Below are 576,716 nucleotides of genomic sequence, written 5' to 3'. Positions count from 1 at the left end.
TTTCATGGCAGTGCGCCCAGCGGGAGGGGGCCCTCTACTCAAACACAAGGACGGGTCCCATCTGAGCAAGTTCCAGTTCACAGCAGTAATGCGCCTCGCCCTCAGCAGGGCGGGCCTGCCACCGAGGGGCTTTGGGTCCCATTCATTCTGGATAGGGGCAGCCACAACCGTGGCACAACATGGGATGTCCGAGACAGGGATACAGGTGGTGGGGAGGTGGCGCTCGCGCGCATACAAGACATACGGGAGGCCCCAGCTACTATGACCAGAAGGCACGCGGGGTAACAAGGAAGTGACCTGTCGCTTTCCATTTGCCTCGACAGGGAACAGACCCCACCTGGTTTGGGTGGTGGGCCACTCATTCATCAGACTGATGGGCGCCTGGTGGAAAAACATGGGACGCTCGCTCGGGGACAGACCACGGCACACGTGCATTCGCTGGTTCGGCCGGTCGGGCATGCAATAGGAGCAACTGGCGGCAGCCCTCAGAAGCCTACGGGAGGAGGCGGGGCACCAACCGGACGTCCTGATCATACACCTCGGGGCGGACGGCCCTCCTCCTCGGGATACAGAACGACTTGGTAGAAACCTCCAGGGCGTACGGGCGCTCGACAATTATCTGGTACGAGCTGATCAGCAGGCAGGAATGGCGAGGGGCGGAATCATACAAAGGGGTGGAGAACTCACGGAAGAAGTTAAACCTCACAGTGAGCAAGTTCTGCAGGGCAAACGGCCTGGGATCAATCAGGCATGGGTTGATACACATGGGCCGCCCGGAATACTACGCCAGCGACGGGGTGCACTTCTCCGAGCAAGGTATGGAGATCTTCTGGAACAACCTGTGGGGCGCCATGGTGTTGGCAGGCTGTCAGTAAATAAGGAGGGCATATGGGGGGAGCCGCAGGAAGACGGCAGCCTCCCTGACGGCGTGGCGAAGGGCTACGCTGAGAACGGTTCGTACGGAAGCACACCGGAGGGAGCTGCGCCAGAATAGGTCCACTCACCTTCAGATCCCGCACGGCTGGGTGAGGTGGCCTAAGGACAGCGACTCTGGGATGCCTCACGGCTGGGTGACATGGCTACGAAGTGAAGGGGTAGCAAGCAGAGACGGCGCTCACAGCCCAGCCCCCGCCAGATGGCAGGGCACAATAAGGTCGGACAAGGTAGCGAGGTGGCCTAACTCTGGGACAACGGATATACCCTTCCTGCGCAGAGGAAGCGCAAGAAAGTCTAACCTACAAAAGTACCGCCCCAGAAGGGCCAAGAGACAATAGCAAGGAAATGTATGATGACATAACATGCAAATGCAAGATATACCTGTTTCCTTGTAACCCTAATAAACTGCGGCCAACAAATGACCATCACAAAGACAAGAAGTGTAGTGGCTTTCTTGGCGGGAGGGGAAGTACGGAAAGGAAAAGGTATTGGGATCACATGTGGGAGTGGGGCAGAGTGCGGGGGTTATCGCAGAGGTGGGCCACCGGAGGGGGCTCAAAAGCCATCGCCATAACCCGGCGGCGAGCCCCCAGTACAGCTAGGCGGGGACAGGGGACAGCACAGGAGATGCCGATTTGGCGCGAAAACGGGGTCGCCCAGCAAGAGGCAGGGGAAGCCCCGAAAGGTGTCCGGCTACACCCCCCCCTCGCATCGCTGCCAATGGGGCGGGGGGCAGGCGACGTTCAAACCCCCCAATGAGGGGAGAGTACCGAAGCGCGAGAGCGGCCCGGGGGGCATATAAGCGCCGCTCCCCCAGGTATGCTCCTATCTACAAGGAGTGGGGGGAGCAGCACGGCGCACCGAAAATCTTGTCCCACCCACCCACAACTAAGGAACAGCAATGTCGCAGGGCTGAGACAGGGAAGATGCGTGGCGAAGGGCTACGCTGAGAACGGTTGGTACGGAGGCACACCGGAGGGCGGTGCGCCAGAATAGATCCACTCACCTTCAGATGCCGCAAGGCTGGGTGAGGTGGCCTGAGGACAGCGACTCTGGGATGCCTCACGGCTGGGTGACATGGCTACGAAGGGAAGGGGTAGCAAGCAGAGACGGCGCTCGCTGTCCAGCCCCCGCCGGATGGCTGGGCAAAACAAGGTCGGACAAGGTAGCAAGGCGGCCTAATTCTGGGACAACGGATATCCCCTTCCCGTGCAGAGGAAGCGCAAGAAAGTCCAACCTACAAAAGAACCGCCCCAGAAGGGCCAAGAGACAATAGCAAGGAAATGTATGATGACATAACATGCAAATGCAAGATATACCTGTTTCCTTGTCACCCTAATAAACTGCGGCCAACAAATGACCACCACAAAGACAAGAAGTGTAGTGGCTTTCTTGGCGGGAGGGGAAGTACGGAAAGGAAAAGGTATTGGGATCACATGTGGGAGTGGGGCAGAGTGCGGGGGTTATGCGTAGCAGGGGTGGTGGGGGCAACGCTCCTCCGCTCCTATGGAGGAACTACTGCTGCGTACACTATATACTGTTTAAATGTCCTACAAATTTGCCTCATTAAAATTTTACTTCCACCCATGGAAAGAAGCTGCACACAAGCAAAGTAGCTGAATTCAAGCTTGTGTTGCAAGTAATGTATTATCCTAATCCCAGTGTCCCCATATGACACCATTTTAGAGCATATTCCATCTCTGAGAGAGTGCTAGATTTATCATTCCCATTTGCAAATCAGGGATGTGCAATTTGCAAATTAACTGTAATGCAAATAGAAATCCAATTTGCAAAGCAGCCTATGTACTAATAGATCGCTTCGCAAACTGAGCATTTATAGAGGGTCACAAAAGATCCACTGCCTAATGAATATTCATTAGGAGGGTTGTAAATTGGCTGAGAATGCATGATGGAGGCCTGCAAGGCACAGGGGACCTCAACTCTGCACTGGCTTTCCAAAACAGGGTAAACAAATTGTGAAGAAATGTTTCTTTGTAAAGAAGTTAAAGTTACCAAAAAGAACTAGTTCTGATTTTTTTTTTTTATTAAAAAGTTTAGCCTTTCAAGAAACACTGCAGGGAGAAGATGGTGGTCCCCCAATTATGGATGCAATTCATTCATATATCCCATTGTGGCTCACAATTAGCCAGGAATATTAATTTCACACATCCTCCTGATTACGGTTCAGAATGCATCACAAATCTAATTTAGAGAGTTAGAAAGACTTTTCTGACTAGCACAACAAATAGAAAAAAGAAACATTTTGATGTCTCAAATCGTGTGGTTCTGCAAATCGTCGGGTCCATGATGGAAAAACGTCTTTGTACATCTTGCCACTGTACCCCTAAATTGTGGTACAGCACCCAGCAGAGAATGCCACAATATGGAGCAGCGTAGACACAGTAAAAGCCTCCGGGTAACTTACAAGTAAGCCACGTTTTACATGGAATAATAAATACTGGCAGATCCAGAAAATCTAGACATAAACAAGTATGCCCTACTTCTTCGTCCGTTTACTTTATATTAAAAATGTAACACACATTGAAAGATAATTAAACGTGTATATATTTAAATATAATCCTAATATAACTAAACATGTATTGTGTACAAATATTATTTCAGGCTCGGAGATGCGTGTAGGCAAAACAGTGAAGCTTGTCGACTCGGAGCAAATGTGAAAAAATAGCACCATCTTGTGGAGTAAGAATGCGGTAAATTTAGCTCAGAGAAATGAGCATTTAATGAGTGTTCTATGACGCCCCTACATTTATATTTCCAAAAACTCTCGAATACAGTCAGTCAACTAAATGAGATATGTTTCTATTTGCCCAAAAGTGGCCACGAGGAGATAGAGTGACAGGTAGGGATAGAATAACTTGTCTGAGTAAAAGCAGGAAACAACTAAAAATGCACGTATATTTGCTGAATCAGCCAGATGATTTTGACGTTTATTTACCAATGCACAGGTGCGGTGTCTGTGCAGAATGCGACGGGGAGGGAGACTGTCAGTGTATTAATTACCTAGGTAAAATCCATTTCCTGTTCTAAAATGGTGGCACGTATGTATCATGCATAGAACTATGAGGATAGCGTTTAAGAAGAGAGCCATATTGGAGAGCGAGATATTTACATCATGGTGTTGAGTAGGGGTGAAAAATTGATTAAAAAATTGTGCTCTAAAATATACCCGTCACTTGTCGTTACTTATCATTAGTAATTAGTTCTGGGGTAATTTTGATGACCATGAGTTTAGTAGCCAGCCAAAACGTAGAGATTGGCAGAATCATGAAAAAGAAAAAAGCAGCTTGAAGAACAAGGGCCTGGATTTACACAAAAATTACTACAGGTTTGCATTACTGTTTGTAACCAAACCAAAAACAAAGTGTTATACTGGGATTTACTATCTAACACAAATCAGGATTTACATTGTATACTTTTCCGAAGAAACCCAAAGTTACGCGATGCGCTGCTTTTTGTTACTTTGCGTCAAGGAGGTGTTCCATGGGTGTTCCATGGGTATTCCATTGCAACCAGCGGATTGGTGTCACTACAACGCATGCTTTTACCACGCATGCCTTTACAACGCGGTTTTTACCACGCAGTCCATTACAACGCATAATGCTTTTAGGCGCTGGGTAGTGAATTATTTAATTTACTATTCCAACTCCAGTCCCCGTGGATAGCAGGGAAGGTGTTGGATAGTATATTAAATACATTCCCTATCCTAGAGCGCCCCCCAGCGCATTGCGTTGTAATGGTTTGCGTGGTAAAAGTTGCGATGTAATGGTAGTGCGTTGTAAAAAATTCGTTGTAACCGTGCTACACCCAACCAGCTCTGGGTTTTGATCAAAATGCCTGTGTACAAACATACACAGGCTGGGATTTGTGCCAAAACGTCACACCTCCTCGAGGCAGGCATGACAAGGAGAAATGTTTTCATTTCTCCTCGTTTTTCCTACTTTGCGTGTGTGCTGCATTGTACAGCACTCCTACAAGTCAGAAAAAGTGTTAAAGGATAGTTTTTGTACTGGAAGGCTACCATTCCAGTACAAAACTATTCCTTACAGAAAGAACACACCCTTGAACTCTGGTGCAATGGTGTGTACGTTGGCACGTGCCAGTAGAGAGTGCACCAGCAAAGGAGAGAGTAAAACAGCACCATACCTTAGTAGATATGGCGCTGTTCTGCTATTTCCATTTCATGCAACGCAGTGGAGCACAGAAACTTTAGAAGCTGTGCTGAGTTGCTTGAATTTTTTGTGCAACTGGGTCAAAGTGGCCAATGCTAGAAAATGCAAAAAGCATCATATAAGTAATGAGGAATATATAAAGAGCATGATTTGGGAGAATAGTAATAGAGCAACAGTAACCTCTGTGAATGCAGAAACGCCAAGGCGCACTGTAGGCAACATCCACAGGCTAGTGGGCAGGAGTAGGAGGCCAACCAAGCTAAGAAGATCAACATCAGTAAGTCCAAAGACTGAAGCATGACTTTGTCCCATCCCACAGTCAAGAGGGTAAAGCAAATCATACGTAGGTCTTTATTTAGATGAGGGACATCTTTTAAAAAGCGGTGCATGTCCTGTCCACCATTTTTAGGGAGCATCGATATCTACACTCTCTAAGAAGGGTGGCTAGGAGATCTGCCACTTTTTGGCAAAAGTTCCACATTGGCCAAAGGTTTAGCAAAGTCTGCATCCATGCTGCAAAACAGGTCATCATGAAAAAGTTCAACAATTGAGATGAACATTAAATAAGTAGAAGAAAGTCAGATACACTGTAATAAAATGGACTGTGAATTTCAAAGCTGAAGTAAAACTTGGAAAAGTACAAGGGTAAAAAGTGCATAAGCTATTTAAAAAAAATAAGTCGTAAGAAAAGAAAAATACAAAGAAGTGTGCATGCAGTTATAACAGCATATTGTCCTAACTAGAGTTCAAAGAAAGAAAAGAAAACAGACAAATGTGGCTGGTATACTGAATGTTAGTGCTATGTCCTCAACTTTTTCTTTTAGATATACTATGTACAACACATGGAAAATGGATTTAAAGTTTTGAAATAATCCTGATGACAGTAGATGGAATGGAACAGTTCTCAGAAAGAGAGACAGAATTGCTCTTTAGGACAGAGGGTTTTTTGCTCACATAGCCCCAATAGAAAAAGATAATGTTGAGGAGGGCTGGGATGTGTATGTTGAGGCTTAAAACAGTAAGGATGGTGACACATTTTGAAAAAACTATAAAATATACAATTTAAATTGATAATGGAGGACCACAACTTTTACTACAGATATAAAGCAGTGAGCAAACCTGTTGAGGCTTATCCTTGAATACTAAAGATGTTAGATTAGATTAGATTAAAATACTTGTAGAGCGCATGGCTGCCTCGGCATAAAGGCGGGAGCAAGATTAAGCAGGTGACACAAACCAGGGTTAGACCTGGGAGAAGAGCCAGGTTTTCACCTGACGTCTGAAGACCTGGTGATCAGGGTTTGTGCTGATGTGAAGGGGAAGAGAGTTCCAGAGAGCGGGTGCCAGGGGTCAAAAGAGCGGCCGATAGATCTAGCTTTATGTATACGAGGAGTACTTGCAAGACACTGGTTCGCCGATCGCAGCGCACGCAATGGAGTATACAGAGTGCACAGATCGTCTAGAATGTCTGAGGCGATTCCTATCAGTATCTTGTGCGTGATGCAAAGCGTCTTAAAGCTAACACGCTGTTCAATGGGCAGCCAGTGAAGGCGATAGAGAAGGTTAGAGAGCGTGGCTGAATTTCAGGAGGGCAAAGATGGCGCGTGCTGTCGCGTTCTGGACCTGCTGCAATCTCTTAATCACGGATTTATTAGATCCGGGAAAAAGCACATTGCAGTAGTCCAGGCGGGCCAGGATAGATGCTTGAATAATCAACTGGCGTGTTTGGGCATCAAAAAGACCCAGAATCGGTCTAAGGCTGTGCAATAGCCCAAAGTATTTCCCGGCCACTGATTTAGCATGTGTTTCAAGATTAAGATCTTTATCCAGTATGAAGCCCACATTTTTTACCGCAGGTTTGGGATCAGGGGATCACCCAGTGCCGGAGGCCACCATTCATTTGTCCAGAGAAGGGAATCTCTGCCAACCAGGAGGATCTCTGATTTGGTGGAATTCAATTGCAGACAATTGACTGACATCCATTCTTCAATGGCAGAGATATCTTCTTTGAATTTTATTTTATCTTGAGTGGGATTTTTGGACAAGGCGATCACCAGTTGGGTGTCGTCAGCATATGACACCAGGGAAATTCCTTGTGTCTTGGCCAGCTGGGCCAAAGGGCTCATATAAATATTGAAGAGCGTAGGGCTCAATGCAAAGCCCTGGGGAACCCCACAGCGAGGAGGGTGGACAAGAGAGGAGAAAGGGGGAGATGTCACTTGGAACATCCGATCAGCCAAGAAGGAGGAAAACCACGACAGCGCTGTATTTCCAATTCCTATCTCCTCCAACAGGAGGAGCAGGATTTCATGAGAAACTGTGTCAAATGCCGCGCTTAGACCCAGCAGCACCAGGGCTGATGTACTGCCGACATCCAGCGTAGATTTGAGGTGTTCTACCACAGCTAAAAGAGCCGACTCCGTTCTGTACCGTGGTCGGAAGCCATTCTGTGAGCTGTTGAGTATATTATTGGTTTCTAAGAAATGCACTAGCGTGGAATTCACATGTGCTTCCAGGATCTTAGAAAGAAACGGGAGCAATGAGATCGGACAGTAGTTTTCCGATTTGGAGCTGTCGAGAGTTGGTTTTTTGAGCAGGGGGACCACTTTAGCATGCTTCCATGACTTGGGCACTACCGCTGTGGAGAGGGATAAATTGAGTAGCTCCAAACATACACGTAGAAGGCCATGTTGGATTTCCTTGAAAGCATCTGGTTTGAGGGGGACATCTGGGGATCCAGATTTGATTTTGACCACTAGTCTCTCTAGTTCATTAAGGGGAATAGGGGGAAGTGATGAGAGAAGGGCAGTCTCAGGGCCGACATGGGCATTCTTCCCGCAAACACTGGGGGAAGTATCATACCCGAACTTTGGATAGATATCTTCGACCTTCTTCAAAAAGAAGGTCGCCAGCTCCTCACAGTGTTGTTTAGAGGAAATAGTATTGCTTGATTTCGCTGGTGGGGTAATCAAATCTTTTAGTAGCGAGAATATACTTTTACTACGGTTGGTGCTAATGGTAATGAGGCTGGAGTAATGAGCTGCTATGGTTTTGCGGACGAGCTTATGATAGGATTTAATAGCCATTCTATATAGTGTTTTGGCCTGGAGGTCATATGATTTTCTCCAGGATCTTTCCAAAATTGTACAGTTTTTCCTGGCCAGCGTTAGTTCTACATTGACCCAAGCATTAGCTCGATTGTTTTTGGAATGGGTGAGTTTAAGGGGAATGCAGATGTCTAGGGCTTGAGTTATCCACCTTTGAAAGAGCACATCAGCCTCTTCCATGTTGTTGGATTTTACCAGAGGCTTTGTGCTCAGAGCTGCGAGAAGATCTGCTTGCTTCAGTTTGTGCCATGGCCGTTTTAGTGAGGGCTGTTGGTTAGATAGGGGTTTAGAACCATCTATCATTAGCCGCATAGAAATGACAAAATGATCTGTCCAACTAGCTACAACTACAACTTCAAAGACACCAATGAAATGTTAAGAGTTCAAATTGTAATATAGGCATGATGTGCAAAAGACAGACTACTGTGTTACAAGTATCCACCTGGAGAAAGTAAACACTATCAAAAAGAGTACAGAAAGAAGACATTGTATAAACCAGAACTATGCGAAACAGAAGTGCATTTTGAAAAACTTGAAATAACTAACAAACCCAAAAGTACAGTGTTAGTGAAGCCAACGGGTGCAGTCAACAAAATAATGCATTCTTCAGGTGTGGATTTAGAGGTCATGATGCACTTCATAGAATTGCCAACCATTTTGAATTGGAAGTGCAATTTCAAGATCTGATATTGATAATAGCCTTGTCAAAAACGATTAGGGGGAACAACTAAGGTGCACTTTGCAGATAGACGAGCCTGACAAGGACATTTTGATATCCTCGGGATCAAAATCACATTAATCAAATGGAAACGTATGATTATATTACCAATAAGGAAGACCCACGGATTAGCAAAATAACACCTGGAGCTCATGGCAGCCATAAAATAATGTTGGAGAAAGTGGTCAATACTAGCCTGAAGTTTTGGGAAAGATCCATACAAACAAAATTGGGTAAACAAGGGAGTTATCATTTTAGAGCAGTATGACCAAATGTTAATAGATCCATGTAAATGGCTCTATGTGTGCAACGTAAGCATGAACAACTGCAAGATGTTTTTCCATGTTCACGGAAATGTAATCCAGGAAGAGCTAGAATCCATGCCTCTGAGTGCCTCTCTGTAGTCGTTTTTGCCAGGAATAAAGAAGGAGAAACCAGCTTATGCATAGAACTGAGGAAGGTAATCCATCAGATCATTATAGATTGCCAATATTTACCCTTACAAGAGATAGTAAGGACAATGGAAAAGGCATGTATCTTCATAATGTTGGAATTTAAAACAGTTTATCACTAAGCTAAATTGCACAAACCTTTCTGCCTTATTAACTCCTGAGGATCTTTCCAATTTTACTGTATGCCCTTTCAACTAGGGTCAGCCTCAGCAGTATTCGAACACATAATGAAGCTGCATAATAAACCTAATGTTTGAGGGGATACAAGTGTTTTGCTGTTTCCATGCAATGATGTGCAGGTCTGCAGAAAATAGTATTTAGAGATGTTTCACAAGACTTTGAACAATCCAAAAGAGTAGTTTAATCCTAAAGGAGTGAAGATTCATGCAATTACATATGGAATATTCAGAGCATGTACTTAGAGTGGATGGTGTTTTACCCAAACATCCTCTTCTTTCTCCAATTGTCAAGTCGCCTGCTCTCAAGAATAAAAAGCAACGAGTTCCTGGGATGTGTGGATTGTAAATAAAACATTCAGCAAAGGGCATTCTGAGTAAACTGACTCAATATGCAGATTGGTAAAAAAGGACATGGACTTCAATTTTTAGCAAAGAGTGTGAAAGCTGCATGAGTGTGATGAAGAAACAACTGAAACACTTAAGGAACTAAAGGAAGCACTGGCCCTGCAATTACTCAATGAAAATCTTATATCCGTAGTAACTGCTGAGGCCAGCTAAACCCGGTTTAGAGCATTATTGAGTGAAGTGTCTCATGGAGAAACATATGACAGAGCCGTTGCCTCCAGCAGATGTAAAGGAACAGAACAGAGGTGCTCTGTAGATAAAGGGAGTTGAAATAATGTGTATAGGCTGTTAATAAGTTCAAACCTTTTGTGTGGGATAGGCGCTTCATATTTTGAACTGATCATAAGCCACATGTGAATATTTTGATGAAAAGAGACACATGAAGGGTATGAGCAAGTGTAGCAAAAATAGCTTGTAAATAACATGAGTGCATATTCACTGTGGAACATGTAACAGAGAAAAAGAATGTGACTGCCAAATACTTCTCATGTGTGCCTTGTGACAGCTTTGATTGTGACAATGATCTAAATGAAGTAGAATATGTTGGTGCGATATGGGTCAACGAAATAGTGCTGTCTGTTAACACCAGAAAGGAAAAAAAAAATTATTGAGGAAAATTCAGCACAAAGGAACTAAAAAGAATGATGGTAGAAGGATGGTCTAGGGAGATACTCCTTTGTGTGAATTTTAGACCATACTTTAAAGTCAGTGATGAATTGAGGATAGAATAGTTGTGCTTGGAGACATGCTTGTTGTACTGAAGTATATCAGATACAAGTTAGCAGAGGTGACCCACTAGGGACACACTGGCATTACTGGCACTAGAAAATGTCTCAGATTAACTAATGGTGGTTTGCAATAGACAGGGATGTTGAAATTCATGTTAGAGGACGCCATGTGCGTGCGTCAGCTGATAAATCACCTATGCCACGGATAGGTCCTTTAGTAGCCGTATCTTTTCCTCGTGATCCATGGCAAAATGTTGCCATTGATTTGATCTGAACAAGGAATAGTTTACCACTTAAAAAATGTTTTGCAATTGTACTGATAGATTATTATAGGAAAAGGGTTGAAGTAGGGATCATTTCTCAGCCTACTACTGAAGATATAATTACAATTTTTAGGCCAGTTTTTGTTCATGAGCCGGTGGGAGTGACACACGTGTTTAATTTGTGTTTGGAGCCTTGATGGCATTTCTGGCAGATACTGGCACCAACAGGTGAGAGCCTCTCTGTCCCACTCCCAGTCCAATAAACAGGTGGAAAGAACAAATTGACGAGCAAAGGAAACAATCCAGCTTGCATAAACTAATGTCATACCTATACTTGAGCCATTGTGTCAATGCTTATGGGCATATCTCACAACACCACTTAGTGTGGCTGATGAGCTAACATTTGAATTGCTGAGTGAAAGAATGGTATCAACCACATTTTGCCCACAATATTGAATAGTGTAAGAGAGTGTGAAACAAACGACAACATTGTGAGTGTAGTGGTTCAAAGTAAGCGACTCAAAATGATGAAGCAGTATGATTTCCCTAATGATGTATCTGAGATGATGGTGAAAGGCGGGGACTATGCGGGTGTCAAAAAAGCACAGTGGTGGAACAGGTCTAGAGAGGTCATAGTTAATTGAAAGGTATAGAGAGGGAAAGACATACACAAATAGATAGGGAGAAAGAGAGACACAGATATTTAGACAGGGGAAGGAAGACAGGGGGCCATAGAGATTAATGAAAGGCAAGGTGATGGAAAGGCAGGGAGAGAGATAGGAAGATACACAGTGTGAAAAAGACAGGAAGTCAGAGAGATAGAGAAAGACAGGAGAGATATGGCGATAGAGGGATACAGAGAAGAAGTCAGAAAAAGAATTAGCTCCATATCTATCTATCTATCTATCTATCTATCTATCTATCTATCTATCTATCTATATATCTATCTATTTATCTATCTATTTATATCTGCCCCTAATTTCTAGTGGTAAATGTGGGAGGAACAAGAGGAAGTGGCTGGATAATGAGAACTACTGACCACAAAATGTAAGGGGTTTAGGGAAAATTTACGGAGGAGTTATAGAGTGACAGGCTACAACAAACTAGGCCTGGCAAAATGTAAACTATGAATAAGGCTCCCTGTTTTCCGTTTTTATTGATTTTTACTGATAAATACAGACAGAAAACAATTTATTTTCTGTCTGCATTTATTTTGAGAAGTGGATAAACACAGAAAATTGTGCTTCTTTTAAGTGACTCACAGTGCGGTCTTTCATGAATTATAGCCCAACAGCTGAGCAGATGGACAGCATGGGAAATTAAAAAACAGGATGAAATTTCTTTAAATAATTGCATAAGTCAACATACATTTGTGGTATAATACTAATATTTACCTGTGTATATATTGTTAGCTATTATTTGACAGCTTAAATGGCAAAAAAACATGACAGGCATCAAAGTATGAGTGCGCTTCTATCAGTTAAATAAATAAATATACAATTTTATAACTTCATTTACAAACTACACGCAAAATATTAATCCGGATAAATACAGATAAAATGTCCAAAAAATAAATATGGATATATACAGACGGAAATGTCAAATAAATAAATAAATACCATACAACTGGGAACCCTAACTATGAGCCTCTTGCAATCCAATCTGTTTTGCCAATGGAAAAGCAAATATCACTAATGGACCAACCAACTATTTCCCAGTGGTGTGTAGGTTTAGTAACACTAGACAAAAGTCTGGAAAAAATGCACGTTCAAATGAGCTTTCATGAGTTGAGCTTCAAGAGTGCCGGAAGTATGCTGATGAAATTGCTAAAGAGAGTCCATAGAGATGGTTGATTTCATTTAAATGGGAGAAATGATTGTGCCACAGAGAAAGTCAAATCTCAAATTCCAAGTTGAGGATACAGGGGCAAAGAGGCACAGGTGCCTAAGCAAACATCAAGTGGCAGGATTAGTTTCTATTTCTTGAACCAACATTTACCCATCTACATACAGCATGAGACACATTCAGCGTATTTATTAGACATGGAAATAGGATAAAGCACACTCTTCAATTGTAGCATTGCTGAGAGCCTATATCTAATCCAGCTTGTGCTATGTTTGCAAACATACAGCTCAGCAAAATGTTTGAAGAGCTTCAGGACCAATAAGATGCCTGACCGGAAGAAGCATTGAAAGCCACATTAACCACAATGAGGAGTAACGTTATCACCATGGCTTGTTGCAGATGAAAGAAAGGAACAGATGATGTAGAAAAAATCAGAAAGACAGATATTTTCAAAAGAGTAGAAGGGTTTATGCCTGAATTACTACAAAAATAGCACAGAAACTGAAATAATGCAAAGATGAGTCCTTCTGAACAGACACCACCTACAGAAAAACAAGCTACCAAAAGAAAGCAAACAATTGGACTGACTTTTGATGATCTTGTTACTAAAGTCGGACATGGACTGCAGCCTAAAACTCCTGTACCACTCACAGCACCATCTCCTCCTTCATGATCTTTAAGAGACAACTAAAGGATCTCCTCCTCAATGGGTACCTTAACCCTCTGGACAGTAAAGTCTAGCGCATATTGGAAATCTCTACTCCACTCAATGTTTAGAATTATTGCTGTGTTTCTCTCAACACCAATTCGGATGCAACCCTCGACTCAGTTATTTACTTTTACTTATTGTTGTCTGATATTATTGCCTGTGAAAATGTTGTAAAGCACTCTTATACGCCCGAGTCTTGCCAGCGATATGTAAAACTCTCTAAATAAATGAATAAACTGAAATAAAAAAGTGATGCATCGCTGCTGGGTCCGTTGCTTGCAGAAGATGCATGTGAAGGTGCCATACTCACCTGATATTCCCATAATATAGCTGGAGGTATTACCACACTGATGAGGGTAGCAGGGGTTAGCAGGGTGGAGGGGGCAAATAGGATAGGCAACCAATTTGAGGCTAAGGAACTCCTCCCATTTGAGGAATTCCATTTGAAATATGAACTGCCCTAGGCCACTTCCTGTTTCATGGCGCTGTAACAACAGAGGTGCGTAAACACTGGAGAGCGGGCCTGTCTGAACTTCCCCCACATAAGAGCTGTCACTACATGCTAATGTAATCAGGACATTTGAAAGCAGTTACTTGCCTATAACGAGAAAAGGGGCCCTAAAATATCGAGAAACGCCCTCTATAAGCTGATAAACTTTTATATTTTGCATAGGGTGTATCTCACTCCTGTGTGTCTAAATCAACATTTTCACGTAACCAATGCAAGATATCCATGGTGTGGCATAAAGGGCACCTAATTCATGTTTTGGTATTGCCCGAATCTTTCTACATTTTGGGGGGAGATCACTAATGTACCCACTGGGGTAGTGGAAAGAGAAAACCCCAACACTACTAAACATTGCTTACTACATTGGTTCCCTCACACTGCCAAAACTAAAGTTACAAGCTGATTTCAGGACCTAGCCTTCATATTGGCAAAGCGGGAAATAACACAAAACTGGAAGGCACCGGGGGTACATAAGGTGATGGTCATCCTGATGATTCATCCTTTTGTGATAAACGTCCTCTTGAAGGAGTGGAAATAGCCAGATCACATTATGATGCCTCGCTTCATGTCAAAACTCTACCCCTTGCAGGATATGGAGGATAGCATTCCTGAGACTGTCCATGGGGATACAATTGTGGTCAGTTTGGTGGGTCATCCTTCCATGGCTGATGATAATGTCCTCAGAAATGGTATAGATAAGAAAATTGACTCTTCTTTCAAAAAGGCCTATGCTGGGTCGTATGTCAACATCCTGTCAGGGGTGTATGGGGCTCATGTCGCTCAGTACTTGTTGTCCGACTTTAAGACCTTATTTGTCACCATGCAGGAAGGTGGCAGTTGTCCTGGCGTGCTGGAATCCATGGAGCGTCAGGCTTAGTTCCTCTTAGATATAGCCTTAGACTCTGTGCGTACTTTAGCCATGTTGTGTGGTGCGTCCGTTGCTGCCAGACGGAACTTGTTGCTGAAGGGGTGGAACACTAATGCGGCTCAACGCTCATTGGCCTTGCATTTGCCGATAACTGGTCCTCAGCTTTTTGGGAAAGTCCTTGAGGAGAAGTTACACAAGGTGTTCAAATAACGGAATCATTCCTTGTCCTTCCAGCATCAGCCACGTAGTAAGGAGCCGCTCTATGCCAATGCTAAATCTTTCCACCAGCCTTCTCGTCTGCTAAAGAATACGTTCAGGAACCAAAAAAGTGCTGGGAAGAGGTTCCAACTGCAGTTTCAGAAGAAACCCCTCCTAATGCAGGACCTGGAAATCAGCGTTCCTGACTATGCCAACTTCTGGATTGTTCCATCTGGAGTACTGCCAAAGGTTGGTGGGAGGTTGCACCTTTTCCTGGCGGCTTAGTGTCTCTTGGCGTCTGACCAGTGGGTCCTGGATGTGCTGTAACGGGGTTACCGGATCAAGTTCATATCCCCTCCCCCTGCGTTGGGCAGTGTGCAGACTCCGGTGCCCAAGGATGTGTCTCGTCATCAAGCCCTGCTGGACGGCGTTCAGTCTCTGTTTCTGAAGAAGGCAATTGTGTCCGTTCTCCAATCGGAATGGGGTTAGGGAACATATTCTGTCATCTTTCTTGTTCCGAAGATCACAGGGGGTTTTCGTATTGTGATAAATCTTTGGCCTTTGAACCAGTTTGTCTGGAAGATTGCATTTAAAATGGAGACCCTGCAGCATGTGATTCAGTTGATTCAGGCTGGATGAGTAATGTCATCCTTGGATCTTCAGGATGCGTACCTTCATGTGCCGGTGTCACAGGAGTGTCATCAGTTTCTGAGGGTTTACCCAAAAGGTCGGCATTGTCAGTTCTGTGTCCTCCCGTTTGGCCTGCGGTCATCTCCCAGGGTCTTCACCAAAGTGGTGACTCCTCTTGTGGCCCGGCTACACCTCCTGGGAGTGCCTGTGTTTCCCTACCTGGACGATTGGCTTCTGCAGGCCTCTTCTGCCTTGGTTATGCCTCGGCATCGGTCTTTGACCATTCATACTCCAGAAAGCCATGGGTTTCTCATGAACTTTCCGAAGTGCCATCTTCTTCCTGCCACCCGGAGCTCCTTTGTAGGAGCGTACTTTAATTCTTTTCTGGACAAGGTGTTCCTGCCACCTTCAAGGATTCTTTGTCTGCAGTCGCTGTTGGGAATACTGTTGTCTCAGTCTTCGGCACCCCTGCTTCAGTGGCTGGAAGTACAGGGTCACATGGCTGCAACCGTGTTTATAGTTCAGCCATTGCTGTGGCATCTTCACCGCTTGGTGCCTTTCCCTGTTCAGGACATCTCCATGCCTGCTCCGGTGTGTCTGGAAATAGTGGCAGAACTGCAGTGGTGGATGGATTCTCCAAATCTCTCCAGTGGCCTGGGGCTGCACCCTCCCCCACCGGAGGTGTGGTTGCCGGATGCAAGTGCGTCCTGTTGGGCTGCTACTTTGGGTCAGTGGACTGTGCAGGCTCGTTGGCAGGTCTTAGAGTCACGCCGGTCCTCCAACTGGAAGGAATTGTCTTCTGTGGAGTGGGCCCTCCGGTTTTTCCAGGATCGTCTACTGGGTTGCAATGTTCTAGTGTGGTCCGACAACACCGTGACTGTGGATTACTTCAATCATAAGGGCAGTAATCACAGTCCTTCTTTGAATCTGGGGGTTTGTGCGATTGCAAGTTGGGAAGAGCTTCATCTTCTGGCCATTTCTGCTCAGCACATCTGCAGATTGGACAATTTTGTGGCAAATGCACTGAGTCACTGGGTACCATCCTCTCTGACTTTGTGCCTCTCGCACAGGGTATTCCGGTTAATCTGCCGGAAGTTCGGGACTCCCATGATGGATTTGTTCGCTTCCACCAACAATGCTCGGCTTCCCCTCTTTTGTTACCAGAAACTGTTGGGGGGTGGAGGCCTTGTCTCTCCCGTGGCCCCCTTGGTTACTGTATGCCTTCCCTCCTTTTCCTCTCATCCCTGCATATCTTTTGAAGGTTCAGAGGGCGGCTGTGCAGGTGGTGGCTGCAGGGCCTCACTGGCCCCGGAGGTCTTGGATCCCGTTGTTACTGAGTCTGGCGGTGAGTCCTCCTTGGATCTTGCCTCACTGCCCATCTCCCCTGAGGTCTACCACTCCTTCTCTCCTGGTACCTCTCACCTTGGCGGTCTGGAGGTTGAATGGCTGCCTCTAGAGGGCCGGGTTTGCCTGACCACATTATTACTGTGATGCAGGCCTCCCATAGGAAATCCATTTTATCTTCTTTATTCTAAGCATTGGGCCTCTTTCCACTTCAGGTGTTCTGAGCTTGGTATGTCTTCCACATCTTGCACTTTCGCTAATATTCTGCAGTTTTTTTGGGTGGGTTCCAAAAAACAGTATGCTTTGTCTACCCTGAAGGGCCAGTGGGCTGCTTTTCAGGCTTTCCTGGATCTGGTTTCCCTGCCCTCTTTGGATGGGTTGTTGGTGTCTCATTTGTTCCGGAGTTTCTCTCTCTCCTCTCCTGCTGTTTGTTCTTCTGTGCCTCCGTGGGATCTTTCTCTGGTACTGCGTGCTCTGCTGTGTTCTCCTTTTGAGCCTTTGGGATCTGTTGACCTCACGTTCCTATCTTTTACGGTGTATTTTCTGGTGGCCATTACCTCAGCTCGGAGGTTGGGTGAACTCACTGCTTTGCATCTTTCACCTCCCTTCTTGCAGTTTATGGACGACGCTGTGGTCCTCTGTTTGGATTCTGATTTTCTGCCTAAAATGCATTTTAAGTTTCATACTTCTCAGTAGTTGATCCTGCCTTTCTACCCTTCTCCTTCCTCTCTTGCTGATCAATTGTTGCACACTCTTGATAAGAAACGTGCTTTGATCGTGTATGTGGACCTGTCGGTGGTTTTTCACTCTTCAGACTCTCTGTTTATAATGTTTGGGCAGGCTTCCCAGCTTACACTGAGTCGTTGGATCAAGTCAGTTATTTCTTAGGCTTATCAGGGCCCAGGTTTGCCTTGTACTTCTGGAGTTCAGGCCCGGTCTACGAGGGGTGTCTTGACTTCCTGGGCTGCCTTTCATGGGGTGCCTCTGGATGAGATCTGTCGTGCTGGGACTTGGGCTTCTGACTCTACTTCGTGCCTTGAATGACAGCGTGAATCTTGGTTGTGGTGTTTTGTGTGCTGTAGGGCCTGTTGCTCCCACTTGATTCTGTTCTGCTAATAAACATTTCACTTTGCTGCTCTTCACACCTGTGTGCAGTCAGTTTTGTTTATGCTGGTGTGTCAAAGGCCTTCATGAGTTTGATTGCTTTGGTATGCCTCATTAGTTGTATCTGGGTCGAGGACGAGGGACGTAGAGGTAATGCTCTGATTATTTACCAGTAATCCTCATTATTCTTAGTTCTAACCCAGTCATACTTCCAACCCCCACCCAAGGCCGTTTGTGCTTGGTATGTAAGGAAGTGCTTTATGCTGGCTATGTGGTTATAGCCCCTGGCAGGAGGTTGGCAGGAGCCTAAAAGTGTTTCCTGTTTTGTTTCCTGTCAGTGGAATATACCTCATCAGTTATGACTGGGTCGAGGATGACTAGAACTAAGAGTAATGAAGATTACTGGTAAGTAATCAGAGCATTCTCCCTCTAATCCGGCTTTGATCCAGAAGTACCTGTCATCCGGGGCCCCTTTGCTGTCCGTGCCAGTATTTGGGATCCCAACTTTATCCCATATGTGACCCCCTTGCCTAATCCGAAGAGTTAATATTGTGCACTGTTTTCCTCAAGTGTAGGTACTGCTCTTTGGTGTGAAGCTTGATAGGGCCTCCTGCTCTAGTGTCTTCACAAACTAGTTGTCCAGGAATTGTTCTCGTGCTTGAACTCTCTTCTTTTTCACGTATTTCTATTATATGAATATCATTTCGTCTTGAGCAATTTTCAGCATCTTCTGCCCTGAATTCTAGATAATGCACCCTCTCCTGATGGTCCAAGACCAATACCACCTGTGCTAGATGTGTTACCTTGGTCTCGGTATTTGCAATCCTGCTTGTTTGTGTGCATATGTCTGCTCTCAACAGATTCACTTCAACCATAACTGTGTCGATCTTCTGCTCCATGGCTGTTTCGGCTTCCTTATGGTGGCTCCTCTGAAGGCGTTAAAAGTTTGCTAAGCAGCCACAATGTTTCAGACAGCTGGCCACCAGTGTGGAAATTTGTTTTATAAAAACAAGAAATAAAGGGGCACATGCATCAATGTAGGCTTTTGCGATTCCTTAATTGCGATTATTAAGGAATTGCGAAAGCCTATGCATGTAGGAATCGCTATAAAAAGAGCGATTCCTAAACATTCCTTAATTGCGACACGCAAATTGCTAGTCGCAATTAGGAATGGCTTCTCATTCATTCCTATGTGCCTACAGGCCCATAGGAATGAATGAGAAATTGCATGCGCAATTTGCAAGTACCCATTAGGTACTCGCAAATTGCGCATGCAATTTCAAGGGTGCAAGGGTGTCAAAAGGACACCCTGTTGCTGCCCTGAAATTTATATGTGCACACATGTTGCGCACACATATGCCCCAAGGGCATGTGTGTGTGTGTGTAGCATGCCACTTTTTCAAAGTTTTCGCTATTTACCACATGGCACTATTTTTCGGTAAATTGCAGACCCTAATAGCGAAATCTCTATTTTAAAAAGCATCTTGCATTGCATTTAAGGAATCACAATTTGTGATTACTTAAATGCAATAGCAATTTGCGATTTTTGCAATTGGGATGATACATCCCAAATGCACAAATACTGGTCGCACAAGGGCAGGTTCTGAGAATCTGCCCGTTTGCGACCGGTTTTTGCCTTGTTACACCTGGCCCAAAGACCTTCACACCCTGGGAGTTTACCAGCTGTCTTCGAAGTAGTCAGGAAAAGGGTTCAGCTTCTCTTCATTAAATCTCCTATATGGGGTTAGTAAATGACAGGGTTCGCATCTTCATTCGTAGGTACCATGTAGTCTCCCAACTTCATTAGCAGGTACAAGGGCCGGGGCTTTAAAAACCCAAGGCAGACTCTACACTTAAACTTAATTTTTCAAGGTGTCACCAAAGTACTTGATTAAAACGGAAATAGCAAGTTTGTATCTGCATTTAAGGGTAGATATTTTAGAATTGTGTATATAGTGATGTGTTTAACATTCATTATATTTTGGTAGGGATATATTTGTTAGTAATTTGTTTGTGGTAGCTGTTAGATTGTGTGTTTGGGAGGAGGTGAAATACTAAAGAAATGTTATTGTTGTGATTCTATTCACGGATTCTGTAGATTTGCTAAAGGGCGGGGGCATATTTTTTATGTCCTACCTCTTAGTCAAATCGATGATCCGATGAACTATAGGACATTGCTAGTAGTGCAGAATTTCTTTTTTTGTCATTTTCATTGTAATAGAGTATTGATTCTTCTTTGGTAGAATATCCATTTCATAAAACGTTTTAGGTCCAAATGTAAATTGCCTCTCATTTCATTTCATTTCATAAAGCTTTATTCGGAGCATAGAAAACATGTCCATAAAAGCACACACAGTTATAAATACAGAACATATGATCAATTTAAAAAGAAACACATAATACATTATTATCCAGAGGGGGATGGAATAAATAATTAAAATGATTAAAAGCACATACTTTTCCTAGTACCAATTGCTTTGAGCAGGAAAGTAGCCGTAAAAAAGCAAATGTCCGAGTGGTGCAGATTAAAAAGCAGTTTCATAGAGTCATTAATTGTTCTTACTCCAAATCTTTTCAGCATAGGCTTTAGGAACATTTTTCGTAGCTCACTGTACAATTGACATGATAAAAGAAAGTGCATAGTGCTCTGCTCAGCATTATTATCACAAGCACAGGGTCCAGAAGGGCGCATTTTTATATTGGGACACGCTACCAGATAATGTACTGTTCCCATCCTCAGCCTGGTCAGCACAAACTGGTGCGAAACTCTGGCCACCTGTGTCAAGTAAGATTGGAATCCGATAAAGTCATTCATATTATTGTACAGCATACAAGTAGAGAGTTTTAATTCCTCCAAAGCACGCCTCTCTGCACAATAGTTCAAGAAGGTAGCTTTCAAATTAGACTTGGAGATGTCAGAGGCACAATATCGATTATTAAACATATCAAACCCAAAGACCTTTTGAAAGCTATCAATTACATATTTGATCCAAGGGATCTTTAAATGCTGGTCCAAAGTAAGGCAATCATTGATAATGGCTCTATTCAAAGAAGTACCATCATTCAGCCATACCGAGCGCCACAGTAATAGGGGTCTTAACATAATCAAGTCATTCAGGAATTGAATCCCCAATTCCTTTTAAACCAAGTTGTTGGAAGTTGATTTCGGTAAACACAGGAGCCTTTTCAGAAAATTATTCTCCTCTACCTGTAGACTCCCGGCTGATGACACAGCCCATACTCCAGCCCCATACAGGGCCGCAGAGAGACATCTAGATTGAAAAATATTTAACATGTCTTTAATGCGCCTATTCCCCAACTTCTTGGCGAATACAAATACCCCGTTAGCACTCCTCATAATTTTTGTTTTAACGGCTTTATGTTCTGTATCCCACCTGCCGTTTTTAGAGAATGTAATCCCCAAGTAGCAAAAGTTATCCACTTTTTGAACCGGATCACCTTCTATGGAATAATGGAAATTAGATTTTGGTTTAGATCGTCCTGATCCACTCTCCATTACATAGGTTTTAGTCCTATTAATAACCAGTTTCCTGCTTTTGATGAACTGGACAAACCTGTCCATCAAACGTTGAAGACCCAATGGTGTTCTAGACAGCAGCACGGCGTCATCCGCATAGAGTAACACAGGGATGTTAAGGTTGTTAGCTCTCGGGACATCTGCCGTAACTGTTTGTAGAACTGAATCGACCTCATTAATGAAGAGTGTGAAAAGCAGGGGTGCTAAAACACACCCCAGCCTTATTCCCCTCCCGATCCTAAACTTGCTCGTGCACTCCCCATTAGGTCCGTACCGAACACTGGTGCATCATTTTTCATACAGGCGGGCCAAGAAGAAAACTATACCTTTGGGAGCTCCCATTTCAATCAATTTAGCCCAGAGTATAGCGTGTTCTACCATGTCAAAAGCGCTGCTTAGGTCAGCAAAACACAAATAAATAGACCCTATTTTGGCCTGGGTATATTTCCCTACCAAAAGTTCTAAATTCAAGCATTGCTCTATGATACCACAACCCTTCCTGAACCCAAACTGACTGTTAGTTAAGATCCCGTTGGTCTCTGCCCATTCCTCTAATCTAACTAAAAGGACCCGGCTCATGACTTTCACAGATGAATCCAGTAAGGATATTGGCCGGTAATTTTTTGCATCACCCCGGTCACCTTTCTTGAAGATGGGGACAATTATTGATTCTGCCCATGTTGACGGTATCTCATAGCTAACTGCTGCATTAAAGATCTTAACCAGCAATGGGCCCCAAATCTCCGGAGCAGTCTTATACACATCTATAGGCACCCCATCAGGTCCCTGGGCCTTCCCTCCCTTGCTTGCTCTAATACTATCCATGACCTCTGGTATGGTGATATTTAAGGCAACAATAGGCCAACCATCTCCAGAGGATACTGGTCTATTACCAGAATCAAAAATGATGGAAAAATGTTGGATCCATGATTCCATACTCACGTTTGATGTTAGCTCTGGTACCTTTTCGTCCTTAAGAAATGGGCAGTTCACAGTGGCCCAAAACAGTGTGCAATTCTTCAATTCTGCTGCTTGGCTAAGATTATCCCATGCTTCCTGCTGGAGTTCAGCCTTTCTGCGTCTAAGGGTCAAATTGTAATCCTGCCTAAGTTGGGTCACCAGACTCTTATCTCTAGGTTTAACTGCTAAGGCCTCTTTAAGGTCTTTGCGGGCGGTAGAACAGGCATGGTCAAACCACCCCCTTTTTTGTCTACTCTTGTGCCCGGCTACTCTAGTAAACTTCTTATTGATGGTTGCATTAATTCTACCAAAGTGATCAATGCTGTCAGCCATGATTTTGTCTTGTTCAAGGATTGCCGTAATTTCTATCATACAGCTATTAATGATAGAATCAGATGTTATTTCGGCATTATCTCCTTTCCACCTTAACCTGAAACCATTTGGTCTATGGGGTTCAATATTAACAATAGTACCCAGATCGGAAACAGGGGCAGGTTTCCAGATCATGGCGTCAATAGTTAAACAATTATGGTCACTTAGCATAACATCAACCACCTTAAGCTCTGAACACAGAGGAATTAGGTTAGAGGACATGCACATAAAATCGATAACAGTACTAGCCCCCCTCCCTTTGAAAGTCGGTAAATTTTTTCCCAGGTCATTCTTTCCATTTTCCAAAATTTCCATGTCATGATCTATCAGAAAGCTATTCAAACTTTCTCCATACAAATTATGGGGAAAGTGAACATCAGCATCCCCTGAACGATCATAGACACCACATAACTTCTGGGATGATAAGGGGCAAACTGAAATGTTAAAATCCCCCACAAAAATAAATTCATAAACACCATTAAAATTATTCACAATACGACTTAGTGCATTTTCTAAGTCATTAATCACTGTGTGCCTGGTACCATCAAATATATTATTATAAAAATTAATCAAAAGTATATTTCTACCCGCTTCTTGCGCTAGCCATAGAATTTGGGAGCGAGCCCCCACTACTACATGCTTTTTCACCAAAATTGGTAACTTGACTGATATCAAAACCAACAACCCTCCTTTTGCTCTACCAAAGGGCGATGCCAGGGCAGGAAGTTCATAAGATACAAAGCCATCGCTGCCCTTAAAATTTTTGCACCAGGTTTCCTGTAGGCAAATGATATCAAATAAACTAATAAATTCTTTCCATCCTAGAATATTCTCCTTGGCCGTCAAGCCTGCAATATTCCAGCTGGCGATATAGCAAGTTTCACTTTTCCTATGATGGCTAACATTAGGCGGGCCTTCACTAAATGTGGACATGTTCTCATCTGAATTAGAAAGCTGAATGTTATACCTAAAATTCTCATCTTTTCCTCCTACGGGCATACAATCTATAGTCACATTATTAACCAGTTTGATTTCAGACATAGTTGACCCTCCATTATAATTACTGTTTACATCCCTCCCATTTCCAGGGCCCATCTGATGTCAGTCATTTTGGTCCAGAAAACTCAATGACTGATACCTATTCTGGATTGGGACTTGATAGACCATCCCATTAGCAGGTGAAAAAATGCCATCACAAGTGGGTACAAAATTGGGGGGGGGTGTTATAAATCTGTTCCCACCGGAGGAAGGGTACAACATGTGCATAGGCAGAGTAGGTCTGCCATCAGAAAAACCAGGGCTAAAGGTGGATAACACAGGTCTATTTCCAGTAGATGAAAAAATAAAATTATTATTATTAGCCCCCTCCCTACAATTAGCAGAAGGCAACCTGTTAAGATGGTTATAGAAATAGCCCAATGGTCTAGCGACGACATCTGTCTCTGACTGCGTTAATGAAGCTGCTCTGAGCAAGATCGTCGCAACATGTTGCGGGAGTTTAAAGTTTATAATTACACAATCACCCCCACAAGTCTTCCGGGTATTACCAATCCAATTGACTCTTCTGATAGATATAATTTGATCAGAGTAGCCAACTGGATAACCGCAATGGCGGTTTAACCAAGAAGTTGTTTTGTTTTTTAAGGAATCCACCGACTCTTGGATATGTGGAGTCTGAGTTAGAGCCGGGACATTAGTTAACACCACCACATAGGGTACACATTCAGGGGGAAGGTCTACTGTTCTTCTACATATCCTTACAGGTACCCCATCAGTCCCCCCCATGGCAGCTGGTGTGGCTGGTGTGGCTGACACAACTGGTACCGGCACAGTCTTGTCTCTATTTGGTACTGGTAGTGTTCTTACATCAGAGTTTAAACCTCCAGACACTACGGCTGCTGACGCAACCGCCGGTACCTGCGAAGGTCGGCCCGTATCATGTAATAATGGGCGTGCCAATACAGGTGTCTCTTTTGGTGGTTGTTTCCCTACATTAATAACAGGAGGGGCACTATTTACCTGGCGTGGTCGTCCCTTATCTTGTTTGGGAGCTGGGTGAGGGCATGTAGTATCTTTAATAATTTGTATGGATTTATCCAAATTAACAACATGCTGATCCACCATGGCCCTCAGTCGCAGTACTTCCGCCCACAAATCATCAATTTTAACTAACAAAGGCTCCACAGCCAACTTCAATTTATCATCGATAGTACTCACTAACAGGTCGGTTTGGTTAGTATTAATGGAAACACAATTATCTTTAGATGATGCCCCATTATCCCCAGTATTCTCCTTGTGTATAGTATCCTTTTTTTTCCTAGCAGAATGGCTTCCCCGTTTGGGAACTACTTTCCTACATGCTCTCATAAGTTTTGTAGCTCTGGTGGACTGTAGAGGGGTGCCTTCAGGGGTCTCAGATGGGTTCAGTATATCTTCCACCACAGTAAGATCATCAGGTGCCTCAGTGGATTCGACATTAATACAGATGTTATCAGTCTCAGCTGCTATGATTGTATCGTTGGTAATAATTATATCCGCATTATTAGGATCCAATGATGAAATCAGAGGGAGATCAGGTAAGTTACATTTGCCTAGCGATTTCCTTCTATCGCTATTAATTCTAGTGACTACTTTCAATAGGTAGCTGTCCGGGAGGGTAGATTGGATAGACATATTGGGGGTAATTCAAAAGTCACGGGCAATTGTGAAGTCACAAACAAAGTTTTATACACAATTAGCCTCTAGCCCGGCCAAACTGGGCACGTACTCACAAAATCAGCCAAGGGAGGTGGCCTGTCCCATCCCTGGTCGTCCCCGGACGGCCACAGACGGCCCCGCCCTTGTCCCGGGCTTCTCCCGCGCGCGCGACTCGCGGGTGCGAGGGGCGTTCCGTGCCTTAAGGCGCCTCCGGGCGCTCGTGCGGCGTCACTCCCGCCGCCGGGGCACCTGGGTATTGAAGTCCCCGGGAGTTGGTGTGGGAGCGCTGACCGTTTCCCTCACGGCTGGAGCGCTGATGCCGGACACGCTGGCCGTTCCCCTCACGGCTTGTAAGTGAGTCCCCCGAGGAGCTCAGGACGCTCCGTGCCTTAAGGCGCCTCAAGGCGCTCGTGCGGCGTCACTCCCGCCGCCGGGGCACCTGGGTATTGAAGTCCCCGGGAGTTGGTGTGGGAGCGCTGGCCGTTTTCCTCACGGCTGGAGCGCTGATGCCGGACACGCTGGCCGTTCCCCTCACGGCTTGTAAGTGAATTGCCTCTCATTTTTCTGTATATTGTTCTCTTCAGGTTTGGGACAGATGACATTTGTGCAACCCTTTGAGGTGGTATTTTTGGGGCACTATCTTTAATTACTGTCCCAGTATCAGCTGGAGGTGCCAGATGTTTATTTTAAGTCCTGCACTGTTTCTTATTTCAATTTCTGCATTGCAATTGGCTGATTGTGCTTTCAGACATTTTCAATGTTGCCATTTATTATTGTAGACAGGTGATACCACCTGCTGTGGCAATATGAAGCGTGCTTCTAATGGGTGCGCTCATCCATAATGCCTTCCTCTGGATATCAATCAATTAATCATAATATTTGTATAGCGCACTACTCACCCGGAAGGGTCTCAAGGCGCTTGGGGGAAGGGGTCCGCTACTGCTCGAACAGCCAGGTCTTGAGTTGTCTCCTGAAGGCGAGGAGGTCCTGGGTCAGCCGAAGGTGGATGGGGAGGGAGTTCTATGTCTTGGCCGCCAGGTAGGAGAAGGATCTGCCTCCGGCGGTGGCTCTTCGGATGCGTGGCACGGCGGCGAGGGCGAGGCTGGTAGACCGTAGCTGGCGGGTGGGCGTGTAGAAGGTCAGGCGGTCGTTGAGGTACTTGGGGCCCAGGTCGTGAAGAGACTTGTGTGCGTGGGTGAGGAGCCTGAACGTGATCCTCTTGTTAACGGGGAGCCAGTGCAGGTCTCTCAGGTGGCCGGAGATGTGGCTGCGTCGGGGGATGTCCAGGATGAGTCGGGCGGAGGCGTTCTGGATGCGTTTGAGTCTTTCTGTAGCTTGGCTGTGGTTCCGGCGTAGAGGGTGTTTCCGTAGTCCAGTCGGCTGGTGACGAGGGCCTGGGTGACCGTCTTCCTGGTTTCGGTCGGGATCCATCGGAAGATCTTGCGAAGCATGCGGAGGGTGTGGAAGCATGATGAGGAGACGGCGTTGACTTGTCTGGTCATCGAGAGGGAGGAGTCCAGGATGAAGCCCAGGTTGCGTGCGTGGTCTGTTGGCTTGGGAGCGGTGCCCAGGGCTGGGGGCCACCAGGAGTAGTCCCGGGCGGATGGTGATGGTCCCAGGATGAGGACTTCCATTTTGTCTGAGTTCAGTTTCAGGCGGCTGTTCTTCATCCACTCGGCGACGTCTTTCATCCCCTCGTGTAGGTTGGTTCTGGCGGTGTCGGGGTCTCTGGTGAGGGAGAGGATCAGCTGGGTGTCGTCGGCGTAGGAGATGATGTTGAGGTTGTGTTGGCGTGCGATGGCAGCAAGGGGTCTCATGTAGACGTATGATATCTCAGAGGGGTTAAAAAATGTTTCCCCATTTATAGTGATATGTAGCTAGGTTGGTTTAACATTTTTGGGTCTGTGAATTAAATAAAGTTTAGTTTAATAATTTTTTTGTTGCGGGATAGAATGTTTTTGGTACCTTTTAATATTTAATTTACTTTAATTGTTTGTTAAAAAATATTTGTTGTTAACATGCACCATCACATTCTTCTTAAGTCATGAAACTTTAAATCGTGAATATAAATTTCCGCATATTTTCAGTTTACCTTCAAGCAGCTCGAATGTGCTTCTTGATTTATCTGCCCAGCCAATGTAATAAGGATTTTCAGAGTCTGATCTAATTATACCTCACAATAATACATTTTGTTTTTGGCTACAAAGGATTCCCAAGGGCTAATTATACGCCTTCACCAGGTTTTATGAGTCCCTCAATAGGCAGCTTGCAGCCCAAGAGCCATTTTCTATAAATTCTCTGAGTGTGTGCTACTTACCAAGATGTCTCTCTAAGTGGTTCACAAGATGGGGGCTGATTTTAAAGCCACTTTCAGCACATCAGTTGGTGATTCTTAAGGGATTGTGGGGTAGGTGTCCCTACAATGGCACCACCAGCAGAATATTACCAATGTCAATGTTATCATGTACTCTAAAGTGTAACCAAGGTGCACCCCAGTCAGTTGGATAATGAATAAATTTCTAGCAAGGGGAAAAAGTGGATGTATGACGGTACAACGCGTGGTATTACCACGCGTACCGTTACAACGCATGTTTTTCAACACAAGTCGTTACAACGACTTGCGTTGGGGGGCGCTGGATAGTGAATAGTTTAATTTACTATTCCAACTCCAGCCCCCGTGGATAGTAGGGAAGGTGTTGGATAGTAAATTAAACTATTCCCTATCCTAGAGCGCCCTCCAGCGAAAGTCATTGTAACGACTTTCGTTCTAAAACCTGCGTTGTAATGGTACCGCATTGTTAGGGTTTCACTGTAAAGGTTGTTCACCGGAAAAAGTAGAGAACCCTACGGCAGAACAAATTAAAATTGCCTTGCTGTTCATTATCAGCCAGAAAATAGGTCATCCTTTTTACTGCCAGTCCTACGTGTATGTATCTCCACAACCTGGGTAGCCAACTTTGTCTGTTGTGCTTTCTGTCTCTCTCCGCCTCAGGCACAAAAGTAATCAACAGCATCATGGCCAATGGTCGTTCAAAATCATTTGCCACCTTGAGGGCAGTGAACACTGAATACTGCTAATTTTTCGCAAAGCAGGCACATCACCCACTTCCTGAAAGGTTGTTTAGGTTCACCGCAACATGATCTCCAGACATGCCCTTTACAACTGTATGTTGAGTAGTGAGCACAGTACTGAGTTTAATGTCTGGCCTGATCAACATACCACTGCTGACGTGACATCTTTCGCCACACCTGTGGAGGCGAATACACAGTTATCCTGGCAATCATCTCTAACCTATGTCTATACTGAAGATTGGAGGTCCTCCTTCACATTGGAGGTGCCAGGGAGGCCTGTTTGGAATTCAACAACTACAAAATGTTACTTTATTTTACTTGTACTTTATTTGATGTGGATGCCACTGGCACTGTGAAGGGGACGTTTATAGCATGATGTCTTGTGCTGGAGGTCTAGGCACCTGCAAGTGATTTGTTCCATGTACTGTGCTCTTATGTGGTTTGCACACTGATCTCGTCCACACCATGGTGTGCAATGGCCCCACATATTGAACATCTATTCCAGCCCCCCCCGTCAAAACAGGCCTTATTACATGATGTGTCAGACTCTGAAGTCTTCATACCACATTGGCAGAGATCAGTTGCCACCACTTTTTCGGTAGACAATGTTTGCACTTTAACATCCTGAAGAATGCTAAATATCCCAAAACACAGACAAGACAGAACCCACATCTTATCAGAGGATTATTTATACAGTTCAAGATCCACTATCAATATTTGGATGTGTTTGGTCCATTGCTCGATATTTAATGCTTGTCCTGGATTTGTGTTTCAGTGCTGTAGCCTTCCATTCTCATGGTTGCAATATTAATTGGTAGTTAGAAGTGCCTGTCTCCTGCGCTCCATGTTGGTAGCCCATTTTACCCATGCTTTGTAGAATAAAACATGCTCGTAGAAAAAACAGTTAGAGGCAGCACTGCATAAATAAATTGAAGACAACCATAGAACACTTGGTGCTTGAAAGTGATTGTGATAAAAATAGCGACGCAAGTGAAAAAAGTGAACAGCAAGGACGGCGCACTGTGAAGAAGTGCAAATTATTTACAGTGAGTGGCTCCAAAGTAAGTGACAACGTGATATCACAATATACAAAGTTTTTCAATTGGTTGTTGAGCCACAGAAGAAGAGTACGCCTGTTAATACGCTGTTAGGTCGACGGCGTTTCGATCCATGTTAGTTTGGATCGTCATCAGGACTGGGTTGTCTGAGTTAGGGCGTGCTTGGTTTAATTCCGTGCGTAGGGAGAGCTCATACTTTGTTTGGAGTATCCCATACGTCGCGAGGGGTAGCCTATGAAGTATTCTGGTTCCCCAGGATAGGGCGATCCAGGATCAGCCTAAGGGCACTGACTAAAGCAATGCTTTCCGCGGCCGTCTACGATCAGCCGGTATGTCAGCACTTCTGAAAGAATCGGCGTGCTGTAGGCTACCCCTCGCGACGTATGGGATACTCCAAACAAAGTATGAGGTCTCCCTACGCACGGAATTAAACCAAGCACGCCCTAACTCAGACAACCCAGTCCTGTTGACGATCCAAACTAACATGGATCGAAACACCGTCGACCTAACAGCGTATTAACAGGCGTACTCTTCTTCTGTGGCTCAACAACCAATTGAAAAACTTTGTATATTGTGATATCACGTTGTCACTTACTTTGGAGTCACTCACTGTAAATAATTTGTACTTCTTCACAGTGCGCCGTCCTTGCTGTTCACTTTTTTCACTTGCGTCGCTATTTTTATCACAATCACTTTCAAGCACCAAGTGTTCTATGGTTGTCTTCAATTTATTTATGCAGTGCTGCCTCTAACTGTTTTTTCTACGACCATAACTTATGTGACAATATAAAGATGACTAACTATCTTTTTCCAAATTAATGTGGTTTCTCCTTCTTTCTTTGTGAGTAATGCTGTATGCATGCACAATTAACTGCCTATACATCCTTACCGATCAGGACATTGTTTCTTAATGCACCTTACTTACCCAGTCCTGAACTGGTCTATGGGTTACACTCCTGTAAAATTTACAAAATTGTAGAATAAAAAGCACAACAAGCCGATGTGTAATAAATCTTAGAAAGTATTTTTTAATACATCGACACTTAGGTATTATCTGCCATAACTAATTTTGCCCTCGATGGAGTTTTCCTTCTATCCCTGTCTATTCCATCTTGTTTTACAATAGTAAGCTCCCCCACCTTTCTCTCTCTCGCTCTCTCTCTCTCTCTCCCTCCCCTCTTCTTCCCTCCCTCCGCCTGAGTTAGATGGTTTTATGACCCTCGCATATTGCTGATTATTAAATGTTTTCCTTGTTTAGCCAATAAATAGTTGTATATGTTTATTGGTTTACATTAGAAGGCAATTGCAACTGATTTTGTGATAGCTATCTTGTCAATATATCTACTTTGTATATTGCAAAAACAACAGTTGATGGACAGAATGCAGAACAATGTCATACATTCACCCCAGTACAGAGATCTGGGCCTAAATCCATTGTTTTTTGCACTCCCCACCACTCCAGTTCGGACATGGCCATATGCAAATCAGCCATGACCCTGTACCTCATGGGAACAGTCCAGCCCAAACTGCCAAGCCATGTCTTCCCTGGACCAGAATCAAGCATCCTAGGACCGGTTTCTGGCTATCAGCCATCTTCAGCCAGGATAGCTTTACTCCAGTGGCGTGGATAGCACGGGACTCACGTCTGAGCATACCCGTCCCACTCGGGGTGACAAATGCAAAAACAACAGTTGATGGACAGAATGCAGAACAATGTCATACATTCACCCAAGTACAGAGATCTGGGCCTAAATCCATCGTTTTTTTTGCACTCCACACCATCCCAGTTCAGACATGGCCATATGCAAATCAGCCTTGACCCTATGCCTCATGGGAACAGTCCAGCCCGGACTGCCAAGCCATGTCTTCCCTGGACCAGAATCAAGCATCCTAGGACCGGTTTCTGGCTATCAGCCGTCTTCAGCCAGGATAGCTTGACTCCTGGCTAAATGTTGTGTTCAAGTTTGTAAATTGAACACTTAAATAAAGATATATTTTTAAAAAACACTTACATTTGTCTCTGTGAACCTCCTAAAGTGTGCCAAATTGCTTTGCATCCAGACAGTAAGCACTTTACTGCGCAGCTCAAAAGCACCTGATGTAAGCCAGCGCAGGTTCTGTTATAGGAGTTGTCGTGCCCCGACGAGGGCACTAGGACCCTGGGGACACAGGTTGGGGGACAGGGGACACCGGACACCACATCCGGTGAGGGGTGGGGACGAGAGGGCAGACTGGACCTGGACCTTGGGGAAAGAGGTCGCGTAGCCATCGCGCTGCGCCCAGCATGTAACTAAACAATAAAGTTACCTTACGAAGAAGCATCGTCTCCTGCGTGTGTTCCTGGGCAGGGGAACATGACAACTGGCGACGAAGGTGGGATCGGAGCCCACCGGCATGCAGAAATAAATCGTGATTCACACCAGGAGCCCACCCTGGATCGCGTCGTGACCGGAGTGAAAACAGGACCGAAGTGCCAACAAGGAAAGCGCAGAGACGCGGGAGCCCACCCCGATCACTACAAGAAGAAAAGCCAAGTGAACCGGTAAGCGCCTGAGTAAAGTGCGAAGTTTGAAAGAAATTGGCGCGAGCTCTCGCGAGAGTCTCGGCGGCCATCTTGGAAACAGGCGGCTGAGCCAATAAGAACAGAGCTTACAAGGGCGGCCATTTGGGAGTCAGGCATCCTCCTGATTGGCCACAAAGCAACGCGAGATTACGGAGGCCATTTTGAAGACAGGCGCGAGAACCAATAGGAAGCGAGAGTCAGCGCAGCGGCCATTTTGGAGTCAGGCAAAGCACGAGGAGGCATTAAAAAGGTGCAAAACAAAGGAAAAAGCGAAAATAAAGAGACAAAAAGTAGCAAGAAGTATAAATAACAACAAAAGAAGGACAAATAAACAGAAACAAAGTTAAAGAAAGGCAATAAACAGAAACAAAGTTAAAGAAAGGCAAGAAAAGGCAAAGAAAGGTGAAAAACAAAAGAAAGAGTGGAACAAAAGGAAAGAAATAGAGGAAAGAAAACAAAGAAAGTGCCCAAAAGACAAGGATGGCTGACCCAAAACCAAGTGCACAGTACAGGAGTCCGCTACCGTTCAGCCTATCTGAACCGCAAACTGGAATAAGTTGGGAAAAATGGGTCAGACGATTTGAAAACTATGTGGACGCAACGGATGTCACGGCAGCCAAGACATTGGGACTCTTTCTAAATTTAGTGGGAGATGAGGTTGAAGATCTGCTAGTGACACTACCAAAAGAAGAAATTGCCACGTATGAGAAGTTAAAAAAATGCCTAACAGACAAATTTGATCCCCAAAGAAACGTTGACTTTGAGCGATACAATTTCATGATCGCTTTCGAGCAAGCAGAAGAATCGCTGGACGATTTCGCAACAAGGCTGCGGAAACTTGTCACACATTGTGAATTTGACAAATTTGATAACGAACAGGCAATAAGGCTACGCATCATTGACGGCTGTCGCGACACAGATTTCTGCGCAAGGATCCTAAAAGAACCAATATCACTGGAGAACATCCTGGCACTAGGAAGAGCGGAAGCGAGAGCAACAGCCCATGCAAAAGAAGTGGAACGAGGCAAAGCAAGAACAGATCCAACGGATGACGAGCAACAACAGATCAGGAGGCTGGAGAAAAGATAGAGGTGACCAGACATTGAAGAAACAACAAGAAGGAACATGTTACAGGTGCGGACTGGAGTTCCCTCACCGAGGAACATGCCCAGCATTTGGCCAGACCTGCAGAAAATGCAATGGAAGAAACCACTATGCCAGCGTGTGTCAAGGGATGCAGTTCAGAAATGACAGAGGAAGACCAGGAAGAGCGCGAATGCCGACAAGCAGACACATCAGGCATGTTGAGACGGGAGCAAGAAGCTCGTCCGTTGAGTCAGAAGAAGAGCGGGAAGAAGAGAAAACAGAACGACTGTATCTCATGACAGATGTCACCATAGAATCAGAAGGAGAAGAAGAAAAAAGTGTAGAAAGAATATGTCTAGTGGACAAGATTAAAATAAAAAAAATCAGTGACCATAAAGGTGGGGCCACATGAAGCAAAATTTGTACTGGACAGTGGCGCGACGTGCAACATCATGTGCGTCTCCGAATACGAAAGAATGAAAGTAAAGCCGACTCTCAAGCCATCTCGGGTAGAAGTGTTCACATGGAGGGCCAAAAGACCAGTGACAAACATGGGAAAATTCAAGGAGGAACTGATGTACAGAGATCAAAGATTAACAGACGAAATACACGTACTAAAAGGAGATATCCCAGCGCCATGCTACTAAGCAATGTCACAGCACAAATAATGGGTCTGATGAATATGACATACAACATGTCAGAAAAGAAAAACATTCTGAAAGAATACCCGAAGCTAACACAAGGACTGGGAAAGCTAAAAGGACGACAGATAACGCTGCACATCAACGAAACAGTAAGGCCAGTTGCACAGCACCACAGAAGAGTGCCCATACACCTGCAGCCACAGGTAGAAGAAGAAATTGAAGCGCTACTAAAGCAAGACATAATAGAGCCAGCGGAAGGACCGACACCGTGGGTATCACCCATCGTGGCTGTCCCAAAGAAGGAGACATCCAAGATAAGAATATGTGTGGACATGAGGATCCCAAACAAAGCAACCGAACGAGAACGACATCCTGGACCACATCTAGACGACATGATTATCTGTCTCACAGGCACAAGGCGTTTTTCAAAACTGGATTTATGCAATGGATACCACCAACTGGAACTGGACCCTTAATCACGGTACATCACGACATTCTCCACTCACCTAGGCCTCTTCAGGTACAAGCGTCTGAGTTTTGGGATCTCATCAGCCGCAGAAATATTTCAAGAAACGATCCGCCAAGTCATCAGACCAGTAAAGAATAGCTTAAACTATAGTGACGACATCCTCGTGTTCGGCAAATCAGACGAAGAACATGACAAAGCACTAAGAGAGGTGTGCTCGCATTTAGAAGAAGCAGGTCTGACGCTCAATGAAGAGAAATGAAAGCTAGGGCGAAATTAACTGGTTTTCTTTGGCCACATCTTTTCCAAGAGGGGAATGCGGCCGGATCACAGCAAGGTGGAAACACTAGAAAAAGCAAAGAAACGAACGGACGGTGCGGAAGTCAGGTCGTTCCTTGGGTTAGCAAGTTATTGCGCATGATATATCAAAGACTTTGCCACTGTAAGCGCGCCACTAAGAGAGTTGACAAAACAAGGACGGAGTTTCTTGTGGACCAACGAGTGCGACAACGGGTTCGAGGAAATAAGAAAGGCTGTGACAACAGTGGATCACCTGGCCTATTTCGATCCAAAGCTGTGCACGGAGCTAACAGTGGATGCGAGTCCTGTCGGACTAGGAGCAATTATGGCACAGCATCAGCCGGGGAGAGACTCCCCAAGAGACATCGTGGCATACGGAAGCAAGAGTCTGACGGACGTTGAAAAGGGATATTCCCAACCGGAAAAAGAGAGTCTGGCAGTGGTGTGGGCCTGCGAACATTACCACATGTTCATATATGGAAAGCCTTTTACAGTTATAACAGACCACCAGGCATTGATAACAATTTATGGCAACCCGAATGCAAAGATACCACGAAGGATAGAAAGGTGGGGAATCAGGCTCATGGGCTACAATTTCAAGATAATCCACAAGCCAGGAAAAGAGCACAACCCAGCAGATTACGTGTCGCGACATCCTCTGCCACAAAGGTAACAAGCGACAACGATGGCAGAAGAGTATCTCAATTTCGCATTGAAGCTCAGCACACCTGCAACAATAACACTAGACGAACTGGAACATGAGACAAAGAAGGACAATACCATGCAGGAGACAATGAAGATCACCAAAGAGCAGAGATGGAGACACGTAAACGGCAACAGCAGCGTGGAAAGAGGAGTAGACAAAGAGGAACTGCTGGCGTTCAAAAGGATAAACGAAGAACTATCAGAGTGTGGAAATGGAATAATCATGAGAGGCACCAGGATAGTAATGCCCCGGACACTGAGAAGAAGAACGGTGGAACTGGCACACCAGTCACACCGGGGAATGGTGGCCACCAAGAAAATGCTGCGGGAAAAGGTGTGGTTCCCAGGACTAGACAGCATGGTGGAAGAAACAGTGATGCTCTGCCGTGTCTGTCAAATAACAGGACATTCCTCAAAACCGGAACCACTACAAATGTCCCCACTGCCAAAAGCGGTGTGGACGGAGTTGGCAGCAGATTTCTACTGCCCCCTTGAAACAGGAAGCTACCTGTTAGTGATAATAGATGAATACTCAAGGTTCCCCATAGTGAGCCCAGTATCATAAACATCAGCAAATGCGACATTGCCCGTACTAGATGACATTTTTGCAGCCTGGGGCTCACCACAAACTCTCAAGACAGACAATGGCCCACCATTCTCAGGTGAGGAGTTCAAGAGATTCATGGCCTACCTGGGAATAAACCACAGACGAATAACACCATTGTGGCCGCAAGCAAACGGAATGGCCGAGCGGTTCATGGGAACAATCAAGAAGGTGATACAGAGAGCAAAGCTGACACAAATATCAACAGGACAAGCTCTATGTCAAGTATTACAAGACTATCAAAATACCCCTCACAGCTCCACAGGAAGATGCCCGGCAGAGTTAGTACTGGGGCGCTCAAGCAGAACAAGACTACCACAAATAAAAGAAGTGGAGAAAAAGGAAAACAAAGATGTCTCTGAAAGAGACAAGGAACAGAAAGCGAAGATGAAGGCTTACGCAGATCAAAGAAGGCATGCAACAAACACCAAAATAAAAGAAGGAGACACAGTACTTGTGAAACAGCGACAGGTGAGAAAGTCAGACAGCGCTTTCTCAAAAGATCCTCTGAAAGTGACGGAAGTAAAGGGGCCAATGGTCACAGCATCAGCCGGCCAGTACAACATTACACAAAACAGCTCCCACTTCAGGGAACTAAAAACCAAAGAAGAGGAAGTGCCGAAGCAAGAACTGAAGGGACAAACATCACAAGCAGAGTCACCGACGGACGTCAGAGAACAGCGACCACGGAGAGAATGCAAAAAGACAAAAAGACTGATCGAGGACATGTGAAGAGACACGTCAGAAGAGTGGAGCTTCTCTCTCTCTCTCTCTCTCTCTCTCTCTCTCTCTCTCTCTCTCTCTCCATCATCTCTCTCTCTCTCTCTCTATCTCTCTCCCTCTATATTTCTCTCTCTTTCTTCTGTTCTTTTCTTTCCTTCTCAATGCAATGGGGACAAACGGCAAGAAATGTTTGTTCACAACAAGGGGGGAGATGTCGTGCCCCGACGAGGGCACTAGGACCCTGGGGACACAGGGTGGGGGACAGGGGACACCGGACACCACATCCGGTCAGGGGTGGGGACGAGAGGGCAGACTGGACCTGGACCTTGGGGCAAGAGGTCACGTAGCCATCGCGCTGCGCCCAGCATGTAACTAAACAATAAAGTTACCTTACGAAGAAGCATCGTGTCCTGCGTGTGTTCCTGGGCAGGGTAACACGGCAGGAGTGTACAAGAAGACCGCTCCGCGTGCACCCAGGTGTGGATCACCTTTATTATTGGAATGTAGGAGTTGTAGAACATTTCTTTCCAAGACAATGGCTGGTGATTAAATGCTAGGAATGCATCTACAGTTGGCCATCACTATTGGCTCTGGTTCTGCCTTACTTTTTACTTTGGGTTCAGTTCCTAAGAGCGAGTTTCCTCTTCAAGCACTTTATTTAGAATGTTATAATCACAGGTTCCAAATTGATTTGGATTAGATCACAAAATCAATCTTAATTGAGTAGTGATCTCATGATCCTGCCTAGCTCCAAGGCTTAAGTAATAGCTAGGTCAACTCTTTTAAGAGCAGGCACAAATTATCCAAGCAAAGCAGTAAGGAATATATTTGGAGCTGTGGAAACAGTGCACAAGAAGAAAGGGGTAGCCGTGGAAAATATGTTCTCCCTTGTTCTTCAGATATATTTTTTGGGCAACTTTATTTAAGGGAGAAATTCCATTTAGTATTCAGGGTAAATCAGAACGAAATATAACTCATTGTCATCCACACACTTTACAAGACTGACACTTCCACAACCTTTATGTCATAAACTGTGTAGAAGAAAAGTCCACACTGTGCATGTAACATCAGTTCATTCAACTAGGAAGAACTTCAAAAAAATATTAGTGTCAGATTCAGGCTTATACTATTTCACCTTCTATCCATATTCCATCATCCCCTAAATAAAGGATTGACAAAGCCAATAGGTCTAGCTTTCATGTGGCAAAGCATATTAAAAAAGGCAAGTAGGAATGCTGTGGTGATGGAAATGGTTTACCGTTAAGTTGTGACAAAACATTAAAAAATCTATTGCCGTAAAACAAATACTACAAATATTAGCCATATATGTACAATGCATGTATGAAATAAAGAAAATACTGTGTGATTGTTCAATGTATTTTTCAAATGTAAAATAGACTTTCATACATTGCAATGCAAGAACCCCCTCAGAGGAGGAATGATATCCCAAACAGATCAGTGCATCTGCTGAGAGAGTAATAACCTATAGATGGAGCCAAAGTTTCATCTATAAACAATACAGTTTGTAAACAACTGTGCTGTCAAGTCACAACTAAACACAAAAATACATTGTCCCTCAGATTTGTACACTACTTGGTTCACTTCTGTCTTTCCTTCTACGTGTTCTATTCAGAAGTGGGTTTTCATAAGGCCGACCCTCTGCCCTGTGTTGAACCCAAATACATATTGTGGCTTGTTCACTCTGTTTGCATTTTGACATTGGCTATATATTCTGATCCCAAATTATTTGTCAGGAACCCTTGTGCTTCAATGTAAATGGTAACACCAGTGAAAAATGTGGCTTGTAATTTGTTGTACTTTTGCATTTTTTTACTGCACATTAAGGAGTCATGAGAACATATAGAGGTGAGAAGTTTGGCATGCTTCTGACACACTTTGTGAAAAGATCATCTTATTGACAAACACACCGAATCAGAGAGGAAATGTGTGTACATATTTATATGGTCGAACCCATTTATAAATGTATCATTCAACATGGTTTACCCAACTAAAAAAGACAGGAGGCCAGTTGGGGTATGGGGGAAGAGATCAGGACTGAGCAGACTCTGGGCTTTTGGGTTTAGAGGCATTAGTTTTGGTTTATTTTGAAAGTAATGAACATTCTTGGTAATCTCTGTATTTACATTGATCCATAAGCCACAGCACATGTAAACACAGGACATGGAGTGACCTAAGAATACCTTCAATGTGTGTGCTGATATGAGCAACAGCCAGTAGAGGGAAGAGGGTTAGAATTCGCTTCTGAACAGACTGACTGCAAACACTTCAACTCATGATCAATCAGCAATTCCTTTTGCCCAAGTTATGCCCTGGGTTTGCTCATTTGAAGGTTACATGGAGCCCAACTGGACATTCACACCTTGCTCTCAGACTCATTAGACCATCAAGGGAAACAAAGATAAATTCTCCTTTGAGTGTTAATGGGCATATGAGTTTGAAAAATTGGAATGTGCAAGAGCATTTCCCAGGGCATTAGTGAGCAAGAAACGTGCCCTGTCTCCATATCTAACTCCAAATTCATAAAAACATTTTTGAACTGACAGCAGCCCTTGAATGGATGCCAATAATTCTCCATTTTCCACAACAGGCTATCATGCTCTTTGAAAAGAGGTCAATGTTACCAATATTTTCATAGTGCATTTCTATTAGTTGAATTGCTTCATAGCGCTTCATTCTTAGCCAAATACGCAGGACATTAGCCCATTGCAAAGATGTAGACAAGTCTGGTTTGAAAGCAACTTGTGTGGCTCTCCTTCCTTCGTGGCCATTCAGTGCCTTACAGGAGTGTCTCCTCCTCTAAGGTGAAGGAGCGTCGCCACACTGCTCCCAGAGCGGGAAAAGGGAAAAATAAAACGATAATAAAAGAATTATTACCATTTTATTTTTCGTAGGTACGAAGCTAAATTAGGGCGGGAAGGGGCTGGTGGCACAGGGAGCAGGAGTGGCTCATGCTCTTAAGTGCGCATGACGGTTTTGCGGCCGTCTTGGGCCTGCCGTACAGTCATGTGCACTTTGCATTTTCTCCAATCGGTTGCACTACACAGCCTGGTTGGAGGACATACACAGGCTTCCAGTCTCAGTCTGAGCACGAAACCATGGCACTCAGACCAATCACAAATCTGCATTGCAGCATTTTGATTGGCTTAGGGAGCCTGTTTGATTCTTGTTTCCGGGACTCGCCAGGAAGAGAAGCAGAGAGACGACAGTGGAGAGGCGGCGGCCGTGAGGAGGTAAGTGGGGTCCCTGCCACCACTGTTACCTGCCAGCTGTCACTAGTGCCTTACCCCTTCCCATAGGCTAATTGTATCACCTTAAACACTTTAGAGAGCTCCTTTCAATCGTTTTTCACACACTATAGACGTGTCACTTACTCAGCAGTGCACAGTCACCAGAGTTCTTAGACGAAAAAGCGAAGAAGAAACCCACACACTGCAGAATCAAAGCAGATAATTTGACTCAATGACAGACAGACAGCTATTGTGTAATTTGCAGTGAGGGAAATTGCAAAATAAAGCAGGACTGGCCTACTTTACTTGATTATAAACCTATTGCATTTCAAGATAATTTAAGGTGCCTGCTTCAGCAATGTAGATGAATCAAGCATGTTGCAGGGTATTAGAGTGGTAAGAAAACCCAGAAGTTGTAAATGAATATGCTGGAGAGACCTGTGTGTAATTACTGATCATAGGAGTAAATCATCAAGAAACAGCTCCGAGAGCTAATGTAAGGCTTCAGAGCAAATCATGTAACATTAGGTCACAGATTTGTATTTTCTGCAAAGTAGATTAATAAATTCATGCTCTTGTTGCAGACATCCTTGTGTGTCCTGCATATTACAAGTTACATCTCTGGTAAAAAGGTCTGTGCTATGCACATGTTTCAAACAGGGGCGTAGCTTGGTCAGTAACATTGGGGGTGGAGGGGTGAGTTTTAGAGTTAACAACAATCACACTGGTACATAATGTCAAAATACATTATACAACAAGCAGGGCGCACGAGAGAGGCGTAAGGGGCAGTGGAAAGGGAGAGGAATGCAGATTGGTATGAGTACTAAGTGAGAGAAACACAACTTCTAAAATAATCAATGAAATGTAGGACTTTCAAAACAGAGATCAGATAGGGTGTGTGTGTTTTTGTCAGTGTGTGCATGCAAACATCCCAGGCGAAATCCAACAGACACTTCACCATACCCGACTGCAAGCACCTGTACAGAACTATTCATCAGAAAATACATTTATTTGTGGGGTGTAACACCCCCTTTGAATCTCCTCTCCTGGTTGCAAACAGCTGCCTCCAACCTGAAAGGCATTTGATGGGAACTTTGTAGAAGTTTACTCAGTCTTCATTTATTCTTTTATTACTCTAGGTTTCAATTAGATATTGATGAACACTTACTAATCCTGGTCCTTATCACAAGTGGTGGTATTTTACCAGGAAATGCAACTCTGGCTGGAATTCTGCCACTCAATAGTGTGAGTTGCCTAGTGACTCTAGATGTGGGATAATTGGCTCTGGAAACTCCAGATCCCATAATTCTGAGCCCAGAGATGCCAGGCCAGAGTTCATTGGACACACCCTAAGTAAACCATTGCAGGGACAGAGGCAGGGGCTGATGGAAGGAGCATGGCTGGGCCTCCTCCTGACCCCAGTCAGATCCAAGTATTCCTTGGAATCTCCATGCTCCCAAGCAGAAAGGTCAAGTGAGATTCCACAACCAGCCACATCCAAAAATCCAGAGCCCCAGGCCAGAGGGAGTGGCTGGAGCAGACTAGGCCTCCACCTACCTCAACACCATGATTGGGAGGGCCACTGCCCCAAATCTGGAGATAAATGCACCTACTAGGAGCCTATGTTCTCCAAGTTCTTTAATTACTCCCAATGTTTGGAACTAAACTTGTAATTGTTGTTTTCTAGTGAGGAACGCCAGCCAGAAGTGGAGACTTCCGCCAACCCTGTACCCGACACTAAAATTTGCAATACTTTTAATCAGGCTCATTTTGACAAAAAGTCTTCCATTTTGTGCTATATCTATGGCAAGTATTAGGGTGAAAACACACATACCCGCGAAATGTAGCGTCCATAAAAATACCAAACAACTTACCTTTCTTACCTTTCTGATATCTTGAATCTTTCAGGGTTTCTTAGCAACACATTACTTTGTACATGTGTACTGAAAAATATTGTTTTGGTGTTGGTAGTGTCGGAAAGAGCAGTGTCTAGAGGACCGAAGTGTGAACACAGTGTAAAGCTAAAAGTGAAACCATTTGTTAAGCATTTGTGGAATAAGCAGAATGAAAGAGGCACACCATTTATTTCAAAAGGAGGTACAAGTAGCCTTGTCTTATGCTGATTAGAACATTAACTGTTTTGCACTAACTATTTTACGCTGAGAGTAGCAATTGATTGAGTTAATAAAATGATGTTCTTATGCTTTGATGCACAACAAAAACATTATTTGTCGATTGATAATATTTTCATTTGGATGTGGTGTATGAATATACTTTACTTTCTTTAAAATGCTTTGTATTCTGTATAGAATTGAGATCCTTTTTATTTGTATCATCAAGTTAAGATGACAAAATAACATCATAATATTACCCCAGAATGTGCCACATATTATAACATAATTTGCAATTTTATAATGCATAAATTAGTGGATCCTGCCGCACATTATATACATAATGAAAACATGTACCCTCTTTGCACCTCCCAAATGCCATGCTTGGGGTGGTGTCAGATTCTGGCGCATTTCCAGGTTTACGGTTTCTCGTAAATTTGGGAATGCTTCAGATTCCATGGGTTTTGGGTGGGAGAGCCTACAGCAACACCCATGGAACGCCCCTTTCACACAGTTTATAGCATGAAAGGGCACATATTTACAGGGCCATCTAAAGCCACATGAAGTGGCTTTATGTGGCCTTGTAAATATGCTGTGGAACATTGCACCACCGTAACATCAAAAAAGTGACATTGCAGCAGTGCAAAAGTGCTGCTAGGGCCTCATAAATGAGGCCTTGGATAATAGAAGAACTCCCACAATTCATCCTTGACAAGGTTAACGACGCCATGGACCTCCTGCCATTGCAGCTAGGAACACCAAGGAGACCACCACCCTCATCACTCACCGGAACAACTACTCCATTCCATTTGGCTGATGATTGTACCTGATCCCCGGTAAGTGCTGACCACAGTAGACTGAAACGTCAGCAACAGGAAGCTGGAGACCGGGAACCGCAGAGAGCCAGAGACTCTCTAGAGCCGTCTGAAACAGTGGAAGAAGGAGAGACGCACAACCTGTCAACCTTAAATTAAGTCATCTGCCATCTGAAGAGTCACATCTGGGGGCCGCCCGTACTCTGCACCAGATGGCCACGTCGCAGTGGAACTATTGTCTCCGGGGGAGCGTTCAGGGGAAGTTTTGGGATCCTGTCTCTGAGTGCAATCGCTCATCGTCGCCCCCACCTGCAGTCCCTTCTTGCTCTCTTGTAAACCCTGCTCCAGATTGGGGGTGGTTTGTGGTTGTGGCAGGGGACGCCTGTTCCTCTTACTCCTCCCACTATGACTGGTTCTGTGGATGACAGCTTGTTACGCAGACCCTTCACTCCCTGCCCGAGCACCTGCCGACCAGTAGATTCCAGCCAGGTACAGACCTATTAAGAGGCGTCAAAGAATTGCGTCTTACCATCTGAGACCACTCGCAGCCTTGCCAGGAAGAGGAGGGAGTATTTGATGTCCAACTCTCGGAGGCATCTCTTAATCACTAAAAACGACCCCCTCTGCCTCTGCACCCCTGTGGCGTAGTCAGGGATGAAAAGTACTGCAGGGTTATCCACTTTCACCTCCCCCAGCTTGCGTACCTCCCTCAGGACAGCGTCACGATCCTTGTAGGAGGCAGAAGAGAACGGGTCTAGAACCTTATCCTGGTGGCAAATGGCTTGCAGGCACTCGATGGGCCAGCTCTACAACAAAGAATGGGGAGAGTGAACCGGCTGGCAGTAGGTCACGCAACCATGTCTCAGTATATGCCACTGCATCAGATCCTTCTGCTCCCTCAGGCAGACCCTTCACCTGCGCGTTGTCCTGCCGGGAGTGGCCCTCTGCATCCTCTGCTCTTCTTTCTAGTGACTTCACACGTGCCATTAGCTGCTGTACCTCAAGCACTGCATTCCGGGTAATAGTGTAAACTTCGGCCATTTCTTGTTCAGTGTTGTATACCTTGTCAGTCAGTTTGTGATGATCTGCGCATTCCAGGGTGAAGTTGACTGTGATTTTGTTGATGCAGCCCTCAAGGGAAGTGCATGTTTGTTTGAGGGAGGTACCTATTTTATCCACAGCTGCAAGTACAGAATCTAGTTTGGAGTCCAGGTTGTCCACTGTCACCTGCCCCGGTGGCCAGCGACCCCCAGCCGATCGGTCCACCGACAGGAGCGGCCAGATGTCGACGCCACCCCTGTGTGCAGGTGGCCCATCATTGCGCCAGACGCTTACCCCCAGTCACAGATCTGGGTTGAATCCATCATCCTTTTTTATCTCACTTCGCCACCCCAGTTCAGACCCAGCCATATGTAAATCAGTCTTGACCCTGTCCCTCATGGGAACAGTGCAGCCTGAACTGCCAAGCCAGGTCTTTCCTGGACCAGAAACAAGCATCCTGGGACCGGTCTCAGGGCAACACCCCTCATCAGCCAGGCTAGCTTGAATTCAGTGGCAAAGTGATCCGTCCATCACCTGTTCTTTTTGCATCAAGCACTATGTATGACATGCAGTGCAATGTGGCCAGCCGACCCCTCTCCTCCAGGCAGGTGTATGCTAGCCAGGAATCTTTGTTTCGTTCGGGCGGCACCGAGGGAAATCAATCATTCAGGGACTTATATAGAATGGCTTCTCACCTGTGAGGGCCTCAAGGCATTGGGGAGGAGGGCTGCTGGTCGGACTGGGTGAAGGATCATTCGAAGAGCCAGGTATTGAAGTACTTGGATTGCCTGAGGTGCAGGGGCATTGTTTTCCAGGTCTTGGCGGTGAGGTAGGAGAATGACCTTCCTCCTGTTCTGGTCTTGTGCATCCTGGGGACGGAGGCAAGGGTGAGTTGGGAGGATCAGAGTTGTCTGGCGTGTATGTGGAATGTAAAGCAGTGGTTTGAGTATGCTGGTCCTTCATTGTGTAGAGTTTTGTAGGCGTGAGTGAGTAGTTTGAAAGTGACTCTCTTGTTGACTGAGACCCATTGGAGTTGTCAGAGGGGTTGCGTGATGCGGATGTGGCGGGGGGTGTCGAGGACCAGTCTAGCTCCGGCATTTTGGATGTTCTGTAGTTTCTTGAGCTTTTTCTGGGTGATACCAGCATAGAGTACGTTGCTTTAGTCAAGTCTGCTGGTGATGAGTGCGTGGGTGACTTTCTTTCTGGATTCTGTGGGTATCCATCTGAATGTCTTTCAAAGCAGGCGGAGCGTGTGGAAGCAGGCTGAGGAAACTACGTTGATTTGGTGGTTCTTAGTGAGTGATGAGCCCAGTAAGATAACGAGATTATGTGCGTGGTCGGTAGGGGTGAGGGGAGATCCCAGCGCTGCTGGTCACCAGGAGTTGTCTCTGGCTGAAGGGGTGGGTCCCAGGATGAGTACTTTGTTCTTGTCCAAGTTGAGCTTGAGGCAGCTGTCTTTCATACAGGTAGCAACAGCCTTAGTTCCACTGTGAATGATGGTTCTGGCGGTTGTGGGTTCATTGGCAAGGGAGAGGATCAGTTGGGTGTCATTGGCGTAGGAGACCATGTAGAGTCCGTGGCTTCTGACGATGGCTGCAAGGGGGGCCATGTAGATGTTGAAGATGGTTGGGTTTAGGGAGGAACCCTGCAGTACTCCACAGCTGACCTTCGTGGGTTCTGAGAGGAAAGGCAGTAGTCTTACTTGCTGGGTCCGGTCGGTGAGGAAGGAGTGGATCCAGTCCAACGCCTTGTCGTGGATGCCAGCGTCATGTAGTCTTGTGATTGGGATGTGGTGGGAGACGGTGTCGAAGGAGGCAAGAGGTCTAGTAGGGTGAGGGTTGCGGTCTTGCCCCAGTCGAGGAGGGAGCAGATGTTGTCTGTGACGGAGAGGAGTACAGTCTCTGTGCTGTGGTTGCTTTGGAAGCTGGATTGTGAGGTGTCAAGGGCATGGTTCACTTTGATGAACTCAGGGAGTTGGGCGTTGATGGCCTTCTCTATGACCTTGGCTGGGAATGGGAGGAGTGAGATCGGTCTGAAGTTCTTGAGGTCTGTGGGGTCTGAGGATGTCCTCTTCAGCAGAGAGTTGATCTTGGTGTGTTTGCACCTACCGGGGAAGGTGGCGGTTTTGATAGAGCAGTTGATGATTGAGCAAAGCTCGGGGCGATGGCAGCGGCTGCTATACGGAAGTTGTGGTACGGACAGGGATTCATCGGGACACCTGAGTGGATGCCCTTCATGGTCTTGGGAGTGTCCTCTATTTTGAGCGGGGTCCATCAGAGCATGATCTGTTGGGGTGCGGCTTGGTTGTGTACGATGGTGGCTGGATCAGGGGTGTCGAAGCAGTTGCAGATCTTCTAAATCTTGTGGTGGAAGAAGGTGCCAAGTTTGTTACAAAGGTCTTGGGAGGGGGCATGTCTGTGGTCTCGCTGTTGGGGCTGGCGAACTCCTTGACAATGTTGTGTGCATTGGAGTTAATTCTGTCTTGGAGGGCTGTTTTCTTAGTTGTTTTCAGGAGGGGGTGGTTTGCGTTGACGGCAGATATTAAGGTTCAGTGAGTTTCCAGGGTTTTATTGTGCCTCCATCTCTTCTCGAGACATCTAGAGGTGCGTCTGGACTCATGAAGAGCAGGAGTGAACCATCTGTGCTTCTTGGAGTTGTTTGCACCCGGTCTTTTCTCGAGGGGTGAGAGTGTGTTGGCACAGTTGAAGATCCATTAGTGGAGGTTGCACGAAGAGGGGGTGTTGTCGTCCGTTGGCATTGGCGGAGTGGTGGTGTTGAGGGACTGGATGAGAAGTTCTTTGGTGGCCTTGATCCAGCTGCAACGGAAGCGATGATGGCAGTTGTGTACAGTATCGTAGTGAAGGCGAGATATAAGCAATGATGGTCGGTCCAGGAGAGTTCAGTGGTGTGGCTGTAGTTGAAGTTCCTGCTGGTCGAGAAGACAGGGTCCAGCGTGTGTCTGGCTATGTGGGTCCATGCAGTGACTAGCTGTTTGTGTCCGATGTTGGCGAGGTTTGTCAGGAGGGAGGTGGTGTTCTGGTCACTGGGGTTGTCCAGGTGAAAGTTGAGGTCACAGAGTAGGATGTAGTTGGTAGATGCAAGAAACTGGGGTGCAATGAGGTGTTCTATGGCATCGATGAAGGGAGATCAGGGGCTAGGGGGCCTGTAGACGAGGGTGCAGTAGAGAGTGGTGTTGGGGTTGGTCCGGATCTGGAAGTAGGGGTGTTCCATGGTCACTGTTGGGTAATTAGAGTGCGTGGTCAGTCAGAGTGTGCTTTTGTGGACAATGGCAAAGCCTGCTCCTGGGAGATCGGGCAGTCCTTGCTGGCAATTTTGTAGCCAGCGGGAATGGTGATGTTGATGTCCGCTCCAGAGCAGGGGTTAGTCCAGGTTTCTGTGAAGAAGGTGATGTCTAACGAGGTGGTGTCGAGTAGGTCCCAGATTTCTGTGGTGTTTTTGCGGAGGGACTGCATGTTGAAGAGGATGCATTTGAGCTGGTCGGGTGTGCTGTTGGTCTGCTGGGTGGCGAGGGGAACTGGTGTGTTGGTGTGGCAGAAGGTGCAGTTGCAGTTTCGGAAGGCAAAGGGTTCAAGGGTATTCCTCGGTGATGCTAGATGGCAGTAGGCATGGCATCCAGGGTTGAGAGGGAGGAGGGTGCTGGCGTCATAGCGGTGGAGGGTCCGAGTGGACCTCATTTAGTAGTGCTGAGGGGAGCTGGACAGCTGGGAGGCAGGGAATGTGGGAAAGGACACTGAAGGGGGTGGGGCCACGGGGAATCGCAGCGGCAACAATGGAGAGGACAGGGAAAAAGGAACTGAGAAAAAAACACTGAAAAAACAAATCCAAACAAAGCAAAGAACAAAAAACAGAGACAAAAGCAGAGGCTGAAAAGCTACAGGGAACAGCAGTAAGAGGTATAGAAACAGCAGAAAAGAGGGACAGGAGGGCAGTCAAGCAGCAAAGTAGTGATGCTCTACCACTGGACCACCAGGGATGAGGCACTGGCAGGAGTCTGCGGACTGTGGAGGGCCTCAAACTCCTGACCTCCAGCTCAGAGGAACCAGCAGCAGCAGATCGGGACAGCAACTACCAGATGGTGCTGCACTGTGGAAGGAGCAAGTCCACTAAGGGATAGTTCCAGTACACCCAAAAGCACCCTAACAGGGGGCAAAGAAAGGCAGCACCACCTTGTCACCTCCTTCGATTTAACGGTGGTGACCAGATTCCATGTTCCCCAGTGCCCCAGCAAGTAACGTTGGCTCAAGCTGCATGCCCAAGAGCCTGGGCCTGAACCGACCCCCATTCCCCTGGCACCCGCTGCCACTAACAGCCGATATCAGCAACTTGAGCCAGTTAGTGGAGTTACCCACCAGTCTTGTGCGGTGTCCTTGGCAATGTGGGTCCTCTCCAGTGCAGGGATTGCTCAGGGTACGGTGTGCCACCCACATGTGCTAGGCTTGGGGCCGAAATGACCTCCAGGTCTCCTCTGCTCCCTGTCCCACCTTCTCCTCACCTGGACATTGACATTGGGGCTCTATCCACCACACTCTCTCCGAATCCGTGACTCAGCCAGCAGGAGCCTTAGCCAGGCCGGATTTCACAAGCCTGGGTACAGCAGTTGCTGCCGAGTCCACTGGGGAACCTCCCAATGCAGGACACAAGTTTGGCACATCTCAGGGGCCTCACCCTCCACAGCATCCGGGCAGAGCCATCTTCTCTGGCCTGTGATGCAGAGAGGCATGGCCCACTATCGGCAATCCACTCCGTGCACCCCGGTGTAGTGGTGGCACATGTTAAGCAATGCAGACCTCCCCATGTCGGTGCACAGGAGCGCCTCTACAGATCACAGCTGCAAGGGGCACCAGGCGATCTTCTCACACAAGTCAGTAATGTGTCTCCATGTGACTTGTCAGACTTTGCCTCCAGATAAAGGTGATCGCCGACGCCTCATTGTATCCCTCCAAGGCCAACAGGCTTGGGCCCAAAGCCTCCAGCGCCAGGCCGCAGTAACTCCGCAGCACCGGCGCCTCCCATTCGTGGTCTCAGACGCAGACCCAGCGAGGCCTCCAGCCCCAGGGACTGTGCTCGCTTCCAGGCATCAGCCGCCATGGTTTGGCAAGGATGGTGCAACAAAATGTGCTGCATCACCTATTTTCCCCAGTGATACGCACCTTTTCATAAATGAGATCCTGAGTCTGCATTTCCTCTTCCCCTGGGACCCTGGTTGGTCATCCTGGCTGTTGGGGTGTTTGGAGGAGTTGTTGACCTGTGCTGAACCTAGTCCTGGCATCTCCATTCTGCATTTTTTTTTTTTTTTCCTAGAGGTGTATTTGTCAGCTCTTTTTGCCTCTAGAGGCTGAAAAGTGGCGTTGGGCTGGCGGTGGGCCTTGGCCCCCAGACTATGGAACTCCTTTCCACTAGAGATTCGATCATGTACTAACCTGCTGAGCTTCAGGAAAATGCTCAAGACATGGTTGTTTATGCAGGCCCATGCTTAACTCCTTCCATTGGTCCCGGCACACACTAGAGCCAGCGCCATGAAACCTTTTGGTGTACGTGCACTATATAAGCAATTGCTAACATAGCATAGCATAACTAACGTGAATTTTTTTTACGCTAATTGGCTGGCCGTCATTTTTTCATGCTAATTTCAAGATTTTTATTGTCGTAACACTAGAGTTAGCAACAATGTTTGCCGCTGCTAGCTGATCCTAATGCCATGTAATTATGTATTGTAAAAACATCGCAAACATGCCAATGGGTTATGGCGATAGACAGCGCTAAAGACAATTGCCGCCAGCAACGTCAAAACTGCTTAGCAGCCATTTTTGTAAATATACTCCTGAGTTTATCTGTTACCCTTGAGGAGCTGATGAGTCTGACAGTGGAGAAGTGTGGCTCAATGGTTAGAGCGGCAGACCCTGATGCAAAGGTCTAGCCCGGGACCAGGGTTCAATTCCCCGCCTCGGCGGGTCTTGGGCTAAAAAATTCCACGGACCTGATAATTCTCGCCTCGGTGCCTATTCCAATCATGGAGTCCCACTCTGCAACTCTGGGCAATAGCTTGCTTAATCTCCACAACGGCCTCCACAACGCTAAGGATGCCTGGCCTCCACCTTGGGGGTGCCCAGGAGTGGACACCTCACAGGGAAAGCCAGGATGGGTTCCACAGCGGTATTCGTACAAGCGCCTTGAGACCCTTGCGGGTGAGTAGTGCGCTATACAAGTATCAATTTACATCAAGGTGGGGTTGTCCAGCTGGGCTTCATATTAATATCAGGGGCTGTATCACAGATGGTGCCCCTGGCGTGCAACGGGCCTTTGCTCCAGCTTTGCACGCCCCTGGGGAACTTTGGTATTATTGAAGGGGACGCAGACACTTGTGCGTCTCCTTCTATAATACTGATAGTGCTGGTGCACCTAAAGCCCAGGCACTATCAACAGAGGGTTGCATAGGGTCATGCCCTTTGTAAATAAGGGAAATCCTTTGACTCTGCACCCATGCCATATTACAGACGTGGGTGCAGAGTCAAGGAAGCCCTCAGGAGGTGCACTGACAGTGTGCCATTTAAAAGGTGGTGCACTGTCAGTGTGCCTCCTCACAGCAGCCCTCTGCAGGGGGTAAAGGGAGTCCCATGGACCCCCGACCATCCACTTGCAGGCGGGTGCAGTGACTGCACATGCCCGCAAGGGGTTCTCTAAACCCCTTTGAAAGTGACTCACAGCAGGTCTAAGACTGACGCAGGCCCTTTCACATGGGGCACTCCAGCAATGAGTCACTGTTGTACCTACAGATACGTCAGAAATACGGGCGTATCTGTAACTCCTTGCAACATGATGCGTCATCCAGTAAATATGACGTATCCATCATGTCGCAAGGATGGCGCACTGAGAAGTGACTCATCGCTGTTTCACGCAGCGATGCAGCACTTCTCATAAATGAGGCCCATGGTTCCTTCTTAACGTGGCAGGTCTGAGGAATAAAGCAAGCTCAAAGGTTCTTGCCATACATCTTCCAGCTCCATCGACTTTAGCCATCTCCCAATTGTATCTTCGCCCGGCCTGTCTACAACATTTTGTAGTTTTGCAGCTCAAATGCCTAAAATAGCGACAAGTCCAGTAATGCTAAACCTCCTTTCATTAACTGCTTCCTTAACTTCTTCCACACTATTCTAGCTATTTACTTACCCATACAAATGTAATTATGTTTCCCTGCATGGTGTTTATGGTCTCTGTTTCAAATGTTAGAGGTATGCAATCGAATGAAAAAAGTGAACTTTGGGAGGATTATCATTTTCCCTGTTTGTTCGACCATATAAAGTCAGAGGGAGATTTTTCCAATCTCTCAACATATTGCTACTTTCTTTCATAACTTTTGTCAAGTTAACCCCTCTCAGTTTTCTCAAGTCCCTTGTCACCTGTATTCCGAAGTACCTCATAGTTTATCTGTTTTCTGGCCGCTCCCAAGTGCAATTCCAGTTTCTTAACTCAGTTTTCTCTTTGTTCATCTAGTACCATGAGAGTGAACCAAAGCCAACCACTTCCTCCATAATCTGCTTCAATGCCTTGTCTATGTTGGCTGTATACACCATAAGGTCATCAGCATATAACGCTACCTTCATCTCAAAACCTTTACAGGAGAAAGGCAAGATGTTTATATTCAATCGCAAACTTTGCAAAAAAGGCTATATATACATGTTAAACAAGAGTGGATACAAGGGGAAGCCCTGCCTTGTCCCTCTGTTAGGTTCACCTGCCCTGATAACTCACCATTCACCAAAAACCTTGCTTTGGGTGCCCTATAGATTAGGTCAATGGCCCGGCAAAATGTATTACTCAGGCCCATATAATTCAGTATTTTCATCAAATTACTCCAATTTAAGTGATCCTATTCTTTGGCCGGGTCAAATGTTATCCCCACTAGTGGGTCTAAGTTTGCAACTGCCACATCTATAGACCCCAATAACAAGTGTGTTCATTCCCTCAAATAGCATAAACCCTTTTTGGTCTCTATTTATCAGTACTCCACCATTGAGTCAGCCTCTTCCCCATCAAAGACTTTGTAGTCACAGCTCAGAGCTTAGCCTATATCACTCACACTTCTTTGCAGACTGATTGGGTATTAAAATCAAGCTTACAGTGGCCATGTTCCACATTTCTAGAATATGCCCCTTCCCACAGAGAATTTCATTAAAAAGAATTTTCCATACTAAGACTACCACTTCTTCCAATTTTACATATAACTCAGTTGGTACCCCATCAAGTTCCGCTGTCTTTCCTTTCTTACCAGATCTAAAAATCTCCCCTTCACTAATTTCTTGGGACAGAAACTGTTGTTGTTTATCACCTAACTTCTGCAACTTAACTTCTCTCCTAGCCATTAAATAATTTGTGCTTCAGCTCTACCAATACCCTCTATTGTATTCCTGATGTGATTTTTACCTTTTCCTCTAATTTCTTTTATGAAATGCCTATTTACGATCTGCCTTAGCCTCCCCTGCCAACTTTCTTTCGAACCCTTCTCAGTACTCAAAATGACCACATTTTCTCGCTTCCAAATTCTGTGTATACTGCCTTTCAAAGAGCGCTTTTAGTTCATCCTTAGTGTTCTCAACATCAACTTCCATCATCTTCCTCCTCACCACCTCCAGCCCTGCCTCCCACAGTCGCTTCTGCAGTTTCCCTATTCTCTCTTCCATATTAATTACTTCTGCCTTTATTTCTTTGTTCTGATAATGGTTCACACTTATCTTTCGCTTCCTCAAAAATACCTTGTATGTATCCCAAATAATATGAATCCTAGACGTACCTATGTTCACTTCAAAAAATTCTCTTGAATTGTTGTATAGAGCCTGGACACCCTCCTCTCAGCATTACAATCACCTATCCGTAGTCCATCTCCTCTCCTCCCTATGTTCTGCTGCTATGAGTTTTAAATCCACCACTCCATGATCTGATATATGTATCGGCTGCCGATTCAAAGTTTTCACATTCTCCATCTCCCTAATGCCTATCAAAAAAATCCAGTCAAAATGAATGCCCAAATTTTACATAGTAGTAGGTGTAATCCCTACTCCTTCCTGCCCTCAGTCTACAGCCTGATTCATATAGTGCCTCCACTCTTGTGATGGAGGACTCAAAGTAGGGGGGGAGTCTCCGCACTTGGAGCAGAATCTCCGCAATGAGAAACGAGTGTGGAGGCCCTTTGCGAATTATGCCCTTTATGCGTCTACTAATCCGAGCTCTTTCAACATAAATGGCAGAAAGGCCTGTGATGTGGGTGAATTCTCCTGAGTGCTCTTTGAAGATCTGTCTAATGCACTATCCATCACAACACTGAAATCCCCCTATAACTATGGGGGAATCATAATCCAGCAGAGATAAAAAAAAAAAACTCTCTCAAAACATCTGGGTCATCTATGTTCATGTCGTTGAACCCCACACACGGCAGGGCTTTCGATTGCACCCTGATCCTTGATATGTCCTACCTTCCTTTAGAATCCACTTTACTATCCATCACCTTCACACCTCTGTGCTCTCTGGCCAGAATCACCACTCCATTCGTACATGATTGATACATGGCAAAAATACCCTCAACCCATACCTCTTCCTTATGGTGTGCCAAGCTATCTTATGAAGTGCCAAGCTATCTTTCTCAGAATGTGTGTCTCCTGCAATATCACGATATCCACTCCATGCTCTCTGAGATAAACTAATACCAATTGTTGTTTACTACAAACTTTTAATCCATTCACATTCAATGACACTAGTGTTAGTACTTGATCAGATGCACTATCCATGGCCATCATATCCTAACTTTCCAGGCCATCTTTTTTCAAAGTATATCTTCAGGGCAAATCCTACTTTTCTAAGGTGCACATTATGCTCCCCATCTCATGACCCCTTCCCCCACACTTCCCCCGGTGCCCTTCTGCCCGGGGAATCCCCCGCTGACCTTCTATGACATTCCTATCATCAAGATTTGACTCCTGCCTGCAAGGCGCTTCCTATATGCATGTTCATCTTATAGCAGGCCTATTACTTTCCCTAATCCATTTTTACACTCTAAATAAATGGGCCTACCTTCTCTAGCTCCCTAAATGTACACAAAACATTCTCATGCATGACTTTTATAAGTGTGGGGAACTTCAGCTGGGGTTTTCCTCCCATGTACTTCAGCTCCTCCATCCTCTCAACCAGCTCCCACTGCCTATACTTAGTCTGTCTACAGAGATCAGACTGTATGCTAAAGTGCACCACTAGAGTGACTTAGCTTTGAGAGCAGCCGCGGCCCGTGCAGGTAAGAGCGGTGGGGCGGTTGGGCGGTTGGGCCGAGTGGGGGTGGATTTTGACCAACGACGATGAGGGAAAACTATTTAATTATTTAATTTTCCCTCATCATCGTCCGTCAAAGTACCTTCCCCCCACTCTGCCCCACCGCTCTTACCTGCACAGGCCACGGCTGTTTAGGAGCTTCACCCAGCATTTGTTTCTTCACAATATATGTCAGAAAATTCACCTGAATCTTCCTTGGTTTTCTCCCTCCTACACTCAACTTGAAGGGGTCTCAGTGCACTCTCTGAATTTCATGTGTGCGATCAAAACCTGCCTCCTCTGACACCACGTTGCTCTTTAAAATGTCAATCACAAATGCCTTCTGGTCCCCCCTTCCATCACTTCTACCACACCCACCATTCTTAAGGTGTTCCTCCTTGTGTTGTTCTCTATTCTCTCCAATCTATTTCTCTGCTCCATATGTATTTGTTTCATGGCCTGAATTTCTGAAGGATTCAATTCCATTGCCTTGATAAGATCTCAAACATCTTTATCTAATGCCTCCATTCTCACTGACAGATTATTTAGTTGTTCTCCAGTGCCTCACATTTCTCTTGTATCCCCTTTTGATTGACCACTGGAATTTCAAAGCCTGTCTTCATTTCCAAACACATATTTTTCTTCATTGTACGAATCCCAGCCTCCTCACTTACTCTCTTATCCAGAGAGACATATGGCCTCTCCACTCCAACTTGTTGTTCCTGGTACACCGCTGGTCCTGGCTCCCCTGTAATTCCATCTCATCTGCTCCCTCAAACACAGCAAACCTGTTACCCAACACACAATTAAACATAGAGCTACCTGAGACTCCCTGTCTCCTTAGCCCCTCACTGAGTTGCTGTACTGAAGCTACCACAGTCCTTACCATTTTCTCCTTCATCAGGTCATGAGACCTGGTGTACCTTATCTCTTTACTAACCATATCTGCCTTGCTCTTATCTTCTTTCTCCCTGCCTAACACTCTAATGTCCTTTTTTACCTCATCTTCCACCTTGAAAATGGATGGGGTTATCTTGATTTGAGTGTTTTGCTAGATTTTCTCTTTTTAAACGCTCTTCAGTGGTATTTTTCAGGGCTTCACAGCCTGCAGTCCTCTCACTCCACCTAAAGCCCCATTTCTGCTACCTCTTAGTCCTTGAAATTCAAAATCCCACACTTTCCCAAACCTCAAGCAGTAACTACAAGTCTCCTGTGAACTCCACCTTTTCCTCGGTCCCCTCATTTTCCCCCACCCTGTACATGCCCCCCACCTTGTTGATTAAATCAGTTGTAGCCAGACTCTTTCCTCTTTCTTCCCTGCATACAGCTTGAGTCTGCCCTCTGTTCCACTGAGCTGCTCCTTCCCATGCCGCCGCTGCTGGTTCTGGCTGACCTGGCCCCCCTTGCAGGGGTGGACCGGTGATTCTGTGGGTGACCCGTACCTTGCTCCTAGCCTACTTCCTTGCCCACAGCAACTGACTTCTGCTGCGGCTACCATACCTAACCCACAGTGGGACAGGCTGCACTGGCACCCCTCGCAGCTCTCGAGCTGCTAGCATGCAATACCTGGGCTCATACTTCATGGAAATCAGATAGAATTCGTCCTCTTTCTTGCTTTTTACTTATCCTCTTTCCTCACAGTTCCTGACCCCTCCCCGACCCCAGTCTTACCTCCACTGCCGGACCGCCCACTAACTCCTGCTTCCCTCCCATCACACCTCTTCCGCAGGAAGACTCCCGACTTAGCTCCTCAGCTGGGCTCCATGTCCCCCAAACCGCTATATTCTTGAACCTGCATGGTGGTAATACCCTACTCTATGGTTTCCCTGACTGACAACTGACAGCCCCTGGGGGCATCACACATGCTGCAGGGCCTGAAAAAATATGATCACATCATCTCTATCCTGAATGAACTGCATTGGCTCCACTTGCTGCCAGCTGCATAATTCTGTAGAAGAAAAAAAGAAGACAGCAGGCATTTCCCATCTACTCACCCAGAATCTGGAACAATATTCCTGTATGCCTCAGGACCGCCTCAATGCTGCTGAAATTTAGGAAAGAGTTGAAGACTCACCTCTTTAAAGAACACAACATTATATTGCATTAACCATCCACAGCCCAGGTTCCTCTCCTACTACTTGTTGACTATATGCTTGTGTTTGAACATGTGCAGTGCCTTGCTGCCTTTTGGCTAGATTATGCTATAGAAATTAGAAATACCATATGTAGGAAAGTGGTGCTTTTTTACATGGTCACCCCCACGTTTTGCTCACTGGCACTAATGTAGTTGATTGGTTGGGCACTGGGTCCCTGCTAACCAGGACCCAGTGCTAATGCTCTTTCACCAAAACAAGACAAATGTTCGATTGAAACCCAATTCGCAATAATTTTAGCAACTCTGTTAGTCCCTAGTAAATGATACCCCTGGTACCCAGGGCATGGGTATTAAAGAGGGGCCCTAAGGGCGGTAGCATGTATTAAGCCACCATTAGGGACCCACACTCAAACTGCATGCAGATTGACATTGCAGGATGCTTGGAATGGTGCAAACCATTCGAAATACACAACGTGGCACACTCACTGTGTGCCATACCCCTGTAGACTGTATGGACTATATGTAAATCAACTCCACGGCCGGGCTTGGAGCCCTAAGGCAGGCCTCCTTTTATTACATGTGAGGGCACCTCTGCATGAGCAGATGTGTCCCTATAATGCCTAGTTCCATTGCTAGGCACTGCAAGTAACCAGGAAGCCATCTTAAGGTATGTACTGCTCACTGGTCATTGCGAGTTACCCAGCTGCATAATGGCTTCACTGAAAAATCTGATGCCAGTACCAGATTTTCTACAACATACACCGCGAGGGCACCTTAGAGGTGCCCCCTGAAATCCTACTAGTCAGAATGTGCTAGCTGACATTTATCTTCCAGCTTGTGACCACAGACAAGTTTCTGACCCCCTGTGTGAGAGCCGCACTCTGAGGCCCGGAACAATGCCTGTCTGGCAGAAGATGATCACACCTCCTCCAGCAGGACTGCTAGCAGATTAGCATCTCAAGGTCAGAGGCTTCCAAACCTCTACTGCCTTTGAAATTAGACCACAGCTTTCAACCAGACCTGGAGAATGCCACCTCCTGCCCCGAGGACCATTTGCACCAGAATAGTATAGCTAATCAGAGGGTGTGTCACACTTACAAGCTAGGCACAACCCTATGGTGAGCCACCAAAGTCTACAGTCAGAGAAGGGTTTTACCATCTTAGTGTTGGTGAAATTTGGAAATGCGGGTCAAGATTATGACCACTCCTTGCAGGAAGTGGTCATATAGCGGGTGTAGAAACCCCAGGGGTAGGCCGCCCATTAGCTGCTGCCCTAATCTCCGCTAAATGCCCCTAAAGAAGGTATTTATGGGTCCCCCCAACACAAGAGCTTCAGATTAATCTACCTCGGAATAGAAGAAAGGCAAAGCAGAGCTGACACCGCAAGAACAGTCGACCTACTTCGAAATTGGTGCCAATCCCTGCCTGGATGCCAGTAACCGCGACAATTGTAGGATCAATTTATCCAGAAGATCAACATTCTCTCCAAATGCTTGGGGGAATGTCCAACTACTTAGCATCTCCATTGGGGTACACATATCCTTGCGTCTGCAGGCACTGACCGCACTTGTCCAGTACTTCGTTCTGCTAGCCATCGGGCCAAATGAGGGAACATCTCACCAGGAGGAAGTCACCATGGTTCCAAGAGGTCAGCTCCATCTCTCCAGTGAGATTGGGATGCTTAACCCTCCAGGAGCCCCATGCACCATGGGTATAGGAGCATTTGTAGCAACCAAGGCTTTTGAGTGTCCTGTCCAGACACAACTGCCACCAAAACCAACCTGCTCAACAAGGGGCATCAGAACCGATGAGCCTCACACCAAGAGCAGCCCACTGTCTATTTTCTTTCCCTTTGCAAGTCAAGACTGTGAGCCATGAGAGCCTCCAACTCAAATCGCCAGCTGGCCAAAACACCTCTCCACCTGACCCACAGCCTGGGTCCACAAAAACCAACTGTGTCCTCTTGCTCCAAAGGCCCTCTTTAGGTTCTGCTGGACTTGTCCCCAAGTCCCCCATTGCAACCTTTTTGTTACAGGTACTTTGGACTAAACCGTGTACCACTCAAGGCTACCATCGCAACCAGCACCTCTGTACTCGGGCACACCAAGGCAGGTAAATCCAAAATACTGGGGGTTCTTTGAACCTTGGTCCCCAAGCACATTAAGACCAAAAGGCACCTTCTACAACCGCTTGAAAGTATATGTATGCAGTATATGTCTTTCCTCCCATAGGATAACAGTACCACGTTAGAGTCTTATACATCAGAAACCATTATTTTAAGCATTTTGCTGTTTCTTTGTAAAATTAATTACACCCAAAGTACTTACTTGATTCCGATGTTCTGGGTGTCTAAAAATATATAAAAATCCATTTTATTATTCAAAATTGATCTCGGATTTCTACTTGAGAGTGTGCACCATTACTTGACGCTGTGTGCAACAAAAGCTTAACACTCCCCTCTGATAAGCCTAAAATGCTCGACCACACTCCCACAAAAAGAGCATTTGGGATTATTAAAGTAAGCCCTGTAAACCAATATATATACAGAATCGCACTAATGGCTACATGCATAGAAGAATAAAATTCCCTCTCCCCAGTCAGGAACTTAATAAGAAAAATGTGTAAATAGCCTTTGATTATGTATTTGCTTATATTACACTACATGTCCCACAATGCCCTGTGTTAGGAGCAGGAAATGATGTCACTGTTTGTTTGCACATTATTTATTTCACTTAAAAAAATTATTGTGGTTCGCCCACAGTCTGTAGAGACTGACACGCGTAAGGTGATGCTGCTGGCTTGCTGTTATTAAATAACTTAACTACATACATCGACTAGATATAATTTTTGAGCCTGGGAGTGCACAAAGAAAACCTGCCCTGTGGGGAAAACCAAGTACGATTTAATTGCGGCTGGGCTCTGCCACTCTTCAGATGCACCGCCAAGGAGCGCCCGGGAGCCTTAAAGTGGGCCGCGCTTGACGGATTCAAGCAAGCCTGGCTGATGACGGCTGAAATGCCAGAAACCGGTCCTAGGAAGCTTGTTTCTGGTCCAGGGAAGGCATGGCTTGGCAGTTCGGGCTGGACTGTTCCCATGAGGCACAGAGTCAGACTGATTTGCATATGGCCATGTCTGAACTGGGGTGGCAGAGTGGGCTAAAGAACGGTGATGGATTAAACCCAGATCTTTTGACTGTGTGTGAGTGTTTGATTAGTTCAGATGCTCCTTCCATCACCACCCCCTTTTGTACCGATTTGTTCGCCATAAGTTGGCAGGGTAGGCTCTGACGTGAGTCCCTTGCTCACTTTGCAACTGTATTCAAGCAAGCCTGGCTGATGATGGCTGAAATGCCAGAAACCAGTCCTAGGATGCTTGTTTCCGGTCCAGGGAAGGCATGGCTTGGCAGTTCGGGCTGGACTGTTCTCATGAGGCACACTGTCAGACTGATTTGAATATGGCCATATCTGAACTGGGGTGGCAGAGTGGGCTAAAGAACGGTGATGGATTAAACCCAGATCTTTTGACTGGGTGTGATTTTTTAATTGGTTCAGATGCTCCGTCTATCACCACCCCCTTTTGTACAGCGTAGTTAAACTTTTTAGCAGCAAAATATCTCATTGTCCCCTGTAGATAGGTCCAGGTAATATATATAAAAAATATTCTAATAAATGTGCAAATACGCAATGTGCGAGTTCAATAGCGTTGAAGAATCTAAGGGCTAGATGTAGGTAATTTGGATTTACCGATTCATAAATACTGAATTTTACCAATTCGGTATTTATGAATCGGTAAATCCAATGTAGGTAAAAATTCGGTAAAAAATACCGAATCGGTAGGATTCGGTATTTACTGAATCGGTATTTACCGATTCGGTATATGCCATTGATTCCTATGGGCCTTGTGGCCCATAGGAATCAACGTCAAATACCGAATCGGTAAATACCGATTCGGTAAAATTACCGAATTGTCAAAGGGGACAGGGTGTCACTTTGACACCCTGTTGCACCCCTGATTGTGGCTTGTGTGCCATGTGACACACATACATTTCCTTAGGGCATGTATGTGTGCCACATGGCACAGGTCATGTATACAGGAATTCATTATTTACCATGAAATAATATTTCATGGTAAATAACGAATTCTTAATGGCCTGTGGCACTGTTTTCAGTGCCACCTACATCTAGATTTACTGATTCGGTATTTTACAGAATCGGTAAAATTACCGAATCGGTACATTTAACGAATCTGTAAATTTAAGGCCCCCTACATCTTAAACACCAAATACCGGTCGGTAACGGCCGAAATTCAGTATTTTTGGCCATTACCGACCAGTATTTGGTGTCCTACATCGGGCCCTAAGTTATCCTGCCTCCACGATAGCGAAACAGTGGTTTATAGTGCATAAGTCTACATGAGCCCCCTCGCAGCCATCGCACGTCAACACAACCTCAACATCATCTCCTACGCCGACGACACCCAGCTGATCCTCTCCCTCACCAACGACCCTGCCACCGCCAGAGCCAACCTTCAAGAAGGGATGAAAGAAGTAGCCGAATGGATGAAGAACAGCTGCCTGAAACTGAACTCAGACTAGACGGAAGTCCTCATCCTTGGCACATCACCCTCTGCCTGGGACAACTCCTGGTGGCCCCCGGCCCTAGGCAGCGTACCCAAACCAACGGACCACGCACGCAACCTGGGCTTCATCCTGGACTCCTCCCTCTTGATGACCAGACAAGTCAGCGCCGTCTCATCATCGTGTTTCAACATCCTACGCATGCTCCGAAAGATCTTCCGATGGATCCTCCCCGAAACCAGGAAGACGGTCACCCAAGCACTCGTCACCAGCCGATTGGACTACGGAAACACCCTCTACACCAGAACCACAGCCAAACTGCAGAAAAGACTCCAACGCATCCGGAACGCCTCCACATGACTCATCCTGGACATCCCCCAACACAGCCACATCTCCGGACACCTGAGAGACCTGCACTGGCTCCCCGTCAACAAGAGAATCACGTTCCGTCTCCTCACCCACACACACAAGGACCTCCATGACCTGCGCCCCAGGTACCTCAACAACCGCCTAACCTTCTACACTCCCACCCGCCAACTGCGATCGACAAGCCACGCCCTCGCCGCGGTCCCACGCATCCGAAGAACCACCATGGGAGGAAGATCCTTCTCCTACCTGGCAGCCAAGACTTGGAACTCCCTCCCCATCCACCTCCGTCGTACCCAAGACCACCTCTCCTTCAGGAAGCAACTCAAGACCTGGCTGTTCGAGCAGTAGCGGACCCCCCTCCCCCAAGCGCCTTGAGACCCTCCGGGTGAGTAGCGTGCTATACAAATTTCGTGATTGATTGATTGATTGAAATAACAGTATATGTGCAAAGCAGTGCTTAAGAATAAAAAACAAATCCCAAAGGGAAGCGGATGTCATAACGAACTGGAATCTGCTAGCAATAATGCAATCTCAAATACCGTAGTACAAATACTAAAATTAGATATGCATATAAAAATGTAGCTCCAGTAGATGTCATCGCCAATCTTTAGTCCCAAAAGTTATGTGCAAAGTCTACAAAAAATGTTTCTAAAGATCATAATGAGACACAGTTAGCAATAAAACATAGCACTTCGATTCAATGGTGACCATCTAAATGAAACACTCAACTCTAAGAATTGTTGTCATACAGGCATTAGAGGGGAGACTAAAATACAATATAATATACCAGGAAAGTCACAGCTCCTCTTACTATAGGAAATTATGTAAATCTTCCCCTGTATTTAATCCAGTAGGAAATTTGGTATCTAGCTCTAAAATGTATTTAGATTCTAGCTGACGCAGTAATTTTTCGTGATTCCCTCCTCTTTTGTTGGGAGGTACTGCGTCAATTACAAAGTATTGTAGACATTTTAGATTGTTCTCGTGTACGGCGTTTTAAAATGTCTGGCTACTGGATATGCTGGATCTGAGTTAACAATAGCACAGAGGGGCGATAATATAGGCATGTGCACCAGTAACTTAGTACTACCAATATAGCACAGATCACAGCTACACCTGAGTACATAAACAGCATGGTCGGTCCTACATGTATGGTGCTCTCTTAGAGAGTGTTCAGAGTCAGAAAAAGGTGTCCTATATGTAGAGGTATTGATACCGAATTTTCATGCTCTACATGAGCTACACCTTGTGAAACCTTTTCTAGGAGTAAGCCAATTCGTTGACTTTGTATTTTCTGGCTGTTTTTAACAAGATCATTTCGCATGGAGTAGGCTTTTCGAAAGGTGACAGTAGGATGGTGAGGAAGCACTTTCTTGAAAGTCAGATCTGTCATGACTATTGGCCACTCTTTTTTGATTATTGCTGTAATGGCTTTGGCACGTTTGCTAAATGTTGTGACCATTCGAAACTAATTTTCTTCAGCATTGGTTTCCCTGTTCTTGTCTGTAGTGCTGACGGTGTCTCTCTTGGGATCTAATAAGGCCGTCCTGTACGTCATATTAGCTTTTCTCCTAGCTATGTCCAACTTCTTGGAGGCATATCCTCTTTCCTCTAATCTTTTCTTTACCAATTCCTGATGGTAATCACGGGTTACTTCAGTTCTGCATGCTCTATGAGTTCGCAGAAATTCCCCATATGAAATACTAGCTATTGTATGGTGGGGATGGAAACTCTTGGCATGTAGTACTGAGTTTCCTGATGTTGGCTTTCTATAGAGGCTTGTTTCTATTCTGTCTTGTATGATTTGGACAGTAATGTCTAAGAAGCTGGCACTGGTTTGATCAATATGGGCAGTAAACTGTAAATTAAGGCTGTTGATATTGATGTCATTAAGAAAATTCTGGGCCTCATCTTTGGTTCCCCTCCAAATGACAAAAATATCATCACTATATCTCCACCAATTTATATTGTGCTCCGACCATTCCATGGCATGCCGGACCATGAGGACATGCTCCTCCCACCAGCCCACAATCAAGCATGCGTAGCTTGGGGAGAAACATGCCCCCATGACCACACCCGCAGTTGTTGGAATACAGTGTTGTTAAACATAAATATGTTGTTACATAAACACCACTTGGTCATACACAATAACATTTCATTATGGTGATACATTTGGATCGGTCTTCTGCCCAAATAGTGACTCACTGCTATAAGCCCATCTTCATGGGCAATGCTTGTATACAAGGTGGTAATGTCCATAGTCAAAACCAGGTATTCATCCGGCCACTCAATGTTGCTAAGCTGGAATAGAAAATCCGTGGTATCCTTTATATAAGATGGCAGCTGTGTCACAAACTCCTGAAGGTAGAAATCAATGTACTTGGAGGTATTTTCAAAATTACTTTTGATGGATGAGACAATGGGTCTGCTCGGAACAGGTAGGGTCCCTTTAAGCACTTTAGGTATAAAGTATATTTTGGGTAGAACAGGGAAGTCATTGTTTAAAAAGGAAAATTCATCTTTCGAAATCAATCCTTCCCTTTTCCATTTTCTCAGGCCATCTTAGTAAACCTTTTGACATTCGACAACTGCTTTTAAAATAGCAAGCAGCGACATTAAGATGGTTGTACGCCTCCTCAATATAATCCTTCTTGCCCCTAATAACAACATTGCCTCTCTTATCAGATTGATTGACTACTATAGCATCGTTGTTTTTCAATTTCTTCATGAGCTCGAAGTATTGCTTGTTGGTATGATTGGGGACAGTTCGTTGTTTTTGTGTGTTCTTATGTAGCTTTTTAAGTTGTTCTGCCACTCGCTCATGATAAATATCAATAGCATCTAGAGGCGGGTTGGGGACAAAAGTATCTTTGTTTCAACACCGACGAAGATATGCGGTGTACGGAGGTTTAATACAGCGCTGCGGGAGCTTTATGAGCCCAGGCCTTCCCTCTAATTAGAGGAGCACAAATAACAGCCGATACTTGAATGATTTAAGCGCCGTTAACAGCTGTGACAGCGCCACAGATTCAAGATTATTGATCAATCCCCAAGGGGTGTAGAACAAGAAAGTCTCTTTATTCACCCGGAGACAAGAGGTGTTATTATACACGACGGCAATTGAATCCCTTCATGTACAATTGTCGAGGCAATTGCCCCTTTTTAACGTTCAGTCGGCTCTGACGAACCAGATCTTCTCAAATGTATGAATCGACAGGCGTTAAACTAAGATAAACGGTTTGTGCTAAAGGAAGGAATATTATTTATTCAAGTCCTGAAGAAGGTGACATTATGAAGTTGGTCCCACCGAAACACGTCGACACATAATATCTTTGCTAAATTCGAATTGGGACAAGAAACAGAGGCCATATTTTACTGCACCTTGCCTTGTTTACAACTGTCTCGAATTAACCTTGCAAAGGTGGTTGACTTGCATTCTTTATGATCCTTCCATGCAATATTTAAGTCTCAATATTATTATGTATTGTTGCATGTAGGATATTTGTATTGAAAATGTGTTTGTCCTTCACAACTAGAGTGAGTTTAGTGAAAAGTTTTTATGATGTATTGAATCTAATGACTTTACATTGTGATTTGTTTTCGATGTTTTATTAAATGTATATTTTTTTATTATTGTTTCTCTGTATTCCTTATGGAGGTGTTCCAAGCATATAACACATTAGTTTGACAGCATTGTGATTGAATGGAGTGAATTGAAACTGGTGTGTCCAAAGGGAATCTTTTTATTTGCTTGTCAATTTAGGTGCTCTGTCTCTTTGAACTGTTTGAGCCCCTCTCCTTGTTTCCTTGTTTTACAATTGCCCGCATGTGTTCTAACACACGTATTTTTACTGGGTGAATGGTACTTCCCACATACCATTGCCCGCAGGGGCATACCAAACAATAAACTGCATACGCCGTATTGCAGGTTATACATTTGGTGAAGTTTTTTTTAATTTCCGTTTCAGGTATTGTGTAACCCAAGACCCCTTTACTTGTTTTGCAGGCCTTACATTTTCCGCATGTAAGGAAACCCCTCATGTCTTTGAGAGTTCTCTCCTTTGGAAGATCTTTTGCTTGCTGACTATGTACAAGCATATCCTTAACTGCTCTGGCCTTTCTGTATATTACCAGTGGTCCTATAGGTATGTCTTCGCCAATAGTTGCATCCGTTTTTAGAATATGCCAATTTCTTTGGAGATTTCTTTTCAAAGTTGTTGCTTCATCTGAGTAAGTGCTAGTCATTCTAAATGTATTCTCACTTTGATTTTTGTTGTTACTGCCCAAGTCGCATCAGGGAGATCATGGGGCAGGAGAGGTCATTGCCTGGAAAGGTATATTGATGACCTTTTTCTGATTTGGATAGGGCCAACTGAGTCAGCCTATGAATACATTCCAAATCTTAAGTTGGGGAGAAATTTTAAAAAAATCCCAGTTGTATTTCTAGGGATGCGTAGGATCCGCGAACCCTCCCGATCTACTTCCTAAGATCTGATTGACTGCCAAGACTTAAAACCAGGAAGTGTTGGCAGCCATCTTGTGGTTCTGTTGAACCGAGTCACAAGAAAAAAGATTTAAAAAAAAGAAAAGGGGATAGGGTAGAAACACTCTGACCCCTAGATAAGTTCAGGGGGACTCCCAGGGGCAAAAAAGCATGTTTTTAAAACAATTTGGGCAAGAGTCGAGGTGGATCCTCGAATCCACCGAAAGTTTTTAAAAAATGAATCCCTGGTTCCCACTTTTCGTTTAATTTTGGCCCCTGGGTGGGCCAGGTCCAGAGGGCAATAAAAAATTATAATGGGAGGTCTGTGCGCCCCCCAGCCCCGGGGACTGTCACTTCCCTGGAGCTGATTCACTGTGATTCGGGGGTAAAGCGCCCCTGCATCCCTGGGGACCACCACCTCTCTGGGGCTTAATATTTGTTGGTGGGGGCTGGCCCCCCTCATGGAGCCATAGATGGCCCTGGCGATCCCTGAGACATCGCAGTTTGCTATAGCTTAGCAGGAGCACTGCTCCCACCAAGCCATAGCAAACTCCGGTCTGCTTCATGGAAGCAAGAGAAGTCAGAATGCTCTTGCTTCCATGAAGCAACTCCCCTTGTCTAAAAGCAATGCCGGCTCCCGCAGGAGACGGAGAGCTGGCAAGGACCGTGGAGTCCTTGAGGCTCCCCCTGCGGTCCCCGCCAAGCTGGCCATACCCTGTGGGATGGGGTCCTTGGGGTCATATTGGCCCAGGGAAGGTCCCCAATCAAAAAACAAAATTGTTAAAGGCCTGCCCCGGGAACTGGGGACCCAAGGGCCTAAATAGGCCTGGGGATGGGGGCCATTGAAAAAATAAAATCAAGGCCTGGCTCGAGGGGTTGGGGTCCCCTGGGCTGGAATGGGCCTCGGAAGGAGGGCCCATGTGGGCCCTTCCTATTTTTTTTAATTACAAATGGGCATGCCCCACTCCCTTTCAAATAAAAAAAAATAAAGAATAAAGACCAGGGCCCGGAAGATGGGGTCACCAGGTCCAAAATCGTCCAGGGGGATATGTGGCCCCCTCCCATTTAATTTTTTTTTTTTTTAAAGGGTCAGGCCCCAAGGGATGGGTTCTCCAGGCCCAAAATGGTCCAAGTAAGGGGTGCCTCGCCACGCCTCCTTCCTAAAACAAATTGTTTTTTTCAAAAAGCTTCAACTCCCTTTCTCTTCTACTCTGCAGATGTGCCTCCTGGCATGCTCCTGGTTGGGGATGAAGTCCCCTTGCCTGCTAAAGGTCCTTAGGGGCCAAGAAGACCTCCAGTTACCTCCTGTAAGCCCCACACAGTGGGCTTGTTAAGAAATGATCAGGTGCCACACCCCTTTCTCCACCACTCTGCAAACGTGTCTCTCTGTGCACAGTTGGTGGGGGAATGACGTCCCCTTGCCTCCTGAGGGCCTCAGGACTAAAGTGGACTTTTTTCCCCGAAGCAGCAGTGCGCCCGGAGGCGTGTTTGCAGAGTGGTGGAGTAATGGTGCGTGGCCTCTGACCACCTCTCAGCACTCCAGCTGTGTTGACCTTACTGGAGGTACATGAGGGCTAGTTGGTACCCAAGGACCCTCAAGAGCTAAGGGGTCCACATCCCCCAAATAGTAGTGCGCCAGGAGGCGCATTTGCAGAGTGGTGGAGAAAGGGGGCAGGGCCTCCCGCGAGTTGCGGCTTTTAAAAAATATTTTTCTCTGAGACACGTATAATCACTTACTTATACAGTCAGTCACGCACCCACTAAATCATCCATTCAGACACTCATACACCCACTGATTCATCAAGGCACCTTGGTCACTGACCATGTCATGAGTGATGTAGTAGGTGAGGTCATAAGCAGTTCATTGCGGGGGCACGAGTTATAGTTAGCTCTTCTCAGCTAACTAGAACTGCTGAATTTCTATGGCTGTGAATGAGTGAAATGTCAACCTAACTATAATGTCCAAGAAACCTTTGTTTTTTTCAGTGAAAAAAAAATATCCATGCTAATATAATAAAGAGAGAGCCCAAACCTTTGAGGCGGGTAATCTCAGGAACCACAGCACCAATCACAACACCCAATACAGCGTTGGAAAGGGCAGTTGCAGCAGAAGGACATAGGCTATGCAGACGCCCACCATATACATTTAAAAGGTAAATTAACCGTGCCAGCATATTAGTCCCTTGTGGGCGTGTCTGCGTTGTGTAGTGGGGGTGTGCTGGGGTCGTAACAAACGCTGGGGTCGTGTGGTACGTTCCGCCCTTCATGCCATGTCTCATATCATGTGCTGTGGGCATGTGCTGGGGGCGTGGGCATGTGCAAGGGCTGGATTATGGGAAAAAAAGCGAGCGTTGTGCCCAATATTTCATTGTTTTCTCTTCCCAGGTTCTGTACATTCCAGCTCCGGGTATCCACCCTGCTCCCTTTAAACACCCCTGCACCCCATAATCATAACCCACCCTTACTCCTTAAAATACCCCAACACCCTTAAACACTAACCCATCTTAACCCTATAAATATAACCTGTACCATGGTTTTTGCATGATGGTATTAGACATCACCAGTCTATATACTAGTATAGCCCATAATATTGGTTTAAAAGCTGTGCAAAGTTTTTTGGAAACAAAATCAGTCAGGTTTTATGAGCATAATAAAATGCTGATTGAGTTTCTAACATTCAGTCTCCAGAGTAACATTTTTATGTTTAATGGCCAACTATACAGACAATTGTTGGGGGTGGCTATGGGTTCCTGCTCTTCCCCCAGCTTCGCGAATTTATTCGTGGGTTGGTGGGAGGAGCAGGTGGCCTGGGCTGACACTAACAATGAGTGGTTCAAGAAAATTAGAGCATGGCATCGATTCATAGATGATCTTTTTTATTATTTTTGAAGGATCAATTGAAGAAGCTAAAGTCTATGTAGATATGTTGAATGACAATGAGGTGAATTTAAGGTTCAGTGGGGACATCAGCATGTCATGTGTAAATTACTTGGATTTAACGGTTTATATCGAAGAGGGACAAATACAGACTAAATTATTTCGTAAAACGACAGCAGGGAATTCCACCCTATTTGCTACAAGCAACCATCCCAAAAAACTAATTAACAACATTCCGTTTGGGGAGTTATTAAGACTAAAAAGGAACAACTCTGACACTAAAGAATTCCACAAGTCAGCTGAATGTAGTCTAGACCGTTTCAGGAAACGTGGTTACAGTGAAGGGGTGTTGAAACAAGCTTTGAATAGAGTAAACAGCTTGAAGCGAGAGGCTTTATTAAAAGCGAAACCTAAAATAACTTCCGAGAACATGAGTTTTAGACTAATAACTACGTTCTCTGACCATGCAGGCGATCTGAAAAGGATCCTAAAAAAACATTGGAGTATCCTATTAACTGACAACAGTATCAAAGAAGATTTGCCAACTAATCCGCAAATCACTTTTCGGAAAGCTAGAGCTTTAAAAGATCATTTGGTACATAGTCATCATGCCACTGAAGCAATTAAACCCAAATCATTACAATCATTAAAGGGTTTTTATCCTTGTGGCCTTTGTAAAGCCTGCAAAATGAGTAAACAAACTTTAAGTTATAAAATACCAGGCATTCAGAAACCTAGAAAAATCAACAAATTTATAACCTGCACAACACCATATGTGATTTACTGTCTGATATGTCCTTGTGGGCTGCAATATATTGGGAGCACAATTAACCCAGTTAAACTTCGCATATTAGAACACATGCGTGCGATCAGTAATGTTGATGAAGCGTACCCTGTCGCCAGACATTTTAATAAAGTCCATGGGCACAATAGGGATCTATTGGCCTATTTCTGTCTGGACTGCATATCCGTACATCCTAGGGGGGGAGATCACTTACAAAAGTTGAGACGTTTGGAGTCTCGTTATAATATTTATATCCAAAGTAAAAGCCCATATGGTCTGAACACACATGAAGAACTGGCATCACACTTGGGCTAATGTGGACTGTCTCCTTGCTCTTTAATTTTATTATCTGATATTTGCTAGATTGTATTGTTCAAATGAATTTGAGATGTTGTTTCTTATCAAATGCATACATGTTATGGTCTGGGATGCCCGCCACCCCCTCCACCATGAATCCCAATGGTAGGAGACAAACACAGTTTGAGCTTTTGGAAGGCAGGGGAGCCTCACGACTCCCCCGGCCGTATTTATTAAAATATGAAACAAAAGTTAAAAACTTAAAATAAAACGTTTCATTTTTATGTACAAAATTCAACTTCCATTACACTTGATGAAGACAGGTATTGAGGCTAACCTTAACAAATCTCTAATACAAAGATTTCCTAGCCGAGTCTAACATCATGGTATCGTGCATTGTATACGAATTTTGTACATCCTATCGTTAAGGGCCAACATCAAGGTTTTAACCGGTGTCAGATCCCTATCACCAAATCCGCCCTCTCGTAGTGGCACCTGCGCAGAGGGCTGTACCCTCGTAGCCAACCGTAATTTCCCTTGCCTGGGGGCCCCTTTTCCACTCGGCACCATCTTAAGGTCGTCCGAGATCCCGTGCGGGGTAACCGTAAGAAGGACAGCGTAGACTCCCCCCCTTTCCCCGCACTCTCTTCTGCCGCAGCGGCTATCCGTCCCCCGGAAAATTCCTGGGAGGGGCATATAGCCGTCTCCCCCTGGGAGGGGCCAATGGCCGTCTCCCCCTGGGCGATCCCATACGTATTGGGCGTCGCCCCCACATGGGAGGGGCCAATGGCCGCCTCCCCCGGGCGCTCCCATCTGTACTGGGTGGCGCCCCCACTAGGGACCTTATTGCTCACCGATCATGACCTTACCGCCACAGGCCAGATAGTTGACCGACGATCTGGCCCCCCCCCCACAAAAGCCCTATAGGTCATGTCTCCTTAATCCCACTAGCCATGCTAGGAGATCCCCAATCCATATGTCGTTCCCTGCCTTGGACAGGTGTACGCCATCACGAGAGTAACAGTGATCCCCCCAGATGCACCCGTGAGGTATACTGTGAAGATGGGCGGACCGAAACAACCTCTCAATCTTATTGTTGACCCTCTTTACCGAGTGGTTCAACGCTGTTGTGGACCGCCCCCCCCTCCATACCTTCCTTGGCACCATGTGCGACCAGGCTAATGTGCATTCCGGGAGGGTCCTTGCCAACCAACTAACTGTTGTCAATATCTGCTCGATTAAGGCCCTTCTGCCCAATCTTGCCAAGTCATTGCCCCCAATGTGCACTATGACTACTGATGGCGGTGACCTGTGCCGCCCTAATAGTTCCTTAACAAAACCTTGCAGTTGGTCAATACCCAAACCGCCCCGTCCATAAAAGGACACCCGAAAACCGTATTCCTCAGATCTGTGGATCGCATCACCTGCTCCGAATACGTCCGCAGCCCGTCTCACATATGAGTGGCCCACGACCCAGACCACACGTAGTCCCTTCCTTTCTCCGGACGTGGTGGACAGCTGACACTGGGCCGATCCCAGTTCCCGCCCTGCGTCACAGGCTCGTGAAACTGTAATCCAAACAGAAGAGAAACAACGTGAGTGCACATCCTTAATAAATCACAACATATGCAACCGCACGTACCGTTTAAAGCAGTCCGAAGACCATCTCCCCAACTGTTTGACCTCGTCTGCCTGCAGACCCCTGGCCGTTGCTTCAGTAGCGGCCCCAATTCTAAAAGAATGAGTCCCAAAATCCCTCGGGTTCAAGCCCGCTTCTGCAATCGTCATTGCTAGCACTTTTTGGAACTGAAATTTTCTTAACGGGGTGCCATCCATATGCCGCAGCAAGGCCCCCCCCATGTCGCCACACTTTGCTGTAAGTACGCCTCTACATGCGCTACCGGACAGCAAGGACTACCAGGAGCGCTCTGCAACACAATGCTACTCCCTTGAGCCTCTTGATCAGTTTTAGACCTGGCAATCGTGATGAGCAGGGCATCCCCCCTCACTTGGACATGCTCCCTCAGCAAGCCCCCCTCGGTATCTTTCTTGTTGGCCGCCACCAGTTCACCTATTCGCATGGCACCATAGAAAGCCAGCGCAAATGCTGCTCGGAACAGGCCAACTTCACTAGGTGAGGAGCATGTCGCCTCCAGGGCAGCCAGCAAGATGGTTAACCTGTCAAAACCTATGGGATGCCTAGTGTCTTTCTTGTGTCCCTCTATGCGCCGCCACCCGCGCAGCGCCTTCCTAACCATGAAGGAGTCTGTGGGATCCCCCATCCCTCAGAGCTGTGCCATAAATGATACGGCAGCCTTATACCGACTGGCGGTTGCCGCTGACCGGCCTTCCTTATGAAGAGCCACCAAGAAATGGGCGAAGGCATCCTCCTGACCCCATTCCCGCTCCCATGTGGGGCCCAAAAAGGTGCAGTACGCACTGAACGCCCCTTCATAAGCTTTCCTTGTCTTGAGCCCTAGACTGGCTGCCACGAGGTCTTGTAATCCGGCGCGCCGATTCGCCACAATGCCTCGGGAAATGGCGCTGCCTCTAGCTCCGCTGCTGGTAAACACTCCCTGAATGCCTGCATTTTGAAACGAGAGAGCGCATCCGCCGCATTATTCAGTACCCCCGGCACATGTTTTGCCCTGAACTGAACATTCAATTTCAAGCACTGTAACACAATTTCTTTTAGCAATCGCAGTATCCATTTGCAGCGTGCTGCCTGTTGATTAATGCATTCAACCACTGTCATGTTATTAGACCAGAATACCCCCGAGCTATTCTTGAGTTCTTCTGGCCATGCCAGTAATGCCACCCAGATCGGGAACAACTCCAGGAACCCAATGTTGCTCGTCAGGCCGCTTGTCGCCCACCATGCCGGCCATCTCTGGGCCGACCAGCGATTTCCGAGTATGGCGCCAAAGCCCACACTGCCCGCCGAGTCTGTCCAAAGACCCAGCTCTGTTGATGAGGCCGTTACCTTGCTCCAGACTACCCGGCCATTGAAATCCACCAGGAATGCCAGCCAAATGAGCATGTCCTGGCGAACCTCGGCCGACAGCCTTGTGCGATGATGGCCTTCCTTGAGGCCCACCATGGCCTGTGCAATGGACCGTGAGAAAGGGCGAGCCATCGGCATCACCCGCAACGCAAAATTCAGCTGCCCGACTGTCTGTTGTAACTGGTGCAGTGTCACCTTACTGCTCCCAAGACATTGTTGCAAAGAGGCCCTGAATTTGGCGACCTTTTCCAACGGCAACCGGAAACAGCCTTCCACAGAGTCTAGTTCGATGCCGAGAAACTCCAGGGAGGTAGTCAGCCCCACCGTCTTGCCTGGCGCCAACGGCACTCCGAAACCCCGCATGAGCACGCAAAATTCCTGCAATGTCCTTGCACAGTCCCGAGAGCCAGCTGGGCCGAGAAACAGGAAATCATCTAGATAATGCATTACATGTTGATGCCCTGAGGCCCTTGAGAATGCCCATTCCAAAAACGAGCTAAACTTTTCAAAATAAGCACAGGAAATTGAACAACCCATCGGCATGCACATGTCCATGTAATATCTTCCCTGGAAGGCAAACCCCAACAAATGCTGATCTTCGGGATGAACCGGCAGTAGCCTAAATGCAGATTCTATGTCTGATTTTGCTAGCAGTGCCCCCGGACCCAAGTCATTCAACATGGCCACTGCATCATCGAATGATGCATACCTCACACTGCATACACCCGGATCGATTGCCTCATTTAAAGAAGCCCCTCGTGGTGCAGACAGATTATATATGAGTCTGAACTCACCCGGCTCCCTCTTGGGCACAACCCCTAATGGGGAACACACAAAATTGGCCGTCGGCACCTCTTCAAATGGTCCCGCAACCCGCCCCAAGCGAACCTCCTTTGCTATCTTCGCAGTGACCACAGTCAGGTTGTGCGTAACAAATGCTTGGTTCCTACACAATGGGGAGCCCCGGAAGTCACCCGCCGGGATCCTGAAGCCCTTTGTGAAGCCCTCCCGCAGGATCCCGGCGGATGCACGATCAGGGTATATACTTAGCCAGGGGGTCATTGCCAGAATTGCTATCGGTGACTGTGAAGTGCTTCGTGCCCCTATGTCACTCCTGTTGACTACCCCCCTTCCCTCCGGAAGCGTTGCCCTTGGATCGGCAGCTAATTTCAGGGTGGGAGGTGTTGCCACAAATTGCGCAGGCATGCCTGAACCTGCATGTTCCCTGCGGCCTACTACATGACCCTTTGTTGAAACCCCAACACACCTTTCGTTTACCTCCGTTCCCACCCGGTCTCGACTGCGAGTCACCTCCATGGGTTGGCCGAAAGGGCTGCGGCTGCCTCTGTGGGACAGCCTTGAAACCATTCATGCTCGACCCCGTGGTTATCGCCGGGCCTGGCGCGAACTGGCCATGCCAAGATACAGTGTCTAAACAATCCCAAGTCAAACATTCATTAAACTCTTTTGCTTTTCTAAAAGACACATCGTACCCTTTCCATGCGTCCCCCCCGTACTTCTCGTGGTAGCCCACGATCCTGCTCTGGTAGCAGTTCAGGGCTCCCATCAGTTCCGGTGCACGCTCATGTATTATTGCCCCGAACACATTAAAGGCCCTGATCCAATTCGTCACTGAATTCCGCCATTTTGGCCCTCCATTCGCTCGGGTGTAAGAAATCCTTCTGGATTTTGGCATACTCAAATTCTCTATTGTCGGTCAACAATGAAAACATATTAATGTATTTGTCGGCCCACACCATCTCTTTTGCAGCCATCGGCACATGTTGTGCCAGGCTTTCCCGCCTTGACGGTATCACACCCTCCCCCATGATTGGGAGTGATCTCTTACCATCCTCCGCCGGTACTCCGGTCTTGTCCGTTGTCTTGTCCCGGCTTTCACCTGCAGCGGGGCTCGTCACCTGTAAGGGGGTAGAAGGCACTTTCCCAGCCACAGAGCATCTTGCCCGTTTGAGCTCCTCAATTATTAGCCTCGCCTCCGCAGCCGGATCTCCCCCAGCCCCGGCCTCCCCCGCACACTTCTTCAACCAAGGTAACATTGCTGCCAAGTGCACCGCTAGCTCAGGGGGTATCTGTTCCTCATTGATTGGTGTGACTATCACCGGGATTGGTAATCCCCCTACCGGGGTGGCCACTGGGTCGACCGCCGGGGACACCGGGACGGGCGGGACCTCCACCGGGACCGGGCCTCGCTCGGGATCGCTTTCTTTTCCCTTAACTTACGCTTAGCCGCCCCCGGAGTGTAGCTCGGCGAATCAGACCCCTCAATCCTCTTACGTTTCCCTGCTGGCCCGCCCTGTGCTTCCACCTTTTTCTGAAGCGCCGCCAAGCTGCGATCTATTCGGTCCATTTTTCCGAATTTCCTGTCCATCGCCGACACGCGGGTCACCAGTGTACGAAGCATCCTTTCCATCTCGGAGCTCTTTCCAGTCTTCTTTCCAGGCATAACCGCTGATCTGGTCTCACTACTTTCTCTTGAGCCCTTGAGCACGCCTGGACCACTGAAACAGAAAAAACAACAATTACCACGTTCAAAAATTGCTGCTTGTTCCCTTGAGGGCTCACGAGCGACGAGTGGTGCAACCTTCAGAGCGCGGGAACAAGAAGACGACTTCTACGATCCCGAGCCTTTTATCCTCTGTCAGTTAGGCGGGACGGTATTCCTTCCCGCCCTCAGTGCACGGACTTCCGGGCGGGAAACTCTAGGACAACCCCTCATGCGGCGTGGGCATGTTCCGGCTACATCACTATGGATATACCAGCCGGGGCACGCCCCACGCTTGCATGGGTTCCCGGGCGGGCGGGGCACCCAGCCATAAGTGCGGAGTGACCGAGTGGTCCCCCCTTTCCAAATCTTTTTTAATGATGTACGAGCTGTCATTTATGGTCATTTGGAGTCTTGTGATATGCCCATCCATGGGCAAAATTGTGGTACTTTTCGCTTTCAGCAAAAAGATAATACTGAGCCCATTCAGGGCTTAATAATTCATTGAATATCACTAATTCTTTTTCATTTGTTAAGTATAGTGATGTCACTGAATTAATATGATCTAATACATTCGCTCGATTGCGGTTTTGAATGTGGATTGTATTTACATGCTTAAAGATTGCGGGACTGTATTGATTATTTAGTCCCTTTTCTATGTCCATGACACCTATGACGATGACAGCCGAAGTAAGATTTAAAAATGGCCGCAGAGCGTTACGTGGTGCAATAGACAAAGGCTAAGTGCCGAAACGCGTCTTGCTGGTGCCTGAAGGTTTCAATAAAATGCTGGAAACCTCCCCCTCGTGAGAGTGCTTTCTTCTTTCTTGGCGGATGGCATTACCGCATTTCGAAAGGATTTGGGGAGCTTATATTGAAAAGCGGGTACACCCCCGCATGGATAGCACCCGCTCGTGAGTGCAACTGGCTGGTGGCTTTGGAGCAGAGGATATATATATATATATATATATATATTCACTGAAAAAACCATAGGTTATACACCATATATAGTTAGGAATTAGCATTTAAAAAACCTTATTTTACTCACACAAAACCATTGAAATTCCATATATAGTTAGTTGCACTAACTATATATCGCGCACCCGCAATCCACTGCTGATCATGTCACATATTACATCATTCATGACATGGTCAGTGACATCACTGATGACATCACTGATGACATCTCAAATAACATCACTGATGACATCACTGATGACAACATCCAGTGACTGTATTTTTCTGTAAAGTTAAAATATGTCTTGAGTGGATGTATAAGTGTCTGGATGAAGGATTTAGTAGGTGCATGACTGACTGTATGAGTGAGTGATTAAATGTGTCTCACTGAATGCATGGGTTAGTGACTAAACTGTCTTAATTTGTGCATCATTATGTCTGTTGTTCTGTAAACTGCTGCATGTGTTGATCATTAGCTATACGAGAGGCTATATGTGTTATTAATTGGTTGCCCAAGTATTTCTATGGGAGATTGAGTTTGTGTGGGGGTGGCTGGAAGGTGTGTGACTCTATGCATAGATGTGTGAGCAGTTTATTCAGTAGGTGTATGAGTTCAAGAGTGCATGTGGAAACAGCTACATGGGCAGTTGACTGTGTGCATGAGTGTATTGATGAGTGAATGGATATCTCAATGCTACATGTCATAGTAAGTACATATGTAAAACACAGTACATGTGAGAGTTGGCATATATAAATAACTGTGCATGAGAGCCACTGAATGAGTGAGTGGTTGTATCGATCATTGTGAACTTGTATCAGGGATTGTATAAGAGAGTAAATATGTGTTAGTATATGTTTCAATAAGTAAGGTGTGTTTAACTGTATAGTTGAAGAAATGGAGGTGAGATTGTTTCTTTGCTTGACTGACTGGGTGTGTGAGTAACTCCATGGATGAGTGGCAGTGTGTGAGTGTCTGTTTACACTGAGTGTATCTAAGGTTATATTAGAGTCTGAAGAGGTTTATCGTATTAGCACAAGAATGATGTCAAATGAGATGTCATCAGTGATGTCATCAGTGATGTTATTTGAGATGTCATCAGTGATGTCATCAGTGATGTCACTGACCATGTCATGAATGATGTAATATGTGACATGATCAGCAGTGGATTGCGGGTGCGCGATATATAGTTAGTGCAACTAACTATATATGGAATTTCAATGGTTTTGTGTGAGTAAAATAAGGTTTTTTAAATGCTAATTCCTAACTATATATGGTGTATAACCTATGGTTTTTTCAGTGAATTTTCAAGGTTTTGTAAATGCTAATTCAAACTATATATGGTCTATAACCTATGGTTTTTTCAGTGAATTTCAATGGTTTTTTAATAGCAAATATCATAAGCTGTCGAATGTCAAGTACGTGGTAAGTAAAAACATTTTCGTGTTTATGCACACTGATCTGCTTTGAATACTGCCCCCCACCCCTCATTTCTATTAGGAGTACTCTCTCTTTGCAGATAGTGAAGGGTAGTTAACGCAGCCCTTTGCCCCCTTTGTAATACGTCGTGCCTGCTTCTCTCTCCATTTGATTGATTGTTCTCTTTGGTTCATTCTCTATTTACAAACAAGCACAGAGTCGCAATACTCTGTTTAGTCTTTGCAGATAGCGAAAAATCGTGTAAAAAAACAAAAGGAATCGAGCAAAATCAGTAGGCCACTAATGGGATCTCTTTTTGACCTCGCTAAAATAGAAACATTAGGAACAACCTGTTGAAAATAGCAATGCGTATGTACATAAGCGGCGTTCATTTGTGTTCACAGTACCCCTTGTTGATTGTTTCAATCGAGCATTGAATTGTTCGAAGTTAATTCTCTTAAGGATCTTCTCTACCTGCAAACGAGGAAGAATAGGAATATTCTCTCTCCCTTTGCAGATAGTGAAGGGTAGGTAACGCAAGCCTTTAACACGTCGTACCTATTTCATTCCTCATTGATTGATTGATTGTCCGAACATTGACTGTTTGGGAATTAGTTCTTTTTGGAGGTATTCCCTGTTTGCAAATAAACGTAGGAAAATCTTTGCAAGTAGTGAAAGGGTACGTAATGCGGACCTTTCTCCCCCGTTGTAATCTGTCATGCCTATCTACTCCCCACTGATTGATGCACCTTTTTCACCCGGACCATTTACTAGAGATACGTCATCTGGCCCGACCAGAGAGCACCCCTAGTGAAAAGGACATATGCAATAATAACGAAGTGATCACTGTATCCTGTTAACAGAAACTTTACCATGAAACAACCTGGAAAGAAAAAAATAGGAAAACGAAAATCAGTAGGCCACTGATGAACATGAACTTTTATTAAACAACAAACAAAGAAACGATAACATAACGTAATGATAAAACCTATTAATGTCCTAGAAACAAGAAAACGTTAAAGTATGCCAGTGGTGAGAGACCAGAAAAACAGTCCGAGAAACCAAATCACCCCTCGCTGTCCCAACTCATGCACTCTGAAAGTTCAAAGTTTTGAGGAGTGCTTGTAACATTGTCTGAAGCCTATTTGCAATTGCTTCATCTTCACTATTCTTAAAGTAAGTGGGGGCTGTTGTGATGCGGTGCCACCCTGAACCGCTTGACGGAGGCCCCCGAGGGACGGTGTCATGTCGCGGACTCGGAGGGGGCGCTTGGCTCCGGCCCCCTCCCCAAGTCGTGTTGCCCTGGTGTGGCCTGAGATCGCCCCCGACATAGGTGGCCGGCTCCCGGGGTCAAGCGGAACTTTTTTCCTTTTGGTGACTCTTCCATTCTTCACCTTGTCCCACAATCCGTTTCACCTAAAGACACGCTGTAGTGGGGCACCCCTTTTCCGTTTCATTTGCCATTCAGCCCGCTTTTGCTACACTGTGCCTCTTCCGCTATTCAGCTGTTTACCGCCCGCTCTTTCGACTACAGCGTCTCGCTCACCATGTACTTGAGTTGCTCCCGCTCTTGCGGTGCAGCGATAGGCGGCTGCCACAGGACTCTCAAAATGGCGGCCATCTCTTCAGATTTGGGCGTGGTCCACTAAAATGGGCCTGCGACACCTTGGAACTCGGACGCTTGTCTGCTAGAGCTTGGGCTCCATTCTCGAAAGCGTCCCCTCATCCTTGAAGATTCTACAAAAGTCTTGGGGGCCCCCGACTCCCGCAGGCTTCTGGTGGGGAGCGCCTAGCATGATTGCTCGTGGAATGGCCACGACGGAGCTACGAAATGGTGGTGCTCTCATGCTAACGCCAGCTTCAGTCTGAAACATCCAGAAACACTGTAGACTACCAATTCGATCAGTTCCGGTAGCGCTCCAACGTGACCCGGTAGAGAAGAACTTGCCCTCCCCTCTTTGACTGATGGTTCTTGTTGCCTGTCCCTTCTGTTGTCATTTAACAGAACTATTTAGCCTGCTGAAAGGGGTTGTGTGCCGTCCGCTGGTTGGTGGAGACATTTTGACTATATTCTGGACCTGCGTTGTCGCGTAATGCGTCATATGACGCGCCGCGTTAGAAAGTTTAATAAATTATGAAACACAATAAACAATCCTTAAAAAATAAAAAAAAATAAAAAATAATCAACAAAACCAACAATCAATTAACATACAGTATTTGAAAAGTCTATCATTCATTTTTCATTGCAGTACGCTGCCCAGAAAGCTTCCCGGTTCCCGGACCGGGCGCTACCCACGCAAAAAAACAAAAAAAAAATTTTTTTTTTTGCCCCGCGGGGCCCTTTTAAAGCCTCCACATTAAACCTAGGGGGTCAGGGAGGATCTACTATGCCCCCTTATGGTTATTTGCCCCTTTGTTTTGGCCTCCTCTTGTCTCTCGATCCTACCGAGAGACAAGATGGCGGCCGCTACGGACTTTTTGGAATGTTGACAGACGCCAGAGAACCAATCAGCTTCGCTTCACAAAGCTCCGTTGCGCGAAAAGTACGCGTCCTGCGCCGCTGCCCGGTCCGCTGTTACAGATATATATCTTTTTTTAAACGTTAATTTCTCAAAATCCACTGGAGCACATATATTGAGACCTACAAAAGGCACATCGGGCTACCAGTCCCTACAATTTTGCCAAGTTTCGTGCAAATCTATTCAGCCGTTCGGGCTAAAAGTGAGGCTAACCGCCCTATGGAAAAATCATTGTTAAAAACACGTTTTTGGACCCCCCTTTTTTCTCGGCCCCCCCTTGACGAAACCCCCCCCAATTTTCAGGGGCTGCTCAGAAACAAAATGTGCCATTTTCCTGAAAATTTCAGCCAATTCCGTCCACAAACGCCAAAGTTATTAGACATAGAATTTTCAAAAAACCCATAGGGAAAAAATCCTAACTATATATACCTACTGGCGACCGCCAGTAGGTAATATATATATATATATATATATATATATATATTCACTGAAAAAACCATAGGTTTCACACCAGTTATAGTTAGCTGAACATTTTACTCATACAAAACCATTGAAATTCCCACGTTATAGTTAGTTGGACTCACTATAACTCGCGTGCACGCAATCCACTGCTGATGATGTCACATATTACATCATTCATGACATGGTCAGTGACATCACTGATGACATCACTGATGACATCTCAAATGACATCACTGATGACATCACTGATGACATCATCCAGTGAATGTGTGTTCCTGTAAAGTTAAAATGTGTTTAACATATTGAATAATGAGTGTATGTATGTATGAGTGTCTGGATGAAGGATTTAGTAGGTGCGTGACTGACTGTATGAGTGAGTGATTAAATGTGTCTTACTGAATGCATTGGTTAGTGACTAAACTGTCTGAATGTGTGCATCATTATGTCTGTTGTTGTGTAAGCTGCTGCATGTGTTGATCAGTAGCTATATGAGTGGCTACATGGGTTATTGATTGGTTGTCCAAGTATTTGAATGTGAGGGTGAGTGTGTGTGTGGGTGGCTGTGAGGTGTGTGACTCTGTGCATAGATGTGTGACCAGTTGATTCACTAGGTGTATGGGTTCAAGAGTGCATGTGGAAACAGCTGTATTTGCGGTTGACTGTGTGCATGGGTGTGTTGCTAAGTGAATGGATATATCAGTGCTACATGTCCAAGTAAGTACATATATAAAACAGAGTGCATGTGAGAGTTGGCATATATAAATGACTAAACATCAGAGCCTGCGATTGCATAAGTGACTGTATGGATCAATGTGTACTTGTATTAGTGATTGTAAAAGAGAGTAAGTATGTGTTAGTATATGTTTGAATAAGTAAGGTTTAGTGTGTATAACTTTGTAGTTGAGGAAATGGGAGTGTGATTGATTCTTTGCATAACTGATTAGGTGTTCGAGTAACTTTGTGGATGAGTGTCAGCATGTGTCTGTATAGGTGTATGAGTGGATATGATAGTGTTCTATTGATGAGTGACTGTATGTATGAGTGATTGTATGGGTGAATGAGTGGATGTGTTTGTAGACCTAGGAATCAGTGAGTGCGCATGTAGGTACGGGTATTGGTGTGTCAATAATTTCAGGAATGGTAGTTTGTATTTAACACTGGGTGTATCAAAGGTTAGATTAGAGTGTGAGGAGGTGCATCGTATTATCACATGGATGATGTCATCAGTGATGTCATCAGTGATGTCATTTGAGATGTCATCAGTGATGTCATCAGTGATGTCACTGACCATGTCATGAATGATGTAATATGTGACATCATCAGCAGTGGATTGCGGGCGCGCGAGTTATAGTGAGTCCAACTAACTATAACGTGGGAATTTCAATGGTTTTGTATGAGTAAAATGTTCAGCTAACTATAACTGGTGTGAAACCTATGGTTTTTTCAGTGAATTTCAAAGGTTTTTTAAATGCTAATTCCTAACTATAACGAGTGTGAAACCTATGGTTTTTTCAGTGAATTTCAAAGGTTTTTTAAATGCTAATTCCTAACTATAACGATTGTGAAACCTATGTTTTTTTAGTGAATTTCAAAGGTTTTTTAAAAGCTAATTCCTAACTATAAGGTTTGTGAAACCTATGGTTTTTTCAGTGAATTTCATAGTTTTTTTAAAACCTAATTCATTTGTATATCAACTTAGTAACCTCCCGAGAGCGCACCGAGAGCGCTATTTCTGCGTTCATAAAAAAAATATGTATGAAAAGTAAATAATAATGGAAGACATTTAGTACCATACTTATAAAAGCAGTATTTTTGATTTACGAAATAAAAATGATTTTGCATTTCCGTAAAGTTATCAAAACGTCACTCAGGCGCGCCGCGTAAGCGCCCCCGGAAGCGCCTACGTTCGCGCCGCGTAAGCGCCCCCGGAAGCGCTCCGGTGTGCGCAGCGTAAGCGTGTCAAGTCATGTGACCTTAAAATAACTGTTTTCATTGGTTGCTAACAGTTTTTTTTACAAAGAATGAAATCCCCACCCATTTCCTTCACTTCTTCTTTCACTTTTGTGACTGCAAGACCTGTCTTTTTGCTCTCGGATCTTTGTTGGATTACTATCTTGGATTACCATGGCTGCCAGAGCATCCAGCAGTGAAGATGACACAGAGGGATTTATTGATGAAGAGGTTCCTCAGCCCAAGATGAAAGAACACTTCGTATGGACGTTTTTTTGCATTCCAGATGACCAAAAAAAAGTAAATGCTCCAAAGGTGGAGTGCAGGATTTGTCACACTGTCCTGTCACGGGGTGACCCCACCAAGACATTTTCATTTGGAAACTCCACTATGATTCGCCACGTCGAGAGGAGGCACCCCCAGAACTATGCCCGGGAGAGTGTCAGGGCTCTGGCACGAGAGGCTCCCAGTGATAGGGCCTCTACTTCAACCGGAGGTGCAACTACATCAGTGAGGGGGCGATCACAAGAACTGATCCCTAACATTCAGTCTGCTTTTAATAGAGGCGTAATTAAATGCAGAGATTGTGATCAGCTACTTTGCTATGGGGAACAAAGTGTTCTGCTCATGGTTCGAGCATTGGAGAACCATCGCTGCCGTTCCCAGCCCTAATTTTATTTTTATTTTTTTGCTCCTGTTGAGCAGTTTCCCATTCCCTGTTTTTGTTTTTGTTCAAAAAAAAGGAAAAAAGAAGAAAAAAAAAGTTATTTTCAGAACTACCTCCAATTCTCATCAAAGAGCTGTATTCTTATGAAAATGAAAAAGTGTAAGTGAAGTGGAGTGCATTGAGAGAGGAGAGGAAAATGAGTGAGAAAGCAAAGAAAGGGATGAGAAGGGAAGGGAAGTGAAGTAGGGGGACTGAAAGAAGGTGAGTGTGGGGAAGGAGAGTGAGGAGATGGAGAGTGAACATGGAGAATGTGGATAAGTGAAGAAAATGTAGTAAAGGAACGGGGGTGTGGAAGGATAAATAAAGAGCAGTGATGTTTAGGAAAGAGTGGAGATGCAGACTGGATAAAGACAAGTGAGTGTGAGACCAGGTAAGTAAGGCAGTGAAGAAACAGAGAAAGTGAAAGAAAAAATAAGAGTAGAAGACTGAAGGCCTCATTTTTGCACCTGCCTCACAACAGGCGTAACACTGACGCAGTCCCTTTAACATGGGCCTGGCCCCATGTGAAAGGATGCATTGCTGGGGTTGCGTCACTTTTGTAACACACTCCAGCAATGCATCACTTTTGTGCTTACAGATACGTCAGAAATACTGACGTATCTGTAACTCCTTGCGACATAATGCGTCATACATTAAATATGACGCATGAGTAGAAGACTGAAGGCCTCATTTATGAGGCCATGTGGCACTTTTACGCCACCGGTGCGTTACTTTTTGTGACGCACCAGTGGTGTAAAAATTGCACCTTGTTGAGTCATATTTACAAAGTGACACATCTACGTAGATGCGTCACTTTGTAAACCCTTGCGCCACATTATACCTGCGTCTGGTGTAATATATACAAAGGGGGCGTATTGACGCAAGAAAGGGTCGTAGAGGTGACGCAGTGTATTCTATGAGATTTCACTGCGTCACTTTCAGGACGCCGTTGCGTTAAAATTTTGCACCTGCCTTACAGCAGACGTAAGACTGACGCAGGCCCTTTCACATGGGGCTGGCCCCATGTGAAAAGATGCATTGCTGGAGTTGCGTTTCTTTTATAACACACTCCAGCAATGCATCACTTTTGCGCTTACAGATATGTCAGGAATACTGACGTATCTGTAACTCCTTGCGACATAATGCGTCATAAATTAAATATGACGCATGAGTAGAATACTAAAGGCCTAATTTATGAGGCCATGCGTCACTTTTACGCCACCGGTGCGTCACTTTTTGTGAAGCACCAGTGCTGTAAAAAATGCACCTTGTTGAGTCATATTTACAAAGTATCGCATCTAGGTAGATGCGTCACTTTGTAAACCCCTGCGCCACATTATACCTACGTCAGGTGTAATGTATGCAAAAGGAGCGTATTGACGCAAGAAAGGGTCGTAGAGGTGATGCAGTGAAATCTATGAGATTTCATTGCGTCACTTTTAGGACGCCGTTGCGTCAAAATCTTGCGCCTGCCTCACAGCAGGCGTAAGACTGATGCAGGCCCTTTCACATGGGGCTGGCACCATTTGAAAGGATGCATTGCTGGAGTTGCGTCACTTTTGTGACACACTCCAGCAATGCATCACTTTTGCGCTTACAGATACGTCAGAAATACTGACGTATCTGTAACTACTTGCGACATAATGCATCATACATTAAATATGACTCATGAGTAGAAGACTGAAGGCCTCATTTATGAGGCCATGCGTCACTTTTACGCCACCAGTGCGTCACTTTTTGTGACGCACCAGTGCTGTAAAAAATACACCTTGTTGAGTCATATTTACAAAGTGACGCATCTAGGTAGATGCGTCACTTTGTAAACCCCTGTGCCACATTATACCTGCGCCAGCTGTAGTGTAGACCCACCCCTAGTCCACACGCTAGACAGTCTTAATCCGTTGCACCAGTTCCCGTCACCCTGCCCTCCTATACGGTTTCCTGCATAGTTGTAAATCCTGAGATGTATATACTTCAGTTTGCAGTGTTTATTTTGTAGAATTGTATTTTTTTAAGAATTCACAGAAAAATGTACTAATTTGTGAATTTTTCTTCTTTTTCATTTCTTTATGTGTAATGTGATATTACCGTCTATGTATGTCCTGGTGTCACTTATTTTGTATGGCAACTTTTATATACAGTAAAGGCATGTATTGATATGTCCTGATGATGGTCCTACATTCACAAAGGACCGAAACGTCGTCGACTACATACACTTGATGATTGAAACACCTCTTTATTGTGAAGTCACAGAAAGTATACTTAAGTAATAATTGTCTGTTTTAATTTTGATCAAATCACAGACTTTGTCTTGCCTTGCAATTGTTCGTGTTCTCTAATGTTAGTCTGCATGTGGTAGTTGGACACAGGCTTGTGTCCCACTTGGAAATTGCTTGATATTTTGCCACATTTTTGATCATATTGATTATTAAATCTGTCCGGCTGGACACTGATTATAGATTACAATGTTGGTCTATATTTATTATTGTTTTTAAATCTAAATTGCTGTTTGGGACAATTGTCTCATGAAATATTGCATACCCCCAAGGTCCCAAACCTATTGCTACTTTGGGTACCCCTTGTTCTATATAGTAGTGCGTTATCAATGAGGGCGACTCTGGTTAGAAACAGTCCTGAGACCAGTACCAGTATTACTTGGCTTAAGCCCAAAAATGGCTTTTTCAGGTGTACATCCTGTAGGGCATGCAAATTTGGGGTTAATTCCACCAAATACACTACTCCGTTTAGCTCGGAATCCATACCTCTGAGAGAAAATGATAACTGCTGCTCAGAGTATGCAGTCTATATGCAGACATGCTCCTGTGGTTTACGTTATGTGGGGAGCACGAAGCTGCAGGTACACATAAGAATACACCAGCATTTAAGAACGGTTGCAAATTCAAACACTGCGTATCCTGTAGCAAGGCACTTTAAGGCTGACCACAATAATGAGCTTAAATGTCTTACCCGCTCAGGAGGGGAGAGAACAGAGAAAAGACACTAAGTCCCCATTCGTTCTGAATAACAGAGAACAATGTATATATATTTTTACCAATCCTAGCAATGACGAAAGACAGGCACCAACTCCGTGAGATGAAGTCAAAGAAAAGTTTTACCCATCAACGACCTAGACGCGTTTCGACGGCGAACAGCCTTGATCACTACATCAGGTACATTTAGATATTCTGTATTTATGCTAAGCACTCACTTTTGGTTGCCACAGCAACCTGTGGCTGGGCAATCAACATAGAAGTCTCCATTGTCTGTACTTGCATGACAGTGCAATTTTACTTGTGTGCATAGCTAAATTTGATCATGAAAGGAAAACACAATATCCTTGTTAATAGATCATTCCTTCAATTACACAACAATACACCAAATAATATAAAGGGTTTAAATACATTGTGTAATAAAAATTTGAAAATTGTTCCTGTAACCCATATAGTCATAGAAGAAATAGTGTTGCGGGATTGGAGCTTTATAATGTACAAGTGCAAGAGCCGGTTTGTTTGTGTCACTAAATTCTCTTGGTAGAGACTGTGTTCCTAGAGTGGCTGTTGGGCCCACTCAGTTATGTGGTGCAGCACATGCATATCTAATCTAAATATGACGGTTACATAGCAATATGTATGTGAGACCAGTTGGGGTAAGAAGCCAAGAATCAACAACAGTCAAACCCCAGTGGGCAAAGTGTTCCGGACTCGATTGCCAAGTCACTATTCCATAGGCTAAAAAAGGCACCGCAAACTATCTCTATGTTAAAACATGTACAGTGTGGAAAGAAATATCATAAGTGTAAAACGTGAAATTAAGCAAAAGAAAATGAAGGTGAATGTAACCTAACGTTAGGGAGACTGGGCAGGGGCGGGACAAACGACTCAGGGCCAGATGTAGGTAGGCTTTTACCGGTCGGTAACGGCCGAATTCGGCCGTTACCGACCGGTAAAAGGCATTTGAGATGTAGGGGGCAGAATCGGTAAATTTACCGTTCTGTAAATTTACCGATAGGTAATTTTACAGAATCTGTAAATATACCGGTCGGTAAATTTACTGACCGGTATATTTACAGAATCTGTAAAATCGATATGTAGGTGGGACTCTTATGAGTCCCACAAGGCCTTAGAAATCGGTATTTTACCATCAAATTCAATTTGATGGTGAAATACCGATTCAGGTGTGCATGCAAATGTGCGCATGCACACCTGTGCCATATGACAGGCAGACCTGCCCTTAGGGCAGGTATGCCTGCCATATGGCCCCCGAACCTTTTTTGGGGGTGCTAGAGGGTGTCAAAGTGACACCCCCTGCACCCTTGCCAAAAATCTGTATTTACCGATCGGTAAATACCGACCTGTAATGCCCCATTCATTCCTATGGGCTTCAAAGCCCATAGGAATGAATGGAGCATTACAGGTCGGTATTTACCGAATCGGTAAATACCGACTTTTACCGATTCGGTAAATAAACATCTGGATTTCCCTACATCTCCCCCCTTCATATTTACCGACTTTTAAATACCGAATCGGTAAAATTCGGTATTTAAGGGTCGGTAAATATGCTTTACCTACATCTAGCCCTCAGACAGTTACAGATGCACATTAAGTGCCTCATCCGCATTCATCCCATTGGGGATTTTTTAATTGAGGAGGATGATGTATCTAGATTCTAATCTTCTACGGGCCAACTGTCTGTTCCCTCCTCTAGGGTTTTTAGGAGCTGTGTCGATCACATAGAAGAAAAGATCTTGGGCCTTGCCTCTACGTGATGCATTTATGTGTCTGGCAACAGGATAGGTTAGGTCATTATTAGAAATGGCCCTAAGGTGTTGTAATATGCGGACATGCACGGGGTGGAGGTGCTACCTACGTATTTCTTGCCGCATGTGCAATATAGAACGTAGACTGCAAAATCTGATTTGCGGGTAAAGCTGCCTCTGATTTCATAGGATGACTGTCTGAAAGGCATCTGAACCGTTTTAGTGTTGACCCTGTGTTTGCACGCCTTACATTTCGTGCATTTGCAAAAACCTTTTTGAGCTTTTAACCACGTACAGCTTTTTGTTATAGTAGGGGCGTGGCTGACTAGCTTCTGGTGCATGGATTTGGCCCTCCTGAATGTAACCTGCGGCATTCTAGTACATACCGGTCCTATGACTGGATCATTTTGCACTGTGTTCCAATGTCTGTGTAGTATGCTGCGTATGTTCGCTTGGTAGGCATTGAACCCTGTGATGAGTCTGGGGGTGTCTATTTTGTTGGGGTTTAGCTTAGCCTCAGTCTTCTCATCTCTCCTGAAAAGCAGATCCTCCCTTCTTATATATATATATATATATATATATATATATATATATATATATATATATATATATATATATATATATATATATATATATATATATATATATATATATATATATATATATATATATATATATATATATATATATATAATGTTGTATACGGTTTTAAGAATTTTAGACGGATACTTGGAATTTATATGAGTTCGCAATACCAGTTATAGTTAAGCAAATTTTACAACCAAGAATCCAAAGTATTGGGTTCCAAGACCTAGCTCATGTCGCGGTAACTGACCAGATTGATCAGTGATACCTGCCAAGAAAGAAAAATTTCTTTCTAGTGTCCCCTCACTCACCAGGGTTGCCCCACGGTGACATGCTTCATCATTGGGGCCCTCCCAGTTCTCTACGAAAAGGGGCGTGCTGCGACTCACGAACTACGCAGGAGCACTTCAAAGTGAGAGACTATGTGTAGTGCACGGTGGTGGAGTGGGTGTGGGTGTATTAAAAATACCATGTTTAGTGGGCCTCAATAAATTTATTTTGCTCCTAGACAGGTATATTAAAAATGGAGTGAGTATCACTGCCAACCAACCTATAATGGGGACTGGTTCAGTGAGAAGGTCAACATGTTTCATGCTACCCCTAGCATTTCGTCAGGACCACGCAGGGACCAGCCCTGCAATTACCACTCCAAAGTCCTTAATAAGACAGTGATTCATTAAAAATTAAAGAAAAAATACTAAATGTGTAAAGCATGCGTTCATAATAGAATACATACGATTTCTTTTGATTTCAAATGCTGCGAAAAGAAAGCACAACATTAGTAGCATTTTCAAACCTCCCTTATGAGGAGGGTCACATAGTGTCCTCTCATGACGCACGCATCATGGGCTATGGTGGGTGGTTGCACCATATTGGCGCGTGCAGGCTCTCATGCCAGGCAATAGCTTTATAAATAAGTGGTTGTGAATTCACACACAGAAACAAGACGGGACTTGATATGACTAGGACGATAGACACAGAGAACACATAATATATGCATAGACAGAATTAAATTCAAATGAGGTTGTCGTGATATTTACTTGCAGCTGTGCTCAATGGCACCTCATGGTCTCTCTAAGGGGTTCGTTTTCACCTTATGGACTCAATGCTGGTTGTTCGTTACGGGGGTTAAAAAAAAGAAAAAAAGGAAGAGAGATCGGTAAGTATCTCCTCCAAGATCGTTCGTTCAGTGTGCATTGCCGTTTGCAAAGAAGGGACCGTCAAAGAAAGAGATGTCACTTACTTCCTTGATTGGGAAAACGTATCGGAAATACCTAGATTCAGCTCCCCCGGGACCACATCTCATTCAATGGCAGCGTCTACTCTGTTATGTTTGTTTCGGGCTTCCGGTGGCAATCATGTGGCAGCTAGACCGTTAGCGGTCGTCGGCCATCTTGGAAGGATGTGATTCCTTTTTTTTCTTTAATATTTAATTAATCACTGTCATATGAAGGACTTTGGAGTGGCAATTGCAGGGCTGGTCCCTGCATGGTCCTGACGAAATGCTAAGGGTAGCATGAAACATGTTGACCTTCTCACTGAACCAGTCCCCATTATAGGTTGGTTGGCAGTGATACTCACCCCATTTTTAATATACCTGTCTAGGAGCAAAATAAATTTATTGAGGCCCACTAAACATGGTATTTTTAACCCCTTCCACGCTGATGACGAGCTGGGCTCGTCATCAGGTAGCCTCCTCGCACGCTGATGACGAGCCCAGCTCGTCACGTAAAGTGCGCTTTTGAAAATCTCAGCGTGCGAGCGGAATTCCGCCCGCACGCATGCGGTTAATACACCCACACCCACTCCACCACCGTGCACTACACATAGTCTCTCACTTTGAAGTGCTCCCGCGTAGTTCGTGAGTCGCAGCACGCCCCTTTTCGTAGAGAACTGGAAGGGCCTCAATGATGAAGCATGTCACCGTGGGGCAACCCTGGTGAGTGAGGGGACACTAGAAAGACATTTTTCTTTCTTGGCAGGTATCACTGATCAATCTGGTCAGTTACCGCGACATGAGCTAGGTCTTGGAACCCAATGCTTTGGATTCTTGGTTGTACACTTTATCCGGAGGGCGACCTAGATTCTCATTCCTCCTTCTCCCCTAGTCTTATACTTAAGCAAATTTTACTACATTAATATTTAAGAGCAGTATTGTTATTTTGTTTCAAGGAATAAAAGGAAGGTGCTAGTAAGACTTTGCCTATCACACTTTGGAATCTATGTATCTATGCAATAGGATAAAAGATGTGCCCAAGATTTTAATCTATTCCAGTATTTCAAAGTAGAAGTGTCCTCTGTAAGTAATCTTAAACTGTACCTCGATGTTTTTATCTGTTTTGTAACGCATATATATGAGATAATTAGCACTTAATTAATACAGGCACATAACACTTTTTGGTAGCACTATGAACTTTCATATATTGTTTACATATAGATGCACAACACTTTATATGTAAGTTGAATTACAAGTTTATGATGGTTCATAAGTATAAACATTTTAGCAGAAATAAGATGCAAGCATGAGGCTTGAGGAAAGGAATACATTTAAGCTATGCAATGCGGGCATGCTTACCGGTGGTTGCAAAGTAATTTTCAAATATAAGCTTAACAATTTATAGGCAATATCGAATGTGATGTTGACGATGTGACAATTGCATTATGCAGTCGGTTAATGTCATCACGTTTAATATTACTTAGAGAGTGCAATATATATATATATATGTACATTTATATTTACATATATTTTTTACGATTGCCAATGTTAATGCAAAACCACGGCGGATGTATATATATTTTTATGTTATGTACACCGTAGTCTAAACTCCACACTGAGTAAGTCTGTTCTCAATGCCCATGAATTGAACTCTTGTCAGGTGACACTATGACACGATTGATTTAAAAACAGTGATTTGCAGCATTTCATTATGTGATCAAGTTCACGTGTAGTGACCAAAACGCGTAATGGCCAGTTGATGCGAGCAATAAAAAAAGATTTGTGCACATATTCCGACGGAGTCCGTGCCCATTTATCCAAGCAAAGTGGATGTTTATTGGGAATTATTGTGATATATATATGAAAACAAGGGTGTCCTGTGCACGAGGGAACACTCACGTGGCAGGCAATTCAGCAGAATTCATTTCTTCAGGGGAACTGGCAAGTTTACACGCTGTTTAATATCTTCTGCTTAACGCGTTTCAGGGCCCCAAGCCCCTTTGTCAAAGGCTGCCTGCAGCTTCCGCAAATAACTTCCAAGGGACTCACATCATTTTATACATTTTTTATTTCCATCTAGTGGATTCAGGTGAGTATTTTCACAAAGAATGCTGGTATTCGTAGTTTTACCTTGGATTCCTTTCACCCCTTCAGTGAGGTTTGCGAAGTTGCAATCAAATAATGATGCATTTTAAAACCCTCCAGTGGGTCTCAGAGTGCCTCTTACTCAGTCCATTTTAAACACCCCTGCCATGTCGAAAAAGTCAAGGAAAGGTTCCTTAGCTCCACGCCCCACATTCCTTTCTGGGGGGTGCTCTCCTCCACGGCCGGACTGGCGTGATAATTATGAAAACAAGGGTGTCCTGTGCACGAGGGAGCACTCACGTGGCAGGCAATTCAGCAGAATTAATTTCTTCAGGGGAACTGTAAAGTTTCTGTTTTGCACCCAATGAAGCACAGAGTCTGGCCGTTATTTAGTTAAGGCTTTATTTCCCGGAGCGCCGGGATCGCGTGCATACGCTCTGCTAGCTGGCGCCACACAAAATGGCCGACTTCCAGTTCCGAGTCTAAACATCCGGATCCGGTAATGCTGCTCAAACAATTAGAACGGTGCCACATATCTCCCCCTTTTACACAATCAACAATATAATAAAGGAAAACAATCTCTTACTTAATGTCCATATCATAGTCCTCAAACCTCTTGGGAGTTCTCACTATTCCTTCTGCTCTCGTCTTTACTGCTCCCATTACTTTCTCATCTCCTTGTCTGTCCTTCATCGTGGTCCTCCCTCGGGCTTCCAATTTCATCTCTTCTCCAACATTTTTCTCTTCACCTTCTCCCTTCCTATTCGCACTGTCACCTTCCTCTCTCTCTCTACTGCTCCCGCCGTACATGGTTTCCTTCTCCTCCACTTGCTGTGTCCTTCCATCCACTTGCTCTTGTCCCCTTCACAACATTCCACTTCACTTCTCTCTGCGTTTCCTTCTACTTCCTCGTCCACTCCTGTAGTCCACTTCAGTATTTTGCTACATTTGGCAATTCTGTCCTGCGACCAAACCTTGCCGTCACTGAGTAATGCCGATCTAGCAAATGGCTCAATCACCTGTAGGGGCGGAGTGAATTTACTCTCTCCCTTCCTCTTCAAAGTTGCTACTTTCACTCTCACCCAGTCCCCTTTCTCAAGAGCCACTCCTTGCACATTCCGTCTCTTGTTGAACTGTTCTGTGTATGTTTCGTGCGCCTTCTCCAGGTTTCTCCTCACTATTGCTGGTGACCATTTACTTTGCACCACCATTTGCCTCCACGCGATGTTGTCTTTGGTGAAAGGCTCTCTTCCTCTTAACACCTTAAAGGGGCTGTAGCCTGTGCTGCCCGGCGTGATGCGGTAGGCCCAAAGCATCTTGGGCAGTTCCTTCTCCCAATCGAGTCCATCGTTTATCGCCGTTTGGATGGTTCCCATGATTACCCGATTGAAACGTTCCACCAGGCCATTCCCCGCTGGATGATATATGGGTGTGTGTTTTACTTCGATCCCGTTTCTGGACATGTATGCCTCCCATTTAGCCGACACGAACTGGGGCCCATTGTCGCACGTTATGATCTTTGGGATTCATTCCTTTATGAACACTGCATTCAGGAAGGCGATTACCGCATCCGAGTCTACTATGTCCTTCACTTCCACCTCCGTCCATTTGGAGTACCTATCCATCAACACTATAGCATATTTCTGGTTTCCTTCAACGTCCAGGATCGGTCCTATTATGTCAATGGACACCATTTCCCAGGGTCCTCCCGGCGTGGGGAACTTTCCCAACTGTGGTCTCAGCATCACTTGGGATTTGTCTGCTTTGGAACAGGATTCACATTGTCTCACGTATCTCTCCACTAGAGCGTCAATCGAAGGCCACCAGTAGGCCTGTCGGGCCAGGGCCTTGGTCTTCATGATCCCCTGATGGCCCTCATGCAGTAACGCCATCAGGTGTTCAATTAGGCCTCGGGGGGGAACAACCTTGTCTCCTCTGAGTAGGAACAGGGGATCTTCCCCCAAAGACAGCTCATCTCTCACCTCCCAGTATCTTCTCAATTCCTCCTTCAGATGCCTCTTCTCGGGCCATCCATGAGTGACGTATCCTTTGATTGCTTCCAAGTCCTCCTCCAGCCTGTAGGCCTCCGCCCATTCTTGCGCACTGATCACCTGCTCCATATCCTGCACGGTCGCCACTGCGTACCCTTCCCATCCAGGCTTCTCCTGTTCCTCCATTCCTTCCATGGCTGCTGCCCTGCTCAGGAAGTCTGCTACCTTGTTCTGGGGTCCTGGTATATACTCCACTTCATACACAAAATCCAATAGCCTTAGTGTCATTTTGGCTATTCTCGGGGTGGTGTGCGCATGTCCACTCGACTTTAAAACCTTTATCAGGGGTTTATGATCCGTGCGGACCACGAACTTGGCTCCCCACAGGTATTGTCTAAAGCGTTCCATCGCCCATACCACGGCCAGCATCTCTTTTTCGATGACGCTAAACTTCTCTTCGTTTGGGGCTAAGGATCTGGATGCAAAGCTGACTGTTGATATGTCTCCTTTGTCAGATCTTTGCGTTAATACCGCTCCCAGGCCACGGTCACTGGCATCGGTGGTGAGAATGGAATCAGCCGTTGGGTCAAAACCTTCCAGTGGTATGGCTTCTCCCATTTCCCGTTTCAAGGACTCGAATTCCTCCTGCTCTTCTTCGGTCCACTTGAACCCGTTTCTTTCCCTCAGCAATTGGCGTAGGTAGTGCGTTTTGGTGGCAAAGTTGGGGATGAATATAAAACTCGGCCATGCCCAGAAACGACCTGACATCTTCCTTTTTCCCTGGGCAGGTGCGTTCTTTATCGCCTCCAAGTTGGCTCTCTTAGGCATGATCCCTTTTTCGCTGATTTCATGACCCAAATAGGTGACTGAAGGGACCCCGAACTTGCACTTTGACCCTTCCGCTGTGAGTCCGTTTTCTTGTAATGTGCGTAGCACTATGTGGAGTTTCTCGTTGTGTTCCTGCTTGATTTTTCCTACTACGAGGATATCATCTTGGAAGAATTGGATTCCCTCCATCTTCTGAAAGAGCCTGTGCATCAGTTTTTGGAATACCGCTGCCGTGGATGCCAGCCCAAACGGCATTCTCACGAATTTGTAACATCCGAAAGGTGTTATAAAGGATGTGAGATGGTTGCTGGACGGGTGGAGTTTTACTTGATGGTAAGCTGACGACAGGTCGACCGTTGAGAACCACTTAGCTCCCTTAGTCATAGCCAGCATCTCGTTGATGCGTGGGAGCGGGAACTTGTCTATTAGAATGTTTTGGTTAAGTTCTCTGAGGTCTACACATAGCCTCACCTTCCCGTTGGGCTTCAGGGCCACCACTAGGGGCGACAACCACGCCACGCTCTCTATGGCCTGTATCACTCCTCTCCTTTCCAACCTGTCCAGTTCGTCTTGCACAGCCTCTCTGCATCGGAATGGAATGTTTCTGACCTTGTGGATGACTGGTTTTGCTCCTTCTTTCAATCGTATCAAGAGCTTAAACTTGACCAGCTCTCCAATCTGCCCACTGAACACCTTTGGATATTCTCTTCGCCACGCCTCCTCTTCTTGTCCACTCTCCATGTCCATGAGTAACACTTTCTCTTTGCCTCCGGGGTTTAACATGATGCCTAGGGCGCCTTGATCTTTCCAGCTGAGTACCGATGGACCCTTTTCTGCTACGTATAGTTTGCAGTTGGCTTGCCTTCCTTTGAATTCGAATAGTAGCAGGCAATACCCTAGCATGGGTATTCTCTGTCCGGTGTATGTGACCGGCCTCACATCCATGGGGTGCAGTTCAGCTTTCATTTTATTCCTGAACTTCTCTTCCCACACTCGTTTCTGGATGATTGTGATGGGGGCTCCTGAGTCTGCGATCATTTCAATCGGTACCCCTCCCATGTGCATGTTTAGCCTTGGCTATCCGATTCCTTGCCTCCCATTTCTAGGACTTGGACATCAATGTAAAGGAGTTCTTCCTGGTCTCCTTCCTCTTCTTGTATTTCTTCCTGTTCCTGGTTTCCTTCGTCTATGTATTTGACGGTGGGTCATTTGGATTTCCTACAACACACTTTCTCATAATGTCCGAATATGTTGCAGAACGTACACTTCGCCCTGAACGCTGGGCATACCTTGTCGTTGCCCAGGTGAGACATGCTTCCACACCTGTAGCTGCTTGGTCTTCCGCCTCTGCTTGTCTTCGGGTTTTCTCCTCCCGTTTGTTGGTTTCTCCTGCTGTCTGGATCCCTTGTAGGTTCTCGTTGTCTAGGTTTGTCTCCCTTGTTGTGTACCATGACTCTGCAGACAGTTTGTGTTGCTCCTCCGTCCTTCCTGGCTGCCTGTGCACACCGTTTGGACATCTCCGCCTTCTTCACCATGGCCCACACCTCCTTCAAGGGAGCATCTCCGTTCACCCACAGTTTTTCCTGCACGTGCGTGCTCGTCGTGTGCATTATGATTTGATCACGTATTAGGTCGTTGTGCAGGGCTCCAAATTTACACGTGATGGCCAATTTTTGCAGAGCCGCCACATATTCATCTACCGTCTCACCACTCTCCTGTTTCCTGTGGAAGAAGGTATGTCTGTCAATGGCCACACATACCACCGGTCTGTAGTGTGCGTCCAGGTCTTCTATGGCATGCCGGAACACGTCTGTGTCGGTTGCGTCCCTGGTGCCTTTGACAATGGTGTCGTAAATTCTTAACCCCTCCGGGCCTAAATTGTGTAATAGTATCTTCCTCCTTCTTTGGCTCGTGTAGGCGGTTTCAATTTCGTCCTCCAAGGCTTCCAAGTAGTTGAGGAAGTATCTCTTCCAGTCTTCCCACGGCATCGTGGGTTCGCCTCTCTTCGGAAGGAAAGGGACCATGTGGGTGAGGGAAGTGGATGGTGTCGCCATCCTGCCGCCGCCTCTCGGGATCACCTGGGCGGGAACCGCGTGGTTGGGCGGGTTGCCGGGCGCCTGTCTGGTCTCGCTGTCTTCTTCGTCGTTCTCCCTGCTGTCTGCCCCACCGGTCGCTCCTCCTACGCTGTTGTTTGTGCGTGGTGTACCCCATCTGTTCTGCCTGCCGCCTCACCCCTCACCTGCAGATCTGCCAGCGTGCCTGGTGCGGGCGGTTGCACTCAGGGGATGCTACCTTCCTTGGCTGCTTTTGTGGTGGTTGCCCACGTGGTCACCACCCTGCGCGTTTTTGTTGCTCCACCTGCGCTTGTGACTCCTAGCCACCTCCTGGATGGCGGCGACTTCGTCGTTGAAGGCTGGCTGGGGTTGTGTGTGCTGCGTGGTGGGGTGGTTAAAACACAGGCTACTCATCGGCCAGCACACTGACCGTCGCCTCTGCCGCACTCCGGGATGCCTACTGTGGCTCTGTGCAGTGCTTCGTGGGTTCTGGGATCTTCCCCGCAATGTTGTGGAGCAGTCCGTTTATTTTCCTTCTTTTTTTTTTCCACGGGACCAGCGTAGCTATAGCTGGATCATATCCCGCCTCGTCGCCATTGTAAAGTTTCTGTTTTGCACCCAATGAAGCACAGAGTCGGGCCGTTATTTAGTTAAGGCTTTATTTCCCAGAGCGCCGGGATCGCGTGCATAAGCTCTGCTAGCCGGCGCCACACAAAATGGCCGACTTCCAGTTCCGGAGTCTAAACATCCGGATCCGGTAATGCTGCTCAAACAACTAGAACGATGCCACAGGAACTGGCAAGTTTACACGCTGTTTAATATCTTCTGCGTAAGAGGCACTCTGAGACCCACTGGAGGGTTTTAAAATGCATCATTATTTGTCTGCAACTTCGCAAACCTCACTGAAGGGGTGAAAGGAATCCAAGGTAAAACTACCAATACCAGCATTCTTTGTGAAAATACTCACCTGAATCCACTAGAGGGAAATAAAAAATGTATAAAATGATGTGAGTCCCTTGGAAGTTATTTGGGGAAGCTGCAGGCAGCCTTTGACAAAGGGGCTGGGGGCCCTGAAAGGCGTTAGGCAGAAGACATTAAACAGCGTGTAAACTTGCCAGTTCCCCTGAAGAAATGAATTCTGCTGAATTGCCTGCCACATGAGTGCTCCCTCGTGCTTTTATATATATATATATATATATATATATATATATATATATATATATATATATATACGCACACACACACACACATATATGTACGTTTATATATACACACACACATATATATATATATATATATATATATATATATATATATATATATATATATATATATATATATATATATATATATATATATATATATATACACACGCACACACACACACATATACACAAATAAATTAATTTACCAAATCAGGCTTCTTAAAAGACTTGGTAGTGCTGTGAAAAGCGCTAATAGAGTGGAATTATACTCTAATTACTAGCATTCACTTCAATTTACATTCCAACCAATTTTTGTCCCCATTTCTTAAATGGTACAGATACCAATGACAGTTTGACTCAAACAAATGTCCTTAGGTTCTCCAATATCCGTCATCCCCACAGGAAACACTTTGCTAGAAACATTAGCTCAAAGGAGCCTTATTCCAAAATGAATGCAGATGGCCATAAAGCAGTACTCCTTTAAGATGATTACCCTGCCAGTGGTAATTACTGCTGGGGAAAAATATCACAGGTGGAATAAAATCTATGTCCTGTTTTTCAGCAGCTGAGAAAGAGACATTTTACTAAAAAGCTACCATTGGTGTTATAAAGGTGCCTGTTGAGAGGCCCTGGTAAGGCCTCTGTGGCTGAAACCATTTATTTGTCATTACTTGATTGCGCAGGGACCGTATTTAGCCTAACCCTTTGTACATTAGTAATAGTAATTACCAAATAGTGATTAGCAAAAAACGCTATTTGGTAATGGCTATTGCTATTGTTCATACATTTAGCCCTATATTCTTTTCTTATTCCACTCACCCCCCTTTAGAAACCACTTAAACATGTGGTCCCTTGGTAGATGCAACACTTGATAGATTTGTATTTGCTCTGCTTGTGCATTAACATATTCTTGTATTGGAAAGGTAAATTGATAATGCAAGACACCATTTATGAAAAAGGTTTTATTGTAACTATTATCGACATTTGTATGACTTAAACACTAACATTAAATTGTTCATCAATGAACCATCACATTGTTTCTGAACAAAATTTACAGACAGTAAATGTTCATGTAAGTATTTCTTGACTACAAATTGATCTTCAACTATAGCCAGAAATGGCATTCCACTTACTATAGTCTTGATATGTACAGTGCAGTCTACATTGAAGTTTGCTTACAAACAAAGTCATACTCTTCATAATGAAAGACATTCTGGAGAAAATAACAATATATAGATGGTACTGATGTGAGCCTACAATTGAGGGATTAGATCAAGTAAAGATTTTTGTGTCTTATATTTTAATTTGCTTTGTCAGTATTGTCTGGATGACTTAAGGAGTTTAGTGCCAGTGATATCTAGATTTGTTGCCAGTAAAAGCATCAATAATATTTGAATGTGTTTTGCAAATTATTATTTCTGGAACTACCAATAGTAACCAAGAAAAATATATTACATTGAGCAACAAATTCAACATTAACTTTGTAGCAAATTCAAATGCTGATGATACATATCTTTTTAAGCTTTCTGGTCATTAACATTGACAAATTTAAATGCTGCTGTCACAGACTTGATTATGATATCATGTCTCACAGCTATTGAAATCAAATAATAAATGTTCAATTTTTGTTATATAATACATATCTACATTTAAATCAATGTGTAGAATGCAAATCAGGTTTACACAATATTCAATAGAAATATCAAATCCTTCTGATGCAACCTCACATTTTCTCAAATTGTGAGGCCACTGGCATTTTTCGTCATCATGTCTTTCTTATATAGCCGCATGACAACCTCAAAGTCAGCAAACAAAATCTAGTGTCACTTTACAAGTTAAAATGAATACATTATCTAAGGAGTTAACAATAATATTGGAATACAAATCTGCGTCACATACAACTAAGTTATCTGTAAAACTATGACAGCTAGGAGAAATGTAAACTTTTTGGCAGTAAGCAGCTTACACAAATGTCTGTTGAGACCTTTACCATTTAATTCATTTTCATTATAAATATGAAACTAAAAGATCTTGCTAGGGCAAAAAGACTGGATGAAGAAAATATGCAAATATTTATACAATTCTTTCTTTAGATACAGATTTTATAATTGGGGGTGGTTTAATGCAACATTAACAATGAGTTAACTGATATAATTCCAATAATTTACCATCTTCTGCCAAGCAATTAATAGCAACAATTTTCTGGACTTTGTTAACATCACGATGACCTGAGTAGATCCAGCATTTTATTTGCTCAATGAATATTTATAAATCCCCAGAAAAATAGAAACTGTGCATGGACAATACCCCATATCAAAAGAGAAATATGAGATCTATTAGTGCACTTTGAGTATTGTTGTGTGGCTAGTTTACCAATATTTTAAATACAGTAACTCTAATAATTTAAAGTGATTTTGTTTAGAAAAACAGATTTTGAAACCATGAAGTTAATTTGGGGTTCACATTATAACTCTGGGGATGTGTGTGCTTTTTTTTGTCAGTAATGCAAACTTTAGTGTCATATTTTGTGCATATTTAATAGAGGTGTGGAGCTAGTGAATGCAATGTTTTGCTCTTAATGATCATTTCAAAATGCAAAAATTGTGGGGTATGTCTTAAGATCAAACTACACTCACAGTTTATTATGAGTATAGTATTTTATGTGTCAAAAGAACCTATAAGTACCCTTTAAGGTTACACATTTAACCCATAATCTGATTCTTCAGTAGCATTGCTCATTGCAAGACGGTCTGCTTCAATAGCCAGCTGGGCACACATTTATATATTGTATGTATTTCCAGATGAACATGTGAAAATCTACTGTATGCCTTATTTCCCATTACTGTGAAATGTTTACATGGATTATCACTGGCACATAATTTACATGATTGCCAAAGCAATGTAAATCTGTATGCTAAAATACATAAGCCCACATTTATTAAGAGGTGTGTGTACATGTATTGGGATGTATGTGTATCTTTGTACATATATATATATAACTTGATGATGGCAACAAGGGCATGCTGCCAACTTCATATCTTCATGTATTTTAAATATCGCTATGTATATAAATAAACATCTGCTCATACCTCACAAAAATTGAACACAGTCAACAATGAGCTATACTTGGTACAGTATTTTGCTCTGCCCTCTAACCCATGAGTATTGGTATCACTGAATGAGATAGATGTGTGCTACCCTTTTCTGATGTTTTGGGGTCTAGACCATCAGTTATACCAGCAATTATTTCTATGCTTTCATATGGTGTTTCAAGGGTGTTGTGGTTGCATCATCTAACTCATCTTCTCTTCACCCATGCTAAATTGCTAGATGTGACCTAATGGGGAAGGAGAAGAGGCGCCACACCTGGGCTAGTCATACCATTGGCCCCGCTGTTGATGCACGTGTCTAGACCTCCTACACTTGGTTACTGGCAGATATTCATCCAAAATTGGAGGACGGACAAGGTTCATTATTGGGTGATAATAAGCAGGAGGGAGAAATGATGTACATACTTTTTAGGCACTGGTCCTGAATTAAATGCAGTTTGTCAGTCAAATTCAAATTATGTGCCATGGATGGTCAGTATGATCGTAAAGTTTGTTTTTAAAACTGGCTAATGAAGAGAAAGCAATATAGGAGAGGCTCTTGTCAGTCATAGTCCATAAGCATGCAAGTTTGGCTGGAGGACAGGTAACCTCAGGAACCCGTAGGATAGTGAGGTCAATGAGAGTAAGGGTGGCTGAGACGTTGGTGTTAATAAAAGGAGTCAGACAGTGCCACTCAGAGTTCAATGAGAGTGGGATATTTTTTTAGAGCATAGCAATGGTACAGGGTATCTTAAATGTAGATCTCTAACAAACAGGTTCAAAGTCTCACAATCATGATGGGATGTGAAGATTCACTGTAAAGGAGATACAGGCAAAAGAGAAAGTCTATAAATAATGATGAGCCCTGTCACCTATGTTGTGTATTTGTTTGTTTTTCTCATAAAATATATTTGCGTGTATAGATTTGTGAGCATGTCACATATTGCAATGAAAGGGTTGTATTGATAATATAAACCACAAAATTGAAGGTCACAAAGTTTGTAAATGTTACCAGAACTCTGAGAAGTCAATAAAAGAACATATCATTTCATCTGCAGTTACTAAAGTTCAATATTATTCACTTTTTTCATACTGTGTAATGGAGGAATATCTGCAATTCACAGGAATAGACTCAGCTCCAGAAACACAATTTAGTTTCTGGGAATGAACAGTTTTCAAGTATTGACCAATATTAAACAAAATAAATCACTGTGAATACTTATATGTATGTGCACGTATGGAAATAAGTAAGCTAGATATGAAAAGTACTAGAATGTCTGTTCTGTTAGTAGTGGAACATCAGTATGTAAATAAACATGAAATTAAATTATGTACAACAACAAAAAATACATTATTGCTTTCATAGCCTATCACAATGATTCACTTTATAAAAAATAGAAAGAGTGCAGAAGTTTAAAGAAAACAGGTGAATATTTTTATTGGTATGTCACACATTCCTTCAACAAAGACTTCGCTAAAAAACATTTAAACTAGTCTATTTAATAAAGTTCTAGAATTTCACTTAAACAGGAACTTTGTTCCAATTATAGTATTTACATATGATACCCTCTGTGAAAATTAAATCTGATAATCTGCTTAAAAATATATCAACAAAATTAACGAACAAAATGTAACAAACCTTTAAATAACAAATCATACAAAATATTTTATATGGTGACAATAAAATATTCCAACTAAATATTGTATACATACCCACATATTATATAGATAAAGAAATATGTGTAAGGAGTATTATCAAAATGGCATGTTAGCGTAGACAAGACAATGAGTTTGTGAGTAATGTTTCGTTCGCCGTACATCTTTAACTAACATTCCTTAATCGGACAGCCAACTGACCACAACTGTGTCAAGAGTCCAGTGATTTAACCAAGTTTGTGAATGAAACCTTCAATGGCTATAAACAGTGCATTTTCTTGGAAATTGTCTGGTATTATTGTTTCTACAGAAGGAATTTAAAATGCTTGTATATAAGTTTTCACATTTTTTCAGCTAACCTTTAATATGTGCACAGAGTTGTTGGTCAGTAGCCACTTATAATCGGTTCACAAAAGTCTAAATTATTACAAATGTCTGTATGCCAACGATTTAATTGAGTAGAAATTATTTTCTCAATTTAAAGACAAAAATGTGGACTATTGTGGATTATTGAAGCGGTGTGAAAATAGACTTTTAGGAACTCAAGCTAAATTTGAACTTTAGAGGAATTTTAATGCCTATGTGGAAAATAATGTGCCTTGACTGAGGTTCCCGCTGGACTATTAGTATATTAGATACAATAATGTTCACGTTTTTATTGTCTATAGTCACACTTCAAGCACAGAGCCCTCAAAAATATATCTGAAACAGCCATTTCCTAAGGGTCAGAAGGTCAGTTGGTCCCTAGTCTCATTAACATACCTCACCTGGGGAGGCAGCTTTTGATCAAGAAGTGTAATCCCAGAATCAGGACACTCTTGGTGAAACACAAGCTCTTTAATTTAAAATGTGTTTAATAAAACAAAAGTGTTAAATAATGTGCATATGAATCGATTTCTCTCTCATTTAGATGGATATTGTCTTACAAAACTTCCTTTTTGGCACATTGAGCTGTATCAGCTTTCAACATTGCTTTACATCATATAATAATATGGCACAATTGGACTGAGACCTAGAAATATTTCATAATCTAATCCATGTCTATGCTCTATTAACTGAAATGTTGACTGATAGATTGCTTAAGAAAAAACCTGAAGTTTAAAAGAGAATTGGAGTCCTCAAAAGGATGTCGTATTATTTCGCATACCTTTTCAATGTCATTATTTTATTATTTAATTATTATTTGCTAGAATATAATATTCAGTATTCATAGATCTGTATGCGTTCTACATGTAGGGTAAAATATTGCATACTGAGCACTAATCACTCAGAATAATATGTTTAAATAATCTTGATGGTTCTCCATCATTGGAATACAATGCTAAAGTATATGGAACCTCCTTAATATAAGCTCATTACCCACATGGCCCCTGCACAAGCAGCTGAGTAAAAAGAGATACAATGAAAGATATTAAAATAAGGGTGAATGGTCTTTCAATAAAACATTTAAGTGACAAGCAACCAGGCACACTGATGTAAACCAAAGCTTGCCACAAGCCACAGAAAGAAAGGAGTTTAATTTCCAATTAAACTAAGAAATATTTTGCTGGCAGTAGGCAGATATGAGTTCCTCAAATTTACATTTGCATAAAAGAAAATGCCAAGTATTATATATTTGAAGTGGGAAACTCTCAAATGTAATAATAATTTCAAACTGGCTTTCCACTGTCCTAAAGAAAACTGCAAATAGGGCAGAAGTTGAAACATGTGAATCATAAGCTTGTTAAGTTCAAGCTAAATTGATTGAAATAAAATTATAGGTTGGTGTTCAAACCTAATATGTCACTATAAGGCCAAAACATTAGTGGTAAATATCAAATACCCTAACATACTCCACACCTGCTATGGTTTTGAACATAAATATGCAAATGTAGAGTAAATGGGACCTAAATAGAGATTTAACAAGGCCTTTAGTTGCAGCTTTCACAACTGACTGTATGCTTTTTAGAGGGACATGTGACAGGAAATCGTGACAATAACAGCACATTGCATTTGCAATTCTGAACTTAAAATCAGCCAGTAAATCTAATTAGTCTCTCTTACCCTCCTTATGGACCATTGACTGTAGCCTGAGCCCTCATGTTAGGTGAGGGACCATCATTAGCATGATTGACTTGCTTGAAAGTCAGTAATGCTACATAAGTGTCACATATATGCTTTTCTAAATGGAACACATTTTTTTAAACCAGCATGCCTTACGCTTTCCTACATTTATATGTATATGTACTTAAATTCATACTGAGATCAAATATACTTGCCAGACACCAAAACGTACATCTCACATGCAAACAAGCAAAGTTACCCTTTAGAGTCGTGAATGCCTCTATTTGTCTTGATGGTTATGTAGTGTAGCATCAGACAATGCTTCACTAGTCTGGCTACAAGTTGGTCAAATGTGAGGAGGCATTCCATTTGTGGCTATGTGGGTAGGCTTCCTCATGCAAATGAGCTATAACAAACTATTCTACAGTGCTACTTTGGAGGATCCGCTTCTACTTGAAGCAAAGTCATTTAGATGTCTCTTTGTTCTGTATTATACAACAGCATTAAATCCAAAGTGGATTCATATCTTTGAACATTGTCTTGGATGTTTTTGGGTCAGAAGCACATAAAATTGTAATGGCTGCTAATCCCAATCCTCATTGCTTGAAGTTAAATAATTAATTGTGTTAAGGTATAGGATTTAAATCTTTTTTCAGACTGATCCCTTTTTTAAAAACTGTTCTACTGTGCTTTTTGTGACGAGGATACTGACACAGAGTATATTTTGTGGAAGGCTATATATGCAGTTGCTACATTGGAATTCACGCACCCAGCACCTAAATGCTCTAAACGATTGCAACATGCAATGGGTGCAGTGGGTTAACATAACATCAATATAAATACCAAAGCATGTATTTAATAATTATATATGATTAACTAATATATTATTGGACACGTTTTAATCAGTCTGCAAAGACAGCATACACTGGTTATTGATGAACATCTAATGTTTAGAACGATTATTCTGAACATTTATTAGAAATAAATTATTATTAAACTGTATTTAAATATATTTCACTTTTCAATAGCATAATCCAAATATATAAACTTTCTATAAATGGCAATTAAAGAGGTCCTGAGACAATAATTGTCATAACATGGCATTACCTTCAAGCTCCCAAGCATGGAACCCATTTTTTCTATTAAAATTAGATGTCAAACCACATTACCAGAAACTAGAGTAAGATGCATGATGTGGTTGATGATATCGTCAATGGCACATCTAAGCCTTACACAATGGTTCAATTTTTAGACTGCTAAAAAAATTCTGTTCGATACCACACACATTTGCACCGCTGAACAAAGGCTAACCTACTGATCTATGTCACCAACTATTCCCATATCAAGATAACATTGACATTTTCTAACACAAATATACAGTACTCTGCCCCTCAGTGGTTCACCAAGTCCCTCTAAGAATTTGGAAGGGAGGTAAGCGCATTTAAAATATTAATTATGTATTGTCTCATGCCTTCATGCCATAATTTGCTTTATAAATTCTTTTTAAAGTTCTAGGTAGGTTTATTACATTCATTTTAGCAACTTTTCGAGTAGTAAAAATGTGTTTTCAGAAGTATTTTCAACATGCACATACACTAGAAAGTGGCCATATCTTGTATCTGTACTTGCTGGCAATAGAGACATATCCGCTTCTTCGGTCTTTGGTATGGTACAATGTGGATAGTATTGCCCCATACAGTACAGCTGTGCCAAGTTGGCATAGGTCTACATGTATTGTAGTCACCTGCGGCCAAGGTAATTCTGTACACAGAGCCAGAATATATGAGTCCAACCCATGCATATGAATAGGGCAGATCTCCCTAAATCAAAAAAGTGAATTATCATCATTTCAGAGCAGAAATCAAAAATGAAGCTTCACTTTGAGCAAATCACCACATAACATACTAAGATCTGGACTAGTTTATTTAAAATAGAGCTGCTTTCAAAACTTAAATATGTTTCAATATTGTTTTTGATGAAAACTGCAGTGGATACCTTGAAATGATCCTTTAAAAATAGTGCAATTTATGTGATAGCTCTAAGTCAATGCTGTTCTAAATTCATTAGCATGTTAGCAGCATTTATAGTATCTTCTGATCACAGGAGGCGCTGTAGTAAAGGCAAAAAGGCAATGCTATTGGCATTGGCTTAAATTTGCCTAGAACTACAGCATTGTATATGTACCACAAAAAGCACCGCCCCACTTTTAAGGCATGCACTGCAGGGCCTGGGGTATTCATAAACCGTGGGCAAATCTACTCGATTATCTTTGCTCTGTATTAGCCAACTACTTGTAAAGTCGATCAATTTCCAGATCAGTCGATCCAATAAGGTGACTTCTCAAAAGGTATATATTTAAACTTGAAAGTCTGAACATCATTATGTCAAAATAACATGCGGATGGATGTGAGTGAGCTATAAACTCTACTATGGGACTCTTTGTCAACATCTTAGTTCATGGCTTCAGTGCATTTCCGATCATTTCACAGTCAATAAAGACTTCCTAGTTATCATTAGCTACTCTAATTCAAATATATTTGCGTTCACACGAAGGATGCTTCAAAATAGCATTGACCCAAGTATTAAAGACACTTCCTGGTAATTTGGCACAGTTTCAACACAGTATCTAACTCAATTTGCAACTAATAAAACATTCTTCAAATATTTTTTGCAGTTCTTTCTTAGATGATATTGAACGAAATATGTAGGTACTGTGGATTTTTTATACCATTTTTGCTCTCACCTCATTGGTGTAGTAGATAATTCAGGCAACAATGCCAGGCGCTTCTATAGAAATTCCTAGTAGAAAGTTTAGAAAATACTTCCCTTTTCAGAAAAGATGCTGAAACTTTCTGAGATGATCAAGGATTCATGTCTACATATGACACCAAGTGATGCAAACTTAGAGGTATATATGTATGAATTCACATATAGTACGTTGTGCCCCAGGGCACTCTCATACTTGGACTGAGGGAAACATCATCACCCTCCTTTGTCTGCCAAAGGTCAACCTTAATCTCATTTTCCAGTCACAGAGGAATTGATCAAACATGCAATTGTACTCTCGAGGTCAGAGATCTGGCCATTGTAACCTTGACAGAGTGCTTAAAAAAGAAGTCCTTTCTTTGCTCATTAGGATCTGTCACAGCATGGTCCAACAGCGCTTTCTAAAGAAAGCTGAGAAGACTCTCGCATAAGTGGTCCTGTGGATGGTTCAACCATTGAAGATGCTGGGAATAACTTGTACCAGCCTACCACTACATTTGATAAGTCCAATTCTTCTAACAGGATCCTGGCAACTCCCATGAAATGTTTACGCTCCATTCGTCCATAGTTACCCCACACCATGACCTGAAACATAAGAGAACATTATACTGATTAAGAGTGTTGTACAGGTACACATTTTTACAATGTAGATCCATATTTAGGATCCAATTAGAGCCAGCAAGAAATTTAAATCACATTATATCTATGGGCAAAACCCCTCCCTAGCTACTGAAACCATGACATTTTGTGTGTCAACATCTTTGCAAACATTAGTAAGCCAAATATATGTCTATCGTGCTTGTCGCCCTCAACCAGAAGGCAGAATACCCTGCAAAGCAAATAATAGTCACTGTTGCTACAGAGTTCATTTGGTGGCAATTTCAGAGGTGCTTAGAAATAAGACCTAAATGACCCACTTGCTGTAAAGACAGCTTTGAGTGAGATATAGCAGGACTGCCCCCACTTACCTACTGGTATTCATTATTGCACAGAGTCCTACCCCTCCTTAACCCAATCATTCACAATGAGGGTTATCAGCAACCAGAGGCATACAAGTGTTGCCGCCATAAATAAAAATGTATTTTTAACTTCAACCCTCACAGTAATTATAAGATTTTTACCTCTTTCCCCATTCCTCAAGTACCTCTTGTGTCTCAAAGATGAAATCACAGACAACACTAATAAAAATGTGTCCATGGAAAGCAGTACCACATCATGGATAAAAAGGCACAATGTAATAACAACCACTGGTAAGTTATCACAATATTACCACTTTGTCCCACCGCTTTGTCAAAGATGTTTGCAATAAAACCATACCACATCAATTCAGTCATAAAAACACCTCTATACTTAATGCGAAATACATGTAATATTAATGTAATGTGTCAAACTTGTCACTTTTAATATAACCTTTAATATGTAATAAATGTGGCATGCAGCACCAAGGTTACTGCACTGTAAATATTCCATTTAAGAGCTGCAGTGCCTCAGAGGTATAACTCTTTTCAGCAGTGTGTCATAATCCTTCATGGTCATGCGCTACAGAGATAGCATGCATAATCTACCTGCTTAGGGTGGAGATGGAAGGTTCTAAGGGGCATATTATCAACAACTAGCGATATTTATCGCTATACAAGCTTAGCTAAATTTTTTCTGTCGCTATGCATCGCCAGATTTTATCGCAGAGATAACGTGCTATTAACAACGTTTATCTCAAATACGATAAAATATCCGGCGATAGCGGCTTAATGCGTGAATATCGCTGGAAATCTAGCGATATTCAGGCATTACCGCCAATAGGGTCTTAACCTGAATATCCAACTCCCTTTGGATATACAGGTTAAGAAGTGGTCTGAGCAGGCGTTCGTTTTTAGCGAGTTTCGCGCTTAGTGCAAATTTTTTTATCGCCACTCCTGCGTTGATAATAGGCGATAGCGATGTTAGCGACTGCTTTCAGTCGCTAACAGGTTGGGTACGCCCACTTTGCATGTCATTAGCGATAAATATCGCTGACATGCAAAGCGGGCCCCAAACTGCTCGCTATCGCCTACAAAGTGTCACTAACTGCTGTTAGCGACAGCTTGCTAATAGGGCGATAAAATTATCGCCGCTTTAGTGGGAAAAAGTCACGCTAAAGCGGCGATAAGGCCCTTGATAATATGCCCCTAAATGTTTTGCCAACTGGGCAAAAAGTAGCAAAGTCGATATAGACTGCCATTCCCAGAAAGGGAAGAGGGAATAGTAAAAAAGAAGTTGACCTGGGTACAAACAGGAAGGACAATGTGCTGATTTAAGAGGGAATGGTCCTTACATTTGGCAGAAAAGGACTAACAAGAAGGATCAGCTATTCATGATTAGATTAAGATATGGATCACTATGCGGAAGAAATCTCAGTTCTCTAAGTATCCCAGCAGAGCTGATGGCCCTAAGAACTTTGGCAGATATTATCTTCACTGACCCCTTTTTCAGATGTTTAGATGAGAATTATTGTAGTGTTTTTAAAAAAGAGGGAGAATCCCACAAAAAGATGAGAAAGGGAACTTCAGATTTTGAAAGGTGTTACTTTTTTGAGGCAATTGGCAGGGTGATGTAAAAGGGTGTTGGACTGGAAACTGGTTCTGGTCTCAAAGCTTGCCATCCTCTGCATGGGTGATGACATACGTTTCACTAAGGAGAACCGACCACTGTTAAAAGCTTTAGAGGGCGTGACCAAGATGGCGCCAGTGTAGAAGCTGCTTCTCGAAGCACTACTGCACCCTACAGACCACGAGTGGCACGGAGGCTCTTAAAATGAAGCATGGTGGTCAGAATCAGATAAGACTGATCACCAACCTACACTAGAAGCTGGAAATCCTCTGACAAGCAAATGGGGCTCCGCTCCGGCAGTGCGTGCCGCGACAGGCAGCTTGCTCCACAAGATGGCGGCAACCACACGCTCCTTTAATGGTGCGAAGGCTGTGAATGGTGCTTCGCCGGATTCATCCTGCATCTCTTACGCCTGGCCGGGAGCTTATGTATGGCCGCAGAGGCTGGGATCGACATGCGGGCCGGGGAGGCTCTTTCCGAAGTGACGATGAGATCGCGCAGTTGTAGACCTTAAATATACTCGAGGCTTAGCACAACAGAGGAGACCAGGAGCCCAAACCTGCATGTGAAGGTGGTTATGCAAGGGTTCCCAGACCCTGAGTCTTATGAAGCTGTGAAACCCACCCTCCTAACTACTGTGCCTAAATGGATGGTGCCTGGGGGTGTCCGCATCAGCCCACGCATCCGCCCGCCGATTGTTCTGGGAGCCCAATAATAAAGGAGCAACAAGCCCTGCAGCGACTAACATGAGACGACTGGTATAGTCTTTCAGTCTGACAGCCAGTGACCGGGGCTAGCCCCTGGGTCTCCCCACTCCGGGAGCGACAGTGCTGCTATGGGTCTTGAGCGACAACACCTGCCCGTCGAATCTACCTCATAAGACTATCCTGGTGCAGCTGTTCCAGGTGAGGGGCGGCTGGCCTGACCACGCTTACCGGTGGCCCTGATCCTTGCTGTCACATGGATACCTATAGCAGGGATGGCAACTCAGAAAACACCCGGCTCACAGTTAGATTATGGGTGTCGTCCTCCCTGGTGGGGAACCCTCTGTGGCTTGGACACACTAGATCGATGCCTCTCCCTGCCCTGCTTTCTCCATGACCTTGAGAGGTGCTTCATATAAAAGCCTCTGATAAAGCCTCTTATTGCTACTTACCTGCAGATACGGATACACGTCTGACCCCATGCCAGCATTTATGGGACATGTAAAAGCTGCCCCACCCCAGGACCAACCCACACTGTGTAAGCCCCACTCCCTACTCTCACTGAGCCAGCTTGAAGCCTGCCTGGTGGCTGAAACCCATGGAGGGAGAGAGGCTGTGAGGGACCCTGGGGAAATGTATCACTTGTGGGACAGGGGAGAGCATCTTGAGTGGCTCACTCCATGTTGAACATGGCATCTCAACATAGCAAAAGAGAGAACACCATTAAAGACTTGTTATCTAATTCTGCCTTCAGGAGCACCGACTGTCCCAGAGACCATGGATCCCCGCTCGGTCCCCGCGCGTGACATCCCAGGGGACCAAGCGGAGGGGGAGGCCCCGGTTACCCGTGCTTTATGGAAACACTCTTCCTTACCCTACATTACAACATTGCAGCCCTGAAAGTAGCCGAAGACATCAAAGACATCCATTGCAAATTGGGTGACATGGGCCAATGGGTTGGAACCTTTGAACAAGGCAGCAATGCCAGAGAGGAGGAATGAGAAGCCTTTCAACATCAAATACTCAAACTCCAGGATCAGAAGGCGGACCTCAGCTACCACCAAGAAGATTTGTGGAACAGGTCCCTTGGTGCCAATAATTCGTATCAAAGGGGTTCCGTTGCAGGCAGACTCTGGCAAACTAGAAGAATACTTACTCAAGCTTTTTTATTACATAATACTGGCGCTTGCCAAGAAATCATATTGGACCACACGCACCAGGCCAGCTGACCCTCCGGGGCCCACAACAGAATATTTTGACATGCTTTCATAGCTATCGACAAAAAGAAATGATTATGGCCACAATCTGAGACCAGAGCTCCTTCGACTGCGAAGGTTCAAAAATATGGCTTTACCTAGATATCTCTTACCCCACACTCCCAAGATGCAGAGCCTTGAATCCGACCACCGCCTTTCTCAGGAAGAAATTGATCATATACAGGTGGGGACAGTCGTTCCGACTGACACTGGCTTGGCAGGGAGAGACACATGTTCGCACCTTGGGAGAGGGAAACACGATCTTGGGCCTTGAGCGAGGGAGATCTGGCTCTCTGGCACTGCAGCACCGACACTTTCACTCTTTCTTGGCCAACTTGAAAAGAAAACTGGCAAACCCTCCACCGCTGAGAGCCATCAAGAACGCTCAACACTCTTACAGCAACTACAGCAGAGGGAACAGTCTCTGGATCCTGTCACAGATTGACACTAGCTACTAAACTACCCTTTCACTGAACTGACTAGAAAGTGATGTCTACAAGCCTTGCCAAGCAGAAACATCTACCACATTTCTGCCGGGGCCTCGCTCTATTAACTGACAATTGGACCTCCCTTTGGGCCATCATTTAAGCTATCTTTGAACTGTGGGAGCAGTGGAGCTCCCGTTCACCACCTCCTCTCCGCGGCGGATTTCTCCCAGTGACTTGGTCCCCATTCACAAGGTGTATTGGTCTCCAAGAGTTGGAGTGTTTAACTCCCCTTGGTTGTTAGTTTTCCACTCCCCACGGCACTCCCACTCTCTGTTGACATGCTACTCTCTCAATGATGATCCATCAACCACATCACCTCCAGTGGGACTCATCACAGATATTGCAAAGGAAGAAGAAATAGTCTGACTACTTCTTACCTCACAGCTATGGTAAAGGCACTGAGTTTCAATAGCCGGGGTCTCAACACTCAGGTGAAACGCCTTGCCCTTTTGACGATGCGGAAGGATTCTCAATGTGATGTGTGTCTTTTGCAAGAGACTCACCTTCTCCAATGGGGTTGGGGCTGGTTGAAATCCAAATGGTTCAACAGAAAATATTTCTCCTCCGGACCCGGAAAGAAAGCAGGTGTAACAATCTTCTTGGCGATCCATTTTCAGTTACTCCATCTGCATTCTTAAATAACTGGCCCCCTTCTCACCTTAAGGATCTCATTTCATACTTGTAACCTCACATCTACCTGCATCTATAGCCCCAACAACCACCAGGAAACCTTTATTCAACAAGCAGTTGGGAAAGTTCTTACTTCTCTGGATCCTGCGGTCTCAATTGGTGGAGACTTCAACTGGTTCCCGATGCTCTCCTGGGCCGTTCGATCCAAAGGGCTGGCCCAAAAGGACTATACACACTACAGGGCCTCCAGTGGCTGACTGATGCATGCCTGATAGATGCCTGAAGGTTTCAAAACCCCACCTCAAAGGACTCCAGCTTTTTCTCATTCGCACATCAATCGTTTGCTAGAATAAATATTTTCTGATTACCTATTCTCTTTCACCATCAGTCACACAAAACGGTATAGGTGTAGTGGCCCTATCAAACCACACCTAAATCGCAACTACCCTGCATTTGCTCAGTCACTGCACACGTTACCATATATGGCACCTCAACCCCAAACTACTAGCCTATTCACCCACATTCAAAGAAATCAGTGACACAATACAGATCTATCTTGACACCAATGACAACCTACAAACTTCAATTGGATTACTATGGGATGCTCTTAAGGCAGTAGTTAGAGGGTTTTTTATAGCAGTGGCCACAAAACTCAATAAGGATAGGCAGACCAAGCTCTCAATGCTAGAAGACCAGTTAAATACTTCCCATAGACAAATAGGCTCACACAAGACACTGCAACATCTCTCACTGGCCAGGAAACAACTCAAAGAATTAGATATGGACCGGGCGGAACATGCACTGCTTTGTACCAGACAGAAATACTACGAAGGAGACAACAAAGCTGGGAGACTTCTTGTCATAGTTTCCTAACACAGGCCCAACACCACCAGATATCAGAGATCCGAGATACACTGTATACCAGTGTGGGGATTAAAGCTGAATTTTAACTTTTGTATGCAAATCTGTCCACTGCCCCACGGATGCCTCAGAATTCATTGAACAGGCTCACCTGGCCACCCTGCCTGAAAGGGATACACACCTTCTAGATAATGACACTACCGTAGAAGAGGTCTTGGGACCTATAGAGAAACTTCATCTAGATAAAGCACCTGGCCAAGGCATATTTATAGCCGCCTTTTCCATAACATTTACAGCACAGTTGGCCCTGGTATTGATCAGGCTATACAACTCTTTCAGCACTCAAGGAACCCTCACAGATACCATGAATCACAGATACCATGAAGTCAGCCATCATCACAGTCATACCCAAACCCGGGATGGACCCTACCCTCTGTACACCATACAACCCAAACTCTCTGAATAATGTTGATGCAAACTTTTTTACCAGTGTTCTTGCAGCTCAGCTGGGGCCATACATAACCAGATTGATAGATCCAGATGAGACAGCGTTTATCCTGGGCGTATTTGTAGTGCCTTTTTCATCTTATCGATAAATACACCCGCTCTAGCATGCCAGCGCTCTTGATCGCAATCGACGCTGAGGAAGTGTTCAACCGGGTACACTGGCCAATCCTTCAACTTGTATTAGAGCGAATGGGCCTGGGTTCATGATTACACAACTGGGTATGGTTTTGTTACGCTGGCCCCACTTCTTCAGTCCAGGTCAATGGACTACTATCCCATCCTTTTTAAATTTACTGCGGAATGCGCCAAAGGTGTCCACTCTCACCACTCCTATTCACTTTGCACATGGACCCTTTAGATGAGCAGGTTAGGCAACATCCCCTCATAGAGGATATCAAAATGGGAGTCCAGGACCAAAAAATAGCACTTTACTCGGGCAACAAGTTATTGGCCGTCACTCAGCCTCGTAGGTCAATGTCCCCATTGCTGGCAGAGCTTGAGCTATTTGGCAGTTTTCTGGGTTTAAGATAAAGGCATGTAAATCCTAAGCCCTCAACCTCTAGTCCCAACTAAAGACTCTCTTCCCATTTCCCTGGGCGAGCTAAGGGGTCCAATAACTGGGCAGCTATTTATACCCCACCTTAGATAAGATTACTGAGTGCAATTACATTACCTTACTGCACAACGCCCGCTCCACCGTTGAGGTCTGGCATGGTGGCCCTATATCGAGGCTCGGGAGGATAGCACCCAAAAATGTCACTTCTCTGCAAGAGTATGTATCTTATGCAAATGCTCCCTCTCCAACCACCCCTTCATATATTGCAGAAACTCCAGAAGCTTATGGAAACATACATTTGGAATGTTAAGTGTCCTCGCATTGCTAGGCAGCAATCCTACTTGCTGATGACGTCAGGCGGGCTGGCTATCCCACACCTGGTACACTATTATCAGGTGGCCTAGTTACGTTACCTGGTGGAATGGCAACAACCGAGCATGGAGAAACACTGGTGCTTTACTGATCAGGGTACATAAATGCAAACCCCTAGGCTCTGTAAAAAACATAACCCACCAGAGGTCTATGTACATCCGGTGGTAAGGGCTACAATAGGGGCATGGGATAAAATCTACACTTCTAATGTCTCCCCACTCCTATCTCCCTGCTTACACCGATTATAGGAAATCCAGCATTCCCCCCGGGCTCTACACAATTCCTCTCTCCTCCATTGGCAGGGAGTTAACTGCAAACAAGTGGAAGATGTGTTTAATGCGCAGGGATTACTCGATTTCCAGCATCTTAAGACATGTTATGGCCTGCGGGACACGGAGTAGATGCCTCACACCTTTTGAGAAGTGACTCCTCACATGGAATGATTACAAATGAACCCTCTCAGACATATATGTCTCCCTCAATACACTCCCTACAGCTTCCACCTGCCCGGCTCGTACTCAGTGGGAACTAGGATGTGGCAATTTTCAGGTGAGAAATGGTCAGGCATTTTGCAGCGAACCCTCACTTCTGCTTGCAGTGCCTTGTGGAAGGAGACCCTCCTTAAACTGCTCCATTATTGCTACTTCATGCCCGCATGCACAGCAAAGTGGAAACGTGGCAGCGACGATCACTGTTGGTGCCAATGCAATCAAGGAGGCACACTGGCCCACCTATTATGGCCCCAAATGACACCGCCATTGGACAGACGTCCTAGCAGACATAGACCAAATGTTTGACAGGGAACTGCCCTGTTTCACCAGTTATATTCTTCTGAGGCTCCCCAACGCATTGACCTACTCCCTGCTGTCCCTGAAAGGGAGGGCTATCATCTTTGCATTATGCCCAGCTAAGCAAATTTGTCAAAATAAGGCACAGAGATGATAACTACGCACCCTGCCTGACTGCACAAACTCTGGGACCTATTGGGCATGGAGAAACTGACAACCTTTCAATGATCATACCTTGATGGCTCTGCTGATTGAAACCTGCCTTGAATCCTCAGAGGCCTGCCCTACTGTTTTAGTCCTGTTCCAATCCTTGAACCCAGGATTATGAGAGTGAATCCAAGAGCTAGTTGGCTGGCCTCCTGATCAGAGCCTCAGGGAAAGAGAAGGCTCCATTCATCTGAATTGGACCCATCCTGAGTGAGTCCTATCCTCCCCAAGTCATCCCCTTCCAGTCCTGGATCCTTGCTGGTGGTGTTAAAGGTGCCCAGATAGCCAAAACTGAAAACTTCGGACTGAAAAAGTTTATGCTAAAAAATTACTTGAGAACTGAGAGGGGAACGGGGCCAACCTGCTTGTCTATCCGCCTAATGTACATCATCCTTTGGCCTGATTTCACAGCAGCTCACGCTACATTCCTATCTGCAGCAGCAAATACTGTTCAGCCATCCTACACTAAAGGGATATCCTGCTTTGTGGAACTCTCGCTGGCTACAGCCTATAGCTTCGTCCCACAGGAGATTTCCAACTTTCAAAATAGAGACTAAGCCCAAACATAGAAATCTGCAACTCAACTTCATCCAACGGCTCTTCCATGACAGCGCCTCCTCCTCAGACACCCCCTGTAGCCTTGCCTCACTGAACTTCTAACCACTCAGACACTTTCCTTAAAAAATTTCTCCAGACCTTTTAAGTCCAAAGGTAAGCTTCGACCGGGCCCAAACCATTTTTTTTTATCTGATTCGTGCTCAATAGTGGGCAGCAATATTTTTCAACTTTGACCCTGACTACCATCTGTGCCAGGTCTACAGATTGGATTTGTGTAAAATAATTTATTAAAATGTACTCAATTTTTCTAAATTGGCGTGGGATTTTTCTTGTGTTATGTTTTCACTGTTTAAACCTTTCCCTCATGATGCTACCTTAAACAGAGATATTGGAATTAAGAGGGGTTGGGGTGCTGCAATCGTGCTGAAAGGTTGTCTATGATTGCCTTATTAAAACTGACTTGATTGCTGACTGTAAAATTATGTAATTTGCCTCTTCATTGCCTTTTCCTCCACCTATACCTTTTCAGATATTTTAATTTACAGGCCACTGGGCCCTGGTGGTAAATTCCTCCAATCCCTCCCAGAAGGGACTGGTTTCTGGCATTTCAGCCGTCACCAGCCAGGCTAGCTTGAATCCAGTGGCAAAATGAGCAAGGGACTCACGTCTGAGCATACCCTGCCAACTTAGGGCGAACAAAGCAATACAAAATGGGATGATGGACGGAGCGTTTGAGCAAATCAAACACTCACCCCCAGTCAACTAATCTGAAATGCCAGAAACCGGTCCAAGGAAGATTGTTTCCGGTCCAGGGAAGGCATGGCTTGGCAGTTCAGGCTGGACTGTTCCCATGACGCACAGGGTCAGACTTATTTGCATATGGCCATGTCTGAACTAGGGTGGCAAAGTGGGCTAAAGAACGGTGATGGATTTAACCCAGATGTGTTGACTGGGTGTGAGTGCTTGATTGGTTCAGAAGCTCCAACCATCACCACCCCCTTTTGTGCCGCTTTGTTCGCCATAAGTTGGCAGGGTATGCTCAGACGTGAGTCCCTTGCTCACTTTGCCACTGGATTCAAGCAAGCCCGGCTGAAGATTGCTGAAATACCAGAAACCGATCATAGGAAGTTTGTTTATGGTCCAGGGAAGGCATGGCTTGGCAGTTCGGGCTGGACTGTTCCCATGAGGCACAGGGTCAGACTGATTTGCATCTGGCCATGTCTGAACTGGGGTGGCAGAGTGGGCTAAAGAATGGTGGTGGATTTAACCCAGATCTGTTGAATGGGTGTGAGTGCTTGATTGGTTCAGAAGCTCCAACCATCACCACCCCCTTTTGTGCCGCTTTGTTCACCATAAGTTGGCAGGGTATGCTCAGACTTGAGTCCTTTGCTCACTTTGCCACTGGATTCAAACAAGCCTGGCTGAAGACGGCTGAAAAGCCAGAAACCGGTCCTAGGAAGCTTGTTTCCGGTCCAGGGAAAGCATGGCTTGGCAGTTCGGGCTGGACTGTTCCCATGAGGCACAGGGTCAGACTGATTTGCATATGGCCATATCTGAACTAGGGTGGCAGAGTGGGCTAAAGAACGGAGATGGATTTAACCCAGATCTGTTGACTGGGTGTGAGTGTTTGATTGGTTCAGATGCTCCGTCCATCACCACCCCCTTTTGTACCACTTTGTTCGCCATAAGTTGGCAGGGTATGCTCAGACGTGAGTCCTTTGCTCACTTTGCCACTGGATTCAAACAAGCCTGGCTGAAGACGGCTGAAAAGCCAGAAACCGGTCCTAGGAAGCTTGTTTCCGGTCCAGGGAAAGCATGGCTTGGCATTTCGGGCTGGACTGTTCCCATGAGGCACAGGGTCAGACTGATTTGCATATGGCCATGTCTGAACTAGGGTGGCAGAGTGGGCTAAAGAACGGAGATGGATTTAACCCAGATCTGTTGACTGGGTGTGAGTGTTTGATTGGTTCAGATGCTCCGTCCATCACCACCCCCTTTTGTACCGCTTTGTTCGCCATAAGTTGGCAGGGTATGCTCAGACGTGAGTCCCTTGCTCACTTTGCCACTGGATTCAAGCAAGCCTGGCTGAAGACGGCTGAAATGCCAGAAACCGGTCCTAGGAAACTTGTTTTCGGTCCAGGGAAGGCCTGGCTTGGCAGTTCGGGCTGGACTGTTCTCATGAGGCACAGGGTCAGACTGATTTGCATATGGCCATGTCTGAACTGGGGTGGCAGAGTGGGCTAAAGAACGGTGATGGATTTAACCAAGATCTGTTGACTGGGTGTGAGTGTTTGATTGATTCAGATACTCCGTCCATCACCACCCCCTTTTGCACTTCTTTGTTTGCCGTAAGTTGGCAGGGTATGCTCAGGCGTGAGTCTCTTGCTCACTTTGCCACTGGATTCAAGCAAGCCTGGCTGAAGACAGCTGAAATGCCAGAAACCTGTCCTAGGAAGCTTGTTTCCGGTCCAGGGAAGGCATGGCTTGACAGTTCGGGCTGGACTGTTCCCATGAGGCACAGGGTCAGACTGATTTGCATATGGCCATGTCTGAACTGGGGTGGCAGAGTGGATTTAACCAAGATCTGTTGACTGGGTGTGAGTGTTTGATTGGTTCAGATGCTCCGTCCATCACGACCCCCTTTTGTACTTCTTTGTTTGCCATAAGTTGGCAGGGTATGCCCAGGCGTGAGTCTCTTGCTCACTTTGCCACTGGATTCAAGCAAGCCTGGCTGAAGACGGCTGAAATGCCAGAAACCGGTCCTAGGAAGCTTGTTTCCGGTCCAGGGAAGGCTTGGCTTGGCAGTTCGGGGTGGACTGTTCCCATGAGGCACAGGGTCAGACTGATTTGCATATGGCCATGTCTGAACTAGAGTGGGCTAAAGAACGGAGATGGATTTAACCCAGATCTGTTGACTGGGTGTGAGTGTTTGATTGGTTCAGATGCTCCATCCATCACCACCCCCTTTTGTACCGCTTTGTTCGCCATAAGTTGGCAGGTTATGCTCAGACGTGAGTCCCTTGCTCACTTTGCCACTGGATTCAACCAAGCCTGGCTGAAGACGGCTGAAATGCCAGAAACCGGTCCTAGGAAACTTATTTTCGGTCCAGGGAAGGCATGGCTTGGCAGTTCAGGCTGGCTGGTCCCATGAGGCACAGGGTCAGGTTGATTTGCATATGGCCATGTCTGAACTGGGGTGGCAGAGTGGGCTAAAGAACGGTGATGGATTTAACCCAGATCTGTTGACTGGGTGTGAGTGTTTGATTGGTTCAGATGCTCCGTCCATCACCACCCCCTTTTGTACCGCTTTGTACGCCATCAGTTGGCAGGGTATGCTCAGACGTGAGTCCCTTGCTCACTTTGCCACTGGATTCAAGCAAGCCTGGCTGAAGACGGCTGAAATGCCAGAAACCGGTCCTAGGAAACTTGTTTTCGGTCCAGGGAAGGCCTGGCTTGGCAGTTCGGGCTGGACTGTTCCCATGAGGCACAGGGTCAGACTGATTTGCATATGGCCATGTCTGAACTGGGGTGGCAGAGTGGGCTAAAGAACGGTGATGGATTTAACCAAGATCTGTTGACTGGGTGTGAGTGTTTGATTGATTCAGATACTCCGTCCATCACCACCCCCTTTTGTACTTCTTTGTTTGCCGTAAGTTGGCAGGGTATGCTCAGGCGTGAGTCTCTTGCTCACTATGCCACTGGATTCAAGCAAGCCTGGCTGAAGACAGCTGAAATGCCAGAAACCTGTCCTAGGAAGCTTGTTTCCGGTCCAGGGAAGGCATGGCTTGACAGTTCGGGCTGGACTGTTCCCATGAGGCACAGGGTCAGACTGATTTGCATATGGCCATGTCTGAACTGGGGTGGCAGAGTGGATTTAACCAAGATCTGTTGACTGGGTGTGAGTGTTTGATTGGTTCAGATGCTCCGTCCATCACGACCCCCTTTTGTACTTCTTTGTTTGCCATAAGTTGGCAGGGTATGCCCAGGCGTGAGTCTCTTGCTCACTTTGCCACTGGATTCAAGCAAGCCTGGCTGAAGACGGCTGAAATGCCAGAAACCGGTCCTAGGAAGCTTGTTTCCGGTCCAGGGAAGGCTTGGCTTGGCAGTTCGGGGTGGACTGTTCCCATGAGGCACAGGGTCAGACTGATTTGCATATGGCCATGTCTGAACTAGAGTGGGCTAAAGAACGGAGATGGATTTAACCCAGATCTGTTGACTGGGTGTGAGTGTTTGATTGGTTCAGATGCTCCATCCATCACCACCCCCTTTTGTACCGCTTTGTTTGCCATAAGTTGGCAGGTTATGCTCAGACGTGAGTCCCTTGCTCACTTTGCCACTGGATTCAACCAAGCCTGGCTGAAGACGGCTGAAATGCCAGAAACCGGTTCTAGGAAACTTATTTTCGGTCCAGGGAAGGCATGGCTTGGCAGTTCAGGCTGGCTGGTCCCATGAGGCACAGGGTCAGGTTGATTTGCATATGGCCATGTCTGAACTGGGGTGGCAGAGTGGGCTAAAGAACGGTGATGGATTTAACCCGGATCTGTTGACTGGGTGTGAGTGTTTGATTGGTTCAGATGCTCCGTCCATCACCACCCCCTTTTGTACTTCTTTGTTTGCCGTAAGTTGGCAGGGTATGCTCAGGCGCGAGTCCTTTGCTCACTTTGCCCTGGATTCAAACAAGCCTGGCTGAAGACGGCTGGAATGCCAGAAACCGGTCCTAGGAAGCTTGTTTCCGGTCCAGGTAAAGCACGGCTTGGCAGTTCGGGCTGGACTATTCCCATGAGGCACAGGGTCAGACTGATTTGCATATGGCCATGTCTGAACTGGGGTGGCAGAGTGGGCTAAAGAACGGAGATGGATTTAACCCAGATCTGTTGACTGGGTGTGAGTGTTTGATTGGTTCAGATGCTCCGTCCATCACCACCCCCTTTTGTACCGCTTTGTTCGCCATAAGTTGGCAGGGTATGCTCAGACGTGAGTTCCTTGCTCACTTTGCCACTGGATTCAAGCAAGCCTGGCTTAAGACGGCTGAAATGCCAGAAACCGGTCCTAGGAAACTTATTTTCGGTCCAGGGAAGGCATGGCTTGGCAGTTGAGGCTGGACTGTTCCCATGAGGCACAGGGTCAGATTGATTTGCATATGGCCATGTCTGAACTGGGGTGGCAGAGTGGGCTAAAGAACGGTGATGGATTTAACCCAGATCTGTTGACTGGGTGTGAGTGTTTGATTGGTTCAGATGCTCCGTCCATCACCACCCCCTTTTGTACCGCTTTGTTCGCCATAAGTTGGCAGGGTATGCTCAGACGTGAGTCCCTTGCTCACTTTGCCACTGGATTCAAGCAAGCCTGGCTGAAGACGGCTGAAATGCCAGAAACCGGTCCTAGGAAACTTGTTTTCGGTCCAGGGAAGGCATGGCTTGGCAGTTCGGGCTGGACTGTTCCAATGAGGCACAGGGTCAGACTGATTTGCATATGGCCATGTCTGAACTGGGGTGGTAGAGTGGGCAAAAGAACGGTGATGGATTTAACCCAGATCTGTTGACTGGGTGTGAGTGTTTGATTGATTCAGATGCTCCGTCCATCACCTCCCCCTTTTGTACTTCTTTGTTTGCCGTAAGTTGGCAGGGTATGCTCAGGCGTGAGTCTCTTGCTCACTTTGCCACTGGATTCAAGCAAGCCTGGCTGAAGACAGCTGAAATGCCAGAAACCTGTCCTAGGAAGCTTGTTTCCGGTCCAGGGAAGGCATGGCTTGACAGTTCGGGCTGGACTGTTTCCATGAGCCACAGGGTCAGATTGATTTGCCTATGGCCATGTCTGAACTGGGGTGGCAGAGTGGGCTAAAGAACGGTGATGGATTTAACCCAGATCTGTAGACTGGGTGTGAGTGTTTGATTGGTTCAGATGCTCCTTCCATCACAGCCCCCTTTTGTACCATATAGTGAGAACCTTACACTTCTCTGTGTCGTTTAATAATCAATTATGTTGCATTTCACCCATTTTGCTTAATGTTAGAAGAGCGAGAATTCAAGGAGTTAGCAAGGATTCACTAATACAACTTAGACCCATTTGCCCCGGAAATAAGTGTATGCTATATAAACAGTGACGGAAATTACGTCACGTGTACAAAATTCACCAAACACAACTCTTGCTTATATGAATTATTGTGTACTTTTTTCTAATTCATAAAAAAAATGTGGTCCCAAATAAATTGTGTTGAAATAAATGTATATGAAATATGTCACACGAGTCCCACGCTGGTGGCCATCTTACAATAAGTATTCCAGTGAATTAATATTACTCTCTTTACTGACTTTAGCTCTATTAAAACAGGTGTGTTGGATTTTTATTTCTGAATCAATGCATAATTCTATGTATTAATCAAGCACCTTAATGATTACGCCTCTACAAAAGTTATATTAAAGCACAATAAAAAAAATAAAAATAAATGTGTGAACATCAAAAAACCTCAGGGCAGATCTGAGTAAAGGAAGTTGTAGATCAAATAGACGAATCCTGATAGCACTCATGAGATAAAGGTACATTGTCTTGCACAGCCCATGAAAATAGTCTTCATCAATCGATGCTCTTAGGGGATGCATCACCCTAAACTATGGTTTGCCCTAAATGCTGCACGACTCAGTCCTCTGTGCTCCTTTTCTGGGAATATTTGAATATGTTTTCGTGGGACTGAGATATGTACCTAAGCAGTCAGCATGCCAGACCCTTTGCCTGGAATTCACTGTTTTTGCTGGACTGCTTGGGCACCTCTGTCTCCCTAACCTATTGTTTCCTTTTTTTGCATTTGTAGGAGAGAATCAGGAAATTTGTGGTACTGCTTCTTCCAGAGGGTGGCAATTTGGTGTTCACACTTGACTCCTAAAGTTAGTATATCCTCCCAGGACCTCCATAAATGAGATGCAGAAGTCTCAGAGAGGGTCCATAGTAAGAGAGGGCCCCTAGAAACGGATGTATGATGTTACAACGCATACTTTTACATCGCATGCTTTTACAACGCGGTATTTACAACGAATACCTTTACAACGCATAGTGCTTTGGGGCGCTGGATAGTGAATAGTTTAATTTACTATTCCAACTCCAGTCCCCGTGGACACTAGGGAAGGTGTTGGACAGTAAATTAAACTTATTCCCTATCCTAGAGCGCCCCCCAGCGCAATACGTTGTAATGGTTTGCGTTGTAAAAGTTGCGTCATAAAGGCACTGCGTGGTAAAAGTTGCGTTGTAAAGGATGTTTCCCCCTAGAAACTGATGGTGATTATTGTGTATGAATTATTTTTTGGGAGGGGGATCCTCTTTAAAAGTGTACCACTACCTTTGCAATTAGAACCACTTTCCACATCATCCAAAAACTGCATGACACCTCCAAATAATTAAAGGTGTGGCATTATCACTGGTGCGATATGTTCAAAGAGGCATACATTTTACACCATACGACTAGCTTGGTGAGCAATTTCCGATTAAGGTATGGAAAAAACCCACCCAGAATTACAATTCCCACAGAATGGCTCTTATAGGTGGGCTCACCTGCAGCACTTTCCCCTGGGGATTCTCGGTGAATGCCAGCACCTGGTTATACAAAGGGTCGAGGGACTTGCGTGCCACTTTCGTCTTCTTCTTCGCGATACAAACTCCATTTTCCAGAAGATAAACTTTTATGTAAACAGCTGAAAGAAAAAATGGGTTTAATTAATATATTAATTATTAAGACTTTATATGTCAATGAGTCTTTGTAAGAAAAAAGTACTTTAAAAAATTCTGATAATATTCTGCATCCCTCTGATATTCTTAGCCCGTTGATTTCCAAATTATGTGTAATTCATCAGAAAAATATGAGTACATTAACCATGAGGTCGTAGTCATAGACATCAGGGTTTGTTTGGAAAAAGAACAATTCTGCTTATCGCTCATCAATTCCACTGATCGCTTTCTTCAAATGTTTTAATTTGGCAAACAATATAGATGAACAATATATCTTAATATAATATGGACAATGTGTATTTTTGAGTAATTCGTGATCCCAATAGTTTTGAATTCTTACAGGGATTCCACATCTCACCTTAGTTAGTAAATTGTAAGTGGTCCATTAATTCATATGGAGCAGAAATAGGCATTACCGGCCCCATTGGAATTATAAAGGGGCATATTATCAAGAACGGCGTTAAAATTATCGCCAGTTTTGCGGCAGGAAACTGCAGCTAAACCTGCGATAATGGGCTTGATAATATGCCCTTGAGAATTCCAATAGAAGCCCATATTCACACCAGAACATGGGCTTCTATGGGAATTCCCAAGGGCATATTATCAAGCCCATTATCGCCGCTTTAGCGGCTAAAACAGCGATAATTTTAACGCCGTTTCTTGATAATATGCCCCAAAATTTTCTGTAATATTGCAGCTCTGTGATGATTCAACCAGAGATTTCACCTGATTCCCGGATGTTATCCCCTAATTCTTGTAATCCCTGTATTGCACGTGTTGGAATCCAATATGGTGACCTGAGGCTTTACAGAATGGTAAATTAAAAAACAATACATTGAACATTGTTGTACCCACGGGGTGTGAATCTCCACATACCTGGAAAATGTAGTAAGACTTGCAATTATATAATGAGGAACAGTTGAGGAAAATCTTTGGATCAAATCTAAGGCAAATTGATGTTGGTAGAACCCGGAAACCGATACATTAGTCACCAAGGGGTCATTTCTATTCTCAAACCAAATAATTTGGGCTAGCTGTGGCACTTGGATGCCTGCCAGGACCTGATGGAAAAAGGACACCTGCACTCTTCATGCATCAATTTGACTCACAAGTGTGACGGCTTCATAGAGACCATTATGTAAAAGTAGGGAGAGGAAAAAGAACTTTCAAGTGAAGCTTGGTTACTTACCTGATTTCTTCATGGTACTGAGATTTATTGCTCACTTTCAATACTAGATCAGTGTGTGTCTGGCAAGCAATGTCAGTCCCTCTCTTTTGCCTTCAATCATGAGAAGAGAAAGCTATAAACTAAACGATTTGTTGTCTAAATGTATTTTTTTCTAAAGAAAGGAAATAGTTTGCCACCTCTATTAGCAGATGAGAGGTGACCTCTATGTTTTTCTCTGATAGTGCCTAGATTCTTAATTCAGGAATTGCTATGTTATGCTTCTTGTACATAATTTTAACTCTAATCAGAGATGATGTTGTTTTAACAGTCTCATTCATGTAACACATAAGTACTACCTATCCCTGCTCCCCTCTCCTCCTTCCCTGGTGTGCTTTCTGCTGTTGTATTTTTTTTTTCTAGGGCTTCCTTTTTTTAACTGGTATATGTGATTCCCTCATTGTTGAAAGGTCAGTGGCGGCTCCTCCACTAAGGCGGAGGAGAGTTGCCCCACTTGCTTAAAAAGGAAAAAATAAAATGACAATAATTATTGTAATCATCGTTTTCTTTTTTCCATTGCTTGCAGTCAGTATCCTTGTTCAATGTGGGGAGGGGCGGGGCTGGCCAGAGCAGGGGAGGAGTGGTGTGCACTCCCTAAGTGCGCATGACCTGTTTGGCTGGCACTCTTCAGCTGACCAAACAGTTAATGCGCACTTTGCATGTTCCTACCTTGATGAATTACACAGCCTGATGAGGAACAAGCACAGGCTCCCTGTTCCAGTCTGAGCACCGAATCACGGCGCTCAGACCATTCACAACACTGCATTGCAGCGTTGTGATTGGCTCAGAAGAGCCTGTGTGCCGGGTGCGTCCTGCTTTCGGCCGGACTGGTGAAAGGAAAAGGACGCAGGGAAGGCGGCGGTCATTCGTTCCGAGGTAAGTGTTTTTTTCCTTCATTAACCCCCCACCCCACCACCCCATCTGGTAGCGGCTGATACTGTGAAAGATTATAGCAAATTGCAAAGCATAAACTTGATTGCCTGCACAATTCAAGAAACAATAGGGCATATTTGCAAGCCCCTAATGCCACCGGAGCGTCACTTTTTCAGATGCACCGGTGGCGTTGCTCCATACCCCATATTTACAATGTGGATTTAAGCCACTTAACGTGGAATTTAGTCACCTTGTAAATATGCTTCTTTCCACAGCCAGCCGCTGTAGCAAAGGGGTGGGCAATGGATGTTGCAATGGGTGTTGCAGTTGGCGTTCCACAGCAACAATAATTTCTTTTTGATTGTGCCCCATATGTACAAGGATGGAGGAGCGCAAAAAACTAGGGCCAGCTAAAACCTGGTCTTAGGATGGCGATAAGAGGCAAAATGATTAATTTCTCCCCGTATTTTACTCTTTCTCTGTGTGCTGCATCGTGCAGGACACATAGAAACAACAAATCGCCTTTAAAGATTGTTTATGTGCAGGAAGGTATCCCTTCCTGCTTATAAACAATCGCCCCTGCAGCGCAGGCATCCATTGCAACATGGCACAAAGGATGTCTATGCTGGCATTAGGCTACTTTTTTAGCACTAGGGGATACACAGGGTTGTGCCGTATTTTTGTAAATACGGCGCAACCCTGTGTTTTGAAAATTTCGGAGCACGGCATTGCCAAATTTAGCGTTACACCAGGCTCAAACATTTTCTTGTACATATCCCTCCTTGTATACATGCATTCTTGAAAATCAAAAGCTACTGCACCAAACATCAGATGTAGGTATCTTATGGCATATGAAGATGCCTATGAAATGGAAAAAAATCTTCTTGTTTGTTTGAGGATCTGGGAGAAAATCTTATGTTTAGATGGGACTCAGCATATCCATTGAAGAGCCAGTTTAATAGAGACATTTCCAGTACTTTGGCTTCTAGGGTTAGCTTCACACAAGCTTTATGGGTTCCATATTGGATGCCATGGAAGTTAATGTAGGAAGATTTGTGCTAGCCAAACCTAATTTTGGCAATAAAAATGTTATCCTAGCACATGTTTAAGAACCTAATATAACACGTGAAGAGTATTTTCAGTACGTGCAGACTAAAATATAATCTTTCCAATAAAACACCTTAATTTTATCAGTGCACGTCAATGTAACTTTGGAATACACAAAAGATACATCTAAGGCAACAAGTACTGTCATTGACCACGAAAGTTTCTGCTAGCAAGCTTGCATGTTCTGAAAACAATTTATTGTAACATTCTGATATTTGTCCTTTTATTCAGAGCACCCTGTATTCTCCATCCACTGGAGCAGCATACTTACCTTGCCGGAACCAACAACATTCTTGTCCTAGCTTTCCTATCTTTATCCTGATTCCTGAGGTGCCCCTGCTCCCATCTTCAACCCATACTTTCCACCTCGCTGTGTCTTGTGTGCTGCCGAGCTCCTCACCACTTTCAGAGAAATTGTTCACCTATATCTTGACACCTTGGAACTTTTCCTTCAAAATATAAACAGGAATTGGAGACTAAATGCACCCCCTTAAATGATCAACTAACTGCTGGTAAGACCTCTTCAGAGAGAAATTACGGAATTTCGGGGTTGCAACAGCAACACTGTAACAAACATGCAGTGCTTAATTTGTGCTGGTGGTTTCAGGTGCTTAGCACCAGCATTTATTTCACAGGGCCTTTCTCCCCTGTGCAATGGGCCTAGTAATCATTAAAAATAAATGTTTGACATTTCTTTGACACACATAAATTATTATAATGTATCCCACTCTAGGAGCAGTTAAACTGTAAGCAGTTTGATCATTATATGTTCGAATGCAATAAGGAATGTGATTTCCCATGGCCGCCTCAATCCGCCATTATCCTTCATCATAAATGGGAAAAAAGGGATAGGAATTGGTATGAGATTCGCTGCTATTAAGCATACACAATGCTAAATACTATTTTTTTTGTGTTCAAATATTTTATTGTATTTAGATAAAAAGTTGATGATATATTTTTAACACCTTAAATGGATTCTGTTTTTAACGATATTTGTTTTGATTGTTTTTAGATGGAAAGTACCCTTTATAACAGAACTAGTGTTTGATGAAATTGTACTTTATATAAGGGATGTGGAATTCCTATAGCCTGACGCCCAGGCCATATTGTTTGGGGTCAAGGGCAACACGGTTTCATGTGTATTTTGTCCTTGGGACAAGTAGGCCCAACCCCCTGCAGCACAAAACCTTTGACTGCTAGTTTGCAGTATCACATTATGGATCAGGGAAGGGCACTGTCTGCAGTTAAGGTAATAATCTTGTCCTCTAAATACTATTTTCATGTGTGAGGTATGGAAATTCTAGCTAATTAGATTTTCATCTCCCATATTACCTCCCAGCAGGTGATTGACGAAGTCGGTCAGCTCTGCACACGCTCTGGTAAAACAACGCTAGGTGGGACAGACCCACTGACGCGCGTTTGTTCCCTTCACTCGATCGATTTAAATTATTGTTGATGACCAGGCATTCGGATATTAAATTATACAAAGCAGCAGGAAATGCTTTTTCATGCTTTGCGTCTTTGTGTACTCAGAACGGGCGACGTTTACGTTTGAGACTGAGGAAAAGAAACGACAACGGTTCTGCTGATTTTAATCCTGCAAGAAGATAGATATGCAAAGGTACAACTTGCCCCCGGATCTGGTTGTCATAAGGAAACAATATAATATTTTGAATGTTATTCATCATCAGACCCCTAGCTAGACACAGCAGCCCTCTTTTACATTGAGCGAATAGATGAGCTAAAGAGAAAGTGTATGTCAAAAATAATTTTATTTATGAAATTTTACAAAATATAATAAAGACTGATACAACACTCTTACAAAAGGAAATAAAATAAAGGACATTATCAAGAACAAAACAAAGGTAGGACATACATTACAATATTGGTGCAATGTACATATATATATATATATATATATATATATACATACATATATATATATATATATATATATATATATATATATATATATATATATATATATATATATATATATATATATATATATAAATACCAACCTCTTGAATAAAAGAAGTTAAGAGGCCACATGGGGGGATAACGGAAAACCTTTAATTGGGATGAAAACGGGCATGATGCATTTCGGCTAAATTGCCTTCTTCAGATGCCGCTGTGACAGGGTTTTAACTTGACCCCTGCTTCTTAAACTTGCCTCAGTCCTTCCTATTGATAGGAGTCAGTATCACCAAAAACGTGAGGTTATATGAACCACTGCAGACAGGGTTGAACTGCAGTACCCAGAATACATTGTTCCTTGATGAATAATCCGTTTTGGTGAATGTGAAGTGCAGTACAATCCAGGCAAGTTAAAAGAAAGTTAAAATACGGGGTGTCCAAAGTGGTGCTTCCCTGCTTGTTAGTGCACCCTCAGCTTTCCTTTGTTCCCCACTTCGCTCCAGCCTCGATTTTGAGAGTCCGTCGGGCCGTGAGACAGAGATGCAGTGAACCTGTCTAACTCGTGAAGTCACGAGAAGCGCTGCTGCAGCCAGGCGTCGTCCGTGTTGCAAGGCGGACTGGAGACCTTCCAATTCCTTGGATAAGTGATAATGCAAAGCAGGTGCCAGTGCTGCTCCAGCCTCTTGTAGGGCGGGGCCCCTTTACCACGCCTCTGGCGTCCGTGGAGAAATATAAATACCAACCTCTTGAATAAAAGAAGTTAAGAGGCCACATGGGGGGATAACGGAAAACCTTTAATTGGGATGAAAACGGGCATGATGCATTTCGGCTAAATTGCCTTCTTCAGATGCCGCTGTGACAGGGTTTTAACTTGACCCCTGCTTCTTAAACTTGCCTCAGTCCTTCCTATTGATAGGAGTCAGTATCACCAAAAACGTGAGGTATTTTTGAATATATATATATATATATATATATATATATATATATATATATATATATATATATATATATATATATATATATATATATATATTGAAAAATAGGAAATCCACGCTTATAAAGAAGGAAATCATCCGGCACTCGGAAGAAGGTATTTTATTTTCGGGCTTCTTAATTCAAGGTTAACATCAACGCGTTTCGGGAGTCAAGCTCCCTTGATCACGATGTTTTTGCCGCCGTTGCGGACTGCTTAAAATACATACAAGTGTTATGTTATGTTATAAGGGTCTCTTCTATAGCGCAACGGCTCCTCCATGGAGTGTCCCGGCACTTTGGCAAAGAGAACTGAAGAAAAAATGTACAACACAACACAAGCGGTAGGCCGAAAAAGAAATTACTGGGAGAAAAGCCAAGTCTTCAGTTCCTTTCTAAAGGAAAGCAAACTGTTGGCTTTCCTTAAGAAAGTGGTAGTAAACAGCGTAAACGGACATATAGATCATAGTAAAGCTGTAAATGAAAGTTCATTATATATGTTCTAAGACCCTTCTTTTCAAGATACTGTGCTAATGGCAGATAGATCACAGAGGGGACATCCCACATCAGAGTCGGAAAGTCATTCTAGGGTCCCGCTGTGTTTTGCTCACCGACAAAGTGGCGCAACCAGTGAACAGAACAGAATCTTCCCAGGCACCTGTTTCACTGCTTTGGCTTGCCGAATCCTCTGTCTCCCTTCCAATTAGATAACATGCCCCAAAAACCCTTGGGACGGCTCTGGAAAGGCAACAGCTCATTGTATGTGTCAGATTGTGTATTACAGTAAAGCATGTCTGCTCTCCAATCCTTTATCAAGGGTGTCTGCGCCTTAGCCCAGCGCATGGCAACTCTACATTTTTCAAGTAGCATACCCATCGCTATTAGCTTTTCCGTAGCTTTTATCTATTTCCATGTCATACCAGGCAATGCTAGGAGCGATTGGGTACTAGGAATTTCAGGGGGTGAGGGTGATGGGCACTAGTATCATTAATCACCTGCTCCAGAGAGCCTATCACCTGCAACATATTACCCTCAAATTAGTTATTTTAATAGTTTATGATTGTCAGGCCCCAGTCTCTTTGCCCCACACAGGCCAAATAATGAAAGTTCATTAACAAACTGAAGAATTTTAATTTTGACAGTATTTGCAGTGTCAGAATTTCACCTTTTGCTCTACCCGCCCTAGATGGTAATGCGGGGTTGGCATGAGCAGAAGCCTTCCACCAAAAATGGGGCACACATCCCACGTTTCCTGGAGGCGTATGATGTGGTATTTAGTGATCTCATTTAACCAGTCCCTGTCAGTAATCCTATGTCTAAGACCCCCTGTGTTCCAGGTTTCTACCTCTAGTGATTCAATCCCCCCATCTTCTTAACCTTCTCCCCTATTGATGGTTCCTTCAACCCCCTGGCCTTTACTGTCTTACTACTTACTACTAAAATGCAGTCAGTCACAATCCTCTAAGTTCTCCAATGGGGCCTACCTATTTCTGGCCGAGATCTCAGCACTGCCCATGAAGTGAGTACTATGGGTAAGGAGGGGAACTAGGCTATGAGCTCTCCCTACCTCTGATCTCAGAATGTCTTGTAATTTATAAAAGACACCTAAAGGGAGAGCAAGTAACTGGGATTCGAAAGATGGGGCGATGGGGAGCTGACGCAGCAGATCCCCCACTAACCCAGGACTGTCCAAGTTTACTACAGTACAATCCCCTGACATGGTTTTCGGGGCTGAGACAACCCATGCTGTTCTTCTTGCCATAAGAATTTGACCATTTAAATTGGGACACTTCCTGCAAACTTAGACATCCAGTGTACAGCCTTCCCCATAAGTTGCTCCTGAGCCGCTAACTGTAATTGCCTTAACTCAGTAACATTAACCATAATAAGAGCACGTGGTCTGGCTGCGGGTAATAGGCATAATGTGTGATCCCTCTATTTCTCCCTTCCCCCACGCATGTTGCAATCTTCCCTGCCCATCACTTCCCTTGCCTTTGCCCTTCTTTCGGTCCCAAGGATCAAAAGGAGGTTTGCAGTTGGTTGCGTGGATGAACCCAGAGAATCCAAGTTCAGTTAGTACGGGAGGAGGTTGAATTGAGGTTGAGGACGCACTATGACTATCTGTGTTTGAGTGAATCCTCCCATCTCCCCCCCAACCCTCCCCCCCCCCGCAGCTTTCAGTCCATTTTGAGCCATCAGTGCCCTGCAACTGAGCTGATTGTTGAGAAACCACAGTCCCTCCCCCGGACTTGGGTTTATTGCCATTAGCCAAAATTGCAACATACGCTTTTTAATGCGTATTCAATGCATTAGAAAGGGTAATGGCTATAGTATTCTGTTACCCGACTATATTTAATTAATTATGTTAAACTTTGGTCTATGGAGTCTAACTGATTTAACAAAGGCTTTACATGTGATGGCAATACACATTCCAGTCTATGGCAAAATTCATCCATGTTTACGATTGGAGGTGCCTGGTTCTGGGTCTGGGTCAAAATCTCTGCTCCAGGCACCTTCTTCGCTTTCTTCGATTAAGGGGCACTTTGTCAATGTTGCCTTAACCCTCCCCTTTTCCTTTTTACTGGGGGCTCCGTAGGGGATATTGAAACATGTCCATATTGTCCAAACTGAGTAGCAGGTGACCTAGGAGGGATATCTCTTCATGTCCCCAGCCCTGGGGTATCAGAATTTCTCATTAAGAAGGGATCTTCAGTAATAACCTGTCCACTTCTTTTCTCTTCCAATGAGAGGCGACGTTCAGTAAGTTCGATCACCTTTGTTGAAACCGTTTGCAGCCCTGACAAGGAAAGAATCTAGGGTAGTTATAATTTCCCCACCTGGCTCAGGTTGCTTTGTCTTCCTTTTCCTCATGCCCCTGGTATAATCAGCCACGGACACCTGGGAGTTTGAGGTGGGGCATGGCCTCTTCCAGCCTCTGATTGGCGCAGATGGGTCTGCCCTTGGCCTGGGCTTCGCCTAGGCACGGCCTAGTGTGTTCTACACTACATGAGCACAGCACACTTTATATAGCGCAGCAGATCAAGCCCAGGTGGTGATAGGCAGGGAATTATGGGACATGCAGTCCCCAGCGGCGTGGCTACACCTGCAGTGGCTCACCCAATACAATGTCAATAATGATGGCAACATTTGAATAAAGTGTGGCAGGGCAGTCACCGCAGTCTCTCTTGGCGGCAATCAAAGATGAATCGCACCTAGGCAGAATATCAGCAAACAACGGGCCAGCCTATATAGTCATTCAATAGCAATAACCCCCAGAAGGCGTGAGCTCGATAAGCTGAATGGAACCAGTGAACAGCACGAAATAAGGTCAATGAGTAGAAGGTTTTGCAACTATGCTCACCACTCTTCTCTCCATGTTGCTATCAACATCCTCCTTTTCCTGGCTACACTCCAGACTCCACCTCATGGGCCCAAAACTCCTTGCTTAAGGCTGGAGACTATAAGGTGTACAGCACAGCGCGGCTCTAGGTTCTCCACAAAGGCTGCTACAGCCCCAGCTCTGAAACAAGTCACTGCACTGTCACGCTCGCTCTAGACACAGCACCTCCCCCGTATCACACCACCAACTTTCAAGCCTACAAGCCTGAAGACTAGAGGTCAGCAAAGTGTCAGGGCAGCAGGCGGCAAAAGGATCAAGGAGACTAGGCGGCAGCGACAGGCGTGGAGCTGTGAACATAAAGAAAGGGGGAGGAGACTGTTGCAATGCAAGTTCCTTTGTAATCTTGAGGCCGGGCTCTCTCCAAATCTTGTGGGGTGTTTTTTAATCAATTAATTACCTTCTTGTACACGTTTATGGGAAGAAGTATCTATGATGTGAGTAGGACAGCCCATGGGAAGCAAAGACTTGTTGTCTCAGTCTCTTCACCCAACTAGCTCCACAAAGCCAACAATCCACACTCAGCACTCACAACAATCTATTTACACATCATCACTCAAGCAGGTTGAGCCGCTACATAGAACATAGGGCATAGATGTAACACAGACTAGTCAAATCTGCATTGACTAGGGTGGCAAACAAACTTAAGAATGCACTGACCTTTGGTGAACATTGTGAATCTACCTTCTAACAGAAAATACCTAAATCACTTTCCATCCCCTATGCTTTCAAATGTCACTGTCTCAGTAATGTGAATAAACCTGCTGCCCGATTAGGCCTAGGCGCCTTTGCAACTCACCAGTGATTTGAGAGGTTTAAGAGCAGTGGCGTAGTTAGAGCTTTTGCCGCCCATGGCGGTCCCTGCGTTTGTCGCCCAGCGGCAGCCGTATGTAAGAGCGAGGTGGGGGATTTTGGGGGGATGCTGGCAAATCTTGTATTTGCCGCACTGCGACCCCCCGCAGCTAAGATTGGGGTGAGGCCGCCACCCCCAAAACTTGTGCTGCCCAGGGCGGATCGGCCCCCTTCTCCCCTTTGCTACGCCACTGTGGATGAGTAAGACAGAAAAACAATGACAAATCGAGAAAGCAGGAACCTGTACGAGTGAGATAAAGGGGTAGGGAGTGAATGGTGATGGATTAAAAAGGTATGAGGTGGAATAAGACTATACAGCCTTGGTATCCAGGATCCCTTCAATAGCAATGGCACGGGGTTCTGAGCAAAACTTTCGGCCCCAGCACTTAGTCTTTCGCAAATTAAGCACTGCAAATCACATATGATAGAAACTCAAACCCTATTATTGAATTTTTAGGAGTCTGTCTGCTTTGCGTTGCTTCATGTCTCACAGTGCCATCCACGTTTAACCGGGACTGGATTGATATATGGGGCACGGAATATTAGGACAAAGATTTGCACTGAATATTGAAATCAAAAGCATCATTTCTCCTCGTGGAGAAATAGATCTTCATTGAGCATGGTCAAAAAAAGAAAAACCATCAAATATTTTGAAGAATAAATATTATATATATATTTTTTTATTTTATTGAGGTTTCGTTATAGCACTACAAACTACCCAAGAATGCCCTAAGAGCACTTTGGAAATGAAAACATATAGGTGAGCAAGGTGAATAGCAATAGAGTGAAAATGATGAAACTGAGTACGGTGATGATCAGGTGTCCTTTACCAGTCACCATCAAAGAAGGTCTTGACCATGCACAAGGGAAGATACTTCACTCTGGGCAGGAATAACATCTTCATTCAACACTGCTGTACAAGTTGCCCAACAAACAAAAGCAAGCACTTTGGTTGACCTTAGTCTCTGGTGCAATAGAAGGATCATTAACAACTTTCCTCCTCCCGGACACCCCTTGACAACGATGTGTTGCTTCTGCAACACTCACTGCTTAATTTGAGCTGGTGGTTTCTAGTACCCGGCACTTAATTGTCAACAACGTGGCTTGTGAATGTTTGCCACATGTTGGTGCCGTCTGGCTAATTTAGAGACGAGCACAACATCAGTTAATTATTAATTCAATATACATTAAAAATGACTATTACCTCCTGTCCAAAACATTCTTATAGCTTTAGGGACCTGTGTTAGTATGAATTATCACAACTGGTGGAGTGTAATGGGTAATAGTTGTGTTTTTACAATTATTGACAGCATGGTGGGGCAATGTGTGGTGCAAGCTGCAGTGGCCTGCTGAGGAGTGCCCTGGCATTTATATTTTTTACAAATTAAGCACTGCCAACACTTACCCCCGATAGTAACTCTAGAGCACCAATAACCTATTAGCAAATATTTCTAAGCCATCAAAGTGAGGCCACTCCCATATACATCAAACAATTGGGTCTGCATAGGGATTTTGAAGATATGTAAATATTTTTTCTTTAAAAGAAGTGTTACAATTATTATTATGCAGCGCTTGGTAAATGTACGTCACCCCATAAAGACAAAGGTAAAAAATACAATACTGCAATAGGCTAACTGAAACAAAACATTTTCACCTCAACACATTTATTCTCGCATATATTCTTCCACCCTCCTGAATTTAAGTATTTTTAAATCTCTAGGTCCTACTAATTCTTTCTCTTCTTCTAGCCACCCGTAGCTTCTTCACAGTAAAAGATCCCTTCCATAGTTTGGTGGTATTTAAATCCCACCAGGAGTTGGGACAGCAGCTTTGCTTTTGTTAACCTTCAATGGAAAAGGCAATAAAGATGCATTGAAATGTAAATGTCACTAGAAATCTGAAATGACACTGCAGTTCTGCAATAAATGATAGCTATTCAATTTAGTATGGGTTCCATTATGTGTGGGTCTCTCACTTTGTTAAACCTTATCTTACTTCTTTTTAAATCTATCTTTTTCATCCATTTCAACTTTTCTTATGGAGATGCTATCTTACTCAGCTAACATTGTGTACAGAAACATTGTTAGATATTATATATGTTGGCGAATCCACTACTCTGTATCTTTTGCACTTTGATGGTCTATACTGTCCGAATAAAGTTTCTTGACTGACTGATAGCTATTCAATTTTATTTCATTGCATTTTGTGACACTGACCTTCACGATTATAGTTCATCATTCATGAGTAAAATGAACAAATAAAGGAGAAAGCATGAATTTACAAACTTGTTTATTTTGCATAATTGGTAAAGTATTAACCCCTTCGATGCTCATGACGGAACGGTTCCGTCATGAGCTACGGTTGAGCTGTGCTCATGACGGAACCGTTCCGTCATGACCACGCCCGTTTTTATTAGGGCCCAGCACCGGAGGGGGAATCGCGGTCGCGCTGAAAAGGTTAAAAAAACAATTAGCTACAAGTTGAAAAACGTATCTAAAAACATTTTATCTTCTAGCCGCCAAAAATATAATCACAGGTGAAATGGACCAAAAAAATTACAACATGACAATTTTTTTCATTTTTGCTCGTTACCTACAAAAAAACCTCTAGGCAGTACAACTTGTGTTGGCCACTGCTCTAGTCTGCATCGCGGCACTCATTTAAATGGTGATATAATTGGAAGATGGGAGGTTATTTGACTCACCTGTGAACAAGGCTGAAGGACAGCCGAAACGCATCAGAATATACTGCAACTGGATTACTGAAAAAACATCAGTTTTTCATAGAGTTGGGCTTCGCTAATGTTTTTTGTTTTGCGTGCTGTGATATATATATATATTACCTACTGGCGATAGCCAGTAGGTATATATAGTTAGGATTTTTTTCCTATGGGATTTTTGAAAATTCTATGTCGAATAACTTTGGCGTTTGAGGACAGAATTGGCTGATATTTTCAGGAAAATGGAACATTATGTTTCTGAGCAGCCCCTGAAAATTTGGGGGGTTTCGTCAAGGGGGGGCCGAGAAAAAAGGGGCGTCCCAAAACGTGTTTTTCCCATGCAATTTTCCATAGGGCGGTTGGCCTCACTTTTAGCCTGAACGGCTGAATGGATTTACACCAAACTTGGCAAAATTGTAGGGACTGGTAGCCCAATGTGCCTTTGCTATGTCTCAAGATATAGGCTCCAGTGGTTTTTACGAAAATTAACTTTGAAAAATATATATTGGGCTACATTGGGCTATATATATGTTGGAGCCCAAATGTAGCCCAATGTAGCCCAATGTAGCCCAATGTAGCCCAAAGATGGCCACCAGAGACAAAAAAAACAAATGTAGCCCAAATATCAGCCAGATGTAGCCCAACTATGGCCCAATGACAGAATGTCCCAGAGTGTTCTAAAGAACAACTAGAGTGCTAACAGTCCTACTTATTACAAAGGTATGGCACACCTGAAGCCATCTTGATTGGAATAAAGTGGTAACTCTTAAAACATTTAATTTAAAAAGGAACAAAATGAGGGGGTTCATTTTGCCATAGAAAGTATGATTAGCGAATATATGACGAAATCCCGCATGTACTATTAGGCCGCAAATTAAAATAACGAAAACTTTTAGAACGAATATGCCTTTAGCATACACTAAACAACTAAACTACCCTAAACCCTAAAACACTACCCCCAGCATGACCCTACACTACACAAACACTACAACACTACCCTAAACCCTAAAACACTACCCCCAGCATGACCCTACACTACGCAAACACTACAACACTACCCTAAACCCTAAAACACTACCCCCAGCATGACCCTACACTACGCAAACACTACAACACTACCCAAAACCCTAAAACACTACACCCCAGCATGACCCTACACTACACAAACACTACAACACAACCCTAAACCCTAAAACACTACCCCCAGCATGACCCTACACTACGCAAACACTACAACACAACCCTAAACCCTAAAACACTACCCCCAGCATGACCCTACACTACGCAAACACTACAACACTACCCTAAACCCTAAAACACTACCCCCAGCATGACCCTACACTACGCAAACACTACAACACTACCCAAAACCCTAAAACACTACACCCCAGCATGACCCTACACTACGCAAACACTACAACACTACCCTAAACCCTAAAACACTACCCCCAGCATGACCCTACACTACGCAAACACTACAACACTACCCAAAACCCTAAAACACTACACCCCAGCATGACCCTACACTACGCAAACACTACAACACTACCCTAAACCCTAAAACACTACCCCCAGCATGACCCTACACTACGCAAACACTACAACACTACCCTAAACCCTAAAACACTACCCCCAGCATGACCCTACACTACGCAAACACTACAACACTACCCTAAACCCTAAAACACTACCCCCAGCATGACCCTACACTACGCAAACACTACAACACTACCCTAAACCCTAAAACACTACCCCCAGCATGACCCTACACTACGCAAACACTACAACACTACCCTAAACCCTAAAACACTACCCCCAGCATGACCCTACACTACGCAAACACTACAACACTACCCAAAACTCTAAAACACTACCCCCAGCATGACCCTACACTACGCAAACACTACAACACTACCCAAAACCCTAAAACACTACCCCCCAGCATGACCCTACACTACGCAAACACTACAACACTACCCAAAACCCTAAAACACTACCCCCAGCATGACCCTACACTACGCAAACACTACAACACTACCCAAAACCCTAAAACACTACCCCCAGCATGACCCTACACTACGCAAACACTACAACACTACCCAAAACCCTAAAACACTACACCCCAGCATGACCCTACACTACGCAAACACTACAACACTACCCAAAACCCTAAAACACTACACCCCAGCATGACCCTACACTACGCAAACACTACAACACTACCCAAAACCCTAAAACACTACCCCCAGCATGACCCTACGCTACGCAAACACTACAACACTACCCAAAACCCTAAAACACTACCCCCAGCATGACCCTACACTACGCAAACACTACAACACTACCCTAAACCCTAAAATACTACACCCCAGCATGACCCAACACTACGCAAACACTACAACACTACCCAAAACCCTAAAACACTACCCCCAGCATGACCCTACACTACGCAAACACTACAACACTATCCTAAACCCTAAAACACTACGCCCAGCATGACCCTACACTACGCAAACACTACAACACTACCCTAAACCCTAAAACACTAGCCCCAGCATGACCCTACACTACGCAAACACTACAACACAACCCTAAACCCTAAAACACTACCCCCAGCATGACCCTACACTACGCAAACACTACAACACAACCCTAAACCCTAAAACACTACCCCCAGCATGACCCTACACTAAACAACCACCACAACTCTACACTACACTAACACAACACTACACTACACAACACTACACTACACTACACAATCACTAACCCACGAATAAATTTATACGAACCCACTTACCTCTCTCGTCATCGTGGTTTTCACAACGCAAATGCATTTACCATACATGCCTTTAAAACGTAATTCTTTGTAAAGGCATGCGCGATAAATGCACATGCGTTTTGAAAAAATGCGGGATAATGGTATGCGAGGTCAATGACCTTGCGGGATAATGGTATGCAGACTGAAAGTCTGCGGGATAAAAAATGCGGGAAAATGGCTGCAAACCATGATTAGCAGCAGACTTCCCTGGTGAGCACTAGCTTTACTACAGTGATCTAATGAGCAACTAGAGTGCTAACATTCAGAATTTATGGCAAATGTGTGACACATCTGAATGCCTTCTTGATAGAACCAAAGTAAACAAGCATTGAAAATGCAATAGATCTCGCCCTCGTTTAAGTTAAAGCCATTCTGTTTGTAATGAGGTGGCTTTTTAGCTTTGCTTTTATTAGTGTTTTTAAGACTTTCATGTAAATAACATGCATATGTATGCATATATGTATATGTATGCATGCATTTATATTTATATAGATATGCAGATTATATATGTTTATATATGTATATTACCTACTGGCGATAGCCAGTGGGTATATATAGTTAGGATTTTTTCTCTATGGGATTTCTGAAAATTCTATGTCTAATAACTTTGGCGTTTGTGGACGGAATTGGCTGAACTTTTCAGGAAAATGGCACATTTTGTTTCTGAGCAGCCCCTAAAAATTTGGGGGGGTTTCGTCAAGGGGGGGCCGAGAAAAAAGGGGGGTCCCAAAACGCGTTTTTCCCATTAATTTTTCCATAGGGCGGTTGGACTCACTTTTAGCTCGAACGGCTGAATAGATTTACATGAAACTTGGCAAAATTGTAGATATGGTTTGCCCGACGTGCCTTTGCTATGTCTCAATATATGTGCTCCAGTGGAGTTTGAGAAATTAACGTTTAAAAAAATATATATATCTGTGACAGCGCTCCGGTTAGCGCCCCGGTTCGCGTACCTGACGCGTAACGGAACTTCGCGAAGCGAAGCTGATTGGCTCTCCGGTGTCTGTCAACATTCTAAACAGTCCGGAGCGGCCGCCATCTTGTCTCTCGGTACGATCGGTAGACAAGATGTGGTGAAAAACGAAGGGGGAAATGAAGGAAAGGGGGCAAGGTAGACCACTCCTGACCCCCTAGGATTGATGAGGGGGATATTAAAGTGCCCCGCGGGGCAAAAAATAACAAACATTTTTTTTTGCGATTTTACGCCGTAGAGGCGCGTCCCGGTACGCGAACCGGGCAGCTCACCGGGCAGCTCACCGGGCAGCTAACCGGCAGCGTAGCTGTCAACATTGTAAACAGTCCGGAGCGGCCACCATCTTGTCTCTCGGTAGGTTCGAGAGACAAGATGTGGTGAAAAAAGAAGGGGGAAATGAAGGAAAGGGGGCAAGGTAAACCCCTCCTGACCCCCTAGGATTGATGAGGGGGATATTAAAGTCCCCTGCGATTTTTCGCGGTAGAGGCGCTTCCCGGTACGCGAACCGGGCAGCTAACCGGCAGCGTAACGGGAGTCCGCCATCTTGTGTTTTTGGAGCGTCCGGTTCGCGTACCGGGTAGCGTCCCGGTAAGCGTAACATGGGGAAAACCAAGAGAAACAGTAAAAAAAAAATGAAGGGAATAGATTTCCAGCAAACTTGGCAAAATTGTAGGGACTGTTTGTTTGATGTGCCTTTGCAAGGCCTCAAGATATGTGCACGTGTGGATTTTGTCTAATTAAGGTTAAAAAAATTATATATATCTGTAAGCGTGCTCCGGCACGCTTACGTTACAGGTTTTGTTTGCGCTGCAGAGCCGATACGTCACGGTTATGCGACGCGTCATGAGGCGTCTCACGTGGCTACGTGATACGTCACGTAATAAAGAATATATTTTACAGCTATAGATATTAGCTTTTAAAAAACCAATGAAATTCACTGAAAAAACCATAGGTTATAGACCATATATAGTTAGAAATTTGCATTTACAAAACCTTGAAAATTCACTGAAAAAACCATAGGTTAGAGACCATATATAGTTAGCTGGACATTTTATTGACATAAAACCAATGAAATTCCATATATAGTTAGTTGCACTAACTATATATCGCGCACCCACAATTCACTGCTGATGATGTCACATATTACATCATTCATGACATGGTCAGTGACATCACTGATGACATCACTGATGACATCTCAAATGACATCACTGATGACATCACTGATGACATCTCAAATGACATCACTGATGACATCATGACACACCAATAGCAGTTACTGCATACGCACTCACTGATTCCTACGTCTACACACACATTCACTCATTCACCCATACAATCACTCATACATACAGTCACTCATTATTACAACACTATCATATGCACTCATACACCTATGCAGACACTCACACACTGCCACTCATCCATGGAGTTACTCACACACCTAGTCAGTCCTGTAAAGAATCAATCACACTTCCATTTCCTCATCTATACAGTTAAACACAGAACACCATACTTCAGTGACATCACTGATGACATCACTGATGACATCTCAAATGACATCACTGATGACATCTCAAATGACATCACTGATGACATCATGACACACCAATACCAGTTACTACATACGCACTCACTGATTCCTACGTCTACACACACATTCACTCATTCACCCATACAATCACTCATACATACAGTCACTCATTATTACAACACTATCATATGCACTCATACACCTAGTCAGTCCTGTGAAGAATCAATCACACTTCGATTTCCTCATCTATACAGTTAAACACAGAACACCATACTTTTCACACATATACTAACACATACTTACTCTCTTATACAATCACTGATACAAGTACACATTGATATGCACAGAGTCACACACCTCCCAGCCAGCCACACACACACTCAGTCTTCCATACATCCACTCATTCTTCAATATGTAAAACATATTTAAACTTTACAAAAACACACAGACACTAGATGATGTCATCAGTGATGTCATTTGAGATGTCATCAGTGATGTCATTTGAGATGTCATCAGTGATGTCATCAGTGATGTCACTGACCATGTCATGAATGATGTAATATGTGACATCATCAGCAGTGGATTGCGGGTGCGCGATATATAGTTAGTGCAACTAACTATATATGGAATTTCATTGGTTTTATGTCAATAAAATGTCCAGCTAACTATATATGGTCTCTAACCTATGGTTTTTTCAGTGAATATATATATATATATATATATATATAAAACCCGGGGAACTTCGATGGGCAGTTGCTTCGCCCACAGTTTCGCTGGGTTGTACCTAGGCTGGTGGGAGGAGCAAGTGGTGAGTAACATCTCCCACTTTACTGACCACGTAGTTCTCTGGGTACGCTACATCGACGATATTTTCTGTGTGTGGAGTGGGACTTTGCATCAAGCAAATGATTTTGAGATTATCCTCAATAATAACTCATTGAACTTACAATTTACCAGCCACATGAGTACCAAAAAATTGGAGTTTTTAGATGTGAATCTAGAGATTATCAACGGGGCATTAACTAGTTCTCTTTTTCGAAAACCCACTGCGGGGAACAGTTTGCTCCACGCCAAAAGTTGCCACCCTTCAAACTTAATACGAAGCATCCCATTGGGAGAACTGATCAGGGCCAAACGCAACTGTAGTGCACAGGGAAGTTTTGAGGCAGAAAAAGATATCATGTGCCAAAGGTTTAAGGAAAGAGGGTACAGCGGCAAAATAATTAAACAAGCTATAACCAAGGTTGAGACAATGCAAAGAACCGATTTGTTAATACCTAAAATGCGTGAAGAATCTGAACAGATCAGGTTTATCAAGAATTTTGACAGCCAAACTTGGCGATTAAGAAAAAGTTTAGACAAACACTGGAGCATCCTCAAACTTGATCAGGATCTCAGTGAAGTTCTAAGTGAGAATCCTGCACTCACCTTTAGAAAAGCAAAATCGCTGAAAGACTCTCTCAGTAAGGCTACAATAAAAGAACCCTTCAAATCCCCCCAAGTGGTTGGGTTTTTTCCCTGCACCAAGTGCAAGGCGTGCAAAAATAGCAACAAGTGTAAAAGTGTCAGAATCTGCAGTAATCAGGCAGAACACAAAATAACTAAAATGCTAGGCTGTAACACTGAATATGCAGTGTATGCCCTTAAATGCCCATGTGATAAGTTCTACATTGGGATGACAACTAAAAAAGCAAAACTGCGGGCACTTGAACATCTTCGTGCTATCAAAAATGCGAATCCACAATATCCTGTGGCTAGACATTTTGCAGCTGAACATCAACAAAACCCCAATCTGGTAAAATTCTATGTCATTGACTGTGTGACGAGGAATGAAAGGGGTGGTAACAGGCTACTAGAGTTGCGCAAACTGGAATCCAAATACATCATCCGGTATAATACCATACAGCCCTTTGGACATAATATGGGGGAAGAACTATCAGTACACTTACAATCATAAAATGTATTTTGTCTGCTTTCCTACAAATTGCATTCTGTTTGTTTTTAATTTTTAATATGTATACTTTGTACGTGACGTATTGATTAGATCGAGTAAATCTCTGATGCATTGTCCTTTAAATTTGAAATTGCAGGTATGCTGAAAACACACAAAACAATTGGAACAAGCGTGCCCACTGGGGCTAGACACCTTCAAGTATGAACTGTGGACTGGTGTTCCTATATTTAAGGAACAGGTTATTGATCATTTGGCCCACTAGGGCGAGATATTAGCACTCATGAACTTATGAACACTGCTTTAACCCATCTATGGGAGGAAACATCTCTTTTAGCAAGTGGTTTTGAAAAAGCCCTTTTGAATTCAAAACGGTATTTTTTTCATGAAATGTCTTTCTTTGCAACTTTGGTTTAAATTACTAATTGTGAAAGCGGATTTATTTTCATGTTTGTTCCAATACTGAAATGTGTTTATTATAACAGCAACCATCTATTGGTAAATGAGGGACTGTGAATACTACATAGTAACTCTTTCATGTTCTTTTGTCACGTGCGAAAACATGTTTGTATCACTTTAAAAATGGAATGGCCACCAAAACATTGTACCCGTGAGCAAGAGGTGCAAGCCTCGAAACGCGTAGGGTTTATCCGTGTGCCAATAAATATAGCACTTTGAACCAACATTTGGGCCTCGGCTCTGGTGTGTTGCTGATTTACGAGCTCTAAACGACCAGGAGTGTGCGGATGTTTGGGAAGTGGCGATCCCGCCGGGAAGCCCGCTGCTGAGGGAGGCTGGAGCAAACGCCAAAACTTGTGTTTGCATATATATATATATATATATATATATATATATATATATATATATATATATATATATATATATATATATATATATATATATATATTTATATATATATATATATATGAACTTTGTATTTTATACCTAAAGTGCATAAATGTGTATCACCCTTACCGGGTTGTCCGATTATTTCCGCCCAAAACGGGCTCCTTGAATCCATGTCTAAATACGTGGACTTTTTTCTCCATGAGTATGTGGAAGCCCTTCCATCCTACATCAAGGATACTGCCCATTACCTAAGCAAGTTGAGAGAAGTCCCATGGAATTCAGAATACTATTTCATTGTAATGGACATCTACTCCCTCTACACAAGAATAAACCATCAGGATAGATTGAATGCAATACAGCAATTTGAATCTGGGCAGAAGTGTGAGGTTCAATCAACACAACAAAATGCTACTGAAAATGACTGAGATGTGCTTGTGCAACAATTTCTTCTTATTTAATAATGAAGTGTACCAGCAACTACGGGGTGTGGCTATGGGGGCATGTTTCTTCCCCAGCTATGCGTGTTTGCACATAGGCTGGTGGGAGAAACATGTCCTCTACCATACCCATGGGGAACAGGTTGCTACAGGTGTCATCCAATGGTGGCGTTTCATAGACAATGTTTTTATAACATGGCATGGGTCTAGAGAAACTGCACAGAAGTTTGTTGATGATATTAATGTTAACACATTGAATCTTGAGTTCACAGCTACCATAAGTAATGAAAGGGTTGAATTTTTGGATGTCGAAATATATGTCAAAGATAATATCATACATACCAAATTGCACAGAAAGGCTACGGCGGGAAATTGGATTTTGCATGCGTCCAGTGCCCATCCCATTCACCTCATTAAGAGCATCCCCTATGGGGAGTTTTTAAGGATTAAGAGAATTTGTAGCAGCAAAAGTGATTTAATGGAGTGCTTAGATGATTCTGTGCAAAGATTTTTGGCCCGAGGTTACAAAATGAATGATTTACCGCCTTGACCAAAATGCATAATACAGTAAGTGAATCAGCCCAGGTAATTAACCCTGAAAGCTCAGCATTAATGGGAGCTAGGGTCCCTAGCAAGTAGGACATTGTGGTTAGGTTGATTACCACTTACAGCTGTCAAGAGAAGCAAGTCAGGAAAATTTTCAACATAAACTGGCCTATTTTAAAAACAGTGGTACAAAAGGGGGTGGTGATGGACAGAGCCTCTAAATCAATCAAATACTCACACCCAGTCAAAAGATCTGGGTTTACTCCATCACCGTTCTTTAGCCCACTCTGCCACCCCAGTTCTGACATGGCTATAGGCAAATCAGTCTGACCCTGTGCCTCATGGGAACAGTCCAGCCCGAATTGCTAAGCCATGTCTTCCCTGGACCGGAAACAAGCTTCCGAGGACCGGTTTCTCGCATTCCAGCCGTCTTCAGCCCGGCTTGCTTGAATCCAGTGGCAAAGTGAGCAAGGGACTCACGTCCGAGCATACCCTGCCACACTTATGGTGGCCAAAAGTGGTACAAAAGGGGGTGGTGATGGACGGAGCATCTGAATCAATCAAACACTCACACCCAGTCAAAAGATCTGGGTTTAATCAATCACCGTTCTTTAGCCCACTCTGCCACCCCAGTTCTGACATGGCTATATGCAAAACAGTCTGACCCTGTGCCTCATGGGAACAGTCCAGCCCGAACTGCCAAGCCATGTCTTCCCTGGACCGGAAACAAGCTTCCGAGGACCGGTTTCTGGCATTCCAGCCATCTTCAGCCCAGCTTGCTTGAATCCAGTGGCAAAGTGAGCAAGGGACTCACGTCTGAGCATACCCTGCCACACTTATGGTGGCCAAAAGTGGTACAAAAGGGGGTGGTGATGGACGGAGCATCTGAATCAATCAAACACTCACACCCAGTCAAAAGATCTGGGTTTAATCCATCACCGTTCTTTAGCCCACTCTGCCACCCCAGTTCTGACATGGCTATATGCAAATCAGTCTGACCATGTGCCTCATGGGAACAGTCCAGCCCGAACTGCTAAGCCATGTCTTCCCTGGACCGGAAACAAGCTTCCGAGTACCGGTTTCTCGCATTCCAGCCGTCTTCAGCCCGGCTTGCTTGATTCCAGTGGCAAAGTGAGCAAGGGACTCACGTCCAAGCATACCCTGCCACACTTATGGTGCCAAATGTGGTACAAAAGGGGGTGGTGATGGACGGAGCATCTGAATCAATCAAACACTCACACCCAGTCAAAAGATCTGGGTTTAATCCATCACCGTTCTTTAGCCCACTCTACCACCCCAGTTCTGACATGGCTATATGCAAATCAGTCTGACCCTGTGCCTCATGGGAACAGTCCAGCCCGGACTGCCAAGCCATGTCTTCCCTGGACCGGAAACAAGCTTCCGAGGACCGGTTTCTGGCATTCCAGCCGTCTTCAGCCCAGCTTGCTTGAATCCAGTGGCAAAGTGAGCAAGGGACTCACGTCTGAGCATATCCTGCTACACTTATGGTGGCCAAAAGTGGTACAAAGGGGGTGGTGATGAACGGAGCATCTGAATCAATCAAACACTCCCACCCAGTCAAAAGATCTGGGTTTAATCCATCACCGTTCTTTAGCCCACTCTGCCACCCCAGTTCTGACATGGCTATATGCAAATCAGTCTGACCCTGTGCCTCATGGGAACAGTCCAGCCCGAACTGCCAAGCCGGGTATGCTCAGACGTGAGTCCCAGGCTCTCCACAGGCTCTTCACACCACTGGAGTCAAGCTATCCAGGCTGATGAAGGCTGATAGTGAGAAACCAGTCCTTGGATGCTTGATTCCGGTCTGGGAAAGACATGGCTTGGTAGTTCGGACTGGACTGTTCCCATGAGGCACAGGGTCAGAGCTGATTTGCATATCGCCAGTGTCTAACCCAGGGTGGTGTGGAGTGAAAATAAACAATGGATTTACGCCCAGATCCTTGTACTGGGATGAATGTATGACATTGTTCTACATTCTGTTCATCAACTGCGTTTTTTGCAATTTTCACCCCGAGTGGGCTGGGTATGCTCAGACGTGAGTCCCAGGCTCTCCACACCACTGGAGTCAAGCTATCCAGGCTGATGAAGGCTGATAGCCAGAAACCGGTCCTTGAATGCTTGATTCCGGTCCGGGAAAGACATGGCTTGGTAGTTCGGACTGGACTGTTCCCATGAGGCACAGGGTCAGAGCTGATTTGCATATAGCCAGTGTCTAACCCAGGGTGGTGTGGAGTGCAAAAAAACAACGATGGATTTAGGCCCAGATCCTTGTACTGGGATGAATGTATGACATTGTTCTACATTCTGTCCATCAACTGTGTTTTTTGCAATTTTCACCCCGAGTGTCCTGGGTATGCTCAGACGTGAGTCCCAGGCTCTCCACACCACTGGAGTCAAGCTATCCAGGCTGATGAAGGCTGATAGCCAGAAACCGGTCCTTGGATGCTTGATTCCGGTCTGGGAAAGACATGGCTTGGTAGTTCGGACTGGACTGTTCCCATGAGGCACAGGGTCAGAGCTGATTTGCATATAGCCAGTGTCTAACCCAGGGTGGTGTAGTGCAAAACATCTATGGATTTAGGCCCAGATCCTTGTACTGGGATGAATGTATGACATTGTTCTACATTCTGTCCATCAACTGTGTTTTTTGCTATTTTAAAAACAGAAATTAGGCTAGCCCCATTATTAAGTAATTTGCCAGCTATCACTTTTAGAAAGGCACCCTCCATGAGGGATGCCCTTGTGATAACTAGTCCAGAGGTATTGAAAACATCCAATTGGCTATCAAACAGTACTGGCTTTTACAAATGTAGTTCCTGCAGGGCCTGCAAGTTTGGAGTCAATAAACATGAATACCCTGACGCACTTTCTCAAATGTTATGAAAGATTAAGGGGCTGTTCTTGTGTAAAACAGATCATGCTGTTTATGTATTAGAATGTACGTCATCTACGGTATGTCGGGATCACTAAGCTCCAGGTCTTCCATCGGATTTTGAAGCATCTTCGTGCTATTCTTAATTCAGACTCCAGTTATCCTGTAGCGCATCACTTTAAATTAGTGCATCAGAACAACCTGAAAGATCTTATTTACTATGTAATAGATGCAGTCCCCTGATCAAAAAGAGGGGCGATAGGGAAAGAAAGCTACGACAACTGGAGAGCCAGTATATTTTGCAATTAGACACGAAGATCCCAAATGGCCTTAACCCTGGAGAGGATTTGTACAATTTTTTATAAGAATATTTTACTGGGCAGGCATATCTGATTAATTGCTTTTTGATTAACATTCTTAAGTACAAATGAAATATGGATCTCGGGCTGCTACATATGGGTTGATGTTCTTTGCTGCTATGTTGATAATATGAGATTTTTATGTACCTTTTAAACTTGATTGTTTTTATCTGTATCCTTTTTATGCCTTGCTTTTATCGGATTTTAGCTGGTTTTACTAGTTTCTAGTTTTACTGTTTTTTATTCGGTGATTGTGGGATGTGGGAATCGGGTGAATATTAACTGAGTTGAAAGAGGAGCATCGCACTTTATTGATCAACATGTAAACATTAAAAGTACTGTAACAGTAGGACTACTAATTAGGGTCCTATGATTTATGAGCATTGCGTTTTGTTTCACATCTAATTCTGACTTTGCACTTTAGGTCTCAGCCATTCGTGGCTTGTACTGTCTGGTTAAGATTCAGAAAAATATTTTTGCACTATGCACTTTATTTTTAAAGGGTAAAATTCCATAGCGCCTGGCTCTGCGACTCAATGAAAGTCATTTGAGCAAATCTATTATGAAGGAATGCATTGATTTGTATTTTAATTTATCATATATTTTTTGCACTTATACCGTTGCTTGAATGTATTATCCCAATTGCTTGTGGTTTAAATTTAGGCACTATGCACTTTATTTTCAAACAAACGATTTGGATCAAGATGATTGGGTAATATGTTTCAACACTACCATTGAAATAGGCACTTGCCCTTCATTTCTAATAGGCAATTTTCTGTCTTAAATTATTGTTTGTTAGTAGACATATATGGCCAGAAATACGTAGCGTAAAAAATAGATCCAATAGGACATTATGTTTGCTGCAAGTGTTAGCTGGTTTTTCAAATATGTTGAAGCCCTATCCACCATGAACCTGTAATCTGTTGTTTAGATCTATGAGAGTGTTGGGAGGGGCCTATTTCAATATGCAACTGTATAAATTCACTTTGGGGTCTTGAGCATGTCATGTGATCAAGACAGGGGTAACCCGGTCGAAACTCGTCATGGTGCTGTAAAAAGGATAATAAAGCACTGCACTTTGGAAAATCTACCGAGTGGTCCGTATCTGATTTCTCAGCATGAGTATGCATCAGGATTGTGGAATATATATATATATATATATATATATATATATATATATATATATATATTACCTACTGGCGGTCGCCAGTAGGTATATATAGTTAGGATTTTTTCTCTATGGGATTTTTGAAAATTCTATGTCTAATAACTTTGGCGTTTGTGGACGGAATTGGCTGAAATTTTCAGGAAAATTGCACATTTTGTTTCTGAGCAGCCCTTGAAAATTTGGGGGGGGTTCGTCAAGGGGGGGCCGAGAAAAAAGGGGGGTCCCAAAACGTGTTTTTAACATTGAGTTTTCCATAGGGCGGTTGGCCTCACTTTTAGCCCGAACGGCTGAATGGATTTGCACGAAACTTGGCAAAATTGTAGGGACTGGTAGCCCGATGTGCCTTTTGTAGGTCTCAATATATGTGCTCCAGTGGATTTTGAGAAATTAACGTTTAAAAAAAGATATATATCTGTAACAGCGGACCTGGCAGCGTCCCAGGACGCGTACTTTTCGCGCAACGGAGCTTTGTGAAGCGAAGCTGATTGGTTCTCCGGCGTCTGTCAACATTCCAAAAAGTCCGTAGCGGCCGCCATCTTGTCTCTCGGTAGGATCGAGAGACAAGAGGAGGTCAAAACAAAGGGGGAAATAACTATAAGGGGGCATAGTAGATCCTCGCTGACCCCCTAGGTTTGATGTGGAGGTTTTAAAAGGGCCCCGCGGGGCAAAAAAAAATAATAATAATAATAATCGAACGGCTGAATGGATTTGCACGAAACTTGGCAAAATATTAGGGACTGGTAGCCCGATGTGCCTTTGCTAGGTCTCAATATATGTGCTCCAGTGGATTTTGAGAAATTAACGTTCAAAAAAAGATATATATCTGTAACAGCGCTCCGCTTCGCGTAACGGAGGTTTGCGAAGCTGATTGGTCATTCTGTCACTGGGCTATAGTTGGGCTACATCTGGCTGATATTTGGGCTACATTTGTTTTTTTGTGTGTCTGGCGGCCATCTTTGGGCTACATTGGGCTACATTGGGCTTCATTGGGCTACATTGGGCTACATTTGGGCTCCAACATATATATAGGCCAATGTAGCCCAATATATATTTTTCAAAGTTAATTTTCGTAAAAACCACTGGAGCATATATCTTGAGACATAGCAAAGGCACATCGGGCTACCAGTCCCTACAATTTTGCCAAGTTTCGTGGAAATCCATTCAGCCGTTCGAGCTAAAAGTGAGTCCAACCGCCCTATGGAAATGAAGGAAATGAATGGGTAATTTGTAATTAGCAAATAGCTAATCGCAAACTAGGAATGGTAAAGAATCGCTATTTATTCCTTAAAGTTCGCTATTTAGGAAATGCAAAAAACTTTGATGATACATATGGCGGTTCATCTCTAACAAGATAAGAAGCATAGGGATACATTTATGATGACTGGCGCATCACCAGGGATGTGTTAGTCATTCTGTGCCGCTGTTCCGTCACCTATGGTGTGCTGCATTTACAATGCGGCGCATCATGGGGCAAAAACAGCACAGATGCGTGATGTATCTGTGCCGTAAAGGTGGCGCATTGCTGGAGTTGTATCGCAAGTGTGATGAAGCTCCAGCAAGGGTCGGGGGTGCCCCTGTCGCAGGGTTTCTGTTCTCACACAGAACTGTGGACAGAGGATTGGAACCTCGGCGAATTAGGGTGTCCCAAAACTCACGTTAGTAATCAAAAACTCCTTAGCAAGCTAGGTACAGTGTCACATTGGATATAACAAACTCTCAATGTTTAGACAATCCAGAATATGAACTTATAGTACCTCAGGATACGTGGAACTCATGAACAGTCGGTCGTTATATATTTCTTAGAAACCAGAACATGGAGTTAAGAAGAACACATGTGTATTTGAAATGTTTATTTACTAATGCCGTCTTCTCAGGCGTAGTATCTTAGATAATACAAGTACACATATTATCAGTAGCAAAATTACCAGCATAGTTACTAGTACATAAAAAGCGAATGGTGATAGTATGTTAGCATGCTGTAAATGAATAAGAGTTAGCAACACTTATAAGCAGCCGCGGGCCGTGGAGGGAGTTACGGTGAGGCAGGGAGGCGGGGAGGGGGAGAAGCAAGGTGGAGAATACAAGTACACATATTATCAGTAGCAAAATTACCAGCATAGTTACTAGTACATAAAAAGCGAATGGTGACAGTATGTTAACATGCTGTAAATGAATAAGAGTTAGCAACACTTATAAGCAGCCGCGGGCCGTGGAGGGAGTTACGGTGGGGCAGGGAGGCGGGGAGGGGGAGGGGCAAGGTAGAGAGGGCTCCACCCTGCTTCTCCCCCTCCCCGCCTCCCTGCCTCACCGTAACTCCCTCCACGGCCCGCGGCTGCTTATATCTCACCCTCCCTAATACACATATTATATTATTTGCTAAGAAGGTCTCTTTGTGTTGGTTTAGGGCGTGCCCATACTTTAGTGTCTTAGATTTGAAGGAATCACATCAGCATACACCAGCTCTCTCTTCATGTGAACCGCATCAACTGTTGTGTATGTGTGTTCGGCAAAGCAATATAAAACCCGCCTCATGCCCAGAATTGGCAGAAGTTGCACTTATGTTATGAGTATGAAGTCGTGGAGATCAGACCTCATAACAATTCTGTATCGTGTTGTTCTTGAAACTTTAGCACTCGCTGTACAGATATAGTTTAACAAGCAAAGCAGATAGTAGAGCAATAACATATTATTCTCATGTAAACCACGATGAACTACTAGGTGGAAAGCTAAAGCAACAACTAAGTGTCGTGTGCAGAAGTTGCAAAAAAGGAAAAATGGCGTTTAAACCGGTAATGAGCCCATGCTAACTTAACACGGTGTAAAGATATCCAGGACCTAGATGACACCTCCCCATGATCCGGAAACGAACTGAATAAGATAATAGAAGTGCCATCTCATGAGAGCAGATTGCAAGTTTATATGTGGACGGTCCGCAAGGTAAAGCATTAAAAACTAGGAAAATTTAATGCTAAAGAAAAATAAAACAGCCAAGTACTTTATCGAGTCTTAAGCCAATAGGCAAGGTAAATAATAAAAACTTGACAAATAAGTCAATGAATTGTCAATGAAATGCTAGTACTCAGCATATCAAACATGAAAAAGGTCTATGACATAACTGTGTATGCAAAATAAGCTGCAACAGCCTCCAATAGGAAGTCACCGTCTTCATCCGAAAACAGTTCAGCCATCCAATTTAAAAGCGGAAAAGAACATACGTGCTCTCCCAGCACCGGATCCTCTATCACCATCAGAGGACAGCTCGGTGGGTTTTCAAGAAAGCTCTGTTCCAAGAAAGACTGTGCTGCCGCCAGTAAATTCCAGGGACCAAGTAGTCCATGCATCAATGCCACAGCCATAATCCTTTCGCCAGGACAAACCAACTCGTGAGTAATGATAGGAGTCATCAGCTGATTAAAGTCGACGTCAGGAGAAACCGGTCCGCAGAGACACAAATCAATGGCCCAATCGAAATCACAGGTCAGGCAGTGAAATACAGGCTGGACACAGGTGAAGTAGGAGAATCGAAAAGATAATCCATATGCCGTGCTTAATATCGCCAACGGCATTGTGCCATAATATTCTAGCATGCGATTGCGGAACAGTGTCAGCAGCTGCAGGGTGGGAGGTTGCATAGGAGGGACATCCATATTTAAAAATGTAAAAAAGCACAAGAGCGTCCGCTGGTAATGCAAGTAAAAATGCCAATCCACGAAGCAGAGTGGAGAAAATTGAATGAAAGGAAGCAGGGATGACTCCAAAGATTTTCTCAAATGAAGTCACGAGACCACTGGTAACAACTTTAAAAAAGTGCGCCAGGGCCTTTGTGGAGGATGCGTTAAAGATAGTCGGAACCATCTTGCTGAAATTGAAAGGCAAATCTGAATTGAAAAGGGTCTGCACCTCTGTACCGGTGTTCGCTATGTGAAGCACGAAAGTTTCACGGGCCGAACTCAAGGCCACCTCTCTCTGAGACAAAAGAGCTCTTATTCTTGCCATGCCGTTGAAATCTGTCCCAAGGTTGGTATTTGTGGCCAGATTGAAAACTCCCTATGTTCATGTGTGGGAGGAAATAGAACATTTCTGCAGCAAATAACCCGTTCACTTACTGTTACGATAAAAGGAATACTTTTAATTAACTCAGAACAATCTTCATTATTGAGCATCAAATAACTACCATTTTCCAACAACTTGAACGTGGGGATGATAGCAGGAACTGGCGTGCCTTGCAACACGCAAGCCATATTTGGTCGGTGTTTGTTGCATGAACCGTGTAACTGTATGTGCCTACACATTAGTGAATGATCTGGCGTCTCAGTGCATTCCTCTCCATTCAGATAAACTTCTTGATCATCTTTGAAACATCTGTATGTGTATGGAAGCGACCAGACCTCATGAAGAAAAGCACTACCTAAAGGTTCATAACGACCTATTGGTATATATTTCATACAATTTGAAAACTTATATAAAGCAAAAGGCAGCGTTATTAAACCGTGGATAAGGCACGTTGCCAAAAAACCCGCAATCCTCTGCTGATGATGTCACTGAGCATGTCATGAATGATGTAATATGTGACATCATCAGCAGTGGATTACGGGTAATAGTATCTCTAGTTTACTCCCCTATAGCTGTCTTTCTTTTAACATAAGTGTCTGTTTCCTTCCCTTATACTTACTGTTTTTGGTTCGCTTCCGGTTCGCGTACCGGCGAGCGAACTGGGAAGCGAACTAAGAGAAATAGAGGTTGGCACAGTTCCAAATATTGTACCAATTTTTTAATAACGGGGAGGTAGTTCTGAAAAGAACTTTTTTTTTATTGTTTTTGTTGTTTTATATTTTTTTAATTATTTTTCGGAACATTTTTTTACTTTTTTTGAATTTTTCTGAACAGTTTTATATTTTTTGGGGTTTTTCTTGGAGGGGGCAATGAAAACGATTCATTGTAAAGGGCTCAACAGGAGCAACAAAACAAAAAAAGAAGTATTTATTATTTTGGGCGTTTCGTACAAACTTGCATATGATAGTCAATAGCTCTGTTGATCAGAGTGATGCTTCTTTCTCCGTAGGAAATGAATCCATCGCAAAATACGCAGATGTGTTTTACTTCACCAAATTTCATTTGTATATTTGGCACCATCTCCCTGCCCTCTGGTCCCGTTACTTCCGGTACAACAGATCTTCTGGCCATAATAGGGAGATTATCTAGGTCGTTCCGAAACTGTGCAGCACTGTAGTTGTTAGGATGCCACCTAGTCATATGGCGATGCATTGTGTAGTTTCCGAAACTGTATTTTTTCTCGGTTCCTCTGGACAGTCTATCTTGACATATAAGGCAAGTTACGTATCTTGCATTTACTTTTTTCTGACCTTTGGGAATTTTAAAAAATTGCCAAATGAAGTTTTCTTTCCGGTGAGACGTCCTGGGCTGCTCAGGCAAAAACTGCCTCTCTTCGTGCTCGTCGTCCTGTTCCTCTTCTTCCTCTTCTTGTTGAATTATAACTTGAGCAGGTGGTCCACTCTTCCTTGGATGTGGTGGAGGTGGTGGGGAAGCACCAGCTGAAGCTACTAAAGAAGCCATTGCTCAGTGATCACAAAGGGTCTTTCTCTCACAATGATGAAAGTCAGAGTGAGGAAAGAAGGAGGGATTTTCATCATTTGGGAAAAACAAGAGTTCTCAACCAATCAAAAGTGTTCATTTTAGATTATATGACCTAGTCTTACATCATTAGGAAACCAAAAGTGAAATGAACCAATGAAAAGTGTTATTACCAAGTCACATGACTTGCTGTGTTTACGTTAAGCGCTTTGCAGGGCCTCCCGGTTTGCTTCCAGAAACCTGCGCTTTGCGACTCGCTTCGTGTACCAGTTCGCTAACGTAGCACGTCATATGACGTATCACGCGACAACGTGAAACGTCATGCGGACGGGAGGCGTCACGATGTTGTTTTCTAACGCGGCACTTGCGGTAAAGAAACGTTTACCGGCTCGCGGTCTATTTCGCGGCATCAAGGTCAGCTAACGGGAAGCTTCCCGATTCGCGAAGCGGGAACGAAGAAAAAAAAATATTTTAAAAAAAAATTATTCATAAACATATAAAATATCTTTTTGGATTTAAAGAAGAATACATTTTACAGCTACAGATATTAGCTGTTAAAAAACCAATGAAATTCACAGAAAAAACCATAGGTTATAGACCATATATAGTTAGGAATTAGCATTTACAAAACTTTGAAAATTCACTGAAAAAACCATAGGTTATAGACCATATATAGTTAGGAATTAGCATTTAGAAAACCTTATTTTACTCACACAAAACCATTGAAATTCCATATATAGTTAGTTGCACTAACTATATATCGCGCACCCGCAATCCACTGCTGATGATGTCACATATTACATCATTCATGACATGGTCAGTGACATCACTGATGACATCACTGATGACATCTCAAATGACATCACTGATGACATCATCTAGTGTCTGTGTGTTTTTGTAAAGTTTAAATACGTTTTACATATTGAAGAATGACTGGATGTATGGAAGACTGAGTGTGTGTGTGGCTGGCTGGGAGGTGTGTGACTCTGTGCATATCAATGTGTACTTGTATCAGTGATTGTATAAGAGAGTAAGTATGTGTTAGTATATGTGTGAAAAGTATGGTGTTCTGTGTTTAACTATAGATGAGGAAATCGAAGTGTGATTGATTCTTCACAGGACTGACTAGGTGTATGAGTGCATATGATAGTGTTCTAATAATAACTGACTGTATGTATGAGTAATTGTATGGGTGAATGAGTGAATGTGTGTGTAGACGTACGAATCAGTGAGTGCGTATGTAGTAACTGGTATTGGTGTGTCATGATGTCATCAGTGATGTCATTTGAGATGTCATCAGTGATGTCATTTCAGATGTCATTAGTGATGTCATCAGTGATGTCACTGAAGTATGGTGTTCTGTGTTTAACTGTATAGATGAAGAAATGGAAGTGTGATTGATTCTTTACAGGACTGACTTGGTGTGTGAGTAACTCCATGGATGAGTGGCAGTGTGTGACTGTCTGCATAGGTGTATGAGTGCATATGATAGTGTTGTAATAATGAGTGACTGTATGTATGAGTGATTGTATGGGTGAATGAGTGAATGTGTGTGTAGACGTAGGAATCAGTGAGTGGGTATGTAGTAACTGGTATTGGTGTGTCATGATGTCATCAGTGATGTCATTTGAGATGTCATCAGTGATGTCATCAGTGATGTCATTTGAGATGTCATCAGTGATGTCATCAGTGATGTCACTGACCATGTCATGAATGATGTAATATGTGACATCATCAGCAGTGGATTGCGGGTGCGCGATATATAGTTAGTGCAACTAACTATATATGGAATTTCAATGGTTTTGTGTGAGTAAAATAAGGTTTTCTAAATGCTAATTCCTAACTATATATGGTCTATAACCTATGGTTTTTTCAGTGAATTTTCAAGGTTTTGTAAATGCTAATTCCTAACTATATATGGTCTATAACCTATGGTTTTTTCTGTGAATATATATATATATATATATATATATATTTATATAATTGGTAACAGGTATACAGACAGCTGCACTGTGTATGCAGATCTACTTCTATTAAATTTCAGATGCCACTAGGGTTGGCCCCTAAATAACTCCAAACTATTAGTCAACAACTTGTAACAGCTAATGTGTAGAATGCGTTAAGCTTTTTACCCAAAATATCATACATTCCGCCATTCCACCAGCATGTATAACTTTCTATCCGTTTGGGGAAAAAAGTCTATCGCTGATGCACTGGAACAACGTAAACAAACAGAACGTGAGTGGCTGCTGCTCATGTCATGTGTGAGTTAGCACTATTTTCTTAGTACAAAATGCGCCCTTGTGTCCCAAAATAATGTTAACATGCATTTTGTGTTACAAAATAGCAGTAAATGCTTTGAGGTCCCAGAAATTTTCCTGAAATTCTATGTAGTAATGCATAGTGATATTAAACAAATTTCGCACTCCCCTTTGGTAACCTGCTTTGTCATTTTATATCACGACAAATGAAGGCATTTCGTTTTACTGTACTGTAATTTAGTATTATATACAATGTGAGTTGGTTCAGCATAGTTTGTCAATGTATTTAAATCACGTTTTTTTTCATATTTTAGAGAAGATATTTTAATTTGCAAAGCAATTAAATACTTTTAATCATGGTAATAATTACATTTATGAATTCATAAATGAATTTAATTGAATTAGGTTACATTCATTAATACATTTAGATAATCACTAATGTTATTATGCATTTGATTACGTTGCTTGATGATTCAGTTAATTATTAAACACATTTTGAAATAATTTTTCTTGCCTATGTAATTATAACTAAAATCAGTGGCGCGCCTCCATGTGGGCGGAGGAGCGTTGCCCCACTGCTTTCTCATACTACGAGAAGCAGAAACATAAAATGGTATTATGAATACCATTTTATTTTTCGACTTCTCGCACTGTGAGAAAGCAGAAGGGTTTGGTTGGGGGCGGGCAGGTGGGCAGTCCTGCTCCAGGCAGGGGAGAAGTGGCTTTCCCACTGTTGTGTGCGCTGACTGTTTGGTCGGCCCCAGGGCTGACCAAACCAGTCATATGCACTCCCCGTTTTCACCATGTAGGGTGCATGCAATCTGCATGGAGAAAACGGACTCCCCATAGACACGTGTTGTCGGCATCCCAGCCAATCACAATGCTGCCATTGCAGCGTTGTGATTGGCTTAGGGGAGAAGAGGGAAACTGCCTGCTTCCTGTGTTTGCTTTGTTTGCCCTAAGTTAGCAGGGTATGCCCAGACGTGGGTCCCTTGCTCACTTTGCCACTGGATTCAAGCAAGCCCGTTTGATGAAGGGTGTTACCCAGAAACCGATCCCAGGATGTTTGTTTCTGGTGCAGGGAAGACCTGGCTTGGCAGTTCGGGCTAGACTGTTCCTATAAGGCACAGGGTCACGACTGATTTGCATATAGCTGGGTCTGAACTGAGGTGGCGAAGAGAGCTAAAGAATGATGATGGATTCAACCCAGATCTGTGACTGGGGGTGAGGCTGAAAAGTTTCAGTGCTCCGATCATCTTCTCCTTGTGTTTGCTTTAATCATTTTAAAACCCAGGAAAAATGAAGAGCAGAAGTTCTACAATCCATAAAATCATTGAATCCTTACCAATAAATAGTATGAGTGTTTGTAGTAACAGTTTGGGTAGAAACTTCCAAAGTTTCTTATACCTTTGGATGTCACCTTTCCCAGAACCCTTTGCAATTCCCGATATGGTTTGAAACCTTTCTGACATCCAAATGATCACCTGAATTTTACCTTGTAGAGAATGCAGCCTGCATAAAAATGAACACATTTCGAGAAGACACCGCCCAATTTCTTGTGCAAACCTGCAACCTCAATTTCAGGGATTTTGCGGTCCCTGTTTCACTTGTGTGTGGTGGGTCTATTGGTTTCAGCATGGACAGCGCACATGGCCTAGGCTTGGAGAAACATTTAGCGTTAGACTCCGCACAGCACCCAGATTGCATTGACTATAGAATGGGGATCAAAATCTCTCTTAGTGAGACACATTGAAAGTGAATCAGAGGCTCTTAGTGGACAATAATTGCATTGTGTGTAGCTACTGACGTATACTCTATCTGAATTTGAAAGCTACAATGGTCTACTGCAGAAAGGTGAGAAGTGCTTCTTGTAACTAACTCAGGTTAGTAGAGAAGCTTCTGTATTGGGAATTCATTGGTCTAAGCAAACTTGAAGGTCAACAGAAAGGATGCTGCCATATTTGGTATTATGACATTTACCGCCTACACCCTGCCTAAGAAGGAAAGGAGTGAACTTTGCGACAGAGTTCTTTGAGGCAGAAGAAGCAGAAGCCTACGACAGCATTCACATGTGAAGGGGTGACTGGTCAGGCTGAATGACAAAGTTCAGAACTTTCCTAAATATGGAGGGGCTAGGCAGGAGGCAATGGCAGATGACCTAATTCATTTGATTCAAAGCTCAGGTCCTTCACCAATGATTGAAACACCAGTCATAGGGACATTCAGCTTTAGACAAATTGTGTAGATCTTTGTATTTAATCAATTTTCTGTGGATCATGGCAAAGCATGTAAATGTCTTTGGCAAACGTTCAAAAGTGGAAGCTAAAGGATGTGACTATAGTATTATGTCTGCCCACTACAATGATGGCGACTATGGAAAAGAAAAGGCATAGCATATCCATATTAAACATCACATGATTAGAGAGGCAACAGAGAAGAAAATGGAGAACATAATGGTTTTCGATCTGCATTTGAGGAAAAAAATTGCTTCAAGGGGACTCTATCATCAGTTGTATGTCAGAATAACAAAGTTATAACTATTGGCTGATTTTAACACTATGATAAATATTGTTTACAGAAATCTAGTCTTGTTACCTGTAGATATTTTATTATAAACCCCAATGGGTTGAATGTTTTGTAAATCATGTGCAGCGACTCGCCAAAATGCTTGGGGAAATGAAAGTGACAGCATGTGCCCTTTGGCTCCCAGATGACATCAGAGAAAATGACATCATATGGCTTTTGACTCTGTTGACATCCCAGGAAATCATGTCACGTGATCTTTGACCAAGTTGGCATTACTGGAAAGTACTTAGTTGAAGTTGGAAAAAAATCAATAAGTGATCATGAAGGAGAGGATACTAAAGAAGATAAAAGTACACTTTAGTGATCAGCCGTATGCTGAGTAGGCTACGGTCATGGTACACCAGGGGCTCAACAACAAAATGCTAGGCGTACAGCCATTATAAGACCATAGAAAAGTCATCGTAGGCCACCTACAGTTACCATATTTCATACATAGCTTCAAAAGCCTTGTCACAAACTCATATTCCTTGGCACCACCATCACTTGCTAACCATAACCATCATTTGCTTAGACATAGCCTCAAATGCGCATGTACATGCTAAAAAATCATGCAGAAACGCCACATGTGAAGGCCAGACCAATATATGCCCAGACATAGCCCTGTGTGATCAGTGCAGTTCCAGAAGACCATAATCATTAATCGGCAGAGGCTCTTGGGTAGAACACGTGTGGGAAACCCTCATCAGACCCAGTATAAACATGACTGCACAGACCCAACCCTAGTAATATATGTACTGACCAAAGAATGCATAGACTCATCTGAAATACAATTTCCAGTCCTTTACTCTTTCACTGTCACAATTGCCTGGATGCACAGGAAATGTAGTTGCTTCTTCAGTGAAGAGCATGTTTAGTTTATTAATTGATTTGTTGGCATGTTCCTAATCTATGAATGCTAAAAATAATCATTGCTTTGATTTATACATACCTTGGCTATCCAGCATAGGTCAAGGAGGGTTTGATCAATGCAAGATTTTCAGTATAACATTGACGCTGTAAGTATGTTACATTTAGAATAAATCCATGTAAATTTATTTTGTGCAGCCGTCATAAAAATCTGATATTGATCCAACCTAACAGGACTTGTGTTGGACGCCCTTAAAATACACTATTGTTGGTAGCCATGAAAGTAGTTCATGTTACAAACTGAACCAGGACTTGATACCTTTCAATATATGCCACCCAACAGAATATTGTTTTAGCCACATCTTGCTTGTGTGAGCCATGTACACACCTAACCACATATAATCTGTGCGCACCAATACATTATGATTTTGGGGAATAAATATGCTCATTAATAGAAATAACGTCTATGGCTGCCAGATACAAATGTATAATACTTGAGAAAGTGAAGCTACACTACACCAACATTCCTTGTTAAAGTCGCATATTTAAGAAAGAAAATTAAAAAAAGAAAGATAGTAGCGGCCGGTATGTGGATAGAATGGCGGGACAGAGGGTGAGAGGGGGATGGGGGACAGACAGCTGGATGACAGACACATATTAAAAAAAAAAGCACCTGCTACATCGCGCACCTCTCCTCTGCAGGCACAGGCTTCCAGAGTGCACAGCGGCCAATCCTGACGCTGCTTTCATGCTGCTGAAAGCAGCATCAGGATTGGCTGCAGCACAAATATATGACGTTACAATGCAAACAATTACAACACATGCCTTTACAAGGCGGTTTTTACATTGCAACTACCATTACAACGCATGATTTTACAATGCATGCCATTACAACGCATTTTTAGAAACTACCATTACAACGCATACCATTACTACGCATACTATTGCAACGCATAATACTTTTGGGGCATCAGTGGGGTAAGTGTTGGATAGCGTAGGGGTAAGATTACTATTCCAACTCAAGTGAGTGCAACAGTAGGGTAAGTGTTGGATAGTGTAGGGGTAAAAATAATATCCCCATGTACTTCAAAACCCATAACCACCCTAAAACAAAAAAATCCCCATTACTTACCTTATAATGTGTTGTAATGGCATGCGTTGTAATGGTATGCATTGTAATTGGCATGCATTGTAGTGACATGTGTTGTAATGGTATGCATTGTAATGGCATGCGATGTAAAGGCAGTTGCGTTGTAACCGCTGCGGTGTAAAGGTAGTGCGTTGTAATGACTGCGCTGAAATGGTTGTTTCCGCCTCAGCACCAATGATTGGTGCCTGCTATCGCCAACCTGGCAACGCAGCTCGGGTTGGAGAGAGCTTTGGTGTGCATGACGGTTTGGCCATGCACACTGAATAGCAGTGCAAAACACTCCTCCACCAGCCTGTCATCCCCCTGCCCCACAGCCACACCTCGGTTCCAGAGCAAAAAGAAAACGATAATAAACAAGGGTTTATTATCGTTTTATTTTTCATTTTTTTGGGCTGCTGGCAGGTGGGGTGACGCTCCTCCGCCAGAGCGGCGGAGCTGCCGCTGAGAACAGAAGAGGTGCAATTTTATTAAGGAGGGTCTAGTTGTAGCATGAATGTTGAGGGAACCCCCATCCCAAGGCAACAGCTTGAGGCTGGAGCCTACTGCTGTGGTTTGAAGTGAGCTCAGCAGTAGGAACTCAAGCACAGCTAACTCCAAATGAATGAGCAGCAGGTGGAGGGGCTCGAGGGGGGGGGGTTAATCAGAAACGAGTGCATGGCATCCATCCTTTTCTCCTACCCTCCCTCCCAAACCTGTAGATCCAAGCAGTGAGGTAGTCGACTATTAGGGCTGCTGCACACTTTTCCAAGGTCGAATGGATGCTGGGATTGCTCAAACAAGCCTAATAAACGTTATGGTTTCTCTACAATCTTGGACAGACTGGGGTGTACTTTATAACTCCTGTGGTTTCTTGCTGTTAAATTGTCATTTGCTTCACAGATTGCTCAGTTAACACCTCCTGGTAACTCGCTCTTCCTGCCAGGAAAGCTGTGGTACTTCACTCCTCAACACTGTGGATAGTCACTTCTCCATACTGCAGGGGCGGCTGGAAGGTGACCTTGAAAGCCCAAGGCAGGTGTGTCTCGCTTCTGAGCTCCCGAAGGATAATTGCAGGCACAGTGGGGCTTAAAGAGAAAGGAGGGAGGTGGAGGAAAAGAGATCAGAGAGGGAGGACAGAGATTAAACCGAGAGAGAGAACGATGGCTGGAAAGAGCGTATGGGAGGACTGTTTGAGCAATTTTGCCAGGTCTGCTTTTAGTTCCCCAGTCAGGCCTTTCTGCAGTGGTTAATTTGTGAAATAAAAAGTGCCGGGGCTCTCTTCAGGAGGCAGCACGATCAGGACAAATGTGCTGGTACAAACTGCCTCCTGACTAGAGCCCCGGCACTTATTAACTTGGGGAGGACTTGTCCTAATGGGTAGAGCTGTCGATTTCGGAGCTGGGGAACCCGGATCGATTGAAATGTGCTAAGTGTGCTATAAGCATCAGTGCCAAGGATTAGGTGCCGGTGCTGAGCACCTGAAAGCTCCCCCCCCCCCCCCTCAAATTAAGCACTGCCTTTCTTCAGTTGTGAGCTCTGTGTAACATTGTATTTTCCTATTCTACTCCATTCAAGTATATATATCCTCAGATAACTTAAATGTCTTATAAATGTACTTAGAGGCAGCAAAATAGCAGAACATTAAAGTAAGTGGCAGTGAAATTGCCTGTCACCCTCCTTCAGAAGCTTCTCCCCCGTGTAAACAAAAGCACATATTTATTTTTTAATGGAATTATATTCACTAATATGTTTTAACTATCTACAGCACTTAATGTATTTTCCTCTCTGTCATTTATTTTCTGAACATGAGGCTCTTTCAGATCATATGGAAACCTGGGATCTGCTTTGTCGCCTCAAAAAAAGCATCGGCAATGCAAACCAAGGAGAGTGAGTGGTTACAGTGCAAGAGTGGGAACAGACTATGTTGACCACCATGCAAACGTCAACTAAATAAGCAAATTAGCAGCACACACAACAAACAGTATTACCATTGCTTTGTAAAAAAAGATTTTGCAATGGGTATTGGATATATTATGATGGTGCCATTTCTCAAAATCTGCTTTTTCAATGCATCATTTGCCCCTCTTTTTTTTTTTTTGTAGGGCGGAAACCGTCCCAGAGCAGCCCCCCTCAAATCCAACTTATGTCAGTTGGGCTCGTTCCCTTTGCTTTACTCGCGACCTGGCACATGTCCCCAACTTTTGCACCTTACCACTTTGAAATGCCACCAGCCGCCATTGCTCATCTGTATGCTTCTAATGCCCTTCGGTATGTGGGCACAAACCCTCTTCTAACCTATTTGCACCCATTCCTCTCTCACCTGTGTATACTAATTGCACTCAACCTATATGTCCAGCCTCATTTCCTGTTTGTATCTATATTCCTCTCCACTGAGCTCTCCGACAGCTCTCAAAACTCTACACACATATGCAGACACATCTTTCTAACATGGTGAGACTCAGGCGCTTGTTCTTAACACACACAACCAAGTACACATTCCTTACATAAACACACATGACACACCTAATCAGAAATATATCTAGAACACAGGGACAGCCAGGCACGTACCAAAAGCACGTATTCAAATGTGCATACCTTAAAAATACAACTAGACCCACAGGTCTAGACACAAAATTGCAGTGAGCAGAGTCCAGGAAGTGGTAAGGAGACAGACTAGTGCTGTCTCTTCCCAAAACAAAAAGTTAAACGATTTTCACTTTCTGTTTCTACTGCCTTTGCCTGTGGTTATTACATTTAAAAATTGTAGTTTTAGCCTGCATGTAATTGGATATTTGATCACCTGTGTTGTGTTTTACACTTGTGGTTTTCCCTGCTCATGATTACCTCCAATTAGCGTGTTGAATTGTGGGATTTGCAGTCCAACCTCTGTAGTTTGTCCCTCTCATTCCTTGGTGACAATTCTTTTTTCCCTCCAAATTTCTCCTTTGCTCTGTGCTAAGACCTGTATGTTAAAACAGTGCACTCCCAGCCACCATTTTGTGTTCACAAGCCAGTGAGACCAGCCCCCGTGCCTCCCCCCCCCAGCAAAAGGGATTTTCTACATCAGAGGGTGCTTCTGTGAGCTGTTTAAACTGTATTTACTAGGGCCTGTGCACTTTGTTTCTTGGCCAGCAGAGGGAGTAAAGTTTTATTCAAACAGTATTGTTAGATTACAAGTTAGTGAGGCCCTTACCTGCTGAAGTCCAAAGTGTGGATTGAGCCTGTCTGTCTCCTAGGAGATTCTGAACAGGAGAAGCAGCTGCCCAGCCACCACGCCAGGCCAGCAGACCATTGGCTATTCAGCTACCAGGCAAGTCTGAGCCCTCCTCTTACACCTGCCCAGGTCCCTTAAGGCCTTGCTGGGTGCACCCCAAATCATTCTCCTCCATCTTGTGAGTTGCAGCCTACCTGTGCCCCCAGATTGCAGTGAGCAGAGTCCAGGAAGTGGTAAGGAGACAGACTAGTGCTGTCTCTTCCCAAGGCAAAAAGTTGTTTAAAAACGATTTTCACTTTCTGTTTTTATTGTCCTTGCCTGTGGTTGTTACAGATAAAAATTATAATTTTAGCCGGTCTGTAATTGCATACCTGTGTTGTGTTTTAAACTTGTGGTTTTCCCTGCTCATGATTGCCTCCATTTAGCGTGTTGAATTGTGGGATTTGCAGTCCAATCTCTGTAGTTTGTCCCTCTCATTCCTTGGTGACAATTCTGTTTTCCCTCCAAATTTTTCCTTTGCTCTGTGCTAAGACCTGTATGTTAAAACGGTGCACTACCAGCTACCATTTTGTGTTCACAAGCCAGTGAGACCAGCCCCCTGCCTCCCCCTCCCCCAGCAACAGGGATTTTCTACATCAGAGGGTGCTTCTGTGAGCTGTTTAAACTGTATTTACTAGGGCCTGTGCACTTCATTTTTTGGCCAGCAGAGGGAGTAAAGTTTTATTCAAACAGTATTGTTAGATTTCAAGTTAGTGAGGCCCTTACCTGCTGAAGTCCAAAGTGTGGATTGAGCCTGTCTGTCTCCTAGGAGATTCTGAACAGGAGAAGCAGCTGCCCAGCCCCCTGGCCAGCAAACCTTGTCAGAGGCCGCTGGGACCTTATATGGTCTGCTAGTGGTTGATACATGTGTACACTGATTGGTGGTTGTATCTGGTGTTTCTATTGGATTAGGGATAATGTCCTCATTGGTTGGGTATTTGAGGGTTCTGATTGGTTTCTGGGTCTGTGATTCAATCATTGTAGTGTTGGGACTAGGGCTAAGGTTAGGATTTCTATTGGAAGTAGGGACTAGGACTTCCTATGTTATTGGTTGTTGGGAGTAGGGTGGGACTAGGGCTAGGGTTAGACCTTTAATTGGAAGTAGCGATTAGGGTTTCTGGTATGATTGGTTGCTGGACTAGGTGTGGGACTTAGAGTAGGGTTAGGCTTTCTATTGGAAGTAGGGACTTGGGGTACCTGCGCCATTGATTGCATGGACTTGTTTGGGACAGTAGGTAGGGCTAGGGCCTTTATTGGATGTAGAGATCAGGGATTTTGAACTGATTGGGTGCTTGAACTAGGGCTGAGATTGGCTGTAAGGTCCTGGTCTCCTATTGGTTCTAGAGTTTAGGGCTAGTGTTGTGATTGGATTGTGTTAGGGCTAGGGTTCCCATTGGCTGAAGGGGTCACCTGATTACTAGGGCTATAAAAAGGCCAGGGTTAGGGCGTCTCAGCCCGGGCAGAGAGGCTAAGGGCAGAGAGGACAAGGGCTGCTGCCTGTTCGAGACTGGTCGGGACTAGGGCCAGAAATGCTGCCCTTTTTCTCATTGAGCAATACCCAGCCCACACCATCCACAAACAGAGCAACACACTCACACCAAATGTACACCACGCACAACACTATGCACAGATTAATGTACCAGCATGCACTACAAACCCAACCAAACCACATCTACACGCCCTACTATCCAAACTACCACACTTATCCACCATCACCTACAAACAGTACACAACTCTAGAGTCTATCCAATACCACTAACCAATACACTCATCACTAACACATCACCAATCAACACCATACATAACTACATCCCATTCAGACACACTCTCCCTGCTGTAATTACACCTAACAGACCACCTTTTATCACTTACAAACATATAATCATCCTTCCATCAGTTGTCCAACAAACACCTTCCTCTCCCTTCTACCATAATAACACTAACGCACAACACACACATTGCACACCACCACACTTTGTAACTCTTGCAACAAGCCAGTCTAAGATAAACACTCTCACCTCTACTTCATTCCCTCCTACACACAACATACACTCTACTTATAACACATCACCACCCCCTCTACGTCACAACCTCCTCTCACACACAATACTACACAACCAAATCCATTGCATGAAACATATACATCAGCACCCTTCTTCACTACTCCTCAAATGCAAAAAATATCACACACACACCAGCACAACAAGATCTTCAAAGCGCAACACCTCATAATACTTACCATCACAAAATACAAACATATGCCCACCTTTCAAACCACACAAAGGAGCAAACTCCAATGCAAAGCTTTCACTCTTCCACCATACCTAACACAGATACAGCAATAGAGCACCTCTCTTCTAACCGCCTCTCATCCATTGGACAATTTAGAACATTACTACATGACCCACATGCTGCACCACCTCACCTGACTCATACACCTTCCGCCTTAAACACACGCAAAAAATATAAGCAACATGCCACACCTCAAAACTTTGCTTCCCCATGTCTACTTCACAACAATGTTACACCACAAAAACAATACAGCACTCCAACTAACTCTCAAACACCATCTCCAACACATACACATACAGACCCATCAAAATGCCTTCTTAGCATGCTGGATGAGGAACACGATACAGAATAGCTACACGATTGCTATCCTAATACAGCTAATACCAGCACTAAAAACACACCTGCTACAAACCCACACAATACTGATCACTCTTCTACCAAACAAAATCCCACTATCACCAAAGGCCACTCACTAAACTGTCTACTTATAAATGCTCGATCCCTCTCTAAAAACAAGCATCACATCTACGACCTTCTCACTGATGCAAAACCAGACATACTATTCATAACTGAATCATGGTTGGGAGAAGAGATGGCTCCAGTCCTGCATGAAGCCATTCCTCTAGGCTATCAAATAATCACCCAAAATTGTACAGCCAAAAAGGAGGTGATCTAGCTGTTGTATTCAGACAAACAAAACATATCACTAAAATTGACAACATCTCCATAAAGAATTGTGAGGCTCTTCTAACAAGATGCAATCCTACACCGTCTTCCTCCTGTAACTTCCTGCTCCTTTACATACCTCCACCTAGCAAGGCAACATTCCCAGACGCACTTCTAGACACAGTTTCAAACCTGATAACAATACAATCCAACCTAAGCGTTCTTGGTGACCTTAACATTTGGTTTGATAAACCCAATATGACTGATCCAAAAACTAAAATCACCGGCCTAGACGCATTGAACCTGCATCAGATTGTCCACAATCCGACACACACCGCTGGACATATCCTAGATGTCATTTTTGCTAATACTGAACTAGTTATCTTTCAAACTATAACTCCAGTCACATGGTCAGACCACCACTTGCTTGCCTTCCAACATAAAACAACGCTAAGCGGCTCACCTAAAACTACCCTATATCCATCCACCTATCGGCCGTGGACAAACTCAATTTGGAACACTTGGAAACACAACTAACATCCAGTAAAAATCTGGAAACCATAAATTCTGTTCAAAATCTATATGAGTGGCTACAGGAAGCTTTTGAAATCCTGATACCACTCAAAACCACACAACAGAACAAAAGAAAAAAAGCGCCTTGGAGAAACATAGAAATAAAAGACATAAAACAACAAATTAGAAAGCTGCAACGTACCTGGCTCAAAACAAATGCCAAACAAGACAAACTTCACTTACAGAAAATTAACAGATTATACAAGTTGGCTATCAAAAAAGCTAAGAAAATATACTATTCAGACAGAATTCAAAAATCTAAATGAGCAAATAAAGAATTCTATAAAATACTCAATGAATTTCGCAAACCAAATTACTCTAGAAAGAACTCATCCTGTTACTCAAGATTTCACAGACAAAGTGGCAAATCATTACACGGACAAAGCAGACACGTTGGAATCGTACTTAAAACAGAAACAAAGCAACAGCACTAACCTTGTACAAAACAACAATCCAAGAATGCTCTAATCAAGCCTCTCTGTTCCTTCCAACACATCTCACACGATGAATTTATGGACCTGGTCAAAGCAAGCAGGCCTTCTGGCAGCCCTTCTGACCCCTGTCCACCACAAACTTTCAAAATTATTCTTTTAACAACCTCTGCTGCCACTCCAGTAAGAAGAATCATCAACGATTCCTCAACTACTGGAATATTTCCAGAAGAACTAAACGCACTTTACTGAAGAAAACAAACTTGGACCCGCTGAACCCTGACAACTACAAACCCATTACAAATGGACCGTTCCTGGGCAAACTGATAGAAAGAGCAGCGTTTGCCCAAATGTCACAATTCATTGAAGAGAATGACATACTTACAGACTTCCAAACAGGATTCCGTCCGGAAAGAGGCACTGAATCTGCCCTCCTTGCCATCTGGGATGACCTAAAGAATGCAGTTGACCGCAACGGGGTTGCTGCGCTACTCCTCTTGGACCTCTCAGCTGCCTTTGCCACGGTTGACCATGACACTCTGAAACAAAGACTCTATGAAGCCGGCATAGAGGGAACTGCTCTAGATTGGATCGCGTCCTACCTTTGAAACAGAACACACACACACAACACAAACACACACACACACACACTACTTACACACAAAAACACTTAGGAAAACATGCACTCCAATCAAACACAGTAATAGGTATATAGGGTCCACGTGCTGCTAGCATTGCAGGACAGAAAGCAAATATCTGGTTTCCGTCATGAATCGCATGTACTGATCTAGGTTTCACAGGCAGATGCCCAATGCAGCTCTGGTGACCCTTAAATGATGTCCATGATAATAAATATTTGACTACAATTTTTATGTCACACAATACGCTGACAACGAAATTCTGGTAGTACGCCTCTGTCAGCAACTGTTATCTTCATCAGCTTTGTCTCCCAAGCAGCACCACCCTCTTAATCATACCACTAATTACCAGTGGCGTAACAAAACCTCTGGGGGCCCTTATGCAATGTATGGTGATGGGGCTCCCAATTCACATTCCCTAACTGCCTTGCTGTTTCTGAGTGTTTTATTTGTTTGCAGCTGGCCAGCCCATGGGGCCCCGTTTGAGGTGAACTGTGTGGAGGTGGAGCCCCTCCGCACCGCGGGGCTGCAGGGCCTCAATTACGCCCCTGCCATTTACAGATATTGCTTTGCAACAAGATGGAAACAATGTACTATTTACTTTTTCGGTAGCCCCGCCCATCTCCACGGGTTTATCTGTTATTGCTCAGAGGAATAGCACCCACATTTGCGCAGATATGTGGTCTGCTAACTTATTGTGTCTAAGGGCTAGTGCACAGCTTTCCAAACTTTTCATTTTGGTGACACACTTTCTAGACATGCATCATTTCGGGACACGTTAAAGCAGTGTAGCAAGCGTAGCGAGCGAGCCCGATGCACCTAAGGAGGTTCGGGGGGATCTCAAAGTACAGATGCTACAGGTGAGGTACAGTATAGTAAGGGCTAAATCAGGTTACCCTTTTGCAATTGCTTGTTTCTAAAGCTAACATTTTAGGTAAAAAGCACCAGCCTCCAAGATCAGCACAGACTTCTAGCTGTGCCTCTTACTTATTTTTGTTTCCAAATATTTTACTTGCATTTTATAAACGAGAACCAAAAGTCTGGTACAGAAAAGTTTAACAAGTACTGCAGAGGTGAATGGCCAGCAAAAATAGCAGAGGCTGCTGAAATGGGACCAATTAGCATACTGACTGGTAAGGCCTCAGACAAGCACGTGTGACGCCACAGCCAGACAGAGAAGGAGAAAACAAAAGGTGGAGGCGCCAGATGTCTGTGGACTTGGCAAACGGGACTCGGGCTGCAGAGAAAGCTCTGAGAATTGGCTCCTGCTCTTTAATGACAGCCCTGTAGGTATTTAAATGTCCCCCATTAGCATTTCTAAAGACAAAAAACACACAGCAGTAGCCCATCAGCCGCACTTCAGAGGCTCCCGTGAAGTATTTACTGAATGCAGTGGAATCCTTTGTAGTGCGCGCTGACTGTAGAGGGAACCATGATGGCAATCAAAAACCTTGGCAGCTATGCATCATCCAGCGACACACCGACACATGGCAGGCGACACAGTACTGTGACCCAAAACAGAGTTTGGAAAGCTCTGGGCTAGAGAGTGTGGGTCCTTGTTCAGCAGAGGACTGATTCACAAAGATTTTTCTTTTCCCGGTGCCTTCAAACTACAATCACTTCATGTCACCTGTTTTCAGAAGGTTTTGTCCTTCCATCTTTTATCTGAGGTCTTAACTTTCCAGGCTCTCCACATTCCAACCTCCTCAGCATTTTCCTTAGCTGTCTGCGTATGGTTCATGGACACCCCTCAGCAGCCAATCAGATTCAGTCAAGAGATCTCTTTCATAATGATGGGCGCATACACAGCCCTAAACTGGCTTCCAACATGAATGAACAATAGCCGATGTCCAGTCACATGGGAGTACCAATGTTAGAACTAAACAGGAATGAGGGCAAGCAGCACTATCTCTATTTATCTGTAAAATTATGCATCCTAGAGTTTACTACAGTACTACATTTATCCAATTCTCAAGCGTCTATTCATTCTTCCAGCCCAGAACTATTTCTATATCTTGCCTGAAGTGTCCTATTCTCTTTTGGTCAGAGCACTCCCTCTATCTGGGGGACAAGATGTCCTTTCCCTTCAAATCCCTATGAAGCAATCAATCATCCTCATCAAAAAGTGGCTGTGGTCCCAGTCCATGAAAAACACATATTAGACATAGGATCAAGAAAAATTGGCAACACACTGTCATGACGCCATCTCGGCCTGATTGGCATTAAGCATTTTCACCAAAAATACTCTTGCCAAGACAGCAGGAGCAGGTTCTTCAAATGTCCCCGCAAACACAGCAATATACGCTAAGGCTCTCTTTACCAGTGACCTGGGTCATGGGCTATTTCCTCACCCCTGGAGTTACTGACAATATTGGTGTATTGGTAACTCCAGGGTGGGCAAACCCCTGCCTATTACAAGTTGAACCCTGAATGTCGACTGATAAATGAGGAACTACTGTGTGAATCTGTAATTTGGGTCTGACTTTTTTCGCTCCGAATTTCATCCAGAGTTTTCAGTTGCATGAAGCAGCCAAAATCCTTGGGTGAAAATAAAAATCTCATACTACCAATACCACCATTACAATTAAGTGGCCACACATATTGTGGGCCCAAATAGGGTGGGATGGTTGCCAATGGACCGGCAGGGACCGGGCGTCCATCACCCAATTGACATGGTGGCCAGACCACCAAGTGCTAACTGTGGACCTTACACACAATATTCATCCTCAGGGTCACAGCTGAGAAACCAGTTACTTAGAACTAAGTTGGGGCGGCTCCTCCATTGGAGCAGAGGAGCGTTGTCCCACTTAAAAGCCCCCAAAGCACCAGAGATGAAAAATTGAATGGAACTTTATTATCATTTTATTTTTCATGCCCTGTCTCGAACAGAGCGCAGGACAGGGGTGGGCCACTGATGAGTGACAGCAGCAGGAATGAGGGTGGGCTGGCTGTGCACTGTTTAAAGTGTGCATGTCTTATTGGCCGGCCGTCTTGCAACGGCCAGCCAAAAATTAGCACTTTAGCCATCTCTAACACAGCTGTCTTAAGATAGCTGGGTTAGAGCAAGCCAAAGCCTCCAGAGCGCTGTGGAGCAATGAGTGAGGCCGCTCCCACCAATCCTAGCGCTGCTGGTGAGAACAGAGCCAGGATTGGCCAGGGGCGTTGCTACATCCAGTTCAAGTGAAAGAAGAGTTCCGGACCAGAGGACGCTGTGTTCGTTTATGGTAAATGTTTATAACATATATATCATTTGTAGCATTGTTTTATATTTTATTTGCACGCCCCTCCCTGTAGATGCCAGGCACCACTGACTAAAAGTACAGTGTGGATTTTATGAGGATACTCAAATGTATGAATTTTCACATTATTGAGAACTTTTTTTAATTTTTTTATTGTGACACATCAAAATTATTTATGTGTAACTAATGCATCCAATTAAACATTAGTCTTTATTAACCGTGCACTTTGCCATACCTGGGGGCGTCCTAGAGCCAACCTTGGCCGTCAGCCCACGGGCTTGGATTATCTCCACATCTAGTTGCCCATTTCTCTCAAATAAACCAATCTCAACATCACCTGATACAAGAAATAAGAGAATGGTAAAGATTAGAATTGGATCTGAGATGTACAAGTTACCAGGTTAAAAAAACAATTTAGACAATGAAATCCATCATTCAAGAACAATTGTAGATTATTTTACAGTAATGGCATGCTTCACAAAACCCTTTCAGTACAAGTAATTGACTCTCCAATACATTCACTGATACTATACAAAGATCTATTTAGGTTTAAGGATGCTAAACCTGCGCCCATATTGAATGAGTCAATGAGCTGTGTTCCCGCTTACCCAGTGCAGTTATCGATTTTATTGTCTCATTTAGTTAGACTTGGGTGCACATAACATGAAAGGAGAATCATCCACTACATGCCCTGTTGCATGTTGGAGACAGGTAACCTACTGCACACTGAGAAATGAAAGGAAGGAAATTCTCTCCTCAAAGTTTGTGTCTTCACTGAAATAATCCTTCCCCTCTGGAATTCTTCTTGTTTTGGTGGTCTGCCGACAATGGTGACTGGGATCATGATTGTGTAATCACATTTGAGAAGCTAAGGGGGATATTTACAATAAAATGTTAGAGCACAGTGTTATTCCAAAATTGGTAACGCTGTGCTCCAACATTTTTTAAAATGCAGGGATGGGCCATATTTACTAAAAGGGACAACTTCCTGAACACAAACAATCTTTAAAGGCAATTTGCTGTTTCTTTGAGTGCTGCAGAATGCAGCGCCCATAGAAAGAGCAAAATACAAGGAGAAATTAATAATTTTTCCTTGTATCGCCATCCTAAGATCAGGTTTTACCTGGTCTTGGTTTTGGGGCTCCCCCATCATTGTAAATATAGGGCAGCATCAAAAAGCAATGAGTGTTGGGGTGAGATGCCCACAGCAACACCCACTGCCTGCCCCTTTGCCACAGCAGACTGCAGCGTAAAGGCATATTTACAAGTCACCTTAAATGGCTTAATGCCACCTTGTTAGTGGAGAAGTGTGGCTCAGGGGTTAGAGGCAGCAGACCCGGAAGCTGAGATCGGTCCTGGACCAGGGTTCAATTCCCCGCCTCGGCGGGGTCTTGGGCTAAAAATTCCACGGACTTGATCATTCTCGCCCCGGTGCCTCCTCGACTCACGGGTTCACACTCTGCGACTCTGGGCAATAGCTTGCTTAATCTCCACAACGGCCCCTCGCGGCGGGATGCCTGACTTTCACCTTGTGGATACCCTGCTATCTCACAGGGGAATACCAGGAAGGGTTCCCTAAGCAAGCGCCGGGACACCCACTGCGGGTAGCTGTGCGCTATATAAGCTCAACTACATTTACATTTAATATGGGGTAAAGAGCAACGCTACCGGAGCATCAGAAAAAGTGACACTCTGGATGCTTTAGGAGATAGTAAAAATGCCCCATAGTTTTGTAACTGTACCACTAGGGTATAATTGTCCTTCTCCCTGGCTGGATGGGGATTGGGGCAATATGTGGTGTAAGTTTACAGTGTGACCTCGTTATACCATGGCAAGATGAAGAGCACATTCACAGTCACAAATTGGGGCATTTTGCTTTCATAACAAATGCGCTCAGCTAGCTGGAAATGTACAACGAGATTGAGGATTTAATTACAAGTTGTGTGGACAGTAATATCAAATCATTTTCTTTTATATTTCCCTGCACAAGTTGCCTGCCTCCTACTTGAGGTGGAGCCTTATAAAGTAAGGACTTTGTACAAGAGCTGGGCAGTCAGAAGATGGGTATGAAGCAGTGTTGGGGGGGGGTGTTATTTTCCAGGCCTGGTGCTGTTTCAGGACCTAAGGCATGTGATGCAATGTATTTATAGGTTTTAGGCAAGTCTGCTTTGTTTATTCATGGCAACTAATCGTTTAAAAACACTAGATGGGGCAAGTCATCATAGCTGCCATTTTTTTTTTCTCTTAGAAAAAGTGCATATAACATAAGAGGCCCTACAAGACAATGCAAAAGCATCCAACATGCCTGTACAAGAATATGTACTCTGAGCAATGTTGTCTGTGACTATGCAGCACATCACTGCAGTAAAATGTGAGGTAACAGAAAGTTCTGATGATTAAAAGTGAATGCATCAGTAAGATGTTCCAGTGTTTTTAGTCTTCATCCATGTGAGACAACAAAGAAAGGTAATCAAGATGAAAAACAAGAGTCTGATTCACAGACCTGATTGTGCACATTAGTTCCACTTATGACTACAATTCCATATACTGACTTAAAGATTCTGAATTTGTGGAATTTAGTGCTTAAAAAAGGCACTTCTAGATGTGGAAGATTTTGCAGTATTAATAATTTGCAAGTTAAGGGTTACAAGTCGGAGCAGGGTCGTTCTGTGAAGGCAGTATTCGGTGTATTGGCCTAGTAAAATCAAGTAAACACAAACAAACACTTGATGGCTTTCCGAGTTGGAAAAGCTTGTAAGCAAAATCCTATCAAATGCAGGAGTAACTACTTATCCAGAGCTACAGAAGGGAGTATACCACCCCCAATATTTAATAGTACAGTTCAGCAAACTTTTTGTCCACTGGAGAAGTGTTTGTCATGTTGAAGAAAGAACTTCATTGTGCAAATGGACAGTTGTGCATAATTAATAGCCCAAAAAAAGCATGTCAGCACCTTGAGCGCCAATGGAGTAAGGACTTTTCCGCCATTAATAAAGCTGCTTACGAGAATGAGCTAAAACAATACCACACTCTATCAGGAAAACACGCTGTGCCTTTTACACAGATTAAATAGAGATGGCTAATAGCTCTTCTGAAGAACTCTTCTCAATTCTCAAATCTTTATCTACACTTGAGCGCACTGTGCCCCTCCTCCTAGCTCACTAGAGAACTGTAAGAATGTTGCTGGATTCTTTGCAACGAAAGTAGCAAACATCTATGACGCTTTTCCATCAGATGCACGTAATGATACCAATCCCGACACCTCCTATGAGACCCATTTTGAGTGGTCTGGTCTCTCTGAATTCAAAGCATTGGTGCAGGATTATCTTTAAAGTCTGGCCTTGAGCATCACATCTGGTTCCCCTATGGGCCCAGCATCACCTAAAATCCTGATACAAGGGTTAGTTGTCATTTTGCCCCATATCCAACACCTGTTAGATCAATCCTTTCGCTATGGCAAAGTTTCACTGAAGTGGAAACAAGCAATAGTCCTCCCGTTGAAGGAAAAACCTTCCGCCGACCCGGGTCTGCTAGACAACTTACGCCCTATTTCTCTCCTGCCCGACTTCGCCAAAATTGTGGAGAAAGTAGTGAATACCCAATTGGTTAATCACATCAATTTTAACAACTTATTCCATCCCTTGCAATCTGGCTTCCGAGCCGGCCATTCCACGGAAACGGCTTTACTTCTAGCTACGGAAACCCTGCAGAAGAGTGCGGATGAAGGCCATACTGCTGCACTGGTCCTGCTTCACCTTAATACAGCCTTAGACACTGCCTCCCATAATGTGCTCTTTCAGAGACTAAGGCTCTGTGGGATCGGGGGTTTGGCTTTGGGCTGGCTGACCTCCTTTCTCCTAGCCCACAGCTTCCAAGTTGTGCAACACCCGCATACTTCCCAAAGTGTCCCGCTTATGCAAGGGGTCCCGCAGGGCTCGATACTGAGCCCCCCTTTTTCAATCTGTACCTTGGCCCCCTTGACAGAAATTATAGATAAATACAAAGTGGCCATCATATCTTATGCGGACGATATGCAACTGATTGTCACCCCATCCCAAGATTTGGAGGAAGCGGCCAACCAGTTTTCCTCTTGTCTAGGAGAGCTTGCCACCTGGATGTCTAACAACTGCCTTAAATTGAACTGCTGTAAGATGAAGGTGCTGATCGTGGAGAAGACCCCCTCTGTTTGGTCCTCAGCATGGTGGCTACAGACCTGGAGCCCAACCCCATCCCCCAAGGATGAAACAAAAAATCTCGGGATCTGGTTTGACTCTAAACTCTCCTTTGAGAATCAAATCAAGAAAGTTGTTGGAAAATGCTTCGGGACTCTCAAAGTCCTAAAAAAGACCCTAGACTTACTACCTCTATCGGCCAAGAAAATTCTTGTACATGCTCTAGTCACATCCCAGATGGACTATGGCAATATACTATACTTAGGAGCCGCATAAAAATGCCTGAATAAACTGCAACACATTCGGAATCCGGCTGTACTATTGGTCCTAAACCTTCCCAGAAGAGCCTCTTCTGCCAGGGCCCTGGATACCCTCCACTGGTTGCCAGTGGATAAAAGGATCATCTACAAAGCAATGTGCTACTGCCACAGAATTTTGTGGAGAAGAGGTCCTTATTATCTACACCCTATGTTAACTCCACATAATCCCGTACACAATTTGAGGTCGACGGGAGCACATCTGGTCATAGTGCCTATAGTCCAAAGGGCCAGAAAGGGGGCACGTTCCTTTGGATATCTGACAGCTAAAAAGTGGAACTCCCTACCACTTACCCTGAGAGCCGAGACGTCTGAGAGCATCTTCCATAAAGATTGAAAAATCTGGCTCTTCCAACTCTAATCTGAGTTTTTCCTTGGGGACTTTGTTTATGTTTTCTCCTTTGGTTTTCCTAGCTGCTCTCTGTTCTCTTTTCGGGGGACTGTATCCTAACACTGTTGGGTGCAACCAGGCGCTCTATAAATTACATTATTTTTATTTTTTTAATACATGTGAACATTTCACGCTGGATGAAAATTCGCATGCAGGCCTTTTGACTGAGCACTCCTGGAAATCTGCAATATTCACACATTCCAGGAGAACTCCGGAAAATCGTTGTGACTCACTTCAAAGTTGTAAATGTATTCCAAATTTAGCTGAAAATCTACAGGCAAAGAATTTATTTCCTACTTTTCATCCATTGACTTTGTGAATATGACCCTGATTCACACCCAATCAAGTTTTTTGTTTGCTGATTACCTTATATATAACACCATATCATCAGCTGCTCGAACCTTACGTTTCATGGGGTGATTGAGTTACAGTTGCACCGGCCATCCCTGATTAATGTATCTATTGCTTTTGATGAATTTTCCTTAAGATTATTTTAAACAATAGGGGCCTCATTTATGAAAAGTGACGCATCGCTGCGTGAAAACAGCGATGCGTCACTTTTCACTGCGCCCTCCTTGCGACACCAATGATGCGTCATATTTACAGTATGACGCATCATGGCGCAAGGAGTTACAGATACGTCAGTATTTCTGACGTATCTGTATGGCGCAAAAGTGACGCATTGCTGGAGTGTGTGACAAAAGTGACGCAACTCCAGCAATGCGTCCTTTCACATGGGGCAAGCCCAATGTGAAAGAGCCTGCGTCAGTCTTACGCCTGCTGTGAGTTAGGCGTAAGAAATTGACGCATTTGTGTCCTAGAAGTGGTGCAGTGAAATATTATAGATTTCACTGCGTCACTTCTAGGACCCTTTCTTGCGTTGGAACGCCCCCCTGCATATATTATACCTGGCGTAGGTATAATGTAGCGCAGGGGTTTACAAAGTGACGCATCTACCTAGATGCGTCACTTTGTAAATATGGTGCAACAAGGCACATTTTTTAACGCTGCTGGTGCGTCACATTTACCGGCGGCGTAAAAGTGACGCATGGCCTCAATAATGAGGCCCCAGGTATTATAGAATTATTTACAGTTTTTCGAGATTTTTTGAAACGTGTAAATTGGGTATTGCTAATTATGCTGTATAGAACCAAAAACATGTATGGTTTTCTTATAAATCCTAAACAATTTGTTTTAGAAGTAAATATAAAAATGTGGCGTTTTTAATCTTCTTGTTAGTCCTCCTTTTTGAGGAGCTGGCCAAAGCAAGAAAGTTATCAGAACAAAGATCTTGAGTATTAAGTTTACAACCCTATTGCGGTATTAGCTTTATATAACATAGCTATTGTGACTTAATAATACAATTATTATCAATTACCCAGTGACGTGGTTGCCAGTGTCTGTCTGCCAACGAATTGTGCTGGTCCCATACCAGATAGGAAGTCACTAAATTGTCCATTAGATGCTAGACACATTCCGCTGTAATTCAGGCTGGAAATAAACAAAAGGTAATCAATTTCCTTATTGGATACAGACTTATTGATGAAACACATGATTAATAACTGGACAAATATTAGTTATTCATGATCTTTTATTGAACGATACAGTTGGTTTTGTTAATATTTCAAAATATTAGAGTTGCATTTCTATAATGTGACAACAATTACTCCAAAACAAAAATCTTATACAATATGAGAATGACTGACAACATGTAACATTTTATAGCTCATAAAGGGCCCGATGTAGGTAAATCTTTTTTACCACTTCTTAAATACCGATTCATACCGAATTGGTATTTAAGAAGTGGTAAAAAAGAGGAGGGGAGATGTAGGTATTTCAGATTCGGTAAATACCGAATCGTTAAGATTCGGTATTTACCGTTTCTGTAAATACCGAATCGGTAATGCCCATTGATTCCTATGGGCATTGAAGCCCATAGGAATCAATGGGCATTACCGAATCGGTATTTACAGATTCGGTAAATACCGATTTCAGCAAGGGTGCAGGGGGTGTCACTTTGACACCCTCTAGCACCCCCAATACAGGCATATGTGCCATGTGGCACACAGACATGCCCTAAGGGCATGTCTGTGTGTCACATGGCACAGGTGTGCATGCACAAATGGGATAAATGGCCCTTCAAGGGCACAGAAAGATCCATTTATAACCTTATATCCGAGCATCCTCTAATACATGCTTGTTGATGTAGAAGATAGCTCAGATAGTTCATGGGCCTGCTGGAGGCATCTGTGTGTAACCAACACATATGCTAGCTGGCCAAGTGAACTTTTTCCACTGTTGCTGCTGATACCATGAGTAAATTATCCTTAGGTAATAGTACCACCTGTTACTGCAGAAAGGTCACCGGGACTGGTTCTACTTCATTCTAAAAAAACAGAGGATGAAGTACGACCAAGACCTGTGAAACCTACCTGCTGCCCTGCTCACAATTGTAAACAGGACACCATGGCAGTTGTGCGCTATCCCGAGAACTTTTTGTTTTATTTTTCAAAATGGCGCTAATCTCCACTGTCATTGGTAAAATGGGGATGAAATTAGTAGGTGTGGGGGTAAACAACCCTTCCAGCCCTTCGGAAAAAGAGGGTCAGCTGTCCCACTCTTCCTCACAAAATACAGCAGAATAGGGAGAACTGGAGCAGTTAACAACTGCCCCGGAATACTGTCCCTCGCCCTAACTTTAGGACAAGGATATGGAACAACTTCCCTAGTGACAGGGGCGGTTCCTTCTCGAGGGTGGAGGAGTGACACCCCACCTGCTACAAGTGCAGCAGTTAAACACACGTTTTTAAAATGGTAATAAATACCATTTTATTATAATTTGTCACAGGCTCGTTCAAACCTTTTACAAATTGTAATAAAATGGTATTTATTAGTGTGAGGGCAGGGGGTGGGGCCAAGTGATTCCAACAATTTCGGTATCTCTCCAGCCCCGCCACTGCACATGACAGATTGCCTGGCTGTCTACAGCCAGCCATCTGTCATGCGCACTTTTGAAGTCTCCAGTTCCAACACTGTCAAACAGCAGGGATTACAGCCGCAGGCCCACAGCCTCAAAAAGAGTGCTAGAGTAGCCTGCTCCAACCAATCCTGGAGTTGCTCTGCAGCTCCGGGATTGGTTGGGTTCACGCTGAAAAAGGAGGGAAGTTCTTCCCTTTCCTGCTGCACTCGCCAGGATCCCGTACCAGTGAGTGCAGCAAACATGGTGAGTTTTTCGGGCATTGTGCCTCACCATATTTTAAAGTTGTAAGCCGCCACCGGCCCTGTTTGCCATTGTCAACAACACTCTGGGGCTGCTCTCACCTGTCCGAAATGAAGAATGCTCAGAAGTCACAGCAGTTGCAGAAGTTTGTAGTTGTGCAATGTGTAATTAGTAATTGTGCAAATGTGCCATTGAGCAAGTTGTGGAAGGGGTTACCTTCAATTCTCCTGCCTTTGTACAGGGCTGACTTAGCAACATTATAGGCCCATGGGCAAGGCAGCACACTGGGCCCTGCCCAAACAACCACACACAGGAATAAACATGTCTAACTAAATATTTGAGTTAAATTCTGGTCTGCATGGAGCCCCTATGCTCATGGGGCCACTGGGCAACTGCCCAGCGAGCCTAAGCGTTAAGATGGCATGGCACGGCCCTGCTCTTGGGTAAGGTCAGGAGGAGGCTGAGAAACTGGTTGACAGGGGCTTCCCGTGGACCTTTCACCAACTCCATCACGGACGTCATCTCCCCGCAAGCCATCGCATCCACCAACTACACCCTGCTGGGAGACCTCAACTTCCACCTAGACAACCAACTAGACCCCAACACCACATCCCTCCTGGACAACCTCTACAACATTAGACTCCCCCAGATCATGAGGGAACCCCTGGATTCAGCAGGAGACACCCTCGACCCCCTCTTCACCACAGGAAACTCCATCACTTTCAGCCACACCACTGAACTCCAGTGAACAGACCATCGATGCATCCACTTCACCTTCAAAATACCCACCACCCACAGACCCCAGCACCTGCTTCCATGAAGAAACTGGACCAAAATCACAGATGACCAGCTTGCCTCCTCACTCGGCAACTCGACCCCAACCACTGCGAAAGACGATGACCCCAACACCGCAGCCAGAACCCTGCACAGATGGATCTCCGACAGCGCCAACACCATAGCCCCCCTCAAGAAGAACAACAACACGCACACCAAGAAAGTCAGATGGTTTACCACCGAACTCCAAGTGTCCAGACGCACATGTCACCACCTCGAAAAGGCCTGGAGGATCTCTAAATCCACAGAAGCCCACAACAACTTTAGTACCGCCACCAACGCCCACCACCAACACATCAGAAATACAAGAAAAACAGCGATCAAAGACAGAATCTCCAGACACGCACAAAACAGCAAAGAACTCTTCAGCATCATCAAGGAGTTCACCCAACCCACCAGCGGATCTACTGACATTCCTCCCTCACAAGACCTCTGCAACGAACTCAGCGACTTCTTCCACTAAAAAATCAAGAACATCTACAACAACTTTGACAAAGACAACCAACACACTGAACCCTCACCAGCCACCCACGACACCCTGAAAACAACTATTGGCAGCTTGACAGCCCTCACCACCGACAACACACTGAAGACGATGAACTCAATCCATTCCGGGGCCCCCACAGACCCCTGTCCCCACCACATCTTCAACAGAGCTGCCGACACCATCGCACCCATGCTTCGCCACACCATCAACTGCTCCCTGGCAACCGCTTCCTTCCCCGATGACTGGAAATACGCCTCCTGAAGAAGCCCTCGGAGGACCCCACCGACCTCAAAATCTACAGACCCATCTCCCTGCTCCCGTTCCCAGCGAAAGTCATCGAGAAAGCCATCAACAGCTAACTCGCCACCTTCATCGAAGAGCACAACATCCTTGACTCCTCCCAATCCGGCTTCAGAAAAAACCACAGCATTGAAACCGCCCTCCTCGCTGCAACAGGGACATCCGCTCCTTACTGGACAAAGGAGAAACAGTAGCCCTCATCCTCCTCGACCTCTCAGTGGCCCTTGACACAGTCTCCCACCGCACCCTAACACGCAAACTCCACAATGCATGGATCCGGGACAAGGCCCTCGACTGGATCCTCTCTTTCCTCTCTGGCAGAAAGCAGCGGGTCAGACTCCCTCCCTTCCTTTCGGACCCTACACCAACCACCTGCGGAATCCCCCAAAGATCCTCCCTCAGCCCCATGCTCTTCAATGTCTACATGGCTCCGCACGCTCCCATCGCCAGAACCCACGGACTACACATTGTTTCATACGCAGCCGACACCCAACTCATCCTCTCCCTATCCAAGGAACTCAACGCAGCCAAACATTACTTTCAAGAAAGCATGGAAGCTGTCGCAAAATGGATGAAAAGCAGCTACCTACAACTCAACACAGACAAAACAGAAGTACTCATCATGGGTCCACACCCAACGCCTGGAACGATACTTGGTGGCCCCCCGCCCTTGGAAGCCCACCCACCCCCAGGGTCCACGCACTCAACTTTGGAATTATCTTGGACTCCTAGCTCAAAATGGACCGCCAGATCAACTCTGTCGCATCCTCCTACTTCCACAGCCTCTGCCTCCTACGCAAGACCTTCTAATGGATCCCTCTCGAGCACAGAAAGACCGTCACTCACGCCCTAGTCACCAGCAGACTCGACTACGGCAACACACTCTACACCAGAATAAACAAAAACCTCACCGCAAGCTACAAAACATCCAGAACACCCCAGTAAGACTGCTCCTCAACCTGCCAAGACACTGCCACATCTCCCAGCACCTGTGCACACTCCACTGGCTCCACATCGAGACTAGAATCACCTTCAAGATCCTCACCCACACACACAAAGCCCTCCACAACACCGGACCAGCATACCTGAACAGCCAACTCAATTTTGACGAACCCCAAAAGACCCTACGATCAGCCCAGCTCTACGCTGTGGTCCCCAGCGCCAGAAAGACCAGATCAGGAGTCCGCTCCTTCTCCTTTCTCGCGGCCAGAGCCTGGAACGCCCTCCCACTCCACCTCAGACAGACGACATCACTCCCCATCTTCATGAGAAACCTCAAAACTTGGCTTTCGACAGACCCTCTCCTTGATGGACTGGAACCTGCTCCTCCCCGGCGCCTTGAGACCCTTACGGGTGAGTAGTCGTGCTTAACAAACACATGATTGATTGACTGATCACAAAGCGTGATGTTCTTTTCATCAGCTGGACATTAGCGCCAAGACACCTTCGGGTAATCGAGCGCTTAATAAGTCTCAAATCCAATCCAATCCAATCCAAAGCACTTTCAAAGGTGAGGATTAATCCAATACTCTTAGGGATTGAGGCCCCCCAGAGATAATTATTTCCATTTTACAAAATTACTGCAAAAAATGATTACATTTTTTTTTTCATTTTCTCGGTGTTTATAAATACAGGAAAAGGTTAGCATTAGGAAAGAAAGAAACACTATTGGAAAATTTTACATTTCATCAAAATTACGCAAGTGGTATGTTTACGCAAGTATCATGTTATTTTTTTAATTCTCCCCCAGTGCTCCTCAACACAAGAGAGATTACAACACAAAAAAAGCTTTATTTTTCCAAAATCTCATAACATAATCTTGCTCTATGAAAAGTGAAATGCACAAAGAGCAACAGATTAATATAACTTTTGATTTAAAGAAATCACCACAAGTGATTTTAAAACATCGCTGATCAAGACTGCTTTGGGCCATTAATGCTAAGTCACACATGGGGCTATTATTGTTCAATTGTCCTTTGGACCATTGATGATCCTTACTGCTCAGGGCAATTGACAATCATTCCTGCTTTGGGCCACTATGGCTAATAGTGAGGCTGCTGACAATCGTAAATGCTGCTCCAGTTGAATCCCATGACTACTTGTCCCATTGATTTGAATTGCTTGCATGGGGCACTGGGGTTCACAATACTGTCACCACTGAAGCTCATTATTACTGCTACTACTGAGTGTCAATATAGCTTGACACCATTCAAATTCATTACTGCCTGAGGCCATTAATATAACCTTTTAGCCTGCTGCCGAGGGCTAGACTGGTTGCTAAAGGCCCTGAACCCAAGTTATAGGCCCGAGCAGAAAGCGAGTGCCTATAATGTGGGTGAGGGCCTTTAACAACAGGTATAACATGAGACAGAAGAGCTATAAAGCTGTTAGAACATTCCATCCACTAAGGATAGAATGTTCTAAATTAAAAAGGGAGACACATCAAGACAAACATCGGAATGTTGGAGCAGAAGGCATATAACATCCTTTATAAGCCCTTTGAGCTGCTCATGCTAAGCTCTTAGTAGCACCCATACATCAAGTGAAGGCACAAGGGGAGCATAGTTATCGGTAATGCACCGTTACATCGCAACTTTTACAACGGGAGGCTTTTACAACAGAACTTTTACAACGCAGGATCCATTACATCGGATGCCATTACAACGCATGGCATTACATAGCAGATGCTATTACAACGCATGGCATTACATCGTAAGTATAGGTAAGTATTTAATTTTTTTTTATTTTATTAATATTAATTATAATTAAATATATTTATTTATGTTTTTTAATATTATTAATTTATTATTTATTATATTAATTAAAGTAATTTTTAAAATAAGTACAGGTGTACAGGGGTGTTTTTAGGTTTCAGGGTAGGGTTTGGGTTTTGGGGTACAGGGGTGTTTCTAGGTTTCAGGGTAGGGTTTGGGTTTTGGGGTACAGGGGTGTTTTTAGGTTTCAGGGTAGGGTTTGGGTTTTGGGGTACAGGGGTGTTTTTAGGTTTCAGGGTAGGGTTTGGGTTTTGGGGTACAGGGGTGTTTTTAGGTTTCAGGGTAGGGTTTGGGTTTTGGGATACAGGGGTGTTTTTAGGTTTCAGGGTAGGGTTTGGGTTTTGGGGTAAAGGGGTGTTTTTAGGTTTCAGGGTAGGGTTTGGGTTTTGGGATACAGGGGTGTTTTTAGGTTTCAGGGTAGGGTTTGGGTTTTGGGGTACAGGGGTGTTTTTAGGTTTCAGGGTAGGGTTTGGGTTTTGGGATACAGGGGTGTTTTTAGGTTTCAGGGTAGGGTTTGGGTTTTGGGGTACAGGGGTGTTTTTAGGTTTCAGGGTAGGGTTTGGGTTTTGGGGTACAGGGGTGTTTTTAGGTTTCAGGGTAGGGTTTGGGTTTTGGGGTGTTTTTAGGTTTCAGGGTAGGGTTTGGGTTTTGGGGTACAGGGGTGTTTTAGGTTTCAGGGTAGGGTTTGGGTTTTGGGGTAAAGGGGTGTTTTTAGGTTTCAGGGTAGGGTTTGGGTTTTGGGGTACAGGGGTGTTTTTAGGTTTCAGGGTAGGGTTTGGGTTTTGGGATACAGGGGTGTTTTTAGGTTTCAGGGTAGGGTTTGGGTTTTGGGGTACAGGGGTGTTTTTAGGTTTCAGGGTAGGGTTTGGGTTTTGGGGTACAGGGGTGTTTTAGGGTTCAGGGTTGGGTTTGTGCTTAGGGCTAATTAAATTATATTTACCATTTATAAATTAATTAAAATATATTTATTAAATTAAATTAATTATATTATATTAATTACATTTTTTAATTAAATTAATTAAATTAAATAAAATATTTTAATTAATTTATTTTAATTATAATGTTTAAAAATATTTAAATTAAATTAATTTCATTATATTAATTAATTAAAATTAATTAAAATTTTTATTAAAATTAAATAAAATAAATAGATTTAAATTTATTACATTAAATTAATTACTATTTTAAAATGTATTTTAATTAAATTAATTAAATTAAATTAATTAAATTAACTTAATTACATTTTTTTAAAAAAGATATACTTACCTATACTTACGATGTAATGCCATGCGTTGTAATAGCATCTGCTATGTAATGCCATGCGTTGTAATGGCATCCGATGTAATGGATCCTGCGTTGTAAAAATTCCGATGTAACGGAATGCGTTGTAAAAAAACGCGTTGTAGTGACACCAATCCTAGTTATCATACATTCCCTTACTTTTTTCAGTTTTATATAGCGGGAACTCGACCCCAAGGCATTGAAGCGCATTTCACGAGCAGCAGTTACGTTTACACAAGGACACATTCATTTTTGGTAGGCTCGTGGAGATTAAGTGATATGCCCAGAATCACAGGATGTTAAGTCAAAGCCGAGACTCGAACCTGGATCCACAGCTCCAACGTCTGCAGCTCTGGCCTTTAAACGACACTCTGGGCTTCCTCAATGGCCCATCCACATAAAATTCCGAGTGAAACTGTGATCTGTCATAGCTGTAGTCAAGCCTTTGCACTAAAGCTCCCTGATCCGAGGCAGGACATTAGGATAAATGCTACATGGACCGCTATCGCACTACTGAGCGCCATTCTATTCCATGTCTTCATCTCAGCGCTACAGTCACTGTGGGAGATATTATGAGGCGTCTGTCTCTGTAATCCTCTCTACTCTAAATATGAACTGACCAAGTGCAATGGAGGTCAATGTAACTGCTCGCTGTCTGAACTACCCAGATGCTTCCTTGAAAGTAGCGCCAAGAAGCACGGCGTTTTCATGTTATGCGCTTATGTACTGTGCGCTCAAGCATGCGCATTCAAAAAACATTGCGTGGTATCACCTGACAATATATTTCTAATGTACTAAATGGAGAGTTTCACTTCGCAAGGGTATCACAATTAATTTGCCACCCACAACAAGCAAAGTAATATTTTCTTGCACTCAGTTTTTCATTTAGTGCACCATGTAAATGCATCAAAAGGTTACTCTAATCTAAGAGTCATTATATAATGGCACTTTATCATAGTCGGAGCAGAGTCTATCATTTACATAAAGTATACTGATAAATTGGAAGCAATGACGCAAGTTTACAACCACATTAATACAGAATTACGAAGAGAATCAAATTATTAATAGTTTTGAAATTAGTATTTTACTTCACATCACCACAGACTATAACATCTTAAGTCGGATGGAAGGATGTGTCAGAGGAATGATATATCTGGGAGGCTGGAATTAATCGAAACCTGGTCACTTTCCTTGACATGATTAATTTGGATAATTATTTCTGGCTTATCATTACTTCGCAGCTCTATTAGGTCCTTCTGCTTCGGTTAATCAAGAGATCGGCATGCCATGTATATAAAAGTACTGACAGGCAGCAATGAGAGTTTTATTAATTGTATTTGTTGCAAAAATGAAATGGATCTCGCCCACCTCAAATCGGAAAATATTTTCTGATATAAATCATGTAAAGCCATATACAGTATGTGAAACATATTTTTTTTAAACTCATAAAATACTAAGTTAAATATCGACGCCCCACCCAAGAATAAAACTGTAGGGTTTTTGTACTAATTGTTCGCATGTTTAAATCATCAAAATTGTCATCCAAACCTCTTAATTTCTAAAGAAAAACATTTAGTAAACGGTTCCACATGCTTTGGTGAAGTGCACCGAAAAAATAACAAAATTGCCTCATGTATTGTTCCCATCCCTTCCATATTAAAAGACTGTTTCAGCGTTATTTTTGTAAAGGGGCTGAGGGGCTCCATATAGACCCATGGGCATGTAAAGTGGGTGGCTCATTCGTTAGTGCGCAAGTGGTTCAAGGGTCTTTACCTTTTGGCTTTCCTCCCCTGAAATGTGCTCCATCTGGTTACAGGTCTTACTTTGCCGATCAGCAGCCGACACAGTCCTCTGAGATGGATGTGACTGCTATTGCACTAGTTGGGGGCACAGAAAGCAGTGAGCCGATGCTTCAAGCACAGGAAGTTATGGAGCCTGGTACCAATAACACTAACTCAGAAGATGGTTTGCGCTCACATACTAATCCAACTGTATCTTCTAAAGTTCTTGACTCTCCGCCAGCACAATCTTTGGCCACTAACTTTCTTGAGAGTGGAGTATACGTACCCGACTGACAAGAAATGCTGAAGCATATTTTTTTTCACTCTCAGATTTGTCGGATGGAGAAAGCTCCGCTTCTGCAGCGGGCTGAGATTTTGACCGTGAATCAAGGGCATCAATGTATAAAGACCGGGTCTCTACAGAGGACACTATAATGTGGGCACACCCTACTGGGGTCATGACCAGTAAGCAGGCTGATGTCAAGGCTGGGCCAACAAAAGAGAAGAAAGTAGGAATGGGAAGAAGAAATGACAACAGGCTGCATTTGAGCATGCTGGGGGCAGCACGAGCATGCCTTCTACTGTTATGCAAAGGGATGGGGATAAAGGCCTGTGGGATGATACAGCTTGGGAGGATGATGATGAAGACATTTCATGGGAGCCGGAAGGTACCACACTCACACGAAAATAAAGATAAATTGCTCTCTGAAGCAGTGACAGAACCAGCATGTGCCGCATCACGGATTGTTGCCATTTCCTCACCCTCTATGGCTTGTACTATGGTCAAACTAGGGCCTTAAGCAGTATAAAGAAGCTCCATTTGCGGCACACCCAGCCATCCTGCTACATCTTTATCGGCTATTTATGATCTGTTCAGGAGGAATACCAAAAGGAGTCTCTGTCTGTGAAGTCTGAGCATTCTAAGATTCAGCTATCATTACGTAAAATGTATAAAAATATGAATATTCTTTATGGGAGACTAAATGACATGGAGAACCAGTCTGTGCAGTTGCCTGTACAGAAAACACAGGTTGAGGTTGAAGTTCATGAAACAAGACTTACCAGTATTTCACAGAAAATAGAGGATATTGAAAATTGTATGCGCTGAAATAACCTTTGGGTACTAGGTATTCTTGAAGTACAGGAGGGCTATGATTCCATACGCTACATTGTGCAGCTATTTAGCCCATCATTTCCACAATTAAAAGACTGCGACATTGACTGCAGGGTGCTGTGGGCACACCATTTTCCGTTTAAGAAGCCTTCTAAAGGGAGAGCCTTGAAATACCTGTGTGCAATTCTGATCTATGTGGCAATTGTATCCACCATCAGCTATTACACCAGCCAGCTTGACCACATACCCCTGTGAAATCCTGCGGAGTTGAGATTTTTGTGCTGTCTGATTTTTGTCATGACACAGTGGTGTGCAGGTGGAAGCTGAGGGAGTTGATTCCAGCCTTCACTAAACTTGAGGCTACTGCTTCTCTTCTGGAACCGGCAAATTTGTGAATCCTCTTCTAGGTTCAATCTTTCTTTTGCCAAGACTTGATTAAGGCTCAGGCTCTTTTGGAATCTTGGAAACATAATTAATACCTGATATGTGCTGATTTGGTTTTTTTTCTTTTGAAGAACATTCTCTGTTAATATATAGTGTAAGACTTTCTGTCCTGATGTTTGCTAGGCTTTCTAAGTCTCTCCTTCTTTCTTTTTTGTGGAATGCTCCTGTGGTCTGTGGTCTTATGATTAGGCCTCTTAGATAGGTGGAGCGAGCCGCAGAGAGTGAGGTGAGTGGAGGATGGGGAGGAGGTGGGTTGGGGTTGTGAGTGCAATGGTTTACTTGAGTGTTTTGGTCTTTTTGGGGTCTGGATAGTAGAAAGAAAAAAGGGGAAGATGTCAAAAAGGAGTCTTTTGTGCGGTGACATGCAGTAGTCTGTGCTTTTGATAGGCAGGTGGACCATTGAAGAGCTAAGGAAGGACAATGCCCAACTAACGGTGTGTGTGGTGTTTGCATCAAACAAGTATGATCCATCACTTTTCAACTTCTTAATATCTAAACTGTGTCAATGGCACGCCCCCCCTTTTTTTATGTGGTGATTTTAATATGCCATTAGGACCACAACTGGACACTACCTCAGGTTCGATGCTAAAGGAATCGCGTATGAAAAACCTTGTGTTGCATTGAGGGAAGCAATTAGTTCTCTTGTTCGTATGGATGTGGGGCCTGCATGCTGGGGGTCTGCATCTGGTAATACATCTTACTCTGCATCAAACAAGGTCCTTTCTTGGATAGATACATTTCTTGCAAGTAGTACTGTTGTACCCTATCTTTCAACCAGATAGAAACAACGTGTCTTCTCAGATCATAACACCCTATCTGTATTTTTTGTTATTGAGCTAAAATGCTAGATATTGGAATATTGCATGAAGAATGTATATAGGCAGGGAGTCACTCATGAGAGGAAACAATCTCTTCTAACATTAATGCATATATATTATTGGAGGTTGATTGTTTTTTCTCTCCTTTTTTTTTATGTCTATCCGGTCTTTTCTACTTAGGTTTCTTTTAAACCTTTTGTGTATATTTAAAATGAAATGTTGTTCATCTAATTGTTTTTACAGCCTTGAGGAAGTCCATGTTGGACAAGACGCGTTGGCTAGGCTGATGCATTTGACTACAAATAAAGAATATTTTTAAAAAAGAGATTTCAAGACTCCTTGAGCAATATATTGTTTCGATTTTGTGGATCCTGACACATTATTCATAATTTACAAATGAATTATGTATAACTGTATGCTCCTTTTCAATATTTGCTGCTGGAAAAGCATTATTTGATCCACATGTCGAGCAGTTTGGAAGAATACTTTTTATTCATAAAACAGGGCCTCTCCCAGAATAGTTTGGGATGCGGTGAAAGCTGTCATGCAGACACTTAGGGCCTGATTTCGAGTCTGGCGGTCTTCCGATCGCCTGACTCGTGGTGGCGGTCCAACGTCCACTGCATTACAACTTTGCTCAGCAGGACTGATGCAGTCCAGTTGATCATCTCACAAGCCCTGCCACCGCCAGCCATTTCATAGCGGAAGCACTGCCATGTAAAGGCTGGCAGTGGAGAAACAAAGAGGGCCCTACAAGGCCCTCATGGGCTCCTTGCCACGGGGATACATTCAGGGTGTGCACATGTATACCTCCAAAGTGCCAGCACGGCATGGGCATGACCATCCATGCAGTGCTGGAACTTTTTTGCCATTCCCATTGTGGTGCCTATTTTTCAGGCTCTACCATGGGATAGTTGAAGGACCATACACGAGTTCAACTCATAATATGGAGGGTGGTCCTTGCACGGGTTTGGCGCTGCTCTGCCGGCGGAGAGCCAGCACAACTGCGCCAATATCATAATCAGACCCTTAGTTACACTATCCAGCGGGATAAGAAGGATAGAATTATGGTAGACCAGGCTTTCACTGATCTTTTGCTTTTGGAATTAGAAAACTCTAACACTTTGGTTAACAGCACCACCCATGAAGCAGAAAAGATACTAGACCAATAAACAATCATGCACATATAGCTACAGAAGGAGATCTGTAACAGAGCCTATCAAATATCATGGCAAATACAGGCTCTTTGCTTTGAAAACAGTGTAGAGAAGTGTCGGCTGCTAGCTTTTCAGTACAGAGATAGCCTATCCAAAAATACAATTACCAGTATTTCAGATTCAACCAGTCAGGTCCTGCGGATATACAAGCTGTATTTCGGAAATTTTCTGTCACTTTCTATCTTGAGGAGATTCCCCCCTAAGTAGCAGCAGTTAAGGACTATTTGCATGGGATACGTTTTCCCCACGTTTCTACCACTCAAGGTAAGATGCTTGATGCGTCCATTACATAAGGAGAAATTTGTGAAGCATGGTCTCACTTAGCTCCAGGGAAAGGTTCAGACCCCGATTTCATTCCTTTAGAATTTTTTTAATTTATGCTGATAATCTTGTCATTAGACTGGAAGCACTTCTCAAATTCCCCAGCCTTTTTGCAATCAGTGCCAGTATCTTGGGGGTGGGGGGCATATATTTCGATCTTTCTAAACCAAGGCAAAGACCCTCTTAACTGTAGTTCATACCGCCCAATTTCATTAAGGCACTACTCATTAGCTACAGGATCATCTCCGGGACAGCTCCTGATTATCTCAAAGACTTAGCCATACCCTATGAGCCAAATAGAGCTCTCCGCTCAATGGGGAAGGGTCTCCTTAAAATTCCTCGCGTAAAGAAGGCCAGGATGGGTGGTCGCTCTTTCCGCGCTCTGGCTGCTAAACACTGGAATACCCTTCCCACGCACATCAGATTAGCTGAAACAGAAAACAGTTTTAGAAAAAACTTAAAAACCCACCTGTATACCCTATGATTTTGGTCTCTGCATCCAGCTACTCTCTCCACAGCGCGGGGACACGCCGGGAAGGCGTCACCAGGCGCTTTATAAACTCATTTATTATTATTATTAACACAGACACAAAAATATATCCTCACATTTTGGCCAATCACTGACAATGACATGCAGCACAGCTTTATTACAGGACGGGACACTACAGTCCTTATCAACATGGCTATTTTGGTTTTGGATGTTGTGGGAACAAAGGAAGAGCCTGCAGGTTAGATTCTGCTCGACACCGAAAACGCGTTTGACAGGGTCTCATGTGGTTTTCTATGGAGGGTCCAGGCAAGAATGGGTCTTGGATAGAAGTTTATAACTGCTATTAGAACGTTATATGCATCACTATCAGCTGAAAATGTCAGTATGGGGTAACGTTTGGGCATTTTCAGGCTCCAACTGTGCACTTGCAAAAAGAAGAATTGATGGACAGAATGCCAAACAATGTCATACATTCACCCCAGTACAGAGATCTGGGCCTAAATCCATCATTTTGTTGCTCACCAGGCCATTCCAGTTTGGACCCAGACATATGCAAATCAGTCTTGACCCGGCACCCAATAGGAACAGTACAGCCCAAACTGCCAGTCCAGGTCCTCCCTGGACTGGAAACAAGCCTCTTAGGACCAGTTTCGGACTTTCAGCCCTCATCAGCCAGGATAGCTTGACTCCATTGGCATGGAGAGCACGGGACTCGCGTCGACATGCCATTTCAGACAAGAGGAGTCTTTGTGATATTTTGTACTTGATTTAATTGTTTGGTTGTACACAATCTTGGAACTTAGGTTCAGAACGTATTAGAACTGATTGTGCGAATACACGATACTCCCTGATTTGAAAGGAGGACACTCCTTTGATTTTGTATGATCTTTTAGGTGAAAAAAGAAAAAACAAAAACAAAAACTTAATATTATTTTTTGTATTAGAATATTGTTTGCTGTTATTATCCTTATTTGTATTTGATTGTGAAATCCTGATGTGTGTATATATGTGTATTTTGTACAATTAATAACATTACATATAAAAAAGAAAATAAGACTTTGAAGTACAGATCGCTATAAATAAAATTGGTGATCGTGATGATGACTAGGCATGTGATCATTGTGTAAAAATTTAATAAAGTATGGCTGAGAATTGTTTTCTCAAAGGATGGGAATTAAGAGTCCCTGTACCTCCAAAAAGTTTGATATTGATCCCTCCCCATCACCTTCTGTGTTTTACAGTTTTTTACAGTTTTTACAGTTTTTACAGTCCATGGCATGGAGAGCACGGGACCCACGTTTGGGCATACCCGTCCCACTCGGGTGACAAATGCAGGGTTGTCTGTTGCCCCCCTAATAATTTGCCCCATATTTGGAACCCTTTATCCAAGGAGTTAAGTTTTCGGATGTCATTCTCCCACTGTACCGTAATCAGTTTTTGGGCAAGGTAAAGGCTTATGCTGATGATATTGCCATTCTCTATTCATCCCCATAGCTAGCACTCATTGGTATTGAGACTGTGGCTACTGATTTTAGTAAAGTCTCTGGGTACAAACTGATTATCGGTAAGACGCAAGTAATAACTGGCTCTGTATTAAAAGCCGCTAACCCCTGCCATGTCACGGAAGCTACTTACTTAGGTGTCCACATCTCTTCTTCCATGAGGGACAGGGTTGACTTCAATTATGAGGGGCTTTAGCATGAATCACTGACACTTTTCCGAAAATAGGATGAACTCCATCTGCGGCTCATTGGTCGCTGCAATTTGATTAAAATGGCAATTTTGCCTCTGTTTCTTTATCTGTCTCATGCTATACCACTAAACAGGTTTTTAAAAAGTAGCAGCTAGTTGGCAGGGGTTTATTTGGAGATACAAAAAACCCTGCTGTACAATGCGGTATATACAGATGCCACGTAATAAGGGCAGTATGGCCCTTCCTTCATTAAGGTTATATTTTCTCTCTTCAGTTAGGTATCGACTGATGTCCGATATGGGCAGGTTCGGCTTGCAACTAACTTATCTATTTCTGGAGTATCAGATTTTTAATTGTACTATAATATCTACGGGGGTCTGACAGATACAGTTTACTTCAAATGCACTAGGTTTAAGACATTGGATTTATCTTAGGATTTGGACTTCTTTTAAAACATTCTGTAGTATTTTATTTTTCAATCAGCATACTTCCCTTGGCCTGAATCCTAATTGGCCACTGCAGATGCAGGAGGGCTATTTGCAATTCTGGCAAAAGTATTGAACAACTTGGCCAATTGTTCTCTAATGGGACATTGGAGTCACTTCAAGGCACTCATGGTACACATCGCCAGGGCGTCTTTAGATATCTGCAGCTAAGGGATTTCGTCGCCCATCTGCCGGCTAATGATTTTTCTATATCTCCCAATTGATTTTGGGAGCGCTTTGCTCATTTGCCTGAAGCTCACTCTATCAGCATTCTGTAGAACACCTTGGTCTCTAGTGGATCCTGTGAGCAGCATTTTCAACAGTTAGTGAATAAATTGACCAAGAAGTTAGGTGTGACGGTGTCTGAGGAGGATATCCGGGTCAGAGTTCAGGTGGCCCAAGATATTCTTAACGTGTCTCGATTTCAGGCATCTTTTTAAATTATCCTACATGACACATATTGTACTGCTTATAGATTGTTTAAAATGAGCCTTCGGGCAACCTCCGACTGTTTCTGTTGCTCAGCGCCAGGGGCAGCTGCTCTTCATATTTTAGCTACTTGCCCATCTCTTTCCTTATTTTGTGCATCAGTATTTCATAAATAAAATAATTGTTTACAATGTCAACTTGATTATGACCATAAGCTCATTATGCTGGGCTACTCTAGCTCTATTTTGCACAATCTGGATTCAATTTATTTTTATGCTACTACAGTGGCTAGATTGTGATGTGCTAGGGCCTGGCTACAAAGCAAAGCACCTGATTCCAGGTTGCTTTGGCACAAATTACTTGGTACCTGTGGCTTGGAATTTACGACCATTCATCATAAATCAAAAAGGCAAAAGTTGAAAAAGCTGTGGGACCCACTTATACTCTAGACATTGCAAAAGTCAACTAGTTGAGGAATGTTATGTTATGACACCACACCATTGGTTTTCTCATACATTTGTCCTTTTATATCATTATTATTATAATGATATGTTATTACAGTATGGTGCAATCCATTTTGATTTTTGATACTTTTCCAATAAAGAATAAAAAACGACTGTGTCAGCAGATTATTTCGAATGTCCATCACAGCCGCGGGCCCGGATAGGTAAGAGCGGTGGGGCCGGGAGGGGATTTCAACAGACGATGACGAGGGAAAATTAATTATTTATTTAATGTTCCCTTGTGGTGGTATGTTGACCCCCTCCAACACAGCCACACCGGCCTTACCTGCACAGGCCGCGGCTGGTCCATCAACTCGGGCCATAAACAGGTTACATGTTCCAGTATTTCCCTCTCTGAGTTACACAGACTGCACTTGCTTTTTATTCGTGAAAGGTTTTTCCATTGTGCATCAAACTGATAAAAGGTAAATAGAGGAGTCTCAAGCATAAAAAAGATGTTATTGCTTTTGTGCTCAAGTTAACATCTTATTATGGCTGTCGCTGAGTCAAATCAGACTCAAGAATATATATAGAGCTTTTGTATAGTGATGCCCTCTCGATGTCTAAGAGGCAACTGGTCTGTTTAATGTCTTGTTTTAACAATACCTTCCGAGTGGCTTTGGTCATTTTGTGCAATTCGTTTATGGATGGCAGATTATGCTTGGGCAAGAAATCCCTAACTCGCGGCTCTGCTACTGATGTGGTTTTGACAGTTCTTTGTTAATATAATGGATCTTGCCCACCTGTTGTTATAATATTTGATCATTTACCCGAATTGCGATGCTCACATGGTAAAGGAGTCTACTGTCATTAAAACAAAAATTACATATGGAATCTACCACGTCATAAAAGAATATTTTAAAAAGAAACTAGAAGATAATGTTATTCAGGAGTGAAGTGAATTATTCAGTTCTAATGGTAAATACAGGTTCTTTGCTTTGAAAACAGTGTAGAGAAGTGGCGGCTTCTAGCTTTTCAGATCAGAGATAGCCAATCCAAAAATACAATCACCAGTATTTCAGATTCAATCATTCAGGTCCTGTGGATATTCAAGCTGTGTTTCGGAATTTTTTTGTCACTTTCTATCTTGAGGAGATTCCCCCCACAGTAGCAGCAGTTAAGGACTATTTGCATAAGATAAGTTTTCCCCACTTTTCTACCACTCAAGGTAAGATGCTTGATGCGTCCATTGCATGAGGAGAAATTTGGGAAGCATTGTCTCACTTAGCTTCAGGAAAAGGTTCAGACCCCGATTCCATTTCTTTAGAATTTTTTTTAATTGTTGCTGATAACGGGACACTACAGCCCTTATCAACATGGCTATTTTGGTTTTGGATGTTGCGGGAACAAAGAAGGAGCCTGCAGGTTTGATTCTGCTCGACACCGAAAAGGCTTTCGATAGGGCCTCATGTGGTTTTCTATGGAGGGTCCAGGCAAGACTGGGTCTTGGATAGAAGTTTATAACTGCTATTAGAACTTTATATGCATCACTATCAGCTTAAATTGTCAGTATGGGGTACATTTTGGGCATTTTCAGGCTCCAACGGTGTACTTGCAAAAAGAAGAATTGATGGACAGAATGCAGAACAATGTCATACATTCATCCCAGTACAGAGATCTGGGCCTAAATTCATCATTTTGTTGCTCACCAGCCCATTCCAGTTTGGACCCAGACATATGCAAATCAGTCTTGACCCGGCGCCCAATAGGAACAGTCCAGCCCAAACTGCCAGTCCAGGCCCTCCCTGGACTGGAAACAAGCCTCCTAGGACCGGTTTCGGACTTTCAGCCCTCATCAGCCAGGATAGCTTGACTCCATTGGCATGGAGAGCACGGGACCCGCGTCGACATGCCATTTCAGACAAGAGGAGTCTTTGTGATATTTTGTACCTGATTTAATTGTTTGGTTGTACACAATCTTGGAACTTAGCTTCAGAACTTATTAGAACTGATTGTGCGAATACACAACTTCCTCTTTACTGTACCCCCTGATTTGAAAACAAAAACAAAAACTTAGTATTATTTTTTGTATTAGAATATTGTTTGCTGTTATTATCCTTATTTGTATTTGATTGTGAAATCTTGATGTGAGTATATATGTGTATTTTGTACGATTAATAACATTACATATAAAAAAGAAAATACGACTTTGAAGTACAGATCGCTATAAATAAAATTGGTGATCGTGATGATGACTAGGCATGTGATCATTATGTAAAAAGTTCATAAAGTAAGGCTGAGAATTATGTTCTCAAAGGATGGGAATATAGAGTCCCTGTACCTCAAAAAAGTTTGATATTGATCCCTCCCCACCACCTTCTGTTTTTTTACTGTTTTTACAGTCCATGGCATGGAGAGCACGGGACCCACGTCTGGGCATATCCGTCCCACTCGGGTGACAATGCAAAAAGAAAATGTAATTGGCAGGGTTGTCTGTTGCCCCCTAATCATTTGCCCTATATTTGGAACCCTTTATCCAAGGAGTTAAGTTTTCGGATGTCATTCTCCCACTGTACCGTAATCAGTTTTTGGGCAAGGTAAAGGCTTATGCTGATGATATTGCCATTCTCTCTTCATCCCCATAGCTAGCACTCATTGGTATTGAGGCTGCGGCTACTGATTTAAGTAAAGTCTCTGGGTATAACTGATTATCGGTAAGACGTAAGTAATAACCGGCTCTGTATTAAGAGCCGCTAACCCCTGCCGTGTCACGGAAGCTACTTACTTAGGTGTACGCATCTCTCCTTCCATCAGGGACACGGTCACCTTCAATTATGAGGGGCTTTACCATGACTCATTGACACTGTTCCGGAAATGGGATAAACTCCATCTGGGGCTCATTGGTCGCTGCAATTTGATTAAAATGGCCATTTTGCCTCAGTTTTTTTTTATCTGTTTCATGCCATACCACTTTATCTTCCTAAACAGTTTTTTTTAAAAACAATAGCAGCTAGTTGGCAGGGGTTTATTTGGGGATACAAAAAATCCCGCTGTGGAATGCGGTATTTACAGATGCCGCGTAATCAGGGCAGTATGGTCCTTCCTTCATTATGGTTTTATTTTCTCTCTTCAGTTAGGTATCGACTGATGTCCATTATGGGCAGGTTCGACTTGCAGCTATCTTATCCGTTTCTGGAGTATCAGATTTTTAATTGTACTATAATACCTATAGGGGTCTGACAGATACAGTTTACTTCAAATGCACTAGGTTTAAGACATTGACTGTTTATCTTAGGATTTGGACTCCATTTAAAACAATCTGTAGTAGTTTTATTTTTCAATCAGCATACTTCCCTTGGCCTGGATCCTAATTTGCCACTGCAGATGCAGGAGGGCTATTTGCAATTCTGGCAAAAGTATTGAACAACTTGGCCAATTGTTCTCTAATGGGACGTTTGAGTCGCTTCAAAGCTCTCATGGTACACATCGTCAGGGCTTCTTTAGATATCTGCAGCTCAGGGATTTCGTCGCCCATCTGCCGGCTAATGATTTTCTAGATCTCCGAATTTATTTTGGGAGCGCTTTGCTCATTTGCCTAAAGCTCACTCTATCAGCATTTTGTAGAACACCTTGGTCTCTAGTGGATACTGTGAGGAGCATTTTCAACAGTTAGTGAATAAATTGACCAAGAAGTTAAGTGTGTCGGTGTTTGAGGAGGATATCCGGGTCAGCGTTCAGGTGGCATAAGATATTTGTAACGTGTCTCGATTTCAGGTAATTTTTTTAGGATCCTATATGACACATTTTATACTCCTTATGGATTGTTTAAAATGAGCCTTCGGGCATCCTCTGACTGTTTTCGTTGCTCAGCGTCAGGGGCAGATGCTGTTTATATTTTTGCTACTTGCCCATCTCTTTCCTTATTTTGGGCATCAGTATTTCATAAATAAAATAATTGTTTACAATGTCAATTTGATTATGACCATAAACTCATTATGCTGGGCTACTCTAGCTCTGGCTTCAATTTATTTTTATGCTTCTACAGTGGCTAGATTGTGAATTGCTAGGGTCTGTCTACAACGCAAAGCACCTGATTCCAGGTTGTTTTGGCACAAATTAATTGGTACCTGTGGCTTGGAATTTACGATAATTCCTCATAAACCAAAAAGGCAAAAGTTGAAAAAGCTGTGGGACCCAGTTATACTCTAGACATTGCAAAAGTCGACTAGTTAAGGAATGTTATGTTATGACACCACACCATTGGTTTTCTCAAACATTTGTCCTTTTATATCATTATTATTATAATGAACTGTTATTACTGTATCGTGTAATCCATTTTGATTTTTGATACTTTTCCACTAAAGAATTAAAAAAGACCATGTCAGCAGATTCTTTCAAATGTCCATCACGGCCGCGGCCCTGGCAGGTAAGAGCGGTGGGGCCGGGTGGGGATTTCAACAGAGGATGATGAGGGAAAATGTACTATTTATTTAATTTTCCCTTGTGGTCGTATGTCGAATACCCCCCTAACCCCCCCCCCCAACACGACCACACCTGCACAGGCCGCGGATGGTCCATCAACTCGGGACATAAATAGGTTACATATTCCAGTGTTTCCCTCTCTGAGTTACACAGACTGCACTTGCTTTTTATTCGTGAAAGGTTTTTCCATTGTGCATCAAACTGATACAAGGTAAATAGAGGAGTCCCAAGTATAAAAAAGATGTTATTGCTTTCGTCCTCAAGTTAACATCTAAATATGGCTGTCGCTGAGTCAAATTGGACTCCAGAATATATATAGAACTTTTGCATAGTGATGCCCTCTCGATGTCTAAGAGGCAACTGGTCTGTTTAATGTCTTGTTTTAACAATACCTTCCGAGTGGCTTTGGTCATTTTGTGCAATTCGTTTATGGATGGCAGATTATGCTTGGGCAAGAAATCCCTAACTCGAGGCTCTGCTACTGATGTGGTTTTGACAGTTCTTTGTTAATATAATGGATCTTGCCCACCTGTTGTTGTAATATTTGATCATTTACCCGAATTGCGTTGCTCACATGGTAAAGGAATCTACTGTCATTAAAATAAAAATTATATATGGAATCTACCACGTCATAAAATAATATTTTAAAGAGAAACTAAAAGATAATGTTATTCAGGAGTGAAGTGAATTATTCGGTTCTAATGCCATGCAGTCATCCCAAAGTCTACGAGTTATGTATCAATTTGAACAGTCAGACATTAAGAATCGATCAATCGGTCTATCCATTCCTGCTCAGCTGTTTTGCCTTACTGGTCTTCTAATCAATGATCATACAGACAAATGTGCAGCAGTATATGTACTGTCATCCAGCTGATTACCTAGTTTGTAAATCAAAGGGCTTCAACGTTAAAGGATGTAACACATTGAAAGTTGTTAAAAATAATTATAAAACTATTTCTAATGTGGATAGTCAATAGAAAATGTTCAACTTTCTGGTTTATCAAAAAGTATTAGGACCTTCCTCTTCACGGTCTTTCAGAAAAATTGCTTACAACTTCAGCATACCAGGCAAAGAACCAGTATCTACTGGAGCACAACGCATTCATTAAGAAAAAATGCCTCGTAATCTGACAACACCAATTGGTAGTGATGTACGACTACCTGTCTTGTGGCAGCGCCAATCCAGCAGTGCTTGCCACCTGAGGGTCTGTGCTCGCCTTAGCGGCAATTAATTTGCCCCCCAATAAATAGACAAGTAAATTAAAACAGGTCTTCTTCTAAATGTATTTCTTCTCTTTCTATTATTTATCCCCTCCCCTTAAAGTAATATGAATATTTCCAATCAGGAAAAAACATACTGTAAATATCAAGCAGTGTCTGTAAATGGGAGATGTCCACTAACCACCAGGGAGAGAGGAATGCTAAGAACTGCAGGGCTAAAGCATAGAAACAGGATAATGAAATGTACTGCTAAGAATTTTAACTTATATATGTCAATGTATGAGAGTATTAGGAGGAAATGACAGACATGCAAGGAGTGTATGAAGTATGTGGGGGTATTGTTTAAGGTATAGATGTTCACCGTCTATGTGGTCCACAATGCTGGCTGAGTTGTGAATGTGCCACTGCACTGGTGTTATGGAAGCAAGAGGAAAAAAAGGACCAATTCTCACCACCACCACCCCCCTCCCACTCTGTCCTACCAGCTGTTCAATGTTGGTGAACATTGACCATGGTGACGTGGATGCTGCTGAAGATGGCAGTGTTGATTTGTGCTTCAGCTGCCTGGCTCCCCCCCTGCCCTTGAAGTTTGCTCTTCTTGGCCACAGGGAGCTCAGGTTGGAGGCCAAGGCACTGGAAAAATAAAATCTCTGGAAAGCACTCAGAGGTAGGGTAGCTAATGTACTTGTTGTACCTACCTGTGGAGAAGTGTGGCTCAATGATTAGAGCTGCAGACCCTGATGCAGAGGTCTGGCCCGGGACCAGGGTTCAATTCCTGACTCGGCGGGTCTTGGGCGCAATAATTCCCTCAGACCTGTTCTTTCTCTCGCCTCGGTGCCTATTCTAATCATGGGTCCCACTCTGCAACTCTGGGCAATAGCTTGCTTAATCTCCACAACGGCCCCAACAGTGCTGGGAGGCCTGGCTTCACCCTGGGGGTGCCTAGAAGTGGACACTTCACAGGGAAAAGCCAGGAAGCGTTCCACAGCGGTATGCGTACAAGCGCCTTGATGCCCTTGCGGTGATACATGCGCTATACAAGTACTATATTTATTTACCTACAAGAGCTTATGTCATCAACAAACCAAATAAGTAGATGGCTGCTTTCCAACAGCCCCTGGTCGCCTGTGGTCAGGCCCCAGCACCCATTGTCATTTATGCTTTGGGCCAGATCAGAGGCTAACTTTGTTATCACAGCCTGCAACCATTTCATGGTGTGTATAAATAGCGTTATTGCAGTGCTCACCGGTGTGTGTGTGTGTGTGTGCGTGTGTGCGTGCATGCTTGTGTGTATAGAGAGAGAGGGATATGGGTGCACTGTGAGAAATCACAGCCAATCCATGCAGATATATACACACATGTCATTAGGGCTCTTGTCGGAGGCAGCACTTATCCAATGAAGGGAGCTCTAGCAACCACCTGCAATACCAAATCACAAAGTGCACTCAAAATCCTAAGCCCCAAAGAATGGAATGGGTTCAATGAAAAGCGCGTTTTTTTGTTATTTATGCAAAAGAATTCTGTATAAGTCTTAATATGTGGTTCAAATACATTAAGGGCCAAATTAGACTTGATTGGTACTATTACAAAAATGTAAAGCACACGCTATTCACTCTAATAATTGAACAGGAAGAGAACATCATACAGAGGACTAAGCTAAGCAAATATCCTTCAAAGGGTTGTGGGCATGTTGACTTGAGCACATATTAACAATGTGGCCGATGGAGGGGGCTGTATTTATTCAATGCGCTGCTGGTTTATTAATAGAGAGGACAGGGACCTCTGCTACGGCATCACTAAGCACAGGTGAAAACCCAATTGAGGCCTGTGGTGTCTGTGCATCATTTCTCAGTGCACTTTATATAAAAATGTTAGAATGTTACTTTGTACTTGCCAATGTATTCCATGTATTACCTGTTTAGAATGTTTGGGCCAGGCACTGGAATTGCTTCACAGACAGTTGGAGCTACCACCTTGAGCCCTCTATACTTGTATACCTGTGTATCCTGTTGACTGCAATAAGTCTACTCAAAGAGTGAAGATTCCTGGCCTATGTGGTTTGCTGTACAACTTTATTGAAGAGAGCACACCTCAAGGCCGTATATGTTAAATGCATGAGTTTGTCACAACTTTAAAGCAGCAAACCTTACACAATTCAAAGATGTATCCTCAGTAAAAGAAATGGGACATACCGCTATGGGTTTTTCAGCAATGAACAGTAGATAGGCTGTGCAAGCATGTTTTAAAGGTGGAACTAAACCTGGTGCTTGCCTTTTCTGCCAGGGGTGCTATGGCATCTAAAGCCTTCATCTTGGTAGGAAGTATATTGGTCTGTGGACTGGAGTCTGTCTTCAAAACACTTCTCTATTAAGCTGAAGTGGGAATGACTTCTCTGCCGGCCTGTAAGTTTTGAACAAGCATAACCCTCTCCTCTGATCCTGATATTGAATGAAAAATGTCCTTGTGACCATGACAGCAAGATTCAGTTCTATTAAGGACATGCCGGTGAGAATTATCATGCCCGGACCTTTGGTTGACAAAGTGCCACCTTAAAGTTCTGTTCCTTTCATGTAATGGCTTGTTGCAGTGTTAGTACGGTAGACCTTCTCACATGAATGTTTGCTTGCTGCATAGCATTAGACCAAAAGCAGGAATCATTGTATTCTGTGATGTATGATGTTCTACAGGTTGTGGGAAAAAAATAGGGAGATAGGAAGAAGGAGTTGCCTCTTCTGAGCTGCTGTTCCATTATGGGAGGTGTCAGTGACAGGCTTGTTATTTATCATCTATGATAAGCATGAAGGTCCTATCTTTAAAAAAAAATGGATTTTAAGAGAAATCTAATGCTAAAAAAGGTGATTTTGTACATTGTTCTCAAAACCTTTGACTGTGGACAGCCTACCACAGGGCTTTCACTCAGTGTATGTTGGACGGCCCTCTATGTAACATGCATTTGTCCTATTAATTACTGCCAAGAATAGCCTGGTAGAACCTAACATGAAACAATACGAATAAACCCCATGCGATCGAAGAAAATAGATAGTACATCAGGCCCAGTTGGGTTTAGGTTTTCAGAAACAAACCCATGCTTCGGAAGGTTGAAAACACAAACATATTTGTTAAGAATGATCAAAACAACATAGTGCCCACTTGCATTATTTCTCTGTCTTGTGTGTAACGGCTTCACCAATGGATGCACAGAAAGCAGTTAGATACCCATGGGGTTCTTATAATTTGGTATACAGTCTTCCACAAGTGAAGTGGCAGGCATGGCCACCAGTTAATATCCAAATGACCTTCTTAGTTCTCATAGGTTTCCCCGCTACAGCATGTCACACTTATTTTCCTTTAATATAAGTGAGACCATCTATCCATTAAGAGGTGCTGTAGAGTCTCAAAATTCTTCCTCCATGTAACTCATGCCTTATTCTTTAAAACGTGTCATCTTCAAAAAACTATGTCTAAGTTGTGAAAAACAAATCAACAGAAGCAGATTTTGTGGCTCGAAAGATATTAGCAATGACCCACCATTAGTTGCTTAACTTTCCAATAAAGGTTTGGGAGAATATTGCAACACAAAAATAAATTGCAAAATTTACTCTCAAAATGTATAAACTTGGCAAAATGTTGTAGGTAAAATGTACATTTTGGCCACCCTACTATAATACATGTGTAGGAGAGTAGGGTCTGCAATCCTATGATCACCCAGATTTTTGCTTTTTGCTGCACTGGTTTACGACTTTCCCTGGCTGTGGGCCTGCTAATCAGACCCACAGCCTAGCTGTTCTCTCTATCCAAATTGTACTTAGGTACTGAATTGGCACTGGGCCCTCTCCAAGTCCCTGTACCCAGGGCTGAGGTGCACCCAGAAGTCTCCCAGGGGCTGAAGCATGTATTGTGCCACCCCTGGATTGACTAACTAAAACTGACACAACTGGCTGCACGACAGCTGGGGCAAGGTGGTGTACTCACCCTTTGCTTTAGATATAGTATACCTATATCTAACCCTAAAATGGACACACAGATCTCCTATCAGTCACTCCTATGGCAGGCCTTAACAATCCTGAAGGCAGAGTGCTTGGAATCGTGTGAGATGGTGCTCTGGCATGAGCTGAGCCTGTCTGCGGCTTTCGGGATCCATCCCTTAGCCGTTTCCATGATATCGCATACCATATACTCTTAAGTGCATTATAATCCTCGCGGTTATGTGCCAACTCTGGTATCGCTTTATCAAAACATGTCGAGTAAGGTGTCATACGAATTGGAATACTAACCCCTCGCCAAGTCTGGCGACGGGGTTAGCATTCCACCCTTCCAGAGGGACACGACATGCATGTAACCTATAACCCGGTTAAAAGTCAGACAGAGCCTTAGCATCCACAAAATGGATGCTGCCACCGAGACACAAGTCTGCCCTCCTGCTGCTGGGAGTCCTCCCAGAGCAGGAGATAAGGACAAAGGGTTTCCTGCCAGGGGCGGTGCCAGCACCGTCCCAGACAGGGTTTTGTGTATTGTAGGTAGGCAGGGCTTTAGAGGAAGGTGACTGCACGTGGCACCCCGGTGCTCACTGTGCATAGGCTGGCTGGAACCAGTTCCAGGGTCACTCCAGACCCTGTGCTGGGGAAAAGCCCGCCAAGGAAGTGGGTGTAACCACCCCCCTCCTAGTCCCACCCATAGGGCAGGACTTAGTCGCGTGCCAGCCCCCTTTTACAGGATAAAGGTAGGAACTGGCCCCCTTCCAAATCAGATCATCTTTGAATCCTGAAACTACTTTCTGCGAAAGGAACTCAAGACTTCTTCCTAAGATTTCTCCCTTGTGACTAAGGAGTAGTCACCCTGCACCCGCAGGCACCATCTAAGAACACTGCGGTCTGCTGCAAGTCCTTCCTCCGGAATCCGACTGCCCAGCTCGACGAGAACCGGCTTCCCTGGCACCTCTGACCTCTACCCACCTCTACAGCCCAGCTGAGAACCGTGGGTGCGACGAGACCTCAAGGGACCGGCCATCTGCAAGACTGCACGACTTCTTTCCAGCAAGCCCGCCGAGTGAATTCCTGGTGTGTGCTTTGGGGTCCGAGAAGCCCCCACCCGGAGCAGCTCCAGCACCGAAGAGCAGCCCCCCAGCATCTCCACGATCTGCGTGGGGCCCTTCTGCTTTTTGCTGCTCACCGCGTTGTTTGGCTACTAGCCCGCTGGCTTGTGGCCTTCCTGACGACGCCCGACGACATTTCTGCTGCTGGTCTGGTTGCTCCAGACTGGCCCTTGCTTCCCTCCATCGGAGAAGTACCCTGGACCCTCCTGGTCCACTCAAGACGCCATTTTAGGTCCACCGCGTGGGCCTTGCATTTGCCAAGACTTGTTGCCCAATCCTGGGTCCAGCGACGTCGACAGCAAGAACCTTCGTGGGACAGCTCGCACCTCCATCCTGGTCGCCGACAACGCCTCCTGGTCCGAGAGACTGCAGAGCCCAGCAGCGCCCACTCACCTGACTGCGGTGACTTCGCCCGGTGCCATCCTGGTGCCCACTTAATCACTGGCTAGTGATTCAAGAACTTGGTCCCCTCTGCTTTCAGGTTTTCTTCTTCCTTGATCCAGGCTTGGATCCATCGAACTTTTCTTCACTGGTCGCCTGCCAGCAACTTCTTCCTTCCAGGCTCCTGGTCCGGCAACGAGATCCCCGACGTCTTTTCAGACCTATGCAGCTGCAGCCCCTGGGCTAGGTAACTTCGGCACTTCGGTGTCCCAGCATAGCCTCACTATCCTAGGGTCAGGATCCACTGTCGTTTTCTTCCCACCAGGTCGGGTTCGCCCGTGAACACTAACTTTGCCTTTGCTAGCCTCCATAGACTTTGTCCCGCATCCCGCGTGAGAGTGCACACTCTGCACCCGAGTCCCCTGGGTCTCCTAGTAGTAATCTAACGATTCCCTAGTCCAGTCCTAGCGATTCCAAAGCCTATTAGAACTGTTACTTACCTGCTAGTAATTCGCATTCCACTTTTAAAGTATATGGTTTTTCGTGCCCCTCGGGCATTTGTGTATAACGTGCTAACTTAAGTATTTTCGTAAGAGTTTTGTTGTGTGCCTAGCACCCTGTCCTCATAAAGAGTACAGGGTTGTTGTGATTCTAATAAATACACTGTTTATTTTCATAACACTTGTGTGGTGTCCTTTCACTGGGTGTTCAAGGGGTAATGTGATGGTAAAACAGCTGGCTTAACACGCCCTCTAGAGTCTTAGCCTTAGACTGCTCGTATCCATGCTACTAGGATAGCTGGTCTATAAGGTTGACTTACAACCAATCATCAATAAGGGTTGTTTGGACTGATATATAGTGATCACTAGAATAGTGAGCACTGCACATCAGGCCAACTTCTCACAAATCTGGGTGATCATAGGATTGCAGACCCTACTCTCCTACATGACCCCCCCCCAAACTTTGGGACAATAAACTAACCTTGACCAGGTGAGTCTTCTTGCTCTAAGTGGAAATACCTGGAGAGCCCATCAGCATTGCTGTGATCAGTCCCAGGTCTATGCTCCACTGTAAAATCCATCCCCTGTAGGGAAATGGACCACCTAAGCAGTTTGGGGTTTTCACCCTTCATCTGATTTAGCCACAAGAGGGGCTTATGGTCTGTCTGAATGGTGAAGTGAGTGCCAAACAAGTAGGCCCTCAGCTTCTTCAGGGCCCAGACCACAGCAAAGGCCTCCCTCTCAATAGCTGACCAATTTTTCTCTCTGGGTGTCAACCTTCTACTAATGAAAGCAATAGGCTGATCATTACCATCAAAATTCAGTTGAGACAGAACAGCTCCCACACCCAACTCAGAAGCATCTGTTTGGACAATGAATGGCTTGGAGTAATCTGGACTCTTGAGGATAGGTGCTGTGCACATGGCCTGCTTTAGGTCATTGAATGCTTTCTGACAGCTTGCTGTCCACTGAACTTTCTTTGGCATCTTCTTGCTTGTCAGGTCATTAAGGGGGGTCACTATGGACCCATAATTTCTGACAAACTTCCTATAGTACCCAGTCAGGCCCAAGAAAGCTCGAACCTGAGTCTGGGTGATTGGAGGAGTCCAGTCCTTGATGGCCTGTATCTTACTCTCCAGTGGCTGAACCTGGCCTCCACCTACAAGGTGGCCCAGGTATACAACCTGTGACTGCCCTATCTGGCACTTTGTGGCCTTGATAGTGAGGCCTGCCTTTTGCAGGGCCTCTAACACTTTCCTCAGGTGGACCAGGTGATCCTCCCAGGTGGAGCTAAAGACAGCAATATCGTCAAGATAAGCTGCACAGAAGTCATCCAGCCCAGTGAGGACTTGATTCACCAACCTTTGGAAGGTGGCAGGTGCATTTTTCAGTCCAAAGGGCATTACCACAAATTGATAATGCCCTCCAGGGGTAGAAAATGCTGTCTTAGGTTTGGCTTCCTCAGCTAACCTGATTTGCCAATACCCAGCTGTCAAATCAAATGTGCTTAAGAAGTTGGCAGAAGCCAATCTATCTATAAGCTCATCTGCTCTTGGTATTGGGTGGGCATCAGTCTTAGTGACTGCATTGAGGCCTCTGTAGTCTACGCAAAACCTCATCTCTCTCTTACCACCCTGGGTGTGAGGCTTTGGCACTAGAACTACTGGGCTAGCCCAAGGGCTATCTGAGGGCTCAATGACTCCCAGCTCCAACATTTTCTGCACTTCAGTTTTGATGCAGTCTCTAACATGATCAGGCTGTCTGTAGATTTTACTCTTGACAGGCAGACTGTGTCCAGTGTCAACATCATGGGTACACCAATCAGTTTGGCTGGGTGTCAGAGAGAACATATGTCTGAAGGATTGCAAGACTTGCCTGCAATCCTGTTGCTGATGCTCAGTGAGGCTGCCACAAAAGACAACACCATCAACTGATCCATCATCAGGATTCTGAGTGAGCAGGTCTGGGAGAGGGTCACTCTCTTCCTCCTGTCCCTCATCTGTGGCCATGAGCAAGCTCATGTCCTTCCTGTCAACATATGCCTTGAGCCTGTTAACATGGAGCACTCTGAGAGGGCTCCTGGGAGTTCCAAGGTCCACCAAGTAGGTAACCTCTCCCTTTTGCTCAATGATGGTGTGGGGCCCAGACCATTTGTCTTTCAGAGCTGCTGGGGCCACTGGCTCCAGCACCCACACCTTCTGTCCTGGCTGGTACACAGTCAGTACAGCCTTTTGGTCATGCCAAGCTTTTTGAAGTTCCTGGCTGGCCTCAAGGTTTTTAGATGCCTTCTCCATATACTCAGCCATCCTGGAGCGGAGACCAAGTACATAGTCCACTATGTTGGTTGCAGGCTTTTTGAGAGGTCTCTCCCATCCTTCCTTCACCAAACACAGGGGTCCTCTTACAGGATGCCCATACAGAAGCTCAAAAGGGCTGTAGCCAACCCCCTTCTGTGGGACCTCTCTGTAAGCAAACAAGAGGCAGGGGATCAGGACATCCCATCTTCTCCTAAGAGTTTCAGGTAGTCCATGAATCATCCCTTTCAGGGTCCTGTTGAATCTCTCAACAAGCCCATTGCATTGTGGATGATAGGGTGTGGTGAACTTGTAGTTCACACCACACTCTTTCCACATGGCAGTCAGATATCCTGACATGAAGTTTGTACCTCTGTCAGAAACGACCTCCTTAGGGAAACCCACTCTGGAGAACACTCCAACTAGGGCTCTTGCCACTACAGGGGCTGTAGTGGTCCTAAGGGGAATAGCCTCAGGATACCTGGTGGCATGGTCCACCACCACCAGTATAAACTTGTGTCCTGATGCTGTCTGGGGTTCCATTGGACCAACAATGTCAATCCCCACTCTTTCAAAGGGGACCCCCACCACAGGTAGTGGTATGAGGGGGGCCTTTGTTGTGCCACCTGACTTACCACTGGCTTGGCAAGTGACACATGAGCGACAAAACTCCTTGGTATTCTCATTCATATGGGGCCAGTGAAAGTGTGAGACAAGCCTGTCCCAAGTCTTTGTCTGACCTAAATGACCTGCAAGGGGAATCTCATGGGCCAAGGTGAGAAGGAAACCTCTCAGAGACAAGGGGATGACCAGCCTCCTGGTTGCACCAGGCTTGGGGTCTCTTGACTCAGAGTACAGGAGTCCATCTTCCCAGTATACCCTGTGGGCACCTGTGGCATTCCCTGCAGCCTCAGCAGCAGCCTGCTGTCTGAGGGGTTCAAGGGAAGGGCAGCTCAACTGTTCCTTCCCCAGGTCTGCTCTGGAGGGTCCCCCTGAGCCCAGAAACTCAACTTGATCAAGTTCAAGCTCTTTAGGCTCAGTTTCCCTCAGCTCTTCTAGATCAGCCTCCTCAGAGACTTGATCCTCAACCTGGGGCAAGGGGGAAGGCAAAGCCTTACCCTTACTGCTCTTCTTCTTGGGAGGTGTCTGGTCCATAATTTCAGGATCCAGCACCTGTTCAGTGGGGCATCTTCTGGCCTGTGACCTAGTCACAGCAAGCACATGTGCTGGCAAGCCTAACATCTCCATGTGAGTCCTCTGCTCCACTTCTGACCATTGTGATGACTCCAAATCATTGCCCAACAAACAATCAACTGGGAGGTCTGAACTGACTACAACTTTCTTTTGTCCCTTCACTCCACCCCAGGAGAAAGCCACAATTGCCACACTATGACTAGTAGTGACATTGCTGGCATTGGTCACCAGGAAATCAGTACCTGGCATGATCTGTCCAGGGTCCACAAAGTTAGGTGTCACCATGGTGACACTGGCACAAGTGTCCCTATAGGCCTGAGCCATTTTGCCATTAATCAAAGGTGTCTGCCTGTATTTGCCCAAAGTATTGGGACTTATTTCAGGGGACATATCCATATCCCCTGTACAGACAAGGACAGCCTGAGTGAGTGTGCCAACTAAGTTGTCAGACCCCTCAGTACCCAAGGTTAACCCAACTAATGCCTTGGGAGTGACACTACCACTACTGACTGTACTAGGGGGTGCAGTTGCTTTAGGAGCTGTAGTGGCAGGAGTTTGTCCTCCTCTTTTGGTGCACTCACTAAACCAGTGAGATTTACTTTTGCAGTACTGGCACCACCTTTTTGACTGGCCTTCTTGAGTCTTCTTCTTCTGGGAAGCCTGACCCCCACCCTCTTTGGTTTGTTGGGGACCTGGTGAAGACTTCTGGTCATTTTGCTCATTCTTAACATTACCCTTCTGGTCTGCTTTCTTCTGACCACCCTGGTTCTGGTTCTGGTTCTGCTTGATCCTTGTCCTGACCCATTTGTCTGCCTTCTTTCCCAATTCTTGGGGAGAGGTCAGATCTGAATCAACAAGGTGCTGGTGCAACAACTGGTTCTGACAATTGTTCAAAATTTGTTCTCTCATCATTAGATTATACAATCCTGTGTAATCTGTAACCTTGCTACCCAGCAACCAGCCCTCCAAAGCCTTAGTGGCACAATCCACAAAATCAGACCAGTCCTGAGACTGAGTTTTCTGGGTGTCTCTGAACAGCAACCTGTACTGCTCAGTGGTTAAACCAAACCCATCAACCAGTGTATTCTTCAGGACCTGGTAATTGTTAGCATCCTCCACTCTTGTAGTGAGGAGCTTATCTCTACCTTTACCATCAAAGGAGAGCCACAGTATAGCTGCCCACTGACTCTGGGGAATGCCCTGCACAGTGCAGGCCCTCTCCAGAGCAGCCATCCATTTCTGGATATCATCCCCTTGCTTAAAGGGGGGCACTATTTTAGTCAGGTGTTTAGTATCTAAACCCTTCTCTCTATCTCTTGGGAGATTGCTGCCACCAGTGGGAGCTAGCCCACTCATCTGCTGCTCTCTTGCCAGGGCAAGCTTCTCTTTGGCCAGGGCAATTTCTTCCCTTTCAATCCTCAGTTCAGCTTGTCTCATCCTAGCCTCATGCTCCCTTCTCTGAGGGGAAGTAAATCTCCTCTGTGGAGGATTCCTTCTCCCCTGAGAAGAGGCATTAGAGTGCAGAGATCTATTGGAGTCCCTAGAAAGAGATCTATCTCTCCTAACTCCAAGGTTAGGCCCACTTCGGGTTAGTACTGGGGGTCCCCCAGATCCTAGCCCAAGTAAGTCTAAGTTGGTCCTAGTTAGCCTTCTGACTACCTCAAGACCCTTGTCTACCTCATCCCCAGAGAGTACCTCCTGATCCTCCTCCTCAACTGCTGAATCAGTGTTGGGGAGGTCTGGATCCCCAGAGGTTCCCTCTAAGGCTGGCATGCTCTCATGTAACTGAGAGAGCTTTCTGGCATCATATGTCTCTAAGAGACCTATCAGAAAGGGAATGGTGGGGTTAGACCCCTGCTTCAGTTTCCTGGAGACACAGATTTGTCTCATCTCCTGAAAACTGAGAGCTGCATATCTTGAAGTGACCTGTGGAGGGTCAACACTGACCAGGGGAGTCTCAGTAGAGTCCCCCTGAGTCGACATGCTTTTCTAGTGAGGTGTAAGTGGTGCACTTACCTACACTATATGTTTGCCTACTGATCCCTTGCTAGAGTTGTAGTTTAGGGTGTGCTAGGCCCTAGGAGCTACAACAGCTGGTTCAGTAGAACTCAGAGTATTCTAAGCTAAGTTATATGTACCTTTAGTACTTATGTGATCTTTCACAAGATATTCTTAGGGCATGTGTGGTAAAACAACAGCAAGCTCAAATCCCAACCGCTGCTCACCAATGTGAGAAGTTGGCCTGATGTGCAGTGCTCACTATTCTAGTGATCACTATATATCAGTCCAAACAACCCTTATTGATGATTGGTTGTAAGTCAACCTTATAGACCAGCTATCCTAGTAGCATGGATACGAGCAGTCTAAGGCTAAGACTCTAGAGGGCGTGTTAAGCCAGCTGTTTTACCATCACATTACCCCTTGAACACCCAGTGAAAGGACACCACACAAGTGTTATGAAAATAAACAGTGTATTTATTAGAATCACAACAAACCAAAGAGTACAGGGTTGTTGTGATTCTAATAAATACACTGTTTATTTTCATAACACTTGTGTGGTGTCCTTTCACTGGGTGTTCAAGGGGTAATGTGATGGTAAAACAGCTGGCTTAACACGCCCTCTAGAGTCTTAGCCTTAGACTGCTCGTATCCATGCTACTAGGATAGCTGGTCTATAAGGTTGACTTACAACCAATCATCAATAAGGGTTGTTTGGACTGATATATAGTGATCACTAGAATAGTGAGCACTGCACATCAGGCCAACTTCTCACAACATGTGAGCCACCTACTATGGATTATTTCAATGGCATATATTCATGAATATATCGTTTGTTTACTACATGCAGTAGAGAGAAGGACAGGACATTTGACGGAGAGAAAAACGACGATTCCTATCAACAACAGCCATGCTTTATAATTCTTTTTTAATTTCCAGAGTTCAAAGGTGTGCACGGTTAAACACTTATTCCATTTCATATCTGTCTTACTTTATATATTTTTTTTAATCCCTGCCAAAATCGAATTCCATTTACAGTAACATGGTAAGTGAAAACATATATAAAGGGCCTTAAGCCATTTACAATTCAACCAAGTAGTCATTTCCCTACAGAAGGCACAAATATTTGAATAAATGAACGGACAATAATGCAGTATGCATATGCAATCAATGACCACGGAAGTAGAAATTCAGTGATATCCATGCATGCAAGTATGTCATTTTCTCATCTATTACAGGGAATTTGCGTAGCAAGATGGCCCGGGGATTCAACCCTTACTGTGGGATCTACTGTGATGTGTGGGCATATGTTCAAATCCGGGCAAGACCACCTTGGCCCTCTATCTCACTAAAAAAAGGGAATTGAGGCATTAGACAGAATATTGGTAATAGTTGTAGTTCACAGCACTTACTAGTAGTTGAACTGTGGCCTGAAGTGCTAAAAAAATATTGTTATTATTTACCAAGATCACTAAATATGGAGCTAGACCCTCATATATCACATTCATGTGATCCTAATGTCAGCCGGTCAACATGATCATTTTCATTAAAAAACCTAAATAAATTAAACAATTCCATATTTTCATCTTCAAGAACATATTTACAAAAATTTGATTGAAATGGGAAAAAATGTGGGCAAGATAGTAGTTCATACAAGTGTGTTCAGACGTTTACATAACAGTAAAAATGTAATTCACAATACATATGTGAAGGTAGACATCCTTAACCTATATAATGTATCATTATTGAATGCAATGTACAAAAGAGGGCAAAAGACATCCAGAAGTTGATGATCCACCACCCCAAGCAACTGTTTCACGCCCAAAAATAATACATGACGTATAATGAAAAGGTGGGTCCAAACACTGGTTTCACAGCTGCAAAGCTGTCTATACTGTGCAAACGATACTCTGTCTTATGAGGTGGGTTGCTGCATCTGTTTTTCTGCTTGTGGCAATGATGACAAGAGAAAAGAAATTCCTGGGTGATTCAATCACACGCATCAATTGACAATGTTGGAAAACCTATCATTGTAACTCCATCCTTTCACTCTGGTTTTTATAGACTTGGAGGTCACTGCCATGAACACACTAAAAGGACTATGTATGTACAACTGTTTATCGTACAATATAAGATGTACAGCAACAGCAGGACATGACCTCTCCGGCTCCTTCCCTTCCTCCAACTGCCGCCCCAACTAATTTACCCCCCCCCCCATTCTATTACCATAGGAACCTCCACACACAAGTGGAATGCAGAGACCCAACACATCCTTCCCCTTAAAACAGATAAAATATTACATTTTAACACAAGCATGGCAGAGCAAAGTGTCTGAAAATTTTGAATACAAATAAGCAATACATTTAACACTTTTCACAAAGATTAGATACCACAAAGAAACAATGATAACTATGTACAAGGAAGGAACTCACCCAGAGCTGCCCCACGATAAAATCTTATAATTCACTGGGTAGATTCCTTCTTTTAATAGACACCCTCTTGCTCACACCTTTATTTGCAGTTCCAACACACTTCGTGACATAACTCAGCTCAAGCCTGTGATGTCCACCAACATCATGGGCAATGGACAGTTCATCCTTATCCACCACTTTCCATCCTCTAATTTGACAAGGCACCTCTTCACCACAACCTGTCTTATGGGAGACGAAAACTTAGAAGCCCCTTTAGCGTTAACTCTAGGAATTTTCATTCTCACAAAATCACCCACCTTTATCTTTGACACCCAGGAACTCTACCTCTCAATAATTCGAGAGGTGACACCCCGTATCAGAGTTGGGAGTGGTGCGAACAGCCCAAAATTATTTCCTTAACTCAGCCTTAGAATTCAATCTGCTCACTTTAGACAACTGCATATTGTCCTTCAGAACTCTATTGAATCTTTCTACCAGCCATTGCTCCTGTGATAGTATAAGGAAGTTCTGGTCTGCTTGATTTCTAAAAACAATTTAAACTCAGCAAATTGAGATGACGTGAACTGGCAACCATTGTCAGACAGGAACTCATCCGGTAATACCTTCCTTCTCAAAAAGAGAATCCCAAAACTCAATAATCTTGGAACAGTTAGGAGATCTGACAAACTTGACCAATGGCTATAAAAATCCACCACAACAATGCATACTCCAACACCCCCTCGGTCAAAACTATGTGGCATATAAGGTCAATTGCTATCTTGCTCCAATCCTTAGAGAGAACTTCCTCTGCTTCCACCGGACTGGGAACTGTAACTTGATATTCATCACTGATGACAGTACTAATGCAATCCCTTACATAGCGTGCCACACATTTTTCCAATCCTGGCCACCAAAAATTCTCCGGTATCCTTCTCTTCATGGCACGCATACCTATGTGTCCCTCATGGGCAAGTGCCATCATTTTACACCTCATTCCTTCAGGAACAACCAACACACTTGAACGGAATACCAAACCATTGACTATAGATAATTCTTCAAAGACATGCTTGTACACATCGCTCTTCACCCCATCGGATTTCCATTGTGCCCAACATTGGAAAATTCACTCCTTGGCTTCCTTCAACTGCTCATCCAATTCGCATGCAGGAACCCATTCGCTTTCAGCTTTCGCTTTCAGATATGGCTCCATAACACTGTTGAACCAGCACACATACTACGTCCGCATCAACACTATCATCATCCATGGTTTCATCATACGCCTGATAGTCACCACAGGGAAAATGAGACATGCAATCCGCTAGCACATTCTTGGCACCAGGTACATACTCTACACGGTAGTCATATTGTTGAAGTCTGTATTTCCACTTAGCAATTCTTGGAGTGGTTCGTTCCAGCCCTGTGGCCGTAAACAGCTGAACTAGAGGCTTGTGATCGATTCGCACTGTGTAGCATGTACCCCACAAATACATTTTAAAATGTGCAATGCTCCACCAACATGATAAAGCCTCTTTTTCAATCACCGAGGATGATGGCTCATTGCCTCTTAAGCTCCTGGACGCAAAGACCACCACTTCATCCTTGCCATTCCTATGTTGCAAAAGCACAACACCCACACCTAACTTGCTGGCATCGGTCATAATAATACTTTCATCTTCAGTATCAAATGGTTTTAACGGTATAGCACACAGGTTGTATGTCAATACAACGCGGGCTTTTACCCCGCATGCCTTTACACCGCGGGTGATTACAACGAAAGTCGTTACAACGACTTTCGCTGGAGGGTGCTGGATAGTGGAATAGTTTAATTTTCTATTCCAACTCCATCCCACGTTGACAGTAGGGAAGGTGTTGGATAGAAAATTAAACTATTCCCTATCCAACAGCGCCCTCCAGCGAAAGTCGTTGTAACGACTTTCGTTGTAATCCCCGCGCTGTTATGGCTGTTCTCCAGCACGCATGACCTCCTTCTTGATATTCTCAAACTCCAGGTTGCACTCTTCACACCACACGAATTGAACATTCTTTTTGAGTAGTTTACGCATGTTGAAAGTTTTCTAATGACAACTGTTTATTGTACAATATAAGATCTTATATTGTACAGCAGGACAGCAACAGCAGGACATGACCACTCCGGCTCCTTCCATTCTATTCCCATAGGAACCTCCACACACAAGTGGAATGAAGAGACCCCACACACACCCATGCTGAAACAGCATTGCTTGTTTCACTTGAGGGTTTCCCTTTACATCATCCTACCCAGACCTGCAGTGGAATTACTTACAACACCATAGATTGTTCGCCAAAGGTGAGTGGCAATGCACTCTGACATAACTGAAACAGTTTATGCAATCTGCCTGGTCTATGAGTGCCGAGCAGCCGGTGAAAGCAGCTGCTTTTCAGAGTATAGCCCTGTTTCCCATTCCCCTAAAAAGACCACAGAGGTATCTTTGAAAATGAGCGAATCTCCCCTTTTCAACAGTACAAAACATCACAGGATAGCAATCTCTAAATGCAAATACTGCCATTGACAATCTGGTGTCATTTTTCACTTTTGGAGTGGACTCCACTCACTTGTTATGGCTCCTTCACCACATCAGTCTGCAGCTAAGCTGCAGCCACATCGAAGGGGAGAAAGGTTGAAAGCCCACTGGAGACCAGTAATTATTGCTTAATTGATAGGAAAATGAATGGGGTCGGAATCCAGACCCACTTGGTATTGGGACCCACCTCCATCTCCAATGACACTCCCCCCTGTTTTAGCAGATTTTTGTCCTGGGGTGGTGTAAGGAATTGGGCTATTGGTCGAGGAAGGTTTAAGTCCCACTCAGGCAGTAGCCAAAATCCTTGTCAGGCTGAACCAGGGAAGTCACTAAATTAACCTGTGCTTAACCCTCTAGTAGCTTGGTACAAAAGCAGCAAGGCTTAATTTAGAGTCAATGTGTAAAATATTTATGCAATACTCAAACAATAATAATGTGAAAACACAACGCAAGAAAAATCCCTCAACAATTTAGAAACATAGATTAAAGTTTAATTAATGATTTGGCACCATAACAACAAAAATCTAATCAGTAAACCTGGAGATATGCAATTTCAAAGCAGCGCCTAGGAGCACAAAGCGCCATACGCAGCAATCTGAACATGCAAGACATGTGAAAGTCACAAGTTCGGGCCAACTGTGATGGAACACGGGCCGAATACTTAGACCAGGTTAGCCCCAGTGAAAGAGTTACCTTGTGGAGTCTACTGGAAAGAGTTGCTTTGATGGTGGAGGAGGCCACGAGGTCCAGGGTGAGCATCGTGGATGGATATCGCTGTAGCGTGAAGAGCAGGCCTGGCATCATGGATCGTCATCGATGTAGCGCTAAGATCCAGTCAGAAATTGGGATGGCCATTATTGGAGATTCGTGTTGGCAGTCACTGAGGGCTGTTGATTCTGTAGTGTGAAGTGCAGAACTTGCGTTTCCGGTGGGTGCGGGCTGTAAGATCTTGGCAAGAACAGGCCTGTTTGCTGTCCTGAAGAGCCCAAAACTTCAGGATTTCTCCTTTTCTTCAAGGAGAAGATCAACTGATGTGACACCAAGGGTCCCAGACCTGAGGGGCACCTCTGAGGGATCAGGAACTCACTACAGCATAGGCAAGCTGGGCTCAGGCAGGTTCAGTTGCAGGAAAAGCAGCAGGTCAGCTGGACAGATGCAGAAAAGCTTCTGGAGCTTGGTATGTCCCTATAGCTCTAACAGGATGCCAGTCAGCTTGGATTCACTTCAGACTGGGATGAAGGGTGCAGGTCCAATCTTAAATGTCAGCAAGCAGGGCAGACCTCAAGCAGCAGGACAGCAGTGTGTCCTTTGTTTGTAGTATTCACAGGTTCAATATTTATACCCGGAGCCAGCTTCGAAGTGGGAGAAGCTTCTGTATTTTTCCCATACAGAGGTGTCTTGAATTTCCTGACTCCCTGCCATGGTCCCAGTCTGTCGGGGGCACATTAGGTCAATGTGAAGACCTTTGTATGTAAGTTGAGCCAGTGCCTTTGAAGTGCAAGTCCACCCCTATCAAGTCAGAGCTGGCCCATACTGCCAACAATCAAACACTCCTTTGTAGTACTTTCTAGTAAGAACATACAAGGCCAACTGCCACCTACACCTAGTCATGTGACCCAAGAACAGGGTGAAGCAATTAGTTAGTGCAAGATAGTGCCACCTTTCTAAAAGTGTCGTTTTCAGAATTGTGACTTAAAATCTGACTTTACAATTAAAGAGGGTTTTACATTACAATTCCTCAGACACCAAACCCACCTTTCCCACCTGCTTTCAATCAAAAGTTCTGACTTATTGAATATAATTATGTAACCTATTGTTATCCTAAAGAGAGGTAGGCCTTACAGTAGTAAAAAAAAAACAATTCTGAGTTTTTCAGTACCAGGACATATAACACTTGAAAGTACAAGTCTAACTTTTTAAATACAAATCACCCTGTCCTACAGGCTGCTTAGGGCCTACCCTAGAGGTTACCTATTTGTATTAAGAAGGAAGATTTAGGCCAGGTAAGAGGTTTATTTCGCCAGGTCGAAATGACAATTTAAAACTGCACACACAGGCTCTTGTAACCCCACTCTTTAGAACTACCAAAGCCCTCGGTACCTTTAACTCACAGGGTGGAGTTTCTAAGGCAGATAACGGGGACCTTGTAACAAGAAACTTTGTAAGTTACAAACCGCCAGCCGCGGCCCGTGGAAGGAGTTACGTTGGGGCAGGAAGGCAGGGCGGGGGAGGGGCAGGGTGGGGGATGCTAAAAACCGGAATATGGATAATTGGAGGTAAGTAAACAATTTTATTAATAAAACGAATTTCCTAGCGCACCCTGCATCTCAAAATGCGTTGCAGTGCGCTATGAAATTGTTTTATTTATTAAATTGTTTACTTACCTCCAATTATCCATATTCCAGTTTTTAGTATCTCCCACCCTGCCCTTCCCCCGCCCCGCCGTCCTGCCCCACTGTAACTCCTTCCACGGGCCACGGCTGCAAACCGCTGTTTCTTTGTTTTGACAGCAGGCACCCTAAGTTGCCTTTAATATACATTAAGGTGCCTGATTTCAAATTGCTGTACTTATGTTGCTTTTATTGGCAATGAATATCACCTATACCTAAAATTAACCGCAGTGTAGAAATTAAAAATGTCCCAGCATTTCCTTTATCTTGGCATTTACATTACTCAACACCCGGCCCAAATCTATGACATTAATCTTAAGGCCCCATTGACTAGGCTGCAGAATGACATGCTCCACTGGCGGTCGCTGCCCCTTACTCTGCTCGGCAGGGCAACATTGTTCAGAATGCTGGCGCTGCCTCGCGTTTTATACGTGCTGCAAAACACCCCCCTATAGGGTCCCAGATGCCTATTTTATCAGTGCGGAGAGCGAGATTAGACCACTTCTATGGGATGGCAAAAACCTTTAACCGCACAGACAGATATGTAATGGCCCAGGGGGGAATCAATGTGCACTCTATTCCAATCCAAAATGACAGCACCTCACTGGACCCACGGCCCATACAGTGGCACTTTGGCACCATGCGCCAAAAGCACTGGGGTGGCACAAGAAATTGACACTGCTCACTCCCCTGTGGGAATCCGAGCAACTTGGTACATTAAGTAGATGTACAGGCTTTGATAAGTGGGACTTAATTGGTATTTCCTCAGTTGGTGATCTGTGGAAGCGAAACGAGATGGTCCCATTTACAGATTTACAACCAGAATACCAGTTAGCTGGGTCTGAGACGTTCCGCTACCTAGAAATCCGCCATGCACTGACCACTGTTGTGACTGGGGTGAGGCTCTACCCGAGGCCTCCCCACTAGAAGATCGGCTTTTAACAGATCCCCTGCCACGCAAAGCTATATCGCTCACATACTGAAAATTAATAAACAACAAACCAGACCCATTGGTACGTCTCCGACAGTTGTGGGAGTCAGACCTTGAGTATCTAAAGGACGATGACTGGCAGGAAGCCCTCTCCTCCCCCAGGGAAGTTGCTATCCAAATGAGACTACTGCTCATTCAACTTAAAGTCCTACATAGAACTTACCTGTCTGTGCATACACTGGTCAGGATGGGACTTAGGCCTGGGTATAAAGCAGAGGTTAGATTTTTCCACATGATCTGGGAATGTCCGAATGTTCCGCCATACTGGGTGAAAATTATCTATACACTTGTGAGGGTAAGCAGGAAAAACATTGCCCACTCCCCACGACTGTGATTGCTAGGTTTGTGGGAGGCCACAGATCTGACCCAAACTGAGCGCACATGGGCATCGTTGGGGTTTGATAGGTCCCCATTACATGATTGCATTTTTTTCTCAAGTTAATCATGATGTGTTTATTTTTTCACTAATCCTTAAAAAATGGCTGCCCTATAGAGTGCCCAACTGCATTCAGAAATTTGAAAGCAGAAAATGAACACACAAAAGCGCAAATTTCATATTGTGAAATGACCAATGCAACGTTCTAAAAAAATCTCATTGTGTGGTGTAAATTCACTTCCTTCATCTCGACATTCGCTTCATTGTTGATGTGAGAGGTAGATTATTAGTATATTTCACTTAAATGAACCCTAATTACCCACTCGTCAGACAATAAACTAATTTCAAACTTAGGCGATTCAGGTTTCTCGCGACATCATTAAATGCTTGAATTTGGATGAGTCATCGTTTTGCAGCAGGTGACAAGTAATACGGTATGAGTAACATGCTAATTAAGAGATGGTCAAAACAATATCTTGTCTATGTATTTTTTACTGCACGTTCAATACTAAATATTTTATACTGATATGGGCGGAGAGTCCTGCTCTCATCTTATTGCTGGCAGGAGACTGACACATCTCAAAGGGGTGGGCGATATTTAGTTGGAAACTGTATTCTGCTTTTTTTTAAATTGTTTTTTTTTTTAAAGCACAGCGGTACAGGGGGCACTACATGGACCAGAAAAGCCCTGCTGCCAGTGTCCGATGTGAAGGATGCAGGACACCTGCCTGTGAGCTTCGGCCCTATAAAGAAAGCCAGTCCCAATATTTACCAGGGGAAAATGCCCAGAAAATACCAGCAACGTAACAGAGAAAGGATGCCAATACTGATATTATAATTCAAATGGCCATATCTCATCCAGAAGAAGTATATAACTCAACACTGGGTAATGCTATTTGATAGCTGTTTATTAGAAACAATTTAAGGAACACGAAATATTAGGTTAATACCTCAATTCATTTGACAAATTGCTGCAAAAGTTAAATGAAACAAGACGCAAAAGGGATGAAATCACAACCATACCATCACTCTCATCACTACTCAGACATGTCACAGTCAAACCACTAGCATTCACACATTCATACACAAAGCTCCGCACAAACTGGTGAATTCAGTACACCAGATTCTCCTCAGGGCCAGCGTTATTCTGAAAAAAAGAAGAAAAGGAACCTAGGTATAAAGGCTTGTAAACACAAGAACACTATTGTGCGCTACTACACCCAAAAACACACACAGCTTACCCTATTCAATAGGTCATTATAGGAGCAGTGGCACTGCTCAGGGTTCCTGCAGGGGTAGAAAAAAGGAGAGAGAAAGAAAGAAAAACCAGTGTAAAAATAACTTAAAAACTCTGTGAAGCCTATATAGACAGTGCTCTTGAATATAACATATAGGGGTTTACCTATAGCCACCCTGTGTTGACAAGCCTTTATACATAGGTTCCTTTTCTTCTTTTTTTCAGAATAACGCTGGCCCTGAGGAGAATCCTTTGTGAACAATAGGGATTCGAAACGCGTAGGCCGTTGTCTCGGTCTGCTTTTTCTATCCTTGTGCTGATTGATGTTGCACTGGGTTCAATTTACACTACCGTTGTAGAATACATGGTTTTGAAAAAATCGATTGTCATGTACCAATAGTAGTGTATTGCTTTAGAAAATTATTATTTTGATTATTTCTTGATTATAGAGCAGACCCACCGCTCCTCACACTGGTGTACTGAATTCACCAGTTTGTGCGGAGCTTTGTGTATGAATGTGTGAATGCTAGTGGTTTGACTGTGACATGTCTGAGTAGTGATGAGAGTGATGGTATGGTTGTGATTTCATCCCTTTTGCGTCTTGTTTCATTTAACTTTTGCAGCAATTTGTCAAATGAATTGAGGTATTAACCTAATATTTCGTGTTCCTTAAATTGTTTCTAATAAACAGCTATCAAATAGCATTACCCAGTGTTGAGTTATATACTTCTTCCGGATGAGATATGGCCATTTGAATTATAATATCAGTATTGGCATCCTTTCTCTGTTACCTTGTTTCATAGGCTCAGCCTTACTGATTAGAGCCAGCCCTAGTTGTTACTAGTACAGAAAATACCAGAACATGTGGATCTGGTGAATTCGGCACCACAATCCACATGGTAGACCCAATTTGAACAACGTAATTTACAAAAGGAGAAACTTATTGCGCCTACTGAATTTTGAATCCCAGGGTGTCGGATTTTAAGGTGCTATAATTATTTTGACCGGACCAGGGTACAAGAAGTTGAGGCATTAAATAGATGTTAAACTCACTTTACGCTTAACCAGCAGGTCCTATTTTTTTCCCCTTTATTCCATTTTTTTCTGGTTCACGCTGTAGTGTCCCCTCCCACTTTTCTTTTACTATTCAGCAGAAAACTGGTTTCTTTGTGCTCTGTTGATTCAAGGTATTTCCTTGGAGCACCCTGATTTTTCATCATTTCAAGATTTGAAGAGGAAGATCAGGGGGCCAGGGGGCCCAAAGAGACATCTGCCACTGTTTTTGTTTTGTTCTTGGCACAAGGAGTTATGGATTAAGGTTGTATTCTTCATAGTGGTCAAAAAAGGAGCACAGGACTATAAGGAATGGTTAGGGGTGTGAAAGTAACACAAAGGTCTTGATACAAGGGCATAGCTATCAACCGTGTGGCAAGTTCAATGTTACTGGGATCCAGGGATGGGAGCAGAGGTGGTTCCTCTATAGGAGCGGAGGAGCGCTCCCCCACACACACTGCTACATACAGTGTGAAAAATATAATTATAATAAAATGATTTTATTGCCATTTTATTTTTTACTCTCTGCCGAAAGGAGTGTGAGGGCGGGACAGGGCCAGTGCATCATTGCTGCTGATTGGCTGCAATGAGAAGTGGCCCCTTCAGTTTGAAGTGAATATGTAAGTTTGGCCAGCTATTTTACTACGGCCAGCCCGACGCGCACAATTCAAACCTCTCCAACCTAGCTGTCTTAGACAGCTGTGTTGGAAAGCAGGCACAGGCCTCCAGTGCCTTTCATAGCAGTGAGCCAGCCTGCTTCAGCCAACCCAGACACTTCACTCATGCTGCGTAACAGCATGAGAGCAGCCTCTAAATAAGATAAGGTAATTGGCTGTGGCACCTCACGCTGGGAGGAGTCTGGATGCAGGGACTTGAGAACATCGAGGATACGCTGCAGGATAAGGTAAGTGAAATTTTATTTGGTGAAATGTTTATTTTAATGTATGTTCATCTCCTTTCCCCTCAACCACTTACAGGATCTTGTATGATTCTCCACCAGCTCAATACCATTTCCCTCACTCATTTTCTTCCCAGGCAGGGACTTATTTTATAAGTTCCAATACAATAAGGCAGTGATCCTTAACTGGGGGCCCACGAAGCCTACTGAGGGGCCCATGACTGTTTAAAAAATGAAATAATGTTAACAGATTTATAGGTATATATATAAATGAAGAAGCAAAAAGTAAAATTGAAAATGTTAAATATGCTCCATAAATGTAAAGGAATTTGAAACTGGTGGACAAAAAATACGTTTATATCCCCAGATTAATCCATGGGAGCAGTACAAGTGCCTCAAACAGAATATAGTGCAGACGATGACTAGCCTATACTACCTTACCATTAACATTTTTTTTATATTCATTTGTGATTCAAATACAATATTTCATAATTTGTGTATTTGTTTAATGGATGCTTGTTTCTGTATTTGTTATGTATATTTATGGTGGTGAAAATGTTCAGCCTGTGTTCCCCAGCTTCCAGCAATGACTCAGTGGTGGTCCCCGGATTCCAATATTGATTTAGTGGGGGTCTCCAGGTTCCATTAATGATTAGGTGGGGCTTCACAGAAGTCAAAAGGTTAAGAATCACTGCAATAGGGATTGCACTTTCAACAGAATTGCCTCTGGGCACTTCCGTCGCGAGTGTTAATATAACCAAATCAACAGTGCTGCATGCAGTTGTTGAACGTGGAAGCAATGCAAGAGTAGTTTTGAATTCAGACAAATCCCTGCAGCAAGCGCACAATCAACTCAGCTAGTATATTATCACTTTTGTCATTACTCAGTCTAAGACTACAGCCGGGCCATATATTTGAATGATTTTTTAAGGAATGTTCCAGACTCTCTGTCAAATACTTCTTGCATAAACTATACGTGTTATGCACATTATACCGGCATGAGTAGTATAAAAAAGTTACATAGCGTTTTTTGATTTTAACAGAATCTAAAAAAAGTAACTTGCCGGAAATGTATTGTGTAATATTTTATAGTGATTTCACATCGCATTTTTATTGCTAGATATTGTTTAGATTTCTATGTTTGCATTAAAGTATATTGTTTATCTTTCATCCAGTTTTTGTTACTATGCTTGCAATTTAACTTGTTACTGTATTTCTATGATTGCAAAAAAAAAAAGCTATGTAAACTCCAAAATGAAGTATTTGTTTACGTCCCGAAGGTTATTTAGCCTAAAATAACGATTAAGAAACACAATTGAATATGATTGGATGCTCAGAAAGAAATTCACATATATGATGAGATTCGCTGCCACAGAGCAACCACCTTCCTCAAATTATTCCAAGGACAAATGCCCCAAAAATTCACCATTTCTAATCTTATTCCGAACATTCCAACATCATTTCCTTTCAGTGCTGGTGCTTTCTTGTGAGACAAGCCTTCTGCTGCATACAATGCAGGCAGCATAATTACCGTGCAGCGACAGCCCTCTATAATGGCCTCCCACTGCCGTTTCCAACAGTGATTTTGCAATATTTTTTTTCAGATTAAATGGAGTGACGAATGAATAAAAGGTAAACTGATTGTTTGTTCCGATCTTGCCAGAGCATTTCCATATTTGGTTAGACGGAAATGTATTGTTAAATGCTTTGCAGAGATCGCCATTTTCTCGAATGTCATTGTGGGAGGGACTGGTGCTTTTTACACTGAGGTCGAAATGGCAACCAAACATTTTTTCCGACTCAAGAGTAGGCAGGCATATAAAAAATACGCTGCATGTTGTTTTGCACATGCACTAGGTGTTTCTTTCTTTCTTTTATTTTTTATATAAATGTGTATGATGCTTTCCACTAATTTCAAATTATGTTCTATTTTTCACATTTTTAGGTTTCACCAGCACAGCACTTGAGCTGTGCTTGTTAGGTTTCGCCTGCAGAGCGCTTGAGCTGTGCTTGTGAAATCTCTTGTAAATAATAAAATAATAGGGGCTTAAAGTACGGCCAGTATTTATCTCTACTTCCATTAGTTGGCTCCCAAGTTACTTTCGTTTCCTTGCTTATGATTGGTCAGCAGCTCCTCTCAGCTCCTCCTGACCTTTGGCTTCCTACCACACATTCGGATTCATCGTCCATGCTGTGGAGCTTGGACCAAGTACTACTTCCTGAGACCAGTGTCCATCCACTGGCCAGCAAGTACTATTTTTTAATTTACTTTTGCACATGCACTGAGAGTGTATATATTTCTGCAGTCTCGCTCCTTCAGCTGTGCACTCCTCCCGGTCTCAGACTCTGCGATGTCTGTCTTTTTTTGAGCCCCCCCCCCTTCACCTGCTCTCTATGGCATTTTGACCCACTCTCAACCGTCTGAAGCCCCCTTCACTGGCCCCTGTCTCCTCTAAATCTGTCTGTCCTCTCTACTTGATTAGAATCTGCTCTCCATATCACAAGTCTCTCCCCACTGATGCACTGCTTCCTTTTTTCTACCCCCCCCCCCCCCCCCCCTCCCCAAGGAGGCTCTTTTCAACCCAGTGCCTCACTCCCATACCCTGGGTTCCAACGCTGGAGAAAGTTAGTGATTTACAGACATCGTGACTGTTCACTTTTAAGGCAGCACTAAGTTTGCAGGCCTTACTATATGACAATAAGGAGGCTTTCAGCCCGGCTGACCACAAAACACGAAATGGAGGCAATTAAAAAACTTCAAATGGACACACTGGTTTAACGAAAAGTGAGGGGGCCTCCCTGCACGGTACTTAGGGGGCCCCCTACGGGCTCAATCAGGAGCTCTCCCGGCCAGGTTCAATGCCGAGAGGGCTCCTTGGAGCTAGGGCCCCCCCGCACCGCGTGGGCTGCGGGGGCCTGTGTTACGCCCCTGAATGGACATAGCAGAGAGTTTGGGAGACACTGGCGAGTACGCAAGGTAATGCCATCATTTTGTAACGTAGGGTGTCCAGAGCCGCCTCAACCCGGTTTCAGGCAACTCTGCACCTATTGACCAATGCAGGCACTGAGCTGCAGTGGGGGGCTGTCCTCCCTCCAAGGCAGCCAAAGGCAGATGCGCTTGCAGAGGCACCACCCCTCAAAGAAAGAATGCACATTCGGCAAATATCATGGTATATGTGCGATAAGGACGATTTCTGTTTAATAGTCATGTCTGACATGTTAAATAGTTCTGTCTCTTAATGCATGCATGACAGCTGAAATGTGAAAAGAGTACAGGGCCGCCACAAAGTCTAGAAGGGATAGCATCAAGCAGGAGGCATGGGACCAACTAAACGACATTAACATCTTGAGAGACAGCAGACAATTCTGGGCTGTAGTAAATCACCCTTATTTTTCAGATTCTCCAAATCTAGATACCGATTGTGTAATACCCGACGAGAAGTGGCTGGCCCACTTCAGCTCTGTTTATGGTGAGTCTGGTGCCTGTTCGTTGCCACAAAACCATGCAGGTTTGGTGGCCACACCTATACAATTTAACAGTGGGGAAGTGGAAAAAGCAATCTGTGCCACATTAAAGAATAAAGCCCCCGGACCAGACGGGGTACCAGCTGATTTTTATTTACACTCCCCCAAATTCTGGGCTGGTATCCTGGCCAATGTGTTCACAGCCGCAAACACCTCGCCCCCCCCAAATACATGGGCTACGTCCACCATCGTGCCAATATTTAAAAAGGGCAGAAGGGATGACCCAGGGTGTTACCGGCCCATTTCTCTCCTGGACTCTGCTATTAAGATCCTGGGCAGAGTCCTTTTAGTGAGATTAAGAGATAGCCTGGAGGACCGTGGTGGCCTGGCTGACATACAGTATGGCTTTAGGGAAAAAAGGGGCACGCTAGAACAGTGCTCAAACCTGCACCTTCTGATTTCCAAGTATACGGTGGCCAAGGAGGGGACCTTGTATTTAGCATTTATGGACCTCTCCTCGGCCTTCGACCTGGTCAACAGATCGAAACTTTGGGAAATCCTAACTAATATGGGAATTGACGCCGATTTGGTGGCTTTTATAGCTTCTATGCACCAGGATTTATTCGCTGCTGTAAGAGTAACCAAAGAGGGAAGATGTACGTCAAGTTTTCGATCTCTACGGGGCGTTAGGCAGGGATGCATATTGGCCCCCCTGTTGTTCACTATCTATATAAATGACCTAGGCAAGCATCTACTCGAGGCAGCATGTGACGTACCGCATGTAGGAGAAGCTAAGATCCCTGCTCTCCTATATGCGGACGATGCTGTACTCATTGCACGCACAGGGGTATGTCTCCAAAAATTGTTGGATGCTTTTGGGACTTTTATGGACCGGTTGGACCTGAAGGTTAATGCCTCCAAATCGCACACCATGGTTGTAGGGACACAAGGGAAAAGTGGCAAGAGAGGAATTAAAACCTTCTTTTGCAAAGGGGAGATTGTGTCGGGAGTTCCCGTGTTTCCATACCTGGGAGTGCTTTTTGATTGCAGGGGCACCTGGGGCCCACAGATACGTGCAAAAAGCCTAGCGGTTACAAGAACATCTAGGGCCATCTTAAGTTTCGCTAAAAGGCTGGGACATAGACCCATGAAGGCCATCATCAAGGTTTATAACAGCAAATCCCTTCCCGTGGCCTTGTATGGTGCCTCCTTATGGGGTTACGCACGACTAGAAGAAATCCAGGTAGCTGAAAATAGTTTTTTACGTTCAGTCCTGTCCCTCCCCCAATCCTCCCCGGTGTTCTCAATCCATACAGAACTTGGTTTGGACCACATCCAGGACAAACTGAGACTGGCCCCATTAATATACTGGCTTAAGACTTGGTTAAATCCTGAACTACTGTTAAATCACACGATCATGAGGGATGTGATGAGTTTAGAGTATTGTCACAAGATACCATGGATGGCGTATTTGCACAAATCTTTTAATGAACTAGGTCGTCCAGATTTATTCACCTCCCCTTCGTGTATCACTAAGCAGGATGTGAGTCTTATAAAAAAACAGTTTATGTCTAGGGCATACATGTTGCGTGAAGAAGTCGAATTGTCAAAACCTTCTGTTCGAATGCATTATTTGTCACTCCAGTCACTTGCAATTGAACCCTATTTATGTTTTGTCACTAATCCGTTTCATAGATTTTTGTTAACAAAATTCAGATTTAACACTATTCATCTTTATTTGGGCCATTTTAATACCTGGATGAAACCTGAGTTAGCTCCCCCTTGCACTTGTGACAATTTTTCTGTTCAGGACAGTTTACATTTTGTTATGTTTTGCGATTTCTTTTCCGACCAAAGGAAAAAATACCTGCTACCAGTCTTAAGAGAAGTGGGCTTCTCCCAGGTGAGACCAGCCATGTTATATTTAAAATCTCTGGGTAACATCTGTATCACTTTCGCCATGGCCAATTTTCTTGTGGCAGCAACTAGAGCCAGAAGGGGCATGAATTTGGAAATTTGATGTACATAATGTGTTTTTTTTAAAAAATATTTTAATTTACTGATTTTCGTCTAAATTAACTTGCTCATAAATGATATTGTTTAATTCCTTCTTAAATTGTAAATAATACTGTTTTTATGTACTTTGTATGATTTTAACAAATCGAATAAAGTTAATTTGACTGACTGACTGACTGTGTGTCCTTTTTTATTATTTTTTTGCTACAAAAAATTGTAACACTGTTTTGAAAATTGATATGTATCTGTGGCCAGCCACATTTATTTAGCATGTTCTGAAAAAACAATTGGCACTATCTTTTGTTTACAAACAATGCTGCTGCTTCTGTAAAGAGAAGGCCAGAAACGCAAATTGCCATTGCACGATCTAACGACTTACATTGCCAAACTGGAATAATTCAGGTATTTTTGTATACTATTTCAGAGGGTTGCTAGAGCTCATCCACATTGCTGTTGCCAATAATCTGTGTGACAGTAACATACCCTGAATAAAAATAATCGACAGAAAGGTCAAGATTCATGTGGTGCAATGTGGTTTTGGGCATGACTGTATGGCCATGGAAGCGTGCAGCATTTCGTTTTTAGTTACACTCTGAAACATACACAAGTGCACATTTACGTATATCAACAGCTGTTGTTAAACTTAGGCTTAATACGTTAAAAAAAATGTACATTGTCAAGTGATGTGGCATAGGCAAAAACTATTGCCTTTGCCCATGCTTGTTCCTTTGGTGTATCTCTGACTTATTTCTCCTTGCTCATGGAACCTTTTTATTTATTTTAATATTATTAGTGATTGCAAAGGGGCGGTGGAGATCTGCGCATGCTGGAAGACAAGTGGTGCAAATTCATTAGATGACGGGAAGATTAATGGTTGGCATATACTGAGGTTTAAATCAAAAGGCCATGGCTAACACCAGACCCGGAAATAGGGGCACAGAGTTGCTTGCTTGATGTATAGACCTCTAGAACATGTTTTCTGGATGACACAACAGGCAACCTATTCCAGATTTTTGAATCACAGATCATCGTGCATAATGTCTACAAACAAAATAAGTTTTAAAGTGCTTAATTTCTTGGACATTATGAGAAAAGCTGAAGAATTGCCTTTTTTTCCTTGGGCTGCATTATTTAATAGCCTAAGTGTAATGGTCTTTTGCTACATTTCCCCAAATGTTATTTTACATGTCCTTTTTATGCAACATTCTTAAATCAATAGACACTTTTTCTAGTACTTCGCTATAAGTGAATTGAAAGGATCTTGACTCTTCGACCTAATACATGAAGAGCAAACAAGTAAAAAGGTGCTTTGTGAACTAACCTGCGTGGACGGAATGGACAGTCATTTCTTATGAGTGACACATTGGAGTATCAATTTTGTACCTGATGAGCAGAAGAATGGTCCCATGACGATCAGATCATTGTATGGTGACAATTTGGAGTATAAGTTACTTTCCTACGAGGAGGGAGCCCTTCAATTCCTCTTTCCTCCATTGCCGACTGCCTGCCTGAATACCTTTTTTCAATGCCTTTGCATTTTCACTTTTGCTGATGAACTTTCTTGCTGAACGATTAAAAGCTGTCTGGTGAGAGACCAGAATTGGAGTTTCCTGAATATTGCTCCATTCCCCTTGCCCATGCCCATGGTCTTTTCCTTTGTGGACTTTAACTTTACTCTTGCTAAGAGACCTCTATTGAAGCATCCTCTCACCTTTGTTAGTGGTAGGAAACCCTAACCTAAACTGTAGTGTAGTTCCTGTATTCCCAATAGGCTCTGCGCATTGGAATAATATAAACAGCAGTGTAGACGTAGGATTGAGGTCGACTACGTCTCTACTGACTATATTAGACTCACTTAGTTTTGCCAGCTAGCTCAGAGGTCACTAGAAACTTTCTCGAATAAACAAGGAGGAGTTTAACTTCCCTGGATAGACAAGAAGGGATTAGCTTCTGACAACCATAAAACATGACAACTTTGCTCCCTCAGAATAAGAGTGTATCTCTAGAGTCGTGTGAAAACAATAGACAGCTATTTCACTCAGTCAATCGTGCATACTTAGTTTCACCAGAGTGCAGAGAATAGAGAGACGGGCGTTTTCAATAAAAGGTGTTATTTATTGAGCAGTCTTCTTTCTCACGCAAGAGAAATGAATTGCCATAATTGCAATACTTATCATAAAGTAAAGTGCGTACAGTAAAAGGAGTATTATGAAATATTACTGTAAAAGCATTGATATGGTTTCTTAGCCATATGATACTTTAAAATGGATAAAATATATACATACATAAATACATTGACTAACGTACTCAACTGGTGCTTCTAAATACGCCTACCCCGGTGTACCTGACCTAAGCCTAATACGTGGGAAGGAGTAAGTAAGTAGCAGTTTAAGTTAAGTTGGTTTCTGCCAAGGAATCTGAATCAAGAATTCTCTTTAAGGGTTTAGTCAGCTCCGTACCTGGGTAATAGAAAGCAGGAGGTCTGGTATCTCTTTCTCAGGACTTGATATCCCAGCAACCCGCAAGGGCGGCTGGAAACACCGGAGCTGGATTTTCTCGGCTGGAGAAAAAAACAGCGTCTTTCTCAGTGCGTCAAAAGGGAGGGGCGGCGTCCGTGCGCTCTCGCATCAGCTGGGCTCTCGGGCAAGTAGATAGCCGCTCTGCTCCAAACCACTGTGTGTTTGCTTAAGGCAACGTTGGTATATTTATACCTGAAAGGAGCCGGGTTTGACGTAAGGTTGGACATAAGACGTCAATAAAGATGTCACTAAGAACTGGCCGTTCTTTCAGTGCTTGCAGGAGTTCTAGGACAAATCAAAACAGAAGCATGGGGATTTCCCAGGTTGCTGGAGGTTTGCTTTGTTTAAAGAACGCGTTGTACTCTCTAGGAGTCTGGGGAAGTATCCTTGCTTAATTTGGACTGCATGGGCTAGGACTAAATATGGATATGATTCTTATGCCTTTATAAGGATATTATTTATTATAACCACATAAGGGCATACATCGGGAATATCGAATTAGGGTCCTAGATAGAAATACAACAAAACCACCATGCTCTTTTTGGATTCTTGTATTTAGCAATAGATTTACTTTGACTAAATGTGTGTTTTTTACTACGTGACATAAGACTCATGACTGAACTACTTAAAATGTTACTATTATGCATTTATTTTGGATCTTTAATACACTATAAAAAATATTGAAATTTGACTGAGTCTTTTATTGTCTTAATGTTCTTTCCATATAAACTGTGCTTACAATTATCTGATTTCTAATGCATGACAGATAGTATTGTAGTCTGAGAATAGTGTACTTAAACTTCAACACCCTGATTTCTCACCCCTCACTGTAACGAAGCAATGTCCATTGGAGGGCCAGTGCCTCAGTGGGTTAAGTATAGAATCTGAGTGAAGTGACTAAGCTGTAAAGTTATTGTTGGGTCCGGAACCAAGAAAAAGCTTCCGCTGCAACAACGCTCCAAGAGACTCATGCATAAAATGAATAAAATAGCAGTGAATTATGATTATTTAAAACTATAATACAAAGTAAAATGAGATCCTTCCTGTATTGTTCTTAAATATGCAAATATACTGAAATACTGTAGAACACAGATTAGTCAATGCTGGTATCCTCTATAGATAAAGCTGATCGAATTGACTTAAAGCAATATGGACAACAACAAAAATAGCGAGTGACACAATAAGAACAAGGCACAAAAAGTCACAGCTTAGCATTTTATGAAAAGCACAATCGAAAGGTTGTTAACCCATAAGTAGCTGGGGGCTTGCCTTCACAAATCAATGTTAATTTAGCCATCCTGTACAGCTCTTCATACAGCTACTCCCTGTACTATAAAACCTTCAATTTTGAGGGTGTTCATCACAGGTTTTGTAACTGCATTGCATATTATTTTAATATAATAAAGTACGTTTAATTCTCAGGGCAACCAAAGGCTCCCACAATGTACTTTTATTTCTTGCTATAATCTAGGTCTGTGTGGTCCTCATCTGCCACTGGAGAGAAGATCATTCAAACTTACCCTCAAAGTAGTGACCTGAGGTACTAGAAGCATTTTTCTCAGCTTCAAATTAGATGTTTCAAACACCAGCACAGTACTCAATATGTGTGTGTGGTTCACAGTTGTTTTAAAAGGCTTGTAGGAGTGCATGCATTTCAGATTTCTAGTTAATCAATGGATCAGTCCAAACAGTGTACACACATATAAGGGTTGGATGTCAGTGGGATATACTAGATGTTACCCACTTTATTACATAGTGCATTGCTTCTTAGAAAATAAGCTATGAGACTGGAAGAGTGGACTCAGAATTAACAAATGGTGGGACATATTTTCGAGCCCCTATCTCCACCACAACGTCACTTTTCATGACATTAAGCAGCACACATAGAAGTTACTCCACTCCATTTAAAGATTGTTTATGTGCACGAAAGGACACCTTCCTGCACATAAACAATCTTCCCCTGCAACGCAGACACCCTTGTAACCCTGGGCGTAGGACTACGCTACGCTCGCGTCGTTTGCGTAGTTTGCACAACTACGCGCTACGTGAATTGGACGTAGCACAGTGCACAAAGGCGTAGCATAGCAGGCCTTTTTTGCTTGCTCGTGGTCCTCAACGTCAAGTTGGCGACCGGGAGCGAGCAAAATGACATCCCGGCGAGACTTTTTCCTCAAACGCGATCAGCAACATCAAGTTGCCGATCGCAAGCGTGAAAAATAAACCTCACTTCTATTTTAAATATGCTCTGATGTGTAATAATGTAACATGAATATATCATAAATTATATATTTGAGCTGTGTTTGACATAGCAAAGTTTATTAAGTTAATATAACTAGGCATCACTTTCACTCTCAGTTGTGCATTGCACATTTTATGGATTCTCATCTTTCTCTCAGCCCAGCTCAAGTTCTAAGTAGATTAGAAAACAACAATGGGGTTGCCTGGTATCCCTCAGGACCAGGGATTAGGATTTATTTTATTCAAGTTCTAAGTAGAGCTCCCTGCTTTATGGTATTTATTTTTTTGCCATTTCCGTCTGTATGTATCGATATTTATTTGTTGCTCTTTTTTTCTATATGTATCCATTTTTATTTTGTGTTTTCTGTTTAAATGAAGCTGTAATGGGTATTTTTGCATATTTATTTGACTGAAATATGTATACTCTAATTTGAATGTCCAAAAGGTTTCAGAAGTATACAGTGCAATAGCGTTATTTGAAAACACTTGCATTGTAGACTAGCAATAAATAACTGTATATCTGCACTTATTACGTTTAATTAGGAAATGTATTGTCTTTTTTCATCTCCCCTACCTCTCAATCTGTACACCTACTGACCTAGCACCCACGATTGACATTAGAAAAAATCATCTAAGGAAGACCTATTTTCCGTATTTTTCGATATTTAAAAATAAATAGACAGGAAAATATATAGTTTTCTGTCTGTTTGTATCAGTAAAAATCTGTAAAAATGGAAAACTGGGAACGGTATTTACAATGTGTCCTTCAGCAGTTTGTAAAACAGCTTTAATTCAAGCAGTTTTATGGACACGTTTTAATTGTATCTTAAAATGTATTCTTCATGTTTCTAATGTTGCTGATTGAAGGCTCAAAGCTCAACTGTATCTTTACAAGGCCACTTCCTCTGGCTAGTGGAGGCTGTAATTTGTTTTCTCAAGTGCAGTACAATACAGGATTATTGATTAGTGTTAGAGCAAAAGTAATTTTCCATGGGATGTGTTTTCTGTGTCAGCACTGGATACCGTGATGTATCATGTAGTTCACACCATGTAGGCAGTGCAATTTCTCTGTTTGAAAACCAATATGGCATAATGTTTTATGGAATGTTAGCAAACACTTTCTCTTGCTCTCTTTGGAGGCAAACTCTAATTAGTCCTTCCATTGTGTTTTTACTTAAAATATTTGAGCACTGTTTTCTTTGTGCTAGACTGTATCTAGTCTAGGCTACTTTACTAGAATAGGGCCCTGCCTTTATTTCCCTACGCTAATTCCACTTATTTGCATTTTGAGAAGTTCATGATATTTTGATTCAAACTGACTAACCATGTTGCCTTCTGTAATGATTTTAAAATTAAAAAAAAAATCTTCATGGTTTCACTTTAAACCGTGACAGGTGCAGTTTGATTTCATTTAATTTATGTTAGTCTTTATTCCAGGGTCCTCAATATTTAGGACCTACACAAGGCGTTTGATGCCAAAAATGAGTAAGTAGAATATTAACAATAATAATTTAGTGACAACTGTCTTTGGGAGATTAGAAATAGTGCCAACACTGCAATGTTGCTAAAAGTACACATGTTCAGTTAATCACTAACAACATGCCACGCATGGATAACTTACAAATACAACATCTCCAATATTAAAAAGTGTAGTACAAGAACTAATTTGATGAGTTAGTAACTGTTTGCCATAGATGATAAAGGGTTGCAGACAGTTTCTATATATAAAACTAGCATCAAATAATGCTGATGTTTAAAAAATTGCATGTTACAGCATGTGGATCCAAAGTTATCACATGATAAATAAGGCTGTTCATCCAATAGGGTATTAAAGTGATTTTACAAATATTTCTTACTTGAGCAACAACAGTAGCAGATTAATTTGCATGTTAAACATGGCAACAGTATTAAAAATATTATATTGATATTCTGATCTCACCAGATGGAATATGGGATCAATGAGCGGGTTAATTTGGAGTGAAAGTGAAGTGTTCATTGATGAAAAGGATTATATTTGCCTAATAACCGAGATTTTGAATGGTGTACTATGCATGACGGAGGCATACCCTGACTTCAGTAGAAACAGTACTCTAATTCCTACAAATCCAAGTTTTTTAATGGTGATGTATTTGCTGGCTCCAGTATAAATGGGAGAAAAATATGGTATTCTATTAGCACTCAATAAAAGTTAAATCAGCAATGAGCTGTTTTGTGGTAGCAGACACAAATAAGGCAATGCATTTTAAACTTTCTTGTAGCTATAGAAGAATGCAATAATTTTGGCATCACTTTAATAAATCTATAAGTCAGTTCTTGAATGTGAAGCAGTCTAGTACTTCTATGAGCTCATTAGACCTATTGATCATGTCCAATGGTTGACAGGCCTTCCACCAGTACACCAGTGTCAGATCAGTGCAAACTTAGCATTTGTTCAATTATAAACTTCAATAACAAACCATTGATCAGTTTTGTAAAGTTACTCTCTAAAGATATTGTGGTTTGCACCACAAAAAAGAATGTCTGAGTCATAAATTCAAAGTTAGAAGGAACAACTTACAAAATGTTTTAGGACAGGTGTCAGACTCAAGGGGGAATTGTATTACCTGTGGATGTTTTTAAAGGTACAAACACCACCAGTGACACAATTCTTGCAAAAGTATTTTTGGGGCTCAAGTCACAAATATGATGTGGGCCCTTCACTGGTGTTCTGGCAACACATGTAAGTGACTAGGTTTACCTGCTGACGCCTGCTTTAGTAATATATAAATAGATGTAACTGTTGCACAGAGCCCTGAAAAGAGTGAGACCAGGGGCAAATAGCCCCACCTGCTTTCCCATTGTGATGGTCCTAAGTGTCATCCCAATAGACAATATGATTTCACAGAGATCATAGTACATACGAAGCTAAATACCTAACTAGGTGCTAGAGGTACAGCTCCTTCGTTGCTTTGGTAACTTAAGCCTTACTTATATTTTATTTTAAATTCAATATCTGTGTAGTTACTTTCACTGTTCTAGGCATATATTGGGGGATGATGACCTGCCCCACACAGACCATCTCTTTTTTTTAAACAGAAAATGCATTCAGGAATGTCTAAAGATAAAACCTCTGATTTTCAAACTCGACTGCAATTCTACAATCTGAAGTATAGTTTATGAGCCAAACGCATTTAGAATAAACAGTAAGACAGCTGTGACAGCCACCAAGTTGCATTGACAGAAGTACGAATCGGCCTTCAAACTAAAATGTAATCTATGAAAAGATAAGCCCATTTGCTCTCATCAAAAAGTGGAATTATCTCGTCATTTTTGTCACTTTAATTTGACATGAATTCCATTCCTGTTAACTGGGACCACTTTTCCTTATTGCTAGCATTTTGAATATGTTTTCAATTGTGGTATGGCTTGAGCGAATGATTTTGTGTCTTCAGTTGCTTGGGCGTCAGCACTAAATGACGCTCCTTATGTGACTGCGCGTCTGTGTTTACCTGTAGGCAGCAGATCTCTGATTCGTCGTTTAGTGTGGAGTCGGCATTTTTTTGCTGTGTACGACCAAATGGCAATCATTTGCATGTCCCTGCAGCCGCGGCCCGTGGAGGGAGTTACGGTGGAGCAGGAAGGCGGGGAGGGGCAGAGTGGAGGGTGCTAAAAACCGGAAAATGGATAATTGCGGGTAAGTAAACAATGTAATTAATAAAACGAATTTCGTAGCGCCCCTTGCATCGCAAAATGCTATGCAGTGCGCGCTACGAAATTCGTTTTTATTAATTAAAAATATGGGCATGAATATGAATGGGACTCCATGTTTTCTTTCCAGCAATAGGAGCCTCACTACTCGCACTTGGTTTGTACGTAGCCGTAGTTTCAAAGCATGTGTGCGCTATTAATCTTGTAATGTTTCTCACTTAACAAGTTTTTATTAAACAACTGCTATATTTTTATTTTGTTATAAATATGATTATAATACCTTCATTCTTCGTAGCATCCCAATTAATTTACGGAAGACAACAGGAAGTACTCCCGAGGTCGGGCTTACAAACCCCGCACCCATCCCCCCCACCCCACCCACCCCCACGGGTAAAAAAATGGTGGGGAGCCACGGCCAACTGCCAATTAGGTAAAGGGAGCCACAGGTCCAAAAAGTTTGGGAACCACTGCGTTAGGGTATGGTCTGTACCCGGTCACTTGTTCTTAACCCTTTTGGGCTGAATAGAAATTTGGGTTTTGATAACTTTGTTTCTGAACTGTAATTTCCAACACTTTTCAGCATATTTTTTTCTGACAACTCATTTTCCATACATTATTGTTAATAGGAGCAACAGAAGATTTGTTTCACTGTTTTCCTCCTGTTACACAAACTGCAGAATTGGACACATCAATGATTCTTTTAGAATTGCTGAATTTCACATGGCCTTTACTGACTTATCAGGGTATTTTAATTCTTACAGTGTCACCAAGTTGATAATCAGTAAAATGAACTCTTTTTAAATAGTTGTATCTTCAAAACATTGCAGTTGTTTTTGTTTTACCTCTTCATTAACGTTTGCTTTGCAGGATTGACAATAGTAAGAAATATTATTTGTCTAAACCCAATGCGGTTCATCCAAAGTGAAAAGAGTACGTCCCTTTAGTGCTTCAAAAGGAGAAGCCTGTGTTGTAAAATGAGGTGTTGCATGATAGGAATTTAGCATGTCTTGAACAGCCACTGTAGGGTGCATAGTGTAAGATAAAACTAGCCCAATGGTGTTACCAATCAGTTGATTATCCTATTCCACTAGGCCATTACCTTGAGGATGATAAAGGCTAATACATCTATGCTCAATGCCTGTTTCCTTAAGAAACTTAACCATAGTGTCAGATGTAACTTGTACTCCGGTGTCTGTAAGTACAATGTTTGATATCCCTTCATGTGAACAAATCTTCTTGAGAAAACTGATGACAGAAAAGGTGTTAGGTGCCCTTACAAACTCAACTTCAATCCACTTAGACTTGCCATCAATGTCAACCAAAGCATATTTACAAAATTAAAACGTACCTAGGAAATCCAGTGCTACCTGTCCCAGGCACTCTCAGGCAAATCCACAGTCACCATGGGAGACGTTCTAATAGATACATGCTTATCTGCACTGCAATATGTTTCACAATTCTTTATTTAGTGCTCAATGTCAAAATCCATAATGGGCCACCAATATGTTTCATATACATTTTTTAGTTCAAAGTCGTTCCTAAATGCCCTAAGAGAGCTAAATCCAAAAGCTTGCCTGTTACAGAAAATACAGTAACTAGCTTTTCTCCTCTGTAAAAAATACCATCATTGAGGGAAAGTTGTGGAGAAACCTTAGCAAAATAATTTAGTCACCTCTAGGATTTCTTTCTTTAAGCCAGCCATCAATTTTATATTTTGAAACCTTACAAAAATACAGTCAGATAACAGTGCAGCCATCCAATCAGTTTTGTAAATGCACAAATGATTTTCAAAACCAACGGAGACTATAATACATTCTTCACAATTTTCACTATTCAAAACTACAAGTGGAAAACCTGAAAGAAAATCTGCTCTTTTGTTAGAAAAGCCTGACACATGAACAACTGAACAATTGTATTTTAACAATTTTGTAGAAAGCCTAGTAAGTCTTGCAATTAATTGTTCACAATGATGAACTAGTCTTTTCAAAATGTCTACTAAATGCTTATGATTCATTCTTTTTGGGAAATGTATCCCTCATAATAGATTTCAGAATTTTTGTAAAGCCCAAGTGCATGCCAACGTAGCTTTCTCAAATACAGAGTATGATTTTTCTGCATTCTTCAATACTCTGGATGCAAAAGCTACTGTACAATCAATATTTCTGAATCTCGGGGTAAATACAGCTCCCAAACCTCTGTTGCTGGCATCTACAGTGACACAAACAGGAAGACCCAGAACATATGGTTGTAAAAGAGGGGTTTGAAATAAATTATTTTTGTATGCAAGCAAAAGACTCCTTTAGTTGATGTCCCCACAAAAAATCTACCTTCTTCTTGAGCAGTCTGGTAATTGGTTCAGCTACAGATGCAAAATTTGGAATTCACTTTGCATACAATTCACACATCCCAATAAAGGACACTACCTGTTCTCTATTACTTGGTGCACGAACATCTTCAATGGCTTTAAGTAAACCTGGTTAAGGACTGATACCATTTGCACTAACTATGTGTCCTTAATACTCTGGCTGATTTTGTGCAAAACTACATTTGTCCTGCCTTAACTGTAGACTGCTGACTGCATTCAATCAATGAATATGTTATGTTTTTACTTGCTATTAGCACATCATCTTGAAAAACTAATGCTCCCTCCATATCCCCCTGCATTTCATCCATTATCCTTTGAAAGACTGAAGCAGCAGATGATAACCAAATGACATCCGCTTGAATTGAAAAACTCCATCTAGTGTAACAAAAGCTGTGAAACGTTTGGATGTCTCAGCAAGAGCAATTTGATGGTTAGCAGACTTTAAATCTAACTTGGTGAATATTTTCGCACAATTAAGATTTACAATCAATTCCTCAAATTTAGGTAGAGTGTGATCATCAGCCCAAATGTTTTTATTTAGCAACCTATGGTCTATACAATGTTTTTGCAATACTTCTAGAGCCTCAGATAACTCATCTTTAGCACGTAAAGGGACATTTCTCAGTTTGAGCTTTACAGGTATGGTATCATCTTTAAGTTTGATGTTCAGTTCAAAGGTTTTTAACAGGTCTACCTTATTCTCAAACTATATGTCATATTTTCCAACCAATTGTTGAATCTGTTAAATAAAATCAACATAATTATTAATATAATGCAAAGTATTAACAAAGGTTATGGATTCAGTTATGCAACTTATTTTGTGTTGTTGTAAAATTTCACCTGAAAGTTCAGAAAATTACATTATTTTCCTAGGTTTTTCCAGGTAGAAGTACAATATCTCACAAAGCTTGATGAACCCATCCTAACATCAGACCACCCAGGATATTGCAACATGAATTTGCAAATCTATGTTGTAATATAATAATTGAAATTCAGCGGCACAAAAATTGAAATTTAGCGGTATTATTGTGGCACTTTATTTTACTCATAATAATGACTTTTCAGTCTTAAATCAATGGAATCTGTTTTAGCACAGTATTCCACTTTCAAATAGGCATGTTTAAAGTGTCTGAGAGTATTTGTTTGCTATGCTAAGTCCTTGAGTCCCGTAATGGCTGGCAGCAAAAATGTTGGCATGTTGCTAGCTGCCAATCAGAGAACTTGCGGGGCTCTGACTTCGGCAGGAGCGATATGTCCCAAGGGACCTAAAGATCCCAGAGCCGATCATAACTCTCTACTTTTAAATTGACATACCCGCGAGAGTCTAAGACACTCTTGCATGCCTAAATGCACACCTGCTGGGTCCCAAAACAAGAAGAGAGAGGAGGCTTTGGTGCGCAACGTTGCTCCCCACTTCCTGTCTACTCTCGCCACAGAACAGGGTGCAGGCATCCCTACCCTGACCAGTGGCATCAACTCTTCCACTCTCCAGTAAACTGACCCTGCTTACAAGTCTACACCATGGTTTGCGGTAATGTGATTCTCTCCCGGCTGCTCATGCACTTAAGACTGCGCAGTTAACAACAAGTTGCACACATGATTATTCTGACTGCTTCCACCTACCACCACCCTCTCCTCTAGGGTACAAGTCCTAACAAAAAAAAGAAGTGGTGGGTCTAACCAAGTTTGGTAGTTTGCAAGTGACATCATGGCATGTCCCACCATAGCACATGACGCCACGACGCGTGCCATTGCATGTGGGATCACAGGAAGTGACCTATCTGGAAGTGACATCAGATATTAAGACCTTACCCATAGGTTTATCAGGTATATCATGAGACTATTTAAGCGCATTATGAGATTTAACAAATTAGATTTTGTTTTTGGGCTTGCTCCAAAAAAAATGGTGCAATCCCAATGCAAAATCTGGGTTTCAGCTCATAAAAAAAAACTTTCAAAGCCTTGCCACAAAGAAATTGGCAACAAGGAGTAGCATGGCAGTAAATCTCTTCTGCTGAATTGGTTGCAAGTCTGCATTTTAAAATATTTTATGGGGTTAAGGCTTCTGCTACAGAGGTGCCCAGTAAATCTCAGGAATAATAATTATCGTGAGATAACTCTGGAGGTTAAAGCATTTGCTGGAGAGATCTGTGTTTTTTTTGTAGTACCAGATTTGCATCAAAGTAGTGTAGAAGGTTAATGTGTCTCCTGCAAAGCACATCACATAACATGCAGGTGAGAGGTTTGTATTTTATGTAGCTGGGTAAGTTACTGCTTTGAACGCAGAGATCCTTTTGTTATTTGCAGTTCATAAATTATAATCCTTCTAATATAGCACAGTGAGCTGTGAAGGACATGTGACACTGCGCCTTATAACCCTCACTGACTCATGTAACACATCTTGTACATTGATTTACACACTTACATGATGTATTATCAATGTCTAATGTGTATGTTATGTAAAGCGCTCTGACACCCTGCATTGGGATGAGTAGCGCTATAAAAGAAATACAATAGTACTATTTAAATTGGGGTTTTTGTAAATACGTGGGCAGACCAACACAGCTGACATTCTTACAGTGCATGCACTTATTTACATAAAGGGACTGAACAAAGTCAAAAGCATCCCTCTGTTAAGTACCTGTGAAGAAATAACAAACTGATGCGCGATCAAAAGGAGCCGCCTGATGGCCCCTTAACTTGGCCTTTATCTTCGACACAACTGGAGATGACAATACATGGGAGATACTTGAGAGTGTGGAACGAAAACGCAATACTTTAAAAGAATAATTATTATTTAATTTTGTGAGATTTCATTAACATTACTGGCGTCACAGAGTAATCAAGAGTGACTCTGTGCTGTAAAACGTGAGTCTTTTGACAAATGAGTTAGGCTTGCATACATGGTAGTTACGTATATGTTCCTTGATTGTTGTTCAAAAGTGCTCGGCTAACAACTAGCCTATGCTTTTACAGGTCAATCAAACAATGTCTTAGCACTGAGATAGGCTCTTTTTTCCTTATTGTTCCCAAGCAACGAAGAGAATGTCTCATGAGCATCATTATTTGTAGATAGTGTCAACTCTCTTGCAACCGAGTGCCTAGAAGGGTGGATGTCTGATCTACCAAAAAAAGGCATTTTCAAAGCTTTTCAATCAATCAAGCATTTATATAGCGCACTACTCACCCAGAGGGTCTCAAGGCGCTCGGGGAGGGGGAGCCGCTACTGCTCGAACAGCCAGGTCTTGAGCTGCTTCCTGAAGGCGAGGTGGTCCTGGGTCAGGCCGAGGTGGGTCGGGAGGGAGTTCCATGTCTTGGCGGCGAGGTAGGAGAAGGACCGTCCCCCTGTGGTGGATCTTCGGATGCGGGGGACGGCGGCGAGGGCGTGGCCGGTCGATCGAAGCTGGCGTTTGGGAGCGTAGAAGATGAGGCGTCTGTTGAGGTATCCTGGTCCTTGGTTGTGTAGGGCTTTGTGAGCGTGGGTGAGGAGACGGAAGGTGATTCTCTTGTTGACCGGGAGCCAGTGCAGGTCTCTCAGGTGTTCGGAGATGTGGCTGCGACGGGGGATGTCCAGGATGAGTCGTGCTGAGGCGTTCTGGATCCGTTGGAGTCTTTTCCGGAGTTTGGCGGTGGTTCCTGCGTAGAGGGAGTTGCCGTAGTCCAGATGGCTGGTGACGAGGGCCTGGGTGACCGTTTTCCTGGTCTTGGTGGGGATCCACCGGAAGATCTTACGTAGCATGGGCAGGATGTTGAAGCACGACCAGGAGACGGCGTTGACTTGTCTGGTCATGGAGAGGGAGGAGTCCAGGATGAAGCCTAGGTTGCGTGCGTGGTCTGTTGGTTTGGGTGCGCTGCCTAGGGCGGGGGGCCACCAGGAGTCGTCCCAGGCGGAGGGTGAGGATCCCAGGATGAGGACTTCCGTCTTGTCTGAGTTCAGTTTCAGGCGACTGTTCTTCATCCATTCGGCTACCTCTTTCATCCCTTCGTGAAGGTTGGCTCTGGCTGTGGCGGGGTCGTTGGTGAGGGAGAGGATCAGCTGGGTGTCGTCGGCGTAGGAGATGATGTTGAGGTTGTGCTGGCGTGCGATGTCTGCGAGGGGGCTCATGTAGACGTTGAAGAGGGTTGGACTGAGCGAGGAGCCTTGAGGAACGCCGCAGATGACTTCGGTAGCTTCAGATCTGAACGGGGGGAGGCGAACTCTCTGTGTCCTTCCGGCGAGGAAGGAGATGATCCACTCCAGTGCCTTCTCCTGGATTCCAACGTTGCTGAGTCGCTGCACTAGTGTACAGTGGCAGACAGTGTCGAAGGCCGCAGAGAGGTCTAGGAGGATGAGGGCTGCTGTTTCTCCGTTGTCAAGCAGTGCTCGCATGTCATCGGTGGCTGCGATCAGGGCGGTCTCGGTGCTGTGGTTGGCTCGGAAGCCAGACTGCGAGGGGTCGAGGGATCCGTTCGTCTCGAGGAAGGCGGCCAGCTGCTTGTTGACGGTCTTCTCGACGACTTTTGCAGGGAACGGGAGCAGCGAGATGGGGCGGTAGTTCTTGAGGTCGGTGGGGTCGGCTGATGGCTTCTTTAGTAGAGCGCTGATTTCGGCGTGCTTCCAGCTCTCCGGGAAGGTAGCGGTGTCGAAGGAGGTGTTGATGATGTCCCGCAGGTGGGGTGCGATGACAGCATCGGCCTTGTTGAAGACGTGGTGAGGGCAGGGGTCAGTCGGAGATCCGGAGTGGATGGAGTTCATCGTGCGGACGGTGTCTTCGGTGCTGATCGGGGTCCAGGCACGGAGGGTGGTTCGGTTGTGGCGTGCGTCGGTTGAGTGCTGAAGCTGTTGTGTATGTCCGCGATCTTGTTGTGGAAGTAGGAGGTGAGGGAGTTGCAGAGGTCTTGCGAAGGGGTGATGTCGTTGTTTCTGGCGTTGGGGTTGGAGAGCTCTTTAACGATGTTGAAGAGTTCCTTGCTGTTGTGTGCGTTCTTGTCCAGTCGTTCCTTGAATGCAGTTTTCTTGGTTGCGTGGATGAGTTGGTGGTGTTTTCGGGTGGCGAGCTTGAGGGCAGTCATGTTGTCCGGTGTTGGGTCTCTGCGCCAGGTTCTCTCGAGCGCTCGGCAGTTCTTCTTGGAGCTCTTGAGTTCGTCGGTGAACCATGGGGCTTTCTTGCTGCCGGTTCTGCTAGGCGGGGTCCTCAGGGGGGCGAGGTCGTCAGCGCAGTCGCTGATCCACTTCGTGAGGTTGGTGGCCGCTTGGCTGGGGTTCGTTGCGCTGGTGGGTGGGTTCTTGCTCAGGGAAGTCGTGAGCTGGTCGGCTGTGACCTTGTTCCAGCTTCTGCGTGCAACTTGTTGTTGGTGGTGGTGGGTCGTGGTCCTGCTGAAGCTGAAGTGGACGCAGCTGTGGTCCGTCCAGTGGAGTCCGGTGGCGTGGCGTGGCTGAAATAATTGTCCATGAGTGTGTCACCTGCTTTAGCATATCACGCCAGAGACTAGTTGCCCATGTGAAAAACTTTGTACCGCTGCCTTTATGCAGCACTCTTTTGCAAGGACTAAAGGTTGGTTCATCCTCAACTTAAGTTCTCTAGCAGGGCAGTGTAGAGATACACTGTGTAAGACAGCAAATCAGGAATTTCTCTGCACAAGTTGTTCGACTCTTCTTGCAGTAGACAGGACTGCTGAAGCTTTCTGCCGCGCAAACGTGTACATTTTGTGATTATTTCGCAAATTATTTTGCAAATCGCGAAATCCTGGCGGGTCTGTAATATGTTCCTTCCTTTAAAAGTAACATAAACATTACAAGAGAGACATATGTTTTGGTAACTAATAGTAGACACAAAATATCCAATTAGATAAATTTTTTACCCTTGAAAAGATTTTGTTCTAATGTCAGGATCTTCAAGTAGTTAATCTTCCCAAAACTGGTCAAACGTTTCATGGGTGATAATAGTCACCCTGGCTCTAGAATCCTTTAACAATTCGACAGCTCAATCTCCTATAACTTTGTCAGCAGTGGGATTCTCACACGAATAAATATTCATTGATTTTATTTTTAGCACTAAATCTTTCAAACTAGTGTGTAATGTATTTTCCTCCGTAGAATCTTCTACTACATTCACTTGAAGTTTCTTTTTCATAAAAACGTTTGAAAATGCCCAACATAGTTGCATATTTTCTGAACGGCAGGACATACTTTGAAATCTTGCAATTTGCAGTTTACTCTTCATGGCCAATTGATTCTTAAGCATTTCTCCTTAAAATCTTCACTTCTACCTGTGAAGACTCAGGGCCTGATTTAGACCTTGGCATATGGGTTGCTCCATCACAACGGTGACCGATATACCGTCTGCTGAAATATGTATCCCATATGATGTTATGGGATTTATATTTTGGCGGATGGGATATCCGTCACAGTTGTGACAGGATTAATCGGTCTGTCAAGATCTAAACCAGGGCCTCAATCATAGAAGCAGCATTAATTGCTTCAGAAAGACATAACCTTTTAAAGGACAGTACCTTCTCTTGGATGAACTTATTGTGAGATTTGACCACTAATTGGCTTTGTATAAGCTGCTCAGTAAACTTTTCAAATTCACAGTTTGCTGCTAAAATTCTGTACACAGTAACATAAGCTTCCACTGACTCATCCTGCTTCTATTCTCTTGAAAAGAACTTCAACCATCTGACAAAATTACTCTTTTTTGTATCAAATCTATTCTCTAATCTTTGGGCAGTTCTTGAAATTCATCAAGTTCTTCTACTTGAGGTGGAGAACAAATAGGTAAATGTTAAAAAATCTGTTGGCCTTTTCCACCAAGACTGTGACCTAAAGGGAATTGTTCCTCTCTGCATGATAAAGTTGCACATTAATAGCACCAAGGTAGATATTAAACGACCTGCACCTTTCTTCCCATTCAATTCACAGGTTCTCCAGCCAACTATAAAAAAGGAGGAAGGGGATACATTGCCTGCATGATAACTAATGGAAAACAAAAATAACGGAATAATACAAATAATCCAAAGTGAAGTAGTACTACTGACTCAGAGCATAGGGAGAGTCTCAGAAACAGCACTGAGAAGTAGTGCACACATAAGATATCAATGTGCAAATTTTAAAATAGATAACACATTATAAAAAACACAGAATTCGATGAGTTAGTAAGATTTAGGTTTGCACATCACCTTTGGTTTCATAATCCTTGTAAAAGAAGGTGAAAACTACAGCACCTTGTGTAGGAAAACACCTATTTGTTTTTTAACAGAGTTCTATATAGTGCGAACTTGACCTGAATCGGGTATCAGAGCGCTTTACATAGCACCAGTTGCATTACATGTGGACACATTCATTTTTGTTAGGCATGGGGAGATTAAGTGATTTGCCCAGAATCACAGGATGTTCAGCATCATTGCTGAGACTCAAACCCAGTTTCCCGGATTCGAGGTCGACCCCCCTAGCCGTTAGGCCAATTTTATAGGCTGCTCACATTGTTAGGTGATTTGGTGTGAAACACAGGAGAAACCACATAAGCAACACTCCTCACAGCAGAAAGTGGGTCTTACAAAGGACCATGCATGGATGGAATCCAAGCTCCGGGGTTGATCAGAATCGTCATCAAATTGCCACATACAGAGAGGATAAAGGCAAAATAATTATTTTAAATAATGTGAGTTTATGCCATAAGTAAAACCTCGGGGAGAGTTGCAGGTGGGCAACTGCTCCCAATGTCATTCAGTGCCTGTCATCGACTGTGTACTCAACTTTAGCAATTGACGAGAAGTGTTGAATAGCATGAGCCGAAAGACAGCGCGCCAGCCACCAGCATGATCGCGTCAGCAGCTCAAAGCAGTAAAGGCTTGCCGAGCTGCCACGCGCCATAACAGTAACCTCTCCCTGTGAATGGTGGGAAGTGTTGCAATCTGTTGAGCAAGTTAGATAAATTTTTATATATATATAAATCTTTATTCGGCTTATTCACAGTGGAAAAACCATAAAAGCACACAAAATTTCATACACTGTAAAAGTACACATGTTACAAATGTTTCAGATAAAATTCATTTCATGGTTAAGAAAAAGAGCATAATCAAAATGTGCAAAAAGGCCGCTTATGATAAGTCTGACGAGGTTTTTAGAGGTTCTTTCTATGTTTCATGATGCACTTTAGGAAACTACTAACGAAATAACAGACATTTACCGTTTCCAGCATTTGCAATCTTAAAAGGGCTGGTCTGCACTGTCTCAACCCCCAAGATCTTAATATCGGTAAAAGCCAGATCTTTCTGTGGGCTTGGTGGTATTTGCAAAGCAGGATCACGTGTAGGTTCGACTGCGTTAATAAACCATCACATGGGCACGGCGGGAGTATGGAATTCCAGCAGTTTTGTGACGGAAAAGTGACCATTCTAAAAAAGGTATTTAGCCTGAATCTTGTGATTAACATTCTCTCGTAAGTTGATATTTGGTATACCAAATACGGGTGAATGTCAAAGGCTACTTGGATCATGTTTGCGTGGATCACTGCCGTTTTTAAGGAGTTGGATGTGAGTCTTAACAATTCCAGATGACTTAGTGCTTTCTGTTTAAGGTCTTTTTTTGATATGTCCGTTATAGATGCCGGGTCCAAATAATAGTTCTCAAAGCCTAAATCGTTGAAAAAATTCCTAACATATAAGAGCCACTTTATTTTTGCAGAGTTATCCATGTTCATTGAGTCTGCGATAATGGCTTGTGTCAGAGCATTTTTTTTTGACTTCCAGATGCGACGCCACAACATCAGAGGTTCTATTTTAATTAGATCCTCTAAGTAGGGTATAGCTAATTCTAGGTGCATTGCATAGGTTGAGGTGCCTTTGGGGGTGGCTAACAAGAATCTTAGAAAGATATTTTCTACCTTCTGGATGGCACTAATGTCAGCGTACCCCCAGACTCCCGCACCATAAGTTGCGATTGCCTGGCATTTGGCCTTATAAATCTTGAGGAGCTCTACTGGTGGTTTTTTACCTAATCTCTGAGAGAAAGTTATTAAAGCGGCAATTGATCTCCTAAACAAAAGTGCCCTTGTGTTCACTGCTTGCTTCCAGCTGAGTTGGTCATCTATCATGACCCCCAAATAGGGATAGTGGGGGGTGACTTCAAGCTTTTGATTGTTAAGCAGTGTGGGATATGTTCTTTTTTGGCCTCTGCCGACTGTCATTACGAACGTTTTTTTTACATTCACCATTAAGTCTAAATTGCCCATGAAGGACGTGTACCTGCCTACTGCTTTCTGGAGCTCCCTGGGGGTTCGCGCTAGGATAACGGCGTCGTCCGCATAGAGCAGGGCCGGGATCAGGCGGCGATTTATGCGTGGGAGGTCCTGAGCCCCCTTCAACATCTCCTCCTCCAAGCCATTAGTGTAGAGTGAGAAGAGGAAGGGGGCCAGGACACATCCCTGCCTGACCCCGCGCCCTACACTAAACGGAGACGTCAGTTCGCCATTTACGCCAAAGCGTACTCTAGCTGTTGCTCCAGTATAGAGCTCTCTTAGGAAATCCAGAAGGGGTGGATCTACTCCCAGTTGGGCTAAGACCTTCCACAGCTTTGTGTGCGACACGCAGTCAAAAGCTGCGGAAAGGTCGACAAAGACCATATATATCTTGGTAGGGATGGCCTGTGTATATTTCCCCATTATTAGGGTAAGGTTGAGGACCTGCTCTAGGGTACCAAAACCCTCTCGGAAGCCGAATTGGATATCGGAGATTATGCCCCGGTCCTCAGTCCACTGCTGAAGACGCTCTAGAATCACTCTCCCCACTACTTTCCCGAGCGAATCCAGCAGTGATATGGGCCGGTAGCATTTTACATCTTGCCGGTCCCCCTTTTTAAAAATGGGGACCATTATTGATTTTGTCCAGGAAGTTAGGATCCCCTCACTCGCTGCTGCTATACAGACTCTAGTTAACACAGGTGCCCAGAGGTCTTGGTTACTTTTAAAAAGGTCCACTGGGACCCCATCAGGTCCTGGTGCCTTGCCTGATTTGCTACTCTGCAGAGCATCTATGAGATCTGGTATATCAAAGGGTACCAAGATGGGATAATTAACTTTGGGGGGAGGGGATTCTGCTGGTGAGGAACTTTTAAAAATTTCCTCGAAGTGGGAAACCCATGTTTTTTCGTCGATGGCGACTTCTATTTTCGGGGTATCCTTTTCACTAAGATACGGGGTTCTGACTGTGCGCCAGAAAAGCTCAGTATTTTTTGAGACTGCACCTTGGTGTAGATCGTCCCATAATTTTTGTTTAAGTTGGGCAGTTCTTAGCTTTCTTTCCCCTGTATATTGGCGCCTTAAGAGCTGGATCTGGGCTGCATCTCGTGGATTGTTTTTGAGTGCAGATTTTAATTTTGATAGGGCCACTGTGCAGTTATGATTAAACCACTTTGGATTTGTAACGTGGTTTGGCTTAGGTTTTGAGGTAAGTAGGTCCTTTATGGTATCTAATATTAGGTTAAAATTTCTTAGGACTTCCTTATGGCTAGTTGCAAGATCCAGGCATTTCACTATATTTGGGTAGGACCGAGTTATTAATTTTTTCGTTATGTCAGATGGGTTAATATTAGCCCATTTGATTGGAAGTCCATTATGTTTACCAACCTGGATTTTATTCTGCATGAGGGTAGTCGCCATCTCCAATTTATGAGAAAAATTGGATGGCATAGACAGTGTTACTATTAAGGCTGCGTGGTCGCTAAAGGGAGTGACAATAACCTTAAAATCTTTAAGTTTAGTCATAAGACTTTGGGAGAGAAATATAAAGTCTACTGTGGTTTGATGCCCTCTGCCCACATAGGTCGGGATAAATTTATTTGAATCTGCTTTTGGATGGTTAGCAATGTAAAGATCGAGATCTGAAAGGGCGGTGTTTATTATATTTCCCAATTTGGTATGAGCGAGGTGCGCTAATGGGACATTGAATTCGTCCACTATCCCGCAGCACAGTGGGTTAGATGCTGTGCAGGGGTGAAGATTAAAATCACCTCCCCGAATTAAATGGGTTGCCTTGTTTACAGAACTTCGATGGTGAACCTGTTTCAGTTTGTCGGTTAAAGTAGTGAGAAGAATTATGAAATTTTCTTCCGATAGGTTATTGTATGTATTGACTAAAATAATCGTATCTTTATTGGGGAGGGTAAGTGAAAGAATTTGATGGTTAGCATCCTGGGAGAGTGTAACCAGTTTGTTGAGAGGTAGGGAATTTGAGATATAAATTGTTAGCCCACCTTTTGGTCTACCCATTGTGCTGGTTAGTGCTGGAACATTATAGGTTTTATAGCCTTGTAGATGTAATTCTTCTACAGACCATGTCTCCTGGAGACAAATTATTTGGTATGGGGTTAGGAACTTCTGCGCGGAGCCATCCTCGATTTTATTTCGGAGGCCCGCGATGTTCCAATAAGAGACTATGATGGATGAAGAATCTTCACCACCTTCTACTTTTGAGGTTATGGGAACCTTGTTAGAAGTGACTGGAGGGGTAATAATGGGCTGTGAAGGGAAGAATACTTGAAGGTCGGTTGGAGAAGCTTCTATTGATGGTCAGTCGACCAATTCTAGGCCACTATACCTATTGTTTAGCGGGATGTTATGCCATGGGTCCCATCGGGGTTGATCTCTGTGTTGGGGCCAATGTGTGTAAGATCTTCTGTCGTCCCACCTTCCTCCCTGGTGGCGCTGTCTCACTGTGTGCCAGGAGTAGTCTGGCTCGTAGAGGTTAGGAGGGCCATGATATCTGGGGTTTAATAGGTCATCCTGCCTGAGGAATGGAAGCGACCAAGGAGGCTCCTGCTCCTGTATGTAGCCGTCCGCTTGCCTAAAGGGGTAAAAGAAGGAGAGTGACTTGATCTTAATTCCTCCATTAGAGGTAATGTCTTCCCAGGCGCAGACATACTCCGCTATTCGTGGGTCCTCAAATGTGATTGTTATGCAGTCCCCAGGAATAGTTTTTCTAGTACTGCCCACCCACGGTACCCTAGCTACAGATCTGATTCTTCCGCGCCAGGAAGATGGAATTGGGCGGTTGGTCTGAAGCCAATGCTGAGCCTTATTTTTTAGGGACCAGATTGGTTCTGAGGTGAGGTCTGTTAATTCAGGAACTCCAGCCATAACCGCCACGTAGGGTGAGGCCTCAGGAGGAAAATCTGCCGGGAGTCTTGGGGGGCCGGGATTCCTCGCTGTATTTCTTTTAGGCCTATCCGCAGGTGTTTTTGGTGGTAGGGGTGGAGGGGGTAAGGTTTTCGTTATTGTTTTATTCGCAATTTTGCCTAGGGTTTTATTGGCAGTGGTACTAGATGCCGTCGGAGTCGCGGCAGTAGTAACAACTGCCGTCGGGGAAGTCAAAATAATTGTCTGTTGTGAGTTATTAATGGTGCTTGAGGCTGCAGCGGTTTTTAGTGTTTTGATCGGATTTGCAGTGTTTTTGTTAACAGGCAGATTTGAAGTAGATATCCGGAGGGTCTTTTGTTGTGGAGTGGGCAAGGATGGATTAACATTAGGTGCACTAGTATTAGTGGGTTTTTTAATATTGTTTCTTCCTGAATTTTGAGGGCATGGTGGAAGAGTTGGCTGTTGGCTTTTTAGAAGTTTAGAAATTTGTGACTCAAGTGTTGCTAACCGATGTTCTAAGGGTTTTAAAGCGTGTTTGACCACGCTGGCTATGCTAGAGAGAGTTAATTCCTTAGCCTCGACGACATTCAAATCCATCTGGACTTGTTTGGTGGAATGAATGTCCAAAACTGTCGGAGGGGACGGTTCCTTCTCTATTTGATGGTCTGACCCTAGAAACTCAATATGTGTCACCCTTTCATCTTGATTTTGTAAGATGATTGGTGGTATTACCGGGTTTTCTGGAGTAATGGGGTTTCTAGGGGCCCTTTTCTTACTAACTGCTCCCTCCCTCCTACCCCTTTCTGTTCTTTTATCTGAAGAGGAAATTTGTACTGGTGTTATTGGGAGCAATTCTGGAGTTTTTTCTAAGTCAAAGCTGAGTTGGGAATCCGCCAGTTGAGAAACAGACAGGTCCACTATATTTGGTAGGCTGCGTCTCTCTCTGGCTGGCAGCAACTCTCCGTTCGGGGTTCCTAATGCTGGAGATCTGGCTTCCGCCAAAGTGCCTAGTGAGGATCTTTTTTTGGCGAATGCCAGATCTAGGGAGACCCTTTCTTCGATCATTGAAATACTTTCATCTATGAATGTGTTGGCCTTCGCTAGGAAATCATCCATGGGGCCAAGCAGTTTGCCCACTGCGCTGGGGGCTTTGGTTTTGGTTTTATTCCCCCTCGTGAGGACCATTACTATTCTTGTTGGATTATGGAGCTGGAGAAGTTCGTAAAAAGGCACGAAAGAAAAGAGTCAGATGTGAATATCAGGGGGGTGGCCCAGTCCAGTCTCTACCAGCCTCTAACGGCCTAAAACGGCCCGGTCTTTGCCCGGTCTTCGCCCCGGGCTCCGACCCGCGCGCGTCCCGCTTCGCGGAGGAAGTGATGGCAGTGAAATACGTGAAGGCGATGGGCGCGGCCGCCGGGGGAAGAGGCACCAGCTGGGCTGACTCTGGAATGCTGGTCCTCGCAGTCCCCCGGTCGGTGCGCTCGGCGGTAGAGATTGCCTCTAAGCCTCAACCCACCGGACTCCAGCTGGGAGCGATGACCAGTCTTGCCGAATGCAAGACGCGCTCACACCAGCGAGTCTGCTGCAGTGGGGAGGCTCGGTTCTCAGAGCTGTTGCAGGCGGAGGAGAGTATGTCCGTGACAGGCAGGGAGCAGAAACAAATCGCTGTGAGCGGCACCCGCGGAGCGGGTGTCGCGAAAGGTAATGAGGCAGAAAGCGGTAGGCGCGGCCGCCGGGGGAAGAGGCACCAGCTGGGCTGACTCTGGAATGCTGGTCCTCGCAGTCCCCCGGTCGGTGCGCTCGGCGGTAGAGATTGCCTCTAAGCCTCAACCCACCGGACTCCAGATGGGAGCGATGACCAGTCTTGCCGAATGCAAGACGCGCTCACACCAGCGAGTCTGCTGCAGTGGGGAGGCTCGGTTCTCAGAGCTGTTGCAGGCGGAGGAGAGTATGTCCGTGACAGGCAGGGAGCAGAAACAAATCGCTGTGATTAATTTGTGCAGGTTGATATTAAAAGCTCAATAGTTTGTACACCCTGCAAAGCTGCCTAGTGTTGGATTCTGTCTTGGTTGCACAGGCTATGACATTCCCAAGCTCTTTAATTCAGTGGATATCTATGAGTGTAAAGAAAGCATATGTTAATGGCACTTGTGCGGGTTGTGTGCATGGTGTTGTGAGGGATTTGCTGTTAGAGAAGCATGTGAGTCTGCTGCTGCCTATGTAGCTAGTAACAAGTAATTTTTATGTGGTCTCACGGCTAAGCTACCGACCTTGGAGAGGGGGAAACCAAGGTTCGAGCCTCTGGGTCGACATTACACCTTGAGATTCTGCGCAAATATTTTAATCTCCCCGCACCTAACCAAAAAAATGAATGTTTTCCTGTGTAACGTAAATGGTGCTCATGTAAAGTGCTCCAACACCATGTAGGTCTTGCTTCCTTTGTAAGCTATTCACATCAATAGTCCACCCGTTTATACGTGGTGTTTTACTTTGCTATTAAAATTGAGATATAGCTCTCTGTTTTGGGATTAATCAATGATCCCTGGGTTGCGTTCTCACGTGTCCGTGACCGCACCGTGCTTGCTTCTGGATTGATTTACCCCGTCAATCTAGAAGCAAGCACGGTGCGGTCACGGACACGCGAGAACGCAGCCCAGGGATAATTGATTAATCCCAAGGCAGAGAAACAAGAAGGTAGCCTCAAGTTCTTACCATGAACTATATATCAATTTTAATAGCGAAGGACAACACCACGTATAAACGGTGGCCTATTGATGTGAATAGCTTACAAAGGAACCTAGACCTACAGAACTAATGGATGACCAGGGAGTAATATATGATTAAACACCCTAAACACCTTATTTAAGGTCTCATAGAAATAAGAACGGCAAAAGCTGACTGCAGTTTCTTTAAAGGGAAGACCAGGGAAACTCGAGAAGTTTATTAAGACTATTGTTTTTAACCTGTCCTGAGGAAGGTGGTGCGAAAGCAGGATCGACCGAAACGCGTCAACAAAATAAACCTCTGTGGTTTTAATTAAATCATTCATGTATATGTTTTTAACGAAATGCTGTGTTTTTGATTTTTGAATTGTATATTGTGATAAGGAACTAAATGTGTTCGTGTAATATAAAGAAGTTTTGATAAATTACTGTAAGTAGCATATGTACATCTGATTGACATATGCAGTTGTTTTTAAACAAATGTTTTTTTAATAAAACTGAGTGTACTGTACATCTTGGCGCCTGTAAGGCTTAATAATTTCTAGAAGTGTTAAGTGCCTTTGTGGTTCTACTTATATCAATGGTGTTGAGCAAAATGCAGTATGACTGGTAGAAGATGTCATTCACTAAAATGAAAGAGGAACTATTGCTGACTGAACGTAGGAGTGGAGCAATTAAGGTCTGACCAAGGGAACCCTCTTGTTTTAATATGAGTAAGAGGCTCCTCCTTTTGTGGTGCAGAACTAAGTATGTATTTGTTAAGCGCACATTCACCCCTTGGACATCTTACTACTGATTAACAGATTTTAATGCTGCCTTACTCAATAGTACTCATTATTGAACTCAGCAGTACTCAATGGTACTCATTTTATTAAACTCAGCAAGATGAAAGATTGGGTGGACTTGCTGGGATTTGAAGCTGTGACCTTGCGGTCAAACACAGATCCTTTGAGTGGGTGCATTGGCCCACTCATTCACCAGATGTGCCATGCTTGGTAGAGGGCAGGATTGCATTGTGGCCTCTGTAGGAAATTGTGGGTGTACAGTGTTGAGGGTTGGAGTGTTGCTTCAAGCATGTCCTGGTAAACTTGTGTCAGTGCACAAACGAGGTGATATAAAGACATTTGAAACGCCAGCATTGTTTTGTACTGAGGTGGCAATGTAATTTCTGAAAATACCAACATAAAATGGAAGTGAAAGGGACATCCTCTTAAACCCAAATGACATTTTAGGTCAGGATTTCATACAAACTTTGACCTGATTATGTGCTTTTCTTAAACAATCTTTCTCTGAAAACATGAGTCTATGGCATGTTAACAGTGATTATTCGCAAGGCACAGACAAACAGTTGCTAAAACTAGTGAGGGTGAATGGTTTTACAATTCTACAAGATAAGAAGGCATCATGTTTCAATCAAACGGGTTGTCAAGCAAGCCAAAGAGGTTGCATGTGAGCAGCAACAAAGAAGCACCAAAGGCTTAGCTTCCAGAGACTGTGGCTATGTTGATGTTAGCCCAAAGTGAGTATGTAGGTGCCTTCCAGTTTCCATCTGCTCTTCTGCTGTTTGAGCACATCCTGCTGAAAGCCAATCACTAGTCTCTACTAATGATGGCTCCCTGGTATTCCCAAGGACAGTTGTAAGCCTGAGCAACAGAGGGCTGGTTGAATATATGTCATTACACTGAATGCGCTACAACACATTCCATTACAACGTGGTTGTTACAACGACCGCGTTTTTACAACGCGAACCATTACATTGCAAGTCGTTACAACGACTTGCTGTAGGGGTTGCGCTGGACTTAGGAATAGTATAATTTACTATTCCTACTCCAGTTTGTGCAACAGCAGGGAAGGTGTAAGGTGTTGGATTGTAAATCCAACACCAGCGTGCCCCTACAGCAAGTCGTTGAAACGACTTGGAATGTAATGGTTCGCGTTGTAACAATGCGGTCGTTGTAACACCACGTTGTAATGAATGCGTTGTAGCGCATTCGATGTAAACTATGTCTCCCGGGCTGGTTTTACTCCATCCTGCATAGAGTTCATTTTCATGAACTATGGGAACCAGATGAGGGAATAACCCCAAAGATTCTGCCACCAGATGATTTAACTTCTGGTGCTTCTTTGCTCAACAGGGGAGCAGCCAGCTCCGGTCTTATCACCACCCTCTACTGGCTGCCATTTGATCACCTTTGGCTTAACTCTTTTATCTTATCACATAAACATGCAGCATAAGTGTATCAAAATAAACCTGATGTAGTCTCAGTCATTTTGCGTCTGTTCTTCATTAGTCACATGCATGTGTTTACTTTATGCACTGTGAGTCTGGCTGTGTGATATCAGCATTATGTCAATTTGCAGGATTATAGTCAATACAATAAAACCAGTCACCAAACCTGTAACACCATCACAAGCTGCTGGCACAACTGATAATCACCTGAATAACCAGGTGAGCAACAGAAGGGTAAATGTCTAGGCCTGGGGAGTTTAGGACTTCTGTAAACACAGGTAATTCTCATCAAAGTCGAAAGACATTGTCCTATTCAACATCAAAGGCACTCTAGGAACTACCTTATCTGTTTGAAAAGTCAGTACTATAGTATTGCACCTTATACTTTGGTTCAAATAGTTTAGTGTGTATTGTAGTCATAAGGGGCCATATGTAGGTAATCTCAATTCACCTATTCTTAAATACCGAACTTTACCGATTCTGTCTTTAAGAATAGGTAAATGGGATATAGAACATTATTCTGTACATTTTACCGAATCGGTAGGATTCGGTAATTAAGAATCTGTATTTACTGATTCGGTAACTCCCATTCATTCCAATGGGCCTGGAGGCCCATAGGAATGAATGGGAAGCCATTCAGTATTACCGATTTGGTAAATACCGAATCGGTAATAGGGGGAACATTTTCAAGGGAGGCAGGGTGTCACATTGACACCCTGTTGCACCCCTGAATAGTGCATGGGTGCACATGTGACACACATACATGCCCTAAGGGCATGCATGTCTGCCACATCGCACTGTTGGAAAAGCAAAATAATTGTTTTTTCAAAGGTTTTCGATATTTACCACCAACTTGTAGTTGGTGGTAAATAACAAATCCTTAACTCAGGAATGCACTAACTTGAGTGCTCCCTACATTACGGATTCGGTAATTTACCGAATCGGTATGTTAGGAATTCTGTAATTTACCGTTTCCTTAAATTACCGATTTGGTAAAATACCGAATCCAGGAATCATGCCACCTACATCTCAAAAGTCAAATGCCTTTCGGTAACGGCCGAAATTCGGTAATTTCGGCCGTTACCGACCGGTATTGGGCGACCTACATCTGGCCCAAGATCTGCTCAATTTTTCTAAAGATCTGATAGACTCCACAATAAGAAGGATCACTCTTAAGAATTGTGGTCCCTACAACCATGAAAACCACAAAAGTCTGTGGTCCCCAGCAATGCCACTGGGTATTTTCCTCCGGGAATTCATAAACAAGAACATCAAATGAGTCCTTTCCTTTCTAAGTCTCTCCGTTGAGTTCCTCAATCGAATTGCACAAAGCAACTTGTTGAATAGTGCACAATCCTGGATTTGTTTTCCTATCCGAAGCCCACGTGTTCCTCTGCATAGCGCTCTACATCCTCCGCCCCCGCTGCAACAAGCTTGACTGAAATTGCAGCAAACAATGCCACGTCCTTGAGGTGCAGGCATTGCAATCATGGTTGGCACTCTCCACTCATACATAAGTGCGCCTCTTTCAATATTGTCAGTGGGATGCTGAGAAGCTACCTTTGTTCTTCCTATCCGTATTCAGTGCCAACTTTAACGTGCCTTCTCATTCAATGATCGACATCTGTTCTTCCCACACACATTTTTTAAATCAAGGCTGTCGCTAACATCAATAAGGGAAATTATCAGTTCCCCTTAGCTTTCTTGTTGTCCAGCCCAACCAGTGCTTAATTTGTAAAAAAAAATCAATAAGTGGTGGGCCCTCGTCAGGAGACCACTGCAGCTTGCACCACACGTTGCCTCTTCCAGAGCTGACAATGACAGCACCAATACACTACTAATCATCACTCTCTTACACGTGTGAAAATTCCAAGCACCCAAAGCTATAAAAAACAGCTGGGGGTAGGTATTACTCTTTTTTTTTATTGTGTATTGAATCAATAAACAGCTTTTGTCCTTATCTCTAAATTCTACTGACAGTGCCACCATGTGCGGACTGTCATAAGTGCCGAAACTGACAATTAACTGCTGGTGTCGCGCACCGTAAACCAGCGGCTCAAATTAAGCACTGAGCCCAACTACACGGAAGTAAAAACAGCTTAATATTGTGAAAGAATGATATATTTTCCCATGTCTTATGCATCTTTGTTGATTATCTTTGCAATATTCCAGCTTTGTTCCATGAAAAGTTGTATATATCCATGGACGTAGAGATATTAAAATCCTTTGACTGCTCTAATGGAACCTAAAGATAAAGCAGGGGCTGCAGGGATACTGAATATTAAAAGACTGATCCTCTGTCCCATTGCTTTACCAATAAATATCCCGATAGCCGATATTCTTTCTCAAGAGAATGGTCTGATATTCATTCAGCCTAAGAGCACACCTGAGGTCCCACCACATACAGCCTGGTGCCAGGTGACTCTGCTGATAAAATAACATATTCATCTCACTTTCAGCTCTAAAATACAGAGGTAGACACATTAGAGGTTTCAGCTGGTACCAGGCATTTAGGTTACTTTTCATCATAAGCTATGCCTTTGATATCTTTGTGTGCTGTCAGGTGTTGTAGTTTCCATTGGGCTCTTTTTTTGTAGCTCATAATGATAGTGGTAGTATTCGAGTGGAAAGGGGAAAGAACCACATGGCTTGCAGCTCCTGCTTGCTGTTTCTCTGTCGTTCCCCTCCTCATACCTCACTTCGGTATTCACCTTGTCTTTGCCTGGGCTTTAAATCTCTCTCTACCTCCATGGGGTCTGTTCATCTCTATCTATCTATCTCTCTCAGCTTCCCTTTGCCCAGACTTCTCTTTCTCTCTGGGTTGCTCTGCTATGTCAAAGTCAAAAGCAGTTGCTGCTGGATTATTTAATACCCAATGATTAGGGGGGAACTGATTTAGTATTACTACATGAACAAACCTTTTTTATATGTGTAATAATTTTGTGATCTAATTGCGATTTATTTTGTAATGATATATGTAACCCTGTATTTTAATACTTGTATTGTTTATGTTATCAACTTTTAGAATGTTCTGAATTATATGTTTTTAAATATTAAGGAGATATCCACTGATATGACTGAATAAAATCTGTAATTCTCCTTATACATTTTTTTTCATTTTTTTCATTTGTTTCTGACTCATCCTTTATACATTGTTACATGAGTGATCCTTTAGTCGCCTAGGAATTGTTTTCTACATTCACTGATGTAGTATTAAACATCCGAGCAGTCCCACCTCTTCTTAGAGAACAGGGCCTGACCAGCAGCCAGTCAGCATGCTCAGTGTTCCACCACACACAGTGTGGTGCCTGTGTGACACTCTGCTGATGACTTAAAATGTTCTGCTCACTGGAAGCACTCCATGCACTAAGTTACAGAGGGATGCAGTCAGCTTGTGTGTTGTTGTTTTGCTTTCACTTCCCAACATAAGCCATTCCCTTTGATGCACTTGTATGACAGTCACCAAGGTCTGGTTACAGTTGCTCTACCCTTTAAATGTGGCATAAGGACAGTGGCATTTGGCAGGTGAAGAGAGAGAGAGGGTCCCACTGCTAGGGAGCCACAGGCAAATGCTGCCAGCTTTTGATTGGGGTCTCTCCCTCTCTACCTTCCTTCCTTGCTTCATCCCTCATCCTGCCTCCACATCTGGTCGCTCTCTGTCGCTACTCTTGGGCTCTCTCTTCCCCAGCCTTGCTTCCCTAGTGTCTCTCTCTCCCGCCACACCTTACCTCACTGCATTCCTGTTTGCTAATTCTCTGACATCCTGAAGTGAAAGAGGAAGTGGTAGAAGCCTAAATGAACTCTAGTAACACCTTAATGTACTTCAAAAGGGTACAGCAAGGGTGAATTAAGGGTATTGTAGTAACAGCTTATGATATTTTGGCCTTCATATTTTAGCCTACTACAGCAAAGTTGTTTATCTGATTGAGGAATTTCTACTAACAACATTACGTTCTGCAGCCTGCACAATTAAATTGATGCTTTGCTAATTCTCGTTCATCATCCTATATCCATGAGTGTGGGCCTTTGGTGTAATGCACTAGGCAAGCTTCCATCGCTCTTCCAAATGGTTTTCTTTTGTTTATGTACCCTTTTTACAATCGGTATATTTGTTGATGTGCAACCCATTTTTAGGTCTCGGCTAGACAGCGAAGTGTTGTCTCGAAGAGACATGTTTTTTTTAAATATACATTTTTATTGTCATTTGAGTCATAACAGTACTTTTCGAAACAAGCATTTTACAACAGGTACAGTGTTCTTGTTTACAGTCAACAAGGATCTATGATCACTTAACATAGACTATTGGTCGTTTCTTTTCTTAACTCTGATCAGTATCGCACAATTCGCATATGTCATTATCACATTTTCAACCATAAATAACAATAACTATGACCTTACCCCACCCCACCCCCCGGGCATGGATTGCTATGTTCATCTGGGGGCTGGAAAGCCATCTATCCTATCGTGTACCTCATTCATTGTGACTTTTAAAGCTTGAAAATTGTATTGTTGGTTTTAATTTACCTGTTCCCCCTCTTCTGGGCATTCTTCCTCATTACCAGCTGTGGCAGCCCCTCGTGCAGCGGACCTCAGCGCTGCTGAGGCTTGAGATTACACCCGCCGCCATTCCACACTGGCCCACAGGCCACGCCCACGGCCACGAGGCCACGCCCCCTTTCCCCCCGCAGCTTACTTAAACACGCTGATTGCTAGCGTGTGACAGAGGCTAATCCTGTTCCTGAGGCGGAAAGCCGGGAGCAATTGCTTGTGACTTTTAAAGCTTGAAAATTGTATTGTTGGTTTTAATTTACCTGTTCCCCCTCTTCTGGCTTTCTTCCTCATTACCAGCTGTGGCAGCCCCTCGTGCAGCGGACCTCAGCGCTGCCGAGGCTTGAGATTACACCCGCCGCCATTCCACACTGGCCCACAGGCCACGCCCACGGCCACGAGGCCACGCCCCCTTTCCCCCCGCAGCTTACTTTAACACGCTGATTGCTAGCGTGTGACAGAGGCTAATCCTGTTCCTGAGGCGGAAAGCCGGGAGCAATTGCTTGTGACTTTTAAAGCTTGAAAATTGTATTGTTGGTTTTAATTTACCTGTTCCCCCTCTTCTGGGCATTCTTCCTCATTACCAGCTGTGGCAGCCCCTCGTGCAGCGGACCTCAGCGCTGCCGAGGCTTGAGACTACACCCGCCGCCATTCCACACTGGCCCAGAGGCCACGCCCACGGCCGCGAGGCCACGCCCCCCCCTCCCTATAAATATGTGTAATCCTCGTACGCGCAGCGGACGAGCGCAGCGGGCGCGCCGTCAGCGTGCCAAAGGCGTGCCTAAGGCAAGCCCGTCTGCGCCCATCCACGACCGATCGGGACCAGGGGCACCCCACTACACGCGTTTTCTAACTTATTCCTCTGCACAACTGCATACCCTTAATAAACATTGGCCGCTAAACCCTGCAACCCAGACGTACGTCCAAAACCTTGGCATTGTCTCTCCCATGTGCACCACGTCTCCCCCCCCCCCTCCACCACTGCTCTCCTCTTGAACACGAGATCAGCTGTCAAGCATCAGATTGAAATATTTGACCTTTTAGATTCCAACTCCCCTGACCTACTGTTCCTAACTGAAACCTGGTACAGATCTGATTCCCTACCGAGTGTACTGGCAGCCCTCCCGCCTCACTACTCCATGCTTCGCGCAGATAGACCTGAGGATAGAGCAGGCGGCGGTGTAGCCCTGATTGCCCGCAAGGAATTCCACTTTCAGATACTCGCGTCACCCAGGCTGCCAGCAGCTGACTGCCTCGTAGTACGTTCGACCTCGTTCAAGAACCCTATCACCTGTGTGTTGATGTATAGACCACCCCAGCCAATTCATGGCTTTCTTGTTGCCTTTCAGGACCTGCTGGCCACCTTAGTAGTCAATAATGCCACTGTCCTCGTTTTAGGAGACTTTAATTTCTGGCCTACTGACCCCGCTGAAGACATCACTTCTAAAGATTTTACCCATCTAGTCTTCAGCCTCAATTTCACTCAGCATGTCCATGGCCCCACCCACCTCAAGGGCCACATTCTCGATCAGATTTGGACATTAAATATCCCCACCTCCACTCCTATCATATCGCCCTGCCCATGGTCAGATCACTCTCTCCTCGCCTTTTCTTTGGATCTGAGCCATAAAATAACATCTTCCCCCCCTAAAAACACCTGGGCAAGGAATTGGACTCAAGTCGACATACAATCCCTGTGCAACTCACTAACTGCCACCTGCCCAGATCTATCGGGCCTAGCCCCTCACTCTCAGGCCACTATCCTGGGCCACTGGCTCATCAAAGCCTGTGACCCAGTGGCTCCCCTGAAACGGGTCACCATCAACCGTACCCACAATGCTAACAAGTGGTTCAATCCTGGCCTTAAAGCCAAGAAACTAGAGCTACGGCAGGCCGAACGAGCTTGGAGAAGGACCTACTGCCCGACCCAAAGACTACTCTTCACCACCCAACTCAGTGAATATAAACAAGCCATCCTGACAGCCAAAACAGAATACTTTTCTGGGCGCATCTTAGCCGCAGACAACCAGTCTCGGGAGAGTTTTTTCCACCGTCCACGAGCTGGCATCATCCAACAGAACCTCACCCAAGATCCCCCCTCCCAGTCCCTATGCAACTCGCTTAACGAGTTCTTCATTGAAAAAATAGTCCGCATCAAAGTTAACATCCCTCCTCCCTCGCCCACTTTCACCCATCCGCAGCCACCGGAAAATAATCGGTCCCTCACTACCATTCCATCACTGACTAAAGAATCTCTACTCCCTCTACTGAGGCGCGTCAAGTCGGGCTCCCCAGCCGACATCTGCCCGACACGAATCCTCTGTCAGATCTTCACTGAATGCCCAGCCCCCGCCCTCACTCTCCTGAACAACTCCCTTACGCTTGGCTTTGTCCCTGCTTCCTTCAAAACTGACACAATTCTTCCAATACTAAAAAAAACGGGCGCCGACCTGTCCTCCCCAGCAAACTATCGCCCCATATCCCTTCTCCCTTATCTGGGAAAGGTAGCTGAGTCCCATGTCACTCAGGTGCGCAGCTCTTTTATAGAGGACAGTAATTATCTCGCACCTTGTCAGGCGGGCTTTCGTCCCCGCCACTCCACTGAGAAGGTGGTTATCTCGGTCATGGACCAACTCAGGGAGGGACTTGACACTAACACCCCTCAAGCCCTGGTCCTCCTAGATTTGTCCGCCGCATTTGACACGGTGGACCATTCCATTCTTTTGTCCCGTGTCAAGGCGGCGGGCATGGGGGAACAGGTACTGACCTGGATAGGTTCCTTCCTGGCCGATCGCACTCAGGCAGTCCACCTTGCGGAATTCTCTGCCCTGCCCCGCAGGGTGAACTGTGGCGTTCCCCGGGGATCTTCCCTCTCCCCCCTCTTATTCAATCTTTACATCTTCCCCCTTATTTCTGCACTGCAACAACTGGAGGTCACAGTCTATAACTATGCTGATGACCTCCAACTCATTTTTAATGTCTCTTCCCCCCTATCCGGTGCCGCTAGCCTCCAGTCCGTCATGCTGTTTATCCGGGATTGGATGAATGCAAACCATCTCAAACTCAACCCGGATAAGACAGAACTGATTTTGACTGGAGGCAGTGGCAATCCCTGGTCTTCTTCATTTTGGCCCCCTTCCCTTGGCTCACCTCCCACTCCCTCTTTTTCAGTCAAAACCCTTGCATTATTCTCAATCAGGATTTGACACTCCATTCTCACATCAGCTCTGTTGTTTCTTCTTGTTTTTTCACCCTGTGCACTATCAGGAAAGTATACCGGTTCTTTTCCTCCTCTGCACTGAAACTTATAGTGATGGCCATGGTTTTATCCAAGATCGATTACGGGAACATAATTTATAACGGTGCTCCCGCCTACGCACTCCAGCGTCTCCAGCTGGTGCAGAACCAGGCTGCTCGCCTGGCACATGACCTGCCCAAATTTCATCACTCTTCACCCCTTCTTATTGCCCTTCACTGGCTTCCCATCAAACAACGCACTCTTTTCAAACTTGGCTGTCTCACCTTTCAAGCTCTTATCAACTCCACCATCGCTAATTACTGCCCCTCTAGAGCATTACGCTCTTCTTCTAAATCTTTATTAGTTATCCCCCGATTTAAGAAAAAAAGATCGGGAGGTCAGAAATTTTCGGTTCTTGCTCCCACCTTCTGGAACTCTCTCCCACCCCAGGTCAGACTCTCCCCCTCCTATCTTGAGTTTCGCAAAGCACTCCAGACTTTTCTGTTCCAACAAGCTTTCAGCCAATAGCACCCTGTGTCCGCCTTAGCTCAAGAACCCTCTAGCGCCAAGAAACTGCAAAGTGAACGCGCGCTTTATAAATTTTTTAAAATTCAAATTCAAATTCATCTAAGCTGTTCTCTGGCTCAGGGGAGACCTCAGTTATAGTCGACATAGCATTCCTTTCCTGAGTGGAGTGTAATGAGACCGCCTCCCTCTCCGTAGGGTATTTTTCTTTGGTTAGATCTATAATCATGAGGTACCAAGCCCTTGCATCTTCCTCAAGTTTGTCATCCCTCCTGACTTTTTTCATCCGAACTAATTCCCCGTTTGCCCACTCAATCAGATCTCTAGTCCAACTCTCAAGCATGGGAGGATCTTGACTCAGCAAGTGGATTGTGAAATGCCTTTTTGCTAAGACCGCGCCTAGTTGCATACATTTCCTAGTGAGTTATTTCGCTTTTGAGGTTGGTAGCAGTCCCAACAACACCCCTTTAATAGTGGCTGGAATGGTCCACCCTGTGACAGTCTGCAGCGTCTCTATCACCGCTACCCAATAGCGCGCCAGCGCAGGGCAGTCCCATACCATATGTACGAAATGTGCATCCGAGTATTTACATCTGGGACATAAGTCCACACGGTCCGGGTATATTTTATAGAGTACTCGGGGAGTGAGGTATGTCTGGTGCACCACATTATACTAGGTTAATTGAAAGCTTGTATTAGAACTTATCTGCTTGACCCCTTCATGGACTTTCTGCCAATGGGTTGCTGTAAGAGGCTCGTCTAATACATTGTCCCATTTCGCGTTTATTGGTAGGGGATCAGTGGTCGTATCTTCCTGGAGAGCTCTATATATGTGTGAAATCAATCTTCATCCCCCGCCAAAGTAGTTACCATCTGTAAGACTGTTGTGATCTGCGGCTCCTGCGGGAATGCCGGGCACAATTTTATGGCCACCCCAGATATCTTAGCATACAGCAGGAACTGTCCCTTGCCTAACTGAAATGTATTCTTTGCTTCCTCCCTCATCAGGGTATAGATCTCCCATCATAAGACAGCCACCCTCCTACCATTTGGTAACATGCATTGCTTGCCCTATCCGTTTGAAAGGTGTTACCGACCACAGCGAAGTCTCTGGGGCGTATTGTGCTCTTTTCAACTACATTCTGTACCGCCATTTCTCAAGCCGATGCAACATGTTTTATGATATAGTGAAGAGTTCTCAACCGAATTCTCTTATGCTTTGGCCACCCACAACAATTGCACAATCAAACTGTCAAGTTGGGAGAAAATCTTTTGCGGGACCATATAAAAGGAATTCTGAAGAGTATACTGACATCTCGGTAGGATGACGATTTTAGTCAAAGCCACGCTCCCCATAAATGACAACGGAGTTCCTTCCAGAAAGCAACCAACTTTCTAATTCCTTCTAATTTCCTCCCTATGTTATCAGCAAGGTATGCCATGCTAGGGTGTGTTAACGTCAGCGACGGCCCGTGTAGGGCGTTCCACCGGGCGGTGACGAGGGGCAGGGTAGGGGGGTGTAAAATACGGGAAACTGACAATTACAGGTAAGTAACGTAAATAAATAAAACAAATGCTGTTGCGCGCGCTGCATCGCATTTGGCGTTGCATCGCGAGCAACGAAATTCGTTTTATTTATTTTTTACATTACTTACCTGTAATCGTCCGTTTCCCATATTTCACACCTCCCAACCCTGTCCCTCTTCCGCCCCACGTCACCGCCTGGTGGAACGCCCTACACGGGCCATCGCTGGTTAACGTGACCCCCAGGTATCGCACCCCATCCAATACCCATCTCATCCCCACATTGGGTAACTCATTCTCATGCTTCCCTTGTAAGATCCCCATGAGGAATAATTTGGATTTTCCTGGGTTGAGACGTAGGCCATACCACATACCAAACCTTTCCAGTCAGCTGTGAGCACCGGGACTGCCTCCTCGGGACGGCGTAAATCTCGAAGAGACATATTGTGTTTAATCTGTGGGCTTCAGCTCCCCCCTCAGGATACCCATTTGCACGATCCATCATCTGTCTCATATTCTTTGTCATCATTTGTCCCTGGCATGCATGGTCATGCCTCTTCTTGTGTTTAGAACTCCTCCCAGAGCATGGACCAAGTACTTGTAAACATCCACTGCTGCCATTTTTACTACCATTTTAGGACCGACTTTTTGCTTTAGTTTTCAGCACTCTCCACAGTACTCGCGCTATTAACAGCTCTGTCTACTTCCACCCACCCTTATGGCCCATCCACAGATCACCCCCCTCTCCTGTCACTGCTTTTCCACTCGTTGCTCCTGCTTGCTCCCTAGCACCTCCCGGAGTTTGTTCCATCCACAAATCACCTCCTCCCTGAACCCCATCACTGCTTTAAATCCCTAGTGTAATCTGTTTTGTTCGTTCTAGTGAGTGGTGGTGTTTTGCCTTTTAATTTCCTGTTAGTGTATAGCTTACATGCTAATTGGAGCATGTGTGCACGGCTGCTATTACTTGGCAAATGTGTAGTCTCTGTTTATTATCCATGAGTGTGGGTAATAAGTGTGTGTGCATTTTGACACCATATTTAGTCATTTGGCAATGGTGTTTATCACTGGAAAATCAGACCTCCAGTGAATCAGGTATGCGCTATCACAGGGCATGTCAGAGCTTCGAAAGTACCTGCTTCTTCTGCTGGTATTGCATAGCTACCAGCAGTAGCCCATGGTTGGGGAGGTTGGGGGGGGGGGTTCGACTGATGACCACAAGGGAAAATTAAATAAATTGTTCATTTTCCCTTGTCATCTGTCGAAATCCCGCCCACCAGCCCACCACTCTTACCTGTGCGGGCCGCTGCTGATGGACACACTTCTCCTGTGCAAAATGATTGAACTGTTCATGTCTCACCTTGCTGCTTCTCTATTTCTTTGAATTTCTACAGTCTAGACACTTTCTTACTTTTTACGCATGCACCAGTGAATTGTTTCCGTGTGCCATTGTTCCTTAACTTGAATTCTTTAGTCAGGCGGATTCTTGATGTCATCAAGGTCTGCCTCCCCCTCACTGTCCATGACAAAAGTAGTCCTTTGAATGTGGTTGTTGATGTGATTTATTTCCTCATGTTCACTACTGTAAACCAGTCTAGCACTGTGATTGTTTCTGGGTTTTTTGTGCAGTTTTATATAGCTCCACACCACCTGAAGGTAGTGGAGCACTTTACTTTAGCACCATTTACTTTTTTGTGTGCATTTTTATATGGGAAACAGCCTTTACAACGAGGTTTTTACCATGTTGTGACTTAACCACCCTTTACCACGCATTTAAGGTAAATTGGGGGGTCTCCTCCCACAAATGCATTGTTTTTATATGTATAAACAAAGCATGCTAATGGCATATGTTGTAAAAACATACAAGTGAAAAAAATGCGGGTAATATATGCGTGGTTAAGGAACACAAAGTATTTCCTTGCATTGTTTCGCTGTACAACCGTTTTATATAGCACCAGCACACCCCAAAGGTACTGGAGCTCTTTACATTAGCACTAGTTCCTCTACACAAGGACACATTCTAGGCACGGGGAGATGAAAGATTTGCCCAGCATCAAGGATGTTTGGCCGATGGCGAAACTCAAATCCAGTTTCCTAGATCCATAGTTGGCAGCTCAGGCCCTTAAGCCAAATCTTCTCCCAAGAGAACACCACATTGTCACACTAGCCTCAGAATCAGTTCCAAAAGTTGTCTTAATGGCCAAATCACTTGGGGCCAGATGTAGGAACATTTCATTTTGCGAGTCTCTAATTGCTATTTTATGAGACTTGCAATTAGAGACTCTCAAAATGAAATAAACTAATGTGTCTCAGACAAATTAGCAATTACCAAATGGGTCGTAATTGACCTCCCTTATCAATATTCATGAGACAGGACGCAATTGGCGATCCATTGGAAAGGGGCATAGGGATGGTGGCCTGCCGGGGACAGCAGGCCACCATGTCAGTGTTTGCTTTTAAACTAAGCAATTTTTATTTTTGAAATGTAGCCCATTTCCTTAAAGGTAAATGGGAAGCATTTCCAAAAGAAAAATTAAATGTTTCTGTTTCATTTTTTAAGGTTAGGCAGTGGTCCGTGGGACCACTACCTGCTCCTAAAAAATGATTTTCACATTCCTATTTGCAACTTATTTACCACCTACTTGAAGTCGGTGGTAAACTGCAAATGCTTTATGACCGTATTCCGGTTGCAAAACAATCGCACATCATGCAACTCATGATTAGGATGAACTCGCAAACCCTATTTAATAGGTTACCAACTCGCAAAATAGGGCTTGTACATAGAAAAAATGCATTTTACAGGTCTCAAACAGCCCAATGGGTCTTTTTCGGGCCGGTAAAATTAAGGGCCAGATGTTTTACATCTGTCCCTTAATCTGCCTGTGACAGCCTGCATTTACTGTTGGCTGCCCGTCTACATCCCGCACATCGCTGCTTGACCCTCTGCACTCCATTGCACAGATCCCCCCTCCCCCAACTCTGCTTGTCACATTTTTTTGTAATGCTTTATATATCGTCAACATCACCCAAAGGTATTGGAGCGCTTCACATTAACACCAGTTACTTTCCATGAGGAAACTTAGGCAAATCACTTAGGGGCAGATTTACAACCCCCTTGCAACACTTTTGCGCCACATTTGCGCCACTTTTTTGACACAGCGGCGGCGTAAACAATGCGGCCAATTTACAAAGTGACACATCTAGGGAGATGCGTCATGTTGTAAAGCCCTGCGTCACATTATACCTGCGTCAGGTATAATATATGCAGGGTGGGTGTTCCCATGCAGGAAAGCCTCATAAAAGTGACACAGTGAATTCTACAAGATTTCACTGCGCCACTTCTAGGACGCAACTACGTCAAAACTTGACATCTGCTTGAAGAAGGCGTAAGGAGTGACGCAGTACAGTAAGTATAGGCGTCAACATTCATTGCTGGAGTTGCGTCGTAGCTGCAACACGACTCCATCAATGCATGACTTTTGGGCCAACAGATGTGCATCTGTCAACCCTTGCGCCATGGTGCGCCGTATTGGTGGCGCAAGGGTATCGCAGGCTGGTGCAGGGAAACTGACGCATCTCTACAGATGCATCAGTTTCTTGTAAATCTGCCCCTTAATCTCCCTGTGGCAGCCCACATTTGCTATTGGTTGCCTGTCAACCTCCCGCCTGTCGCTGCTTGCCCACATTGAACTCCCATTGCCCAGATCCTCTCTTCCCCAAATCCCCTCCTCCCCTGACTCTGCTTTTCACATTTGTTTTTTATATAGCGTCAACACCACCCAGAGGTATTGGAGCAATTTACATAAGCACCAGTTACTTTACACAAGGACACATTCATTTTTGTAGGCATGGGGAGATTTACGGCCTGATTTAGACCTCAGTGGGTGGGTTACTCCTATGTCATTAATATTTTGGCGGACAGGATATCCATAACTGTTGTGGCAGAGTAAATCGACCACCAAAATCTAAATCAGGCCCAAGTGATTTGCCCAAAATCAAGGATGATAACCTGACGCCATAACTCACACCCGGTTTATCAGCTCCATAGTCGGCAGCCATGCCCCTTATGCCACATCCTCTCCCAAAAGGACGCCATATCATCTTCCTAGCCAGGCCTCAGTTCCACATTTTTTTTATTATGGATAAATCACTTAATCTCCCCGTTTCTACACACAACAAGCATTGGCAAAGCAAGTAGATTTCACATGTGCGATATCAATTGTTCTTAGGTCTCGGCTAGACAGTGCATGCACTGCTCAGGTAGACAGCGCATGCGCTGTTTTGAAGAGATGTTTATTGTCCTACTTGTGGTTTTACAGGTCGCCCATCTCCTACCATTAGTAAACTTCAACACCGCTCTCATTTTCTTTGATGCCACTCGTCATGGCATGCTTTTGCCATGCCGTCTTCTAGTATTTGGCCCTCCAATAGTGCATGGACCAAGTAGATTTGCAAAGCAATTTTTTCTTTGTTTTTAGGCTTTCATTAGGAGTATTATTTTTTCATGACGTTTCCCTTGTACACAGACACACACACCAATTACATGCTTGTGTGTGTACATAAACTAATGCAGTTTTTAAAAAGTTGTTAAAACACAAACAGCACTTGTTTTTTTGTTTTTTTTGCACTATCTGATGGCATTAGAGCACTCGCTCTGCCCTCCGTCTTGCCAGAACATGTACATGAGTCGATGGTATGGGAGCACTTTAATCGCTCACCAGGTACATTCCACAATGACACATTCATTTTTGTCACTGTTCCTGCTTCAATTGAGGTATTTTTTTAACCCCTTCATTGTTGCTTCCTCCAGCCTCTCCCATCATTGCTTGCCCATCTCCCCATCCTCTCCTGCTTTCCTGCTCGACCCATCCCCCCTCTACCTCCCTCATTGCTGCTACATTAATTTGTCTTTTTTTTTTTTGCACGATCCGATGGTATTAGAGTGCTTGTTCCATCCTCCATCCTGCCGTAGTGCTAACACCAGCAGATGGTATTGGAGCACTTTTAAGTGCTCACTAGTTACATTACACAATGGCACATTTACTGTCTTATGCTGGGGGAAGCATAAGGGACTTGCTCAGAATCACAAACTGTTCTACCGATCCCAAGATTCAAAACTGGTACCCCAGTTCCCCTGTCTGTAGCTCAGGCTGTTATGACACATCCCTGCTTCACTTTTCAAAGCTCTTCAACTATTTCACACTATCAAACAATGAACAAGCATTAGCAAAGCCAATAGATATCGTCAGTGCCAAAGCTATTGGCCGTGTCAATGTAAATGTCTTTTAGCCATGTTGCCTAGCAGCACATCTGCTGTTCAGCATGGCTGAAAGTCACAGGAGAAAGCACTATGATACGGCTAGCCCAGGCCACGTCATAGCTCTTTTTGTGTTAGGAGGGGCAGGGAAAAATAACTCAACATGGGGAGCGAAGAGACTCGGTGTTGGCTTAACATCCTGTGATTCTGGGCTTTCAGTGACTTTCAGCCATGCAGAACAGCAGATGTGCTGCTAGACAACATGGCTAAATGACATTCACATTGACAAGGGCATTGCCGAGACTTATTGGTTTTACCAATGCTTGTTTATGGATGGCAGAAAGTCACACATGAATGTGTTCATCTCATTTCTAAGACACAAATGTCCTCTGTGGACATAGAAAATGTATGGGCAAGCAATCCTGGCTTCACAATTGTGCAGCCCCTATTCTCAAAAAGTTATCAGCAATGGGAGTCATTAAATCCCTCAACCTCACACTGAAGGAGCAGAGGATGGCAGTTTAGTGAAACATAAAACATTTAGATGGTTGCACATGGTCCTATGACTTTAACAGAAGCTCATAAATACAACTTCATAAGGATGGAATGATGGAGCTGTGGGGGAACAAATGGGAAAACACGCCCAAGATTAAGGAAAGCAGTACAGGAGAGAGGGATGGAGAGAATGGTGATGGGAAGGATGGCTGGATGGATGTATGGATGGGAAGAAAAAATGATAAATGCACAGAGATGGATGGATGGATGAATGGATGGATGTTTGGATGGATGGATGTATGTAGGAAGAAGTCTGGAGAGAAAGAATGAAGGACGGATGGACAGACAAATTAGTAAGTTGGATGAGAAAAGAAAGAAGGAAAAGACAGATGCTTCGTTAGGTCAAAAAATATGAAGAGAAGGAAAGAAAGAAAGATAGAAAACAATGCAAAATGATGGAGAGAAAGAAGGAAGGCAGGAAGGAAGGATGGTTGAAAGAATGATGGAGAGAACTAAGGGTGGAAAGATGGAAATCCACCTAAAGAAGAGTAGGAGAAGGGAAAAGGATGAAAAAAGAAGAGTGAAAGCAGAAAAAGGAGGGAACGATCGAACGAAAAAGCTGAAGTTAAAAGAAAGAGGGAAAGAAATAAAAAAAAAGAGTGAAGCAAAGAAGAATTTTCTTCTTGGGGGAAATGGAAGGAAATGAAAGAAAGGAGGCATGAAGTAAAGAAAGAAAGATAAGGAGGATGGAAAGCAGGGAAAATATATATTAGACATATTAAAATAGAGATGAAAGAGGAAAGAAGAAGAATATAGACAGAAGTTAAGAAAGATTAAAAAGGGAAACATTAACGTGTAATGAAAGGAAGAAATAAGAAAGGAAAGATGAAAAGGTACTTGTAATAAAAAGATTGAACAAAGAAAAGAGAGGTCGAAAAAATCAAAACAAAAAATGAAATAAAGAAGAATGGAAGGTAGAAAAGGGATTTGTTTGAATTTGTTCAGTAAAATGCGCTTTACAGCCTCACTTTACGAAATTGTCTCTTTAAAATGTAAGTGAAAAATGCACAATTTGCCCACATTCTTTTGAGAATTCTGTTAGGGAAGCAATCCCCCTCCAAGCCCCTCCTCGCCCAGAGTGCAGCTTGATTGCCCCATTCACTCAGTGACATTTGAAATATTGTACAAAGTGGGGGGTATTTTTTCCTGTATCAAACACACTGATTCAGAAACAAGCCACTTATTGAGTACTCAATGTCTATTCGACATGAGGGAGTGACGAAGGTATAAATCATCTGTTCTAAATCATTACCGACGGTTAAAGTGGACACTGCTCAGCCAGGAAAGGCGTTCGGAAACCAATTGAACTGAATTTGTTGTGATATGAGAATACAGACAGAGACACGGGGCACATTTGTCTGCATTGCTCAAGCTATCAGATTCTTGGAACATCGGTTTTAAAAAATCAATTCGAGCATGATTGAATTTCATAAGCCAAATAACATTGAAGCAATCTGTCACTTGATGGTAGAATGAAATTTGGTTCGCTCCTTTATCTTATATTTTGCCTGATAGAAAACGAACAGATCTTTCACATAGACTCAAAATGAGATTACCCAAAAAAAGCTAGGGAAATATTACCGCTGGTAACTTTCACATTACAAGTACAAAATACACCCCCGTGTAAGTTAAAACAAAAAAATATAAAAACAGCATTTTGATATGAATAGCAACGTGGTGTGAGGACAGCACTTTCGGCTCCTGTCAGGCTGGTATGCAACTCTTAAGGAAGAATGTTAATCACCTAACTCAATGCTGCTCATTTTAATACTCTGCAGTACACTGCAACACAACTTCCTTTACCCACACCGTTTCTTGCTCATCTCTTTTCCCTATTTTTGTTTCTAGCTCTCTGCCTGATATGTCTCCTCTATAAACATATTTTGGAACAGTTTATGTTCAATCGAACAATTCATGCATGAATTTATGTGGGATTTTTGTGTAGAAATATTCAGTCTTTCTAGTCGTAGAAGTTTACGTGCATTTTATTATTCTGTATAATTGCATTTATGTTGGTATGGGATGTCAGAGGTACAAACCTTGAATCAGTGCTTAATTTGAGGCATTGGTTTCCCTGCTCAGCACCGTCATTTAATTGTCAACGCTGACACTTAAAGACAGTCTGCCACATGGTGGTGGTGTTTGTCTGATTTAGAAATTAGTAAAACAACAGTTGCTTAATAATTCAATATGCATTAGGAATGACTAATACCTGCACCAAGCTAGTTGTATAGCTTGGGGGCCTTGAATAGTGAGAATTTTCATACTTGTAGAAGTGTGATGGTTACTAGTTGTGTTGGTACAGCCATTGGCAGCACTGGCAGAGACAATAGGTGGTGCAGGCTTTAATGGCCACCTGAAGAGTGCCCTGGCACTTATTTTTTTCACTAATTGAGCACTGTCTTTAATAAAAACTGCTTCTATTGATACAAAGCTGGATGCCTTCCACAAGGTCTTCACCCACTAACCTATATGTGCCATACTGATTTTCACCACAGATGATACCCACCAAATAAGTGGTGTCTAACGATGGTCAATCAGGTTGGATCCATGGCACTTTCAAGATACCAAAATTAGATTAATTGGCTTGGAATTCATCTAAAAAGTCATCCTTAACCTGAAAGTCTGGCATTGCTCGGGCCTTTGTGAATCAATGTTGGACACCCCTTGAATTCAGGGACTGGGAAGAGCAGGGAGGAGGGGCCAGGGGGGTTGTGCTAACAATAAGCACCGCTCCCACTTTGTTACAGGGGGCTGATAATGCAGCACTGCTGCAAAACCAGCCTCCAGTGACAAAATCAGCCCCCACAGGCACAAAGCCTGCCTGCCCCCCCTCCGGCCCACCAGGTAAATGCCCAGGTGCCCGCTACGGCCATTCCGGACCCTGCTTACACTGACTATGCACATATAATATTAAGGGAGTTAGCATGTCAAACATTGCATCACAATAGTGTACCTATTTCCCATCAATCTTTTCTGTTATGCTCTGAAAAAGTCAGCACAGCTTAGTTCCCCTACAACAATATGTGGTCAGAAAAGAGGGATGAAGGGATGGCTTAAATATGACAAAATGTCTCTGCCTAGTTTTTGAAAATCAGATCTGTAGGACAGGGCCTTTATGTTGTATATATGATAAAATATTCTTAGTGGAAAACAGAAACCAAGATGAGGAGCCAAACACAGCTCGCTATACCTATGACATATATTCAATGTGTCGAGGTGTCAGGCCTCTCCTTGTAACAAGCATGGTCATAGGGTGCAAATGGTAGCAGGTAGAGATACTCTGCCTTTTATACAATGTATTTGTACCGTTTTAGATGTTAATATCAACTTTTTAAAAGTCCCTAAAAGTTATTTGTGACAAACAGTGCCAATTTTAAGAACTTCTCAATCACTTTCACAAAACAAATCTCTGCAGCTGTGAGAACTGAGTCATATTCAGTGCTTAGTTTGTAAAAAATAAAATAGGCTCCATGGCCCACATTATTGCCTAGGAGGCCACTGCAGCATACGAAACGAACTGGCCTTGCCATTGTTTCCAAAATTGCAGTATAATCACTTTCAACCTAGCATCAAACGCCTACATATGTGACAATATGAACACTTTCCAGAGCACCCAAAGCTCTAAGAATGGTCTGGACGTTTTAGAATCTTTTTTAAATGTATATTTAAGTGTTAAACAGATAATCTCTATTCAGAAATAGAGAGGCAGCACCACCATGGAATGTCTGTCATAAATAAATGCTGGTCTCGGCAAACACCACCACAAATTAAGCACTGGTTATATTTTAAGGCTTCGTTTATCAGAAAATAAGGGGTCACAGTTAAAGTTCTACTACATCTTGTGACTAGGCCAGATACAGTTTATTTCAGTTTTTTTGTTGCCATTAATCTGCGAGACGGGAATCAATTTTCCAATAACAATCCCATAATGTTAGTCAAAGTCACTTTTAATAAAATAAATACATGATGGCAGCCCCACTCAATAAGGCAGATCTTCCTCCACCAGTAAGATTTTAACAAATTTGAAAGATATACAGCTATTTACAATATTCCTAAGTGTAACCATCACAAGCAGCCCATGGCTAACATGATAGCTTGCCACAGAGCATTTTTCAATGTGGTCAAGATTGAAAAATTTGAAGTGCATTCTATCACTACCGTTAATATTACATTTACTGTCCCTCCCGATAGTTTGCACCCACATGAAGATTTGATTACATCATTAAATACCATCTTGAAGGTTCCTGGATTCTCTGGAGAGAGTCGTTTTGACATTGTTAAAATATATGGAGAACTGTCTGTAGGCACAGAGTAAGGAGTGAAAAGGACCTATATTTACAAGGCCATGAAAAGTCACGCAGGAGGGCTTTGTAAATATGGGCAGGCACACTGAGCTGCCAAAGCGTCCACAAAAGTGACACACCGGCTGCGCATTGGGCTTGTAAATGAGGCCCTGACTAGCTAGAAAAGCTCAGAACCATGCAATCAAAACCAGTTATCGCCCAGAAACCCACAATGTGCAAACATAAGTTCATTCTCTTAAGGGCTAATCACAAGTGAGGGGAACACTGAACTCAGCAAGGAACATACATTTCTGAAATACAATAACGAAAACACCTCAGCGGGGCCTGTTCTAGAACCATTGCCTGCACTGACTGTACCGTCATCTGTTTTCTGTTTTCATCTCATAATAGGAAAACCAATAAAAATGGATTAAAAAAATAATTAAAATGTAGGCTTCCAATAACGACCTTGGGCATGCATTACGGACATGTTAGGAGAGTCAGTCCTGCCAAGTACCTCGCATCAGGCGTTGAACTAACGCATTTCGGTGTGGTGGTCCGCATCACTGCACCAAAATGCAAAGCCACACATTTATAGCGCATCCTGAAGTTGCTGACAAACGGAGACCAGAGCGCTGCTATTAGCGCTCATTGAACAATGCACGACCACACGCTTCTCTGGCAGCCCATAGTGTGTTACAGACTGCACTAGTGGTACAGTTCAACTACTGGACTGCTCTGGTATTTAATTATAATTTACACCTTCATCTGCCGTTCTGGTCGCGCCGGCCAGGCTGGCTCAGCTATGCTCTCACTGGGGCTGCAGCATCACGGCAGCGTTTGCAACATTGTTCATTTGCCGCCCGAGACAGAAAAATAAGAAATTAAGTGGGCGGTGCGAGCTGGCGGAAGTTATGTTTGTACGTTTCGTTTTTAGGCGGCCAATGCTCGCAATGCCGCCTGTGCCTGTCATCATGATACCCTGCTGTGACTGACCAGACCAGGCTTCTTGGAGGCTCCTTGTCACTGCCGTGGGTCTCTCAGTAACTCTGGAGACATATGTCCCCTTGCCTGTGGAGCCGCTGCAGCTGCTACTATGATGCTGCAGCGGCAAATTAACTCCTTCCATGCTTTTGACGAGCTCAGCTCGTCATGAGGCACAGTGGAGCTGTGCTCATGATGAGCTGAGCGCGTCATAACTGCCGCGGCCCTCCCACGCGCGGCTAATTCCCCACCTGGCGGGCGTTCTAAAGGAGTGGGCGGAGTCGTGACGAGTCCAGCTCGTCATGAGCACAGCTCCACTGTGCAGCATGACGAGCTGGGCTCGTCACGAGCACCGCAGTGCCGCACGCGGCCAATCCCCCCCCTGCCCCGCGGGGGAATTAGCCACACGTGGAAGGGGTTAAATTGACGGTTTCGAGGACACACGCACATCGCTGGTGAAATACGAAGGGCCAGCAACCACTCTGCCAGACAGTCAGCCACCCTTCAAAGGGGTGCGCTCAGAGCAGGATGCCAGCCACATCCACGTGGAATAGCTGGCACAGGAACAAAGCCTGGCCCCAGAAGACTCTGGTCCATCGAGGTCAGGTGAGCCTCATAATCTGAGATTTAATTATATTATTTTATCTATAGTGTGAACGCATGAGCCAAGCAGTTCACACCTCCTGCTGGTTTGTATTAACAACCTTGTGGCCTGTTCTATTTTCTTGTGATTGCAGAAGTGCTTCCATGTCCGACCATTAACCACTTCAGCATTCACAAGACAACGGAACAGGCCGTGGGATCTGTGAACTGATTGGCTCATGCGTGATCGGGCAGCAGGCACAGCCTCGTGCTGACCTCACTATGTTGGTGGCACAGCTCGGGATGCTGACACTGCTAGGGGTGCAGTCAATCAGGACTCCCCTTAGCTTTACTTCCAGAGTTGAGTGAAGAGGCTTCCATGTGCAGAATATTCTGGTGCCCTCCAAAACCAGTAGTGGCTCCTGGAGGGAGTGCTGGGGGGCGGAAGGGTAAGGTGGGGGGTAGTAAACTCCGCATACGGTCGAAAGGAGGTAAGTAAAGAAATACATAAATAAAACGACTTACATTGCGCATGCTGTAACGCCAAATGGCGTTGCAGAGCGTGCAATGTAATCCGTTTGATTTATTTATTTATTTTCTTACCTCCGTTCGGCCGTATGCCGGAGTTTACTACCCCCCACCCTGCCCCTTCCCTGCCCCACCTCACCACCCCGCAGCACTCCCTCGCGGAGCAGCTACTGCCAAGAACACCAGGCAGCTGTAGATTGAAAGCAAGAATGAGTATTTAGGATAATTTTTTTGCAGGCAACTGCAAATGCGCGCTGGGGTCCCTCACATCATGTTTGGCACAGTCGGGTCTCACATTGCCCTTCCATTTCTGGTACTATGCAGCAGTTTTAAGATGATTTTATAGTTTCTCCTTGCCCAAATATGTGTAATTTCTCCTAGTTATATGTTTCACACGTCTTCATTGCTTGATTTTCCTCGCAAGAAAGTGTCACTCATTGTCTTTGAATGTCACTCATAATTACATTGAAATTATGAAAATGTCACACATAAGCAATCTGAAACCTTCCCAGCTATGGAGAGTGATGCATAAATTAATCTCACACTTGGTGAAGAGAAATTAAAAAATATTACCACCATGAGGAGGGCGGTACACAGTGAGTTCTCAAGCTGCTTCCTTCCTCCCCTGGCCTCCACGAGCATTGATCACAGAAAAATATTAACGAAAGGTCAAATGTCTTAATTACCCCGGGGCTTTGACTTTCAGAAAGTCAATGAAGGTCATGGATCTTGGGAGAAGGAACGCGCCGACGTTTGAGATCTATTTTCTGGCTGGTGATTCGATGTGAGACCCAGGGAGCAATTTATCTCCCGGAGCGTTCGGTTCCTGATTTCCCGCCTAATTCTGCGTCTCTCACTCTTGCGGCGCTCGAGCTCACTTGACGTGCTGCGATATTATTTGTCTTTTTACGTCCTTTGCTGCTTACTGGATGGCTCGGCCTAATCCAATGCAGCTGATTTACAGCCCCGCCTGCCTCGCGGCAGCAGCCGCTTCAAAAACCATCTGTTTTGTGTATTGACGCAGCACCTGGAGATGGGCGGTCGGGGAGAGGCAGCCATATTTCTGTTCCATGAAATTATACATGTAACGAGACTGCATTGGGCTAGCTTGCTATCAATCATGCAAATGTACCCTGTGTAGCAGCTGTGTCTACCAGTACATCATCAGAGGTAATAAAATCTTAGCACTTGGGTCGCTCTAGGCAATGACCTTATGGTGACACGGGCAGCAAACTGTGCAGCAGTGACCAATGACGGACATCGATTAGTAATAATTAATATTGATAATAGGTTGAAATAGGGGTCATCAAGTCTAAACTGAATGAGTGGCAATTTTAGAGTTATAAGTCAGAGTGGAGGGTGGTAGAGGGCTGTATAACACACGCATGCTCGCTCACACACACCCCCCCCCCCCCACACACACACACACACTCTCCCCTCCCCCCCAGCATTCCCCAATGCAATGCATTTATTCGTTTCTAACAAGTGAATCCGTTTCAGGGCTTTGCATAGGAATTCATTTGAGTTCCTGGTAAATTCGTTCTTAGCCCTGCACACTCTAAGCTGGTTGCATTTTCCAAGAACACTTCCCAGAAATATAATTGCAGTTATAATTGCTGTTTCATGGGTTTTCAAGTGACATTTATTCGCTGGAGTATGCGAGAGAGGCAGGTTAATTAGTCTTGAAAATAAAATGTTCCCTTCGGCTTGCTTTGAAATTGATCTAACAGGAATTCCGCAATGGCAATACAAGGGTGACGTGTCAGTAAGGCGATTTAAGGCATTCGTCTTGCTGCTCCTTGCTGTGCTGCCCTGCATCAAGGGGAAAGGGCAGGGATGTGTCAAATTTATTCACTACCGCGTATGCCCGTCCTTTCGCCCTGTGCTGACGCTGACGCCGTTTTGGAAGCCTAGCGCCAATGAAGGCACCCTTGCACCATGGGGCAATGGTAAAATAAATAAATGTAAATCCAGTACTTGTATAGCGCACGGATCACTGAAGGGGTTTCTCGGCACTGGTGCCCTTGGGAAGATCAAGCAAGCTTTTGCCCAGAGTCACATGGTGCTGGGCAGACCCCTGCTGCCGGAGCCAGGGATCGAACCGTGATCCCCAGTGTCCAGGGTCAGTCACGCTGGCCACGGCGCCACACCTCCTTCCCGATGGTGACTATGTAGCATTCAGGATTGTTTAAAAAACAGTCCTGAGAGGCATTTACCTCTTTGTAATTGTGCTGAAGAATTTAGAAATACATAGAAAGAGGCAAAAACAAGGAGAAATAAAGGCATTTCTCGTCCTTATGCCTCACCGGGGGTGGGGAGAGGTGCATATCTTTTTGGTGCATTTCCAGGTTTACAAGTCCTTCTAAGTCTGGGAATGCGTCAAAAACCATGGGAGTTGTGAGGGAACATTCACTGCAAAGCCTCCCTTGCGCAAAGTAAGGCAACGCAGCAATTTGCACTGCGTTGCCTTAAAGATTTTTGCAGCCTTTCAAAGTCAAGCAAAGTGGTTTTGCTTGGCTTCATAAAACTGTTGTAGAGGTTTGAAACACACATGTACCACATTGTGTGGTGCAAGCATGACAGAAACCTCTCATAAATAAACCCATGAATGTATAGTGCTTTAAGGAGGGGAGAGGGTGACAAGGCAACATTTATTTTTGCTTGTAACGCTAATAATCCTTTCACTGTTTCTGGTTAATGTTTCTGAGGTGGAAACCTATTTCTTGCAGACTGAAAACACAGGTTCTGTCAGGGTAACATTTAATGTGGTTGGAGGAACATGGACAGGTTCAGGAGGAAGTTCACTCCAATTGTCTGCAAAAAGAATAAATGTCGCCCTGATATCAAATTTGATGATTGTTATAATCCGTAGATAATCTCTTTGTACAATTTCAGAGCAAAATATTTCCTTGTGTTTCCCGTTGAATATGGTATTAAGTCAGCTCCAGAGATTAGAGCACTGTTTGCTGGTCACATTTTAGAATATCTTACATTTTCAGCTAGACTTTTATCCTTTGAAGGTCGATTACTGAGGGCAGGTAACTCCAGCAACAATCTAACCATGTGATTACAATTTGACAAATTGGAAGACAGCGAGAGCAAGTGACACTGTACTTGAATGCCTGCAAGGGCCTGTGGGGAAGAGATCACACTCCTTGAAGCCCAAGAACAGGCGCTTTGTAAATTTGGCCAATGGACTGGCATAGCACTGCTGGACTATACCATGCTATTTCCTTTTCTATTACTTTGTTTAAATTCGTTTATTATTGCTAGGAATACATATGTCTCTTTTAACAGAACAATATTAATTAAACACATAATACTGTATGTTACATGTATGTTTTAGTTAAAGAAAAAATTCATTTTTCAGTGATTTATGTGGGGTAAGTTCTTTTCTAGAGTGTGAAAAGCATATCTTGTCTGCAGGAGGGATAGGTTTTGAAGCTGTTCTTTGCCGGGGTTAGATAACAATGAGCGCTTTGATTTCTTTTCAAGGGGAGAATGCTGATTCACCAAACCACAACAATTAAGTTGAACAGTGTATTTTGATTATTCAAATGAGTATAAGGCTTAGAGACTAATGATTTGTTACGAAGAAAACCAGACAGAGGACATCCTTTTTACTAGGCTTCCCATTGGTGTTAAAACATGTAATTCGTGGAACAGGTGGAAAAACAATTCCTGTCGAATTGGATGGTTTAGAACAATTTATGTATTGCTAGAGCAAAGGCAACATCAAACTAACAAAATAATTTATTTGCAACATTTGGTGACTGAAGAGAGACCATTGCAGGGCTCCTTATAAAGCATTTTTGAAAAACGTCCAAGACAAGTCTAGTGAAAAATATTTTTTTATCTCAATTCATGGGGCTGCTAAGTGACTTTCCTGGGAACATTCCTCTGGGTGAGACACGGTTTAGGATCCACTACTGAGCCAATGCTTCCCTCTCTAGACCTTGGGTTCCACGTGAAGGATTATTGGCAGAATGCATAGTCTATTCTGCTAGGGAATGAATGCAAAAATATGTCTATGCCTTAGCATTAGCATCATCAATTGGCGTAAACTGAGAGAACGCCCACGGATACAGAGTAGCCCTAGGCGGAGTTTATGAAATTCCGCTACGTAGAACTCCGCGCAGTGACTAAAAACTCTGCCGCGCTACGCGGAGTTCCACAACCGGCGGCGTGTGTTTGGTCATGCCATTCACGTTGATTTTCAGCGGCGAGTGTTAGTCCTACGCAAATTGCTCCATGCACAGCACAAGAGGGTGCTGCTTCTTTTCTTGCTGCTCGAGTAGATTTTCCACATGAGCAGCAGCTTTCTCAACACAAACAGAAGGTTTCTCAATGCCAGCGGACGCGACCATCCGCGCCCGCCCGTGTTTAGAAAGCTGACAGCCCGCATTGAGAAATTTCACTGGGAGGTGGATTTTCTTCACTTACTCTTGACGCTGGTGAGCAAGAGCAAGGAAAAAACTCTGTTCTGAGTTTTTGGGAACTTCTCGTACTCCGAGGAGAGCAGAGTGAGGAAAAATATGTGAACCGAAGAGAGTTCACCTGCCAGGCCTTCATGAGATGAACTGTAGCATGAAATGGGGAGATGGTGCATGTTGTTCGAGCACAAAATCAGTCATTTCAAACCCTAAAATGCAACAGGATTTATATTTTTTACACCAGTTTCATGAATAACATGTTTCAACACCAATGGGAAGCAAAGGTGCTTTAGACCCATGTACAAGTCCTTTGGAAAGGCAGAATGGACTGCAGTGAAATGGTACTCCTTCTGAAAGGCAAGCAGAATTAGTGCATGTCATGTATGAAATCAGTTCTTCTGAAAGAGCAGGCAACCCAAGGAAGAGTTTTTACATGCTAGTCCAGGGGTCTACTAACTGTTTTTCAACTTTTGTTCAGTGGAAATCATCACAACCTACTAATATTATTAGTGCTGTAATAGTGATCGTAACTGACAAGATTACACTAGTGCCTCCCATATACAAGATTACCATCAGTGATCTCATCACTTCCTGAGGCCCTGTTGCCAGCATTAATATAGAAAATGCTTTGTCATTGTGGAATGCCTCTCTGCGGTAATGCATACCTGCTATAATTGCAGTGACCTTGGCACCAAGCTAATCATAATATTAATATATCTCCTTTATAGGGGGCGTGGCTTGCGCGCCGCTTTGGAATGGCGGTTTGCGCTTGAGCTCCGAGACGAGCGAGGGCCGTCTGAGGTGCTTCTCCGCTTCCAGTGACCCCACACTTCTACAAACGGAGCCTCAGGTGTTGGAATGTGCCGTGGTCTGGCTGAACGTCCTTCCTGTGTCCTGGAGCTGCTGGTGCCTGCTATTTTGACACTTTGAGGTGACGCTCGGTGTCTCCATGCACGGCCGCCATTTTGTGTCATCTCCTCACGCAGGTCCGAGTTTCCTCAACACCAGAGGTACCATGACTACGCTTTTCTCCGGCATAAACGCAAACAGGTGTTGGTGACTACTATTAACCCTGACAAGCTTATAACGTTTTTTTTATCCGTTTTCCATGCTGTGTGGCTTTATAATGAACTCTTTTTTTGGCTGTTTGGCTTCTTAGTTTTTGCAGGTGTATTCTTCACATTGGCAGTGTCTTGGCATTTTTGGTGATGAGACTTTTTTGCATATATTTCCGCCGCTATTTATTGCTTTGCGATACCTGCTGGAGGTGCACTTGAATATTTTTTCTACTTTCCTTTTTTTATCCTTGCCTCCTGATTGCACCACTATTCTCAGGCTTTGGGTTTTTCCTCAGTTCTCTGAGTGGTTGCCTATTCTGCCCTGGTTTGGGTGGCTTTATGGCGGCAAATATGGGTTTGTCGCCGAATGCTAAAGATACCAAGGAGTCGAAAGCTTCTCTTAAAAGACTCAAACAAATATCTCCTACACCTGAATCCTCTCAAAAAGAGACTAATTCAACTCTGGAGGCTATTCTGACACGTCTCAATGATGTGCATGACATTGCGCAGTCTACCAAGACTAATACAGATTTATTGCAGGTTGAGGTAGCTGCCATCAGAAATGATCTTAAGGCTCTCTCCGTTCGTGTCTCTGCCACGGAGACGCGCATTAGTGGCGCAGAGGATCAAATGCAAAAGCAATCTAGATCTCTTTCCAATTAGAGCGCTCAATGGTGGCCTTGCGGAGGGATCTCACTGAGCAGGAGGACCGTAACCGCAGATCCAACCTGCGCATTTTTGGCCTTCCTGAAGAAGCCGAGAAAGGTGTGCCGTCGATGATTGACTTCTTATACCAATGGCTGCCTTCTACTCTGCAAATTTCTTTTCAAAGAGACTTTGAGCTGGAAAGGGCACATCGTGTCCCCACTTTTCGATCTAAATCTGCTACGCAACCAAGGGCTGTCATTTTTAAGCCGCTGCATCATCAACACACGGAACAAATTTTGGCTCATATGCGAAAGATTAAAGTTGTTTCTTGGGAAGGTCACCGTATCTCGATTTCTCAAGACTTTGCCAGAGACACGGTGATAAGGAAGAAAGGCTTTCTTAACCATCGGAAGCGTTTATCAGAGATGAATATCCCTTTTTCCTTCTCTGGCCCTTCCAAATTTCGCATTACTTTCAAAGGTCGCTCCAGAATCTTCGACGAACCTTCTGATCTAGCCTCTTTTCTAGACAATCAGATGGAACTACAGATGGAACTTCAATTGGAGGCTTCGCGTGTTTCTGGTGCTTCTGGCACTTGATGTGATTCTTTGCCTTCTTGGTGTCTTTCTGTTTTTCCGGGTCTATTGAGTTTACCCTTTTTAGACCTGCGTGCTCCCTGTTGATGGTGCGTCTATAGCTTTCTTTTGTGACTGGTGTTGACAGTCGAGTTTTTTGATGATATTTTTTTTTTGTTTGTATTCGGTGTGGTCTCCTTTCCGTTTTTATGATGTTGTCATTTGGCATGTTCGGTTTTTCTAAGTGTTATCTCCTTCTCATTAGTGTAGTAGTGCCTTCCCTTTTCTTGTCGGTTTTCCTTCTCATTGCTTTTGTTTTTGCGATTGGATAGTGTTTTTTCTTCTTCCTTGTGGTTTGTTCTGTTTATCTTCGTTCTCTCACTCCTCATTGTTATATTGGACATATCCCATTTCTGTTTCTTTGTTCCGCTTTGTAATTGTAATCTGCTTTTGTATGATCTGTTTCCGATTGGCTTTTTTGTGTTTATCTATTTTTGTTTCTTTTGGTAAACGTGTGCATTTACATTAAGTCTTTTCTTTATCCCCGTCCTTAGATTTTTTTCCTTCTTTATTGTTTATTTGAGTGGTCTAGTTTCTCACTTGAGTTGTACTTGGATATTCCGTCGTGTCTGGTTATTCTTCGTGTATGTCTTTAGTCTTCTTGACTTCAATTTGTCTGGTACTGTTTGTGTTATGTTATAAATTTCGGTCATAGGCTTTTTATTATTATCTTTTTTCTATAATTGCGTTTAGTTGCGCTCGCCAGGCTACAAGTATTGTACCTTGCATTTATTTATGTGCTTAATTGGCTATTGTTTTATTGCTTGCTTGGCTTTATTACTATTATATGTTTTTTTTTTCTTAGGTCTCAGATATTGGATTGCTTTTATATTTTACTACCAGTTTGTCTAAATATCATATATGACTTTCTTTTCGCTTGATGTTCCTTCCTGTTTTCTATAGCTAATTATAATGAGGTTTCTTTGCCTTATGCATGACAATTCCTTGCGTATAAGTACCTTTGATTATTTATTGTATATTTAGGTTTGATACACATTTCCATTGCTGTTTCATTGATTGTTTTGACTCTCAACTATTTAAATATCTTTGTAAATAGCTGGTAGCCCATTGCAAATCTGTGTATTTTTCGTATACTTTATACTAAGCTTTTATAGTTATATTGCACTTTTTACTCCCTTGTTTTCCTACTTTCTATTAATATATATTTGACAGGTTTCTGCATTTCGTATCATCTTATTATAATAGGATTTATATATGTAAGGACAGTGAATTGTGTGCTTATCTTGCGTTTTTTCATATTCATCCTCACTCTATTATAGCTCCTGGTAAATATCTGGTGTGATGCTTCATTAGTTGTTATATTGTCCTCCTTTTTAGTGCTGTGCTCTAGTATATATCATCTCTCTTCTTTATGCTACCTCCTATAGTCTTCTTAGGATATATGCTTTTCTTCTTTTATTCTTTCCTGGTTTTTATACTGCCTACTTCACCTTCATTTTCTCTAATTTGCATTTATTTTTATGATGTTTTCATAGTGTTTTACTCTCTTTATGATAGATGTAAATATAGCTGTGACTTGTTATTGCATTTATTTTGCTAGTTTTCTATCTCTCTTCCACCTATTCCACTTTTTTGGTTAATTTACCTGTTACTTGTGATTTAATTGGTATATGCTTCTTGCCTTTCTAGATTTGTGGGGATGAATTATTTTTGGTAATATTCTAATGGTATTAGTTCATATTGCAGGTGTTTCTATCTCCTAATTGCGTGTACTTAGTTATATACTGTTTTGGGGTTGATCATATTAATTGTAATCATCCCTCATGATGGTCCCCTTGCTCGCCTTCCCACGTTCCCCCTAGTATGAAGTTGGTCTTTTTCAGACCTCCCTTGCTGGCTCTTCTCTCTCTTCTTTCTTCTCCTCTCTTGTCTCTTTTCTTCTTTCGGATTTCCTTCATGGACTCGCCTTCTTCGACGTTAATGCTTGATGTCTGGATGCTTGTATTTGTGCTGCCTGTTTTTTGCTTGCCTTCGATGGATTATGTTAGTGTTTTCAATTTCTGTCTATGCCGGGCTTGAATGTGTTGTCCCTTAATGTTAAGGGTTTAAATCATCCTGTGAAAAGGTCCAACATTTTAGATTATTGCAAATCTCTCTCCTCAGATCTAATCCTTTTTCAGGAAACAAAGGTCTCTACCAGAGAAGCGTTATTCCTGAAGAAGGAATGGGTTTCAGATGTTGTCTGTTCCGAGGCTTGCGGCAAAAGAAATGGAGTCATTACTTTAATTTTAAAAAATTCAGGATTATCCATAGTTTCTTCTGACCATGATACTGAGGGTCGCTGGCTCTTAACTAGGTTGTCTGATGGTAACGCGGATTTATATGTTATGAACATTTACGCCCCTAATAAGGATGATCCGTCTTTTTGGAAAACGGTTACCAAAAAATTAAACGACACACCCCACTCTGGGAATCTTATTGTTGGTGGGGAATATTAATTTACCAATAGATCCCATTCTAGATAGGAATTCAGCTTTTCAATTTCGGCCTCCAAAATCCCATAAACAAATGCTTAACATGTGCTCCATAACTCGTCTTCAGGATGTCTGGCAGCTTCACAATCCCACTGGTAGTGATTTTTCCTTTTTTTCGTCTCCTCATTCTACCTTTTCTCGTATTGATTATTTATTGGTTCACTCCTCTCTTGTTTCGTCTTCTTCATCTCCTCTTATTCATCCTATCCTGATTTCTGATTATGCCGCAGTTACGTTTACTTTGTTATCCTTTGCTCCTAAATCAAGAGCTCGCTCCTGGAGATTAAATACAGAAATTTTACATGATTCTGCTCAGATTGATGAGTTTTCTAATGCAATCGAAACCTTTTTCCTGGAAAATGAGGGCTCAGTCTCTTCCCCAATTGTCCTCTGGGATTCGTTTAAATGTACTTTCCGTGGCCAGGTTATTCAATGCATGTCAAAAAGGAATGCTGCTATTAAAAAAGAACTTACAGATTTAGCAACTGAAATTAAAAATCTGGAATCTACCTTTAGACATTCTAAGGATAAATCTTGCCTTCAGTTAATCAAACACTTAAAGTACACATATAATACTATAGTTACCAAAAGAGCTCATATTGGGGTTCAGGCTCAGAAATCCAAAAGGCTTTTGTTAAAAAATCGAGCTGGGAAGATTCTTGCGGCTACGTTTAAATTTCAGGATTCCTCCTTTAAGTCTTCCCAAATTTCTTCTATTAATGATCACCTTGGATCTAAAAAATTTCAGACTGAGGAAATTCTTGAGGTCTTTCGTGATTTCTATAATAATTTATATACCCCTTCTAATCAGGCCTCTTTTGAGCAATGTCAAGATTTCTTGAAGCCTGTTCCGGTGAAGTCGGTATCCGTGAAAGATAGCAATTTTTTAAATGGTCCGATTACTCCTGAAGAAATTATTGCCGCAATTAAAGCCACTCGTTCTGGTAAGGCTCCAGGGCCTGATGGATACCCTATTCTTTTTTATAAAACTTTTCTTCCTGTGATTGTTCCCAAGCTTCAATGTGTCTTTGACGCTTTTATTAAGGATGGGTCTGTTTCTGGCACGGCGGCTGATGCTACCATTGTAGTGATTCCAAAAGACGGAAAAGATCATTCTGATCCCAAAAACTTCCGTCCTATTTCTCTTCTTAACATGAAGGCTAAGATTTTTGCTAAAATCTTAGCCAAGAGATTGGAATCCTTCATTCCTAACCTGGTCCATCCCTCTCAAACGGGTTTTGTGAAGGGTCGGCTTGCGCGTGATAATATCCGTACATTTTGCCATATTCTTGGAGCAGCTAAACGTTCTCATCTCCCAGCTGCGGCCTTGGCTCTTGATGCTGAAAAGGCCTTTGATAAGGTCTCTTGGCCTTTTCTTCGTGCTGTCTTGTGTGCACATAAGCTTGGTGATTCCTTTATCAACATGGTCATGTCCCTATACTCTCAACCTAGAGCTAACATAAGAGTTAATGGTGCTACGTCGTCCTTTTTTAATTTTCGCCAAGGCACCAGACAGGGTTGTCCCCTCTCTCCCCTTTTATTTTTATTGTCCATTGACCCCCTTCTTCGATTGATTGAGCTACACCCAGACATTAAAGCTTTTTCTTTTGGTCCTCATCGTATTAAAACTGCTGCGTATGCGGATGATGTCCTTATTTTTTCAGATGATATTGCCTTGGCTATCCCGGCTATCTCGGACACGATTTCCATTTTTTCGAGTGTTTCAGGGTACTCTTTGAATAGGGATAAGACCAAGATGTTCCCCTTCAATGCCCACTGTTTCTCTACGCATATGGGTTCTGCTGGTATTAAATGGCAGTCTAAACATTTAAAATACTTGGGTATCTATTTTTGCTCGACCTTATCTGCTACAATTGCCTATAATGAATCCCAGACTATTCTTAAGGTACGTCGTCTTTTGGACACGTGGTCCCCGAAACACATCTCCTGGTGGGGTCGCCTTCAAACCCTCAAAATGATGATTACACCTATTGTTAACTTTGTCTCCTCTATGCTCCCGGTAAAGTTATCGGATTCCTTCTTTCATGAAATTGATGTTCTGACTTCTAAATTTTTATGGAATGATAAACGGGCTAGAATTGCCTATAAATTCTTACGGAAGCCTTATGATATGGGTGGATGTAATCTCCCTGATTGGGAGAAGTACCAAACTGCCTTTTTGGCTTCTCAAGGTGCGCTATGGTTCTCTTCTCCCCCTACTCCTGTTCCTTCTTGGTTGTTAATAGAACAGGAATTGGCTTCTCCATTACCGACTGCTTCCTTTTGCACTGCGTCTACCTTATCCATCCCATTTTCCCGCTCTATTATTCTGGATACTCTTGCTGCGGTTCGGAAGGTAGACAAGAAAGTGGCGATTCCACTTCACAAATCTAGGTGGTCGTCTATTTGGCGAAATTCAAAAATTAAAATTAATATTGATCCTTCTCTGATATCTTATTGGGCTGCTAAGGGGATTTCGCTTGTTAAACATCTTGATTACTCTAATAATGAGCCATTACCTTTTTCCTCCTTAGCTCAACAACATTCTTTAACTAATTTAGATTTTTATACTTTTCTCAAAATCAAAGTAGCACTTGCTAAGGTGCGTCTTCATCCTACTTCTCCTACGATTACTCTTTTTCACATATGGACTAAATCTGGTCATGTCGCCTCTAAAATTTATAAATTTTTATCAACTGTTTCGCTACCTACGCAGACTGTTGATCAAACGAAATGGTTGCACCATTTTGAACATGGTCTTACTGCCCATATTTCTTCAGACACTTGGCAGATGATTGGTAAACTTTCTCTTCGCAATAAAATCGCCCCGTCGTTAGAGCAATCTAAATTTTTCTATGTCAACCTTCTTCATTGGACTCCTGTTCGTCTACATTCGCTCAATCTCAAGGAGGATAATCTATGTTGGAGCTGCGGTTTATTGGCAGGTGATTTTCCGCATATGTTTTTTGAATGCTCCCTCCTCCAACCCTTTTGGGATCTCATTCACAAACACCTCATGCTCATCTTTGGTATTAGGTTTCCACTCTCTTTCCCATTAATTCTCTTAGGTCCATTAGCTGCTTCAGTCCCTCTCCCCCTGGAACCCATGGAAATACAGTTGTTGGATCTCCTATTGACTGTTGCTGTGAAAGTGATTCTTATGGGAAATCCTTTTCCTCTGTTTCTTATCATACGTGGTGGGCTTGGGTTTCCTTTTTAAGAAGTGCTCATACCTCGGTCGATCATGCTCACCTTTCTCCATCTATTGCTAGTGAGGTGTGGACTGCTCTAGATAACTATATGGAGTTGTCGTCCAAGGGGTTGGTTGATCAATATCCCTTCGACTCGGTTGGATGAATGGCGTATTGTTTGTTGGGTGTATTCATTGGAAATCCTTCTCTCTTTCTTTCTTCTCCTCCTTATCTGTCTTCTATCTCTTTTTCCTCTCTTTCCCTCTTTTTTCTCATTCTTTCTTCTTTTTCTTCTTTCCTTTCCTTTCCTCCCCTGATTATACCAGCTGATAGTGATACTCTTGGTTGTGACTCGGCCTAAGACATTTAATTTCTATTAATTGATTCCACTTTCTGTTTTTTGGCAGATTGCTTCTATTTTTGGATGTATTTGCTACGACTCATTTTCGAAAGTCAGCTTCTGATTGCTACCAATCTATTATCATTTGTATCACTATTACTTATACTATGTACTTCACTTACCTCTTTATAACAATAAAATTCTTTTGAAATAAAAAAAAAATATATATATATATATCCCTTATACTCCATGACTTGTCACTCAATTAGCCTGCTTTATACATATTTTGGAAATTCGAAAAAATGTCTACAAACATCAGGGTATGTGTTCTGAAAATACACACATTTTCATCTCAAATACATGCTTTTCATTTTTGATAAAGACATAATAATTCAACCAATCAAACACGTTTAATTTTGTAGACTGGGCTACACACATGAGAGCTACTTTTAGGCAGTTGGGGGAGCTACCAGTGGCTCACGAACTACTCGTTGGAGAAGTCTGGGATATAAAAATGCATTTAAATTTCAATAATTCTTCGTGATTATGGAAAGCAAAGAAAAACTACAGATGGAAAGCAAGACACTGTAAAATTGCATGCCAGTCTTATGAAATACAAAACAAGCCTCACCTCCATAGCTCAGCTTCTCCTTTCAATGGCGATCGAGCTGGGCTCTGCTGCTCCACGCCCCTTGCCGGTCTGGGGGTGTTACTGCATGCAGGGCTGTAAAGAAATAGAGTTTTAAACAGCTGTTCTATGCGCTTCAGTCACAAACACAAACCGAGTACACAGAGCAGAGTTGTGAGGGTGTTGGTCAGGTCCAACAGCACAGTAAGGCTCCCATGTGACCTGATGCCAAACCCCAAAACGTTTTATTTAAATGCATCACTATTTCAAATCAACTTTATTCGATTCAAACAAAGAATCATAAAAGCTTACAGTTCAGTACAGGTTTAAAAATGAGAAGAGTTAATCAATTCATTAAAAAACAGGTTCAGTAAAAACGCTTGCCAATTTAAAATACAGCAGTTAAAAACTTCCTTTTAGTGATGACAGACCTCAAGAATCTTGCCACTACCACACATGAAAACAAGTCTGGTAGCAATTGTAGGTATAAGTAGGCTGGTCTGCATTGTCTAAAATTTTACGATTTCATTAGAGGCTTTATAAAAATAGTCCTTAGGTCTGTATAAAATTTGCAGAAAAACAGTACATGAATAGTTGATTGTTTAGAGATCTGATCGCAAGGACAGCATATTAATTGACAAGACCAATTGTTGGTAGTGGGAAAGGTTGTCAAACAATGAAAAATATCTAGCCTAAAACGTGTCAATACAAATCTATGTTGAGCATTTAAAACACCAATTAAATATGGTTGCATCGTATAACAGGTCAGTACCATTTGGTTATATTGTACGGTGGGCTTCACAAGTTCCTTTGTTAATCTATTTTCCTCTAAGTTGTTCAGGCATATTTTCTTTAAGGATACTCTTGATAAGTGCAACAAAGATTCAGGATTATCGTAGTAGTCAGAATGACAAATATCCTGCATAAAATTTTTATGTACTTCAGCCATGGAATTTTCAATAAATGGTCGGCACCACAACAGTACTGTACGATGGTTCTGTTAAAGCCTGTGTGGTCTGATGTCCAAAGCTTGTGCCATAGGAGCACTGGCTGCGCCCTTTTTAAATCTTCTAGATAAGTTACGCCCAACTCTGCATGACACACAAAGTGTGAGCAACTGGTTAGGAGCCCCAAAGATTTTTAAGAAACCCATTTTCTACCAGCTGTAAGGAATCGACATCTACGTGTCCCCACATCTCAGAGCCGTACATCGCTACTGATCGGCATTTGGCATTATAAATGCTCATCATAGCCCTGGGAGATTTACGTCCCATTGCCTCTACTCTGGGTTTATCATCATCACAGCAGAAGGGAGAGTTTACAATATGTCATAATGACTTAGAATCTTTATTCTGGCTTGTTTCCTGCAGACGGTCCCAAGCCTCCTCTTTAAGAACCTTTTTGCGATGTTTTAGAGCTAGCTTGTACGCCCGGCTACAGTTTTGTACTTCTGTGTTATTCCTAGGCGACTCCTTCGAGGCCTTCTTTAACTTATTGTGTGCAGAAGTGCAAGCGTGGTCAAACCATCTTAGCTTTTTCGTAGCCCCTCTAATCTGTTTGGTAATCAACCCACCACTGATCTCCTCACTAATGTGTCCAAAAGCCTCTACGACCAAATGCATCACTAAATTGGACCCCAGGCTTGTATTTTGAGGCCAGTGGCTTAACAATAGCCCCCGCAGCCCCCAAGCTGCAGGGGGCTCCCTCTGGCACTGTGCATGGGTAGGTCTGAGAGCTCCTGACTGGGTCTGGAGAGTGGTGGCTCCTCTCCATGTACTTTGGAGGGGGGCTTAAGTTTCATTACACGACTGTTTGAGGCCAGTATGTTTGCCGTCTCCCACATGCTCTTTTTTTTGACGTAACATTAGATCTCAACATTTGTAAATGTAAGTGCACACGTTCTGCCAATATGGTGTTACATGTAAAAGCACGTTGAAGGAAAAATGTTCTTTTGCCCCCAGTTCGCTTCTTTCATTTATTCTGAACTTAGCCGAATTTTACTGACATGTGATGCTTGCTGCCTACAGACCCCATACCTGTAAAAAATGTCCCTGGTGACAGATCCAACTCATTTAAACATATAATCTTTGATATGATCTTGCCCTTAGCGTATATTTTTACACAGAAGATAAAAATATATATCATAGCAAAAGTAAATGCACAAATTTATGCCTGAGTTTCTCTAGAATAAAGATATTTATATATTAACAGGCCTGCCTGGGAAGAAAGGAAGGCAATTATATACTTTCTCGTCTGGACATTGCCAGAATGGGCCACATTTTATCAGCCCCTATGGTAACTTTGTTATCCTGAAAGGGGCTAGAGCAGCCTGCTAGCCCCCAAACCCAACAATGGGGCCCCTCCCTCTGTTCTGAGTCAGGACCATCACTTCAAAGTAGGGGTAGGGATGGAAGCCAAAGAGTCACATAGAAAAGAAGAGCATTTGCTCTCAAGCAAGTTATTCTGATGTTTTTTAAATAACAGGAAGCAGGCCGGGAGATTTTACTTACCCGATACCCACCCTCTTACAACCTTGTGACGTCAAATTGTAGGAAATGGAGCTGAAGATAAGCTTTGGGAAGGTCTACGCTTGGTACACTTTGGGCTCACAATTTGTACCAATTATGCAAGGGCTTTGCCCACTAGATTATCGAGTCGAATCACCTCGCCTTTCCTTGGAGAAAGAAAATAACTTGATCCCTCTGCTCCGAAAAGAGCTGATATGGTCTGCTCAGTGATCAGGAAATCGTTGACCTCTCTCTTACAATTAGGCCTGGAAAAATGAATAATGGAGTTAAGGCGTTGAATAGTGGGATGACCAATAGATTAATCAAATACGTTTTTGGAATAGATATACCTAACAATGTTATTACTGGTGAAGGATCCATTTCATTCCCTATCATGCGTCCTAAATAATTCAAATTCTCCTCCTATATTGCTTCTAACCCGAGGTATGGCCGGAACGCAAGCTTCCAAACTCCCCTCATTTCATGTGGACAGACACATATATTAGCACTCAGGATTCCCATTCCATTTTGCCCCAGTTTTCTCCTTAAATTCTGGAAACCAAAGTTCATCAAGAAAATTCAACGTAGGTTAAGTGAACAACTTAGTGGAATTTAGAGGCAAAAACAGATAAGCAACAAAATATCTGCTCTGCATGAGCTGATATCCATCTGGCAAAACCCAGAACTACTACTTTGTATCACAATGTACAACATCCGGAGACGTCTCAGGTCACTAAGTTGGGCGACCGAATACACTTACAGGATCTGGAATGCTTTTCCACACAATACCGGAAAGCAGTGTGGGTTTGTTTAGCATCTTGATTTAGGCATTTTTGTGTTTGAGGGGCCCAGCAGAAAACAGGCCCTCGTGAGCCTATGCAAATTAAATCTTCACAGCCAGCCAGACAACCAGAATATATCGATTACTTGGGAAGGAAAGGCAGACATTTCCTTGATAGAATCTCAATGGAAAGAAATCTGTGCCAAAAAATGTCCAATTTACTTAGGATGCGGTACATCTAAATGCATTGTTTTTATTTAACACAAGAACGTTTATACATAATGAAATGGAATAATCTAAAAATTGTATGAGTTGTCAGGTTTGCTGAGTACACGGAAACATGTAATGTGGTTATAATATAATCGGAAGGTCTTGTGGGCTACTGTTTAATATTGAATGTTCGGAGGACAACTTCTGCCCTGTCTAACTTCTGCTACGCCTCTATCTTGTTCATCGTCAGGAGGGGAAGAGTGATAAACTGAATACCCTTTGGCCCCTCCATGGGCTTTGTCACTCCCAGAGCCTATCATTGGGTAGGCCATCATTTGCACCACGTCACTCTCATATCCCTAGACACAGTCTTCAGATGTAGCAGCCTCAAAAAGTAAGCTGTGTCAGAGTGTGAGAAGATGGTGGGTTCCTCACACTCTGCCAGCTTCACCACCTGGGAAGATATCTATGGTTTCATATCTGTTCTTCTAGGGCAAATGATCTCTCCTGCCAAATCATGATTACTTGGCATAGAGGTAGAGAGCACTGTATTGAATAAGATTGAGAAATCTGTTGATGTTATCGGCTCTGGTGTAGTGTGCCACAGATCCAAGACATAAGCTGAGCTATAATTGATGACTTTTTAGAGAGCTAATTTGTTGTTTGATTATGCTGTTGTACATTTGGGAGGTCCAGAAGAGAGGCTGCATGATACCGCTGAACACTGTGAGATGCTGTGGATGTAATTTTAATAGAGTTTTATTTTGGTGGTTGCCTTATTTCAATCAAATCATGTGAATGATGAGATTATTATGGTTTGTAAATTGTGTTGAAGGTCAGATTAACCAACAAACACAAAAATGAAGAACTTTGCTCACCTCTCTGAGAGCCTGCTAGACTGAAGAATTGTTCCAAGGGCTGGACCAGTCACTCCATGACTTACTCCCAGGCTCAGGGAGGTCAGTCAGTGGTCTCCAGCTGGCCTGAGACTGTGAAGACAAAAAAGCCCTAAGCGTGCAAGAGCCCTTGAATCTAACAGCTGAGTGTCTATACAATAGCAATAGTCTAGGCTAGGAGATCTGGGGCCCACCTTTCCCACCTGTGTTTATTGCTCAGAAACAGGATTCACCTGGAATGTTTATTGAACCTAGTCCTGATCATTTTGCTAGCATTGTCTAGGTAGTTTTGCTACTCAAGACTTTCTTTACCATAACCGCCAATAAATACTGTAAAAAGGTCTTGAAATCCTCAGGGGCACTGAGACTCAGATGATCCACCATCACCTATCCTGGAAAGACATGACCTCCCCTGACTACAGAAGTTTTTGCCCCACTCAGAGAAAATCTAAGTATAGCAAGATCTTCTAATGTGGACTTATGTTGGTAAATCTTGTGCAAAAAATGAAATGAAATGAAATACCAGCATTTGTAAAACGCACAGTTACCTCCGGAGAGGTGTCCCGGCGCTGGGGGCCATCGGGAAGATTAATTGAGCTATTGCCCAGAGTCATATGGTGCTGGGCTAATCTGCCGCTTGTGCCGGGGATCAAACCGTGAACCCCGTGGTCCGGAGTCAGGCACCCTGGTCACTGCATCACACCTCTTCCAGCACTATGCAGTACTTCTTTGCTTCACCTCTAATGAGACAGCTCAGGTGCCAGAGCACCTGCCAAAGAAGTACAGGCTGAAAGAAGGCTCTAATGTGATTAAACAGTTTGACAACTGAATTGCATCTTCTTTCTGAAAGTTTTGTCTTCAAGCTTTTCTTATTCACAGTTTACTTGGCATAGAGGTAAAGAGCCCTGTTTGCATAAGATTGAGAAATCTGTTGATGTTATCGGCTCTGGTGTAGTGTGCCGCAGATCCAAGACATAAGCTGAGCTATAATTGATGACTTTGTAGATAGCTAATTTGTTGTTTGATTATGCTGTTGTACATTTGGGAGGTCCAGAAGAGAGGCTGCATGATACCGCTGAACACTGTGAGAGGCTGTGGATGTAATTTTAATAGAGTTTTATTTTGGTGGTTGCCTTCCTTTCAATCAAATCATGTGAATGCTGAGATTATTATAGTTTGTTAAATTGTGTTGAAGGTCAGATTAACCAACAAACACAAAAATGAATAACTTTGCTCACCTCTCTGAGAGCCTGCTAGACTGAAGAATTGTTCCAAGGATTGGACCAGTCACTCCATGACTTACTCCCAGGCTCAGGGAGGTCAGTCAGTGGTCTCCAGCTGGCCTGAGACTGTGAAGACAAAAAAGCCCTAAGCGTGCAAGAGCCCTTGAATCTAACAGCTGAGTTTCTATACAATAGCAATAGCCTGGGTTAGGAGATATGGGGCCCCACCTTTCCCACCTGTGTTTATTGCTCAGAAACAGGATTCACCTGGAATGTTTATTGAACCCGCTCCTCCAGACTTTCTTTACCAGAGCCACCAATAGAGACTGTAAAACGGTCATGAAATCCTCAGGGGGACTGAGACTCAGATGACCCACCACCACCTATCCTGGAAAGACGATTCAGAAAAGGGGGTGGTGATGAACAGAGTGTCTGAATTAAGCAGACCACTCTTACCCAGTCCAAAGATCAGGGCTTGATCCATCACCGTTATTTAGCTCACTGCCCCATCCCAGCTCAGAACCTGGCTATATGCAAATTAGTCTGTCCCTGGCCCAGTGCATTTTGTCCACCGTAAGCGTGGAAGGGTATACTCAGATGTGAGTCCCTTGCTCATTGCACCATCAGGATTCAAGCAAGCCGGGCCGACGACGGCTGAAATGCCAGAAACCGGTCCCCGGAAGCTTGTTTCCTTCCCAGTATAAGAATTGGCTTGGTAGTTTGGTTTGCCCTGTTCCCATCATGCACTGGGACAGGAACAGACTAATTTGCATGAAGCCAGGTTCTGAGCTGGGATGGTGCAGTGAGCTAAAAAACGGTGATGGATCAAGCCCTGATCTTTGGACTGGGTAAGAGTGGTCTGCTTAATTCAAACACTCTGTTCATCACCACCCCCTTTTCTGAATCATTTTGTCCACCATAAGCGTGGAAGGGTATACTCAGATGTGAGTCCCTTGCTCATTGCACCATCAGGATTCAAGTAAGCCGGGCCGACGATGGCTGAAATGCCAGAAACCGGTCCCCGGAAGCTTGTTTCCTTCCCAGTATAAGAATTGGCATGGTAGTTTGGTTTGCCCTGTTCCCATCATGCACTGGGACAGGAACAGACTAATTTGCATGTAGCCAGGTTCTGAGCTGGGATGGTGCAGTGAGCTAAAAAACGGTGATGGATCAAGCCCTGATCTTTGGACTGGGTAAGAGTGGTCTGCTTAATTCAGACACTCTGTTCATCACCACCCCCTTTTCTGAATCATTTTGTCCACCATAAGCGTGGAAGGGTATACTCAGATGTGAGTCCCTTGCTCATTGCACCATCAGGATTCAAGCAAGCTGGGCCGACGACGGCTGAAATGCCAGAAACCGGTCCCCGGAAGCTTGTTTCCTACCCAGTATAAGAATTGGCTTGGTAGTTTGGTTTGCCCTGTTCCCATCATGCACTGGGACAGGAACAGACTAATTTGCATGTAGCCAGGTTCTGAGCTGGGATGGTGCAGTGAGCTAAAAAACGGTGATGGATCAAGCCCTGATCTTTGGACTGGGTAAGAGTGGTCTGCTTAATTCAGACACTCTGTTCATCACCACCCCCTTTTCTGAATCATTTTGTCCACCATAAGCGTGGAAGGGTATACTCAGCTGTGAGTCCCTTGCTCATTGCACCATCAGGATTCAAGCAAGCCGGGCCGACGACGGCTGAAATGCCAGAAACCGGTCCCCGGAAGCTTGTTTCCTTCCCAGTATAAGAATTGGCTTGGTAGTTTAGTTTGCCCTGTTCCCATCATGCACTGGGACAGGAACAGACTAATTTGCATGTAGCCAGATTCTGAGCTGGGATGGTGCAGTGAGCTAAAAAACGGTGATGGATCAAGCCCTGATCTTTGGACTGGGTAAGAGTGGTCTGCTTAATTCAGACACTCTGTTCATCACCACCCCCTTTTCTGAATCATTTTGTCCACCATAAGCGTGGAAGGGTATACTCAGATGTGAGTCCCTTGCTCATTGCACCATCAGGATTCAAGCAAGCCGGGCCGACGACGGCTGAAATGCCAGAAACCGGTCCCCGGAAACTTGTTTCCTTCCCAGTATAAGAATTGGCTTGGTAGTTTGGTTTGCCCTGTTCCCATCATGCACTGGGACAGGAACAGACTAATTTGCATGTAGCCAGGTTCTGAGCTGGGATGGTGCAGTGAGCTAAAAAACGGTGATGGATCAAGCCCTGATCTTTGGACTGGGTAAGAGTGGTCTGCTTAATTCAGACACTCTGTTCATCACCACCCCCTTTTCTGAATTATCCTGGAAAGACAACACCTCCCATGACTACAGAAGTTTTTGCCCCACTTCTTTGCTTCACCTTCAATGAGACAGCTCAGGTGCCAGAGAACCTGCTAAAGAAGTACAGGCTGAAAGAAGGCTCTAATGTGATTAAACAGTTTGCCAACTGAATTGCATCTACTTCTTCTAAAAGTTTTGTCTTCAAGTTTTTCTTATTCACAGTTTACCATCACAAATAGCATCCAGAGCTACAGTGGCCCCTTCTGGCATACTCCTACAGCCTCATCCAATTGATTATTTATGCTCAACACTTCTCAGCATTTTCTGGACACTCATATTTTTGAGATTGTATTATTTGTCACATGATAACACTGGCCCCTTGGACTTCCATGTTAGGTGTTGTTGCTATTGACTTTTATAAAGATTCCTTGAAATTAGTTTTTATCTTTAGATCTCTACTTTACCTTTTTATCTTCGGTGTTGTGCCAGTTAACATATGTTTGCCTTATTTCATAAACATGGGGATGGATTGTTACGTTTATTGTATCTTTATTGCTATTTTAGTTGTTCTTCCATACCAAGTCACATATCTGAAAGTGCTGGGGACTTGTTTTTCCATGGTGGAAGGTCCTCCATCCGGGTGGCTGAGGTCATGACTTCTGTCGCCCCGGAGAGTGGAGGGCCGCCACCCTTCCTCCATATTAAGAGCACCCTCTGCCTAGCAGGGATCTCTGTCCTGTGAAGGAAGCATCCGCCACAGAGGCTCCCTTCAGATCAATGAAGATTTGCAGGGAGTGGGCCATGTTTAAATCACCCTTTCAGAAAACATTTATAATCAGAGAAAATAAACTCCCAAAATAGGAATTTTCTTTATCTAAGAAAAAAGTAAATAGTCTCGACACACAAGGAGCCTTTTCCCCTAGCTGTACAGGACATTTAACATATTTCTGGTGAGATAGAAAAAATAAGTGATGATTGTCCTGCCCTCAATAGGGTGAGAAGATCATTACTGTGACCCAGTGGTCCTGTGGTAGTGTTACCACTGGCGGAACTAACAGAGGCTCCACCAAGTATAACTAGGCTGTCCCCAGACTCTATATAGCGTGGGGAACCACAGGTTTGACAGAGTGGGAGGACCACCGGTCTACGGCATTCATCCAAAACTCTGCCAAACTCTACTTAAGACCTGTACTATTTCTACCCAGCCTGCACTAAAACAAGTGGATCCAAGATATATACTATCAGGAGACTTTTTTTTGCTTCTTTGGGCTCTTTGATCACTCTCGGTCTAACACATGCCTAGTGAGTTCTTAAGAGATTTTTGGGGACAGAGTGGTTAGGTCATTTGAGTTTGTGTGGAGAGCTATAATGTAGGACAATGTAGCCAGGTATGTGTTAGCCATGGAGTGATGAGGGTTTGCATCCTTGATTTACACATCAAACATACTTTAAAGCAATCCAAGATGGGTGTTTAGGGATGGAATTAATAATTATTAGCAATAATACTTCTATCTCAAGGGTATTTCCAAAAGATTTTGTTGTGAAGAGAGTGTTCCGAAAACACTCACCCAGATCAGAACAGAGATGTATGCATTTGAAACTGGAACACTTGTACATATAGGAACTGTGCCTTCTTCCTTCATTTCAGAACTCCCCGAGAAGCGAAAATCCTACTAACCAATTATATATGTGAAAATGGACACGCATTTCAACCTCAGGCTCTGCTTTTTGACAGAGGACGATGTCACCTTCCACACGGGTTCTCTGAGGTGTGAACCAGGGACACCGCACAACCGAGCAAATATGGAAAAACAATTTGCGCAAGCAGCAAACACTGTCTGTAATAAAAATGTGAGGATTGTACATCTCACGCCGTGGATCAATACTGAGTTTGAAACATCAAACAAGCCAGGTCTAAAATCTCAGCTGTCAGCCTTCAGTCACATCTTCATTAAGCATCACAACCAGCCAAAGGTCATAGCAATGTTCAAGATACCATTAGAGGGAAGACAGGTCAAAACTAAAACTATATGACTTCAAATTAGACAATCAAAATTAGCAATAAAATGAATTTAATATGAACACCAATGTCTATGAGCAAAGCAAAAATTAGGGAAAAATTCACAATGATTTTCCTGTGCGTAGTTGTATTTTACTCCAGACAGAGAATTCACATAGCCATATACTTCAATGAATTGGTATTTGACCAGATTAACACAGATTTTTACTGCGAACAAGCATGACTGCCAGACACAGATTCTGCCAGGTGGCCATGCAGAGATGTTAACCTCATCATTGCGGCTCGAATTCCGCCGCAGTGCTGAACATTCCGATCGCGGGCGTGGTCATGACGGCTCCCGGCCGTCATCAGCACACGCCCACCGTGACTCATGACGGCCGGGAGCCGTCATGAGCATGGAAGAGGTTAAGGGACAGGAAGGTGCCTATGCTGACCTACTAATGTCGGTACCCACCTAGGGAATCACCTGGCCATTGCACACTATTCCATTAGTTAAGAAGTAGTTCTGCCTGCGGAAATTTCAATTGGTGGTGGGCATTAAGCCTATGTGAAGGAAAAGCATCTTTAATGATATAAATAAAGTTTTATTCAGGGCTGCTGGAATTATGTGATTCTGTGGCATGGCGTTTTCCGCAAAACTATGGATTTGCAATATTTGTCACATAATCCATCATCTTCTGCATAATCTGCAGATTTTAACAAAAAAATATATTTCTAGCTCAGATATACCAAAAGTTACTAAAAACATGAAGACGTGTTTCCGTGCAGTGGAAACGACTGGTTATTTTTCAATTCAACTGCTTAATACTGTATTTGGGTGTTAAACTGGTACTAATAAGGTGAAATCTTTGGCCAGACAGTGTTACCCGGTGTAAAAGTGACAAAATAATGATGTAAAACTAACACAAAATGTGCTTCAGTAGGCAGCACAATTTGCCTTTTCGTGTCACATTATTTAGCCGACCCTGATGCATAATTTGGACCTCCCCCTCCGCATAAATCCAGTGGCCGTGGGTATACGTCAGAATATTGATTACAGAACTACAGTCTGACATAAATATCGTGTCCTAAATATAGTTTACAAATTGTCATCCAATTGAGTGTAACTTGTCTATTTTTAACTCGATTGGGCCAATACGTTTGTAAATGATATTTTGGACACGGTATTTATGTAAGAGAATATTCTGGACAACTATGTTGAGGTAGCACACCCTAAAGAAACAGCAGAATTGTTTCTTTCCTGTTTTACCATTCATCTTGGCCCAATCTGTAAAAATCGGGTTCTTTGTGCTTTTTTTTCAATAACAGCTTTTCTTCTGAAGAAAAGAAATGTATCTCTATGAGTGCTTAAACCAGCAACATTTGAACATCTTAACAAAATGTGTATGGTGAGGTACATTTTATCCCAGAAATGTTTGTTTAATTTCTTCAGTAGAAAAGCTTTTCAAGGTTTAAAGCTCATTGAATGTAGGCAGTGGTACAATCATACAGCTGCTTCAGTCACCATATTGACAGCTAAGACTAAGGCAAATGGAACTCCTACCTACGTGCACCATGCCTGCTCTAGCAATACATGATCAGCTAGTCTCATGGAAGACTAGTGTATCTCAGCTCTTATACATGACGAGTACATGAAGGAGGACATGTTTAAGGCAAGCATAATTTTCCCCGCAGACTTCACCACGATCAGCCTTTACAACGAGGTTGATACCCTGCATGCAACATTACCACATATGACTTTAGCACACAAGTCATTACAGCAACTTTCTGTAGGGGGTGGCATGTTTTTGGATTTTTAGGTCCATCACCTCCCCTACTATTGCGTAGACTGGAGTTGGAATAGTAGTTTATACTATTCCAAAGTCTACTGCCCCCTAAAGGTAGTCGTTGTAACGACTTGTGTGCTAAAGTATCGTGTGGTAACGACACAAGTGGGTACTGACTGTTTGATTAAGGAGTGCGGGGTAAATGTCTGCAGGGTTCCATCATGCAATCCATATTTAAAAGTAAGCTTTCATTGACGACATGTTGACAAACTACTGGGATCATTAAAAATGTGCAGTAATCGGTTACCAATTTGTTTTTTACTATTATGTGTATTTAATGATTTACGATAAATATCATGACACCACATGGAAATTACCAGCAATGGTTGGTGGAAACAAAATCAGGAAAGATACAGAATTTACCATCTGCAACTAGAATGCAGCTTGTTATTGTTTTTCTTTTCCTCATATTCTCTAAATACAGTGGTAATACCCTGAAGTAATGCTTTTATCGCTGCAGGCCATTACTACAGTTTTTAACATAATGTTGTATTTGATGGCTCCCTTATCTGCGGGAAATGAAATTGGTGATTGTTTCATTTTTATTTATTTTTTAAATCAAAGTTTGACACATCTCCAATATTCCTATATCTGAGCAAATAACTCCAACTTGAATGGACTTCAGGCATTCAGAAATAGCTGAAAGAATGTTAGTGTTATTTTGAAGAATTTAGAGATACTGGTAACATGTCTCAAAAACAAAGCAATGGCAGCACTATCAAATGTTTTCAATATAGTATTATCACCAGTAGAGGCTCGTAGTGGGAGTGTTGCGGGGTGGTGGGAAGGGGTGGGGCGGGGGAGGGACAAATGGCATTGCAGCGCATGCAATGTAATGCGTTTTATTTCTTTATTTATGTACTTACCTCCGGTCGGCCGTATGCCGGAGTTTACTACCCCCCACCCTGCCCCTCCCCCGTCCCGCCTCACTGCCCGCAACACTCCCACTACGAGCCGCTACTGCTTATAACTTTTTAATGGGACATTTTATCAGCAGTTCTAAATAGCAGAAGAATGTCACATCCCACAATGCTGACTGAGCCCGTCAAAATGGCGCCCGTCTGCGACTTACTTTCCCTCAGATCCACAGCTGTTCATGCTTTCTTCAATGGATTCATGGCTCGCCTGGCGGACTGTCCGACTTGGCATTTCGACAGCCAGTCCTGTTTCTGTACTCCTCTGGATGCCGGTTTTGATTCTCCGTCCATCTCCATCTAAAAAAAGGCAAAAACAAAATTGATGTAATTACAGAAACCATATGAGGCATCTATAAGGGCTGGTCAATATAACTGCAATTATATCCTGCAAAACAACAGGCATTAAAGTAATTAGTTTAATAGCAGGATTGCAAATACGGTGATCACAGGTAGTCTTAGGCCAAGATGAGAAAGGGAAATGAAGGGTTTTTACTCCAGGAACACAGAAACCCTAGATGTGTGGAAACTACAACACTCATATAGAGAGTACAGCCAGGGATACAACCTGAGACATTAACATAAATTATCTCCTTGATCACCCAATAGATTACATTTAAAAACAGGACAGGCGTCCTTAAAATTAAAAGATTGTTTATTCTGGTTCGACATTTTTGCTGTTTAATACATGAGGTTAGTTTAGTTCATTGGGTGTCATTTATTGCAATACACCATAGCTACATTTTTAGATTTCAAATTAATAAACTAAAACATTGAAGGATTTAAGAATCTACTCCCTGACGATGTTTCCACAGGAGGACCAAGAGACAATCACGTTTTTTGATGGGCACTATTGTAAATGGTCAATATGTAAGTGGTCATCTTTCAATGTTATAATATGTTCAACCGCAAATGAATAATTTTTTATTATTTTATTCACTCATAGTTATACCACTTCCAGGTGCTCCTAAATTGTGCAGTTAAGGAAAAGCAGTGCAAATATAGGACAACCCTGGACCAGAAAAGAGACCAGTGTTGGTAAAATGGCTGATATTTCTTAGAATTATTTAAATACCATTCACACAGAAGTGGGGCCTTACATAATCAATTAGACTTAACCCCCGTAAATGACATTAAAAAAAATAATTCTACCACCGGGGACTCCTTTACTTTTCAATGTAAAGAAAAATGAGGCACAGGAATATAATGTGTTTTTTTATCCAGGACCACACATTATAGTCTAATGGGGGCAGTTCGTAATTTGAGCCTGGGGTTTCCGGTGCTAGGCACCTGCACTTAATTGCCAACATCGGAATTTATGTCAGCCACATGGTGGCGCTGTTTGTGCATTTAAAAGATGAGCAGGACAATAGTTGTCTATTAATTAAAAATACAATAAAAACAATTACCATCAGTCGCTTAAGCCATTCTTATAACTTTGAGGGGCTCAAACATTCTGAAATGTCACACCTGCAGCAGTGTGATTGTTAGTAGTTGTGTAGGAACTGTCATGATCGGCGCTGGCAGTGGCAATGGGTGGTGCAAGCTGTGGTTGCCTCCTGATGAGGGCCTTGTCACTTATGTTTTTTTTTTTTACAAATTAAATACTGAATGGGGGACTAGGGGAGTTGAGGTCAGGCATCCTGGTGACACAGTCTATAATTCATACTACAGTGGCTACCTTCAGAGAAGAGGACAATGGTTTTGAGTTAAATTCGTGCAACTCTGCAAACCACATGGATTTAAAAATCCTTGTTGTTCTCAACAGTATACGTTTATATGTAGAAAGCGGGTCACTGTAATCGTATATTAATAAAACTTGCATCTACTGACTTAAGAAAACCACTTCACTAGAAGCACAACAGTCCAACAGAGGCAATGAAATAGATTAAACTTTCCAATAAGCCCGCAGAAGCTGACATGTAGTTTGCTGGCAAGTTGCAGGCTCTAAGTGGGTCAGATATTTCGAGTTTAGCTCAGCTGCAGCCACCTAGGAATATTTTCGCTTTCTTGCTCAGATTTTATTTGAAACTGCAGTTTAAATGGAAGTGGAAATACACACTATTTGGTAGGTTGGTAATTATTTTCTCTTCATCACAAAACGAAATTAAGGAGGGGAGGGGCGAGAAGGAGGATTGGGCCCTACCTCATTTGAGGTACATCTTCTGAAAGGAGGCAAAGCAGGGCCACATCCTTGAATCCACCTTGGCTCGCATCAACAGTAGTGTGACCCCTTAAAATATATAAGCATCACATGGAAATGGAAGAAAGATGCTCTGGGAACTCGCTATGGTGTGGGTGCCAAGAAGCAGGGGAAGAGGCATGGCATTTGCCAGGCACCTCAAAAGGGCTGCCTTCTTCAGGAACCCATGTTATGATGTGAGAACACAGAGGGCTAGATGAATGGCAGGGATGCCGCGTCCCAATGTTGCCTAGCCTTGATTCCCCAGCGTGACTTTTTCTTCCAGCCCCCTATGCTTCCTGTCTCTTGATCTCATTTACAGGTCCTTTTCTATTCCTGTTTTCTCAATTTGTAATTATTTCCGCATTTTTTTTTCTCTTGTGCTAGTCGCATAGCTATGTCTAGGCAGGAGTCCTGGAATGTTGGGGTGCAGCGGGGCAGTGAGAGCGGCTCTAGCAAAGTATTGTGGTCTTCAGTACTGGAACACCATGGAAGAAGGTTAGGATGCATGGAAAGAGCTGTCTATGGATCCCAGCTCAACAGATGAGGAACAGGGCGCATTGTCCCAAGTGTTTATTTTCCAATATTGGGCCGGTAAGGTAAGCTGAATGTTAGGATTAGGTTGCGCTGACAATGGCCGGACCATATTTCCAGGTTGCTGCAAGTCATTACATTGGCTCAGCTGTTTATGTGTCAAAGTACAGACATATCGTGGTCCGCAAAGAAAATTTGAGCATTGTCTCCTCATTTCTTTAAGAATTAAATCTCCCAAAAAGTATCCTGTTCGGTTTTGGTGTATAATTTGAAAGAAAGGCAAGTTTTGTGTGTCCTTTTTTCAAAAATTCTTTTATTAGATGTACTCTTGTTTTTATCTTATTTCAAAGTTTTTTGGCATATGCAGAAAGAGCCGACACATGTTTCGCTCTACTTGGTCTATTGGACCAGAGCTATCTCAAGGCTTATTGGTTAAACATAACAGCAGTATGCAATTCCATTCGATTTAGCTACAATGAATTTTTTCAACAAATTTTCAAGGCAAAAGTGCATAGATTATAATTATTATCCAGTAGAGTAACTGTCCTAGGATAATTCCTTGCTCCGAACGTCGTGGTGGTCTAGCCCACCACGACGTTTGGAGCAAGGTTATGTTTAACCAATAAGCCTTGAGAAAGCCCTGGTCCAATAGACCAAGTAGGGCGAAACATGTGTCGGCTGTTTCTGTACAAACAAGAATACAACTAATAAAAGACTTTTTAAAAAAGAACATACAAACTTGCCTTTCCTTCAAATTATACACCAAAACCAAACAGGATACTTTTTGTGAGATTTAATTCTTAAAGGAATGAGGAGACAACGCTTACTTTTTCTTTGCTCAGTTCCATAAAAGACGCTGGAAGTGTCCAGTGCCTCGAGCTAATTTCCTCCCCTATTACAGACAAATATTGGCATTACCACCCAGGACCAGGATCCCTGGACCTTCTTCTCACACTTACGGATTTCGTGGTCCGCAATGATACAAGTCATGGTTGGGGGGCATAAGCAGACCTCTCTATATGGATTCCAGTTATGTAATAGGAAATTATGCTGCCAATGGTATAATAACATGGCATGGAAAATAAAAAGCAATATGTTCGGCACTATAAAAACCCAGTAAATTAAACATAAATAAATAAAAGTTTGGGCTATTTTGTACTGCTTCGAGGCTTTGTTTCTAGGCTCCTCTGTGCGCTCTTAAAACAAGTTTCTTGAAAACAGATGTTTTTGGGCCTCCAATGTGTCCTTAAAGAGCACCAATGAGCAGGAATTAAACATGACCTAAGAATGCACCAAAGAACTCCAAATACAGAGTCTATTAAAGTAAAATAACGGGACTGTATTGAAGCGACGTTCATTTGTGACTTTTATTCCCAGGTGACATAGGCAGGGACATCGAAAGACATTTAACCCTCAGGAGCATCACTGGAAATGATGTCCGATGACCTTTGCACTCCGCCTAATAACATCACAGAAAGTTATGGCACATTCATGTTGATTCTGATCACTGCACAACAAGTGAAATCACTCAAGTGAAAAGCAATATAAATAGTACAGAATAAAAAAATGTACAAAAGGCACGCTTCTATTTAAATTACCACCCACATGTTAGAGTGCTGCCACTATATGCCCAAATATCAGGCATGAAATGCCACAGGCGTATACATGGTGTCCCTGAATCACAACCATCTCATACTCATGTACGTTCATCACATGCCCAACTAGAATCAGATATGTGATTCTTTGGTGGAATGTTTTAACCAAATTAATTTCAGCTTAAAGCAGCAATAGATTCCACCCTATAAAGTGTTATAAAATTAATCTCACCAGCGATACTAGATAGTGGTTTTAAGGACTAGTTTGACACCTAGTTTATGGGGCACGTAAAGTAACTCATTGCAGATCCTTAAGTTATGGCTATTTTTTGACTCGGTTATCCGAATTATCAGGTGTCAACCTAGTCCATGAAGTCATTATCTAATATATCTGATAAGATTTATCGATAAAACTTTATAAGTTAGACAATATTACTGCATTGTGCAGAAGAGATTATGGTTAAGGCATCCACCACAGAACCAAGTATTTAAACCTGGATTGGCTGCACAACCCAGTACAATCTCTACTTCAGACTGTGCATTAGATGGGTGTGGCAGTTTAACCAGTAGCCCTTTTATTGTTCTCACCTAGAATTTGATGTAGCCAATCATGCCTCAAAGTCACAAATGCAACTTCAACTCTCCCTGGTGCAGCAATGATATGGCCTGTTGCAGCCTCAAATGAACATGCTTCGCCTCAAGCACAAAGGCACAGCTCATCAGTTCATAGTGCCTAAGCATAGCCTCAAATAACTAGGAACAGTCTCAGATACCCAGGCAAAACCATCACATGCCAACACACAGCAATCACAGACTTAAGAATAGCTTTAAATGTCCAGGCATATTGCCAAATGCCTATACATTGTCATACATGTCCAATTACCCTTCAAATGCTCAGGTACAACCTCAACACGTTGACCACGGCGTGAATTCAGCCATGGTGCTGGCATTCTAATCAGTGGGTGGGGTTTGGACGGCCCCTGGCCGTCCTCCGCACACGCCCACCGTCACTTGGGGTGGCCGGAAGCCGTCCACAGCACCGAAGGGGTTAAATGTGTATATTATGAACAGGCATATGGTGAACAACACTTACAATGCAACTTTTACATCGCAGTGCCTTTACAACGCAACCATTACAACGCAAACTATTACAACGCACTGCTCTGGGGGGCGCTCTAGGATAGGGAATAGGTTAATTTACTATCCAATAACCTTCCCTAGTGTCCACGGGGACTGGAGTTGGAATAGTAAATTAAACTATTCACTATCCAGCACCCCAAAGCACTATGCGGTGTAATGGACTGCATTGTAATACTTACGTTGTAAAGGCATGCGATGTAAATGCATGCGTTGTAATGTCATACATCCCAGGCATATATCCACGGGCACGGGTGCAGTCAGAAACGCTCTGTCTCAGTAGTTAATGCCAGTGAACAACTATCACACAACAAGGGCAATCAATCAAATGCCTAGGTATACATTCTCAAATCCCAAGGCACGCACAGCATATATCTAGGGATAACTCCAGATACCCTGGCACACCCTCAAGTGGCCAAACAAAATATGTTCAGTAAAAACCTAAGCCGCTGAGTGCTGATTATAGACCCAAATTTACCCTACTGCTTTACAATGCATGGGTGCAGACTCACATGCACAATGCAGCTTAACAAAGCCCAGCAGTCTCCTCAAAACCACAGCCTAGCCTCACTGTGCACATGCATAAACTCTTATGCTCAGGTACAACCTCAAAGTCCAGGGAAGCTTTTCAATACCCACATAAATTCACAAAGGGAGGGTACAGGCTTGCAATTCTCAGAAACAGATTCAAATGCCCAGTGAACCTTCAAAGCATGCAGGACTCGACTAGCCAAAGCAACCTTGCAAATCCATTCTACTGCCATATTGGCTCTCTTACAGTGAGACCCTGAAGCCACAGCAGCAACCAAGCCTGATGGTTGTTGGTAGTACGTAAGGTTTGCACCCGCACCCTCCACAGAAGCAAGGAAGACATGCCGGTGCCGTTCATGCCATCATGCTGGACAATACGGTGCAACATCATGCAAGCGATCTTCGAGCACCACACTGTGTCACACCACTGGCTTTCCTCCCATTTAATTATCAAGGGAGGATTGCCCCCAACTTTTGCATATCCTATATCAGCTCAGCACCACATGGTGGACCAATCTGGAACTAGGAGTTGGAGGTAATGAAGATAAACATGACTTGGAGCTCTGTTTACTTTCTGTTCATGGAAGCCTCTCTCTGCTGCCTTTGAGATCATCAAAGGTGAAACTGGTTAATGTGGGGGATGTGGCTAAGGGCCAGAGCTGCCGGCTTTGAAGCTGGGGAATCAGGCTGGCTCAACATCCTGTGATTCTGAGCAAATCACTTACAGCTAGATTCATCAAGCCGAAACGGCTCGCAAAGGGCCAGATTCTGAGAATCTGGCCCTTTGCAAGCGCAATTTTTGCATTTGGGATTCATCATCCCAAATGCAAAAATCGCTAATAGCAAATTCGCAAATTTGTGAGGAATAGCATTTAAGGAATCTCTATTTGAGATTCCTTAAATGCAATTCATTAATCATTTTTAAATTACGAATTCGCAATTTTTGGCCGCTATTTACCGCGAAATCTGACTTTGTGGTAAATTGCGAAAAAATAGAAAAAAGCACTTTAGTGCATTTTTCCCAGTTGCATGTTACACACACACATGTCCTTTGGACATGTGTGTGCGCAACACCTGTGTACATTTGCTTTTCAGGGGTGCTACAGGGTGTCCTTTGGACACCCCTGGCACCCTTGAAATCGCATCCTTATTTGCGATTAGCAAATTGCTAATCGCAAATAAGGAATAACTCCCCATTCATTCCTACGGGCCTGTAGGCCCATAGGAATGAATGGGAAGTTATTCCTTATTTGCGATTAGCAATTTGCTAATCGCAAATAAGGATGATGTAGGAATCGCAATATTTTGTGCCATTCCTACAAGAATCCCGTTTTGCAAGTCCTTAATAGCGATTCCTTAATATTCGCTATTAAGGACTCGCAAAACGGGACTATGATAAATCTAGCTGTTAATCTCCTTGTGCCTACCACAAATGAATGTATCCTTGTGTAACGTAACTGGTGCTCAAGTAAAGAGCTCCAATTCCTTTGGGTCGAGTTTGCACTCTATAAAAGTAAAAGAAAAAGAAAAAAAGCTTCCACTCCTAAAAAACCCTATATGATATCCCTGGTACAGCCACTGTGAACTGGCTCAATTTAGTGAAGTCCGAATGTGTTTTAAAATAACCCATAAAGTTACCAGGTTAGCTGTAAAACTCCAGTCCTTGACACCATACTTATTTAAAAGTCCCTCCAGCTACTGTCAGTCTTTAATATATAACTTATCTCAAACAGTTGATGAAATCAGATTATATTGTTTCTGGTTAGAGAAAGCAGGCTCGGACTGGCCTGTACATCAATCAGGCAGCGCCCTAAAGGCTGGTCTAAAAGGTCAGTGAGTGGGCGGGTTTTACGACTGTATGCGGGCCTGTTTTATGGTCTGCTGGGCATGCTTTCTACTTTTGATTTCCCAGAAATGAAAGCAAACATTGCTGCAGCAAGGTCTAATCAATGTAGACTTCCATATCTCACAAAACACTAATACAGTGTGTTTCTCCAAATTCAAAGCAGCCCCAATTTTCAAACCTGGGCAACTTTTTTAGCTATCTAATTTACTAATGTGGGGCACTTTTATTTTTGTCCCCAAGGCCTATTTTCCGTCCCTGTCCGAACTTGACAGAAAGACAAAGGGGCGTATATACAAACCCCTATCGCCACAGGAGCATTACTTTTTTTGATGATCTGATGTTGTAGAGTCATTTTCCATATTTACAAGGTGGAGCTAAGCCACTTAGTAAATATGCACCTTTCAGCCCCAGTCCTCTGCGGCAAAGGGGCGTGCAATGGTTGTTGCTATGGGCATTCCACCACAACACCCATTGCTTTTTAACACTGGCCCAGATTTACAAGGCATGGGCCGCGCCACAAGCTAATGCAATGGAATACCAGGCATTAGAATGACTATAGCAGGAGAAATTATTCATTTCCCCACGTTTTTTGCTCTTTCCATGTGTGTTACATTCTGCAGCACACATAAAAAGAGCAAATCGTCATTATTGATTGTTTATGTGCAGGAAGGTGTCCCTTCCTGCACATAAACAATCGTCCCTGCAGCGCAGGCACGCTTGCAACATGGCAGCAGTGTGCCTGCGCTGGTGCTAAGGAGCTTTTTTTGCTCCAGCACTAGGGGAAACACAAGGGTGTGGCGTATTCTTGTGAATATGGCGCATCCCTGCGTTTTCAAAATATTGGAGAGGGGCGCTGCCAAAGTTGCCGCAGCTGCCCGCACCAGCATTTTTTGTAAATATGCCCCAAAGGGACTATAATTCAGTATGCAGTTTCAAAATTTCACTCCTCCATTGTATCGTCAGACACTATCTATGTACAAATACGACGTGATTTAAATGATATAGAACAACGGCGGTATATTAACTACAAACATACGTAAATACAGTGTTTTAAATGGGCAGATACGGTCCGGTACTGAGTACCTGCACTTCTTTTATTTGAAAGTGAGTGTCCCTGCACTTCTCAGCACTGCCTCCATACACTTAAAGGGAGATTACAGGCACCAAATAAAGGTAGATTTACTGTCGACTCAATTAGTTCAGGAGCATATGAATGCACCATTTAATGTCTGTAAATTATAAAAGAGACCAGCAGGCAATCTGCTTCTGGGATGTGGGGATCGGAAGTAGCTGCTTGGAAGTGCTGCTTGCTCCCCTCCCCCTTCGCTTTCCGCAACGCTGGCAGTGGCGCTGTCAGACACAGCTGCTGGGTGACAGCCCGTAGCTGCTGAATACATTGAGAAGGATTGGCCAGCTTGCAGCAGCATGCGTGAGTGGGTGCCGTAATGATGACATGGTAGACCGCAGTCAAAGAGGCAGGTGTCATGGCGACCTGCAGCATGTGGAGTGCACGAGCCTGCATGCTTCCGGCCGGCTCGCGAACAGCACAGCAAATATGAATCACCCACTCTCTGTTCCAATCTTAACTGGAAAGAAGATAGAAAGATGCACACCGATTGGCTAGCTCAGCAAATAGGAAATGGGGCAGAGAGATAAGGTGGGATAGGACAAAGTTCAAAGGGCAGAGGGCAGGGCCAAAGGTTCTTAGAACAGTGAGTCCAGCATCATATGGGAGAGAATCCTATCAGGAAGAACATTTAACCGTGGCTAAAGTTCTAACTTTGGAACTCGGGAACTAAGTTCAAATCCCAGCCTCTGCTCAGCATGCTGTGGTTGTGGGCAAATCATTTAATATCCTGTTGCCCAAAACAATTGGGTAAAATTTTCAGGTGCTCGTGTAAAATGCTCCATGGGCAAGCTGCGCGCTGTAAAAAACTGCCCAAAAATATACCTCTTTTTTTTCTTCCAGAGTTTTATTGCAAACTCGACCGAAGGTATCAGAGCGCTTCATACAAGCACAAGTTGGGCTACAGACTGGCCAGTGCTTTAAATGGGAAAAAACATAGTTCAGGTACTCTAACTGTGGCGAGTGGACGGGGCTAGGGGCGGGGCCAAATGCAAGACATGATGGGCCTCATTTATGAAAAGTGACGCATCGCTGCGAGAAAACAGCGATGCGTCACTTTTCATTGCGCCCTCCTTGCAACCCCAATATGACGCATCATTGCGCAAGGACTTACAGATACGTCAGTATTTCTGACGTATCTGTAAGCGCAAAGTGACGCATTGCTGGAGTGTGTCACAAAAGTGACGCAACTCCAGCAATGCGTCCTTTCACATGGGGAAAGCCCCATGTGAAAGGGCTTGCGTCAGTCTTACGCCTGCTGTGAGGTAGGCGCAAGATTTTGACGCAACAGCGTCCTAAAAGTGACGCAGTGAAATCTCATAGATTTCACTGCATCACTATTACGAGGCTTTTTGCGGGGGAACGCCCCCTCTGCATACATTATACCTAATGCAGGTATAATGTAGCGCAGGGGTTTACAAAGTGACGCATCTGCTTAGATGCGTCACTTTGTAAATATTGCGCAACAGGAGGCATGTTTTACGCCGCCGATGCGTCACAAAAAGTGACGCATCGGAAGCGCAAAACTGACGCACGGCCTCATAAATGAGGCCCGATATACCTATTGACTTCTATACTAGTTGTAGCACATACCAAAACACATAAGAAATGGTTTCTATGAACAAAATTGGTTAAATCGTTACACAAAACAAAAGACAAACGCAGTGATATTTTAACATTTCCTTGTTTTGTAATATTTGCATCTTGAATACTGTTATTTGTGGTTACTTGGCACAATGCTATATATTCTCGGGCATGCGGACACACACAGAAAGAAACAAGCAGATGTGCAAACACAAAGCATTCCACACATTTCCTTTAATAGTCCCCCAAGAGTATCTCGATTACCTCCCTCTTTTCTCTCACACGAAAGCACGGACAGGTAAACAGACAAACATAAGAGGACATTCACACAAAATAATCGGGTGGGATTAAAGCCATTTTAGCCTCGTTACTTCCCATGGCTTTCTTAATTGCACTGTCACCGGGCTGCCTCGAACCCTTACAACAAAGCATGATGGTGAACACCCGGATGTCATGCAAATGAGCCCACGCTGAATACTTCAGCGGAGGCTCGGTTCAGGGCTACAGAAGTGTTTTAACTGTCATGGACAAGTTACCAGCCCTAGCAGCCAATGCGCCCATCCTTTAATGAGTACCGGTACTCTCCTCGGCAGTAGAGAAGTGCTGGTACTCAGAGTGATAAAAATAAGAAGTGCCAATACTCAGTACCTGTGAGTACTGGCAGGGTCGGATTGGGATCACAATTTGTCCTGGGCACTGACGAAAAAAGTGGCCCACATTTAAAGGGCGTGGCTCACATTTAAGGGGCGTGGCCCATATTCAAGGGGCGTGCCCTTTCGTAATACCAGTCGGCAGCCCCTGCTCCCAACAGGTATTACGGTGCTTCTGTCATTGCATCCAGATATATAAAACAAGTAACATTACACCTACAAGCAGCCAGGACTATTAGTTGCATAAGAAAAATCAAACACCATTTGCACAGACAAGGATTGAAAGTAGGAGGATACTGTTCTTGTGCAGGACACAGGGCCAAGGTGACAATGGCCTACATGCTGAACAACTAAAAAAAACAGCAAGGCCACTTTCTGTCACAAAATTATTCGTGCCCTCCAGCACAGGAGCACCAGAAAAGCAGGCAACCCCCTGCTATTACTAACCTACTTAGCCCTCCCCAGACCTTCAGCTGAGGAGCACATGAACAGAGGTAAGGCGCTTGCAATTAGTAAATGTATCAGCCCTCTCCAGCCCTCCAGGCCTCAGGGCAATGTCCTGGCAGGGGAGCACAAAACACAGCTGCTGGGTCATCTATGGTAGCCAGGTAGCCAGGGGGAGGCTGAGGTGAAGATGGTGCGAGTTCCAAACATTACCTGGCCCCCACAGCGAGACCCATTCTATCTTGCCCACTATGCCATGAATGTGCATGGCTGTGGGTGGGGTGTTAAGACTAACACTGTTTCTGGGCTGCGTGGGCCCAAGTGAGCCCAGGTAAAAATGGCTCAAAGGCCTGAGCAAACCTGGCCCCCAGGGAGGCCGATTCATGCAAACAATCACCCCTCCCCAGCCCAGCCGCAGCGTGATTGCTTGGCAGGGCAGGGGTGAAGGAGAGGCCACAACTGATGATTGCTGTACGGCCCCACAGCGAGGCTGCTTTCATTTCTCTGTCTCTGTCTCCGTGCCCTCTGTGGGCAGGTTTTTTTCTCCCCTTTCCTGGGAAAGGGGGAAAAAGCGGCCCACAGAGGGCACTGAGACACCGGCCCTTCGGCCGATTCCCAAATGCCCGCATTGCCAATCCGCCCCTGAGTACAGGCCCATTTAAAGTATTGAGACTGGCACATTCATTTTGTTAGGTACGAGGGGTTTAAGCAATTCGCCCAGAATCACAGGTCGTTGAACATCCCTGCCGAGACGCGAACCCAGTTCGGCAGCTTCGAGGTCGACATTCTAACCATTAAGCCACATCACACTTTCAGTATAGCCAGCTATAGTCAGCACCCCACACTCCCCCTACTCCTCCAGAAACGCTAATAATTTAATAAAGATTCATCACTTAACCCGTTGGCTGCGCCGCCCGTTTTGCGGAAGTGCGGCACTTCTGCAAAACGGGTGGGGCCGCGTCGGCCATTGGCCGACGGCAGCACCAGCGCCGACGGCAGCATGGATGGGGTTAAAAAATGTATCAATGAGCTGTCTTTGTAATTCAGTCATTTATTTATAAATGGGGCTACCAATTAAATCTGTAACAATAAATGACACCTTGGGAGGGAGAAGAGGGCCAGGGAGGACTGGACAGGCATGATGGAAGGTTTAACAGGAGGGTGGCACGGAAGGGCCTGGACCAGGTAGGATGAATCAGACCTGAGGAAGCAGGAGGGTATTGAACAGTGGCCCACAGACGTGGGAGAGTATCCTGGACTGTGAACGGACAAAAACATGGAAGGGTAGTAAATGGTAAGAGGTAAAGATTGTGTGGCAATGGGAAGAGCTAAAGAAGGGGAGCAGATGGGAAAGAAGGACTGATGAGGAGGGTCTAATGAGGGGCAAGGGGAGAGGGTGTTAAGAGGAAGCGAAACAGCTAAGAGAGGAAGGTTGCCCTATGGTAGAGGGGGTGGACAAGAAAAGGGTAGAGAAACCAGGGTGGCATAGGGGCAAAGGAGGAAAGAGACAGAAGGGTATGGATACGAAGATGGAAGAGAGACTTGGGTGGAGCGGGGAGGCAAACAGGCACAAGTAGGGAATGGGCAGGAAACCAGGGTGGCATAGGGGCAAAGGAGGAAAGAGACAGAAGGGTATGGATACGAAGATGGAAGAGAGACTTGGGTGGAGCGGGGAGGCAAACAGGCACAAGTAGGGAATGGGCAGGAAGGAGGAAATGGAGGGGGCCTCATAGCCAAGGAAGAGCATAAAATGTAACTTGCCTGGCATGAAAGATCACCTGGATAAGAAAAAGTAGGAGCTCCATAATTAGTACAACAGGCAGCAGAGGGAAGAGTGCCAAGCCCTCCAGGCTAAAGAAGAGAAAAGAAACCTAGCATTGTCAAAGCCAACAAAACTGGCTTCATGAATCCTCTTACAGGCACTGCATGCATAAATGCTGTTTATCACATTCATTGATTGACTAAGAAACAATGGCTCCTGTGGACTGATAACCTTTATATAATAGTAGGAAGGTCGGCGCAATGGCAATAGTAAGAGTTATTGTTTGATATCTGAGACAGAGCAGCCAAACACACATGGAAAGCGATAAACAATTATGTTTATGAAATAAATTGAAATAACATGAATTACAATGAACAGAAAAACTTTTTGTGAAAGGTGTCCCAGTGAAAGTATAAGGAACCAATAACGAAGGTGACATATTTTTGTGACATATGTACAAGGTTTCCTTAAAAACAAAAAGCGACCATTAACAGATATATATTTCTATAATCAACACTTTATACAATAAAAAGTGCTGAGTGTTGATTCGCTTTTAAAGTAGTCACTACATTCGTTGTTATTCGTGGTATTTCAATTTATTTCATAAACATAACTGTTTATCGCTTTCCATGTCTGTGTGAGCCATTGTTTCTTAGTCAAATAGTTCACTCACCCTAGGCTCCATGTGAGTAGGGTTCCCTTGTTCCTTGTTATAAACGTTTATCACATTAAAGCCTATCCTACGAGCTTTGCTAGTGCTGGGGATAAAGTAGTAACAATGGATTGCTTTGTGTATAGAATGCAGAAATATGATTATAAAATGATTGTGAGAAAAAGTGTGATGATTACTTTTAAAAAGGACTGTCCTTAAATGGAATAGTCTCCCTCAATCTCTGAAATCTTCGGCCGCTCTCTAAGCTTTCAGAGAGTCTCTAAAAACCTAGCTTTTTTCCAACTAACTCACCCTTTTTCTATTGATCACAGACAGTGCCAAGACTCCTCAGTTGCGCTTTACCAGTTCGCTCTATATCAATAGCGATACTTTTAAGATGTAAAAAAGTCGCTAAAGCATTCTAATGGAAGCACTTCCTGCAAAGTAAAATGTTACCCCTATTAGCCACTTGCATGAGAATATAGAATGGTACCCCTCTGCCTGGAGCTAAAATCCACTATTGGTATTTTTTAAAGAATTTGTAAAAATATGTCTTGCAAAGAGCTGCTCTGCAAGACAGACATAAAAATTGGCAGGAAAAGCAAAAAAAGGTGGAAAATGGAGAAGAGGGGGGGGGATTGAGGAGACAGTGAACGGTACAAAGGTTTTGCAACATTTTAAATAAACCTTTCATTGTTTGAACTCAAATGAGTTGCTACAAAATATTACCTGGCAAATGGTTAATTAATGTGCTTGACATTATTTTGCTCTTAGTTGTTGTAACTTGAAGTAATTGAGCTTGAAATTCAAGCATAGATCCGGTTAGAAAACCTGATCAATTGTAGCACAAGTGAGTCAGTCCAAAGAAATACATAGTCGGTAGCTGCCTTTCAGGTCCATCCTTCCCAAAAATGTTCTGTCGCATAAGGCCGCAACAGTGCGCTGGAACTTAAATGTCCATCACTTCTTGATAATATTTGAGAATATATTTAATAATGATTAAACAACGTTGTAGGCCAATTCATCTAAATATATTACAATATGATTATATGTGTCTTAACCCCTTGCGTGCTGCCGTCGGCCGTTGGCCGACGGCAGGTCTACCTCCCTAGTGCTGCCGTCGGGCAACGACCGACGCAGCCCCGCCCACTCTTCAGAACGCCTGCACCGCGGTGAAAAAACCGACGCGGTTAAGGCGTTAAAGACGGTACAATATAAACAAGCATTGGCATTTCCCCTAGGTATCAGCTCTAAAAGGTAGAGTCAAAGGGTTTGCATCTGCGTTCTAAGGCATGCATCAAGACATGGGCATCTGGAATTATGTGACAGGAGAAAACCACATTATGTGACAGGGTTGACTAAAATATGCAACATTATTAGAGTATTATTTTGTTTCTTTTACATATGTCAACACTGTTTGGGCAAAGGTTCAACCTTATTAGTAACAGTTTCACGATCAAATACAGGAATAGGATATCGAAAGGTTAGCATTCAACTTTTGCCAAGACCTTTCCACTGCATGGTAACATGAGTTGCCCTGTTTTAGTAACTTTTGACCTGTTTGAGCCAGCAAAAAAAGTTTTTCGATAATATCTGCAAATTTTGCGACAGATAATGAATTATGTTGTAAATGCAGAAAATCCATAATTATGCAGTAAACGTTACAGCTGTAGGATCAGATTATTCTAGTTTCCCAGATCATGATGCACAAGCTCACATGCATGGGCATCAATCTTGCAGTGGATTTCTATTAATGAAAGGTCCCTTCGAGATACCACTAATGAGTAGCCATCCATCATGACGCATAAGCAAGCAAGCATTGTTACACATGCTCATCCATGCTTCAAGATATATGCATGTGCAGTGATGCATGTGCATGTATGGTAGGCAATGTATGCATGGGCAAGCATTGTGGCCATTTTTAATTTACCATCCTACCATGGCGCACTGTCATTTGCCATTTTAGAAATGTACATTTTGGTAATCATTGCATTTGGAAGGAAAGTAATTGAGGCAGTAGTGGCCCACTTGAGGTTCTCCCATGTGACCTGGAGATCCATAAATCTCCCTACTGACTTCTCCTACTGCTAAAAGCACAAGTACAAGGGACCAGGGTAGATGGACATTCTTATGATGTCCATGGAAATGGAAAATGGAAATGGAAATGGAAATGGAGGTGAATTTATAGAGCGCGAATTGCTGCCCGGAGGCGTCCAAGCGCTGGTAATAACAGAGGGACCTCGTAGAATGGCTAGCGGAGGATCAGTAAGGAAGGTTAAATAAAAATGTCTTTAACTGCTTGCGAAACGAGGAAAGGTTGGGATTGATTCTAAGCTGAAGGGGGAGAGTATTCCAGGTCTTGGAGGCATTGTAGGAGAACGTCCTGCCGCCAGACCTAGACTTTTTTATTCTTGGGACCGAGGCCAGGAAGGTCTGGCTTGAGCGGAGGTTTCTACTGGGTTGGTAGTGGGTGACTAAAACCCGGGTAATCATGGGACCTGTGTCCCAAAAGGCCTGATGGGCAAAGCACATGGCCTTGAAAAGAATTCTGTGGCGCACTGGCAGCCAGTGAAGGCTAACCAGGCCGGCTCTCACTGATTGCCCGCGAGGAAGCTCAAGCAGTGTGCGAGCCGCACAGTTCTGCACTATCTGGAGTCTGCGTAAAGTGTAATCAGGGGCACCAAGGTAGAGCACGTTGTTAAAGTCCAGGCGGGACTGTATCAAGCCCTGGATGGCTACCTGCTTAGCTTCCATGGGTGGAAGGGGGAGGATTTTCTTTAGCAACCTAAGGAGGCCAAAACAGGCAGCCGAGAGTTTTGTGGCCTGGGTATTGAATGAGAGGGATCTGTCCAGCCAAACTCCCAGACTCTTGATGTTGTCCTTGGGTGCTGGGGGAGTGCCTAGGCAGGGGGGCCACAAAGAGTTGAAGAAGCAGGGATCGGAGGGGCCCAGGAGCATCAGCTCCGTTTTGTCGCCATTTAATTTAAGGGATGAAGAAGACATCCAGCTCTTTACTTCCTGTAGGCACTCTCTAAGTCCGCCATTCATTGGCGTATTGGCCTCCTGCGCCAGTGAGACCACCAGCTGGGTGTCGTCCGCGTAGGAAATGATCTTAACCCCAAACGGACGGACAACCTCAGCCAGTGGCCTCATATAGATGTTGAAAAGGGCAGGGCTTAGAGAGGAGCCTTGAGGGACTCCGCACCTTAGTGGTCTACTGGTGGTCACAGACTCACCATCGAAGACTCGAAAGGATCTGTCCTCCAGGAAGGATTTGAACCAAAGCCAGGCTTTGTCCTTGATTCCGACACTTGGCAGACGGTGCAGCAGGGTGTCATGGCTGACCGTGTCAAATGCCGCGCTGAGGTCAAGGAGGATCACTGCCACTGATACTCCCTGATCCAGGATTTTTCTGGATTCCTCAGTGACCATGAGGAGGGCGGACTCGGTTCCGTGTTTGGTTCTAAAACCCGTCTGGGTAGGGTCTAACAGTTGGTGGTTTTCTAGGAAGTTCACCAGTTGCAAATTAATATATCTTTCCAGAATCTTACTTATCCACGGAAGCAAGGAGATGGGCCGGTAATTGCTAAAATCTAAGGGGTCCAGAATCTTACTTATCCACGGAAGCAAGGAGATGGGCCGGTAATTGCTAAAATCTAAGGGGTCCAAATTAGGTTTCTTTAGCAATGCACGGACCATGGCCCATTTTCCAGACAGAAGGGACAGTACCGGAGGTACTATCCATGGGGATAATGGAACCCAAATTTTTAGACAGATATTTGTTTACATGTCCCATATATCTTTGGAAAATGGATTCCTTCCTGTTGCTATAAACTTATACATTTTATGGTCCCCCAGTTCAGAGCAGTATTTGCCAATTGGTCTAATCCCTCCTTTTTTCCTCAAGGCAGATAACAAATCCTGTACTTTTCTCTTGAAACATTCATTTATAGAGTATAATAAGATGTGTTCCACGAGGTGTGTTTTATCAAGTCACAAAATAGAAGATCTATACTTTATTATCACCTTGTGTCTGTCTTGATCTTACTGAAAATATTTCCAGATTGTTTGTTGTTTGTGCTACAGAGGGACATAATATGCTGCATTTGTTACGCTATACTGCCCTGAAATAAGAACGAAGCAATACACTAAGGTCCTAATTAGGATGTCGGTTGGAGTTGCCTCCGACCGTCATCCATGCAGTTTTAGAACCAACCGACCTCGGGTCGGTGGTCCAAAACCGCAATTACGATGCAGCCGCACATGGTGTGGTCGTAAAGTCCCATTTCCCTATGGGAGCTTGTGCGGTGGCCGGAAACCGGCCACAGCACAAGCTCCCATGGAGAAATGGGGGTCACTGTAAATCGCTTCACCATTGGCAGGCCCCCAACAGGAGGCCGCGGAAGAAGGAGGGCCCTGCTTTTCATGCCTGAAAGCCCGACATGGAAAGCCTGCCGGAAACCGACATTATAATCCAGATGGCGGAAACGCCATCCGCAAGGGATTGTGTTTGGTTTCCTACTGGCCGACGGGCTCCTTGAGCCCATCGGAAGCCAGTCGGAATGGCTGGCCGGTTTGAATTCCTACCGCTGTAATCATAATGGGGTACGGACAGAATATCGAGTTTTAAATATCGACATCTACAAATATCAAGGTTGGAAGTATCGTAATACAGAAATATCGGCAACAAGAATATCGTGGTCAAAAATATCGACTTTAAGGTAGGAAATATCGTTTTTGAAAATATTGAAGTTAGTAATATCATTTGCAAAAATATAGATGTTTAAAATATCGATTTTTTAAATTATTGTTATGTATTTAAGTATGTATTTTAAGAGTATGTGATCTATTTTTTGTATAAGTATTGTTTTTGTTTTTTTATGTATGTGTTACATTTTTAGTACTTATTAATTTTATGTTAATTACATTTTGTGTTTTTTAGTTCTGTAGCGGGTTGTGGGTATATAGGGGAATAGGGTAGGAAGTAATTTAATTATAATAAATTAATTTATATTTGTTATTTATTAGTATGTATTTAATTTAGATTTTATAGTGTTGAGTGTGGGAATTAATTTATGATTAATAATTAATTAATTGGTAATTATGTTAATTGTGTTATTTTTTTAGGAGTGGGTTGTATGTTTATTGGGGAATAGGGTAGGAAGTAATTTGATTATAATCAAATTATCAATATTTTATATTTATTTAATGTATATTTTATCATCTTAACTGTGGGAATTAATTTATTATTAATTATTCATTAATTGGTTGTTAATTATTATTACTTAATTAGTAATTATGTTAACTGTCATTTTTGTAGGACCGGGTTGTGGGTTTATAGGGGAATAGGATGGGATTAAATTTAATTTTAATACATTTATTAATCATTTTTATAGATTAATGTTTATTTAATTTATAATTTATGGTGTTAGTTGTGGAAATTAATTTATTAATTAGTTATTTATCAATTGCTTGGTAATTATTATTAATTAATTAATTAATTGGTAATTCATTATGTTAATCGTGTATTTTTTTAGGAATGGGGTATAGGGTGGGAAGTAATTCATTTATAATTAATTAATAATTAATGGTAATTAATTAATTCTAAATTAAATATGGCAATTGTGTAATTAAGTTGAGACGTGAGTTGTGGGGTTTATAGTGGTAAAGGGTGGGAAGTAAATTCATTTATATTAATTAATAGGTTGTTGTTAATTGATATTAATTTAATAATGTGAAATAAGTTATGGAAATTGTGTAATGATTTCTAGGTGTGTGTTGTAGTGTTTATTGGGGTAGAGGGTGGAAAGTATTTTAGGTTTCATTAATTAATAATTAGTTAATCATTAATATTCATTAATTAATTGATAAATATTTATGGTAATTGTTTATTTTTATTTTGTGTGTGGATATTGGATTTATAGGGGTAACGTTTGGGGGGTAAATTATTTTTTATTTGTTTTTTTATTAATAATATTTGTTTATTTGATAATTAATGATGTTAATTATGGAGGTACACATTTAAATACATTTGGATGTGTGTTGTGAATTGTGTGGTGTTACAGGGTAGGAAATAAAAAACATTGCATTTATGTAACTTTTAATGTTTTTGGTTATAATTAAGGGGTTCATTACGATGGCGGGCGGACTTGGTCTGCCCGCCAACGTAGCGGTGATGGGGTCCGACCGCCATGCGTGCGGAGGTCCCGCATATACAATTATGATGGGAACGCCACCGCTGCGGTTGGATTCCGCACCTTTAACATTGTGGCGGTGGCTGCTGACAGCACCACTGCTGCGATGTTAAAAAGAGCATGCTGTGCATTTCACTGCACTATGTGGCAGGCACCATACTGTGCCTACCACTTGGTGCAGTGAAATGTAGGGGGTACCATGGGTACTCGTCCAGTGCACCCACACCACCCCCCAACCCGAGGAGGGCCCGCAACGGGTCCCTGAAGACATTCTCCACCAGGCTTTCAATGGCGGTTCAACCTCCACGGAAAGGCTGGCTTCCGCAGGCATCATGATTGTGCCGGCGGAGCCTACTAGGCTCCGCCGCCATTGTGAGCATGCTGACCGCTCCGCCAGGCAGTCGTGACGATAGCTACCGGCGGAAAAGCAGCAGACTGACTTTCTGTCTGCTGCGATACCCACCGCCATCCTAATGTGGCGGGGGTAAATCTCATGACGATGGCGGAATGATCGCCACCGCCGCCCCGGCAGTGGCTATTTTTTCACCATCGTAATAAGCCCCATAGTTTCTATTAAATATAGTTATTTGTTTGTAAATTATTTTAAACAAACTTTTTTTAACATTATAATATGTTTCTATCTTTTGTAACTTTTAATATTTTTATATATGTATTTTTGACATCTTTTGTATTGTAGTTGATATTTTGTTTGTTTTTAATTTTTGAATTGACATTAGTGGGAATATTCATTTTTACCCCTCCACCATCCAACACGTTACCCTCTGTTGCACTCACTGGAGTGGGAATAGTAATTTGTACCCCTCTGCTATCCAACACTTTCCCTACTGCTGCCCTCCCTGCAGTGGGAGTAGCAATTTTTACACCTCCGCTATCCAACACTTTCCCTACTGTTGCACTCACTGGATTGGGAATAGTAACTTGTACCCCTCCGCAATCCAACACTTTCCCTACTGTTGCACTCACTGGAGTGGGAATAGTAATTTTCACCCCTCCTCCATCCAACACTTTCCCTAATGTTGCACTCCCTAGAGTGGGAATAGTAATGTTTACCACTCCGCTATCCAACACTTTCCCTACTGTTGCACTCACTGGAGTGGGATTAGTAATTTTTACACCTCCGCTATTCAGCACTTTCCCTATTGTTGCACTCACTGGAGAGGGAATAGTATTTTTTTTCCTCTCCGCTATCCGGCACTTTCCCTACTTTTACACTCACTGGAGTGGGAATAGTAATTTTTACCTCTCTGCTATCCAACAATTTCCCTACTTTTCCACTCATTGGAGTGGGAATAGAATTATGTTCCCCTTTGCTATCCAGCACTTCTCCTACTGTTGCACTCACTAGAGTGGGAATAGTAATTTTTACCCCTCCGCTATCCAACACTTTCCCCACTGTTGCACTCACTGGAGTGGTATTAGTCATTTTTACCCCTCCGCTATCCAGCACTTTCCCGATTGTTGCACTCACTGGAGTGGGAATATTGACTTTTATCCCACCGCTATCCAACACTTTCTCTACTGTTGCACTCACTGGAGTGGGAATAGTAATTGTTTCCCCTCCGCTAGCCAACATTTTCCCTACTGTTGCACTCAATGGAGTGCAAAATGTAAGTTTAAAAATGATTAAATATTTTAATGTTTTAGATAGGATGTCGATATTTTTGACATCGATATTTATGTGTCGATATTTGTGTATGGGGATATTTTGGTAACCAATAATATGTCAGTGATCCAATCGTAATACAGCGGTCGGAATTCAAACCAAGGATGTTGGTCGGTAAAGCTCCAATGAGCAGTCGGAGGCTTACTGACCGACATCGTAATTAGGGTCTAAGGGTTATAGAAACAACCCAGGCTTCCCTTGTAGTCTCTGAGGGTCCCGTCTCAAAGCAGCACACAGACCTCTGACCTACTGATACAAAATTGCCATAATTGTCATAACTGGCAGAATTATTCAAATAATAACATTCTGCCGTTTGTGGCTGTAACAATAAGGGATGGGCGAGTGGACAGGTTTAAAAAAACACAAAAGACCTACTGAACAATGGAGGTCCAGGTGCTGCTACTGAAAATATCCCCCGCCGCCAAATACAAAAGTCCTGCTTTTAGTAGAGGGTGTGGGGGGAAGGAGGCTCAGTTTAGGGACCAAATAAAAGGAATTTCCCATTGATGGGTGATCTTCGGCTAAACCCTGTCCGAAATGAAACCCCTAGAAACACTACTGCAACATAAACTGTGCAGAGAACTCTTCCTCCAAGAGTACATGTAAGTAAGGCCATGCACCAATCTACAGTGATGAGTGCTTAATTTGAGCTCATGGAGACAGCGGGGGGGGAAACACACAAAGAAAAAAAGAGGAGTAAAATAAAATCTGTCTGGAGAACCATCACATAGGGAGAAAGCAGGGACATGCAAAAGTGAAATAAAGGGAGTTTTTGGTAGTGGATTAAAGAGGAATGATGTGAATTTAGGACTGTGCAGCCTTGGTATTCGCACGCTGATATTTAGCAGTGTGAGTGGCTGCTTCTGAGCAGAGCTTTGGGTATGAGCAATTATTATTTTACAAATTAAGCACTGGTCATGCTAGGCATTTCCTACAGAACAACTTTTTTCCTAACCATCTAAGCACTGCACATTCTGACGATAAACTGCACTCCAAATCATTTAAGGCGTCATGTAGCCTTTGTGGTAGAACGTCCCTGACCTAAACGCGTCAAAATAGGGAAACAACCTTTACAATGAGGTCTGAGCCACACGTGCTGTTTCCCCGCAAACGTTATAACACTTGCCTGAACCACGCATTTGCCTTAACCACGGTTTTGGAGCTCAAGGCGGGTTGGCTGAGGTAGGGGAATAGGATTTTAGGGCTTAGGGCGGTGAGGTGAGGTGAGGTGAGGGAGGGTAGGGGGAGTAGTCACTTACCACGCATATCCCTTTAGCAAATTTTCCTTTACAACAAAATTCGTTGTGAAGGCATGCATGGTAAAGGAATGTGTGGTTAAAATTCATTCGTTGTTGGGATGGCGCTGTAGAGGCAAAGTCCTCCAATTTTGGAGAGTCGGATGTTTAGCCACACAAGGCATGCACGCAGCAGGAGGAGGAGCAGCAGCGAGCTGAGCGGAGTTGCGGCCGCCAACGCTGCTGTATCGAAAGATCGACTTGCAGTGGACCGGGGGCTTGGGCAGTCAGAGCTTGGGTCCACCAGGTCCGACGCAGAAGCTCCACTGATTCACCGTACTCCAGCCCCGCCCCCACCCTTGCCCCTTCTAAGTTCCAGCCTTCAGTCTTCAGCCCCAGCTCTGCACCGCAATTAGCGTTGTAGAGGCACGCGTGGTTCAGCCATGCGTGCTTCTGTCATAAAACCATCAAAATCCAGTGCTTTGACCATAACTACAGTTTCGAAAATTGATGAGACATTACAGTGTAATTAATACCTACTATGTATGGAGACAGAAGAGCAATCAGTTTAGAAACATATTTCTTCAAGCCCCAAACAGGGACCTAACCTTGATATCTTACATATCTACTCATAATGAAATCATGTTGAGCAACACATAAGCTATTATGTTCGCTATTTACACATCATACCAATGTTCTACATGCATTGAAATATGTCCCTGCGCATTTGCTACTTAGATTTACATAACCTTTGGTTTGAAGATTTCCAAATATGGGGACAAATTCAAAAATTGTGAGAAAAGCCATCAAATCAAGAGGTGACACCTGAGATAATCACCAAAGCCACCAAATTGTGAGCAAGGGGCGCGCTAAAAGTATATGTTATGCCTTTGAAACAATAGGTCTTCTAAAAAACAGCTAATGCTGTCATTCAGCAAGACCTAAAATGAATCATACCATCTATGAAAAACAAAGTTGGAAACCCTGCATCCCTGCATCAACCATGGGGAGAGGATGTGGCTTAGTGGCAAGAGCGGACGACTTTGAAGCTGGGAACCAAGTTCAAGTCAGGGGGAAGGCTCAAACAGATTCTGGGCAAGTCACTTAATCTCCCCGTGCCCCAAAAATGTATGTGTCCGTCTGTAATGCAACTGGTGCTCATGTAAAGTGTTCTGATAACTTAAGGTCGAGTACGCGCTATATAAAACTGCAAAAAAGAAACACAAAGGCAACAAAATATGTTTTGTTGTAGTGATATTGCTAAACATTAAAACAACAAAACTTTAATCTAAAATCATTCTTCCTTACTAATGTCTTCTATAAAAAAAATCCAATTTTGTTGGCCTTTCAGTAAGTAAATATTGAAATCACTTTCTTTGGATGATATTTTATTTTGGGGGGTACAGGCAATATTTGTTAATCAGTGTTTACACTGATAAGTGCTACTCTCTTTCCTGGGGCTTTTATTTGTATATTTAGGTTTACACTCAGAACAGGAAAGCCTGGTCACAATCAATCAATCAGTAGATCTGTAGAGCGCTTCTTGTCACCCGTGAGGTAATCCAGGCACTGTATCGATAATTGCTAAGTGAGGAAGTCAGAGCGACAATCGCAAGAGCGTGCAAATAAACATTGATTTTTCTTATGCTTCGGTTTTGGTGGTATGAAAAAACTGGTTGTATGGCATTACAACGCTGGCTTTTACCCCGCGTGCCATTACAACACTGTTTTTATAACACAAGTCGTTACAACGACTTTCGCTGTAAGCGCTGGATAGTGGAATAGTTCAATTTTCTATTCCAACTCCAGCCCACATTACAGTAGGGAAGGTGTTGGAATAGAAAATGAAACTATTCCCTATCCAACAGCACCCTCCAGCGCAAGTCGTTGTAACGACTTGCGCTGTAAAAGCAGTGTTGTAATAGCAGCGCGGGGTAATGCCAGCGTTGTTATGGCTGTTTACCAAAAAAACTATCATGTAAATGTAAAATACTACGGAGTAGCACAGCTAGAATAGTATCAAAGTTTCTCACTATGCTCCCCTCGTTTTAAATGGTTGTCCTGGCTGCCAGACAAATCTAAACGTATGTTCAAGTCCTTATAATCATCACTAAAGACGTAAGGCATTATGATACCTCTACAACAGATTAATGTTACATTTTCTACAAGATGACTTTGTTTCACAGTCTACGAACAAGAGTAGGTGAAAAATCTTCCCCTCAACGGCAGCCAAACTGTGAAAGGAATGTCTTGTACAGGTGGCAAATGAGATATTATAGTATTTTGGCAATAGGTTTTAACATTTCTATTCAGATTCAACAGTCATCTATAAGCATCTGCTTACCCATTGGACACTATACAATCTCATGCAAATGATGCTAATAAATATTCTTGGTTCATTCTGGGCTTACTGCAACAATGTGCAGAAGGGAACCATCAAATCCTAGTGCTGTTTAATATTTTGCTCAAATGATGCATATCAAATACCTGAAGAAAAAAAAAAATATATGTGATCAAGCCTCCCTGGAGGCGAAACGCGTCATGGCGGCAGCGCTGGCTCCATTGGAATAAACTTTCTTTGCACCAGCAATCTTTGGGTCGGCTCTTTGTTGTGGAATACGGAAGGTGAGCTTTCGGCCCACCAGAAGCAACAACTTGTGGAATATATATATATATATATATATGAAAAAACTGAGACCTTCAAATAGCTAAACAAATAAAAATGTACAGTACAAACAAATTACCCAAGTAGTTATTACAATTATCCTAAAGGGGGCACACAAGTCTTTCCTCAAAATAAAATTCATAGGCCAATTATTTTTGAGACAATGTTTTGAAAAGTTAATTGAAATACAATCTTTAATAGAAAAGGTAATTTGCATTAAGAAAATGATTATGAAGACGGTAAATGCTTGAGTTGGTGTGGCAGGATAAAAAAATTTTGTATTGTAAATATTGCTCATTGTAGAAACAGGGTTCATGGAAACTCTTTCGTACAATAGGGTGACCAGAATTTTAAAGCCAAAAAGCGGGACATTTCACAAAAATAGAAGGACTACAAGTTTACTCAACCGAGCACACAGAATGGCAGCGCCCATTAGCACAGAATTACAGGATATGCAGTAAGAACAAAAATAAAATGCAATTTTTAAAGCCAGTGGCATGTCTGCTAATTAAATAGCTTTCTTATAACCGCTGCTAATTATCCCTGCTTTGGAAAACGTAAAAAGGCACCTTCCACCGTTTTCAGTCGACCCTGTCTAAAAACCGGGACAATGAGCTAAATTTCCCAAAATCTGCCGGGACAGCTGGTGAAAACCCAGTACTGTCCCGGCAAATCTGGGACGTCTGGTCACCCTATCATACAATATATACCGAACAACAAAAGAGTAACACAACACAACAAGCAGAACTAATATTACCACTACGCAAGCAGTAGATAGGACAAAGGGTTAGTCGGAGTCACTGTGATAAAAAGAACCCTCAAGCACCAACAAAGTTAGTGACCATGTTTCATCATGAGTGAATTAAAACTAGGTATATCTGGGCCCCAACCAGATTTTAATAAGAGACCAGTATTACCTACAAATAAAAATAAAGTGGAAATGGATACTAGATGGTTAAGTAAATTTGAACCACCGTGTCCTTAGAAAAAACAACTGGTCAACATGTTTCTGCTATCAAGTGCTTGTTACACACAGTATTCATCAGGACCAAAAGACTCCCTGCCCATAGTCCGCGCACCCTACAGCGCAAACTCCGAAACTGTCGTGGAATCGAATTTTTTCAGTTTCTAAAATCTCCAATTCGGAGAATGTAATGAGATTGCCTCGTAGGCTCGTGGCAGGGGAAACCTTCACGCCAGGAGACTTTGCGTCCCAGCGACTGCCCGCAGGGTAACCTACTGCTAGCACCTCCACGGCCCGGACGTAACCCTATCATACAAGCCAAAGAGATGATTATTTAACCAATTCGGACTGGATTTCGATCTTCCTGGAAAAAATCAAGCAGTTCCTTAATGTCAGCCATCTTCCTGAATATACCATTGAGTCAAGAATGCTCCACTTTGATCTGGAATAGGTCACAACCAAGATAGCTTTTCATGATGAACACTTATTAAATTATTTCATTTAGGATCTATGGCAACAGTGGGGTAGCTATACCTATGGCCGCCTTTGGCGGCCCATGCATTTGCCGCCCGCAGCCATGTTTAACAGCGAGGGGGGGTGCTGGCTATCTATTTCCTCAGTGGCTACCCTGCAACAGCCACAGGTAAGAGCGGGTTGGGGGAGACCGCTGCTCCAAAAATTGCATACCGCACCCCCCTCCTTGCTACGCCACTGCTTTGCATATAAATTTGTTGCCTGTAAATGCTCTAAAAATCATGCAAGGTTCTGCCCACTATTGACCATCTCTGACAAATTCCTCCTTGAGGTGATTCATAGAAGTAACAATGCTTTAAGGCAACAGAATCATAACCCAGAACAAACACTAGGAAAAAACAAAAGAAAAATTGACATAAAGCTTGATGAAAACAGGTGTGTAGTACAAAACCAACGCCAAAAAACAAAGTGTGGCATAGGTATGCTTGCCACAAGCTTGGCCCGAATGTTTGCACACCTAAACGAACAAATTATATCTGAAATTTAAAGTTACAGAAATAGAACTTACACTTTACATTCTGAAGAGGTCAGGTAATTAAATGTTAGTGATATATTCATTTGGCTGGTATGGCAGCTGCAGGAATCCTAACAGCAATTTAAGAGGCTATTTCTAATTGATTTATGTAAATTCAACTTTGCATGCAAATTAAATGGTTAACGGTTCAATAGCACTTAACATTGTAATTAAAATGTGGAACACTAAGCAGGAAAATTACTGCAACACCGGAGTTCCTTATTTGTTTAAACCACGGTCCAGCATGCAGGCAGAGCTGGGATAATGTGTAAGTGGCCTTTCCATCCATCATTCTTTAAAACATCCTACAATTGCACATAATCAGTATTCAACAGTATAGCTTATTTATTCCAGAAATATAAAAAAAGGCTGTAGTCATCATGCTCTGGTACCAGATTTTATAAACAAAAGAAATTACTGAATTGCATTTTTCATCTTACACGGATAATGATTTTTGATTTGAAAAAAACAATCAAAACAATTTAGAGAAAGTTCCTATCGTGGGTGACCACTAGTGACGGACTAGCCGGACTGGGCTTTCGGCATTTTTTCGGGAGGCTGGAAGGGTGGGGGCTGGTTTTGCCGCAGTGTGGGACAGTTTTGTTATTGGGGGACGGTTTTCCCACAGTGCTGCCATATCAGTCCCTAGTAACAAGGGCAGCAAGCAAGCTTTTCCAGATTCCCAGGGACAGGGAATGCTTGCCCAGAGTCACATGGTGCTGAGCTGAGCTGCAGCCGGCGATTGAACTGCGAGCCCTGCATTCCGGAGTCAGCTGCCCTGGCCGCTTTGCCACACCTCTCTCCTTGCTCCCTACTCTCCCCTGGATGGGGGTGGTGTCACCAAACATGATCTTTCAGCTGCATTTGAGACAGTAGATTATCTTCTTCTTTGTTAGGCGACTGCTTTATCCAGGACCTGTTATGTTATGTTATGTTATATTATGTTATGTTATGTTATGTTATGTTATGTTATGTTATGTTATGTTATGTTATGTTATGTTATGTTATGTTATGTTACGGTATGGTATGGTATGGTATGGTATGTTATGGTATGGTATAGTATATTATGGTATGTTATGGTATGTTATGGTATGGTATGGTATGGTATGGTATAGTATGTTATGGTATGTCATATATTATGTTATGTTATGTTATGTTATGTTATGGTATGGTATGGTATGGTATATTATGGTATGTTATGGTATGTTATGGTATGGTATGGTATGGTATAGTATGTTATGGTATGTCATATATTATGTTATGTTATGTTATGTTATGTTATGTTATGTTATGGTATGTTATGTTATGTTATGTTATGTTATGTTATGTTATGGTATGGTATGGTATGGTATGGTATGGTATGTTATGGTATGGTATGTTACGGTACGGTACGTTACGTTACGTTATGTCATGTTATATTAGCAGAACTTGTAGAGTGCCCTACTGCCCGGAGGCGTCAAGGTGCTATTCGGTTCCAGCCAAAAGCGCAGAGCAGAGGGGCCACAGAATTTACCAAGACCTAGACAGCCTGATTATTAAGACTTTCCCCTGAAAGCAAGAAGACTAGGTTCAGTGTTGATGAAAAGAGGTAAGGCATTCCATGCCTTAGATGCTTCCAGCACGAAAGCTCTTGCCTCCCCACCTGACTCGATTGAACCTAGGTAACACAGCTAATTTAGCATTAGCAGAGCGTAGATTTCTGTTGGGAAGACACCATTTGAAGCTCTAATAAAGAAAATCAGAGCTAAGATCAAGAAGAGTCTTAAAGGCTAGACAGAGTGCCTTGAAAGTGACTCTCTGCTTGATGGGAAGCCAGTGCAGTTTTTAATATCCTGAGCAAAATGTGGGACTTTATAACAGAAGTCTAGCTGCAGCGTTTTGAAGGACTTTTTGTTTGTTGATATTGTATTTATGGGTGGTGAGAAAAAGGCTATTGTAATCGTCTAATTTCGACAGGATCAGGGAAGTGACTAGAGTTTTTGGGAGTTTATCAGGAATCAGAGGCAGGACCTCTTTGATCACTCAGAAGTGAGCAAATTCACAGGATTAGCGAAATTCACTTTGTAAATGTATTTTATTAAGCTGGTGCGCAAGTAGTACAATTTGAACTTTTTACTTTGTCACCTAAACCTGTCTCTTGGGGGTGTCCATCACGGGCCATCACTCTTCCCTTCTCTTCAACGTGGATCTCTGCCTTAGCAGGTTCGTCTTCAATCTGTATGCAGATGGCACCAGAATGCTAACGCTGGCTCCTCCAAGATGAAAACCTTATTGGCCAGAAACAATTCACCGCCTCTGGAATTTAAGTCATTGGGCCAACTCAGTGGGCTCTACCCCCAAAATGACACAGGAAGTGAGAAATCTTGAAACGTTCATAGGTTTTGATCTATATCTCATTCATCAGATATCAGCCACTTCCACCACTGACAAGTGTTTTTGAAAATGGTTTTGCCATTTTTTACTTACTCCCAAAAATGATATTGACAAACACTTAGAGGTGCTTTGAGTTTGGTAATATGGCCTACCATAGCCCTCCCTTAACACAAAAACCAGACTGCATAATATACTGAAAGTTTCAGTCTGGAGTGTGTTTGTTTTAAGATATTTGACTGTGTCTCTGCCAGACGTTGCCCACTTCACTGACACCCTGTCTATAAGAGAATCATGCTTTAAACCGAATGCTTCATGCAAATTTTGTTTTTAACGATTCAGACTCATCTTCTACTCATATACTTTTCATGCACGTCTGTGGGTGTGAAGTGGATGATGCTTCATGCACTGCTACCCGCAAAGCTGTTTCTCTGAGCACAACCTTGATACCGGCCTTATCTGAGCAAAACGTTGATAGTGGCCTGCAAAGATGTGTACCTAACAGGAACAAATATAAACCTGTCTTTGCAAAATTACCCTACTGGGCAGTGCTTAATTTGTAAGAAAAAAAATTAGTTCCAGTTCTCTAGGTAGGAGGTCTCTGCAGCTTGCACCACCCATTACCACTGCTAGCGTTGCCAATGACGGTCACGACACAACTACTAACCAGCACACTGCTACAATTGTGACAATTCAGACTATTCCAGGCCCCCAAAGCTATAAACATAGTTTAGCTGGCAGGTATCAGTTGTTTTCAATGTATACCGAATTAATAAACAATTGCTTTTCTGCTCACCTCTAAATTATGCAAACAGCGCCACCATGTGGCAGCTATCACAAGTGCTGTGTCGACAATTATGGGCTGGTCCTCACAATTAATTGCGGGTGCTGGGAACCAGAAACCACAGGCTCAAATTAAGCTCTGCTACTGGGCCATTATGATAGTGGCATACATCTGTGTACCAAATGGGGACAACTATAAATATTTAGCATCACAATGTCTCCCTAACTAGAGGATTCTGAAATGGGCTTGGTGTTGTGCATCCATTTTAGATTTTGCAATACTGGCATGGAAATATGGATTTTACTGGGTAAGATGGGGCATTAAGAAACTGGGATGCAAATGTGTCCCTAATTGTAGCACTGTGGCACTGGTATGGAAATGTGTAATCAAATGGGCCACTATGATACTATGGGAATGCCTACCTAATTAGAATAAGCTAATAGAGTCACAGCACCTTGTACCTAAGTGTGACATTGTGGCACTATGGTAGAAATGTATACCTAATGATGATAATGTTCTACTGACATATAGAAGCAGTCACAGTTGAATATTGAACATCAGAACGCTTACATGGAAACGTATTCTTAAATGGAACAATGTGGTCCCGGATGGTGAAACTGGCATAGTTACACATAACGCAGTTCTCTAACATGTTTAAACAGCACTACTTTCAGGGTCACACCCTACGACTCACGCTTGCATTAGTCGACACACCCTACGTCCCAGCTGCACCTCCAGTCACTCACTTACTGCATCTCTGCATTTGAGCCCAAACATTTTTCTGCTTTTGACTAAGTTTGAGCTAGATAGATGCCACACATATCCATACATAAACATTCAATAGTTTTGTAAGCATTGTAGAGCATAATTGTTGTTGTTGTTGTATAGCTTTATTTCGAAATATTTATAATTTCTTAAAAGCATTACAGTGCAAAAACAATTTTAAAATATAAAGCAGTTGTGCAGATCGACCATCTAATACAAAAAGGCAGTCCAATAACAGTTTAAGATGTACATCTAAAATACATTTATACAGCAAACAGCGATATACCATCATTAAAAAGAGTAAAAAAACACAGCATCAAGTGGCTAAAACCAAAAGAGTCGGAATGGATGACCTTTACTGGAGGAGCAATTTCCTCACAGATCTTATCCTCCAAGCCCATCCCAAAAATGTTGCCAGGCAACAAGGAAACAAGGGATGAGTGTCTGATCTTAGCATCTGTAAGGCCTCCACCTCTGACCGGGTGCCCAGCCTCAAGCAAAGGGGTTTCAGCCATCTGCGGCGAGGGGCAACATACGCTGAACACTCGAACATTAGATGGGCAATGGATTCATCCCTGTTAACACAGAAAGGACAGGTTGCAATGGTTTGCCAGGGTGGTTTCCAGTTCGCTGTCCATGTACCTAGGGGCAGAACTCCAACCCTAAATTTAAAATACAGTGCCCTATCTATTGGGTTGGAGATCAGGTCCAGGTAGGGTTCTCTAAGGGGGAGATCTTTAATAACCAAAAACTCAGCCGCAGATCTACATAGGTTGGAGTGGCTCACTCTCTCATTTCCCACCCATGACCAAAATATTTTCTTTAGCAGCTGTTTAGGTGGTGAGGATCTATTGGCCCAAGCGTCTCCCAAGCCCAGATCGCAAAGGAGGCGCTTTACTTCCACGAGCCAGCTGATCTTATACCAGCCCGGGGTTGAGAGGAGTTCACGTAGTGCATCTGCGTAGCTTGAGAGTTCAGGAACATTCCATATGCGGGCCCATAATAGAAGAGGGCGTAGCTTTGCCTGCTCGGCTATGGAGCGTGTGCCTGTATCAAGTAGGAGAGGAAGAGTGGGAGAGCTGTGAGGTAGCCTCATTAGCTCTTTGTGGAATTTGTTCTCAAGATGGGACAGAGTGTCAAATTTCTGCGTACCCCAGAGCTCTGCCCCGTACAACGCCGCACTCACAGCTTTTGCCCTATAAATATCTAGTATCACCCCGATAGGTTTAAGGGGTGAGGCACGATGTTCTTTTAATAATGCACCTGTGACCCTCCTATGAGTCAGAATGATTTTTTGATGGTGAGCCTTCCAACTCATAGAGTCACAGAGTCGGATGCCTAAATAATCGAATTCCCTCACCCTTTCTAGTGGGACTGAGTCAAGGGTTGGGGGGTGTACTGTCTTCCTAGGGGGGTTCAACACCAGGAACTTGGTTTTGCTGATGTTAATAGCCAAGCCCCTGGAGTCGCAAAACTCCTGGAACCTTGATAGCAACGTTTGGAGACCTAGCGGGGATTTCGAAATCAACAGGGTATCATCTGCAAACAGGAGAGTTGGTATCTTCCTGCCCGCCAGGGAGGGTGCGTCTGCTGGTAATTTAAGAAGATACTCCACCACTCCGTTTAGGTATAGTGAAAACAGAGTGGGGGCTAGCACACACCCCTGGCGGACGCCCCTGTCTACAGAGATGCGAGATGTTTTTTGGCCCTGTGCGCCCCATCTAACTTGAGCAAAGTTGCTTTCGTGGAATTTGATGATCAATGCGAGCAAGTATGGGGGGATGCCCAAGCCCTCAAGAACAGCCCACAATTGGTTACGTGGAACTAGGTCAAAGGCAGTCCGAAGATCTATAAAGGCGAGATACAGACTGCCTTTGCCCAGCTTGACCACTTTCCAATAAAGCATTAGAAAACGGAATGTCTGCTCAATCGTGCCAGTACCTGTTCTAAAACCGGCCTGAAAGTCAGACAAGACCTGCTTTCCTTCGGCCCACTGCAAGATCCTCCCTAAAACTACTTTCCCTGCTACCTTCTGGGTAGAATCAAGCAGACTTATGGGACGGTAGTTGGCAGGGTCGTCCCTACAACCTTTTTTAAAAATAGGGACGACTTCCGCACCCCTCCACGAATCTGGGAGGCCTCCGCCAGTCATGGCCTCATTCAAAAGTTGGGCAATGAGTAGGCTCCACACCTCCGAGTTAGTCCGGAGAAAGTCGCCAGGGACGCCATCTGGGCTTGCCGCCTTATTAGGCACAAGGCACCTGATCGCAACTTCAACCTCCTTGGGTGCAAAAGTGTAGTCTAAATCTATGTTGGCTACCGGCACACTATGACTGGGACCCCTATTCTGACCAAAAGCCCCTAATGGATTAGAATAGAGCTTGGAAAAATGAGCCAACCAGGCCTCCCCTGTAATGTTGCATGTCAGCAGTGAGTCGACCGGCCTATCCCTTCCTCTGAGCAAGGCCCAGAAACCCCTTGAATCCTTTTTGGAGCAGGCGTCCATTAGATCTCTCCAGAAGTTTGTTTCATGGGTATCCTTTGCCACTGCTTGGGCTTTTTTATAATTTTTCCTAGCGAGTGTAATCTGAGCGGAGTCTTTCTTTCCAACCGCCCGGATGAGTTCGCTTTTGTCTACACGACAGGCAGAGGAGTACCATTGGTCTCTGCCCCTAATTGCTGCTCTCCGAGTGGCCCTGGCCCTACCCTGAGGAACTGTAAACAGGTTACTAAGGGATGCGATGGTCTCCGTAAATGTCGTAAGAACGTCATTATCAGAATCCAACGCACCCAAAAGGCGCTTAGCTTTCATCATTATGTTCCCAGCTTGGGCCATTCTCACTTCGTCCACGGCGACTTTTGCCCATTTTAATCGCCTACCACAATTGGATGGCACAACTTCATGAGATGATTTCCAATTTGAACGAGGCGATGGGGAATTCCCTACTTCCCACGGGAGGGCAAGGATTAGGACCAAGGGATTATGATCGCTATCCGTTGTTTGTTGGACTTCCATGTCTTGGAAATACTGCCATAAGTTATGGTTTAGCAGTATATAATCTATTCTCGAGGTGTGGCCCACCCTGTTATAGGTGTGCGCACCCCTAGAATCTGATTTAGAACGGCCATTAGTGGCCCTACGGTCATATTCTAAACAGAGAGAATTAATATCAATGACATTCTGGGTCCATTTTTTGATTGGGTCAAGAACGAGCAAAGGGATGCCTCTCTTAGCATCGTCTTCCCAAGTGTCCAAGATGTCTTCGCTGGCTAACGGTTCGAAACAGCAGTTGAAATCTCCAGCCAGGACAATGAGGGAATCAATGTTGCAACCACTGAGCTCCTCTTCGACTCCAGTTGAAGATAGCAATGAGTTCCCCCCCCTGGCCCCCCTAAGATACAAATTGAACACCTCTAACTTCCTGCCCCCCGGGCACTGTATGGTGAGTCTCATAAGGTCTGGAGATTGGGTATTTATGTGTCTTATGGAAAGCCCCGGTGTGATACTGACCCAGATAAGAAGGCCACCAGAAGGGCGGCCTTTACTGCCCTTGGGTTTGGATGCTGGTACAGAGTAGGTCGTGAAACCCACCCTGTGGAAAGGCTCCAAGTACCAGGTTTCTTGAAGGAGGCAGATCCCAAAGGGCTCCACAAAAGAGTTCCAGTCTGGCTTATCGAAATTTCGAGCAAGCCCTGCCACATTCCAGCTTAAGATCTTGAGCTGGGAATTAGCTGCGGATCTATTGCGGATCAAGGGGGCAAGGGCAGCAGTGTCAAAACCGACAGGCCGGGAGGACTGAAGAGGGATTGTAGGTGACGACGAGGCAAAGGCTATCTCACTCACAATTGCAGAAGTACTGGTGTTACAATTAGTGTTGGGAAAATGCAGCGAGCCCTGTACAGGCGAAGCCTGAGTCCTGATTTGGATAGGGAAGACGGGGCTAGTCCCAACCAGGGTAGTCAACAAGGGACAAATACCAACTTCCACCGAAGATGCCTGAGGCTGAGTAGGTGGTGCCAGGGCAGGAGACATTGGTAGTCAATCAACATCCTCGAGACAGTCGAACCTGTTTGAGGTTGTTATCCCGAGCCAGCCTCTAGTTGGATTATGCTCCCTGGAGGAATACCCCCAGCTGGGCTGGTAGGGAACCATGGACCAATTGCCCCCGTGTGGGTATGCAACTCGAGGTGGGTAAAAGAATGACAATGGCCTCGGGACTATAGAGGAGCCCCCATCTTGAGCCGCCCAGGAGCAGATGTGACTAGCCGTGTAAGGGTCTTCAAACGTCACAACTATACAATCGCCGGGAGTGGATTTCCTTGTTGAGCCCACCCACGGTACTCTACGTACCATTTTGACTCTGCTCCTCCTGCCATTAGGGATCGGTCTGTACGTGTTGAGCCAGTGCATGACCTTATTATGTAAGGAGCGATGATATTCATGGTGGCCATTCTCAGCCTCCGGCACGCCCGTCAGAACCACCACATAATCATTGACTTCAGGAGGGAGATCAATATACCCTCCTCGGAAATTGCTCTTGGTGTGAGGACCCCCAGTAGGACGAGAGGAAATTTTATTCTGGGAGACCTGAGAAGGGCGGAGGCTGGAACTATTAGGATTCTGCCTCCTAGGGGCAGCCATATTAGTGCGGGTGTGTGTTTGTAAGGTGGAAACATTAGGGGTGTTAACCCCGGGCGGGGGTGCCGGATTTGTAGTGGCGACTCTCTTAGTGCGTGGTTTAGGAATAGGCTGAGTGGGACAATGCGCAATAGGGTTAGAAGTCGGGCCATGCGAGACTGTGGGGGAAGGGGTGAAAACCCGCGGAGCAGTGTTATTCTCTATCAAGCCCTGGTGTTCAAGACCTCTCAAGCCAAGTGTAGCCAAGGCTATAATGCTTTTCTCCATCTCAAGGAGATGGTTCTCGATTCGAGAGAGTCTTAAATCCAGGGGAGATAAGAGACTTTTTAGGGTATCCCAAACCACTCCTATGAATTCCCTTTCCCTCCCCTCCTGGTCATTTAGGACGAGGTCTGCTCTCTCAGTTGATGTATTGCTTTTGGTGGCAGCAGGAGCTAACCCGACATTCTCAGTGCACCAAGGAGCCTGTGGGAAAGTAGAGAGCCTTCCCAGACTACCGTCAGCTGAGGTGTTGACAGCGTTAGGTAAATGTGCCCCCAAGTTTTTGGTTTTCTTATGTGAAGAAGTCGAAATAGGGGTGCGTTTTCTTTTGTGCGGATTGGCCGGAATGCTATCAAGTCTACCGTAACAAGTGGACGCAACAGAAGTATCTGAGGAATAGGAAATGGAAGTGAGGAGATGATGAGGGCTACCCACTGGGATGAACAAGCTTTCGGGCAGAGGTGGTGGACACGGGGGTGGTAAAGGGAGAGGCAAAACTGAAGTGTCGTGAACATCAGCCATCGTTGTTACACACTGTTGATTGTGTAAACGCTTCGGGGTGATGGCTGATGCTATGTGCCCTAGGGAAGATTTCTTGGAGTTAGCAAACTCGAGTGACAACTTCCTAGCAGCCTCCAGGTCAAGGGACACTCTAGTTTGGAGTTTGGTAATCTCCTGGTCTATGGCGATGTTTGTGCGTGTAATAAAGTCATCCATAGGACCATTGTGAACCAGCCCCCCCCTTGGCAGCCCTATTGCGAGTAACACGAGTACACATGAATACAAAAAATTAAACTACCAGCCTGTACAAAAATAGTGGCCAATGTCAGTTAGAGGGAGGGCGAGGCTAGGGCGAAAGAGAAAGGGCCCAGACCAGAACTCTCAGACCTCGAACGGCCTCAAACGGCCCGCTCTTAGCCCGGTCTTCGCCCCGAGCTGCGTCCCGCGCTGCGGGAGTCCCGTTCCTAGATGTAGGGACCGTTATGGGCGGTGGGCGGGCCACGGGGAGAGCGGACCGGAAGGTCTTGCAGGGTCACGCAGGGACTCCTGGGCAATGGAGTCCCTGCACACGCTCGCAGCCCCGCTGTACCTCGCACCCAAGTCCAGCTCCACCACAACGCCAGGTGCAGCAGTCAAAATCCAGCCCCCAGCCAAGGGAGGCGAAGCGGCACCCGCGGAGCGGGTGCGGCGAGCTGTAAACACAGGCAGCAAACAGGCAGCAAGAAACCCAGGTGAGCGCCAAGAAGAGCGCTAGCAGTACAAGAGGCGTCCCAGGGAGCAGTTGGTCAAAGGGAGGTAAAGTACCCTCCTGTGGGCGGTGGGCGGGCCACGGGGAGAGCGGACCGGAAGGTCTTGCAGGGTCACGCAGGGACTCCTGGGCAATGGAGTCCCTGCACACGCTCGCAGCCCCGCTGTGCCTCGCACCCAAGTCCAGCTCCACCACAACGCCAGGTGCAGCAGTCAAAATCCAGCCCCCAGCCAAGGGAGGCGAAGCAGCTGTAAACACAGGCAGCAAACAGGCAGCAAGAAACCCAGGTGAGCGCCAAGAAGAGCGCTAGCAGTACAAGAGGCGTCCCAGGGAGCAGTTGGTCAAAGGGAGGTAAAGTACCCTCCTGTGGGCGGTGGGCGGGCCACGGGGAGAGCGGACCGGAAGGTCTTGCAGGGTCACGCAGGGACTCCTGGGCAATGGAGTCCCTGCACACGCTCGCAGCCCCGCTGTGCCTTGCACCCAAGTCCAACTCCACCACAACGCCAGGTGCAGCAGTCAAAATCCAGCCCCCAGCCAAGGGAGGCGAAGCGGCACCCGCGGAGCGGGTGCGGCGAGCTGTAAACACAGGCAGCAAACAGGCAGCAAGAAACCCAGGTGAGCGCCAAGAAGAGCGCTAGCAGTACAAGAGGCGTCCCAGGGAGCAGTTGGTCAAAGGGAGGTAAAGTACCCTCCTGTGGGCGGTGGGCGGGCCACGGGGAGAGCGGACCGGAAGGTCTTGCAGGGTCACGCAGGGACTCCTGGGCAATGGAGTCCCTGCACACGCTCGCAGCCCCGCTGTGCCTCGCACCCAAGTCCAGCTCCACCACAACGCCAGGTGCAGCAGTCAAAATCCAGCCCCCAGCCAAGGGAGGCGAAGCGGCACCCGTGGAGCGGGTGCGGCGAGCTGTAAACACAGGCAGCAAACAGGCAGCAAGAAACCCAGGTGAGCGCCAAGAAGAGCGCTAGCAGTACAAGAGGCGTCCCAGGGAGCAGTTGGTCAAAGGGAGGTAAAGTACCCTCCTGTGGGCGGTGGGCGGGCCACGGGGAGAGCGGACCGGAAGGTCTTGCAGGGTCACGCAGGGACTCCTGGGCAATGGAGTCCCTGCACACGCTCGCAGCCCCGCTGTGCCTCGCACCCAAGTCCAGCTCCACCACAACGCCAGGTGCAGCAGTCAAAATCCAGCCCCCAGCCAAGGGAGGCGAAGCGGCACCCGCGGAGCGGGTGAGGCGAGCTGTAAACACAGGCAGCAAACAGGCAGCAAGAAACCCAGGTGAGCGCCAAGAAGAGCGCTAGCAGTACAAGAGGCGTCCCAGGGAGCAGTTGGTCAAAGGGAGGTAAAGTACCCTCCTGTGGGCGGTGGGCGGGCCACGGGGAGAGCGGACCGGAAGGTCTTGCAGGGTCACGCAGGGACTCCTGGGCAATGGAGTCCCTGCACACGCTCGCAGCCTCGCTGTGCCTCGCACCCAAGTCCAGCTCCACCACAACGCCAGGTGCAGCAGTCAAAATCCAGCCCCCAGCCAAGGGAGGCGAAGCGGCACCCGCGGAGCGGGTGCGGCGAGCTGTAATCACAGGCAGCAAACAGGCAGCAAGAAACCCAGGTGAGCGCCAAGAAGAGCGCTAGCAGTACAAGAGGCGTCCCAGGGAGCAGTTGGTCAAAGGGAGGTAAAGTACCCTCCTGTGGGCGGTGGGCGGGCCACGGGGAGAGCGGACCGGAAGGTCTTGCAGGGTCACGCAGAGACTCTTGGGCAATGGAGTCCCTGCACACGCTCGCAGCCCCGCTGTGCCTCGCACCCAAGTCCAGCTCCACCACAACGCCAGGTGCAGCAGTCAAAATCCAGCCCCCAGCCAAGGGAGGCGAAGCGCCACCCGCGGAGCGGGTGCGGCGAGCTGTAAACACAGGCAGCAAACAGGCAGCAAGAAACCCAGGTGAGCGCCAAGAAGAGCGCTAGCAGTACAAGAGGCGTCCCAGGGAGCAGTTGGTCAAAGGGAGGTAAAGTACCCTCCTGTGGGCGGTGGGCGGGCCACGGGGAGAGCGGACCGGAAGGTCTTGCAGGGTCACGCAGGGACTCCTGGGCAATGGAGTCCCTGCACACGCTCGCAGCCCCGCTGTGCCTCGCACCCAAGTCCAGCTCCACCACAACGCCAGGTGCAGCAGTCAAAATCCAGCCCCCAGCCAAGGGAGGCGAAGCGGCACCCGCGGAGCGGGTGCGGCGAGCTGTAAACACAGGCAGCAAACAGGCAGCAAGAAACCCAGGTGAGCGCCAAGAAGAGCGCTAGCAGTACAAGAGGCGTCCCAGGGAGCAGTTGGTCAAAGGGAGGTAAAGTACCCTCCTGTGGGCGGTGGGCGGTGGGCGGGCCACGGGGAGAGCGGACCGGAAGGTCTTGCAGGGTCACGCAGGGACTCCTGGGCAATGGAGTCCCTGCACACGCTCGCAGCCCCGCTGTGCCTCGCACCCAAGTCCAGCTCCACCACAACGCCAGGTGCAGCAGTCAAAATCCATCCCCCAGCCAAGGGAGGCGAAGCGGCACCCGCGGAGCGGGTGCGGCGAGCTGTAAACACAGGCAGCAAACAGGCAGCAAGAAACCCAGGTGAGCGCCAAGAAGAGCGCTAGCAGTACAAGAGGCGTCCCAGGGAGCAGTTGGTCAAAGGGAGGTAAAGTACCCTCCTGTGAGCGGTGGGCGGGCCACGGGGAGAGCGGACCGGAAGGTCTTGCAGGGTCACGCAGGGACTCCTGGGCAATGGAGTCCCTGCACACGCTCGCAGCCCCGCTGTGCCTCGCACCCAAGTCCAGCTCCACCACAACGCCAGGTGCAGCAGTCAAAATCCAGCCCCCAGCCAAGGGAGGCGAAGCGGCACCCGCGGAGCGGGTGCGGCGAGCTGTAAACACAGGCAGCAAACAGGCAGCAAGAAACCCAGGTGAGCGCCAAGAAGAGCGCTAGCAGTACAAGAGGCGTAGAGCATAATGAAAACCGGCACCCTGGCATTAGATGGCATTTATCATTGACAGTATCTGAAGGTATAGGATAATTGCATATTCTTTAATGTATGTGCAGCTTCAGGTAACATGCAAATTAGAAATGACGTGTTTTCTGGTTGGGTAGTGGCACAGATTATCATACCAAGCTTGCGTGATATTGCACAAATATTTTTCTGTCTTGCATCCGGTGCTTTAATCAGGTGCATAGGTTTCTGTTTTGCTGTAAATAAACAAAGTTCATGTCTAATGTGGCACACTCTGAAGTATTTAAATATTGCATGAGTTGCCCTTCAGAATTGCCCATAGCAGCTAACGCTGCCATATTCAAAACAAGCCCGGCAAAGTCAATAGGTCTCAATTTTAGAATGTGAGTGCCAAGCTAATGGAATTTGCACTGCTTGTTTGTAATGCATTGTTTGAAAAAGTAAAAGAAAAAAGTATTTCAAAATACTGAATGAAAAGCAAACACAAATCTTAAGTCATCTCAAAACCATAGACTTCATCACTAAGCCCGACCCTTTTTAACATCTACATGGCCCCTCTCGCCGCCATTGTCCGAAAACACGGCCTCAACATCGTATCCTACGCTGATGACACCCAGCTCATCCTCTCCATCACCAAAGACCCTACCACCGCCAGACTAGACTTCCAGAAAGGAATGCAGAACGTTGCAGTCTGGATGAACAACAGCTGCCTAAAACTCAATGCCGAGAAGACAGAAGTCCTCGTCCTCGGAAGCACCCCCTAATCATGGGACAGCACCTGGTGGCCGACCGCCTTCAGAAGCCCACCAACCCCTTCAGACCATGCCAGAAACCTCAGCATCGTACTCGACTCATCTTTCACCATGAGCCCACAGGTCAAAGCCGTCACCTCCAGCTGTTTCAACACCCTCTCTATCCTCTGCAAGACCTTCAAATGGAGCCCCCAGAGTCAAGGAAGACCGTTACCCCCTACCTGAACACCTTCAGGAAGACCTTCAAGACCTGGCTTTTCGGCTAACAGATCTGCGGACCCGCCCACCCCCAGTGCCTTGAGACCCTCACGAGTGAGTAGTGCGCTTACAATTCACTGTTTGATTGAATATTTGCAAGCTTTATAAATGGAATAGCTGACTTTCAAATACTTTTTATTCAGGACTCTCTGATCAAAATTTAAAAAGAATAAGGAAGCATCATAATTTAAGGAAAAATGCATGTGAAGGCCTAGTATACTTTCCACAGGACTTGGAACTGAGACAAATAAAAGACCCAGTTGGTACTCTGCAGCAACCGTGGGAGAAGATTTATATGCATCCAGAGCAAGAGATATATTTTCATTCTTGCTAAGTACACCTTCTGTATCAAATGCCAGCAAAGGGCAGCAGCCCCCTTCCCCCATTGCCATAAATACTGCCTTTATGTACTAATGCCCAACCTTTAATGCAAAATGTTAAACACAAAGGGGGAACAAATCCAACTCTGGCAAAAATATAACTGTTTCTGTGATGTGAATGAGAAGGGAAGAGTGGGGAGTAACATGACAGCTCAATGGGTGGGGATGTGATGCTGGAAACAGCTTGTGGGGTGAGAGAAACAAAAAGCATGCACTTTCATGGAGCGTTCAAAGAAAAAGAAAAAAATACTTCCTTGATGTGAGCCATAGAAGGATATAAGTCATACAAGCAGAAGAATGGTAAAGAAGCTATGTTTCAGGAAAGGGACAAACCCAAGAAGGGAAAGTAAAGACATTGAGTAAGAAGCAAGCAAATGAGATTGTCAAGAGGGCAAACCACTGATCCACAAAATGCTGACCTAAAGCCCACTGTAAGTATTGGCATCATACACAATTGGGCAAGACCTAAACATTATACTGCAATGTGCCCCATTCAGCCCCATTATGTAAAATGAAATGGGCGAAAGAGGTTGAGTTGTTAATGACTCCTCCACTTCTCCTTGGGGTAGATCAAACTCTCTTGCAATGCGCACCCATCAGGGACGGCTCTAGGCTCATGGCAGCCCTGGGCAGGGAGCGTAGGTAGGGGGCCCCGGAGGAGGGGGTCCGGGCGGGGCGGAGCGCGGAGGCCAGTGAAGGGGGGGGGGCAGGGACTTTGGAAGTGGAACAGAGCCGGAAGCGGCCAAATCCCTGCCAGGGGCCGCCACGCAAATATATATCCATCCTCAGAGGATTATTATTTTAAGGATATATATTGGCGTGGTGGCCCCTGGGGTTTGGTGGCCCTGTGCAGGTGCACAGCTTGCGCATGCCTAAGGCCGCCCCTGCACCCATTTCTTGTAGAACGGGTTTATGCTCCATACTTTCCAATATTTATCAGCCACCACTGGTGGCAGCACAAGATAGTGTGGGCTCACTCTGATAAGGTCAAGAGACTAGAGGAGAGAAGAAACCAATACACGATAAAAGGTAATCTTTTTGTTGTGCAATGCACTAAACAAAATACTGGATTCAAAATTTAGGAATCCGTGATTGACTATGGCACTGCAGTGAAATGCAACAAATGTGCTTCACGACTGTAAAATGATGCTGGGAACCCACAACTCCTACTACTTGGCATGTGATGTAAAATTGGCATCTTATCCAACATTTCTGCCCTTAAAACTCACCTGACCCAGAATATTTGCAAGTCACTTTCCATAAATTGACAGGTGATCCCCATCCTTGGATGGAGAGAAAAATCTGGTCTCACCTCAGCTGAAAATGGCAAACAATACAGACCACTTACTCACACAGCGCAGTGCAGCAGCCACAAATGCTGCAGAGCGCTGCGTGGAAAGGAGAGTGGGGGAGAGAGCCATATTTACCGAAACATGGCACCCTCCTCCCCGTTCCCTAGCTCCAGTGCTGGAAACAGCTGCTGTGCGCCACGGACACACCTTTGCGCCATAGTGCAAGGGTGTCTCCGTAAGTCTAGCATAGGTTTTATACTGGAAGGAAACCCTTCCGGTACAAAATACTATGCATAGACTGAATTTAATCCTTTGCCCTGTTTGTATGGGGTGGTTTGTGGGACTTTCACGTTATTTCCAGCTCTAAACAAGATTAGCACTCGAAAGTAAATTGGAAAAAATTAGTTTGTGCTGATTTGCATCACTTTTGTGACACAAGCATGGCCTAAATTCTTAGTAAATCTACCCTAGAGTTATTGGAGTATTGTTGCTGGAGTAAAACCAACCACAAAAAACACCTCACGTGAAAAGGAACCAATGTACCAACATACAAACGGAAGTGACGTCCATATACTTCTCAACCAAGTCTAGTCATTTATTGTGAGCGAGAATGACACATTGTCTCATCCAGGCAGCACTTTCTGACAGCAAGGCAGCCAATGAAATTGTATACTCAATGTATCACTTATGCTAAACTCATTTTCAATGATAGAAATAAAAAAGCAATCAGTGCTGCCTATACACCTTATTTCACTGGAATGTGCATGTGCAAACTCATCATTTTGCACTTCACCGGCACAGCTGTGGTTTGAAGATATGCATAGTCAGCACTGGGAGAAAACAGAAAGCAGTGGGAATCTGTCCACGTGAGCCAGTGTGGGATTAATGTGCCTCCTATTTCTGCATCCTCAGCATGTTTTGACACACATATATATAACAGCTCATTTACAATTTTAAAAAGCCCATCTTGTGGCCTATAATATGGAGATCTTCGGGTCAGCATTTTTGATCCATGAGGTAAGGTGTTTAGAATTATTGAAATACCAGATGACTACAAGCGTAGAAAATCCACGGTACCTATACTTTAACACATATAGTTTTAATTAGTGGGGCGAATTGACTTTATAAAAGCAAGTATTTTCCACTCAATGTCAATAAGTTACTACACAGGCTGCATCCAAAGTGTTCAATAGCATATTCAAGTCAAGGCCAAATGCTCATGTGGTAGGGTTATTGGTTTCATTGGTGTGTTGAGCAAGGCATGTGTCAATGCCGGACTGATGGCGCAAGAACGTGTAATGCACTTAAAGTCGTCACTTTTTTTTCCCCATAGTAGACTCGGTGTTGAAAGCAAACCGTGTTCCTTCCAGCCCCCTATAGTGTGAGTGAGTTTAGCATGTACGTTCATATGTATCCAGTCCAGGGAGAATTTGGAGAGACAAAGTATACACCCATACCTGCCAACTCACACGGTGCCACCTTGTTACACATGATATCGGCTCCCATTACATGGTATCCTGGTGAGGGGCCGATATCACACGGTGGCAGGAAAAACGAGCTGAAAACCACTGTAAATGTTTTTTTTGCAGCTCGTTTTCCAAGGCTTTGAATTGCCGACATCCATTAACCCCTTGGCCGCGGCGCGAATTCCGCTGCGGTGCTGGGGGGATTGGGGGGTGAGCGGGGCACTGCCATGCTGGTGACGGAACTACGTCATCATGAGCCTCGGGCGTGGTTCTGTCACGGCCTGCCTGCTCACTAATTCACCCACACAGGCGGGGAATCAGTGCCGCGTGGGCGGAGTGGCCGCAGCATGATGGAACCATGCCGTCATAAACATACGTCACCCGTGGCTCATGACGGCGTGGTTCCGTCATGCGCAGGCATGGGGTTAAGGGGTGTGAAAACACCCCAGGACATCGGCACCTACCTCAGCAAGTTTTTTTGGGGGGCGGGCTGGCTTGGGGGCAGGGTAGAGTTCAAAAGTGCCTCGTAGGTACTTCTCAGCTCAAGGCCCCGCCCTCTTCTGGGCCCCGCCCTCTGCTCACACAGCGAGATTGTTGTTCAAGTTGGCAGGTATGTACACATGTCTACAAGAAAATTGTTTGTGTTCCCTCAGTGTTGTTTGTCAGGGTGGATAGTCAATGGTCACTCCATCCAACCACACCTATAAGCAGCCTTCTGGCTCTCAGCCTACCAGGGTTTTTCCCTGTGCCCAATGTTGCCAGTCCATCCCTGGTCCAATGCACTCGGGCTAAGCATAATCAGGGGGAATTGGAAAATGTTGGCAATTTGTAAACACTGATCCAATCCATCCATCAATCCGACTATCTTTCCGCCTATGTACCTATACACGAACGCTGCCTACATCTTAACATATTGGAAGATATTATAGTCAACACCAGTGCAAAGGTCAGCAGCCTTTCTGCATATGTGAACCTTAAAGCCAAAGATTGCAAATTATACATACATCCTCAATCAAATATTTCTTATATTTGAACTTCCAGCTAGCAACATTGCAAGTATTGGCAGAGCCAATAGGTTTGATTTTTGTGTAGTACAGGCACACAGACACACAATAGAGACAAAATGTATGCATAGCAACAAACCTACAGACAACCATCGGACAGAAAATAACACCCCTACCTATATAGTCAGTAGATGACCTTAGATGTCTGAATTGTAAGGAAGGAGGAGAGTAAAATGGGATTCATGAGAGGGAAGGCGGGGAAGAAGAGAGTTGGGTGTATAAATCACAAGGTAAGTTGCGAAGAGTGTGATGATCTGATGCTAACAGAACATTAATAGAGGTGGACAATTAAAGGGACTCGAGGTCAAGCTGGGGAGAGCCAGGTACTCATGTCCCAAACCAAACGTGCAATGGCTAACACACATAGACAACTAATGAACAGGTGCACAGTAGGGGCATGACACAGGCGGTGCAGGGGGTGGGGGGGTAGGGGCGGGGGCAACCCTTTAGGCGGGGGTCCCGTTCAGCACAAGGCCATGAATATCTGTGAGATATGGGAGACTTTGGGGACCCTCATCACATTCTGCAGGGGGGGCAATCATTTTGTGTTATGAGAGGCACCCCCCGCGTTTAGGGGAGGGGTGCCTTTAGTGGGATTTCAGTGCCGAGGGAACGGTTTCGTTTCCCTGAAATTGGGCAAGGGGAGGGACGCCTGAAATGCGATAAAAAAAAAGGGGGCATTGGCGGTCCCTCCCCTTAGGTGATAAAGTAGCCTGAATCAAGGGAGTAGCCCTCTTTGTCCTCTCGCCTCGTGGAGTAGCCGGAAAGGCGCAGCAGGAACAGTTGCCCACCCACCCATCCCTAAGTTTTAAGTAAATTTGGCGGGGTCCCGGACAAGAGGAAAAGGCCCGGGGACTTCTTTATGCGGAAACTGCCTGACCTTGCAACAGGGAGGCAGTCATTGGGGCTCTTGGCTGGCGGGAGAGGGGGCCGTCCTGCTGGTGGTCCTGGACTCTCCAGCCCTACCCTAGTAGCCGGTGCTTGGATGAAGCAACATGGTATCTCATATGGACGAAGTGGTAAGGGGTTGGGTTGTGTCCTGCTGGTACAACACGCCTCGAGTGGATCTAGAGCTGAAGAATTGTAAATACATGGTAACCTGTGGCGCAGATGGATACTGCGCCTCCTTATGTTCAGTAATGGTATTAAGTGGTAAGAGGTTGGGTTGTGTCCTGCTGGTACAACACGCCTCGAGTGGATCTAAAGCTGACGAATTGTAAATACATGGTAACCTGTGGCGCAGATGGATACTGCGCCTCCTTAGGTTCAGTAATGGTATTTTGATGGTTAATAAAATTGGTAAAAAGTTGGAGGTTTAATAATAAATAAAGATGGTGTTATTAACAAGTAATAAAAGCTACGCAGTGAACACCAAGTTCGTGTAAAGTGTCTTTGTGGGGGGTGTGTGTGGTGGACGAATGGCACGGATATCCCCACTACATCACTGGTACACATTAAGTCCTACAGAACACAGATTAATTTACACCACACATAAGCAGGCGCGTATAGAAGGACAGGGGGTTGACCTGACAGAAAGATTGATGAATGACTGAATGGATACAGGTTTCATGTCCTCTTTCTTCCAAAATCAAATCTGGCTTTGGGAAAAGACTGCTCTCAGTGGCCAATCAATCCTTGGCTCCACCTCCGAGAGAGTACTTCTACTGGTTGATGAAATACTTCACATCCCATAAAATTGAACAACTGTCTGTCTTCTTTTGAAGTATCAATAATTGGTAGCGCTGCAGTGCTTTCTTCATGTCAACACATGAAGATGTGGGTACCACCCCCATCTTAAATTTGCCAGCAGGGGAGCTGCACCAGTGTATTTGTTACTACCCCTTCTGAAATGTCCATGTGTGAAGAACATGAAAAACTAGCACAGACTGGGGTTTGTGCAACCATCAAGCTTTGTGCTAATCAGTTCAGTGACAATTAGGCACCCTAGCAATATCACTTGAAAATGAGAGGAAATATTCCCTCTAATGTGCACCTTCTTGCGTTTGTGGCCGTCCCACAACATTTGTTTGGTTATATGTTTTTATCTGCCAGCTCTTAAGTATTTTTTGAGTTCACCCAAAATGTTAGCCATGTTCTTCAGTCTCTATATTATTGTGAATTGCATAAAATTACACTCTTAAGTTTTCCTGTTCTATGTGGTTTGACCTTTTCCATATGTTCCAATCATGCCAATTAGGGGTTGCCTGGGGCAGCAGCTCCTACTTCTGGCTTGCTGGTTGGTATCCCTGGTACTGCCCATGCTATCCCCTCAGTGGTCATGAAAACAGAAAAGGGAACAGAAAGAGAAGAGGGACCTGTAACTCCCTCTGGTTTCCAATGCTTGCCCTACTCCCCGCTGGATGCTGGGAGCAATTAAGGGGCTACGGTGTCTCAACCAGTGATGTCATCAGTGTTCAAGTAGCGTGAGATGTTACTCTCTGATCACCAGACATTTCGGTGAATGAACACCCATAGTTCCAATTCAGCCATTTTACTATTCAACTTCTTACCCCAGGAATAAGAGCTAATTTATTACATAATACATAAAAACGACAACAAAATGTACATCACAATGCAACGTGAGAAGTGAAACATAGAGGAGAAACACATTTCACCAACGCTGCAATACAAAACCTGTGCAAAAATGTCATTTTTATGTGTTTAACGCCAGCCAGCTGTGACCCATTTTCTGACCCAGTTCCGCAAGCGTTAGTCTGGAACGAAATCTGTTTCACTGTGTCAGCTGCAGGTGGGCTCAGTCTGCACACCGAGGGCTCCTTATTTCATGGTTTATTGAGATACTGGCATGGCTAGCACCTCGCCGAAAAATGCAAGCTTTTAGCAGTCCTATGTTCTACACCAAGGGTCACCAAAATTGGATTGGATTGGATCTAGTGCTTAATTTGTAAAAAAATAAAAAAAGTTCCAGGGCTCTCATCATGAGTCCACTGCAGCTTGCATCACACATTGCCCCTACCCTTATGTCAACAGGTGCAGCAATTCAGACTATTTCAGGCCTCCAAAGCTATAAGAATCTTTTGGGTGGCAGGTAATAGTAATTTTTAATGTATATTGAATAAATAATTACCTGCTGCTGTCAGCTGCTCATTTTCCACACACACAGCGCCAACTTGTGGCAGACTGTCACCAGCGCTGGTGCTGACAATTAAGTGCCGGTGCCAAGCACGGGAAACCACTGGCTCAAAGTAAGCACTCTGCATCCATGTAAGGTTTTCATGATAACCACTGACTGTGATATGGAGTTACATGACTTGGCCCAAGGGCACTGACCCCTTTGGTGCCCATGGAGGTCTATGTCCAGCTTTATGTCCTGTAATTCCACACCCTGAATATCGTTACCTGCTTGACACCGTACAGAGCTCCGCTGCCTTTTTCACACTATAGAGTACCATAAACTTGCAGACATACATACATACATCTTCCAGTTTAGGATGAATGCATAGGGAAGACTGGAAGGTGCAATAGTAGCTGCTCTTAGGGCTAAAGGTATGGTTTCTGCCAGCGGAAGGGCATGATAAACACATTTCCTGAGTAATGATCAACTTCATCCCAAGTTTGGTGCAAATTTGTTCAGTGGTTTAAACCCAACTCTGCCGACACCCCTTAGTTTTTTTCCCGTCCATAGAATTGCACTAAAGTGTGCATACTAGATCAAAGTTGAATAAGCAGGTGCCAAATTTGGCACAGATCAGTCCATGGGAATCAAAGCTATAGTGAAAAACTAAAAAATCTTTTAATTGAAAACGCAGCTTCCACTGTGTATTTTATATACCTATGTACACACCCCTTTTCCCATCATGTTGGAATAGGTACCAAGAAGGTACTATTATATACATACTACAATATATTTATATGACAAGCACAGAATAATAAAACAAAAACCTATTGAAAAACAGTTAAAAATAGACAAGAATGGGCTTAGGGCAGCAGAGGTTGACAGTAGAGTAATGGGCGCAGGGCCTCCAGCCATTTCCTCAACCCCCAGAGCCAGGAGTGCTAAGATAGGTGACTTCATCAGTAATGTCATCAATGTTGTATTTTGATAGATCATTTAACATATTATGAGTGATGTAATTTTCAAACTCATAAGCAATGCGTGAAGACAACCAGTTCTGAATAGTTTAGTTTAAATACACATATATTATAGGAGGGTGTTTCCATGGGAATTTTTTTTTTTGGTTTGCTAATAACTTTTTTTGCCGTCTGATGAATCTTTGTGAAACTTTCCAAAAAGTGCTCTTTTTTGCTTAGCTATTTCATAAAAAGTCTTGGGGTGATCCATCAATAAGGGGTCAAAAAATAGGGTGTATCAAAACATAAAAATCCCCATTCAATGTCTATGGAGATTTTTGGAATGTGCTTCAACCAAAACATCTGCACAGAATGACACCACATTTCGCAGGATGGTAGATCTTGGTCCAGAAAGCGTGATTTTTTTGATTTGGTGTCGTTTTTGAGAAAATAAGGTTAACAAATAAATATTTGTACAGCTTATCATGTTGTGGCCAGCCAGACAAAGCACTCGCCATGAGAAGCATCCCATAACCAATGAAATGGCTTGAATTTTGACCAGTGGTCAAAATTCAAGCCATCTCATTGGTTATGGGATGCTTCTCAGGGCGAGTGCTTTGTCTGGCTGGCCGCAACATGATAAGAAATGTTGCAAGCTGCCATTACAGGACTTAGGGACTTAGCTCCATGTCTTCAAAACGTTTTGGGGAAAAACAGGGGTCAGGGTAGGGATACCCTTCCCCCCAGCGCTTGTTGGGGTGGGTTCCAAGTGGGACCCCATCCCCCGGCCAAATAAAAAAATAAGGTTTTTCAAAATAAACACTTTAAAATTTTAGCCTGTGGTTGTGCTATTTTGAGAGTGCTAGTGATTAATGAAAGAGGGTTTGGAGTTCTGCTGTGCCTCTGAACTAATCTAGAGGGAATAATCATGACCAGAATACATTACCCGCACTGTATTACTTATTGGGTTGTGTAAGGGTAGTAGACCAACTAGAATTCTAAATTGTGTTGGTGCATTGAACAACGCCCCTGCACCAGTGGGTTAGAAATCCGGCTCCTGCAGCTCTGTGGGACCTCCCAGTTTGTTGTAATCCAAATCTATGTATAGCTGCATTATTTATACATCTAAAATCTCATCTACTCCTAACCTCCTGTAGTAACGCACGTGCAAAGTGGTATAACTTTTAACGCATACATGTACTCTCTGCTGGTGTCAGAGAGGTGTTCCGTCAATGCTGTTTGCTGTGGTCTTAGGGAATATTTAGGAAACCTTAAACATCATTGCAAGAATGGCTAACAAAGTATATGGTCCATTCATACCTTTCCATAAATTCTTTCATAGAAGTCTTGAAAACTGAAAACAAATTCAATGTTCTTTATTCAGGTAGAATTAACAGAGCAGGCAGTGGCAAAGAGAGCACTGTGTCCCAGTTATGCCATCCATTTATAGCTCTAAAGACAGTGCCTTAGGTAAGGATTTGAAATATGTATGAACTCCACTGAGTCTCAGGTAGCTCCGACAAGGACAGAACTAGAACAGGATGCATACTTCCTAAAAAGTTCATATTACAAAAATGTTGTTCTAGTGCAAAAAAGGAGCAATCCATTTCCATCACTTTAGATGCATGTGTGAACCGGAATAGCACAAACAGATTTTGATATAGTTCCTATTAAGGAAAGAATGTTTACTCCATTGTAAAAATGGAGGAGACTGATTATAAAACCAGTTTTGGTGGAAATTTCTGGGTTTAGGTGCTACAATTGTCAGGGCCCAATTGTGTTGTGGCACATTCCTCGCGATAGACTTCACCCAAGAGCCATTGTAAGGGTAAGTATAGAGGAAAATGGAGGATTGTGCCCTCACGATTTGTCAACAGTAATCCCGAAGAAAAATTAAAACGTTCTTTGAAAGTTTTACATGCATGATTTTTATTTCCTTCTATATTTGTGAAAAAGCCCACGGCCTATAGGCTACAGGGGCGAAACACGTGTCGGCTGTCCTCTCTTTTCGCAAATATAACAGGAAATAAAAATCATGCATGTAAAACTTTCAAAGAACGTTTAAATTTTTCTTCTGGACTACTGTTGACAAATCGTGAGGGCACAATCCTCCATTTTCCTCTATGAATATAAAACCAGGCGTAGCACCAGCGTAACTTATGTTAAATAACTTACTTTATTTAATAATTTATATACGGTCCCCGGACCAAAGGCCTTAGGGTGCTTTACATTTTAAAGAAAAGTGTTTGAATGTTTTTTGGACTCTAGGTAGGCTTCTGTTGCAAATTCTACGGTGAATAAATGTTATCAATTACAGCTATAACGTTTTCTTCTGCATTTCGAAACACAACTGATCACATTACTTATAATATGCACAGTGCACTTTTGTGGGTTGATCCACTCTACACATGCATAAACTATAATATTTTCTTCTGGTGTAAGTCACATTCAAATCTGGTGAAGGCACTGCAAAACAGTCCTGTGTTTGTACTCAGATATATGGTCACTCAATATTTTTTTGATTTTACATTTTGGATAGAAATGTGTCCGGTCTGTGACATGTTGTGGTTTAGCAAACCTGCGGCATGGTCTACAGCTACCACCAGAACGCCATCCTTAAATAATAGTTCATGAATGTTAGTATACAGCCATATGTCTTATGCAGCACAAACCTAGCAATGCAGCACTGTACAGTACATTATTAAAAATACATTGCAGACACATTTAGATAAAGGCAGATAAGGTGAATTTGCCCAAAGTCACACAATGCTCAGCCTAGCGCGGAGGCTATGATTCTAACCTGGGTCCTCAGGTATTCATCTCAAGCTGTTAGGCCACACCTCCCCCTGTAATGGCTTTGCCAACGTTTGTTAGCCATAGCCACAGGGCTGGCAGGTTAATCTGTGTCTGCTGGACATCAGGTTTGCAGGCCTGGGCTTTCATTTAACAATAAAGCATGTTCGTGATTTGAATTTGCCTTATGTGTTCAATTGGGTCAGTTGCACTAACACACCTTACAACAATGATCGATGATAGGGAAGAACTAAAAACCTGCTTCCACCCAACACTGATTGGTTTGAACCCACCACAATTGTAGCCATGATTTATGATAGCCACTACTTATCCTGACAATGAAGTGGGCAAGCCACTTAAAGCTCAAGCCAGAGGCCTGGCAGTGGCTCTGCTCGACCCTCAAGCTCAAAATAATCTGACCTTTAATGTGCTTCTGCCTGCCACTCCACTCCACCATCATGCTTCATGAATTAAAAACAAAGCGTAACCCTTTGGTCTTAAAAAGGAGAGAAAGAGGTAACCATTTAGAGGGTGAAGAACATAATGTGAAACCTGGAAACCTGGCTACCCGGCTTGACCAAATTGTGTGATCCAAGGCAAATATTTTATTTTACAGAACCTCCTTTCTCTTCGCTATCATATATGAGAGCCCTTTCCAATCCGTGAGTTCAGGGTGTGCGCTGCACAAAAATAATCTGATGGATGAAGATGAAACGCTTCTGTATGTTAACCCCTTCGATGCTTGTGACGGAACCGTTCCGTCATCAGTCACGGCTGAGCTGTGCTGATGACGGAACGGTTCCGTCACGACCGCACCCTGTTCTGGAATGTCCAGCACAGGGGCGGAATCAGCGCCGCACTGAAGCGGTTAAAGACTTGGTGTTTGTTGCATGATTCAGATCCCACCTATTTTTTTAAGTGCTTGGCTTGTACACACCAACACAAAAATAGGTCAACCCACTATCCCCCAAGGAACTGGGTATATTCAATAACAATACATAAGTGATCATTGAGGACTCATTTAACTTTTTTAGAATTTTGAATTCGTCACATCACTGAACAAAATTCCACATAACTCAAGAAATGTTATCAAAGCAAGTATTATTTATCATAGAATTGATCTAGACACATAATCAAATATCTTTATAACACAGCATAGGATACAAATCCACCAGTCAAATCATGTATGGCAACCAAATGTCTACTGCCTTATCGTTTCTAACATCTGCAGTAGTATCTGACACCTTTTGCACCCAAAATATATGGACAATGTTAACACTTTAGCTGTATATTCACATTACATAATAGTATACATGCAGTTTCAAACACATTTACTGGTAGTTGTATATACAAAAGAAGTGTTGTTGCGTTGACGTTTCAGTCTCACAAACTGTATCTCACATATTGCACCAGTGGTAGAAATATGAGTTTATGTAGAGTAAATGGATGTTGGTTTTCAGGTGTAGGGGCTGTACACTTATGTTTGTAGCGCACTGAATAAGAGGTGTAGTTGAACAACGGTGTAGTTGACACATATGATCACCTTGTTTTGGGTGAGGGCAAACGATACACATTTTGTACTCAAGAAATTTGTAAATAAATATGTTGCTTGAATATATAAATGTTGTTTTATATTAGATTCATGGTGCAACACATGTCCTGAGGATGGTCTCGAGGATTTATAGTTTGTGAGACCAAAACATCGATGCAACGACACTTCTTTTGTATATACAACTACCAGTAAATGTGTTTGAAACTGCATGTATACTATTATGTAATGTGAATATACGGCTAAAGTGTTAACATTGTCCATATATTTTGGGTACAAAAGGTGTCAGATACTACTGCAGATGTTAGAAACGATAAGGCAGTAGACATTTAGTTGCCATACATGATTTGACTGATGGATTTTTATCCTATGCTATCTTATAAAGATATTTGATTATGTGTCTAGTTCAATTCTATGATAAAAAATACTTGCTTTGATACAATTTCTAGAGTTATGTGGAATTATGTTTACTGATGTGACAAATTCAAAAAAGTTAAATGAGTCCTCAAGGGTCACTTATGTATTGTTATTGGCTTGTACACAGGCACTTAGAGCCCAGACAGACCTTTGGCTGGCTGGTTCTGGCTCATCTCTCCCTGTCAATCTGTTTACCTACCCACCTTTCCTGACAAGGTACTTCTTCTGTTCCTCAGTGTTCCAGAAAGAGACAAGTTGTGAAACTATACAACCTGAAGCTTTGTTAAACGTTGTGTTAGTGTTAAATAAGTTCTTGAGGACATATGAAAATCTGTTCTTTTGCTAGTTTTAGGGGGGTGGCATATGCGTCCTAATGAGAGGATAGATTGAAAGAACGGAGAACTTTTTAATACTTGTCCCTAAACATAATTATGCATATCATTGTATTTTTTTTTCACACTCACAAAAATGGTAGCCAGGGTAGTGAGCGGCTGGTCACTGTTCTAGTGTTTCTCTATCAATGTATTTACCAGCCTCTCCTTGAGGGCTGGCTTACACCACAACCCCACACCCACCCATCACAGGTGTCACAGGACATGCGACCCTTTCAATAAAAGGGGCTGGACGCATCTGCCCTGGGTTAGTTCCAGATACCCATTGCATTGCATGGGGACCCTATACAGCAAGTGCCCAACTCCGATTACTCAACCACCATGTTCAGCCAGCCCTTTTGTGAAAGCGAAGGGCAAAATGTACCCCTGGACCCTCCATTGTCCCATGCTCTACTATTCAATACATTCGACTCCGCCCCTTTTTAAACTCGCTCTTTCATTATCAGTTGGCTATCTCACACCCCTTTACTATGTTGTCGACGGCCAGCACCGCCACTCTGAAAATTGTTCCGGGAACAAAAGTATTTTTTTTCTTTCTTAATTGGCCGCGCGACCTCTGTCTGCGAAGAGCGCAACCTGGGAGGGCAGGTGAATGCATAAACCGGAAACTGTGCTATAGTGCTAGTGCGGCCTCTCCTTTCAATTAGGAATGTGTGTACGTTCTAGGAAGAACAAGCTTTAAGAGGCTGAATTTAATTAAATCTAAAAATGGCCAGCCCATTGCGCGGTACAGTATTTATAAGGCAATTTTGGAAAATGAAATGTACGAGATGTTAGAGCATGTAATACTGACAGAAACGAATAGGTTATTATATGGGACCCATTATCACGGAACGTATAATTCTCCAATAATACCTCTGTCACTATATATACCTAATGAGAAGCTATTAAGGCCAGAGGCAATAATAAATTATGCATGCGCTTTCCCCTAGCAGCCTACCATTCCAGTAGCATTCGGTGCCACATACCGAGAAGCTTTATTGACAGCGAAGAGCAGAGACTGAATTAGGTGTCTAAAGTTATCAGCTTAGAATGGTATGTTAGTAACAGAAATGTCTGTAAAATGTGAGCAATTAAAAAATCACTTTGCCTCTCACTGTCACTTTAACCACATGCCACTTGGAAAGACGCCTAGGAAACATGTTCCTTGAAACCAAGCTCTCTCTTGCAGAGTGTGTTGCCAATTTCATCTGCTGTGGAAGATATTATGGGTATGTATTCTGAATAAGGGCGACTAACTAAGACCAAATTTATAATTTTTCCTAGAGTTAGTCTTTAGACGTGTTTATTCCAGGAATCGCAAAAAACAGGTTAGGAAAATAAATGGTGGTAAATATTACAAAGAAGCAATGAAGCACCTGTTGGCACAACCACATGCATTTAAAAAAAGAGGCTTTCTTTTTCTACTCTGTAGTGTTTCTCTTAATTTTCGATTTTAATTTCATTTTTTTTTGTTTGAGGTATGTTTTTTGGTGCGAAAATAGCATGAAAGAGCAGTACTGTATACATGTTCTGATATAATTACGAGTGCCTCATACTGTTGAAACATTGATTATCGAAATATTGACAACAGAAACATCTGTACTATCAAAATATTGTGGGGAAAATATTGAGGGACAAAATATCGGTGCACACAGGTAAATATAGATTTATGAATCATAACTCATCTATATACCTTGAAAATTACGATGTATAAAAGTGGACTTTATGAATGTAGACCTGAACTTACCTGTACATATTTTCCTTGTTGTTATTTTGTTCCTCAATATTTTGTCCATGATATTCTGGTAGTATGATATACCGGAGTCGATATTAAGGTGGAAAATCCTCACGCACAAGTGCTCTCTTTCTGAGAGCCGCAATAATGTTGAAATCGGACATAAACAATGGCGAGTCGCGCACATGTTGTGCTTGCAGCCAGGTCCTTGGCCAAGCAAATTCCTCCAGATATTCCCTGGAGGAACTTGTGAAGTAAAAATAGTGTAAGAAGTGGAATATCATGGGCCCTCATTTATGAAAAGTGACGCATCGCTGCGTGAAAACAGTGATGCGTCACTTTTTACTCCGCCCTCCTTGCGAGACCAATGATGCGTCATATTTACAGTATGACGCATCATTGCACAAGGAGTTACAGATACGTCAGTATTTCCGACGTATCTGTATGGCGCAAAAGTGACGCATTGCTGGAGTGTGTCACAAAAGTGACGCAACTCCAGCAATGTATCCTTTCACATGGGGCAAGCCCCATGTGAAAGGACCTGCGTCAGTCTTACGCCTACTGTGAGGCAGGCGCAAGAAATTGACGCAGTGAAATCTCATAAATTTCACTGCGTCACTTCTACGACCCTTTCTTGCAACAAACGCCCCCCTTGCATACATTATACCTGGCGCAGGTATAATGTGGCGCAGTAGTTTACAAAGTGACGCATCTACCTAGATGCGTCACTTTGTAAATATGGCGCAACAAGGTGCATTTTTTAAGCCACTGGTGCGTCACAAAAAGTGACGCACCAACGGAGTAAAAGTGACGCACGGCCTCATAAATGAGGCCCCATGTAGTTTTACCAGTCCCAAGACATGTAGTGAACAATATTCGTATACTCACTCTGACCATGCGGTAATGTATTTCCGCAGGCATTTTACTAACAGGGGACATATCATAAATGGGTACGCTGGCACAGAACTTCGTGTTAAGCATATACACTTAATGCAAAAATTCTCTGAGATTAATGCATGAGATGCAGAGAGCACAGCTCGGAAACATGGAGAGGCAGCCACTGCTTCCTGTTTCCGAGCTGTGCTGTCTACTGCTCATGACTAACTTGGAAATGTCCAAAGGTATGCACATTAGACAGTGCAATGGCTTAAACACAGTACTGTGAGTGGAGGGGGTTTTTATTGTAATCAGACTGCAAGATGTGATGGGAGGGACAGAGGTGTGAATTGCGCCACCACTGGACCGTACGGTTATTTCACATCATGCATAATTACATGTTACACAGTCACATATAATTACATTACTTTTAGAGCTGGCATTCTTGGTGTGGTTCCCACCTACCTTTGCCTTCAGACCTCCTGTGTTTGCTGACTTCATTTTTGCTGGCCCTAGGATTCTTGCGCTCTTTACCACTGCTAACAAAGTGATTGTACTCTCAGTTCAACACATTAAATCATTGACTTACACCCAATTGGTATATTCTATTTATTTAAAAGTCCCTAGTAAGTGTACCACATGTGCCCAGTGCCTGTAAATTAAAAGCTACCAGTGGGCCTGCAACACTGGTGTGTGTCACCATTTAAGAAGCCCTTTAAACATGTCTCAGGCCTGTCATGCAGGGCATGTGTGTGCAGTTTTAACCTAACATGTTGACCTGGCAAGATCAAACTTTTGCCAGGCTCAAACCTTCCTTTTTGATACATATGTCACCCCTGAGGTAGGCCCTAGACAGACCCAAGGGCAGAGTGCAGTGTATTTTAAAAGTTGGCAATGTACATTTACGTTTTTACAGGTCCCGGTAGTGAAAAACTCTAAAAATTTGTTTTTTTTACTACTGCAAGGCCTAGCTATCCTATAGGATAACATTGGAGCTGCCTTATTACAGTTTATAAATGTAACTTCCTGATGGGAAAAAAATAACTGGTGCATGTTTAGTGTCTCTGGAATAGTAATTTAAAATTCTAACTTATGGTAAAGTAATATTTTAAATTAAAGTTGTGAAAAGGCCAATTTTATAAAGTTGTGCTAAGCATGCCACCCCAGTTTAGACCCAGCCATATGCAAATCAGTTTGGACTCTGTCCCTCGTGGGAACAGTGCAGCCCGAACTGCAAAGCCAGGTCCTGGGGTATTACCCCTCATCAGCCAGGCTAGCTTGAATCAAGTTCTATAAAGTTGGCATTTTCTTTCCTTAGACATTTGGTACCTACAGCTTGTCTCTGGTCACTTGGCTGGGTGTAGTTGGCAGTTGGACTTCCTCCTAGACAGCCACACACATTGGGAGTTTAGGTGTGACTGGATGGGCCATCACTGGCAGGATTGGAGGGAGAAGCTGGGCCCAGCCTTGCTTAACACCAGAATAGGTTGTGTCCTGTCTCCACACAAAGGGCTGCATGCCTCCTTTAGTTAGTATGGAGCCAGGGCCAGAAAGGCAGTGCATTTGTGCACTTCAAAGGCATGCCTCCATAAGTTTTAACCAATTTCAAAGACACTTCCACTTCAGTACACTTCTGGGCCTGTGGATACTCTGACAGAAAGAAGGACTGCTCTGCTGCTGAAAGGACTGCCACTCTGCTGGACTGCTGCTCTGAAGGAACTGCTGCCCTGCTCTGCTGACCTGCTGAGAGAAGGAATGGGCCTCCATCATTTGAACCTAGAACCAGAGTGACTCCAAGGGCTATTTGGCTGGCCTCCTGATCTGAAGACTCAGGGACGTAACAGACTTCCATCAACCTTGTATCTGCACCTGGACTCTACCACCTGTTAGTCTACCCTGCCAAGTGGTGCCACCTCAGTCCTGGACCCTTGGAAGTGAGCATAAGGTGCTTTGCCTGCCTCTGTAGAGCCAGCAAAACAGATGCCACTCCTTTGCTGCCCTGCGCAGCCTGGAGCTGAACCGACGTATCTCCGGTGCTGTGTGGATTGTACCTATTGCAAAGACACACCTTCCCAATGCAGCCCGTATCGCCTTCGGAACCACATCTCTGCAATGCATCCTCAGCACAGGCTCTCGCATCTTTAATTGACAGCAGGCTCTACGACAACACCGAACTACGCATCGCAACCCCACAGTCTTGCAGTCCTCTGAACTGACGCATAGCCCTGACTATACGATGCATCCCCGATTTTGGACTTCCCATCACAAGCCCTGGTAGCGGGATCCTCAACGTCGGCTCAAATGGACTTCACACCACTGCCTAGCTACATCTCAGTACCAATGTATCTCCTTGGCTGCCCAACGTGGATCCACACAACACATCACAAACCAGGATTGTAGGTACTCTGTTCAGCGGGTCTAACCGTGTCCCTGTAGCTGGCCCACACTCCAACATGGTCGGCCTCAACTTGTGACTTTGTTCCAGTATGGCCTGGCCAGATATCCACAGTTGTTTTATTTATTAAATTAAGTTCAATTTCTATTTTTCTAACCTGGTGTGGGATCTTTTTGTGTAATAATTTCACAGTTCCACTGTTTGAAGTGTTGGACAAATACTTTACACATTGCCTCTAAGTAAAGCATTACTGTACCAAGAAACCAGGGGGTGAGCATGGGTTAATTTGAGATTTGCTTGTGCCTTACCCGGACTAGGATTGTGGTTACTGCTTGACAAGGGCTCACACTCCAGTCAACCAGAAACCCAGTTTCTAACAATTACTTAACATATTTACAATTTGAGGCACAAGGAGATAAAGTGATTTTTGTTCATGTCCCTTAGGGAGGTAGGGAGCCCATGTTTTTAGGATTCCTAGGGCCTTTTCAAAGATTTTAGTTTTGTTTGTTTTTTGTTTTGTTTGAAGGAGTTCTTGTTTGATGCTATGGAAACAGGCAGTCCATAGAGCACACCCGTTTATTATATTTATTTATCACTATTACGCTGGCTGTGAGCACACTCTGGCATCTCTAACAGATAGATAACCTTTTTTTTTTCCGTCCGCTTTGGGGAAGTGGTGGCAGCTGTAAAATGATCACGTTTCTCCCCTGTCGGTTCTCACGCTAGTACCTATCGTTCAACTTCAGTCTGTTTACCAGGAAAGGCGCAGTTATGGCGTGCCAGCCTGGAGGGAGGCCAGAGTGTGTGATAACACGCACTGTCCAAAGTCCGCTTTCTGTTTTTTTCTGAAACAGATTACTTCACATAAAGCTGATCTGTGTTCCTTTAACTTACACCTGCTCTCACACCAAGCCAAGCTGGACAAAAAAACCGAGAGGGTTGGTGTACACTGTAGCTCGTCGTTTCTTTTATTACAAGCAGAATTTCCCTTCTTTTTTCTAATGGGCACTGTGTTTCTGTATCCCAAGGGCCGTGCATATCCCGATCGTCTGCAAAAAGAAGTTTGCATCCAAAACGGAATCCCAGCTCTGGTGCAAACTGTGCACCAAGGGCCTCATTTATGAGGCCGTGCGTCACTTTTACGCCGCCGGTGCGTCACTTTTTGTGACGCACCAGCAGCGTAAATAATGTGCCTTGTTGCACCATATTTACAAAGGGAGGCATCTAGGTAGATGCGTCACTTTGTAAACCCCTGCGCCACATTATACCTGCGCCAGGTATAATGTATGCAAGGGGGGCGTATTGACGCAAGGAAGGGTCGTAGAAGTGACGCAGTGAAATCTATGAGATTTCACTGCGTCACTTTTAGGACGCCGTTGCGGCAAAATCTTGCGCCTGCCTCACAGCAGGCGCAAGACTGACGCAGGCCCTTTCACATGGGGCTTGCCCCATGTGAAAGGGTGCATTGCTGGAGTTGCGTCACTTTTGTGACACACTCCAGCAATGCGTCACTTTTGCGCTTACAGATACATCAGAAATACTGACGTATCTGTAACTCCTTACAACATGATGCGTCATACTTTAAATATGACGCATCATTGGTGTCGCAAGGAGTGCGCAGTGAAAAGTGACGCATCGCTGTTTTCACGCAGCGATGCGTCACTTTTCATAAATGAGGCCCCAAGGGTTTTTACATGTGCAGTTTGCACCAGGTCAAATCTGACACAAAATGTGCGGGGAAAACTGTACCTTGACTGGAGTAAGCACAATTAGCACTTTATCCGCCATTTTCAGGTCCAAAACTCGGAGCTGTGAAGTAATAGCACTCTGCCTAATTTCCACACCCTTTGTTGACGCAATTTTGCGGGAGCGCGCAATCACCTATTCAAATAAGATGCAAATTAAAATGAGCAGAGCGCCATTAAATCCTATCACTAAAGACCAACGTGCCCTATCAGCATCCATTAGAACCCAGTTGCATATGATATCCAGGAATTTACACCACACATGGGGCCCGATGTAGGTAATCCTAGATTACGATTCTTAAATCCCGAATCATACCGATTCGGTATTTAAGAACTGGCAATCGGGATGTCGGTAATTTTACCGAATTAATTACCGAATCGGTATGATTCTGTAATTAATTAATCGGTATTTACCAATTCTGTAATTGGCATTGATTCCTATGGGCCTTGAGGCCCATAGGAATCAATGTCAATTACAGAATCGGTAAATACCGATTCGGTAAAAATACCGAATTTGTAAGGGGGACAGGGTGTCACTTTGACACCCTGTTGCACCCCTGATTCTGGCTTGTGTGCCATGTGGCACACATACATGCCGTTAGGGCATGTATATGTGCCACATGGCACAAGTGTACATCACAGATGTGCATGTACACAGGAATTCGTTATTTACCATGACATAGTATGTCATGGTAAATAAAGAATTCTCAAGGGCCGGTGGCACTGTTTTCAGTGCCACCTACATCACAAATGTGAGAATCGGTATATTTACCGATTCGGTAATTTACAGAAACTGTAAATTTACCGATTCTGTAAATATACCGAATCTGTAAATTTAAGGCCCCCTACATCTCAATCACCAAATACCGGTCAGTAACGTCCGAAATCGGCTGTTACCGACCGGTATTTGGTGACCTACATCTGGCCCATGGTGGCTAAAGCTAAGTAAAAAGGTAATTCCATTCATACATCACATTTTATAGCGAACAGTCTCAGAGCGCTGGCCAGGAAGCAGTTGCCGGATAGCAAGAGTAAGAAAAGAGGAGTATTCCCATTCAAAAGGTATTAAGGATGTATTTCGATATACATGGTCTGGTGGAAAGTACCAGGGCGTGATCTCCCAGCATTCCAAAATCTGCTCGAAGTTTTGTGAATCGCTGAAAATATGGTTTGCCGGAGAAGTTTTTTATGCAATGAATGCCATGTAAAACCCTATATGAGATACGGGCAGGGAAGGAGTTCGAGAAAAAATGTCTCTTGTAAACACATTATCTGCTTATACCAGGTACTTTTGTGAGTTTCTCATAACACATAATTTCTCAAAGTTTGCAAACCTAATTATAAATATCCAAGTACTCAGCTAACAGATGAAGGAACCTTATTTAACTTTCTGGCTTCTCTGGCAAAGAATGGCTAAAACTTCTTCAGGGCACGCTGGTCTATTTTGTCCGCCTTCTCTAAGAGATGGAACAGCAATTCAAGATCCACGTAGCATCTGAGAAGTTAAGTAGAACTAACACTACCGCCACCCACAATGTGCGTGAAATTGGATTGCTGGTTCAGAGAGGGGAAACCCAACTCAAGCATCAGCCACAATGCTTATCAATGTGAACCACAAAAAGGTCACTAAATTAATCTGTGCTTAACCCTCTGGGAGCCTGGCACAAAAGCAGTCAGGCCTAACTTAGAGGCAATGTGTAATAATTTATGGAATACTTAAACCGTAATCAAGTGAAAACACAACAAAGAAAAAATGCTATATCAACTTAGAAATATAGGTTACATTTTAAGAAATTATTTGACACCAAACGGATAAAAATCCTATCAGTAGAACAGGAGCAATGAAGTGTACAATAATGCCCTAAAAGATCAAAGCGCCTACCGCAGACATCTAGTGACATGAGACTGCAGCAAAGTCGAAAGTTATGGCCAACCGCAAAGGTGCACAGGTCAGATACACAAAGTGGACTGGGCCCAGTTTCCGCTTACCTTAGAACTTGGAAGAAATTTTAAAGAAAAATGTCTGAGAAGATAAGGTTCAGCAGTGCACGGCAGGCCGCAGTGTCCGAGGAGGAGTGGTCGCCGGGCAGTCACTGGGTAAAGTCACAGTGAAGATTTCTAAATTCGGACTTAATCTCTTTTATGAAAGTTGTTAATCTGCAGCAGGATGAACCTGCAAACTGTAGTCAGTGAGGGCTCCACACAATGGTGGCTGCTCCTTCACAAGGTGGAGGGGCAAAGGTAGGGTGGGTGGGTAAATGTTTTTTTATAAACCTTACCTGCAGGCCGGCCACCACCTCTCGGTCCTCTTCAGCTCACCAGTAGGCAGCAGGAACCAGGAATCACACATGCTCCCAGAGTCTCCTAGCCAATCATGACACTGCCTTACAGCAGAGTTGTGATTGGTCTGAGTGCTGTGGTTCGGCACTTAGAGGTGAAGTGGGAGCCTGTGCATGTTCTCTACCCAGGTTGTGCAATACAGCCAGTGGAGAACATGCAGAGTACGCATGACGGTTTGGCCGGCCCAAGACGGCCAGCCAAACCTTAATGTGCACTCAGAGTGTGCTCACCACTCCTCCCCTGGCCCCTGCTCTGCCCAGCCCAAGCCTGCCTGACCCGCACCTAAGCAGGAATGGAAAAGGAAAATGATAATAACATTGGTTATTATCATTTTAGTTTTCCTTTTTAAACTGCTCGCAGAGCAATGGGTTGATGCTCCTCTGCCTTAGCGTAGAAGCCGCCGCTGGCTCCAAAATGCATGATACCCCTTCCGCAAGGAGCTGCTGAACAGGATTTGCTGCTTTAGAGAAGAATGTAGAGGGAGCTGTTGCAAAGTCAGGATAAACGGAAATGTACTTTGGGCAAATTGTCAAACAGGTAGATTCCCAGTCTCCTCTTAGTTCACAGAGCACTGTTTGACTGAAAATTCTAAGTTGCAGGTTTTGGATTTGGATTATCTGGGCACATTTAGCACCACATCTAAGGGTCCAAGACTGGAGAGGTACTACCTGGAGGGTCAGGACTCACACAGGCTGGGTCCAGGTGCGTATTCAAGATAGTTGGAGACTTTACTGTCTATGAGGCTCTGATAAGGAGGCCAGCCAACTAGCCCGTGGAGTCTCTCTGGAAGTCTTGGGTTCAAGCAGGAAAGCAGGTCTCAGGCAACTGGGAAGTCCTCTGAGGGCACAGATCAGGCTTCAGGCAGCAGGTCAGTTTTTTGGTGCAGCAGTGTAGTCCTCTGAAGGACACAGCAGGCTACATGCATCAGGGCAGTCCTCTAAGAGTAATTTTGCAGGTCTAAAAGTGAACTGAAGAGTGTTCCTTAGTGTCCTATTTGTATACCTGGTTCCCCCTTTGAAGTGGAAGAAACATCTGGAGTTTTCTCCCCACAGATTTGTCTGGACGTTCCTGCTTCCTTGCCCGGGTCCCAGTCTGTCTGCTGTCACAATAGGCTAGTGTGAAGTTCTTGTGTGTGAGATGAGGCATTGTCTTTGAAGTGCAAGTGGGAATGTGCACAGCTCCACCCACCCAACCTGTCTTGGAGGGCCCAGCGTGCCAATACCCAGTCTCTCTATTGTGTGGCTGTCTGTGAGGAATAGACAAAGGCCAACTGCCAACTACTAGTTATGTAACCCAGGAAACAGGCAGCAGACACCAAATGGACAAGAAAGTGCAAACTTTCTAAAAGTGGCACTTTCAGAATTGTGAATAATTAAATTCCATAGACACCACAAATGATATATCTACCTGCTCCCAAACAAACGTTATCACATATTAAATGTAATAACATAATCCAATGTTATCCTATGGGAGAGGTATGCCTTTCAGTAGTGAAAAATGAATTTCACACTTTTCAATACCAGGACATGCAAAACTTAAAAGTACATGTCCAACTTGTTAAATACAATGCATCCTGCCTTGTGGGTTGTTTAGGGCCTACCTTAGGGGTGACTAATATGTAATAAAAAGGGAGTTGTAGGCCTGGCAACAAGTTTATTTTGCCATGTCGAACTGGCAGTTTACAATTGCACACAGGCTGCCCTGGCTGGCCTGAGACATATTTAAAAAGGCTACTTAAGTGGGTAGCATAATAATTGCTGCAGGCTCACTATTAGCATACAATTTACAGGCCCTGCCTACATGTATTACCACTTTACTAGAGACCTATAAGTAAATTAAATGTGACAATTAGGTGTAAGCCAATTTTACCATATTTAAAGGGGGAGCACGCGCATTATATCACTGGTTAGCAGTGGTGAAGTACACAGTGTCCCAAGGCCAAGAAAAACAAATTCAAGAAAACAGGAGTGGTGAAGGCAAACATTTGGGGTGACCCTGAAGAGAGGGCCAAGTTCAACACCCAGTCTTTCCATTGAATCACACAGATTATACACTACATCCAACAAGATAGCTTTATTGCTAGATCTGGGCCAGAACCCAGGCTGGTTGTGTTAAAAAAATGTGTCAGAACTTGCTGACAAAAAGAAAAAATATGAAATATGTCTTAAAATACTAGAGTTGGAGGGGTCAAGATTATACTTTTAAAAGAGGTTTTTTTGTCGCCTTGGCCGTCTCTAATGGGGGCACAGATAATCGAGACAAAAGGCAAAGCAACACAAGCAGATAATAGCACCGTCAGTCATACAATAAGATTGGATATCATGTTTTTCTAAACACTCAACAAAGCACCTATTTTCTCTTTGGATACCTGATAGAAATAGAATAATGTATGTAGTGGTCTCGCGTGGTGGAGATGAAGTTGAAGGTATGGTGGTAACTGTTGGGAAAAAATTGCAACTGAGTTTGCAAAAGGTTTGGTAGTTGCCTGAATTGAGCCTCTTCTCTTGTTTGTTTTGCCTTGAAAATAGGTGATTAAGTCCCAGAGATTCTAAGATAGACTTGGTAAATCAGAGAATTTATGGCAGTAAAATAAAGAATTGAACAATTCTTTGGCTGCATTATATTCGTTGCTAAATTGGAGTGTCAATATTCTAGCAACCTTTGATAAAGATATCATCTTAGGTGTTTACTGGCTCTCATAGCAGGGCGAAAACTTCCAAAATCTATAAAGAACTACTAAAAGGACTAGGAAACTGTGGGGCATATTATCAAGAACTGCGTTAAAATTATCGCCGCTTTAGCGGCAGGAATCTGCTGCTAAAGCGGCGATAATGAGCTTCATAATATGCCCTTGTGAATTCCCATAGAAGCCCAGGTTCACACCAGAACCCGGGGCTTCGATGGGAATTCACAAGGGCATATTATCAAGCCCATTATCGCCGCTTTAGCTGCAGTTTCCTGCCGCTAAAGCGGCGATAATTTTAACGCAGTTCTTGATAATAGGCCCTTATGTTTCTTAAAGTATATTGAAAGGGTGTGGGATGATTGGCACAATAGCCTGCAGACAACTGACTTTTGATTTTCCCAAAATGGTGAGAGTACGTCAACAAAAATATTATGCATGGACCTCAATTGTAAGGAATATCAAGCTCATTTATTATACAAAACTACCATATCTTTACCAATAGTGTACTGTACTCTGAAATGTCTTTAGTTTTCCAGTTGCTTAATTAGGTGCGTTTTACAGGCTTGTCTGTGAGAGTTTGTTTCTTTTTTTTTTTGTAACTTTTTTATTTTAAAAACACAAGAAAAAAATACATTGAACAAACAAGCAAGGCAATACAGTAATAATACAGTCATTAGGTCTGTGCTCAAGGAGGACGGGAGATACATGACAGCAGGAGAAAAACGACTTCGAATACAGATGAGGGGAAGGAGGCAGGGGCAGAATTGCATGTGAGGAATACTGAGAGTTTGTTTCTTGACGCTCTCCTACTCTAATCAAGCAAAGGCAATTGCCACCTGAACAGTGCCCATTATAGATTGTGAACCAGGGTATGTACTCCTTCTGGACTAGCCCAATTTTAGTATTGGATCAAGAAATATCTCATGGTTAACATTGGCACAAGGCTAACCCAGCCCAGGTGCAAACATATAGGGCAGAAGCCGCATCTCCTATTGTCAAAGGGCGCAGCAGTGACCAGTCCCCACTCTTTACAGAGACTATTGCCCACCACGAAACAGGCAGTTGTCTAGATCTTATATATCATCCAGGTACTGATCCAAGCTAGCAAGGGAGTCTTCAAACGGTGATCACTAGCAGCAAGCTAATTAAACAACTCATCAAGAGTTAACTCTTTCTTCTAATTGACTTAGCTATTAAGTTTTACTTCACCCAGTACACCCATGATTCCCACATTTCAAGCAACATTTTCCTCCATCTTCTCAAACGTGAGCCAGGATTTGTAGGGATTCTGACCAGCATGCTTAATCAATGATTCAATCATTTTGACACACTTCCAAATCTATCACAGCTCTTCTCCGCTGAGAGGCAAATGATTAAGTAAGCCTGTAGGTTTCTCCTCTTGAGTAAACTGATAAGCCTTACATGCAAGATCTTGAGAAGCCAATAGTACTAATACATCCTTGCCCCAGAGTCCATTACATCTAATCCCTTTAAATGGTGAACATGAGGATGGAAGGAATTTGCAATGATAGGAACAGCTACAGGAGTCAAGGAGGGGGTGAGATTTTCCAAGACCTTTGCCTTCAAGCACTCTACTTTGCGTACATGAGCCCTGTCAACATCCCTTTTGTCCTTCTCTGTGCAACGCCTCTCTCTGGAGCTCCTCTCACTGCTAACTTAGCTTTGCTTTCTCTACTCAGTCCATCTGTTTATTATGATAGCTGATTTAATCTAGGTGTAATAGACTACAAGGCTGGAGCAGGTCTAATGAGTTGGGGAAGTAGATGTACTTTGTGTGGATTCTGTTTCAGTGACACTTTCCTCCCTGCCCACCACTTGAACCCATAATAAAATAAAGACTTTATTAATTTGTCAGTCAACAAGCTTTCTTTTAGCAGTCTGAGCATGAATTTATCTTTCAGCACATCATCTTTCATGGCACTCAACTCAGTTGCCTCAATATTAACAATTTTGTACTGCAGGATTTATTTTCAGCTTACATTTGTTGCGTCACAGCAACATGACTCTGCGGCACAGACTCAGATTACACACTGCAAAAACAACAATTGATGGACAGAATGCAGAATGTCATAAATTCACCCCAATACAGAGATATGGGCCTAAATCCATCGTTTATTTGCTCACCATGCCATTCCAGTTTGAACCCAGCCATATGCAAATCAGTCCTAACCCTGTGCCCTATGGGAACAGTCCAGCCTGAACTGCCAATCCAGGTCCTCCCTGGACTGGAAACAAGTATCCTAGGACCGGTTTCAAAAGACTCAGACTCAGATTACACACTGGGCACCACTGTAAGGCTTTTTATCCAGTGCCACCAGCTGCAGAATCTATCAAGCACTCTAAAAGCAAGAATGCTAGAGGTCCACACTAACCAGAGCACATGCTATTCCTTCTGCAAAGAAAATATGGTTTCTGTAATTCTACCTGACTCTGCAGGTACTGGTGGCTTAGGAGCCAAGGCCAAGTTTATGGGATGCGGAGACGGGAGCTTCTAGTTATGTAGATATATTTGTACAATAGTAAGACAAATGGTAGAAAGCACACAACACCATGCACAACGAATATAAAGCAGTACATCAGAAAACACAACGCTGCTGACCATCAACACTGGAAATTGTTTGCAATCAAAATATTGACTCAATCCTGAAAGTAAAATCTCAATAATTTAAAGAAATGTAATTGCAAAACTGCCTGCAATATAGGGCAATTCTCGAAAATAGATTGCGATCGCTACACTATAAATTAGCGGCCCACAATCCTCCTGCAAAAATGGAGTTACTTTGTTATGAGTCAGTAAAGTTTCCTGTTACACCCATAGTGTTTGAGAACACCTGAAATACAGAGGGCACCTGAACATTTCTCACTCAAAGGAACAGTATGTCAGAGTTCAGAAAGTTTGTTTATTGGGTCTAGCAGCATATGCCTGCATACGTTTAGGTTTAGTGTCGGTTGCACGAACCCTAAATCCAGCTACATGGGCAGTATGGGTTCTCACTCAGTGGTCCATCCCTCTGGGCTACAGGATCAACTGTAAGCCACTGACAAAAAAGTCTTGTCTCACGCCATACAGGCGTCCTTCAATCTTGCTAGTTGGAATGTCAAGTGACTGCAGAACCACTGCAAGAAAGAGCAGTGTCAGAGGAAGAACAAAAACAGCAAAGGTTTTGTATAGTCAAAATGTTACCAGTTAGATCAACTACACTTATCCTTTTGGAAGGTGGGTGATTACAGATTTCTGGATAGGGAATAAATCTTGGACTATCTGTGCTATATATGGCTCAAACTTGGATGATCCGGAAATACTAAATTTTCTCAGTGTGGAGCTTGCAGGATGGCCTGTCCCGCTTATACTATGTGGGGATTTTAATATCCATTTGGAGACACAATTTGATATAACTAGTGATGAAGTATATTCAGGTAGGAAAGTCAAAGTTTATAAAGCCTTAAGAGGACTAGTTAGGGAACTAGGTTTGGCAGATGTTGGTAATGTTAAGAATATGGGTGGCCCTGGATACACCTTTTTTTCGGCCCCCCCATCAGAAATTCGTGCGTTTAGATTATTTTTTTATAACTTCTAGAGCTATCATGGACCTTAAGTATATTATTCATCCTAAAATAATATCGGATCATAATCCTAATATAATAGAATTGGTGATAGACGGCACAGGTACTACTCTACGCAATCAGTGGACATTTGAACGGAAACTACTTGCAGATACGTTTTATATAGAGCATATGGGGAAATGGATAAACGACTTCTAGGATATAACCGTGGTTCCGCTTCCCCGCAAATGGTATGGGATGCATTGAAGTCGGGGATACGGGACGAGACACTTTCATATTCTATAAATAAACAAAAACCATCCCGAGATCATATGGCTTTACAAATTAAGAAGCTACAGGAATGTGAATCTAAGCTTATAACAGACATCAGGCTTTCTCAAGATATTGAAGATATAATGTCTGACATAGCCATTCATAAATCAAGACTATATGAGAATTTTGCGAAGAAACTTGCAGAACAGATAGCTGTTAATCAGGCGAAAGTATATGAGGTGGGAGAAAATACAGGTCGCATCCTGGCTAAGAAAATTCATCAAAAAGAGGCTACTAACTTAATAAAATGTATTCAGGATCAGACAGGACAAAGTATTGAAAAATTAGAGGAGATTCTGGAGGTCTTTAGACAATACTATTGTAATCTATAGAAGGAGGAAATAACTAATTTTTCATCAGAAAGCTTCTTGAATTTTAACAATAGTAGCTCTATGACCAAATTAACAATAGAACAGACTTCAATCCTTGAGAAAGATATAACTTGGTAGGAAATGGAAGCTGCAATCCTCTCTCTGGCATCAGGCAAGGCTATGGGACCCGATGGCATCCCTTTGGAGTTCTACAGGATGTTTCGACATATATTAAAACAAGACATAATTCTCACATTTACAGACGCACAGAAAGGTAGACCACCAGAATCTTGGAAACACTCAATTATCATGGCTTTCCTGAAGAAAGATAAACCACCTACTACACCGGCCTCTTACAGACCAATATCTTTCATTAATGCAGATAGCAAGATCTATTCGAAGATTTTAGCCTCTAGAATATCCGGTATAATATCATCTATTGTATCAAATTTTCAACATGGATTTATCCCTAATAGGGATACCACGGATCATATCCGTCGGCTTATTGCTCTTATGGACTGGGCCCAAGCGACAAAGACGCCTATGGGAATTACCCTGTTGGATGCCGAAAAGGAATTCTACAGGGTAACATGGCCATATTTGTGGGATGTGGTGAGTCAGAAGGGTTTTGGCCCGAAGATGATGCTGGCTCTGAAAGCGTTATATATTTCTCCAACAGCATCTATTAAATTAGCAGGGCAGGAGTCCACTCCCTTCTCGATATTTCGGGGAACCCGACAAGGGTGCCCATGCTCCCCGTTATTATTTGCCCTGTATATTGATGTATTTTTAAACAAACTGAATAGTGCTGATGACATAGAACCAGTTAAAATCTCACGGATGAATTATAGAGCATTGGCATATGCAGATGATATTGTAGTAGTTACGACAGATATCCATAAGACAATTCCAACTATAGAAAATTTGGCAATTAAATTTGGATATTTTGCTGGATATAAATTGAAGATTTCCAAAACTCAAACATTATATCTAGCACAAGATCTACCGCCCCCTCCACATATTAAAACGGTGACAGAGGCTACATATTTAGGTGTCAAAATCGGTACACCATTGGCTAATATTCCGGATTCAAACTTTAACATAGTTATAAAAAAGACTAACTCAATGTTGGAAAGAATAGACCATCTTCATTTTTTATTAACAGGTCGGGCCAATATTTAAAAAATGGTGGTTCTCCCAAAATTTTTATATATGTTTCGCGCTATTCCGTTAGAATTTCCTCCTAGCTGCTTTAAACAGTTAAAGAGAATGTCTGCAAGGTTTTTATGGAGTTATAATCTACATAGACGAGCTTATAAAAAATGATATTGCTTAAAGAAAGAGGAGGGTGGGGCATACCCTATTTTTTGTATTACTATTTAGCCTCTGTTTTACAGTATATTGGCCTTTTAGTGATTGGAGATAAGGCAAGATTATCTCCAAGTCATTTGCCTTCAATCTATGAATTTGCTATGGGAGCAGAGTGTAGGGGCTGTTTAATAAAAATAATTGAGCCTAGCTACTTTAAAAAAAACAGATTTAAGATATTAAAATCAGCATATATGGCATGGAGACTAATCAAACGGCAAATAGGAATTCCAAAGGTAATACTATATACACCTTTTAATGCATCAGACATTCTACCATCAATATGGCGCGATAATGTGATGTATAGATGGCGTTTGAATGGTATTCTTTGGCTGGGTGACATAATCTCTGATGGATCTCTACTCTCCTTTCCTGCCCTTCAGGAAAAATTTAATTTATCCGGCTCTGACTACTTCAAGTATTTACAAATCCATAGCTGTATCAATAAATTAAAATCACATCTAAAGAGTATCCCTATTATTGATTGTTTGTTTAGGAAAACTTCAATTGGATGGTATTATAAACTTCTGTTGGCATCATGCCCCGATAATTTGGAGCTATGTCAAAGCAAATGGGCAGCAAAATTGGATATGGACTCAGTTCATTTAGTAAAATCAATTTAATTAGCCACTGAAATATTAATCACAGGTCTCTCAAGATCACAACATTATATGGAATTATTTGATCTTTATTATACTCCCGGCAAGATCTCGAAGTGGGAGACATCGGAGGGCACAACCTGTAGTAGATGCGGGGAGTACGCTAACGATGTGGTACACATGTTTTTTTATGTCCAAAACTGAAGGAATTGTTTTCCTCTATCGAAAGATTTTTGTCCATTGTGCTGCAGACGGTAGCATGCATTACCGGGGAACTGGTTCTGATCGCGGTAACATCCGATGCGGCACCTGAAGAGCGGAAACAGTTCCTATTTATTTGTATGCCGGTTTTACGCTCTTGTATCACACGTGAATGGATCAGTACTGCCCCTCCCTCTTTCGAGACTTGGCGGGTGGGGTTTCTTGCCAAATACAATTTAGAGCTGGCTATATATAAGACTAAGGGAAGAAAGAAAAGGAGAATGGGAATGAAAATATGGGCACCGATGATGGAATGGTCTAAAGGGTAAAATTTGATATTGCCTCTAGCCTTCGTATTTTCAGCTCTTAACTACTTATTTGTATATCAGGATATATCGACTCATGAATTGGATAAAAAAAAATATATATATATATATATCATGTGAATATTTCTAATCTCTTGTTTTTGTTAGAATGTATAATATATTGCTTTGCTTTTTACTTGCCTGTATAAAACCATAAATCATCCAATAAAAATATATTTTTTTTTAAAAAGAAATTTAGTTGCAAAACTTCCTGCAATGTAGGGCAGAGCTCGAAAATAGATTGCGATCACTACACTATAAATTAGCTGTACACTGTCCTCCTGCAAAAAATGGAGTTACTTTCTTATGAGTCAGTAAAGTTTCCTGTCACACCTATAGTGTTTGAGAACACCTGAAATACAGAGGGCACCTGATAACTTTTACTCAAAGGAACAGTATGTCAGAGTAGAGAAAGTTTGTTTATTGGGTCTAGCAACATATGCCTGCATGGGTTTAGGGAAGTGTCAGTTGCACTAACCCTAAATTCAGCTACATGGGCCGTATGGGATCTCACTCAGTGGTTAATCACTCTGAGCTACAGGATCAGTTGTAAGCCAGTGACACATAGGTTTTGTCTGACGCCATACAGGGCTCATTCAATCGTGCAATCTGGAATGTCAAGTGACTGCAGAACCTCTGCAAGAAAGAGTCAGATGAAGAACAAATCAGCAAAGGTTTTGTACAGCCAGACTGTATGCTGACCAAGCAGAGTTACCAGTCAAACCAACTACATTAAAGCAGTAGCTTTCTTGGACTGCCCTTCACCAGTCTCTGGTGCATGGTAAACGGTGCTTCATGCCAGTCATGTTTTCTGGACTCCTTGTGCTGACTAGGGGGTCCCATGGAGGCAAAGCCAGTGCTACAGAATCAGAGATCTCGTCCAAACCACCTGGGTCATAGTATTCCTCCAGAAAGAGGACTCTAATACCAGAAGCACCAATAGTAATCGAGAAGCATTTACCATTGTGTACATGTTTCAATTATTACAGTTATGCTCATCATGTTCACCAGCATCCCAAACACTTACATAAGAGACATTGAGAGGCCTCTATTTGCCCCAAGCCTCTGGACTTCATCTACACGGGTGGAACAGAAGCTGTTCACCTGGGTGCAACTTTGCATTAAAAAAAACTATAAATATGCTGCCACCAGCCGCGGCTTATGCAGAAGGTATCAAGAGAGGCAACCCCTTTACGGACTATAAGGCGGGGAGACAAATATAGGGTCCTTCCTAGTTGCTGCATCAAAGGGGTGACATACAGGAGCAACAATTTGCATTCTTTTACAAACTAAGCACTGGACAAGGGACATCATTGCCCCTTCCCCTATATTAGCAGCTTCAGTGGGTTGGGTACCACTGAACAGTTCTGTGAAACATTTCAGCTTTTGTCCATGACTGCTTTGATTTTGATCAGAGAATCAGATCTCCAAAGAGAAGGTCATAAATACGATCTCTTGCAGGGGCGAGAAGGAAAGTTGCAGAAATGGGTGGTGGAGGAAAGTAGTGATGGAGACAGGATAGATGAATGGATGGAGAGATGGTTGGGTGAATGCAGAGATGAATGCGCAGAGAGGATGATGGAGGGATGCACTGAGACAAGTATGCAGTGGCGTAACAAATCATGAGGGGGCCCCTGCAATTTGTGCTGAAGGGTCCACTCACACTCACATCAGTAGGAGCTGAGGGGGCCCCCGCCACTACAGGTAAACCTGGGACCCGCGCCGCGGGGGCTGCCAGGGCTTTTGTTACACCCCTGCAAGTATGGATGGAGAATAGGCTGGCATGGATGGATGAAGGGGTGGATCAATGTAGAGATGGGTGATGAAAATGAGAAAGAATGGAGAGTGTAGAAAAGTGGATTATTAGTAGTTGGGGGTATTCACCCTCAGCTAGTGATGTTACCACAATCACTAACATGTCCAGTCATGTCTCAGTACATTAATCCTTGCTCAAACCATAGTAGTTTGCCAAGTCAAACTTAGGAGGTAGGCATGTGTAAAACATGCAATACTGCCAATTGGTAAATAAGTAAAATACACAAAACAATAAAAATACAACATGGATTTATAAAATTAGGAAATATTTGTATCTTTAAAATGACAACAAAAGGACAAAAATCCTGTGTAGGCAACTGGAGACGTACATTTTTAAAGATTAAATTAAACAAGCATTTGCAATGCAATCGGTCTCGCCTTTGGGACCTTATATGTATTTAGCTAAGCAGCACATTAGCCTGGGTGCTGAAACATCTACTGTTCTTTAACACAGAGGGAAAGTAAGCACCAAACATTGGTGAGAAACATTGCCTTTCAGCGGGAAATGGTATAGTCCAAAGTTCTATTTTTAATATAAAAGCAGGGCCTTCAGTGGCCATATCACTGAAAATACAAGATTTGAAAAAAAAATTATTGTCTATGGGTGCTTGTGGAAGACAATTTGTATGGACTGGAATCTAGAGAATGCTAAAGTGATTCTGGTATTTTACTGACCTCTGTTCACTGTTTTCTATCAAGAAAGTTAAATAGAGGCAGTTGGCAAAAAAATTTAAAAAAAGAAAGTCCCTTAGCAGAAAGCAATTCTGGTATGTTACTGACCTCTGCTGGTCGTTTTCTATCAAGACAGATAAATAGAGGCAGATGAACAGAAAAAAAAGTCCCTACGCAGAAGCAGACAAGTCCTAGGGCTGATCTCCAGAGCCCACAAAGTACATACACATATAAGTATATACTAAAGTATATATACTAAAGTATATACTAAAGTATGTACAAGAGGTCTCAAATGCTCGACCTAAAAAATGTACTTTATAGTGCCCAAAAGCCTAAACTGCCACTGGTGACCACTGGAGGCATGCTACCGGGACAGAGCCAAAGTTTCAGGCCGACCGTGATGGACTGCAGGCCGGCTAGGCGGTGGGTTAGGTCTGGTCACGTTATTGTCTTGGGATATTTTCTTTTTTTTTTTTTTTTGGTTAAAAACTTTTATTGAGCAATCACATAAAATTACATAAATGGGCCCACAACCACACGGGCTGGCCGCTAAGTCACATAGTACGACACATGAAATAAGCAATCACTTCCTAGGTCAGGCCAAATCGTAGAACGAAATTGCTCAAGACATAGAACAGGCTACAACAATTTTCTATATAAAACATGAAAATAAACAACACAAACAGAAGGCGAGTGCAATAATCAAGACAGCCCAAATAGCAGAGGGGGAGGCCACGAAACAGGAGAACAGAAATACACCAATGAGAGTCGGGAAGGCCGTGAGGGGGGGGGAGCAGGGAGGACAGGAAAATCCTACAACAGAGCGAAAAATTTCGGGAACGTCAGCCTAAGGAGACAGGGTAACATCGGAGGTGGCAACCAAGGGAGGGGTACAAATTTCTCCACGGTATGCATTCCATTGACCCCAAATTTTCGCCCACGCCCCCGGCCTGCCCCTAGCCACATAGACTGTCTTCTCACGGAACATGGACCAGTCCATGTTGTCCTCCCACACTGAAACATCAGGAGGTCGGGATGCGCCCCAGAGTTGCGCTACATCACGCTTCGCGACCATGTAACCCAGGGTCGCCCATCTAGTCTGGGCCACAGAGTAATCGGAAGGCTCCCACACATTCAGCAGACATCTACGGGCCTCAGGCCGCAGGTCAACACCAGTCACCACAGTCATCAACGCAAGCACATCCACCCAATAAGCTGCAACCACAGGACACTCCCAAAGTATGTGCATAAAGGTAGCGCTCATCCCACAGCCACGCTTACACAAACCATCCGGGGAAAAACCCATCACGACCAGACGCGGACCAGTCACATACACCCGGTTGAGGATCTTAAGTTGGACCAAACGAAGACGGGCGGGAATGGCGACCTCCTTCGGAGAGGAGAGTGCCGACTGCCAGTCCTCGTCATCTAGTTCCAATCCATCACCTACCCACATCTCTCGGAGTCGGACCAACAAATCAGCGCGATTATGAATCAGCTTCTTATAGATGAGAGAGATGGTGCTGTCGGGCAAGTGTCCATCTAGTATACGATCTTCAAGGGGGGAAGACTCGGGCAGGGCCCCATCAGGAGTCAGAACCGAGGCCAAGGCATGTCGGACCTGCAGATACCGGAAAAACTCCCTATCACTCAGGTCGTATTCTGTCTTAAGGGCCTGGAATGATTTCACGCGACCATTCACACAAACGTCACCCACTTTACAAATCCCAATCACATCCCAGCGGTCAAAGCCCTTAGAAGACCAGAGACAACCCAAACGTTCAGAAGCATAAAGCGGAGTCGCCTGCGTCAGCCGATTCTCCCATCCCAAACTCACATTCGCTGCGCGCCACACGTTGACCGCTGCCCTGGTCGGGCCCACAAGATGGCGCCCGGCCGATCTGGAGTATAGCGCTCTATTAAAGTCCCCTCCCGGCAACTGGAGCTTATCCATCTCAAACGCCGGATCGCGACCCGGCGAGTACATCGCATGGTTAATGGCCGATAGCTGGGCTGCCCAGTAGTACCTCTTGATGTCGGGGAGTGCCATGCCCCCGTCATACCAAGGGATAGTAAGTTTCGCAAGGGCTATACGTGGACGCCCATCCCAAATCAATTGTCTTTGCAGACTCTCGATTTCTCTGAAATAAGTAGCAGGAACATCGTCGAAAGAGTTCTGAAGGGCGTAGAGGAACCGCGGCAAAGACATCATTTTAAAGAGAGCAGCCCTACCCAGAGGAGACAGGGGCAGCTTACGCCAACGGGCCACATCCAGTCGCAATCTAAGAAGCGGGGGGAGGAGATTACGCTCAAACCGGAGGGAGGAATCCCGGGTAATAAAAATCCCTAAATACTTGAAGCCAGACTGGACCACCTGGATAGGGAATCTGGCCGGCAAAGAGGGCAAAACACCCGAGAGAACATACACACAGGACTTAGCCCAATTAATAACAAGGCCCGAGTTAGCACCGAACGAAGTAAGAACATCAAATAAGACGTTCAAAGATTTACGCGGGGATGTCAAATAAAGAAGAATGTCGTCCGCGTAGAGAGAAACGCGGTCTTCAAAGTCCGGTGACCAGCGAATCCCTTTGAGGGAGGGTTCCCATCGAAGCCACGCAGCTAACGGTTCCAAGGCCAGCGCGAAAAGCAATGGAGACAGGGGGCAACCCTGACGGGTCCCTCTACCAAGGCTAAAGGGGACAGAAACTCTACCGTTCACCACCACTTGCGCTAAGGGTTCCACATACAACAACTTCACCCAGCCAATAAATTCAGGTCCAAAACCAAATTTTTCGAGAGCTGCCCAAAGATAGGGCCACTCAACCGTGTCAAAAGCCATCGAGGCGTCTAACGAGGCCAAAATGGCCGGCTCCGTCAGAAGCCCCGCCCTCGCAACAGCGCCGTGAAGACGACGTAGGTTAAGAGCCGTGTTGCGATGTGGGATAAAACCGGACTGATCCGGATGAACCAAGTCGCCAATGACCGTCAGCAGGCGGGTCGCCAGGAGCTTAGCCAGGACCTTAGGCTCAACATTTAACAGGGAAATGGGCCTATAAGACGAACAAAGGTCCCGCGGTTTCCCGTCCTTGGGAATTACGACTATCGTAGCAAGACGCTGGTCATACGGTAGAATACCCCGTTCCCGGGACTCCAAAAACATGGCACGGAGATAGGGCGCTACCTTGTCAGGGCGTAGCTTGTACAGCTCAATCGGCAACCCATTCGGGCCCAAGGCCTTGCCCGAACGGAGCGAACGAATGGCAGTCGCTATTTCATCCGTAGTAAAAGGGGACTCCAACGAGACACGGTCCAGATCGGAAACACTGGGCAAAGCTATATCTCGCAACAAAAGGCGAGAGTCAGCCACATCTCGTTCAGACACATGGGTATACACCACACGAAAATACTCAGCAAAACATTCCACTATTCCAACCGGGTCCGTCACTCCGACACCAGTCGACGACTGAATCACAGGCACAACACGATTCGCTCTCTCTTTCTTATCCAACCATGCCAACAATTTACCCGCTTTGTCCCCCACATCATACAAACGACCCTGCTGTTCCCGGAACATCAGTCTAGCCGCATCTGTGACCAAGGATTTATAAGCAAATTGTTTCAGACCCAGGGCGTGGAGTTTATCAGAGGTGATCTCAGACTCTAAGTCAGCCTCCCTCTCAGCAATCTCTATCTCAAGGTCCACCACCTCCCGAGTCCTAGCCTTCTTGGATTCAGCAATTAGAGAAAGGGCCTGCCCACGAATCACTGTTTTAAAGGCCTCCCACAAGGATACCGCCGAGGAAACCGACCCCTCGTTGTCCAAAAAGTAAGCATCGAAAGACTTAGTCAAAAGGTTTCGGGTCTCAGGGGAGGCAATGTACCAGGGGTTAATTGGAGCCACTCGGCCCACTGCCTTCACCCCTAACTCAAAACAAAGCCAGAGCGGAGAATGATCGGAGATGCCCCGGGGGAGGTGTCTGATCTCACGTATCGCCGGCGTCTGCGCCGCGGGCATCAGGAAATAATCCAGTCTAGACAGACTCCCGTGGGCCCCCGAATGGAAAGTGTATTGAAGCTGGGTAGGATGCAGGAGCCTCCAGCAATCCACCAAACCAAACGTATCCAAAAACCCACCTAACCACTGTTGGGCTAAAGGAGTATCCCTAGGGGGGTAGCGATCTTGTAGACCGGAGATCACAGAATTAAAATCTCCTGCAAGAAAAAGAGTACTATCAGGAAGGTCCAACAACACACGGCCCAAATCGGCAAAGGTAGAAGTCTGTAGGCCGGGGGGCACATAAACAGTAAACAAGGAGAGGGTACGACCTTCATAGCGACCCACGAGGACAGCATAACGCCCCCGATCATCAAGGATCACATCATCAATAGCTAGGGGGAGGGAAGCCCGAACAAGGATACCCACCCCCCTGGAACCCGTGGTAAACCCCGAATGTGCAGCAAGGCGATACCCCCACCTATTCATCGCACGACAAGTATTGCCCACCAAATGAGTTTCCTGCAAGAAAACAATGTCGGGAGATAAACGGCGTAGACATTTTAACACCACACTCCGCTTAATGCGATCTCCCAGACCATTAACATTCCACGAAACAAGCCTCAACCCGCTACCCCATCCCACACAGCAACCCCGTAACCCCCCCGCAATGAGCATGACATAAAAAGGAGCAAAAGCCAGATTGATTCGCCTTGTAAACACAACACAAAAACATCAAACATCCCAACCACCCACCCCCCAACAATCAAGAAAACTCCCCCCACCCTGCACCCCTGCAAAATGCTAAATAGCCACCCCAACATGCAGTGTGCCTGTCGCCCAAGAACCCCCATTCTACAAAAAGAACCCCAGAGGAGGAAAGGCTCCGGCCCACCCGCCACCCCGAGTAAGACAGATAATGAGGAGAATACACCAACAGCAGAGGCACTGAGGCATTAAATCCCTGAAGAGTTTACTCTATTCGAGGGCCCAGGCGTAGGTGAATTGTTCAGCTCTCCACACCACCTTCAGCACCACCCGGGTGGGCGGCGGACTCAGTCCCAGGAGATCGATCAGGCAGAGAGTCCATCCAGTCATTTACAGAATCAGGCCGATCAAAGAAGAAGGTTCGGTCGCTGTACTCAACGCGCAGCCTGGACGGAAAAAGCATGGCGTAGCGAAGCCCCATGTCTCGGAGACTTTTCTTGACATCACAGAAGCCCATACGCTGTCTCTGGACCTGCTGTGAAAAGTCCGGATAGAAGTTCACCGTGGCGTTCTCAAAGGCCACCGGGCCCTTCACACGTGATGCTTGCAGGATAGCGTCCCGATCCCTATAATGGAAGAGTTTCGCAACAATAGGCCTCGGCGGGGCGCCTGGCTTACCCTTGCCCCCCGGAACACGATGGGCACGCTCCACAGCGAAAAACTTCGTCAGACCAGACGGAGAGAGGTGGTTCTGGATCAAGTCCTCAACAAGGAGATCAACCGAGTGAGGTTCTGGATTCTCCGGAACCCCGACCACGCATACATTACAGCGACGTGCCCTGTTCTCAAAGTCCTCCAAGCGCCGGGTCATGAAGTCGTTCACCCTGCGAAGGTTGCCGACCTCCGTCTGTATCTCCGAAACGTCCTCCGTGAGACTGGATGACTTAAGATCCAGTGACTTCACCTTCTCATTGGTTTTCGACAGGTCAGCACGGATCAAGTTTACATCAATGGCCACGGTGTCGATTTTGTGGGCCAAAGCTTCATATTGTTGGCCTATCGTCTCCTTCATAGCAGAAATGGCGCCCATGATGTCCTGCAAAGAAGGCTCCGTTGACGCGTCCACGGGGAGATCAGCAGTACTGGCTCCGGGCAGGGCGGTTCCGGGGGACCCCTTGGAATGGGTGTAGCGGTCCATCACGTTAGACTGGACCGGGCCCATATCGGATGCCCGTCAAGCTCCTCCTTTGGGATATTTTCTTAATTGTTTTGTCTCGTCTACGGGTCCTTGAGTTGGTTGTATCTGAAGTTCGAACCGATGACAGCGACCTGCTGCAGCTCAGCAGCTGGGTGAAAAGGCGGGAGCCAGGTCCTAAATGTCGACAGCTAGGAGAACCACAGAGCAGACAAAGTCAGCGGTTGCAGCAGGGGAAGGGGTTATCTACGGTGGCTTGCCTCTCCAAGTAGGTTTGGGTCTTTTCCTTTACCTACAGACTTAGAAACTTTTCTGATTCTCAGGAGCTTTTCAGCAGGATAAACCTGCATGGTCAGTTCGATCGGCAAGTTGATGTTAGCAGCTTCCCTCTAGATGCTGAGCCGGGCTTCTCCTGGAGCTTTTCTTCAAAGCTTTGCAGAAAGTTTCTAAGATTTCAGATTTTGCTCCTTTTTTGTTCATTTGGGGAGACAGGTGTCCTCTAAAACTGGCCAAGGGTTCAAATGCTCTGGGATGCCACTTGAGGGCTAGGACTCATTCTCCCAAAATGCGCTTGCACTGTCCAGGACAAATTCAGTTACAACTGGACAGCTGGGGTGTCCTCTTTGATTTTGCAGGTGGCCTCTTCAGCTCTTTTATACCTGTTTCTGGTCAAGGAGTCCACTCCTTTCCTTTTAGAGTCAGACACAGTTCTTTCTTTGTGGAACCTTGTGATTGCAGCAGGTGTGTCTTTAAGAGTGAAATCCTCACTTTGGTGAAGTCCATAGGTCAGCAAGGCAGTCCTTCTTCTCTTCTACTCTTCCAAGCAGTGCTCTGATGAGCTTTGCAGAGCTGCCTTATTTATTCTTTATTTCTGGGATTGAGGGAGGGGGACACCTTAAGCAATAGGAAATAAGCTACTTCCCTCTAGTATGACCTTTTCCTGTGACGTGTGACAAAATTCTAGCTCAGAATGCAATATTCTCTCAAAAATCAAAATGGAGAAAATATCTCCTTAGAGTGTATGTCTGTGTACCCCAGCCCAGAGTTGTGGCTAACAGTTGACTACACTCCGCTTCCAGACCCTCTCCTAATCTAATTAGGGGGGCTTCCATCTGGCTAGAGATCAAGTAAGTGGCGGTGGCCTGGGTCCTGTGACACCTGTTTTCTGTAGATGCCCCTGCCTTTGAAGTCCTCCCACCAAATGGCTGTATTGTTAAAGCCCGAGGCCTCATCACAACTACTCAGGGAGCAGCTTGGTTCATGCTGTCAAAGGCTTACCAATCAGGAGAGTCCGCTACAGGGCTACTTTCGGTAGTTTCAGGATAGTAATTGCTAAAACTACTTTCCTGTAATAGTTATATTAAATCTGACCCTGGCAATTTATTGGTTTAATGTCACTATTAATTTGATACTTTGAATGATATTTCCAGCTAGCTCCAATCCAAAGCACTTGGCTAAATTTAAATAAGTCCTTCCCATCTTAGCCGAAGGGGCTAGCAGCACAACCATAGGGAAAATGACTTTGGCTTTTTTCCCAACCAGGGCATATTAAAAATCTTCTTTATTGTTCTTGCTTTTTATAGCTATGCACCCTATCATTGGGACATCTAGGGCAGACATTAGGGCTGGCTTATGTGTAATAAAAAGGCAGTTTTTGACTTTGGAAGTGCTTTTAAATCAGTAGTCAGATTTGGACGCAGTTTTTTTTAACCAGACTGGAAGGCAGGTCTGGTTTTAAAACGACAACAGACACCATATCAGTCCACACTTAAGTGTATTAAGGCCACAAGGGTCTTTAAACCTTCATGACATACCATATACTAGGGACTTTCAAGTAGGTTGTCCTTACCAGTTAATATTATATCAATCAGCATATACCTTTAGAGGATAGAGCATGGGCACTGGGCTTGGTTAATTGAGCCCAGGGCACTTTCAGAATCAGTAAGCTCCAGCATCAGTCCAAAAATGAAGGGTGATCATGGCAAAAAATATAACTTTCCTACAGAGAGAAGGATTGATGAGGAGGATGAGTGGATGGAGGTGAGAGATAGATTAAATAATAGCAGGAAAAATTGATGGAGGAAGGGTGGATGGATGTGGAGAGGAAAGGATGGATGAATGAATAGACTAAAATTAAGGAAGAAAACAAAGATGGGTGAAGAGAAAGAAGGAGGAATAAAAATGAAATGAGGTGGAGAGAACGAAAGGTGAATTAAAAGAGTGAGAGAGCACAAGTTTGAAAAAAATGTATAAGTACGCCATATTTACAAGCACGTAGTTAGTTTAAACATGTTTTGCACACGAGTGTTTTATATTCAATAGCGAAATGTATAGAATGTTAAGTAGAGTAACCATAATTATAACGGTGTGAGATTAAATGTAGAAATGTTGGAGTATATGTGAAAACCTCATGGTTCTCTCATGTTAAAAGAGTCATGTCCGAATTAAATGTAACTTTGGATTTCAGTATTTTGTGTAGGCCTTAGGGCAATTCACAGCAAACCTGAACGTGCTGCTAAAATAATGTGAGATAAAGTTGACATGGTTCTTTCAAAATGTACTATTGAACTTAGGGTTAAAAGTATATGCTTTATAGATGTGTTATTTTAGAAACGTATGCTAGTTAAGAATGTTTGCTGTTTAAATCAAGTTAATGTTTTAAGAGTGCAGGAACCTGCTGCATGTAAATCAAGTAGGCCAGAACAGATAATGTCATGTAGTTTAAATCGTCATGTGCTCGTTAGAGGAGAGGTCGTGAGGTGTCCAGTATGGAGCTCTGAGAGTGTTTTATGGCCTAAGATATGGTGAAGTCTGGAATTTGAGGCCCACTGCAGGACGAGCTGTATGCAGGTGCGAGGGTCCTAATCAGCTCGAATGAAAGGGACTTTGTTCAGTGGCGCCTTGCGCAGGCCTGTAGGAGTTTCCAGGAATTTCAGGGGGTATCAGCGCACTGAAGAAGCCGCCTGGGAACCAAGGTCAACTATAACGAGGGTCTTCAAGAGTACCATCATGGAGTTTACCGCGCAAAGATGTACCACGTGAGGGGCGTCCCAAGGGGCGTTTCTATTGGAAATGTGATTTGGTATTAGGGAAAGTGACCCGGGAGGAGAGCAGAGCAGATGATTTTGGGAGCCTAAGGAAGCGGATGGGTAGGCAGATAGGCTGATCAGGAGAGACCCATTATCAGAGAAGAGACAAAGAGAAGTGCGTGATCTTCTTAGGAAATCACCACGGCTGACACCTAGAGGGTAAAGATCTTGTTAAGTAGGGATGTCATTTAGTGTAGTGTAGGGACAGACTAACCTTAATTTTCTTTTCTGTAATGACTTTGAGGTTGCAACTTGTATCCATTTTGGCAAACCTGATGGTTTTCGAGCTGGTACTTATTATTCTGTTTTTCAGACTCAGATTATTCAAAAAGTTCATGTTCATAGTGATACCGATTTATCTTCTTAATCTCATTTTGAGAAGTTTGTATCTTCAGTTATCTTTGACTTTATATTAAATCTTTAAGACTTAATTTTGGTCAGTGGTCATTTAGAGTGGTGTAAGTTCTTAAATTGATTGTTTACTGCGAGATTACCTTTTACTCAAGACAGGTACCAACGATTCAGTCGACAGGAAATGGGATTTGGTAAGATAATTAGTAACCAGTAATCCCGCGTTAGCAGTTGGTAGCAGAGTGAGGATGGTTATCTTCTTGAGGAAGGTAATCTAGAGAGGTTAGTTTACCCCAAGGCCCGAGACGTAGAGAGACGAGCAGCGGAAGAATCGTGTGCCGAAAGGTGCAGACGGTGCGAGAAAAGCAGCAGTATCGGAGAGTGAGTATAAAAAGGGTCATGCGTGAACAGATTGCGGTGTTTTGTGTTGTATTTGTATTGTAATGTCTGGCGGAGTTGAATGCCTGTAGTGTGAAAGAGAGAAGGTTGTGAGCGCGCGCAACCTGGTAAACTGGTAACCTGGTAAACGGGTGAACTGGTGAAATCTTAAGTTCAGGCCAGAGCTTAAGTGGTTTTGGGTGTATCGAACATCCAGGGTAGTTGTCGACCATAGTACGGAGGTCACGAGGTACCATTGACCGCCGTGGATCCAAGATAGGGGGAGTGTAAGAGTGAGTGTATGAGTAACGGACGCTGGTCGAAAGTTACTGCGTGTGAGTAACCTATCGGAGAAGGCGATTGTCTGGAAGTAAACGGAAAGACATTTCGCCAAGTTAGGGTGACAACTACAGAAAGACTGTGGGCGTACAGTCAAAGAAAGGTGATCGCTTGGACGGAAGTAATCATTTTTCAGAGTATGAATGGGATGCGTGCATGACCGAGGAGACGAGCTGAGAAAGGAGGGGAACTGCTGCGAAGGGGGACGGGTGACGTCGGCTAGAGCCGCGCTCTGATTGAGCGGTTGGTGTGACGTTAGCTAGAGCCGCGCTCTGGTTGGGCGGCTAGAGTGACGTCGGAGGAAAGCCGCGTACGGATAGGCCAGTTAGTGAGAACGGCGCTGAGATTGGTGGAATATCATCAGGAAGTAAACAAACGCGGAGAAAAGAGAAATCATGAAGTGTTTTAAGTGTTTGAAAGGGATTTTTAAACGTAAACGAAGTGAACATTATTACGGGGAAGAGGCTCCCCCAGAGGGTACGCCAGCTCATTATATGGCAACGAATGTGGGGCTGCATACGATATTGTGGATTGGGGCTTGGAATAAGCTTACGGAAGGAAATGAGGAAATGCAGTTCCCGAAGTATGGAACGTTTAAGTTAGAGGTGTTACATCGGCTAAAAGCAACCATGTCATCATTGAAACCCTCACCTAGACCAACACAGTTTGAGGCTCTTAATGCATGGATTAAGGCTGCACACGACCGAAATTTGAACAGGCGTCAACAAAGGCTGACGCGATCGGTAAGGGCAGTGCGAGATTCCAAATGGGATGAGGAGGAAAAGCGTTGGAGGGTACAGACTATTGAGGTGGAGAAAATGTATCCGATGAGGGAGGTGTCAGGAGGAGGAAACCTCATGGAAGAAGACGAGGAAAGCGAGTCGGAGGACAATCTGATAAACAGATTGTTAATGGATAGACCACCTCCGAGAGTGGGATTGATAGAAGATAGAGGGCTCGCAAGGGAAGATGGGAATGAGATAGAGGGATATACACCACTCCCTATATCGGAATGGACACCTAGCAAAGGCGGAGAAACACCTCCAAACAACACTGTACAGAGTGTAGTGGGAAGGTTTGTGGTGCAGAAAACGCCAACCACAGAAAGGGTTGAGTCTGTGGGATTGCCAGACGCTCTTCAAGTGCCTGTTACCATAGGACCCATAGTTTCGATCTATAATTCTGAGAGAGATAGAGGGGAACAGCAAAGGCAATTGGATAGGGAGAGGATTGAGATGGAAAGGAGGAATAATGTGACAAATGCATGGAAACAATTGCCAGGATCAGTAACATGGAATACCCCATTAGACACAACTGTCGGTCCCAATTCAGAACAGGGAGGTCCGAGAGGACCAATGGATCTAAGGGGACCGCGGCCAAGATCTTTTTCAGAGTTAAGAGCTGATTTGAGGGAATGGGACGGGTCCATAGTATCCCCGAGTAACAGGACAAGAACGGAACCAGAGTGGGAAAGCAGGGGTAACGGGACTGTATCTCATTGTGGGGCCAGCGAAAGCAGTCAGGGCCGGGAAGGCCAAAGTCAAGAGAATAGAGGGGATGCATGTCCTACAAATCAGAGAGAACAGCCGGAACAAAATACTAAGATTGTAGAATGTGAGGAAATGTCCCGTCTCTGGGGGAAGGGAGGAGATGAGGCGGTACGGGCTTTTCAGAATAGGTTTAGGTGCCTTCATCATACACTTGGGGAAGACGTTCAACATTGGAGAAAGGAGAACAGCGATAGGTCCCGCCACGCCTCGAATAATCAGGAATCACAGGGAAGTAGGGAAGAAAGAGGGAGTAATAGAACCTCTTACCCTCTATCCCGTGAAACTAGCCAGGATGGAGAGAGAGAGGCTGGGAGGCATGAAGGAGTGTTTCACCACCCACCCCGAGAAGATGGAAAGGCATGGGACTTAGAGAGATGGGAACAGGGGAGGACTCCCTATAATTCACCAATACCTAAACGTAGATCTCGGAGCTGGGATGGGAGAGATGCGGATGGAGGAGCTAAATTGAGTGTCTTGAAAGCTGAAATAAAGGCAAAAAGGCTTGATGTTACCAGTTTAAAATCAGATGTTGATGAGATAATAGATGGAACATTGCCTTTGGAAAGGATAGAATTGTACGAACAGGATGAGTTATTGTTCATGGCAAAGGATATTACTAGGAAAGCTAGAGCGTTTCATGAAAAACTGACTGATTTGGCAGACAAGTATGCCGTGGATTTGTCTAGGACAAGGGCATTACAGAGTAACCACAGATTACAGTACGCAGACCAAGATCTAGATGAGAAGAGAACTACTGGATTAAAAACTCACATAAGGGAGTTGGTAACAGGGATAAGAGTGTGGAGAGAACTGGATAAATGGGAAGAAAGGTGGTCGAAAAAGGGCACAGTTAGGCGAAGTACAAATGTGATGACCCCTGAGGGAAGGGTAATGCAGATGGAGGCATTCCCTTTGCGAGAAATATCAAATGGAAATTATGTACATGTGCCCTGGAGTAGAGGAGACTTAGCCGCATTTACCAACTCATTTCCGAAGTTGCGGGACAATCCAGTCGAATGGTATAAGCAGGTAGAGAGGTTCGTTAAAATCTCGAAAGTACTGTGGATAGATTTGAACACGTTGTTTGACATCGTGGTCCCATCTGATCTATGGACCCCTTGTAAGACTAGTGTCGAATGGCCAAATGCTGAACCATTGAGGGATGCTCGAACAAATGGACCATCTGAGATTGTCATGCGAAAGTATGAAAGGGTAATAGCATGGCTGAAAGATAAGGTACCACCACAGGACATAGATTGGGTAAAAATAGACCGAACAAGGCAGGAACCCAAGGAGACAGTTCACGAGTTTTATGAAAGATTGTTGAAAACATTCAAGCAATACAGTGGACTAGATGTAATGGATCCCAAAGACATAGGGCAGTTCGTGTCAAAGTTTGTCTTGGGGTTGAGACCTGATATTTGTTTGATGATACAGCAACATTTAATCTGTTGGCAGAACAAACCACTAGATGAGATTTTACGATATGCGAGGTACTGCAGTGACGAGATAGATTCTAAAGCCAAGAATCTAAAGGAGAAATTGATGGTGGTGCAAATGCAGTCCGCTGGGAAGGGTGGCCAGCAGAAGCAGGGGATGGGACGAAAACCAAATGGTCAGAGCAAAGATAATGAAGAAGGGCAGAGACCTAGGATAGACTTTGCCACTTTAAAGAAAACGACAAAGTGTCATCAGTGTCACCAGGTGGGGCATTGGCGACGCGAGTGTCCCTTTAACCCTGAAAACGGAGAGCTAGAAGTAGAAGAGCAGGTCCAAGAAGACCCAGTGCAAAAAGTGACAGTCCCAAGCAGTAAGGTGGCCAAAGGGGGGACTTCGGCTCCACGGGCCCAATTCCCACAGCCACCGAAGATAGCAGCTGGAGGAAAGGTCTTTAAACAAATGCCTCTGTTTATCGAGGAAGAAAAATGTTATTACATTGATCCATTGACAGGACAACGGGTGAGCAGTGAAGAGGACTGTACCCTCGGGGCAGTTCTAGAAGTGGATCAGAGAGGGCCGTTTGTTGAGGCAGAAGTGGCAGGGTGTCCCACTACGTTCTTAGTGGACACTGGGGCTACTCGTTCGACTCTGAGATCAGCGGTAGTTCCAGACTTGCCAATGTCAGGGGAAACAATTCAAGTGGTAGGAGTCGCAAATAAAAGAATGACTAGTCCCTTGACAGAACCAGTGTCTGTGAAAATTGGAAACCACATGAACGAACATCAGTTTGTGGTTTGTGACTCGAGTCCGGTATGTCTGTTAGGTAGGGATTTGTTATGCAAATTGAATTGCACCATATACTGCACCCCACAAGGAGTGGAGGTACAGACTACCGACGATGATGCTACCTTTAAGGTGGCCAATTCAAAATTCTGTGTAGAACTATATCCTACTCTGACTGTAGAAGATCTTCCACAAGACTTAAGAGATGCAGTGGCGTCAGAGGTGTGGGATTTCACAGGAGAAGATATAGGATTGATTAAAGGGGTAGAACCGGTAAAAATTCTGGTAAAACCAAATGTTGAGTTTCCAAGAACGCCTCAATACAAATTGTCCCAGGAAACGATTGCGGGAATAAAGCCTGTGATCGAGTCAATGATACAGCAGGGAATACTGAAGGAAATCGTGGGCAGTCCTTGTAACTCCCCGATTATGGGTTTGCAGAAACCTAGCGGGAAGTTTAGGATAGTTCAGGATTTACGAAAAATTAACAACATAGTCGTTTCATGTTGTCCCGTGGTACCGAATCCATCAGTAATATTGTTTCAAATACCATGTCAAGCAGAATGGTTCACAGTGATAGATCTTTGTCAGGCTTTCTTTTCAATCCCATTGGATGAAGAGAGCAGGTACCTTTTTGCGTTTAAAATGGAAGATCGCGTTTTAACATGGTGTCGAATCCCACAAGGATTCACAGACAGTCCATCCATCTTTAATCAGTTGTTGAAAAAGAATCTTGAGAATCTAGTACTGCCACAGAACTCGGTTCTGGTACAGTACATAGATGACCTACTTGTTGCGTCAGAAACAGAGGAAGCTTGTAAAGTAGATTCAATTGCCTTACTGAATCATTTAGCTGAAAATGGACATAAGGTATCTCCGAGCAAGTTACAGTATTGTCTGACAGAAGTACAGTATCTAGGGCACAGGTTAGAAAAAGGGAAACGTAAGGTGTCCCCAGAGAGGATTGAGGCGATAATGAAAATGAATGCGCCTACAACACAGAGAGAAGTTAGAATGTTCTTAGGAATGGTGGGTTACTGCCGACAGTGGATAGTTAACTTTTCACTGAAAGCAAAGCCCTTACAGAAACTGACGCACAAGGAGGTGAGTGATCCGGTACCATGGGATGAAGAATGTCTGGTGGCGTTTTTACAGCTGAGAGACGATTTATGTCGTGCTCCGGCTCTGGGAATGCCAGATTACGAAAAGTCATTTTCACTCTATTGCTGTGAGAGAGAGGGATGTGCTTTGTCAGTCTTGGCACAGACCCACGGTAATGCCCGTAGACCAGTTGCATATTTTTCGGCTACATTAGATCCAGTAGCCGCAGCGTTGCCCGGATGTCTCAAATCCGTTGCCGCAACGGGTGTCAGCATTGAAAGGAGCGAAAGTATTGTAATGGGACATCCAGTGGTGGTGTATGTACCGCATTCAGTTGAATTGTTAATGACCAGGACGAAGACGCAGCATCTGACCAATAGCAGGCTCACGCGTTATGAGCAAGTTATACTTGCCGCAGAAAACGTGACTCTCAGGAGATGCTCTGTCTTGAATCCTGCTACTTTGATGCCATTACCTTCGGTAATAGAAGGCGAAGGATGTGAAGACCACGATTGCCTTGATGTGACTGAACTATGCACGAAACCCAGACCAGATATAGTGGATGAGCCATTGTCTGACCCCGATGAAATTTACTTTGTTGATGGCTCATGTTTAAGAGACGATACTGGTCGGTTGAGAGCAGCTTATGCTGTTTGTACCATTACTGGAGTTGTAGAAGCCGCTTGCCTGGAAGGAGTACATTCCGCACAGGTAGCAGAGATTATTGCCCTAACTCGTGCCTGCATAGCAGGAAATGGAAAGAGAGTCACCATCTACACGGACAGCCAATATGGTTTCGGTGTGGTTCATGATTTCGGGCAGTTGTGGTCTCAGAGGGGTTACATGACCTCCTCTGGTTCGCCCATTCGAAATGGAGAATTTGTGCGATTGCTGATAGAAGCATTACAAGGTCCTGTTGACATTGCAGTAGTGAAGTGTGTAGCTCATACTAAGAATACAGATTTTGTGTCACAAGGTAATAGATATGCTGATGAAGTCGCACGCTATTGTGCGGAACAAAGTTATTCTTTCTCAAAGGTGGAAATAGAAGGTGCAGAAGAAAAGACTGAATTAAGTATGATGTTAGAAACTGTAGACACTTGGGAGGATTTAAGAATAATGCAGGAGAACGCACCTGAAACAGAGAAAAAGGCATGGGAAATAGCAGGTTGTGTGCGAAGTGAAATGGATTTCTGGGTTTCAGCAGATGGGAGAGCTGTGTTACCTGAAGAATTAGCTAATCCCATGGCGAGAGAAATACATGGTCCAGTACATCTAGGAAGGGATGCTATGATGAGAGTGTTTAGGCAAACTTGGTATTGCCCTAAATTTAGAATAGCAGCAGAATCAGTCTGTAAACGATGTGTTACTTGCCAACAGCTGAACGTAGGCAAACGAACCCCAGTCACACTGAGTCACATTGGGAGGTCGGGGGGGCCTTTCAATAGAATGCAACTAGACTTCATCGAGATGCCAAGAGTCAATCGCCTTCGGTATGTGTTGGTGATTGTATGCGTATTTTCCAGATGGGTTGAAGCGTACCCTACACGTAGGTGCGATACACTCACAGTGGCTAAATTGTTGCTCAGGGAGTTGATACCGCGCTTCGGGGTGCCTGCCTCTTTGGAATCGGACAGAGGAAAACATTTTAACAGCGAAATAGTGAAGATGTTGTGCTCCACACTGAATATCGATCAAAAGCTGCATTGTAGTTATCGACCAGAAGCTTCAGGAATTGTGGAACAAGTGAATGGCACTTTGAAGAATAGATTGGCTAAAGTAGTGGCATCCACATCCTTGAGTTGGCCAGATGCTCTTCCATTGGTGCTCATGAGCATGCGCAGCACACCTGATAGGAGGACAGGTCTCTCTCCCCACGAGATCCTGATGGGGAGGGCCATGAGACTTCCTACAGTTCCAACTACTGCTCTATTGAATATTACAGATGATCTGATCTTGGATTATTGTAAAGGACTGTCTGACGCCATCCATTCTGTGTCCCTTCAGGTGCATGCGGCTGAAGTTCCAGCAGCGAGGAACCTGTGTCATGACCTGAACCCAGGGGACTGGGTCCTGGTTAAAAAGCACGTCCGGAAGAACTGCCTAGATGTTCGCTGGCGTGGGCCCTTTCAGGTAATCCTGATAACGAACACCGCGGTGAAGTGCGGGGGGCTGCCAAATTGGATTCATGCATCCCATACTCGAAGAGTTCCAGCACCTCTAGAAGGAACAGCTCCCATCCCAGACGAAAGCCCGGAAGTGGAAGAAGAGTCGCAAGAAGGGATTGAGGCAGCTGAGGAGGTGTCGGAGGAAGTTGGGAACGCATCGGATTCAGAAGAAGAGCGAAGGCAGGACGGCAGTGAGACAGAAGACGCAACTGAAGGAGAGAGCAGAAGTGAATACGACTCAGACTCAGATCCGTATCGGAGCGACCAAGAACCAAGTGGGAGGACAAGGAATAGGAGAATAAGGCTTGGAGCTGCCACTTGGCCAACAAGGAGAAGAAGGCTAAGTTTGAGGTCGGCCCAGGAAGAAACGCTCACTCCTATATCCGAAGACTCAGATCCAGAAGAAGATATCCAGGATCAAGCCGAGGAGGGTCTTAGAAGATCAAGTAGGGTGCGAGTGCCTAGCAGAAGATACTCTACTCCCGACTGGACCTACCTCGTGGCAGATGTCTGGGAGACACAGAACAGGGAGGATCAGGGAGGTGGAACTGATCAGAACTGACCCGATCATCACAGTGCAAATAAAGTTTCTACTGCCAGGAGCGGAGACCGAAAGGTTGCTGACACTCAACATCGTTCATCCTGCTCTCCTGAGTGGAATAAGAAAGTTGATTTTAGAAACAGTTGAGTTTCCAGTTTGCTGTTCACGATATCCAATATTGGAGGGAACTCTTCTTCGTTTGGAAATGCTTGAGCGAGTAGTAGAAATGTTAGGAGCACTTATTGTTGTGGACTAATATCATATTGCGAATGGCTTTAAGGGGGTGCAGATCTGGAAAAGTGAAGAAAGTGATCTTGATTAGAACGGACCCCTTTGTAATTGTGGATATAGAACTGATAGTACCAGGATTGGAAATTGAAAAAACGCTAACTCTCAATTTCGTCCGTCCACTTGTCTTGAGCGAAATAAGGAGAATAATCCTAGAAAAAGTTGACTTTCCATGGTGTGGTACGAACTGTCCAGAACCTGAGGGAATGATACTTCGGATGGACGTTTATGAAGAAGTAGTGTCACTCCTTGAGTCATACATAACTTCAGACGAAAATAAGACTTTTGAAAAGAAATTGTAAATTGTTGCAAGATAACCTAGCGCCGAGTGGAAGAAGAAAAAAAATGGTAGGGGTTTCCTTTTAGCGGATGGAGAAGGGCTAGGGTTGTCTATTTTACTGGACTTTGAATTGTTTTGCGGAAATAAATTGTCAAGCTTCCAAGTGTTCCAAGAAAGACATTGCAAGAGAGAAAGACTTTGTTTGGAAAGAAGAGGAAGTGAATGCTGGAAGATAGTCGAAAACTACACTGTTTGAGAACATGGAGGCTGGCAACCCGAACCGCAGGGCAAAATGTATAGCTGTTACATTTTTAGGAGTAGTGGTTTCTCTTATAATTTTAGTGGTAACTGTTTCATTCCTAGCGGGACACGAAGGGGATGGAACCACAGTTAAGGAGGATAAGGGAGTGTCAACACCGAGAACTACCATTATTAAGGAGAAGGGAAACATCAATGAGAAAGACAAAGCGTTGTTAGATGCAGAAGTAAAAAGGTTACACATGGATGAGTCACAGGGGAATTACAAGTCAAATGCTTATGCTAAGTTGCTTTATGAATATGTTGATGCCATGGAGGTAAAGGATTGCTATGTCTGTATGCAATTACCAATTTCGGTGGAGGAGGGTATCAAATACCATCATCTCCCGTTGACCTATGGGATAACGTGCAGTTTATTGTTAAGTATGTTTTATGGACGAGACGGATTTGAGTATTACTTCTCGAATTTCGACTCGACATTGCCAGAGGTTCCGAATTTCAAGCATTTGAACAAATGGGACTACTACAAAAGCGAAGACAGGTTACACAAATGGTTTATTCCATGGAGAACGTTAGATACTTCACATGCTCGAATCAACAATCTGACTTGTCAAATATCAGAAGTTGAGAAAAAGTTTATAGCTCAGGTAGATACTAGATACAGGAGGCAGAAGATATTGAAGGCATCAGGACAAGGGGAAACAGATTGGACCAAGGAAGAAAGGGCACAACAACGAAAAGGTAGTATTGGTCCAATTGCTTTGGATAAGGAGAAACGGGGGAAACTGTGCATTCACAGGAGTTACTCCTATTATGAAAACGTTTATGTAGGACAAGTAAATTGTGAACATGCCTTTCAATTGGAGTACTACTCTAAGAACTTCATGAAAGGGATGCAAGCAATACCAAATGTATATTTTGTATGTGGAAGATATGCCTATGTGAAGTTACCAGATAATTGGTACGGATCATGCTATCTGGCTGTTGTCTTTCCTAAAATATATCATGTTGAGAATTTAGACACGCCTAAGAAAGAAATATCAACTAGATGGAAGCGAGGGCTGGGTGCAGCAGAAGTAGTTGGAGATGTAATAGGTGCTGCATTCCCTTTCTTAGGATTGATAATGAATGACATTAAGATCAGGAGGTTAGCTACAGTCGTAGATAGACTGTCTGCCAGTACTGCAAGATCCTTGATGCTGATAGAGGGGGAGATGCAATCGATTAGGGCAATGGTTCTTCAGAACCGACTTGCTTTAGATGTTCTGTTAGCAAAAGAGGGAGGAGTCTGTAAGGCCTTGAAGGTCCAGGAATGCTGTACTTACATTCCAGACAATTCAAAGCCTCTAGAGAAGTATATACAAAACATCACTGCCATACACTACGAAATTGAGGACCTGGCAAAGGTAAATGTGTGGGAAAAAGTAGGTCATGGAATGGGTAAAGTTGGAAGTTGGTTTGCCAACTTAGGAAAGGGTATCGTTTGGTACATATTGAAGCCCATCATCATAGTAATGATTTGTGTAATCACTTTGTGGGGATTGGTGCGTTTGTATCAATGGTATAGAGCAAATAGGTTACAGAGAGCTATGAAGAAACAGGAAGAAGAGTTGACAGCGATGCAGGACACTCAATATAAGAGTCTGAAAGCATTAGAGAGTATGAAAAGAAGTGGTACTACCCTGTCTTCACTTTAAAGGTTCTACATTTTAGTGTCATGGTAATGATGACCCCTAAAGGTCATCAAAGGGGGGACTGAGAGAGCACAAGTTTGAAAAAAATGTATAAGTACGCCATATTTACAAGCACGTAGTTAGTTTAAACATGTTTTGCACACGAGTGTTTTATATTCAATAGCGAAATGTATAGAATGTTAAGTAGAGTAACCATAATTATAACGGTGTGAGATTAAATGTAGAAATGTTGGAGTATATGTGAAAACCTCATGGTTCTCTCATGTTAAAAGAGTCATGTCCGAATTAAATGTAACTTTGGATTTCAGTATTTTGTGTAGGCCTTAGGGCAATTCACAGCAAACCTGAACGTGCTGCTAAAATAATGTGAGATAAAGTTGACATGGTTCTTTCAAAATGTACTATTGAACTTAGGGTTAAAAGTATATGCTTTATAGATGTGTTATTTTAGAAACGTATGCTAGTTAAGAATGTTTGCTGTTTAAATCAAGTTAATGTTTTAAGAGTGCAGGAACCTGCTGCATGTAAATCAAGTAGGCCAGAACAGATAATGTCATGTAGTTTAAATCGTCATGTGCTCGTTAGAGGAGAGGTCGTGAGGTGTCCAGTATGGAGCTCTGAGAGTGTTTTATGGCCTAAGATATGGTGAAGTCTGGAATTTGAGGCCCACTGCAGGACGAGCTGTATGCAGGTGCGAGGGTCCTAATCAGCTCGAATGAAAGGGACTTTGTTCAGTGGCGCCTTGCGCAGGCCTGTAGGAGTTTCCAGGAATTTCAGGGGGTATCAGCGCACTGAAGAAGCCGCCTGGGAACCAAGGTCAACTATAACGAGGGTCTTCAAGAGTACCATCATGGAGTTTACCGCGCAAAGATGTACCACGTGAGGGGCGTCCCAAGGGGCGTTTCTATTGGAAATGTGATTTGGTATTAGGGAAAGTGACCCGGGAGGAGAGCAGAGCAGATGATTTTGGGAGCCTAAGGAAGCGGATGGGTAGGCAGATAGGCTGATCAGGAGAGACCCATTATCAGAGAAGAGACAAAGAGAAGTGCGTGATCTTCTTAGGAAATCACCACGGCTGACACCTAGAGGGTAAAGATCTTGTTAAGTAGGGATGTCATTTAGTGTAGTGTAGGGACAGACTAACCTTAATTTTCTTTTCTGTAATGACTTTGAGGTTGCAACTTGTATCCATTTTGGCAAACCTGATGGTTTTCGAGCTGGTACTTATTATTCTGTTTTTCAGACTCAGATTATTCAAAAAGTTCATGTTCATAGTGATACCGATTTATCTTCTTAATCTCATTTTGAGAAGTTTGTATCTTCAGTTATCTTTGACTTTATATTAAATCTTTAAGACTTAATTTTGGTCAGTGGTCATTTAGAGTGGTGTAAGTTCTTAAATTGATTGTTTACTGCGAGATTACCTTTTACTCAAGACAGGTACCAACGATTCAGTCGACAGGAAATGGGATTTGGTAAGATAATTAGTAACCAGTAATCCCGCGTTAGCAAGAGTGAAAGAGGGATTAAGGGATGATGGATGCAGAGATGGGTTAATGGATGGAAAAAATTCTGGATGAGTGATAGATGCATGGGAAAAGGAAGGATGGAAAAAGACAGAGAAGGATGGAGAGATAAACCAAAGAATAGATAAATAAAGAAGAACAGATGGATGCTAAATGTACAGAAAGGATAAAAAAGCCCAGAAAGCAAGATCGAAAAAAACAGAAAAAAGGATAGTAAGAAAGAAGGAGGAGTATGGAGAGAACGAATTAACAAAATTTAAGAATGCCAGAATCCCTAGGAGGGAGAAATCACCTGAATGACTGGGGGTTCTTTTGCCCCATCGGCTCGCACACTGCTGTTCTGGACATGGTTCGAAGTGGGGAGCATTTTCGTTTTCTGGTTACTCCCTTGACAGTGACCGCCTCGCCATTTAATCAGACATGTATCAATCAAATTCTTCCAAACAACTCGTATTATTTCATATTGCCACACTATAATTACAAAGTGTACCCATTATAGACAAATCGGTCGCATTTCTATAGAGTAGGTCCATTCATTGTATGTATATCGAACCGAAAAATACATAGCTCTGGCCAAACAGATAGATCTCACCCGAGAAGAACCCCAGTCCCCCCCCCCCCCTTTCATCTTAGCCACTCCACGGCGGTGCTCTAAACCAACAATCATATTTTTATCATCTTCCCATCACCACTTTCCACTACAGGCTGCATTGCTCTCAAGCTTTCATCTTTAAAAGCAGTTTCCTGCCCTTGATATTTAAAGTCGTGATTCACCTTTGCATTAGAATAGATAGCTTGGAGCATTATCTCAGGAAAATCTCAATTTATTAGAGGAAGTGGTGTGTTCTGTGACCTCAGGGTGGGGACACGCTCAATGTGCAGAAATGTGGCATTTGGGGTCTCCATCAGTGGGAGTGGAATGCAGAAACCTGCGTGCCCGGTGGGGAGGGGGAGGGGGCGAGATGGGCAAGTTTGAGGTAGGGGGAAGGATGGGGGTGCATTTCTTTGTTTTAATGAATTGCTAGAAATATAAAAAGCTGGTTAGGCCATCAAAATATGGGTCACTTTAAAAATAAGTGTAAAGTCCTGGCCTGGGATTCTAAAGGAGATCTGGTCAACAACCATCCCTCACATTAATTCAAAAAGGATGCCAAACCTGCCACTTTTTACTCTATTTCATGATTTTTCAGCTCTTTCCTGCTGGTGCCATATGCATTAGGTAGAGGGTTAGGAGGAGCATAGGTCTGCCCCCTCATACTTTACTGCCCTCCAAATGCCAGCCTTATTCCAACACCCCTTCCTTCCTCAGGGGTTTAATCTTTTGCAGGGACAAGTGGCAGGGACAGGAATTGAATGACATTCCGCATGTCACTTGCAAACCGCACAGGTGATAAAGTGGCATGCCTATTTCCAGCATCCATTTTCACACTCATACTTAGAGTATATGCTATGGCCAAATAATTAATTGTACCTGTTTGTTTACAGTTTTTAAGAACTACGTATGTGTTATTAGTAGAAAAAACAGTTTTAATGTTTTTTTCAATCTTAAACCAGTGTTAGGACAAGACAGAAATTTCTGTGTCTAAGGTGAGCCTTTAACCAATTCTTAATTTGAGTTCGCAGTTGCAGGTGGGGACCACCTGCAGTGATTTTTGGCAGACTGTTAGACCTGACAGTCTTGATGTGGTCTTTCCCCCAAACGATTTGCCTTCATCCCTCCTATTTTCTGAAATTCATTTTTGTTGGCTCTAGGACCACTGTACACTTTATCACTGCTACACAGTGTTAAAATGCTTGTGCCCTCGCCTCCTTTAAACTTGGTAAAACTGTCTTACACCCAATTGGCCCATTTAATTTACTTGTAAGTCCCTAGTAAAGTTGTGCTACGTGTACTTGGAGCCTGTAAATTTAATGTCTAGTGGGCCTGCAGGTCGCGTTGTGCCACCCACTATAGTAGTATTTTAAAAATTGTCTTCAACCTGTCATTGCAGCATATAGTGCACTTGGCAAAATAAACCTTTTGCCAGGCTAAACCTTCCTTTTTAATACATATAAATCACTCTTAGGTAGGCCCTAAACAGCCCTTAGGGCATGGTGCATTGTATTTAAAAAGCAGGACATGTGGCTTTAACTTTTACATGTCCTGGTAGTGTAAAACTCCTACAATCATTTTGACTACTGTAAGGCAATAACATTGGGTTATCTTATTACATTTAACAAGTGCTAACATTTGACTGGTGTAGGTAGAAATGTCAAATTTTGAATCAAAAGAATGGTAATTTAAAATCTTCTTTAATGGTAAAGTAACATTTTGAGTCACAAGTCTGAAAATGCCACTTTTAGATATTTGACTTTATGTCCTTATCGTTTGGTGCCTGCTGCCAGTTTCCTAGGTGACACAACCCTTCTTTTAGGCTTGGGTATTCCTCCCAGACAGTGAGACAGGGCTTAGATGTGGGCAGATGGGCCATCCTGACAGGATCACTGGGTTGGAGCTGTTCCCTGTCCCACTTAAACTTTAAAAGGAGCTGCTTCCAGCACACACAAACAAACCTAACACTAGTGTTTTGTCAACCTACACTTCTTGGAGTCTTGGCAGGGGAAGGAAGGAATTTTCCAGAACCAGATGTGGGGTAGCCTACAAGGTTCCGCCTCTTCAAAGACTGGCACCAGGTGCAACAATAGGACCATCAGAGCACCTTTTCTGTATACTCCTGGACCTTTGGAGGCCTTCTGAAGGACTGCCTTGGGCCGCCGGAGGCCTGCCCTGCTGCTCGTGGCTTGCCTTGTACCTCAGAGAGGATTGCTCTGCTTCATCCAGAGGAGTGCTCTGCTGCTTGAGGCCTGCTTGCTTCTTGAACCCAGGACTACCACAGTGTCCCCAAGGGCTAGTTGGCTGGCCTCCTGTGTGAGCTACTTGGACATAACAAGTCCCAGATACCTTGTACCCTGCACCTGGCCTCTGCTGGAGATAGTCCTGGTCCCCTAAGTGGTGCCCCTACAGTCCAGGACCCTTTGAAGTGGTGGGGAATGGGCTACACCTAACTAACCATAAACGTGGGGCGTAGTGCATTTTTCACCATAATGTTGCTTGAGAACGAACACAAAACCGGGACCTTCCTGCCAATTGATCCATCACCAGTCAGCCTGACTCAACGGTACCTCCTGCTACGTTCTTCTCTGCGGCAACAAATCCTGTTCAGCAGGATCTCTTAGAAAAGATATCTGGACTTGTGAAGCCCTCTTCGGCTACCTACTGCAGCTTTGTCCTGCTGGGCATTTTTGACTTCCAAAAAAGTGATAAATTCTGATGGTAGAAATTGTCATCACAACTCTTTTCACCAGCTCCCCGATGAGAATGCCTCCTTCTCAGCTGACATGCCCCACTGGACTTTACTTTCTCAGGAAGTTTTCTTCAAAATTCCAATGGTAACTAAAGACCGGGCCCAATCCACCTCCTGTATCCAACCTGCACTCCATTATGGTCAGCCTTAACTTTTGATTTTGTCCTGGTCTTGCGCGACCAGATACCCGCAGTCGGCGCTTTGATCTTTTAGGCAATATTTTACACTAAAACATTTAAAATTTCATAACTCCGGTTCTACGGATTGGATTTCATTTGGTTTATCATTATATTTAATTAATCTTACTCTATTTTTCTAAACTGTGAGGGATTTTTCTTGTATTGTGTTTTCACTTTATTACTGTTTGTGTGCTGCATAAACACTTAACCCAGTGCCTGTAAGTTAAGCCTAACTGCTTTGTGCCAAGCTATCAGAGGGTTAAGCAGAGGGTAATTTGGTGACTTTTGTGGTTCACCTTAAACAGGCCTGTGGTTGTTGCCTGAATGGGACTTCCACCCTCCTCAACCAAAAACCCAATTTCTTACAGAGACCTGCACTTATGTCTCCTCATTATGCTTTGACCCAGAGCAAGGGAGTAAAAAAACACAAAGGAGCAAAGAAGGACAAAGAGAAAGATGGAAAGTTTTTGACAAAGGGTGAAAGTAGGAATCTCCAAGACTGGGATGAAGGTGCTGGGAGTGTCTAGTAGGGGATTAAAGAGGTATGAAGTGGAACCAAGATATGCATCCTGTGTATTCGGTATGCCAACATTTTATTAGCACCACCTGCAGGCATACAAAAAAACTTCTAGCACTTATTCTTTTGCAAATTAAGCAACAGCTTTACCTCAGATAAGAAAACACAATCACGAAGATCCGGGCTCTTAAATATGAAGAATACTGACAAATAATTGTCCGGACTCCCTTTGAATGTCCAGGGGAAGTTCAGCGAAGTTGTACCACACAGTCATCTGTCATCAAATCACCACCATAGTGGGAGGACAGAGAAACACGGATACCTACCACGTGTCCAGTATCAGCTGGCCTACACCTGGGACTCACACGTTTGCCAGGTCACGTATGGGCCTCATCCAAGCACTGAAAACAGAGTTGTTGGTGTCCATGCAGGTCATCCCACTATTTGTTACTTTGTCCTGAGAAGTTCGCATTTAGTTTTGACTGGGTTTTCATTGTACCAATACCACATACATACATACATACATATTTGCACAACATACTAGAGGCTAATTTACAAGCCTCTTGTGCTGCCGGTGCGTCATGTTGCGTGAAGAACCGGCGGCACAACCTGCTGTGTGATATTTACAAGCACAGGCAAAGCCCCCTCCGTGGCTTTACGTGTGCTTGTAAACATCGCCCCTTTTCACTCAACACTTTGCATGTAAGGGGCATGACATGGGCTTTGCTGTGGGTGTCCCCTGATGCATTTCTAGATTTGCGAGCAATTGTAAACCTGGAAATGCGTCAGAATGCTACGCCACGCCAGGGGTGGCGTAGCGAGGCGCACCGAGGAGAAATGTTTAATTTCGCCTAGTTTTTTTCCTCTTTCAAAGGGTGCTACATTCTACAACACGCATTGGAAGAGGAATTCATCTCAATTGATTGCTTTGTGCAGGAAGGTGGCCCTTCCTGCACAAAAACAATCTCCCCACAATGCTGGTATCCTTGTACCATGAGGCAAGGGTGCCTGCGCTGGCGCATGGCAGCAGTTTGTGCACCAGTGCAGGGAAGAGCACAGAGATGCAACATATTGTTGTAAATATGTTGCATCTGTGTGCTTCGAAAAAAATGCAGCTGGTGCAGCAAAATGACTTGTGGCACTGCGCTGCGTTAGTTTCTTGTAACTAGGGCCCTACACATGTCTGAATGCTCCTGTAGAGGTCAGTGTCAGACCTAGACATGAGGCCCTGTGGTGGTTGATGATGTCATAAAGGTACTCCTTACTAGTGTCCCGAAGTGGTATCCCCAGTGGAATATTCCTACTTGCCCTTTTTTCCCAGAATTGGAATTACTAGGTCTGCAACTTCTGGGCCTGTAATTTATGGTCCAGGGACACTGGACCTGGTCACGTGAGGTGCTGTTGGGTTGCGGACAGCTGCTGCATCTAGCTCCCTCCTGCCTTGCTCTACTGTAGCTCCCCTGCATCCATTAACCACTGATTTGATACGCATTATTTTCCCTGAAATTGGAAAATACACATGAATTTGGGTATAGTATACCTGGTCCACCAGTTATTGCCCATTCAGAGAGAAATAAAATATAATACCCAGATTTAGGCGAAGTAGTACCAGTAGCGGTACCAGCCGCAAACAGAGGCTACTGCCTCCTGGTATTCTTGCACCAAAATACTCCTAATGAGAACCAAAGTGAGGATCCCCTGGGCACTATAACAAAGAAATAGCTAACCTTAACACTGAAATAAAAGATTCCCGAAAATAAATATTTGAGGTAATTTAAACAACATAGAATATAAATTGCTTGTGCAGCAGTGCATGGCGTAACAACCAGTGCTGCCGACCTTGGAGCTGGAGAACCAACTTCCAGTCTCAGCGTCGGCTCAACATCCTGTGATTCTGGGCAAATAACTTAGAGCCAGATGTATGACCCTAAATTGCATGTGCAAATGGGTTTGCGACCAGTTTGCGCATGCAAAATGGTCCAGGACCATGTCCAATCCTAAATAGCGCGTTGCAATTTAATTGCGACTCGCTATTTAGGAATTTCGACATGCTATTTGGAAGAGGCGTTCCCTTCCTAATAGCGTCCGCAAAGCAATGTATGAATGTTTTGTGACCGCAATTGCGGTTGCAAAACACTTGCAAATTTCCACCCTCTTCAAGAGGGTGGTAATGCAGTCGCAATTTGGAAGGGGTATTTAGGGGACCACTTCCACTTTGTGACTGTCTCTAAAAATATTTTTTAAGGGCAGGCAGTGGTCCCAGGGACCACTACCTGCCCTTAAAAAATGTAAACGAAAATGTTTCTTTTTTTTTTTTTTAATGCATCACGTTTTCCTTTAAGGAAAATGGGCTGCATTTTTTTTTTAAACTGCTTTATTCAAAAGCAGTCCCAGACATGGTGTTCTGCTGAGCCCAGCAGTCCACCATCCCTGGGAGGGCCTGTCATTCCCAATGGGCTCGCAAATTGCGAGAGGCTCATTAATATTCATGAGCAGCCACGGCCGGCAGTGGGAGTACCTGCAGGGCGGTGACGTGGGGAGGGGGAGGGGCAGGGTGGGGGATAGCAATGTATGGATTACGGAGTTTTACAGGTAAGTAAAAATGTAAATAAATAAAACAAATTTCGTTGCGCGCACTGCATCGCATTTGGGGATGCAGTGCACTCAACAAAATTCGCTTTATTTATTTAAATGTTTACTTACCTGTAAAACTCCGTAATCCATACATTACTACCCTCCACCCTGCCCCTCCCCCTCCCCACATCACCGCCCTGCAGGTACTCCCACTGCCAGCCGCGGCTGTTTATGAGCCTTGCAATTTGTGACCCCATTGGGAATCGCAGACAGTGTTAAACACATTGTTGTACATGCCAAATAGCACCTTGCAAATTAAGAGTCGCAGTTTGCGAGGCGCTATTTTGCAGGTCGTACATCTGGCTCTTAATCTCCCTGCGCCTACCAAAAATTAATTTCTCCTTGTGTAAAGTAACTGCTGCTCTTGTAAAGCTCTCCAATACCTTCGTGTCGAATTTGCGCTATATAAAACTACAACAACAAAAAAAGTCCTAACTTCGAGGTCCCAGGTTTTGGCTGGGATTTCCCTATCTGAAGTTATCAATATCAGGGACAGTGGTAAATCTGTTGCCACTGAAAGTCCATTGAATTTCGCGTGGGACTCTTCAGAAATAAGAAATCAATTACTAAAGTAAACGGGAATGCTGCACTCAGTTCTCCAGGTAATTCCTCATTTCCTCACAGAGTTTGGTCCAGGGATTTCGGTTTCTTTCAGCAGCCAAAATCCCCGAATGAAAGATTTAGGGTCATCAGACTCCCGCCAATTGCCAAACTCAAGCTACACATTTTATGTTTCAAATGTATTTTGGATTTCCGACAGCAAGCTGTTGCTCTTTAGACTGTTAATGAGTATTTAGACGCATGGGCAATTTTGCCGATTTTTCTTTCTCCCGCCTTCGGCTGCTCCTGGCGCCATTCCAGGGCGCCCGGGAGCAGAGGCGGCTGGCATGGAACGTTCATGACTCACCCGGGCCGCTCCATGATTCCGGGGCCGGGCGGCTTCGGTGCAGGCGCTGCACGGAAAGGCTGATTCACGGCACATTTCAGTCACACACTGCTGTGGAGGCAGAAGCATCCACGTACCAAGAGGAGAGATGTGCTCAGGAATTCGTGGCTGTTTCCAAGCACGCAGCTGTGATGCTGATGCAGGAGGGTGGGAGCCTGCTTAAATGCACAAGTTCTCAAGAGGGAATGTTAGGAGGCTTGTGACGACATATGAGTCGCCATGAATACAAATATAATTATATAAATATTCCTCTCATTATTATAACTTTTGTATTTCACAGAATGCCGCCATGAATGGCTTGGTTACACTTATACACTGGTTAATTAATGATGGTGGGAAGCCTACAAACACCCTCCATTTTTGTCAAACATGCATATTGCAAATGGTTTATAACTACCACCAGAAACCCCTCAATAGGCCCATAATACACAGTGACTGGTTGCGTATTATATATATATAGGGATAGATTCAGTCAACCATCCTCATCCACTGGTCTGTTCAAGTGTCACTCAAATATATTGTATCCATCCATTAATAACAGCATACAGAATGGGGCAATGGTTCACCCCCCCTCCAGCCACTGGCCCTCTGAATTGCAAGTGACAAAAATGTGCTTGTGAGCATCCACCAAAAAAGTAGTTCCCTTCAGTGGGCGGGCTGTTAGAACAATATTTTCTTTCATCACTGCTTTCATTTCATGTTTTTTTTAAATCATCTTTGCAATGTAACAGTTTTTACACATGCAGGCCAATATGAGACAGAACCATTTTTTACTTTTTATCACATTTACGCGTTTAAAGCCTATTGTATGTGTTTACATAAACATATTGCAGTCTTGCCAACGCCAGACCCGTTAGCTTTGCTGGTGCTTGTCTACTGTATGTGTCTTTAGCGGTTGTATGAAATTACAACGCATATTTTTACAACCATGCCTGTACGATGCAGTTTTTACATTGTACCGTCCTTTAAATCGCATTATTTTATATCACATGTCACTACAACGCATTTTTAGAAACTACCTTTACAACGCATTCCATTACATCGCATTATACATTTACAAAGCATACCATTACAATACATTACATTATATCGCATTTCAGGTAAGTGTTGGATAGTGTAGGGGTAATAATTACTATTCTAACTCCAGTGAGTGCAACAGTAGGGTAAGTGTTGGATAGTGTAGGGATAATAATTACTATTCTAACTCCAGCAAGTGCAACAGTAGGGTAAGTGTTGGATAGTGTAGGGGTAATAATTACTATTCTAGCTCCAGTGAGTGCAACAGTAGGGTAAGTGTTGGATAGTGTAAGGGTATTTTGCGTTGTAAAGGCATGTGTTGTAATGTCTTGTGATGTAAGGCCATATGTATCAAGCCTTTTTGGATTCGCAAAGGCCGGAATTCGGCGAATTCCGGCCTTTGCAAATCGCAAAAGGCTGTTTAGCATTTTTTGCTATGTATGTAAAAATCGCATCATAAGGAATCGCAAAAATGTGCGATTCCTAATTTTGCTATAGCATTTAAGGAATTGCAATTTTGCGATTCCCTAAATACTATGTATGATGCAATTTTCAATAGTGATTTCAGTTTAAGAAATCGCAATTTACCACCAACTTTCAATCGGTGGTAAATTGCGATTTCTCATAAAAATGCACAAATTGGCATTTTTAAATGTGGCATGTGACGCACATACATGCCCATAGGGCATGTATGTGCGCCATATGCACACACATGCTGATTTCAGGGGTGCAGCAGGGTGTCCTTGAGACACCCCTGCACCCTTGAAATCAATCTCATTCTGCGAATTCACAAATTGCGATTCGCAAAATGAAATGCATTTCACATTCATTCCTATGAGCCTCCTGGCCCATAGGAATGAATGGATAAATATTCCTTATTTGCGAATTCGCAAATTGCGAATTCCCAAATAAGGAATATTTGGAAATCGCTAAAAAATAGCGTTTTTCTACATACATACCATTTTGCGATTTCTAAATAGCGATTCCTTAAAAATTGCTATTTAGAAATCGCAAATGGTGATGATGATACATATGGCCCCTAATGCCTACGTTGTAGTGACATGCGTTGTAATGGTATGCGTTGTAGTTTCTTGCGATGTAATGCCTGTGTTGTAATGACATGCGATGTAAAGGATGTTGCGATGTAATAACTGCGCTATAATGGTAGTGCGATGTAAATGTTGCCTTGTAAAGGTTGTTTCCCGTCTTTAGCAGTTACTCTGAGGAGTAAAGAGTGCGCTAGCTGTACTTACACAGGCACATTAGTTTAAAGGGGTGAGCGCACCATCGGTTTTCCCCCCATGTAATACGGGGATATGGTAGAATTTCTAGGGAGGAGTAAAAGTGTAAGTAGGTGTACTGGGGTCAAGTTCAAATGTGCAATGGCAACGGAGGATAGTTGCGAAAAGATAGCACAGTATGCACGGGATAAACCACAGTTAGAGGTCGCCTGCAATATGATTAGGGCTCCCAGTTTGTGTGATTTTAAGTTTAATAAGCTTTATTAAGTAAGTAATAGTTACAAAAGAATTGGTCATGAACAGTAAATATCCGTAATATAATAGAAACATGTGCAGACAAGAATTTCAAAGTAGAAAGCCATTTACATTTTAGGAATAATTAAGGATAAAGGGAGGGGGGAAAAAAGGGGCTCCCTGTTTTATTGTATTTATTTTTTGTATGTATTTATCCATATTTATTTTTTGCTCATTTTATCTGTGTTTATCCATATTTATTGAATGCTTAATGAAAAAATGAAGCTGCAATGGAATTATTTCCACTTTTTTTAAATCAACAAATATTACCTTATGATTGAATGTTCAATAGGTTGTAGCCATTTACAGTACAATACAGTTGTCTGAAAGCATTTGCATTGTATTACAGCTTAAACAACTGCACTGTTGCAGTTATTTAAGGAATTATAAGAAATCTACCTGCCAATTTGCACAGCTATTAGCCTAGCACTCGTGATTGACAGTAGTGTGAATTGTCCAAAACAAATCCTATTTTCCGTACTTTTCCATTGGTTTTCTGTCTGTATTTATCGGTGAAAATCAGTAAAAACCGAAAACTGAGGGTCTTACTTATGATGTGGGGCTCTCCGTGATATTCAGCCTCTGCTGTCAATATTGCACAATACCGCACCAAGGCATAGGATTTCTGACACGCAGTTGGTTTGTCTATGCTCCCAAGAGAAGATAGAGGGCATTCTATTGTGGGAAGGCTGAACAAAGAACACTTCATGGGCCGAATATTTTCTCTAATACATTCATATAAAAAATAGATTCTTAGTACTTAGAGGTAATTGCTTATTGATCAAATGTTCCACCATTAATATTGTCTCAAATTGACTCAAAAATATATTTTATCGTTTTATTACTATGGTCTAAAATGTAAATATAACTACCTACTTCACACCAATTATTTGGACTGCAAATTTTTTTATTTGTAATTTGAAAAAGAGAATTATAATGTTGGATTTGTCTCACACACTGCTAATATTTCATTCAGTCTCCCCATGCACACAAGAACTAAAGGTATACATTCACATTCCGAATGCTTGTAATATTACTTAGGGTTGATGTTTGGTTTCAGAAACTTAAGATAACATTTTACACCATGATTGATGTAAATGACAGAAACTGTTCCTGAGATATGCATATGAAATTTGGTACATCTATCAACTGATTGACTGTTTATTGTTTTTAAATCCAAAGAGTTTGTATTTATGTCCTTTTTTAATGAAGTATTGTGCTTACACTCGCTCTTCTGCGATAGGCTTACTAGTGGGAATGCAATTTCTAGATATTGCAGCAGGACCAGGAAAACATCAATGCTTTTTGGAATCTCCTGTTAAAATCACCAGGAATTTTACTTCCCCTTTTTAAAAGTTATTTTGTGTTTTAAATGTTTGCTTGACAGATATGTCTGATAAACATATGATTATTAATTAGAAAATATAGTTATCACATTCAGAATTCTGCACCTTCATCACACCAATCAGACCATCCAGAATTTCTGTGTTACTGCTGGTCAGTGGCATGCGACTGGACAACAAGTTGTCTTGCGACTCTCAGGTTCTCACTTCCTTGAGGCACCTTTCAAGTAGGTTTTAAGTTTGAAGGATTTATTCTTTGCCTTACTAGTAAGGGTAGTAAGGCAGTGCAACTGCTATTCCAGTGCTGAGCACAGTAGTAGGCAGCTTTAGAGCACTGGTCCATTCCTAGGGGATACAGCAACAAGAGATTTCCTGGACTTGGTCGGACCCAGTTCTCTGAATTGGGTTGTGAGCTTCTTTATTCTCCAGAATGGGTACAAGGAACTGGCTCTGGAGGCCAGGTTTTAACCAGTCTTGAGTGACATTGACGGGAAGCTGTAGCAAGGACTAGGGGGCATATTATCAAGAACGGAGTTAAGATTATCGCCACTTTAGCGGCAGGAAACTGCCGCTAAAGTGGCGATAATGGACTTGATGATATGCCGTAGAGAATTCCAATATAAGCCCATGTTCACACCAGAACATGGGCTTCTATGGGAATTCACAAGGGCATATTATCAAGCCCATTATTGCCGCTTTAGCAGCAGTTTCCTGCTGCTAAAGCGTCGATAATTTTAACGCTGTTTCTTGATAATATGCCCCTAGGAGTGCTGTGATCAAACATCCTAACACTGTTCCCAATTTCCAAGCTGGTCTGAATGCAAATCTGCCCAGGCTGTAGAAGCAGTCAATTTCTTTTGTTTCCTGGCAATACTCTGGCCTGGATGGACATTGCATCCAGGCATCAGGTAAAGATGAGTCTGGCACATAAATCACCTGAGTGCATCTCCCAGGCTGCTTTTAGAATATGGGAGTCAACCCCACATTACTGTGTGTAGAGAAGTCCAAAAAACAGCATAAAAAGGTTCAATCATGAACTATGATGGGGTGGTAGGAGAAGCTGAGACTCATCATCAACTCAAGTAGGCAAGTAAATGAGATACAGATTTATTACAGCAGCATAACCCACTCAACTTAGAAACCATAATATCAAATGCATACCCCTGTGCACAAAAGCACAGCCAGCATAGTAGTAACAAAACTGTACTTGAACTTATGCCCGCAAACCACCTAGCGAGCTGCAGGATAAAGGATGAATTTGAGTGCGACCAAACCAAAGGAAGCAATCTAAGACAATAGCTTTGCTGGACTCCAAATGGGATCTAACTAAAGTGTTGACCGTGGCACAAAAGCATCTTGCATCCTTATGTCATGTGGAATTCAACTTTAAAGGCTGTGACCAGAAGTTCAAGGGACAATTTAAAATGTACCCTAAATATTGAGTCAGAAACAATAGAATGGGAGAAAGTCCAAGACAGTAAAGAGTAGGCAAAAAAGCTTAATCAGGAAGTGCAGATAGGGAAGAAGTGAACAACAGAAATTCAGTCTTTTAAGCATAGATTTTGTGAACGCCAAGAAAGATCTATGGCCTGATTTAGATCTCGGCGGATGGAATATTCCTTTACAAATTTGACGGATATCCCGTCCGCTGGATTACGATCTTCATAGGATATAATGGGATCGTAATACGGCAGACTGGATATCCGTCACGTTTATAACTGAGTATTCCCCTCAGCCAATACCTAAATCAGGCCCCTAGTTTCTGATACCACACCCAGAGTACCTGATCTGGTGCTGGCTGCCTTAAGATAACACTTGTAGATATAGCTGAGTTCTAGCTGCATTTTGGTGGATTGACATGCATGTGCCATGAGCAAGAAGTCAAGAATTCACCCAAAATATTAAGCACAAAAGGCAATCATTGTTGGAATATTAGGCATTCAGCTCAATAGTGTCTGCCTTCCCACGAGATATTAATGTAGCAATTACTCATATAATTGTTCCATTGTAAATTAATATATCATAATACAATTAGTGATGCTAGGCCAGTGATAGGGTTTGCTAGAAACGGTGCAGCATTCAGTCTCTTAATCAGCTAAAAAATGATATTGCAATTATGGCGTCCAAGGTTCTAATTTAGAACTTGTTATAACAGAGCTGCAGGCAAGGACCAAAAATAAAGTGTCTGCGAGCAGAAACATTAATAATTCATGAAGACTCCCATTGCTGCACAGATGAACACCAGATTTTGGTTTCCTGTTTTGTTCAGTTCTCCTATTCGCTCATTTACTATGTACCTTCTCTGCTACAAATGTACTGACCTCCAGTCCTTGCATCTGCATATCCTAAGTATCTGTGTATTTTGTCATTTTTAAATTCAGAAAATGATTGGTCAGTCTACGCCGGTGTAGATTTTTGTTTGGAAGAGGGAAAGTCTATGCAGCTCATTTGGTGGGCGGACTGCCAGCCGAGTGGGTTGGCAGAAGCTATCGCTTCAACCCCAGATAAGGACAACCCACCATATCTAGGGATCCCTGCCTGAGTGATGTTAATTTTCATTGTGATGAAAGTAAATGTTTGGTTACAACACTTGCACTTTCATCACTGTTGAATGTTCAGCAGGCTGCTGTGTTTTGTGACTCCACTCAGCATGTATCGTTTGTCAGGAACAATCCCCAAATTACAGGGTTATTGCTGCAAAGCAAAATAAAAATGTCTTTGCCATCTAGGGAGTTTTCTTGCTACACCGTCAGGGGCATTTAAAATTTGTCCTTGCCAAAATTTCCATGCCTTGAATGAAAGTCTGAAGCACAAAAAACAGATGATAGATGGAATGCTGCACAAATTAAACATACAACCCCCCAGTCACAGATCCGGATTTAAGCCATTGTTTTTTTTGCTCACCAGACCACCCGATTATGGACCTAGCCATTTGCAAATCAGTCTCGACCCTGCTCCCCATGCCAACAGTCCTGCCCAAACTGCCAGACCAGGTCCTCCCGGAACCAGAAACAAGCATCCTGGTGCTGGTTTTGGGGTATCGCCCATCATCAGCGAGGCTAGCTTGAATCCAGTGACACAGTGAGCACGGGACCCACGTCTTGGCATACCCTTCCCAATAAGGGTGACAAAAGCAAAAAGAACAGGTGATGGACTGAATGCTGAACTAATCAAACATTCCCCCCCAGTCACAGCTCCAAATGTAATCCATAGTTTTCTTGCTCACCAAGCCACCCACTTTGGACCTAGCCATATATAAATCAGTCTTGACCCTGCTTCCCAAGGAAACAGGCCAGCTCAAACTGCCAGACCAAGTCCTTCGTGGACCGGAAACAAGCATCCTGCCACCAGTTTTGGAGTATCACCCCTCATCTACCAGGATAGCTTGAATCCAGTGGCACAGTGAGCACTCAACCCATGTCTGGCCAATGCCCTTCCCAATATGGGCAACAAAAGCAAAAATAACAGATGGTGGATGAAATGCTGAACAGTTCAAATATTCACCCCCAGTCACGGGACCAGGTTTATTCCATTGTTTGTTTGCTCACTACGCTACCCCAGTTTGGATCTAGCCATATGCAAATTAAGCTTGACTCTGATTGCCATGGGAACAGTCCAGCCAAACTACCACACCAGGTCCTCCCTGGACCAGAAACAAGCAGCCTGGTACCCGTTTCAGGGTATCACCACTCATCAGCGAGGCTAGCTTGAATCCAGTGGGACAATGAGCACAGGACCCACATCTAGTCATAGCCTTCCCAATTAGGATGACAAAAGCAAAAAGAACAGATGATGGAAGGAATGCCGAACAAATCAAAAATTCAAACCCAGTGACACATCTGGGTTTATTCCATCTTTTTTTTGCTCACCACGCCCCAAGATTGTACCTAGCCGCACAGGCCGGAGGAGCATCGCCCCACTGCTCAAAAGGAAAAATAAAATGATAATAATGCATCGTTATTAACATTTTAGTTTTCCTATTGCAGTCAGTGGCTCTGGGGTGGGGTGGGCTGGCCAGAACTGGAGGAGGAGTGGTTTGCATTTCCTAAGTGCGCACGACTGCTTGACCCGCCCTCTTGGGTTCGGTCAAATAGTCATGCGCACTTCGCATATTCCTCACCAGGCTGTAATGCACAGCCTGGTTAGGAACATGCCCAGCCTCCCGTTCCCCGTTTTAGTGCCGAGCCATAATGTTCAGATCAATCACAAAGCTGCATTGGAGCGTTGTGATTGGCTCTGGGGAGCCTGGGTGATTCCTGCTGCCTCCTGATGCTGGACTGGAGACAGGAAGAAGAGGATGGAGGAGAGGTGTCGGCAGGCTGCTTTCAGGTGGGTTTTTTCTTTTTTCGTACCCCAGCCACTATTTCCTAGCCACTGTGCCACTGGATTACCAGTTAAGAAAACGTAGAAATTCTCTTAAAAAATCAAAGGTTGCAGGGACTTTATAGATAGGAATTAGAATTTGAAAACCCTTAGAAATACACAGAAAAAAACAAAGGTTATAGGGATGTTATAGTTAGGAAATAGAATTTGAAAAAGCTTATAAATTAACTGAAAAAACCAAAGGTTACAAGGACATTATAGTTTGGCTCAGACTTTACGCTTCCACAAAACCGAAATGCAGCAGTTATAGTTACCTGAGCTAACTATAATTTACCCCTCTGTAATGCACAGCTTATGACCTCACATTTTACATCACTGATGACATGGTCAGTGACATCAATGATGACATCCCTAATGACGTCTCAAATGGCACCACTGGTGATATCATCTAGTGAGTTTAAGTATTTTCTAAGAGTTTATGATTGTAAAACATATATACTAACCTACTACAAAAGTTAAATTAGTTTACTTGGTGCACTACAACTCAGTGATACTACTTCCAACATATATTTTGTGAGTGGCCATGTGACTGTATGTATCCTTGTGTGTATGGGTGTGTGAGTGGGTGTATGGGCGTATAAGTGGGTGTGTGAGTAGCTATGTGGGTAAGTGAGTTGTTATTTGAGTGGCTGCATTGGTGAATGAGTGTGTGTGTGTCACTGGCTGTATGTTTGAGTGGGTGGCAGTGTGAGTGGCTCTATGGGTGGGTAAGTAGATGTATACTGACTGTATGGGTGAGTTAGTTGCTGTTTGAGTGGGTGTTTGGTTAAGTGAGTTGGTGTGTGAGTGGCTGTATTGGAGAGTGAATGTGTGAATGGCTATATGGGTGAGTGAGCAAATGTGTGAGTGCTTGCATGGATGTGTGAAGGGGTATGTAAGTAGTTGTGTTGGTGTGTGAGTGAGTATGTGAGTGCTTGTATGTGTGAGTGAGTGACTGTGTTGCGAGGCTGTATGGGTGAGTGAGTGGGTGTGCCAGTGACCGTGAGGGTAAATAAGTGGGTGTGTGAGTAGCTGAATGGGTGTGTGTGTGTGGCTATGTGACTTGCTGTACGGGTAAGTGACTAGTTGTATGAGTGGCTGTATGGGGGAGTGAATGGTTTTGTGAGTGGCTGTATGAGTGAGTGACTGGGTGTGTGAGTGGCTCTATGGAGGAGGGAGTGGGTGGGTGAGTACTGGTATGGGTCTGTGAATGGGTATGGGATTGGTTGTGCGGGGGTGTGAGTGGGTGTGTGGATGGTTCTGTGGATGATGTCATCAGTGATGTCATTTGAGATTTCATCAATGATGTCATAAGTAATGTTACTAACGATGATATGAGTAATGTAATATATGTAATATATGAGGTCATAAGTAGTGCATTGCAGGGGCGTAAGTTACAGTTATCCCAGGTAAATATAACTGCAGAATTTCTATGGTTTTCTACAAGTGAAATCTGAGCCTAACTATAACATCCCAGTAACATTTGTTTCTTTCAGGGAATTTCTAAGTTTTTTTATTTCTATTTCCCAACTATAACATCCCTGTAACCTTTGGTTTTTTAAGTGAATTTCCATGTTTTTTTTAACTGCTAGTCGCGTTTGCTTCGTGGTGGAGAAAGGAGGCGGGCCTGAACCAGCTTTCAGGAATTTTGCGGTTTCAAACTTACTGGAGGTAACAGGAGGGCTTCTTGGCTTCCAAGGATCCTTGGGAGCCAAAGGTGCTTCATCCCCCTCCTAGTAGTGCATCAAGAGACCCAGGGGGGTAACGGACCCTAGGGCCCTATTGGCCCCAAGAGGGGGGCTGTGCGGCACCCCCGCCTTTCCTGTTCTAGGGCCAGCCCTGGGGTTGGGGCAGTCCCCGGGGTTGAGAATGGCCTGAGAGGGGGACTGCACGACCCCTTTCCCATTTAAAAAAAATGAACTTGGTACAGGGAAGGTCTCTAAGGCCCCTGCCCTACAATTTGTTAATGGCCCCATGGAGGTGGTGGTCCCTGGGGCTGGGGGGGGAGTCCGAGAGGCCCCTCCATAATAATACATTAGCCCCAGGTAGGAGGTGGTGGTCCCTGCGGTACGGGGGTTCCAAGACGCCCCCTGAGTTCTTATTGTCATGTGGCCCGAAGAGGTGGTGTCCACGGAGCCTAGGGGGTCCGAGAAGACCCCACCAATTACATCCTAGTATGTGGCCCGAGGAAGGTGGTGGTCCCCTGGGCAATAATAAGCACAGGGAGGGGGAGCCTGTGTTCCCCCTCTATTATTATCACATTGCCCCCAGGGCCGATATCGAACGAAGAGCGGGGGGCTGCACTTCATTTTTATTTATTTTTTCGTCCGGATCAGCGGCTCAAACTGAAATGTGTTTTACAAAAATGCTTTTTTGGCCCTGTGGACCCCACTCAAGAGGCCTGGGGGATCAGAGTATTTCTACCCTGCCTCATTTTCCCTTTTTTTAAATGCTTTTTTCTTGGAATCGGCTGTTGGCTGCCGATCAAATCTCAGCATGAGATCGTGAGGGGTTGCAAATCCTCAGCGTCCCTATAAATACAAATTTGGATTTTTCTTAATATTTCGAAAACCACTCAACGAAAAAAGGCACTTCCTTGGACCAATATCTACCTTTCTGCCAAATATGGTGTGATTCCGTCTAGCAGTTCGGGTCGTAGCCATGTCTAAACGTCCTACGGGAATTAACATGGGAAACAAACTTTTTTTATCCTTCCCCTTTTTCTTGGCTCCCACTTGGATTTTTCTTAATATTTCGAAAACCACTCAACGAATTTACACCAGATCACAAAAAGTCACTACCTTGGACCAATATCTACATTTCTGCCAAATATGGTGTGATTCCGTCTAGCGGTTCGGGTCGTAGCCATGTCTAAAAGTCCTACGGGAATTAACATGGGAAACAAACGTTTTTTTATCCTTCCCCTTTTTCTTGGCTCCCACTTGACGGATCACCTCAAAACTTTCTGTGTGCAACAAGAATAGTGAACGGTGAACTGTTGAATGGAATTACACCAAATTTGGTAGAAAAAGTAGATGTTGGTCCAGCGAAGTGCCTTTTTGTGATTAGTTGTAAATCCATTGAGTAGTTTTTGAAATATGAAAAAAAATCCAAATTTGTATAAATAAGCCCACAGAGGATCTCTGACCCCTCCTGATGAATGCTTTTTCATATTTTATTGTTTTAAAATGTAATTCTACACATAATGCTTAATAAAATTTAACACTTTAAACAAAAATGTTACTGTGCGTTTTTATTACATATAAATAACATAAATAGATTTTAATTAACTAATTATTCAATACATGTTTAAATTAATGAGTTAACATTCAGTAACTTTTAATTTTGGCAGCTCTAAATTTATAACAAATATTTTACATTATTTTAAATCTATATTTTATGTTAAAGTGATTCGAATACTTTTCTTTAAAGAATTATAAACCTTAATATTTTCCATGCACTTTTTTAAAGTTACTAGTAGTAACTTTATAATGGTAACCCCTGTCGCAGAAGGCTATCGTTAGGTGTACCTCTGCAATAGGAAATGGCGAATGGCGAATGGCTAATAGGCTCACAACTAGGTGCAGTGGTACTTGTGAATACATTTACCTTTGTGAATAGGCCCCTTTGAGTTTTATTTTCTAGGAAATTGTATGACTATAATTTGTACTAATTAGGAACAGAGTTGGTGAATTTGACTGTAGCTACAATTTTTTTTATTTTTTTGTGTAGCTTCTTAGAGCTTATTGCCAGAGGGCGCCAACAGTTCTTTTTGCCTTTGTGAGCGCCTATTCACAGAAGCCGTTAACGAAGCTCCATCCTATATGAGTGGAGTCAGGTACAGTATCTAATAATATGGAATGACATCAACCTGAGAGTGAATCACACCCTCAGAGGTGCCAGTGCGCATCGACCAGTTTATCACATTGAAATATAATGATGCTAGACCCGGTTCTGTCCTAGATTCAGTGCTCGTGCTTTTCAGCCATGAGCATCAGAAGAAGTATTAATACACAGGCACAGCGAATGAAGGAATCAGGCATTTATAGCAGCAGAAAATAGCATCTGACGTGCAGGATAAAGTTAAAAAATAGCACATATGTCCAAACATATGCCTGTCGCTGTCCAGTCCTCTTGGGATACATGCAGGCAAGATGGCTCAGCGAGACAAGTGCTTGCTGCTAACATCCAGTGAGACATGCAATTCATAGGTCTGAGTACCAGCAGGGCTAGCTCAGCACTTCATCCTTCCGAGGTGGACAAGTTATCACTGAAGTGGGTTAACAGCAACACCTTTTGTGAGTAGAATACTCAATGTAAAATACACATTATTATTATGTTAACAACAATGGTTATAGTTTTATAAAGGTGAAACTTTGTAAATCATTTATATATTTGTTTAGGTAACCAAGGGAGACCACAGGAAGGATTTGCCACTTGAAGAAAAAGTCTGAAAAATGTCAACATGTGATGTTCCATTCCACCGTAGCAGAATATTTGAGATCAAGAGATATTATGTTATGTTATGTTATGTTATGTTATGTTATGCGTTTTTATTTGGCGCACAGATGCTCCAGCCAAGGAGCGTCCTGGCGCCCGACAAGGCAGCTGCACAACACAACGAAACAATAATCAAGCACACTTGGACTGTGTGGGTATGTTTCAATATTTATAAGGTATCATCCTAGTACATTGGTGTAAGCAGGTAATGATACCTCCGGGTCTAGCTAGCGCTATATAAAACTCTTGAAATACATAAATAAATAAATAAATAAAATATTAAATTCTAAACAATAATCTTTGGGGAAGGTGAAAAGTGGGCCAAGTTTGAGTGGAGCTCGTTTTGGGTGGGCGGCAGTTTGATGTAATTTGATGGGCCCAATACTCTTTAAGGAGAGGATGCTTTAGAGTTTGAGTAGATTGAGAATTTGGTGTAGTGATTTTGCATAAACCAGACTGATATACCATGAGTATATTTTTCACAAATATGAATAGTAATTCCACATTCACTCTGTTCCTTTCAACTATCCTCTTTTTATTTAATGGTGCGCTTGTGAAATGAACGTGTTACTAGAACTTTGGTTAACCACGCCTAACTACCAGTTGAATAGGGAAGGTGAGGCGATGGCCTAACGGTTAGGGCGTCCGACCTCGAATCTGGGGAAGTGGGTTCGAATCTCGGCAATGACGCTGAACATCCTGTGATTCTGGAAAAATCACTTTATCTCCCTGTATCTAACAAAATGAATATGGCTGCATGTAATGCAACTGGTGCTATGTAAAGTGCTCAGATACCCGATTCGGGTCAAGTTTGCGCTATATAAAGCTCTGCTAAATAAAATGGGCCATGGTGGAAGAAAGGAAAAAAAGCCCTCATACACTGGTTGGATGATAAAAGAAAGCCCTAACTTTGGAGCAGTGTACCCTCAGCACCCCTCGGCCCTGGTGCCTTTGCACTAAGGGTAGCAAAGTCCCTGCTAATGACACTCTCCTCGTTTAAAAGAGCACAATACGTAAAACAACTTTTGTAAATGTTTGGAGTACAGAAACAGACAAGGGAAGGCCTCAGGTGAATTTTTGATATTGAGGGTGCATGGTGAGATCGGCAATGCTACATCGAATTACTGGAGTTATTTGATGGTGCAATAGCGGGTCACTTAGAAGGCTGAAGGAAGGTGCACAAGTGCATAAAAGAGCAGTTGTTTAGTGGTGTTCTTATGTGTAAAAGCTGTGAAAGGTCATGTAAGTTGGAAATGGCCCTTATGTTACGTGGTTAAGGCAGTGCGCGGTCTAGATGCTGGGATGGGCGGGCCCATGAACAGGAAGTATCAGGAGAGGAAACGGTGTGGTAAGTGTGGCTGGGCCAGGTTTTGGGGGTGGGGTAGTTTTTAAGGGTTGGGATAGTTTTTAAGGGATCAGGGGGCTGTGGTAGTGTTTAAGGTTGAGGGGGGTCGGGTAGTGTTTAGGGCTCCGGGGGGGTTTGAAGTAGTGTTTAGGGCTCAGGGGGGTTGTGGTTATGTTTAGGGCTCGGGGTGGGAGTAGTGTTTAAGTCTCAGGGACGGGGTAGTGTTTAGGGCTCAGGGGAGGCGGAGTCGTTTTTAGGGCTCAGGGGGGGTTTGAAGTAGTGTTTAGGGCTCAGGGGGGTTGTGGTTATGTTTAAGTCTCTGGGGCGGAGTAGTGTTAAGGGCTCAGGTGAGGCGGAGTCGTTTTTAGGGCTCAGGGCGGGGGTTGCAGTGTGATCTTTATCACACATCCCTTTATCAGTCATGCCTTTACCACGAGATTGTGAGGTGAAAGCATGTGTGGTAAAGGAATGCAGTTGTCATACAACCCCTGAAGTTTATAGGAGTCTAGACAAGTAATGGTGGACAAGTGACCAGGCTGGCGCTTTCGTAAGCTGAAGTAAAGAAGGAGCTTTAGGGGGGCTCCTTCTGGGAGCAGCATGTGTGGGGAGCACTCCAGAAGGAAAGATTCTGTTTTGCTTTGAGTGCTGAAATCCTTGCAAGTCCCAGCAAATGCATGCCTCTCATGCTGGTAATTCGATGAATACAGGTGATGGTGCAGAAAAGTGAGACTATAAGTGATATTTTAAGTGTGGTGGCCCGGATTTTAGATAATGTGACAGAGCCTTCATCACTTACATAATTTTCAGACACAGATCCACAAAGAGAGAATCCTTTATTGGAAATTAAATAACTAATGGCTCTCATGTTTGGGGACTTTACTACCAGGAAGTGAAGACCTTTGTGGGCTTTTTCAGTCCAGGACTGCCATGGCTTACATGGTGAACCTGGGCATGAAAACACAAGTGGACATGGTGAGGAGAGACCACCCTAAATAAAATGGCCCGTCCTTTTATTTATTTTTGCTAGTAACATACAGTAGGGGCTCCTCCGTAATGGCGGAGGAGCGTCGCCCCACTGCCTGGTGCAGTGGCAGCAAACAAAAAATAAAATGTTGCTCTGTTTGCCAGCTTTTGCATGGAGGGGCAGGGCATGAGTGGGGGAGGAGGAGTGCTTCTGCACTCCCTAAGTGCTCATGTGTGTGGAGGGCAGTCTCAGGCCGACCAAAACATACGCGCGCATTTAGAGTTCTCCAGCCCGGGTGCACCAGCTTTCGGGCTGGAGAAACCCCCACAGACTCTCTGGTCTGAGCAGGGCATCTTTTCCGCCTGCTGAGACCAATCCCAGCGCTGCTCTGCAGCACAGGGATGGGCTGGAAGTCTGTCTGAGGCCCCCAGGAGCAACCCAACGTGGGAGGCGGCTGGCGGCGTCAGGTACGTTTTTAAAATTATTATTAACCCATTGTTGTCCCCTCACACTCACTTTCCCACCCTGCACTTCCCCACCCACCCCACCACCCTTTGTTAGTGGCGCTGCCACTAGTAATATTTTTTTATAAATATTATCAAAACATCAAATATGCATTAAATTCACATTGTAAAAAAAGACGGTAAATCAGCTGTACAAATATGAACACAAATGTAAATACATATGTAGTTCCAGGACCTTTAAAGAATTGAATCCCACACCTCAGTCTGATCGGGTATAGCCTACCAGGATTCCAGATATGACTCATTCGTCACCTCCAATCCTCACTTTCTAAGACAGATAGCTCCATTCTATAAAACTATTCTACCAATGGTGAAACTAGGGAAGCTCTTTATCTACCCAGCACTTGGCAATACACAGTCTTGCCCTAATTAAGTCTACAAATGACGATTCTTCTGTGTCCAAGGCCTGGTGCTTACTGAATCCCAAAAGGATCAATTCAGATGCAGGTAATAGGAGGACACAAGAAAATATCTTGAGCTTGGTAAATATACCTTGCTAATATTCCTGATCTCTGGCCATAGGACAAACTTGTGGGCTATGCCTAAAGGGGAGCATAATCAAGGGTCATGATTTGGTAAATTATGCAAATTTGAAATCACAACACTATGAATCCTTTAATGATTTTTATTTTAAAGAACTCCTCTTTGCCATTCCTACCAGTGTCAGGTCTGCACAATGGGTTTCCCGATGGCAGAGCTAGTGTTGGCCATGCCATTGGGAAAACTATAGCCTCCCCTACCTCTAATGGAAACAGTAAAAGCGAGAGGTGGGCGATAATTCATACACAATTTTCTGCCCACTGTCCCCTTAGCATCCACCCTTAAATGAAGCTCTTTGTGTTTGGCAAACACTGTGTGATGGGAAAAGTCTTTGGCCAATGAGAAGTCTCCAAACAGATCAACCATATCTTGAATTTGTGTCTAAGAACTGTTAACTAGAGCGTGAGAAGATGTTGCGCGGTAATAAGTTTCGGATTCTGGCTCCAGTAGCAGATACGTTTCACCTATCTTGTTTTTCTTAGTTCACAATCCAATAGGCAAGTTGTTCTGAAGTAATTGTTTGGAAGACAGATGAAACCTTCAGGGGAGGAGGGATTAGGAGCTGCGTACTATTAACATTTGAAAGTCCAAACAGGAAATCGTAAGATGGATCTTATGACCAAGCAGATACCTGTGAAGAACTTTATAAATCTCAGAAATTTAGACATTTTTCAGATCACAGATGATTGTTTGAGTGACCAGCACTCGGTGTGTAGAAGAAGAACATTAAGAGGTTTTTTGTGTATTTACATCTGGGATTGACTGCTGCTCAAGTAACACAGAGCTGATTGATCTGTGTCAACAAGATAAAGATCCTTTTTAGCTTATACTTCAAAACATTAATTTCACTTTTGAGGCACTTTTGTATTTCAGGGACATGTTTAAAGAGGACTACGTTTAGTATCTTGGTCAAAACTGCAGTTAATCCCCAAAGAAGAGGAGGGGATAGTTTACTTATCCATTTTCAAAGTCAAACACAATGATTTAGGTTCATACATTCAGTTGAAATCAACCGGGACACACCCAAGACAAATGCATACAAAGGCAAAGAGTCAGAATTTAGAAGCTCAATCTGGCATGGTAGTCTAATAATTAATGAGTAAAAGTACTCACTGTCTGCATAGGAAATAAACTCAGCAAGTAGATCTTTGATTAGACACAAGAAGAGAATGGGTATGTTTATTTCAAAGTAACCTAAAATGAGATTTTCTCCTGGCAGCTCAAATTACAAGCTAGCCATTCTAGACAGAACAGACCGAATTAATCTTATTTTAAGACCTGTTAGTTAAACTTCTGCAACATTGATAGATCACTATAAATCACAGAGACCAATCTATTGAGGGAAAATTCAATGATCAGTGATTGTGAAAACTCTGTTAAGAAAGTCTAGCATATGACATTATAACTTTTCGACTGGATCACAACAAGGTATCACAAATATTTCTGGAGCTGTGACTCTTTGAATTATTTTCATAGTAGGAAGTTGATGATAGGTTGAAAATGGAAATGTGAAGCACATGGTTTCTTCAGTACAAACATCCCTAAGGCACCTTAAAGAAATCCAAGTACTCAGCAATCCGTTAATGAGTAGGGGATAACATCTTGAATGATAATTGGATGAAGATAATTGTGGGTCTTGATGATTTATGATTGATCTCACACATTCCTGGCTAACCTATCTGGCAGCTGGATCCCTCTGCATGAAAGGGAGAGCATTCATGTTGACTGATATTTTGAGCGGCCCATTCAAATAAGTATGAAAATCCCCCATTAGTCACAAATGACATTGACTTGTCATCCTCCTGCAACATTACAGATCACCTTGATCCTAATCAAACAATTTCACGAGTGGCATGTTATAGGAAATCCACTTTTTCTGCGTGGATACCTCAGACGTTTTGCATTTTGCTGGCTATACGGCTCTGCAAACTTTGCCCCTTCTAACAAGTAGTAAAGGTATTAAGCTCACACTTGAAATTTGGTTGAACTGGGATATTACTAATTTGCATATTTAACTTGCCTATAAGTCCTTACAAAGGTTAGCCTGGACATTAAATGCCACAAGTAGAATGGAGCACCTATTGTGTCATCCACAATAGTGGCAGTGTAGAAATGGCTTCAGGCCTATCATTGTAGCCTGACTCTAGCAGCAGAAAACCTGCAATTCAACCTTTCAAAATAAACCCTTTGACAGGTATAACCCTTCAATTTAAATAATAATGTCATCCCAATGTAGGCTTTGTAGTAGGCCTGGGCAGTGAACTCTGCTCCGTTTCAGAGTTTGCAGAGGTTTCCTCACTCCGTGCTCTGTGCAGAGTTCCAAAAAACTCCGCTCGGGAAAGCAGAGTTTTTTTTCGCTCATGCTTGTCAATGTTAAGTTGGTGAGCGCAAGAAAGTAAAATCCAACGCTAGACCACCTCCCATGTAGATTTTGCAACACGGGCAGATGTTGCGACTGCTTTCATTGTGAAACCTTCTGTTCGTGTTGAGGAAGCTACCACTCGAGTAAAACATCTACCTGAGTGGCAGTAAGAAGCAGCACCCTCTTGTGGTGCGCATGGGCCATTCACGGGACAAACACCTGGCGCTAAAAATCAGGGTGAATGGCGCAACCTAATGCACTTCCCTTGCGGCAAGGGTTTTGGGTCGCTTCGCAGAGTCCGCTTTGTGGATCTCCCCAAACTCTACCCAACCCCACTTTGTAGCCTGTAAGCTGTTAACCCCTTGCCGTCGCGAGCACTACCCCGGTAGTGCTGCGCACGTCCGTTGGCTGACGCAGCCCCACCCACCTAATAGAACTCTTGCACCGCGGCGGAATTTGCGCCACGGTAAAGGAGTTAATATATCCTTACAGTGACTGGCACCCAAACATTATTTTAAATGCAGCAGGCCTACCTGTCTTATGTAGAAAACCAAAGTACAAATTAAAATAATATCTCGGAAATGGGACCAGCTAGAAAAACATTTAACCTACTATTTTTATTAGTTATAAGTATTAAAAATGTGATTCAATAGTCAAGTCAAATTACTAAGAAATATTAAGGTAAATGTAACTTTTAGAAAGTTAGCTTTTTCTTGCCATAAGTTGCTGAAGGCTAATTAGTATTTACTCTCCATCTTCTCCGAGCTAGTGATTAGCATTTGTATAGGTGTGAAAAAGATGTGAAATGCCTCCCAGAAACAAACAATAGGATGGCCTGAATGAGTAGAGCTAACTCCTCTGTACCTCAGAGAACATGCAGGGTGGGGGCTCTGGGCCTCCTTTTGGCAGTACAGTGTCAAATCCCACTTCACAGGTCTGCTGAGCAACATGTAACACTTGAAATGGATGAGAAGAGGATGCCAAGACAATTTGTGTATATCCACTGTCTGTTTACAGAAGGGCCCTGCTTTGTCCTTCCAGACCTCTGTCTCTGGGTTATACGTATAAGACTTGGGGTATACTTTAAAGGAAGGAAGCAGGATGGCAAGACTATTCTTGTGTATTCACTGTCTGGTTACTGAAAACCCTACCTTGTTTGTACCAGACGTCTGTCCCTTGGTTATTGGAAGTAAAGTGGCAGCCTCAAACTAGATTTTAGTGTTAGATGTGAGAGGACAGTGAGAATGTTATAGTAAACTTCCCACATACACCTCTATTCCTCAGACATCAAGTTTAGTGCGGCCAAAATATTTGGCCATCTTAAAACTCATCATTTCCACCCACTAGCTATCACCAGGACTACATGTGGCACCTCCATGCACCCACTACAGAACACTGCTAGACTTGAGGAAGAGCAGAAGAGGACTGGACATGCTTTCTGTGGCCTCAGAGGAGCCCTGAAGGACTTGACCTGCTCCTTATTATACCAAGGACATAGCTTGTACAGGACGTCAGCCCACAGGGATACAACAAGCTACCCAGCTGACCACACCTGACAACCTGTGAGTCTTCAGGTGCCTCTACTGAGATCCTAGTGGGCTTTAGAAGTGTACTCATGTTTTGGATTGTGACTTTAAAGACTAAGTCGGAAGGTAAAATCTTTGATCAGAAGGAATCTGGTGAGTGTAACCCGCCTATGGTCCATTGTAATAGTAAAATGAGGTTTGGGGTGATCTAAGGGGGGACAGAGGAGCAGTCGCAGCCAGCAAGTCTCACAGGTGGGTGGCGGGGGGTCACGCAGGGAGGTCGTGCAGGGGGGTTACTTTAATAATATTTAAAAAAAGAAAATTTAAACGTATCTTTCCGCTGCCCGGGTCCCGCATCTTCTCTGCTCCTGCTCTCCTGTCTCCGGCAGGAACAGGAAGCAGGTAGGTAGGCTCCCTCCCCTAAGCCAATCACAACGCTGCAAGCAGCCTTGTGATTGGTCGGACTGCCGCCCAGCCAGGGGCTTTTGGGGAGGCCATGTTCTCCATGCAGGCTGCACTGCATCCTGCATGAAGAAGGGCAGTGTGCGCATGACTGGTTTTGGCGGGACAAGAGGGCCAACGAAACAGTCTTTGCACACTCAGGAGTGGGCACACCACTCCTTCCCTGCTCGCAGAGCAGCCCCGCCCACTGGCCTGCGCCCGCAACCAAACATAAAATGAAAAAACTGAAAGGCGACTCCCCTGCAGAGAAGGGAAAAGTCTAGAAAGGGTTTGAGATCATAGTAGTGGAATGAGGTTTGTGACGAGTCATAGAGTATAGGTAGAGGGTATATTGAGAGATATAAAGGGTGAAGCATGGGGTAGTGCATTAGAGAGACGCAAAGTATTATTTTATTTCACAATAGGAGCAAAGTAATAAATATATAAATACATAAGTACATAAAATGTATTGATGTATAAGGAAGGTAATATATCAAGATTTAAGTTGTATTTAATAAAATCAGACTTTCATGGGTTGCTGTATTTTAGGCAAGTTTGTGGTTTTTTTTGTAAAATATGTTTTCAGTATTTCATTAGTGAAGCATTTGTAGATAAAATAGTTATGATAATATTTTGACATATTGTGATAGATAAATAAATGGAGAACCATAATTTTCTAATCAAGTAACCTATATGACAACTACGCAGTGACCTATATACATGTTAAGCATAGAAGAATCTCAATATATTTAACCAAAAGATGTACATTTCTTAAGCAGACCTAAAGAATATCTATATATTTTAAACAAAATTATCATACAGATTTATGCAATTATGTATCTAGATTCATACATATGATCAAATTAAATGTTTATATACAAAGGCATGTGCTATACATTTGTGTCTGAGTGTGGTGGGTATGTAAGAAGGAGCTAACTCTTGAGGGGCCTTGAAAAGAGAAAATAGTTATTCGTGGATCTTATGTTTGGGGGTAATGAGTTCTATAGTTTGGCTGCTTGAACAGGGAAGGATGTGCCATCTATGGATTTTCTCTCGTATGATGGGATTTTGAGGCGAGGCGCCAATCTGGACCAGAGGTTCCTTTGTTGAATGTATTTGAAGATGTTATACCTGATGAAAGGTGGTCCTGTTCCATGTATTGCTTTGTGGGTGATACAAAGCATCTTGGATTTGGATCTTTTGGCAACTGGTAACCACTGAAGGACCCTCTAGGCAGGGGAGATGCGTGCAGGTGCCTTTACATGTAGGAGTAGTCAGGCTGCAGAGTTATGAATCTGTTGTAGTCTTTTCATGGTTGATAAAGATGATCCGTGATAGAGGCCATTAGAGTAATCAAGTTTAGGCTGTACAAGGGAGATAGTAGCCCTGATCTTGTGTGAAAATCCCAGGTGGGGGTAGATGAGTCATAGAGTTTTCACAGTAATGAAGCTTCATCTTGCTAATTTGTCCACTTGGGCATTCATTGATAGCTTGGAGTACATGATAATGTCAAGGTTTCTTACTTCGTTAAATACTTTAGGAGGTGGTCCCAGATCATCAGGACATGGGCTGGGTGGGTGATAATTTTTCCAATCGCCACTTGTTAGTATTTCAATTTTGGTATTTGAATGTGTCAGCCGCACGGAAGAGAGATTACTGCCTTTGTCTGAACAGATCACAGACTTATGTGCTTTTTGAAGGTTGCATCAGCATCGAAATCTCTTCCTTTCAGATGGCCACTGCTGCTGTACAATACTTGACAGAGACCGAGACGATGAACTTGTACATTCCTTTCCACTGTTATCTTACCTTCATCCTACAGGACAGCAACATAGTCAAGAGCATGAACTGTAGTATACACTACACATGGCCATCAGTATCATGGGTCTGCGCTGCTCCTTACAACTCCACCAGATGTCGTGTTATACATAGTGGTTTGGGAGCACAACATCTGTGACTGCCCACTTTATGAGCCCCCAGGGCACTATAGTATTACAGAAGGGCCACAAATACATCTGATGCCCCTTCAGTAATACTGATAGTGCAGGTGCATAATTAGCACCAATGTTATCCTGAGAGGGTTTCCTCTTATATGCATGGGGGCATGGCCCCATGAAAATGAGGGAATTATTTTGTCTGCTCGCGCTGTATTAAGGATGCGGGAGCAGAGACAAACAGGCCTATAGGAGGCAGCCCTCTGGAGTTGGGAAAGGCGGTCCCATGGTCCCCCCAGGCAACCCTGTGCAGGCAGGAGCAGCGACACACTGCACCTGCCTGTATGGGGAAACATGGAGCGGCTTGCAAGCAACTGCAACATATTTCACTGAATTTGCAGGCACAGGTTTGCAGCTGCCCTGAGGGCATCTCATTATTTGTAATAGGGCGCACTGTCCCTGTTTGCATCGGCTGCCCCTCTTAAAAGGTGTGCCTTGGCACAAACAGGCACAGTGCGCGTTGTCCTTAATATAGGTCCAGGAGTCTTTTTTTTGCCCATGCCAACCTGATGAAGCACATTAAGTTAAATACAAAAGGAAGAACTAAAGGCCTGATTACAAGTTTGGCAGTCTTCCTGTGGGCCACCACGCCAACCTCACGCCAAGACCGCCAAACTCATAGTCAGACCACCTGCCGGATTACGAATGTTTATCCTGGCAGAGGGTGCCAAGACCGCCAAACTCATAGTCAGACCACCTGCCGGATTACGAATGTTTATCCTGGCAGAGGGTCTGTGCTGCAGCGGTCCCAGAGTGGTGTCTTTCCAAGGCTCAAGGAAGCACCACAGCACGTTTCGGCACAGGAAGAAATGCACCATGTTGTGTATTTCTTCCCATGCAGGAACAGTAGGTGCAGAAATACAGGGTGGCACACCATGTGCTCCCCCCGCATGCCCCCCATGCACAGAGATGACAGGGGGCCCTGTAAGACCATCTTTATTTCCTCACTGCCACCCTTTTCATGGTGGGCTCACGCCATGAAATGGAGAGTGGTAAGGAAACTTGTAGTATCCTCTGCAGTGTCGCAGTGGCACCATCAGCATATTATTTCCTCTGACCGCTGTGCCCCCGCTGTGGGATCACGGATCCCCAGTAGTTGCAGCGGTCCAGCTGTGGTCCCTCCACAGCAATCGTAATGCAGTGGTCAAACAGCCAACGCAACAGTGGTCGCACCGCCACCATGACTACGTCTAGTGGACCTGTAAAGACAAAAATAGTGTCTGGGGGTCAAGAAATGCTGCAATTTTACTGTGTAAACAAAAGTAATGGCGCCTGGAGATGAACAGGAGTGAGACTAGTATATAAATATGTGTCAAACTGTACTTAATTCCTGAGGTTGGAAAAAAGTGCCCATCAGTTCCCACCCGGTTCCGCCCTATACATCATTTGGGCTCTCCTTACCCAGGAGGAGATGAAATCTGTCTACAAGTGTGGTAATGACAGATGGACAACTCAAAGAAAAATAAAGAGTTGTACAGTGGGTGTAACCGGTATTTTGCATCAGGGTAACTGAATTTGCAGTGTAAAGAAAATGTATTTGTGATGAAAAAGTGCAGATAATAAAATTAGGTAGTAATTGAGTAGATAAGAAAATTACTTTAATAGGGTCTCTCAATACTCCCAATATTAAAATATATATGTGAGGAAACAAGCAGATTTAACATAATATCTGCAAGACAGTAGGGTCGACATGTTTCAGCAATCGTGACTCTAGGTGTTGCTCAGTCCTCTCCTCCGTAACTAAAAAATAAACAACAATGCACCAAAACAGACAAAACACAGTAAAATCAGCATGTGGGCATAGACATTTAGTATAGCCAGATTGCATCTCCTCCTGGGTAAGGAGAGCCCAAATGATGTATAGGGCGGAACCGGGCGGGAACTGATGGGCACTTTTTTCCAACCTCAGGAATTAAGTACATTTTGACACATATTTATACACTAGTCTCACTCCTGTCCATCTCCAGGCGCCATTACTTTTGTTTACACAGTAAAATTGCAGCATTTTTTGACCCCCAGACACTATTTTTGTCTTTACAGTGTTACCAGGGCATGTGTCTGTTTGGGTCGTTAATCTAGCCCGAGGACCCTCTTTCTAACGTCGTATATTGTACGTCTAGTGGACCGCCATAGTCGTAATTAGGCTCTAAGTAATTTGGTGCATTTTGTGGAAAATTCTGCCCTGGAAAGATGTTCATAGTCATAGAATCAATCACTGGCACAATGGCCCTACCCACAGGCCAGTTGCCACTCATGCAATAAACCCCAGTGATCAGGATCTGTAAATGCTGCACCAAAATACATGAATCCGACATAGCTTTCAAAACAATGACTGACTCCTCTGACACACTCCATCAGGGACAATTGTTCAGAGGGCATTGGAGCACCACTACAAGTGTGTATTGTACTTCTGAAAACTCACAAATACACCAATCCTTAAATACATGAATAGATTTGAAGGTGTCAGATATTTGCTAAATGTCCACTTACTGAATAGGCATGGGTATTCACAATCAGTGGTCAATGCAGGGTCAGGATACACCACTGTCCAAGTGTGGCATCCTGTGTGCCACTTGGCATAGTCAATTCCAGTGATGCCCATGTCAGGACTAGGGCCGAAACCATTCTGCGATTATGCGGCGGCAGTGTTTACCGCATTATTATGTTTTTTTGCCATGTTTGCCACATAATCCATTAACTGCCAAATAATCTGCAGATTTTAATAAAAAAATATAAATCTCAAATGTATCAAAGGGTATTAAAAATGCAGCCACCCGTTGCTGCGCAGTGGAAGGCCAGTATAGATTTCTTACATTTTAATTTTCATTTAATAGGAAATTGTTCGCAAGCAAAAAGCAGTTCACTTGATGTTTTTTTTTAAAGAACGTTCGCCCCAATAACAGTTAACTTCTCTGGGCACAAATTATTACCAACCAGATGCCAGCTGCTGCCGAGGTACTGAAATAACCTCATTAGGATCTGAAATGGAAGCGCTGAAACTTAAAATAGGCCTGTTCCCACTTTCATAGCGTGATCTATTCAACTGGGGTATTGGACAACGCCACCCCTAAAAATAAAATGTGATTTCAACTATTTTCTGGCTGACAGTTGTTAATTCATTATCAGAGAATTATTCATGTGCTTTTTCTGTGGAGCTCAGCGATAAACGCAGCTATTACACATGAAGAACAACACGTTACTGTTCGAAATAATGTTTTCATTATTAGACAATGAGCGTGTAGAATATTTAGCCTATGGTTTTCGCTCTGCACTAGCATTTTTAAAAAATAAAACATGATGTTTTGTTTTAAAATTATTTTCTTAATAAGGGGAGCCGCTCACATCAAGGGTCTCATCTTTACGTGTCAACGGCCGTTTGGTTAAAATGCTGCTACATTCCTTTACATTTATATAATCTTTGTATATAAATTTGCATTTCATATGGCGCATAGGTTTTACTGGCCCTGTCAGTGCTTAATTTGTAAAAATAAAAAAATAAAAAAGCAAGAGTTTGGCCCAGTGCTTGAAATGGAAAATAAGAAGTGCAGGTACTCTGTAAAAGAGTACCTGCCTGTTTCTGAGAAGTGCCGGTACTCACCAATTAAAAGTATTGCGTCACTCTTGAAAAGTGCCACTACTCTCCCTATCAAAATAAAAAAGTGCTGGTACTCTGTACTGGCCCATTTACAGCACTGGTCGGGCCCCTTCTCGGGAGTCAATTGCAGCCTGCACCACTCATTGCCCCTACCACCGCTGCCAATGACAGTACCAACACAACCGCTGGCCATCGCACTCCTGCCAGGGTGACAATTCGGAACTATTTCAGTTCACCCATAATAATGGCATAAGCAACAGATATTACTCATTTTTCATTTATATTGACTTATTAACCCCTTCCATGCTGATGACGAGCTCAGCTCGTCATCAGCGTTACCTACCGTGTGCTGATGACGAGCTGAGCTCGTCATGTAACGCGGTAATTCGCAAATTGCCGCATACCGCGGGAAAAACGGCCGCACGCATGCGGTTAAACACTATTGTTGTGCTCATCTTGAAATTAAGCATACAGTGCCACCATGTGGTGGACTGCCATTAGAGCTGATGCTGATAAGTGCCCGTGTAGAACACGGGAATCCACTGGCACAAGTTAAGCACTGGGACCAGTGAGTAGGAAAAGTAGATTTTTATTTCAATATATTCTAATTCGATAATGTGATACATGAAAAGTATAATAATCCACACATTTCCCATCCCTCGTGCATTCAGATTCTATGCAGTGAAACCAGTGCATACACTTTCAGCATAGTTAACAATGCCTATGCACTTGCAGACATAACTTACGATAAGCATAATATACACCTGGATAAATCATGATTGTGGGTAAGTCCAAGTTGCATACAGTTATACTTGTATTTTTTATGAAGTGCCTCCCATGTTGTTTGATTACAGCACAAATAGTTTAGGATTCACATCCCTCACAGTCAAGAAGCTTTTGACATTTTTTTATTTTTTAACATCTATGATTAAAATGTATAATAATAATTGGTAAAGATTGGATTGAGATCCACTAATCGCCCTTTATAATGGCATACATTTTCACATAATTTCACGATATTTTGTGTGTTGTAATTTAGTATTTGATGATGTCAAACTAACTTGTAGCACCCATGTAGGGTGACTAGATAAGATGATATAAAATATAATGCACAAAAAGTTAAACAGTACAGAATGAGAACTTGATTTGGCATTCGAACTTGATTTGACATTCGCATTGGCATTTGTAAGCGCTTCAGGGAAAAAGGGAAAACAACAGTGCTTAATTGAAGCCAGTGGTTTCCCGTGCTTGGCACCAGGGTCACTTATTTGCCAGCACTGACACTTATGACAGTCTAGCACATGGTGGCACTGTTTGTCTAATTTAGAGTCGAGCACAACTGTTGTTTATTATTTCAATATACTTTATAAGGACTAATACCTGCCGCCAAAGCTAATACAATCACTTTGGGGGCCTGGAATAGTCCGAATTGTCACACTTGTAGGAGTGTGATGGTTAGTAGCTGTGTTGTTATTGTCATTGTCAGCTCTGACAGTAGCAATAGGCAGTGTTACTTATTTTTTCACAAATTACACGCTGAGAAAAAGATTGAGGTGGGGAGGAGAATAGTTATAAAAGGAAGCTGAAAACAAAAGTAGACACTAAAAAGCACAATTAATTCTGTATAATACTTAATTATTTGGTATCTTTAATGTGACCTAAAGTTGCTTCCGCTAATCGGGATGGGCCAAAGAAGCTGTCCATCTGTAAACATCATAGTTTGTATAGATTTGTGTGTGTCAGTGCCATATTTAATAAAAGTGCCTTGGGTACTGAGAAGATGTTAGTCAGGTGTACCAATTGAGGCGGTTCAGTAAAAGATTACATTAATAAATAAATAAATCCTTAATTTCCATCTGACTGTCTGGATGTGTTCAATGAGCTAGCAGGGCGAGATTAGGATGAAAAGTCTAGAAGAGATGAAGGCAAATGAGTTAACGATGAGGTATATGTGGGGAGATGGGAACGTGAATCTCTGACCACAGTAGTGGAGATGAAGTGGGTTGTCCATTCTGTGAGTCATTTGAAAGAGCATTGCAGACAGCAGTACCTTATAAGTGCAGGAACCTACTACCTTACTGGCAGATGGCTAGTAGGTTCACAGATGTCATGGCTAGGTGTCTGGCTAGTTGATAAAGATGGAGGAATGTAAGTTGTTAGCCAGTGGTGAAGCTATAAAGTAACCTAGGAAAGCGATACTTGATCTTTGCTGAGTCCAAAAATAAATCTGGTGACAGCATTCTGTTTTTGAACCTTGAAGAAACTGTTTTTAGTAGTCTCTTGTAATAGACTTTGCTGTAGTTTGGTATCTTAGTAGAATAAGCATGTGTGCATTATATGATGTAATACAGTAAGTCAGAGGAAGAGTGGTATAATGGAGGGAGCTGTGGATGAGGTCTTGCTGAATAAATCACTTCTTTACAACTTGTATGGAGTGGTGGACATTTTCTGTCACTTCCACGCTTGTGATAAGTGCAGCCTGCCCTGCCAACCTCAACATGCCGCCTGAGGAATCCTTCATCGGGAGAAATCTGCTAATTCAGTGGAGTTGGCCAAAACACTGAGGTTTGAAGGCCTCAGCACTCTTGGATGTGACTACAAAGTGAAGCTGTGTCCTAAACAAGAATGGTGGTCAGAGTACAAGGAGAATGTTAAGGAAGAGAAGGAAACCAGACGAAGCCAAACTTTAAAATAAGAGGAATACTAAGCACACATTGTGTGATAAGTACATTGTATGGCACCTGATCTGTGCCTGAGAAGATGGTGAGATATATTCATAAATAGAACTGTGAGGCAGAGCAGTGAAAGGTCACTCAATACAGTGAAGATTATGGTATTTTTCTGAGGGAGTTGCAGTAGACAGTAAATTCATCAAAGTTGGAAAAGATGCTGAGATGCAATTTTGACGGTTGCATATATATGATGAGTGAAAGAAAAGTCATGGTCGAAGAGCTCAACTTACTTAGAAAAGGGGAGGTGTTGGATCCACAGGGCCTACTAACAAGGCCTCATTTCCGGTTCATTGATCCATAGTCAGTTCCTCTCCATCCAATCCTGGAGGACATCTTTGAGCTATTTTGCCACTTAAGTTCAAACCCCAGAGCACCACATATTGAGTGTCGCTTTCATTCATGTGGGGTCAAAAGCTGTGGGATTCCAAGACACCAGACAGCAAGATCATGTAGATATTTTACAGCTTTGTGGACAATTGGAAGATTCCGAAGGCAGCCCACTGAGTAATGAACTCAATGTAACAATTGTGGCCCACCTGCTTACAAAGGATATGAACCTGGCAAGGCAGCATCTCTGACTCAAGTAACAATCAAGGTGGTCTCACCACATCTTGTCGTCAAAGGTGATGAAAGATATGGAGAAGCCAGTAATATCAGAGCACCTGCGTGTTCATTGTCAGGGGCATAAGTAGCTCATCCAAGACCTTCAATGATCTATCTTGTTTGGCTAGTGTAATGAGCAGAGGAACTCAGATAGGACATCCATTAGTCTTCATTGGACTTCCAGGTGGGCCGTTGCCATGGCTTTCAATGCATTTTACATAGAAGGGAGGATAGAGATTGCTCAATAGCATATTTGCTGGTGGCACTGAGAGGGCCAAGGTAGCTAGTTTGGAGGAAGCAATTAATGTGAGACGTGGCTGGAGGAGGGGCCCACCGGCAGCGGTGCAGTGTGGGTTGCCAAGCAAGTATCCTTCAACTTTTCTTTTAAAAAGTTAGGCCCCTAAGAATGCGCCTAAGAATTTTGCACCCGGGGCAACCGACTCACCGCCCCCACCTCCCAATGCTACACCACTGCCCATCTGCACTCATTTTTTGGGGACCAGCACATTTCTTTCCTCAACAGCCTATGATCGAGATCATGACAGAGAAAAACATAAAAGGGTAAAGAAGGAGGAAGAGACAAACCAAAAAACAGAGAGGAAGGGAGAGCATAGGAATGGAAAATAACCTGCAATAGTCAGATAAAGAGACAGGGAGCGTCTGGTGTTAAATTAAAAAGGGCTGAGGTGGAATCACAACTATGCAGCCTTATTATTTGGCAACCTGACCTTCAAAGCCGTTCTGAGCAAAAATGTGGGAAAGCATTTAAGTTAAGAAACAGATATAGGCCACCGGTTCTGGCAGCAAGGTATTGGGAACGGTGCAAAGTTTTTATGCTCTTTCAGAAGAAATGCAGGTCACAAATCTGCAAATGGATCTGGTAGATAATTCCAGGATAGGCGTATAAACCAAAATATAGTGGCCAGTCACTATTTGCTTTCAAAAGCGAGGGACACTTAAAAGCACCAGATCTCTACAATGCAAATAGCATACATTGCAAATAATATATTTCCTAATATGTAATGTATAAAAAAAAAACAATAATGTGATGCAACAGAGAGAGACTTTCAAAACAGATTCTAGCCATCATGCAAAGCCAATGAAGGGAACTTTAAGCAGGAACATCAAGGCAGAATGTGGCAGTGCCCAACTGGAAAATAATGCGGAAACAGCTTCTGTCTGCCATCCAAGGTGTGCGGGTAGAATAGAGCTAAGCCGATAATTATGGAAAAAGCATGACATGCATAGAGAGTTAGCATGACCCATCATGTATAGTTCAGAGGCAGATTCGAAGCTAAGGTTTTTAAAACTGACAACAGGGATTGGACAGGGGGCCTCTCTTCTAGCCAGAAGTTCAACAATCAAGCGATCGCCCAATATACACCTAAATCACCAATCAACGCCTCAATTTTCCATGACGTGTACAATAGCCCAGTGGCGTAGCATGGGTTGCCAACACCCGTGGCAAGGCAAATATTTCACCCTCTAACCCGTGGACTGTTAGCACCTTTTGAGTCTCTTCCACTCTTCTTTTAAAATGTTTCACCCATAAGAATTTTGCCCCTGTGGCACCACCCACACTATACCACTGCCATAGCCAGCGAGAACACTTCCTCACTCCCTCAAGCCCTAGCCCTCCCTGGTCCAGGGAGGGCTTGGCTTGGCAGTTCGGGCTGGACTGTTCCCACAAGGAACATGGTCAGACCGATTTCCATATGGCTGTGTCCAAACTGGGGAGGTGTGGTGAGCAAAAGAATGATGGATTTAACCCAGATCCTTGTGACTGGGGGTGAATGTTTGCATTGTCCAGCATTACGTCCATCAATTGTTTCTTTTGCATATGACGCCCTAAGTGGGAAGGGTATGCCCAGACGTGGGTCCTGTGCTCACTACACAACTGGATTCAAGCTAGCCTGGCTGACGAAGGGTGATGCCCTGAAACCGGTTCCAGGATGCTTGTTTCTGGTTCAGGGAGGACCTGGCATGGCAGTTCGTGCTAGACTGTTTTCAAAAGGAACAGGGTGAAGAATGGTTTGCATATGGCTGGGTCAAAATTGGGGTTGTGTGGTGAGCAAAATAATGATAGATTTAACCCGGATCCTTGTGAATGGGGGTGAATGATTGCATTGCCCAGCATTCAGTCCATCAATTGTTTCTGTTGCACAAGTGTGAACTAAAGTGGCAAACCTTGCCTTGGTACCACCTTCAGGTGACATTGATTAGTGTATCGATTAGCAAAGGGGTTGATTGGTGACAGATATTGTGGTGTCACAACTCACTGTAATAAATTATTACTGTAGAGTAGATATGTCATTGTCATATTACAGGTGATGAGTAATGTCACGACTGGATTGTATTAAGGAAACTACAGACTTATTTGTGCATGTAATACCAGGTTCCGGTGTATTATAATATAATCATGTATCTGACTGAGTAGAAATTCAGCCTGTAAACACTTATACAAAATAAATATGAAATCCCGGCACAGTGTGTTATATAAATCTCTTCTTGCGTCAAGCTATTAATGGTTAAATCAGGAACCCGTCCGTGCGAATACTGAGATTGAAAAATAGACGCGCATGGCATGATCAAAGTGAAGCAAATAGCTGAAATCAATCACTGACATCTGCCTAACAGCTGCTGGATATAAATGCCTGCCAGAAAGACAAGACACGTTACCAGGGACGGTGCACTGCAAATGGAGGAAACCATGAAAAATCTGGGGTCAGTGGTGAGGTGACGGCTTCTCAGAGTGATGCTTGCTTGAAATAAGCATATACTTGCTCCTCATAACTTCTTTTTAGATTTTTTTTATTTATTGATTCAAATTATGATGATCTAAATTTCTAATATAAATTGGTAGAAAGCAGTGGCTGGGGTAAATGGTTATCCATTGGTTGTGGCCACTCGTCATGGAAAGGGGACTGATGTATTCCATGGAACATAGTCCTATCCCACCCAGATGCATTGTGGGAATTGTGGTCTGTAGGTTGTCAAATGGTTACACGTTACGATGTTATGCATCCTGTCGCATACAGGCATCACCCAAAGAACCACCAGTTCAATACTCGGGTCCCTTCTTGTACAGACCAACACAGGAGATTTTCAGAGTGCCGCACCGGAGAGAACGCTGCTGTTTGAATCCTCTCCAGGGGCTCCCTCGTCCAGCCTCAGAGCCACTAGGCACTCTCCACTGGAGTTGGTCGTATGGCCATTATTCCCCCAGCAATGATGGATGTCGACTTGATCGACGGTGGTGCTTCGTTACTCTGCAGGTGTGCCACTGCAATAAACATCACACTCCCAATTCCACTTCGGAGTGAGCACTCTTGAGGACGGGTGCAGAAAAATGTGGAAGTGGGTCCACATACAATATACGCTCCGGCTCCAATGAAGAAACACTCTGCACTCACGAGAACCCCTTTAAAAGTTTATTTATTGCAAGGACACGTTTCGGCGTAGATGCCTTCCTCGGCTTGCTAAAGGCAACGCCCTTTATCCTGTCAATGTATTTGAACAGGTAAATGGTTATCCATTGGTTGTGGCCACTCGTCATGGAAAGTGGACTGATGTATTCCATGGAACATAGCCCTATCCCACCCAGATGCGTTGTGGGAATTGTGGTCTGTAGATTGTCAAATGGTTACACGCTGTGATGTTATGCATCCTGTCGCATACAGGTATCACCCAAAGAACCACTAGTTCAATACTCGGGTACAAATACCCTGTCCCTTCTTGTACAGACCAACAAAGTAGATTTTCAGAGTGCCGCACCGGAAAGAACGCTGCTGTTTGAATCCTCTCCAGGTGCCCCCCACTAGGCACTCTCCGCAGGACTCTGCAGGTGGTGCCACTGCAATAAACATCACACTCCCAATTCCACTTCGGCAGTGAGAACTCTGGAGGACGGGTGCAGTAAATGTGGAAATGGGTCCACATAAAATATACGCTCCGGCTCCAATGAAGAAACACTGCCGAAGTGGAATTGGCAGCGTGATGTTTATTGAATATTATATAATAAAAATATTACAATAGTATTAAAAATAATAAAAGGTCTATACATATTATTATTATTATTATTATTATTATTAATAATGCTGTTGTTGATCGCATTGTTGTTTTCTCCCCCTGACGCAGCTGTCTGCTCAATCAGTCCCCCACCCTTTCCATTTCCTGTCTGAGAGCCCTAACAGTGTCGAGAGCCGATGTAGGGGCTACAGTAAAGATTAAAACAATGCACAAATCTTATCATTAATAGTAGTAGTGGCAGTGGTACTACTAGTGTCAATATTATTGATGTTGCTATCTTGCATGTATGACCCACATTGCCAGGTTTACAGTTGTCTGGGCTATTCACCTCTACTATACAATTCAACACTGACTTCAAGATGGCTTTTTAGAGTCACACGCCCATCAATTCAGACAAAAAAAACTGGTTGGTTCGGCAAAATCACATTAACTTTTTTCATACATACAAAACCCATTTTGCAATTAAAAAAGGTTTTATGGGTCACAAAATAGATTTCAAAATGATTATCGAATCGTAATGTGGAAGGGGCTTGTTACCGGCATCCCTTTCAGATTGTGAAACGATAAGGTATGTATCAACCATAGGTCTGGTCGCAAACCCTTAGTCAGTTTCCACCTCCTAAATTAAGGTGGTAACAGATTCCCAAAGGGGAAGGGGTCGTGTTTGGACCTCTTACCCTTTGGAAATCAGCATGGATACTTAGGGTGGAGCAGGCAGTGGTCCAGGGGACCACTCCCAAGACTCACTGAAGTTTTTCAAAACGGACAAAATGTGTTTAATGCACCCCCATTTCCAGTGCCTGATATGAGCTGGTGGTTGCCGTTGGGGTCCACTGTCAATCATGGTTTGGGGTGGCACTTATTTGTGCTCAACAGACTTTGATCCAAAGACAGTGAGAAAAGAACCTAAAAAAGGAAAAGATTGAAAAGCTGTGACAAAGGGAGAAAGCTTGGATGAGAAAACCTTCAAGAGATAAATTGGCTGGAGGGTCTGGTGGTGGATTAGAGAGGCATGAGGCAGCCTTGGTATTCAGCACCCTGATTTTCTGTGGAAATTGAGCCACTTTAAAAACAAAAAACAAATCAGCAGTTATAGTGATGGTCGTCTGCTGCCCCTTGAAAAGCCACCATCCTTCTCATTTCAGCCAATCACAGGGGATCACATATTGCAACCTACCTAATGAATATTAATTATGTAGGTTGTTCTACAACCCATTCTATGGCTCTTTATTTTACAACGTATTTTTACATATGTTGGTTTGATAAATATAATATTGGTCACAAAAATTCAGTGCGCGATTTGTGATCCTATTTTCCAGCTGCTATATAAGAACATCTGGCTCTAAATCAATTTCCCATACTGACACATTAATTAAAACTATTATCTGCAGAATGAAAGCAGCATCAATCAAATGTTGGAAGTAAAGGAAATGTGCGAATTGACCATTCTATCTTTTTTGATGTTAACAAATCCAATTGCTAATATACCAATCGACTTCTAATATAACTCTCAGTTCCAGACTTTGCAGTGGTAAGCATATCCGAAAAAGCATTAACCACAATGCTTCACACAAACATTGAAACTGTCAATCATTTTTTCAATAAATCCTAGCAGTAGGCAGGATGATCATCTTTCTGTTGCTTTAATTTTATGTGACAAATTAGCAGTGCACAAACAATCAATAAAGGCGGCATATTTTACACAAATTTGTTTATACATAGCATAAGGGATAATTATGAAGAATTCCATCCAATCCTTAATTTGTGAAAGAAAGAGTGCTGGTGTCTGAACCTCTGCTCCAAAGCTGGCCGGGGGTGGACTTAAACGCCAGCACACCTGTAGTCTTTAACTCACTGCCAGACACAGCCTACCCCTTTTCCTTGCTGTTGCAGATTCCTGTTTTCTGTTTGTGATGAGTGTGGCATCTTTTTTTTACTCTGTTGTTCCGATCTGTGTGTTTTTCCTTCTCTTGCACTCGGTAAATATGTGATACGGAAAAATAAGTGTCGGTCCCTAAAAATAAGTGCTGGGTCTCTCCACCTGCAATCACCAGCTCAAATTAAGCACTGAAGTACCCTAAAAAGGTTAAAGTAAGATGAACATATTTCTCAGTTATGTTTATATTAAAAGTTGGGGCTTACAAAAATATAAGCATCTACCAAGAAGCTAATGGAAGCTGCAGTCCATCATGTCACTGAGTCGAAGAGCATTGCAGGAAGAGGTGTTGAAAACGGTGTCACAGGAGGGAGGGAGCAATACATATGTCAGCAGGTGAATGGATAAGAACATATGTCCATTAGCTCAAAGATGAATGATGGAATGATGGATGAGAACAGGCATGACTTCAAAAATACAGAATGTATTGCAGCAGCCTTCATTACACAAAGGCAGCATGTGCTCCTATATGGACCACTGCACAGCTGCAGAAACCATAGAAGGTGGTGTTTCAAAAATCGAGAGAAACCAAAAGTACATTCTACTCATTTCTAATTCTGCAAACCTTAGTAACCAAGTGGACTTCTGAAGTTGAGGTGGCACTGTCCTTACAGCTTTCCTACTCCTCTTTTCTGATGTTCTTGTCTGTTTCACTTCCTCATACTATGCGCCTCATTAAGGGCCATATGTATGAAGCTAAATTTCAGTCGCAAATGCTGCGAATCGGTAATAATAGCGTTTGCGACTGAAAATTACCAATGTCCAATGTATGAAGGCAAAATTGATCACAATTCAAGGAATCGCTAATATAGCGATTTCCAAAATTTGCGAGAGCCAGAATTTTGCGAAATCCATAGCGAATCCCAAATTAGCGATTATCCCAGTTTGCGATATTCGCAATTCGGGAAATCGCAAATAAGGATTCGCAATGGTATGTATCAAAAATTCGCAAATTGCGAATACAGGAAATTCGCATTTTTAGAAATCGCAATTACCACCAAGTGGGAGCAGGTGGTAACCAGGTGCAAAGTATTTAAGGAAGCCCACAATGCAACACACTCTTTTCCACAATGTCTGGGCTCTACGTGATAGCGAGGAGGCGAAGAGTGAGAGCTGTGGCGCAGAGGAGGAGACGGCAGGAGAGGATATTCCGTGAGCGCATCACCATCTACCAGTGCACTGAGGAGGACATCTACACCCACTACAGACTGGAGGAAGAGAGCATACTAGAATCAATTGAAGAACTCATACCCTATCTAGAACACCCCACACGCAGGACACAAGCCATACCCACACACATCCAGGTCCTGTGTTCACTACACCTGCTGGCCTCAGGTAGTTTTCAGGGGGTGATAGCCACAACAGGAGGGGTGTCACAAAGTGCCCTGTTGCGCTTTTTCCATGCGTTCCGCGATGCCATGACACAGAGGATGCAACACCACAGACACTTCCCCAGCACCCCACAGGAACTAGCACAGACCAAGCAGGAATTTTACAACATCGCCCAATTCCCCCACGTCATAGGATGCATAGATGGGACACATGTTGCTGTATCCCCCCCTCAAACAATGAGTACGTATACAGGAACCGGAAATGCTACCACTCACTTAATATACAGGTGGTGTGTGATGCCAAAACATTATCACTGACATAGTGGCAAAGTATCCGGGAAGCACACATGACGCGTTTATCTTCCATCACAGTGGGCTATACCGTAGACTCTCAAGAGGTGATTTTGGTGAGGGATACCTACTAGGTAAATGCTCTCATACATAGGGCACATTTCAACTGACTAGCATGTGCATTCCAGTAACTAACTGGTTACATTTCCAACCACAGGTGACAGTGCGTATGCAGTCTGGGATTTCATCATGACACCCTACCTCAATCCTGCTACTGCTGGGGAGCGGCGCTACAACCGGGCACACATTTCAACAAGAGGCACCATTGAGAGAACCTTTGGCATATTGAAGAGCAGATTCGGGTGCATACATAAAAGTGGAGGAGCACTCCAATACAGCCCCGAAACTTGCTGCAAAATTGTTGTAGCATGTGCCATGCTGCACAATATCGCTACCAGGAAAGGCACACCAGTGGAGTTGAGCGAATCTGAATCCTCTGACGTGGAGGGGCCTGAACCTGGACGCATGGCAGCTGGTGTAGCTGGTGCTGCAGCTGGGCGCCAGAGGCGTGATGAGATTACGCGCAACTACTTCTAGGTGAGAAACAATGACAACTTCAATCTGTGCAACTGTTTTTTAATAGCTACAGCAACAATGCCACACATCCTTATAGGCAATATTATACACTCCCAATTTAATGCACATGTTTAATTCACAGTGCAACTATGTAACTGGAGTGACTGCAAAGTCAACACTGTAGTTGTCCATATTTGGCCCCTGCTAATCATTGGTATTTGGCTGCACATTCTAATGGTATGTAGCAGGCCTTTTGCTCCTGCCACTACGGCGCCTCTCCACAATGGGTGGTGGGGTGGTGGAGCTCCGCACTGACTGGGAGTCCTCCTCACTTGGAGTCAGTACTCCAGGGCCTGTGGTACGTAGGGCATGCAGTTCATCCAGAGCAGATGTGGACTGCACAACGACAGTGGCGATGTCCTGTATGCCGTGTGAGAACTTACGCTGTGTTGCAATGGTGCGCCTGGACAGAATATTGGTTGCTGAGGCCAGGCGGTTGATTGCGCGTGTGTACCGGTCCATGCGGACCAGCTCTCTGCGCCTAGCAGCGCGTTCGGCACGCAACTCCTCAGTAAGCACTTGCACAGCACCCCTCATTTCTTCCCGTATGCCCCTGAGCCCTGCCCTCATCTCACGCTGTAACGCCTTCATGTGTTTGGCTTGTATGCGCTGCACCTGGAGCATGTGTAATTCCAGCCCTGCAAAAACCGAGTCTTCCTGCTGATCAACGGAGCTGCTGGCCGTGCGGGGTCTGCGCCTGCCTGTGCCCTGGGGACCTTGGCTGTGTTGTGGCCTTGACTCCTGCTGTGAACCTATTTCATCGGACTGCACATTGTTATTGGTGGCCTCTTCATCATCCTCCATGACTGCCAATGGCCTCACAATCTTCCTCCTGGGTCTCCTTGGTGGAATGACAGGGCTGTCCTCCCCATCTGTTTCCTACTCCTGCCCTGCGTCTCCAGAGTCTGGAGGTTCTATCTCTCTTCCACTGCCTGTGGGCTTTTTAGTTGCAGGTGCTGTGGATAGAACAGCACAAATTAATTTACTGTTCTAATTGCAATGTGAAAATAAAATATTTCACAGCTTAGCCTTACAGTACTATTTTTATTCCCCTTTCCTGACCTGCACATGTGAAAATTGGCTAGCGTGGCTGCTTCTCACAACATTTATTATATATGTGACTACATCTCCCACAATGCATTGCTGTGACTGCCTGTGTACTTGCTCTAGCGTGACATGTGGTTCCCCTAATCCCTAGGTTGCTGCAGGAGGGTGGGTGGGTGGGTTTGGGGTGTGATGGCATGCATCTTACCTGGTTTGGAAGCTGGTTGGTCGGAGCTGTCTAGCCCAGATACGCCCGCCACACTCTCTGGAGCCAGTGTTCCCTCTACAAGTTCCTCAAGCGGTGTGGATTGTGGTACATTGGAGGTCCCTCCACCGGTGAGCTGTGACTGCTCCAGCCTGGCTGCCAACTTTTCTTTTGAGCGCTGGCGCAGGTCGTACCAGCACTTGCGCAGTACCTCCACACTCCTGTGTGTCACTCCCATGGCATTGACTTTAGCCTGTATGCCTGCCCAGATGCGTTGTTTCCTTGTCTCAGGCACCTTGAGTGAGTTCTTTCCAAACAACAAATCGTGGTTTGGCACCATCTCATAAATGAGTGTTTCCAGTTCTGCTTCTGAGAACTTCAGCTTTCTCTTTCTAGAAGTGTCTCCTTCCTGCTGCTCCTGCTTGCTTCCAGGCAATTCCTTGTTCCCACTCTCAGCCATGGCTCCTCAGTAGCAATCCTCACTCTCCCACTCTCTCACAAACAATACTGTTGCACCATGGGTAGTCAGTCACTTCCTGGATGGTGATGTCATCAAACTGCAACAAGATTGCGATTGACTGATTTCGGAAAAATGGCAAATTTGCGATTTTTCCCGTTAAGGAGTCGCATATTTGTGATTTTTCTCATTTAAGGAATCGCAAATTTGCGATTTTTCTCATTTAAGGAATCGTAATTGGCTTTCTCGCAAATATTTAGCGATTTTTTCCGAATCGCTAAATATTTGCGATTATGTTGATACATTCCGATTTGCAGTTCAGATTCTGCGTTTCGGTAAAAATCGCAGATTCCGAATCGCAAATCGGAATCTTCATACATATGGCCCCTAGTCAGGTAGATCTGCTACCCAGATGATAATTGACTCATCAGAACTTTTCTTTAGTTGGTCTGTTCATTGACCTCTTAAATTCAGTTATTAGCCAAATCCTCTTTGACACCCATCTTGATCACAAGAGAATGGTAAAACGGCTTGTGTTATCCCTCCTGCTAGGAGATATAATGAGCAACTATCCCCGCATTTATTACTACTGTTCAATGCCAATATAGCAGAGAAAAAGGTAGATCGCAAATTTATTTGTACATCTTTTAAAATTCTCTTCTGGATACCACTCAGGCAAGGTTCCGCCATATCCACAGTACGGGCTAGTGGGAAAAGTGTTTTCCTGACTGCCTATGCTTTTGTTTTGTTGATACAGATCAAACAATGGAGTAAGGGTAGAGGTGAGCTGTTTATTACAGGCCATGTCTTGGTTTGTGCATTTTAGTTACAAATGTCTTCTGTCCTCCTCTTTCAGGGTGTCTCATATATGTTGTCCTGATGAAGACCCCTCTATGAGTTAAACTATAAAAGTGATTGAAACTTTGACTTTTTTATTTACTAGGCTGCCTTCCATATCTATGTTCCAACTGGACAAGCGAAAAACATATGAAAGGCCAGCTTGATCTTTTAATATTTCTGCAGCCAGTATGTTTTTCTGATTTGAGTTGTTTTCTATTTTTACCAGTCACCCTTCCACAACTCACTTGCACTGCCCCATTTTCACAGTTTTTCTATGGAGCACCTTGTCTTGGTTTGAAGTGTCTAATTCTTAAGTCTTACTGTAAAAGTTTGCTTATTATATAGTGCTTCATGAGACTATGATGTTTTCTGTCATTAATATTGTTAGGGAGTATGTTGATTGATCCCAGCAAGTGTTATCAAAGTATTGAATACGTAAATCTGAGGGAACCACTGTTCTCACTATTTACATGGTATGGAGAGTATACAGTATCTCACAGAATTTTCATTTTCAGCCAGTTATTAGAGACCAGGCATTGGATTGGGTCACCTGCTTTCTCACTGACAGTGGTCAGTAAGCCCTTCTACCTCCTTTTCACTCCTCACAAGTGCAACTGTTATGTGGAGTTCTTCAGAGCTTTTTGTTGAGCCATATGCTTTGTAACATTCATGTTACTCCTGTCTTCAAAATAGTTCCCTCCTTCAATCTTTTCTCCACTAGTTATTCAGATTGCACTCAGATGATTCCAGGATTAGATGGGGACTCATATGTCTTTATTCATAATTTTCATTCCTGCCTCACTGAAGTAGCAGCATGGATAAGCAACAACTGTCTGAAGCTAGAGGCAGATAAAAAGAAGGTGGTCATTTTTTGAGGTCCCACACAATCCGATCTGCGGCGCAGTGGTCAGAGTCTCTGGGACGCTGTCCTTTTTCTATTCTGCAAATAACCTGGGAGTCTATTTTGATGACAGTTTCTCTTTTCAACCCCAGGATGCTGAGGCAGCCTTCACTTGCTTCTTTAATTTAACATTTTTGAAGAAAGTGCTCCTGTTCCTTTCTTAGCACACTAATTTTAATATTGTACAGTCAGTTGCTGGCTCCAGACTTTATTATGCGAACACCCTTTACTTGGGCTTTTCAGCAGCTAGTACCCTTCCGCATAGAACTGGCCCAGAATGAGGCTGCAAGGCTTTTGTTTGACCATCTCCATTCTGCCCCAATATCTAGCAATTTACAAAATGCCGAGTTAAGAATTACTTTTTAATAGATAGGCTGGTCTTGTTTTAATTTCTTGACCTGGCACTAATTTTGCATTCATTTTCCACATATGATACAATATTGATTGAGGCTTTGTTGAAGCGCTGAAACTCACAGCTCCAAGGATTTTGCTAATTCCTATCTTTCCAGGACCAATAAAGAATAAATGACATAGACTTCAGTCTTGCCATGAGGTGTAGGAAAACTTGAATAGTAAATTAGAATTTATTATAAACTTTGAAAATATGTAATTACAAAGAAACGTAGAGAAATACCTGTAAAAAGAAACTACAGCAGGATAGGTGCAAAGAAAATAATTTTAAATTGTTACAATGAAAAATGAGATATATTACGAAAAGATGAAGAATAGTTTATAAAAAAATATCATTGTAACAAGTGAGTTCAAGCTGCTACAAATGAACAGGGTACTGACTTTTGGGAGAACTACAGTTAGGGTCAGTTGGGGTAAGGGTTGAGGTAAAGAGTAAGATTTTGGTTCAGAGTAGGGTTCATGGTTAGATTAAGTTTGGTGTTGGAGTCTGGGTTAGATTTAAATTTAGAGTTGGGATTAGGGTAAGGGTGAAGGTTGTTTTAAAGCAATTTGTTGCATCAGTTTCATTTTCTGGAAGCATAGTTTTAATTAAAAAACAGTTCATCGGTTTCTATTCCAATAATTCCCTGTAATAACGTGTCTCTGTATTGGTTTCTGTCTAAATCTGTTTCTGTGTATGTACTCTAACTTTCTGTGGATGTTCTGTAAAGGTCAGTCTCTGTAAAGCAAATGTTTGGAATAAGATAGATCAATGATCTACTTCAGAAGCTGTAACAGTACAGTCTCTGCTAGTAACAGTCACCAGTGTGCATGAGCCTGGACAAGATTGACTCAGAAACCAGCTAGTTCAGAAGCAAAGGAATGTGAGGAGACTGAGCTTTGGTAAACCTCAATGATATGTCAGTGTGAACTTGATATGAGTAACTTGAGCAGTGTGCTGAAAGTCCTGAACTGAGGTAGTCATCAAAGCTTTAATCAAGGCATGTACCAAACAGGTAGAACCAGCCGCAGTCCGTGCAGGTAACAGCGGTAGGGCAGTGGGGCCGCATAAGGGGGATCTTGAAGGACCATGCTGAAGGAAAATTAAAGAATTAATTTTCCCTCTGCATTGTCCCTTGAAATACCCCCATACCTGGCCCCACCGCCCCACTGCTGTTACCTGCACGGACCGGGGCTAGGTCGAACAAACACATAAATGAACATTAACAGACTTTTAACAGCTTTAATAAACTCAGTGTTACAGTATAGTTAAAAACACCATTAATAATAACTAAAACAAAATAATTAGTCATTTCATCCAATTAGAAAGTGCTGAATACATATTATTACAGACAAACCTTTACAAGTCAGAGAACTGCACTCTGAAACCATGTCCAATGTGTGGAAAATAAGATGCCCTGATGAGAGCCCATAGAGAACCCGTGAGGCTTGAAACGCGTCGGCAATTGCTATTAATTTAGCTGCATGACATAAAAGATCATAAAAGGAATATAATTGATTCTTTGAAATACAAACATTTGAATGCTATAAAATGCTTAATGACATTTAAATTGTGCCAATACTTGATTATTCGCTACACATTGGTTTGTTTTGATGTAGTCTTGGTTGTGTAAAGTTTTGTATAAATATTGTATATGTTGTGATCAAATGTTGGTCTTGTATATTGTAGAAAGTAAAAGTGTGAACTGTGATATATGTAAATATATGTAATATATGTATGACATGTATGTGTTCTGTGTGAAGGTAAAAGTCCTTCCCATAAAAAACGAGAATTTGTGAAAAATAGGGTGAATAAATAACCCAATCACGAAAGGATATAGTGTGGTTGCTTTAAAAGTATTGCATAAGTGACAAGGATACCAAGTTTTTCTCGGTCAGCACTGTAATGGCATGCAATGTAATAGCATGCGTTGTAATAGAACTTGAGTTATATTGGCTGCATTGTAAAGGCATTGCATTGTAATACCTGTATTGTAATGGATGTTTCTCACTTACAAAGTACTGTCATTATTCTTTGGTACTGCCTGGATTTAACCCCTTGTGCACTGGTTATGGTTAAATATATTTGTTTGCAAATATTGCACTGAGAACACAGCATGACATAAACCATGCACTCATATTGGCTTAGAGAAATATGGTATTTATTACCATTGATGACAGGCCCGGACTGGCCGTTTCGGGCACCGGGAAATCCCCCGGTGTGCCGCAAGGGTGGGGGCCGCCGTTTTTGTTACAGGGCCGTTTTTGCAGCGTTTCTGCAAAAACGGCCCTGTAACAAAATCAGCCGAAAACCGGCCCTGGCGAAGTGGGCGGTCGCACCCCCCCCCTCCCCCCCCCGGCGGAGGGGGGGGGCCAAGCACTTTGCCAGGGCCGGTTTTGGTTCCCAGTCCGGCCCTGATTGATGAGATACGGTAGGGGTTTCATGATTTACTCAGTGCTTTGCCTCTCATGAATCAAGGATCCTCGTCACACATAACAAATAACACATAAGACTAAGAGCATGGGGAGGGGGTGATATTGCCCTTGAAGAATTCTGGTGACACCGTAACCTACAGCGCGAACTGAAACCCCAGCTGGCAATAATGGACCTTACTATAAGTTACCCTTTCTCTATTTTTTTAATCCTATATTTATTTTGGAATAGTTTGCTTGAAAAAAGCGGGTTTGAGCAGCTAACAATGTGCACTGACTGGATTTAGTAATTTTAAGTTTTATTCATCTTTCTTGAATATATTTTTGAGTAATCAATAGGCAGTGGTGATGGTCAGTGGATTTATGCTGTTCTGTTGGTGCAGTGTTTGTTGTATTAGTATGGCTATACTGTATTTGTCACATATTTGGCACATCCTTTTAAAAAGTTGTAGATTTCACCAACATTTTTATTTCTGGCTCAAATGAATGAAAGTAATATTGGCAGAGAATCTGCTGCATACATTTTTCTCTGTATAATTTAGATAACCTCCTGCAAAATGTAGACTGCCATGTTGCATAACCTGAGTAGTCCTGAAAATGTCAAAGCTCTACTAAGTGCTTTAGAGGCTGTCATTATGATTATAAAATCTGTACTTCACAGGTAAGCATTAAATATGTCCCATATTTCACGGTTTCTTGTGATACATGGGTATCTACACCACCACATTTTGTACAATAAAGCTCGGATACTCAAAGGTTCTTCATTCAAGAACACACGAACAGACAAGTTTTGCCTATGCGCCTTCATCAATGTTGATGTGTTCAGATAGAGGCATTCAATTGAACAAGCTGTATGTGGCATTTCATTGATAATATGATTTATGATGTACATTTTACACTGTTTCTCCACCATAGGAACTCACAATAAAATGCTCATATCTCGGCATATTTTACCAAATAATTAAAAAATGACAATATCTCAAGGATCCAAATCAATGGCCTTTGCCAAGTACGCAGTTGCCATTTTCAAACTGGACACTGATCATGCGTTCTCAGTCAAAATGAAACTTGAAACCTTCATATATATAAAAAGACACACATAATTTCATATTGTAATGTAACCTGTGCCCATTATTGCGCCCTGGATGGGTGAATGTCAAGATGACCTCAAGTCCATAATCTGCATTTTCACAACAAACATTCAGATGGCGTTCTCAGTCAATTTGCATGTAAATTCTTCATGCACATTACGAATGCAAGGTAGCATATTTTCATAACATGGTAACGGATCCAAAAAGGATTACGCTCTGAACGGGCAAATATCAGAGGAAAATGCCGACCCAACTCATGATTATTATGTTGTTCATAATTGTGACTATTGTGTGTCTAACCTGATATTAATGTTCAAATGGAATGATATCTGTATATTTAGGTGCATGCAACCAAGCCCGGTGTTGGATCACAAAATCCCCCAAATTCACCTTCTGCTCCCAAATGTATATGACGTATGTATGGTCTATAGAGTGACAGTTACAGGACTTGATTTAATCGATGGATTTCTCATACCATAAATTTGCTATCTAATCCCACTCAAATCAAAGAGAAATTAAAGGATGACAAGAAAAACAGGAAAAAAAGAACAGTGCTACCATACTAATTGACAGCCTGTGTTTGAAGAAGAAATGCCCTGATATCATAAAATCCCCAATTAACAATCTATTGGTATTACTTTTTCTTGTATTCTTCAGTCACCTAGATGTAAGGCTAATTCCTCGTCACTGTTCAGCCCTAGCGGTATCTTGGTCTGAAGGTCTAAGATATAACGGGATTTCAATCTTCTTAGATTAGGCACCCTATCTCCCTCTCTCCCTCCCTGGAGTAGATGGTCTAGAGAGAAAACCTTTAACAGGGTTGTGTCACTTTTGTGGTAGTCTTCGAATGCCTTGCTACGTAGTTACAGGGATCCATGTTGGAATTGGCACACATGCATTCCAACACACATTTTTTCATAGGGTGTACCATGCCCCCAATATGCTTCATTTTGCAAGGGGACACTAGACAATAGATGGCAAAGTCTGTGTTACAATTCATCAGATATCTAATCTTATTAGGACATTTCTTTCCAGGTATGTGAGAGTCCTGGAGCTATTCTTACACATTTTAACTTTGAAGCTTGGGTAATAAACAACGGTACAAACAAATGTATTATTAAAAATAATTTATAGCATCAGTATACCTAAAGAAAGACACTATTCCAGACGTTCCCACCTTTTGATTAAAAACACAGAAGAATCCGACGTAGCGTTTTGCATTGAGTAAACAGTAATTGTTTTCCACCTTCGTGTTTTTGATGCACATAAAATTTGCTCTGTAAATTGTAGATGTGTGATCCTGAAAATATATCGAATTTGATTTGAGGGACGTGCTCTGGAGCTGTGGCCAGTGAAAAGGAGGACGGTTTGTAATTAGGGACTGTGGCAGATGGAGTGGCAGGTAGAGGTTTATTCTTGGACACATGTAACTTCAAGTTCTTCGGCTGTTTTTTTACTTGTGACAGGCCTGGGTGGTATGCGCTGACCTCGGGTGCTTGTTCCCTTCGTATGGTGGTTTGCTTTCATTGGAAAACGTGCTCTCCGGGTAGCTGCTATGCCTTTTCCAATTCTCTGTCAATTACTGTTGCTGAGGGACCCTATTTATAGATATGGCGTATGACGTGAGTTAAACTGTCTTCATTAGCTATAAGGATCCTTGATTTTACCTATTTATTTTTTATTTTTTCTTATTTTGTATGTTTTATCATCTGTTACGTGCTACTTGCTGCTTAAAATACAGCAAGGATATTGCAAACACAAGTCACTAACGTAACCGCCAGGCTGTGATTCAAAATGGAAATTGATAAATGCAAGAGAAAATATGGAATGGAGGGAAATCGACGAATCAATTATCACCCATTGATTGACAGCTACAAAATGGAACGTGCCATAGCAGACTACTAAAACAAGCATTTACAATGCAATGGTCTCGGCATTATTAATGGTAGAGCTATTGGCATTGCTCAAGACATTTTTGTCTTTTTTTTTACATCATAAATAAATAGCATTGTCATTTACATTGCCAATAGCTTAATCGTTAAATAAATGGCATTGTCATTTACAATGCCAATAGCTTAATCGCTCGCATATGCATGACCTATTGCATTTACACCCACACAGAGACACACACACACACATATAGAGCCACCCACACAGTCATTCACATAGAGCCACCCACACACAGAGCCACCCTCACAGAGAGCCACCCACACATAGAGACACCTACAAAAAAAGCTATCACATATACACACTTAACAGAAAAAAACACCAAAAGAAGAGTCATTCTCAAAAGTAAACTCAGGAGCCAGACACACTAACGCAAACACACACATCCCAAAAACCACAAATATCAACACAAACAATAGATACACACAACAACATAAGAACCATATACAAGAACCACCCACCCACCATGAATCATGCATGTATAGCCACAAACACCAGAACACAATAGAGGTACACATACTAGCAAACGTAGGTCCCACACAAAGTAAATTCTGTCAACCTGGGGTTTGGAAATTACCAGGTGATTAAGTAATGCCGACAAGTGCCTCCACCCTCAAAAATAGGGATAGAGATGTAGATTTTAGAGCTAACTGGTATTTATCAGGCATTGGTGGAAGCTTCATCTTTATGTAAAAGGCTAATATATGGAACACGATTCAATAAAAAAAATCTCCCAACCTTTTCACATAATTGCATGACACATATTAACAAAAAAGTGTGGCTAATGGTGACTCCGACTATTCTTGCACTCTGCAGCACCCTTTCATATGTGTAGGGTTGTTCACTGCGCCATATTTGAGGCACGTATGTGACCATCATACACCTCACCCACTGCCTCTTATGTAGGTTATTCTGCATCCAACACACTGTCCAGTTGTGCTCTCCAGAAGGGCGCCAGGAACCCAAGGCTATCACAGTGCTTTGTGACATCTTCAGGGTTATGAAGCACTATATCAATTCTTTAATACAATACCAAGACTATTTAAATCAGCCATGGCTAACCTTAGAGGCTACTGTTCACTTTTGAAAGGTAGCACGAGCTGTTAGACCAACTAGGCCTCAACTTGAGTCTATGGAACACACCCCGACCTTCCAAACACAACATTTCCAGTAATATGGCAGGGTGGAGTGTTTTAAATCTAAGTCCTAACACCCCATAGTCTGTTTGTTCGAAGCTCTTCATGTCGATATCAGCTGTTGGCTAACATGCCAGGCTCTGTCCTGGACAGACATGTTCTGAGTCAGACATATTTGGGGCACCTGACCAGCCAGTAAGTGCTGCCACCTTGTGCCCACGCCCGTTGTAGGCGTGCGCCGGGGCAGTTACCTCTTTCCGCTGCAGTAACGTGCAGCGCTTTGAACCCTTGTGGTGCACTGTCCTGATGCCAGGTTTCCACCCGAGACGCAGTGACTCTACCCAGAAGAAAACTCTACCGCCAGTGGCGTGGAGTCTGTAACCGGACTTGGGTCATTGCAGCTCGGACTGGTGTCTGGCCAGACTCTCGCCGCGGGGTCAGACGCACATCCTCGGAGGGGCACGGGTCTCCCACGCTGCCACCATTCCGCGCTTTCCTTGCATCGACTGTGTCGGACAGCACCACTTTACAGCCCTGAGGGCACCCGCAGCCTTGTCAGATTTTGGATAGATCACACAGGAACAGGTACAACTAGCAGCGTTTTGCGGTTTCCAAAAACACGTGTGTCCTTGGCTACCGCGGGTTTGCAAGACACGGCGCATTGTCCTCGTATTTCCGAGTCTGAGGGGGAAATTTCGTCACTACAACATTACTCGTGACCGGGCGGTATTTCTGCAGTTACCGCAGCGCCTAGCACAAGCGCTGGAAAGATGCCCCAGACGTATAAGGGGTGTCTTCCCTGCCACAGGGCACACACACCTTGGGGACGGTGGGTTTGAGTTACTTGCCATCACCTCCGCTCCCAGCTTCCCAGGCTCTGGCGGGGCCTGCACCCGGGCGTTGCTGTGGAATAGCTGCGGCAAACCCGATTAAGGCGACGGATGGTGAGGGAGGGGATGGGGGGTGGGGGGCAGTGTTCTACACCACTGTTTAAATCACACCGCTTTATACCAAATACACAAAACAAAAGCGGTTGGGGTAAGCAGCTGACACGGGCGGGAGCGGGCTGAGGGGAGGCTCGAACCCTGAGGCAGCAGGGTGACTGGCCGTAGGCAGAGCAGATCACCGCAGCGCTGTGGGGAGAGTGAGGACCGTGCATCAAGGTCTAGACAAGGGATAGTTACCTCATGTTCTCGCCCACAGTAGTGATAGTCCACTGTAAAGCAAGATTCTGAACTGAAGGCAAAGGCAACAGGCTATATTGCAGTATTACAGATGTAAGGTGCCTGGACCTCATAGGGGGGCATGGTTTTGGAAACAAAGGAGCTTGTGCGTATAACCCGTATGAAAAGGGCAATGCTGTGTATGCCTGGTTGTAGAGTACCTCGGGGAGTGGAGTATCATGGTGTACATTTCCTGGGGAGAATACAGAGCAGAGACGTCCCTCTTCATCAAGTGTTTCTGGCTTGGAGGCAGCTAGTGCACTAATGTTTGTTTGGCGGTAACGGTTGTCGGGGGCGCCTGGGACATTATCCCCTGGTTGTAGATTATGACTGATTGTTTGGTCCAGAATGTATTTATGCTGAAAAAAAGGCAAATTACATTGGGGTCTCTGGAGAAGAGGATTTCGCGGTGCTGCCAGGCTCCCATTATATCTCTTACTCTTCTATATGCAACAACAAAAAATAAGGGTTGTGAAATAATTGCAAACGGTAATCTAAAAATATATCTGGTTCAGCTACCCCAAAGCTAAAGTTAGCAATTCATGCAGCTCTTTGACACTGAGTAGAGCCCATCCCCCAAAGATTCATTTTAGAGCTTCAAATAACAGATGGTACGGCTACACATGCTTGCTGAAGCGGTATGTAACCTTAGTACTACCAAATCACTGCGTGCCCACTGGTTCATAATGGACGGTGTTGAATCCTGCAAATAAAATGAATAGACGGCTGCATGTCACTAAAGACGCAATGAGGCAGCCCTGTACCTTTATTTAACTCTCGATATTTAGGTAGCTGAACACTAGATTCTTGTTACTGAAACCGATTGCTCTAAACAACAACAACATGGTTTGCAAAAAAGAAACCTAAGGCCATAACGTCTGGGGCGACTTCGGGTCATCTGGCAGCCTAACGCTCACGATGTTTCTCAACTGGACGCATAGGGTGCATGCTGCTGAGTGTGCAGCAGTGTGCTTAGTCAAGTGCTCTTTGGTCAGCGACGGGCAAATACCTTTTAACTCTCCCGAATTTTGGCGGGTGACACGCTTTTTGTACTTTTATTCTCCCGCCTGACAAACAAAATGATAGATCGTAATATGATCAGCCGTTTTCAAAACTGCATCACCCTCCAAAAAAAGTGTCCATTCCTAATTTACCTTAAAAAGATCGCCCTCCTAAACGACTAAATTCGCCCCATTTTAAAGTCAAGAAGTTGCCAGGTATGCAGACAACTGTTGACCAAAGGTAAGTAAATCTTGCAGCTGGAAGGCGCTGCGGTGGGTGTAAAGACCCAGCTTCGGCTGGCAGCTCACTTTGTTTCCTCCCGATACCGTACAGTGTTCTGTCTGAACAAATGCTGCATACACTGTACAGTGTGCTGGTTAGGTGAACACATATTACAGATAATGTACGGTGTGCCTGTGAGGTAGACACATTTTGTAAACGCGTGTATCTGGAAATTCGGTTCTATAGGGCTCGTAGGTCATTGTGCTACTCCCGGTCATGAACACAATCTAGGTATAGCTGCTAAGCGGTCCCTTTTCATGCGTGACACCTTCAGCAGTCCTGCTACTTTCTGAGACTCGTTCCTTCTCCTTTAATACTGTAGGCATGCACTAAACATCTCCGTATGAATGTGCTGTTGTGTAAAAAGCCGCGTCCTGCTAGCTGACGGTGTCACATGTAAGAAGAACTACTATTTTGGCAGCTAAGACGGCAAAACCCGTTGTAGTGTCTCTCTCTGTAACTGAGGCAGGGATGCTGTTGGGGATGTAAAGAGGAAAATAGCGATTAACATCTTACTGTGTTCTCCTGATCCTGGACGTACAGGTTTGTCTCACTGAAGGGTGTGTTTGCGAGCTAGAAACAGAGGGTGATGCTGGGAAGGGACGTCCAGCTGTTACACGATCACCTACCTCCTGTGGTGCTCGCAGATCGAGCTCTGTCGCTCTATGCCTTGCTCGAAGACACGTCCATCCGTATAGAATATGCTGTGTGCACAAGGTGACCATCTCTCAGCTACTTACAATGCCCATCCGTAAATTCAACCTAAGTCCGTTGCCGGCTACTGATCTTATAAAATCAGGCACTAAACACAAAGTTAGTACTTCCGGGTCGCATGACAGCCAATGGCAGGGCTAAGCATAATCTGGAATGGTCTGGAAGTATTCGGGTCTCGAATAGTGTAAGGGGACCTAAGATTGGAGCATTAGCTGTCCCTTAGCCAATCCTACTTTGCCGCTAAGAAATACGAAGTGCTCATTGGTCGTGGAGTCTGCACGTGTCTCTGGCGTATATAAACACAGTACCAGCTGTCATGTTATTGTTGACAACACCGGCGGGTTAGATTTACAAGTGACACACAGTCCGGTGGCGTATTTTGGGAGGGGTTGGGGATGAGGTGTTTTGTGGTTACCCCCTTCCCTAATAAATGCATTGTTTGCTTTGTAGTTCAGTGGGGGGGGGCCGAGATGAGTCTCCGTGTGTGGATTGCTCATCCATAGCAAAGAAAAAAGACAAGCTGAGGATCAACGGGCGCGAAACAGCGTGGTGGGCGTGCAGGAGACGCAGCGTGGGCGTGCACATCAGCTGAAGTTCGCCGGAGAAGACACCGAGTCTGCCTTCTGCCGTGACTGACCCGCTGCAGATGGAAAGAGCCCGGTGAGTGGGGGTAGAGGGGGGGTGGCAGAGAGGGAGTGGGCAGAGAGGGAGGGGGTGGGTGTGTGGGTGTGTGCGTGTGTGCGTCTGTCTGTGTGTGTGTGTCTGGTGCGTGCCTGCCTGCCTGCCTACCTGTGTGTGTGCGCGTCCACAGACCCTGGTAGGCTCGTGCACCACTCTGTCTCCGTTGAGAGCGAACTCAGCGGCAATAGGTCTCGCTGCCGAGACCTAAAAAGAACTATGGAATTTTCTCAGTGCACTACACTTTTAAGAAACAGCGATGAAAACACAAGTCTTTAGGAAGAGAGAGCAGTGGGAATTGGAGGCAGGATGTATTTGGTACCAGATTGTTGAGCCCAACATAAAACAACGGGGCATATTACCAACAAGTAGCGATATTTATCGCTAAATATGCTTAGCGGCGATTTTTTTATCGCTGAGCATCGCCGGAATTTATTGGTGAGATAACGTGCTATTAGCAACGTTTATCTCCAAAGCGATACATTTTTCGGCAATAGCGGCGAAATGCGAGAATATCGCTGAGAATACAGCGATATTCACGCATTAGCGACGAAATGCTCTGAGCCATGTTATCCACCTCCCATTGGATAACATGGCTGAGAACTGGTCTGGGCAGTTGTTAGTATTTGGAGATATTCTCGCTTAGCGCAAATATTTCCATCGCTACGCCTGCCTTGCTAATAGGCGATAGCGATGTTAGTGACTGTTTTCAGTCGCTAACAGTTTGGGTACGCCCACTTTGCATGTCATTAGCGATAAATATCGCTAACATGCAAAGCTGGCCCCAAACCGTTCGCTATCACCTAAAAGCTGTCGCTAACTGCTGTTAGCGACAGCTTGGTAATAGGGCGATAGAATTATCGCCGCTTAGCCATCCAAAACGGACGCTAAAGCGGCAAAAATTCCCTATCGCCCCCCTTGATAATATGCCCCAACGTTTTTAAAGATCAAGTCAAGTACAATTTTATTAAGCTGCCCAGAACACCTGCATTTAAGAATTTCTTTAATATGTCGCAGGAAGTCATTTTGAGACCTAATAGCATATAGTATAAAATAAAGTCACATTTTCTTTGGGATCATTGTATTCATGAACTCAATAATGCATGAAATTCTATAAAAAATGACTTGTCTGAACAGTTAATTTAAGGAAATGTATTCCCATGGTATGCCATAATTCGTATAAGCACAAATACAATGTGGTTAATGATGTCCTTGTTCTCAGAGCTGTTGCGCTACCATTATAAAAGCTTTGCTGCCTTCTAATCCAGCTATTTCTCATATTTTGTGACTGTACATCTGAACCAATGTTTTGTTCTTTTCAGGCATATGGCCCTGGCAGAGCTCCTTGAATTGTTCTCCAAACAGCGTGCCCACAGGAACTAGAGTGGCTGTGCTTAGTGGACCCATTACTACACGCAGGAAGGTGCAGATGGCATTCTGGGAGACTGCTTCTGCAGACTCTGCCCACATGGCTGGATTGTATTCACTTCTTTCTGTTCTCCTTGGCAAACTTTTGAGATCAATTCACCAAATGTTACTAAACACGCTTGTTTTTGTTTTTAAGATGTGTTTCAATGATATGTACATTGATTTGGCGACTTGATGTTTTTGAAATTTTTTATGAAATGTGGAGTTGCATTACAATAGGCAGATGGATATAGAGAGACAGAAAGATAGACAGACAGACAGACACACAGACAGCCAGACAGATAGATAGATAGATAGATAGATAGATAGATAGATAGATAGATAGATAGATAGATAGATAGATAGATAGATAGATAGATAGATAGATAGATTTGAAATTAATCTTCAATTTACACCAATATAACACATTGCATTCATAAAATATACTAATCCTGATGCAAGTAGTTTTGTGATATTCACATACAGAAGCAAAAAGCAAAAGGGGTCTTTCCTGATCATCATTTATGGAGAGTTTGCTTTAAATATCTGAGACTAGAGTGCCATCCTGGATTTTAGGGATGTATATTACCCACACCCCCTAGGATAGGCCCATGCACGTCACTGTAGTTCAGGTCCTGGTGGTAGTCCTTTTCTTACTGTTGCCTGACTTCTTGAGTGCTAGGTTAAGCAATGAAACTCAGGATTTTTCACTCCCAGCACCTTGGAGGTGAGGAGCCCTCCTGGTCCTCCTCACCACAGTCCAAAGCATATGCTCAAAGAAAATACCTATACTTTCAGCTTAGAAGTTCAGCAAATGTATTCCCTAACATAGGTTGTTTGCTTTATTTTCTGTGGGGGCCTCACACTTGGCACCAAACTAGGTAGCCTACACGCGGCGTGGTGTGAGTATGAGCCCATTAATGGTCTCTTTAGCCAGGGGGCTGGAAGAAGTTTTTCTCAGTCACACTTGGGTTCCACCTCATATTACCCATTGTACAGAGGTCCCGCACCAGGTTGGCCTCAGTTCTAGTTGGATCCAAAGTTTATAGACTAAAAACATGAGGTCCCTTTCTGTGCCTTTCTTGCTACTTTGGGCAAGCATGAGTTTATATGAGGGGCTGAATCCATTCTGAACCCCTTCATTCTGGGAATTTGTACATCTGAAAACAACGTTTTCTTTACTCTCTTTAGCTCTCCGGGTCTAAATAACAACCTTGAAGCACTATCGATTACACCATTTGTTGCGATGCGCAATGCAAAATTTCTTCCATCTATGACATATGGGCTGATGGCTTTCCCAGTGGGAATGTGGCTGTACTTTAAACAATTGCGCTGCTTATTCCATCCCCCTAGCTTTTTGTCAAACAGAAATAAGGTTGGCATTCTGGCTCCCACAATCAGCATTGAAACATATGTTTCAGTCCCTGATTTCTTGCCACGTGATACAATATGCTAAAGATAACACCTTTAGAATCCACATTTGGTATCCTCTTTCAGCCGTAAATCTACGGTATCAACTTGTGATATTTTATTTCAAAAGTACCCTTTTTACCCTGCAACTTGAATAGTTATGGGACAAAGAAACCTCTATTCTACTCTTAAATCTGATAGTTAAGAAACAGGCAAAAGAACTCTCAATCATTAAGGACACGGAGACATCGTGAAGGCAGGATATTTCTAGGTTATACGGTAGAGAGCTTCTCGGGTAAGAAATTGCCCAATTACCTCTCCTGCCCCTTGGTCAAATCAGTGAGATCAGGATTTATTCATAATTCTTTTCTATGTTCTCTCTTAATTGAATTTGGGCAATGCCTGGCTTTCTTATAAACAACATTCAAAGCAATGTTGTGTGAATAATTAGAAACTAGAATCATTACCACATATCCATTGTATTTGCCCTACGGTCCTACCCAAGTGACGAAGATGGCGAAGACTGCTCTTCATAAAAAAGGGTGCCACCAGGTAATGGCCAAACTAAAGTACGCATTTAGTTGAAATGGTCTTCAAATAAGGGCTCAATTGGTAAAATTCATGAAAAAAGTTTTGTCTCTCCTGAAGGCTAAAGAACCCCCCCCCCCCCCCCCCGAATGGTCTAATTTTGCAGAAGATTCTGGGCTTTGATATACTTTTGGACTTCCTCCCATAAATATTGCAGATGTTACAAAATTGGTTACATGTTAAGAGGGGGGATGGGTCCTAGGAACACATTTTGTATATTTCTATACTAAGAGCAGGGACTGATGTTAGTAAATATTTCTGCATATTTTTATAATTTTTATTATATTGCTATTTTGTTGCACCTTTCGCCTTTTTATTACTGCAGTTGAATATAAAGATCTATTTATTGCATAATTAATTCGTAGAGGATTAGATTATGTATTGTTAAATTTTAATACATTTTGCAACAAACGTTTACCTTTCCTTGCCTCTTTCATCACTAAGATTCTTCCTCACCTGGGCCTAAAACTGTATTCTCAGGGTTTTTTTCTCTCTTAAGGGTGCAAAAAATGCAATTTTCTAGTTTCAACTAGTACCCAACCCAAAACCAAGAAACAACCCTGGTCTGTCTGAGAAATTGGCTGCTGATATATTTTGACTGTGATAAGAGGGTGAAGAGATATACTGGCCCATGCATCAACGTAGGCTTTTATGATTCCTTAATTGCGATTATTAAGGAATCGCAATTAAGGAATCGCAAAAGCCTATGCATGTAGGAATCGCTATAAAAATAGTGATTCCTAAATATTCCTTAATTGCTACTCGCAAATTGCTAGTCGCAATTAAGGAATGCTGTCCCATTCCAGGAATGGAGAATGCATGAGCAATTTGCGAATATCAGTAGGTACTCGCAAATTGCTCATGCAATTTCAAGGGTGCAAGGGTGTCAAAATGACACCCTGTTGCGCCCCTGAAATTGATCTGTGCACATATGTTGCACACACACATGCCTAATGACATGTGTGTGTGCAACATGGAACTTTGAAAAATGCACAAAAGTGCATTTTTCAAAGTTTTTGCAAATTACCATGAAGTTCAACTTCATGGTAATTTGCTACTCCTATTAGCGAAATCATTAATTTTTTTATCTTTCATGCATTGCATTTGAGGAATCTCAATTTGGGATTCCATAAATGCAATCGCAATTTAAGGAATCGCAATTTAGAGATTCCTTAAATTGCGATTTTTGCTTTGGGATGATGCATCCCAAATGCAAAAATACCGGTCGCAAGGGGGCGGATTCTGAGAATCTGCCCATTTGCGACCGGTTTTTACTTTGATGCATGTGCCTGATAGTTGTTTTAAATTTTTGGCTACCAAGCCCAGTTGGTTGACCACCTTCCCCTCCACTTTAAACCACCAGAGTATGCAATCTTCTGGTCGGACCAAATATATTGGGACTCGAAGTACAAGTATGAAAATTTGACATCAGAGAGTGAGACATAAGAACTTAGTCAAATGTTGTTGAACTTAATGCAACTTCAGTTACATTGTGTTTGTGTTTTTGTTTTATTGTATTCATTAAACAAAAGTTACGATAAAGAGTTAAGACATTTTGCAGGATGATGGGCAGTGTGGTCGCCAGGAGACCTTCTCAAAGTTAATAACTGTGCAGCCTGTGTAAACTCATCCCTCTTAATGCCGCCATAGACACTAATATTTAACATTATTTCAGTCATCTGGACAGTTTATGAGCTATGGTGTTGGTAATGTTGGCCTATGGTCTTCTAGGAGGGAGGATCATAATCAGTTTATATTTGTTTCATTTTAGAGATATATGGTTTATTATTTATTTTATGCTTACAGTGTGAAAAGCTTAATGTGCTATTAAAGTGTTATTCACATTTTTTTCAAAGTAATAACCTTGCAGGGCTTGTCGTCTTTATTGTGACTCTACTGGTAGTTTTATACTGTATCGAATCTCAGCCGCTACCTCACCTAGCATGAGTGAAGCCCAGACGGCCAAGCTTAGGAGATCCAGCTTCCCTAGCAGATATATTATCCAGTGTTGGTATTAGTAGGGAACAAATTCAATCATATGTTTGAAACAGCTAGGTGATCCCTTCATTGCCTTGGGTCTGGAATAAGGTCTACCAATATTTCAGCTAGCTGTTCCCTGAATCTTGTGTCTTTGAGTGCCCTTGACTGTTTAGAAAGAAGCAGAGAACCACATCTCAACAATGCATAAGAAAGGTAAATTGATTGAGATAAGCTGTGCCCTATGTTGACTCATAAAGGATTTGTCACAATTTGTCCCTGTGTTTTCCTAGAATGTAATTACTGTATACGCCTCAGGTTCCATGAATGTCTTAATTGTGTGTTCTTAAAGTTCCCTTTTCAACGTGGAACAGAGATGTCATGATGTTAGTGGCCATTTTGTGTAAAGTGGTCTCTTGGTTCATAATGGTGTTATTGTACATCCATTCTGCTACATAATGGCAATCTCTTTTCACCTTTATGCACAGGGCATGAGATATACTAGATTTGTGGTTTACAATTGTATGTCCATTTAATTTGCACCAGAACTTTTTACAGTGATTGTGACTGTATGAGTAGCTCAGAAAGCTGCCATTTAATTACAATTTGTGTTAAATGAAAGTTGCCTGGAAAGTACATCATTTACAAAATCTATTGTTAACCTGAAAATCTGACACGGGTCTGACCTTCCTAGACATACCTCCATCATGATGTAATACTCCGTAAGCGTCTGTCGCAGACCTTTAGTGAATGTATTACTCATTTCACGTGTGATGGAGAATTCGGGAGCAGGCACGGCCTGTGTAGGGCGTTACACCGGGCGGTGATGTCAGGCGGGGGAGGGGCAGGGTGGGGGGTTGTAAAATGCGGGATATGGATGATTTCAGGTAAGTACCGAAAAAAGAAAAAAAAAGAATTTTGCTGCGAGAGCTGCATCACTTTGGATAGAATTTGTGGTTTCCACTACTCAGACAAGTAATATTAGAGGGGTATCTATAATCTTTAAAAAAGTAGCTAAAGCAAGGCTTATATCCCAGCAGGTCGACACAGGAGGAAGATGGGCCATAGCCTCCGTAGTAATAGCGGGATCTCAAACCACAATTCTAGGATACTACGGGCCGAATCAGGATGATCCTACGGTAATGGAGACTATGTTTTCACATTTACTCTCCTTTCCTGAGCCAACTATTATAGCAGGTGATTTTAATATCGTCCTAAATCCAGCTTTGGACAAATCCCCTAATAGTCGATCCTTACCTTTGTCCAAGTCCAGGTCAGTGCTGCAATCTGCAATGAGAACCTACGGTTATGTAGACATATGGAGGGAAAGGTCTGGGGATCAGCAAGGAGTGTCTTTCCGAAACTATAAATATAAACACCAATCAAGGATCGACTTTATCTTGATTAGCCAACGGCTGGTTGAACAGGTGAAATCCATTGAATATTTACCTCTTCATCTTTCAGACCATTCTGCTGTACTAATGGACCTAACCTATGTAATGGAGAGATTGCCCTCCAGATGGTCCTTTGATCGTTCTCTTCTTTCTTCATCTGAAGACATATTATATCTGAAAAGAGAAGCACACTTTTTCTTTTCAATCAATAATGATTCAGCAGCAACAAGAATTGTCTGGGACTCGTTCAAAGCATTTTTAAGGGGTCTTATTACAACGAAAGTATCTCACAAAAGGAAGCAATATAAAGAACAAATCCTGTCTATAGAGGAAAGGATAATAAATCTCCAAGGTGTAATTGATAGTAATTCCGGGCTAGATGAATCCGTTATAAACAATTATAGGAAAGAAATGGCGACTTTGAAGGCCAATCTGGGATCAGTACTGAATCTTAGACTACAGCAGAGATGGGAAGCAAGTAAATTAGCCCATTTCGAGTATAGTGAAGGCGCTGGAAAAATGCTTGCATGGAAGTCTAAATCCGATCGGGTCAGGAACAATATTTCAAAAATCAAGGTAGGCAATGATTCCTTAACATCAGATACTGAAATTAGAAGGGCCTTTAAGGCTTTTTTTGAGTCTATCTATAAAGAGGATATTGTAACTCGATCTGAGGAGGTCGATGATTGGCTAAGCCATATTAACCTACCTAGACTTACACAGGCTCAGTCTCAAGCATTGGATGACTCTATCACGGAAGGTGAAGTTAGGGCCGCTATAAAAAAAAGCAAGAAGGGGAAGGCAGCGGGGCCTGACGGCTTACCAGCAGAGATTTACAGATTGTTAGAAGATGAGATTGCCCCGTTCCTTACTGAGATGTTTAATAAGATCCTTCTTGAAGGCCAGACTCCCCCTTCATCATGGGACAAAGCATCCATCACACTTATATTAAAACCTGGGAAGCCTAGAGACGCCTGCGAATCTTATAGGCCCATATCAATCCTGAATGTGGATTATAAAATTTTTACCACTATATTAGCCTCTAGATTAGCCTTGGTAGCCCCTGCAGTTCTACATGCGGATCAAAAAGGATTTGTCAAAGGCCGACAGCTCTATGAATTGACATACGAACTTATAGGGGCTATGGATATAGCAGTGACACATAGTTTACCCTTGACCGCCCTCACTCTGGATGCGACCAAGGCCTTCGACAGGGTTAATTGGGTGTACCTGTCGAGGGCCCTGGCTAAACTTGGAGTGGGGAGGAGATTTCGTCATACTGTAAGTCTATTGTATACCAATCCATCGGCTAGCCTATTGATTAATGGTGAATTGTCAGACCCCTTTAATATAACACGAGGGACGCGGCAGGGATGTCCGCTTTCCCCGCTTCTGTTCGACTTTTACATTGAACCTCTCGCACAGCAACTGAGAAGAGAGAATGCGATTGTCCCTTTTCATCATAGTGGCTGGGAAAAGAAGGTAGCATTATATGCTGATGACCTACTTGTTCTCACATCAGACGTGACAACTGCACTCCCGGTTATATTTGAAATTGCCAAGGGGTTCGGGAAACTATCAGGCTACCAGATCAACACATCAAAAACAGAGATGTTGGTCTGGAATGACAACCCTAGCTCCTTGGAAATACAGGAGAGCGAGTCGCTTCGATATTTAGGCGTGAATATCACAAAAGATATCAATAACCTCGCCACAGTAAATATTACAGCAATCATTAAACAATGTAGAAAATTATTGCAAGCATGGTCGCACCTGCAATTATCCTTGATAGGGAGGGCTAATCTTGTGAAAATGGTCATTTTGCCTAAAATTTCTTTTCTTTTTAATACTATTCCCCTTTACTTTAACCAAACTCAAATAACCAAAATACAATCAGAAATCACCTCTTTCATTTGGAATAAAAAACTACCTAGAATAGCCTGGAAAAAGCTTAGACGGCGTTGGAAGAAGGGAGGAATAGCCGCACCAGATTTAAAATTATACTTGTGGGCTTTTCAGCTATCTCACATACGAATGCTTCTAAATAAACCTGCTGATTATGGGATAGGATTAATGTTTTCGGCAATGCTAAATGGGGAAGGCCTCAGTCAGACGGGATTTTTATTTAAATTCGGCCACCAGAAGTTCTTCAAGAAGATCAAGTTGAAGGTCCTGTATGGCTTGGCTAAAACCTGGTCTGAGCTAATTAAACCTATTAAACAGGGATACTACTGCGATAAAACACCACTTTGGGGGCTGCCGGATAGTCCAGCCTGGTTGGAAGATTCCTTAGCTAATCCCTTGAGAGAAGCAGGCCTCAAAGAATGGGGGGATCTCTTTTATGAGGGGGATCTGCTTTCGTGGGAGTATTTACAGAACAAAATAGGTCCAACCTTTTCAAGGTTTAAATACATACAAATCAGAAGTTGGACACAGACATATAACGATCCACAATCCAAACGCAACAAGTTTCCACTTGGAGGGCACAGCCAACTAATAACTAACCTGGTTGGTACCCCCCCAGCAAAACATGAGATTTCACAATGGTATAGACTTCTTCTAGATGAATCTGATGGGGAATTTGAGTTACCAACTCAACTTTGGGCCGATGTAATTTTGACTCAAGACGTACAAGAACTCTGGTCTACCTCATTTGAACTTTTAATAAATTTGGTGAAACCCTCATGGTTACGTAGAAACCATCTCTTTACCCTTCACAGGGCGTATTATTCCCCCCAAAGATTATCTAAATTTACCTCAGGAACCTCAGCGGCATGTGCAAGATGTGGTTTGATGGCAGCCTCAGATATCCATATGTTTTTTGAGTGTCCCCGTATAACACCTTATTGGGAGGCCATAGGTAAGACTCTCACGGCATCATTAGGTACCCCAATTAGTATAGATTTACCATTAGCGATCTTTGGAGTTCTGAGGACAACTAAAAACATAGCTAGAAACCTGGTCTTCTACACGATCCTTTTAGCAAGAAGAGGGATCTGCAGGAGATGGAAGGATTCCATCCCCCCTTCCCACGGGGACTGGCTGACATCAACGCTACAGACTGCACGCATAGATCTAGCCAGATCAGGAAACCAATGCAAAAGGACCTTTTGGCATTCGATTGTATGGTCTCAATAAAGACCCGGGGTTTTTTTTTTTTTTTTTTCCCCCGGGTCCAATGATTATACTACTATGGTGCCAACTCAATCGTATCCGGTCATATCCCGGCCCTGGCCCAGCAGTAGGCCTCCCCACTGGTAGCCTAAAAGAATTTCAAGCTGAGACAGTTGCGGGATCTGTGGCTCTCCTCTCGAATGAAATGATTCCTTCCAGTTACTATACTGTGTAAACTTGTCTGATGCTTATTCTAAATGGCTTTCAAAAACCATGGTGGATATGAGGACTAAAAAAAAAATAAAAAAATAAAAAAAATAAAAATAAACGTGGAACAGAGATGTCATGATGTTAGTGGCCATTTTGTGTAAAGTGGTCTCTTGGTTCATAATGGTGTTATTGTACATCCATTCTGCTACATAATGGCAATCTCTTTTCACCTTTATGCACAGGGCATGAGATATACTAGATTTGTGGTTTACAATTGTATGTCCATTTAATTTGCACCAGAACTTTTTACAGTGATTGTGACTGTATGAGTAGCTCAGAAAGCTGCCATTTAATTACAATTTGTGTTAAATGAAAGTTGCCTGGAAAGTACATCATTTACAAAATCTGTTGTTAACCTGAAAATCTGACACGGGTCTGACCTTCCTAGACATACCTCCATCATGATGTAATACTCCGTAAGCGTCTGTCGCAGACCTTTAGTGAATGTATTACTCATTTCACGTGTGATGGAGAATTCGGGAGCAGGCACGGCCTGTGTAGGGCGTTACACCGGGCGGTGATGTCAGGCGGGGGAGGGGCAGGGTGGGGGGTTGTAAAATGCGGGATATGGATGATTTCAGGTAAGTACCGAAAAAAGAAAAAAAACGAATTTTGCTGCGAGAGCTGCATCACTTTTGGCGATGCAGCGCACGGAACAAAATTAGTTTTATTTCTTTTTTCCGGTACTTACCTGAAATCGTCCATTTCCTGCATTTTACAACCCCCCACCCTGCCCCGCCCCCGCCTGACATCACCGCCCAATGTAACGCCCTACACGGGCCTTGCCTGTTCGGGAGGTCAATATCTTTAAGTAAAGGTGCAACATGGGATCACAGACCCAATCAAGACATGAACAACACAAGAACCCAGGCTGAAGAAATCAGGATCATGACAAACTGCCCCCACACCCCAGCATGGAAACCCCCATGCACATCGTCCTATCTCCTGTCACGAACCATCAGTCTAAGGAGGCTGAAATAGAGACAAGTACAAGAATTGATAAACTCAAACTCTAACGTTCACTGTATATGTCCCTGTACCCCTTATTTTACCTGTACACATATAACCCACATGCAACTATAGTTGCACTCTGTTCCTTTGGATCATGCCTAAAGAACGCGCCAACCATGTACTGCTGTGGCCAGAAAAAACTCAACCAAACTTTAATTCTGTTTTGGATTTTATTCCCATCACAATCTTTTGCAGTAGCCTTCAAACTTCTCCTCACCTACATGGCACCCGGGCACTCGGTCCCCTTCGCCCACAATCCATGTCCCCTACCCCATTCCCCCCTCAGCTACAGTGTACATTGAATGGATTCAATGATTTGGGGCATTTCCCTCCCTGGCATTATTTTTCTCATGTTGAATCAGTCTTCCTCCTCCAAATCCTATGTAAAGCACTTCATGCCAGAGCTCCAGGCCCCAGAGTTATGCTTACTCATATTTGATTATTTTAACACAATTATTAGTTAGCTTGATTAAATTGACACATATACATTTCTGTTGATTTTTGGTTTTGGGTGACTGAATATTGCAAAATGACTTCATTTAAAATAAACCCTCCTGGCATTTTATAATTAAGCATCACTTAGTGTGTTTTTCTGCTGCCCAGGGTGCTTAGGTTTGGTAGTGGGATCAGGGGTTGTAGGCAGCAAAATGACCGCAAACAGCACAGTCAATGTGAGCCATAGACTCAGCTTACAACTTTATCATGTATCACATTAAAGGTATATGTTGTATTATTTATTTTAGGTTTAATGTGTTGTAAGGCTATTTTCGGTAATGAGATCAGCACATAAAGAAGTTGAAACATTAGTACCTTTCATTTTAAAGCACATATTGACGGTAATTCGTTTTAGAGCGATCACAGAGAGGATAATCAAAAAAAAGGTGTACGTTTCCACTGGTAGAGGTCTTTAAGCGAGACCCTGACACATTAGTCAGTAAATCTGCTCAAGATCTCACTGGGGTAAAGGGCGTGGTCGATTTATTCTTCATCTCTAACAGAGGAAGCAAGACAGCCACTATTTCACAGGTGTCAAACCAAGGTCAGGGCAGGATCCACTTCAGATATAGGTCCATGTCATAAATCGTAACGCAGCTAATTTACAGTGGTTGTCCTAAAAGTCTGGCATGTACATGGCCGTTTTGGACCAAGGTTGGGCACCCTGGCTTTAATAAGTGGTTTAAAAACTATAATGGCACTTAAAAATAAAAAACCTCAGTTAACTCTATCTGCTCTCCCCTCAATCTTTTACCAAACTTTAGCTGCCTTTGTTTACTTTCCTTTACCCTTCCCTGTCCATCAATCTCTCTCCCCTCCTAGTCACGGGTGGCTGCTTCGAAAGCAATCTGAAGAGGCAATTGTGACATGTGGATATATATATATATATATATATATATATATATATATATATATATATATATATACAAACGAGGATTCCTTCCGTGGAAAGAGATCAAGGAGTCGCTTTTAAACCACACAATTCTGCAGGAGGTTGATTAAGGTTCTTTATTTGTATCCATAAGGTGCCAAAACCAACGCGTTTCGACAGCCTCCGCTGTCTTGTTCACGGTCAGCACCGTCTGACCGTGAACAAGGCAGCGGAGGCTGTCGAAACGCGTTGGTTTTGGCTTGGTTTTGGCACCTTATGGATACAAATAAAGAACCTTAATCAACCTCCTGCAGAATTGTGTGGTTTAAAAGCGACTCCTTGATCTCTTTCCACGGAAGGAATCCTCGTTTGCATTAATAGCGGTTGGGCTCAACCGCAGGAGCGACGCGGCCACAACTAGCAGCGCCTAGTGAAAAAGAAGTGAGCCATATGGATACATATATATATATATATATATATATATATATATATATATATATATATATATATATAATTTTTTTACATACATATATATATATATATATATATATATATATATATAAAAATATATATATTTATGTTCCATATATTCTGGCATTGATTTGGCCTCCATAATTACAACCAACCTTTATATTATGTTGAGGAGCGGAAAAAAAGGACACCATCCACTTATTTATTTATTTATTTATTTATTGGGCTTATTGAGCGCGACAGCTACCCAAAAAGGGTTTCCCGGCGCTATAAAAGATACTGAACCCGAGAGGCAGGAAAGAGTTATGGGAGGAAAACCGGATCAGGTCACTGGTTGAAAAGCCAGGTCTTAATGGCTTTGCGGAAATAGGTGTAACGAGTTTCAAGACAGAGAGATTGCGGGAGGGAGTTCCAAAGCCTCGGGCCTAGGAGAGAGAAGGATCTTCCTCCCATCCTTGCACGGTGGATTTTAGGGATACAAAAAAGGCCTTGAGTGGCAGATCTCAGGCATCGGGCAGGCGTATAGGTATGCACGAGGGTTTGGAGGTATCTGGGTGCATTTCCCCATTTTATTCTGTGCATGAGGCTGAGAGTTTTAAATTTGACCCTGTTGTCTATTTTTAACCAGTGGAGCGCCTTTAGGTGACTGGACATGCGATCTCTCCTGTTGCATTTACAAAGCAGTCTGGCTGCCGCATTTTGTACCAGTTGGAGGCGTCTCATGACTGCCTGAGTTGCCCCTAGATAGAGGACATTCCCATAGTCTAAACGGGAGGTAATTAGTGCGTTGATCACTGTCTTTTGAGTGTCGTCCGGGAGCATCCATATGATTTTTCTGAGCCATCTCAAGAGTGTGAAGCAGGTAGCTGTAAGATTGTTAACCTGGGGCTCCATGGTTAGGCTGTTGTCAATGGTAATGCCTAGATTGCGGACTTGTTGCGATGGAGTTGGCAGGGGGCCCATTTCGGGTGGCCAATGTCTGGAGTTCCAGAGGTCTTGGTTGGGACCTACTACCAAGACCTCTGTTTTGCTTCCGTTTAGTTTTAGCATATTTTTGCTCATCCAGGTGGAGATGCACCTAAGGCCTGTCTGTAGGCGCGAAGGGAAGTTGCGATTGTCGTTAGAGAGTGATAATATGATTTGTGAATCGTCAGCGTATGTAAACATGTTAAGACCAACTGTTTCCGCGATCTGGGCGAGCGGGGCTACATAAAGGTTAAAAAGCAGGGGGCTCAAAACCGATCCCGGTGGCACTCCGTACGGGGAGTAATGGACACTAGATGCCGCAGTACTGGAGGAGATTTGAAATGTCCTGAGAGTCAGGAAAGATGCAATCCAGTCTAGTGCCTTTCCTCTTATGCCCATGTTGGAGAGAGAGGCAAGTAGTATGTTGTGGGAGATGGTGTCAAACGCCGCGCTGAGGTCGAGTAGAATCAGCACAGCTGAGTCCCCCTTGTCAACCAGAAGGCGAAGATTTACCACAACTCCAAGTAGTGTAGTCTCCGTCGAGAATCCGGTGCGGGAACCCGATTGGGAAGAGTGCATGATGGCGTTTGCCTCTGCGAAACTTGCAAGGTGTTCATGGACATGATTCTCTAAGATTTTGGAGAAAACAGGCAGGAGGGATATTGGACGGAAGTTTGATAGGATTTTTGGGTCAGCCGATGGTTTTTTAAGAAGGGGTGAGACCATGGCAAGTTTCCAGGATTGTGGAACCTTAGCTGTGGAAAGGGATAAATTTAAGGTTTGACATATAACGGCAAGTAAAGGAGTGTCCAGGAGTCTGAGTATTGAGATCGGGAGGGGGTCAGCAGGTGAACCAGATTTGACCTTCCCTAAGATGTCACGCAGACCTTGGACATCGATCCCGGGCCAAGAGGTAAGTGCGCATAGGACAGATGAGGTTGGGCAGAGATATCATCTGTATTGGGGTCGGGGTCTTGCGCACTTTTGGATTGAGCTTGTTGTTGTAATGCTATATCCTGGTAGATTGTCTCAATCTTGGATGTAAAGTATTTCGCCAGTTCCTCACACTGGAGGCTATTAAGAGGAAGAGGTTTGGCTGATGTATTGGCGCCTGCTAGCTCTTTAACGAGATTAAGGAGAGTTTTTGACTTGTTGGTGGCTTCAGAGATAGATTTGGCTACATAGTTGGCCCTTGCTGTGTTGCAGGCTTTGTGATAGAGTTTGAGCTCGCTCTTATAATGTGAGCTTGCAGCCGGGGAATAATCTTTCCTCCAAAGGTGTTCTAAGCGCTTACATTTGGCTTTGGAAGACTTCAGTTGTTCATTGTACCATAGGGCAGGAGAGTTATGGGGAGTAGTTTTTTTGTGAGCTATGGGCAGACAAGTGTCCAAAGCACCAAGGAGCCATTTGTTGATATTAGTGGCTACAGTCTCAATGTCTCCGGTGTCAAATAGTTCTTCCGGCGGGGTAGCGCTTAGGATGGACGCTAGGTGGTTAATATCCAGATTCTTCCAGTTTCTCTTGAAGGACATGCTTGTCCCGCTGGGAGGACTGCGGGCAGTATGGTCATCTAAAGAGAATTTTGTTAGAAAATGGTCTGACCATTCTAAGGGCAGAGCCTGCTGGCACTGTATCTGGGGAAGGCTGGAGAAAATAGGGTCCAAGAGGTGGCCCCTTTTGTGTGTTGGGCCCGAGTTCCATAGAATGAGATTCATAGCAGCCAGATCAAGTACTAAATTGTTACCTGGTTTGTTTGTAGGATCATCGAAATGAATGTTCAGGTCGCCTACAATCGAAAGATTGTTGTGATTCACCCTTACTGAGGCGATCCAGTCCACTAGTTGGGTGGCCCAAGGAAGTGTAGGGCCAGGCGGACGATAGATCAGAAGACCTGTGAAGGTGAAGGACGGGTGGAGTTGAAGTTTAAAAAGGGCCGCCTCACAGGCAGGTAAGGGAATGGGTTCTAATATACACTGCAGCGACTTTTTAAAGATGACTGCTATCCCACCTCTAATTCCGGTGGTTCGGTCTTTACGAATGATGGCATAATTGGACGGTAGGGCTTCAGCGATGTCTGGGCCAGAACTGGCGTGTAGCCATGTTTCAGTAAGAAAAAGGGCGTCTAGGGAGTTGTCGGACAGAAGATCGAAAATGTCCCTTTTGTGTTTGCAGAGTGACCTGCAGTTGAGACTGCCAAGGAGCCATGAACGTGCTGGCTTGTGGCCATTAGATCTGGGCTGACAAAGGCGCGGGATGTCAAAATGGAAGTTGCATGCACAGCATGCGATGCTGTTATTCCTGTCGTTAGGTAGTATATCACAGGTTTGTTTGACAGAGGGACGCAGGGACAGTAACATCTCGGGCGTGTAGGTAATCACTCCAACAGAGTTTGTGGGCCCTGGGCCCGGCCAGGCGCGGACGGGCGCAGACGAACTTCCCTTTGGCGCGCCTTCGGCGCGCAAACGGCGCTCCCGCTGCGCTCGTCCGCTGCGCTTCCGGAAGATGCACATTTTTTAACCCGTAAGGGAGAGGGGCGGTAGGGGCGTGGCCTCAGGGAAGGGGCGTGTACTGTGGGTGTGGCCTCAGGGAAGGGGCGTGGCCTGTGGGCTCGCCAGGAATGGCGGCAAAGGACTTTGGTGTTTGTCCCGCGGCAGCGCTAAAATCCGCTGCGCGGGTGAATCAGGAGCGTGGCAGCGCCCCAAGAATGAAGTGCAGGTAAAAACAAAGCAGAATAATTGTGACACTCAAAGTAGTATGTCATATTGAGTACAATATTAACAATTCCCAAAGTCCTTCAATCTTTCTCAGTTGAGTACAATAATAACAATTCCCAAAGTCCTTCAATCTTTCTCAGTTGCCCCAAAGGGAAAGAGAAACAGGGGCCATTTTATCAATGGTCTTCAACTCTGTTTTACTTTCAATGATGGAACGTTAGCCTTAGTTATTTCAAGCAAAATCTCCATTGGTAATCTAGGAGATTGGTTTATATCCATGCTAGCTGAAATTTACCCAACTTTGCTGCCCCTTTTTTGCTGTTCTAGGTGAGTATCTGAAAACTGATGGCATCAATATGGATGTATTCTGTTACTATAATATAATTTACTGTTGGAAATTGAAGAATAATTTAGTTAAAATCTGATCCTCAAATTTACAACGAAAAGACAATTAAAAAAAGAAAATATTAGAAAATGACTTGCATTTGTCATTATGAGGTTCAATAGGGTTTACAGCAACTGTTTGAATAGCCTGGGCTAGAGATTGTGTTCGAGAATATAGAAGGCCACAAATCCGCAGCGGTCAGGATAATGCCACTAAGCCAGCTGCATCCTGACTTCCCCATTGCAACTTAATCGCGGAGCTGGAGGTCTTGCTGAGGTGCAGTCATGGTGGCGGCATGCTGCGGCTCTAGGAAAGAGATGCAGCCAATGCTGGCCGTGCTGAAGTGCATCTGGGCGGTCTGGCGCACTGTTCCCCTGCAGCACAGTCTGCAGGAGCAACAGTGCGTGCAACCGTGCAAATGGCATGTGGGCACAAATAGGTGTCACCATTAACATGTCTCTAAAGCACACTTGCTCTGAAAACATGTTATCACCCCAAAAACCTGCCTTTCCACCAATCTTTTTATGACGCGTTCCCGTCATGAAGACGCTGGTGGAAAGGCAGGTCGGCATAGGCATGGCAGCGCCGGAATCGGCACTGCCTCCATTCCCTGCCGCTTTCTCCACTGCCAGGACCGGACTGGCCATAGCAGGCACCGGGCATTTACCCGGTGGGCCGCCAGTGTGAGGGCCGGTTTTGGGCCCCTACGGGCCTGTTTTGTTACAGGGCCGTTTTTGCAGCATAGCTGCAATTTCGGCCCCTGTAACAAACTCTGCCAAAACCGGCCATGGCAAAGACCTCTGCCGCACCCCCAACCTCTGAGGGGCCATCCGAGTACTTTGCCAGGGCCGGTTTTGGTTCCCAGTCTGGCCCTATCCACTGCCACCCCATCGGGATCCAGGATCTTGGTAGTGGAGGCAGTTTTGTATCGGGCTTGTGGCAGTCCAACTGCCAACCTCGTAATTGGGTGGTCTGCCCGACAAGGAGGCAGTGGTTGGATTGCCACTGCAGGAACAGCAGTCTTGGGACCCCGGCATTCTATGAATCAGGCCCTATTGTTAAATTTTGGTGGAGCTTAGAATCTTGAACCTAAATGGCATAATACGTGTGTAATCTGCTGTGGTACAAAGCTCCCTAAAAATGTATTTTCCCAAAAACATGTAAAAATACTTATTAAGCTGTTTTTACCATCTTTGAAAGAGGGCAAAAAAAGTTGCTGCATGAGTTTTGTCTCATTTTAAACATTTCTAAGATTAAAAAGTTTAGGAAAATGTGCCTCATGTTCGCATGGTACATACAATGTCGGGAATATTATAGGAAAACTAGTGAACCAGTTTATGACGAAGTGACACTAATCTCATCGCGTTGATCCTCACCTACAACATGTTGATGAATCGAGCACTGCTATTCTTGAATAGTGGAGGACAAATAGTGCTCCACTAAATACCCTAGGATTAAGTATGTGGTCCTCACGCATATTGCTAAGGTCCTAGCCATATGGAAACCCCAAAGTATGACCTTATCATCCATGCCGTATAATACATTACAAATAACCATAGTAGTGCCTAGGCAATGGATTGTAAAACCCTGCTAGGTCTGCCAGATTTAAGGGCACCCATATGGACCTCTTAATGCTAGTGTGGTGGTGAACAGTCAGTGATCGGGCTTACAAGTGTCCTGGAAAAAAATCTGCCTGATCTGTGCTCTTTCGAGATCAGTGCAAACATGTACCATGCTAGATGTGTGTGTTATTCAGAAAGTTTGTAAGAAAAGTACCTTCTGCAACGACAACTGAGAACTGACAATCCTACCTATATCAATTATGTTAAAAAGTGTTAACGTGGTTCAGAAAAATGTATGAAAAGCCAAAAACTTAAAATACTTTTTTCTCATACTGGACCCTTTTTTGCAGCACATTGTTACAAAATATTTTTATCCCTTCAGAAAAATGGACAATATGATCCATCAAAAGCTATCAGTTCAGCATCTGTAAAGAGATTACAAGAAGATGTGCTTCATGAGCATGTCTGATGGTATCACAGATAGAAATGAATATATTGTTACTAATATATACAACACATCAGCATGGTAATGCAATTTGATTTGCACATCTCTCAAAAGCTGCCAGTTTGAGATATGCTCAAAAAACAGCTTTAGCTCCATAATATGACTCAGTCCCTGGAATTATCATATGGACTTGCTAATTTACCAAAATAGTTTGGGAACGCTGGTTCACATTTGCTTTAAAAATTGCAACAATCAAAAAACAATCTAGAAAGCATTGATGGCTGGTTATAGTATGCAGTCCTGCTCAGAGGGTGCTGTAGCTCAGTGTGTGGCTCTAGGAAGCATCGCTATCTCAGACAGAAAGTTGGAGCATCAGGGTTATCAGTAAAAAACAGAACTCTAGCTGTGTAAACATTGCATTAGAAAAAGAACAATAATCAAGAATGAAAGGTAATTAATTTTTTACATTAAAAAAACATGATGCTCTTGCGTTAGTAAGGCAATATCTAACGTAGGCCAGAACACGTCGACCATGCACAGTATGTTTCTTAATATAAAGGAAAGGTTCATCAACTTTTTGATCATGGTTCACCCATTCAATTTACGCAATTACAAGCCCTGTATCATTTACCTTCCTCCTTTAAACCTACATTTTTGACTTTGCTGAACGCAATACTCGATACTTACGCTAAACGCAACTTTTCACCCTCCTCATACTCCCAACCCTTCTTTCCCTGGCATAATCTTCTGCTCATAAACCCCAAAGCGTCCACCATTTATTCCAGTGTATTGGCACCCTCTGAGCTCCGAGATGAAACTAAAGTGGAACTCTTATGGGAATCTGATTTGGGAACGAAGTGGCCTATTTCTTTTTGGAACAGAATTTGGACGAAACTCAGGAAATCATCTAGAGCGGCCAGCACAACACAAACACTTTTCTTCATTTACAATTGTTTGTTTTTTACCCCTGTATGCCTAAGTAAAATACACAACACAAATCTCAGCACTTGCTGGACATGCTTCCAGGCCGATGCTGATCTTCATCATATGTTATTCACCTGTCCACATGTTTATATTCTGGAAACAAGTCTGGCATCAAATCAATACTATTTGTCACACCAAAATTCCCCTCTCCCTCACAAACAATTTCCTAGGCAGCTTAACACCGGATTGGGAAGGGAGTCAATCCCAGTTACTACTTATTGATTTGTTAATAGCTGTAGCTCTTCGGCAGATATAAAAAAACTGGGAAGACTCCTCTAAATTGTCTTATTTAGCTTGGTGGTATGCTGTATGTCACAACCATCGCCTCGATACTACACTTGTTCATCCTATCTCTATTGCTACAAAACGACTACACCTCTGGGGCCCTTTCACACAATTTCTAGGGATACCGTGAAGAAAACTTCTTTACCTGCCCTCTCACAACAAGAAGTCTCCAAGCCTCCTTGACCTTCTATTGCTTGTTTACAATTATGCTTAATTTATCATTTCCTAAAATGTCTAAAATGTCTTTTAAGATTATGTATTTTTTACATGTATTGTTATTTACGTTTCTTGTGAACCTTCAATCGTATTCATATCCTCTTCTATGATATATTTTTGTTATTTTAATGAGTATTGTATATCATTATTACTCTTTATCATAACTTATTGTATTCATGCGTTAACAAATGATTGCTTGTACGAAGTATTATTCTTTGTGTGATCATATTAATATTTTCAATAAACCTTTTCTTGAACTTAAAATATAAAGGAAAGGTGATAAGGGATGAATTTCAATGCTACTGCTACTCAGTGCTTTAACCCCTTCTACGCTCATGACGAGCTCAGCTCGTCATGGGCGTAACCTGCGCTACCCGGATGACGAGCTGACCTTGTCACGTAACGCGGGATTTTCAAAATCGCAGCGCGCAGCGGGAAAACCGCTAGCGCGCATGCGGTTAATGAATAACATTGCATTGTCATTGTGTCAACAAAAAATTATTTTTATCTAATTGAAGTATATAAAAAGTGAAATAATTGAAAACATTTAAGGCTAGTATGACTGTTTGAGTCAGTGTATGTATGAATTAAATAAACTATACACGCTCAAAATCATTTTTTTCTATAAATAATGTTTTCTATGTCTTTAGATGTATATACAATTGGAAGATACGGTTATTTTAATTAAATAAATCATCTAATGAAAGACAAATGAGAATAGTAATGCACAGCACAGTTAAGCTCAGAGCTGCATAATACATTAATATGATTCAAACTGTCTCTTGGTACATATAATGAGGGTTAATCATTTATGTAATTCTGTGGCTACAGCGTTTTCCACATCATTATTAATTTGTCACATTTACCAGATAATCCACGATCAGCTCCATAATTTGCAGGTTTTAACCCAAAAACCTTTCGAATGCAAACCAATTTAAAACTACTAAACCGCTGCCACGTGTGTGCACAGTGGCAGGCCCTTAGCAAAGGTTAACCTTTCAGTTACTGAAGATAATTTGTTGTTAAATGATACTAATAGGGTGAATCATGGCTGTTCTTCCTTTGTTGCCTATTTCCAATGCCCACTCATTTCATGAAAAATACTTCTTCCTAATACATTTTGCTATCCAACACGTTGAAACTTTGCCATTGTACAACAATGAGCCTTAAAACTGTATTTTTCTCTGCGATGATTGTCTAATTTTGCAGTTAACACAATACATTTTTATAATTGAATTTATATTGAAGATGACTAATGCCTGTCACCCAAAGCTTTAAGAATAGCTTGGGCATCAGGCATTAGACAAGTATTTTACAAGTTTAAATTGTCACAAACTGTAGGCGTGTGATGGTTAGTAGTTGTGTTGGTCCTGTCATTGGCAGCACTGGTAGGGGCAATGAGTAGTGCAAGCTGCTATGACGTGCTGACAAGGGCCTTAGCGCTTATTTATTTACAAATAAAGCACAGCCTCAGACTAATTATTGAGAATGCTAAAGTGGAGCAAAGATTTGTTAGAAAACTCTTTTTTGATGGTCCAGCATATACCAGAGGCAACCTTACTTAATTCCAAAAATCCTTATTACCACAATAGGCTAATAACACTGCATTTACCTATATAAAGGAGCACCCCAGTCACATGTATTGCCAAAGGGCAGAATTCTGTTTAAAACATACATCTTTATAAATTTAGTTTTTTCCAAACTCCCTGCAGGTTCTGTAGATAATGGTGCATTATATTAAATTCCAGCTAATTATTGTATTTGTTTGCAGGTCCATTCATAGCTGAGAATGTATTTTTACACTCATATAATTATTTTTTTCTTTTTCATAATAACTGGACATACGAAACATTTGAAAGATTCCCAACCTGGTAGTACTGAACTATGATGGCTTTGCAATTGGAACTCATATCAAGCTCATATACTCTGAGAATGCATGTAGAAAAACATACAAACTATGCACAATTTCCTTTAAAAAGGAAACCAAGAATGTATACTTTAATAATGTGTGACAGGATCAAAAGACAAAATACACAAAATGTTTGTATTCACTTTTTAATTAACATGTTTTCAATTTTTCAAGGAAACGTTATGCACTATTCAACTCATTTGAATCTGAGCTGGGTCAAAATGCACTTTATTCCTAATGTATGGTGTTGAGCTTATGACTAGACACATTGACAGCTATAATACTAAATTGGAGTACGTTTTCATTGCAATTAGATCAAGTATTCTGTGCATTCGGAATGATACCTGAATATCATTGTCAAAATATCATCAATATAAATATTGTGTCCTAAACACTGTCTACAAAAATATCACCCCGCTGGAGCGGGGGACAATGTTTTTGTGAACATCATTTAGGATACAATATTTACATCAGACAGTATTTCTGTATACGATATTCTGATATGCTACCTTGCCTTCATAATATTAACGCTATGTTCTAGGAAATATAGCATAGATCAAATAGGCGGCAAATCAAAGGAACTGAGATCCCATCTCTTGTTAGTAGAAAATACTTCATTGATACTTCAATGAGTATGCAAAACTTATTAGAATATAGAATTATTGATGGGTAACAGTGAATTTTGTTGTCTGTAGTCTTCAAAAATCATCTATCCCTGATTTCAGCTGCTACTCAAAAGAAGAGGAGTAATACCTACTAACAGTCCTAATAAAAAAGCACGGCCTCCTGCCACATACCCCCATCCCTCGCGATGCGCTCACTACTTTCCAGCGCTGCTCTGACAGACTCTCAGGAAGCTCAGCCAGAACAGTCTGAAATTACTTTATGATGTAGTAACAGTGATTAACACATTCTGTTACCCTCTGTTGATACATTAAAGAAGTCAATTACTGAATTAAGTATAGAGTCATTCACATTAATGGCTCTCTATGCTCAATGATGCGACATACAAGTGAATAAAGTGAATTGCTTGATCTAGAATCCAGTCATTGATGCTAATGGCTCTCTATGAGAGCTCTGCATAATAAGAAAATTAAAAAACTAAAGCAACAGACCCCTGATTTTACCAAGAGATTCACAATTTTCTCTCTGTCATACAACTATGTGCTGAATAAAGCTTTGGCCATAGAAAACCTGCTAGCAAAACCTTCACCACCGTTACAGAAACACCAACGTATTTTTTTTAATAACGGTTTGACTGCTTGATATACACCACCTGATAAGACCAGGTGGGCCACCAACAGCTCAGATATTTAAGTTACTAAATGTTCCCTCCATGTCCAACTACCTTGGCCATGGGAAGCCATAGGGCTACACATTGCCATGGAAGTGGGACAAAGGTGTCAACTACGCAAGTCATTCTTCCTGGTGGGAACAGTGGTCCTACACTGACAAGGGGAATCTCAAGAAATCCCACCAGAAAGCCACAACTCACATGTATGCTCTACTCAAAGTAGGCCTTCAGCTTTCTCTCAAGCATACTGGACCTAGGCACTCTGGGAGTGAAATTTAGGATCACCCATATCCCAAAGTCTGAGAAAATGTTGTCATCCACTGCCCAACCCACTCTTTATGTATCGTTAGGGCAGCGAGGCAGTGTGGCGTTGTGGGGTAGTCAACATACGACGGGATAGTGAAAAGTAAATAAATAAAACCATTTACCTTGTGCTCGCTGCATCGATTACTCGGCGATGCAGCAAGCGCAAGGTAAGTGGTTTTATTGATTTGTTTATTTACTTTTCACTATCCCGTCGTATGTTGATTTCCACTACCCCCCCACCCTGCCCGCCCCGCCCCACCTCACCACCCCACCTCACCACCCCACAGCTTTTACCTGGGTGAGCCGCCCCTGTATAACCGTACAGGCTTAGTATCCATCCATCCTCCAACGATTGGGATTCACAATGCCTTGCTGCTGTGAAAACATCAGATAGGACATTGTCTATTGCTTTCATCTTCAAACACAGTACCCTCATTTTACTGCTACAGGCAGCATGGCATTCTGCTTTGCTGTGCAGGTGTGTTTTACTTCTACAGTAGTCATGCCAAGGAAGGCCTTCATCTTTTTGGCATTGGCGCATCACATTCTACACGTTCCCTCAAAATCTCATTCATCTTCCCAGTTATTGCTCTCCATCTGTTCTGCTCACAAATCAAAGCCGCCTGCGTCCTCATAAGAGCAACACGTTAGCTGGTGTTTGAGGCAATGAGCTTTGATTGAATTTGAAGATGTTGAAAATCTCTGCATTGTGAAGAACATTATATTTTATTTTGGAACAATATCCTTATCTCCCTCTTTTGACAAGTGCCAGAACCCTGGATTAAGCACTTTTAAATTTGATCATCCACTCATTATCAATTGACATGCTATTTATTTCACTAATAGTTATATTGTTAACTCTTGTTCTCAGCCCCCAATAATGTTCTTGTGGTTTGCACAAAATTACTCGAGGGGCAGTGAGGACAGTAATCCATGCCATATTTTCCAAATAAATGTGTAGGATACATTTATATACAATGAATGGGAGATAAGTATGTAGTCACCACTTTTTCTGAAAATCTGTTTTGACAGCCCCCAAATTACTGTGCAGAGCTTTAGCTTTCTCTAGGAATTGGCAAGGTCTTCTTAGTTATGCAGCAAAAATGCTAATTATGCAGCACATTCCTCGTCAGCATTATTTTCTTCCATTTTAGCAAGAAACAAGATTTTATTTTTGGTCAAACACATATTTTGCAAATTATGTGGCATATTATGTGGCACGTGGTAAATCCATATTTACAAAGTAAATGCTGCAGGCACAGAATCAAATAAATCCTGTTTCCCTCAACATTGTGTATTTTTTATCAACTATTTATTTATGTAATATAAATCTAAAGATTCTAATTGCAATCAGTGTCCATTGTTAACTGTAATTTGAAGAAAAGAGCTTTATCAAGATAATACCCCAAAATTAATATGTAACAAAAAAATAGATGATGGTTAAGTTGTGTAATATGGCCCTACATTGCGATCGAGGGTTTCTGGTGCATTTAAAACCATTCAGCTTGCCTCCTCCTGGTATTTAATGTCACTAGAATCCTTTTTGGCAAAATTGGAGCATATTACACATTTACCCAGGATGTGTACTGTAAATATTTTTCTGTGAATAAGGTTGTCTTATTAGTTGACATTTTGAAGTAAATTCCATCTAAGCCAAGAGTATAACTCACATGCTTTAAGAAAAAGCTTTAGAAATCACCTCTACATAATAGGGTTAGGGGGAATGCATCTGGATACTAAAGATAGTCAAGGATGGAAAGTAGCAACAAGAAAAGGTGAAGCCCCGCTGCAAACACCATAGTAAGCTGAGGTTTGGCACGGCAATTTTCATGCAGATCCAGGGGAAAAGAGTTAAGGGGGAGGTTTGAAAATGATGTATTTTTCTATTATTGCGTCCATAGAAAAAATAACTAACATCTACAGTCCAAACCGCTAAATAGACATACATCAAATTTGGAAAGGAAATATAACTTTACTCAGAAAGCAGCTTTTATTGGTATGGTGTAAGTATGTTCAGTAGTTTTTGAAACACAAGCATAATGCCACCATTTTAGGTGTGGATTCAACTGACATTTTCTAAATGATTCAACAAGCTCTGGACTTCATCCGACTGCAGACTAAGTTTAAAAAAGAAAAAAAAACAAGGCAGCAGGCCTTTTGCATCTATGCATCCAGGATCTAAAACAACATCCACGCATCCATCAGGGCATCAGTGCTAATCCAATCCTGCTCCAATTTAGGGAAGAACTGACCGTGCACCTTCTTTAGCAACACAAAATGGCAAAAAGCCAGCGATATCGTGGCTAAGCGGCCGAAACCGTGAGAGAGGGTGGTGCGACAACAACAGGTGAGGGGCGCCCGCAGCACAGGATTCTATCTTGACCGTCCCGATGTCCGATTAACTTGGGAGCACTCCGGCGATAGCGCCCACCATATAACACTCGCTGTTACCTGTCTTCCTGAAGATCTTTCGGTGGGGCTCTGACCGCATACAAGCTCCCGACGACGCACGGTGGCGCTTCCAGCGGCGGCAGCCTGGTGCATCAAGATGGCGGAGGCCCCGGTCTGACTCGGTGCCGGACCCGTGAGGTGCAGGCGGCCAGCGCACTGGCCCCCAAGTGAAGCACCCCTGAAAAACAGAGAGTCCCCTGCGCTGCCGCGACTGGATGGCGCCGGGCAGACCAGCCCACACTGCGCATAGAACTCCCCAAAATCACTGGAGGCCACAAGGTGAGCACGAACGCCAGACCCTGGTGGGGGGGCCCAGAGCTGCAGTGACCCTTATGACATTTGCCATCTTAGTGTCACTGTAGTGACAGGGGCTGCAGAAACGTTTGTCCAGCATTCCGCCCGTATCGTGATATAGAGCTGGTTGGTCCATGCCTGACCCTAAGATGGCCACCGCTCAAGACATCCCCACAATGACAAGACCAGCAAAACCAAGATGTAACAACTAACAGACAACTCTGGCTATGGGCAAGAGATATCAAGAAGGAGCTCCTAGCCCACACAATTCAGCTATCTGCCCTGTGCAATCAAAGAGGCGGGGATCGACACCTAACACTTAGCGAACATCTAGGAGGAGGAGTCCTGAGTCATGGAGGCCCCAGGAAACTGAGCAACAGCAACAGAGGGCCCCACACCCCTTTGGAGAAAGCGCCTTCGATACACGAAGGGCGGCCGGTGGCTGACCGGACGGCGCTCACCTTATGCCACCCAAAAGAGCCACAAATAACAAGGTCTCACAATTCTTCGCTGCTACCGTCACTAGGTAGAGAATGTGCCTGGGACCGGGGCGCCTTTTGGGACCCTGGGACAGAGTAAACAGAGCAAAGAGCGATGGAGCAGAGGTGAACGAGGGGTGTAAGTGACCACCACCTAATCAACGCACAATGACAATCTCTGAGTAGACTCCTGATCTCCATCCTGACAGGGAAGTTCAAGCACTATGTCCGACGCCCAGTGGAGCTGCTCTGTTCAGCTATTGAGGAGATCGGCCTTGGTTCATCCCCTGACCGTCACCTACCCAGCCAGACTTTGGGCACAGTTTTTCTACCCGTCTCCTTGTCTCCCCCACCCCCCCCATTGTATTTCTGTAACTCTGCTTTTTCCTTGTCTCCTATCAATCTATCTGTTTCCATTTTGCACTCTTTCGTTCTTTTTCTACTTCCTATGCTCCTATCCCCTCTCACCTGAATCTTTCCCCTTGCCTGCTACACCGCCTAGCCCCCTGTCCTTTTGTGCCCTTTGATCAAGCACTCCTTCTCCCCTTGTTGGGGAAAGATCCAATATATATACTCTGGAGTCTCAGCGAACCCGCTGAGAGAGTCCACAGCGCCAAGGGAGCCACTCACAGTTGAGGTATGGCACCCCTTGCCAAAGCACTCCCTCTCCCATTTTTGGGGAAGGATCCAGTATGTAGGCCTTGGAGCCTCAGAGACCCCTCTGGGAGAGTCCACTGCGTTTAGGGAGCCTCTCGCAACAGAGATGGGGATATGATACCGCTTCCCCTGGGATCACAGCTTACTGGACTTTGGACGCAGCTTTGATTCGTCTACCGGTTTGTGTCCCTGTCTCCCTCCCCCTCCTCTTTCCATGCTGTGTATATCACCCTCCCCTCCTATTTCCCTCCTCCATTCTCTGTCTACTTCCCCTGATTTTACCCCCCTCCCCGGAATCTCTCCCCTTGCCTGCTTTTTCCCTTACGTACATGTCCTTTTTGTTTGTCTCGGCCTTACTTGTAACTATGTTGCCAGGCTCTAATAACTGTGTAACCTTTGTAACGATGTAACCTGCAATTATGGTCTGATACTCATGTAAAGCGCTCTGATACCTCCGGGTCTAGCCAGTGCTATATAAAACCTTTAAATAAACACAACATCACAATCCACTAAGTGTTCACAAACTAGCTGCCTCTTTTATCACTTTATGGATTTTGTTGAACGCATACAGCAGCCTGCGGTCTTTAGCTTAGGTTTGCCCTATAGAAATACCACATACATACATTCATAATTAATTCATTATGCAATGTTTAGCAATTTATATATATATTTAATTTGCATTATTGCCCATAATATCCCCCAATAATTCCTGCAACCCAATTTTGTTTACATAACTAGCTCCCAGGTCACTGATCCCTGCCTCACAGTTCCACAAACCTTGGTATTGCCTCCTGCGCTTATATTGGATGACCCCTCTCTAATTTCCAAACCCTGCCTCAGGCCCTGTGGATCCAGTAAGACTCTGGCCCTTTTGGGCTTATGGAAGGGTTCAAGCACCCTGTACTGGGTCAATGAACCCTGAAGTAAATGTAAAGTTTAAAATTTGATGCAGTGACAACTTATAAGATTACTTGATCTGAGTGCCTGCTTGGACATACGCAAGATTCAAAATAGCTGCCCAACGCATTTATCTAAAGGCCTGATATGTAAGTCAAAGATAACACTCTTTTCTGCAGGTAATCAATACAACTCTTTCAAACTTTGTGAATTTGAGCAAACTGTTCCATTATCCAGCACCAGATCAGATAGGCAGCCACCTTCTAAATTCTCTGTAACTACTCTACCTATCAATCTTTGGGTCCATCATCCATTTTACATTCCTCTTTGCTCCAATGACTACTTTTTGATGCTCCTCATCACTAAAAGGAGGATCCCATTTGGTGAGCTGGAAAGAAAGAGGCGTGAACATACATCCAGATGTAAACATTCTGCTTTAGCTTGTTGTCATAGGACATCTGAACATTGCTTGCCTTTGTTGTTGCCACCATGCCATTAAAAGCTTGATGGTCCAAAGTTGGCCTCAACTTGTAGTCAAACTTAGGTAATATCCTTGGCCGCCTCTGGCTTAAAATCAGGGAATGGTCTTTTTCTTCTGCTGGCCATTAAAATGTGTTGCCAATAAATTCTCAGTGTCAATATTTAAAACAAGGAAACAAATCAAACTTAATTTTTACAGGAAAACCTTAGGAACACCTTTAAAGCAGCTGTCACCAACCGAAAGGTAGCTGTTTATATGCATATGTAGTTCATTTTTAAAAATGTTAGAGCAATTAATTGAACTTAAAGGAAAGAAAGCACATGTCTCACAAATGTAGCTCTATTTGCATAGTTAGAATAGATTACTCATCTAATTTGCCTCATGACACATTTTTCTACACTGGACCAAAACAGTGGTGGTGTTTTGTATCGCATGATGAGTTCTAAATTTATCACAATTCTTTGCACATTGAGAAGGGATCTTATATTGAGAAAAGGACACATTGTGGACACTGTCAAAGATGCACAATAATCTATAGACTTGAGAGACAATTTGACGGATACTACTTTTTATCAGTCATAGTAAGTCCGCTTTTCTGACACATCTCTTGGTATCAAAGCGTGTGCCAACTGAGTGGGATCCAATCTTCATCTAATTGCTCAGAAAGCTGCAGATTGTGTTCCTATCCTATGACTGTGACAGAAGCATCTTGGATGCATTCCAGGGAGTGAGAAATCAAAGCTTGTAAAAAGGAAAGAAAAAGAACCGTTTAGCAAACAACTGAAAAGATGCTTTCTGTGCACTCCGTTCCAGTGACATTGCAAAAATTGTCTTGCCAAATAAAGCCGTACCGGGAATTGAAGCATCAACAGCTTGGGACTGGCCTGGCAGAATCTCGGACATAAATTGCGGTTGGAGAATCAAAGCATATATATAGTGACTGAAATACCTTTCTGGCTGAAGAAGAGATCAGTGACTTAGGGGACTTGAGTTCACAGTCTTGGACTGTCAATCAGAAGAATTACAGACTGTGCACCTGCAATGCCCCTATCTGACCTGTAGGCAGATTACCTGGATGACAAAAGCAAAAAGAACAGACAATGGATAGAATGCTGTACAATGCAAACATTCACCCCCAGTCACCAGATCTGGGTTTAATCATTGTTTTTTTGCCCACCCAGTTTGGACCCAGCTATATGCAAATCAGTCTTGACCCTGCTCTTCATAGGAACAGTCCAGCACAAACTGACAAGTCAGGTCCTCCCTCGACCGTAAACAAGCATCCTGGGACTGGTTTCGGATTATCATCAGATTGCCTGGACTTCAACAGTACCTTCTACCTTGGTTCTTCTGCTTACCTGCTTAGCACTCTGCAATAGATACAAAACACTGCAGAAAGTATTCTGCATCTGTAAACATAACTTGACATCATCCCAGCTCTTCTTCCTCTGCATTGGCTACCAGTTTGATGTAATCTTCCCATTTGTCCTACTTATGTACCCTCATTAAATTTCATATAATCATTTTTATGAGTGCACATTTTCAATTTTTAACATATATTGCATTTAGTATTGTTAGCAGGCATACAGTATTCAATATTTATTTCAGTACTGTTTGATAGTTCAGCAATTGTTTATAAATGAAATTCAAATAGTCCATAATGTTTCATAAAAGCAAAAGTGGGGAAGGTGCACTGATCTTTGTTTTTCGTAACATTTAACAAGAATCAATATGTTGATTATTATTTTTGATAACATTCCATAAAAGACCAGTTGTTTTCAAAACAATCTGAAAAATATTATTTAACCCTTTCGCCGCGGGGCTAATTCCCCCGCGGCGCTGGGAGGAGTGGGGGGGGGGGCGCTCGCAGCGCCACGGTGCTTGTGACGAGCTCGGCTCGTCATGCTGCACGGTGACGCTGTGCTCATGACGAGCTGAGCTCATCATGACCACACCCATTTTCGTGGAACGCTCAGCACAGCAGGGGAATTTTCCCCGGGTGTGAGCATTGCACGGGTCATGACGAGCTCGGCTCCTCATGAGCACAGCACGACCGTGCCTTATGACAAGCTAAGCTCGTCATGAGCACGGAAGGTGTTAAGCTACATATCAACAAGTGTTAGGGAGAGAGGAATTTTCCCACTTCCAGGCATCTTCCAGTTTGAGCTATTGCATAGAAAGATGCTCAAAACTATTTTTTGAATGCTAATGGCAGACACCTCAGTACCTCAAGAAAGTCCTTATCGGCTTGCTGGGAGACCATAGCTTTTGTAAACAACAACTACCTTCATATGAAACAGTGACTCTAGCTCTGTTGTCTCAAAGTATAGACCGGGGGCCACATACGGCCCAGCTGACATTTATGTGCAGCCTCCAGATAAACAGCAGCACTGGGCTGCTGTTCACTCGACTCAGGACTAACATTATAAACATGTTCTATTTACAGGCAAGCCTTCATTTAAAAGTTAATTGAAGTTAAAGAAAGGAAGTAACTATGTTGTCCTGCTCCACTTAGCAACAAGTACACCTTAAATTTCAAATCCATCTTGCAGCAAAAGAGTAAAAATATGATACGGTCTCTTCAAAATTCAAAAAAGTGTATTTCATTAACCCGCAGATCCATGTAACCTTAGTATACTATATTATATCAGTGCATTAAAAAGTATTGTTTTAAGTGATAATTTTCAAATATGAATTTAGAAACATTCATTCTTCTCCTCGCACTGACAAAAATGCCAATAGTTTAATAAAAGGCAAGTCAGTTGTTATATGCACTCTTAGGGTTGCCTAGGTTCAAATAATACTTTAACAATGTTATAGTTTATTAAACCAAACCCAGGAGAAGGTTTTGTATAGCGCACATCCTGAAGTCATGTATTTCAAGGTCCTCTTATAGGTGATAATAAAAGAAAAAGGAGGGAAAGTGAAATAAAACAATTTCGTAGGATAACACAATTTGGTAGAGTTCTACTTTCACATTGTGCTATTCTGACACTAGTTGTATATGCTTCACTTCTCCTATACCAACCTCCCCCCGCCACCCTGTTGACATCAATGTGGGCCTCAGTCAAATCACAGACGAAATGTTGCACTAAGGTATGAGGGTAAAGGACAAGGAAACCTAAGAAACTCATACAGAACCCTTTTGCTGGTAAGATCACTTAATTAGAGGCAAGGAGGGGTTGGAGAACAAATAACAGGAAACACTAAAATGTTGTTTAATGTAGCAATTCTTTCAAATATTCTGATTATTATGTGCTATTGTTGCCGCTATTCTGTTTATTTTTAAAGTTTCAACTATTCACATAAAATGCACTAGGATAGGCTCTTGGTTTGAATAAAAGTCATAAACAACTCTTAGTGTGTATTATTGAGAGAGTCTATTGATGGTGAAAGGGGGTTTGAAACCTACTGACAGCAAATACTCATGTGAGTCTCACCGGACTGATCATTTCCCAGAATGCACCATCCTCATTTAATGCACTGGTGGTTTGTGGGTTACAATCCATCGTCTTCTGCATCTCAAGTTTTGTGTTGATGTCTACAAAGCCCGCTGCATCATAGATCATGGTATACTTGGAATAGAACCATCCATCTTACAGATAAAACTATATATACATATATACACACACATATATATACACAGAGGGAATCCACTGGGAAGAATATTACTCATTATTTATCCTAGATGTTAACTATTTATATACCTGTACACCACGTGCCTCAGGGATACAGCATGCCGCCGCTTCTGAAGAGCTCGATCCCTATCTTTATTGTTTCATACAGCAATGATATTAGATATGAATTGGTACCATCTCACTAACAATTTCTTTCATTTTGACAGGAACTATTTAGACAATGGGGATCTGTGATGGGGATCCGCTTCGCTCACAGCTATGCTGGTCTTTACATGGGCTGGTGGGAGGAGCAGGTTGCCAGTAACATCCATCTATATGATAAACATGTTTTGGTCTGAGCACACCAAATTGATGATGTTTTTGTTATATGGAAGGGCTCATATGAGTTGGCTATGGATTTCATGAAACAGCTTAATGATAATGATTGCAACCTGATCTTTACAATTCACATAGAAATGTATTCACTAGAATGTGTTGACCTAATGATTGAGGTGAACAAAACTAGATTAGAAATAAGCTTGTTTCGTAAAATAAAACAGCAGACAAAAGTCTTTAACACGCAGTTGGTAGCCATCCTAGCAATCTGGTCCAAAGTATCCCCTATGGGGAATTATTATGAGAAGGAAGAAATTGTAGCAATGAAAGTGTTTTTCAAAAGGAAAAGAATATATTGCTTTAAAGATTTCAGGAAAGAGAATATAACCCTAATATGTTGCAGACGGCAGTGGAGTTGAAAAAACTAAGAGGGAGGATTTACTCTTGATAGGAAAAAAAAACATCCTTGTCCTTATCCCATCAGATTCATTACATGATACAGTAATGAGGCTCGCTAGGTGAAGCAGACATTTTATAAACACTGGCTTTTATTACAAACTGATGAAATATTATTTAAATATCTGGATAATCACCAAAATATTACTTTCAGAGAGAGTAAATCACTTAAAGATGTTTGTGCAAGAACATGATTATTAATGTGAATGATAAGTCAGAGAGACAGTTATCTTAAGGATTCTTCAAGTGTGCAAAATGTAAAGCTTACAAATATAGCAGGGATGTGAAAACATTTCAGCCATCAGGTAATGGTTGGGATTTTACTATCAGAAACAATTTAGGGGTCAATTAGGATGGCGGATGGATCGCCACCGCCATGCAGGCGATGGCGATCCATCCGCCATACTTGCCCGTCCACCACCTATTTCCCCCCCCGCCATATTACAATGGCGGGGGGGACCGTGGCGGACCTGAAGACCGTCCGCCGCATTTCCGCCGCGGTCGCCTTTCGATAACGGCGGAAAAGCTCTAATATGGAGGCGGAGTCTATCAGACACCGCCAGCCATATTAGGATGTGGTGAGGGCTATGCATTTCCATGGCGGTAATGCCGCCACGAAAATGCCTACGGTCCTTGCTTTGGGGGACCGTTGCAGGGTGAAGGGGGGGTGGGGGGTGCACATGGGGGGTACCTATGGTACCCCCTGCAGTTGCATGCACATTTGTGCATGCAAATGCACAGCATGCATTTTTAACTTTGCAGCGGGTGCTGCTTAAAGCGGCACCCGCCGCAATGTTAAAGATACGGGATGTGACCGCCAGGGTGAAGGTTACATCCTAATTACAACGGAGGGATCGCTGCTGCGGACGGTCCCTCCACCTCGGGGGTGGCGGACGGACGCAGGTCCGTCCGCCATCATAATCGACCCCTTAGTGTGCAATCAGATTTTTGCATTGATTGCCAAAAGAGTACCTGCAATAAGTATTCTGTAGGTAGCACTATACATAAGGGGAATAAACATATTTTAGAGCATGTGCCAGCTATCACACAACAGGATAAACAATATCCCATAGAGAGACATTTTAACACATTAAGCCCCATTGTTTTAAATCTTGATGAGGAAATATCAGTTCATTTGAGATAACTCTATGGTTCTAAGATCACACCTGCAATTTTTTGCTCTCTGAACCAATCTAATTAATACAGTTATAATGTATTTTAATGTATTTGTCTTTCACTATTTATAGAAACAATGACTGTTTGGTGCTATCACAGGTTATATTTCACACAATTTTCTCACAGGTGCACTTTATGGACTATCTGCACTGACAAGCTGATTTCAAGCTAAGAATTAATTTTGTTGTATTGGAATGAACTTTGGAGTAAATTTAATTTTGTTCTTTTCATTGTGTGCATTAATTTCTTCTACATGATGGTCATTGCAATATGTTGTAATACTCCAGGGGATACAATAATTTTATCTTGTGTTTGCAGCAATTGAATAGGTTGTATAGAGATGCAATTGTCCTCTTGGGCATCATCCTTGTGAAAATACATTGTCTTCTCCTGTATATATCGAGATAGGTTGTTGTTTATCTTATTCTATATGAGAAAAAATCTTAATTTTAAATTGCAAAAGGAACAGATTGGTATGTCTCACTTGGGAGGTATGCTTAGACATATTTTTAGACACACATCATTATATAATTTTCTTAAACAGTTATAACAATTTTATTAAGGGTGGAAAAACAAACAATTGATAAACTATTGAATATGATCCATTCTAAAGATTACAAGCTACAAATATATGAGAAGTTTCATACAGTCAAGATATGATGTTTTGGTTATTTTTCCATTTCTAAGATGGCATGGTACTAGTAACGCAAGATTGGAGTCTGTGCAACTGGTGCGCTGTTTTGATGTTTTTAACACAGTTCACTTTAAAATGTTAATAGTATCACTGCTGTTTTTCATCTTGTGACTAAGGCGAGGTTTCGCAAAATGCATTGGGCGTTGTTGCTGCAATAAATCACAACTAAGAAGCACTGAAGTGTTTGTGCTTTTCTTATTCATAAGGAAGTTTGCTCATATATATATATACTTGTAGTCTCTAGCAGGTAGTTATAGTTAGGACTGAATTTCCATAGACAAATCTTTTTTTTGTTTTTCTAATAACTTTGGTGCCATTTGATGAATCTTGACGATGTTTACAACACTAGTTTGCCACACACCTTAGCTGTTCTCTGGTACATTTTTGGGGTGATTTGTGAAGTAGAGACCGAGAAAAAGGGGGGCTCCCAAATTGCATTTCCCAATGTAGTTTGCCATAGAAATGTTGAAAACGACTATAGCCGAACCGCTGAATGCCCTTACACCAAATGTAGCCGAAAGTTGGTCCAGAAAGATCTCTTTTTGTAACTTTGTGTAAATCTGTTTAATAGTTTTGCAGTTATTTAAAAAAAAGATTTATAGATATCTAGGGATGTGACCCCCAGGCATGGTGGTGGTGTCCCAGAGGGACCCCGCATTGGGCCAAAGACGTATTTCTTTTTTTAATTTATCATGAATTCGTGTAGGATCCGGGAATCTACAGTAAAAAACAAAATCAAAAACAAGCGTGGGCTCTCGTGCTTGTTTCAATATGCCCCCGATTGGGCAAGGCTCTAAGAGTGTATTTATTAATATATTTGGGGGAAGGGACACGTGTGGCTCCCCTCCCCGGGCTCATTTCTGCCCAGCGATTCCATACCCAAGGGCCCAGCCTTAAAAATTAAGGAGAAGGGAGGGTCGTTCGGTCCTCTTCTTTTTGGCCCAGGGACCACCACCCACCGGGGACCCAGCCTTCAAGAAAGGGAGACTGATTTTAGCCATGAAAAAAAGGGGGAAGGTGAGCTGTGCATCCCTCCTCCCCGGGTCAATTCAGCCCCGTGGAGCCCAATCCCCATGGTCTCACTGTACCAACCAATGGGAGGGGGGCCACGCGGCCTGCATCAGCTCCAGCTATGTCCCGGGTGCCCACCCCAGCACAGAGCAGTTTCCCTCCAGCCAACACCAGCATGCAAACAGTTTAAAAAATGCTCACTGCCGCAGGGAGCAACAATCCCCGGGGCTGAAATATGGCCCAGGGAGGTGGTCTTGTGCCCCTTCTAAATATGGCAGGCCTGATTGATGGGGTCTCTGGGCCAGGAATTAGCCTAGGGAGGGGTGCTTCATGCAGCACAGCCCCTCCCTTTTTTATTGTATTTGGCCACGAGGCATGGGTTCCCAATGCCCAATGTTCCCAATTTCTTTCTGAGAAGGTATTCATTAATAAATAGCGGCATTGATTTCTATCAAAACCGTGGATTATAAATCCACCATTTTAAAATCTGACGCCAGGAATGACCACTCTACCAGCATCTAGCAGACATGGAGCTGTTTCTGCACTGTAACTATTAGTATACAGGTCAAACTCCCCCCTTAGACTTACACATCACACACAAACCACATTGAATTTGTATAATCCTTTAGTTATGGAACAGACTTGGAACAGATACTCAGTCTTTTTCGAGCTCTTTAATGTACATTTTAAAGCAGAGGCCTCACTGGAGCAGAAAGAAATCACTTCTCACTTTACATACACGTCTAGAGTGTCTCCTTTAAAACTCGTGGACGAGTGAGCTAGTAATACACTGCATGATGAAAGCAATATCCAAAAATGATGATGTAAGGAAATTATCAGGCTACAAAAAACTAAGCAGCGATACCGAAGCAGTTTAAAAACTCAAGCTTACACCTTTATAGCTATTCTCAATCAGACCAGTAATCTGCAGAGGATTCATTGATTTATGCTGTACAAGCTGTTAAAAAACCTCTGGAAATTTCAATGACAAACCATCCCAGGGCACCAATCAGAAAGAACATTTTTCGTATACATTTATGACCTACAAGCAGGAGGTTGCTCCTGTAAACGAGTCTAATCTGATCAAAGGTTCACAAAAACGAGATGATTTGTAGCAATAAACACAACTGCTTCCCTGAGAGAAGGATGTGCAAAAACAGCCATCTTTTCTCCCCTCTTTCGTTATTGAATCATCAATTCCAGATCTGGAATGCTACGTTTTGTAAATAAAATGGTTGATGTCAGATTTGTTGATCTTAACCACAGGGTATGAAAGTTAATAATGCGGAGGTCAAGAGGTCAAGCACTCATCTTTGAAGAAGATGAGGTCGAGTGGGAGCTTCTCCTTGAGAGCCCACTGGCGCCAGCAAACACGGCACACACTGCTTTACAATTGGAGTGCTTGCCTGCAGACCCTGCGCCCACTGATGTACAAATGCAGTGCTTGCCTGCAGACTCCACATACACTGCTCTACAAATGCAGTGCTTGCCTGCAGACCCTGCACACACTGATTTACGCTTTACAAATGCAGTGCTTGCCTTCAGACTCCGCACACACTGCTTTGCGCTTTACAAATGCAGTGCTTGAGTGCAGCAGGCTTTAAACAGAATGTTGAGAACCATCCTAGCATGTGCCTTTAGTATTAAAGAAGGGCCACAAATGTATTCCATTAAGTACAATGCCCTGACCATTGCACATCATGCATATTGCAGATGCAATCACAAACACAGCAGGACAGTAGCACTACACAGAGGCTCTTGCCGTCGAATGAGCACACCATGATATAAGAACCCAATGTCTGTGTGTGTGTGGGTGGGAATGGGTGTGTGTTTATTAATGTAACTGTATGGTGTGTGGGCACATGCATGTGTGTATTCATGAAGATGTGTGGGTGTGTGTGTTGCAAACAAGCATGTCTGCTTTTCTTCTGGTTGTATGGCACATCCACGCATTTGTTTTCCACATGCTCCTTAATAATGCGGGTGGAACAACAAATACGTCTGAACCACGCATTCCATTTACAACGCAAGTTGTTACAACGACTTGCCTTAGGGGGTTGCGGAACTTTGGAACAGTATAATTTACTATTCTGACTCCAGTCCCCGTAACAGTAGGGAAAGCGTTGGACTTCAAAATCCAATGCCAGTTGACCTAACCCATGTCAGTGTTACGACTTGCGTTGTAGATGTAATACGTGGTTTAGGGGCATTTGTTAATCAGCCTGCGTTGCAAAGTCAATGTGTTGTTCCGTGGTCGTTGTATTTGCTGTTTCTCATTTATTCTACTTAAAGTCTCTGACCTATACCGAATCCCACTCACTATTACATAACAACTTGGAATGTTGATGACTCCCACCAATCAAGAGCACCATCGCCATAGAGTCCACTAGTGATATGGAGGCAGCGACACAATATGATTCCATGCGGTGGCACAATACTCGCTTCCTACTTTTCTGCCGGGGAACATCCTTTACAATGCGGATGTTACACCGCAGTTCCCTTACGACGCAACTTTTACAACGCAAGTTGTAACAACGAATTGCACTGGAGGGCGCTCCAGGATAGTAAATAGTTTAATTTACTATCCAACTCCTTCCCTACTATCCATGGGGACTGGAGTTGGAATAGTAAATTAAACTATTCACTATCAAGCCCCCAACAACGCAAGCCGTGGTAACGACTTTCGTTGTAAAACATGCGTCTTAAAGTACTGCGATGTAAAACATTGCGTTGTAACGACGTACATCCTTTCTGCCTCATGTAACACCATAGTCAAATGTATCTCAATGGAAGCTGAGGATGAAAAGGTTTTCCAGCCTGGCTTGGCATTGCTTGGTATGGCATGGTATCGTATGGCATACAACTCCTAATGAAGCTAAGTGCAAAATGATTCCATCTTTCAGAAACAGCTGCTCTTTGGGAAACAGGAGCCCATTGATTAACTTGCCCAATTGTAAGCATACATTTTGTCGATAAAATAGAAGTTGATGCACATACACCCCTCATATAAAGGATATCCTGCCAGGGTTTAAATGGGTATTAAAGTGTATATAATATGTATGTTCCTCTTTATTATGCTGCTTGTTGAATGCATTTTTATGAAAGGTGTTGAGACGATTGTTTCTTGACAGATAATAGATTATATGCTTTCTCAAGCTGTCACCAGAGCCCGCTTTAGTCTTCCTCTATCCAACTTCATCCACTGGGAGTTGTATGGTCTGCCTGTCTATCCATGAGATTTTCCTTGACCAGTCTGTTAACTATTCCAGACAACACTTTCCTCAATATCCCAGTATTTAAAAATATATATATACTATGGAATATCCACAGTTGATCTTTATCCAGGAAACCTAATCCAATTGGTCCTTAATTTTCACCTTGAAGGAAACATGTTTAGTAGTACCTGACACACGCAGACACAGGTCTTTCAAACAGTATATTCTTTCCCTCTGTAATTTGCACCTCTTACTTCTGATGATAAACACTAAACCCTGTAATATCAACCTCAAACTGAGTTTAAAACCCCGGGTTCTGCCTCATTCCCTTCTAGTATAGATCTCAACATTACAGCGATAACGTAACTCTTCCATACCTACAAAATCAATTAATAACAGCAAAGTTATTTAGCACTGAAGGATCCCAGATGGTTAATATACAAAAAATAAATTATTTGTTGCATTTCAACTAATGCATACAGATAGCAACACAAAAAGAAAAAAGGTTTCAGTTTTTTTAGCAGACAAAGGTTTTAGCAACAGATTTCTTCTCTATAGTACAAAGACCCCATACCAGAAATAATTGCAACAGTCCAATCAGTCTGTAATAAACTAAAACAAAGGTCCCTGTTGCATACCAGAAGTCCTACTAGAGAGAAAAGGATATAGTTTCACTTCCACTTTCGTAGTCCTGCAACAACGGGCAATTAAACCTGGTGGCACACGTTTCAGGGGACGAAAAGCTGGTATAATTCACCTTCTTCAGGACCATCCGATGGGTGAGTCTACTCAGTCGTGTTGGGGTCCAGAATTAATTAACTGACACAGTATGATGCGGAATTTAGGGGGTGATAGAGGAACTTTCACACTCCTAGACAGCATATCATCTAGAACTACTGAACTATCTTGTGAAATGTAAAGATGGAGCTGAGGGAGTAGTAAACCCGGTCAGGTTGCAGCAAAGAAGCTCTCCAACAAACAGTCAGCAGTCCAACGTAGAGTTGGAGGAACAACCAAATACTGCTACAGTATTGATGGGTAATCTTGTACTCTTCATTTTTCCTACATCCTACTTGTATTAAACAGGAGGTATATCTCAAAACTAGATATGCAGCGTCTCTCAGAAGTCACCTGTCTTCCTCTCATTGATGTCTAAAGACATCCTGTTGACTCCCAATACATTCATTCAAACACACGTCGCACCGTTATACAGATGACATCCTCCTACATTGAGGTCAATCTCCATGAGATCATGACTTAAATCCAATACTCGATGCATGGTAACATGTTTAAGTTAACCCCTTGCATACGTCGGATGGCCCCCGGCCATCCATATCACGGTGGGCATGTGCGTCGGATGGCCAGGGGCCATCCGAACCTCGCACGCGTGGAATTTGTCCCAAGAACTTCATTCCTGTGCCTCGTCCAACTGGCCTTCAGCTCTGCGACTATGGCCCGCACCCTTCCCTCTACTCAAAAACCTGCCATTCACTTGGATCTTAAAATCTTAATGAGTTCCCAAAGTAATTCAGCAGTCTGCTTATGCTTTTCTCGCGCTTTCACCCACACCTTAGATTACATCAGAAGGTCACTAACCAGTTGAGGTGTCATATTCCCAAAGAATGGGTCCAAATTGTTTATTTTGCAAAGTTTTTTGGGGCGCTCCTACTGGCAAAGTTCTATTTCAACTGAAAATCCTTGCACCATTCCTGAGCAAAAGTGGGCAAATGTAAATGTCTACCTCCTTTTTCCTTGAAATGGAAAACATCAACAAGTACTTATTATGTAAAGTTTCACTTAGACGTTTCAGAAAATGTTAGCAATAGGCTCTCGAGCAGGCTCCAAAAACAATGTCTAATTTGAAGTTGGGTGGGAATGGAAAATTCAACTTCTGTAGAAAGTGATGATTCCATAGGAGAATCCATCAGCAGAATTCATTCCACTAGAGCCCTGTTTACAAGTCTCCCAAATCGAGGTGAGGTATTTACTGCAAGACACATACACTGCAGAGTGAGGTATTTATCTGGTGGGCCAAATACCTCCAAATCTGAGTTTTACATCTGAAAGTGGAAATTATATTTAGAATTCTGCATGCATCAGAACTTACCGATTATTTTCCACATAAGATTTTGATAAGTTTGATCTGTTCAAATGTACCTGTTGAAAACTCTGCAGAAGGACAATGCTAGTGGATGGGATTAGAATATTCATTGTCAATCATCATCAGGCCCTGTGTGGATAGCATCATGATAGAAATTCCCCTGATGAAGTCTGCTTTTGATGTAGCTCTTCCTCCAGAAATCTTAAACTTGGCCATTACCACCTAACGAGAATTAAGGACCCTAACTTAGTTAACTATTCTGTGGCAGAGCACGCATCAATGCCAGTGTTAAAGTTTAAAGGGCCATCCAGAAGAGAAAATCATTTATTTTTACCCAGTCGAGCATTGCTAACAATAACCAGCAATAGGAATTCTAGAATTTCCATTGTTGATAATAATGCCTGTTTGGGTTTTGATATGTATTGTGACATCGTTCACCGAACGGCCCCTTTAAAGTGAAAATTAAAATGGGTCTTGTTAGCACCAAATTGTAACAATACAAAGACATCAATAAGTCAATGGACCTTGTTTGAGGTTAGCTCTCTTTGCCAAGGATTTACACCTCAACACACACCACTGACAGGTTGCGTTCAGCTCAAGATAAATAGAAACTGCTCTGGGAAGTGAGAAATCTATTTTTATTGGTGAGCGATGGCCCTGGCCACGCTTCAGGAGTGAGCTACTGTAGAGAGGATTTAAAGAGCCCGTACGTGTGGAATCCTCCGAAAGCATTCTAGTATGAATTTCTGGGGATGAGCTATTAGAGTCCCCAGCACAAGCACTTTGGGGCACATGCATCAAAGGTTTTTGCGATCGCAAACGGTGCGATTCGCAAAAATCTGCCTTTTGTAATCGCATATTGGCCTTTGGAGATGCATGACAGTATTTCCTATGCGCAATTTAAGAATTCGCAATTATTTGGGAATTCCTAAATTGCGATTGCATTTAAGGAATCGCAATTTGCAATTCCTTAAATGTAATGCTAGAAGCACTTTCAAATAGCGATTTCGCTATTTGGGACTGCAAATTACAGACAAATCAAACTTGTCTGTAATTTGCAAAAACTTGCACCCTTGAAATTGCATGAGCAATTTGCGAGTACCTACTGGTTCCTGCAAATTGCGCATGCAATTTCCCATTCATTCCTATGGGCCTAAAGGCCGATAGGAATGAATGGGAAGTCATTCCTTAATTGCGACAGTTTGCGAGTCGCAATTAAGGAATGTTTAGGCATCGCTATCTTTATAGCTTTTCCTCCATGCATAGGCTTTTGCAATTCCTTAATTGCGATTCCTTAATAATCGCAATTAAGGAATCGCAAAAGCATACCTTGATGCAGGTGCCAGTTTATCCCAAAAAAGTAGGAGGCGCCAAGAAAACTTTAATGGAGAATGTAGTTAAACATTTGTTTTTATAAAACACAAGTACAGATCAATAAATGTCTCGTCTTTGGGTAATATCTTTCAAAATTACATAGAAAGGTATTCCCTGATTTTGAGGGCATTTCCTATAGTACTTCTTTATTTTGGAGAATTTATCATAGCAGCAGGTATACTTTATCCAAAAGCTATTGTCGACCTTTTAATAAGGAAATATTCAGCTCTAAAAGGGGCACGGGAAATGCAGAAGAGTGAGTTTGTGGCTGTTGGTTATCTACAAAGAACAGTGGAGCTCTCTAACCCGGGTCAAGATGGCACCTCAGGCCAAGAAGTTACACCTTTTGGCATCTTGTCTATTCACGCTAACGCCATCATACCAACTGAGAGTGGTTGGGAAAATATTTGCTGAAAAGAACAAGGCCAACTTAGCAGTGAAAGTGTGCAACAGTCTGCTAAGTCCAACTGTTCGTAACATTGTTGCACCCAGACTGAGAGAACAGATCAGAACCAATGTTCCAGGAATGGATGCAACAATAACCAAAAGGAAGGAGACAACAAAAATACCACCAAGTCTCCATCAATTCTGAAGTTTGTAGCTAAGGCCGTGGCCCAGAAAAATGGTGCCTCAGTATAAAGCATGGTCCCCCTGGGGAAAAGCTGCTGTTTGCTCCACTGTAGCTGCTGTACAGGCTCAGAGAGCAGTGGTTCCTTGTACAGTAAGGGTGAATGGGTTTTGATCAAAGCAGCTGCCAATATTGCAGCTCTCTGGCCTGCCTGGGGTGGAGTAACTCCTTGAGAAAGGACATTCTCTACCCTGATGTCCATAAATGAGGCTGCATGAAAAGCTAATTTATGTGTACAGAACAGAGAAAAATGAAGAACATGCAAGGTCAGATACTGTTCCAAATAATCTTACAATTTTAGGGAAAGTAACACTTGTATGGAACCTGTATGCAATTTGGATTACTGGTTGAGAAACATGATTCTTGTCAGGGTGAAAAACAATCAAACTCCAACTTTATCTGTGCTCAACCCTCTGGTAGCTTGGCACAAAAGCTGTCAGTTTTAACTTAAAGGCAATGTGTAAAGTATTTATGCAGCACACAAACAATAATAAAGTTCAAACACAATACAAGAATAATTTTCCAATTTAGAAACATACAGTAAAATTAATAATAAATAATAAACCAAAACTACAAAAATCCAATGAATAAAAGCGGAGATTTGCAGAATGTATCTGGTTGTGGTAGACAGGGTCCAAGTCACAAGTTCAGGTTGACTGCAATGGGGAGTGTGCCAGACACAGGACAGAGTTGACAGAGTATAGTCTAATGAAAAGTACCTAGTGGCCTCTGCGAGGCGGCGTTCTGGAACTGTTGATGACGAGGTCCAGCTTTGAGACGTGTCGCGCAGCGGCAGAGTCAATGAGCATTGACGAAGAACTCCGATGCAAGGTCCTGCATTGAAGTTGAGAAAGCCAATGAGGCTTGCAGAAACTTGTGCTCTGATGCGTCAGTGCAGGGGACAAGATTTATAGTGCTGGGCCATGTCTGCGTCGGGCCAGCGCCATGCTGCGTCGGTGTCAAAGAAGCTGCTGAGATGCGTCTGTATTGAGAAAGAGTTACTGTACTGGGCCGGAGTAAATAGCTGGCTGTGTCACGCTACATTAAGATACATCGATGTTACAGAAGCCTGGTATATCCCTGTGGCTTGAACAAGATGCCAACCAACTGACTCTTGGAGATTCCTTGGAGTCCTGCATTCACACAGGTAGGATGGGGTCAGCCGGGCAGATTACAGCAGCAGGAGAGTCCTGGTGCAGCAATAGAATGTTTTAGACAGCAAAGCTGTCATTGGTCAACAAGAAGGTCAAGAGGGCAGACTTCACATCTGGGTAGCCCTTCTTCCTGGCAGAGTCCACAGGTCCAAAAGTGATCTGAAGAGTTGGGTCTGAGGGTCCACCTGGTGCCCACTTTGAGGTGGAAGAAGCTTGTAAAGTCCTCCCCCTACAGCGGTGTCTGAAATTCCCTGCCTCCCTGCCCTAGCCCCAGCTTCTCTGGGGGCACAAAAGACTAGTGTGTAACCCTTTGTGAGTGTGCTGAGGCACAGTCTATGTGATGCGCAAGTGTGGTAGGTGACAGATCCTCCCCCTCATCCTGAAAGAGATAGCCCATCCTGCCAACACATATTCCCCCTTTGGCTCACTGTCTGGGAGCAATACACAAAGACCAATTGCTTGCAACATTTGGTCATATGATCCAGGATACAAGCTGCAGGCACAAAATGGTTGCAACAAGAAAATGCACTCTTTCTAAAAGTAGCATTCTCAGAATTGTGACTAAAATTCTAACTTTACCATTAAACAGGGTTTTAATATAAATTATTTTGACACCACCCTCGACTTCCATACTCGCTTCAATTTGACAGTGATTACTTACTAAATGTAATAAGCTAACCCAATATTATCCTATGGGAGAGGTAGGCCTAGCAGTAGTGAAAAATGAATTTAGAGTTATTCACTATAAAGACATATACAAAGTTAAACGTACATATCCAGATTTTTAAATACACTGCACCCTGCCATAGTGGTGACTTATATATATTACAAAATAAGGTGTGGGCCTGGCAAAAGGTTTATTTGGCCTGGTCAATATGCCAGCCTAAAACTCCACACACAGGATGCAATGGCAGCACAGACAATGTTTAAAAGGCTACTAAAGTGGAAGGCACAATAAGTGCTGCAGACCAACTAGTAGCATTTAATTTAAAGGTCCTGGCTACATGTAGTACTAGCTTACTAGGGTCTTACAAGTACATTAAACGTGCTAATTTGGTGTAAGCCAATTTTACCATGTTTAGATGAGACAGCACTTTAGCACTAGTTAGCAGTGGTGAAGTGTGCAGAGTCCTAAGGCCAGCAGAAAAGGAGTCAGCAAAAACAGGACTGAGGGCCAAAAGCTGGGAAAAACTGTGCCAAGGATGTCAGATCTGACAGACCCCCATTCTAACCCAAAGAAAGCAAAAGAGCTACAAAATGTCATCTACCTCGTAGCCCATGCTGTGACTGTAGACAAGGGGGATAATGATTTGGGAGTGGGAAATCGTTTTGGAGGCAAAGCTGTGTTCATCTTGTCTCAGTGCTCAGAAATGGGGTCCTTGTGGTACCCACTACCTCTAATATTGAGGGAGATATGCAAGATAACATTTAATAAGATAATGACACCAAGTTTTTACGGGTACACTGGATGTGCAAGACAATATACACATAGGTTTCAAAAGTCAGGAAGAACTCAGGGAGCTGTGCTTCATCACTTTTCCTCTATCTTTTTGTCTTCTGTGTCTATTGACACTTGCATTTTTTGGATCCTCTGTGATGGCCTGCAGTCCTGTTCTGTGTGCCTCCACTGGTATTCATTCGATCTGCGGGGGTTCCTTTGCCTTGGCATGGGCATGTGCAATATTTGAGGAGTCTTGGACTTCTTCGCGTCTTCATTGGATTATTATATTGTGTGGGTTTTGGTGGGTCTCTGTATCTTTGGACTTGAGGGTTGACCTTTCATAATTTAAGCCTGAGATTATTTTTCCAGGGTTGGGTGGGCTTCTTTAGGTTTACTTAGCAGAATGTATTTTAAGAGCTGATTTGAGACATTGTGTGGACCATTGCAGGTCCCTCAATTTAGGTTTGATGTCAGGGGTGGCAAGATAAAATGTATATGGAAATAACTATTAGCCATACATTTTGTTTAGTGATTAATTCTTTTACTAATAACAAGTTATTTCTGTTGCAACTTATGTTCAGACATGGTCCTAAGCTCACCTTTTTCTGGCTGTAAGAACAATTAGGTAAAAACCAGCAGAGAGGTCAGGTAATCAATGGAACTGAGGGTGAGACAGGAGCAGTAAAATAAAACTGTATAGGTTGTGTTTCATGTCATTTGTCAACTACTGGTGGCACCTCCTAAAATCTGCTTCAAGAATGTCCCTTCCTTTCCTATGTAAAGCATCCAGAGTTGAAGACAAGGACCTAGATTTACTAAGCCTTTGCATCATTCTTGAATCTCAAAAGGCGCGGCAGTGCACAGCAAAGGCTTATTTAGAATGTACAGAGCCACACAAGGCCCGATTTGCGTGGCTTTGAAAAGAAATGTAATGGAACACAGCTACTTCTGCTGCGTTACATTATATTTTAACTTTGGTGTTACCATGCATCCACCCATTGATTTTGGTGCGGTCACAGATTTCCTAAAGCAAGTATACCTGGTATTGAGTCAAAATGGTGCGCCTTCCCCAGTGAGGCGTGTCGAGGGGAAATATCTTTTTTTCTCCTCATTGCTTTCTCTTTCCATGTGTGCTGCATTCTCTCAGACAGAGATTAGGTCAAAAAGGATGGAAAAAGGAGGACAAGAAAGACAGTAAAACAGTAGCGAAGGAAGGAAGAACAGTTGAAAAAAACCTGCAAGAGTAAGCTAAAGGGACATAAAGTGTAGGGTGGTGGAAGTGAAAGTCATGAGGTGCAGTCAAAGCTAGGCAACCTTTTAAATGGCAACCCTGACATTTAATAGTGCCAGCAGCGGGATACCTAAAAAGAAAGCTTTTGGCCTTTGCATTTTTGTTTTTACAAATTAAGGACTGTGCATGCCCACATAGTGACTATGAGATAAATGAATGGAGAAAGATGTTTGCTACCAGCATAGGCTTTGCTGCCTCCTTCAATCCACAATCCTCTAGACAGTGGGAATATTTTCCCAGAAGTCACGCAAACAGTTCATTAAAATGTGCTGCTCTAATACACGTTCTCATGCAGGTAGAGGTGAGTAACAGCGTGAGTCTTTCTTTAAACTTTGTTTGTCCTCCAAAAGTTACCATGCATGCCTGGTGCAAACAAATCTGCCCGCAACCATGGAGAATTCGGTGATGGATTCTCAGACTAAAAAAAGACTGTTCCAAATTAGTTATCCTTTTCAAGTGAGCACAGGGGGCTCATCCTTAGAGAAGTAACTAGGTCAAACCAGGAGTGAGGCAAATCTGCTGGATACGCTGGGCTGGATTTGTGTTTGTGACCTAGAAACAAGGTGTTCCTGTGTTTCTAAAACCTTGGGGAAAATATTTGATGCAAAGACAGTGTGCCGCAGAGGTTTATGGTACAAGGCTGTGTCATTCCGCATTGCATTTCATTGTACAGCATTGTATTCCCAATACACCCTCCCTACCTCGGGTAGAGTGCCGCAGTGATTGCAGAAGTGTGAAGCAGCTGTTATAGTCAAAAGTGATAATACTGCATTGTATGATGGAAAGGCCATCTAAGGTTACCACCAACCACTAAAAGGCTTATGGCATCTATGCTTGCTTAAAGGAGAAGCAGGGCCGGACTGGGAACCACAACCGGCCCTGGCAAAGTGTTCGGCCGGCCCCCCATTCCCACTCGGGGGGGTTGGAGGTGCCGCCGAGCTCTTTGCCGGGGCCAGTTTTCGGCCGATTTTGGTGCAGGGCTGATTTTGCAGTTATGCTGCAAAAACGGGCCTGTAATAAAAACATCCCCCAGGGGCTCAAAACCGGCCCCCACCCGTGCAGCGCACGGGGGGATTGCCCGGTGCCCGCTTTGGCCAGTCCGGCCCTGAGGAGAAGCCTGAATTAAAACTTAAAGAATGGATACGGCTCAGTGTGCGCAAAACACATTCATCATTTATCAATCAATCAGGTGTCTTGTAAAGCGTGACTACTCACCAGTAAGGGTCTTGAGGAGCACACTAAACCTTAGGCCCACATGGCTTGCTGTTTGAGGACAGCCATTTTTTTTTTTATGAGCCATCATCTAAGAGGCATACTGAGGTATGACGGTAGGTGTGAGGTATTGTGTATGTGTTGCACGCCGTAACTGTTGAATTTCAGGATCTTTTCGGTTTTGTGTTAGCTGAACCATACTTAACCTATAATTGTGCTTATTTTCAGTGAATTTCATAGGTTTTCATGATGTGCCAAGTTCATCTGCCATGTACCAGTACTGTACTGCACTCAGGCTTGAGCCAGACACTACGACCAACCAACTTTGGCTATGTGCAGTGAAGGTTGGTCACAGGACCTAATTTGCTTGATGACACATTTTATTCTGATTAATCAACCAGTATTATGAAACTGAGAAAACAAAGGGTAGGACAAACGTGCTAAGTCTTTGTCACATTTCATGCAGATGCATCAAACGGTGCCAAAGGTATTAGTAAATAAATAATGTTTTGGCGCTCCCTCTTTTACTTTCACCCACTGGATCTGTGCGAAACCAGAAATACCTGCACTGGGTGTAACTTGCTAACTGTATGACTATTTGATGCAGATTTCTAAAACAACACTAAAGGTAAAAGCAAATAAAAATGTTAATGTCTCCTCCCCTACATTTTAACTTTGCTTCCCCATTGATGGATTTTCATGCCAATAGCAAATGTATCCTTCCATGCTCCTGACTTATTGTCTGCGGATTTGTCTCACAATGCCAATGCTATTAGCAAATGGACACTTCTTGCTCCTCCCTTTTAACAATCCTCAACTTTTGAATCTGCATAAACTTAAAAATAATGAAAGATGTCTAAACAGGCTATGTCTATGCTAAATTATGTGCAGATCCCTCAAAGAGTCTCGCATTTTTTATTAAATCAACAACATTTTTGATCCATCCCCACTTAACTTCGAAGCCCCAATATAATATTCATGAAATCTGAAATACCTGCAGTGGTTGTAACTTGCAAACTGCCTGGCACACCTTATATAGATTCAGAGCCAAAGGTATAGGCAAATTCAAATGTTATTGCCCCACTCTCCCCAATCTCTGTTCCTGATGGACTGGAACTGAACAATATACCAATCAGTTGTGGCCGGTGCAGGTAAGAGTGGTGAGGCAGGGCAGTTGGGGGGGGGGGGAGGGGGGGGAGGGGGAGTTGACAGATGACGAAATAGGGAAAATAGGGAAAATAAATAAAAAATGAAGTAAAAACACTTACCTTGCGCTTGCCACATCTCCGAGTCCGACAGCCGCACAGTGCCAAAGTTACATGGCTTTCCAACTCATAAAATATCCAGTGTTAAACCTTTCAAACCCACCAGGTATCATTTCAAAACACTAATATTTCAAAAACTACTGAATGGATTTGAAACCAACAAAAGCTAAGTAAAGTTCTACATTCATGCCATGTTTGGTGTAAATCCATTCAGTTGTTCGGGCTGTAGTTGCAAACAAAAATCCCTATAGTAGCAGAAATTGGAAAAAAAACATTTTTCTTGACCTCTCTGAACTGTGCAAATGTAGCATTCCAGAGGCTAAAGTGCAAAATGTGATGCAGGTTAGTTGATGGGGGCCAAAGTAATAAAGTGTGCATGTCTATTTTATATATATATATATATATATATATATATATATATATATATATATATATGTGTATATATATATTAGATTACAGTAATGTAATATTTAGGCTGACATTTCACTTGTACAAAACATGTGAAATTCAGCTGTTATAGTTAGCTGAGCTAACTATAACTTGCGCCCCCGCAATGCACTGCTGATGATGTCACATATTACGTCACTCATGACATGATCAGTGACATCACTGATGACATCACAGATGACATCTCAAATGACATCACTTCTAAGGTTTTTAACTAGCAGTCACGTTTTCAGAGTGCTGGAGAAAATGGGCTGGGCCCCCAACCAGCTCTCAGGAGTTCTGATGTGTAGAATTTACAGGAGGTACCAGAAGGGCCTCTTGGCACCCAAGGTCCCTTTGGAGGAAAGTGGACTTCATCCCCCAACCAGTAGTGCACCAGGAGGTGTGTTTGCAGAGTGGTGGAGCAAGGGGGCGTGGCCTCCAAAGACCTCTTAGCAATCCCACTGTGTGGGACTTACTAGAGGTAACAAAAGAGATAGTTGGCCCCAAGGACATCCTTGTGGGCCATCTGCCCCTCCCGTTACTGCCAGTTAATCCCACAAAGCAAGATTGCTGAGTTTTGATACCAGGCCACGTCCCCTTTCTCCGCCAGTGTGCAAACGTGCCTCCTGGTACACTCTTGCTTGGGGATGTAGTCACCTTTGCTGCTGGGAGTCCTTAGGGGCCAACTAGCCTACCTGTTATCTCCAGTTAGCCCCACACAGTATGATTGCTGAGAGCTAATCAGAGGCCACTCCCCCTTTCTCCACCACCCTGCAAACACGCCTCCTGGCGCGCTCTTGGTTAGGGAAAGAAGTTCCCTTGTCTCTTGAGGGTCCCTGGGGCCAACTAGCCCACCTGTAACCTCCAGTAAGCCCCAAACAGCTGGATTGCTTAGAGGTGGCTGCAAACGGCCCTCCTGGTGCAAGCTGCTTAGGGGATGAAGTCCACTTTAGTCCTGAGGCCCTCAGGATTCAAAGGAACCTCATCGCCCCACCAGCAGTGCATTGAGAGGCGTGTTTGCAGAGTGGTGGGGAAAGGGGCGTGGCCTCCGACCACCTCTCAGAAATCTGACTGTGTGGGGCTAACTGGAGGTAACAGGTGGGCTAATTGACCCCTAAGGACCCTCAGCCACGAAGGGGACTTAATGCCCCAAACAAGAGCACACCAGGAGGTGCGTTTGCAGAGCAGTGCAGCGAGGGGGAGGGCCTCTGGTGAGTTGCCAGCTTCCGTTTTTTTCTATTTTAGAAAGGGAGGCTGTGTGGTCTGCCTTCCATTGATCTTTTTTGGGCCCTGGGGAACGCTGCCACCCTCCTGAGGCCAATTTCAGGTAGGTTTGAATCACGTTTTAATCAGCAGGTTTGCATCGCGGAAAGTGAAAAAGCAAAGTCCTGTTTTCAAAGAAGCCTGACGCGTTTCATGCTCAACCGAGCACTTCCTCAGAGGCTGTTTCAACACTGTGTGGAGCCTAAGTTAATTTAACCACTTGTACCTGCCCCGGTGGGCGTTGGCTCCCCCAGAGCCTGCTGGTGCTTGGAGTCCTGTATTTAACGCAAGTGCGCTGCTCCCAGAGTTGCAATATTTTTAAACAAAAAAAACCCCAGTGGGTTAGGAAATTGTTTCATTCTTATCTGCGATGTACAAGCACCAGCAGGCTCTGGGGGAGCCAACGCCCACCGGGGCAGGTGCAAGTGGTTAAATTAACTTTGGCTCCACACAGCATTTCAAACAGCCCGACAAAGAGTAAAATACGTGGTATGCCAGCGCCTGTGTTTTTAACTTGCCTCAAACCCCATGATTAAGGTGCAGGGCACCGAAACGCGTAGGGGATTTAAATTGTTGGGCTGTTTGAAACGCTTCCTGCATCAAAGGTTCATGTGAACTATTTCCTGTGGAGTGCACTCTCTAAGCGCGGAGGCTTTTTCTAACACATTTTACATGGCAGCTCCAACCGTGAGAGAGTACACCGCCGATATCACCGAAGGAAGGTCTGTGTGTCTGTGCATTGTCACAACCTGTTCCAGCACGAGGAAACAAGCAATTTGGGAAGCGGTGAAACTGACCTGAGGCCCACTGGAGGGTCGGTAACACTTTTAACAATGGCAGATGAAATTTATGTTAAAAAACGGACCTCAACAGAGAGGAAAAATCGGGACTACCACTCCCAGCATGCTGTTCACTGGAGGACACATGTCTAAAAGCGTAAAATATGTGGTATGCCAGCGCCTGTGTTTTTAACTTGCCTCACACCCCATGATTAAGGTGCAGGGCACCGAAACGCGTAGAGGATTTAAATTGTCGGGCTGTTCGAAACGCTTCCTGCATCAAAGGTTCATGTGAACTATTTCCAGTGGAGTGCACTCTCTAAGTGCGGAGGCTTTTGGGAGCATATATATTTATTTATTTATATATATATATATATATATATATATATATATATATATATATATATATATATATATATATATATATATATATATATATTACCGACTGGCGATAGCCAGTAGGTATATATAGTTAGGACTGAGCTACCATAGGAAATCCGCAACATTCTATTGGGAATAACTTTAGCGCCGGTTGAGGAATTTTCGTGTAATTTTCCAAAATTTAGGCCAGCTCCGCTCCACTTCTTCCCTCGAAGTTTCGGGGGGATTCGTCATGCGGGGGCCGAGAAAAAAGGGGGGTCCCAAAACGTGTTTTCCCCATGTTAATTTCCATAGGACGAATAGACAAGGCTACAGCCCGAACCGCTGAATGGAATTACACCAAACTTTGCAAAATTGTAGGGACTGGTACGCCGAAGTGCCTTTTCTATATTTGGTGAAAATTGCTCCAGTGGTTTTTATGAAAATTAACTTCAAAAACACATATATATCTGGGCGGAGCCTAACCACACATCTCATCGTGAGATCGGATTGGCTTGTCAGCACTTCATCCAAGAAGTGTTGGCAGCCATCTTGGGACCAATATACATTATAGCACCTCATTAAAAAGCATTGTAGTTAATAGTTACATTCTAAATCATTTGTTGATGGTACCATACTCATTTTAGGAATTGTGGTGTGTTCTAAGGTGATTTTACCATGTGAAAAAGCCTTCTGCTGGGATATCATGAATCATGTTTGAAAGAAAACTATTATCTCATGCTTTTCCCACAGTGGTTTGGAAGGGGATCTATAAGCTAAACTGAAAGCATATTTTCTGTAAATTCACATTATCTTTCTCAGTCATGTGAGAATGAAGTCTGACATTCTCAGTAAAACATGTACATACAACAAGGACAGAGACTGTCAGTTGATTCCTTTGTGTTCTTCTGCAGCCTCCTAGAGTGTTCTAAAGAACAACTAGAGCGCTAACAGTCCTACTTATTACAAAGGTATGGCACACCTGAAGCCATCTTGATTGGAATAAAGTGGTAACTCTTAAAACATTTAATTTAAAAAGGAACAAAACGAGGGGGTATATTTTGCCATAGAAAGTATGATTAGTGCTGCAGAAAGAAAAATTAGGGCACATTTTGAGTGACTTCTCAAATCCTCTTCTATTTCATTACAACATTCTGACATGCAGTCTCCCAAGATGGCCACCAGAGACAAAAGAGCCCAAATGTAGCCCAAATATCACCCAGATGTAGCCCAAGTATAGCCCAATGACAGAATGTCCCAGAGTGTTCTAAAGAACAACTAGAGCGCTAACAGTCTTACTTATGACAAAAGTATGGCACACCAGAAGCCATCTTGATTGGAATGAAGTTGTAAGTCTGAAAACATTTAATTTAAAAAGGAACAAAATGAGGGGGCTCATTTTGCCATAGAAAGTATGATTAGTGCTTCAGAAAGAAAAATTAGGGCACATTTTGAGTAACTTCTCAAATCCTCTTCTATTTCATTAAAAGAATTCTGACATGCAGACTGAAACATGCACTTTGAACACCAGCAGCAGACTTCCCTGGTGAGCAGTAGCTTTACTACAGTGATCTAATGAGCAACTAGAGTGCTAACATTCAGAATTGATGACAAATGTTGGAAATGATGACACATCTGAATGCCTTCTTGATGGAACCAAAGTAAACAAGCATTGAAAATGCAATAGATCTCGCCCTCGTTTAAGTTAAAGCCATTCTGTTTGTAATGAGGTGGCTTTTTAGCTTTGCTTTTATTAGTGTTTTTAAAACTTTCATGTAAATAACATGCATATGTATGCATATATGTATATGTATGCATGCATTTATATTTGTATTTATATAGATATGCAGAATATATATGTTTATATATGTATGTGTATATATATATATACACATACATATATATAAATGCATATGCATATATATGCATATATATTTATGTGTATATGTGTGCATGTAGAGAGAGGTAGAGAGGTAGAGGTGTAGAGGTAGAGAGGTAGAGGTAGAGAGGTAGAGACTAGTAGAGAGAGGTAGAGAGGTAGAGAGTAGAGAGTGAGTAATAGAGAGTAGAGAGTGAGTAGTAGAGAGTAGTAGAGAGCAGTAGAGAGAGTAGCAGAGAGTAAGTAGTAGAGAGTAGTAGAGTGAATAGTAGAGTGAGTAGTAGAGAGTGAGTAGTAGAGAGTGAGTAGTAGAGAGTAGTAGAGAGTAAGTAGTAGAGTGAGTAGTAGAGAGCAGTAGAGAGTGAGTAGTAGAGAGCAGTAGCGAGTGAGTAGTAGAGAGTAGTAAAGAGTGAGTAGTAGAAAGTGAGTAGTAGAGAGTAGTAGAGAGTGAGTAGCAGAGAGAGAGAATAGTAGAGAGTAGTAGAGAGAGAGTAGTAGAGTGAGTAGTAGAGAGTAGTGAAGAGAGAGTAGTAGAGAGTGAGTAGTAGACAGTAGTAGAGAGTGAGTAGTAGAGTGAGTAGTAGAGAGTGAGTAGTAGAGAGTAGTAGAGAGAGTAGTAGAGAGAGTAGTAGAAAGTGAGTAGTAGAGAGTAGTAGAGAGTGAGAAGTAGAGAGTGAGTAGTAGAGAGTAGTAGAGAGTGAGTAGTAAAGAGTGAGTAGCAGAGAGTGAGGAGTAGAGAGTAGAGAGTAGTAGAGAGTGAGTAGTAGAGAGTAGTAGGGAGTGAGTAGTAGAGAGAGAGTAGTAGAGAGTAGTAGAGTAGTAGAGAATGAGTAGTAGAGAGTGAGTATTAGAGAGTAGTGGAGTAGTAGAGAGTAAGTAGTAGAGAGTAGTGGAGAATATTCCAAGGTTTGGCACAGCACCACTTGCACAATAAGTCCAATCAAATCATATCACTTAGAGTCCTTATTGAAGTGCTGAATCTTGGTATATATTCAAATGCTTTTTTAGAGAGGTAGAGAGTAGAGAGTGAGTAATAGAGAGTAGAGAGTGAGTAGTAGAGAGTAGTAGAGAGCAGTAGAGAGAGTAGCAGAGAGTGAGTAGTAGAGAGTAGTAGACTGAATAGTAGAGTGAGTAGTAGAGAGTGAGTAGTAGAGAGTAGTAGAGAGTAAGTAGTAAAGTGAGTAGTAGAGAGCAGTAGAGAGTGAGTAATAGAGAGCAGTAGCGAGTGAGTAGTAGAGAGTAGTAAAGAGTGAGTAGTAGAGAGTGAGTAGTAGAGAGTAGTAGAGAGTGAGTAGCAGAGAGAGAGAATAGTAGAGAGTAGTAGAGAGTGAGTAGTAGAGTGAGTAGTAGAGAGTAGTGAAGAGAGAGTAGTAGAGAGTGAGTAGTAGACAGTAGTAGAGAGAGTAGTAGAAAGTGAGTAGTAGAGAGTAGTAGAGAGTGAGAAGTAGAGAGTGAGTAGTAGAGAGTAGTAGAGAGTGAGTAGTAAAGAGTGAGTAGTAGAGAGAGAGTAGCAGAGAGTGAGGAGTAGAGAGTAGAGAGTAGTAGAGAGTGAGTAGTAGAGAGTAGTAGGGAGTGAGTAGTAGAGAGAGAGTAGTAGAGAGTAGTAGAGTAGTAGAGAATGAGTAGTAGAGAGTGAGTATTAGAGAGTAGTGGAGTAGTAGAGAGTAAGTAGTAGAGAGTAGTGGAGAATATTCCAAAGTTTGGCACAGCACCACTTGCACAATAAGTCCAATCAAATCATATCACTTAGAGTCCTTATTGAAGCGCTGAATCTTGGTATATATTCAAATGCTTTTATTTTCCTTAAGTTTATGTACCACAGCCAGCCGACGCGTTTCGTTCTGTACAACAGAACTTCTTCAGGGCGTTCTTATTTCCTTCAAGTTATGTCGGTATCCTGTTGTCATATAACTAGATATTTCTTCCAAATGTTAGACTAGACGTAAGTACATTCATATTCAAAGTGACTAGGTATCAATTTTACCCACACAATTCGGGCAGACCTGAGTAATTTATAGCATCCTCAAAGTCAGTCTTTCAAAAATTCCAAAGTATAGGACATGATAATCCAAATCCAAATGTTTCTCACGAAAAGTCATTTTCAATCGTTCGGAATATCGGCGTTTGGGCAGATATGACCCAGGGACCCCCAGTATGCAAGGGGAATTAGTCCCCCCTCTGCAAACGCGCCAGTGGCCTGCGTTGCAGAGAGTTTTAAAAAGGGGCAAAGCCTCATTACACCTCTGTGCAATGCAGCCCCCTGGCGCATACTGGAGGTTCCAGGTGGGCTAGTTGGCCCCCAGGGACTCCCAGTATGCAAGGGGAATTAGTTCCCCCTCTTCAAACATGCACGGGGGCTGCGTTGCAGAGAGGTGTAAAAAAGGGTGTGGCCTCATTACACCTCTCTGCAATGCAGCCCCCTGGCGCATACTGGAGGGTCCTGGTGGGCTAGTTGGCCCCCAGGGACCCCCAGTATGCAAGGGGAATTAGTTCCCCCTCTTCAAACATGCACGGGGGCTGCGTTGCAGAGAGGTGTAAAAAAGGGTGCAGCCTCATTACACCTCTCTGCAATGCAGTCCCCTGGCGCATACTGGAGTTTCCTGGTGGGCTTTCAGGTCTTATATAGTTAGGAATTAGCATTAAAAAAAACTTTGAAATTCACTGAAAAAAACATAGGTTTCGGGCCTTATATAGTTAGGAATTAGCATTTAAAAACCTTGCAAATTCACTGAAAAAACCATAGGTTTCAGGCCTTATATAGTTAGGAATTAGCATTTAAAAAACCTTTGAAATTCACTGAAAAAACCATAGGTTTCAGGCCTTATATAGTTAGGAATTAGCATTTAAAAAACCTTTAGAATTCACTCAAAAAACTATAAGTTTTAGGGGTGTTATAGTTAGCTGGACATTTCACTCATACAAAACCATTGAAATTGCTCCTATATAGTTAGTTGTACTAACTATATTTCGCGCACCCGCAATCCACTGCTGATGATGTCACATATTACATCATTCATGACATGGTCAGTGACATCACTGATGACATCTCAAATGACATCACTGATGACATCACTGATGACATCCTCCACGTGACAATCACATACACCTTTTCATACACTAGTAAAATCTTTCATCACTCTTTGTAAAATACAGAGTATCATATTTGAATCCATTGTTACAGCAATACAAGTATCTAAAAACCCACTCAGTGATTCATAGATGTATACACACATCTAATCACTTACCTGTAGATTCACTTATACATGCTGTCAATGAACAATAGAACACTATCAAAAGTTCGCACCCGCCGAACACCTGCACTTCCAGATCCACATCAACCCCAAGACCACCCTCAGAGGCACCCTCATCTACAGACCCCCGGGACCACGCACACAATTCAGCGAAGACATCGCCGACTTCATCAGCCCGCACGCCCTCCTCTCCGCCGACTACATCCTCCTAGGGGACCTCAACTTCCACCTGGAGAACAACAACGACCGCAACACCACCACCCTGCTGGACAACCTCGCCAACCTCGGTCTCAAGCAGCTGGTGACCACCCACACCCACTACGCCGGACACACACTCGACCCCGTCTTCTCATCCAGCAAGGATATCACCTTCAGCCACGCCACCGGACTCCACTGGACGGACCACAGCTGCGTCCACTTCAGCTTCAGAAGGACCACGATCCACCACCACCAGCAACAGGTTGCACGCAGAAGCTGGAACAAGATCACAGCCGACCAGCTCGCGACTTCCCTGAGCATGAACCCTCCCACCAGCGCAACGAACACAAGCCAGGCCGCCAACAACCTCGCAAAGTGGATCAGCAACTGCGCAGACGATCTTGCCCCTCTGAAGACCCCGCCTAGCACACCCGGCAGCAAGAAGGCCCCATGGTTCACCGACGAACTCAAGAGCTCCAAGAAGAACTGCCGAGCCCTCGAGAGAACCTGGCGCAGAGACCCAACACCGAACAACACGACTGCCCTCAAGCTCGCCACCCGAAAACACCACCAACTGATCCGTGCCACCAAGAAAACTGCATTCAAGGAACGACTCGACAGCAACGCACACAACAGCAAGGAACTCTTCAACATCGTTAAAGAGCTCTCCAACCCCAACGCCGGAATAAACGACATCACCCCTTCGCAAGACCTCTGCAACTCCTTCGCCTCCTACTTCCACAACAAGATCGCGGACATACACAACAGCTTCAACACTCAACCGACGCACGCCACGACTGAACCACCGCCCCCCACCACCACCCTCCGCGCCTGGACCCCGATCAGCACCGAAGACACCATCCGCACGATGAACTCCATCCACTCCGGATCTCCGACCAACCCCTGCCCTCACCACGTCTTCAACAAGGCCGACGCTGTCATCGCACCCCACCTGCGGGACATCATCAACACCTCCTTCGACACCGCTACCTTCCCGGAGAGCTGGAAGCACACCGAACTCAGCGCTCTACTCAAGAAGCCATCAGCCGACCCCACCGACCTCAAGAACTACCGCCCCATCTCGCTGCTCCCGTTTCCTGCAAAAGTCATCGAGAAGACCGTCAACAAGCAGCTGGCCGCCTTCCTCGAGACGAACGGTTCCCTCGACCTCTCGCAGTCTGGCTTCCGGGCCAACCACAGCACCGAGACCGCCCTAATCGCAGCCACCGATGACATCCAAGCCCTGCTCGACAACGGAGAAACAGCGGCCCTCATCCTCCTAGATCTCTCCGCAGCCTTCAATACTGTCTGCCACCGCACCCTAGTGCAGCGCCTCAGCAGCATCGGACTCCAGGAGAAGGCACTGGAATGGATCACCTCGTTCCTCGCCGGAAGGACACAGAGAGTCCGCCTCCCCCCGTTCAGATCAGAAGCCACGGAAGTCATCTGCGGCGTCCCTCAAGGCTCCTCGCTCAGCCCAACCCTCTTCAACGTCTACATGAGCCCCTTCGCAGCCATCGCACGCCAACACAACCTCAACATCATCTCCTACGCCGACGACACCCAGCTGATCCTCTCCCTCACCAACAACCCCGCCACCGCCAGAACCAACCTACACGAAGGGAGGACAGACGTAGCCAAGTGGATGATGAACAGCCACCTGAAACTGAACTCGGACAAGACGGAAGTCCTCATCCTGGGTTCCTCACCCTCCGCCTGGGATGACTCCTGGTGGCCCCCCGCCCTGGGCAGCGCTCCCAAACCAACTGACCATGCACGCAACCTGGGCTTCATCCTGGACTCCTCCCTCTCCATGACCAGACAAGTCAACGCCGTCTCCTCGTAGTGCTTCAACATCCTGCACATGCTACGTAAGATCTTCCGGTGGATCCCCACCGAGACCAGGAAGACAGTCACCCAGGCCCTCGTCACCAGCCGTTTGGACTACGGCAACTCCCTCTACGCAGGAACCACCGCCAAACTCCAGAAGAGACTCCAGCGGATTCAGAACACCTCAGCACGACTCATCTTGGACATCCCCCGCCGCAGCCACATCGCCGGACACCTGAGGGATCAGCACTGGCTCCCGGTCAACAAGAGAATCACCTTCCGCCTCCTCACCCACGCACACAAATCCCTACACAACCAAGGCCCAGGATACCTCAACAGCCGCCTCAACTTCTACGCTCCCACACGCCAGCTCCGATCAACCGGCCACGCCCTCGCCGCCATCCCCCGCATCCGAAGAGCCACAACAGGAGGAAGGTCCTTCTACTACCTGGCCGCCAAGACTTGGAACTCCCTCCCGACCCACCTCCGCCTGACCCAGGACCACCTTGCCTTCAGGAAGCAGCTCAAGACCTGGCTGTTCGAGCAGTAGCGGACCCTCCCCTCTCCTAGCGCCTTGAGACCCCCCGGGTGAGTAGTGCGCTATATAAATGCTTTGATTGATTGATTGATTGAAAAATACTTATACACCTAAATCGACATTACACACCAGCACACATCCTATTCACATATGAAGTCATCCTACTCACTTATGCAAACAATGGATCATACTTACATATTTACTTAGCTACACACTTATAAAAACACAACTTCATCTATTCATTTAGATAGTAAGTCATACTTAGTGAATTATAAAATCATTATTACAAGTATAAAGTTATCCATACAGTCACTCACACAATCATTGAGTCTTATGTATACTTATTTATATACAACAACTGACACATACACTGCCTTTTATTTTTCTAGTTTGTTGGACATGTACCATTGAGAAATATATTTTCTCATCACCACACCCATAAAGATATTCACTCACCCAAACAACTGTTAGAACATGTAGTTTTAACTTCATATATCTAGTGAATCAACTATTCACACATCTTTGGGCAGTCACACACCCCCCACCGAACCACACACACATTCAGTCTCCCATACAAATACTCAGTTAACTAATCAATCACATAGCTAGTAACCAACTGGAGAACCAGTTTACACAACAACTAACAAAGTGATACAGATATTCAAACAGTTTAGTCACTATCCACTATATTTAGTAAGACACTATAAATTGGTCAAGTAAACAGTCAATTACACTGCTACTAAATCCTCCATCCAAATATGTATTTTTATATATCCACTCCTTCTTCAATGCAAATTGCTATATATATAATGCATATTTAAATAACGAAGCAAACCACATTCACTGGATGTCATCAGTGATGTCATTTGAGATGTCATCAGTGATGTCACTGACCATGTCATGAATGATGTAATATGTGACATCATCAGCTGTGGATTGCGGGTGCGTGAAATATAGTTAGTACAACTAGCTATATAGGAGCAATTTCAATGGTTTTGTATGAGTGAAATGTCCAGCTAACTATAACACCCCTAAAACTTATAGTTTTTTGAGTGAATTGTAAAGGTTTTTTAAATACTAATTTCTAACTATATAAGGCCTGAAACCTATGTTTTTTTCAGTGAATATATATATATATATTGCAGGAGACTTCCAACCACAAATATTCACCAGGGAGGAACAGCACTCGACAGAGCTTGTGTTAATCAGGATGTAGTTTATTCCATCAAGAAAAACCAATCGGTGAAAGAGAGTCTATGCGTTTCGGCGCAAAACCTCTGTCACAACCCTGAGGCACGGTTACTGGGCAACTAATAAACAGGAGGTGCGTAAAGATAGAGAAGGGAATATCTGCACAGATGCACTAGTTGATAAGCTATAGTGGCGGCCATCTTATAATGGCAACTGCTTGGTCAGAAAAAATAAAAAAACAGCTATTGGCAACAAATACGCAAAGCAGTACAATTTCAAATAAAATTGTCACACTCACTATTATATCACCATCAAAATTAATAAATTAAAGTTAACCGAAAAGAAATAAGATAAACAGGAAAATTTCTAAATAGAAAGTATCATCATTGTCATACTTAATTTAAGGAAAGATGCCATACAATTCAGTGATTGTATTGGTTTTTGTTGACATTCTAACATTGTAACATGACATCCAAGCTGACTACTGGTGTATACCAACAAGTTAGCTTGCCCCATTGGGCCATTAGAGCGAGTAAATGTCCTGAAAAAAAAAAAAAAAACGAAAAAAATACATACATATATATTTATATCATTTTTTTGGTTAATTGAAAAAACAAAGTTTAAAGTAATATTATGGTTAAATGTTGAATTTAGTTAAAAACTAATGGTTAAAAAACAGACAAAAATCACTGAAATTCAGAAATTTGCCAGTGAGTAAACTATACCTTTTGCCCCATTGTACTGTTTATGACCCCATATAATACATCACTCATGACATGTTAAATAACATAATTAGTAAAAGTTACATCACTCATTTCGTTAAATGACATCATTAGTAAATGTCACATCACTCAAGATGTTAAATGACATCATTAGTAGATTTGTCATCACTTGTGACATGTTAATTGACATCATTGATGACATTTCAAATTACATCATTGATAACATCACTTTTGACATCTTATAAATAAAAGGGACAGTTTGCTATACGCTTTGCATAATGGAAGGTATAAGTGAGCTACATCTAGACCTAATTTTCTACTATGTATGTGGTGCCATAGGGTACAATATGCAGGACGTAAAGCATATTTGTGAAGCACGCTCATTTAGTGGAGATTCTGCTCTTTTGTTAATGTTATTCGTGTGCCTATGTAACATAATGCCTCTGTATGCCTTAAAGCAATCATCAATCTATGAAACCTTAATTACCACTCAAAAGTTTGTTAGGTCATTATTTACCTCAATGAGGTGTACTCGTTAATACCTAATTTGATATAGAATTTTAATTCAACTTTCTCACATCTGTGCTTTTGCCTCTTATAAGGCCTGTCTAAAAATATACCTCACACATATTCTTGAAAAGAGCAGAATGGCACAAGCTATCACAACAATGCTTACAATCATTCTGCTACTTGAACTGTTTGTGAGTCACCCATTGATTATACATTCTTCAACAGCGTATATTGTCTCATATGTACCTTGTAAATCTCCATTTTACACATAAATAAATTGGCAATAACACTACATGACAACTCTTTAATGTCAGCATACTTGTAACTCACACTAGTGCTCAGTCTCTACCTTGTTTTAAAAAGTTCATTTTGCACTTACAATTTTGATAGAAGTCAAACTGTGGATCATAAAAATATTATGATACTGAATCACACTTGTCTCCAGGACTACACTATTTAACATTTCATAGATACACACATGTATATAAAGTCAATGTGTCTGTAAATGTTCGTTGACCCTTAACTAATTGCTTTCTTTTCCATAGCGATCGAGTGGTTTATAGAGTAATTTGAGGAGTAGTAACTTAGAAGTTGTCATCAGTGAAGTCATTAGTGACATCAATTATGCCATTTGAGATGCCACCAGTTATAGGGTTTGGGCAGAGCCTGGCCTGCAACAGGGCCCTGAAGCCACCCTCCAATGGGAGCCCTAGACCTCACCTTGCAGGGCCAATTGCTGTGTCATGGGGTTGGGTGCAGATCACCCCCTGCCACACATAGCCTACAGCCGTGTGCAGTCTGGGTACGGCTTAAGGACTAGATGCAAGCTCTTTTACCGAACCCTGTGGGTGGCCAAAGCCGCACAAAGACCACCCGCCTGATTACGAGTTCAACTTGTGCAGGTGTACGGTCCTTCTGTCTTTCCCACCGCAATACGAATGCCAAAAATTTTCCAGCATGGCATGGACTGTGAAGTACATCCCGTGCTGGAACTGCGGATGCATGCAGACAGGGCTGCACAGGTTGAGCTGCCCCTGAATGCATCCCCATGGTGGGTATGGTGTGTGGGCCCTGCAGGGCCCCCCTTTGTTCCACCAGCCTTTTTGTGGCGGGCTCACCGCCATGAAAAGGCTGGCAGTGGAGAAACTCAAAATATGCTTGGCGGGACTGTGCCAGTCCCGCTCAGCATATCGCATTGCCCCTCCACTGTGCCAGGCAACAGCGGTTACCGGCTGCAGACGGCGGTCCCCCGTCGGAACCACCCAGAGAGTCGTAACCGGCAGTCGGACCACCACCACCACAAGTCTGTCTGTCCATTGACCACCAGACTCGTAATCAGGCTCTTAGTTCTTTTTAGATGTCGATGTTATCAATGTAATTGTTTTATTTGTTCTTAGTATAGTTTGTACTTTTTGAAGTCTAACTCTTACTTACAAATAACAAGTAATTTATAATTTAGTAATGCGTTGTTGGCTTTGTAGTAGAATAAGGTAGAAAGTTCAAATAAATTAGATTTATTTTATTAAGTAATTTAGTATGTTAATTAAATATTTAATTGGTAATTAACTATAGAAAATGATTTCATTGAATATTTGTTATGTCAATTATTTGTTGTATTTTAACCAATTGTTAATTTAATGTTTGTTGTATTTTTTAAACAAAAAAGCATTTTCTGCTTATTATTGCTTTTCATATTATTTGCTTTATTTAATTACTATTTTTGTTGTCCTCATCACACCATACGTTTTTCAAAATGCTGGTTCTTCCATTGAAGAAACTGACGCACTGAGATAACTTCAGCAAGCTTGCTGACTCCACAAGCGCAGAGTCCACAGCTTTTGAAAGGGTAATCATTGATCTAGACAGATGTTATTGTCTTTCGACATAGCTCTTCCATAATCTCTCATAACTGCCTGAAATGATTTTTCTTAAGTGGTGCAGATTTTACAACAGATTATAGAGTGTTTAATGATACTTGCCACAAACAATCCATATTAGTCTTAGTAAGGTCTTCCTTCCAGATTGAAAAAGTTCAGGACTTTGGTTGTCTTCAGCCGCAAGGAGTTCTCAATACCCTGTAGCTACTTCATTTTTCAGGGTTTTATTACTCTTTAACCAGTCCTCCCATTTCCATTTGGCCTCCTCCATCTATTTCTTCGATGCCCACAATGAGTGTAACTGATAGTATGTACATCTCGAATTCGTACCCCTGGTACGTGCTGCCAATTCTGCCCACTCCATTAATCTTGTCTTGTCACCTAGATCTCTCCAAAAATTCAAATCTGATCATTTCAGTTACTGACTTAGCGCACCATTCAGGCATTCTGGTGTCCCAGATTGGGGCAGAGGTTGAGTGACATGGGATATTGAGGGTCCTTCTAAGACACATCCAGTTCTTCCATGCTGTGATGAGCACTTTCAGCCTAAATGTAATTACTATTTTAATGGAATTTTGTTTCCCTATAATCTAGTTTATTTTTGGGGGGTTAGGGGAAGTAGGGAGGGAAGAGTATTTATTTTACATGTATTTATTTGGTAAATAATTTTTAAACATTATATTTTTCAATTACATTTATTTGTATTTATTTAAAAAGCATATATGTTTTATTTTCAATGTGTTTTAATAATTTAATGATGTTAGGTATTTAAATGTTTTTTTAATTATCAGGAATTGGAATGGCACACCTAAACCTTACTAACTCCAAACCCTTCCCTGCTTTTGCTTAAGTTGGCGTGTGAATGGTAAATCTAATCCCCTCCAAAGTCCAACTAATTCCCTACTGTTGCTTAGATTGGAGTAGGAATAGTAAATCTTCCCCTACAGTTGCCTAGATTTGAGTGGAAATTGTAAATCAAAGTCCAACAATGTCCTTGATTTTATTTATATGGGAATAGGAATAGTAAATCTAACCATACCAAAGTCCAACACTTTCCATACTGATAATTAGATTGCAGTGAGAATAGAAAATATAATGCCTCTAAAGTCTAGGCTTTCCCGACTGCTGCTTGGATTGGATTCGAAATAGTACATCTAACCCCTCAAAAGTCCAACACATTCCCTACTGTTGATTAGATTGAAGGGCAATATGAATTCTAACCTTTCCAAAGAGCAACACATTCCCTGCATTTGCTTATATTGGAGTGGGAATAGTAAATCTGACTCCTTGGAAGTCTAACACATTTGCAAGTATTAATTATTTTTGATTGCTATTCTTTTTTTATATGTTTTCTGTCTTTCAGCAATTTGTATATGATTTATGTACACGGTTTATAAAAAAATGTAAGCTTTTTATTTACATTTTATTTTCTTATATTAAATATATTTGATTGTGTGATGTATATTTTGTTAATATGTTTGTTAATTCAAATTGTTAAGTTATTGTTAATATTAATAAAGTACTTTTAAATATTTAAATTGTGCTTTGAAGTGTGCATGTGTGTGTGTATATATATATATATATATATATATATATATATATATATATATATATATATATATATATCCCAAACGAACCGCATCACTGGGTTTCCCTGTTGTCGGAGCTTATGGCACTTCAGAGCGGCCTCACAGAAAGGGCACAGGGCAGCCCCTTGAATACTTTCCAGCAAAACAAACGAGGTGAGGCCCAATGCAGAGGAACGTGCTTTATTTCCAAAAATAAACAGCGCCTGCTTCCATGTTTCAACGTTTCGGCGTTATGCCTTTTTCTAGACTGGATACGCCAGCGCCCAGGTGTGTGCGAGCTTAATGTAATTAGGTCCATCACGTGACTGTCAATCACGAACTACTGTACCCAGAGTGCATTGTGCCTTTTCAATTTTTGGCAAAGTTCTGTTTATCCGCACAAGCAGGTCATGAATGGGAATTTTCATTTCAAAAACAGTCATAGTGTGAAAATACCTCTGCTCTTGTTCGGAATGTTTTTGGCTCTGGAAATGCCGCTTTTTCACTGCAAGATCGTGACAGGATGTGCTCCTGCCCGAATCTCTTCCATGTGCCGATTTTGTTTGCTCCAGTGGCACTCCTAAGTAGGTTGGAAGGCGCGTGGGTGCCAGTCTCCTCAATCACAATCCCAAACGAACCGCATCACTGCGTTTCCCTGGTGTCGGAGCTTATGGCACTTCAGAGCGGCCTCACAGAAAGGGCACAGGGCAGCCCCTTGAATACTTTCCAGCAAAACAAACGAGGTGAGGCCCAATGCAGAGGAACGTGCTTTATTTCCAAAAATAAACAGCGCCTGCTTCCATGTGTCAACGTTTCGGCGTTATGCCTTTTTCTAGACTGGATACGCCAGCGCCCAGGTGTGTGCGAGCTTAATGTAATTAGGTCCATCACGTGACTGTCAATCACGAACTACTGTACCCAGAGTGCATTGTGCCTTTTCAATTTTTGGCAAAGTTCTGTTTATCCGCACAAGCAGGTCATGAATGGGAATTTTCATTTCAAAAACAGTCATAGTGTGAAAATACCTCTGCTCTTGTTCGGAATGTTTTTGGCTCTGGAAATGCCGCTTTTTCACTGCAAGATCGTGACAGGATGTGCTCCTGCCCGAATCCCTTCCATGCGCCGATTTTGTTTGCTCCAGTGGCACTCCTAAGTAGGTTGGAAGGCGCATGGGTGCTAGTCTCCTCAATCACAATCCCAAACAAACCGCATCACTGCGTTTCCCTGTTGTCGGAGCTTATGGCACTTCAGAGCGGCCTCACAGAAAGGGCACAGGGCAGCCCCTTGAATACTTTCCAGCAAAACAAACGAGGTGAGGCCCAATGCAGAGGAACGTGCTTTATTTCCAAAAATAAACAGCGCCTGCTTCCATGTGTCAACGTTTCGGCGTTATGCCTTTTTCTAGACTGGATACGCCAGCGCCCAGGTGTGTGCGAGCTTAATGTAATCAGGTCCATCACGTGACTGTCAATCACGAACGATGTGGATGGATGATGTCATCAGTGATGTCATCAGTGATGTCATTTGAAATGTCATCAGAGATGTCATCAGTGATGTCACTGACCATGTCATGAATGATGTAATATATGACATCATCAGCAGTGGATTGCGGGCGCGCAAGTTATAGTGAGTACAACTAACTATAACGGGGAATTTCAATGGTTTTGTATGAGTAAAATGTACAGCTAACTATAACTGGTGTAAAACCTATGGTTTTTTCAGTGAATTTCTAAGGTTTTTTAAATGCTAATTCCTAACTATAACGTGTGTCAAACCTATGGTTTTTTCAGTGAATATATATATATACACAAACAGGTGGGGAGGTCGTAAGCTACCATAAGTGCTTCGAGGGTAGCTGTCTTCAAACACTGCATAAGTTTCCTCAAAACTGATACGTGCAACAGTAAATTACTCTTTTCACATTGGATATATAAATACATATACACATAGATATATATTTTTTATTTATATAACAAGATCATAGTATTAATTTAAACTATGTTTATATAAATGTTATTATTTAAATTACATTAGATATATTTTTGTATATATATATATATATATATATATATATATATATATATATATATATAATGTTTGTTAATTTTTACTTTTCAGTTATTGTTAATATTTGAAATTAATGTTCAGTAAAAATCATGTAACTATTGCACTTATATTTTTAAATATATATATAATTAATTTACATTACTTATTAAAACTAGTTTTCATTATATTAATATTTTGTAGTTTAATATTTGAAATAAATTACTTATAATGCTATATATGTTAATATTCTAACCGTTTTAAATATTTGGTTCCACTATATTTTTGATGCAATATTTTGATAGTTTAGATATAAAGTAAGTAAACATAAAATTTTGGTAGGTTATGTTTTTGACACAATATTCTGGTATGTTGACATTGCTGTTCCCAAAATTCTGTCATACAACCGACAATATGTAAAAAAAAGTCTTAAGCCACAGCTACTTCCCATAGAAGATACAGATGAGGGGTGACTGATATTTTAGCCAGTCTTAGATGCTGATGTGAGAATACATTTCCATCAATTGATCGAAGAGGTTTAGCTGTTATCAGAATATTCAGCTAGAAACTAAGGGGCTCATTACAATGGCGGGCGGAAAGCCTCCTCCCGACAGTCGGAATTTTCTCGACCGCGTCAAAGCCCTTCCAACAAACTCGGTCGGTTTACATTTCGACCACCTGATTACGATGTTCGCGGACAGAATGTATATGGCGCGGACATTCTGAATCAATTCCGAGCGACTTGCGGAGTATCCGTGTCGGTCGAACCGCATCGTACACCCCATGGACAGCATTACCGCCCTCTGGATTAAAATGATGATTTCCAACAGCCTTTCTGCGTTGGCCTGTCCGACATGGAAAGTCTGTCAGAAAGTGACTTTGGCGGCCCTTGCAGGGCCCGCTGGGCCCTGTGGCCAATGGTTGATGGCCGAGGGGTACCTAAGGGACCCCCCTGTAAAACCCTGCACTGTGTGGCAGGCACCATGGGCTGCCTGCGACAGGTTGCAGGGTTTTCTGTAAACACCCCATTTCCCCATAGAAGCTTGTGTTACGGCCAGTTGTCAGGTGGAACACGATCTCCCATAGGAAACAATGGGACTCCGACCGAACAGTTTTCGGTTGCATTGTAATCTGGCCGTCGGACCCGCTGACCGCAAGTCGGTCGGTCCCGACTCGGAGTCGTGTTGGCCGGAGACTTTCCACCCGACATCGTAATGAGGCCCTTAATCTACTACAGTGCCCTGGACTACTCATTTACTAGAATATGATAAAGAACAAGATAGAAAGAGTTACAGTGGTCACACTGAACTGGTAAGAGCCCTGCCGCCACCACTTTTTTGTGGTGGTCGGAGAATCAGGTTGAAACCATTGAGTGTCTGATTTTGAGCGCTGCACTAACTCTGATGTGGACAATACCACCAGGAACTGGCCTCAATTGGATTAAAAAATATATGGTAAATTGACAGATCGGGAGTAGAGCTCTCCAGGTGAAATATTGGACAAAAGCATCCCGAAATACTGATTTCTGCACGTTATTGCCCAAAATCTCAATCCTGAGAATTTAAAGACCTTCTACCCGGCCCCTTTCAAGAATTGCCAGCAACCAAGATCTCAGTGACTCCTAGAGGGGAAATACCAGGCACAAGATGGCTTTCTGGTAAAGGGCCATTGAGTCCTTGAAACAGCTAAAATGCACAGGAATGTGTGACTTGGCAAAGCTGATCTAGCTTGTAAACGTCTTTGTGACCAAACGCTGAACAGGTGAAAAACATTAAGTATTTCTGAAAACAAAAAGACTCCCATGGTGCTTCAAGCGCACTTAGCAGCACGAATGAAAAAAGAGACATGATGGTCCAACATCTGTTTTGTGATTGAATTAATGGCTCAGGTTTTCAGCAGAAAATGGCTGTTCACATTACTGCAAAATACGACAATAGAAACGGATAGTAAGAAATGACTGTCATTATTTTGTTTGTCGGGGAGTATACGAGCAAGCTTTCATCGCTCAAAGGTAAGCTCGGGACATTTTACTGCAGACCCAAACATTGGCGGGGTACAAGATTCTTCCATAAAGCTTATTAATTAAAACAGTCAGTACACACAACACCAGCGTTCCACTTGAGTAGGTTTCCTTCCAAACTCTGGGGAAAAAGAAATCAAAAGAAAAGCTAAGGGCTTAAGGTTTGTTCTTTTTTCCTGGAAAACATTTGCTGTCACAGTTAGTAATGGAAAATGAGAATTGATAGAAATAATTCGTCTGGTTTAGCAAATACGTGAATTATGCTGTCAGGATTGATACGTGGCTCATGCAATGTAAAGCAACTTTGCTTGATCAACATATGCAATATCAGCAAGATCTGAATACGCCTTTAAGATTTTCTCATTTAATATACAAGAGACATATATGCATGCAATGCATCTCAATTGCTAATTTACATATTTATTAGCTGTATTGAAAACAGGGCCTGGTTGGCAATATAGATACATGGCTTCTTCTACGGTTTCAATAAACTTCTATGACCCGACTTTGAAATAGCTCAATTCATATATTTGAAAAAAATGTATTGTAATATATACCATTTGGGCCCGTTCTTTCTTTAAAAACAATTTTGGGGAAACATTTACGCCAAAACCTACTGGGAAGGGTCAATAATTTTGGTTTAGGTTCCCAGTTGAGTCCTGATTGAAAATGTAACATGGTGAAGCAATCAAGGTTTGCCAGTGAGTACCCATGCACAAGACATCACGTGGTTCGCTGTTGACCTTAAAACTGAAGCAATATCAGAAAATATTTCTGGGAAGCAATAGCATATGTTTTATACATTTTTACATATCAGGGCAATCAGCCTAGACTATGCCAACGGTATATACCTCAGAGACCCTCTCTGCCTGATTCGCAAACAATCCAGATTGTAGCTGGAAGATAACTTCCTAATCTAAATATCGGGGTTACATTTCACCCACCATTCAGTCATTCGACTAGCTGCTGTTCGCTGGACAGATTACCTTTAAGGCAACATGCATACTCAGCTAGGTTTCTAGACATAAAACAGCACTATAGCTTTTAGCCTGTGTTAGATATCATTCAACCCCTTCTAGCTAAGAAATTGTTTCTCCAATTTAGGCACGGGACTCTCCCCCTGTATGTATTTACGAATAACTGGGTGGGTGCAAAACAGCTGCTATGCCCCGGGTGCAAGATTGAGGAAGAAACAGAGCTCCATGTGATCTTTTTTTTGCCCTTCATATAGTGCTGCGAGGTCTAAATGGGTCCTTCAGCTCTGTAGGAATCAGGGTATAAGAAACTACAGAGAGGTCTATAGGATATTTAAACATGATACTCATCCAGTTTTTGTTGTGGCAATTGCTAAATTTATATTCGCAATGTGGTGCAAACAAAGATGCCTTGTAAGTAGAGTTGCGACTTTGGATGTCGTCGTATTACCAAAAGTTCAATTATCCTGATTTTAAATGGTATTAATTGAAGCCTATTTCCTTTTAACTTTCACATTCGATTATTTATATTTTCAACCTGTATGTACCATAAGCTGATGTTATGTAATATGCGGCTAATGTTACCCTCAAACATGATATTTGTATATGCTCAATGCACTTTATGGGTCACCCACATCGTGGCGGGACCCTTCCCCCTTTGCTACCTCTTTACTCTAGGGGTTATTATGCTAATATATGTTAACTGCTCGTGCTGTTCCTTTTTATGTTTTTGTTTTTTCTTTTTTTCAGTTTTAATTCTGTGATTTTATGATAATGAGTATAAAAATGTTATATTATTGTACTTTTTTGGCAGAACTTGCCGAAAGAAAGTTTTTTGACTTGACATGAAAATATTTCTGGGAAGCAATGGCATATTTTTTATACATTGTTACATATCAGAGCAATCTGTCTAGACTATGCCAACGGTATATACGTCAGAGACCCTCTCCGCCTGATTCACAAACATTCCAGATTGTAGCTGGAAGATAACTTCCTAATCTAAATATCGGGGTTACATTTCACCCACCATTCAGTCATTCGACTAGCTGCTGGTGGCTAGACAGATTTCCTTTAAGGCAACATGCATCACTCAGTGAGTGATCTACCCACAGTACTGGGCCACCATTCCTTCAACATAAACGCCATACCTTGGACCAAATTACATCACTTCTTTCTAGGTTGACCCCATTCTTGACAACCCCTTGTTTTGAAAAGTCTTGCCTGGTCGAAGCTACTACTTCGTTTAGCTGGCTTACATATGAAACTTGACTCTTGATAGAGTATGAATAACTGACACCTGGCGTATCCCCATGCACATTATTCTATAACACTCACCACTCAAAAAGGGGTAGATACCACATGTGCAAATTGTGTCCTTTCTCAAATTTTTCTGTCAGACCCATTAGGTCCAGCCCTGGCTCCACCTCTTCCCTGAAGGCTAGTGACCCTGGGGCATGGCTCCTGTAAGAGTTGTCTAGAGCAAGCGGCTTGGGGGCACCAAGGTGGCACCACCCCAGGTTATAGCAAAGCGGTTGACCTCCAGGTTGTTCAGAGTGTCCTTAGACTATGGCTCCTAAGAAGGCATTAACCTTACCTGCAGGGATGGATAGTTTCGCTTTCCACTTATGTCTTCCAGCGTGAAGACCAACCACAAATCACCCCAGCCAGACACCTGTAGATTGGTGTAGTCCATATAGATGTCAATGTCCCAGCTGTACCTCAAGGAACCCCCATATGGTCTGCAGTAAAAATCATGTCCAACAGACAGGGATGCCCTCACATCTCATTAAAGGGACACACACATGAAACGCCACTGCTTAGGTCCACAGGACATGCACTATGCAGCCCATGTGCAACAGTGGCCCTGAAAACAGAATTACCTTTCTTACAGGAGTAGATTTCCTCTAGGTGATGTGTGGGTACAAAGATGAAAGATTGTATGGAGATAAGACGACCAAGAAGTGCACTGTCTGCTGTCTGGAGTGAACTTCTCCAGCCTTGCTGGCCGTGGACAGGCATGCGGGTGCTCGGCTGGGTGGCTTGCTAGACCCAACTCTGAATTGTGAAAATCTTGCTAGACCCTACTCTGAATTTTCAAAATTACTATTCAAATTGCCATCAAGCTTTCCTACATGGGCCCTCGAATTGGACATCACACATAAGATAGTCCTCCATTGAAACCAGTTGACAGATGGCCCCTATAAAATATGGGCTAAAAACAGGAAAATGCCAGGTTCAAATCTGGTCTATTAGGTCTTGAAAGACAACTTCTCAATAAACGTCAGATCATCATATGCCAAACATTGGGAAAGGAAGCCAAGAGACTTGGCTTAACTATGCCAAGTACTCCTTCGAATATGAATCTATTGACGCGAAAGAAGTTTAACACAATTGTTAATAATTCATTTCTAAGCTTAAAGTTAAATCAGAAAATAGTTGCCCAAGGAAGCTTGCACCCAAGGACCTACGCTGGCTTGGTTGATCCCTCTCAGAACGCCCAACAATATCTCATCCTCTCTGATAACCAGAGAGAGGGAGAAGACTATTTGCATTGGCAAAGGGAGGTTGATTGTTGTTAAATGTCATTAAGAATAGAAGAAACCCTGTGGTCTGAGACAGGTGCTCGTGCGGGGTCAGAGAGGTCATGGTGCACTTCATGCTGTTCTGTAACTTCTATAATAAGGTCAGGTTTAATACAATAGCGAGGACCCTATGCAGAGAACAGATTGCAAAAACAGCAGATCAAATGTTCTTTCTGCTAAGTGACCTTTCTGGCCATTGAACAAAATTAACTGGTTTGTACTTAAGAAAAAGCCGGACATCTACATGAAACTCCTGGCCGTTTAACCATGCTGGGCAGGAAATAGGAGATTTGCATTTCTCCTGGGAAGAACTTTTCATGAAATCTTAAAAATGTCTTCATTTAAATATATTATTATTCATGCACTTCATGCGCAATTTGTGGGTTTGGCATATTTGTAAAATGTTAAACTGTTTTTATTTTATCTTTTGTAAAATGCTTGTGTAAGAGACAGCTTTGTTGTTACATTGTGGCCGAAAGTACTTTCATTAAATTCAAATTAAATTCTGGATTTCCAAGACACTGATGCTCCCTGCTCATGTTGTCTCTAGCTGTTTTTACTGGTTTTAATGATGTAAAAACAGCCTGAGTGGTTCAAAGGCGTTGAAGTCTGTGGAGCTGTGCGTAATTTGTAAATAAATAAGTGCAAAGTATCAGGGTGTAGCTCAGGTAGCCACTGCAGCTTACACTACCAACCAGCCCTGCCATCGCTGCCACATCCCAGTATAAATGTTCCCTACTAAGCATCACACTCCTATTAATGTGACAGTTTAGACATTTTCAGGCCACCCTCAGCTGTAAGAATGGACTAGTTGAAATCGTTTTTTAAAATGTGTATTTTATTGTTAAACTGATGTACTGCTCTCAAAAAATGACAGGGCCACCATGTGGGGGACTGATATGAGTGAGTGTCAGTGTTAACAATTTAGAGCCAGTAGCGAGCACAGCAAGCACCTGTACAAACTAAGCAATCCTGGGGTGGTTTGGGGAGACAGGCTGACAGCGCCACAGATGCCTCCAACTGAGCGGTGGAATTTTATGTGAGGGCTTTCTAAAGATTGGAAGTGGGGCACATCATAAAGAAGGATGCGCACAGAAGCAGTTTCCGAAGCCAGCGTTGGCGTAGCCAGACATTTTGCCGCCCGCGGCGGTCCCTGCGTTTGCTGCCCCGCGACAACCACAGGTAAGAGCGGAGGGTGCTGGCAATCCCTGCATTTGCTGCCCTGTGACGGCCGCAGGTAAGAGTGGAGGGGCTTCCAAACACCCCTCCTCCCTTGAGTCTTGGGGGCGGGTCCAGGGGATGACACTGCTGGTGGGGGAGTGGTGGGCACTTCCTTCACTATGCATGAGGTGTTTGGCCAGCCGTCGCAGGCTGGCCAAACCCCTCATGCGCAGTGAAGCTCTCTCCAGTCCCAGCTGCGATGCTGAGGCTGGAGAGAGCATGCACAGGCTCCCAGTCTGCCTGGGAGCGCAAGTTGCCGGCACTCCCGCCACTACTGAAGCTGCTCTCATACGAGAGCAGCTTCAGGATTGGCCGCAGGGCAGGCTGAGAGCCTGTACCCAGGACCAGAAAAAGGACAAGATGGCGGCGGCAAGGTAAGTTTTTTTTCGTTTATCTTTTTTCTTTTTTGCCCCCCAATCCCTCCCCACCTTCCTCCTCTGGCCCCGCCCCCCCTCTTTGGCAGGGAGTGGTCCACTACTGCCTGAAAAAATACTACTTTGTTAACAATCAGTTTGCAGAAACAGGCCTCCAATCAGACATACAAAATCACATCCAAGTATAGCAAAGCCCCTTCATTAACTTTGAATGGAACAGAGAGAAAGGTTCAAATCCCAGAGCACCATGCTTGAAGCATACTAGGAGAAGCAGCCAGAACACTTAAACCATGAACCCCCTCTATATGCCAATGCGTTTCGTTCACCATGAACTTCACCAGGGCACTTATGGTACGTGGTCAGTTTTGGGGTGAAGTAATTCCAGTGTAATTTCAAACTTTATCTGGGTGCCAGTCCCTATATGTGGATAATCCACAGTCTCTTAGAATATTTTATGCTGTTCTTAGACGGTAACTTTGTATGACAGCTACAAGTGGAAATTTTTCTGTGAAAAACAGGGTTTATCAGTAAGTGAATGATGTATGCTCATGAGTCAAGGTCCACAGCTTACACACCTTCCTGTTCTTATGGGATTGGTTCCGAGCACCAAGAAATGGCATCCTCATTTACGCAATCCATGTTGAACCTCCCTTAGTAGAAAGCGATTGCTACCCATGGCTTGCATTTGGTTATAGCTGCTACACCTGACATGCAATTAGTACCCCTGATACTGCCCTGGCTACACCTCCTCTCGGATATCATGACATAACATGTGTATTTGTAAAGCGCACGTTCACCATTGAGTATCTTGGCACTGAATAACAGATGTTTATTGTTACCCAACTCAGTGGTACTCATTTTATCAACCTCGGATGAATGAAAGGCTGAGTTAACACTCCGGTATTTGAACCTGTGACCATCAGGTCAAACACAGGCCCCTGCAGTGGAGACATTAGTCCACTGAGCCACCAGACCCGGCATGAGCGCAACAACATGAACCAAAGGTAAGCAGCGCTCCAATAGCCCAATTTCCTTTCTCTAATTTTCACTTTATCTTTATATTTAATTTTCACTTTTTCAATTTTCTCTAATTTTCCTTTTTTAAATTTTCTAATTCTAACCTTCTCTTTGCCCCTCAGAAGCAAATAAGAAGCTATTGAGGACCAAGGAGTAAAAACTGTGCCAAAGGACGTCACAGGTGCCATGATGTCACGGTGCATCTGGCATTTCAACAAGCAAGTGTGTAATGATTACTGGTCAGTGAGAAATAAAATTCAAATGTTATTGTGGGACTGGGTATTGAGAGGGAGAGAGGATGTAAAGTATAATTCATGTGAGTTACAAGTTAGAAGTGAGATCAGAGACCAACATAGTGGACATTGGGGAGATGATTTCTATTTCTGGATGGTTAATTCCTGATGCCCTATAACTGGAAGACAACAATTACTTTGATATCTATTGGTTTAGATGGTGTATAAATTACCTTTGAGTTTTAACTCGAAGATCAATAGTGAGACCTGATAAGAAAGAAATCTGCAAACCTGGGAGTGTGAGACAGAGGAGCAGAAAGACCGAAGTGAGACACATGGGGAGGGGGGGGGGCGGGTAAGGATGCACTTTATAAGTAGGGCTCCATGTTGTATGGTATTTATTTTTTTAGCATTTCCATCTGTATGTATCCATATAGATTTTGCCCACTTTATCTGTATCCATTTATATTTATTTTGCGTTTTGCGGATAAATGAAGTTGTAAAACTGTACATTTCCATATTCTTTTAACTGATATACTTTGATGTCTGTCTGTTTTAGCTATTCAAGCTGCCTAATATTATATAACAATACATCCACTGGTAAATATTAGCATTATAGCACAAATATATGTTGACACATGGCATTATTTAATGAAATGGCATCCTGTTTTTTTTTATTTCACATGCTGTCCATCTGCTCAGCTGTTGACCTATAATTCATGAAAGACAGCACGGAGTCACTTAAAGGAAACCCAACTTTTCTGTATTCATCCACTTTTAAAAATAGATACAGACAGAAAGCACATTGTTTTCTGTCTGACTTTATCTGTAAACATCTGTAAAAACGGAAAACCAGGAGCCTTATTTATAAGCAACTGTTGGACTCGGTCACATATAGATTATTGGCAATATTATTGAGAGGCTCACTTATAGCAACCCTCATATACATGAGCACTGTACTACGACGCTTGGCTCCCCGCTCCCCCCCCCCTTTCACCACATGAGTTGCTGAACTGCAATTTGTTGTGCACGATTGTTGCACCCTCCCATGAGGGTCCTGAGGAATTCTTTTGGCTCAGACACTCCACATTTATAGTGGACCTTCAGCATGCCTTTATTTGTGATGTTACGTGGGCCTTTGTATACGTTTCATAATTCCACCGGGCACTTGGGTGAGGTGAACAGAGGTCCTTTAAGCAAAATAGCCATAAGCTAAGGGCCTGGGATCCATGTTACCCTGGACCCCAGGGTCCCAGTGAGATCTTTATCTTCCACATACCAGTCTCATTATGCACCCAAGCTAGGTATTTCCCCAGCATCAGATGTTTTATGTTAAATCAGAATGGGATACCTGAATACGGTTATATGTCCACCAAATTAAGGGCCTCATTAGGATGGCGGTGAATCCGCATCCTCCGGGCCCGCGGAAGCCACCGCCGGCCCGGAGGATGCGGATTCACCGCCGCGGCCACATCAAACACCCACCGCCAGATTAGGATGGAGGTGGGAATGTGGTGGGACCAGCGGCGGACGGCAGGTCCGTCCGCCGCTGATCCGCGGGTTTTGCCGGGCCATTTGGTGGCGGTGTCTGCAAGACACCTTCAGCCAAATTAGGAAGCATGAGTAAACATGCTTTTCCACGGCAGTGGACCTTTGCTTCTGGGGGGCCCTTGCGGGCCCCCAGGGTAAAAAGGGGGTGGGGGTGCACATGGTGCCTGCCGCTTTGTGCATGTAAATGTGAAACATGCTTTTTTAACCTTGCGGCGGGTGCTGCTTCAAGCAGCACCCGCCGCAAGGTTAAAGATCCAGGATGTGACCGCCAGGGTGGCGGTCACATCCTAATTTGCATGGAGGGACCGCCGCTGCCCATGCCGACGGTCCCTCTTCCTCGGGGGTGGCGGACGGACGCTGGTCCGTCCGCCATCCTAATGAGGCCCTAAGTGTGTGACTACAGGAGGGTGCCTCCCACCAGAAACACATGATATCCGAGCCACCCGAATACAGGATACTAAGTGTGAGCGCGTGTAGTGCTTTAGTTTATGCATTTTAATTTCATACTTTTGTTGCATTTGTGATCCCCAATTGTGTGATGTGCATGCATACGTGTGAAACCTTGCAGTGGTTTGATGTGCTTCACTTTACAACTTCACAATATAGCATATCTTTATATGCAACATATTTCTCTTTCTCTAAAGAATGTACAGGAGACTCATAGAATACTGCGGCTTTTCATCAATCGGAGGTTCCCACTGATTCCTCCACTGGATAAATTACTTCTTCAAGTCACCAGTGTTGTGTGATATCATTTTGGCAGTGACAGCCCATCACCTTTCATTTTACGGGACACCCATCATGTTATTATAATATTTTAGCTTTCTGAAGGAAAGTTTCCTCTGTAAGGTGAGTGCGTTAGTCCTCATTATTGCCTGGTATGACTGCCTAGATAGGAAGGGACATCCCCAGCCCTGACGAAGGCCCTAGACCCATGTGGGTTTTTAAGGTGGGCTAAAACATGTTTCCTTTATTAGGGTCTTTTTTGAGACATTGACACTCAACCATAAGACCGGAATTCTGTTTTTGATTATTTCTAGGGTACCCACTCATTAAAAGAAATTTCCCGAGTTTGCCCTAATACATTTTTATCTCTTACCTCTTGGATTCCTGCCACATATTCAATTACGATTTACATAAGAACTCCCTTCTTCTTTTAGTTGAGTCCGCCCTCGTTGTACTATCAGACCAAGGTGTGGATAGGCCCTGATGATGAAGCATGCCGCTATTAAGTGGGTGAGGTGTCTACTCCAAAATCTTTGCTTTTCCCTTTGACTGTCTCTTCTGACAACTCTATCTGAGCTGACCTCTGTGTTTGTAGAAATAGATGAGAATCGTTGTAGTGAATCAAATTATTTAGTGAGAGCTAGTAGGAGAAAAGTGAAAAAATGTAGCTAACTCAAAGCAAGCCAAACATAACAATGGTGAGTATTGTGCCTGAAAAACTAGTAGTGTTGGAAAGAGGGACTGACATACATCAGTTACTCGAGAATACACTGATAGGCAACAATGGTGCAGTCAAAAACTCAGCTGTATGTTTTTGCTACTTAAATGCCCATACCATTTATTCACCTATGATTGCAATACAAAACAAAAACACCATGCTGCCAGGGGATGTCTTGTCAAGTAACCAAAGAAGGGGCTTAATAATTATTCAGAACTGTTGATTGTACACCATTCATCCCAATAATAAAGTGCTTTATATCAGCCAAATATAATTTCCCACGATATGTCAATTCTACAAAGTACAATTGTCAGTCTTCAATTAACCACCATTTAAATATTTTCTCTAAGATGTTCTTCGGAGACAGTGTCTTCTAAACATATGTAAGTTTCATAATAACATGTGCTTCATCCTGTGCATGTTTTGAACAATGTAAAAATTTTGGAGAATATTTTGAGTTTTTAGTTAACTACACTGAGTATTATATTGATGTGTCGACCTATTGGCTGTCGCTAGGGCCAATGTGAGCTGATAGATGTTTTTTGTACAATTGTGCAACAACCACCTGTGAGTAGTACTAGAGAGGTTAATACACCAAGGACCAAATCTGGAAATGGCATACTACTGGTGAGAATATTTAGTGAGAACTAAAATACCAATCAAGGCACGGTTGGTAAGACTTGACACATAAGCTATTGTATTAAGTCATAAAAATCTTACAGAATTTGGGGCCAGATGTGTGAAACTATTTTGCATTCACAAACGGTGCAAATTGCAAAATGTAGCCATTTGTGAATGCAAAATGGCCTTTCCTTAAGTATGAAAGGCTTTGTATTCGCAATTGAGGTAATTGCAATTTTTTGCTATTACCTAAATTGCAAATGCAAATAGGGAATCGTTATTTACGAATCCCTAATCCACATGTAAGAAGCCTTTCCTAGATGTGATCTGTGCTTTTAGAAAACGCTATTATCATTAACTTCAAGTTGATGGTAACCATGTGCAAACTTCAAAAAAATTACAAAAGTGCATGTGCCATGTAGCGCACACATGGCCTTAGAGCATGTTTGTTCTTTCCATGTGCACACTTTATTTTTTTGGGGAGCTTCAGGGGGGGCCTAGGCCCCCATACACCCTTGGCTTTGCCTTAGCTAATTTGCGATTACCAATTAGGTAATCGCAAATTAGCCAATGCAAAACAATTCGCACCTTTGGGCCTTTTCGGCCCTTAGGAACGAATGGAATAATATTACCTAATAGCAATTCGCTATTTAGCGAATCGCTATTAGGTAATATTAAGGAATCGCAAAATCTTTGGTGATTCCTACATACATAGCATTTTGTGATTACGAAATAGCAATACGGTAAAAATCGCTATTTGAGGATCGCAAAATGCTTTTGTGATACATCTGGCCTTTGGTCACGTGAGATAAGATGAGAATATAAATCATGTCTCTTGTTTCAATAGCGAACAACTTAACAACTAGAACACATCTCTTTCCCTGATCCGGTGCTTGGGGTCAGAATATATTCATGAAAGTTGGTTTCTACACTGCCCAAATAGTCTGTTCAATTTCACTGCCTGATTCAATTTCGGATCCCACAGCCATCCATGCCTTCTGTGCCATATTAAGGACAGGGCAGGCCTTATATCCCCCAGGGCATTTCCCCAGTGGGCTGGAGCATTTAGTTCCGTCCTGTGGTTAATTGCAGCAGGCCCAGGGAGTCTTCAAGAGAGAGAGAAAGAGAGGGAGGGAGGGATGGAGGGAGAAGGAAGAACGAAAGTGATCAGAAAGGGAGAAGAGAGAGAGAGGATGGAAGGAGCGAGAGAATAGATGGATGGAAAAAGGAAGAGGCGAAGGGAGTTGACCTGGTTTGAGTATTTTTACCGGGCTTCTTTTGATTCCCTAATCCTGCCCAGGCCATATTTAATATTTACAGGTTCTTCTTTTCCCTTCTTTGAGTCCGTCCAGTCGGATTCCACTCTTTGAGCTCGGGTCATTTGGATCATTATATTAAGGTCTATTGGCATTCTCTTATTTCAAAACTACCTGCTAGAAGTACCGTCAAAATCCATACGACGCGAACACTTTCCTCGCCTGGTGCATTAACTCCAGAGGTAGCAAAAACCATAAAGAAATCCAACACATCGGTCACACACTGCACCTAGAGGCAGCGCAAGCATTAAAATTGCTCCTATTAAATTTAAATCCCAGCTTCGGGTTACTCATTCAATGCCTGAGGTAACGCATGATTTTCCCAGTGCATTATTGGTTGTGTTCAAGACCGTAACCATGGATACGCATGGAGCACTCTTTGTACAGTTCATAAATGCCCTTCCATCCTGACAGCCCCAGCGTGCATCTCACTGTTTAGTTTCATCGCCTTGACTGCACTGCACATTTTATGCAGCATCCCTTCAGAATGCCTTGGTTATGGAAGTAGATGATGTCAAGCCATCCGTTTCTTGCATTCACATTGTTGTACATTGACATGGCAGGGAACCGATGCCGTGTCACTTCGCATCGTGACTATACTCACTTGGTTCTGGATGCATTTTGAGCAGGGAAACATCCTTTTGACGCAACTTTTACCACACAGTACCTTTACAACGCAGGATTTACAAAGCAAGTCATTACAACGACTTGCGCTGGAGGGCGTTGTAGGATAGGTAATAGTTTAATTTACTATCTAAAACCTTCCCTACTATCCACGGGGACTGGAGTTGGAATAGTAAATTAAACTATTCACTATCCAGCGCCCCCAACGCAAGTTGTTGTAACGACTTGCGTTGTAAAACCTGCGTTGTAAAGGCATGCATGGTAAAAGCATGCGTTGTAACGACATACATCCTTTCGAGCAAGTAGCACCAGAGCTTTAACTGGGATGAAAAAAGTGGTGAGTCTCTAAAAGGGGTGTGGCCTAAACAGCTTAACTGCAAACTGTTGGACTTGGCCCTTTTGGCAGGTTCACCCTTGAACTTTTTGCCTGTTAATATGGCATAGTGGTAGTGATTTCTGGTCTCTGCGCACTTTAGCACTGTGGCCCAGTGTAAAGTGCGTGCGCTCTCTGAGTGTGTGTGGTGAGATTGGCATGCCCTCCCATAGTAATGCATGTGGGATATGAGTGTCCATGCTAGTTCCTGATGCGTGGGGAGTGCAGGGTCGAGTTTGGTATGTGCAAACTCGTGAGATTGCCAGTTGGCTCAGTGTACATAATGTGATTATTAATGTGTTTTGAGAACACAAAGGCTATTTTTGATATAACCTTGTGTGGAGTTCCTTTTGTGGGGGGCCTGGGATGTTGTTGCTGGTGGGTGCGTGCACAAATGCTTTACATATTGCCTCCGGGATAAGCCTTACTGCTCGTGCCATGCTACCAAGGGGGTGAGCAGGGGTTATCTTTGGAGTGTAACTCCCTTGCCCTAACTGGAGTGGTGGTCTCTGCCTGGCTTTGGCGCAAACCTCAGCCAATCAGAGATCCCATTTCTAACAGAAACCTTTCCCAAGGGGCGTGGCCTACGTAATGAAGAGTGTGGCCTAAACCGTGTAAACTAAAATCCTGTGCCTCCCATAGCAGGCTACCTGACCGCTATTTTGGTGCCTTTCTGTGAGCTTTCTGTTATTGCATTCAGGCATTCTACGGGATTTCAGGCATAAACCAAAAGCAAGACCAACCAGTTGGCTCTGCCAATGCTTGTAAACAGTAACAGATAAATGAATAACAACGATTTTGTTGTGAATAAATAGAATGGAAAATTTTTCAATTCTACAAATATGGGTCTGTATGTTAAGCACTACTACGGTCGGTCAAATTGTTAGTGGTCTTCAGAGTGTCTCAATCACCCCTGGTCATCCCTTCACACAATTGTTCTTTGAAATCTGTTAGACCATACAAGGTTTCATTCTCTGCATCTTGCTGAAATCCTCCATCTCCACCTGCAAATCTTACCCTCCATCTCTTTCCTCTCAGATCCCTCGTTTTATTTTCTCCTGCTTGCAGTAGCGGCCTGTATAGGGCGCATTTGGCGATGTAGGGCACGCAAGGAAATTCGTTTTATTGATTTAAATGTCTACTTACCAGCATTCATCCGTATTCCGGTGTTTACTACCCCCAACCCTGCCCCTCCCTTGCCCCACATCACCGCCCAGCAGCACGCCCTATACGGGCCGCTAATGCCTGCATGTACTTCCTTGCACCTCCTTTACTTCGCCCCTACACGTCTGTAAGCACTTTGCTTACTTTTACTTCAGCCCGTCAATATTTCAATAGTTTTGTACCTCATTCACACACTCTTGCAAAGGATCCCAATTACAGTTTGCATACATGGGCATTGCTCTGTGTTATCTGAAGAAAGGCCAAGGACTGGATGAGCATGCGGTCTAAACACTTTAGTGACCCACTGACAGCCACTGTGAGAAACTCGCACTGCCTTGAGCCCCAACTTCAAAGCTCTCAGTGGTGGCCCATTATAAACCCCCACCCTTAACCTGTGCTTGAAAAGACACCTAAAAACAACTGAGTTCACAATATGTTTGATACAAGATCACTAGACTGTATGAAAAAATACCACAGAAACACAATATCCTGGAAGAAGCTAACACACTTCTGGAATGCACGATTAATTAAAACACATGAAATGTATACATTAACCACATCACTGACAGGAGAAAAATATAGGGCCCAATTGGGACCCTTCCAATGTCAGTTTTTAATTACGACCTGGTCTGGAAACTGGAGGGACCCACCCTACTTAAAGCCCTGAGTAGCAGTCATTGCTTCCCATGTCTCCTGAGAGGGTCTTTGGGGATGCAAAATGCCTGGCTATCTAGTAGAAATTGAGTAGACTGCAGGAACAGACAAAAGGTTTATCTAGTTTACACCATTAATTCAGTATGCATATTCCCTAAAAAAAGCTATTCTACTTTCTGAATTTTGCTATCAGTTTATTTTCTTTGTTTCTCGATGCTTATGGTTCCTTAAGATGTTTTGAACAGTCCTCAGGTACCAACCTGGCTGCTCCACACAATACCCAAGCGTGCAAATATTTAAATGCAAAGCAACTCCAGTGGCGGCTCCTTCGCCAATGTGGAGGACTGTTGCCTCACTGCTCGTTGCACAGTGTTATGATATGTTATGTTATATGGGTATTTCTAAAGCGCATGTTCACCAATGGTCTCTTGGCACTATGAATCGAATAGGGAGGGTTCGAAGCCGAAGCAGTCTAGTTATGAGCTAAAGTAAAAAGCCAAGTTTTGAGCAATTTTCTAAACCGTACATAATCTTCTTCAAGTCTCAGAGTAATCAGCAGTGAGTTCCACAGTTTCGGGCACAGTGGAAAATAAAAATAAAATGATAATACAAGGAGTTAGTATCATTTTATTTTCCCTTGCAACTCCGGGCTGGGTGGGGCTGGCTCATCGCAGAGGGAGCAGGAGTGGTTTGAACTCCCCCCCCTACATGCGCACCACACTTTGCAGGCCATCTAGGGCCGGCCAAACAGCCATGTGTAGTTGACATGTTCTCCATTTGTCTGTGTTGCTCAGGCCCGTAGAGAACATGCCCAGCCTCCGCAGGCACTGCCTGAGCGGACAAACAGGCCGCTCAGACCAATCACCACGCTGCTCCTGGCAGAGTCTGGAAGCCTGGGTGCTTCCGGTACAGGCTGCAGGCAGCAGCTGGGAGGAAAACAAGAAGATGGAGGAGAGGCATGCGGTGGAAGCGGCGGCAGCAAAGCAGGTAAGATTTTTTTTTCACCTGTTCATCCCGCTGTGTGTAGCCACAAATTTGCATACAGCAGGGTCCCACACACTTGAAGTGCAAAATGGACTCTCAAACATAGTTCTCATGACAGGACAGTGCAACTTTTCTCATGGTTGGACCATTGCTATTGGGTGGGCAGGTGGTGGACCGGCACCAGGGCCGGACTGGCTGTAGCGGGCTCCTGCGTTTCCCCGGTTGGCTGCTAGGGTGGGGGCCGGTTTTGGGCCCCTGGTGGCCATTTGTGTTACCCGGGGTTGGAAATATCAGCCCCCTGTAACAAAATCGGCCGAAACCAGCCCTTGCAAACTGCTCGGCTGTACCCCCCTAACCCCAGGGGGTGCCAGCCGAGCAGTTTGCCAGGGCCGGTTTCGGTTCCCAGTCCGGCTCTGACCGGCACTTGCAGTCTGTATTGATGCAAGCAGATATTGTGTACTTATTATCTTTGTTTACCACTGATGGAAGAGACAAGAAAAGCTTGGCCCACAGAGGTGCAATGGGTGGAGGCCAGTGGGCTGACTGTGGGACATCTTGGTCTGTGAGCTTTCTCAGATATTACTTTTTAAGGCGTCAATCAATATTGAGTGTGGTGCACATGCCTGGTTATCAGAACTTTAAATACTCTCTAATGTCAAATGCCTGAAATTTCTGTATCAGCCTTTCATTTTTTTTTTACATTTCCATATGCCAGCCAGAAAGTCCCTTCCAACTGCCTTGTAATTAGCACTACCGGTTTTATGGTATTTTTTGGTTAACATTACCATCTGCATTTATCCATATTTACTTTTTGCTCATTTTATCTAAATGTAGTCATATTTATTTTGTGGTTAGTATAAAACAAATGAAGCTGCAATGGGTATATTTCCACGTTTAATTAACCAACAAATGTATACTCCTGTTTGAGTGTCCTATGAGTTTTAGCCATTAACTTTAGAAACAGTCATCTGACGTCATTTGCATTGTATAACAGTTTACACAGCTGTAGTGCTGCAGTTATTTAAGCTCCAGTAGGCAATCTTCAGTGGCGTAGCAAGGGAGGGGGGTCCACCCTGGCGCCATGAGTTTTTAGGGCGGCAGCTTCCCCCGCCCCTGCTCTTACCTGCGGCTGTTGCGGGGTGGTAAGCGCATGAATCGCCAGCAACTCCACCCAGCTCTTACATGAGGTCGCCGCCGGGGGGCAAATGCAGGGACTGCCCAGCACCAAAAGTCTAGCTTAGTCTCTGGCAATCTTCTTTCTCTTTTTAACTCTCCAGTCAGATCTCACAGTTATTGAGCTGGCATGCGTAATTGGCAATAGTGAGAATTGTCCACAATAAAACCTCATTTTCTGTATTTTTCCATATTTAAAAATAAAGACAAGGATATCGATTGTTTTCTGTCTGTATTTACCTGTAAAAATCAGTGAAAACTGGGTACCTTAGTTATGTAACTTAAGCAAGACCAAGATGTGCAGACACTTACAGAAGAAAACCAATGCTTAATTTGTGGCGATGGTTACAGGGGGTGCATCAGCACTCGTTTTGTGGGACAGGGTCTGGGATTTTTTTTATTTGTCATCATCATCAATTTTTGGTCCAGAGCAAGAGAGAAAAGGGAAGACAAGGAAGAAGAAAGGATGAAAGAGAAAGAAATCAAGACAGTAACAAAGGGAGAAACGAGAGCTGAAAAAGATCCTACGGGAGTCAGCTAAGGAGGCAGGAAATGTAGGGTAGTGGAAGTAGGAGTCGTAGATGGAATCAAGACCAGACAACCATGATAGTCAGCAGCAACGGCTTTCAGCATCATCGATGGCAGGGTCAAGAGCAAACCTTATGGCCTCTCCACTGATGGGTTTTTTGGGGGGGGGGTACAAATTAAGCACTGATTTTTTTTTTTTTTTTTTTACCTATATCCAAAAAAATAACATTTCGGTGAAAAATAAAATTTAGTTCGGAAGTAAACAGTAGCTTTGCAAACACCCAAGTAATCGGGCACACATTATTCAGAGACTGTGTTAGCATCGATCTGGCTTTCAAGAAAGCTGACATTCCAGTACTTTCTATGAAAATGGCACAGTTAGTCCCAAGAAGCCATTTGAGCGTTCTGCTGCTGCGCTCAACCAGTGCGTTTTTTTTCCATTGTGCACCGCAAATTGGATTTTTATTTTATCGGTCCCCTGAAAGGGTTAACAGAAAATCAACATAAAGAAAAGACCGGGATGAACGACGGCGAGCGGCGGCCCAGCACCCGGGCCGAATGAAGGCCCCCATCGCCATTCTTGAAGTGTCACAGAAACAGTACAATTCATCTAGTGATATTTTCAAATAATTGTTCGAAATTCAAGGCATAGCTGCGCATTCTGCACACTGCTGGTATCAGACAGGCTAATCCTAACAAGAGGATCCATTTATACAAATAAAACAGCGGGGTCAATCACGTTTCACGTCACGCTCTGTTTCAGATACGAAGCTGTCACTTTAAAACGCAATTTTCTGCTTGCCAACACGGGGCTCACAGGTTGAGGCGTTACGCACCTGCGTTACCAACCCCGCGCACCCCCCCCCCCCCCCAGCCCCCCCTTCCAGATGCCTGTAAGTGCACTAAACGAGGTGTGCGTGGTTCGTGCGCGCGATTGTGGACACTTCTTTGTCGCACGCACTCCAGCCACCACAGATGCAGCCGCGCCACAGGTGTTCCGGGGGCTGCGTGTTTGTCTGTGTTTATTCGCTCAGCCTCCAAAACCGTAATGCCGCACACGCGTTAAATCTAGTAAGTAAGAACTTGGCACCGAGTGTTAGAAATTCAGCATATAGGTCAGGGAGCAGGTATTTAAAGAGAGAGAGGGAAAGCGCGGCGAGTGAGACGGTGCAGCGGATGGACTGGGCTCCAACCCCCTGGGGCGTAACTCCCCTTAGTGCAGCAGGTGCAGTGGCACCGGGGCTCAGCGAACTCCACTTATTGCTGTATTTACTGCCTCAATAGCAGTCAAATGGGGCATTTTCCTAGCTCGCCCCAGTTCCAGTGACATCCTAGCTGTGCTACTGTCCAGACCCAGGGCTTTTGTTGAGCTATGTGGTGAGTGAGACATGGACTGGCCTTCAAAATCCGGTGGCTAGAAGAGAGGGCAAGGGGTGGGCTGTTATCCAAACCCCAGGCTGTTGGGCGAGAGGGTGGTGAGCAGCATATTGCAAAGCACGGACTGGCCTCCAAGAATGCCTGTGTTCAGGAGAATGGTTGGTCAGTGAGGTGTGGCAGGACTTGGATGCAAATACCTCAAAAAGCAGTGTTTGGACACAGGGTTATGTGTGAGGTATTATTCCTAAACAATGTCTCACCGCGAGATTACAGGAGTGCAGGAGGAAGGGTTGGGAGCGAGACGCCATAGAAGATTGACTGGCCTCTAATAATCGCATGTTTGAGTGAAAGGTCTGTGAGAGTGACACGTTTCACGATTGTAGCCCCAAAAAATGCAGGTGTTTTGGCGGGAGATGACGACGGGTGAGATTGCAAGGCATGTTAGATAGCTTCAAATCCCAGGCAGGTGTGTGAGGGTCGCGAGTGACATATTGCAAGAAGACATCGACTGGTCCCCAAAATCTAGGTGTTTTGAAGGGGGGAGGGGCGAGTGAGACTTTGCAGGACATGGTTTTATCCTCAAAGGGCGCTGCTTGTGAGAGGTGATGTGTGAGACGTCACAGGCCACAGACTGACCTCATACAGCAGGCTTTGGAGCAAGGGTGATGATGAGAGAGACATTGCATTGCAAAGACTTACCCCCATCTTCCTCATCAAACGAGTTCATGCAGGGGAAGTAGATGGCCAGGGCCTCGAAGGAAGCCGACAGGCTGATGCGGCTCTGAGACCGCTCCATGTAGAGCCCGGGAGCGCTCCCCGGGTCCACCGGTGGTTTGGCCAGTTTAGTCGTGCCATTTTTCACTCGAAGCACTGCACGCGGCGTTTTGGCAGATTTCCGGGCCCCGTCAGGAAGAAGAAAACAACGGCTTCGTTTTCAACCCCCCCTTCACCTGCAGTCACCTTTCCCTTTGCTTCGGTAAGAAGAAAAAAAAATCAGGTGGGGTGCAAGGTTTGTTTCCGTTTTGCCTTAATCTCTCGTCACAAAGACAGCATCCCTTCTAAAGCCCTCGGCGCTGATTGGTCCTCTTCCGAATTGACATATGTACACACAGATGATTTCTTCAGCCTCCTCGGTGCATGCAAAATCGCCCCCCCAGGTGCATCAGACGCCAGTCTGCAGCAGCACATGAAATAGTCCGTGCGAAGATGGCTCAATCAGACAGCCTGCGCTCCCCCGGCCTCAGCATCAATTGCTCACTGGCCTTCATTCACAGGAGAGCCGCCTGGCGGGGGAGGAGGAGGGGGCCTTGAATGAAGTCATTATTGGGTTACAGCTCGTCCAATCACAGTTGCCTCTGAGGCGAAGGGGGCTGTCTGTCAGCGGTTCTTGGGATGCAAGCAGAGGCCAGGTTGCAAATGGTGTGCTCCCAGCATAGGTTTTTGGTACCCGTGTAATAATAGCACCTGTGATTAGTGCACGCGGGCTGATGCTGCAGCACGAGGGAAGCTGTGCATGGTCTGCGCCTCGTTCCCGGGTTTGAATAGACCCAGGTAATATGCTCGCCCCCTCTCCCCCCGTACATGCATGGTTGCTGAGGTAAAGAAAGGAAGTTAATACCGCAAGCAAACCTGTTCCCGGAAATGGTTCTCTGGCCGTCACAGGGCTTCGGTCCAAAACGAATCCAGAAGGCGTTATATAAACGCCATAACGTGGGGGAGAGGGTGTGGCGTAACGGTCAGAGCTGCCGACTTTGGCACTGTGAAACCAGGTCCGAGTCTCGGCGTGGGCACAACATTCTGTGATTCTGAGCACATCACTTAATCTCCCAGCGCTTACCAAAAATGAATTTGTCCTAAAATGAATGTGTCCTCCTTTCTCTTCCCTTGTCCACTCCTCTTCCCACCCCCTCTCAATCTCTTCATTTTCTCACTCGCCCTCTCTACACCCCCTCTCTCTCCTAACTTTTAATATTCATTTTCCACTTAATTTTATCTCTCTGTTTCTTTGCCCCCTTAGCCCTGTTGAATGCATTATCACACTGTAACTCTTTTTCGCTTAATTGTTCATTTCATCCCATTATGTTCACCATCCTTGTAAAGCGCTCTGATACTCTTGGGTCCAGTAGCGCTATATAAAACCTTTGAAATAAATAAAATAAATAAAGCGCACCAATACCTCTTGGTTGAGTTTGCGCTACATAAAACTGCAAAAATAAAGAAGCACAAGAGGAATATAACCTAACCTTACAGCACCCGTACTCCTCCACACCAAGGCAGACATATTGTTCACATATTCCAGGTAATATCAATTTGTTTTCAGTGCTAGACTGCCCGTTTATGGTAAGAGTAAAGCATTTGTCTCTCTTAAAAGAGTTCAAACGAGAATTGAAATGTGTTCTCCTGCAACTAGATCACAAAGAATTACCCCCCCTAGTCCCCCCATTAAGCTGCACATAGGTTTATGCTGGGCCCTCTGTCTCATTACCTATAGCTGTTTACCAAGATGAGTGAGTCACCTTCAAGGATATTCCATCATTATACACTGAAATGGGGCACTTTGGTTCTATGTGAGCAATCTTTTCCAACTGTTCGAAGTACTGATGTTTCCCTTGCGTGGCCCTTCTATTCAAACTGATATGGATGCTCAACCATTGAACAGTATGAGATGGCGAAAGAAAATGGCATAGATTGCCTCAATGTATTCTATATTTAGAGAAACTATCCTCTCCTGAAAACCTTTTAACTGGACACACACAGTATGCAATTAAGGTTTTGGATACAATTGAACACCAGCTCTTCTACCAAAGTTGTTGAGTCCAGTACCGGCACTTGTAAAATTAAACGTAAATCCACTAGTCATTCACTCCTTTAGTACTGTAATATGGTCAGTGCTTTAAATTGGCAGGTACTGTCCGGTACTGAGTGCCTGCACTTGTATAATTTGAAAGGGTGAGGACACGCACTTCTCAGTACTGCTGCAATACATTTAATAAGCGAGTACCAGCACTTAAAGAGGACCTAATACACATCATTTGTATCTGTAAAAACCTCATGGACATAAGGCGCTCCCTAGTTCAGGTCCTATGGAACCAAAAGGGCATAACAAGTTGCAGGCAGGCTGTGATGCTGTGTTTTAATCCTGAAGAGACTCAGTTAAATTGCAGGCTAACAAAATTCTCTGACACAGTGGCTAGAAGACTCACAAAACAGCCACCTGGCTCACCTTAAGCATCTGCCAAGCCAACGCTATGCTAGCCCACTCGGAGTGCCTTGCCCCCTCAATTTTTATGGCCTTCACCAAAATGAAATTGAGACTGTTATGATCTTAAAAGTGTGACCACCCGCCTTTCTTAAATTTTAAATGTAAATAAGGCTTTTCTTACATATGTAAGTTTTAAATTGTGAGTTTTTATTAACTGTACAATAAACAAACCATAAACCTTAACAGGTACACTAAAGGGTTAGTACCTGCACTTCTACATAGTCATTCAAAGCAATAAATATGGTCCCTACTGTAGTACGGTCCCATAGTGCTGTAATAAGGTTTTCAACTAAAATACGATCCCATAGTTATGTAATACAGTCCCTTAGTACTGCACAAAAGTACCATAGTACCAAAATACGGTCTCTACAGCAATATGATTCGTTAGCACTGTAATACAGTCACATAGTACTGCAATACAGTCAATACTGTAATACGGTCCCATGGGACTGTAATATAGTCCTTACTGTAATATGGTCCCTTAGTACTGTAATGTAGTCTGCCATTTTCCCTACAAGCGAGACATACAGTCAGTAATACCCTGACAACCTCACTGCTCATTTTATTTATGTTGATTCCAGTATTTCATATTTGAGTTTGTAAATTGACCGGAAAATATCCACCCTGCCTAGTTTTTTTTCAAACATGCCACTTCTGGGGCTGTAGTTGTAGAGTTTGGTGTGGAGCTTTGTGACTGTAGCCACCACATTTCAACAGAAATCACTTTTGATACCGGAATTGCATTTCACATTTGGGAGTGGCTACTCTTTAGCCACTAAGTTGTGTCTTGAAGGCCAAGCAAATGAGGTGCTAAGTGGCAAAAGGGAAAAATGCCAATATTGAGATTGGCAGGTCTCTACAGTGACAGGATTAAAACAAGCATTGGCAAAGATGATAGATCTGGACAGGAGCCTTTTGGCAATTCTTAATTAATTCCGTCATGGTTTTTGTAAAACGTTATTGCTAGGGAAGCTGCCAGGCCCTCATAATCTAAAAGAAAGAAAGGCCTAAGGCAAACAAATGTTTTTGTCTTCAAAAAGCACACTTTACCATAGTAGTCACTGCCACTGGAGGGAAGTCCTTTCTGTGGGAATGTGTTCCTTGTGAAAGGGCAGCATGCCATAACTCACAGTGAAGTCAAAGACTGAAGTGGGCTGACCCATTGCCCACGATGCATGCTGGAGTGGGTGCAAACACATGTAAATGTGCCAAGGAAATCTGAAATCTGACTTTGAGAAGTCCTTGACTGAAACTCTGTAAATTGAGGATGAACATTAGCCAGGACATTTCAGAGGACTAGTTTGAAACAAAGAGCATCAATCAGAGAGTCACATTTTCCAAAGCCAAACTGTTGATTCTTTTAGAGACAGACTAACTAATGACAACAACCAACTCTCACTTAGAAGCTTAAACAAAAGTCCTCTTGCTAATGTATGAACCTTGGTATCATATCTTGACTAGAAAATATTCAGATTTGAATCTTACAAGAGGGAACAGAAGGGTAAGATTTGGTTGAATGCATGAGAAACCCTTTCAGAGGTATTTTAAAGGAATCCCCTAACTTCCTCATTGGTATCGAAAGAGCGCACCATGCAAGCAGACTAGTTGGATAAAGCATGCGATGCAATGGTCAAAGTATACAGCTATCCTCTTAAATAGAGAATCATGAAGCAGGAAGTCTAATGAAATCCAAACCATTTGAAGACAATAATTCCAACTATTTCAAGATATATTGGTGGGTCCTCTTCTGAGAAGATAGGAATATGGACAGTTGTGGGAGAACTGAATAAAAACTCCATATTAGATATTGCTGGACCTTTCCCTAGGGACCTTCAATTTAAATGGAAAGACAGTGAGAAGATGAGCTCTCCACCAGAGGAGGGCAAGATCAACATGAAACTTGCCGGTGATAAAACCAGATCAGTGTGAAGGAGGGGCCAGAGTCGGGGAGACATTAGGAATGTAAAGTCTGCAAAGAGTCAGTGGGACAGGTCCCCTAGGAGGAAATGACTTTGTACTTGGGCAATTCTGTCATGCTCCTGGTTTGACGAGTTGTCACTCATCCAATGGCTCACAATCGCCGCTTGTAGGGCTAGTAAATTACAACGGGAGACAAGCCTTGAGGGACCACATAATTGTTCAAACATATGGGGCTCTCTGTAGTACATGCCACACAGATAATCAGTATACTGTGGAATTCCAACAATGTTGCAGAACGATTCGACTAGTCTTAAACCCAAGGTGTATTACTTGGGATGGGGAATCCAGTGGAAGAAAATCCTCTACACTAAAGAGTGCCAATGACAACGCCAGGGTATATTTGTCAGATTGGGAAACCCAGAGGGGGGTAGAGGTGAAGCCCCCTAGGAGTCATAGCTTAGGATTTTGTGTTTAATATTAATGGGGAGTTTGCGTTGGCACACGGTGTACATTTGTCTAGCTCTTACCAGCAAATAGTTTGTGCTGCAATTCAGATTGCTTTCTCTTAATGTTATGGATCTAAATTCCCCCAATAAACAACATATGATCTGGTGGTATCTCAGGTCACATGACCTGGATGTGGTTTGCCTGCATATCGTAAGTAGGGATCAATTCCAAATGAAACATAAATGTACCCTTTTCAATAATTGGCATCTTCTGAGACGAAGACAATTTGGGTTGCTAAGTAGGACTTCAAAGTGATACGTTATAGGATTATAATTCTATAGCAAAATTTGCTTCAAGGCACTTTAAAAAACAAGGAACCATATCTTTTGAGAATGATACAAGAATTTGAAAAAGACGCCAGGACTATTTAAAAGGGCTAACCCTTTTCTATACTTTGGCCATTTAAAATCGAATTTCAAAAAGTGACATTTCTGTCAATCCTATTTGATTTTTTTCACGAATCTCAAAGGTCGAAGGAGATCAATATCATTTTACCCACATATTGAAAAGCGCTGTTCTGTGCAAAATCACAATTTTTGAGCTATCAAAAAGTAATTTTCCCATGGAAAGTTGGTGCACTGTAAGAGGTGCCTAACTCCAGAGAAGTGCTAGGGAGCACTCAAAGGCATGGAAATGGAGGCAAAAAAGCAGAGAAAAACAAGTTAGCTGCAGTAAACACAGCTGCTATTTTGTACTTGTAGAAAAGCACTATTTTGTAAAAAAAAAAAAAAGCATGCTTTTCATAAGAATAATGATTTTTATTGATAAAAAAGGCTATGACTGAGAAAAGACCCTGTAGGTGACAGAGGTAGGTGCCGCAGGTCTGGCCAAAGGTCAAGAACTCCAGCCAACCCCAGCTGTTCACGGCCAAAGGACATATGAAAAATCATGTGAGTCACCCACTCACACCAGGTTGAGCGCAGGACCTAGTCAAAGGCCAGGGATGTATGACATTACCACGCAAGGCTAAACCACGCTTGCCTTAACAACGCGGTTGGAATAATGAATGCATCTTAACCCCTTCCACGCTCATGACGAGCTGGGCTCGTCATGAGGTAGCCTCCTCGCACGCTCATGACGAGCCCAGCTCGTCACGTAACATGCGCTTTACAAAATCTCAGCGTGCGAGCGGAATTCCGCCCGCACGCATGCGGTTAACCATACATTTGTTTACCACACAAGTCTTTACAACGACTTGCCTTAGGGAAAATGCTTTACTTTGGAACAGTATAATTTACTATTCCAACCCCAGTCTGTGCAACAGTAGGGAAAGCATTGGACTTTAAAGTCCAACGCCACTTTATCTAAAGCATGTAATTGTAACAACATGCGTGGTAAAGAGATGCGTGGTTAAAGCGCATTTGTTGTTTCAATCCCAATGCAAAGACAACGCTTGGTGCTGCCTTTGTCGGTATTGCTGTTTTCCAAGGCCAGGTCATGCACCCAGCCCCCGCTACACCTGCGCAGAATAGGCACATGGCACATTAATTAGGTTCATCATAAATAATTCATAGAAATTGCTGGAGAAAAACACAGTTAACCCCTTCCAGGCTGATGACGAGCTTAGCTCGTCATGAGCGTTACCTGCCGTGCGCTCATGAGGAGCTGAGCTCGTCATGAACTGCGGGTTTTTTAAAACCGCCGCGCACAGCGGGAAAAGCCGCCGCAGCGATGCGGTTAAAGAATAGGATGGAGGGGATGGAGGGGGGACGAGGGGAGAGCATTTTTATTTGTGGAGCACATTGTGTAGAAAAAAATATATTTCTAATATATTTCTAGACAGGGTGCCATGAATAAGAATGCTTTTACCTGAATCCACCAAACACAATTTTGGATTTATAAGTGCAATCTGAATATAATTTAAATTCTACAGTGAACCTCCTGGAAATCGAGCTCACCTTTAAATGAACACATAATCATACGTAAACATATTAATCTGAATACACCGGGACTCCAGCCCTTAACTTTCAATTTGAACATCTGACACATGATCTATTGGACACAATGTGCCCTGCTGGTGCAACAGGGTGTGAGCTCACTGTGTGTGCCCCAGGGCACTTTGGAATTACAGAAAGGGCAGCACATGTGCACCAGTGCTATCAAGGGAGGGTGTACCCTTATTTACATAGAGACGTGGCCCCAAGCAAATGAGAGAATGTCTTTGCCACTGATAGCACAACGTATTATGGACGTGGGCGTAAAGGCAAATAAGCCATAGGGCACACTGACAGTGTGCCACAAAACGGTGGCACACACACAGTGCGCCCCCAGAGGGAATCCCTCAGCAGGGGGATAAATGGTCCCATGGACCACCAAGACACACCACGGCCCATGGCCTCCAAACCATAAAGCCACATATTACTCTCTATTGCGTGTGATGACAACCTAACTATGACATTTGCTTAAAAAATAAAGAATAAGGAAGTGTCATAGAGGAGTTCTCAAATTTACAGATCAGGAATGAGTTATTTATTTTTTTAAGTATCTTTTTATTAAACCATAAAACACACATACAACAAAAAAAATAGATCTCAGGGAGCCAAAACGTTACAGAACTTGGCGCGGAAAATCAGGAGGAAATATATACATTGAGGTATCAGGGGTCTGCGTAATCGGGCATTTCTTCATCCAGACTCAGCTTGGGGGGGACACAGATATCACCCCTAAGACTGTTCCATGATCCCCAAATCTTCCCCCACTTCTGAGGGCACCCTCTGGCCACATACACCGACTTTTCACCCAGCATGCACCAGTCAAGATCCTCCGCCCACTTGGTGACCCCCGGCGGCTGACTAGCACCCCAAAGCTGGGCAATGTTACGTTTGGCTACCATATTCGCTAATGTCACCCATTGTTTCTGGGACTCATTCAAGTCAGACGGCTCCCACACATTCAGCACACAACGCCGAGCCTCAGGTCTCATGTCAGTGCCCAGCACCTGATTCAATTCCAAATAGATGGCTGCCCAAAATGCCTGCACTCGCTCACAGTGCCACAATATATGCATTAGGGTACCATCTTCCGCACATCCCCTCCGGCACGTAGCGGTATCAGCCCGGCCCATAGGGACCAGGCGCGGCCCAGTAATGTATGACCTATGCAGGATTTTCAACTGAACCAATCTCAGTCGCATCTGGATCGCCACCTCTTTAGGAGAGGCAACGGCAGCCACCCAGTCCTCGTCATCGAGTTCAAAGCCATCCTCACACTACTGTGCTCTTATTTTACGCAGTGGATCGTCAGAATGGTTCACCAATTTACGATAAATCAGGGAGATCGTCTTCTCAGGAAGATGACCATCCAGCACCCGGTCCTCTAGAGGGGAGGCCTCCGGAAGAGCCCTACCCTTGGAGACATGCGTGGACAAGGAGTGCCGCACCTGTAGATACCTGAAATATTCGTTTTGGTGCAGTTGGTACTGGGCCGCAAGGGACTCAAACGTATGCATTGCATCCTTCTTCCAGACATCTCCTATCTTAACTATACCAATCAAATCCCACTTGTTAAATCCTTTCGACTTCCACATGTTGCCCAACTTCTCAGAGTTCAATAAAGGAGTGGCCAGTGTTAGCCTACCCTCCCAACCCAAACATTTATTAGCTATGTGCCAAATCCGGACCACGCGATCTGTGGGACCCATCAACGGAAATCTACCAGGCCTGGAGTACAGAGCCCTCTCTAGTGAGCCACCAGGTGCCTGCCCCCAATCCATCGCGTAACCGGGGTCGCCAGGAATACCGAATATTATGTTGTTCACAGCTGCCAGTTGTGAGGCCCAATAATACTTGCGGATATCTGGGAGCCCAATTCCCCCGTCATACCAGGGAAGGGTCAGCTTACTATAGGCTATCCGAGCACTGCCTCCCCAAAGGAGTCTCCTCTGAAGGGATTCTATCTCCCTGAAATAAGCCGCCGGGACCAGGTCCATCGAGTTCTGCAACGCATACAAAAACCGGGGAAGCGCCATCATCTTAAACAAGACCGCCCTCCCTAACAGAGAGAGCGGAAGAGACCTCCAACGCTCCACATCTGCCCTGCACCTAGTCAAAGGAGCGACCAAGTTTCTCTCATATCGCAGCCGGGGGTCCAGCGTCACATAAATGCCCAGGTATCGAAATCCCACAGTTTCTAGCCGCACGGGACAAGACTGGGGGACCACCGGAGGATCACCTGCCACTATAAACATAACCGACTTATCCCAGTTGATTACCAGGCCAGTACCTACCAAAAATAGCTAACATGTCCAGAAAGACACCAAACGACTCCCTGGGTCTAGTGAGGTAGAGCAAGACGTCATCCGCGTAGAGAGAAATCTTGTCTTCCCATCCAACGTCCAGCGCATCCCTCTAATCGACCTATCCCAACGCACCCACGCTGCCAATGGCTCCATCGCAAGAGCGAATGACAGGGGGGATAGTGGACATCCCTGTCTCGTCCCCCTCTCAAGCTGAAAGTCTCGGGACTTGCAGTTGTTGACTATTATTCTAGCCAGAGGTTTAGAGTATAACAGACGGACCCATCCAATGAATTCACTGCCAAATCCCAACTTACCCAATACCGCAAATAAATACCGCCACTCCACTCGGTCAAAGGCCATCGACGCATCCAACGAGACCAACATCATCTGCTCATTTATTTTAGAGGCGCATCCCAGGACTCCATGCAGTTGTTTCAGATTCAACGCAGTGTTACGATGCGGCATGAATCCGGACTGATCCGGGTGTACCAAAGTCGTGATAACCTTGACTAGCCTGATCGCCAAAAGCTTCGCTAGGATTTTGGGTTCCGCATTCAACAGAGATATAGGCCTATACGAAGAACACTGCATCTTGGGTTTACCCTCTTTATACAGAACCACCACATTCGCTATCCGTTGATCGTACGGGAGCTCAGCCACCGTCCTACTCTCCAGGAACATAGCCCGCAAAAATGGGGCCACCTTGTTGGCATTCAATTTATACAATTCAATGGGGATCCCGTTCGGACCAGTCGCCTTACCAGATTTAATCTGTCTAATCGCTTGGGCCATTTTATCATCTGTAAACTGAGAATTCAAGTAATCCCTATGTTCCTCTGACAAGCGGGGCATGCTAATGTCTCTGATCATATCGCCACATTCGACCTCCGAGTAGGCATTCCCAGCTGTATATATTGTCTGGTAATAATCAGCAAACTCGTCAACTATTTCTTGTGGGTGAGTCAGCAGACGGGACGACTTATCTTCTAACTCAGGCACTAACATCGAGGGCCTGGACCCCTTTTCAAGCCAAGCGATCATTTTGCCTGCCTTATCGCCGTGCTCATATATTCTACTTTGGACTGCCGCCTGTGCCTCTACAGCCCTGCTACGCAGCAACACACGGTATTCCTCCTCATGAAGGCGTACCCGATGCAGGTCCTCCGGCGTTCTAGACTCATTAAAGTTCTTCTCCAAGTCTAACAGTTCCTTCTCTAACCGCTCACTTCTTCCAGCGCCCTCTTCTTCTTCCCAGCAACCAGCGAGAGCACCTCCCCCCTCGCCACTGTCTTATAGGCCTCCCACAATGTCCGCGCTGACTCAACAGAACCTGCATTCTCCTGGAAATACCTATCGGACATACGAAGAACGTCCTTCCGAATACCCGTATCTTTCAGTTGCCAAGCGCGGATAGGAGCTACCCTACCAGCCGCCGGCAAGTCCAGTCGAATAACCATCCACAACGGAGCGTGATCAGAGACTCCCCTACCGAGATAACTCGCTTCGCTAATCATAGACGCCATCCCAGCGGGGAGCAGTACATAGTCGAGACGGGAAAGGCTACCGTGAGCCGCGGAAACATGTGAATAATGAACAGACGTCGGATTGCGTATGCGCCATCCGTCAATCAAACCCATCGATTCTAGGAAGTCCGGCAGCCACCGCTGTGACAAACGAAGCATTCGAGGAGGGCAGCGATCCAGTTCCCCATCCAGCACGGAGTTGAAGTCCCCTCCCACCACCAGGTCACCCAAGGGAAACGAAAGAAAAACAGTTCCCAGATCACGATAGGTTTCGGTTTGCAGTCCCAGCGGCACATACACAGATATCAGGGTCACAACACGACCCCCAACCAATCCTGAGATACCAGCATATCTCCCCCTCTGATCAACCCATGTATGTTGCACCAACAATGGGAAGGAATTCCTAACCAAAATCCCCACACCTCTCGACCCAGTCGTGAAACCGGCATGTACTACTAACTTATAGCCCCCCCTGTGAAGAGCTAAACAAGTATTTCCAACTAGATGTGTCTCTTGGAGCAGCACTATGTCCGGACTGTGTTTCCGAACGAACTGATTCACCATCCCTCTTTTAATCTTATCCCCCAAGCCGTTTACATTCCAACTCAACACCCTCATTCCAGACCCCTGTGAACTACGTTGCTCCACACCCACACAGTCCAAGATACAATAGCATGGCCATTCCTGAGATCAAAAAATAAAAGTAAAAAAGTAAAAAACACACTCTCTCAACCACACCCAAACCCCCCACCCCCCACCCTACACCCCTGCACTCGGCATTCGCCAAACCCCAACTCGCAGTGTGCCTGTCTCCCCTCACACAAACAAACCTCTATCTAAATATAGATTCGAGGAGGAGTCCAGTACCCCGGACCCCCATCACTCCCCCATAATTGACACTGGTACCAAAGTCAAACAGGATTATGCATAGTCCCCCAAATCCCCCCCTCCCCACATCACAACTGTGCAAAATTGTCACTGGTCTTCCGTCTCCTCCGTGCCTCTGTGCAAGTCCATCAACCCAGTCCAACGCCACCTCCGGATTAACAAAAAAACAAGTCTTTCCATGAGCCTCCACTCGGAGCTTTGCCGGAAACAGCAAGGAGTACTTGTATCCCTTAGCACACAGTCTCTGTTTCACTCCCTGGAAGCTCTCCCGCTGTTTCTGGACCTTTTGCGTGAAGTTGGGATAAAAGTTCAACGATGAATTCTCAAATTGCAGAGGCCCCTGGGATCTGGAGGCCTGAAGGATGGTGTCTCTGTCCCTAAAGTTAAGGAGCCGCACGATCATAGGCCGAGGGGCAGCTCCCGTACGTGATTTCCCTCCTGGGACCCTGTGCGCCTTCTCAACCGTAAAGAAGGAACTCAAGCCCTTGGGCTGCAGATATTTCACAATTAAGTTCTCAACAAATAAGTCGGGGGCTTGTCTCTCGGCATTTTCAGTGACACCGGTCAGACGGACGTTGTTCCGTCTGGCTCTTCCCTCGTACTCATCCAGCTGCCGGCCCTGCACCTCTCCACCTCTCTCTGGAGCTCACCCACATCGTCCATCAAGCTCGAAGTCATTATTTCGATTGACTTCACCTTTTCATTTGTTTTGGTGAGATCTGCCCGAAGTAGGTTGACCTCAATAGTGACAGTATCCAATTTGTGGTCCAAGGATTGGATCTGTTGACCAAGAGAAGTGCAAACCCCCTCGATGGCCGCCATCACATCGTGTAGTGTGGGTTCCGATGTCGGGCTTGGGTCCGCCACTCCGCCATCCTGCAATCGGTTAGACGCTCCGGGCGAGCCCTTCATGACAGTATATCTGTTCAGCTTATTAGATTGCACTGTACGGGTCGTTCTGGATGATTTGAGTTGAGTGCTTCTCCGTCTCTGGTTTAGATGCCATCACCAGTACCACAGAATCAAATAAAATACAATTTCCCTTGGGATCAAAGGTACATTTCATTCAACCATCCATGCATACACCGCTCACTTAGACAGTACTACTGTACTTTCTCAAACTAATTGTAGTGTTTGATTACTAACCTCCCTGTCTCAGGACTTATAAAGGCACCTAAACAAGATGTTATAACAATCTATACATTTTATTGATATCAGCAATTCAGTTAAAAACCATAAAATATCACATAGTCATAAAAACTCAAACAAAAAATCACAGTTATATCAAAGTAAAAGGAGATATTTAAAAAACCAGAAAGAGACACAAAGTTCCGTGATTTCAATCAATAATCATCGGTATTCAGATATCCAGAGGAATCACAATGTGTCCATAATCCAATCGATCAGTTTTAGGATCTGGTTCCGTGAATTTGACATATATAACAAATGCGTCGACGCGTTTCGGTGTATTGTCTCATAAGAACACCTTTTTCAAGACCACAGTTTTTTCTCTTTCATGTGCGATCAAATTTAAAATTATCAGGACTTTATATACGTCCGTGGGTACAATAGATTTCACATAGTGGCTTTCCTCCAACCCACGGGTGTAGCCTCAAGGGAATGGACGGCCTAGAGTTTCTCACCCCCTTAATCAAAATGCCCAATGTACTCCGTCGAGTGTCTCTAGTGAATATGGATCCTTTAATCGATCCTCAGACTGTTAACTATTGAGCTTAGTCCTGAGATCTACAAGAATTCGATAGTTCGAGGGTTCATGGTCCGTAATGTCTATCCAGGGGTGCTTCAGGCTCATAGGGTCAGTTTTGTATGGCAGGTCCCCATGTACGGTGGATCCTGATGAAGCGTCTTGCCGCGTTTCCTCTGGGGTCTAATTTGAAAAAAAAGAGGTTAGTAATCAAACACTACAATTAGTTTGAGAAAGTACAGTAATAGTGTCTAAGTGAGCGGTGTATGCATGGATGGTTGAATGAAATGTACCTTTGATCCCAAGGGAAATTGTATTTTATTTGATTCTTTGGCACCCTGTCCCTTGGATTGTTGGGCCATTCCCTTTTATCTTTTTCACATCGCCAGTACCACACCAGGCCCGAGGGGCACCTCCGTCGTACGGCACAGCAAAGGATAATTTTTCGCTAGGTATCGCTCCCAAAGACGACGTAATTGTATGTCGGTGTCAGACCAGTAGGGGGGGCGGTGCTCCCAAGGGGGGAGAAAGGGCGCTCCGTGGATGGAAGGCACTTCAGGTCAAACCCCGCGGCCGGAAGTTCCGAAAGTGGGGGCAGACCGGGCACTTCCGTTCAAGCAAGCCGATGTTGTTCAACTCGGAGCCGGGTTACCTCCCAACTGAGACCCCGGCCCCTCTCCGGCTCAGGCCCCCAACTCGCAGACAACCCAGCTGCACTTTTCGCCAACCGATGTGGACGCGGAAAGTCTCATTCGGTGCCTCCACCACTCTGTCGACCGAAACGGTGGCAAGATATCAGGATAAGTTGCAGGATAACTCCGGCGGTTACAGGGGTCCCGGGAGCCCCGAGCTCACGCGGCCATCTTGGACGCACGTCAAGCTCCTCCTGAGGAATGGGTTATTTAAAAACAGATATTTCCAGAGTGAGCGGTAGGAAAAATTTATTTTTAGCTAACACAACTGTGCAACTACTATCAATTTTGCATTTATTGGTGCAATATTGAAACAATTTATCATGACCCTGTTTATAAAGGGGCACCCCTTTTAGTGTACACATGACTATAAAGACACCAGAATTTGAACCCTTAAGTTTCAGATTGAGAGTTTACACATTAAGAAGTCACCCACAAGAGACCCACTACGGCCCGCCATGAAAACACATCTATGACCTTCGTTGCAAAACTACAGGTAAATGAAGTTCTATGGTCGAGGGCACCTTTACAGCATTTAAAGAAATGGATGGACAAGTGGAGAGGGGTGATTTTTTTTGTTCTTACTGAATGTTATATTTCAAACCAGGTACTTATATACAGAGCCAAGAATAACATTGTATTTGCTAATACTATTGCTCTACCACTACCAAACACAATTTAGGGTTTATTTCTGCAATATAAAATAAATACATGTTTTACCTAATACAATGAACCTTGAAACTAATTGTAACAGAGTAAAATCATATGTAAACACGTTAATCTGAAGACACCGAGACTCCAGCTCTTAACTTTCAATTTGAACATTTGACACAATGTCTATTGGAGACATGACACTCTCTATTGTTGTGTTTGAAAACATAACTATGCAAAAAGAACAATTGATTGACAGAATGCAGAAAAATGTCATACATTCACCCAGCCCAGCCCGAACTGCCAGGCCAGGCCTTCCCTGGAAATAAGCATCATAGGACCAGTTTTGGGGTTTCACCCCTCATCAATCAGTCTAGCTTGACTCCAGTGGCATGGAGAGCACGGGACCCACGTCAGGGCATAACCGTCCCACTCGGGGGATAAATGCAAAAAGAACAATTGATGGACAGAATGCAGAACAAAGTCATACAATCCCCCAGTAGAGAGATCTGGACCTTAATCCATGGTTCTTTTGCTCACCATGCCACACCGTTTGCACCCAGCCATATGCAAATCCGCCTTGATCCTGCTCCCTATGGGAACAGTCCAGCCTGAACTGCCAGGCCAGGTCCTCGCTGGACTGTAAACAAGCATCCTAGGACTGGTTTCGGGGTTTAACCCCTCATCAGCCAAGGAGGACCTGGCTTGGCAGTTCGGACTGGACTGTTCCCATAAAGAACAGGGTCAAGACTGATTTGCATATGGCTGGGTCCAAACAGAGTGGCGTGGTGAGCAAAAGAACCATGGATTAAACCCAGATCTTTGAAACTGGGGGTGAATGTTTACATTGTTCAGCATTCCGTCCATCAATTGTTCCTTTTGCATTTGTCGCCCTAAGTTGGCAGGGTATTCCCAGACGTGGATCCCGTGCTCACTTCGCCACTGGATTCAAGCTAGCCTTGCAGATGAGGATGATGCCCCGAAACCAGTCCCAATATGCTTGTTTCAGCCCAGGGAGGACCTGGCTTGGCAGCTCAGGCTGGACTGTTCCCATAAGGAACAGGGTCAAGACTGATTTTCTTTTGGCTGGGTCCAAACTGGGGTGGCGTGGTGAGCAAAAGAACGATGAATTAAACCCAGATCTTTGTGACTGGGGGTGAATGTTTTCGTTTTTCAGCATTCTGTCCATCAATTGTTCCTTTTGCATTTGAAAACATAACTGTGGCATTTATTCATCAGTGAGTGTTCACTCAGAGCTATACTATTTACAGCCTAGAACGGGGGAAAGGATTTTGTTCCTAGGAAATAGTCTATTTAAATACAGATATTTCCGGAGTGCTGAGACTACAAAATGCTTTCAATTAATCCTATCATTCATCCGATTTTTTTGGTGCAATTCAAGAACTATTTACCTTATGCATTGAACCTTAGAACAGACACATGACCCTGAAGATACAAGACTCGAACCCTTAACCTAGAGATAATAAGTATTGTGTTTTAATGATGGCCTTCATTCCAAAAACATAGGTTAGGAAAAAAAACAGAACCAATCACCATTCCCAAGTAAACAGTCAGTCAAAACTCACTGAAAAAACAAGGTGATGGTTAGTTTTGTTTACACTCCCTTTGTATGTTTACAAAAATGAATGAAATTCACTCAGAAATCACAGCAAAAAATAGTTAAGGTTTTGAATTAAAACCAGTCAAGACCAGCAAGACTCGCAAGTGGGATGTGGGTGGGGGTTTCGCGCGGGAAGGGGTTGCGGGGTGGGTAATTTTAATTATATATTTTTTTAACTTATCTTAGATGGCCCGTTGCGGCCCCACATCGTCTCTGCTCCTCGCAGTCGCAGGAAGTAGGCCGCCTCCCTCCCCTCCCCTAGGCCAATCACAATGTTGCAATGGCAGCGTTGTGATTAGCTGTGACGCTGGCTGCACAGGCGTCTATGGGGAGGCCATTTTCTCCAAGCAGGCTGCATGCAGCTTACATGGAGAAAAGGGTAGAGTGCTTATAACTGCTTTGGTCGGCCCTAGGGCCCAACAAACAGAAAGCGCCCACAGCAGTGGGCAATCCACTCCTCCCGTGCTCTGAAGTAGTACCGCCTACCCGCCCCCAACCAAAGCCTTCTGCTTTCTCGCAGTGCAAGATGTAGAAACATAAAATGCTATTGACAATACCATTTTATGTTTCTGCTTCTTGCACTGCGAGAAAGCAGTGGGGCGGCGGTCCTCCGCCCACATGGAGGAGCCGCCCCTGATTAAACCGAAACAATTCTCAAATCCAGAAGTTGTGGTTAGATCTGTAATCAATCACTTACACAGCAGCCATGCAAATGAATAACTCCCACCAAATACAATGCATACTTCCCCAAGCAGTCCCAACATCTGTGTGAGTTTGCAGACCTTGAGATAAGGTATGTCAGCCCAAGAGGGAGCCCATATGAGTCCACGCGCAAGCTGTATGGCAAGATTTGCAGACCATGGGCCCACTGGGGCAACGAGCCCTTCCTCAAGGTTTACAAACCCTATTAGAAAGTTGTTTTCTTTTACTTAGCCTTAATTTGACTTGGACTTTTTTGCCCATTTGGGGTTCCCCATCTGAGCCAGGGTGCCAGCAGATGCCTCCACTTCCCCTTCATGCCTCATTTAATGTTTTTTCAGGACCCTGGCCCTGCAATCAGTAATGGCAGCTGCAACGTTTTTTCTACAAATCATGGCAAGCAAATCAGAGAGGTTAATGTTCACAGACCTGGCTTTGGTTTCTATGACTGGCTGAGCAGAACCAAATGTCAGGTAATTGACTCCTACAGTGACACATGGTTGGGAAACAGCCTTTGCCACACAGATAAGAATCATCAATTTAAATACATTTACAATGCATACCCTTACCCTGCAGACAAGTGCTTCTATTTAAATAACATTATTATGATATATCTACATATCTATCTATCTATCTATCTATCTATCTATCTATCTATCTATCTATCTATCTATATATATATATATATATATATATATATATATATATATATATATATATATATATATATATATATATATATATAAAAAGCTTTAGTGGTGGCTAGTGGTATAGGAGGTAAGGATACTTTAATTATAGGGTCTAAAAGTGGGTAAAGGTAAAGGAAGGTAATGGTAATTTTAACATTGAATTTTGAGTAATGGTAAATGTAGGTGAGGATACTGTTAGGGTTTATGGTTGGACAGTGGTAAAGGGTAGTACGGGTAATTTTAGGATTTAGAAGTTGTACTTGCAAAGGGAAGTAAGGGTCATTTTATGGTTTATGGGTGAGTAGAGGTAAAGGGAGGTAAGGATCGTTTTAATGTTTAGGTTGGGGTAGTGGTAAAGGGAGGTAAAGGCAATTCTAAGGTTTAGGGGTGACTGTGGTAAACAGGGTAAAGGTAATTGTAGGATTCAGGGGTGAGAAAAGATAAAGGGAAGTAAGGGTAATTTTAGGATTTAGGTGTGAGTAAAGGTAAAGGGAAGTCAAGGTAATTTTAGAATGTAGGGGTGGGTAAAGGTAAAGGGAAGTAATGGTAATTTTAGAATTAAGGTGTGAGTACAAGTAAAAGGAGTAAATAGTAAGGTTAGGGTTTGGGGTGAGTAGTGGTAAAGGAGATATGGGTAACTTTAAGATTATGGTGGGGTCCATAATGTTAGGAGTAAAGTAAAAACATGGTGGGCTGTAGATAAAAATATATATGACCCAATGTCTGTCACCTGGCCTGATCCAAAAGTGAATGTCACCAGCAACAAAACTGGCGCCAGTAGAGGGTTAAGTCATCACCCACTCTGCATATGGTGTCCTATAGGCGAATTTAAAATGTGAATGAAACTCTAATTCACTAGTGGCTGAAGGGGGTGGCCTGGTGCTCCTTTTCTCAGTAAAGTCTCAGTATAGATTACAATATGCTTGCCATCTATGGTGAAAGCGCTGTTACCCACAAAAATTGAAAAGAATTTAGCTCTTGGAAATAAAATATTCAGTACTTAATGGTTTAACAAATGCATTTCATTTTTTTTGCGATTAGCATACACCTTTCCATTTCTGTAACAAAAATATTTTTACAAATGTATTTTAGATGTGCGCGGGGACAATTTATTCAGCACTTCTGACATGTTACATAAACACATCATTTCTAAATTAATTTTGATGAATGAGTGCGCACCGATTCTCGCATATCGATGCCCGCTTCTTGCATTATCCAGCAAACCTAAGGTGCAATTTTGGGTGAGGACACAGCCTTATGGGGCTTTTTGAGTGCGATGAGCAACTGGCATTCCCCAGGAGTTCTGAACTCTTCTGTCATCTCCTCGTAAGCAGGAAACTACACATAGTTTCGGAGAATCTGTGAAAGCGGGGTAGGAGATAGATGTCGTTCCACATTTGGCGCGTCTAGGGATGGTAAACGTCACTCCAGTGGGGGAAAAAATCCTGCCGAATACATCCAGAGCTCTGACATCTGAAACACGTCTGCAAGACATTAGACAAAGCAGCATGGCTAGCTTCGCCAACAGTTCCTTCCTAGAAAGGAATTTATTTGGTTGTAACAATAGGAGTAAATTCAGAACGGGACTGACATCCCATAGCTGGGAGTAGCTCGGCTCTGGGGGTAGCCAAAGACGGATACCCCGAAGGAGATGACAAACTAATGGGTGCTCTCCGACAGGGGAACCATAGACCATAGCATGCCCCGCTGAGATGGCGGACCGGAAAGTATTAATGGTTCTATAAGCCAAACCGTCTTCCACCAGGGAGGCCAAAAAATGTAAAAGATGGAGGTCACATCCACTGCCACAGGATTGGTACTCCGTCGCACACACCAACGACACCACCGTCTCCAGGTGGATGGGTAACTTTTGACAGTGCTGTCTGCCCAGGCCTTAGACATGAATTTCTCAGCCACTCCCGAAAGGCCTAGGACTGCCCATCGTCCTCTGTAATCCGCCAAGCCATGAGCGTCAGGGAACCCTGCTCGATCAATGGGTGGGGACACTCGTCCGGACTGAGGAGAAGAGTCAGAAGATGGGGGAGTGGGTTTGGAGAATCTCAAGAAAGTTCCAGTAGAACCGGAAACCATACTTGAGACCTCCAGATCGGCAAAATGAGCACTACCTCTCTGGCGCCGAACCTGGGCTGAGACCCGAGTTATCATTGCGAACGGGGGAAAGGCATAGCCCGCTTCCCCCTGCCAGTTCTGCAGGAAAGCATCCATCTGTTCCGCCAAAGGATCCGGCCTCCAGCTGAAAAATCTGGGAAGCTGTTGATCTAGGCGAGAGGCTAAGAGGTCGACGGAAAAAGGACCCCAGAGGCTTTGGCGATCCGCAAACACTCCCGGATGCAACTGCCAGAGGCTCTGGTCATGCAAAGAATAATGCAGCAAAACTACTGAGGGCCACGTGTGTCCCCAAATGAGTGATGGCGCGTGCGTGCCTTTTACCAATGCGCCATGAGGGAAACGCCCGGTAAAGACTAACGCAACAATATACACTCGAGAAAACACAGTAAGCATTTGGGCCAATAGATAATCAAGTACTCACACTACATTAAGCAGTACATATAAGCGATTAGGTCAAAATACATATAGAACAAATACTACAATAAGCAGAGCATATACGAGAAAAAACAAAAGCATTACTTATCTTGGTTGCAAGCAGCGAAGAAAGAGGAAGCATGGACAGAGACAGAGGACTATCAACACCATGGGGATCCCTGATTGGTGCAGATGAAGGGACACTCTATTGTTTGACTGTTTATTCCCTATGATTTATGGGAATGTTGGTTTTTTATCTGACTTTAAAATGGCTGCTGTTCAATTAAAGTGAAGAAAGAAAAGCATAATCCTCGCCTCCGGTACTGACATAGAATTTGGGGTAAGTCCCACAAAACAGCCAAATAGGGTGCTCACTGAGGATAATCCATGTTCCAACAAGATTTTAATGATCAGCACAGCATACATTTGTGATGCTTTTCTGTCAACATACGGCCTTGTTCACATGACCAGCAGTAAATGATATCAAGATTTAAACTGTATAGTGAACAACATAAACAAAGATCATGGAGAAAAACATAACACAAGAACCCAAGCACCCAAGCACCCCTTCGGGCGCCATATTAGACTGGCGTAGTGCAGTCAAAATACCATAATGTATATAAAGTAAACTATTTCTCTGTACCGATTGTCGCTTGA

The 576,716-nt window shown here is 43.7% G+C and overlaps 1 protein-coding gene across 2 annotated transcripts; it reads right to left on the bottom strand.

Moving 5' to 3' along the window:
• Positions 1–99,164: 99,164 nt before the first annotated feature.
• On the bottom strand, positions 99,165–556,142 carry RIMS4 (regulating synaptic membrane exocytosis 4). 2 transcript variants are annotated; one of them, XM_078651922.1, is made up of 7 exons: positions 555,821–556,142; positions 308,807–308,948; positions 296,007–296,099; positions 181,361–181,473; positions 175,338–175,439; positions 124,830–124,969; positions 99,165–108,359 (listed from the first exon to the last, which is right to left on the bottom strand). In XM_078651922.1, the coding sequence occupies exons 1-7, from the start codon at positions 555,915–555,917 to the stop codon at positions 108,141–108,143; spliced, it is 906 nt and encodes a 301-aa protein (XP_078508048.1). In that variant the 5' UTR covers positions 555,918–556,142; the 3' UTR covers positions 99,165–108,140. The 2 variants fall into 2 exon arrangements, with proteins under 2 accessions (XP_078508048.1, XP_078508049.1); XM_078651923.1 differs by lacking the exon at positions 296,007–296,099.
• Positions 556,143–576,716: the final 20,574 nt, after the last annotated feature.

The sequence above is a fragment of the Lissotriton helveticus genome, chromosome 7 (assembly GCF_964261635.1).
Source record: "Lissotriton helveticus chromosome 7, aLisHel1.1, whole genome shotgun sequence".
Classification (NCBI taxonomy): domain Eukaryota; kingdom Metazoa; phylum Chordata; class Amphibia; order Caudata; family Salamandridae; genus Lissotriton; species Lissotriton helveticus.
Note: the sequence above shows the minus strand (reverse complement) of the source record. Positions and strands in the feature narration are given on the sequence as shown.

Bases quoted from the DNA above. Each gene is read 5' to 3' on its own strand.
- RIMS4 (XM_078651922.1), bottom strand. From the start codon at position 555,917: ATGGAGCGGTCTCAGAGCCGCATCAGCCTGTCGGCTTCCTTCGAGGCC. The intron at 296,100-308,806 runs GTAAGTCGCAGA...ATTTCTTTACAG, and splicing joins AGCTGTGGATCTGAGGGAAA to CCCTGCATGCAGTAACACCC. The intron at 108,360-124,829 runs GTGAGCCCACCT...CTTATGTTTCAG, and splicing joins CCCAGGGGAAAGTGCTGCAG to GTCATGGTGTGGGGTAACTA.